Below are 576,716 nucleotides of genomic sequence, written 5' to 3' on the forward strand. Positions count from 1 at the left end.
TTCACCTAGCCATCCTTGTGACACTGCCGTGATTGGAAAATTCCAACCTGTACCTGGAATCAGTTGCTATCCCTGTTTATCACTCGTTCCTCAAAAGACGAGTCTTCTTTAAGCTCTTTTCAACTGACTCGTAAAATATGAAAAGATTGCCGAGTTTTGGCCTTCCAGCTCGTTAAAGGACCGGAAGAGCTATCCCTCCTCTAGATTTTAATCTTTTTGGACTTGAGGGATTATTGCACAAAAAGGTCGAGCGCTTGTTTTATTCGGCTCGTTAAAGTTATCGAAAACTCATCCCTTCTGTATTGTTTTATACTTTTTCGGACTTAAGGGATTAGATGATGAAAAAGGAATTTTGGAGTTAAATTTATGTACCTTTTCAGACTCTCTAAAAATGAAAAGGACCGAGTTATCCTTGTCGTTAGACTCGTTAAAATTATTAAATAGCGACAAACTTGTCTTTAGACGAGAACGAGTTTCACTATTGCTAGGCTCGTTAAAACATAGCGATGGGCTTGCCCGAAGGGCAGGTTATAGAACAAGCATATGTTATCCTCCTCAAGCTTGACAAAAATAAAGAGGTACTGGTCAGCAATGACTGGGGAAAAATTGGGAAAAATCAAGAAAACTTTGATGGTAGCAGGTCGCTCTTGAACATGACACTTTTCCTCTGTATCACATTCGGGTTGGGTTGTTTCATTCACCGGTCACATCACCATGGTCTTGCCATACCATCCATATTTGGGGTAATGCTACCGATCCATCGCATCAGTGTCGCCATATGTTCAAGAGAAGTCGTTCAGAAAGAGTCAACCGGGTCCCATCCACTGCCATACATTATCCTTCATCCATTCATGACCGCCTCCCTGAATTATATGTCACAGATTGTTTTCACCTCCATTAAAATCATTAGCTCCGTTCCGTGTCACTGATGTGGGATTCATTAAGGCCCTCCTTTGACGGATCGCTCCTTGTCGACATCAGCTCATTATCCAAGGAGTTGATCTAGGAACACCCCCTTCAGTACTTTGAAGCTTGCATGCCTCAATGGCAAGTTTCTCACTTCCGGCGACAGGTATACATCAATGAACTTCGACCAGAAGATTTTGCGTGGTGTTCGACGCCAAGTCCTTTATTCACACCACGTGAATTGTACCGCAGTACCTTGAGGGTCATTATCATTATCGGTGATTCCTCTCGCGCTTGTTAACGGTTTACATCATTGACCGGTAATCAAGCGATGTCTTTCCATGTTCGACTTCAGCGCAATTCTCACATGGATCGACTTGTACTTAGAGTGAAGATCGAACGAGTTTGAAGACCCCAGATCTAGTTTCATCCATCCGAGCTGCGATATATATTCAGGAAAAATAAAGACATTTGACATGTACATCATTGCAGCAGATGATCATCCTACTCAAAGGATGATAATTTCACCAAAATTATCAGACGATCGTCTGTTCTATGTACAAAAATGAATTTATAAAGCTGAGCATGGGAATGCCCGACTCAGCTAGATCATGAAAGCAGTATGAATCATAATGTATTGTATTGTATTTTATTACAGGTCTCCTCCCAGCAGATGGATGAACTTCGGACCCTCCTGGATAAAGAATTTCACCCGATAAACGGCCTCACACTTTAGGGGGCAACTGTTATAGACATTTTTGTGCCTTGCATCACTGAGCATGAAATGTCAATAATCAAGGGATCCAAAGTCCCTAAACATGTTGTTCCTACCCCTAGAGGAACAAGGCCAGCAAACCACAGCACTTAACAAAAGTTCTCCACCTGAAAACACTCAAAAACAAGGCAATTCTGGATCATGTCAACTGCTCCACTGAGCATCTGCGCTGAATGTCAACTGCTCCACTGTCTACCTGCGTTGAATGTCAACTGCAAAGAAGGCTACCTGCGCTGAGCGAGTTTGGACAAGTGGCAGAGTCATTCCTCAAGGTGTCAATGCCCAGGAAGCTTCCAAAATGACACTTGGATCAAGGAATTCGACTGGTGATGAGTAAGAGGTTCCAAATCTCCAAGTGGAAGCAAGAACCTCCAAGTGGACTCAAGAACTGAAGTGGGAGAGGACACTAGTCAGCCTCAGACCAGTCTCAAGCTGACTCATCCTCTCTCCAATATCCCTATATATAGATCTCTCCTACATGATATCAGGGAGGCTGGAATTTAGTATTTGCAAAGAATTGATGTTGGTTTGTGGCTAGAAACATTGGGTGTGTTATGCTTTGAAGGGAATTGAAGAAGGAATTCCATTCTGCTGGGAAGGAGATGCTGGGTTGGAGCCCTATGGGTTGTATCTCTTCCTGAACCCTGTTACTTTCAATAAAGCTATCTTGATTCTTTCCTATATGCTGGTGTATTTTGTATGATTGCATTGGTATATTTGATTTACTTCTAATCCTGAATCATTTATGAATATGTATATTTGCCTTTGTATTGTGTTCTTTTCTTGTTGCAAGTAGCTATTCTCTTGTCACAGGTAGCTGTTCTCTTGTGATCTCGTGGGATTCAAGTAGCTGTTCTCTTGATCAAGCGAGGAGGCAAGTAGCTGTGGACACACAAAGAGAAGAGGATCTAGATCGAGGGACAACCGGAAGACAACAGTAAGTCTGCCAATCTCCCCTCTTTCACATTTCATAAAGGAAGGAATCATAATAGTTGTATTCGTTTGTTGCTAAGGCGTTGTCACACCTTAGGTGGATAGGATCGTCCTAAATAGGCATTTTTCCCCACAACAGACACACAACAAATTAGGGATGGGAGGATGTTGGTAGGCCAAAATGCCCCATTTTTATCCCCTTTCTTAATCACAAAACCACAACCATTAACCTCTGTTTTTCTACATAAACCTCCTCATTCTTGCACTAGTGCAAGAATATTGTCTATTCCTATATAAACTTCATATTTCATGTTTAAGTTTTATTAAGTGTTTAATTAATCATTTTAAGTAGATTTCATTCCTTTAAATATTTCTTGTAACTTATATCTACTTTCATAAAGTATTTGATAAAGCTAAAGTATTAATCGTTATGCTATATTGATCTAGTGCAAGAATATTCCTGCACCGCCAACAACTATCCGTTCTGTGATCTCCGTAATAGTCGATCACTCCACGTAGGAATCTTGGTCAACGTCATCCAGTTCAGTTGCAGTTATCTAGAGTTCAAATTAAAGTGGAGGACAATCAGGGATATAGCCGAAGATCAGTCTACGGCCACGAATAGTTCACACTTTATTATAGCCATTAGATTAAGTTGTAATTTCGTTTGTTATTTTTGTTTCAGCTGAAAGGCTTTATTTGGAACGACTGTAATTTTTGGTTACGACCACAGGCTGAAGGGTTGTATAAAATGTATATTTCAGATAGAACTAGCTAGCAAGCAATAGTGATAACAGATCGTTGTACTTTCTGGTTTATTTGTAATTTCATTATCGCCCTCATTCTCGGCTAGACTTGAACTCTCATGTAAATTTGTTGATCGAAATTAATACAAGGAGTTACACCATGGATTTTTTCATTCTGCGTGTAATTCTTCATTGAGTATCGATAACGTGCAGAAGGTTTTCATTTCCTAAAATAGGAAACGAGCTAGTTGGGTAGGGCCCAACCAACCCAGCTCATTTACCCTCTTACTTGTTATCTTAAAATGTGTGTTAACTTTATTCATTTACAGTAGTGCAATTTGAATCTCGAATTTTGTGCTTTCCTATGAATTCTGATTTATTACATTAAATAGTCAAGTGTGAACGGATCCATTGTGTGGAAGTTAAATTAAATCGTTTCATATAATTTCTTTGTTGGTTTTATTTTTCTTGGATCATGCAAATGAGATCCTTCCTACAATAATGCATGCAGGATCTTGCACTCTAGTTCGCTAGTTTGTTTACAGTGAATGTTTCATTCTTTTTCTTTTACATGATTTAATCTATTTCTACAAAGCAAGTGTTTGTCTCTAATACTAAAAGTTAATTCCTAAAGATTAAAGATAACTTCGAAATAGAAGAGAACATTGTTGCATATCTCGATTTGTATTTACACTTCACAATTTAAGGAAAAATACTAGAAGTAATCTAGAATATTATAGTGAACTGTTTCGAGTTATATTTGTTTACATGCAAAACTCCTTTGACTAAAGAAATTTTCTTTACTTTCAAATATTGTTTTTATCTTAAGAGTTTCTTTCTATTTGTAAGATTAAGTCAATTAAAGCATTATTTTCGTGTGCAAGATTATTTCAGATTCTACTTGCACTTGCAATTCCTTTCATAAATAAAATGCTCTTTTATCTTCCCAAAAGCAACTTGGAATATCTTGTGTAGTAAACTCTATTCTAGTTCAAGGACTGGTGTCTTGCTACAGGAAAAGAAGTGCTCCAAGTCTTGAGGCTTAGAGCCCCTACAGAAAATATAAGTCTTCAGTATAAGTATAAGTTGTACTTCTCACATAAGTTATGTACCTGCACTAGTGCAAGCAGAGTACAAGAGTACAGGAATGACTGCTTAGTGTGAGAAGGAAAATCATTGAGAATGCAAATCTTTTCAAGGGCCTACTTGTTAAACTGTCAACACTTGTGCTAAGGATAGACATAGAGTTTCACTTCAGCGATTAAGATAGTTACAGTAATGTGAAAGTTCCTTTGTTTTGTTTCTTTGCAAATGCATTCTTTTACATTCCAACACTATAATTACTTTGGTGTTAATTTCCTTTGATATTTTTCTCTTTAATTCTGCAAAGTTTCAATTAAAAAGTAAGAATAGGAATAGGAAAAGTTCATTCCACTTCTTCCATTACCTCTGCTTCGTCTCTAAGTTTAAGAAACCTCCAGGTTGAAAATTAAGTGTTGAAGGAGCTTGCTTAATTGCAATTCCTGCACCCAATAGCAAGACAGGGGCAACATGACTTTTGGAAGATCAAGTTGAAAGGACAACTTTCAGGCAAAGCTAAATGGTACACCCAAGAGATGATGGAGGATAAATTTCCTCATCTCATTTAGTAGAAGCTTTTATGAATCAAAAGCCTTCCAAAATGGGGAGGTGTGATCCATATTCGATCATTATAATTTCTTTTCATCCATACTGATGCTTTCAGAGTGGAAAAAGTGAAGGACTAATCTCATAAGACCATTTTTACTGAATGGGGCCCAGTTAAGAAATTAGGGTATGAAACCTTCTGGGATCATTTTGAGGTGTCAAATGACATTTTTTGGGGGGTAATAAGTTTTCCTCTATATGCAACACCTTTTTCCCCTATTCTACACACAAATACCTTTCCAGCGATGCAACAACCATCTTAATAAGAGTCTATATAAAAATGTATGCCACTTGGAAGTTGACCTTCCTATTTTAGCCACCATAATTTCAGCCCCCATTATTCATGGACAGGGGGCTAGCCATGTGACCATGGTGAAGAAGACTCTAGTAGAGTGTAATAGCCTCAGGTTAAAAATTCATGTAATAAAGTAAATAAAGGAAAAATAAAGACCAAGATCATGGGACAGGTATTCCAAGGCTAATTTTGGGAAAAGCACATAATGGGTGTTCATTTGGTTTATCAGGGCTAAAGGAAATTGGCAAATGCAATGGCAAAGGCTTTGGAAAGGAAAGAGACATTAATTGGCATTTTATTTATGAAAATAAAGGAAATTAGGAGAAAAGGAAGGTGAAAGGTCACAAGTTGCATGTGATGAGGAAATTGAAGGAAAATAATGGAAATTGAAGAAAATAGAGGCCTCAATAATAAAAAGGCTTCTAAGGATCAATTCATAGCTTTTGTCAGTTCATTTTTAGAGCTCTCTCTCTATTCACTCTACTATCTCATACTCTTGCACCCTTAGAGCATTCTTGGAGCACTCTAGCAATGGAGAAACGGAGGTACAGGAAGCACAAGGAGGCAAATGGAAGCAAATATCAGGTAAGTGTTGGATCAAGCAGCTACAACAGGATTACTTGTAGGTATCAATTTTCATGTGTGATTTCCTTGCTAGTTTTGGGCATGCATGGTATATGCATGTGTATTTGGTTCTCTTGTTGTCATTAGAATAGGTTTTTCTAGGTAGGACAACGGCTTTCATCCTTGCCTTGTCATTTCTGAACAGCCAAGGTGTGATGGCGTTCTTTTGTTTGGTTGAGCTAGATTGTCGGATGGTTTTGGAACCGAGTGAGGTGGTCTAAAGAAAATTCCCATAGGCTTAGGAATCCCTTAACCAGTAATGGTGATACACACAGTAAAGCCTGAGGGTGGAGATGGGAAAATTCCTCAAGGTATTGGTGAAGAAATCCGAAAGCATCCATGCTTATTTAGGCCTAGTAATCCCTTGATCGGTTTTGGCGGGATTGCGGTAAAGCCTGATAGTGTATGTTTATTTGTTTGGGCCTAGGAATTCCTTGACTGATAATGGCAGGACACATGATAAAGCCTGGCTATATAGATGAGGGTTCCGCACCTAGGAATCCCTTGACCAATAATGGCAGGATACACAATAAAGCCTTAGAAGCCCTAGTTGGTTTTGTTGTGAGCCCCACATTCATGTTTGGAATATGGAACTGGGGTGATTAGCTCAAATAAATATTTGGTTCAGCCCAATCTATGGTCAGGTGGTACGTGGAAGTCCTAACTTGGTTGGATTTTGCATATCTTAATAAGAGTTATTTTCCCTTGTATTTCATGTGTAAATTTACTTTCTATTATGTTGCTTTGATGGTTGTTCTAACATTGTTATTATTTTTGTCATATGTTAGTTATAAGCATGGTTTTCAGACAAACTTTACTTATGGCTCTCATCATGTTTTTATTAGTAAATGAATGCTTGATGAAAGTATGAACTAATAGATGATAATGCATCTATTGTAAAAGGGCATCAGACCTTCTCGAAGATTCTCAGATAAGTATGAGATCCCTATTTGCAGATATGTAATTATGACATGTAGAATACATGTTCATGATGTGTTTGATGGAATGCTTGTCACGGTTAGGCCTAGATAAGTCAAGTTCTTATCTAAGTTTTGTATGGAATTCTTTGTCCTTGTGTCATTCATTTTTCTATAAATTTTCATTAAGTTCTGGGCAGTGGTATGGAGGCTAGCCCTGAAAAAGTGCCTCAGATCTCGCAGTCGCAAGCATAGAACTTGTTGAAAAGGACTGCAGTCGCTACCTTGCAGGCTTATGCACATGAATATAGAGTTGCAATGGAATTCAGGCAGTCTTGTGCCAACATCTAGGAGTCCATATCAGTGAAAAGAGGCTTAACTTAGGGTTTGGGCACCTAGAAGGGTGGTTTAGCTCTTGGGCATCATGTAGAACCTGAGGGAAGTCAGTAAGATTTTGGTTTTTTGCAATTCTAATTCCTTAAGGTGATCTAGGAGGTTGATTCATATCATAGTAACTCTTCATCACATACTTACCTCGATGAACTAGTAAGCTTGGGTAAGTGTGGGAGGAGGGTGTTAGAAATTGGTATTAGAGCATGGTTCAACCTTTGGACTAGATTGGCAGAATGTGGTTTTCATACATGCATGAAAGTTGTATATGTTCTTGTTGTGTATGCATGGTGATGTTCGTTGTTGCAGCTATGTATTCATATAGAAGTTGATTATGTTGTTGTTTGGACGTGTTTTTCATGAATGCATGTTAGTTGTATATGTATTTTTTATGCATTTCGATGCCTATATGTTGTTATGCATTGTTATGGGCATGGTTGTCATGCATGAGGTCATGGTATGCATTTGGTATTGTCATGCATGATGTCTATATATTGTTATGATTATGATTATACATGTATTGTGTTAATCTGGTTGATCTTGCATACGATATATCCTTCTTTGAACTATCTTGAGGTATATTGGTTATGTTTATATTTTGGTATAGTTGACATGATATTCTTGTAGGTAGAAGAAGATCAAATATGACTATCAAAATGGTGTACTATAGTTCGCAATATACTCCCTATAAATCAGATGAGCAACATGGTGATGAGTACTCCTCTCACATAGAGAACACTTTGAGAAGTTTGAAGGCAGAAATAAGAAGTTTCAAAGCAGATAATGATAGAATCATTCAGTCACAAGAGAGAATTTCTAGGGCACATGAGAAAAAATCAGAGGTCAATGCAATGATTCTTCATAGTATTTCAGCCTTGCAGAGATAGGGTCCTTTTAGAATCATTCATGGTCAGGAGGATAGGACTAACGAAGCCTATGCTAGCAGATCTCATGATGGGCACAAGTTGGAAAAGGATGATATCATCAGGGATGGAATATTCTTGGATACACCTAATAGGAGAGGCAGTGGACATGGGCTTTATTCTATTTTTGGTTTGGACAGGTACCATGGTCATCATCACTATCATCCTTATAGAAGGAGTGGAAGGGTATATTTGTTGAATGAGTTCAAGAAAACCAAGCCACCTACATTTGATGGAGAAATTAAGAAGTCATAGAATGCATAAGCTTGGTTGATTGGGATGAATAAGTTCTTTAGATTTCATGGCTATTCATAGAACATGAAAGCCAGGATAGCTCCCTTCAGTCTTAAAGGTAAAGTAGACATTTGATGGGAAGATGTGAAGAATGTTAGAGGAATTTGGGAAGAGGAGTTGACTTGGAGGGAGGTTGAAATAATTTTCAAGAAGAAGTATATATCTCAAAGATACTATGATGATAGGGAAAATGAGTTCTATGAGTTTAAGATGGGATCTATGACCGATGAGGAGTATACTAGAAAATTCTTGGAGTTGTTGAGGTGTGTATCTTATATTAAGGAGGAGAAAGCGAAGATTTAGAGATTCATCTATGGGTTGTCAATAACGTTCAAAGACAAGATCGAGTTTCCTGAGCCTAGATCATTATAGGAATCCATCAGAAAGTTGAAACATTGTTATGAGTAATCAAGCATAAGACAAAGTTTTAGCAATATTGGAAATGGAAAGACAAATCCAAGGTAAAATGGCCACTGAAGAGAACAAGACCTTGGGATGCAAGTGAGAAAGAGCATGTGGTTCCTTACAATAAGTTTAATGTAGTTGGATAGGGACATGGGTCACAGCCTGGAGGGCAGCAGAATAAAGGTGAGGGTAAGAGACAGTTGCAGTGTTGGATATGTGGCAATGACCATCTCAAGAAGGATTGTCCATCGTATCAGGGTGGTAGGCCTAAGATCTAAAGTGAACGGGAAGCGCAGACAGTTGGGGATGTTGGACAGAGCATTCCTCAGATCTATGAAGCATTGGATAACAGGCAAGCCGATCACCATGCATCTATTATTGAGATAGACGGTAAGCTTTGTGATCAAGTTGTTTCTGTTTTGATTGACCAGGGATATAATTATAGTTTTGTTAACTCTAACCTAGTGTATAAATGTGGTTTTAATAAATAAGTGCATGCATAGCCTTGGTTATTGTAGTTGGCTACAGGTGCTAAGAAGATAGTTCATCAATAGTTAAGAGCTTGTGTGTTTGAGTTGAATGGTATGCCTAGATCAGTGCATTTGAATGTGCTTTCGTTGGGATCATACAATATGTTGTTGGGTATGGATTGGTTGTATCTTCATAGGACCAAGGTGTATTTTTATTAAAATGAAATTGACTTCCTGGATGACAATGGAGAACAAAGAATCTTGCAAGGTAAGAAGAAGAGAACATCAATGTGGATGGTTATAGCTATGTAGGCAAAGCATAGTCATAGAAAAGGATGTGTATTGTTTGAAGTACATATTTCTAGTGAAAAAGGTAAGGAACTTGAGGATGTGGATGTCTTGAAGAAGTATTTGGTTTTGTAGTAGTTCCAAGATGTATTCCTAGCACATATTTCAAATTTTCCGCCTCACAGGGAAGTGGAATTTTCTATCAAGTTGGTACCAGGGGTAGAACCAGCATCAAAGGCACCTTACAAGATGAGCACTCCATAATTAGTGGAATTGAAGTTACAGTTGAAGGAAATGCTTGAAAAAGGATACATTAGGCCAAGTGTATCATCACGGGGTGCACTGGTATTATTTTTGAATAATAAGGATAGTACTCTTAGGTTGTGTATTAATTACAGGAAGTTGAACAAGGTGATGATCAAGAACAGGTATGCATTGTCGAGGATTGATGACCTTTTTTACCAGTTGAAGGGAGCAGCGGTGTTCTCAAAGATTGATTTGATATCATGATACCATCAAGTGCGCATTAAAGAAGAGGACGTATACAATGCTTCTTCCTGGACAAGGTATGGGAATTATGAGTTTGTAATAGTTCTTTTTGGTTTGAATAGTGTTTTGACGAATATTGTTTTGCATCCTTATCTGGACAATTTTGTTATTGTATTCATTGATGATATATTGATATATTCTAAGAATGAGGAAGAGCTTGTTGAACACTTGGCAACAGTATTGATATTGCTAAGAGAGCATCAGTTGTATTCCAATCTTAGTAAATGTAGTTTCTTTCAAACAAAGGTACATTACTTGGGGCATGTGGTTTCCAAGGAAGACATAATAATGGATCCAGAAAATATAAGAGCTATCATGGAATGGGAAACTCCTAGGAATGTGGATGAGATCAGATCATTCATGGGATTAGAAAGTTATTATAGGAGGCTAATCAGGAACTTCTCATAGATTACCTATCCTATTACATCATTGTAGAGGAAAGGAAAGAAATTTGAATGGACATAGGAATGTGCAGCAAGTTTTGAGTAGTTGAATTAGTTGTTGACAAATGCCCTAGTTCTCAAAATTGCGGACCTGGATAAATATTTTATGGTGTGTACATATGCCTGCAAGAGAGGACTTAGTGAAGTCTTGATGTAGGAGGGACAGGACGTATGTTATGAATTAATGAAATTGAAGGAGCACGAGAAGAATTATGAGACACATGATCTTGAGTTGGAAGCGATTGTCCGTACATTGAAGATGTGGAGACACTATCTTCTTGGTAGGAGGTTTGTATTGATGAGCAGTCATAGTGGGTTGAAATATTTATTTGACCAACCGAATCTGAATTCCAAGAAAGCTAGATGGTTGGTCACAATCAATGAGTTTGACTTTAAGATCGGGTACATCAAGGGTAAAGAGAATAGAGTTGCAGATGCGCTTAGTAGAATAGTATAGGTAAATCATATAATAACTATGAGTTCATATGGGACAGATCTATAGGATCAAATCTTACAGGACGGACAACAAGATGATAGGTATAGGGAGATTAGGCACAGGTTACAGCAGCAGGGCATAGGTGATCAGGATGTGGACTATTGTCTCACAATAGATGGTTTGGTCAGATTTAAGGATAGGATCTATCTGTCAGAAAACGGTGAGCTCAAAAATATTATCTTGAGGGAATTTCATGTTAAGACATATTCAAGTCATCTGTGATATCAAAAGACTCTAACAACAGTGAAGAAGTTCTACTATTGGTTGAATCTGAGAAAGAGGTAGCTGATTTTGTGGCTAAATGTTTGGATTGTTAATAGGTAAAAGCAGAGTGTAAGCATCCAAGTGGTCTACTACAACAGATTTTGATTCTAGAGTGGAAATGGGAGGTCATTTCCATGGATTTCATTACAAGTTTGTTGAAGGAATCTAGATAGCATGATTCTATTATGGTTTTTGTTGACAGGTTGACAAAGGTAGCACACTTCATTCTTATGAAGTCTACTTATTTATCTAGTGATGTAGAATAGGTTTTCATCAGGGAGATAGTGAGGTTGCATGGTTTTCCAAAGAAGATTGTGTCAAAAAGAGATGCCAAGTTCACTTCCATGTTTTGGGAGTTATTTGAAGGTTTGGGTACAAAGTTGGCCTTAAGTACAACTTATCATCTACATACACATGGATAGACAAAGAGGGTCAATAGAATTTTGGAGGACATGTTGAGAATGTATGTTATGCATCAACATCGAAAGTGGGAAGAGTATCTTCCATTGGTTGAGTTTGCTTACAACAATGGGTATCAGGAATATTTGAAGATGAGTCTGTTTAAGGCACTTTATTTACAGAGTTGTAATACTCCCATCAGTTGGAGTGATCTAGTGAACAACGTGTTGATAGGACCAGGTATGTTGGTAGAGATGGAACAAGAAATGTAGGTTATCAAGTAGAATCAAAAGACAACACAATATAGACAAAAGATTTATGCAAACCATCACAGGGTATTTAAGGAGTTTCATGTTGGGGAGCATGTGTACTTGCACATCAAGCCCAAGAAGAGATCCTTAAGCATTGGGCCATGTGTGAAGTTGGAACCTCATTATTGTGGACCTTTCGAGATCCTTAAGAGGATTAGACCAGTGGCCTATAGACTTGCACTTCCTCTGATAGTGAAAGTCCATGATGTTTTCCATGTTTCATTTCTTAAAAGATATGCAATGGATGTTGATCATGTTATTGATTTGTTTGTATTACAGGTGGAGTCAGAATGATAATTTTAGTCGAAACCACAATGCATATTCCATCGAGAGATGCTCATGCTCTGGAATCGAGCAAGTTAAAATGCAGTGGAAACACTTTGGGCCTAATGAAGCTACATGGGAGATGGTTGATCAGATGCGAGCTATGTATCCTTCATTATTTGTCGGTGAAGGCAAATGGGTTTTGGTATATGTACATATTTATGTATGGTAGTTATTGTAAATACCGCAATGAGCTATGTTATAAAGCTCCAATAAGCGATATGGGTGTCATGTTTTTATGTTTTCCATGTTGGTTTTCTTTTCAGCAGGTTGATAGGTAGTATGTTTTGTTTTTCAATGGTCATGTTGGTTTTAGGTGTCATAGAACGGTGAGGACGGTGTTCTCCTAAGGGGGAGGGGTCCGTAACAACCCTGGTTTAAAAGTTCATGTAATAAAGTTAACAAAGGAAAAATAAATACCAAGGTCATGGGACACGTATTCCAAGCTTAATGTTGGGAAAAATATCCCAGTGGGTGTTCATTTGGTTTATTATGGCTAAAGGAAATGACAAAGTCTTTGGAAAGGCAAGAGGCATTAGTTGGCATTTTATTTATGAAAATAGAGGAAATTAGGAGAAAAGGAAGGTGAAAGGTCACAAATTGCATGTGAGGAGGAAATTGAAGAAAATAGAGGCCTCATTAATAAAAATGCATTTGAGGATCAGTTCATAGCTTTTGTCAGTTCATTTTTGGAGCTCTCTCTTTATTTTCTCTTCTCTCTCATACTCTTGCACACTTATTGCATTCTTGGAGCACTTTATCATTGGAGAAAGGAAGGCAAATGAAGGACAAGGAGGCAAATGCAAGCAAAGACCAAGCAAAGAAGAGTTGGATCAAGTGGCTATATCAATATTACTTGCAGGTATCGAGTTTCATGTATGATTTACTTGCTAGTTACATGCATGGTATATGCATGTGTGTATTTGGTTCTCTTGTTGTCATTAGCATGGGTCTTTCCAGGTGTGACATTGGTTTTCAGCATTTCTTTTCCATTTCTGGATAGTCATGGTGTGAAGGGGTTCTTTTATTTGGTTGAGCTAGATTGTCGGATGGTTTTTGAACTAGGTGAGGTGGTTTCAAGAAAATTCCCAAAGGCTTAGGAATCCCTTAACCGGTAATGGCATCCATGCTTGTTTAGGCCTAGTAATCCCTTGACCAGTTTTGGTGGGATTGTGGTAAAGCCTGGTAATGTATGTTTCCTTGTTTGGGCCTAGGACTCCCTTGACTAGTGAGATACACGGTAAAGCCTAGTTGTATAGATGAGAGTTTCGAGCCTAAGAATCCCTTGACTGATAATGGTGGGATACACGATAAAGCTTGAGAATTCCTGGTTGGTTTTGTTGTGATTCCCACATTCATGCTTGGAATATGGAACGGGGTGATTAGTTGAAAGAAAGATTTGGTTCAACCCAATTTATGGTCGGGTGGTATGTGGAAGTCCCTGACTTGGTTGGATTTTGCATATGTTAATAAGAGCTCTTTTCCCTTGTATTTCATGAGTAAATTTACTTACTATTATTATTATTACTTTGGTTATATGTTGGTTGTAAGTATGATTTTATGATAGACTTTAGTTATGGCTCCCATCATGTTTTTATTAGTGCTTAATGAATGTATGACCTAATAGATGATAATTGAACTATTAAGAGAGGGAATCATACCTTCTTCGAAATTCTTAGATAAGTATGAGATCCCTATGTTCATATATGTAATTATGACCTGTAGAATACATGTTCATGATGTGTTTGATGGAATTTTTGTCACGGTTAGGCCTGGATAGGTCAAGTTATTATTTAAGTTTTGTATGGAAGGTTTTGTACTTGTGTCATTCATTTTTCTGGAAAGATCCATTAAGTTCTCGGCAATGTTTCGGGGACTAGCCCTGAAAAAGTGCCTCAGATCTCACGGTCATGGGAATAGAACTATGTGAAAAATATTGCATTCACTCCCTTGCAAGGTTATGTATGCTACTAGAGAGTTGCAGTTGAATTCAAGAAGTGGTGTACCAATGTCTGGGAGTCCATTTCAGTGAAAAGAGTCTTAAATTAAGGTTTGATCACTTAGAAAGGTGTTTTAGCCCTTGGGGGTCCTATAGCACTTGAGGGAAGTCAGTAAGGTTTTGGTTTTGTCGATTCCACTTCCTTAAGGTGATTTGGGAGGTTGATTCATATCATAGTAACTCTTCATCACATATTTAACCTGGTGGACCGACAAGCTTTGGTAAGTGTGGGAGGAGGGTGTTACATAAATTCCATATTTTAACTATAGTTAAGGGTTGAAGGAGTCAAACGTAACCACTAGTAGACTATCAGGCTATGTTATAACCAGGTCATGAGGAGGAAAATTGGTTCTATTCTTTTTGAGTGCATATTGTTCCATAGAAAAGCATAGAAACTTCTTTCTTTGTACTCACAAGCATTTTCTATTTAGAGAAAGATAACAGAGTGACCTTACCTTCTAGATGGGTTTTCTCTGAAAAGGGTCTCCCAAGATATATCTTGTGTCAATTATACTTTATGAGTACTTATTTTGTTGTTCTCTATTTTCAGCATAATTATAATTTGCATGCATATGCAATAAACATGAATTTACATATTCAAAAATCTAAAGAGAAATAAACCATCATAGTGTATATTATGGAATTTTAAGAACAATTTATCAAATTTGTTTTGATGAACTATCATGTGGAATATCCACAATAGTTTACAAATCATTCAATTAGGTAAAATTGTGGGTTTGGTCATTGTCCATCTCCTCGTCTTATTTTGAGAAATTGATAGTTGTCAATAATGTTTTGGATGCCTTTTATGGCTAGGGAATATTTTATACCTCCAAAATTATTTTGGTCAAGTATTTTCCTTGTCGGAATTAGAACAATAGTCCATGGAATAGACTAAGAAACTTTATTCAAATCTTATAATTGCTTAGAAATTCGGGTTTTGAGCTAAGAAATTCAAGGATTGGAGACAAGCTCGAGACCACGGTCATATCGAATAGTACAAGAGCTATGACCGAGGGATAGTGATAAAATAGGGGTAAGGAGGTGGAAGTCGAAAGGATAAAATGTGCTCGTTATAATGCAATAAGTGAATCTTTGGATATTCTGCTATGGTGCTAGTAGAAGGTTGGGAATGTTTTGGATATTTGAAAATCCAGATGGTTGAAAATCACATAGTAGGAAAGTGTGGATGCTCTGGATATTTTGACATCCAAAAGAACTTTAGAAATGGGTTTTCAAATTACTCAAATGCCTAAAGGTGGAATTCTTAGGGAAGGATCCTTGAGTAGAGTAACTACGACATCACAATGATGATGGACATGGAGATATGGAAAATGATAAATAAAATTAGTTTATGAATATCCAAAATTTAGATGCCAACTAGATAACCCACAAGGAGGTTACATGTCATCCACATGGATAGTGACATAGTAGTCTATGTGTCATGTTATCATGGCATAAGGCTCAAGATTTGGTGATGTGGCTTCTAATGTGGTGTGCTAACATGGCATGCAACTTGGTGTGTTGATGTGGCACTAAGTGCCAAAGGAGGTTATGTGGAAAATGGAGTATGACATGGTTGAAGTGGAGGCTAGATGAAATATGATGTGGAGGTGACATGGATGAAGAATTTTCCAAATAATGGAAATCCAAAAATCTAGCTTTTGATTAAAAAGGGAGATTTAATTTTTTTCACATATCTAGATGTATTAGGAAGTTTAGGTATTTAAATGGATCTAGATAGGTTGGAAGTTTAGAATATTGAAAATCCAAAAAAATGAAATTAAGGAAAATCTGAGTATGGACGTGTCAGATTGAGTACGTGGCCCTACATAGTGGTGACATGTGGGCATGGAATGCCACATATCAACCACATGTTAACCAATGTACCATTGTATGATGGGGACATGATAGAAAAGGGCCATCATGTGTATGCCATGTGTTAATTCTATGGATGTTGACATGGCCCTAGAAAGGGAAACTATTCATATGATCATAATGTTGAATCCAAAATTTAGATTTTGGATGACTTTTATATTGTTGGAAAGATCAAGATGAGTAACAGGCAATGGTGATTAAAGAAAAGAGTTTAGGTGGTTAATGGGAGGGGAATTATGTTAATGCCATCTCTATGAAGTAACCTTGGAGGTTGGACTTGTACACTTTGTATCCTCAAAAGGCCTTGAAGGGGATAGGTGCCTTACATTTTGCTTTGATTTTCATTTTCTTTTTTCACTTAAGTTAGTTCTTTCAAATTGTTATTTTCTCGAATATTGCTTGTATATGTAAAAGTATTGTTTCACTTTTCCCTAAGTGTTGTTGATCTCTCTTGCAATTTTCATAGTTCGTCTCACATTTACAACATTACACATGGATATTGAGCATTTGAGGGATAAATTTCACAAATGGGTTATTTTTTCAAAAAAAGTCACTAATTTCCATTTTCTCTAAAAATGATTCGCCTAGATTTTATAATATTAGATTATTTTACCTTAAAAATTCCAAAAATTTACAGAGGCTATATAAAATTATTAAAATTTTGAATATTTTATAAATATTTCACCAAACTTTTTAAATTTTGCATATTAGGGGCTAGTAAGATTCAACAAAGTTTCTACAATTTAAGATAAATTTTCATCCTTAAAATTTCCTTGGTAGAGATTTACATAGTTTCTATCTAATTCAAGCTTGAAGGAAACATGAATTCGATATAAGTCGAGGATACTATGGAATAATGTGAAAGAGGATTGACTAGGGTCATTCTAAGTGACAAATCATTTGTACTTTTTCCTTAGTTTGGCTAACAATTCTCTCAATGTGAAGGAATTCATCCACCCAGTAAGAAGTTTCATCATGTTAAAGGTGAAAAGTTAAAATTCTATGGTGTTTGAAAATTACAAGTAATTATATTAAAAATGATGCAAGACAAATCATTAATGATCTTGCAATAGAAGACATTCAAATTCATCAAGCTTATAAAGCATTGTTGCTTCCCCCATTTGCAGATTACCAAATCAACTAATCAAAGAAAAATTTTGGGAAACAAAGTATATATAATCACAAGGAAATGTAAAGATCTCTATTGAGGCCATGGAAGCTCATTGGTAGTGAAGTAAGGTTTATGATCCCATGGTGACTCCTAAAGGCTATGGATCCTCTCAAGAAGTTGTCACTTTAGGGATGTTATTATTGAAACAATTAAGGAAATCTTCTCATTATAAATCTATTAAACCCTTAAAAATAAGCTTTAACACAAATTATCAAAACATGCTATACAAATAGATCTCATATATTATTCTTTCAATGTGAAGGTAGAGTTTTCCCAAGCCAGTACATAGGCATGACCATGTAATCCCTCATGAGGAAAGATACTAAGGGTTTGCTTCATGTCATTTCATGCATTTCCTTAACTAACGGAAAGTGGCTATATTCACTTTGATCGTGGTTCAATAGTGGAGATTTATGGCTTTGCTTGATCTATCACATGATTGTTGAGTCCTCCATTAGACTTAATTTTTTAAAACTTGGAAAAAACCTTAAATTTAAATGGTCCTTGTCAAGTAGATTCTATTCTCCCTTGATTTTGTTCTCCTATGGATATTTTATGACTCTGGATGGTTAGTGGACATGATTGAATTATCACACAATTTATTTTCATGCCTTAACTTTGTTCATGATATTTTTCATATCAAATGGAGGTGTATGAATTAATTTTTGCCATTGTCATAAGAATTTGAATTGGGGTAATCTTTTTAATTTTTATTATTAGGGTTTTAAAAAAAAATGCAAAATGCAAATTAATCTTTTATATTGAGAGGTGTTTTACAATCACCGGTGGGAAGATGTTATAGTAAAAACATAGTATTTGCTCAATTAAATAGTAGTAAAAAGTAAATCAATTCAATTCAATTTGTTATATCGTAATTTTATTTTTATTAACAAAATTTAAAAATTCATTATATGTATATTGCATTAAAATAAATTTAAATAATAATTATTCATATTCATAACCATCCTATTTCAAAACATGTAATGGATAAACACAAAAAATTAAATAGATTATTAATAAACATATATATATATATAATGAATAATTTATATTTATCGTTGTTATATTTCAAAATTGCATATTTATAGTTTTGGGTAGCTTAATTGGCAATGTAGATTTAAAATGAATCTAGAATGATAAAATTCAAAATAAAAAAAATATAATTTTTTTCCATATTTAATATAAAATTGACATATAAAAATTTTAAAAATATTAATAAATAAATTCATATTTATTATACTATTAAAAAACCAAAAACAAAACAAAAAAATTACCAAAAAACCAAAAGAGAAAAGAATAAAAAAATCACTAAAATGATCAAAAAGTTTATTAGACTCTCCAAAGAAAGATAACCAACAGTCATAGGAAGACCAAACGTTAAAAAGAAAGATAATCAAAAGTCATCGGGAAGACCAAAAGTTAATAATGTATAAAAAGAAGGAAAAAAAAAAAAACTAAACAAAAATCATTAAAGAAACCTAAAAGTTAATTAAAAAGTGAAATATCATTTAAATAATTAAAAAATATTTTTTTAAATAAAAAATTTATAATATTGAAAATCATTAAAAATATTGTAAATGTGATTCATCAATAATAATTTAATTTTAAAATTATTATTATATCACCTTTGATATTAAAAAAAATAAAAAATATTAAATTAATTAACTCAAAAATAAAACTGTAATTATTAATAACATTTTTAAAATCACCGCAAAATGAAACACCAAATTAATATTAATTACAACATAATAATACTTCAATCTTTTTAAACACAAAAATTACATAAGACTTTGATTATTTGATTATTTATATGTTTACTGAGTAATGGATGTTCCATGTTCGATCTCCAAGGTCGCGCCTCCTGGCCAAAATATATATAAAAGGCGGAAGGATTGATCCGGAAGAAGAAGCATAACCAGCCATATCAGCTTTTCACGAGGAGCATCACAATTTCATTAACAGGCAAAATGGTTTCAAATCAAGATTCGATGGAAATTGAAATGAACGGCCAAGATCCCAACATCAGAGATGATTATAACAGCGAGCAGCAACCTCAAGATTTCAAAATAATATTCGACTGTGAAACGGCCAACGTCCCCGTCGTCTCGAGTCAAGAAAATTACACAAAATATGCCCAATTTTCCCCCAGATCTCCTGCACCCTATAATGCTGTGACTCAAACCCGTAGCGTTTTCTATTATATTGATGCTATTCCCGATAGGTATATTATTATTGAATTTATTTGGATTGCAGATTTTGAAAATATTCTGGAATTTGAGGATGGAATTTTTTACTAATGATATAATTTCATATCTCAGAATTTGAAAAGAAAATTTTCAAAAAAATGATTTAAGTGTTTTTGAAAGTGGAAATAGATTCGCACTATCAAAAATCCTGAGAGGCCTAAAATCCTGAAGCTAAATTGTTGTAACCGGGATTTCCAAAAAAATCAACTTTATTTTGTCAAAATCTTGCCAAAATTTCCATTATTTTTAATGGCGAAATTGTAGTCTCATTAGACTAAAAATTCTTTTGAGAATAAGAAAGAAGTCAAACAATTGATCCCGGTTGACCATCATATTTTAGAATATTCCTAAAATCTACATGCTATTCTTGTATATAACAGTTTCAAAAACATTTAGATCTGAACACTTTTGTAATCCATATTGTAGCTAAATGTCTTTCAAATTAATCACATCATTTAAAATTCGATAAAAATTTAGAACTTCTAATATATTTCATCCTCAATTTCATTTTCTATATTTTTTTTAACCATGTCCACATAATTTATCTAAACTTCTTATCATATTGCATTTACAGCTCTGTCTTCGATTTTAATATTGCTTCTTGCATAAACAAGCCATGGACGAATTACCAAGCAAATCTATCAGATTATTTCAATTATGGATTTGATGAATATAAGTGGTGGAGATTTTCAGATTATATAGTAGAGGTATTGTAATTTCAAAATTAAAATTTATCTAATTTGAATAGAATTAAATTTCTTCTTCCAAATCCACTCCATTAAAAATTTTGTGTCCGCTTTTTTAACCATTAAATATGGCCTAAACACTAAACACAAATACTTAATTCTTCTAAAACAAAATAAACACAAAAATTCCAAGTACTCTCATTATTTTCATTGTCCCAAATTTGAACATATATTATTGGGAAGTCCAGAGTTAAAATAACAGCAATGTAACTTACAGCACAATAATGGATACGGCGCGATCGTCAAGAATATTAACGGTCGGCAGTATGGAATACCTGCAAACTTGTTAACTGCGGGACGCCAATAGTATGCAGCTCCTCACATTTCCATTACTATTATTATCAATGAGTAATATTATAATAATTTCACTTCATTTAAAAAATAATTTTACTGATATTTTCTGGTTTGAACTTTCTTGAAGCGGTATTTTTGCCACATTTATTAATCTTATAAAACCGAAGCCATGGCTGCTTCCTGGAGCGGATTCTTCACACTTTTTCAACTATGACCTCAATGAGAAGACCTGGAAGCCGTATTGCGGTGTGGTGTTCAACAAGCTGGTTACAAATTTTTTCCATAATAGCTCCTACTTTTAACGCTTTTTATCAAATTTGAATTTAAATAATTTTTTATATACTTATCATTTAATTATATTTATATTAGATATCATTTTTTGAGATTCAACTTGAGTTAAGTCTTTAATCTATGATTATTTTCATGAGAGGTAATTGTAACTTAATAATTTCTCATAATTATGATTTTTGAATAGTATATTTATCACTCATAGCATAAAAAAAACTACCTATTATAAGATTCATATTTCTTTTTCTTTTTTTTTTTAATTTCAATGGAATAAAAAATTCTAGCTATTGTTAAAAAAATTTAATAAAATAAAATGGGTTTTACAATATTAGAATTTGAATTACAAATGGACATTTTATTTTAATTGATATTTTCTTATTTTATCTACAATAATAACCACATTAATATTATTATCATATTTTATAAAAAAATGATATTAATATTAATTAGGTCAATTTTATATGGTTAATAAAATTAGTAATGTTAATTAGTTTTTTTCCATGGGTAATAAAAATATTTTCTATCATCTTCACCCAAATTTAATTTTTTTAATTAATATTAGCTATATCACTCTAACCTCTCTAAACCTGCTACTTAAAAAAATTCATACATTATAACAAAATTATTAAGAGTAAAGTTAAAATAATTTCAAAATAATTCGTAAATATATGATATATAATTTAATATACATATGATAAATATTTGGATTATATGCTATATATTATTTTTTTGAATTTATATTGTATTTATAAATATCGTTACATAGTATTAATATACAGTTTATTTTAAATGAAGGAATTTTTATGTTTATCCTCGTAATTAATTTCTACTTTTAACTTTTTCCATAAGATTTAGAACATATGACTTAATGGAAATTAAACTACAAATAATATTTGATGCACATATAACCCAATCATATCCATCTCAGTTTTTTTTAATTTTCAAAACTTTTAATGATTAATTTAAACGATTAATGCCTTTGTAAATAGTCTGCAACATAGAAAACGCTTCACGAAGTTGGATTTGAAATATGGATATCAAAAATTCTAAATTAAGGTTCAAGATACATGGAAGACTATATTCAAGAAAAGAAAATTCTATCTAAATGATTGCAATTCATTTTAAGATAAGTGATCCACTAGATACTTCTATACATTTAATGAATCATGTATTGCACTTATTTTTAAATTCACTTGGTCACAGTTTTTTTGGATGCACTTTCTTTTTCTCAAAAGAATGATGTGAAAAAATAGAGGTCATCATTAAATTTCTACTCCTTATAGCATCATAGAATATTGGATTTGAACATAGATCTCTAAGGTCATGCCTTTTAGGCAAAAGATAAAAAGGAAACAATTGATTTTGAACAAAAATCAGACCAGCTTCATAGGAGCAGCTTTGCATATGTTTGAGTAGAAAAATTATTATCTCTCGATCTATTATTCTTGTGGTAGTAGGGTATAACGCATTCTTGTGGCAGCAGGTATAATGTATTTAGTAATACCTTGACTGTAAATTAGTTTAGGGTGCTATTAAAATTTACAAGGGGAAATAAAAAATTAGGTCCACACCTAACCATTCACGGTCTAATATGAGTCTAAGCCACCTGGTAATCAACTCCATACTGCAAAAGATAAAAACAATGAATGTCGAAGATCCTATAGGAATTTACAGGGTATGTTCCTCAAATAGAACATCAAAGGACACCGCTCACAAACAAATCACAGATTAGTACACCCTCAAAGAGGGAAACAGTCCACGGTTTGAGCCAATACGGCCACTTCAGACAATTTATTAATGTAAAAGAAAGAATTTACATGAGCTTCTCTCATGAACAATCACCTTACAAATGACCCTCCATGCTTTTTAAATAGAGATCATGGACCAATCGTGTGTTAAACCACGGATCAAGTGTCAGCAATACCGAGGAGAGAATGAACCGTCAGATCACTTCATGTCTAGAACATATCGTGGCCGTCTGATTGTAAGTTACAAAAGTACTAGTAAAGAAACACACTTTACCTAACTCTACACTAGACCAAGTTATACTTAACTATTTCATATGTGTCGGAATATCTTAACATTCACCCTTAAGAACAACTTGGAATAAGATTGAAGGATGTACAAATATGACACAATAGGAGAAAGAAGGAGGTATTAAACCTTATCTCCCCTTAGTGACAACTTCCTTAACTCCAACCATAAATCGAAGTTTAGTAAACTTCACCTCTATGAGAGCCTTTGTAAATATGTATGCAACTTGATCGTCTGTTGAACAACATTGCACTTTAAGAACATGATCATGAATGAGATTTTTGATGAAGTGCATGTGTAGTTCAATGTGTTTGTTACACTGATGTTGGACTGGATCTCTGCACAGTTGAATGTCACTTTGATTATCACACCAAAGTGTAGTCGGATGCTGCTGTTGAAATCCAAACTCTTACAGGATCTGACGAAGCCACACAGCTTCCTTACTAGCTTCTATAATGCCATGATACTATGTTTTTGTTGAAGAAAGAGAAATGGAACTTTGTTTCTTGCAAGCCCATGTAATAAGTCCATAACCAAGAGTGAAGACATAACCTGCAATAGACTTCTGATCATCAGGGTCACCAGCCCAATCAGAATTAGTGAAACCAACCAATAGAGGAGATGCTTCTGCACTGTAATGAATCCCAAATTGAATTGTACCTCGAACATAACGAAGTATTCTTTTAGCTGCTTTCCAATGACTTTCATGTGGGTTTTGCATAAACCGAGCAATAAGGCCAATAACAATTGAAAGGTCAGGACGAGTATGGGTCAAATACAAATTTTTTCCTATAAGCTAACAGTATAAGGTAGCATCAACTTCAGGGGAAGTACAAGTGACTGAAATTTTGGCTCCATACTAAAAGGGAGAAGGGGTTGGCTTACAGTCTTCCATGTGAACCTGGTGTAGAAGATCACAGGAATACTTGGATTGGGAAAGGGAAATACCTTCCTTGGATTGCAAGACATGAAGACCAAGAAAATAATCCAAGTGTCCTAAGTCTATCATTTCAAACTGCTTTTTAAAGTTGGACTTCACATGGTTTATAAGTTTGGGATCACTACCAATAAGGATAAGATCATCAACATAAAGAACAAGAATGATAAGAGACTTACCCACTTTTTTGGTGTAGACAGTATTGTGAGAATGACACCTAGAAAAGCCAGTATCTAAAATAAAGCTATCCATTTTGGTATGCCAAGCGTAAGGGGCTTGCTTGAGACTATAAAAGGATTTATTAATCCGACATACAAGGTTGGAGTCTGTTAATTCAGGAGGTTGTTCCATATAGAATTCCTCATGCAAGTCCCCATGCAAGAAGGCAGATTTAACATCCACTTAATGGACTTCCCATCTGAAAGAGGCAGCAAGAGAAAGAACAAGGTGGATAGAGTTCATTTTGGAAACAGAGGAGAAGGTTTCAGTATATTCAATGCCTTCAACGTGTGAAAAACCCTTAGCAACAAGACGAGATTTATGTTTATCAACTTTTCCATATGGTCCAAACTTGGTTCTGTAAACCCATTTGCATCTAACAAGTTTTTTGTCTCTTTGGAAGAGGAATAAGATCCCATGTATCATTTTCCAATAACGAATGATATTCTTCATTCATAGTTGTGCCCCAATTTGGATGGCCTGAAGCTTCTGTAAAGGTATCAAGATCATAATTTGTTGAAGCTTGAGCCAGTAAAGAAGAGGCTCTATCAAAATGAGAATGTGTGCGACGTTGATCTATAGGATCACCTGCAAGAGCACCTACTGCATCCCGAGTAGCGCAGACCCATTTTGGAAGCTGAGGAGCTGAGGGAGGATCCCGAGAACGTGGGGGTGGATTTTCATCCTCGTTGTCATCATCTGAAAAAGAAATATTTTCAGCAAACTTTACATCTCTTCTAATGATAACAATTTTGGATTTAGGCGGACGAAGTCTATATCCTTTGACATCTTCAGAATATCCAACAAAAATACATTTTTCACTCTTAAGTTCTAAGGCTTCATGTTTCTCATCTGGAATATGGGCCCATGCTTCACTTCCAAAAACACGAAAGTGACTTACATCTGCTTTAATTGAGCTCCATGCTTCTTTTGGAGTGATATTCTTTAAAACCTTAGTAGGAATGTGATTTACTATGTAATTTTCCCAATTAATTTCTTCTGCCCTAAAATTAAGACTAAGTCATTTAAATTGAAGCACACAATTAGCCATTAACTTTAAGGTGTGATGCTTCCTTTCAACTACATCATTTTGTTGTGGAGTATATGGAACAGTATGTTGCATTTGAATTCCATGCTCAGTGCAAAAATTGGTGAATTTTTTGTTAACATATTCTCCGCCATTATCAAATCTTAGCTTAAGAATTTGATGTCCAGATTGTTTCTCAACAAAGGCCTTAAATGCCAAGAAAATGTTAAATACTTCACTCTTTATTTTTAAGAAGTATACCCAAGTGCGTTTGGAGAAATCATCAATGAAAGTTAAGAATTACTTGTATCCAGAGAATGAAACAACTGGAAGTGGACCACATAAGTCACTATGCACAAGGTGTAAAGGGGTTGAGGCGTGCCAAGAGGCACATTTTTCAAAACTATCCCAATGATGTTTTCTGAGTACACCTCTGAAACAAACACCATCTCTGCAAGATACCATAGGAAGACCTGTCACCATATTTTCTTTACATGGATTTTGAAGGAAGTGATAGTTTAAGTGATTAAATCGCTCATGCCAAAGTTTGTTCACTTCATCATTATGAGCAACAAATACCGAGGGAATAGTTGATGACCCAAAGTTATTAAACTTATACAACCTTGTAGAATCATTAGCAATTTGAGTAGCTAAAATCTATCTAGGATCTCTGAGGTCCTTAATTACAACATCATGAGGTGAAAATTCAATGGTTTTACCTTTACTTGAATGAGTTATCTGATATGCAGATAGAAGGTTGCAGGATAAGGTAGGAACACATAATACATCATTAAATTAACCATTGTCTAGATGAATAGTTCCAGTCCTTAAACACTAAGAGATCTATCATCACCAACATATATATTTTTGGTGTTACAATCATTTAAAGAAAAAAAAACATGGCTTTGTTTTTTTCCATGTGAGAAGAAGCTCCATAATCAATGAGCCACTCATGAGAATGAGAAGAGAAGATACATTTATTGCATAACTAGACCGATATGCTTGACAACCACATGCAAACATTGTTATTCCTAAAGATGAAGTTGAAGTTGAAGTGTGTTCCAAATGGATGTTATGTTTCTTCATTGTTTCTTCCAAGGCATCCATCTTCTTAAAGCATTTGGATTCTAAGTGGCCATCTCAATTACAAAAGTTACAATGTCTATCAATCTTCTTTCCTTTGTTTTTATTTGTTTTATCACTTTGTTGAATTGATTTTTCATTTTGAAACTGAAAGTGCTTAGGACCCTTGGTTGGTTTAGAACCATTCTTTTTAGGATGTTGCTTCTTAGGATTCTTTGAACTTGGTTGTTGTTGGGCAGCTAAGGATTTCTTAGAAGAGTTTCCAAGATTAAGAAGACCAAGATGTAAAAGCTTTTCTTGTTCTCTTATTAAAGAATCACAAAAGCTATCAAAAGAGGGGGACTTGTAGGCTTGTCCTTGAGAAATAAAGGCTTCTCTAGTAGAATGGAAGGTGGAAACAAACATAGAGTAGGCTAGTTCTAACTTTGTAAGAATGGAATAGATAAGGCTACCATATTCTTTCTTAACTTTAACACCTTCCAAGATAAGTCTAAGGGTCTTGAACTTGGACAAAAAATCTTCAACGAAAGAAAAATTATTGGGGTCCAACGTAAACAACTCATTTTCAAGTTGATGGGCTCTAATTTCATTTTTAATTCCAAAAAATTTATTGAGTTGTTTCATTGCTTCATTAGGCGTATCAAGTTCTGCAATATGGAATCTAAGGTCTGGAGAAATTGTAGAAATTGTGCCTCCTTCCTTCTCCTATTGTGTCATATTTGTAGGATTTACAAATATGACACAATATGAGAAGGAAGGAGGTACTAGAGCCTATCCCCCCTTAGTGACAACTTCCTGAACTCCAACCATAAATCGAAGTTTAGTGAAGCTTCGCCTCTGTGAGAGCCTTTGTAAAGATGTCTGCAACTTGATCATCTGTTGAACAATATTGCACTTCAAGAACATGGTCATGAATGAGCTTTCTGATGAAGTGTATGTGCAGTTCAATGTGTTTGCTGCGCTGATGCTGGACTGGATCTTTGCATAGCTGAATGGCACTTTGATTATCACACCAAAGTGTAGTCGGATGTTGTTGCTGAAAGCCAAACTCTAACAGGATCTGACGAAGCCACAAGGCTTCCTTACTAGCTTCTACGGCACCACGATATTATGCTTCTACTGAAGAAAGAGAAATGGCACCTTGTTTCTTGCAAGCCCATGTAATAGGTCCTCAACCAAGAGTGAACACATAACCTGCAGTAGACTTCCGATCATCAGGGTCACCAGCCCAATTGGAATCAGTGAAACCAACCAATAGAGGAGATGCTTCGGCACTGTAATGAATCCCAAACTGAACTATACCTTGAACATAATGAAGTATTCTTTTAGTTGCTTTCCAATGACTTTCACGTGGGTTTTGCATAAACCGAGCAACAAGGCCAACAACAAAGGAAAGGTAAGGACGAGTATGGGTTAGATACAAAAGTTTTCCTACAAGTTGACGGTATAAGGTAGCATCAACTTCAGGAGAAGTGCAAGTGACTGAAAGTTTGACTCCAGACTGAAAGGGAGAAGGGGCTGGCTTACCGTCTTCCATGTGAAAGTGGCGTAGAATATCACAGGCATACTTGGACTGAGAAAGGGAAATACCTTCCTTGGATTGCAAGACTTGAAGACCGAGAAAATAATGTAAGTGTCCTAAGTCTGTCATTTCAAACTTCCTTTTAAGGCTAGACTTCACATGGTTTATAAGGTTGGGATCACTACCAGTCAAGATAAGATCATCAACATAAAGAACAAGAATGATAAGAGACTTGCCCACTTTCTTGGTGTAGACAGTATTGTCAGAATGACACCTAGAGAAGCCAGATTCTAAAAGAAAGTTATCCATTTTGGCATACCAAGCTCGAGGAGCTTGCTTGAGACCATAAAGGGATTTCTTAAGCCGACATACAAGGCTGGAGTCTGTTTGTATAAAGCCAATAGGTTGTTCCATATAGATTTCTTCATGCAAGTCCCCATGTAAGAATGCGGATTTAACATCCATCTGATGGACTTACCATTTGAAAGAGGCAGCAAGGGAAAGAACAAGGTGGATATAGTTCATTTTGGCAACAGGGGAGAAGGTTTCAGTATAGTCAATGCCTTGGGATCTTGTTCCTCTACCAAAGGGACGAAAACTTGTTAGATGAAAATGGGTTTATAGAACCAAGTATGGACCAGATGGGAAAGTTGATAAACATAAAGCTTGTCTTGTTGCCTTAAATGGAATAAGTCTATATAGCCTTTGACATTTTCAGAATATCCAACAAAAGTACATTTTTCACTCTTAGGTTCTAAAGCTTTATTCTTTTCATCTGGAATATGGGCCCACGCTTCACTTCCAAAAACACGAAAGTGACTTACATCTGGTTTGATTGAGCTCCATGCTTCTTCTGGAGTGATATTCTTTAAAGCCTTAGTAGGAGTGCGATTTATTATGTAATTTGCACAGTTAATTGCTTTTGCCCAAAAACTAAGACCAAGTCCTTTAGATTGTAGCATACAATTAGCCATTTCCTTTAAGGTGCGATTCTTCCTTTCAGCTACACCATTTTGTTGTGGAGTATATGGAACAGTATGTTGCATTTGAATTCCATTCTCAGTGCAAAAGTTGATGAATGTGTTTTTAACATATTCTCCGCCATTATCAGATCTTAGCTTAAGAATTTGATGTCCAGATTGTTTTTCAACAAAGGCCTTGAAGGCCAAAAATGTGTTAAATACTTCACTCTTGAGTTTTAAGAAGTATACCCAAGTGCGTCTGGAGAAATCATCATTGAAAGTTAAGAAATACTTGCAGCCAGAGAATGAAACAACTGGAAGTGGACCACATAAATCACTATGCACAAGCTGTAAAGGGGTTGAGGCTTGCCAAGAGGCATGTTTTTCAAAACTGTTCTGATGATGTTTTCCGAGTACACATCCGGAACAAACACCATCTCTGCAAGATACCATAGGAAGACCTGTCACCATATTTTCTTTACATAGATGCTGAAGGGAGCGATAGTTTAAGTGACCAAATCGCTCATGCCAAAGTTTGTTCACTTCATCGTTATGAGCAACAAATACTGAGGGAAGATTTGATGACCCAAAGTTGTGAAACTTATATAACCTTGTAGAATCATCAGCAATGCCAGTAGCTAAAATCTGTTTAGGATCTCTTAGGTCCTTGATTACAACATCATGAGGTGAAAATTCAACGATTTTACCTTCACCTGAATGAGTTATCTGATATACAGATAGAAGGTTGCAGGATAAGGTTGAAACGCATAATACATCATTAAATTAACCATTGTCTAGATGAACAGTTCCAGTCCCTACAACATTAAGAGATCTATCATCACCAACGTATATATTTTTGGTGTTACAATCATTTAAAGAAGAAAACATGGCTTTATTTTTGGCCATGTGATAAGAAGCTCCAGAATCAATGAGCCACTCATGAGAATGAGAAGAAGAAGATACATTTAATGCATAACAAGACCGAGATGATTGACAACCACATGCAGAAAGTGCCATTCCTGAAGATGAAGTTGAAGTTGAAGAATGCTCCAAATGGATGTTATGTTTCTTCATCGCTGCTTCCAAGGCTTCCATCTTCTTAAAGAATTTGGATTCTAAGTGGCCATCTCGATTACAAAAGTTGCAATGTCTATCAGTCTTTTTCCATTTGTTTTTATTTGTCTTATCATTTTGTTGAAATGATTTTTCATTTTGAGGCTGAGATTGCTTAGGACCCTTGTTTGGTTTAGGACCATTCTTTTTAGGATATGACTTCTTAGGATTCTTTGAATTTGGTTGCTGTTGGGCGGCTAATGCTTTCTTGGAAGAGTTTCCAAGATTAAGAAGACCAAGGCGTAAGAGTTTTTCTTGTTCTCTTATTAAAGAATCATAAAAAGAGTCAAAGGAAGGGGACTTGTAGTCTGTTCCTTGAGAAATGAAGGCTTCTCTTGTAGAATGGAAGGTGGAAACGAACACAGAGTAGGCTGGTCCCAACTTAGTAAGAATGGAATAGATAAGGTTACTATCTTCTTTCTTAACCTTAACACCTTCCAAGAGATATCTAAGGGTCTTGAACTTGGACAAGAAATCTTCAATGCAAGAAAAATTATTAGGGTCCAATGTAAGCAACTCATTTTCAAGTTGATGGGCTCTAAGTTCATTTTTAATCCCAAAAACTTTATTGATTTGTTTCATTGCTTCATCAGGAGTATCAAGTTCTGCAATATGGAATCTAAGATATGGAGAAATAGACATCCCTATCAATCCACGTGCTTGATCTTGCATATTTTCCCATTTAGCAGCCTTATCTTCATCCTTTGGTTTCTTTTCTTGGCCTGAGGCTATTCTGTAGAGACCTTTACTTCTAAGTAAATCCTCAATGTAGGACAACCATTGGAAGTAGTTGGTGTTGTCAAGGGTAACTTGGTATTGACTTTCCATTTCAACGGAAACTGAAGCTAAAGATGCTAAAACTAAGTGTTCCAATGGATAGATCTCGAAAAATTAGGCTGGTTTAAAAAAACGGCTCTAAAAACGGCTTCCGGATGAAGAAGTTATGGCTTTTTGAAAAAAAGTTGTTGAAGATGCCGACGAAGTGCGGGAATGTGCGGAAATGAAAAATCCGCCCTCACAAAAAGGAGATTTGAACCCAAGACCTCTACTCTCTTAAAATAGCTTTGAACCAATTGAGCTATACAAAAAATGAGAGAGAGAGAGAGAGAGAGGGTTGATGCTTTGGGTTGCGTGCTTGCTTTAAGAAGGCTCTTTTTTCCTACAAAACAAAAAACATAAAACCCAACACAGACATACAAAAAAAACGAACCTTGCGGCTCGAAGTTAGCTTTAGCCGAAAAACTAAATATTTTCAAAAATGAACCTTGCAGCTCAAAGTTAGCTTTAGCCAGAAACTAAATATTTTCCTCAATGTTTCTGATTTTCTGAGATCACACTAAGACGCAGCAGAAAAGAGCATACGCATGAGAAAAATCCTTCCTTTCTGTTTCTGATTTGCCCAGATCGCACAGAGTCGCAGGGCAAAGAGCATACGCAGAAATGAAAGGTATAGATCCGGTAATAAAAGAAGCTAAATAAACCGAAACTGAAATAAACAAAGAGAAAATAAATGTAAACTGCAAATAAACACTGTATACCTCCAGATCTTAAAAATGATGCAGCTAGGGCTACCGGAAACCTTTTCGCGTGAAATGAAAGGGGTTCCTCACTGAAACAAATGCTCCCAACACAACAGAGCAATCCTCTCGGCCCGAAAGCAGTCAGAAACAGTAGATCTAGGAAACGACAGTCAAATGCAGTTCTACCGGCTTCAGATTTGGATCACCAACGGACGCGGCCCTCAAATAGCTCTGATACCATGTAGGAATTTACAGGGTCAGTTCCTCAGACAAAACACCAAAGGACACCGCTCACAACCAGATCGCAGATCAATACACCAGTATTTTTGACGTGGTTAAAACCCTCAAAGAGGGAAACAGTCCACGGCCTGAGCCAACGTGGCCACTTTAGGCAATTTATTAATAAAAGAATGAAAATTTACATAAGCTTCTCTCATAGACGGATTACCCTACAAATGACCCTCCATGCACTTTAAATAGAAATCATGGACCAATCGGGTGTTAAGCCACGGATCAAGTGTCGGTAATACCGAGGAGAGAATGAACCGTCAGATCACTACATATCGTGACCATCGGATTGTAAGTTACAAAATGTACAAGGTAAAGAAACACACTTTACCTAACTCTATACTAGACCAAGTTGTACTTAACTATTTCCTATGTGTCGGAATATCCTAACAGAAATAAACATCCCTATCAAACCACTTTCTTGATTTTGCCTATTTTCCCATTTGGCTACCTTATCTTCATCTTTAAGTTTAGATTCTTAGCCTGAGGATATTCTATAAAGACATTTATTTCTAAGTAAATCCACAATGTAAGATAACCATTGGAAGTAGTTGGTGCAGTCAAGAATAACTTGGCATGGAATTTCCATTTTAACATAAACTTAAGCTATAGATGTTGAAACTAAATGTTCCAATGGAAAGATCTCGAAAAATTAGGCTGGTTAAAAAAAAACAACTCTGAAAACGGCATCCGGATGAAAAAGTTATGGCTTTTTCAAGAAAAGTTGTTGAAAATGTTGACGAAGTACATGAATGTGCAGAAATGAATGATAATGTTATATTTTAAAAAAATTATGTAACCCACTTTTATAAATAAGTAAAAGTCACTTTTACAATGGTACTTTATGAACTACCCACTAAATTGTAACTTAAATAAAAGATAAAGAGACTTTAGAATTATAAGTGACTCATTTTTTATAATGGGTGATAACACTTTTACATAAAGTAATTTTAAAACATAACTCAACAAAAAGAAAGACTTGAACCCAAGACCTTTATTTTCATAAAGTAACTTTGGACCAAGTGAGCTAGTTTAAAGTGTTAGTAATTTTTAGAAAATAATGAAGTGTTTTTTTTTAGGCACTGAAGCTTTGATTGCATGTTTATTTGAAAAAACCATTTTTGCCTACAAAACAAAAAACCACACAACCCAACATGGACATGCAAAAAAAACCAAACCTTATGGCTTAAAGTTAGCTTTCGCCGGAAACTAAATATTTTCCTTAATGTTTCTGATTTTCCGAGATCACACTAAGGCGCGCCAGAAAAAAACATATGCATGAGAAAAATATTTCCTTTCTGTTTCTGATTTTCCCAGATCGCACAGAGTCACAGGGCAAAGAGCATACACAGAAATTAAATGTATAGATCCAGTAATGAGAGATAAATAAACAGAAATAAACAGAGAGATAAATAACTAAAACTGCAAATAAACATTGTATACCTCCAGATCTTAAAAATGACATAGCTAGGGCTACCGAAAACTTTTTCGCGTGAAACGAATGGGGTTTCTTACTGGAAGAGATGCCCCTAACACAATAGAATAGTCCTCTTAGCTCGAAAGCAGTCAAAAACAGTAGATCTAGGAAACGACAGTCAGATGCAGTTGTACTGGCTTCGAATTTGGATCACCAACAGATGCGGCCCTCAAATAGCTCTGATACCATGTATGAATTTACAGGTAATTTCCTCAGATAGAACACCAAAGGACACCGCTAATAAACAGATCACAAATCAGTACACTAGTATTCTTGACGTGGTTAAAACCCTCAAAGAGGGAAACAATCCACAGTCTGAGCCAACACGGCCACTTCGGGCAATTTATTAATGTAAAAAAAAAAAAAAAATTGCATAAGCTTCTCTCATGAATGGTCATCCTACAAATGACCCTTCATGCTCTTTAAATAGATATCGTGGATCAATCGATTGTTAAGCCACAGATCAAGTGTCGGTAATACCAAGGAGAGAATGAACCATCAAATCACTTCATGTCTAAAACATATCGTGACTGTCGGATTGTAAGTTACAAAAGTACATAGTAAATAAACACACTTTACCTAACTCTACACTATACCAAGTTATACTTAACTATTTCCCATGTATCAGAATATCTTAACAAATCCTCAAAGTCTTCATTCGGACAATATAAAAATTGCATAAGCTTCTCTCATGAATGGTCATCCTACAAATGACCCTTCATGCTCTTTAAATAGATATCATGGACCAATCGATTGTTAAGCCACAGATCAAGTGTCGGTAATACCAAGGAGAGAATGAACCATCAAATCACTTCATGTCTAAAACATATCGTGACTGTTGGATTGTAAGTTACAAAAGTACATAGTAAATAAACACACTTTCCCTAACTCTACACTATACCAAGTTATACTTAACTATTTCCCATGTATCAGAATATCTTAACAAATCCTCAAAGTCTTCATTCGGACAATATAAAATACGAAAAAGATTACAATTTTGGAACAACATTTATAATAACAATTTAAAAACATTTTCATTTATTTAAAATATGTTTTAAATATATGAATAAATTTAATATTTTAATTTTTTTAACAAACACATTTTAATAATTTAAATCTATTTTAATATTTTAATTAAAAATATATAAAAACCTAAAACATAATATTTTTTATTACTTTAATTCAAAAAATTATAAAAACATAAAACATAAAATGTTAAAAAAAATTTATAATGATATTTAAAAAATATGTTAAAACCAAATCTTAAGTTTAGTATATTCATGTTTCGTCTATCTTTTAGATACATCAAAATTGAGAAATTCGATATTCATAAATGGTATGCCAAATAAAATTCAAATTCACACATTTAATATTCAAAAAATAGTCTTGTTATTCATAGTGTTCTGTCTTGTTTGCACACAAATAAAAAAATGGACAAAAATTTACAATATCGCAAATGGCATGTTCTTTCCTGGCCGGAACCAAGAAGGGGAGTGGAACCAAAAAGGAACAAAGAAATTCAACATAGAAATAGGTAGATTGAAATTATATATCAAATATCTTTATTAAGTCCTCTTTCACCTAACTCTTCTTTTTTCAATTTTTCCGTTTAACATCTATTTTATATTTAATTTGTACAAAATATTATTGAGAATGGAAAATGATGGAAAATTAAAACTTATTATTATTAATTTTTCAATGGTTAATAAATGTAATAATAAAATTCAAAATTGAAAATTAATTAATTTAAAAAAAATAATTATATCTCAAAATATATAAATAGTTGGTTATCTTTCTATAAGGATCATTATAATTATAATTTATTTTTTTAATAATAACAAAATAATTATATAAAACAAAATTTGTCTCCGTAACAAATTATAGGGTGTCTTTTACAAATTTTAAAAGACTCAATTAAGGCTTTGTCTTGAGCTAAACCAAAATTATCTAAATTATGGCTATATTGGATTACAACAAATTAGGGGTGTGAATATGTATATACTTTGTAAAACACCCCTAAACATAAGCAAAATGTAACCAACATTTATTGATTAACGTGGGGGGAGACAAAGAAGTTGTCCATTAGCTTCATCTATGTTTAAATAGGTAGATTCTAGATTCAGGTCCAGAAGGGGAAGCATGCGAGGTGAAAAAAGTGGGCAGAGACAAGTATAGTCATTGAGCATATTAATTCCCCAGGGGCTAATGGTGACCCTTGCCAATTGAGTTGTAAACCTTCTTATCGAAACCTCAAGCTGCCCAATGCATCTTCTTTATGCTATAGCTCGATCTCATTAACGATCAATATCTCCATTATAGAGGCCAATTAAGATGTCAATGGCTCTATTTTAATGGATCAATAATTTCTCTCTTGGAGATCATGTGCTGATAATGTGCCATTCCATAGATCTAAACATCTAGCAGGGTGGCGGCAAAAATTTGTTGCAATGAATATAAAAAATTACAAAATTACATAAGAGCCAAAGTGATAACAACCTGCATGTGACAAGACACCAGGACTAGATCTTTGATCCCCTTCCATAATTGTTCCACATCATTAGTGTACCAAGTAATGCTCCTCACACCACGGGAGATGTATAAACTTGTTGTTTCCATGATGACCCTCATAATTCCTTGCATTCAAGCACACGTCGACCCAAATATTGATGGGACATTGTCATGTCATGCTTATGCTTCATGGAATGAGAAAAGATTAAGAAATTGACAGGAACAATGCCCTCAAGTTGGTCCACAAGGTTCCAAATGGTTTCCCTATTCCATGGTACGCAAGAGATTCTACCAAAGAGATATTTTCCTTGAAAATGTTATAAAAGCTAGCCTATGAAATGCAATCTTGCTCAAACTGAATACGCAAATGGATTTTATTTTTGGATCAAGTGGTGAGGTGTCTAAGTATCTTTCATATTAATCTTAACGTATGTTATAATTAACATAATAATTTTGTTATATATACATAAAATGTATTTTAAAAAATGTAACATAAATCATATTACAAAAATTTAATAATATTTTTTCATTTTTATTCTTTAAAAGATCTAAAAGAATTGATAACTAAATAATACTTGGGTGAGGTTCATGTTTGGATTGAGACATCTATGACTCCTAACCTATATTAATTATATGATATAATAATTGTATTATATATACATTTTTTAAAAATATTTTTAAAATGGATATATATATACATATCTATCTATCTATCTATATATATATATATATATATAAGGAAATCGATAATTTTACAGGTCTTCATATCTTGAGATGCATCTATCAAGGGATCCTAATTTTTTAGCCTTATCATAATGGGCCAATATATGGACTATGGGTAGTAAACTAGTTGGTTCATACCTTTCAAAATTCAATAATTAAACTAAGCCACAGGGAACGCTAGCTATGTGGCCTTGTTCAAAATCAAATTTCAATGGAAATAGAAATGGAAATGAACAAGTAAGACCCCCAGTAATACATATGAACTAAAAAATTTCAAAATAATATTCGACAATGATACTACAAAATATAGGTCATCATTACATTGTCTACTATTTATATTATCACATAGTATTGAAGTTTGTATGCGTTTCCCAATGCTTAAGAATGTGTAGGTGTAGGCTAATGATAGTATCTTATGACATATTAGTGTTGGGAAAAGAGCAATATGTTAAATTGGAAAGATGATTTGACGTACTTCCTAAATGAAGACGTAAATTGTACTGGACCTATGAATATCATGATAATGGCTATGATAGTTATATATTGTATGTGGTGTAAAAAGATGAAATGTAGGAAAATAAAAAAACATTCCGAATATATAATCTTTAATTATATAAGTAGTGTAGAACTATGTGAATTTTGATCCTTTTTTTAAATGGTATGATATTTTTCATAGAAAATATAAAGCACATGTTTTTGTGACTCTCATGACCATGATTTAACCACAAAATATGTCACTATTGATAAAATGGAAACGATTGATCTGGAATAAGAACCAAACTAAATTTGCACGAGGAGCATCGCAATAACATGAACAGTTAAAAAATCATGCCTCCACTCATTCAAAATTAAATTTCAATGGAAATGGAAATGGAAATGAAGAGACTCCAATAATACAAATGATTATATCAGTGAGCATGAACCAAAAAATTCAAAATAAGATTTGATAATGATACTACAAAAATAATTATGTGAATGTTGAGTTTGCATAACAATGGTATGCTATTTTGAGGGAAAATATAATCATATGTTTTTGTTAATACCATGAACATGATCCAACCACAAAATATGTCACTACTAATAAAAAGGAAACAATTTATCTGGAATAAGAATAAAACCAACTTGCATGAAAAGGCAAAGGATCATCCATAAACTTGTTCAAAATCAAATTTCAATGGAAATGGAAATGGAAATTGATGACCAAGACCCCCAAAATACAGATGATTATAGTTGAGGGCAAGAACCAAAAGATTTCAAAATAATATTTGACAGCCATATTGCAAAAATATAGGTCATCATTGAATTGCCTACTCTTTATATTATCACATAATATTAAAATACTTCCAAAATGAATTTGAAACTGGTATAAAAAGATGAAATGTAGGAAAATGAATAACCATTTCGAATATATAATATTTTATAATTTAAGTTGGATATAACTATGTGAACTTTGAGTTTTCCTAACAATGATATGTTATTTTTCATGGAAAATATAATGCATATGTTTCTTTTAATCCCATGAACATGATCTAAAAACAAAATATGTCACTACCAATAAAAGGAAAACAATTGATCCAAATAAGAACCCTTCACATGAGGACCATCACTATTGCGTGAAAAGGAAAACAAGCATCCCTCAAGTTGTTCAAAATCAAATTTCAAAGGAAATGAATGGATAAGACCCCAAAAATATAGATGATTATGGCAATAAGCAGGAACTAGAATATTTAAAAATATTAATTGTCAATGATACTACAAAATTATAGGTCATCATCAAATTGCTTACTCTTTATATTATCACATAATATTGGAGATACTTTCAAAATGAATTTGAATGTGGTGTATAACTATGTGAATTTTGAGTTTTCCTAATAATGGTATGTTATTTTTCATCGAAAATATAATGCATATGTTTGTTATTCGTATGAGCATGATCCAATAATAAAATATTTGACTGCCAATAACAAGGAAGCAATTGATCCGAAATGAGAACCAAATAATCTTCATGCAATGAGCATCACACTTTCATTAATAGGCAAGCGATCATCCCTCAACTCATTAAAAATCAAATCTAAATGGAAATGGAAATTGAAACAAATGGACAAGACCCCAACAATATAGATGATTATAGTAGTGAGTAGGAACCAAAAGATTTAAAATTAATATCCATCAATGGTATTGCAATGATATAAGTCATCATTAAATTCCCTTCTCTTTATATTATCACAAAATATTGGAAATACTTCCAAAATTAATTTGAATGTAGTGTATAGTTATGTGAACTTTTTGGTTTTTCTAATAATGGTGTATTATTTTTCACATATGTTTATGTTAGTCCCTTGACCATGATCCTACCAAAAAATATGCCATTACTGGTAGAATAAAAAGAAAGAGAAGGGGGAGTGAGGTTGGGGCGAGGGGGAGATGAAAAGTGTGAGAGAGAGTGTTGGGGCGAGGGGGAGATGAAAAGTGTGAGAGAGAGTGTTGGGGGGGAGAGAAATGAAGAGTGAGGTGTAAAGTGAGAGGGAAAGAGAGATAGACAAGCATGGAAACATAGGAGGTAGAAGAGATAGGAGGGATAATGATGGAGAGAGAGCGAGAGAGAGAGAGTGATTTGGATCTTCGGGGATAAGATCCAAAAGACTTAAATGTTGAGAGAGGAGGTGAGAAAACACAAATAGTCCAAGAAGATAAAGAGGAGGGAGAGAATGGAGGCATATAAATATAGAGAGGGATGGAAAGAGAGGAAGATTAAGATAGAGATTTATGGTGGGAGAGAAAGAGAAATTGAGAGGGATTGAGGGAGATAGAGAGGAGAGAAGGACAGAGAGAAAGATAGGGCTAGAGGGTGGAGAGAGGGCAGAAAGAAGAGAGAGAAAAATAAAGGTAAGAGAAAAACATTGGTGTTATAGCTCCAAATCTCACTCTTGGGGTTTGTGATGCTGCACTCATGACCCAGGGCAACCCCTCCTTCCAGACTTGGTCCAAAATTTAAAAAAAAGTGTTTTATTCCCTATACGTGACATTGCCCTGAGCTAAACGCGTGTATACGTGGGTCTGTGTATACCCAACCCGCGTATATGTCTTAAAACACTTTAAAAAATCAAATCTCCTTAATTTCGGGTGGAGATCGCGGGTTTTACCTGCTAATCACCTATTAGTGCCCATGGCCCAACTGTTCCCAATGAATTCCCAACTAAAATACTACTTTGGGAGAAGTATAAAAAGGCTTCAATGGGAAGGCCTAAAGGAGGAGAGAAGAGAGAGAAAGGTTATTATGCTGAGATTTCCCTGACCAGGCCTGAAGATCCTTGTGCCTCCTGCACTTTCCCCATTTTTACAAGAAACCCTTGTTTCCTTGTGTGATGATGTCCATCTACTACTTGTGACATCATGGAGTAAGTCATGGAAGGAGTTTTTTAAAGGCTTGAGACTAGACAAATCCAGATGACGGTTCCACTTGGAGCCTGCAAAAGGACAACTCAGGTGAAATTATTCCTTTCTGTACTTTATTTGTCTATAATAAAAGAAACACATGTCTTTGTTCTTGATATAAATCTTCTTCATGTTTATGATATTCATGTTAGAATTCATGTATGAATGGTTGTTTAATTGCATAACTAACTACCTTTCTTTATAATATGAAGATGGTTTCTTTATAATGTTTAGTCCATATACTGTTGTACTTTCTTGAATTGATTGTTTTGCAGGTCAAAGGAGCAAAAGGAACTCCAAGAAGGGTTTGGACCCTGGAAGGACCTTCTCAAACGTAGGACCTCAGGTATGCCCCTTATCGTAGAGTTTTCTTATATTAGCATTATGGCTGTATGGAATGTGTGTTTCTCTGTATAGACAACTTTCAGTCTACTAGGGTATCAGCCCAAGACCCTAGGGGAACTTTTCCCTTAACAGAATTGGCGACTCCACTGGGGACAACACCATTGTTGTTCCTAGTTTGGGTGTGTTCAAGCCAATCAGGGCTCAGCTGTCTGTTTGCTTGCTGTTGCTGTGTAGTCTGTTCCTGTAGGAACTTGAATTGTAAGTTTGGTCAGTTTCTTCAGACTGTTTTTTATTTTTTCTTGAAATCTTTTATATACACTGTTTTTCTTATTTACAGAAGCGTATATATGCATGTTTTCTTAAGTAAACCCGTGGTACACAGGTTTCCTTAAGCGCAGTCGCGTATACAGGCAACTATATATCAATACAGTCGTGTATATCTTGCAATTTTCAAGATTTTTTAAATCTTTTGTTTCTGAAGGTCTATCTGCTGGTTTGATTCAGTCCTGAACAGTTACTTTTCTGTGTTTGTCTTTGTTTTTACAGCAAGTATCTCATTTCAAATTCTCTCTGATTACAAGAAGTGTTGGTCTTGTTTTTGTGTTCGCAAGTGTCATCCTTTTTGTTTTAAACACACAAGATTTCTTGTTGGAAATCTTGGCTGTTCTGATTCATCAGGGTAGGAATATTGATCTCAATCTTTGTGTCAAATCTTGTTTTGGTGACCTTTTTGTTTGCTTGACAAAACAGCTTTTTGTGACCATCTACTTTTCCTATTTCATGAAAGTTGTTGATTGACACTTTCTTGAAAATTGTCTTTTTGATCTTTTGGTCTTTGTTGCCAAAGCTTTCATTCCTGCTTTTGATTGTTAAGAGCATCTTTAAACACATTTCTTTTTGTTGAGTTTTCATCCATTGTGTGTTGTCAACTTGCAAAAGTGTTTGTTGCCTATTCTTCAATCATAAAGTTTCAGTCTTGTTGAGAGCATTTTTGAAAAGACATTTTTGTTTTTGCCTTTGAAGAAAACTTTTTGAAAAAATTAGTTTTACTTTCTTGAACTTTGTTTTGATTTGGTTTCCTTTTAGTGAATGAAAGTGCATTTTTGTTTGTCTTGAAACTTGTTTTTAGTGTTTAGATGAAATGAATGGTAGCAACTCATATTCCATCTAAACATTTTAAGTGGCAAAATAAAAATTGATAAACAAGTAACTTTCATTTCTTGATTTAGAGTAGTCTTAAGTCTTGCATCAACATGTACTCATTGCATTAGGATAGATTTTCACATCTTTTTAGGCATCCATAGCTTTGTTAACTTTTGTGAGTGTGAAGCATGAGTAAAAGAGAAGAGAAGAAAAGTTGTTTTTCTTGAAGTTCCTCTGAACCCTGTAGAAATTTCTTTTCATCGAAAAATGAAAACAAAGTGCATTTGCATGTAGTTTGGTTTTTATTAATTTCTTTTGCATCAAAACACCACTAGTTTCACTTCTGCTTATCCCTTGACTTAAAGGATAGCCCATTTAAAAACAAGCGCTAATTAAAATATACTAGAACTTTTTATAATTGTCAAGTTAGACACACCAACAAGTTTTAGGATATTTTAGGGCCTTGGATTAGGCGAGTGGAGAGATAACTCTCCAAGGCCATTTAAACTGTCAAACATAGGAGTCTGAATAGTGAGTGAAAATCCAATAGCATTAGGGAGACCAAGAAAGCTCCGGATGTGGGAGTTAAGCATGAGGGTTCTTGAAGACAAGGAAGAGAGATACCCCCTCTCCTACTTGTCCGATATTACCTCACGAATGTTCTGCCTGGATTCTGCAATGAGTTGGTATCCATAGTTGCTACTCCTAGGGATCTACACAGGTGGCTGCGGAGGGGAATCCCGTGGCACCTGAGGTCGACGTTGCATCACTCTCAACGGTACTACTAGAGGGCACCCTTGCGAAGCTTGGGGGCTTGCACCGGCGTAGGCTGTTGTTAGGAGGTCAGTGTAACTTCCTCTGTTACCTTCGCTGATAGGACTAGGCCGTCATTATCCCAGACTATCTTCAGAAGGCCCCTTAATTCACTTTCTTGTATTTTGGTGTCCAGTTTTAATCACTTGGAGTGGAAATACTTGGAATTTGTTTGACTGGCTGATATCTTTTAGGGACTTTATAGTGTGTGCTCTGTGCTCTTAGTTGGCCTAGCTTTCAATTTTTTGAGTCTTTAGTTAGATCTTAATAAAAATTCAAAGTGGTTGACCGATCACCTAGACGGTCTCGAAGACTTCGTGGTCTTTCACCACCAAGTTTAGAGCCTTCTCCTAGAAGGCGCAGAGGTAATACTGCTGGTGGGTTTCGTCCCACGGCAGCTGACACATCGGGGATTGATCCTCCTCTCGGGGGCATTAGTGTTCAAGTAAGGCCTGGCACTTCCGCAAAACAAGAGAGGAACACTCCAGTTCTTTCTCAAGTTCTCTTTCAAACAGAGAATAACATAGAGGTAGAAGAACTCTCAGAGTCGTTAGCAGCTCCGAATTCTCCCCTACCATCTAGCTATCCGGAAGTATTACAATACGTTGGGACTCCGATGCATAGACCGTCAAGTCCAGGTCACATTACGCACTTACTGTCGATGACCACTACTGGAAGCATGGCTTCTACTACAAGTGCTACAACTATGCAAACTCCAACATCAGTACAAGGGGGAGGAATGATTTCCATCTCCTTTGCTTCTTTGTTTGGGTCTTTTGCTAGCACATCTTTAGTTGGGTCTACCTCCATTCCTTCCATGAGTGGAAATTCCCAAACCAATGCTTTTAGTTCTGGATTCTTCCCATTTGGCACCCATTCACAGGGTATTCCGTCAGTTCCGTTTAGTGCCGCCACATCCATGATGGGTGGATCGGCTTCATTCTAGGGTTTTCCTTTTGGAAGTGGTCATATACCACATTCCAACCCAACAATTGGATCTATGCCTTTCTCTTCTTTAGGACAAAGTAGCAATCCCTTTCAAGGTTGGACTAACCCTGTGGTTAGTGGCATGGGAACTGGGAATCCATTTCTTGGCCAACAAGGGAATAGGTCGTACTCCACAGTTAGTTCATTTCAAAGTATTCCTCCTTTAGCTTCTGCTTGGAATCCTTATCAGGGGTTGTCAACTCCTTATAATCCTTTAGGAGGAAGCTTCGCTGGTTATGGAGGTTTAGCGACCGGAGTTGGTCAAACTCCGAATTTTGTTGGATCACAAGGCTTGCCTTTTGGTTTAGTTGGTTCTGCTGGTTACTTCGGGCAGCCTGGTGCCTTCCAAAATCCAGGCCAATCTTTTCAGAACTTTGGGAGCTCCGCCCAGTCTGGGTGGAATCCCCAAGGTCCTCCTAGGCTTCCGTTTCTGGCAACTTTGAACTTGCCAGATCTCACTAAATTAACAAATGATCCAATCAAATACAATCCAGCCTAGCCTCCGGTCCCAACCAAACTCCCTTCGGACATTCCAAAATTCAAAGGGAAGAGCGGTGAAGACCCAGGCGACCATGTAACCACATTCCATTTGTGGTGCTCATCTAACTCCCTTATCGATGACTCGGTTAGGTTGAGACTTTTTCAACGCACCTTGACTGTTAATGCGGCCAAATGGTATATAGAGTTGCCAGGGGGAATCTTTACATCTTTTGCCGACTTAGCTAATATTTTATTAAATCATTTCTAGTTGCATGTCCGTTATGATGCCAGAACTGAACTTCTGGCCAATTTTCGTCAAGATAAGGCAACTCACATTTCTGATCATATTCAGGAATGGAGACAGAGAAAGAGGCTCATTAAAGCCGAAATCCCTCTGGAGTACTGTCTCGAATGGTTTTCAAAATATTTACAACCTGAGATCTCTAAGGATGTCTCCATGTCCAGAGTCTATTCTGAGGAGCAAGCCATTTTTAGGGCCCAGTAATTAGAATTGATCTACTCTCAGTCTGGGATCCTACAAAAATACTTGCCAGATGCTCCTGGGTCTAAGGTTGATATAGTCAATTCGAAGCCAGGTCCCCATGCGAATGGTATCGTTGGATCGGTAGACACAAATGCGGTGAACTTGTTGAGCCAATTGCAGTAGTTGTCTTTGTAAACTGCTCCTAACAACCAAGTCACATCGTCTAACCCTCCGGCTTCCCAACCCTCTTCGATTAATGCCATCCAATCTGATAACCCTAAAGGAAATCAAAATTCTAATGGGAAAAAGAAAGGACGAGGTAAGAAAAAGAACTAGGATGGGAAGGTTGACGCAAATAAATCCGGCAATAATGCTGGTGGTGGAGAAATGATTCTAGAAAGAAAGTCAAGTTTCCATGCAAGTTGTGTAGTGGAGACCATTTAACTCATATCTGCCCAAATATTTAGGACACTCAATGCTTGTTAGGGAAACAAGGGGCTTCTAGTTCTCAGGCTGTGTCAACCAAACCTTTTCCCCAAGGGCAGCAATTTCTTGCTGGTGCGAGTTCAAATCCGGGTACCTCCTCAGGGGGCAGCCAGGAAGGGGAAAAATCATCAAATGTTTTCATGATGGGTTCTAACATCCATGTGGCTACTCAGTCACGGGATTATGGTGAAGCCAAAACTTCCAAGGATAAAGTTGTTCCCGGAAATACCGACCTTCATATTGAGTGACCCCCTGTCGAGACTATACCACGAATACCGAAAGGTTTTGCTAAACGCGCGACTATTAATCCTAACACTACGACCACCCAGAATTACTACATTGTTGAGGATCTGGCTCAGAGTCCATGCGCCATGTCCACTTTAGAGGTTCTCCAATCATGTCCAGCTCAACGAAGTGCTTTACTCTCGGCAATTGGGGCAGTTGATCCAACTAACTCTTTAGTGCTCACTTTCGACATGTTAAATGTCAAAAAGTGACTCCCTCATCATATGGCTTTTCAAATAAAGTCTACATACTGGAAGATTAACATTTTTCGTACCATTATTGATGAAGGAGCTTCCACGTGCGTTATGTCGATGTCATGTTGGAAGGCTATTGGATCACCTTCAGCTATTCCTTCACCTACCGTCCTGACTGCATTTGATGGACATTCTCATAAGCCGCATGGGATTATCCCGACCTTTCCTATATGTGTTGGGGGGAAGGTCGTCAATATTGAAGTAGAAGTCATTGATGCTAACCTAGATTACAATCTCCTCTTAGGAAGGAACTGGGTATACGAAATGGACGTCGTTGTTTCAACTCTGTTTCGTGTCATCTGCTTTCCTCATGAAGGGAAAATCGTTAAGGTTGATCAATTGGATTATTGTCCGGTCGATCCTCAAGCAACCTCTGACTCTGCTATTCCTTTAGTGGATAACCCTCGTCCGCCTACTGAGAATTTAGGAGTTGGGATGTATTCTTCATTGATGGGTACCTTTGATTTTTCCTCTCCTATCGCTAGAATCAATGTCGTTTCATCATCTAAGGAGTCTCCTCGAGAAGAGTTCTTCCAAACTCATTATTTTTCAGACCCTTGGACCTTGCCTTCACCTACAACCACATTAGCTAAAGGACAAGTAAATGGAATGGCATTCCCTATGTCTGCAGCTGAGCTTAGATATCAGTCTATCATTAACTCTACAGACGACCACTCTACTCCTTTTTCCGAGGAGGAGTTAGATGGTGATGTGGCCCCGACCTGGAGCCTTGATTCTACCTCTGCCTTGGACTACTTAGATTTGGTTTTACCATCTGAAGAAGCAATCCTCGAAGCAATGATGGGTATATATCGACCTTGGGAAGACTTACACCATCGTTCGTACTTTCTTCCTCCATTGCAGGAAGTAGAATCTAGGTTCTCCGAGCTCTTTACTAGTGATGTTTGTACGGTATCAAATCCTTTGGCTCCAGCACACTTTCGTGCCGAAGGTAATATGTCGGTGATTTCAAAAGCGATATCTATAAACATCTCTAGGGACCCTAACATGATTGAGAATCTCTTCATTGGAATCGAATGTTCCCCTGAAGAAATTCAAATTTACACCGACCTTTTTAAGGAATTTCAAGATGTATTTTCTTGGTCTTATGAATAGATGCATGGCATTGATCCTTCTATAGTTCAACATGAGATCAAGACGTATGAAAACGCCAAACCTGTCCATCAAAGGCTTCGACCGGTTAATCCTAGGAAAGCAGCAGCAATTAACGTTGAAGTTGAGAAGCTACTCAAGGCGGGTTTTATATACCTTGTTCCTCTTACTGATTGGGTTTCTAATCCAGTCCCTGTGGATAAAATGAAAGGAACAATCCGAGTATGATGTTGAAAATGCAACAAGATGATGGAGCTTAGTGAAAAGAAGTCGCCTTCACTAAGTGGGCCCACAGGCTATTTTTGGCGCAAAGTCTATTTTTAGACTATGTCTATTTTTAGACATATGGATCATGGTCTATGAATTGCAGGATGCTATTTGTGGATGATTGGTCATGTTGGCAAAAATAGATGGACTTCTATTTTTAGACATATGGGCGGAGTCTATTTTTAGACTGCCAGTCTAAAAATAGAACAGTCGAATATTATTATCTCTTAATAATATTTGGACTATAAACATTATCTTATCCTCTTGGAGCACTTCAGTTCGAGCTACAGATGTGGCACATGCAATTGCCAGAAGGAAATAATCTTTTCTTATGGGTCATTTGAGATATTGCATGATGGAATTCAGTTAGAACTCAAGTGATTGAGTTTGGTGGAGTTGATTGAGGAGTTGATGGAGTTGTGTTCAGTTTGACTTAGTTGAACTAGTTGTATTTAGTCTAACTGCAGAATACACTAGTGATGAGTGATGTGAATTCATTGTTAATTAATTCACTAATTATTAACTCATAAAGCAACTAAAGAATACATTAGTTAACTCAGTGCATGGACAGTTCAGTGAAGACAGGTGTTAGAGGTGGAGACTACTATCAGTTGTGACTATAGTTGTGCATGAGATTTGCACAATCAATGATGGAGATTTCCAATGAGGATTGTGCAATACAAGCCAAGGAAAACGAGCTTGGATCATTCCTATTCTTGCTTTGGATTGCGCAGTAGAGGCAGGCAAACAGCGGAGGAGATTTGAACCTGTGACTTGATTCAGATCTGATCTAGTTTGTGTCTAGCAGGTGGAGATAGTACTGAGTACTTGTGAGGAGTATTGTACTATGTATTGTTACATGTTCTCTATCATTATAATATACAGATAGTTGGGGGTTTTCAACTATATGCTTTCCCCAGTACATACTGTGTTAATGTGTGCATGCGATTGATGTTTCATTGTTTTTAATTCCACAAAATTGATGATCAACGTAGAGGAGGTTATGTATTATGCATGCATTCCGCAAATAGTGTATAATCAGGATAATATCTGTGAATAAGTTTTATATTATTCAAAATTTCCACATGGTATCAGAGCGAAGTTGATCATTAGATCTATTATTCAGAAAGTGATTACATTTTATTTCTTTAGGTAGAGTCTGTAATCGGGCCAGGTAGCATTCATCCTTCTTTTGGAAGGTGAGATATCCGGTAAAAGCCCATACAGTCAATCTCTGTACGAGAAATACTTTGTTCTCACTAATTTTAGATCAGAAGCGGTTGAGTTTTGAGCTAGTGGAATTCGAATTTGCAGCAGTGTTTTTCTTGGTGTCAAAGTTGAAATGTCTTTCAACGGATTGCGATTGGAGTATGCCCTTGAAGGCAGCTCGAATTATATTGCATGGAAAGATAGGATGGAGGCGGTGTTAGATGACAATGGGTTGAAGGAGTTCATAGAGGCTGAGGTCCCAAAGCCTACTGATGCTGCTCATGTTGAGGTTTGGCAAAAGAAGATAGCAAAGTGTCGAAGGATTCTGTTGGAGGGTGTGAAGGATCACATTGTATCCAGCCTGCATGGAAAGGCTTCTCCATACTTGATGTGGAAAGCGTTGACAGATTTATTCCAAAGAAAGAGCGACCAGAGGAAGTTGGTGCTCAAGGATAAACTCAAAAACATTAAGTGTGAGAATGGAGACAGTATGCCCAAGTATCTCACGAAGTTCACCCAATGCCGAGATGAGCTGGGAAGTGTGGGGGTGACTATCGATGATGAGGACTTGGTGAGCTTGGATCTCCTTGGTCTTCCGAAGAGTTGGCATTCCTATCATGACTCTATCAATGGTCGAGAGAAATTACCAGGATGGGAGAGACTTTGGTCGGATCTTGTGCAAGAGGAGATCAGGCGGAATACCAGGGACGGATCTTCATCAAAGGCATCTGATGAAGAAAATTGTGTTTTGGCTGCCAAAGCAAAGAAGGGGAAGGAGAAGGGTTTTCTTTCTGAATCCAATTCTTCCAATGATGGGAAGAAGGTTGACAAATCGAAAGTGCAATGCTTTCGTTGTCATGAGGTGGGCCATTATGCTGCAAATTGTCCACGGAGGAAATCCAAGAAGGGATCCGGGGAAGGATCTGAAGGTGAGTCACTTGCTTCACAGTTTGAGTTGGATTTCACACTCTTCGCATGCATGGTTTCATCCATGGTGGGAAGTGGTTGGTTTCTTGACAGTGGAGATTCTTTCCACATGACCGGTGACAAGATTTTTTTCAGTACTTTGGAGGAGAAAGATCTCCAGATACTCATAACGATGGGTAATGATGAGAAGTATAGTGTCTCAGGTGTAGGCACGGTTATTTTTCAGAGGGAGCATGGAGCTCGCCTTACCTTGACCAATGTCAAGTATGTACCAGGACTGAAGAGAAACTTGGTGTCGATCGCGATGTTGGAAGACAGAGGCTATGATGTAGTCTTTAGTAAGGGAAAGGTTTTCCTTAGACACATCATCACTAGACAGGTGAAGCAGATTGGTGCACGGGTCAAGAACCTGTATGCTCTTGAGGTTCAAGATGCATGCAAAGCCTTGAGCAGTGAGGCAACTGATGGAGACTTGGTGGTTGAGAGGGAGCGTATATTACCTCTCAACATGCAGAGCCAGAAGAAGTCTCAGACGATTGTGGAGGAGCCACGATTGGTGCAACAGCTTCAGGAGGTTGTGGAGCAGCCACAACAAGGGAAGCTGAGAGGAGATTGAGTAGAGACAGATACTCATGCAGAGACCTCTAGTAGGGGGAAACTTCAAGCTAGGTGGGCTAAGGGATCACATGCAGCCATACCTCCAGGTAGGAGGTGGGGCGATATAGAGTGATCGTCCCAAGGAGGAGGGGTAGGATCCTTGAGGTACCCAACCTCTTGGATGAGACCTTGCTACGAGAGCCCTGATGTGGAGTAGCAGGAACTGGCTGATTGGGTAAAGACAGATGCGGATGGAGCGGCAGAGAGAGCGACAGTGTAGGGAATCCCAGGACAGCGCATAGCTAGCAGGCTGCAGCAATGTGAGAGGCACAAGTGTTTTGCACAGTGCTAGGTGGCGCAGAGAGGTGTGCAATGGTGCGAGATGCATGGAGATGTTGCAGTGGCATAGATGTCAGAGAGGGAGCACTTGTCAGCAGCAAGTAGAGCTTCAGCATCAGAAGTATGTTCCTAGCCCAACAGAGTGGTTAGTTGGGAGTGTTTTTGTTCCAAGTGTTGTTGGAGCAAGTGGACCGGGCAAATGTGTTGCATGCAAAACATTCCAGAGTTGCAGGGTAGGGGTTGCAGATAATCCATATCTTGTTGAGAGGGAGTGTTGAAAATGCAACAAGATGATGGAGCTTAGTGAAAAGAAGTCGCCTTCACTAAGTGGACCCGCAGACTATTTTTGGCGCAAAGTCTATTTTTAGACTATGTCTATTTTTAGACATATGGATCATGGTCTATGAGTTGCAGGATGCTATTTGTGGATGATTGGTCATGTTGGCAAAAATAGATGGACTTCTATTTTTAGACATATGGGCGGAGTCTATTTTTAGACTGCCAATCTAAAAATAAAACAGTGGAATATTATTAGCTCTTAATAATTTTTGGACTATAAACATTATCTTATCCTCTTGGAGCACTTCAGTTCGAGCTACAGATGTGGCACACACAACTACCAGAAGGAAATACACTTTTCTTATGGGTCAGTTGAGCTATTGCATGATGGACTTTAGTTAGAACTCAAGTGATTGAGTTTGGTGGAGTTGATTGAGGAGTTGATGGAGTTGTGTTCAGTTTGACTTAGTTGAACTAGTTGTATTTAGTCTAACTGCAGAATACACTAGTGATGAGTGATGTGAATTAATTGTTAATTAATTCACTAATTATTAACTCATAAAGAAACTAAAGAATACATCAGTTAACTCAGTGCATGGACAGTTCAATGGAGACATGTGTTAGAGGTGGAGACTACTATCAGTTGTGACTATAGTTGTGCATGAGATTTGCACAATCAATGATGGAGATTGCCAATGAGGATTGTGCAATACAAGCCAAGGAAAAGGAGCTTGTATCATTCCTATTCTTTCTTTGGATTTCGCAGTAGAGGCAGGCAGACAACGGAGGAGATTTGAACCTGTGACTTGATTAAGATCTGAGCTAGTTTGTGTGTAGCAGGTGGAGATAGTACTGAGTACTTATGAGGAGTATTGTACTATGTATTGTTACATGTTCTCTATCATTATAATATACAGATAGTTGGGGGTTTTCAGCTGTATGCTTTCCCCAGTACATACTGTGTTAATGTGCGCATCCGATTGATGTTTCATTGTTTTTAATTCCACAAAATTGATGATCAACGTAGAGGAGGTTATGTATTATGCATGCATTCCGTAAATAGTGTATAATCAGGATAATCTCTGTGAATAAGTGTTATATTATTCAAAATTTCTACATATGCATCGATTTTAAGGACCTAAACAAGGCTTGTCCGAAAGATAATTACCCCACGCCATTCATTGATCAGATTATCGACGAGTGTGTGGGTAATGAGATTTTTTCCTTCATGGATGGTTTTTCGGGTTATAATCAAATTTCTATCCGACCTGAAGATCAACATAAGACAGCTTTTATATGTCCCTGGGGTACTTTTGCATACAGAAAGATGCCTTTTGGTCTTAAAAATGCTGGAGCCACTTTCCAGCGGGCCATGTCATATGCTTTCCACGACATTAAACATATCATCGAACAATACTTGGATGATCTCGCTGCTCATTCTTGAAAGAGAACTGATCACCCTAGTCATCTTCAATTGGTTTTTGAGCGATGTCATTTCTATAAAATCCGGTTGAATCCCAACAAGTGCGTTTTTGCGGTTACGTCCGGTCGGTTATTAGGGTTCATCGTGTCAAATGAAGGGATTAGGGTCGATCCCTTCAAGGTAGAGGCAATAATTCAGTTTCCTCCCCCGTCCTCAATTCGACAACTTCAAAGTCTTCAAGGGAAGGCTAATTTCTTAAGACGGTTTATAGCGAACTATGCCGAGATCACTAAAGGGTTCATGCATTTTCTACGGAAAGGAGTTCCATTTGTGTGGGACAAATTTGTGCAGCGGTCGTTCAATGCTTTGAAAAAGGCATTAGTCTCTGCCCCGCTTTTGAGTCCACCGGATTATGGTAGGGACTTTCTTTTATATATTGCTGTAGCAGAATCAACCATTGGTATGGTTCTCATTCAGGAAGACGATGCTCTCACAGAGCATGTGCTTAATTATTTGAGTCGAGGCTTGATAGGTCCTGAACTTCGCTACTCTCTAGTTGAGAAGTTGGCCTTGGCAGCTGTCCATGCTGTCCAGCGACTCCGCCATTATATATTGCTACGCAAAATTTTTTTCTTAGCAGCGGTCAATCCATTTCAGTTTGTCCTCAGTAGGCGAGTGATTGGAGGCAAATATAATCGATGGATAGTCATTTTACAAGAATTTGATCTCGAGTTCTTGTTCGCCAAGTCTAAGAAATCTATGGTTTTTTCCTAACTAATTTCTGAGCTCCCTTGTGGAGAGGATACTATTTATGAGGAAAGTTTTCCCGACGAACATTTATTCCTCATCTCTTCACTCGACCCTTGGTATGGAGGTATCATTGTCTATCTCCAGACTTTGAAGTTTCCCTCTACTTTCTCCAAGGATGAACGTCGAAAATTATGTCACTTGGCTAAAAATTATGTTATCATTGGTGATACATTATATCGTCGAGGGGTTGATTCAATCCTTCAGCGCTGTTTAACCTTAGAGGAAGCAGAGTCAGTGCTAAATGACTGCCACAGTGGAGCTTGTGGTGGTCATCTATCAGGGCTTGCTACAGCCCAGCGCATCTTGCGTGCCGGCTATTTTTGGCCTTCACTCTTTAAAGACTGTGTTGAAGCGGTCAAACGCTGTCACCCGTGTCAAATCTATACTCGAAAGATGCGCGCACATCTAGCTCCTCTTTTTCTCGTTGTCACTGTTGGTCCCTTTACTAAGTGGGGTATCGATTTTACAACTTGTAATCCGCCTTCAGTGGCGAATCACAGGTACATTATCGTGGCTATAGACTACTTTACGAAGTGGGCCGAGGCCATGCCCACTTATAAAAATGATAGTGACACGACAGCATTGTTCCTTTTTAATCAGATTATCTCAAGATTCGGTATCCCGAGAGAGATTGTCACTGATCATGGCAGTCATTTCCAGAATCAACTGATGTCTGAATTGGCTCTAAAATTGGGTTTCTGGCAGGAGCATTCATCTCCTTATTATCCTCAGGCCAATGGACAGGTCTAGGCAGTCAAGAAAACTCTTAAGACGATCATACAATGGACAATCGACAAAAATCAGTCCAATTGGCATCTTATGTTGTATCCGGCTCTTTGGGCATATCGGACCTCCATGAAGATTGCTACTGGTTTTACACCTTTTTAGTTAGTTTATGGGATGGAATCTATCTTCCCTATTGAATGTGAAATTCCATCTCTTAAGTTAGCTATTAAGATCCTTCCAGAGACTTCGAGTCTCGAAGAGTGCCTCCTTCATTTGGAACATCTCAATGAGCAGTGTCGATATGTCGCCATGATGAATGAGGCTCATAAGAAAAGGGTTAAAATGTAGTATGATAAAGCTATCCATCCTAGAGTCTTTTCTGAAGGTGACCTTGTCTTGGTCTATGACCAAGATAAGGACACCTTGGGGCAGGCAAGTTTAGGCCTATGTGGTACGTCCCTTCATTATTAAACGAGTTTTAGAAAAAGGGTCGTATGAGTTAATCGATTTTTAGGGAAACAAGTTGGCAGAGCCCCGAAACGGGCTCTACCTAAAGAAGTACTTTGCTTAAGTAGGAGTTAGGAAATGGCTTCTTTGTACATTATGTATATTTGTACATATCTCATCGAGAGTTTTTGATATCAACACTTTTTGGTCTACCGTGGCAGGTATTGATGGATGACTTGGTCTATTTTGGATTCGTCGATGGTGCTAGTCGACACACTCGGAATCTCGCTTCCGCAGCTTGGGTACTCTACTATCCAACTGGTCAATTGATGGTATCAACGGGAATATTCATTGTTCACGCTTCAAATAACATGGTTGAGTATACTGCCATCATTAATTTACTATCTGAGGCAATTTCTTATGGAATCGACTCGTTGGTAGTTTATCTTGATTCACAATTAATAGTGTCACAATTGAACAACATTTATCGGGTAAGGGATCCATGTTTATATCGCCAGTATTTAAGGGTGAGGTTGTTGCAAAGATCATTTACTTATATTAATTATTTGAAAATTCCAAGATCTCATAATTGGTTAGCGGATTCTATCGCTAATCAAGCATTAGACTGGCACATCAGTCATTCATCACAATAAAATCAAGCATCAAAAAGTCAAACTATATATCTATATATATATATATATATATATATATAACATCTCGAGTGTAAATAAGTCTGTCCAAAAATATACAAAATTGGGACTCAAATGCCCATAATCATGGTTGGTATATCTAATTCCCTGGCTTAGGATGAGCGGCTAAGTAGGCCACTACTGCATTGGCCACACGCCTAAAAGTGTGAACCCAATCACATGGCATGCCAACCACATGACGCTGCATATCCTCAGGAAGGTCCTCTACGGCAGCCATCGGTACTCGGTGAGTTAGTCTCACCAAGTGTCGCTGAATTGTATGTAGAAGTCGTTCTGTATCAACAGCCGCCTCTTCGGCTCCTCGACCATGCCGTGGGAACCCATCTGGTCATATCGGCCCAATATCTGGAACATGATCATCATATTAGTCATTTGAGTCCCATCAAAAACATTTTTCAAAATTCATTATTATATTTGAAAAATCCAAAAAATCATAAAATCAAAAAATACTTACCAATGTCGCCCCATGCTGCGGTCGGTGGTAATGCTAGATTGGGATCTCCTCGGAAATCCAACCCAGCATAAGGGTAGTCATCTATGGCGATGATCTGCTAATCCCACTAGGAAAAAAAGTCATCGTCAAATTCATTCCATGGGATGTCCCCACCCCCTAGACGTTTCATCAGGTCGGCCCACCTGCCCATGCGTGGATCTCGTGGGGTGCTGATGAAAATTGCTACCCTAGGGCGAAATGTAGGGACCCTCTCAAAAAATAAAGAACACAAAATAGTCCCATATCCAAAGTTTTTGGTCTACCCCCTCTTGATAGAAGTGAGTTGGCTCTTCATGCTAGCCAGAAGAGGAGTACACCAATCAAATACAGTGGTGAGACAATCAACTGCCATGCTCATGGTTAGCCATGATGCCTGGTGCAGAGAAGCTGATCCATTCACTCGAGCTATGGTGAACAAGATTATCCTCAACGGTAAACTCACCACATGTGTGATGGAAATTTGACTTCCAACCTTCTTTGGATGTCCCAGGCAATATATCTGTACGTAGTCCTCGATCGAGAGACTACTCTGTGTCCTCCCCCGAGAATGTACTACCTCTCCCCTTCGGGAAAGGCCTATGATGAAATAGACATCTTCCACTTCTATCCTGAGTGGCATCTGGTCAATCATAAAGGCATCCTCCTCGATATTCCAGTAATCAATGAGCATCTCAAGCAAACGTGTGTTTGCTTTCATATTTGGCAATTTGAAGAATTTAAGCAAACCACATCCCCGTAGGGCATCCAAAGCATCAGGATCGTTCATGACTCATCATCCACTGCGGTATGCTCTCTTTCTCGCCAAGTGACCAACATCTTGAAGAAAAAATGATTTTCAACCATTAGTTTTTTTTGTTTAAAATGTTCGTGGCATATATGCGGGTCCCTTTGCACACAGTCACGTATAGGGCCCACGTGTATGCAGGTTTCATATTACTAACTAGCGTATACACCGCGGTGAATTTTTTTGCAAAAAAATTCAACGGTAAAACATAAATTAAAAATTCTAAAACTAGTCACAATGGATTGCAAGACAAGTATAAGAGTTACTTGGGGATTTTGGAAGAATCTGAACGGTAAAATTTGGCATATGGAAAACTTGCTTCTTTTGCTCCACTTCTCTCCTCTCAAACTCAAATGGTGAGTCCAAAAAAATCTTTTATAGGTTTTGAAAATGCAAAATTTTTTCAAAATTTTATTTTGTTTGGCCTCATGTAACTTTTAACTTGGGAGCTTGGAATGTCGAGAATGGTTTGATTTTCAGGACATTTTGGATGTTTTTCGACAATTTCGAAATGGTTCCATGACTGCTGACCCATCATGGCAGGTATCGTTTTCTCACTGGAATATAGGTTAGGGAAGCCATTTTTCCATTGCATTATGCATACTAGCCTCCATTTGTCGATACATTTTCCATAGGGTCGATCCCATCGTGTTATGGTTCACAAACCATCTTCACTCACCGATTTTTTAAATCATGACATGATGGTAGAGCCATCCTTTACATGGGCATCGTAGATAGCACCTCTCTGACATTTGTTGCCCATGCTACTCTGATTTGAGTAGGCTCAGGAGTCCTCTGTATTCCTACCATGACTTATGCGATGAAGCCTCATTTCTCTTTGCTTCTTCATTTCATTCTGGCCTTATACCCTAGAGGCTCCTTTGTGTTGAGTTGTACCACTGCATTGCATTTTGACCGTTTGAACCTTTTGGCCTTGAGCCGGCTTCACTTGGACTCGTGTTTAAGCCAAATTTTGACCATGTCGACTGCAAAATCAAACTTGCATACCTCTAACTTCTGCAACTTGACGCACCTTGACTCGTGGAAGGAACACACCTTTGAGTGTCACTGACTAGTTTTCACCTCCCTGCATTGAGCATAGGAACGTTCCAATCCCAGGAACTAGATCATCTGTTTCACCGACACTCATTCCTTCCATTGTCCCATAGCATTCGTTTATTCTTTTTCCAGCTTAAAAGAAAAAGACAAAAAATTATATATTCCAAAAAAGAGCGGGAACAGGACAATATTTATTGTTGACAGCTAGAGTCAGCCGTGTCGCCCTTGAACAAAGCACTCAAAACAAAGTCTCCTCTGTTTGGGCGGTATTTAGTTTGATTTAGGTACGCCTTAACCTTGTTATTGAGTCAGTTCTCCCTCAATTGGTTATCTCTTCCAATCATATGGAGTGTTCGTTCGTGCCTACTGCATGACGAACTTATACAGAGTCATCATATGCTGCCACATAGTCACATTGAGTCATGCTTTTGTTCAAGGGAAGTTAGCCTGAGTCAGCCTCTCTGTAGTGTCTCTTGACTCATTTTTCAGTCGGCCATCCCTAGTTGTCAGTATCATGTCTATCATCACATTAGTTATATTGGTCCTTCACTCTTGCCGGTTCAAGAAGGTCTCCATTGACTTCTTGCTGGCGGGTCTTGTCCTTATCGACGACGACATCTTGCTCTGAGGATAGGCCTAGAGCTGCACCCTGGCCCTATTTTCATTATTGATAGGTCACCTTGTCCTCAGCATCGATCAGTCTCATGGGTCTTTGACTGAGTGGTTTCCCTTGTGTTCGACATCAGCTTATATTATCACACATTGGGATTCGTGCAGTACCTTGATTTCCATTTGACCCTATTGGTGGATACCTCGCCTCTGTGTCAGCTTCCATTATTGGTCGGTTCAAAGGGTTTCTGTCATGTGCTAGCCACAGCTTGTGTACGCTGGAAACTTACTTCAGTCGGGTTACTACATCTCTTTCATTTGATTCCTTCCACATTATTGGCCTACAGGTTACACTCGCGCTAGATTGATGAAGGATGCCTTAATGCCTTCCTTCTAGAAAATCTTTCCCTATTGACTCTGACTCATTGCTTTGGGTCAAAGATCTAGAGTCCATTTGGCAGTACCTTGGGGTTTGCAGTCATTAGTGGCAGATCCTTCACTATCAACAGTGGGAAACCATCATTGTCTCCTGATTGATAGATTCTTACAGGTGTTCGACTCCAGCTCATCTATTCACACTTGTTAGATTGTATTGGGTACCTTGATGCTCATTATCATTATCGATGAGTAGTCTTGTGTTTGTTAACGGTATGCCTCAATGACCGGTAATCAAACGATTTCTCACATGGTCGAATTTAGATCATTTATTCCCATGGTGTAGAAATGTACCACAGCGGTCGATGAAGACATCAAGTTATATCAACATTCATTGGTTCACTTGACAGTTGCTCCTTCGCTATCAACAATGGGAAACCATCATTGTCTCCTGATTGATAGATTCTTACTGGTGTTCCACTCCAGCTCATCTATTCACACTTGTTAGATTGTACTGGGTACCTTGACACTCATTATCATTATCGATGAGTAGTCTCGTTTTTGTTAACGGTATGCCTCAATGACCGGTAATCAAACGATTTCTCACATGGTAGACTTCAAATAATTTATTCCCATGGTGTAGAAATGTACCACAGCGGTCGGTGAAGACCTCAGGTTGTATCAGCATTCATTGGTTCACTTGACAGTTGCTCCTGTTGCTTCTAGTTGATACCATTCCACCTTATGTGTTGCAGTCAGTCATGGCGACATTCTATATGCTGGCACCTGAGTTTGTAGTGTAGTACCATCCTATTCCATCATGTTCAGTTGGTACCTATTGTGATCAGTTTTCAATATCAGTGATCTGGTTCATCCTTCAGCATCATTGACATTCTTATATGTGATATTCAAACATGTACTTGTTCGATCATGATCAGATGATCCATTATGTTTTTCCAACTCTTTATACTTGTATACTTAGAGGATCCATTTGTACTTGATATGCGGACATGCTTTACTTTTTATGAGCATGGGTATGCCCGCCTCAGACAGTGTTTCTTTCTGATCTCCTTTTGTGGCTTGGCAGGCTAAACTCTGGTGAAGTCCTTCTCGGTTTTTGACAGATTTCCTTTCCATGTACTTGCTTAATACATTTCGGCCATCATGTACCCCTTCTGACCTCATATATTAGGGGGCATCTGTTATAGCTCCAAATCTCACTCTTAGGGTTTGTGATGCTGCACTCATGGCCCAGGGCAACCCCTCCTTCCAGACCTAGTCCAAAATTTAAAAAATAGTGTTTTATTCCCAATACCCGACATTTCCTTGAGTTAAACGCATGTATACGCGGGTCTGTGTATACCCAACCCGCGTATATGTCTTAAAACACTTAAAAAAAAATATCATTAATTTCGGGCAGAGATCGCGGGTTTTACTTGCTGATCACCTGTTAGTGCCCGTGGCCCAACTGTTCCCAACGAATTCCCAACTAAAAAACTACTTTGGGAGAAGTATAAAAAGGCTTCAATGGGAAGGCCTAAAGGAGGAGAGAAGAGAGAGAAAGGTTATTATGCTGAGATTTCCCTGACCAGGTCTGAATATCCTTGTGCCTCCTGCACTTCCCCCATTTTTACAAGAAACCCTTGTTTCCTTGTGTGATGATGTCCATCTACTACTTGTGATATCATGGAGTAATTCATGGAAGGAGTTTGTTAAAGGCTTGAGACTAGACGAATCCAGAGGATGGTTCCACTTGGAGCCTGCAAAAGGACGACTCAGGTGAAATTATTCCTTTCTGTACTTTATTTGTCTATAATAAAAGAAACACATGTCTTTGTTCTTGATATAAATCTTCTTCATGTTTATGATATTCATGTTAGAATTCATGTATGAATGGTTGTTTAATTGCATAACTAACTACCTTTCTTTATAATATGAAGATGGTTTCTTTATAATGTTTAGTCCATATACTACTGTAGTTTCTTGAATTGATTGTTTTGCAGGTCAAAGCAGCAAAAGGAACTCCAAGAAGGGTTTGGAATCTAGAAGGACCTTCTCAAATGTAGGACCTCCGGTAGGCCCCTTATCGTAGAGTTTGCTTATATTAGCATTATGGCTATATTGAATGTGTGTTTCTCTGTATAGACAACTTTCAGTCTGCTAGGGTATCAACCCAAGACCCTAGGGGAACTTTTACCTTAACAATTGGGGGAGGGAAATAAAGAGAAAGGAATAGTGAGGTGAAGAGTGAGAGGGATGAAAAGAGAGGAGGGAGATAAATGGAGATTGATAGATTTGGATTCGCACTACTTTATAAATATGTGACTTCAATTGATGATATCTCTCAAATTAGGAAGCCAAATCAAATTCCGTAAAAAAACCATTTGAGCTTAATGAAAAATAATTTAAAATTAGTTATTGTGCACTCTATGGAATGATCCATATAGGTTGTGGCACTTTCATGAATTTTTCTTAAGATTGTTGCCTTGGCTCCATCCATTATTTTTCTTTTATGGTGGCCATACCACCATGGAAAAGCATAGAAATTATTGGAATGAGGTCACCCAAGGTTATATGTGTTGCATACAAATTTTTTTAGCTATGGCATGGTTGTATAAATATAAAATAACAATGAATATGAGAATACCAAGTGCGAAGGGATATAAAGGATTCCAAGGGTTTGTAGAGCAACATGGGTTGTTATAGAGGTCATGGAACCTCCACATTGCAAACCAATGGATGTGGTGAATCCATGTAGATTTTTACTATGTAGATTCACCAGCTTATGTGATATGCTAAAACATAAGACAAAAATATACTCTACTCTTTAGCAAAAACCAAAACTGATCTATGAAAACAATACGCAGAAAAGGAAGAATATTAATCACACATAACACAATATTTCTCTAGGGAAAGGAATTTTTAAAAACCTTGACTATCTATGTTTCATTAACTAGAATATTTGAGAAGAAAATACAATGCTTGTTCAACCCAAACAATTCCTTCACTGGTACAATCTAACTCTTTGTCTCACAAGCCAACTCAAGCTAACACTTAGCCAATTCTGTTGCTTGGAAAGCCCCTACTTTCTTGTGCAATTCCTAAGAGAATTAGCCTGTATTTAATTGGTAAATCCACTCTCCATAAATATGTAATCCATCCATCCATAGGCCCTCAACTGATTGCATGCACCATCCGTACAACTTAGAAAATTATACAATTAATAGTACATTGTCCTTGAACTCTAATATCAATTGGATTTTCCTCTGAACTAACATGCATGAGTTATTTATGAGTGAAACTTCATTTAACTATTTCGGTACTGGTGATGCATGTGTGCACTACTCCATTACTAGACCTCCTACTAGTTCCTCCAACAATTATAACTAGTTTCACTGACTATAACTCAATTAGACTGAGTTATCTAATTACAACTCAAAAGAACTCAACCTGGGCCCCTATAATTTAGGGATAAATATGCACTCTAGATAGACTTCCAACTCGAATTTCCTTAGTCAATTAAGTCAATTTAACTTAATTAACTATTACAAGTTTCTATGAGAATAGAATTTCGATTTAATTCACCATTTAATTCAAGGACAAATTAAATTGGAATTTCTTGTTGCTATTTTTAACACTCCCTCTCAACAAGAAAGGGATTATCAGTTACCTTGATCATGTCCCTGTGAAACTCAAATTTGCATCTTGACAAAGCCTTTGTCAAAATATTTGCATCTTTCTCCTCTCTGGGAATGTACTCCAATAACATAATTCTCCTCTGAACACAATTTTGAAGATTATACTATCGGATATCAATATGCTTGGACCGATCAAGAAAAAATGGATTTTTAGAGAGTTTGATACAACTATGAATGTCATAGTAAATCATAGTTGGATCCATCTGTTGACCAAACAAACCAACTAGAATCTTCCTCATCCAGATAGCCTCACAAGTTGCTTGACTAGAAGTCGTGTATTCTGCCTCTTCTGAAATGAGTGCAACTGATCTTTGTTTCCTGTTGTACCAAGAAACAATTTTTGACCCAATATTGAAGATCCCACCTAATGTGATCTTCCTGTCAGATGGACTCCCTGCCCAATTTGCATCGGTGAAGCCTTAAAGCTTCACTCCTTCTGTCTGTTTGTACCATAAACCATATTGAGTAGTGCCTCTGAGGTATCTCAACACATGCTTGCCTTCCTTCCAATACAACTTGGTCGGTTTAACCATCGCTTGACTAAGTTGGTTAAATGAACAGCACATGTTTGGTTGTGTGTTCACCAAATACATGATTGAACCCACAAGTTGCCTATAAATAGTAGTTTCCACTACTTCACTAGAAGTAGCATCCTCCTTCCTCCAGTTACCTACTAGAGGAGTCTCCATGGGTTTACTGCTCTTCGTGTGAAACATTTTGAGTATCTCATTGGCATACTTTCCCTGAGAGACAAGAAGTTCCTCATCACCTTTCCATACTCCATGCCTAGAAAGTTGTGCATGAGCCCCAAGTCCTTCATTTTGAACTCTCTTGCAAGGTCCTCTTTGCAATACTTGATCAACTTATCATCACTTGTCAGAATCAAATCGTTGACATATAAAACAATAATCAACAATTTACCTTCAACCACAATATGGTAAAGGTTCACATCTACTTCACTTTTGGTGAAGCCCAACCTGGTGAAATAGTTATCGATCCTAGTGTACCAAGCACGAGGTGCTTGTTTCAGCCCATACAATGCTCACTTGAGTCGACACACATGCAACTCTCTGTTGAAGGTGTCAAAACCTTCAGGCTTCTAAATATACACCTCTTCCTCAACCATGCCATTAAGGAAGGTTGTCTTTACATCCATCTAATGAATATTCCATCCCATCTTCTCTAACAATGCCAAAATGGATCTGATTGATGAGTACCTTGTGACAGGAACAAAAGTCTCACCATAATCAATTCCCTCTACTTGAGAAAAACCTTTGGCCACAAACCTGGCATTGTGTTTCTCCACACTACCATTTGCTGCTCACTTTACTTTGTAAATCCATCTAGAACTCACCACTGACTTATCTGCCGGTCTTGGGACCACATCCCAAACACTGTTCCTGACAATGGATTCATACTCCTCAACCATGGCATCAACCCAAATTGTTTGTTGCACTGCTTCCTCAAAAGAGTATTACTCAGTCTCTACACATCCGCTCATCAAAGCCATGTATCCAATGTACCTCTCAGGTGACCTCCTATGCATGCGTTGTGATGTGGGTGCTCCCATATTCTCTCTAGCATCATGCAATAACTTTTCAGCTTCTCTGGTGCACTTTCTCCCATCTCTAGAAGACTCTGCATGAGTGGGTGTCTCCACTCACTGATCCTCTACATGTGGCTACTCCACATCAATCTGAGGTTCCTCCTTAGGAGCTAGAAGCTCCTCAACTGCATGTAGTTGAATCTCCCTCTCAAGGAAACATATTATGGCCTTCTCTTTATCGAATTTTACATCCCTGTGAACCATTTTCATCATGTTGGTCAAAAGGTACACCCAATAGTTGTGAGGTGTATCAGTGTACCCCACAAATATCCCCAACTTTGTTGTTAGCACAAGCTTCTTCCATGCATCTTTGGTTACATGGCAGTAAACTGATGAACCAAAAATCCTAAAGTGTCCCACATCTTATTTCTTCCCTGAAAAAGCATATTCCCTTGTACTCATCCCAAATATTCGATAAGGTCTTATGTTCTGCAAATAAAAAATTGTGTTGTATGCCTCAGCCTACAAGTGTGGTGGTAGGTCCTGATCATGCAACATCGCATGTGTCACTCCAAGAATATTCTTGTTCTTCCTCTTAGAAAACCCATTCTGATGTGGGTTATGAGGTTTTATTAACTCCCACCTAATTCCTTCTGATGCACAGAAGTTTTTAAACTCATTCGACACATACTCTCCACCATTATCACTCCTGAGAGCTTTAACCTTCTTGCCAGTATCTTTCTTGACCAGTGCTTTAAATTCAAAAAACTTTCCAAAATTATGATATTTATTCTACATGAAGAAGATCCAACACTTACGAGAAAAATCATCAACAAATATAACATAATACTTGTGCTTGGTTGTGGATGTTGCTGAGAACGGTCCACACACATATGAGTGGACTCAATCGAGGATCACCTATACTCGGTTTTCTTTGTCATGAAATGAATCCTTAGTGTACTTTCCCAATGTACACCCTTTGCATGTGTCAACCTGCTCAAGTGTACCCTTGGGAAGATCAGTAGAAATTTGCTACATAATCTTCAAAGCGCCATGGTGCAAGTGACCCAACCTCCTATGCCACGACTCACCAATGTCTTAGCTCTTCACTTTCTTTGCTTTCGTGCTCAAGGCAGCATAATATTCTACCTCTAACTTGTATAGTTTCTTAACTCTAATCCCTATCCTCTTCACCTGTCCCGTGTCTATGTGACAAAGGAATGCATTTACCTTACTAAAGATCACATCGTAGCCTCTATCCTCCAACATGGCAACATATACCAAGTTCTTCTTTAAACCAGGAACATACATAACATCTTGCAAAGTGAGGGGAGAACCCAACTCCCTATGAAAGGTAACTATACCAATCTCGGTAGCACTATACCAATATGCATCTAGAGATCCTTCTCCTAAAAGTTACTGAAGAGATCTTTGTTACCAGTCAAGTGGAAAGAAGCTCCATTGTCCAGGTACCATACACTACCCATCATCGATGACACCATACAAATGATGAGGGTAAAGTCTAGTTCGAATTGTGAGGCAAGATCCTCACTTGCCACTCCTCCTAAGGGCTTCTTACTGGCCTTCTTGAGCAGACATTTTGTGGCAAAATGTCTCAGCTCGTGACAGTGAAAGCACTTGACTTTCGACATTTCCTTCTTCTTATCACCCTGACAAGAATCTAATTTGGAATGGAATGACTTCCCCTTCCCTTTCTTTGCCTTACCTACTAAGGCACAATTGTCCTCATTGTCATCCTTTGATGAGGATTTGTCTCTAGTGTTTCGTTGAATCTCTTCCTGTACCCAATTCAACCACAGTTTCTCCCAATCTAGTAGCTTCTCCCTCCCATTAATTGATTCTTGGTAATTGTGCCAATTCTTGGGAAGTCCTAGAAGAGCTAGGCTCACCTTATCATCTTCGGCAACAATAATCTCGACACTTCCAATCTCATCCCGAAAATGGTTGAACTTGGTCAAGTACTTCAGAATTGAGTCACCCTTCTCCATCTTGATCTTTCTGAGTTCATCCTTCGCTGCCAACTTCCTATGGTCACTGTTATTTTTAAATAGGTCTGTCAATGCCTTCCACATTGAGTATGGAGTGTCCTTACCATGGAGACTCGAGACAATGTGGTCTCGAACTCCTTCTAGGACAATCCTTATCAATTTTTCCACACACTTTCTCCATTCAGCCAGATATTTAGCATCACATGTCGGAGGCTTAGGAATGTCATGATCTAAAAATTCCTTGAGGTCATTGCCTTCTAGCACTGCCTCCATCCTATCCTTCCACGCTATGTAATTCGAGCTTCCGTCCAAGGCATAATCAAGTCGCAACCCATAGAATGACATATTGTTGCTCTAAAGTATGAAATTGAAAATTCGATTTTACCTGCACTCCAAACTCGAAATATCCTCTTATATATTTTCTTCAGCTCTGATACCATGTAGATTTTTACTATGTAGATTCACCAGCTTATGTGATATGCTAAAACATAAGATAAGAATATACTCTACTCTTTAGCGGAAACCAAAATTGATCGATGAAAACAATAAGAAGAAAAGGAAGAATATATGATTGCACATAACACAATATTTCTTTGGGGAAAGAAACTACTAAAAACCCCAACTATCTATATTGCATTAACTAGAATAATTGAGAAGAAAATACAATGCTTGTTCAACCCAAACAATTCCTACACTAGTACAATATAACTCTTTACCTCACAAGCCAGCTCAAGCCAATACTTAGCCAATTATATTTCCTTCCAATCCCCTACTTCCTCGCACAATTCCTCAGAGAATTAGCCTGTATTTAATTGGGAAATCCACTCTCCATAACTGCAAAATCCATCCATATGCCCTCAAGTGATTTCATGCACCATCTGTACAACTCAGAAAACTATACAACTGATAGTACATTGTCCTGAACTCTGATCTCAACTAGATATTCCTCTGAACTGATATGCATGAGTTATTTATGAGTGAATATTCAGTTAACTAGTGTGGTACTGGTGCACTACTCCACTACTAGACCTCCTACTAGTTTCTCCAACAGTTAGAACTAGTTTAACTGGCCATAACTCAATTAGAATGAGTTATCTAATTACAACTCAAAAGAACTCAACCTGGGCCCCTAGAATTTAGGTATCACTCTACATGACTCTAGATAGAATTCCAACTCGAATTTCCTAAGTCAATTAAGTCAATTTAGCTTAATTAACTATTACAAGTTTCTATGAGAATATAATTTTAATTTAATTCACAATTTAATTCAAGGAAAAATTAAATTGGAATTTCTTTTTGCTATTTTTGACCATCCACGTAATAATGCTTTTGCAATGGGGAATGAAAATACTAAGGTAGAAAACCCTGTAATTCTTGTGGACCAATTCTGATACTGATTGTGTATGGCCAAGAAAATGGACTCCAAAAGTGCCAAAAGGAGGTTGGAGATTGTTACAAAGCTTTGAAATTGAAATATGCTTCAGACCCTCGTTCCCATGGAATCACAACCTAATTTGATACAATTTATCTAGATCTTGGGGGATAAGATCCAAGAGGATTGAATCTTGATATGGGAGGAGAGAAAACATACAGATCTACCATAAAACTGATAACAAGAAAATTATTTAAAATGAAAGAACTAAATACATCATAAAAATTTGAAGAGAAAGAGACAACGAGAATTGGGGAAGAAGAATAATGTTATTAAGAAGAACCATTACATGCACTTAGGCCAATTTTTGGACCTCACCTTCTCAATCTTCACCCTATTCATATTTCTTTATTATAAGGTGTTTGTTTTATGGAGTCAACTTTAACTAGGGTTACTCCATCAGTTACATATCCATAAAGTTCCCTTTACATAAAAAAGAATAACTTTATGACTTATACATCTGAACTTTTACTATAACTCCCTAAGATTCAGATGACAGGTAGAGAGAGAGAGAGTTTTAGATGGATTATTGTGAAGAAGGGACTAAGGGAGTGGGGTAGGGATAAAGAAAGAGAGGAAGGGAGAAAGAGAAACAGAGAAGGATGGAGAGAGAGGAGGGAGAGAAATAGAGGTAGAGAGAGAGAGAGAGAGAGAGAGAGAGAGAGAGAGAGAGAGAGAGATTTGGAGGGAGAGAAAGAGAGAGGGAGTGAGAGAGAGAAATGAGTATATAGGAAGAGTCAAAGAAATATAGTTAAAGGGTAGAGAAAGAGAGAGAGAGAGAGAGAGAGATGTAGAGTTTGAGGGGGGAGAGAGGGAGAGACAAATGGAAGAAGAGAGAGATAAAGATTAAAGGAGATAAAGGAGGGGAAGAGGGTGACAATGATAGGTATATAGTGAGAGGGAGTGACAATAAGAGAGATAGAGATGGATGGAGAGAGAGGAGAGAGAGTGATGGAGGTAGATAGATATAGAGATAGATGGAGAAAGAATGGGGGGAGAGAGAGCGGGGGGGAGAGAGTGAGGGGGGAGAGAGAGAGCAGGGGGAGAGAGTGAGGGGGGGAGAGAGAGAGATAGAAGGAGAAATGGAGAGATAGAGAGAGAAAGAGGGAGATAATGGGGGAGAGAGAGAGAGAGAGAGGAGAAAAGGGTAGAAGGTGGAGATAGAGGAGGAAGAAGAGAGAGAAATATAAAAGTAAATTGAAAAAGATGGGGGTGGGAGATAAAGAGAAAGGAAGAGAGATGTGGAGAGTAAGAGGGAGATATACATAAATAGGAATGTAATAAAGGAGGGAGAGTGATGGAATTGATAGGTGTGTGTGTCTGTGTCTATATATATAGACAAACACACACACCTATGTATATTATGTGTGTGTGTATGTATATATGTGTGTGTGTGTGCGCACGTGTGTGTATATATATATATCTGTGTGTGTGTGTGTGTGTAAAGATAGAGAGGGATAGGAATGGTGAGGTGGAGAGTGAGAGGGAGATAGAGAGATAAAGGAATGGTGAGGTGGAGAGAGAGAGAGAGAGAGAGAGAGAAATGGGGATAGAAAGATGGAGAGAGGGAAATCATTGTGTTTTATTTTCATGAATGCATGAGTGTTGTTTCTAGTCATTTTCCCACTTGTCCTTTCCACTACGTCAACACCCAAACAACATTGTAGAAAATATAAATGTATAAATAACAATGAGAAACACATATGTGGAGGTTAGGGATCATGTCATTTCTAGATTGTTGTTTCGATAGGGGGTGAAGTATAAAGGGGTTGGGGGTGAGAGATAGGGGCAAGGGCGAGAGGAATGGGGAGGTGCTAATGGGGAGAGAGAGAGAGAGGAGGGAGGGGATAAGGGGCGAGAGAGATGAAAGGATAAGTGAAAAAAATGCACGTATATGATTTTAATAATGCATGTGCCCTCCTAATAAAAATGTGTGCATACTCTTGCCAAGGACTAGGATGAGAGAAAGGGTGAGGGATGAAGATAAGGAATTAATGAGAATGAATGTTATTCATAGGAATAGTAACCGCCTTTATCGCTTATTAGGTTGTGGGAGTTTGACTCTATCTCCAAGGGTTGTTATGAAGATGGAGTTATGACAACCTCTTTTTTCAAAGTCTTCAAAACTTAAAAGAGGTGTGAATGTCGAGAGAGAAGGAGAGACAATATATAGATCTTTCATAAAATTGATCACAAGAACAATGTTAAAAATGAAAGAAGTGAATACATCACAAAAATATGAAGAGAAAGAGAGAGTTAGAATAAGAGAAGAAGAATAATTCCATTAAGAAGAACCATTATGAAATGAGTCCAATTTTGTGACCTCTCCTTATCAACCTTCACTTCTCTTCCTATTTCCTTCTTATAAGGTATCCTTTTGATGGATTCAAATTTAACTAAGGTTTATTTAGTTAGTTACATATCTATCAAGTTCCATTTTACATAAAAATATGACTTTTTGACTTATACATTTGAAATTAGACTATAAATCCCTAATATTTGGATTAAAGGGACTAAGAGAGAGGAGGGGGGGGAGTGAAGGGAGAGATGAAGAGAAGGATAAAGATAAAGAGAGATAGAGTTGTAGATGGATTATAGTTAAGGAGGGACTAAGGGAGTAAGGTATGGATAAAGAAAGAGAGGAAGGGAGAGAGGAAGTGAGACAAAGAGAGGATGAAGAGAGAGGACATGGAAGAGAGATGAAGTAGAGAAATTAAGGTATATAGAGTGAGGAGGTGTCTCTTTGTTTGTTTGTGTGTGTGTGTGTGTGTGAGAGAGAGAGAGAGAGAGAGATCAAGAGCGAGAGAGAGAGAGATAGAGAGATAGAGATAGAGAGAGAGAGAGAGAGAGAGAGAGAGAGAGAGAGAGAGAGAGAGAGAGAGAGAGAGAATTTGGGGGAGATAAATAGAAATATAGAGGGAGTGTGTGTGTGAGAGAGAGAAAAAAGTATAGAGGGAGAGTCAAAGAAACAACGAAAGGAGAGAGAGAGAGAGAGAGAGAGAGAGAGAGAGAGAGAGAAGGAGTAGATAAAAAGAGAGGAATGAGGGAGGGAGGGAGAGATATTGGGAGTAGAGAAAATAGAGGAATGATGGAGAGAGAGATATGGGGAGTAGATAAAAAGAGAGGAATGAGGGGGAGAGAAAGAGAGAGAGAGGAAGGGAGTGAGATGTATAGTTTGAGTGGGGAGAGAGGGAGAAACAAAGGGAAGAAGAGAGAGATGGAGAGTGAGGGAGATAAAGGGAGGAAGAGAGAGATATTATAGGTAGAGAGTGAGAGGTAGATAGATAAAGAGGCATAGAGAGAGAGGAGGGAGAGTGATCGATGTAGATAGAGATAGAGATATAGGGATAGATGGGGGGAGAGAGAGGGAAAGAGATATAGATAGAGTTGGAGGGAGGAGAGAGAGGGAAGAAGAGAGAGATAGAGGGAAAGAGTTATGGAGAGAGAGAAAGAGAAAGAGGGGGGAGATAGAGAGAGAGAGAGTTGGAGGAGGCTTGATGAGAAGGAGGGACTAAGGGAGTGAGGGAAGGATAGAAAAAGAGGAAAGTAGGGAGGGGAGAGAGAGAGAGAGAGAGAGAGAGAGAGAGAGAGAGAGAGAGAGAGAGAGAGAGAGAGAGGAGGATACATATAGAGAGCAATGGAAAGAGAGGAAGAGTAAGAGAGGATGTTATGGGGGGATAAATAGCAAGAGAGAGGAATTAAGGGATATATAGAGGAGATAATGAACAATATAAATATAGGGCTAGAGGGTGGAGAGAAAGGGAGAGAGAGAAAGAGAGACAGAGAGAGACATAGAGAGAGAGAGAGAGAGAAATAAAAAAGATAAAAATATTAGGGTGGGAGATAAAGAGAGGAGTTAGGTGGAGAGTGAGATAGATGGTAAGAGAGGAGGGAGAGTGATGCATATTGATAGGCATGTGCGACTACACTACTTTATAGACATGTGAGACTTCAACCAATGCTATCTTTCAAACCAGTGAGCCAAATAAAATTCCATAAAAAATTCCCATTTGAGATAATGGGAAATATTTTAAAATGAGCTAGTGTACCCTCTATGAAGTGCTCCATATAAGTTGTAGCACTTGCATGAATTTCATTGAATATTGTTGCCTTGTGTTTCATCCATTATTGTACTTCTATGGTGGTCGTACCACCATGGATAGGCTAAGAAATGATTGGAATGAGGTCACTCATATTTCTATGTGTTGCATACAAATATTTTATGATATGGAATGGTTGTATAAATCTACAATAAATATGAATACAAGAATACCAAGTGGAGAGGACGATAAAGCATGTAAATGGTTTGTAGAGAAACATAGGTTGTTGTAGAGGTTGTGGAATCTCCATGTTAAAAATCAACGGATGTAGTGAATCCATGTAATAATGCTCCTCCATTGGTGAATGAAGATACAAGGGTAGAAAACCATGTAATTAATGTGGACCAACTATGATATTGACAGTGTATGGCCAATCAAATGGACTCAAAAAGTTCCAAAAGGTTGTTGGAAATTGTTGCATAACTTTGAAACTAAAATATGCTTAAAACCTTCGTTCCCATGGAATCACAACATGCTCTGATACTAATGATATAGATCTTTTGTGGGGGGGATCTAGGAGGCTTGAATGTTGATATAGGGGGATAGAAACCATAAATATATGCCATAAAATTGATCACAAGAACATTGTTAAAAATGCAAGAACTAAATACATAACGAAATATGAAGAGAAAGGGAGAGAAAGAATTGGAAAGAAGAATAATTCCATTAAGAAGAACCATTACATTTAATAAGGCCAATTTTGGGACCTCTCCTTCTCAACCTTCACTCTCTTCATATTTCCTTATTATAAGGTGTTTTTTTATGGATTCAACTTTAACTAGGGTTTACTCTATTAGTTATATATCTATCTAGTTCCCTTTTACATAAAAATATGACTTTATTACTTATACATCTGAACTTTGACTATAACTCCATAAGATTTGGAACAAAGGGACTGAGGGGAAGAGAGTGAAAGGAGAGGGGAGAGAAGCAGAAAAATATAGAGAGATATATTTGTATATGGATTATTGTGAAGGAGGGAGTAAGGGAGAGAGGTAGGGATAAATAAATAGAGGAAGGGAGAGAGGTAGAGAGAGAAAGATGAAGAGAGAGGAGAGGGAAGATAGAGGAGGGAGAGAAATGGAGGTAGATAGTGTACCCTCTATGAAGTGTTCCATAGAGGTTGTGGCACTTTCATGAATTTCATTGAATATTGTTGCCTTGTGTTTCATCCATTATTGTATTTCTATGGTGGTTGTACCACCATGGACAGGTTCAGAAATGATTAGAATGAGGGCACCCCTAATTCTATCTATTGCATACAATTTTTTTAGGATATGGCATGGTTGTATAAATCTACAATAACAATGAATAAAAGAATACCAAGTGGAGAGGATGATAAAGGATGTCAATGTTTGTAGAGAAACATAGGTTGTTGTAGAGGTCACAGAACCTCCATGTTGCAAATCAACAGATGTAGTGAATCCATGTAAGAATGCTCCTCCATTGGTGAATGAAGATACAAGGGTAGAAAAACCTACAATTATTGAGGACCAACTATGATATTAATAGTGGCCAATCAAATGGACTCCAAGAGTGCCAAAATGAGGTTGGAAATTGTTGCATAGCTTTGAAACTGAAATAGGCTTCAAACCTTCGTTCTCGTGGAATCAAAACACACTCTAATACTAATGATCTAGATCTTGGGGGGGGGTGTGGAATCTAGGAGGCTTGAATGTTGATAGAGGAGGATAGAAACCATATATATATGCCATAAAATTGATCACAAGATCATTTTTAAAAATGAAAGAACTAAATACATAACAAAAATATGAAGAGAAAGAGAGAGAAAGAATTGGAAAGAAGAATAATTCCATTAAGAAGAACCATTACATGTAATGAGGCTAATTTTGGGACCTCACCTTCTCAACCTTCACTCTCTTCATATTTCCTTATTATAAGGTGTTTTTTATGGATTCAGCTTTAACTAGGGTTTACTCTATCATTTATATATCTATCTAGTTCCCTTTTACATAAAAATACGACTTTATGACTTATACATATGAACTTTGACTCTAACTCCATAAGATTTGGAACAAAGGGACTCATGGAAAGAGAGTGAAGAGAGAGAGGGAGAGAAGGAGAAAAATAGAGAGAGATAGAGTTGTATATGGATTATTGTGAAGGCGGGACTAAGGGAGAGAGGTAGGGATAAAGAAAGAGAGGAAGGGAGAGAGGTAGAGAGAGAAAGATGGAGAGAGAGGAGAGGGAAGAGAGAGGAGGGAGAGAAATGGAGGTAGATAGGAAGAGGAGAGGGAGATTGTTTGGAGATAAAGAGAAAGAGAGAGGGAGTGAGAGAGAGTGTTATCTCAAAATCAGGCCCTGGAAGGCTGCAGACCAGGAAGACTTCAAGTAACTATTTCAAACCGACTTTAGGCTGAGGCTTAGCCTCCTCAACCTGAGAGGGCTCTCTCTTGATGGATTAATGATTTTGATTAAAGATAAGATGGCTAACTCTTATAGAACAACTGTGAAAAATATGAATGGTGGAAACACATTAAACAAAACTATCCATTGGGCTTATGGAGTCAACAACACCTCAATATAACAATGAACTCAACCCTACATGGAAGTCAGGGCATTCAGCATTTAAACATTCAGAACATAAACTCATATGGGACCACACAGTTTATAAATGTATACAGGAAGTCAGAGCACATTCAGTGAATTCTGAGTGATTATACATCCATACCACTGTAAGAATTAAGAAAAGGACAACATCACATATTCTGAACATAAAAAACCCTTCATGAATCCTGAGAAGTAAAGTCAAGCATGCATTATTGAAAATGAGTCTTACATATGCCAAATACAAGCTTTTTCATAAAAATTTCCAACCCTCATTACATTGTTGTTTCAGCTATATATAGAACTCTTATTCTAACTGATCGAGATTCCTCCTCCAGCATGAGGGGAATTCGAAAACTATTTCTAATGACACCTATCAACCATTTAACTAACTAATAAATACAACAAAGTGTTGACTGGAGCTTTTTTAGAGATTTAAATCAACTATGACTCTAACTCCATATTGTATGTATGATGGCTTCTTCTCGTTCTTTGACATCTGGCCCTCTTTCAGTTTAGCTGAGATGGGTGTTTAATGCTCCATGTTGACCTTGGATGCTGGATCTTTTTAACTGCTCAGAAATATTAGGAGGTTACCCTTGCTTCTCGGCTTCAGTTTTCCCCAAAATATTCGAATGCACAGAAGCATGACCTTTAGCCTTTAATTACCCCCAAAATGTAGAAGACTGCCACGTCCTTGATGCGTTGTAAGCTTTTCCCATGAACATGTGTGTAGGCAAACCGTTTGATATATCCTGAACTGTGGTAAAGGTGTTCACTTTACGACAGAAATTGGATTTGAATATTAAACCTTTTTAAGCGTCCACCTGTCTTGACCTAATTGACTGTTGACAGCTTCAGATGATGTCTTGCATGCCCTTTAGACGTTTTCCTTCCAAAATTCCCGCTTATAATTTAAACTGCTTGAATTGCGTAAAAATCATCACCTTCAGCAGTTTCGTAGCGCGCTACGAAACTGCTGAGTTTTTTTTTTTAAAACAGCTTGCTTTTGACCCGAGACCTTTATTAGCCGAGTATTTGATTGCCAAAAACTCCCTTAAAATTTCCACATGTCGAAAAGGGATTTATATTTCCTCAGAAAGATAAGATTAAGCAAATTTGTCAAAATTTTGGAAACAAAACCTTACTTGAAATGAAAACTCATTTAGCAGGTAGCTGGCTTAGCTGTGCCTTCAGATCTTCAATTTGTTTCTTCATAGCCTTATTCCCAGCTCTCAGTTGCATATTAATCCTTCTGATGTACTTGGCTTCTTTGATTGCTGGTACTGTCCATGTGTGAAACTGTGAATGGCCATCAACCACAGAATTCAACTGGGCTTCTAGGGTTTCATTCCCTTTCCATAGAGCTTTATAATACTTTGCGTGTATAACTGCATGTTTTCTAGCGGCTTTCTTCAATTTGGCAATCTCATATTTAGCTGATTCTAATTGGCTCTTTATGGCTGCTATATTATCTCCTTGAGATGTGATGACTGTTTTGCTTGCATTTTTCTGTGTCTCTTCCCCTGTTTCCTCTGTTCTTGGCAGTGCTTCCTGTACTTGCTGGAATCTCCTTGTCATAGGTCTTCTAAGTTTAAAAACGAATTCTTCAGCTGGCACATCAAATTTAAGCCTTTTTGAGGCCTTGGATTTCTCGGTGCTTTCTTGTTCTGACTGCATCAATTCGATTTGAACTGGTAGAGACTGCTCGAATTCAATAGCCTGTAATAAATCATTTAAACTTGCCTTGGACACTAGACTGTCTTCGACTGCTATAGCTTTACCTTTCTCCTTATTTATCTGGCTTCTTGTTCTTACCCTCGAGACTACTCCAGATGTGCTTGTTTCAGGTACAGTCTTTCATGAATTTTTTCCTTAGTTGATTGCTGAGGTTGATCTTGGATGATGATTGGCTTCACTTGTTTTCTTACTTGTGACTTTGGAACTCTTTTAGCTCTTACTTCTGTTTGGAGCTCAGCTATTGTAGCCTCTCTAATAGGTTGAGGAGTGAGGCCAGTCTGGCTTTTGAAGCCAGCCATAAAAATGAATGAATTCCAATCCCTGTCTATCCTTTGGAGCCCATCTAAAACCAGTAGTTTAATCAAACCATGATGAAACAAAGAGGTTTCACAGTCCTCTTTCCTCAGCTGTACCTTATCACACATCTTACTCAAACTACGGAACAGATAAAAAGGTAAGTCTATGGAGACTTTCCCGGTGAAATGCAAAAGTAGTTTGAAATGGTAAGAATAAACCTTGTTATACCTTCCTTCACAAGTCAAATATTTCTGTATGCAGGTGAGTAAGAGAGCATAATGTTCTTTGACATAAAACCTGGGCACTGCCTTACTTAAATCTTCATTTACATAATCATCCTTCAAAAACTCCTTGCAAGGATTCATGTCAAATTTGAAATTTTTGAACCATTCCTCTTGTCCTCTTGGGATCTCTATCACAGCAGATATCACTTCTGGAGAAACCTGTAATTCTAACATGGCTACCTTTGAATTCAAACCTGTGAAGTTAAGTGCAAATTCCTTAGTTACCTGTGCGTGTCCTCCTTGTAACTTTTTGCAAAACTTCCAGCACCCGACATTTTTAAATGCTTTCTTCACCTCTTCATTTCTCAGCGTTATATCCAGGCCTTCAGGTTCAGTCCTTAGAGGTTTACCGGATCTGTGCTCTTTTTTCTCCATTGATTCTTTCAGATCTTCACAAACAATGACTACCAGCTTCCGGTTGGAATTGTGATTCGGCTTCTATTTGAATTCAGCCTCGCTTGATTATCAGCCACGCTTGATTATCAGCCTCGCTTGATTATCAGCCTCGCTTGAATTTTGAATTTTTCCGTTTAAAACCTTTCAAGATGTAACCTTGCAGATTTTTCACTCATGCAAGACTTACGGCCATCATTAAGGTTTATGCACGGTTGTCTTTCTTGGGAATAATAATTCATGCGTATCAACAGATCTAGTGGTGGTGATAGTGGCAATGAGTGGTGAAACGTGATAAGAGGGGTACATGAGCTGACATGAGAAGACATGGCCTATGACTCACCTAACAGACTTGACCTTTCGGGAAAGATTCGCTGTAGAAGTACGAATCCATGATTTCGCAGCGCTGTCAGTTTAAAATTTTAATGATGCGCTACGAAACTGCCTAATCATGAAGCGCTGCGAAACTGCCTAGTTATGATTGTGCTGCGAAATTGGCGAATTGGAATAGCGCTGCGAAATCACGAAAAGGCACGGTGACTCACATAAGACAAGAGGTGGCTATAGAACAATGATGGGTAGAGGGGAACCAATGGGAGTTGAGAACAACTTGAGTTAAAAACTCTTTTAAAAACTCCAAATCCTACGGGAAGAAAATTAAAACGAAATTAAACTAGCACAGACCTTTGTCATCGGGCTAGGATAGAAAATTACATGTATCAGTTTTTAGTTCTAAGTGATAACAGAGAGAAACAAGTATAGAGGGAGATTCAAATAAATAGAGATAAAGGAGGGGGGGAGAGAGAGAGAGAGAGAGAGAGATGGGGAGTAGAGAAAAAGAGAGGGAGGGAGGAAGGGATATGTAGAGTTTCAGGGGGGTAGAGAGAGATAAAGGGAAGAAGAGACAAATATATATTTAGGGATATAAATGAGGGGAAGAGAGAGAGTGTGTTACAAGCAAAGAGTAAGAGGGAGAGAAGAGTGAGAGTTATATAGATAGAGAGGGATGGGAGGAGATGAGGGAGAGTGATGGAGATAGTTAGAGATAGAGATAGATGGAGAAAGGAGGGTGGAGAGAGAGGGAGAGAGATATAGATAGAGTTGGAGGTAGGAGATAGAGGGGGAGCGATATGGAAGGAGAGATATAGAGGGAAAGAGGAACACACACAGAGAAAGAGAGAGGGGGGAGGGGAAAGACATGGGGGGAGAGAGAGATAGATTTAGAGGATGGTTTTTGAGAAGGAGGGACTAAGGGAGTGAGATAGGTATAGATAAAGAGATAAATTTAGAGAGATAGAGAGAGAGAGAGAGATAATTTAGGCAAATAAAGATAGAGAGGGATGGAAAGAGAGGAAGAGTAAGAGAGAGAGTTATGGGGGGGGAGAAATAGACAGAGAAAGGGAGTTAGGGAGATAGAGAGAAGATAAATACAAGGCTGGAGTGTGGAGAGAGGGAGGGAATAAGAGAGAGAGAAAGATAAAGGTAAAGAGATAAAGATGGGGGGTGTAAGATAAAGAGAATGGAAGAGTAAGATGGAGAGTGATTAGGAGAGAGAAATGGAAATATAGGAGGGAGAGTTATTTAGATTGATAGGTGTGTGTGTGTGTGTGCGTGTGCACTTGTGTATGTGTGTGTGCGCACTTGTGTATGTGTGTGTGCATGTGTATAGTGAAAGAGAGAGAGAGAGAGAAATGTTGGTGTGGAAAGAGAAAAATAAAAAGGAAAAGAGGGAGGGAGAGAGAGATGGAGATTGGAGGGAAGTGTGTGTGAGTGTGTTTGTGTGTGTGTTAGAGAGAGAGAGAGAGAGAGAGGTGGGGGGGTGTTACCGGGAATAGTGTCTATGCAGAACTGCTAATCCCACTAAGGTTGGTAGCTACCTTAGAAACAAACAAAGTAAAACTACTTTCGTTTTCCTTTATGAAAGATAGATGAGAGAAGAATAAAGGAGACCAACCTCTGTCTTGTGCTTGGTTCCTTGCTCGATTCCTCTCTCTTCTGATAGTCCTTTGCTACTTGCTTTCTTGTATACCCAGCTTCACAAAGTACCTGTAGAATCAAAGCAGCATAACACTATACGAGAACATAGATCTATTATCATAAGCAATATAGGATTAGATGTATATTAACCATACAAATGCATAAAACATAAAGCATACAAGAGTATGGAGGAAAACTTGAATAGCTTTATTGATAATCAAGAAAGAGCCAAGAGAATTACAACCAATTATTCTGACCCAGCATCATCCTCTCAGCAAGAAGCCCTTCTTCACCTCATGAAAAGCTTAGATCACCCAACACTATGATATTGCACCAATAAACCAGCAGCACTTCCTTACAAGATACAAAATTCCAGCCTCCAGATCTCTGGGATGAGGGATCCATATATAGATGTCTGCAAGGGAGGTGAGTCAGCTTTTGAGATTTGATTAATGTCTCCCCTCTGATAGTTCTTGATTCCACTTGGATATTGATGATCTCTTACTCATCCCTGGTCGAATTCAGAGCGGAAAGTGTCACAGGAGAAGTTTCTGGAAGATTCCATGCTTCTCCACCTCACGGATTGACCCTGCCATTTGTCCCTTCTCACCCATCGCACCCCATAGAAGGGATTTTTAACATGCAACACACCTATTGTGTGTATTTAGGTGGGATGCAACACACTTTTCCTATGGAGCAGGTGAAACGGTCCAGTTTTGACCAGTTCTGAGTGGTTTTTCATGGAGAACTTCTGGGAGAAGCTGTAATCAGTTGACCTTGTTCTTTTAGGGGTTGGAACAACACCTTTAGGGACTTAGGAGCCCTCAGTTTATGGACATTTATGCTTGGGGTTGTAGTGCCCAAAAATGTCTATAACAGTTGCCCCCTAAAGCATGAGGTCGTTAATCTTTTTGATGTCGGGTGAAATGCTTTATCATGAGGATCCAAAGTTCTTTCAAGCTGGAAGGAGACCTGTAATAAGATACAATACAACACATTATCTTCATAATATTTTCATGATCAAGCTGAGGCAGGCATTCCCATGCTCAGCTTTATAAATTCATTTTCATGTACATAGGACAGACAATCATCTGAGTGTAGACTAATAATTTTGGTAGAACCATCATCCCTTAGATTGGATGATTATCTGTGCAACAATGATGTACATTTGATGTCTTTATTTTCCTGAATATATATCACAGCCCAGAAGGATGAAACTAGATCCGGGGTCTTCAATCTCGTTCGATCTTCACTCAAAGTACAAGTAGATCCATGTGAGAGATGTTCTGGAGTCGAACATGGAAAGACATCACCTGATTACCAGCCAATGATGTAAGTTGTTAACAGGCGCGAGAGGAATCACCGATAATGATAATGATCCTCAAGGTACTGCAGTACAATTCACATGGTGTGAATAAGGGACTTGGCGTCGAACACCACGCAAAATCTTTCGGTCAAAGGCCATTGATGTAAACCTGTCGCCGGAAGTGAGAAACTTGCCATTGAGGCATGCAAGCTTCAAAGTACTGAAAGGGTTGTTCCTAGATCGACTTCTTGGATAATGAGCTGATGTCGACAAGAAGTGATCCATCATAGGAGGGCCTTAATGAATCCCACATTGATGACACGGAACCGAGCAAATGATTTTAATGGAGGTGAAAACGATCTGGTGATATAAGGTTCAGGGTGGCGGTCATGAAAGAATGGAGCGTAAATGTATTGCAGCGGGTGAGACACAGGTGAATTCTCTGAGTGACTTCTCTTGAACATATCGGTGACACTAACAGGATGGATTGGTAGCATTAACCCCAAATGTGGATGGTGTGATGGAACCATGGTGATGTGACCAGTGAATGGAACAACCCAACCCGACTTGGATGCGGAGTGAAAGTGTCATGTTCAAGAGCGACTTGCTACCAACAAAGTTTCTTCAAGTTTTCTTCCCAATTTTTCCCCAGTCATTGCTGACCAGTACCTCTTTAGTTTTGTCAAGCTTGAGGAGGATAACATATGCTTGTTCTATAATTTTCCCTTCGGGCAAACCCATCGCTATGTTTTAACGAGCCTAGCGATAGTGAAACTCGTTCTTGTCTGTTATGGACAAGTTTGTCGCTACTAGGTTTTAACGAGTTTAACGACAAAGATAACTCGATCCTTTTCAATTTTAGAGAGTCTGAAAAGGGACGTAAAGGAAACTCCAAAAATCATTTTTCGTCATCTAATCCTTTAGGTCCGAAAAAGTATAAAACAATACAGAAGGGATGAATTTTCGATACTTTTAACGAGCCGAACAAAACAAGCACTCGATCTTTTTGTGTAATAATCCCTCAGGTCCAAAAAGATTAAAATCTAAAGGAGGGATAGCACTTCCGGTCACTTTAACGAGCTGGAGAGGCCAATGGCTCGGCAATCTTTTCATATTTTACGAGTCAGTTGAAAAGAGCTTAAAGGAGACTCGTCTTTGAGGAACGAGTGATAAATTGGGGTAGCAGCTGATTCCAGGTAAGGTTTGGAATTTTCCAATCACGACAGTGTTACAAGGATGGCTAACAGAATAACTCTTCGCAGCTGTTCCTCAAAAGGGGTAAACAATCAAGTGGAGGTGAATGATCGGCCAATACAGAGTGGAGGTGATGATGAGAACACGACCAAGGCTTCAAAGGCTGAAGTACTACATTCACGATGGTTATTTACCAGAAATTGGTTCATTTTTTAATGAGCTTAAACGCTGGGGGAAACATTTGCTCATTGCTTATGTTTATTTTTTAACGAGCATGAAGTCCATGTTAAAACTGCTCGATCCAGTCGTATAATAAGAATATCTCATCTAAAAACGACATTTTTTCAAAGCTTTGCCCCGCATCCTTTCTTTATGCAAGTTAGGAAACGACCAATCCTACGAGTTTAAAGGGTTAGAGGACCTATAAATTTAAAAAAAATAAATGATCGCTCTTCGCTTGCATGCCAAAAGGTTTGCATGCCCCCAGGTATAGAGACATAGAGTTTCAAGGTTACCCCACAATTTGCAGACAAAACATTTGTTTTATCGGGAAAGGCCTACCTCTTTCAAGTTACCAAAGATTGTTCTATTCGTACCACAAACAAAACACTTCCTCGGCGATGTCTACCAAAATAGACAAAGGTGAGTGGCGCAGATGCCTCCACTCACATAACTTTGACGAGGGAATCTTATTCCAGTCTAACCCCCTTTTCCTAGACGGACGGGAGTGTCAGACTAGTCAGATATCCTTCGCGGAAACCTACCCTATACCTGAAGTTTTCCTGCCGAAGCAGACCAGGGTGCATGCCCCCTGGGTTTCAGTCATGTCCCCCGAATCACTCGCGCTCATCAGGTGGACAGACTGGGGATTGATGAGACATTCCTTGCGTGAAAAGACCATTCAGGGATGGTATATGACTATTTGCTATTCATGAACCGGGGAATGAAAGTTGTTCTATGAGCTTGACCACTCTTCCTTCGTGTGGAAAACACATTACTCTAAAGAGTGAGGAGACAATGGCCTCCATGCAATAAATATAGTCTCATCCAAGGAGTAGATTATAATCCAGGGGTCCTTGGACTACCATTACGTTCATGTGAACGGTTTTCCCTCTCAATGTTATGGGCACATTGGGAAGGATCCCTAACGGTCGACTGGTTCCTTTGTCAAAGCCTGTTAGATTTCTCATTTTAGGCAAAAGCGATGGTGAACCAAGTGCTTTCCAAGCAGTCGAGGAAAGGATACTAATAGAAGCCCCTTCATCTATGATGGTACCGGCCATAACCATTCTATATATTTGAGCAATGATTCATAAGGGTACACTAGCCGGTAAACGGGGTTTGCCTAGTAGATTCTAGTCAAAGGAAACAACTAGGTTGCTTGGAGGTGGGACTGAGTAGACGGCCGGGTACGAATCTGACGAACTTCCTTCCTGTGGTAAAGGAATGGGTAAACTGCCCCCATGCTCATAGGAGTCTGTGTTCACGAAAAGAATTTGGACGGTGTCATCCTTGTTCTCTTCGGTGACTGTATCATCTGAAGACGGAACCTCTGAAGGCAAGACCGAGTCAATTGCCACCTCGACCTTTTGACTTTCGTCTGGTATGGATTCAGATGGTTTTTCTTCAGTGATAGATACTTTGGCCGACCACAAGGGCATGCCAGCCGGATTTTCAACTAGTGACGGACTTGGCAAGAGTTTCTTATATCCAGGAGGGAGCTGTAACGGTGAAACTGGACGGTCGTCCAAAACTCTTTTAGCCTCATCTAAGAAGGGACAATGGTGGACGGCATGATCGCCTTCACACAGTTTACAAGGAAATTTGCATTTTCCTTTTTGTCCAGGGGCTTCACTTTCACTAGTTGACGGTGTATTTTCAACATGATTATCAGAGGTTGACGACACCGGGTTGTGCAAACGAGGAGACCAGTCCCTTAAGATCCGAGGGATGCAAGGAAAATCTCTATGATAGTGGTCTCCTTTGCAAATGACACATGGCGATTTAGGCCTGGTCAGTGCAGTGTGTGGATTTTCGCTAGACGACGCTTGGTTGCCCCTTTTCGCCTTTGGCTCCTTCTTCTTCTTCTCTTTCTTCTTCTTTTCCTTCTTCTTCTCAGGTACTTGATTTTTGGCTTTACCAGCTTCATCAAGCGAAGAGGAAGGAGGAGAGGAAGAATTGGACGAAGTAGAGGGTTGGGGGGTAACTCTGGAATCGTTTAGTTGCTGACTTGATTGCTCAGGAATTGCGGTGTTCTGAACGACGGAGGTTGAGAAGAGCCATATGGGCAAGCCGATTGTCAATCCTGGAAGCGACAATGTGGCCATATGGGGCGCACCAACATCTCCCCAAGAGGAGAAGGGACTAGGATTTCCTCCAAGGGGAACTCCTTGGTTGGTGGACTCCATTTTTCTTCAACCTAAGACCAACGTAGGAAAGGTGATAATTATTCTGTTTAAAATAAATTTTAGACGCTTTGACACAACATGATTTTTCAATTTTAAAGAGTCAAGAAAAAACAAAAGATGACTCTAGTCGCCTTCGATTTTTAATGAGCCTGAAGTGACAAGTGCTCAGATGGACCTTTTTCGTTAAGGAGTCTGAAAAGGAACGAAAGGGACTGCTTTGGAAATCTAGACAGAGGGATTACCAAACCAATCGCAAAACTGCAGAATACCTTTTACAGTATGGCAGTCAATCTTCCCGAATGTTGTGTTCAGTGCATTGCGATCGATAGGGCGGCAGACACGACTTCCTATGGATAGAGGATTAAGCCTATTGTGGTCTCCCAAAATATACTCGACGATACGTGGGAGCACAAGTCCGTACTGGCATGTATTGTCTCAAAGTGGGGGAATCAACCAACCAACAATGAAAACAACAGTTACCAGGCTTTACGACGCTGGAATACGTCTCTAGCCTAGACTTCTAGATGTTGTGCGTTAGGTTCCAAAGCGTTGTTAGATTCATTAAATTTATTTTATAGTTGATCTTTCTTAAGAAATTTTCCTTTCAGGTTCACCACATGATGTAGATGTACAATTCCTAAAATGCAATCTAAGATGATAAACAGTCGTTTTATCTTCTTTGTGCAATGAAAATCCTAGCTACTAAGGAAAGAGAGATGGCGTTCTTTCAACAAAGAGCAAAGAGCACACACTATATGCACTGTCCTAAATCAAACCAACAAACAGTCTAAATGCAAATGCACATGCATGTATTTTTTTTCAGCCTTCTTAATGTGTAAATGATAAAAAGAAAGCTAATGCACAAATCTGAATTATTTTTCAAAGCGACAATTACTAACAAGTTTCTTTTCAAAACAAAATGAGGACAATGACAACACTTTGCGATTTGGAATTGAAAACTTGCTTTCGACACTAGAAAAAACTACTAATTCAAATCAAATACAAGAGTAACAGGGTAATCGACTATCAAGAACAATTAGATTCTCTTCTATGACTGAAAACGACACTTGCGACACTTTCAAATCAAGAAATGACAGTACAATTACGCTACTTTGTAAATGAGAACTGAAAATGACTCAAAAAATACATAAAAACATTTACAGTTCTTTGCACAATGGAGGTGGAATAACAACAAGGAAAGGGGTTTAAAACAAAGGTGTATTGACTACAGGCAGCAAAACTCCTGAATAGATCTGAAAAGAGTGAACACAGAAACCAAAATTTAGGAACAAGGCCTTGTCTGATCAGCGCACCTGTAACACAGTGAAACTGAAATGCAACACACCTACTACACTCGGGAAGTGCGCTGAATTTCAGGTTCACAGAATAGACAGTGTGTTGGACTAGGGATGAGACTTTGATTGGGTTCCGGGTCACAGTTTGCAGTTCAGTTCAGGGATTTTGGCCGAGCAAGTGGTAATCAGTAAATCAATCACAGGGGTAGATCTAAGGAGATTAATAGAGCCACCACAAGGGCAATTAGAGAGCTTGTAAATCAATTGTTTAATTCATAAACAAAACCTAGAGATTGACTGAAGCAACGTTGATCTACTTTGCACTTGCATAGCAAATGCAGTTCGAAGGCTAGCTGGCTTGACTTCAGGCTCCGTCTGTAAGTTTATAAAGTAAACAAATATAGATGAACAAACAATCTACTTGCTCCCCAGTGGAGTCGCCATTTTTTTACCGAGAATAGTGTCTATGCAGAACTGCTAATCCCACTAAGGTTGGTAGCTACCTTAGAAACAAACAAAGTAAAACTACTTTCGTTTTCCTTTATGAAAGATAGATGAGAGAAGAATAAAGGAGACCAACCTCTGTCTTGCGCTTGGTTCCTTGCTCGATTCCTCTCTCTTCTGATAGTCCTTTGCTACTTGCTTTCTTGTATACCCAACTTCACAGAGTACCTGTAGAATCAAAGCAGCATAACACTATACGAGAACATAGATCTATTATCATAAGAAATATAGGATCAGATGTATATTAACCATACAAATGCATAAAACATAAATCATACAAGAGTATGGAGGAAAACTTGAATAGCTTTATTGATAATCAAGAAAGAGCCAAGAGAATTACAACTAATTGTTCTGACCCAGCATCATCCTCTCAGCAAGAAGCGCTTCTTCACCTCATGAAAAGCTTAGATCACCCAACACTATGATATTGCACCAATAAACCAGTAGCACTTCCTTTACAAAATTCCAGCCTCCGGATCTCTGGGATGAGGGATCCATATATAGATGTCTACAAGGGAGGTGAGTCAGCTCTTGAGATTTGATTAGTGTATCCCCTCTGATAGTTCTTGATTCCACTTGGAGATTGATGATCTCTTACTCATCCCTGGTTGAATTCAGAGAGGCAAGTGTCACAGGAGAAGTTTCTGGAAGATTCCATGCTTCTCCACCTTGCGGATTGACCCTGCCATTTGTCCCTTCTCGCCCATCGCACCCCATAGAAGGGCTTTTTGACATGCAACACACCTACTGTGTGTATTTAGGTGGGATGCAACGCACTTTGCCTATGGAGTAGGTGAAATGGTCCAGTTTTGACCAGTTCTGAGTGGTTTTTCATGGAGAACTTCTGGGAGAAGCTGTAATCAGTTGACCTTGTTCTTTTAGGGGTTGGAACAACACCTTTAGGGACTTAGGAGCCCTCAGTCTAGGGACATTTATGCTTGGGGTTGTAGTGCCCAAAAATGTCTATAACAGGGTGGAGTGGGGTGGAGAGAAAGTAAGGGTGAGGTGGGGAGTGAGAGGGAGAGAGAAATAAAGAGATAGGGATAACAAAAGTGGTTGGAGAGAGAGAATAAAAGAGGGAGAAGCAAAGTGGGAGGGAGAGTGAGACGATGTTGGAGGGTGTCACTATGAAGGATGGATTCATGGAGAGAGAGTGGGAGATGGAGGGAGAGAGGGGTTGAGAGAGAGAGAGAGAGATAATGTTGTTTCAAAGAGTTAGGGTGGAGGTCAAGGATGATGTGATTTATATATCATGATCTAGATAGAGAGGGAGGGGAGGATATAGAGGGAATGGGTAGGAGAGAGAGATGATGTTGTTTCAAAGAGTTACAATGGAGATGAGGGATGATGTCACTTCTATCTTGTTGTCTAAGTAGGTAGGGAAGGATTAAGGGGTGAGAGGGGGAGATAGAGAGGGGCTGATAGGGGGGGGAGAGAGGGGGGGAGGGGGAGAGAGAGAGAACAAAGGAAGGTATAAGGGGGGAGAGATGGGAAAGAATAAGGGACAAAAGTTCACATGAAATCTTAAGAATGTATGTAACCTCTTAAGAAAAAGTGTGTGTACTCTTTATGAGGATTAGGATGAGAGGAAAGGTGAGTGAGGAAGGTAAGGCATTAATGATGATGAATTTTAGTCATAGGAATGTGTGCATGTTTTAATGTATCTATATATATATATATATATATATATATATATATATATATAGATATATATATATATATATATATATATATATAGATATATATATATATATATATATATATAGATATAGATATAGATATAGATATATATATATATATAATATATATATATATATATATATATATATATATATATATATATATATATATGAATGCATGAGCATTGTATCCAGTCAGTTTACCACTTGTGCTTGCCATTATGCTGACAACTAAACAACAATTTAGAAAATATAAATGTAAATATTTCAATGAGGAACAGTTATGGGAACAAGTATAGATGGAAATTCAAAGAAATAGAGCTAAAGGAGGTAGAGATAGAGGAAAGGAGAGAGTGAGTGAGAGTGAGTGATGGGGAGTAGATAAAAGAGAGTGAGGGAGAGGGAGGGAAGGAGATGTAGAGTTTGAGATGGGAGAGAGGAAGAGAAAAAGGGAAGAAGAGAGATAAAGATTGAGGGAGATAAAGTAGGGGAAGAGAAAGATAGAGTGAGAGGTGAAGAGGATAGAGAGGGATGGAGAGAGAGGAGGGAGAGTTATAAACGTATATAGAGATATAGATAGAGGGATAGGGGATTGGGAGTGAGGTATAGAGATATATATAGATTCGGAGGGAGGAGATAAAGGGGGAGAGAGAGGGAATAAGAGAGAAAGAAGGGGGGGGAGAGAGATAGATAGAAGGAGAAATGGGGAGAGAGGGAGAGGATGGTTGTTGAGAAGGAGGGACTATGGGAATGAAGGAGGTATAGAGAAATAGAGGAAGGTAGTGGAAGTGAGACAAAGAGAGAGGAGGGAGAGAATGGAAGAAAATAAATATAGAGAGATATGGAAAAAGAGGAAGAGTAAGAGAGAGAGAGAGATATGTGGGGGGGGGGGGGGGAATGAGAAAGAGAGATGGATTGAGGGAGATAGAGAGGAGAGAAGAAAGCAGATAAATATCAGGCTAGAGGATGGAAAGAAAGGGAGAGATGGGGGGAAGAAGAGAGAGAGAAAGATAAAGGTAAAGGGAAAAATATGGGGGTGGGATATAAATAGAAAGGAAGAGTGAGGTGGAGAATGAGAGTGATGGAAAGAGAGGAGGGAGAGTGATGGAGATTGATAAGTACATGTCGTCTCACTAATTTATATATGTGTGTGACTTCAATCGATTACATCTCTCAAACGAGGAAGCCAAATCAAATTTTGTAAAAATTCCATTTGAGATAATGGAAAATAATTTAAAAAATGAGTTATTGTGCAGTCTATTAAGTGTTGTACAAAGTTTGTGGCACTTGCATGAATTTTACTGAAGATTGGTGCCTTACGTTCCATCCATTATTGTGCTTCTATGGTAACCATACCACTATGGACAAGCTGAGAAATAGTTGGAATGAGGTCACCCAAGCTTCTATGTGTTGCATACAAATTTTTGAAGCTATGGCATGGTTGTATAAATATAAAATAACAATGAATTTGAGAATACCAAGTGTAGAGGGGCATAAAGGATGCCAAAGGTTTGTATAGCAACATGGGTTGCTATAGAGGTCATGGAAACTCCATGTTGCAAAGTAAAAAATGTGGTGAATCCATGTAATAATTCTCTTAAAATGGAAAATGAAGATACAAGGGTAGAAAAACCTATAATTCTTGTGGACCAACTATGATATTAACAATGTATGGCCAAGCAAATGGACTCCAAAAGTGCCAGAAGGAGGTTGGAGATTGTTACTAAATTTTGAAACTAAAATATCCTTCAAACCATCATTTCCACAGAATAAAAACCTTCTCTAATACCATTGGTCTAGATCTTTGGGGCCAAGATCCATGAGGCCTGAATGATAAGAGAGGAGGAGAGAAAAATATAGATATACCAAAAAATTGATCAAAAAAACATTGTTAAAAATTCAAGAACTGAATACATCGCAAAAATATGAAGAAAAATAGAGATCAAGAATTGGGGAAGAAGAAGAATTGCATTAAGAATAACTATTACATGCAATGAGACCAATTTCAAGACCTTTCCTTCTCAACCTTCATCCTCTTCGTATTTCTTTCTTATAAGGTGTATGTTTTATGGAGTCAACTTTAACTATCATTTAGTCCATCAATTACATATCTATCAAGTTCCATTTTACATAAAAATATGACTTTATGACTTATACTTATGAAATTTTACTATAAAACCCTAATATTTGGATCAAAGGGACTAAGGGAGAGAGAAAGAAGGTGTGATAGAGAAAGAGGGAGATAAGGAGAAATATAGAGAGAGATAGGGTTGTAGATCGAGTATTGTGAAGGAGGGACTCAGGGAGTAAGCTAGGGATAAAGAAAGAGAGGAAGGGAGAGATGAAGGGAGTCAATGAGATAAGGATGGAAAGAGAGAAGAGACAGAAGTGGAGGTAGATAAAGAGAGGGAGGTAGAGTGAGGAGGTGGGTGAGAGAGAGATGGAGAGAGATTTGGGGGGAGAGAAAGAGAAAGAGAGAGGGAGTGATAGAGAGAAACAATTATAGAGGGAGAGTCAAAGAAACAAAGGGAAGAAGATATATATATATATATATATATCTTGAGGGAGATAAAGGATGGGAGGGAGAGAGGGAGAGAGAGAGAGAGGGAGGGAGGGAGAGATAGGGAGTGAGAGGCAGAGAGATAGAGAGGAGGGAGAGTGATTGAGGTAGATAGAGGTAGGGATAGAGGGATATAAGAGAGGGGAGAGAGAGGGATAGATATATAGATAGAGTTTAAGGGAGGAGACAAAGTGGGGGAGAGAGTTAGGAAGAAAGTGATAGAGGGATGGGGAGAGAGAAAGAGAGAGATAGGTGGAGTGAGTGGGGGGGAGAGAGTGAAGGAGAAATGAGGGGAGAGAGAGAGAGAGATAGAAAGACAGAGAGTTGGAGGGGGGTTGTTGACAAGGAGGGAATAAGGTAGTGAGGTAGGTATAGATAAAGAGAGAAATCTATGGAGAGAGAGAGAGAGAGAGAGAGAGAGAGAGTTGAGGCAAATAACGATAGATAGGGATGGAAAGAGAGGGAGAGTAAGAGAGAGAGTTATGGGGGTGATAAAGAGAAATAGAAAGGGATTTATGGATATTTAAAGGAGATAAGGAAGGAGATAAAGATAATGATAGAGGATGGGGAGTGAGGGAGAGAGGGGGGGAGAATAAAGAGAGAAAGATAAAGGTAAAGAGAAAAGTATGGGGGGTGGGAGATCATAAAGTGAAAGGAAGAGTGAGGTGGAGAGTGAGAGGGAGAGAGATATAAATAGTAAAGGGAGTGATTTATATTTATAGGTGTGTGTGTGTGTGTAGAGAGAGCAGGGGGGTTTGGGTGGGGGGAGAGAAATAAAAAGGGAGAGAGGGAGAGAGAGAAAAATGGAGATGGAGGGGGAGAGTTAAAGGGAAGAAAAGATAAAGAGAGAGATAGGAGAAAAGGAGAAAGGAAGGTTGAGGTGGAGAGAGAGAGAGAGAGAGAGAGAGAGAGAGAGAGATGGGGAGATAAAGAAGAATAGAGGGAGAAGAAGAATTTTTGGAGAGAGAGAAAATCAAAGAGGGAAAAAGAGAGTGGGAGGGAGAGTGTGTTATGAACTAGCTCACAAAAAGATAGAAAAGATAGATCAATGCCTTAGAAATCAACCTCTTTGAGGGGAAAACCTCCTTTACATTACACAAATGAACAATTCTTGGATGATACAAATGACAAGGCCTCCTTTCTATATATAGGAGTCTAACGGGTCATAATATAATAAAAGACAACATAACAATAATAATGTAAGGGCACAACAATAAAAATATTGGGCTGATCACAACAATACAACGCTAGGGAGGAAGGGACTGGAGCAGCGGAGCTATGGCGCTTCATCCACCTGGATAACGGGATTTCGATCTCAGCAGTGAAGAGTTTTTTGCAGCGGGGGTTTTTTCAATCAAAACTACGGGTCTTTCCACGCAAACCTCGCTTGCTGCATCCACTGTATCTTCGTCGCAATAGCCGGGCACATACCAGTCGGAAGGCGTAGGGAATCTTCTTCTCTGGGTGACCAGCATCTCGAGCCTGGAGTGTTTTTGGTTTGTTACAAGCGACGACAGTCCAAAGTAAATCACTACAGTCACAGTTTTCCGTTATAACATCCCGTTTTTTAACCCCAAGATTAGGGTAAAGGCCGTGTCTCTTTAACCGTTTTGCTGTCGTTTTCCTCGAATCGGTCTCCCAAACTATGGTTAATCCCAAGGAGTTGGTGGACCTGGACCCGGATCTAGAAGACATTCTCTCAATGTGGGGTATGGAATCGTCAGAACAGAATGTGAAAAAATATTTTGGGGCTTTTAAACTGTCGAGGTCTGAGTCCTGCGCTCAGCAAGATAAACCAGCTTTTTTGCATAAAAGTAAAGACCATGGCAGAGAAGTCACTAGAATACAAAATCAGGTTTCCCACTCCCAAGTGACAAAGGAAGACCCGGTTGACGGCCCGGCAGGAGGGCTTGGCACGACTAGGGTCTCCGGTGGAATTCCTTCGCTATCCAGGGCTCCCCTGCAAAAAGACGCTCCCCTGCCAAATGGGAACTTTGTAGGAAGTTCTGACGGCCTTTCCGTCAGTATATCAGGAGAAAGAGGTGGTCTCGAGGGTGCGGGGGTTGGCCATCTCTCCTCAGAGACTATAGACCCTGTTTTCTCGCACCATGTCCAGAATCAACCGGAGGAAGACGTGCGTGGGGGGCCGGTTCAGGAGGAACCTGAGTGGTTAGACGGCAGTGGGGAAACCAGGGTTTTTGCGGAAGGTATAAGGAATAAAGGGGGAAAAAGAAAACCTCATAGGCATATTGGATCTCAGGAGATTATAGGGAACGTGGTCCTAGGCATGGAGGTATCCATAGAAGAATCCCTAGCTATTGCTAAATGCACACTTGTTGGAAGAGTTAGAGGAAAGAAATTCTCGTCGGAATTTCTTCATTCATGGGGAGAAAATTGTTTTGTCTCAGATAGACCCCTCCATTTCGAGGCACAATGTCTAGCGAAAGGTTGGTTCAAGTTCAGTTTTGAGGACAAGGAGTCGGCAGATTGGGTTCTTGAAAGGAACTGGGCCATTGGGCACATCCCGGTTCTGTTAAAGAGATGGAACCCTCTTTTTGATGCTATCGAAGAGAGGACTGATGAGTTCCCGGTTTGGGTGAGAGCTCCGGGTCTTCCCTCATTCCTTTGGACAGAGTCGGTGTTCAAAACCATAGGGAACAGGTTGGGATCATTCCTTGAAGCAGATATGTCCTTCTTGGAGACAAAAAACAGAGCTATGGCACGCATCTTGGTAAGTTTAAATCCGAGCAGAGGTCTGGCCCAAAAAATCAATTTACAGTATAAAGATTATGTGTTCGAGCAGTTGCTGGATTATGAGCACCTGCCGTTTAGGTGCCATCGCTGTCATGATCATGGGCACCTTGCAGGGGATTGTCCAATGTTTAAAAGAGGGAGGCGCTTTCGGAGGAATCCAGTCTTCAAAGCACCAGCATACGATCCACCTCAAGCGCCTCAGGAGAATGAAGATATAGTAAAGCAGTCATCAGATGCATTGGAGACTGAGGAACACCTAAAAGAGCAAGTATCCGAAGACCCCCATGTTGAAAAAGCGTCACAACCTTCTATAATGCAACCGGTGGATGCAGAGGAGGAGAATGCAAAAGGGGCGCTCGCAGACGAAAGGCCATCCAGTGCCCCGGAAACTGGTATGCGCATTGGCCACTTTCTTTCTCCTTTAAAAAATCCTGAACATGTTTCTGTATCATTACATGGCTCGCCCTCACTATCTCCCTCTCATATAAATGTTATAAACGAAATCATGGGAAATGCAAAGACTTCTCCAAATGTAGACCCTATATCGGCTGTCATGCCGTCCCTGGAGCTGAATTCTGATGATATGTGGCCCCCTCTTGCCTCCCCTGTCCCACACACCCCATGCCCTTACAATCTTAGATCTATGGGAGGGAAGTCCGGTCAATCGAATGCAATAGGTGGTCTAGGTCAGTTTTCTTCTCAGAGTTATGTTAAAAACAAGAGAGGACGGAAGTCAGACCTTTCCAAGGCAAAGCTTAAAGCCAAACTGGATGTTGCAGACGGGAAAAAATTCTCAATCCCCGGGGTTCTTAGAGCAGCTCAACCCCCTGTCTCTGTTACAAAATGATCTTATCATCATGGAATTGTAGAGGTTTGGCCAGTAAACCTAAAAAACTGGCCTTAAAAGACATGTTTCTAAATTCAAAAGTGGACATTCTATTTCTGCAAGAAACCTTGGGGAAGGCTAATGAAGTAGAATCATTGTTAAAGGCTCTTCTGCCAGGCTGGCCTTTTTCTGCAATTGACTCCTCAGGACACTCGGGGGGTCTTGCAATTGGGTGTAGGGACAGTTGCATTAAGGTCATAAATCAATGGGGGATGAAGCAAGTTATGGGCATGGAGGTGATGTCCCCTGATTTCATCAATCCCATTTCTATTATAAACATATATGGCCCATGTCAAGGAAGGGAGACTTTTTGGGAAGAATTGATGTCAAAACCTCTGATGAAGTTCCCCTTGACAATTGTGGGGGGTGATCTAAATTTCTCCATTGGCAGAGCTGAAGCATGGGGTCCTTCAGCTAGGGAAGACCCTCTGTCAGATTTCTTTCTTAATCTTCTTTTAGAAAAGAATCTTATTGACCCTACCCCGGTCAATCTTAAGCCTACATGGAGGAACAGAAGAGCTGGGGAGGACCGGATCGCCAAAAGATTAGATCGTTTTCTGATATCAGAGGATTTAATCTCAAAAGCCCCTTTATTCAGGAAGTGGGTTGAGGAAACTGGCAACTCAGACCATTTCCCTATTTTCCTTGATCTCTCTTGCCCCCCTCCAAAACCTCCCTCCCCCTTTAAATTCAATCCTTCTTGGCTTCAAGAACCATCATTCATCAACCTTTTCAAGGAAACGTGGCACCATCCTGAAAGAAATTCAAGAGAGCACAAGAGTTTCCTGTTTATGGAGAATCTCAAAAATCTGAAAAAAGCAACAATAATATGGGCAAAGAACAGAAAAATAAAACAGAATGAAGAATTGGTTGGAATTAGGGAGGAGCTGAAGTTGTTGGAGAATCCTGAGGAAGAGGGATACTACTCTCAGGCCTCAAAGGACAGAATTCTTCACCTGGAAAAGCTTCAAAACAAAATCCTCTTGGACAAGGAAGAAGAATGGAGGCTTAAGAGTAGGGCAATCTGGCTGAAATCAGGGGATGAAAATACCAGATTTTTTCATAATTTTGCCAAAGGAAGAAAATCTGCAAATACTATTTGGAGACTTAAAGATGAAGAAGGCAGGGAGGTAAGGTCCTTCTCAGAACTCTCTGGTTTAGGAGTGAGGCACTTCCAGGACATTTTCTCAGACCCTGGAGAGGCTACCATAGCAGAAGTTATAAGAACAGCTCAATGTTTTCCCAGGTTTGTTGGAGAGGATGAAGCAGAAGAGTTATCAACCCCAGTGTCTAAGGAGGAGGTTGAAGCTGCTATGAAGTGCATGGCCAAAGATAAAAGTCCAGGTCCCGATGGATGGACTATTGAACTTTTTCTTACTTTTTTCGACTTAATTGGTTCGGAAATCACTGATGTTGTAGAAGAATCTAGACAGAAAGGAGAAATTTATAGACCTTTCAATTCTACTTTTATAGCCTTGATTCCAAAGAAGGATGATCCGGAGAGTTTTGAAGACTTCAGGCCAATTTCCCTGTGTAATTGCATTTACAAGATCATTGCAAAGGTAATAGCTATCCGAATTGTTCCCATTCTCTCAAGGAATATATCAATGGAACAATTCGGTTTTTTGGATGGAAGACAAATTCACGAAGCCATTGGAGTTGCACAGGAGGTAATTCACAGTGTAAATCAAAAGAAGAAGAAGGGAGCTATTCTTAAAATAGACCTTTCCAAAGCTTATGATCGAATAAGCTGGCTCTATCTCCGGATGCTGCTCACCCACCTGGGCTTCAATTACTCTTTTATTAGCTGGATTATGGGCTGTATCTCAAATGTTAGCTTTGCGGTTTTGATAAACGGAGCTGCCTCCCCCTTCTTCAACAGTCAAAGAGGTCTCAGGCAAGGCTGCCCTTTATCCCCCCTCTTGTTTCTCCTTGTGGCAGAAGGGCTAAGCAGACTGATTCATAAAGCAAGAAGAGAGGAGAAGGTAAAAGGTATTGAGGTAGCAATAAATCTATTCATAACTCATCTGCTTTTTGTCGATGACATCTTGATTTTCTCCAATGGTTCCCTCAATGAACTTAAGGAGTTTAAATGTATTTTTGATCTTTTCTTGAAAGCCACAGGAATGCAGATAAACTCTAGAAAATCACAAGCCTGTGTGGCAGCTTTTAACAGAAGAGAAAGATCTTTGATGGAAAATCTCTTTCCTTTTCAACTCCAGCCTCTGGACTCTCCTTTCAAATATCTGGGTTTTTGGCTGAAGCCGGCAGCTTATAAAAAAGAGGATTGGAATTGGCTCATAGCAAAGATTGAAGCCAGGATTTCCCAATGGAGCTTCAAGTGGCTCTCAAGAGCTGGCAGATTGACTTTAATTAAATCTGTCTTTCTTGCCATTCCCGTATATTGGGCAGCCTTAACTTGGATTCCCAAAGGAGTAATGGAAAAAATCAGAAGAATTTGCTATAGATTTCTCTGGGCAGGTTCAAAAGAATCCTCTGCACTTCCCTGGGTGGCATGGGACAAAGTGGCTAGACCAAAAGATTGGGGAGGCTGGGGAATAAAAAGGCTGCCTGAATTCAGCCTTTCTCTAGCAGCCAAATCAGGATGGAGACTTGTCACTATGGAGAATCTCTGGACAAAGGTGGTAAAAAGGAAGTACATTGATCCAACTCCCTTAGATGAATGGATTCGAAGCCAAGACAAGCAAGTAAAGAATACCTCAGTCATATGGAAGGCCACGGTGGTGGCTTTCACTGTGATTGAGCAAGGTTTGGCATGGAAAGTGGGAGATGGAAGGCAAATCAGAATTGGCAGAGACCCATGGGTTGGCTGTAATGAAGCCTATGCATTATCACCTGGTCTACTCAGACATCTTGATAACAAAGGTATTTCAAATCTAAATCAGGTGGAGAAAGTTGGGCTTTCTACAATTTGGGGCCAGGCGTGGAAGAATGATGAAGACTTAGATTTAAATTTAAGGTGGAAGAACGAGTGGGCTTCCTACATCCAAGAACTGCATCGCACAAATGTTAGACTAAAAGATGAACCAGATCAACTAATATGGGCACAAGGCAAAACAGGAGATTACTCCCCAAAAGATGGTTATACCTTCTTAATGGCAAAGAAAGGATGGGGAGTCTCGGACTGGTGGGCGAAAAACATATGGGAATTAAAATGCCCAGCAAAGGCCAGGATCTTTTTATGGTGCATCCTAAAAAGAAAAGTCCCTACCTGGGACATTTTACAAGCCAGATATCTTGTTGGGCCTGGGAGGTGTCCCTTATGCAAGTCAGAAGAGGAATCAATCAATCATCTCTTCTCAGTATGTACAGTCTCAAAAAAAATATGGGAGGAGGTAACCTGTCTTCTTAAGGTAAAAGCTCAGTGGGGTTCGGATCCTCTGGAAGAGTCTTGGAGGAAGTGGTGGAAATCCTATCCGGAGGGAAACATGAGGAATTTGCCCCTTATTTTATTTTGGGGAGTCTGGCTAGCAAGAAATAAAGCTCTGTTTCAAGACAAGGACTCTCTCACAGCCACCATTGCCATAAGCTGTGTCGCCATCTACTCTGCCATCCTGCTCCCTGCATCCAAAGACACTCAAAAGAAACAAAAGCCTGTTTCTCTAATGGAGGGCATTCCTTGGGCATTCTTTGATGGAGCATCACAGAATAACAAAGCTGGGGCTGGCATATGCATTCACCTGAACCATGATCATATTCTAAAGGCTTCGGTAGGGCTAGGTTCTGGATCTAACAATTTGGCTGAGCTATCTGCTCTGTGCTTGCTTCTATGCTGGTTACTTCAAAGAAACATCCACACAATACAAATTTTTGGAGATTCTCAGAATGTCATCAATTGGGTTAATGGAAATGCAACCTGTAGAAATCAGATCCTGAAGACTATTGTAGAAGAAATTATGTATTTAAAGACAACTTTTAACAGTTTATTTTTCTGCCATATCTACAGGGAGAAGAACATGGAAGCAGACCAGCTTTCAAAGGCCGGTCTACAGCAAGATCTGGGCGCTTGGTCAATAGCAGAATCCAGACAGGGGCAGATTCTTCTGTCTCATCAGGCTCCTTTTAATCCTCCTCTTTGATCGAGAATTCTTCACCTTTTTGGTAGCAGCTTCGCAGTTTAAAGAATTTTTGTAACACAGTTCTCAGTTTTGTTTTCTCCCGTTCCTGTATATATATAGTTAGTACTACAAACAGACAATTTTCCTCTCTATTTTTATTTTCTCTGTTTTTACAATATGACTCTGTAAATACAATTTCTGTTTGGGGTTGTTTTCCATTTCAAAGGAGACCCCGGGTTCCGCAGTTCCGCTGGATTATGTTTTTATAATGTCCCCTGTAGGGAGAAGGTATTACTGGCTTATGCCAGCAAGTTACAGGATGGTCAACTCGCTGTAGCTGACAGAGCTAACGTTTCCGGTTAACTTTTTCAGGTGTCCATATCGCACTTTTGGGTGCATCAGGCGTGCAAAAGATTTAACAAATATGTAATCTTTTTAGATCAATAAAAAGATTTTGCTTTTTTCCACGGAAAAAAAAATAAAAATATTGGGCTTCTATGGGGCACAATAATAACAATATGGGTACTACATGGGCCCAACAATATAAGAAGGGGGTTGCACTAATAACAATAAGGGGCTACACTAGTAGTATAGGGACCTAACATGCCCCTCTCCTTCAAAAAGTGTTGTCCTCAACGCTTGAGTAGTTGTGGATGCTTTTGTATAAAATTGTCATCCTTCCATGTGGAACCTACAGCAGGTAAGTTCTTCGACTTGATGAGATACTCTAAAATTGATCGATTTTCTAGTTGTCAATTTCTCAATTCTGTGACTGCTTCAGGTTTCATTTTTCCTTCCTTGTCAAGTTTTGGAAATATTGTTTTAACTTGGATCTTCTGCAACTTTTGAATGAGTTCCCACCCTGCTTTGTCATTATTCCATTCATCCCTTGCTTCCTTTATCGAATTTGGTTGGATATTTATACCAACCTTTAGCATTTCTGCAACCATATGTTTAATTTCACTCTTTTGGGCATATGGATATTTGTAAGGCTTGATGTTTGGAGGAACACTTCCTGGAATCAAATGAATAGCATTATCACGATCAAGAATAGGTGGGAGGCCTTTGGGAGTCTCAAATACCTTGGAATGATTTTCCAAGACATTTTGGGGATTTGGAGAAATAGATGATTTCGATGTGGGAACCTCTAGCAAACATAATTGTGAAATTACACCTTTTTGTTCTTTCTTTAGAAGCTTTGTCATTATGTTAGAGTTGATTGTCTTTCCAGGTTTCCCTGTGATACCCCTTAATTCAACTCCCTTTCCTTCCGAAGAAAATTTCATGAAAAGTTATTGAAAATTAAAATCTATTGTACCCAAGGATTGTAGACATTAGACTCCTAGTACAACATCAATACCACACATTGGAATGGAAAGCATTGGGCTATTCAATACATATTCTCCCATGGATAACTTGATATTATGGCACTTTCCAGAGAAATTTATGGTTCTCCACTTGCAACCATCACTTGAAACTCTGGTGCTAGATATAGGAAGCAATGCAATTCCTTGGTTATCTTGTAATGAATAAAATTATGGGTACTGCCCGAATCAATCAACACTATTACCTTTTTCTTCTTGATATGTCCTTATATCTTGACATTTTGAGGAGTGGTAATTCTAGCCAATGCATTAAAAGATATGGTCGGATTCATTTCTTCTTTCCATAAGGTTTGTTCCCAGTTTATATCCTCTACTTTTAATGGTTCTTGTTCCTTTTCTTCCTCCTCTTCACAATCTATGTGAATTAATTTCTTCTCAGCACACTTATGACCTTTAGTGTATTTTCTATCACAACTATAACAAAGCCCTTTTGCGCTTTCTTCTTCCAATTGTTGTGGTGTCAACCTTGTAGGTTGTGGAAGGCTAGGGGAAACAACAGTTCCATCTTTATAGTTGTGAGTGGTAGGCTTCCTTGTTGCCATAATTTTGCTTTCCATTTTTCTTGCCAACCTAAATGCCTTCTCCAATGAATCAGGTTCCCAAAGGTGAACCTCATATTGGATGTTATCCTTTAAATTCCCTATGAAAACATCAATCTTATGTTCCTCTGGAATATCTTTTACCCTTATATTCAATTTTTGGAAGTCCTCAATGTGCTCCATCATTGAATCCTTTTGTTTGAGATTTATCAATTGCCTAAAAACAATGTTGCTTTTTGTATCCTCATAATGTGCTATCATTTCTTCCATAAAAATTGCCCAAGTGACAATTTGTTTACGAGAGAGAAGCCATCGATGCCATAACAACTGATTTGATTCCAAATATAAAGTTGCAATGCGTACCTTTTGTGTGCTTTTCACATTATGGAGATCGAAATATTTATCCTTCTGTAGTATCCATGTTACGAGATATTTTCCATCAAACTTCCTCATATCGATCTTTGGAATGTGGTGGGTCTTCAATACACTGTTAGAGTCTATGAAATCATGATTAACATTTATTTTATTCTCATCATGAGTTTTATCTACTACCTTTTCACCATTAGGAAGCCTTTCTTGCAGTAACTTTGTCAAACCTTCCACATCTTTCTTCAAATCTTCAATGTTTTCATTTCTCGAATCATGATTAACATTTATTTTTTCTCATTATGAGTTTGTTCTACTACCTTTTCACCATTAAGAAGCCTTCTTGTAGCGACTTTGCCAAACCTTCCTTCCAACCTTCCATGTCCTTATTCCAATCTTCAATGTTGTCTTTCATACCATCCAGCTTATTCCAAACCATCCATCTTATATTCCACGTCTTTCTTTAAACCATCCATCTTAGCTTCTGTTACTTTTCGTGAGAGTGAAATTTGTTGCACTTGGTCTCATAATTTTGATATATCATGTTGCATTTCTTCCTCTTCTTCATATGTCATGCTAGAGCTTTTAGGTAGCTTACTAGGTGTTACAATTTTCTTTCTTCAGGGCATCAATTAATGATAATTATTCTTCACTATGCCCTTTGAATTCCTTCAAACTAATTTTTCAAACCAAATTTATGCAAAATTTTAAAAAACTACACACCTTTTTTTAGTTTGTAGGAGGTCGATATTCAATATGAGGTATCTATGAAATTTCGAATCTCCGAGGTCTAAAATTTTGAATTGTGTTAGCCCATTGAGTCCTCTTTCCAACGCCACTAGTCCGATCAAAATAGATTCTCCAAGAAAGTGTTATGCCCAATCTCCCAAGATGGCCTAATTATACACTTTTTCAGTGGAGCGAACTTGTACTAAGTGCCATGTGTCACTGTTTCAACCTTTGGACCTGAAAATGTTGCACATAAAACTATAGTCCGTCCTCTTTCTATAACTTCTTATGAATTTCAATCTGATACTCAGAGAGAATGTTATGATGTTTTTCCCAAGGTCACCTGTTTGGGATGTAATTCGGGAGCTTGCAAGAACCCTAACTTCCTTGGATCATATCTACGAAAATATAGCCAGATGAGATCTGAAATTCAGGCCCGAGCTTCAGCAAGATTTTGGTTCAAATGCATTTTAATTTTAGATTTAGAACCTTCGTAGAGAAAACTTTATAGTGAAAATTCCACAATGACTTGTTTGAGATGGAATTATGGAGCTTGCAAAAACCCTAACTTCCTTAGATCATATCTACGAAAATATAGTGAGATAAGATCTGAAATTAGGATCCAAGGTTCAGAACGATTTTGGCTCAAATGGGTTCTTTTGTAGCTTCTGAAACAACATAGAAAAATAGTTATACGAAAATGCCACGATGACCTATTTTGGAGAAGCAAAACCCTAGAATCCAAAGCTCTGATACCAAATGTTATGAACCAACTCACAAAAAGATAGAAAAGATAGTTCAACGCCTTAGAAATCAGCCTCTTCGAGGGGGAAACCTCCTTTACATTACACAAATGAACAATTCTTGGATGATACAAATGACAAGGCCTCCTTTCTATATATAGGAGTCTAAGGGGTCATAATATAATCAAAGTCAACATAACAATAATAATGTAAGGGCACAAAAATAACAATAGTGGGCTTCTATGGGGCACAATAATAACAATATGGGTACTACATGGGCACAACAATATAATAAGGGGGTTGCAGTAATAACAATAAGGGGTTACACTAGTAGTATAGGGACCTAACAGAGTGAGATAATGTTCGATGGAGGTTACTATAAAGGAGGGTTTGAGAGAGAGAAAGATGTTGTTTCAAATATTTAGGGTGGAGGTTAGGGATGATGTGGCTTCTTGGTTGTGGTCTACATAGAGAGGGAGGGGAGGGAGAGGGAGGGAATGGGTGATAGGTAGATATGATGTTGTTTCAAATATTTAGGGTGGAGGTTAGGTATGATGTAACTTCTAGGTTGTTTTCTAAGCAGGTAGGGAATGGTTAAGGGATGAGGGGGCAGAGATAGAGACAGGATGGAAGGGGGGGGGGGGGGGAGAGAGGGGAAGATAGAGGAGGAAGGAGGTATAACTAGGGAGAGAGAGTAAAGGATAAGGGTTAAAATTTCACATTCACTCTTAAGAATGAGTGTACCCTCTTAATAAAAATGAGTGCAGACTCTTTCCAAGAACTAGGATGAGAGGAATGGTGAGGGAGGAAGCTAAGGCATTAATGGCGATGAATCTTAGTCATAGGAATGTGTGAATGTCATAAGAAAATCATTGTGTTTTATTTTCATGAATGCATGAGCATTTTTGCTAGCCATTTTCCCACTTGTTCTTACCACTATGTTGATACCCAAACAAAAATATACAAAATATAAATGTAGAAATAACAATTAGAAACACTTATGTGGATTTTAGGGATGGTGTCATTTCTAGGTTGTTTTCTAGGTAGGGAGGGAAAGATAAAGTGGTTGGGGGGAGGGTAGGAGAGGTGGAGGGGGAGGGAGGGAGAGGGGGAGGGGGAGAGAGAGTTGGGGGGTCGTTGATGGAGAGAGAGAGAGAGGGGGGGGATAACGGGGGAGAGATTTGAAAGGATAAGTTTAAAGAATGCACATGCACTTTTAAGAATGCATGTTCCCTCTTATTAAGAATGTGTGCATACTCTTGCCAAGGACTAGGATGAGAGGAAGGGTGGGGGAGGAAGGTAAGGCATTAATTACAATGAATTTTATTCATAGGAATTGTAACCACCTTCCCCCCTGTGTCATCTCGATATGTGGGAGGGTTACCTAATTAACCCAATCTCTAAGGTTTGTTATGAAGATGGGGTTACAAAAACCACTTTTTTCATAGTATTAAAAACTTAAAACTAATACCACCATTGTGTTCAACTTATTGAGATATTTTTGGTGATATAATTTTTATTTTTAATTTGAGTCTTAGATTGAAAGTTATGCCCAATATAATTTTGGCTCATTAACAATGGCCATGTCATCATTAGGATTCCACATGGCACCCACTTAGTTTCCACCTTGCCCATGTGGTTCTGCCACGCCATCACCATGTGGGCCAACAAGGTGCCCCTTCCATGCTAGATCGGTCACTAAAAATGTTGAATGTTCACCCCTTAAGTGAGAAATGTTCAAGGCCCAAATCCAAGGGCCGACATGGTAACCCATAGGTCCACGTCATATCAGACTAGGGTTCCTCTAGCCTCGCCTCCTCCATCTATTTACTTTAAGGATTCCAGGTAGGCTTCACTCCATCATCTATTTACTTTAAGGAAAAGCAGTGTGTCCCTTGTCTCTCTATTATTCTAGGTTAGCCACTGACCTAGGGGAGATACTTTTGTCTACAATTGTAAATCTTGTATAACAAATTAGCGACTCTGTTGGGGATCAGAGTATTCCCTTGGTGTTTTCCTTGTCTATTGTGTTTGATTACCTCCTTCATAAATCTTTTTTGAATCATCCAACCAAGAACAGACCTAGGAAGTTATTTCATTGAGCCTTTTTTCCATTTTTTGTGTCGGAATCCCCTTTCCCAGGCCCAACACACCCCTTGTGTCTTTGATAGAGCGTTGCACCTCACCCTAGCCCACTATGCACCAGGGTTGCAACGCACTGGTGCCTCTTTTGCACCAGTGTTGGCCTATATTTTTGCATGAACTTTGGCTTGGTTCTTGAGCCTATCTTTGGTCAACCTACTTCTAGTTGAACTTCCCTGAGTCTTCAATGTCTTGTGGTCTCTCTAAAGCCTTTGTTTGGTTTGCATTTGTGTTTTTTTTCCTTTGGTAAGAATTGGTTTTTATTTTTCTTTGTTCTTATCACTTGGTCGCTTGCAAAAAAAAATTGTTTCGTTGTTGGTCACTTGGATGAATTGTTGTTTTAGTCCTCATTTTGAAAAGTGTAATTGAATTAGTAATTGAACATTTTCATCTTAGTTTTCTCCATTTTGAAAATTAAGTGTGGTGAAAAGAAAAATTTTGCATCGGCATTTAGGGTTTTGCATGTGCATTAGCATAGGAACAATTGCATCAGAAAGGAAATTGCATCTTACATCTTGTTTGTTGCATATTGTGTGTTGCATCTTGATTGTTTCTTCCCTTCCTTAGCTAGATTTTCATTGAAAGAGAAAGGATTTCTATTTTCTCATGCTAGATTTGCATTTTAGGATATTTAGGTGACATTTGTGGTGAGCCCTAAAACTGAAACATAATCAAAGATAAACAATAAAATTTATTGAATCAACCTAAGGAGAATTTGTAACATTAACGCAAACATTTAGAGGTCTAGGCTAGAAATGTGTTTCAACATAGTTAAGCGTAGGAGTTGTTGTTTTTTTCCAGTGTTGCATCCAGGGGGTGAAATCTCGTCCCACGTACGTAAGTGTATAGTATCGTTCTCCATGTACCTTCCGGTATATCAGATGATGCTCCATGCATGAAAAGTATATGGGAATGCTCTCATTGAACGGTTACACATTAGACAACACTGCTATGGACTGCACTCCCATGTACTGTCGAGTATATTTTGGGAATCCCCTATAGGTTTCTATCCATCCATATTTAACCGATTCTATCGCCTTATATGTTGTGATACACTGAAAACAGCATTCGGGGAGATTGGTTGTCGTACATTCAATCCTTGGTTCGCCAAGGTGTATATTGCAGTTCACGGTTACTTGATAATCCTTTATGCCTAGATTACCCTCTTTTTTATTTATTTATTTTTATGTTAATAAAATTTATTGCCCAACGTGGAAGAACAAAATCCCCCTCCCCATCATTCGCATAGAATGAAAAATAAGCCTCCACTTCCTCCAGAGGCTACTGCTCACCATCATCCTAAACATAGGAAAACGCAAAATACTAAATCGGGAACATCGGGAACTACTTCTGGCCCTCCTCCTGATATTGATCAGCCAGAATCACCTATCCCCTTGAGTTCTAAACCCAATATTACATCTATTCCTATTGGTGGCACTGACACAATTGAAACAAAAGTCCCTGAAACTTTGTTATCAGAGGTCATTGAATATGATCTTCCTAAGTCAGAAAATTTGTTTCTTGAGGTTATTGAACCTGAGGATCCCCAACCATCTTTACTTGAGTCTTTAGGACCTTCCTCCTATCTTCCTTTGTCTCAGATAGAACCCATATATCTTGGGCCTGACAATGAATGTCTTCCATATGGATGTTTGAGTATTGAAGAGATCCCTCAAGAAGAGCCTTATCCTTCTACTCGTATTCATTAGGAAGGACTTTATTTTTATGAAACCGATCCTCTTCCCTCTCCTCAACCTATGACATAATCTCCTTTACCTATTTATTTTTTCCTACCTGTGTATCTCTCGTGACAATCTTCGTTGGGATTGTTAACCATGACTGGAACTGATTCAAACTCCCAGCCTGTGTCCACCACTATGGTTGAGTGATCCAGGTGGATATTGGTGGCCACCTGCCAAGTCCACCTGGACCCCCACCATTGTTCTTCTCAGCATTTTCAGTTTCCTTAATTGTAGCACAACTTACTATTTTTAGCAGTTTTTCGGGTCCTGAACTTCCGGAGCCATTTCGAGGCCCTAAATGACGTTTTTTGGGGAATCCGGGGGCAACATGGGTCCATTCCATTCCAACAATGATAGTGCTCGGATAGATCTTTCTAACGAGCTATTGTATGCGTCAAACGGAGATCGTATGCCAAAGTTACGACCCCGGGAAGTTGATGTACCAACTTACCCCAAACGGGGCCTATAGTTTGGCGTTTCATCTTCTAGGGTTAGGTTTTGGAATGTTAAGGGTTTTTCCACTATTTCTCAACAATAAATAGGCCTTCGAGCCTCATTGTAAGACAATTCAGAGGCATGTAGCCATCACATCTCTTCTCAGAGATAAGCTACCATCGCCCTAGCTGGTTTATTTCCATTTCTGGTTGTAAGCATATTTCAGTATTTTCCATTAATGAAATGAAGTATTATTTCCGCTGCATCTTTGTGTATATGGTTATCTCTGTAATTTGTTGCATTCCTGTTTAAATCCGGATCAGTGGTATCAGAGCGGTCTGCTTTTTCTCTGTTTTTCTTTGCATGTCCCCAACAAGGTCGAGATATAAGGAGTTAGGGCTTGAACTGGTTGAACCTTTGCAAGACCAGCCTCGCAAATCCTGACGGCCTCCCATGGCGGACGAGAAGAAAGATGAGGGGGCAGGAGATCCCATCAAAATCTTGCTCGAAGAAGCCCTCGAGCGACAACGGAACGCGATGATGGACAACTTTGCCCAGATCCTTCAGCGGCTACCTAGAAGCAACGCATCGGCTTCCAGCAGCTACTCTGGAAACGCCACACCCTTTAAGGTACAAGTTAATTTTGAAATCCCCATATTCGAGGGTCAGATAGATGCAGATGCCGTAGATAAATGGTTAAATCTGCTAGAGGGATATTTTTCTGTTCATGAATTTTCGAGTCGGGAAAAGATTGTTTTTGCTCTTCTCAAAGCAGCCCCCCACGTCAAGGACTGGTGGGAAACCTACTGCGAGCAGAAGGATGAAAGTACTGGCTCACTATTTTCAGCCGCACCCACCTGGGATTCGTTCCGAGATGCCATCAAGGAGTAGTACTACCCTGTTGGAAGCTATGAGGATGAATACATAAAGTGGACCACGCTGCGGCAGGGAAGGGACCAAGACGTGCCGGAGTTCACCAATCTTTTCCATACCCTTCACACAAAGTTGGGTATCAAGGATTCGGAGCAACATTTGATACTCAAATTCCATGGCTACCTGCACAAGTACATCCAGGAAGAAATACAATTCCTAAACATCTCCTCGCTCGGCGCAGCGTACCGATATACCGTCAAGGTCGAGCAGAAGTTTAAACAAAAGAAGCGAGACTTTGGATCTGCGAATCCAAAGCAGGGGAAAGGTGCCCCTAAACCACAGAACAAAGGACAAATCCAAGGCGGGACAGCCCAAGACAACCAGCCGAAGCTGCAAGCAAAGAACAGCGCCGCGAAGCCGAGAAAGGACACTGGACAATGGTGCGAGTTCCATAAGAGCTCCACTCACAACACAAGTGACTGTCGGGCCAAGCAGTCACTGGTGGCTGAGCTACAGGTTTCAAAATCAGATGCATGTTTCGACTCTGAGTCAGAACCCGATAAGGGGAATGAAAAAGGGAAGCAGATCATTGATGCGGATCCCAGCGCCACTGTTGCTACCGCAAAGATCCAGAAAAATGAACCCGAAGATCCAGAGGAGGAGGAGCGTCTCTTCCACTCCCAGATGTGGGTAAAGGGCTCCCCGATACAGTTCATTGTTGATAGCAGGAGTCAAAAGAACCTCATTTCGGCAGAGGTCGTGAAGCGGTTGGGCTTACCGACCACAGCACATCCACAACCATACACCATTGGGTGGCTTCACCAAGGACGAGATCTTCGCGTGAGCCAGCAGTGTCGCCTTCCATACAACATCAAGCCCTTCACGGATGAGGTATTGTGTGACATTGCTCCCCTTGAAGTTTGTGATGTATTACTAGGACAACCATACTTGTGGAAGCGACATGCTGTGTATGAATCAAGGCCCCGTGCTGTTATTATTACATTGGGAAATAAGTTGTACAGGATACCAGAGGTAGCACCACCTACTGCCATCTCTTTGATTACTGCAAAACAATGTAGTAAGATCATTTCCAAAACCAGGAAATTTGTTTTCCTGATGATACGCCCGCAAGGAAAGAAGAAGACAGTGGCCGCGGCCTCCAGACGGGGTCCCTCTGCACGACAACTACAGATGGAAAAGGTTGTGGAGGAGTACGAGGACATCTTCACCTCCCCGGCAGGGGTTCCTCTGCACTGTCAAGTCAAGCACTCCATCGATCTGACCCCAGGTGCGCCGCTACCCAATGGACCAATTTATCGGCACTCTGTTCTGGAGAACAATGAAATCAAGAGGCAGATTCAGGAGCTCCTGTAGAAAGGTCACATCCGTCCGAGTTCATCGCCCTGTGGGAGCCCGATCGTGTTGGTACAGAAGAAGGATGGGACGTGGAGACTCTGTATTGACTATCGGGCACTGAACAAGATCACTGTCCGTAATAGGTACCCGATCCCGCGGATTGATGACCTCCTAGACCAACTAAAGGGGGCAAAATATTTCAGCAAGATCGATCTGAAGTTAGGATATCACCAGGTACCAATCGAACCCTCTGATGTATGGAAGACTGCCTTCAAATCCAAGGAGGGCCTCTTCGAATGGTTGGTTATGCCTTTCGGATTGACGAATGCTCCTGCAACCTTCATGAGGCTAATGGATGACATCTTGCGGCCATTCACCAACTCCTTTGTAGTAGTATACTTGGATGACATTCTGATCTTCAGCCAGAGTTGGGAAGAGCACCTCCACCACATCCGACAAGTTCTCCAAACACTGCGGCAACACAAGCTATGTGCCAATTTGGAGAAATGCACTTTTTGCATGACCCAGGTTCAGTATCTGGGATACATCATTGATGAACAGGGGGTGCATGTCGATCCAGCCAAGATCCAAGTCATTCGGGATTGGCCCTCTCCAACCACTCTAACAGAGCTCCGCAGCTTTCTGGGTCTTGCCAACTTCTACCACAGGTTTGTGTTGGGGTTTTCTCATATTTCTTGGCCCCTGAGTCAAGTCACCAAGGGAGGGGCGAAAGCAAAATTCTTTTGGTCTGAATCTCAACAGAAGGCATTCATGGAGTTGAAGGATCGCCTCTGCACGGCACCAGTGCTCGCGTTACTAGATCTGCAACAACCATTTGAGGTCGAAACAGATGCCTCTGACTATGCTATTGGGGCAGTCCTTACTCAACATGGACATCCAGTGGCATATCACAGTGAAACACTTTCAGACACAGTCCGGAAGTACCCCACTTATGATAAAGAGATGTATTCCATTGTACAGGCTTGCCGACAATGGAAGCATTACATTTTGGGGAAGGAAACGGTCATCCACATAGACCACCGACCCCTGCAGTTCATACAGACCCAAGGGAAATTGCAGAATGATCGCCATCAGAAGTGGTCTACATACCTGCAACAGTTCCACTTGAATATCAAGTATAAGAAGCGCAGCACCAATAATGTTGCAGATTGCCTCAGTCGACCACCGATCATGGCGTTAACCACCGTGCTCAACTCTTGTGGGCACGAGACTTCTAATTGGCCACTTCTCTACGAAAGCGACCCAGAATTCGGCCACACATACCAGACACTCTTGGAGGGTCGGCATGTTCCAGATTTTCACCTCCAGGATGCCCTATTATACCACCTCGGTCACCTGTGTGTTCCTTCAAGCGAGCGTGCCAAGATGATTTGGGAAGCCCACTACAGTCGGGCTGCTGGGCATTTCGGGGTCGAGAAAACAGTGGCAGTTCTGCAAAATTATTTCTATTGGCCGAATCTTCGACAGGATGTTGGAAAGTACATCAGATCATGTACTGCCTGTGCCATTGCCAAACCGACCATTAAGAAGCACGACCTCTATACCTCGTTGCCTACCCCTAGTCGACCTTGGGAATCCATCTCCATGGATTACATGTCAGGCCTTCCTTCCACTAAGCATGGAAATGACTGTGTTTTTGTGGTCGTCGACAGGTTCTCGAAGATGGCCATTATGGTGGCCTGCAAGAAGAATATCACAGCAGAAGCCACTGCTAAACTCTTCTTTGAACGAGTGTGGGTGCACTTTGGGATCCCACAGTCTATCATCTCAGATCGGGACAGTCGGTTTCTCAGCACATTTTGGTCCAGTCTCTGGTCAATGCTGGATACCAAACTCACGAAGTCCACAGCCTTCCATCCTCAAACTGATGGCCAGACAGAGGTTGTCAATAGGATGATTGTACACATTCTGCGCATGTATAACTCAAAGCATCCACGCACATGGGACAAGAGCCTCCCCTATGTTCAGCACAGCTACAATCGAGCTCTTCACAGCTCCACTGGCCATAGCCCTTTTCAGGTGGGTTTGGGATTCCAGCCACTATGCCCCATTGATGTGGCCATGCCACTTGCAGCTACTCACATAAATTCAACTCATGTCCAGTCCGAAACAGATAAGGCCACCAGCTTCATTGAGCACATCCAACACATTCGCCAGCAGGTCCATGAAATTCTTGAGAAATCAAATGCCAAGTACAAGCAACGACATGATCAACATCGGGTGCCACACAAGTTTCAGGTGGGCGACAAAATCTGGTTGCATTTGCAAAAGGAACGCCTTACTGGAGCCTATCGGAAATTGAGACCACTCCGATATGGTCCTTACACCATTACTAAGGCTATGGGAGACAATGCATTTGAGCTCAGCATTCCCCCATTCCTTGGCCTGCACCCAGTGTTCAATGTGGACCGCCTTCGGCCATACTTTCCACCATTGCTAGACACATCCGACATTGCAGAACAGCTCAAACCCACAGAATTAAATCTAGATTGCATGGAACAAGCTGCAACTGATCGGATCATGGACACACAGATCAAGAACACTCGCCAACAGAATATCCAACTGTATCGAGTTGTCAAAGAAGGCCAACTCCTTCAGCAGGGCAAGTGGCTCACCAGGGAACAAGTTCAACAAAAGTTTCCTCATCTCATGGAGGAGCTCAACGCAATGGGGACCATTTCTTCCTAAGGGGGGAGGAATGATCCAGGTGGATATTGGTGGCCACCTACCAAGTCCACCTGGACCCCCACCATTGTTCTTCTCAGCATTTTCAGTTTCCTTAATTGTAGCACAACTTACTATTTTTAGCAGTTTTTCGGGTCCTGAACTTCCGGAGCCGTTTTGAGGCCCTAAACGACATTTTTTGGGGAATCTGGGGGCAACATGGGTCCATATGGACCAATGTTACCCGTTCCAAAAATGATAGTGCTCGGATAGATCTTTCTAACGAGCTATTGTATGCGTCAAACGAAGATCGTATGCCAAAGTTACGACCCCAGGAAGTTGATGTACCAACTTACCCCAAACGGGGCCCATAGTTTGGCGTTTCATCTTCTAGGGTTAGGTTTTGGAATGTTAAGGGTTTTTCCACTATTTCTCAACAATAAATAGGCCTTCAAGCCTCATTGTAAGACAGTTCAGAGGCATGTAGCCATCACATCTCTTCTCAGAGATAAGCTACCATCGCCCTAGCTGGTTTATTTCCATTTCTGGTTGTAAGCATATTTCAGTATTTTCCATTAATGAAATGAAGTATTATTTCCGCTGCATCTTTGTGTATATGGTTATCTCTGTAATTTGTTGCGTTCCTGTTTAAATCCGGATCATTGAGACATCAATTTTTGCATCTGCATCTATGTTTGTAACATCACCAAAAGCTCATTTATATGGTGGTCCATCTATCCCCCTTGGCTATCAGTCATTATCTAGTACCTTTTCTAGTGTGGCTTCTAGTCCTTGGACATCTCCTGTGACATCCAATTCAGCAATAATTTCTAGTACTTCTCTTATGAATGCCACACAATCTTCTCCTCTTCCTCCATATACACCTATAATAGAGTGACAGGTTGGCCCTTATATCAGTGAGAAAAGATACACTCAACAACCCAACCATCCTTATGTTGGGTACCCTCCATTCGGATTGTAGTTTCCTCCATCATCCCCTCCTTCGATGATAGGCCTAGGAAACCTGTTGTTGGTATACCTCAATATGGTAATCCGCCTAGTTATAGTCCTCCTTATCTTGGTGTTGGGATAGGGTCCCTAGGGTTAGTTTTGGGGTTAATTTAACCCAATTTTGTAAAAAAAATTGTAAAAATAATGTAAAGTCTCCGCAATATGTGGATGCGGAGCGCGCAGATAGATAGGAGTCAAAAGGGTCTTAGAACTTGTTTTTGGTCAGTTTTAAGATTCTTCCATGGTCCGTGAACCATGGTATTGTATGAAGGAAATCTATAAATAGTTGAGTCATAGCGAGCCTTAGAGATAACTTTGATAGAGAAATGGGTACGCTAAAGGATTTTTGTTGTCTTGGGCAAGTGCTAAGGCAAGAAGGCTCTTCTTCCTGTGCTTAGTTGAAGAAGGGAAGGCTTCTGCAGTTGAGTTCGTATGAGGCCTGGATAGAGTCCACAGTTGAGTGCATAGGGCAGAAGAGTCTGTAATATGAACATTGAAGATCAATAAAGACAACTTTTGAAGAATTATTGTGTATTTCTATTGAATCTCTTTATGTCATATTCTGTTGCTTAATGATATGTTTTTATGAAATAATGAATGAATGTTGCACGAACTCACTGAATCTGTCTTGTTAATTCATGATTTAAGTAGTTATCTTGTTCCACGAAGATAATAGTTAATTATGCTATGTTTTCTAACAAATCGAATAGATCTGCGCGAACTCATATCTAGGGTTGTTTATTGATGTGTGAAAATGGATAAATTATCTAGTTAAGGTCTGCAAAGACTGATCACAGAACTTCGTGAAGGTCTAGAAGATCTTTTGACTTAGATATTGACAAGGCCTAGAAGGAAATCGATCTGCGCGAAGGTAGATCTGAACTATCAGAGCTTAAGAACCATTTATCACATGTCCATGGATGCAAAAACTTGGTTCTAGCATTCCCCAATACTGCTTCGGGTGAGACCACAACTTGCACTATGCAGGTTGTTGCCGAAAGGGCTAGCATTTAGGGTTTTGTTGGTTGGCGTGAAAAACTCTGAACCTAGGTCAGGCCCCCTCAATCCAACAAATGGTTCCGTTGCCAGGACCGGGATCTATCTAAGAGATGTGTGTAAATGGTTTCCAGCGAATAAAGAACTTGATGAATGGATTGATCAGAAATCGCACACATTAGCGTCTCAGGAGAACAGGAGCCCTAAATTATCCAAGGAGTAGTGGTTTCAGAGTTTCTTCTACATGGATGAGACAAATGCATTCTTTTGTTTCTTCCCTGAAGAACTATATGAGTGGTTTCCTAAATTAGCTGATAATCAAGGGACGTGGAGGCTCAAAGGCCCTATAGTGTGGACTCTTAAACTAGTGTGATGTCTGGAAGCATCAAGAAGCAATATCGTGCCAATAGTAGATCACTGGGTTGACCGCACATTGGAAAGCTTTGTGACTTATTTCGCGATTGATAGGAATATCAACTATAGCGAAGAATCTTTAAAGGATTGTGAGGTAAGTATTTGAACTCACTGAAGACTTGGATTAAAATGTTGTTATGTGAAAGGAGGGTTATGAAGTTACCTTGATGTTTGGGTCTACAATAAGTGGGAGACTCTTTGGAAGAAACAGAGGATCTATCCTAGAATATAGTACACTTATTGAACCCCCTTCAAGTAACGACAAAGGGGCAGTGTTGACTACGCCACAAAGTGTCGTTCAATTAATAACTCAGGTTATTCCTAGGATATCTCATCCATCCACTCCACCTCCACCTCACACACCTACGCCTTCACCTCCTCCACCTCCACTTCCACCATTCAACATGGCAAACATGATGAAGATGTCGATTTTTAAAGGAATGAGTGATGAAGATCCAAAAAAATTTTGGTTTGTTGCAGGAGTTGTTTGGACAACACAATAGGTTACCGATGACAATATTAAGAAATCACAGTTGGTCATCGCCTTATAGGACCATGCATTAACATGGTATATTAAGAATTGCATCGATAACCCCAATGCATCGTTGGCAGATACCCAGCTAGCTTTAAACAAGGAGTTCAGTAGGCTTAAGTCAAAGGTGCAGTCAGTAATTGAATTTAAGGAGATCCGAATGAGATTCAATGAGATGCCTTGGGACTTTGATCAGAGGTTGACATTCTATATTAGGCAGGTTAATATGCAAATCTCAGATACCCATCATTGCCACTGGTTTATAGCATTGCTTTTGCCGCATTTAAGAATACCTCTCTCACAACAGAAGATAGCAATTCAAGAAGAAGACTTGGATATTGTGATGAGGCTGCATGCATCACCTATTCTGGATACGAACCTTGGAGTGAAATAGATTCATTCACAGCTAGAGAGCCTACACTTGGAGTTGCAGAGCCTGAAGAAAGGAAGGGAAGCTCAGCCGAAGGTGCGCGCTAAGATCTGGTGTCTAAAATGTAAAATCCATGGACATGATAAGGATCATTGCCCGGTCTTTAAGAATTATATTATAGGGGGAGGACCTATACCCTTGAAACCAAAGACTGATATTAGGATGATCGTGGGAGTTGCATTGTGGTGCATTATTTTTCAGGTTACAGGACAACATGCTACTGATAAATGCCATCTATTGTAGAAGTTTGTACAAACCCCTCAGCAGTTATTTTGCAATTTATGTAAGTCCGTAGAGCATGATGAGTGCCATTGTAGAAGTTATGAGTTGATGATGGATAGAACCCCTACCTATAGAATGCAGGTAGAAAGTTGGCCTCAAGATCAAGGTGCGGGAGCAACGCGTGGGGGATTCCAAGGCCGAGGACACGGAAGAGGTGTTGGACCAGCACGAGGGCATGGGCAGGTGATATGCTATAACTGTGGTGAAGCAGGGCACTTCACACACGATTTTCCAAATCCCATGCATCCCTCAGGTCAATATTGTCGATAGTTTGATCATGTCATAGAGGAATGTCCGGTCCTTATGGAAAATTTGCAAGAGAAGAAGGTGCACCCCTAACAACCTACACATTACATTCAAAGGATGAGGGTTAAGCCCCGTGAAGAGGATTAGAGCATAAACATTGTGTTAAGAAGTGGTATAACAACTGTCATAGATAAAGCTAGGCAGACTGAGGAAGAAGGATGGGTACGCAAGGCTACTGAAAAGGAAGTCGACTTTGATCTAAATCACGCTAAAGAAAAGTTCTTGGAAGCAAAGAAGAACTTCGTCAAGGCCTCTACCTCAGTAATTGAGAAGAAAATACTTGAGACTAATGCAACTCAAGAATTAGATCCTTCAATACTGGCTACCTTTCTGAAGACTTGTATGAAGCTTCTGCATGATCAAAAGGTCATCAAAGGATTGCAAGACTTAATAGACAAATGTGCCAATAAGGAAAATACTCCTATGGAGTAGTGCACAATATGAAATATTGGTAAGCATAAGGCATGAACGGGGTGCGAGATGAGGCTAACTGTACAGATAGGTGAATATGAAATGGGCCAAGTAATATTGGATTTAGGGTCTAATGCAAATGTCTTGCCTAAGAAAACATGGGAGAGGATGGGGAGGTCTGCACTGCAATGGTCTCCTATTCAATTGCGCATGGAAAATCAACAGAATATTATTCCAATGGGGTGCTTATATGGTGTAACAATGGACATTGAGGCTGCAAGTGCACTAATTGACTTTGAAGTTATTGAGATAGTCGATGACTGTAATCCATACCCTGAGCTGTTAGTAATTGATTGGGCTATCGATATGAATGAAGTAATCAAACTGAAGAAGCAGAAGATGTCCTTTGAGAAGAAGTCGCTCAGGGTAGTAGTGCCATTAGACCCTACTGAAGGAACATGTTATATCGAACCTATGTGTGACTATGTGGAAAGTGACGATGATATCGATCAGATATACAAGATAACAACGCACAATGAGGAATGGATCAATCCTATAGCCAATGGAAGAATCGTGTGGGACAGGGATAGCTCCTATGCCTCATATTCATATGAAGAGCTTGAAAACTGGCAGAATATGTTGCATGAAGTATCTACACTCCACTGCAACATGATGACCAAGTTGCTAAGGTGTGTTTCGACTGAGGTAAGAAACCTTCCACATTATGATGGATTGATTGATGTGGAATGTTTTTAGATGAATTGGAAAAGGAAGTATCGAAAGAGCATCAATTCCAGACACTAGAATTGGCATTGCACGCTATGCCTGCCCGTTGGTGGGGTACACACAAGGAGAGCTTTGCTGGATGGAGAGAATGCTGGAGAATGATGAAATTACAGTTTGGGTATGCTAACACCAGGATGACAGCAAAATATAGCAGGAAGGATGATCCGCGCGATCATTTAGCATGATGGACTAAGGCTTGGGGAACAAAACCACAACCAGAGTGGGTGCATATATTCTGTCATGCATTAGATACGATCCCAATGAACTGGTATCTAGAGACAGAGCTTCGCCATGGGACTACTAAATGGGATGTGTTAAGGGAGAGTTTTTTATTAACCTTTAGCTTTGAAGATGAAATCATCGATGAAGTTTTCCAAGAAATAAAAGCAACTATATTCAGAACGTCAAAGGAACCAATAGAATAGACTCAGCCAGATTGGAGTACACAGTTGTGCCATGTGTTGGAATGCTATAATGTGATTGCTGAAAAAGAGGATGACCTGCGAATATTACCATCCCTGAGACTAAAGGACAATGCGAAGTCAAAGAACCAATGGTAGTGAATCCAGATATATCATAACCTCTGAAAACTCGACAAGTAAACATTGGGTCTAAAGAAGAACCCAAGTTCGCGAAGATTGGAGATTATTGGGATGAGGATATGGTTGATAAGGTAGCCGAGCTATTGCGCAAGTACTAGGACTTATTTCAAATGAATTTTTTCAATCTGAAAGGGATTGTCGGAGATTTAGGCGTTATGAATATTACATTGAAACTGGATGTGAAGCCTATTAAGCAGCGACCTTATTGATTGAATCCAAAGTATAAGGAAAAAGTGTGCCTAAAACTGGATAAGATGATGGAAGCTGGTATTATTGAGCCTTTAGAAGAATCTAATTCAGTAAGCCCCATGATGGTCCAAGAAAAGAAACAGAAGGGCAAATCCGCATATGCGTAGATCTAAGGAAGTTGAATGATGCCTATGTGCATGACCCATTTCTAACACTGTTTACTGATGAAGTATTAGAGAATGTTGGCGGACAGGAAGTGTATTCATTTACTGACGTCGAAGGATCAATGAAAAACAACCTTCACAATGGAGTGGGGTTGCTTCCAATATACAATAATTCCATTTGGATTGAAGAACGTGCCTACCATCTTTTCCTGGGTTTTGATTGTGGCGTTCAAGGAATTTATTCATAAATTTTTGAAAGTGTATTTTGATGATTGGACCATGTTTGGGTTGGTGAAGTGCCATGTTGCGAGTTTGCACCTCATGCTGGATACATGTTGAAGATATCAAATTGCGCTAAACTTAAAGAAGTTTATATTATGTGTGCCTTTTCGGAAATTTCTCAGCCACATTGTATGTAAGAAAGGATTAATGGTGGACTCGACAAAGATCATCATTATTGTGAATTTGGAACCCCCTAGGAAAGTGAAACAACTGTGTGTGACATTAGAACATACTGGGTACTACAGGAAGTTTATCAAGGCGTATGCCCAGATAAGTGCTTCGATGGAGAAATTGTTAAAAAAGGATGTGATGTTTTGCTGGGATGAAGACTGTCAGCACAGCTTGGATGTCTTGAAGGAGAAGATGGTGACATCGCCTATTCTGGTATTTCCATAATGGAAAAATGAGTTTCATGTACATGTTGATGCTTCCTGCATTACGCTAGGAGAAATTTTAACACAATTAAGAGAGGGAGAGATTGATCATCCAATAGCTTTCGCGAGCATGTAGTTATCCAAAGCTGAGAGGAATTATGCAACCATAGAGTGTGAAGAGTTGGAGATGGTCTATGCGCTGCAAAAATTTAGACATTATTTGTTGGTAGGACACTTCAAAATGTATACAGATCACTCCGCACTGAAGTACCTAGTCAATAAGCCTACTTTGGGGGGAAAGATATGCCGATGGTTGCTATTATTCCAAGAGTATGACTTCGACGTAATTATGAAGCCTGAAAGGCTGAATGCAAGCCCAGACCATCTCTCAAGGATTGAAACAGGCGAATAACCAAATTACTTGGAGGAGGGACTTCCAAACGTATAGCTCTTTGCGGTGCACATCGCAGACGATCATTTTGCCGACATTATTCAATTTTTAATGATGGGAACAGCTCCAAAAGGCTATTCCACTCAACAAAAGAAGGAGTTAGTAATTTGCGCTATGAATTTTTCAGTATTTGTGGGTCATTTGTATAAGATGGGATCGGATGAGATATTGCGAAGGTATGTTTTGGAGTTTGAACGAACGAGTATCCTAGCTAAAGCCCATGGGGGAGTGGAAGGAGGCCACTATGAAGGGAAAGCGACCACATAGAAGATTTTGTACATTGGGTTGTTGTGGCCAACGGTACACAAGAATTCTAAGGCATTTTTCAAGACGTGTGATTCTTTCCAAAGGACGGGGTAGCCTTCGTGAAGGGATGAATTATCTTTAAATCCCCAAGTTTCATTGTAGGTATTTGAGAAATGGGGCATTGACTTTATAGGTCCCATACAACTACCAACAAAGAAGACTGGTGCACAGTATATTATTACTATGACAAAGTATTTAAAGAAATGGGTGGAATCATAGCCAGTGAGGGATTGTACAACTGCCACTGCTGCGAAGTTTTTCTTCGAGTATGTCTTAAAAAGGTTTAGTTTCCCAAATATTTTGATGAGTGATAGGGTACGCATTTTTTGAATGAAATGATCAACATGATGTTGGAAGAGTTTCAGGTATATCATCAAAAGAGCATGCCCTATCACCCACAAGCGAATGGAATGGTGGAAGCCTTTAATAAGATTTCAGAGCATGCATTGACGAAGGTATGCAATGCGCAGAGGAATGACTGGGACATGCGTGTACCTGTTGTATTATGGGATTATAGGATGACCTGCAAGAAGCTAACAGGACAAACACCATTTATTTTGGTCTAAGGAATTGAAGCAGTCATGCCAATGGAGTATATTGTGCCAATTTTAAGGATTGTAGCCTTGACTGAGATGGCGGACCGTGAGACCTTGGAAGAATAGCTTACACAGATCATGGAGTTAGACGAAGACCGCTTCCTTGTAGGATTTCATCAGCAAGTACAAAAGGAATGCGAGAAGGCATGGCATGATCAACATATTAAGCTACACATGTTCAAGGTGGATGATTTGGTGTTGTTATATGACAGCAAGTTCACAAAGTTTCTAGGAAAATTTCAAATGCACTGGTTGGGGCCATATTTTATTAAGGAGATCATGGATGGTGGTGTATTTCAACTCGCAAAGATGAATGGGGAACCATTCCTTGGCAAAGTGAATGGAAGTAGGTTGAAGTTATACACAGGGGATGTTGCCCCTGCGCGATGACTATATGGAAGTAAGACAGTCTCAGTAATCCAGGCAGTTGTAAGGAATTACGGGACTATAAACTACGCTACCCTATGAGGTGAAGAATGTGGTAGAAAGGTTGCACGATGGATGACAAAGTTCCGACAAGTGAAGCCGCGCTGGATGAGTTGTGCCATGGAGGATGGTGTCGCACAGATGGGTTGAAAAGTAGTTGTTGAGGTTACTATCCTTGATTTTATGACAAAAAATTAGTTAAAAGGAGTGGGTAGGCACTATTTATGCCGAATTTGAAGATCTTCCGTGAAAGAGGCATTTATTATCAGATTTTAGGGGGAACGGTCGCATTTTAATTCTATAAATCTTGCATGTTGGACCACAAAAGAACACTTTGCATTCTAAGACTTGTCTAGGTGATTTTCTATCTACAGTTTATGAGTCGTCAGTTCTGGGAGGATTTAGTGGAAAGCCCAGCGTTTTCTGCCTTACCTATGGGGAACCAAAAGGGAATTCTACAGCAAATGACTGCCACCAACCCCACTGAATCCGTGAGTTCTAAAGATGCTATGTCAAACATGTCGAGCCCTGAGATTTCAGGTATGGTAGCTTCAACCCCTGTGCCTACTGCGCTAAGGTCGTCAAGGCCACAAATATCCGTCGTAAAAGAGAAACAACTAGCCACAAAAGAGAAGGAACCAGCCTCAAAGGAGAAGTAGAAGAAGTCAGTGCCAGTGAGAATGTCACCATGGAAGAATATGTAGGTGCAACAGAAGTAGAAAAAAATACAAACAGTCGGAGCAGGTAGTGGATCTAGAAGAGGAGGAACACCAAGGTGTCAAAGAAATAGATGTTGAAGAAATCGAGCCTATCTCAAGGCTTCCTGAGTATATCCCTCCGCGGAAGGGAAGAACCAAAGTGACCAAGGACCCGGACTCTGGAAAATTCATGGTGCCGACTCTCCTACTACCCAAGCAGGTCGACTTTGAAGGTCCTAGGCTAGCGCGCATTTGAGTTATGAAAATGGAGGACTGGGACCTCACAAACCATGAGAAGTTCTCACATTTAGCAACCCACAAATATATGTCAAAGATATATTATGAAGAAACGGGGTTTACAATGTTGGAGCCCATGAAGTGGGTTCACGGAGTTGAGTAGGCAGGGTTGCTGAACATGATCTTAGTGTCACACTATCATCACTCTGTTATCAATACAATGTGTGTGCACCAGCTCCTTGCACTAGTGCACGATGGGTGTCTGTGGCTTGGGAAGCCCATTCCAATAACCGACATGTTGATCCATAGGATAACGAAGTTGCCTCACAAAGGAGCGGACCTTGCCAAGGAGTTTGGAGGGAAAACTGGGGAGAAAGAATTAGCTGAAAAAATGAAGAAAGAGTATGGTCTTGTGAAAAAATCATGTGGATACTCTATCCTTTCAATTCAAGACCAGACAGTACAGTTCGCTCCCCAGATTCTCACAAGAAAGATCATGAGAAAGTGTCACACGGATGAATTTTTGGCATCGGCAATGTCGCTTGTAGCGCAGTGTGCAAAGGGAATTCAGTATAATTAGGCCAAATATCTATGCCAAGAGTTCCTCGCAAACTACTGAGAAGCCCAAGAAGAAAGTAATACATTCCACTATGCATGGCTAATATTGTCTATTGTATTAGTTGCTTGGAGGTTTCCGGAGGACAACCAGTTTCCCACACACAAGGAAGATTTACCTGAGGCAACAAGGTTCGCCTCACTGTGGTCTATAATGGTCTACAAAGGATTCCGGACATGTCACGGAGATGAATATTTTCTAGATTCTGATGGAAAAGAACCTCCGAATGGTGACTAATCAGAGGCCAAGGCTATCCCCAACCTTGTTCGAACAATTGACGGCCTACGCAGAGTTTAAGGCTGACTTCCACAATGTGTCCATTAGAGCGCAAAAGGACCCAGAGCACACATGGCACCTGTTACCTTATTTCGTATCTAAGATAGATGTGTAATAAGTTTTGGGTATTGGCCAGTAGACTAGCACAAACCCAGAACACTTGATATAGGCACAAGAAAAGGCGTAGATATCTTTGTTTCATAGATGCAGAAGGATGTCGCTCAAAAGGTCGTGCGTGCTTTGGCCAAATAGAAGAAGAAGGAAGCTACTAAGGAATCTATGGATGGATGGAGAAAGAGCGCGTTGCTAAAGAGCAGGCAGAAAAGGAATGATAGGAAACATAGGAAGGTGGAAAGTCTACTTCACACCACACAGACGAGCAGGAGATGTTCACGCAAGAAGGAGGTGGGGTTGAGTAGCAGAGCACTCTGTTTACCTTGAAGTGGTGTTGTTAGGAGCATATTATTGGATAGAGGAAAAGGTAGAAGTTAGACAAGCATACGCATCTTGACCCAATGGTGCTAATGGAAGGTGATCTCGATGAGATCAATGATAAATTCTGAGATACGACGACAGAGGTGCTACAATAATTTGAGAAGCAATATATGCAGACATTGGGGAGCATCCAAAAGGATCTATGTGAGCTGCAGATCTAGGTGAATAGGATTCAGGCCAGCGTCAGGCAAGCGAGCAGAGCACAAGCGAGCCTAACACAGGGATGCAACATAGTGGCTAAGCTAGAAATGACTCTGGACCTCAAAGTCATACCATTGCCAGAGGGATCAATTCGCATTGATTCAGATGAGGATCGCGTTGTGATCAACACAATAAAGGACATGGGCCTAAATTTGGCCATGTTTCCACTCCAAACCCTCCATGCATTACATCAGGGGGTTTCAGAAGAATATAGATCAGAGAGCAGCGCTACCTTATAGTGATTAGCAAGCTCAAGGTGAACAATGAGCAAATGTTTGTAGAGAAAACTCAGGTGCTTAAGGCCAAGGAGGAGATGCAGCAAAAAAGTTAGAGCTTAGAGACGGTGATTGAGTAGGCCTACAAGTTAGTGCTCGAATTGTAGATCCCGAAGGATGTTGAAGCCTCCACAAAAGTCAAGAAATTGGCTACCGCGGCATGCACATCGAAGGATGAAGTTAGCAGGGTTACCTTCAAGTTTCAGATGAAGATATCAAAGTTGTGATTGAAGTTGTAGCCAATAACTCCACCAGAGGTTTAGGAGTAGCGCGGAGTAGAAATCAAGGAGGGAATAAATACATTAGATACCACAGTCAATGAATGTTCCTCAATGTTTGATGCAGCAATGGAATTATGGATGAATATGCAGGAGGGCCCAAACCAGCAGAAGTTGAACACAAATGTCTCAGAGATGCAGCAGCAGTATGATGAGGTTTGAGCAACTACGTGCACTTTGGTGCCAGTCCAACGTCTAGCGAAGTTATAGGAGGGAATGTAGCTGCTAACACGGGTGGAGGACTTGCAAAGGAAAGAGGCCTTGTTGAAGACCAGATTGCAGCCATGGCTAGAGGAATCTTGTCATCTTACTCTGTCACTTCAAGAGAAGCTCAAGGGGCTACAAAAGACGCAGAGGACAATGCGCCTAGTAGTGGAAGGGCCAACAACAGAGAAATTGGTTGAAGAGGTACAGTAGGCAGCGACACAGAGCATTGTTGAAGTTGCAGTGATGCAGGTTTATTTGGGTGGTCTTTGCAGCACGATCGCGGCATTAGCTAAGTGACTTGGGGGTGAGTCACGATCTTTGTGTTGGGGGCCTATTCGGATAGGGTCCCTAGGGTTAGTTTTGGGGTTAATTTAACCCAATTTTGTAAAAAAAATTGTAAAAATAATGTAGAGTCTCTGCAATATGTGGATGCAAAATGCGCAAATAATTAGGAGTTAAAAGGGTCTTAGCCTTTGTTTTTGGTCGGTTTTAAAATTCTCCCATGGTCCATAGACCATGGTATTGTATGAAGGAAATTTATAAATAGTTGATTCATAGAAAGTCTTACAAATAACGTTGATAGAGAATTGGGTACGCTGAAGGATTTTTGTTGTCTTGGGCAAGTGCTAAGGCAGGAAGGCTTTGCTTCCTATGCTTAGGTGAAGAAGGCTCATGTAGTTGAGTGAGTAGGAGGCCTAGATAAAGTCTGCAGGTGAGTGTGCGGACCCCTGCAGTTTAGTGTGAAGGGCAGAAGATTCTGTAATATGAACATTGAAGATCAATAAAGACAACTTTTGAAGAATTATTGTGTATTTTGTTGAATCTGTTTATGTCATATTATGTCATTTAATGATATTTTTTTATGAAATAATGAGTGAATGTTGTGCAAAGTCACTAAATATGTCTTATAAATGCATTATTTAAGTAGTTATCCTGCTTCGCGAAGATAATAGTTAATTCTGTTATGTTTTCTAACAAATCGGATAGGTCTGCGCAAACTCAGATCTAGTGTTGTTTATTGATGCACAAAAATAGATAAATCATCTAGTTAAGGTTCGCAAATATTGATCGCAGACCTTTGAAGGTCTAGAATCCCTTTGACTTTGATACGTTGACAAGGCCTAGAAGGATACCGATTTGCGCGAAGGTAGATTTGAACTATCATAGCATAAGAACCGTTTATCACATGTCCCTAGATGCAAAAACTTGGTTCTAGCATCCCCCAATACTACTTCGGGTGAGATTACAGCCTTCGTTATGCAGGTTGTTTCCAAAAGGGCCAACAGTTAGGGTTTTGTTGGTTGGCGCGAACAACTTTGAAACTGGGTCAGGCCCCCTCAAGATAACACCTGGAATGGCTTCTAGTGTTTGGAAACCTACTTTACTCGTACAACTTGGTTCATATTGGGGTTGATTGTTGAATCCTCAAACTGTACCATCTTCATCGGAAATTCCTACTTATCTGTTAGCATCCCAACAAGCTCAAATATATGTGAACCAACCTTTATAACCCATTCCAACGTTTTCTAGTTCCCCCCATATCTCGATTCGCTAACCTGTACAAGGTCCTTCACCTTCTCAACCACTTGCATAAGATACTCCTCAAGTTTCAGCAGGTTCAATTCTTCAAAATTTGGCGCAGTCTCAATTGAACCCATACCAGGGGGAATGCAAACACTTATCAGGCAACAGTATGGATCACATCAAGTTCCTTTTCAAGGCCAACAAATCCAACCATTCCAGCAACTTTATCGGCATCCTGGGGCTGGGAAACAAACCCACTTGTATGATGGTTATCAAAACCCTCCATAGTGTGGTAACCAGGTTCCTTATTATCATAACCCTCCCTATCCAGAAATGCAAGTGCTTGTTGCCAAGGCTATCCCTTCATATCTAAGCCATTTGCCTTTGGACTTTAATCAGAAATTTCCTTTTGTGGCTACTCTTGAATTACCGGATTTAACTCGTCTTATTAATGATCCCATCGCTCATTCTCCATGGTGGTTGATTATTCCCACTAAGTTTCCTTTTGATATCCCAAATTTCAATGGGAATCTAGGAGAAGACTCGTCGATGCATGTTATGATGTATCATCTGTGGGGTTCATCCAATTCACTTAATGACGATTCCATTCAACTCCATATTTTCCAACGAACACTTATGGGCACCGCAACTAAATGGTATATTGAATTACCTAGAGAATCATTTCATGACTTCATCACTTTATCCATTGCCTTCCTCACACATTTCTAGTTGCCCATCAGATATGAAACTGGAATGGAACTATTGACTAACGTTAAACAATCATACTCTACTCACATTTCGGATCACATTCATGAGTGGAGACGTCACTGCTGGTTGGTCAAGATTTATGTTCCTAATAATTTGTTATCAGTATATTTTGTCAAGATTTTGTTAACTCCCATAATAGAATATGTGGCCAAAGGTGGAGTTGTGACCGAAGAGCAAGTTATTTCTCGTGCTCAGTATTTAGATATGGTTTATACCCAATTGGGCACGCTTTATGATAAGATACCAAATACTCTGAGACCTTCGAATATTGATCCTCCTACACCTGGTAAAGCATCTCATGCTACCAATGGCATTATAGGTTCTTCCAGTTTGCAGTCGGCAAGTAAACCATCTTGTATTTCTCTTACCGCTCCTACACAAAACCCTCCATCTCATCGTCCTGCAGCGTCCGTTTTCGAGATAAATGTGTCTCATCTCATAAAGTAAAGTTTCAATAGTAACTTGGAAGTAAGAAGAAAGGTAAAGGTAAAAAAAAGATTCCTCACCGCAGGATAAATAAACAAATTCATCTTCCGATGAGAAATGAAAGCCTCAATACCCATGCTTGATTTGTAACAAGGATCACTTTACACGTTATTGTCTGCAATGTGTTGAAGTGAATCAGTTCCTTAAATCATCCACTTCTCCCATTGTGCTGACCGACCCATTTCCCAATTAGGAGGCCCATTTGGTTGTGCAAGATGTCTCTTCCTCTAACATAGTTTTGATGATTTCCTCCTCAAAGTTGAAATCTGATGTCATGATGGCCACTCAAAATAAGGACTATGGTAATGTGAATCCACTGAACAGTCAGGCTACTAATCAACATACTAGTTCGATACCATGTTCATCTTATCCTATTCCACCTTTGGTTCCTACAGAATTGGCTATCAAGCCTTTGAAGGGTGTTATCCATAAGTCTTCTTTAAACCCTCTTTCGAGAGCCACTCAAAATTACAACATAGTTGAAGATTTGGCTCAGTCTCATTCATCTATGTCGACTCTTAAGGTGTTGCAAAATTACCCCACCCAAAATAAGGCCTTATTGTTAGTTATTGAATGTGTGGATCCATCAGATTCCAACCTAGTAGGTTTTCTCTCATGAAAACTATACCCCTCGATTTCCGGATCAATTATATTTTATTATCTATGTTGTTGTAAATGGTAAGAACATTCATCATTCTATTGTGGAGGAGGGAGCCTTGACCTACATCATGTCTTTGTCATGCTGGAAGGCGACTGGTTCACCCCAACTAAGTCAATCGACAACCATATCAAAATCTTTTGATGTAAGGACATACAAACCCTGTGGGGTTTTGAATTGCCTCCAAGTGAATTAGGGGAAAAAGTCATCTCTGTTGAACTAGAAGTTATTGACAAACCTTTAGATTATAATATTATACTAGGATGTACATGGGTTTATGCTATGGCTACCATCATTTCAACTTAATTCCGAATGATAATCTTTCCTCATAAAGGTAGGATTATGGCCATAGATCAACTCACCTTTTTCACCTCTAATTCTAATGCTACTGGAAGTGTCCCTCTTGTAGGGGAAGCCGTACATTCTTATCAACATGTCGGAGTTGGTTTTTTGAAGGATTCATCGCTTATGGGAACTTTTTTGCTCCCTCCCCCTCCCCTTCCCATCTCCTCCACTTCGGTTGCTTATATTAACATGATATCATCATCTACGATCATGGTCGATCCATGGATTGTCCCTGATGCAACTGACATCAAAGGTTTTGGTGATTGAATGTCACTTTGCATCGTTGAGAAAGATTACGAAGCCATCTACTCAGATTTTGCAACCCATACTTTTTCTTCGATTAATTGGGTAGATCGATCACCGGATTATGGTACGCCCTTTGATCCTTTCTCACATGCATTCTCTGCCAACGAAAGCATCATGGAAATCATGATGTCAGATGACACACCATGGGAGAAACATCATCATCATTCCTCCTACCCATATACCATTGAAGATAAACATAGTGGTGTGTACCTAGCTAATTTTATCGAACCCTTTACGGATTATGTTTCCATTCATTAGATTGAATCTAAAAAGAACCTTTTGAATATTGAAGAAACCATTCCTCTCGATATTTCTATTAAACCAGGAATAGTAAAAAATTTATACTTCAGAGAATCTTGTACTTCATCTGAAATCAAGATTTATCAAACCCTTTTTCGTGGGTTCATAGATATCTTTGCCTAGACATACAAGGAAATGCCATGTATCGACCCAAACATTGTAGTGCATGAAATCAAGATGTATCATGATGCCAAACCCATCCAGAAGCACCTTCGTTTGGTCCATCCCAAGAAGGTTGTTGGCATAAAATTTGAAATCAAAAAGCATCTTTGGGTTGGTTTCATATACCATGCTCCTTTAACTGATTGGGTATCGAACATTGTCCCTGTCATGAATAAGCAGGGCACAATCCGGGTATCTGCCAATTATCGGGACGTAATTCGAGATTGTCCAAAGGAAAACTACCTGACTCATTTATTAACCAGATTATTGATGATTGCGCTGGTTGTTATCACTCAGGTTGTCCCTAAAGCTCCTTAAAGGGATACGGCCGAGGTAACCACAAACCAATCTTTGGACTGCAGGTTCTAGCCCACCTGCAATCAGAGAGGGCTCTCTCTTTATGATTTAGCTTTGTTGATGATGATTTTAGGCTAGTTATTGAGTTCAAGGGGTTTTGTTTAAGCTTTGGCAGGAAGGATGATGCTTTCAAGTAGAGAGGTAGGTATAGTATGAGAGTTTCAAACCATTGGGCATGGAGTCAAGGAGTAGGACTGCTGGTGCGTTTTCTTGGTCACAAGAGGAATATGGAGCAAGATAGCTACACATGAAACAACATTCAATCTAAATGGAGATGGGTTGAAGGCTAAGGAATGAGAGGCAATTAAGAATCTCTGATTCAGCTTAATAGAGGGAAGGTGAATGAGCTCTATCTAGGAGCAGTAAAGAATCCCTAGATAACTGTCAAACATGGGTGAATTAGGGGAAATATGAGCCAAAGGGAATTCATATTCATTACCAATTCAAATGAAAACATAAAGAAACGACAGAAATTGAGCATAGAGTGCAGTTTAAACAAAGTCTAAGCTATTCATTTTTCCTGCTATTTTAGATGGTGACATATATATGATATGAGCATATATCAATGCAAAACAGAGGTAGGAAACACTTATTGAGTCATGTTGCAGCACAAGAATTCCATATTCACTCTTCAACCATTAAACAAACAGCAAACAGTGCATCCTCCAAGCTTTTCAGCAGTCTTTGATTAAGGAAAACAACAAGTATACATTGCGAGTCTCTAGAGGAGCGATACAACCAACCAACCCCTAAAACAGTGCAGAGGGTGGTATATAAAGAGAAATAGTTACAGACTTGCCCTTGAACAGGTGTCAAGGGAGAAAAAATATCCAAAAATATCTAAAAAATAGATCTAAAACAGATCTGATGATACAACTGTCTTCAATGCTATTTTTGCTTGAAAATAAATGCATAATAGAAATATTTGAGGTGCATTGGGAGGCAGCAACCTTACGAAATGATCATCCAAGGGCGCGCGGTGGGCCTCCAGCTTCAAAATTGAATGCAATGTGGCCTCTTGAGCCACACACTGTCCTCTTTGCCATGCGCATGGGGCACAGCAGCGCTGCTCCAAAATGTGGCTAGATACATTGTTCTGGCAATGACTGAGCTTTCAAAACCTTTATCTGCGCTTTCAAGTGGTCCTGCTGCCTTAAGTGGCCAAAACTGTGAGTTGGTGAGCCTTTATGGCTCAGAGATGATTTAATGACTTAGCTGGGGCCTTTCTGCTTTCATCTGCTTTGGAAGATCTGGACTGATACACTTTGCCACTTCCTAATACTCTTTGGCACGCACCTGGTCTTCCTTTGGCTTCAAAACGCCCTTTGAACTATCCAATCACCCATTTATGGCTGCTACTCGGCCTTCTGCCGCCTTTGGAGTTGTTATCGGCCCTTGCCGATAAAAAAATGCCTGAAAAATGGTGAAAAATTGCAATCTGGATGACTAGAGGATCATTGGAGGACCGCCGATGTGAAATCCCCGCAATTGGAAACACCTGGGCACAAAGTGATTTAAAAAACAGCTAAGGAAACCATCACTTCCTTTATACCTGGGTGGGCGCGGGCGCTCTGTGTAAAACCTGTGCAAATGGCCCATTTTCAATAAACAGGTGGAAATGTGTTAAAAACATGCAATTTCAATGAAATTCGGGCGCTACCGCACCACTGTTCAAAATGTTAAATCGTGGCCGTTGGATCCGGCGTGGGTCGATCCAACGGCCCAGATCAAATCATCATATCGGCATCGGGGCAGACTGGGGGGCTGCCACATAAAACCTCTGAAATGCCGCGGACCCGAAAATGCATTAAATTGCTCTTTATAACTTATCGGATCTGGAAACGGGGCGTACAGTACTACCCCTTTTCAGACCCGAAATGCATTAGGCTCCACTTCATAGTATTTCGGCTCCGGAATATCGGAGACCTCCCACTTGCTGTACAAAGGATCCTTTCGGACCCGACGCTTTTATATGCTGCACTCTATAACTTTTCGGCTCCACCAGTCGGAGCCATATGGGAGCGATGCGAAATGTTTAACAAATGCGATATAATATAAAATATGCGATATAACCCAAAATCGCATCGGCGGGGAATGTTATATAATATATGCGATGTGCCATGTTGCGAAACCCGATCACCGATATGCGATCGGCGATGGATCATCGGCGCCGAAACCCCTCGCACACATAAATAAAGCCAACAGTTTACCACTGCCCGACCTCCGACAACGATATCGCGTCGGAGGGAGGGCCATGCATTCGGCAGAGTGTATAAAACATGTTTACTTGTATGATTGCTCCCTCCCGATAGCGATATCGCATCGGAGGGGGCCCAAATGAAACCTTATTGCATCAGACCAATGTTTTTATAAAAAGGCTAAGGCCTAGGAAATCGGAGGTGTTTCCTTAGTGTTTTAGAAGCGTTTTGGGGCTTCGAAAGGGGTCCGAAGTGCAAAAAGGAGGGTTTTGAATTCACTTGAGGGCTTTTTAATGGTTTTTTGCATGTTTTTTTGGATTTTCATGCCTTGGAAGGAGTCCAAAGGCACTTAAGAGGAATGTTATGTGCTTTGAGAGGGGTTTTAGTGGCCAAAAAAGGGGTTTATGCCTTAAAAAGGTAAAACAAGGCCAAAAGGTGGATGTTATAGATTTGGAGGGGGATTTTATGCTTTGTGAAGGAGTCAAAAAGCATTAGAGGAAGGATTTACGAAGTGATGAAAGGTTTTGTGCATCGGAAGGAGTCCAGGATGCATGAGAAGATGGTTTGAGGGGGGCAATGAGGGTTCTTGCTAAGTTTCAGATAAACTTAGCAATTCCCAAGTGTACTTATGGTTATTTTTCAACTAGGGGAGGGGATAAGTATATAGGGGAGTTATTAACATAGTTTTAGTAGGGGGAGGGGAGATAGATAGGGAGTGTTAGCTACCTATACCAATAGGTTTCATATTTCATGATTGGCTATGGAAGGTCTAAATATGCTCTGCTTTGATGACTCAAACATCACATATTTCCTACAAAGTTTGATTTGTGACAATAACTTGGTAAGGCCTCAAAATTTTGATGGATGGTCCAAAAGTCTAATCTGGATCATGCCATGTTTAAATTTTCTGTTGTAGAATAGAGAAAGGAGTCTGTCCAAACTGCTTAATCTTGGCAGACAACTAGTTTAGGTAGAGAAGAAAAGGATCCCAACAGCCTAATCTGGGACCTTGGAAGAGATAAGGGTAGAAGTAGATAGAAAAGAATAAAGAAAAAGCCAAAGAAAAGAAAAGGCAAGTAAGGGTTTGCAAGTCCAAGTGCACCCTCCAATGGAGAAACAAAAAATGCTAGGAAAATAGCTGGGTAAGCAGTTGTGGTTGCAGAAAGGGTATTTTCACCATTGCACATATGTCAAAAGGTGTTTTGCCAAGGCAAAATCTGTCAATGGACAAAGTGGTTAATTCCATCAAATTGCAGCAAGGAGCATGACTAACCTCCCTTTCCCCCTTCACTCCATTACTAACATTCCCTTTTCAGCTAAGATTCATGGAGAGATCATGGTTTTATGGTGGTTCTAGTTCATTCAGAAGCCACATTTCTTGTCTAAGATCTTTTCATTTTGATCTACTCTCAAAACTAAATCAATTTCAGATAAACTCAGTGAGATCCCCTTCATTTGCTCCCCTCATTCATATTAACCTCTAATTTTACTATATAGCTCCCCTATCTTACCCTTCCCCTAATAATACTAACACTATGGTGTATAAAGCCCCAAATCTTATAAATACTCCTTCCCTTGGCATTATAGCCATATGTTCTTAAAAAGGAACCAAAATGACCTCTGGTCACTTTGGTGAACCTGTCCCACCCCACTCCCCCTTGCAAAAGCCCAACTTACCTTTCAAACCTTCATTTGTATTAAAAACCTCATAAGAAACCCCTTTTTACCCCTAAACCCTCTTTGCAAAGGTTACCAAGGTCCAAAACCCCCCTTTTTAACCTTTATTCCAAGCATTAGCGCAGGGGTCTAATATTAACTCAAATACATTGAAAACCTTGCAAAAAACCCACAACCCAAAGTCTTCCGCCCGCGCATATACTCCGAGCACGTTGTCGCTCCGCCCACCGTCGGATCAGGTCCCGAGGATCCGACGATCCACAATAATATCGGAGCAGCCCCCGCAGCGGACAATTAACGCCCGAGAAAGTGACGTTGCGTCACGTCAGGGCCAGTCCACGCGTCGCACAATGAAGGCTCTCGGAGCCGGGTCTGACATTTCTGGGACCGTACCTAAACCGCCCCGAGAGACCGTAGCGGCTAGCCTTAACAGTAACCGCTACGGTCCTAACCGCCAACTGTTTTCCAGTAGTACATCGCCACGTCATGTCCGCTTGTCCTCGCCTCCGTTATTCGTCCACCTTGCCGCTGACATGGCTGCCACCGCACCATCCCCCGTGGACCAACATCATACCTCCACGTCACCCGATGACGTCAGCTGACGTCACTTGACCTTGACCCGCCAATGACGTCATGCTGACGTCATCACTAAAAAGCGCCAAAAATCATAAAAAAGCCCATATTAAGCCAAAAAACGCCTATTTTTCCCATTTTTTGCGCGTTTCTCTACTGTTTTCTCTGCATGACCGTTTACGTCCTAAAAACTCTGCCAACCTGCTCAGTCGACCAAGGCGACCTCCACAGCATCAACCTTGCACGCGTACACGACCTCTGTTCATAAATTACCAGGTATTTCTCGTTTTCTATCCTCCATACGCCTGCAATTGAAAATAAAATTACTCAGAGAGCTAAAGAGACGATAAAAATCATAATTTCACCGGTCATTTCCCTCTGCATACACCCCATTTGCAATTGTGAAGTCCAAAAACACCAGCTGAGCCTTGTTGCCCGTATTTTCACTAAAAAAGCGGTATTGCCTGCGCATTCCCGAAAGACTCTTGTTTACGGAATTCACCTATTGAAGAGGACATAGTGAGACCACACAGTAGCCTTGATTCCTGATATAAATAGTATTTCAATTGCTATTGTATAATTTCCTGCTCTGATACCTGAAACTCAACACTGTTTTTACAAAAGCACTTATGTTCTGTGCTGGTCCTTTTGAGCCATTTACTTAGAGTTGTTGAGCTTAAAGAAAACCATGGACACTCCTATTGCTCTGAATATCAAGCCCCTCAACGCTCCTCACCAGGAATTAGCATCGAAAGCCCTGGGAGACATGGATTACCAAATGCTGGACTGGTTTCTTATGGGCTCCAAATATAATATCCAGATGCTGAATGAGTTGAAAGCCCAGCACCTGAGTGGAGTAGACATCTTGGGGATTTGGGACTCAAACTTGCCCATCTACAACCTCCCCCAGGTAAATCCTATGCCAGAGTTGGTCTACAGCTGCCAGGAATGCTATGACCCAAACCAAAGAGCTGTCATCAGCCCCACAGGCTCAGTCCTGTTCCACATCACCCCAGAGAGTATAAATGGAATGCTGCACTTCCATACTGCCAAGCAATTGACCCCCCTCCATATGCAGAATTTGATAAAGAAAGGGAGCAAGCTGTCAAGTGACCAACTCATTAAAATCAATCAGCTGTTTGTAAAACCAGGCTCTGAATCCATCAGAACTCCTCCTATTGGATATCAGTACTTGAATGAATTGGGCAGGATGTTAGTGGATTTGATCAGCTATGCCCTAGGATTCAAGGGAATGGAGGATGTGGATGAAAGCATAATGGCAATGCTGTCTCTATTCTCTCCTGGTAAGCCCCCAGCTGTACATTATGATTATGCCACATACATTGCAGATAAAATCCATGACCAGTTTATGAACTTGAAGAGGGAAAGACTATTCAGGTATACCTCATACATATACCACCTATTCTTGTTTTATCAGCCAGCCACATTCTCTTTTCCTTTGAAGCAACTCAATGCCCAGGGAAATCCAAGGTCAGTGGTGTTCTGGACCTCTATTTTTCATCATACCTCTATATCACCTTACACATACTCTGAGTTCATTGATTTATTCATTTATCCAGCCATGACAGTATTGCATGGTACTCCTCCTCCTAGACTAACTGATGACATGAGGAGAATTCTCCATTTGAATAAGTCCTACAGCATTGGTAATTGGTACCTCTACCAAAACCACACAGTCATCAGAATATATGGCTGTGAGTTGAACCCTTTTAGGTTGCCAAGGTATGTCCCCATGAGGCTTTTTGCCTTGGAATATTTCAGACAGTTTGGGAACTCAGACTACCTCCATTTTCAGAGCAAGAACAAGAAGTCACAGTTAAAAGTAAGGAGCCAGCTGGGTCCTTTCCTATATAACAGAAAAGAGGAGGGGTGGAAGGAGGCAGACAATATCCTGGAGGGCCTCAGACTGCAAACTAGTTTTGAATGGATACCCTATGACCCCAATCATTTTGTCTCCCTCAGGAGGATAAAATACAAATTGGGTAGCTATGCACACAAGAGACAACCTGAGATTGAACAGTATGCCAATGCATCAAGTTGGGAAGAGGGTACCCTAGAGGAGGAAATTACTAATGAAGAGCTACTTGAGAGAGAGGCTAGAAATATGCAAAAGGAAGCTGACTTAGAAACTTGTGGACAGGTTCCCCTCTCATACAAAAAGCAGCTTGGAGCAGCTACTACATCATCAACAACACAGCAGCAAACTGCCGAGAAGGCACCACAAACAGCCAGGAAAGATAAAGGGAAGCAGGTGGAACAGCCACCTCCATTGACAGAAGAACAAGTGGAGACATTGCTACAACAGCAAGCAGAGATGGAGCAGCAGGAACAAGGGTAGCAACAAGAAGAGGTACAATATAATAAACAGCAGCCCTTGCAGCAAGAAAAAGTGATTGATGCTCCAAGTTCCTCTGAGCAACAGGCTCAGAAAATAGTGCCTCCTGGGGCAGAAACTACTTTTGATACCTCGGTCCTCCAAACCCCACAAAAGGAGGACTTAACCAGGAAAAGAGATAGAGAGACTCCCCTGACTTCATCCATCAATCAGGGAGAGAAAAGACAAAGATTAAATGACTTTCCAGAGGATGACATAGCAATTAGACAAGCAATGGGCATGGGCCCACCAAGCGGAGAAGTTTCAGCCAGTTCATTCCAGCATGAACATGATAGAGCTATAGGAGGAGAGGTCAGCTCCTCCAGCCAGCACAAAGAAGGACAGGTAAGCATCAAACAACAATTTATTGACATTAAAAGGAGGAGTGATCCTATTAAAGTACAGCTGTACAATCATTTGCTGAACCTGGCTCCCACCAATCAGCAAAGACTCATGTCTGCCTTTGATGTAAGTGAAGGAAAAATGATCATGAGTCACTTCATGCCCACAACTCTGCATCCCCAATCTACCTCGGATTACCTAAGGACCAACATGGAGGTTCTGGCTAAAGACATACACCCTATGGATAAAATCGAACTGCATAAACAAACTGGTGAAATGGTGTATGCCTCCTTGGCAGATGAAACTTTGGAAAACTACAAATTGAAGAGCAGCCTTGATAATACAGCCTCTCAGCTGGAATTGGAGAGAGCATCATCACAAGCCAAGGACGACAGAATCAAGTCCTTGGAAGATGTAATCATAGAAATAGGACATGATCCTAAAGATGTTAAAGATATCCAAGAACTGTTGAAGCTAAGGGATGCAGACATGGCGACCTTAAGAAAGAAAATCAAGCTCCCAGCTACCATCCATCCACAAACAGATGAGGTTGCCCAACAAAGGCAGGAAAAGGATGCTACAGATCTAATGATATCCCTGTACAAGGAGCTAGTTCGGACTCAAGACAAGCTAGGAGAATCAGAAGCTGCAAAGGCAGCACTACAGACAGCATTAAAGCAAAAAGAAGAGGGCCAAACCTCCCAGCCTCCTCCTGAAATAATCAATCTTGAGGAAGCCCCTCCAACAACTACTCCTCCTCCTTAACAGACAGGGCCTACAGCACCAACTACAGCAACAGCTACGCCAACTACAGAGCAGACTCCTAGTCTGGATATGCAGAGGCTGCAAGCCGAAATCCAAGTTCTTGAGGCTCAAATGAAAGAGCTTGATGAAGTCAAAAAATATTTGACTACAGTGAATGAAAGATTTGATAAGAGCAAGCAGAGTGAGGCTGCAAAGGAAAGAGAAATAAAGGTTCTGAAGAAGAGGATAACTGAACTTGAAAAGGAGCTCACACTAGAAAAGGTAACAGCAGAGCTAAAAGCAGTCCTCTGGGGTAACATTGGGCGGTCCATCACCAATCAGTGGCAATATATTGAGACTATGGACGAGCAAATAGTACTCATTACCAAGGCAAACAAGGAAATACACAGAGCTAGAGCAAGCCTTGGCCACATGCCAGATGCTGCCAACAGAATGATCAATATTTTAAATAACAAAACTAGCTCTCAACTAGCTACCATGGGAATTACTAACAGGACTGAAACAATCTCAGTAGTTAAAAAATTCCTGACACTAAGAAGCCTAGTTGGAACGTTGGAGAGGAGAACACAGGATATGCAGACCGAAATCAACAAATTCCTGGACAGATTCCTGGCATTACAAAACAGAGGCCTCCCCAGCATATTAAGCAGTGTAGGAAGACTGCTTACCCTGGAAAATTACATCAAAAGGGTTGATGCCCATGCTGTAGCACAAATTGCAAAACAGCCCAGTACCTCAGCAGAAACAGGGCCAGCATCAGGGCAGAATTTGTATGATAGGGTGGATAACCTGTTTTTTATTATGAATGAAATTGATCACCTGTTTGATACACCACCAAATTTCTTTAAGTATACAGAAGCTGATGAAACTTTGGAGGCAATCATAAGACACCAACTGCCCACACAGGAAGTATGGAGGAATTTGACACAGATAATCTTATCAGGCCAGAACCTATAGCGCTAATTTTCTCCAGTTTATGAACAGTCATGCACAGGCAAAATTTTGATGGATAAATCTACAAGGAAAAGGCAGATGCTGAGCCAACTCAGCAAGGCTATTTACTCACCACAGCAGCAATCACAATCACAGGTGGCAGACCCAAAATACAGCGCACAAGCCATAAAGTCGGGTTCTCCAGCATTTGATCAAAGTATCTCAACCGACTCAGCAGCTCCCAAAGGCCAAAATATCTTCTGACAGAACATCAAGACGCCTTTATTTTGAATTCAATGCTGTAATAAATTTCTGATAATAATATCTCAAAAGTTGGTGAGAATATTAAGTCTGAGATAACTTAGAACTCAGATATTTTTGTAAAAAATCGCAAGTATATATTCGCCCCTCACAGAAGCTTAAGGGGTTGTTGTTATTTTCATTTTGGAGATCTCACTTGCTGTAAAATTCTCAGAGAAATAATACAAAGGGTGAATGGAATTTCAAAAGCTTGGCGTACCTTGATGCATTGTGATGAATGGTGAATGTTGCAGGATTCCAGACTGTTTCATAAAACAATAAGTCTTTCTTAAATCTCTGTGTTACATGTTTTCGAGTCTTTTGTTCTCTTTTATTGTTTAAATGTTTTACACTTAATAGCAAAGTAGAAGAATAGTTCCAGGATTTAATCACTGATTACCTTGAACTCAATCTGAGCTATTATCCATGTTTTCTTCAGATACAGTGAATGAAGTGTAATTCTTAATTGCTGCACTTTAAAACTATATCTTTTGCAGTGATAGACATTCCCAGGGATTCAAGTTTTGCCCTTGAGACATCTATCCGTTTCTCATACCTAGTTTGGTGGAAATACTTAAATACTTTAGTGAAAATTCTTAATTGCTTTCACTGGTTTTTTCACCTGTTCATGTTATAAATCAAAAATTTTGTTGTATGAAGTATCCAAATGGCCCTGTAAGTTTCACCAATTCACCTCAAGGTTTCTAGACACCTGTAGCCATAGACTCCATTGCCCAATGATATTTGACTCTTTGAACACTACATCACAAGACCTGAAAGAAACTCTTCAACCAAAACATAAACAAAACCTGTGCATAATACCTAGCCTAAAACACCATCATAACAGAGACAAATCATAAAGAGAGAGCCCTCTCTGATCACAGTTTGGCTAGAAACCGTGATCCAAAGATTGGTTAGTGGTTACCCCGGCCGTATTCCCTTGGGAGTCATAGGGAACAACCTGGGTGTTAACATAATTGGCGACTCCACTGGGGAATCTTAAAATTTTTCAATTACTATCTATCTTCCAAAGCTAACATCAAGCCTGAAGCTAGCCAAGAGGCCTTAGGACTGTTTCTGTAATACAGGGACAGCTTTAGGGAAGAGCTAGTTAGGGAATCTTCATCCTAGCTTTGAAACATATATAGTCTTTCCAAAATTCTGATTCAGTCCTTGCACACATATAACCTCCTATATAAGCTCTAAAAGAATAATTAGAAGCTGGCTCCCAAAAGAAACCCAAGGCACACTAGGGCAAACCCTGACCCTAATCAACCCATCATTGTTGATAATCCAAATATCATTCCAAAGAACATAAGGAGACAGCAAAAGCAGGAGAAGCCTGCTGATTCAGATATAAGTTCAGATCAAACTATCCTCATTCCCACTCCTTGCAAAGTTCTTTTCCGCTCCACACCTAGTCCTTCTAGTTCACCATCAACACCTCAAAGCCCTCCTCTCCCATCTTCACCATCTGCACATACTCTTTCAACCAGTTCCCCGCTTGTTACCCATACCATTAACCCTGTTACACCTGTAATCCCTGTTGTTCCATTTGTTCCTGTTAACCCTCTAAACCTCATAAACATGGCTAACAGGTATGCACCTCTGCAGATACCAGCTAATGCTCCAGCCCTACCCCAAGACTACCAAACCAAAATCTCATTTTTTGACTCCCATGGCCCTTTGACAGCTGTCCAGCATGCTAAGAAGATGCAAGACCACTTTGAGACCTATGAAATAGATGATGACAGTGTCAGGATGAGAATTTTTGTCCAAAGCTTAACTGGGGATGTTAGAACTTGGTTTAGATCCCTAAATGCAAACTCCATTGCAACCCCTGAGGACCTGTACCAAGAGTTCACCAATAGATGGGAGAAAAAGAAAGACCCACTCCACATACTTGGTGAATATAACACTATTAAAAGAGGTCCCCAAGAAACAGTTTTGGAATATTGTGCTAGGTTTAACAATGTATATAATGCTATCCCCCAGAACTTAAGGCCCCCTCCTGATTTGGCCCTGTATAACTTCCCTGACGGTTTTGATTCTGATATGGCCTATCAGTTGAAAGAAAGAGATCCTCCAACCCTTGCAGAAGCTCAAAGGGTTGCAGTCACTGTAGAGGCTAACCTAATTGCCAAAAGAAACAGGGCAAAGTTGGAAAAGAAGACTGGCTTCAGAGAAGAGCCCTCGGGTTTTGATCAAAAGCTGGATGCAATACTAAACAACATGAAGAGATTGGGTGAAAGAGTGGAATCAGTTGAAAGAAAATCATCATGGGAGGCATCACAAAGCAACCCTCCTAGAAACCCGAATTTTAGGAGAACTCAGAACCCAAACATAGGAAAGACAAGTGCTGACCAAGACATTAGACCCCCTTTCCAAGAAAACTATGCAGAAACTTCCACAGCCAATCAGCTCAATGAAGATCCTGAAATTAACTTAATGGGCCTGGATGGTAAAAGCCATGTTTTCTTAACACAAGAAGACCATGAGGAGGACGAAAGCAAAACATTCCAAACTAAATCAGGAGAATCCTTTGACTTTAAACAAGGATATGATACTGCTGTCTATGAAGTCCATAAACAGTATAAACTGAGGAGTAGGACTGTGAATGTAAATCAGCCCGACAAGATAAAGGATAAACAGAGGTCTAAAGAAACCATGGTCACAGAACCTAATGACAAAATAAACTTGCCTGCAGAAGAAATTGTAGTTGAGGAGGTTATTGAACTACTGTCCCCACTACAACAGCCCATGGCATCTTCGTCCTCTCACCCTGATTCAAATTTTACCCCTCAAGACATGAGTATAAGGGGCAGGTTTCAAAGTCAAGATGAAATCCAACAAGAAGATTTAATGAACAGAGAAAGGACTGTTATCCGTGACTCCAAAACCCAAGTTGACAAACCTTTTGACCTAGGTACAGAGATTGGCAAGCTAAAGATAGCAATTCCCCTCTCAGAGCTAGCCAGGCATGACATATACAAGCAACAGATCAAGAAATCCCTTCAACTCACCAATAGCAAAGATGATGTAAATGTGCTAGATGACACTCCAGAATTACTGTTTGGCCCAGAGGTAGATGGAAAAACAGTAGTCACAGGGGTTTTACCTTTTTATGTCAGCTTGCATATACATGATAAAATACTGCATAATGCAATGTTCGACTCAGGCGCCTCTCACAACCTTATGCCAAAAGCTGTTATGGAAAGATTGAACTTGGATATAACAAGACCATACAAAGACCTGTTTTCCTTTGATTCTAGCCAAGTCAAATGTTTGGGCCTAATAAAGGATTTATGTGTATCCCTGGTTCAATATCCCAACAAGACCATTCTAATGGATGTTGTAGTTGCTGATATCCCACCCAAATATGGGATGTTGTTATCAAGATCATGGGGAGCCAAGCTCCAAGGCTCCCTGCAATTAGATATGTCATATGCAACTATCTCTGTCTTTGGGCAACCAAAAAGACTTTACAGGGAAACACTCATGAAGTATATGGTCAGCAGTGAAGAAAAGCCTCAAAATTTTCCAATATATGCTGTCCATTCGGACATAGACTCCTTCATCCTCTTCAATGACAGCACAAGCCTCTCAAACAATGACATTAGGACCGAAACACTCATACAAGAACAAAACATTGATCAAACAAGTAGTACCTGCCAAACATCAATCAGCCCAACGATACACATTATCCCTCCTCTAGTTGTCAAAGACGGTCAAACAAGTGATGAAATTGTCCTAGAAAACAAATGGGGGAAGAAAACCCAACTCCTGCTCACATTGCCATCTCATGAACAGAATTTTAAATCTCCTGTTTAGCAAGATATCCTGTGGGTCCTAGAATTTGATGGCTCAGTTAACAAGTTAGGGGCAGGAGCTGGAGTGTGGATACATAACAAAGAGAAAGATTATGCAGAAGGCAGGGCTTATAGATTGAATTTTAGATGCACTAACAACATGGCAGAATACGAAGCTCTGTTACTAGGCCTCAAACTAGCAAAGTCATTACGAGCACCTAGGCTCTCCATCATGGGAGACTCTGATCTAGTAATTCAACAAGTGAAAGGAAATTTTGTCACCAATGACAAAAGATTGAGGTCCTACAGGTCTGCTGTAATTGAAATATTAGAGACCTTCTCTGAGTGTGTTATCACAAAAATTTCAAGGGGCCACAATCTCCATGCACACAGCTTGGCAACGTTTGCCAGCACCTTCAAATTCCCATTAGAACCCAATAACTGTTTCACAGCCGAGGTCAAATACAGACCCTCTATTCCAAACAATGTCAAAGAATGGCAAGTATTTGAGGATGACATGCAAATAAACAATTTTTTAACCTTGCAACAAGAGTTCACAGGATTAAATATTGATATTGATGGAGCAAGTCAATCACAAATACTTGAATCAGCATGTCAATCACAAATACTTGATGGAGCAAGTCCATCACAAATACAGTTTCAACAGTCTGCTCACCCAATGTCACCTAGAACAGCAAAACAATTACTGAGTCCAACCATTTTCAGCAATGAAAACATTCAGCAAATTCACCAAATTGACTGTGAAGAGATGAGCAACGCTGAAGCTGAAATCATACAACTCAAAGACAATTTCCTTCCAGTAGGCCTTACCCCACTAGAGGACATTTTTGATTCAAATGATGTCCCTAGGAAGCCAAAGATGCAGCCATTGGATGCAGCAGTTGAAGAATGCAACATTGGTACTATTGACAAGCCCAAAATAATAAAGCTATCTGCTTCTTTGCCCCCTGATCAAAAGCCCAAATACATTGATCTCTTTAAAGAATTTCAAGATGTTTTTGCTTGGGGTTATGAGGATCTAAAGTCCTATGATACTTCTGTCATCCAGCACACAATTCCCCTCAAGCCCAATCAAAAACCATTCAAACAGAAATTGAGAAGGATCAATCCTGTGCTCCTGCCTTCTATTGAAAAAGAATTACATAAAATGTTCAAAGCTGGTATCATAGCACCAATCAGGTTCTCTGAGTGGATTTCAAATTTGGTCCCTACAAGAAAGAAAACTGGTGAGATTAGACTTTGTGTAGATTTAAGGAATTTGAATCAAGTATCACTCAAAGATAACTACCCTTTACCCAAAATGGATCATATTCTTCAAAGAGTAGTAGGGGCTTCAAGGATATCATTGCTTGATGGATTCTCAGGCTTCAATCAGATCCTAGTACACCCTGATGACCAAGACAAAACTGCATTTACAACCCCATGGGGAACTTTCAAGTATGTGAAAATGCCCTTTGGATTGAAAAACGCAGGGGCAATGTTTCAAAGAGCAATGGATATTGCTTTTGCAAAATAAATTCATGACTTCTTGGTCATTTACTTAGATGATCTTACACCCTTTTCAAAATCTGACCAAGAACACTTGAAACATTTGAGACAGATTTTCATAACATGCAGGAAATATGGCATTTCCTTAAACCCCAAGAAATCATTATTTGGCTTGGAAGAAGGGAAACTCTTAGGACACATTATTTCAAAAGATGGCATAAGAATTGATCCAGATAGGATACAAGCTATCCTACAAATGCCTCACCCAAGGAATGTCAAGGAATTGCAAGGATTCTTAGGGAAAATCAACTTTTTAAGAAGGTTTATCCCAAATTTAGCAGAATTAATCAGATTACTAAACAATATGCTAAAGAAAGATTCAAAGGTCAAATGGACTGTTGAAACAAAACAAGCCTTTGAAAGTATAAAATTGGCCTTGACTCGAACCCCAGTGTTAACTAATCCTCAGTTTGACAGAGACTTTATCATTTTCTCTTTTACCTCCCAACATACTATTGCTGCTGTTTTATTACAGAAAGATGACCAAGGGAATGAGAAGCCTATTGCCTTCTTCAGCAGAGCTCTTAGAGATGCCCCTCTAAAGTACCAAATTATGGAGAAACAAGCCTATGCTTTGATCAAAGCTATCAAAGACTTTAGGATTTACATCCTTTACTCCCATGTTGTGGCTTACGTACCAAGTCCTATTGTCAAAGACATTCTCACCCAAGAAAACTTAGAGGGCAGGAGAGGAAAATGGATTGCCAATATACTAGAATTTGACATTGAAATAAAACCTACTAAGCTGATAAAAGGGCAAGGTTTGGCCAAATTAATGACAGAAGCAAATTTCCAAGCCTTAGATATCAACCAACTGGACAGTGAAACAGAGCTGGCGACTCCAAAGATCAATGTAGCCTTTGAACAATCTCCTTGGTACTCTGATATCTGCTATGTGTTACAAAACCTGTGTGCTCCCCCAGGACTGTCCAGAACTAAGTGTAGGTTCCTAAAAATGAAAACATCTAGATTTTGTGTGATAGATGGAAATTTACTTTGGAAAAACCATGAAGGTATATTGCTGCACTGTCTAATAGAGAATGAAACTAACAATATCATGCAAGATTTCCATGCTGGAGACTGTGGTGGACATTTGTACTGGAAGTCCACTGTGGACAAGATATTGAGGGCTGGTTATTACTGGCCCACCATGTTCTCTGATGTTAAGAAATTTACAACCTCATGCCACAAATGCCAACTGCTTGAAGGCAAAAGACAGTTGCTGCCACTTCCTTTGAAGCCCATTGCAACAGAAAGACCTTTCCAACAATGGGGCTTGGATTTCATTGGGGAAATTCATCCCTCATCTTCAGGGCAACACAGATGGATTCTAACAGCAACAGACTACTTCACCAAGTGGATTGAAGCTACCCCATGCAGACAAGCAAATGATTCAGTAATTATTCAGTTTTTGGAAAACAATATACTGGCTAGATTTGGCTGTCCGGACAAGATAATAACAGACAACGCTGCTGCCTTCAGATCCAAGAAAATGGTGAACTTCTGCCATAAGTTTCACATAACTTTGGGCCATTCTACTGCTTACTATCCTCAAGGAAATGGTCTTGCTGAATCATCAAACAAAAGTTTAATAAATATCATAAAGAAAGTGCTGGAAGAGAACAAAAAGAACTGGCATAAGAAACTAGTAAACGCTTTATGGGCAGATAGACTAACAACAAAAAGATCAATTGGGACCAGCCCATATGAGTTAGTCTATGGATTAGAAGCCAGATTTCCTTCATCACTAGGAGTACCGGTCATGAAGCTTCTGCAAGAAAGTCAAGCAGAGCCAAATGATATGCAAAGGAGGATCAATCAGATAATCTGTTTACAGCAAACTAGAGAACAAGTTTTCAGCAGAGTGCAGATATTACAAGAAAAATTGAAAAAGGCCTTTGATAGGAGAACCAAAGCAGAAGATTTCAATGTGGGGGACAAAGTCTTAAAGTGGGATGCAAGAAGAGAAGAGAAAGGAAAACATGGAAAGTTTGACTCTTTATGGAGAGGACCATTTGCTGTCCAAGCAGTACAAGGTAACAACACTTACTTCCTTAAAAGTCTGACTGAAACTGACTTGGATGAAGGTCCTGTCAATGGCAGGATGCTGAAGCACTACTTTGACTATTCCCCATGAGTAGAAACTAAGGATTCATTGTATATATGCAGATGTACATATTGTTTTCTGTTTTAGATTGTAAAATACAGTTTTCCAAGTGATTCACCAACCAGCAAGAGGCAAATAGAATCAGAGGTCTTCCAAGAAAGAAGCACACAATTTTGACACATTTATGCAGCAAATTTCAAAGATTGAGATGGGCAGCTAAAGAGCAAGGCAATCTGACCTGCTGTTCTTGGTCTTTCAAGTGAAAAACCATCCCCATGTGGAGCCACTGTTAGCTACCTATACCAATAGGTTTCATATTTCATGATTGGCTATGGAAGGTCTAAATATGCTCTGCTTTGATGACTCAAACATCACATATTTCCTACAAAGTTTGATTTGTGACAATAACTTGGTAAGGCCTCAAAATTTTGATGGATGGTCCAAAAGTCTAATCTGGATCATGCCATGTTTAAATTTTCTGTTGTAGAATAGAGAAAGGAGTCTGTCCAAACTGCTTAATCTTGGCAGACAACTAGTTTAGGTAGAGAAGAAAAGGATCCCAACAGCCTAATCTGGGACCTTGGAAGAGATAAGGGTAGAAGTAGATAGAAAAGAATAAAGAAAAAGCCAAAGAAAAGAAAAGGCAAGTAAGGGTTTGCAAGTCCAAGTGCACCCTCCAATGGAGAAACAAAAAATGCTAGGAAAATAGCTGGGTAAGCAGTTGTGGTTGCAGAAAGGGTATTTTCACCATTGCACATATGTCAAAAGGTGTTTTGCCAAGGCAAAATCTGTCAATAGACAAAGTGGTTAATTCCATCAAATTGCAGCAAGGAGCATGACTAACCTCCCTTTCCCCCTTCACTCCATTACTAACATTCCCTTTTCAGCTAAGATTCATGGAGAGATCATGGTTTTATGGTGGTTCTAGTTCATTCAGAAGCCACATTTCTTGTCTAAAACCTTTTATTTTGATCTAGTCTCTAAACTAAATCAATTTCAGATAAACTCAGTAAGATCCCCTTCATTTGCTCCCCTCATTCATATTAACCTCTAATTTTACTATATAGCTCCCCTATCTTACCCTTCCCCTAATAATACTAACACTATGGTGTATAAAGCCCCAAATATTATAAATACTCCTTCCCTTGGCATTATAGCCATATGTTCTTAAAAAGGAACCAAAATGACCTCTGGTCACTTTGGTGAACCTGTCCCACCCCACTCCCCCTTGCAAAAGCCCAACTTACCTTTCAAACCTTCATTTGTATTAAAAACCTCATAAGAAACCCCTTTGTACCCCTAAACCCTCTCTGCAAAGATTACCAAGGTCCAAAACCCCCCTTTTTAGCCTTTATTCCAAGCATTAGCGCGGGGGTCCAATATTAACTCAAATACATTGAAAACCTTGCAAAAAACCCACAACCCAAAGTCTTCCACCCGCGCATATACTTCGAGCACGTTGTTGCTCCGCCCACCGTCGGATCAGGTCCCGAGGATCCGATGATCCACAATAATATCGGAGCAGCCCCCGCAGCGGACAGTTAACGCCCGAGAAAGTGACGTTGCGTCACGTCAGGGCCAGTCCACGCGTCGCACAATGAAGGCTCTCGGAGCCGGGTCTGACATTTCTGGGACCGTACCTAAACCGCCCCGAGAGACCGTAGCGGCTAGCCTTAACAGTAACCGCTACGGTCCTAACCGCCAACTGTTTTCCAGTAGTACATCGCCACGTCATGTCCGCTTGTCCTCGCCTCCGTTATTCGTCCACCTTGCCGCTGACATGGCTGCCACCGCACCATCCCCCGTGGACCAACATCATACCTCCACGTCACCCGATGACGTCAGCTGACGTCACTTGACCTTGACCCGCCAATGACGTCATGCTGACGTCATCACTAAAAAGCGCCAAAAATCATAAAAAAGCCCATATTAAGCCAAAAAACGCCTATTTTTCCCATTTTTTGCGCGTTTCTCTACTGTTTTCTCTGCATGACCGTTTACGTCCTAAAAACTCTGCCAACCTGCTCATTCGACCAAGGCGACCTCCACAGCATCAACCTTGCACGCGTACACGACCTCTGTTCGTAAATTACCAGGTATTTCTCGTTTTCTATCCTCCATACGCCTGCAATTGAAAATAAAATTACTCAGAGAGCTAAAGAGACGATAAAAATCATAATTTCACAGGTCATTTCCCTCTGCATACACCCCATTTGCAATTGTGAAGTCCAAAAACACCAGCTGAGCCTTGTTGCCCGTATTTTCACTAAAAAAGAGGTATTGCCTGCGCATTCCCGAAAGACTCTTGTTTACGGAATTCACCTATTGAAGAGGACATAGTGAGACCACACAGTAGCCTTGATTCCTGATATAAACAGTATTTCAATTGCTGTTGTATAATTTCCTGCTCTGATACCTGAAACTCAACACTGTTTTTACAAAAGCACTTCTGTTCTGTGCTGGTCCTTTTGAGCCATTTACTTAGAGTTGTTGAGCTTAAAGAAAACCATGGACACTCCTATTGCTCTGAATATCAAGCCCCTCAACGCTCCTCACCAGGAATTAGCATGGAAAGCCCTGGGAGATATGGATTATCAAATGCTGGACTGGTTTCTTATGGGCTCCAAATATAATATCCAGATGCTGAATGAGTTGAAAGCCCAGCACCTGAGTGGAGCAGACATCTTGGGGATTTGGGACTCAAACTTGCCCATCTACAACCTCCCCCAGGTAAATCCTATGCCAGAGTTGGTCTACAGCTGCCAGGAATGCTATGACCCAAACCAAAGAGCTGTCATCAGCCCCACAGGCTCAGTCCTGTTCCACATCACCCCAGAGAGTATAAATGAAATGCTGCACTTCCATACTGCCAAGCAATTGACCCCCCTCCATATGCAGAATTTGATAAAGAAAGGGAGCAAGCTGTCAAGTGACCAACTCATTAAAATCAATCAGCTGTTTGTAAAACCAGGCTCTGAATCCATCAGAACTCCTCCTATTGGATATCAGTACTTGAATGAATTGGGCAGGATGTTAGTGGATTTGATCAGCTATGCCCTAGGATTCAAGGGAATGGAGGATGTGGATGAAAGCATAATGGCAATGTTGTCTCTATTCTCTCCTGGTAAGCCCCCAGCTGTACATTATGATTATGCCACATACATTGCAGATAAAATCCATGACCAGTTTATGAACTTGAAGAGGGAAAGACTATTCAGGTATACCTCATACATATACCACCTATTCTTGTTTTATCAGCCAGCCACATTCTCTTTTCCTTTGAAGCAACTCAATGCCCAGGGAAATCCAAGGTCAATGGTGTTCTGGACCTCTGTTTTTCATCATACCTCTGTATCACCTTACACATACTCTAAGTTCATTGATTTATTCATTTATCCAGCCATGACAGTATTGCATGGTACTCCTCCTCCTAGACTAACTGATGACATGAGGAGAATTCTCCATTTGAATAAGTCCTACAGCATTGGTAATTGGTACCTCTACCAAAACCACACAGTCATCAGAATATATGGCTGTGAGTTGAACCCTTTTAGGTTGCCAAGGTATGTCCCCATGAGGCTTTTTGCCTTGGAATATTTCAGACAGTTTGGGAACTCAGACTACCTCCATTTTCAGAGCAAGAACAAGAAGTCACAGTTAAAAGTAAGGAGCCAGCTGGGTCCTTTCCTATATAACAGAAAAGAAGAGGGGTGGAAGGAGGCAGACAATATCCTGGAGGGCCTCAGACTGCAAACTAGTTTTGAATGGATACCCTATGACCCCAATCATTTTGTCTCCCTCAGGAGGATAAAATACAAATTGGGTAGCTATGCACACAAGAGACAACCTGAGATTGAACAGTATGCCAATGCATCAAGTTGGGAAGAGGGTACCCTAGAGGAGGAAATTACTAATGAAGAGCTACTTGAGAGAGAGGCTAGAAATATGCAAAAGGAAGCTGACTTAGAAACTTGTGGACAGGTTCCCCTCTCATACAAAAAGCAGCTTGGAGCAGCTACTACATCATCAACAACACAGGAGCAAACTGCCGAGAAGGCACCACAGACAGCCAGCAAAGATAAAGGGAAGCAGGTGGAACAGCCACCTCCATTGACAGAAGAACAAGTGGAGACATTGCTACAACAGCAAGTAGAGATGGAGCAGCAGGAACAAGGGCAGCAACAAGAAGAGGTACAATATAATAAACAGCAGCCCTTGCAGCAAGAAAAAGTGATTGATGCTCCAAGTTCCTCTGAGCAACAGGCTCAGAAAATAGTGCCTCCTGGGGCAGAAACTACTTTTGATACCTCTGTCCTCCAAACCCCACAAAAGGAGGACTTAACCAGGAAAAGAGATAGAGAGACTCCCCTGACTTCATCCATCAATCAGGGAGAGAAAAGACAAAGATTAAATGACTTTCCAGAGGATGACATAGCAATAAGACAAGCAATGGGCATGGGCCCACCCAGCGGAGAAGTTTCAGCCAGTTCATTCCAGCATGAACATGATAGAGCTATAGGAGGAGAGGTCAGCTCCTCCAGCCAGCACAAAGAAGGACAGGTAAGCATCAAACAGCAATTTATTGACATTAAAAGGAGGAGTGATCCTATTAAAGTACAGCTGTACAATCATTTGCTGAACCTGGCTCCCACCAATCAGCAAAGACTCATGTCTGCCTTTGATGTAAGTGAAGGCAAAATGATCATGAGTCACTTCATGCCCACAACTCTGCATCCCCAATCTACCTCGGATTACCTAAGGACCAACATGGAGGTTCTGGCTAAAGACATACACCCTATGGATAAAATCAAACTGCATAAACAAACTGGTGAAATGGTGTATGCCTCCTTGGCAGATGAAACTTTGGAAAACTACAAATTGAAGAGCAGCCTTGATAATACAGCCTCTCAGCTGGAATTGGAGAGAGCATCATCACAAGCCAAGGACAACAGAATCAAGTCCTTGGAAGATGTAATCATAGAAATAGGACATGATCCTAAAGATGTTAAAGATATCCAAGAACTGTTGAAGCTAAGGGATGCAGACATGGCGGCCTTAAGAAAGAAAATCAAGCTCCCAGCTACCATCCATCCACAAACAGATGAGGTTGCCCAGCAAAGGCAGGAAAAGGATGCTACAGATCTAATGATATCCCTGTACAAGGAGCTAGTTCGGACTCAAGACAAGCTAGGAGAATCAGAAGCTGCAAAGGCAGCACTACAGACAGCATTAAAGCAAAAAGAAGAGGGCCAAACCTCCCAGCCTCCTCCTGAAATAATCAATCTTGAGGAAGCCCCTCCAACAACTACTCCTCCTCCTCAACAGACAGGGCCTACAGCACCAACTACAGCAACAGCTACGCCAACAACAGAGCAGACTCCTAGTCTGGATATGCAGAGGCTGCAAGCCGAAATCCAAGTTCTTGAGGCTCAAATGAAAGAGCTTGATGAAGTCAAAAAATCTTTGACTACAGTGAATGAAAGATTTGATAAGAGCAAGCAGAGTGAGGCTGCAAAGGAAAGAGAAATAAAGGTTCTGAAGAAGAGGATAACTGAACTTGAAAAGGAGCTCACACTAGAAAAGGTAACAGCAGAGCTAAAAGCAGTCCTCTGGGGTAACATTGGGCGGTCCATCACCAATCAGTGACAGTATATTGAGACTATGGACGAGCAAATAGTACTCATTACCAAGGCAAACAAGGAAATACACAGAGCTAGAGCAAGCCTTGGCCACATGCCAGATGCTGCCAACAGAATGATCAATATTTTAAATAACAAAACTAGCTCTCAACTAGCTACCATGGGAATTACTAACAGGACTGAAACAATCTCAGTAGTTAAAAAAGTCCTGACACTAAGAAGCCTAGTTGGAACGTTGGAGAGGAGAACACAGGATATGCAGACCGAAATCAACAAATTCCTGGACAGATTCCTGGCATTACAAAACAGAGGCCTCCCCAGCATATTAAGCAGTGTAGGAAGACTGCTTACCCTGGAAAATTACATCAAAAGGGTTGATGCCCATGCTGCAGCACAAATTGCAAAACAGCCCAGTACCTCAGCAGAAACAGGGCCAGCATCAGGGCAGAATTTGTATGATAGGGTGGATAACCTGTTTTTTATTATGAATGAAATTGATCACCTGTTTGATACACCACCAAATTTCTTTAAGTATACAGAAGCAGATGAAACTTTGGAGGCAATCATAAGACACCAACTGCCCACACAGGAAGTATGGAGGAATTTGACACAGATAATCTTATCAGGCCAGAACCTGTAGCGCTAATTTTCTCCAGTTTATGAACAGTCATGCACAGGCAGAATTTTGATGGATAAATCTACAAGGAAAAGGCAGATGCTGAGCCAACTCAGCAAGGCTATTTACTCACCACAGCAGCAATCACAATCACAGGTGGCAGACCCAAAATACAGCGCACGAGCCATAAAGTCGGGTTCTCCAGCATTTGATCAAAGTATCTCAACCGACTCAGCAGCTCCCAAAGGCCAAAATATCTTCTGACAGAACATCAAGACGCCTTTATTTTGAATTCAATGCTGTAATAAATTTCTGATAATAATATCTCAAAAGTTGGTGAGAATATTAAGTCTGAGATAACTTAGAACTCAGATATTTTTGTAAAAAATCGCAAGTATATATTCGCCCCTCACAGAAGCTTAAGGGGTTGTTGTTATTTTCATTTTGGAGATCTCACTTGCTGTAAAATTCTCAGAGAAATAATACAAAGGGTGAATGGAATTTCAAAAGCTTGGCGTACCTTGATGCATTGTGATGAATGGTGAATGTTGCAGGATTCCAGACTGTTTCATAAAACAATAAGTCTTTCTTAAATCTCTGTGTTACATGTTTTCGAGTCTTTTGTTCTCTTTTATTGTTTAAATGTTTTACACTTAATAGCAAAGTAGAAGAATAGTTCCAGGATTTAATCACTGATTACCCTGAACTCAATCTGAGCTATTATCCATGTTTTCTTCAGATACAGTGAATGAAGTGTAATTCTTAATTGCTGCACTTTAAAACTATATCTTTTGTAGTGATAGACATTCCCAGGGATTCAAGTTTTGCCCTTGAGACATCTATCCGTTTCTCATACCTAGTTTGGTGGAAATACTTAAATACTTTAGTGAAAATACTTAATTGCTTTCATTGGTTTTTTCACCTGTTCATGTTATAAATCAAAAATTTTGTTGTATGAAGTATCCAAATGGCCCTGTAAGTTTCACCAATTCACCTCAAGGTTTCTAGACACCTGTAGCCATAGACTCCATTGCCCAATGATATTTGACTCTTTGAACACTACATCACAAGACCTAAAAGAAACTCTTCAACCAAAACATAAACAAAACCTGTGCATAATACCTAGCCTAAAACACCATCATAACAGAGACAAATCATAAAGAGAGAGCCCTCTCTGATCACAGTTTGGCTAGAAACCGTGATCCAAAGATTGGTTAGTGGTTACCCCGGCCGTATTCCCTTGGGAGTCATAGGGAACAACCTGGGTGTTAACAGGGAGTTACGTAATAAAGTTAGTAGTTAATATGAAATGTGATGAGAGAGCGCTAAGTATGTAAATCTTAGGCTATTAAGGGGGAAAATGACTCATAGAGGAAGTATGAACATTCCTTGAGTAAAGCAGATCTTTACCAAGGCAAATGGTATGGAAAATGATGAAACTAAGAGGTATCAAGAAGATCTTGACCTCTTTAGGGAAATTAGTGAGTGATTTGGGGAAAGAGGAAGAAGGGGAAGTTAGACATGCCTCGCTTGAAGTCCTTCAAATGGAAAACTGCCTCAAACTTGTGATATGAATAGATATGACACTTGAAAAGATGAAATGGATCACAAGCCATGATTCTGCAACCACAAAACTACCTACCCGGCCTACTCACCTAGCATTTTCTCTTCTTTTGGTTTGGGTGCACTTGAACTAGCATACCCAGCTTTTCATTCTTTTCTTCTTGCTGTCCTCCTATCTACATCTACACTTATTTCATCCAGGGGCTCAGATTAAGTTGTTGAGCACCCTTGTTTCTCTACCTATCTACAAATCTGCCAAGATTAAGCTGTTTGGACAGATAATGATTCTCTATATTCTACAACAGGAAATTGAAACCTAGGGAGACCAAGATTAAGTTGTTTGGCCCTCCCTTAACTGAAAACTCATCAAAAATGGATCAACTCATCAAAAATGGAACATAGCAGTGGCACTTAGACTAGCACACTCTCATGGACACTTCTTTGGCCTCTGTAGCAAATATGGAACGTTGCAGCATGCAAAGTATGACATATTTGGCATGTAAAAATGTCGATCATGAAAGATGAATACCTGCTGCAGCAGGAGGCTAACAGTGGCTCCACTTGGGGATGGCTTTTCCTTGTGAAAAGCCAAGAACAGCAGGTCAGACTGCCTTGATCTTCTATTGTTGCTGTGGACTAGAAACACTTCTTTGTGCTGACTGTTAGATAATTGAAACTTTGGAATAAGAACAGCACTTTCCCTCAACTGAATCACTGCGAATATGAAGCACTGCCTGCTTTCTTCTGCGTGCTTGATATTACATACACTTTTTCTTGAGAACTGCCTTTTGAAATAAACACAAAAAGGGAACAAACTGGAGCAACTCCTCTTAATTTTGTCTTTGAACAGGCTGTAGATGTAACACTAAAAACGCTCCTCTGTTTTGATACTATTGACTGAAGAGCTGGAAGCCTGAGTGTAGCATATTTAATTGAATTTGTTGTTATAAATAACAGTGCTGCCCCTTGCCTACTGAGCGCTCCAAATACACACAAAACTGGCCTGAGATCTGATCTCCAGTATGATTCAAAACAAAGACACGAGGAGGATTCCCTTTTGCTGGCTGCCACATGATTGGAGTTTAGAACTGAACGCAGCCTCTTTTAAACATGAATCGTTGTAAAATACAGTGATGTCCCTTTACCATTGAGTGCATTTAAAATATATCTAAACTTGCCTTGCGCACCCTTTGAAGTAACTTCATAACCGGGAGCAAAATTGAGGTGCTTCTCTTTGAAATTAACTTCAAAAGAATAGAGGCTTCGAATGTTGCGCTCCTTTGGCTCTTCTCTTCAGAACTGTGCTCTTTTTCCAAAATCAACGCAAATACAGAGGTTTGAAATGGAGGATTCGCGTGGGCTGTGACTTCAAACTTTGCTGCGTTGTTATCCTGTAGTCAATGCTTATGGTAGATTGTTAAAATGGAGGACTTGTGCTGCTATGTCTCCATACTATGCTGCGTGGCTACTAGCAATCGAATTGCTTATAAAGAATAAAAGGAAAGCTCTGATATATACAAACACTAATGTACAGATATATACACAGGAACATTGTATCCCTTAAAAGGGATCTCGATAATGTTTCAACATTCGGCCATTCACAGGGCCTTCTTCAATTGCGCTGCCATCTTCAGGTTTGAGAAAATAGGTGTTATTGCCTTGCACAGCGGTGATGACAAATGGGCCTTTCCAAAGAAAATCAAACTTGGCATGCTTTCCCTTGTCTTCTCTTCGTGAGTCCCACCTTAACACTTTATCGCCAATAAATAAATCCTCAGCCTTAGTCCTTTTGTCAAATGCTTTCTTTAGCCTCTCTTGCACAATTTGAGCTCTGTCATACACTTGCTCTCTGGTTTGCTGGAGATGAATGGTCTGATTTATTCTTCTTTGAACATCATTTGGTTCAGCTTGGATCTCTTGTAACAACTTGATGATAGGAATACCCAAGGAAGATGGAAATCTGGCCTCCATACCATATACTAGCTCATAAGGGCTCATCCCAATGGATCTCTTTGTTGAAAGTCTGTCTGCCCAAAGGGCATTTGTGAGCTTTCTATGCCAGTTCTTCTTGTTTTCTTCTAACCCTTTCTTGATGATATTAATCAGGCTCTTGTTGGATGATTCGGCTAAACCATTACCTTGAGGGTAATAGGCTGTGGAATGGCCTAAAGTGATATAGAATTTATGGAAAAAATTGATCATCTTTTTGGATTTGAAGGCAGCAGCATTGTCAGTAATGATCTTCTCAGGGCAACCAAATCTGGATAGGATATTGGTCTCAAGGAATTGGATAATGGTGGAGTCATTGGCTTGCCTACATGGGATGGCCTCAATCCACTTGGTGAAATAGTCGGTGGCTGATAAAATCCACTTATGTTGGCCTGAGGAAGAGGGATGGATTTCTCCAATGAAGTCAAGACCCCATTGCTGAAAAGGCTTTTCGGTTGAGATGGGCTTAAGGGGCAAAGGGAGCAGCTTTATTTTGCCCTCAAAGATTTGGAATTTGTGGCATGAGGTAGCAAACTTCTTTACGTCTGCAAACAAAGAGGGCCGATAGAAACCAGCCCTTAAAATCTTATCAGCTGTGGACTTCCAATATAGGTGTCCTCCACAGTCCCCTGCATGGAATTCTTTCATGAAATTGTTAGTTTCATTCATAGTCAAACATTTAAGAAATATGCCTTCATGATTTTTCCAAAATAATGCACTGTCTAAAACACAAAACTTTAAAGCCTTCATTTTCAAAAATCTTTTCTTGGTTCTGGACAATCCTGGGGGAGCAAATAGGTTTAACAATACAAAACAAATATTAGCATACCATGGGGATTGCAAAAAGGTTTCACTGATCTGTGGAGTCGCCAACTCCTGTTCATTGTCCAGTTGGTTAATGTCTAAGGCTTGAAAATTTGTTTCGGACATTAGTTTGGCTAAGCCTTGTCCCTTTATCAGCTTGGTTGGTTTTATCTCTATGTCATATTCAAGGATGTTGGAAATCCACTTGCCTCTTTTGCCTTCTAATCCCTCTTTGGTTAATATGTCTTTTACAATAGCATTTGGCATGTTAACACCCAGGTTGTTCCCTTTGACTCCTGAGGGAATACGGCCGAGGTAACCACTAACCAAGCTTTGGATTACAGGTTCTAGCCTACCTGTAATCAGAGAGGGCTCTCTCTTTTAGTTTTAACTTTGTTTTTTGAAGATTTTAGGCTAGTTATGAGGTGGGATTTTTGTTTAAATTTTGGTTGCAGGCTATTGTTCAAGGAAGGGCATGCAAATATCAAGGAGAGTTTAATCCATTGGGCATGTGGAGTCCAGAAATGAATAGGATTTGGTGTCTGTGATAAAGAGAGGTTCACTGCAAGGCTAGATGGGTATTCATGATACAAACTTTGATTTGTAGACAATATACAGTATAAATTACACCAGGAAAGGCAATCAAGAGTTCTTTCACAGTGCAATATGAAATGAAGAATAAATCCTACTCAGTAGCAAAAGAGAATTACTGAATAAAGACTTATCATGTGATTAGAGCAAATAGGAGCATTTAAGAATTCCATAGTTGCAGCTAATCCTAAAGAAAACATATTTAGTAGTAAGGATTGAGTTTAGGGTGTCTTTAATGGACAAATCCTGAACTAGTCTTTTACCTTTCTACCAAGATTAATCACCATACATCACAGACAGAATATATAAGAAATGAAACACAAATACAGTTAGAGAACACTTATTGTATCACGCCATAACACGAGAATCCTGCAGCAGTCAATAGTTTCATCACAGCACTTCCAAGCCAAACATATCTTCTGGAAACCAACAGCTCCTTTGTATTATATCTTTCAGAGGATATACAGCCGAGTTCTCTTGAACAAATGAGTAACAACAACCCCCAATAAGCTATGCGGGGGTGCATATATACAAAATATCACAAAAATATCTCAGTTCTGAGTTATTGCACAATAACTGCTCTTACCAACTTTCAAAGATATTTCTTACAAAATTAAAAGCTACTTTAATGAATATACAACAGCTGCTTGCTGTTTGTCAGAAGTTCTTGACTTTTGAGGGCAACTGGGTCTGCCGGGTGCTTTATATTGATTCTGAGTGATACGCCTTTTATTGCTTTGTCGTGCTGTAGCTATCTCAGCCCTGTCATCTGCATCTGTCGGTGTTGCTTTAGTGTCCAAATCTGTTTGCTAGGCCCATTTATTTAGTGAGGATGGTTTTTCTACTTGAAAGACCAAGAACAGTAGGTCAGATTGCCTTGGCTTTTGACTTCTTATCAAAACTTGAATGTTTTCTCCTTGAATTTCAAAACTGGAATCTATCACCATTGTGGAACTTCTGAAAATAAAAAACCTTTTCCTGCTTATTTACAAAACTTGTGGAGCTGCAGTATCTATATGCTGAAAGAAAATACTATATACAACTGATAATGTACAGGGCAAGGCCATGCTATATACATGGAAAGTAATCAAAATAGTGCTTTAACATCCGTCCATTCACAGGACCCTCTTGAGCTTCAGTATCATCTAAATTCTTCAAGAAATAAGAGTTATTTCCTTGTACTGCTTGAATTACAAAGGGTCCCCTCCAAAGGGAGTCAAATTTGCCATGCTTTCCCTTGTCTTCTCTTCTTGAATCCCATTTAAGCACTTTACCACCAATAAAGAAATCTTCAGCCTTGGTTCTTCTGTCAAAGGCTTTCTTCAGTTTCTCTTTTAGGACTTGAACTCTGCTGTACACTTGATCTCTGGTTTGCTGTAAACAAATTATCTGGTTGATTCTTCTTTGCATGTTATTTGGTTCAGCCTGACTTTCTTGAAGTAGCCTCATGACAGGGACACCTAATGATGAAGGGAACTTGGCTTCCATTCCATAAACCAACTCATATGGGCTGACCCCAATCGATTTTTTGGTTGTTAACCTGTCTGCCCACAAGGCATTTACAAGCTTCTTATGCCAATTTTTCTTATTCTCTTCCAATACCTTCTTAATGATGTTGATAAGACTTTTGTTAGATGATTCAGCTAAACCATTGCCTTGAGGGTAGTATGTAGTAGAATGGCCCAAAGTGATATGGAATTTGTGACAAAAGTTCACCATCTTCTTGGATCTGAAAGCAGCAGCATTGTCTGTTATAATCTTGTCAGGACAACCAAATCTGGAAAGAATATTAGTTTCAAGGAACTGAATGATAGTAGAATCATTTGCTTGTCTACATGGAACAGCCTCAACCCACTTAGTAAAGTAATCTGTGGCTGTTAGGATCCATTTATGTTGGCCTGAAGATGAAGGATGAATTTCCCCAATGAAATCCAAGCCCCATTGCTGAAAAGGCCTTTCTGTTGCAATAGGTTTTAAGGGAAGTGGTAGTAACTTTCTTTTTCCCTCAAACACTTGACACTTGTGACATATAGTGGTGAAATTTTTAACATCAGAGAACAGAGTGGGCCAATAGTAACCTGCCCTTAATATCTTATCCACAGTAGACTTCTAGTACAAATGTCCACCATAATCACCTGCATGGAATTCTTTCATAACATTGTTAGTCTCATCCATATTCAAGCAATTCAGCAGTATACCTTCATGATTTTTCCATAGTAAATTACCATCTATAACACAAAATCTTGAAGCTTTCATTTTTAGAAATCTAGATTTGGTTCTAGACAATCCTGGGGGAGCACACAGGTTTTGCAATATATAACAGATATCAGAATACCACAGGGATTGTTCAAAGGTTGCATTGATCTTTGGAGTCGCCAGCTCCGGTTCATTGTCCAGTTGGTTAATATCCAAGGCTTGGAAGTTTGCTTCTGACATCAATTTAGCCAAACCTTGCCCTTTTATCAGTTTTGTAGGTCTTATTTCAATGTCAAATTCTAAAATGTTAGCAATCCATTTTCCTCTTCTACCCTCTAAACTTTCTTGAGTCAGTATGTCTTTCACAATGGGATTTGGTACATAAGCAATAACATGGGAGTATAGGATATAAATCCTAAAGTCTTTGATGGCCTTAACCAAAGCATAAGCTTGCTTTTCCATGATCTGATATTTCAGAGGTGCATCTCTAAGGGCTCTGCTAAAGAAAGCAATAGGTTTTTCATTCCCTTGATCATCTTTCTGCAATAAGACAGCAGCAATGGTATGCTGGGAGGCAAAAGAGAAAATGATAAATTCTCTGTCAAATTGAGGATTTGTTAAGACTGGGGTTTGGGTAATGGCCAATTTAATACCTTCAAAAGCTTGGTTTGCTTCTACTGTCCACTTTACTTTTGAATCCTTTTTTAGCATGTTGTTTAGTAATCTAATCAATTCTACCAAGTTTGGGATAAATCTCCTTAAAAAGTTGATCTTTACCAAGAAGGCTTGCAATTCTTTAATATTTCTTGGATGGGGCATTTGCAAGATGGCATGTATTCTGTCTGGGTCAATTCTAATGCCATCCTTTGAAATGATATGACCCAATAGCTTACCTTCTTCCAAACCAAATAGAGACTTATTAGGATTTAAGGAAATTCCATATTTCCTACATGTTATGAATATTTGTCTCAAGTGTTTCAGATGTTCTTGGTCAGACTTTGAAAAAGGTGTGAGTTCATCTAAGTAAATAACAAGGAAGTCCCGAATCTCTTTAGCAAAAGCAATATCCATTGCTCTCTGAAATGTAGCTCCTGCATTTTTCAACCCAAAAGGCATTTTGACATACTTGAAAGTTCCCCATGGGGTTGTGAATGCTGTTTTATCTTGATCATCAGGGTGGACTAGGATCTGATTAAAGCCTGAAAATCCATCAAGTAATGAGATTCTTGAAGCCCCCACCACTCTTTGGAGAATGTGATCCATTTTAGGTAAGGGATAATTGTCTTTGAGGGATACTTGATTCAAATTCCTTAGATCAACACAAAGCCTAATCTCACCAGTTTTCTTTCTTGTGGGGACCAAATTTGAAATCCAGTCTGAAAACCTGATTGGTGCTATGATACCAGCTTTAAACATTTTTTGTACCTATTTCTCAATTGAAGGGAGAAGCATAGGGTTGATTCTTCTTAATTTTTGCTTGAATGGCTTTTGATCAGGCTTGAGAGGAATGGTGTGTTGAATAACAGAGGTGTCATAGGATTTCAAATCCTCATAACTCCATGCAAACACATCTTGGAACTCTTTAAAGAGGTCAATGTATTTGGGCTTCTGGTCAGGAGGTAAGGATGCAGACAATTTTATTATCTTGGGTTTTTCAATAGTTCCAATGTTGCATTCTTCAATGGCAGCATTAAGGGGTTGCATTTTTGGTTTTCTAGGAACATCATTTGAGTCAAAAATGTCCTCCAACGGAGTCAGGCCTGTTGGTCGAAAATTGTCTTTTAGCTGTATGATTTCAGCCTCTGCACCAGTTATTTCATCAACATGCAATTTTTTGAGTTCTTGTATATTTTCCTTGTTAAAGGTTGTTGGACAGAATATTTGATTTGCTGTTTTGAGTGATATAGCTATTTGGTCCTATTCAGTTAGTGGTTGTGTGTCTTTCACAGAATCAAGATCAATGTTTAAACCTGAAAATTCATGCTGCAAGGTCAGGAAACTATTTATCTGTGTGTAATCCTCAAATACTTTCCAATCTTTGACATTGTTTGGGATAGAAGGTCTGTGTTTTATCTCAGCCGTAAAACAATGGTTGGGTTCAAAAGGCAATTTGCATGTACTGGCAAATGTAGCTAAACTATGTGCATGAAGGTTGTGGGTTCTAGATATTTTGGTTATTTGAAATTCAGTGAAAGCTTTGAGTATTTCAATAGCAGCAGACCTGTATGATCTTAGTCTTTTGTCATTGGTGACAAAATTGCCTTTCACTTGTTGAATAATGAGGTCTGAATCTCCCATGATTGAAACTTTCGTGGCCTATAAGGATTTTACCAGTTTGAGGCCTAGCAAAAGAGCCTCATACTCTGCCATATTGTTAGTACATCTGAAATTAAGCCTATAAGCTCGACCTTCTGCATGATTGCTTTGTTTGTTATGAATCCACACTCCAGCTCCTGCCCCCAATTTGTTGACTGATCCATCAAACTCAAGAAACCAAAGGATCTCTTGATTTAGGGGATTTTCAACATCTTCCCTATGACTTGGGATTAGAAGCTGGAGATCTTGTTTTTCATCTAGTTTGTTCTCTAGAATTGTCTCATCAATTGATTGCTCAATCTTAATTTCTTGGGAACTTGATCGCTCACTCATATGCAGATCTTGTTCAAGTAAGACAGATTTGTCATCACATATTGGACTTATATTGTCATTGAACAGAATGAAGGAATCCATGTCTGAATGGACTGCATAAATAGGGAAATTTTGAGGTTTTTCTTCACTGCTCACCATGTGTTTCATGAGTGACTCTCTGTATAGCCTCTTTGGTTGTCCAAAGACAGAGATGGTGGCATATGACATGTCCAATTGCAGGGAACCTTGGAGTTTGGCTCCCCATGATCTTGATAACAGCATTCCATATTTGGGTGGGATATCAGCAACTACAACATCCATTAAGATTGTTTTATTTGGGTACTGGACAAGGGAAACACATAAATCTTTTATCAAGCCTAAACACTTAACTTGGCTGGGGTCAAATGAAAATAGGTCCTTATATGGTCTTGTGATGTCTAGATTCAATCTCTCCATCACTGACTTAGGCATAAGGTTATGAGAAGCGTCTGAATCAAACATTGCATTGTGTAATATCTTATCATGGATATGCAAGCTGACATAAAAAGGTAAGATCCCAGTAGCTCCTGTCTTTCCATCAACCTCTGGACCGAAAAGCAATTCTGGGGTGTCATCCAACACATTGACATCATCTTTGTTATGGGTCAGTTGAAGGGACTTCTTGATTTGTTGTTTGTAAATGTTATGCTTGGCTAGCTCTGAAAGAGGAATGGCTATCTTTAATTTACCAATTTCAGCTTCTAAGTCAAAAGGTTTTTCAGATTGGATCTTGGTGTTCTGGTTAACCACTTTTTCTTTCTCAATTGAGTTTTTTGAGGCTTCTTCTTGACTTTCAATCTGATCTTGAGGTTTGTCCTTTTTGCTTACTTTTTGAAAAGTGTTACTTGGATTGTGTTGTAAAGGCGGTGTAGCCAATGGTTGTTGATTTGAGGGAAATGCTTCAGTTACCTCTTCAACTGTTACTTCATTTGTAATTGAATCAGTTTTGTTAATTGGCTGTGTGACAATAGCCTTCTTAGGCTGCAGGCTATCCTTTGTTTTCTCAGGCTGTGTCACATTTATAGTTCTGCTTCTCAATTTGTATTGCTTATGAACTTCAAAAACAACTGTGTCATAGCCTTGTTTGAAATCAAATGATTCACCTGATTTAGTTTGGAACTGCTTGATGTCATCATCCTTATGATCTTCTTGACTCAGAAAAACTTGCTGATCATCATTCAGGCCCATCAAGTTAATGTGAGTATCATCTATCTGCTCATTCGAAGTGGATGCTTCAGCATAGTTTTCTTGGAACGGAGGTCTAATCTCTGATTCAGAGCTGGCCTTGCCAACATTAGGATTTTGATTTCTTCTAAAATTGGGATTCCTGATAGGATTATTCTGTGGTTCTTCCCATGATGATTTCCTCTCAACTGATTCTACTCTGTCACCTAACCTATGCATACCAGTGATTATTGCATCTAATTTCTGATCCCAGCCTGAAGGCTCTTTTTTGAAGGTAGTTTTTCTTTCAGTTCTGGTCCTATTTCTCTTAGCTATCAGGTTGGCTTCTACACTAACTGCTATGTCTTGCATCTCAGCTAAAGTTCGGGGAGCTCTTTCTCTCAATTGGTATGCCATATCTGAATCAAACCCATCAGGAAAGGTGTATAGGGCTAGATCAGGTGGGGGTCTAAGATTTTGGGGAATAGCATTGTAGACATTGTTGAACCGAGCATAATAGTCCAAGACAGTTTCTTGGGGACCTCTTTTGACAGTATTGTATTCAGATAAAATATGAAGTGGATCCTTTTTCTTCTCCCATCTGTTGATAAAGGTTTGATACAGGGCTTCAGGGTCAGCTATGGAGTTTGCTGGGAGTGACCTAAACCATGATCTTACATCTCCTGTTAGGCTTTGCACAAAAATTTTCATTCTAACCCCATCATCATCTATCTCATAATTTTCAAAATAGTCCTGCATTTTCTTAGTATGTTGAAGGGCTGGATAAGAGCCAGTACCATCAAAATATGAAATCTTGCTTTGGTAATCTTGAGGCATAGGCCCTGGATTGGCAGGTAACTGCAGTGGAGCATATCTATTAGCCATGTTTGGTGGGACAATAGGGATAACAGGAACGAATGGGACAAGGGGAGGAAAGGGGATGAGAAGGGTATGTGTAGTTGATGGAGGGGTTGAAAGGACACCTTGTGAAGTGGATGAAGAACTAGGAGATTGTGGAACGGTGGTATGAGGATGTAGAGAAACCTTAGCAGGGGTTGGAATATTAGTTTGAAATCCTGCTTCAGAACTTGAATCTGATAAAGTCCCTTCTGATTTGTGTTTCTTAAGGATTCTTGGAATCAAGTTTGGGTTTTGGAACTCAGGTGATGGATCTGGATCTGGGTTAGATCTTGTATAGCGAGTTTTCTTCTTAGGAGCCAGTTTCTGTGATTTTCTTTAGGAGAATTTTCTAAGAAGTATTGATATTTGACAAGGACTGATCAAGTATAGCACAACTGTATGGAACTTAAGACTGAATAAAGATTGACTGAGGCAGCTTTTATATACTCCTGCAAATGCAAAGCAAAGGCAGTTTCTAAGGCTGTCTGGCTGTCACTCAGGCTTTACCTACAGTATTAAGAATCAGATAGGGGGTTTATGAACTTCATTCACTCCCCAGTGGAGTTTCCATTTATGTTAACACCCAGGTTGTTCCCTTTGACTCCCGAGGGAATACGGCCGGGGTAACCACTAACCAAGCTTTGGATTACAGGTTCTAGCCTACCTGTAATCAGAGAGGGCTCTCTCTTTTAGTTTTAACTTTGTTTTTTGAAGATTTTAGGCTAGTTATGAGGTGGGATTTTTGTTTAAATTTTGGTTACAGGCTATTGTTCAAGGAAGGGCATGCAAATATCAAGGAGAGTTTAATCCATTGGGCATGTGGAGTCCAGAAATGAATAGGATTTGGTGTCTGTGATAAAGAGAGGTTCACTGCAAGGCTAGATGGGTATTCATGATACAAACTTTGATTTGTAGACAATAAACAGTATAAATTACACCAGGAAAGGCAATCAAGAGTTCTTTCACAGTGCAATACGAAATGAAGAATAAATCCTACTCAGCAGCAAAAGAGAATTACTGAATAAAGACTTATCATGTGATTAGAGCAAATAGGAGCATTTAAGAATTCCATAGTTGCAGCTAATCCTGAAGAAAACATATTTAGTAGTAAGGATTGAGTTTAGGGTGTCTTTAATGGACAAATCCTGAAACTAGTCTTTTACCTTTCTACCAAGATTAATCACCATACATCACAGATAGATTATATAAGAAATGAAACACAAATACAGTTAGAGAACACTTATTGTATCACGCCATAACACGAGAATCCTGCAGCAGTCAATAGTTTCATCACATCACTTCCAAGCCAAACATATCTTCTGGAAACCAACAACTCCTTTATGTTATATCTTTCAGAGGATATACAGCCGAGTTCTCTTGAACAAATGAGTAACAACAACCCCCAATAAGCTATGCGGGGGTGCATATATACAAAATATCACAAAAATATCTCAGTTCTGAGTTATTGCACAATAACTGCTCTTACCAACTTTCAAAGATATTTCTTACAAAATTAAAAGCTACTTTAATGAATATACAACAGCTGCTTGCTGTTTGTCAGAAGTTCTTGACTTTTGAGGGCAACTGGGTCTGCCGGGTGCTTTGTATTGATTCTGAGTAATACGCCTTTTATTGCTTTGTCGTGCTGTAGCTATCTCAGCCCTGTCATCTGCATCTGTCGGTGTTGCTTTAGTGTCCAAATTTGTTTGTTGAGTTGGCTCTGTCCACTCCTCTCCAGTCATAATGAATATATCAATTTTCTGAACATGATGACTTATAATTGATGTACAAAAATTTGGTGAAAAATCTGTTTCTTCACAGCAATGTCTGTATCATGCTTGTCCACCATTCCTGAGTAGGCAACTGATGTCTCAAAATTATGCCTAAGGTTTCATCTGCCTCAGTATATTTGTAGTAATTTGGAGGCACCTCAAACAGATGTCTAATCTCATTCATGATAAAAAACAAATTCTCTATTTTGTCATAGAGGCTCTGCCCAGATGCAGGCCCTGTTTCCTCTGGGGCACTTGATGCTGCAGTGATCTGATTTGTAGCAAATGTATTTACCCTCTTGGCATAGTTTTCATGAGATAATAACCTTCCTGCACTATTTAGTAAGCTGGGAAGGCCTCTGTTATGCAATGCTGTAAATTTCTCCATGAATTTATTCACCTCTGTCTGCATTTCCTGGCACCTTCTATCCAATGTTTGCACATGATTTCTCAAAGTGAGCACCCTTTTTACTAGTAAGATGGTGTCAGTTCTGTTAGAGATACCCATGGCTGCCAGCTGAGGGCCTGTGCGGTTGTTAAGGACATTGATCATCCTATTGGCTATCTCAGGCATATTGCCTAGAGATGCCCTTGCTCTTTGACTTTCCTTGTGGGCCCTGCCTATGAGATCTATATGCTCATGGATGGTTTCGATATATTGCCATTGATCTGTTATAGACTGACCAATATTGGCCCACAGGACTTTCTTGATTTCAGCCACAACTTTATCAAGAGAGAGCTCTTTCTCCAGTTCTTTTATTTTCTTCTCAAGAGCCCTTACCTCTCTTGTTTTTTCAACTACACTTTGCTTTGATTTATCATACTTTTCATTAAGTGTAGCAAATTTTTCCTTGGCTTCATTTAGTTCTGCCATTTGGGCCTCCAGAGCCTGAAGTTCTTTCATCATATTTTGCATATCAAGGCTGGGTGCCTGTCCTGATGTTGTTGCTGGTGCTGAAGGGCCTGCCTCTGGTGTTTGTCCTGTGGGAGGACTTATAATTTGAGGAGGCTCCTCAAGGTTAATTACTGGCTGAGAGGGTTGAGATGTCTGCTCTCCTTCTTTTTGTTTCAGGGCTGCCTGTAATGCACCCTCTGTTGCTATCAATCAGCCTTCTGTTTCTACCAATTGCTTGTGTAATGTCAGCAGCATGGCTGCTACATATTGATCCTTTCTCTGCTGAGCAACATCTTCTGTTTGAGGGTGAAGGGTTGTTGGAATTTTGACCATCTTCCTCAAAGCTGCTATATCTTCCTCTTTTTTCTTTAGTAGTTCCTGCACAGCTTTGGGATCACTTGGGTCATGCCCAAGCTCTATAATGATATCTTCCAAAGACCTAATCCTGTTGTCTTTGGCTTGAGAAGAAGCTTTCTCCAATTCCAGTTGGGCAGTAGTATTATGGAGAGAATTCTGCAGTTTGTGGGCTAGAAATGTTTTATCTGCAAGAGTGGAGTAGACCATCTCACCCGTTTGCTTATGTAGCTCAATTTGGTCCATTGGGTGGATGTCCTTTGCAAACACTTCTAGGTTGGTCCTGATGTAATCTGCAGCTGACTGTGGCTGCAGCATGGTGGGCATGAAATGGCTCATAGTCATCTTCCCTTCTGTAATGTCATATGTTGACATGAGTCTCTGTTGGTTTGTGGGAGCCATCTTGAGCAATTGATTGTAAAGCTGGAGTCTGACTGGCTCATTCCTTTTCTTAATATCAATAAATTACTACTTAATGCTGGATTCTGCCCTTCTTTGCTGGCTTGAGGAGCTGACCTCTCCTCCAAGTGGTCTTTCTTGTTCCTGTTGGAAGGAACTGGCTGATGCTTCCATGCTAGGGGGCCCATACCTATGGATGGCCCAATAGGCATCTCTTCTTCAGAAAAAGGGTTTAATCTTTGCCTTTTCTCCCCTTGTTGACTTGCTGATGTAGTGAGGGGAGTTTCCTGCTGTATATCCCTCTTCCTGGTTCTCTCTTCATTCAACGGGGTTTGGAGTACTGAGGTATCCATTGTTGTTTCCTGCCTTGGAGGCACACTTTCTTGAGCCTGTTGCTCTGTAGATACAGGGGCCTCAGCCATTTCTTCTTGTTGTTTGGTCTGCTCTTTCTGCTGTTCTGCTGTTGGGAGCGGCTGATCCTGCTCCATTTCTTTCCCTTTATCTGTGCTGGCTGCCTGAGGAGTAGTTTGAGCTGCTTGCTGGGGAGCTGTAGAAGATGAGGCAGCTGCTCCAAGTTGAGTATGATAAGAAGAAGAAACCTGTCCACAATATTCCAAGTCAGCTTCCTTCTCAAGTTTCTTTGCTTCTTTTTGTGCTATTTCCTCTTTAGTACTTGCCTCTTCTAGAGTGCCCTCTTTCCATCTTAACAGATTTGCATATTTTTCAATATGAGGCAACCTGACATGATCATAGCTAGCCAACTTATATTTGACCCTTCTAAGACTAATGAAATGATTGGGATCATAGGGTATCCAGAGGAAACTGGTTTGCAACTCGAGGCACTTTAGGATCTTATCTGCTTCTTGCCATGCCTCTTCTCTTTTATTATAAATAAATGGGCCTAGCTGGTTTCTGACTTTGAGTTGTACCTTCTTATTTTTGCTGTGGAAATGGACCATGTCTGCATTTCCAAATTGTCTGAAATACTCTAAGGCAAAGAGTCTCATAGGGACATATCTTGGTAGCCTATATGGGGCTAACTCACATCCATATATTCTGATCATTGTATGGTGTTGGTAAAAGTACCAATCCCCAATGTTGTAGGCCTTTGAGAGCTGGAGGATTCTTTGCATCTCATTTGTCAATCTTGGAGGAGGGGCACTCAACAGCAAGGACATGGCTGGATGGATAAAAAGGTCTATGAATTCACAGTAGCTGTATGGTGAATAAGATGTGTGATGAAAGATTGAAGACCAAAATACCACAGACCTTTGGTTTCCCCGAACATCAAACTTCTTGAGAGTAATAGGGAAGCTATCAGGCTGATAAAATAGGAACAAGTGATAGATGTAAGATGTGTATCTAAATATCCTTTCCCTCTCTAGATTCATCAATTGCTCATGAATTTTATTGGCAATGTATGCAACATAATCATAGTGAACAGAAGGAGGCTTTCCAGGGGAGAAGATAGACATCATTGCCAGAATGGTTTCATCAGCATTGTCAGTTGACCTGTAACCCAGGACATAACTGATCATATCCACAAGCAACCTGCCCAACTCATTGAAATATACATTTCCTATAGGAGGGGTCCTCACAGTTTGAGAGCCTGGTTCAATGAATAGCTGATTAATCTTTATGATTTGGGCACTGGACAGCTTGCCTCCTTGGTCTATTAAGTGCATCATGGATAGAGGAGTCAATGGCTTTGTAGTGTGAAAGTGCAGCATTTGATTTATAGCCTCAGGGGTGACATGGAACAAAACTGAACCTGAGGGACTGAGGACAGCTCTTTGACATGGGTCATAGTTGGCACTGCATCGATGAATTAAATCTGGGAGGACATTGACTTGAGGAAGATTGAAAATGGGCAAATTGGAGTCCCAAATCCCTAGAATATCAGTTCCATTGAGATTTTTGGCTTTCAGCTCATTGAGGACATGAATATGATACTTGCTGTACAGTGGAATTACTTCTGCCATCTGGTAGTCTCTGTCAGCCAGGGCCTGCCATTCTAGCTCACTTTGTGGGGCATTTAAGGGTGCAATGTTCAATGCCACTGGAGTTTCCATGGTCAATTGGTACTTTGAATTGTATTTGAACTTGTTTTTCTGGGCACAGCAACACAGAGTAATGAATTTTGCAGGAGCAGGGCAATTTGCAGAGGGGAAGAGGCAAACTGGGGAAACTGAGTTGAAATGCTTCCCGGGAGAGGCTAAATGAGCAAATGCCGGGTTTCGAGAGTGGTTTTCCTGGTGAATTGTTCTAGCATAGGTTGAGATTTGCGAATGCGCAAACAGACTGCGAATTTATGGTAATTTGGCACAATGCGGAATCTTTGTGGGTAAATTTGAGCTTACAGGGGAAAATGGAACACTGGTCACTGAGGATTTTCTGCCAATTACAGTGCTTTCTCTCTTTTCTCGCTTGTTTTGGTGAATTATGCAAAAAACCAGGCGCGGAGGGGAGATTTTGATAAATACCTGGTGCAATCAGCCAATGGTGGAATAACAGGTGAATTGAGGGCGCCCACGGTCTTTAAATTAATTTCTGCAGGTTGGCGGCGAGAATGTCGTTAAATTTCATGTAGGAGGCATAATAGTCTTTTGGTGAAAAATGCGAAAAAATGCGATTTTTGGTGAAAATATTGGAAATTTGGCCTTTGGCGCGCTTTTCTTGGATGACGTCAGCATGACGTCATAGGTGGGGTCAGTACGGAGTGATGACATGGCGGTCTATGAGTGGTCCGCGTGGACGGGGGACGTGGCAGACCGGTCGGAGCAATGGTGGATGGGGCGGTGACGCGACACTGAGGTGGCAGTGACGTACGCGTGACATGGATGTGACGTATGGCGGAGAAACAACGACGGTAAGTGGTAATTTCGGACCGCTTATAGTACGGGAGCGGTTTTGGCAGGCGGCCTCCCGATACGACTTGGAAACGACACGTGTCCGAGCCCTGACGTCATGGTCTGACAAATTTCGGGCGCTATCGTCCGGGCATCGGAGGCGGTCCGATATTGATGTGAGCCGTCGGATGGGAGGGCCCAGATCCGACGGTCGACGGGAAGCAAAGGAGATCGGACAATACGGAGGGGAGCGGGTAATAAACAATAATATTTCTGGGGATGCGCGCTGTAATCAAAACTTTGGATAAGCGGAGAAAATGGGTTTTGCGATGTTTTATAAGCCAACATGGGTTAATTAACATTTGTTCGCAAAGCGGGGTTAGGGCTGTTAAACCAAGCAGATCTTGGATTAATCCCTAAACTTTGTTTTTGGCGTTATTTTGCCTATTGCGCTTAAATCTCTTAGCGCTCCAACCTTTGAAGTTTTAAGGCTATATTGCCTAGGGAAGGGGGAATATATACTTTGGGGCTTTTTATATACAATGGTGATATAGTAGTAGGGAAAAGGGGAATATAGGGAATTAAGTAATAATGGAGTCAGTAGTTAGTATTGGATAGGCGATATGGAAGAGAGGAGGCAAACACTAAGTTTTTAGGGAACAAACTTAGTTAGGAGAGTAGATCAAAATGAAAAGATTTTTACACAGGAAATGTGGCTCTTTATGAAACAAGAATCAACAAAAGAGTTTGACTTCTCTTATGAACAAAGGTGGTATTGGGATGTTAGCAAGGAGTTTGATGGGGGATGATTGGGAAGTTAGACATGCTTCACTTTGTTGCTATAAAACTGTTGAATAGGAAAATTTACACTGGCCACCATGTGTTTCCTTTGTTTAGGCCAGAGATATGAAAGAAATCATGCTTCTGCAACCCCATCTACCTACCCATTCTATTGCCTAGCATTTTTTATTACTTCAAGGAGGGTGCACTTAGACTTGCAAACCCTCATGTGCCCTTTTCTTTTCCTTTGGCATTTTCTTTTGATTTTCTATCTAAGGCTAGCCTTATTACTTCCAAGGCCCCAGATTAAGTAGTTGGGAACCTTCATTCTCTACCTAACTACTGATCTGCCAAGATTGAATAGTTTGGACAGATTTCTTTCTCTAGTCTACAACAAAAATTGAAATATGGAATGACCCAGCTTAGACTATTGGATCACCCATTCAAAAGTAGGACATGCATCAAACAACTGTAGGTAAGTGTTTCCCAAAAAATATGATATCTTTGCATCATCAAAGTAGAGCATATTTGGCACTTCCCTGCCAATCATGAAAAATGAAACCTATTGGTATAGGTAGCTAACATGGCACATAAGCAATCACATGTGAGTATAAAATATAGATTCTGAAGTCTTTGATTGCTTTAACAAGGGCATAGGCCTGCTTTTCCATGATTTGGTACTTTAGGGGTGCATCTCTTAAGGCTCTGCTAAAAAATGCAATTGGTTTCTCAGCTCCTTGATCATCCTTTTGCAAAAGGACCGCAGCTATGGTATTATCAGATGAAAATGAAAATATGATAAAGTCCCTATCGAATTTAGGACTTGTGAGGACAGGGGCTTGGGTTAAGGTAGCTTTGATACTCTCAAATGCTTGCTTGGCTTCAAGAGACCACTTTACCTTGGCATCCTTCTTAAGCATGTTGTTTAGCATTCTTATTAGTTCGGCCAAGTTTGGGATGAATCTCCTTAGGAAATTGATCTTTCCAAGGAATGCTTGCAATTCTTTTATGTTTCTTGGATATGGGATTTGCAAAATGGCTTGGATCCTTTCCAAATATATTCTAATACCATCTTTTGAGATGATATGGCCAAATAATTTGCCTTCTTCAAGGCCAAAGAGAGACTTCTTGGGATTCAAGGAAATGCCATATTTCCTACATGTCATGAATATTTGCCTAAGGTGTTTAAGGTGCTCTTGATCAAATTTGGAGAAGGGGGTTAAGTCATCAAGGTAGACAACTAGGAAATCATGGATTTCCTTGGCAAATGCAATGTCCATTGCCCTTTGAAAGGTTGCACCAACGTTCTTTAGTCCAAAAGGAATTTTAACATACTTAAATGTTCCCCACGGTGTGGTAAAGGCTGTCTTGTCTTGGTCATCCGGGTGAACAAGTATTTGATTAAAACCTGAAAAGCCATCAAGCAGTGAAATTCTTGATGACCCCACTACTCTTTGTAGAATGTGATCCATTTTTGGCAATGGGTAGTGGTCTTTTAGGGAGACTTGGTTTAAGTTTCTTAGGTCCACACATAGCCTAATCTCACCTGTCTTCTTTCTTGTGGGAACAAGATTCGACACCCATTCAGAAAATCTAATGGGTGCTATGATACCTGCTTCAAACATCCTCTTGACTTCCTTCTCAACCAAGGGAAGGAGCATGGGATTGATTCTTCTAAGTTTTTGTTTGAAGGGCTTTTGGTTTGGTTTTAAGGGAATGGTGTGTTGGATCACTGAGGTGTCATAGGACTTCAAGTCCTCATAACTCCAAGCAAACACATCTTGAAACTCTTTGAACAAATCCACATACTTTGGTTTTTGATCAGGTGGCAGATTTTTGGACAATTTAATCATTTTGGGCTTCTCTGCTGTCCCAATGTTGTGTTCTTCTATAGCAGCATTTAAGGGCTGCATTTTTGGCTTTTTGGGGACATCATTAGCATCAAACATGTCTTCTAATGGAGTGAGGCCAGCAGGGAGAAAGTTATCCTTTAGATCAATGATCTCGGCCTCTGTTTTGGCTATTTCCTCCAAATGCATTTGTTTCAGCTCTTCTATGTTTGCATTGTCAAAAACAGTTGGGTTTAGGATTTGTTTGGCTGTTACAGCTGTTACAGCCTGCTGATTTTCATTTGTTTTCTATTGGGAATCGTTCATGGCATCCATGTCAATGTTTATATTTGAAAACTCATGCTCAAGAGTGAGGAAATTGTTAATTTGTTCATCGCTTTCAAACACTTGCCAATCTTTAACGTTATTTGGGACAGTAGGCCTATGTTTTATCTCAGCAGTGAAATGGTGATTTGGCTCAAAGGGAAGCTTGCATGTGCTAGCAAAGGTGGCTAGACTGTGAGCATGAATGTTATGATTTCTTGAAATCTTGGCAAGCTTGGATTCAGAGAATGCATTGAGTATATTAGTGGCAGCTGTCCTATAGGCCCTCATTCTATTGTCATTAGTAACAAAGTTACCTTTCATTTGTTGGATTACTAGGTCGGAGTCACCTAGAATAGACACTTTGGCAGCTCCTAAAGCTTTGAGCAGCTTAAGGCCTAAGAGGAGTGCCTCATACTCGGCCATGTTGTTGGTTCATTTGAAATTCAGTCTATATGCATGACCTTGTGCATGATTGTTATGTGTGTTGTGGATCCATATTCCAGCCCCTGCTCCTAACTTATTAACTGAACCATCAAACTCTAAATACCATGTTATTTCTTGCTTGTGGTTAGTATTAAGAGTTTCAGTAATTTTAGGATTGGGTGGACCTAAGTCTTGTGTTTCGGGAGGTTGTTCTTGTGTGCTGGTTGCATTGGCTATTGTGACAGTCTCATGGGTATGTGCAACCAATTCTTCATTGATGTGTGCTTGTTGTTCTAGAGCCAAAGGTTTGACATCAGTTAAAGGGTAGCTATCATCATTAAACAAAATAAATGAATCCATATCAATATGGATTGAGTAGATGGGGAAGTTTTGTGGCTTATCCTCGCTACTCACCATATATTTCATGAGTGTTTCTCTATATAGTCTTTTTGGCTGCCCAAAGACTGATATAATGGCGTAAGAGATGTCTAATTGAAGGGATCCTTGGAGTTTTTCTCCCCAAGATCTTGATAGGAGCATGCCATACTTTGGTGGAATGTCAGCGACCACCACATCCATGAGGATTGTCTTGTTAGGATACTGGACTAAGGAGACACACAAGTCTTTGATTAGGCCTAAACACTTGACTTGACTTGAGTCAAAGGAGAATAAATCTTTGTATGGCCTGGTTATGTCAAGGTTTAGTCTTTCCATTACTGCTTTGGGCATAAGATTGTGTGATGCACCTGAGTCAAACATTGCATTATGTAAAATTTTATCATGGATATGCAAACTGATATAAAATGGAAAAACTGCTCCATTGACTGTTTTTCCATTGACTTCTGGGCCAAAGAGCAGCTCTGGGGTATCATCTAAAACATTTACATCATCCTTAACCTCTAGCATTTGTAGCGATCTTTGTATTTGCTACCTATAAACATCATGCTTGGCAAGTTCTGAGAGGGGGATGGATATCTTATGTTTTCCAATCTCTGCCTCTAAATTAAATGGCTTTCCCAGTGGAGTCTTGGTGTTGATGATGGAATATTTTTCTTTTTTCATTTGAATTATCAGCGATTTTCTCTCATTTGCCAGCGTTATGGAGAGTGATCGCTTGCATTCTTTCAGTTATGGGCAGGCTTTTTGGAACGATGTGCACATTTTCCTTTGAGGAAAAAGGCACAACAGGCTACTTTTGAGAAGGTTGTTTGATATTTATATCATCTATGGTTACGTGTTGTGGGTTTGGGACAGATTGTTCAACGTGTTCTGTTATAACAGCCTTGCCTTTGATTTTATCGGGCTGTTGTTTTTCCTTTGGTTTGATGGGCTTGGGCACATCAATTGTTCTAGTTCTTAGCTTATATTGCTTGATTAGCTCATAAACGGCTAGGTCATAGGCTTGTTCAAAGTCGAAAGACTCTTGGGTTTGGGTTTGGAATTGATGCATATTATCGTTATTTTGGTCTTCTTTAGTTAAGAAGACATGTTGCTCGTTCTTCAAACCCATTAGGTTTATGTGAGAGTCTTCTATGGGCTCATTAGCTGTTGATGACTCAACGTAATTTTCTTGGAAAGGAGGCCTTATTTCATGATCTGGGCTCGCTCTTCCAGCATTTGGGTTTTGATTCCTTCTGAAGTTCGGGTTTCTAACAGCGTTGGTTTGCTGTCCGTCCCATGATGATTTTCTCTCAACGTTGTCCACTCTGTCTACCAGCCTATGCATGCCACTGATAAGGGCATCCAGCTTTTGGACTATGGCTGAGGGTTCTTCCTTAAAGGTTGTTCTCCTCTCTGTTCTAGCTCTGTTTCTTTTGGCAATTAAATTTTCCTCCACAGTGACAGCCACATTTTGCATTTCGGCAAGGCTATTAGGGGATCTTTCTTTTAACTGGTAGGCAATATCTGGGTCGAATCCATCAGGGAATTTATACAAGGCAAGGTCAGGTGGAGGCCTTAAGTTCTGTGGTATTGCATTATAGACATTATTGAATCTTGCACAATAGTCCAAAACAGTCTCTTGAGGACCTCTTTTAATTGTATCGTATTCGGCTAGTATGTGCAAGGGGTCTTTCTTTTTCTCCCATCTGTTGATAAATGACTGGTATAAGGCTTCTAGGTCTGCTATGGAATTAGCTGGGAGTGCTCTAAACCAAGTCCTGACATCGCCTGTCAAACTTTGGACAAAAATCTTCATTCTCACACCATCATCGTCAATCTCATAGCTTTCAAAGTAATCCTGCATTTTCTTTGTATGTTGAAGGGCTGTGTAGGCACTTGTGCCATCAAAATAAGTTATTTTAGTCTGGTAATCCTGAGGCATAGCCCCGAGATTAGCAGGCAGCTGTAAGGGTGCATATCTATTAGCCATATTAACAGGTATAAGTGGAACAACAAGGATAAACGGAACAGCTGGAACAACTGGGATAATAGGAGTAGTAGCGGTAGTATGCGTAGTGAACGAAGGTGTGGAAAAGGTGCTTGGAGAGGTGGATGAAGAACAAGGGGAACTAGGGGTTGAACGAAATAAAACTTTGACAGGGGTTGGAACACAGCTTGGTTGAACTATCTCAGGACTAGAATCAGCAAAATCCTCTTTTCGCTCTAATTTCCTGAGGTTTCTTGGGATTAAATTTGGATTTTCAAAAGTAGCTGGGGGATTTGGGTCTGGATTTGACCTTGTATAACGTGAATCCTTTTTGGGAGCCAGCTTCTAGCTTGTTTTTTGGGGATTTTTCTAAAAATATATGGGTTAGAAAGAAACTTTTGAAGGTCAGATTCTTCCTCAGTGGAGCTTTAGACTTGATTTGTGAGATTATCTGAGGATGTCCCCAGTGGAGTTGCCATTATGTTATCACTCAGGTTGTCCCTAAAACTCCTTAAAGGGATACGGCCAAGGTAACCACAAACCAATCTTTGGACTGCAGGTTCTAGCCCACCTGCAATCAGAGAGGGCTCTCTCTTTATGATTTAGCTTGTTGATGATGATTTTAGGCTAGTTATTGAGTTCAAGGGGTTTTGTTTAAGCTTTGGCGGGAAGGATGATGCTTTCAAGTAGAGAGGCAGGTATAGTATGAGAGTTTCAAACCATTGGGCATGGAGTCAAGGAGTAGGACTGCTGGTGCATTTTCTTGGTCACAAGAGGAATATGGAGCAAGATAGCTACACATGAAACAACATTCAAGCTAAATGGAGATGGGTTGAAGGCTAAGGAATGAGAGGCAATTAAGAATCTATGATTCAGCTTAACAGAGGGAAGGTGAATGAGCTCTATCTAGGAGCAGTAAAGAATCCCTATATAACTGTCAAACATGGGTGAATTAGGGAAAATATGAGCCAAAGGGAATTCATATTCATACCAATTCAGATGAAAACATAAAGAAACAATATAAATTGAGAATAGAGTGCAGTTTAAACAAAGTCTAAGCTATTCATTTTTCCTGCTATTTTAGATGGTGACATATATATGATATGAGCATATATCAATGGAAAACAGAGGTAGGAAACACTTATTGAGTCATGTTGCAGCACAAGAATTCCATATTCACTCTTCAACCATTAAACAAACAGCAAACAGTCCATCCTCCAAGCTTTTCAGCAGTCTTTGATTAAGGAAAACATCAAGTATACAGTGCGAGTCTCTAGAGGAGCGATACAACCAACCAACCCCTAAAACAGTGCAGAGGGTGGTATATAAAGAGAAATAGTTACAGACTTTCCCTTGAACAGGTGTCAAGGGAGAAAAAATATCCAAAAATATCTAAAAAACAGATCTAAAACAGATCTGATGATACAACTGTCTTCAATGCTATTTTTGCTTGAAAATAAATGCATAATAGAAATATTTGAGGTGCACTGGGAGGTAGCGACCTTACGAAATGATCATCCAAGGGCGCGCGGTGGGCCTCCAGCTTCAAAATTGAATACAATGTGGCCTCTTGAGCCACGCGCTGTCCTCTTTGCCATAACTGCGCATGGGGCACAGCGGCACCACTCCAAAATGTGGCTGGATACATTGTTCTGGCAATGACTGAGCTTTGAAAACCTTTATCTGCGCTTTCAAGTGGTCCTGCTGCCTTAAGTGGCCAAAACTGTGAGTTGGTGAGCCTTTATTGCTCAGAGATGCTTTAATGACTTAGCTGGGGCCTTTCTGCTTTCATCTGCTTTGGAAGATCTGGACTGATACACTCTGCCGCTTCCTGATACTCTTTGGCACGCACCTGGTCTTTCTTTGGCTTCAAAACGCCCTTTGAACTGTCCAATCACCCATTTATGGCCACTGCTCAGCCTTCTGCCACCTTTGGAGTCATTATCAGCCCTTGCCGATCAGAAAATGCCTGAAAAATGGTGAAAAATTGCAATCTGGATGACTAGAGGATCATTGGAGGACCACCGATGTGAAATCCCCACAATTGGAAACACCTGGGCACAAAGCGATTTTAAAAACGGCTAAGGAAACCATCACTTCCTTTATACCTGGGCGGGCGCGGGTGCTCTGTGTAAAACCTGTGCAAATGGCCCATTTTCAATAAACAGGCAGAAATGCGTTAAAAACATGCAATTTCAAGGAAATTCAGGCGCTGCCACACCACTGTTCAAAATGTTAAATCGTGGCCGTTGGATCCGGCGCGGGCCGATCCAACAGCCCAAATCAAATCACTATATCGGTATCGGGGGAGACCGGGGGGCAGCCACATAAAACCTCCGAAATGCCGCAGACCCGAAAATGCATTAAACTGCTCTTTATAACTTATCGGATCTGGAAACGGGGCGTACAGTACTACCCCTTTTTGAACCCGAAATGCATTAGGCTCCACTTCATAGTATTTCGGCTCCAGAATATCAGAGACCGCCCACATGTTGTACAAAGGATCCTTTCGGACACAACGCTTTTATATGCTGCACTCTATAACTTTTCGGCTCCGCCAATCGAAGTCATATGGGAGTGATGCGAAATGTTTAACAAATGCGATATAATATAAAATATGCAATATAACCCAAAATTGCATCGACGGGGAATGTTATATAATATATGTGATGTGCCATGTTGCGAAACCTAATCGCCAATATGCAATCAGCGATGGATCATCGGCGCCGAAACCCCTCGCACACATAAATAAAGCCAACAGTTTACCACTGCCCGACCTCCGACAGCGATATCGCGTCGGAGGGAGGGCCATGCATTCGGCAGAGTGTATAAAACATGTTTACTTGTATGATTGCTCCCTCCCGATAGCGATATCGCATCGGAGGGGGCCCAAATGAAACCTTATTGCATCGGACCAATGTTTTTATGCAAAGGCTAAGGCCTAGGAAATCGGAGGTGTTTCCTTAGTGTTTTGGAAGGGTTTTGGGGCTTCGGAAGGGGTCCGAAGTGCAAAAAGGAGGGTTTTGAATTCACTTGAGGGCTTTTTAATGGTTTTTTGCATGTTTTTTGGGATTTTCATGCCTTGGAAGGAGTCCAAAGGCACTTAAGAGGAATGTTATGTGCTTTGAGAGGGGTTTTAGTGGCCAAAAAAGGGGTTTATGCCTTAAAAAGGTAAAACAAGGCCAAAAGGTGGATGTTATAGATTTGGAGGGGGATTTTATGCTTTGTGAAGGAGTCAAAAAGCATTAGAGGAAGGATTTACAAAGTGATGAAAGGTTTTGTGCATCAGAAGGAGTCCAAGATGCATGAGAAGATGGTTTGAGGGGGGCAATGAGGGTTCTTGCTAAGTTTCAGATAAACTTAGCAATTCCCAAGTGTACTTATGGTTATTTTTCAACCAGGGGGAGGGGATAAGTATATAGGGGAGTTATTAACATAGTTTTAGTAGGGGGAGGGGAGATAGATAGGGAGTTACATAATAAAGTTAGTAGTTAATATGAAATGTGATGAGAGAGTGCTAAGTATGTAAATCTTAGGCTATTAAGGGGGAAAATGACTCATAGAGGAAGTATGAACATTGCTTGAGTAAAGCAGATCTTTACCAAGGCAAATGGTATGGAAAATGATGAAACTAAGAGGTATCAAGTAGATGACCTCTTTAGGGAAATTAGTGAGTGATTTGGGGAAAGAGGAAGAAGGGGAAGTTAGACATGCCTCGCTTGAAGTCCTTCAAATGGAAAACTACCTCAAACTTGTGATATGAATAGATATGACACTTGAAAACATGAAATGGATCACAAGCCATGATTCTGCAACCACAAAACTACCTACCCGGCCTAATCACCTAGAATTTTCTCTTCTTTTGGTTTGGGTGCACTTGAACTAGCATACCCAGCTTTTCATTCTTTTCTTCTTGCTGTCCTCCTATCTACATCTACACTTATTTCATCCAGGGGCTCAAATTAACCTGTTGAGCACCCTTGTTTCTCTACCTATCTACAAATCTGCCAAGATTAAGCTGTTTGGACAGATAATGATTCTCTATATTCTACAACAGGAAATTGAAACCTAGGGAGACCAAGATTAAGCTGTTTGGCCCTCCCTTAACTGAAAACTCATCAAAAATGGAACATAGCAGTGGCACTTAGACTAGCACACTCTCATGGACACTTCTTTGGCCTCTGTAGCAAATATGGAACGTTGCAGCATGCAAAGTATGACATATTTGGCATGTAAAAATGTCGATCATGAAAGATGAATACCTGTTGCAGCAGGAGGCTAACACTAGTTACGAGATTTATTCTTTTATGGATGGATTCTCGGGCTATAATCAAATCGACATTCTCTTGATAGACCAACCTAAAACCACATTTATTTTTCCCTGGGGTACTTTTGCTTATAAAAAACTCCCTTTCGGTTTCAAGAACATGGGGGACACATTTCAATGTGCGATGGACTATGCTTTCCATGATATCAAGCACATCGTGCAACTCTATTTGGGTGATCTCCATGCTCACCCTAAGCATCGAGATTATCACCCGATGCATTTACGGGCCATTTTTCTCCATTGCAGACATTATAATATTTGACTTAACCCACACAAATGTGTGTTATGGGTTGGTTTTGGTCAACTCCTTGGCTTCATCATTTCAAAAAAAGGAATTTGTATTGATCCTTTAAAAGTCCAAGAAATCATTGACTTATGCCTTCCTCTCTTGTTCAGTTACAAAGACTCCAAGGGAAAGCCAAATTCCTGGGGAGTTTTGTCCCTAACTACGTTGAACTAACCAAACAATTTATTCACTTACTGGAAAAATGGATTCCCTTCCATTGGGATGACATTGCGTAGAAAGTGTTCGATGCCCTAAAATATGTACTGGTTCGAGCATCTCTTTTATATTCCCTCGACTATCAGCACGATTATTTCTTGTACCTTGTTACCACCATCTCTACTATAGCTATGGTGTTCGTCCAAGAATACAATATGGGAACTGAACATCCCATTTATTATCTTCGTCGAAACCTCAATGACAGTAAGATTGGGTATACTCATGTGGAAAAGTTGGCGTCCGTTTGATATGTCCATAGATTTCGCCATTACATCTTGCTTCGCAAAACTATGGACATTTTGGATTGCAACCCTATGAGATACATATTATCACGTCAATTGCTACGGGGTAAATACTCTAAGTGGATCATTATTCTCCAAGAGATCGACCTGGAATTCAACAAATCCAAGTCGAAGAAATCCTTATTTTTTTCCTGAGCTAATGTGTGATCTCCCTTCCCTTGATGTTGAATCTACATTTGAAGATTCCATACTAGACAAGCCATTTTTACTGATCTCATCATCTAACCCATGGTATGGATATTTTCTCATCTATCTACAGACTCAAACGTTCATTCCTAATCCTCGCTCAGAGCAGCAACATATTTGGTACCAATCCTGAAACTATGTGATTATCGACAACATCATTTAACGTCATGATATCGATACAATTTTACACAAGTGCTTCACTCTTGAGGAGGCCGAGAAAGTCTTGAATGAATGTCACTTTGGTGCATGCAGAAAACATTTATCTAGTTATGCTACCACGCAGAAAATCTTATGCGCCAGTTAGTTTTGGCCCACCATTTTCGTGATTTTATCCTTGCAGGCCAGAAATGTCATGCATGGCATATCTATGATTGCAAATTCTGAGCATGCTTGCTCTGTTGCATCCCATTGTTGCTGTTGGTCCCTTTACAAAATGGGGCATCGATTTTATGACATATAACCATCATTCAATCATGGGGAATGGATATATCATTATCGTCATTGACTACTTTACTAAGTTTAAGGGAGGAGACAAAGTGGGAGAGAGAGGTAAGAGGAAAGTGATGGAGGGATGGTGTTACACAAAAATATCGTCACCATGATTATTTGTAGTCAGTATGGGTCTAACATCACTTGTACTGTCCTCCTAAGCAAGTCTCAGACCTCAGCTCTTCAAATCAAGCTTTTGAAATGAGAGAAAGACATTAAAAATCAATGTAACTCTGGTTCCGCACTTTCTCTCATGGTCACCTGCGGTCCCGCACCTTCTGTGTACAAAAGCTGCGTACCTGCCCGCTCTGTCCCTAACGGTGTAGGTGCGGACCCCTGTGAAAGTCAAAAGGCGTAAGTTTTATCTTTAAAAACTCACTTTGGGTTAATTCTAGAGGTTTCTAGAAGGAATTTTGACGTGGATTGTTCGCTCTGAGGTGGTTCATTCATCCCAAAAGAGAAGGAGCTAATCCCTTGATGAGAGGACCTATCCCTTTGAAGGAGGGCTTTATCCCTTTGAAGGAAGACCTAGTAACCTCCCTCGATTGCACTATAAATACAGGCATTGGGCTGGTTGCTAGGGAGGTTAGAAGCTGAACATTTTTTAGGGTAAATGCTGGTGAAATCAAGACTTCCTAGTTAAGCCTAAAGAGGAGAGATCACATACCTTTTTGGTTTCATTGGGGAGTGAGTGAAACTTGTCAAAGTAGAGGAGACTTATTGCTGGACCCTGGGAGGAGCTTGTACAACGTCAAGGCAAAGGTTGTAAGGTTCTTCTTCTTTTGAATTAATACAATCAAACTCATTTTTCTCAACAAGTATCTTATGTTATTTGTTTCATGGACTCCTTGACTTTCATGTTAAATATGTTTTATGCAATTGGCTTTTCAGGTGCTATTTAATTTGTTTGCCTTGTTTGTGTTTGAAGATTCACGAAAAGGAGCTCATTTGGATCGAAGGAGCGAGGGCATCCACAAGCTAGCGTTGGACCTAAGGTAGGCCCTAAAAACACTTGTTTGCTATTGTTTGTCAAAGCATATTTAGAGAAAGATAGTGTCTGATTGGTTTTCTTGTCATTAGGTCTTCTTTAGATTCTAGGAAGGTCTATCTTGTCCGCAAGATTGACTTATTCCGTGTGACAAAATGGCGACTCCACTGGGGAATTGATTGTTTTCCTTGTTTATACTTTGACCTGAGAAACTGTATTTTTTGTTTCTGTTTTTGACTTGATGATTGTGGGATTGGGTGGATTTAGTTAATTTGAGTTAGTTTTTATTTTTCATAGTTTTGGGAGAAGTACGCACCCTCTGAGTTAAGCACAGTTCATACCTGTACGTGCTTTTGCTTTGTGCACAGAGTGTGAACGCACCTGTGTAAACAAGCTTCCTGCGTACCCTGTCAAAATTTTGAGAAATTTTAAATTTTTCTCTTTTTTATCAGTTTAGAATTTGTTTATAGGTTTTAGCCATTGCCCAGACCTGCGTGTACCCTGTCAAAAACTTTCCTTGGTTTAATTTCACTAGTGTTAGGGTTTTAGGTGAAATTCCTAGGAGTTTTGCTTGTTGGGTTTGTTTTTAATTTTGGTTGTGTAGTGGCTCTGAGCTTAGAGGCTGTAGGGACTTCAGATCACCTTAGTGTCTACCAGCTTCCTTATGAGTCTGACCATTAATGAAATCTCCCCTTGTTTGAGGAATCCGCTTTGAGTTTTCTCTTTACAAAACTTCGAAAAGCTTGTGTTTGAGAGTTTGGATTTTCATTTTCAAAAAGAAAACAAAATTGGTTGTTCTTGACTAATTTGTGATTCTGCATAAATTAGTCCTTAGCTTGCATCTAGCTGAGTAAAACATCCTTAAAATGGACTTTTAGTAGGCTTTGACTTCAAATAGGTTTTTATAATTTGTAGATCTCAACGTTAGTCATTTTCATTAGTTTTGAGTGTTTTGCAAAAAATATATAAAAAAAAAATCTCTTTTGGAAAAAGTTTGTTTTTTGTAGTGATTGAGTGCTTTGAAACAAAAAAGGGAAATTTTTGTGAAATAATTAGTTGTCTCGTTTTGAGTGCTTTGGAAAGGAAAAGCTCTTCTTTTAATTTGTTTAATTGAGAAAGATTTGTGTTTACAAAGTATTTGCATTCTCAAACTCTTTCTTAGTTTAGAAGTTCATTGAAGAGAAAAAGATTGTTTAGATCATCTTAGGTGCATTTTTAGTGATTTTGAGTCGAGTCTTCATACCACGAGTTTCATCTCCACACCTTTGGACTTAAACACAAACCACTAAAATTAACGCTTAAAGTAAAATTCACCTAGTAACAGTTTTATTTCTAGGGCACTGATACACCAACTTAGCTTAGGCTAGTGTCTTGGAGTAGGAGAGTAATTAACTCTCCAAGACAGTAAAAACAAACATGTAGCTGTATCTTGTGGTAGGGAAGAAATCCAATTTTTGCATTTATGCTCTGGGAAAGATCCTCTTAAAGGAGAAGCACGAGATCGTGTCTGAACCAATGTGGGAATCAATCCTTCCTCATTGGGAACGACGCCAAATATTCACGTATTAAAAATGGTAAACCTCGGATTAACCATTGTCGAGGAACCTGGGGTCACTTTTTGGTAAACCTTGGATTATGTCGAGGCGCCTTCAAGGGGATTGAGCTTGCTACTCTGCCCTTGCGTGCGTATCGGATCGTAGACTGTTCCCCCAGGTGTATTTGTCTCAGTTGGTAACCTTAGTGGCCATATTCGTTAGGACTCTTCCTGAGGTGACAGTGGTGGGAAGATCCCACTGTACCTGGAGCAGACGTCGGTTAGACTCACTTGGATTTTCTGGGGGGTTCACTTCACTCGAGACGGTTAAGTGGAGGAACTTGTGCCAATCTATTCATTAAGCAGGTCGCCAGGGTAACTGTTCCAACCGCCATTTCTGTACTGAACTCTGCGACGTTGGATTTCATCACCAACTAATGTTTTCGATCCGAAAAGTTACTGTTTGTGTGTGTTTGATCTGTTAGATACCTATACCAATAGGTGTCATATTTCATGATTGGCAAAGAAAGTTCCAAATATGCTCTGCTTTGGTGATGCAAAGATCCCATATTTCCAAAAGAATGCAATATGTGTACATAGCTTGATGTTGACTGAATTTTGGATGGATGGTCCAACAGCCTAAGCTGGATCATGCCATGTTTCAATTTCTTGTCATAAGAATAGAGAAAGAAGCCTGTCCAAACTGCTTAATCTTGGCAGGCCAGTAGTTAGGTAGAGAATTAAGGTTCCCAACTGTTTAATCTGGGGCCTTGGAGGTAATAAGGTTAGTTGTAGATAGAGAAGCAAAAAGAAAAGAAAAGAACAATTGAGGGTTTGCTAGTCCAAGTGCACCCTCTATGAAGAAACAAAAAATGCTAGGCAAGTAGATGGGTAGGTAGATGGGGTTGCAGAAGTGTCAACTCTTTTCAATTTTGTGGGTCTAAAGTAAGAAAACTTCATTGGGTAGAGAAGATCCTCTTCTCTATCATTTTTGCAGCATCACCATGGAGCATGTCTAACTTCCCAAGTTTCCCTATCTGAAAATCTTGCTAACATCCTATGTTTACTTGTATATATGCCATTTCCACATTTCTTGTGCAAAAATCTTTTCATTTTGATCTACTCTCTGAACTAAATTAATTTCATCTGAAGCTTAGTGTTTTACCCCCCTCATCCACCTTTTCCACTCATACTAACTGCTAATCTATCACTATTTAACTCCCTATACCCCCTATTCCCCCTATTACTATGTAAATTATGCAAAAAACCCAAAAAAATCTATATATCCCCTCCCCGAGCATTATAGCTCTATGTATCATTTCGAATGTTTTCAAGCGCTAAAACATTGAGCGCGACCCAAAGATCGCTGAAAAAATTAAATCTTGGGATTAATCTGAGATCTGCTTGGATTAATAACCTAAACCCTCTTTGTAAATAAACCTGTGCAAAATCCCTTTTTAACCCGTAACACTGTTAAAAACCCCCAAAACCCACTTTTTCCAATGTTCCACCGGGCGCATATTTCAACGAATAATAATATTTTATTTGCCCCACCTGACCGTATCGCCCTGACAACTTGCCCTCCCGGCAGACGTCGGATCTGGGCTTTCCCATCTGACGGCCCTCATCAATTTCGGAGCGGAACCGATGTACTGCCGTTAGCTTCCGAAAAATGACGTCCGCTGACGTACACACGGGGGCACGCGTCTCCATATTACTGGATCGGGCCAGCCTCTGACAATCCCGCTTCCGTATGAATAGCGGTATGATATGAAACAACTTACCACTCCCGATTTTCCGCTGACCGGTCATGCCAATGTCACGCCACCTCACCGCCGCGTCAGCGCCCCCGCCCGCCATCGCTCCGAGCTGTCACGCCACCTATGCAGTCCCCGTGGACCACTCACAGGCCGCCACGTCACCCGATGACATCATGCTGACGTCACCCAACCCTGACCCCACCTGATGACGTCATGCTGACGTCATCCAAATTTTCGCGCCAACGCCAAAAAGTCCATATTTGGCCGAATTTTGCCATTTTTGCGCATTTTTCTGTGTTTTTCTGCTCTGCCTCCTGCATGTATTTTCACGTCCTTTGCTGCTGCACCTTGCCAAGACCGTTCAGAGCTGCTGCCGCCCAGAATTCGACTACAACCAAGCTCAAATACCGCCATTAAACCAGGTATTTGTCAATTCCCCAACTGCGCGCTCTGTTTCGTCCTACATTGTTAAAAAACCATTAGAATTGACCATTTTCCCTGGAGAAATAGGCCTACTACGCCTTAAAACCAATTCCATCAGTTTTTAACCGGCCAATTGTGCCCAATTACACCCCTGTTGCTCTGAAACAGGCTGTAATTTAGAAAATTACTTAACCTACCACGTAGGACGGTATTTCTCCCAAAATAGTCGAAATTTAACCCAAATTCACTTGTAAAACATGGATACACCAGTAGCACCTGTTGCCCTGAATATTGCTCCATTGAATGCCCCTCAGAGAGAGTTGGAGTGGCAACCATTAGCAGATAGAGATTACCAAATATCAGAGGAAATGCTAATGAATAGAAAGTATCACATTCACTTGCTAAATGAATTGAAAATTAAGCATAATAGTGGAACTGATATATTGGGCATTTGGGACTCTTTCCTCCCCATCTTCAAGCTCCCTCAGGTCAATATGTTTCCTGACCTAATCCATCGGTGTGCTGCCTGCTATGACCCCACACAGAGGGCTGTACTTGACCCTTCAGGCTCAGTTGTTTTTTATGTCACCCCTGCAGCCATTAGAGAGATGCTAAACTTCAAAACGGCTAAGAAATTAGTTCCTTTATCACTAATGGATCTGATAAAACAGGGAGTTAAACTGACAGATGCTCAAATCACCAAGATAAATCAATTGTTCATTAATTCAACCTCTGAGACCATGAAGTACCCTCCCATCCATTTTGTATACCTAAATCAATTGGGCACAGACCTTGCAGACATGATTAGTCCCATATTGGGCTATAATTCAATAGAAATTATTGATGAAACTGTGCTGGTGATAATGGCCATGTTTTCCCCTGGTAAGCCCCCAAGCTGTTATGACTATGCCACTTACATCTCCAATAAAATACATGAGCAATTGATAGACTTGGAAAGAGACAGGGTGTTCAGATACACCTCCTATATCTATCATTTAATCCTATACTATTAGCATGAGAAATTTCCTTTTTCTGTGAAAAGAATGGATGCACAAGGCAATCCAAGGTCAGTGGTCTATTGGTCCTCTGTTTTCCACCTCAGGTCTTGTTCCCCTTACACTTATTGTGAGTTTATAGACCTCTTCATCCACCCAACCATGTCTCTTCTTCTGAGCTCACCTCCTCCAAGACTAACCGATGAGATGCAGAGAATTCTTCAGTTGACCAAGGTATACAACATTGGGGATTGGTATTTTTACCAAAACCACACAGTTATCAGAATATATGGGTGTGAGTTGGCCCCATACAGATTGCCCAGATATGTGCCTATGAGATTGTTTGCCCTTGAGTATTTCAGGCAATTTGGGAATGCTGATGTACTCCATTTTTCAAGCAAGGGCAAGAAAGCACAGCTTAAAGTCAGAAACCAATTAGGCCCCTTCATCTACAATAAAAGGGAGGAAGCTTGGCAAGAGGCAGATAGAATGCTAAATGGCCTTGGCTTACAGACCAGCTTCCTTTGGGCACCATACGACCCCAATCATTTCATAAGCGTAAGAAGGGTCAGATATAGGCTGGCCAGTTATGATCACTTAAGGTTGCCTCACATAGAAAAATATGCAAATCAACTAGAATGGAGGGAAGGCACCTTAGAAGAGGCTACTACACAAGAAGAATTAGCTCAAAGAGGAATAAGAAATCTCCAATAGTTGGCTGACTTAGAACTTTGTTCACAGGTATTTTCTCCTCTAGGCACTCAAGTGGGAGCAGCTGCCTCATCATCCACAGCTCCACAAAAGGCAGTCCAAGCCCCAATTACAGCAGAGACTTCAGCCAAGGATAAAGGCAAGGAAACAGAATAGCAAGAGACCCCTGAAGAGCAGCAATCAGCCCAAGAAGAACAGCTTGAAAATCATCCTGAACAGCAGGAAGAAATGGCAGAGGCTCCTGGTCCTAATGATGAGCAATCTGCAAAAAGAGTCGACAAATACATCACTGATCAGTTGACTACCTCATCTAGCACTTCGGAAGGAACTGGGCCGCCCACAGGACAAGAGCTGTATGATAAACTAGAAAATCTATTTTATATAGAACATGAAATCAATCATCTGTTTGCAGTCCCCCCTAATTACTACAAATATACAGATGCTGATGAAACATTACACAAGATGCAAAGGCATCAGATGCCCACTGATCAATGGTGGACAAATATGATAAGGACTTTGCTGTGATTTGATCAAATAATTTAATCAAATGCATTTTACAGCAAGCAGAGAATCAATAAAGAAGTCACAGATCAGCAACCACAGGTCAAAGATTACAGGTCAGCATCCCAAAGGCATCAGAGCCGCAACGTGTCATCTACAGCAGCCGTCGTCAGCAGGAGCCGTCCAAGAATTAACGCAGCCGGCCCTTGGGCCCAAAAGTCATCATCAACTGACAAACAGCAAACAACTGTTATGTACCTTTACTACAGGCTTTAAATTTTGTAAATAACTTCACTGTACAAAGTTGGTATAGATAGTTATTGCTCAATAACTATCATTCTAGATATTTTACTTGATATTTTTGTATAAAATCTCCCCCACGCAGTTCATTTCGGGGTTGTTGTTTTCTTGTTACAAAGGAGAACTCGGCTGTAATCTCCGGAGAAATAATAGAGAAAAGCTTTGGGGTTTGCAGAAATTGGTCTTACTGATGCTTGCTGTCTTGGAACTACAGAATGCTACAGGATTCTAGTGCTGTGTCTTGATATAATAAGTTTTCTCTATCTCTTTTCATGTTTATTATCAGTTTAACTCATATCTTTCACATGTTAATCTAAACTTAGGAGGAAAGAAAAAGAATAGCTCAAGATTTGTCCCTGGAGACACCCTGATTTCAATCTGTCTTTGCTATAAATGTTTTCTATAGGCTCAGCTGTTTAATTGGAATTCTTAACTGCTCCAATAAACCCTGAATCCTTCACAGTTTCTATTTAGTAATTCATGTATGCTACTAAGTAGAAATTGCTGTTCAATTTGTTATCACACTGTCTGTAATTCCATCTCCCACTGTTTCATTCACTAATCAGAATTTATATTAAGAATAGTCATCTAGCCTTGCAGTAAAACTTTCTCCATTACAGGCACCAGGACTGTCCCAAATCTCTGACTCCCTATGCCCAATGGACTAACATCTCCCAAACATTTCATGCCCTTCTCACAACAACATTTCACAACCAAAACTTTAAACAAAAAACTAAACCCATAACTAGCCCAAAATCTTTACAAAACAAAGCTAAAATTTAAAGAGAGAGCCCTCTCTGATTTCAGGAAGGCTAGGGCCTGTAATCCAAAGATTGGTTAGTGGTTACCCCGGCCGTATTCCCTTGGGAGTCAAAGGGAACAACCTGGGTGTTAACATAAATGGCGACTCCACTGGGGACATCAATTTCATAAACCTCTGTTTGGTATTTAACGCTGTAGATAAAGTCTGAAGGAAAGCCAGAAAGCCTTGGAAACTGCCTCTGCTTTGCATTTGCAGGAGTATATAAAAGCTTCCTCAGTCAATATTTATTCAGTCTTAAGTCTCATACAGTTAGTTTATACCTGGTCAGTCCCTTTAAACATTCATACATCTTAGAAAACTTTCCATAAGAAGATCGTAGAAGGCTGGCTCCTAAAAAGAAAACCCGGCATACAAGATCTAATCCTGATCCAAATCCATCACTTGAGTTCCAAAACCCAAATTTGATTTCAAGAATACATAAAAAACAAAGGATAGAAGAAACATTTTCAGATTCAGGTTTGAAACAGGTGTTCACACTGAGATTCCAACCCCTGCTAAGGTTTCTCGCCATCCTCATACCACAGTTCAACAATCTCCTAGTTCTTCTTCCACCCCTCATAGTGCCTCCTCAACTCCTCCATTAGTTACACATATCCCTGTTATCCCCTTTCCTCCACTTGTCCCATTCATCCCTGTTATTCATATTGTCCCTCCAAACATGGCTAACAGATATGCTTCACTGCAGTTACCGGCCAATCCAGCTCCTATGCTTCAAGAGTACCAAAGCAAGATCTCATACTTTGATGGTACTGGCTCTTATCCAGCCCTTCAACATACTAAGAAAATGCAGGACTACTTTGAAAACTACGAAATAGATGATGATCGGGTTAGAATGAAAATTTTTGTGCAAAGCCTAACAGGAGATGTAAGAACATGGTTTAGGTCACTTCCAATAAACTCTATAGCTGACCCTGAAGCCCTGTATCAAACATTTATCAATAGATGGGAGAAGAAAAAGGACCCACTTCATATTTTAGCTGAATACAATACAATCAAAAGAGGTCCACAAGAAACTGTTTTGGACTACTGTGCTCGATTTAACAATGTCTACAATGCTATTCCCCAAAATCTTAGACCCCCACCGGATCTGGCCCTATATACCTTCCCTGATGGATTTGATTCAGATATGGCATACCAATTAAGAGAAAGGGCTCCCCGAACTTTAGCTGAAATGCAAGACATAGCAGTTAGTGTAGAAGCCAACCTGATAGCGAAGAGAAACAGGACAAGAACGGAGAGAAAGACTACCTTGAAAGAAGAGCCTTCAGGCTGGGATCAGAAACTGGATGCAATAATCAATGGTATGCAAAGATTAGGTGAGAGAGTGGAGTCAGTTGAGAGAAAATCATCATGGGAAAGCCCACAAAACAATCCTGTCAGAAATCCAAATTTTAGGAGAAACCAAAATCAACATGCTGGAAAGGCAAGCCCTGAAAATGAGGTCAGACCTCCTTTCCAAGAAAATTATGCCAAGACATCTACTTCTAATGAGAAAATAGATGACACCCACATCAATTTGATGGGTTTGAACAATGAACAACAAGTTTTCCTGACTCAAGAAGATCAGGAAGAAGATGAAGTAAAGAAATTTCAAACAAAATCAGGTGAGTCTTTTGACTTTAAGCAAGGATATGATACAGCTGTTTTTGAAGTTCATAAACAATACAAACTAAGAAGTAGAACCATAAATGTGTCACAGCCTGAAAAAGTAAAAGATGACCAGCAATCTAAGAAAGCTACCATTTCAGAATCCAAAGACAAATCTGATCCTATCACTAATGAAGTCACAGTGGAGGATATCACTGAAACATATGCCTCAAATCAACAGCCATCAGTTGCACTTCCTTTACATACCAATTCAAACAACCCTCCTCAAAAGATGGGTAAAAAGGACAAACCCCAAAATCAGACACAGAACCAAGAGGAACCCTCTAAAAGGTCAAATGACAAAGAAAAAATGGTCAACCAGAATGCTAAAATTCAAACTGAAAAACCTTTTGACTTTGAGTCCGAAATTGGTAAATTAAAAATAGCCATACCCCTTGCTGAATTAGCCAAACATGACATTTACAAACTACAAATTAAAAAGTCCCTTCAATTGACAAACAATAAAGATGATGTTAATGTGTTGGATGATACCCCAGAATTACTTTTTGGCCCTGAGGTTGATGGAAAAATAGCAGGTAATGGAATTTTACCTTTTTATATCAGCCTGCATATCCATGACAAGATACTACACAATGCCATGTTTGATTCTGGGGCATCCCATAACCTTATGCCCAAATCTGTGATGGAGAGACTAAATTTAGACATAACAAGGCCATACAAGGACCTATTTTCATTTGACTCCAGCCAAGTTAAGTGTTTAGGTTTGATAAAGGATTTATGTGTTTCCTTGGTTCAATATCCAAATAAAACAATTTTAATGGATGTGGTGGTTGCTGATATCCCACCAAAATATGGAATGTTATTATCAAGATCATGGGGTGCTAAACTTCAAGGCTCCCTTCAATTAGACATGTCCTATGCCACCATCTCTGTCTTTGGGCAACCAAAGAGACTATACAGAGAAACACTCATGAAATACATGGTCAGCAGTGAAGAAAAACCTCAAAACTTTCCCATATATGCTGTCCATTCTGACATAGACTCCTATATTCTCTTCAATGATAATACAGGTCCTACAAATGATGATGAGACCAAGACACTCAAACAAGATCAGTATATAAATGAACAAACTGCTGCTCTAGAAATAATGGTTGAGCAATCAATAAACAAAACTGTTCAAGAAGAAAAACCAAGTGTAAGCCAAGATCTCAAGTTGTTGATGCCAAGTCCCATAATAGTTGACAATTCTTCCCTTAACCGAGAAGTCCTCTGGTTCCTTGAATTTGATGGGTCAGTCAACAAATTAGGGGCAGGAGCAGGGGTTTGGATACATAACAAACAAAACAGTCATGCAGAGGGCCGAGCCTATAGGCTAAACTTCAGGTGCACCAACAATATGGCAGAATATGAAGCTCTTTTACTAGGCCTCAAACTAGTAAAATCCTTACAAGCCACAAAAGTTTCAATCCTAGGAGACTCAGACCTAATTATCCAACAAGTAAAGGGAAATTTTGTCACCAATGACAAAAGACTGAGATCTTATAGGTCTGCTGCTACTGAAATACTAAATTCCTTCACTGAATTTCAAATTACCAAAATTTCTAGAACCCATAATCTTCATGCTCATAGTTTGGCCACATTTGCAAGCACTTGTAAACTACCTTTTGAACCCAAGCATTGCTTTACAACTGAGATAAAACACAGACCTTCTGTCCCAAACAATGTCAAGGATTGGCAAGTGTTTGAGGATGATACACAAATAAATAATTTCTTGACTTTGCCGCAAGAATTTTCAGGACTAAACATTGATACAGAGGTTTCAAGTGATTCACAAACACTAGGTGAACAGAGCCAAACAAATATTTCACCCAAAACAGCAAACCAAATGCTACATCCAACAATTTTTAACAAAGAAAACATACAAGAAATTAAACAAATCAGTTGTGAGGAAATAGATGATGCTGAAGCTGAAGTTATACAATTGAAAGACAATTTTCTTCCAAGAGGCCTCACTCCTTTGGAAGACATTTTTGACTCAAATGATATTCTTAGGAAGCCAAAAATGCAGCCCCTCAATGCTGCCATAGAAGAATGTAACATTGGAACAGCTGAACAACCCAAAATAATAAAATTGTCTGCTTCCTTACCTCTTGACCAAAAGCCCAAATATGTTGACCTTTTCAAAGAATTCCAAGATGTTTTTGCATGGAGCTATGAGGATTTGAAATCATATGGCACCTCTGTCATTCAACATACTATCCCCCTCAAGCCAAATCAAAAACCCTTTAAACAAAAATTGAGGAGAATCAATCCTATGCTTCTCCCATCAATGGAGCAAGAGGTACAAAAAATGTTTAAAGCTGGCATCATAGCACCAATCAGGTTTTCTGATTGGATTTCAAATTTGGTCCCTACAAGAAAGAAAATTGGTGAAATAAGGCTTTGTGTTGATCTAAGGAACTTGAATCAAGTGTCCCTAAAAGATAATTACCCCTTACCCAAGATGGATCACATCTTGCAAAGAGTAGTGGGGGCCTCAAGAATTTCTTTACTTGATGGATTCTCAGGTTTCAACCAGATCCTTGTTCACCCTGATGATCAGGACAAAACAGCATTCACAACCCCATGGGGAACCTTCAAATATGTCAAAATGCCTTTTGGGTTGAAAAATGCAGGAGCCACCTTTCAAAGAGCAATGGATATTGCTTTTGCCAAAGAGATTCATGATTTCCTTGTGGTTTACCTAGATGACCTTACACCATTTTCAAAATCTGACTCTGAACATTTGAAACATCTAAGGCAAATATTCATAACTTGTAGGAAATATGGAATTTCCTTAAATCCCAAGAAATCCCTGTTTGGTTTGGAAGAAGGCAAGTTATTGGGTCATATTATTTCAAAGCATGGTATTAGAATTGATCCAGACAGAATACAGGCCATCCTACAAATGCCTCATCCAAGAAATGTAAAAGAATTGCAAGCCTTCTTGGGTAAGATCAACTTTCTAAGGAGATTTATCCCAAACTTGGCAGAATTGATCAGATTACTTAATAACATGCTTAAAAAGGATTCTAAGGTAAAGTGGACTGTGGAAGCAAATCAATCGTTTGAAGGAATCAAACTAGCCCTCACCCAAACCCCAGTCCTGACCAACCCTCAATTTGATAGAGACTTCATTATATTTTCCTTTGCTTCCCAACACACAATTGTTGCTATCTTGTTACAAAAATATGATCAAGGGAATGAAAAACATATTGCTTTCTTTAGCAGAGCACTAAGAGATGCACCTCTCAAATACCAGATCATGGAAAAACAAGCTTATGCTTTAGTCAAAGCCATCAAAGATTTCAGAATTTACATCCTATACTCTCATGTCATTGCCTATGTACCAAATGCTATTGTCAAGGATATTTTGACTCAAGAAAATTTAGAGGGTAGAAGAGGAAAATGGATTGCAAACATCTTAGAATTTGACATTGAGATAAGACCTACAAAACTGATAAAGGGCCAAGGTTTGGCCAAACTAATGTCTGAAACAAATTTCCAAGCCCTAGACATAAATCAAATGGACAATGAACCGGAGCTGGCGACTCCAAAGATCAATGTAGCCTTTGAACAATCTTCTTGGTATTCTGATATATGTTATGTGTTGCAAAACCTGTGTGCTCCCCCAGGATTGTCCAGAACTAAATGTAGGTTCCTAAAAATGAAAGCTTCAAGATTTTGTGTCATGGATGGAAATTTACTTTGGAAAACCCATGAGGGTATATTGTTAAACTGCTTAATTGAGAATGAGACTAACAGTGTCATGAAATAATTTCATGCAGGTGATTGTGGTGGACACTTGTATTGGAAGTCCACTGTGGATAAGATACTGAGGGCTGGTTACTATTGGCCCACTTTGTTCTCTGATGTTAAAAATTTCACTACCTCATGCCATAAGTGTCAAATGTTTGAGAGAAAGAGAAAGTTACTGCCACTTCCTTTGAGGCCTATTGCAACAGAGAGACCTTTTCAACAATGGGGCTTGGATTTCATTGGGGAAATTCATCCCTCATCTTCAGGCCAACATAGATGGATCCTCACAGCCACAGACTACTTCACCAAATGGATTGAGGCCATCCCATGTAGACAGGCAAATGATTCAACTATCATTCAGTTTTTGGAGAATAACATATTGTCTAGATTTGGTTGCCCCAACAAGATAATAACAGACAATGTTGCTGCTTTTAGATCCAAGAAGATGTTGAACTTCTGCCACAAATTTCATATTACTTTGGGCCATTCCACTGCATACTACCCTCAAGGAAATGGCCTAGCTGAATCATCAAATAAAAGCCTTGTAAACATCATAAAGAAGGTGTTGGAAGAAAATAAGAAGAATTGGCATAAGAAGCTTGTGAATGCCTTATGGGCAGATAGACTAACAACCAAGAGATCCATTGGGGTCAGCCCATATGAGTTAGTCTATGGATTAGAAGCCAAATTTTCTTCATCACTAGGGGTTCCTGTTATGAAACTACTTCAAGAAAGTCAAGCTGAGCCCAATGACATGCAAAGAAGGATCAATCAAATAATATGTTTGCAGCAAACTAGAGACCAAGTTTATAGCAGAGTTCAAGTTCTACAAGAAAAGTTAAAGAAAGCTTTTGATAGAAGGACTAAGGCTGAAGATTTCAACATTTGTGACAAAGTCCTCAAGTGGGATTCAAGAAGGGAAGATAAAGGAAAACATGGAAAATTTGATTCCCTTTGGAGAGGACCATTTGTTATCCAAGCAGTGCAAGGAAACAACACTTACTTCCTAAAAAATCTGGATGAAACTGACTTGGATGAAGGTCCTGTGAATGGCAGGATGTTGAAGCACTATTTCGACTACTTCCCATGCATATAGTTTGACTCTCCCTTGTACATTATAGGGCGTATATATTACTTTCTGTTAACATGTATAAAATGCAGCTTCCCAATTTTTGTAAGTTATCAGCAGAAGGCAAATAAGTTCATAGATCTACCAAGATGGGAAGGGCACAATTTTGAGATTTCAAGGAGGAAAACTCCAAGTTTTGGTAAAAGAAGTCAAGGGCCAAGGCATTCTGACCTGCTTTTCTTGGTCTTTCAAATGGAAAAACCATCCCCATGTGGAGCCACTGTTAGATACCTATACCAACAGGTGTCATATTTCATGATTGGCAAAGAAAGTTCCAAATATGCTCTGCTTTGGTGATGCAAAGATCCCATATTTCCAAAAGAATGCAATATGTGTACATAGCTTGATGTTGACTGAATTTTGGATGGATGGTCCAACAGCCTAAGCTGGATCATGCCATGTTTCAATTTCTTGTCATAAGAATAGAAAAAGAAGCCTGTCCAAACTGCTTAATCTTGGCAGGCCAGTAGTTAGGTAGAGAATTAAGGTTCCCAACTGTTTAATCTGGGGCCTTGGAGGTAATAAGGTTAGTTGTAGATAGAGAAGCAAAAAGAAAAGAAAAGAACAATTGAGGGTTTGCTAGTCCAAGTGCACCCTCTATGAAGAAACAAAAAATGCTAGGCAAGTAGATGGGTAGGTAGACGGGGTTGCAGAAGTGTCAACTCTTTTCAATTTTGTGGGTCTAAAGCAAGAAAACTTCATTGGGTAGAGAAGCTCCTCTTCTCTATCATTTTTGCAGCATCACCATGGAGCATGTCTAACTTCCCAAGTTTCCCTATCTGAAAATCTTGCTAACATCATATGTTTACTAGTATATATGCCATTTCCACATTTCTTGTGCAAAAATCTTTTCATTTTGATCTACTCTCTGAACTAAATTAATTTCATCTGAAGCTTAGTGTTTTACCCCCCTCATCCACCTTTTCCACTCATACTAACTACTAATCTATCACTATTTAACTCCCTATACCCCCTATTACTATGTAAATTATGCAAAAAACCCAAAAAAATCTATATATCCCCTCCCCGAGCATTATAGCTCTATGTATCGTTTCGAATGTTTTCAAGCGCTAAAACATTGAGCGCGACCCAAAGATCGCTGAAAAAATTAAATCTTGGGATTAATCCGAGATCTGCTTGGATTAATAACCTAAACCCTCTTTGTAAATAAACCTGTGCAAAATCCCTTTTTAACCCGTAACACTGTTAAAAACCTGCAAAACCCACTTTTTCCAATGTTCCGCCGGGCGCATATTTCAACGAATAATAATATTTTATTTGCCCTGCCTGACCGTATCGCCCTGACAACTTGCCCTCCCGCCAGCCGTCGGATCTGGGCTTTCCCATCCGACGGCCCTCATCAATTTCGGAGCGGCCCCGATGTACTGCCGTTAGCTTCCGAAAAATGACGTCCGCTGACGTACACACGGGGGCACGCGTCTCCATATTACTGGATCGGGCCAGCCTCTGACAATCCCGCTTCCGTATGAATAGCGGTGCGATATGAAACAGCTTACCACTCCCGGTTTTCCGCTGACCGGTCATGCCAACGTCACGCCACCTCACCGCCACGTCAGCGCCCCCGCCCGCCATCGCTCCGAGCTGTCACGCCACCTATGCAGTCCCCATGGACCACTCACAGGCCGCCACGTCACCCGATGACATCATGCTGACATCACTCAACCCTGACCCCACCTGATGACGTCATGCTGACATCATCCAAATTTTCGCGCCAATGCCAAAAAGTCCATATTTGGCCGAATTTTGCCTTTTTTGCGCATTTTTCTGTGTTTTTCTGCTCTGCCTCCTGCATGTATTTTCACGTCCTTTGCTGCCGCACCTTGCCAAGACTGTTCAGAGCTGCTACCGCCCAGAATTTGACTGCAACCAAGCTCAAATACCGCCATTAAACCAGGTATTTGTCAATTCCCCAACTGCGCGCTCTGTTTCGTCCTACATTGTTAAAAAACCATTAGAATTGACCATTTTCCCTGGAGAAATAGGCCTGCTACACCTTAAAACCAATTCCATCAGTTTTTAACCGGCCAATTGTGCCCAATTACACCCCTGTTGCTCTGAAACAGGCTGTAATTCAGCAAATTACTTAACCTACCGCGCAGGACGGTATTTCTCCCAAAATAGTCGAAATTTAACCCAAATTCGCTTGTAAAACATGGATACACCAGTAGCACCTGTTGCCCTGAATATTGCTCCATTGAATGCCCCTCAGAGAGAGTTGGAGTGGCAACCATTAGCAGATAGAGATTACCAAATATCAGAGGAAATGCTAATGAATAGCAAGTATCACATTCACTTGCTAAATGAATTGAAAATTAAGCATAATAGTGGAACTGATATATTGGGCATTTGGGACTCTTTCCTCCCCATCTTCAAGCTCCCTCAGGTCAATATGTTTCCTGACCTAATCCATCAGTGTGCTGCCTGCTATGACCCCACTCAGAGGGCTGTGCTTGACCCTTCAGGCTCAGTTGTTTTTTATGTCACCCCTGCAGCCATTAGAGAGATGCTAAACTTCAAAACTGCTAAGAAATTAGTTCCTTTATCACTGATGGATCTGATAAAACAGGGAGTTAAACTGACAGATGCTCAAATCACCAAGATAAATCAATTGTTCATTAATTCAACCTCTGAGACCATGAAGTACCCTCCCATCCATTTTGTATACCTAAATCAATTGGGCACAGACCTTGCAGACATGATTAGTCCCATATTGGGCTATAATTCAATAGAAATTATTGATGAAACTGTGCTAGTGATAATGGCCATGTTTTCCCTGGTAAGCCCCCAATCTGTTATGACTATGCCACTTACATCTCCAATAAAATACATGAGCAATTGATAGACTTGGAAAGAGACAGGGTGTTCAGATACACCTCCTATATCTATCATTTAATCCTATACTATCAGCATGAGAAATTTCCTTTTTCTGTGAAAAGAATGGATGCACAAGGCAATCCAAGGTCAGTGGTCTATTGGTCCTCTGTTTTCCACCTTAGGTCTTGTTCCCCTTACACTTATTGTGAGTTTATAGACCTCTTCATCCACCCAGCCATGTCTCTGCTTCTGAGCTCACCTCCTCCAAGACTAACCGATGAGATGCAGAGAATTCTTCAGTTGTCCAAGGTATACAGCATTGGGGATTGGTATTTTTACCAAAACCACACAGTTATCAGAATGTATGGGTGTGAGTTGGCCCCATACAGATTGCCCAGATATGTGCCTATGAGATTGTTTACCCTTGAGTATTTCAGGCAATTTGGGAATGCTGATGTACTCCATTTTTCAAGCAAGGGCAAGAAAGCACAGCTTAAAGTCAGAAACCAATTAGGCCCCTTCATCTACAATAAAAGGAAGGAAGCTTGGGAAGAGGCAGATAGAATGCTAAATGGCCTTGGCTTACAGACCAGCTTCCTTTGGGCACCATACGACCCCAATCATTTCATAAGCTTAATAAGGGTCAGATATAGGCTGGCCAGTTATGATCACTTAAGGTTGCCTCACATAGAAAAATATGCAAATCAACTAGAATGGAGGGAAGGCACCTTAGAAGAGGCTACTACACAAGAAGAATTAGCTCAAAGAGGAATAAGAAATCTCCAAAAGTTGGCTGACTTAGAACTTTGTTCACAGGTATTTTCTCCTCTAGGCACTCAAGTGGGAGCAGCTGCCTCATCATCCACAGCTCCACAAAAGGCAGTCCAAGCCCTAATTACAGTAGATACTTCAGCCAAGGATAAAGGCAAGGAAACAGAACAGTAAGAGACCCCTGAAGAGCAGCAATCAGCCCAAGAAGAACAGCCTGAAAATCATCCTGAACAGCAGGAAGAAATGGCAGAGGCTCCTGGTCCTAATGATGAGCAATATGCAAAAAGAGTCGACAACTACATCACTGATCAGTTGACTACCTCATCTAGCACTTCATAAGGAACTGGGCCGCCCACAGGACAAGAGCTGTATGATAAACTAGAAAATCTGTTTTATATAGAACATGAAATCAATCATCTGTTTGCAGTCCCCCCTAATTACTACAAATATACAGATGCTGATGAAACATTACAAAAGATGCAAAGGCATCAGATGCCCACTGATCAATGGTGGACAGATATGATAACTTTGCTATGATTTGATAAAATAATTTAATCAAATGCATTTTACAACAAGAATAGAATCAATAAAGAAGTCACAGATCAGCAACCACAGGTCAAAGATTACGGGTCAGCATCCCAAAGGCATCAGAGCCGCAACGTGTCATCTACAGCAGCCATCGTCAGCAGGAGCCGTCCAAGAATTAACGCAGCCGGCCCTTGGGCCCAAAAGTCATCATCAACTGACAAACAACAAACAGCTGTTATGTACCTTTACTACAGGCTTTAAATTTTGTAAATAACTTCACTGTACAAAGTTGGTATAGATAGTTATTGCTCAATAACTATCATTCTAGATATTTTACTTGATATTTTTGTATAAAATCTCCCCCACGCAGTTCATTTCGAGGTTGTTGTTTTCTTGTTACAAAGGAGAACTTGGCTGTAATCTCCGGAGAAATAATAGAGAAAAGCTTTGGGGTTTGCAGAAATTGGTCTTACTGATGCTTGCTATCTTGGAACTACAGAATGTTGCAGGATTCTAGTGCTGTGTCTTGATATAATAAGTTTTCTCTATCTCTTTTCATGTTTATTATCAGTTTAACTCATATCTTTCACATGTTAATCTAAACTTAGGAGGAAAGAAAAAGAATAGCTCAGGATTTGTCCCTGGAGACACCCTGATTTCAATCTGTCTTTGCTATAAATGTTTTCTATAGGCTCAGCTGTTTAATTGGAATTCTTAACTGCTCCAATAAACCCTGAATCCTTCACAGTTTCTATTTAGTAATTCATGTATGCTACTAAGTAGAAATTGCTGTTCAATTTGTTATCACACTGTCTGTAATTCCATCTCCCACTGTTTCATTCACTAATCAGAATTTATATTAAGAATAGTCATCTAGCCTTGCAATAAAACTTTCTCCATTACAGGCACCAGGACTGTCCCAAATCTCTGACTCCATATGCCCAATGGACTAACATCTCCCAAACATTTCATGCCCTTCTCACAACAACATTTCACAACCAAAACTTTAAACAAAAAACTAAACCCATAACTAGCCCAAAATCTTTACAAAACAAAGCTAAAATTTAAAGAGAGAGCCCTCTCTGATTTCAGGTAGGCTAGGGCCTGTAATCCAAAGATTGGTTAGTGGTTACCCCGGCCGTATTCCCTTGGGAGTCAAAGGGAACAACCTGGGTGTTAACATGATCTCCTAGATTCTTTAGGCGTGTGATTCAAATTTGTTTGGTTCTTTAGAGACCTTAGGTGCTTTTTATTGAGATTTTACTTTGTTTGTGTGTGAAGTAGTTAAAGGTCTTTAACTGTGGCTGAATTACCAAGACAGTCCCGTAGACTTTGGGGCCAGTCTCCTGAGATTATAAACGTGGCTGATTTATTGAGGAAGTCCCATAGACTTCGGGGCCAACCTCCTGAGGAAGTACCGAGCCAACTTGAAGGCTTAAAAGTCCTCGTAACTCCTAGAGACAGTAGAGTTGGGTCACCAGAAGAAGGAGAATCTTCTTTGATAGTACATCCTGATTTTCAAACGCAATAGCAGAATATAATCCATAGTCAGTGTCTGTCTCCGAAATCGGTGGTAGCTTTTCATCTACTAGTGATATAGGTGAAGAACCCGAAATATCCGAGCCTGAAAGTGAATTTGCTGCTACTCTGACATCGGGGTTTGTTTCTCCAACTTTTAGTGGTCCTGGTTCACCTAGGGTAGAAAGAGTAATCACTCAAGATCTTCCTTCTGGACTTATTTCTATTGAAGAACTTGCTTCGGAAGAAGAAGAAGTAGGCATCCCTATCCCTGAAAATCAACCTGTCATTGAACTAAGGGAGCGTGAATCAAATTTTTACAGTCCACCTAGGAGTAGTTCTTGGTATCTTTCTTTGACTAATTATTTAGAAAACTCAGGATTAATTTTTTCACCACCTCGTGCTCCTTATCACTCAACACCTAGAGGTTTTTACACTCCCGTCAATATGGCAGGACAGTCGTCGATGTTTACTCAATCGCCCGAATCTTTTTTGTACGGCGGTCCTTCTGTTCCCTCTGGGTATCAGTCTCTTTCTGGTACTTTTTTGGGAGCATCTCCTCAACCCATTGAGCAAGGGTTATTAACTGGAAGCAATGGTACAAAGCTGTTGAGCGTAGAAGACATTCTTATGATGTCAGGTTCTATTCCCAATCCTCAACCTCAAGGTGGCCAGTTACCGCCTGGGGGGCAGCCTCAATTAACGCCTGGGGGGAAACCTCAAGGTACACAATTTGCATATGGGGGGCAACCTCATGGACAATACATACCTACGGGACAGTATGTTCCTCAAGGTCAACCCCAGACTCAATATGTACCCCAAGGTCAACCCCAGTATCAATTTATACCTCAAGGTCAACCCCAGTATCAGTATGTGCCTCAAGGGTATCAACCCCAAGGTCAATACTCGAATCAAGGTTTCCAACCACCCCAAGGTCAAACGCATGTTCAAGGAACGGGAAATGTACCTTTCAATTATCAATCCTAACCTCAACCCGGTTATGGTCCTCAGTATTCTCAACCTGTTATGGGTCAGTACCCCGGAATGAATATAGTGTGAGATCCATCGCAAACCCAATAGGTGTTGCAGCCAAGTGTATAGTTGTCATCTCAAACTGGACAACTCCTAGTTTCTGGTACACCCCAGCAACCAGTCCAGTCTAACATTCAAACTTCTGTACCTTTGGTAGTTTCTCAGCCTGGGCCTAGTACACCTCGTACTCCGCCTCAAACGACTGCTACAACTGCCACTACATCTGTTCAATCTACCCCACCTACTTCTGGAGTATCGACAGCTCTGGTTTCTACTGTTCCTATATCTACTCCTCAAACATCTTTACCACCATCTGGATCTATGATTCAAACTTCGGTTCAGATGCATGTAGGACAACCTGGTTTAAGTACGGTTGTCACTAGTCAACCACAATTCACCTATCAACCGTACCAGGGATAGTACCAATTCAGTCCTGCTGTGCAGCAGCCAGTTTATCAGTATCAACCGTACCCTGGGTACACTTATCAACAACCTCAACAACCCCAGTACGGTCCGGTCAATCTTGATTTTCCGGGAGGATACAATATCCCAATGCGATTCCTATTCCTAGTTATCCTGGATATCCTCCTCCTGGGGCTGGTCTCATGACCTAGAGTTTTAGGGATCCTAATCGACAATTACCATTTATCGCACTTTGGACTTGCCTGACTTGTCGTGCCTAATGAACGATCCCATTAATTATCTTCCGTTTTGGCTGCCAATGCCGAATAAGTTGCCCAGTGACATTCCCAAGTTCGAAGGTAAATCAGGAGAAGACCCGTCGAACCATGTGATGACTTACCTCGAGTGTGCGTCTAACTCCATCACAGATGATTCAATCAGTCTTAGACTTTTCCAACGCACTCTAATTGGTCTTGCGGCCAAGTGGTACATTGAGTTACCGCGAGGCACTTTTTATAATTTTAGTCAGTTAGCTACCTCGTTTTTAACTCATTTCCAGTTTCCAGTCCGATATGAAAATGGCACGGAATTGTTAACTTCGCTAAAACAATCGACATCCACTTACATTTCAGATCATATTCATGAGTGGAGACGTCGACGTCGTTTAGTGAAGGTATTTATTAAGGATCAAATCTTGGCTGAGTGCTTTGTAAAATCTTTGTTGCCAAAGATCACTGAAGATTTTGCTAAAGCCGGAGTTGTTACTGAGGAGCAAGTCATTGCTCAAGCACAGTACCTTGACTTGGTCTATACTCAGTCGGGTACGTTACATGAAAAAATCCCCGATCTTCCCAAGCAAAATCAAATCGCTGCAGCTCCTTCGGGATCTCATGCCGCCAATGGTATGATTGGCACGGTTAACACTAAAAGTAAGAAGAAGTCTTCCAAGAATTCTTCCCCTATTATAGCCTTGCCTGATTCCCCAACAGGAGATTCTTCTGCAGAGATTTCCGCTGATATTCACGTTGTAGAGTCATCTACAGCCAAATCAAAATCCGGTGGGAAGAAGAAAGGAAAGAAGAAGAATAAAACGGACAAAAGTTCAAAGGAGAAACCTGAAAAGGCGGAATCCAATGACAAAAAGCGCAAACCTCGTTATCCTTGTCTCATTTGTGACGATGAACATTTTACAAGAGACTGCCCTCATCGTGCAGAGGTTGCGAAGATTGTCAAGGGTTCCCAAACTCCTGTTGTTTTGAAGGATCCTTTTCCGGCTCAAGACAGTAAGATGATAGGTTCATCCTCGAGTGCAAATGAAGAACCTATACTGATGATGTCCCATGTTAGGATTGCGACTCGATCGCAAGATTATGGTAGTAAGAGTCCTGTTGATGGTAAAGAAGCAGAATCTTCTCATTCTAATCCATCAACCTCAGCTCCCGGTTCCGATCCACTACAGATCGAGAAACCTAATCCAAACTTGGTAATCAAACCGCCCACCAAGGGTATACTTCGAAATTCAGCTTTCAATCCACATGCGAGAGCGGCTCAAAATTATAACATTGTTGAGGATTTAGCTATTTCACCCTCGGCAATGTCGTATTTGGAAGTGCTGCAATCATGCCCAGCACAACGTAAATTACTTTTGTCGGCTATAGGAGCTGTTGATGTTCAGGACCCGAACCTAATAATTTTCGATCTAGAAAATAGTACACCGCGTTTTCCTCATCAAATGGCTTTCCAAATTCCAGTGATAGTCAAAAATAGGCCTATTCATCGGACTGTAATTGATGAGGGAGCCTCAACGTGTATTATGTCGATACAATGTTGGAGATCGCTTGGTTCTCCTTCACTAAATCATTCCCCGACGATTCTAAAGGCCTTTGATGGCCGTGGGTTTCATCCTTTTGGCATTCTACAGGATTTTCCTATAGGGGTTGAAGGAAAAACCGTTAGTCTAGATGTGGAAGTGGTTGATGCCCCTCTAGACTACAACCTTCTCTTGGGTCGAAGTTGGTCTTACGCTATGACAGCGGTCGTTTCATCGATCTTTCGAATAATAAAGTTTCCACACAATGGAAAGATCGTAACAATAGACCAGCTGGCTTACTTTTCATCCGACCCAGCCTCTTCAGAGAGTATTCAGCATGTTGGTAAAACGACTATCCCATATAAGGATGTTGGAGTAGGACTAGTTAAAGATGCCGATTTATTGGGAACTTTTCCTTTTCCTCCAATCAACGCATCATCTTCATTCGCAACCATTCATATGATTACATCAGACACCATTGTTTATGATGATCCTTGGATCGTCCCTTCTGAATCTGAGATAGACTCATTTGGCAATTCCATGCCTTTGAGTCCATATGAAATTGCCTATGAAGCCGTGCAGTCTTTTGCTGACCCGTGTTCAACAAAAAATGACTTAATGAATGTGGTCCGTGAGGAATCACTTTTCACATCAACCTCGGATTTAACAACGTTTTCTGAACTTTTTCACTCTGATGAGCAAATTCGTGAAATCCTATGTGTAGATGATTTACCATGGGAAGATCTCCATCACAGATCTTCGTTTTTACCTGAGGATGATTGTTTTGAAAAATATTTCTCATCAATTTTTACAACTGAATATGTCAAGGAACCTTAGAATCCAATGAAACATCTCGATTCAGAGTTAAATTTGGGAAACATCTCTCGAACTATTCCTATTGACATTTCGGTTAAACCTGGAATTGTTGAGAACATTCATATAGGTGCCTCGTGTACAGATGATGAAATTCAAATATATAAGGCCCTATTTCAAGAATTTCGTGACGTGTTTGCCTGGTCCTATGAGGAAATGCCAGGAATTGATCTCGCGATTGTTGTTCATGAGATCAAGACTTACTCGGACACTAAACCCGTCCGGCAACGTTTGCGTCAGATTCACCCACGAAAAGTTGCTGCAATCAAAGCAGAAGTTGAAAAACTGTTGAAAGCATGTTTCATTTATCTGATCCCGTTAACAAAAAGCAGGGAACAATAAGAATATGCATCGACTATAGGGACATTAATCGAGCCTGTCCAAAGGACAATTACCCAACCCCCTATATTGATCAAATCATTGATGATTGTGCCAACAGCGAAATATTTTCCTTTATGGACGGTTTTTCCGGATACAATCAAATCAACATTCTACCTGCCGATCAACCAAAAACAGCTTTCATTTGTCCATGGGGGACATTTGCTTATTGCAAAATTACCTTTTGGGCTTAAGAATGCCGGAGCAACTTTTCAAAGGGCGATGTCTTATGCGTTTCATGACATCAAGCACATTGTGCAACCGTATCTCGATGATTTGCCTGCTCATTCATTACATCGAGCTAATCACCTCGTCCATTTACAAGCAATCTTTATGAGGTGTAGGCATTATCAGATTCGGTTGAACCCACACAAATGTGTCTTCTGTATATAAATGGGTCGATTGCTGGGATTTGTAGTTTCGAAAGCGGCATTCGCGTTGATCCCTCAAAGGTCGAAGCTATCATCAAATTGCCTCCTCCTTCGAGTCTTTGCCAACTCCAAAGTTTGCAAGGGAAAGCAAACTTTTTACGACGATTCATTCCTAACTACCGCGAGGTTACAAAGGGTTTTACTCGGTTGTTGAAGCAAAACACTCAATTCTATTGGGATGAGATAGCTCAGAAATCTTTTGATGCACTCAAACACGCGTTGACCCATGCACCGTTGTTGCATCCTCCCAACTACAACCAGGATTACTTCTTGTATCTCGCTACCTCTCATTCCACCATTGGAATGGTCTTAGTTCAGGAAGATGAATCAGGAACTGAACATGTGATATATAACCTTAGTCAAACGTTAAATCCAACTGAGCTAAAATACTCACATGTGGAGAAATTGGCATTGGCAGCCATTCAAGCTGTCCAACGTTTTCGTCACTACATTCTACTACGTAAAACTATGGTAATTTTGGATTGCAACCCTATGATCTACATTTTGACCAAGCAATTGCTAGGGGGCAAGTACTCTAAATGGATCGTTATCCTGCAAGAGTTCGACTTGGAATTTGAGAAATCTAAGTCTAAGAAATCTTTAGTTTTTGCAGAGTTAATGTGTGACTTCCCGCGTGCTGACACGGAAACTGTGGCGGAGGAGCCCATTGTGGACGAATCCTTGTTTCTAATCAGCACTTTAGATCCGTGGTATGGGGATATCATCGTTTATCTCCAGACCCAATCCTTTCGGCCAGAAATTTCAAGGTCAGAACGTCGGAAAATTTGATTCCAGTCCCAACAATTCAAGATTATTGGAGATACTCTTTATCGCCGTGGGGCGGACTCCATTTTTCGACGTTGCTTAACTCACGAGGAAGCTGAAAAGGTTCTAAACGACTGTCACTCTGGAGCGTGTGGTGGTCATATGTCTGGGTATGCCACAGCCCAAAAGATATTGCGTGCTGGCTACTTATGGCCGTCTTTATTTAAAGATTGTATTACGGCGGTCCGAAAATGCCACAACTGCCAGATTTTTGATCATAAGATGCGCGCTCCACCTGCTCCTCTCCACCCTATAATTGCCGTTGGTCCTTTTTCCAAATGGGGTATCGATTTTATTACATGTAACCCTCACTCGGCTGGGGGGCATGCGTATATTATCCTTGCGGTAGATTATTTTACTAAGTGGGCCGAGGCGATGCCTACATTCGAGGCAGACGGCAAGACAGCTGCAATTTTCATGTTCAATCATATAATTGCTAGGTTTGGTGTCCCGCAAGCGATAATCACTGATCATGGGCATCATTTTCGAAACGTTATGATGACCGAACTTACAGGCCAGCTTGGTTTACGTCACGATAGTTCAACCCCTTATTATCCACAAGCAAATGGTCTGGTTGAATCCATCAACAAAGTTTTAGTTATCATGATCCGACGAATCATTGGGATTCATCGGTCGAATTGGCACAACATGCTATTTTCAGTGCTTTGGGCATACCGAACTTCAGTAAAAACATCAATAGGGTTCACTCCTTTCCAACTAGTCTATGGTTTGGAAGCCGTGTTACCCATTGAATGCGAAATCCTGTCACTGCAAATGGCCATCGAATTACTTCCAGCCACTTCCGAAGAGGAAAATCGTTTGTTATACTTGGCTCAATTAGATGAGAATCGATGTGATGCTGCTTTGGCGATCGAGACTCACGCAAAACAGATGAAAGCTCAGTATGATCAAAATGTGACCCCTCGAAATTTTTCGGAAGGGGATCTAGTCTTAGTTTATGATCAAGCTAATGATAAATTAGGCGCTGGAAAATTCGTTCCTATGTGGCATGGTCCCTATGTTGTCAAGCGAAAGCTAGCCAAAGGGGCTTATGAATTGGTAGACTTTGATGGGGACTCTTTGGGTAAACCCAGAAATGGCCTTTACTTGAAGAGGTATTATGCTTAAAAGAACGGGTATGGAGATTTTTAGTTAGGATAGCTTTTCTTTCTAGGTGGTGTGTTTTAGTTTAAACAGTGTGCTTAGCTTAGAAAGTGTTTTTTCGACATTATTCCTGTTTATCTTGGTTTTACTCTTGATATTGCAGATGTCGATGCCTCTCCAAACTGTTGTGGCCACCAACAACCCCCCTATTTGTTTGGTATTAGCAATAACACCAAGCAAATGGGGACCCTTAATAAAAAATCCAAAAAAAAAAATTATGAAATTTTTTTTATTTTAGCTCCTTAAAGTTGTATCGCATCGCAAGAAGAGAATAAAACGTTTTCTTATGAGCATAATAAACTGCGAAGAAGCGACGCGAAATCCATCGCATCGCATACATTATGAAGCGCTCTTAAAAGAAAAATCTTAAGAAACCTCCGACAGCCGATATGCGACGTCGCATATCGCAACATCGCGTAAGCAGCACACAATGATTGAATGACTAAGCACGATCTGCGATCTACGATGAGTGCGATTTGCGATAAATGCGATCATAAACTTCTGCGATGACACATCTTGACGACGCGATCCGCGATGCTGTGATGCGAGTCGCAGAAATCACCCATCGCAAATTTTCCTCGGCGCAGTATTCAAGGAAAGCTGTCCGTAAACCAAAATCGAGTGCGCGCCTTAAAAGAAATTAATGATTGTACGCCAAAGTATTCAAGAAGGACAGTTTTGTGTTTTTCGAAGAGTCAGTTCGTTATGAGTGTCATGATTATGCATTCATAAGAGTTTAAAGCTTTCATGTCAATCTTTATTATCATTACTCTTTTCCTTTGCGTAAACTGTAAGACAGGAAATAACATGAAGCAATGTGCAGGAAACATCTAAGGAAAAGGGGAAAGCGTCAATGCTCGGAGAACAGAGAAGAGATCCCTTCAGAAACGCATGCCGCATGCAACAGGACCACAGATTCTAGAGTATCACTCAACAGATGCTGATGTCAATAGGCCATCCAAAACTCAGAGTCAAAGGCGCACAAAAGCAGCATGTTTACAAAAGATCCTGAAGCTTATGCTGGGTAAAGCAAAAAGAAAAAGGCGCTAAAGAAGGAAAACACACCAGAAAAGCCCGGAACAAAGAATGGAGGCAGTTTTCGAATCAGAAAATTGTTCAGAGAGAAAAATCCCTAACTTGTTCAGTCATTCGCAAGGCCGGAAACCGAAATAGCAAAAGCAGAATCAATTGAGAAGAATTTGGGTTATTACCAAGTATACACACAGTGAATACACCCAGCCAGAGAAAGATTCTTGAAAATATCTTCTAAGTTTACCAGAAAGTGGTGCCAGTGCTTGTTATTTCTATTTTCATAGCTCAAACGAAAGCAGAAGGCGACCAGCCGACTCTTCCCAGGCGAATGTTGCATGCTTGCAGCACTAAGGAGCAAATACAGAAATGGTTAGGAATTAGATTCAATTTTTAGAAATAGTTTTGCTTTAGCAGAAGGGCAGTCATTTAAAACCGTATCCTAAATTTATGTAATTAAGTTAATTAGTTAGCAGTATTTAAACCCTTCTCATGCATTTAGAGAAGGGTCCAGAAATTTGTCAAAAAACTTGTCCTCAAAACCTGCACTTTTGCACCCTCGGAGGGGGTTTTGATGAATGGATGGATCAAGGTTTATTAATGTTTGCATTTGATATCTGCTACTGATGTTGCACTTCTGTACTCTTAGTAGATGTTAGAGCAAGGAGAGATAAATCATTGTTGCTTGAAGCTTATGAGTAGAACCAGTCATAAATGGTACTTTTATCTCTTGACTGTTTTTGTTTATATTCTTAAAGTGATATACAATTTTTAGTTGTTTATATGTTACTGCATGAATGTATGAGTTACCATTTGGCACTTTTGTACGGTGGAGTCATTTATTTATGTTTGATATATGAATAACTTATTATGCGATATGTTGTTCACAACTGTTTTGCCTAACTTTTTATGCAAAGTGGTTTATCTTAATTGATTTCTATTCTTATGATAGTTGAATGATCTTTATTACTAGTTATTGTTTGAAATCTCTTTAGATCACATAATAGAAGAAATTCACCCCGGGTTAGCATAGATTAGATGCGTTGTTTCTCATTAGATTACAATAGCATAGAGTTATTTTAGAAGTTTGAATTAAATTAGCTTTAAGTACTCTTAGATCAGCATCATCCAACTCTACACACACACACACCCTTAGATTGGGAAACTGGTCCCATTATCCCCAGTCGGACCCGCTATACCAAACGGATAAGGAGCTGCCAACCAAGGTCCGGACCGGGTGGGTATCCCCCTTGTTGTCGACCCGATTTTCGGGGCCTCAACATATTTGGCGCTAGAAGGAGGGCCCGAACTATGAATGGCACCTAAATCAAAATCTAAATACCATTCTGAGAGTAAATCGTGCTCATCAACTCCCCCGACTTCCCCAGTACGTTTAAATCCAGAGTCAGAAGTCGCTCAAGTATTAACCGCTGCTACATACCCTAATATTTCAGACCAATCTACCATTGAACCCCCTGAAGTTCAAACTCTGATTCGCAAACTCCAGGGATTTTCTATTTTTACACAGAGGTCTGATAAATCTCAAAGCAACGTGACTTCGCAGTACAATCCTGCTCATCCCCTGAACAGATTAAAGAGTGAAAAATTTGGCATCCAGCCAATTGAATTCCCTCTCCCTACCAGGAAAAGAGCAAGGAAAACACCACCAGAGTCTGACAGTGAGACTCTTTCATCTACATCATCCATTTCAACTCCCTCACCGCGAAGTCAGCCACCCACATCTCCATTCCAAACCACTCATCCATCTTCCACAACCCCTCTTCTTCAATCATCTAAAATCATAATATCTTCATCTTCCCAGCCTCAGGGATCATCCTCTGCACTTTCATTTACTAGCAGCTCAACGATGGCCCAGTCTCCATGGAACAATCCTGGGGCAGTTTTAATGCCTCCACCCCTGAGCCAAATACCGGCCCATCCTGAGAAATGGCTACCCAAATTCAATCCAGAAGCAGGCATGCTAGCTGAAGAGCACATTAACAATTTCATGCTTTCTGTCAATCTCAACGGAGTTACCAACGAGGATGTTGTTGTCCGGCTTTTTCCCTATACAATGCAAGGAACAGCCGGGTCATGGTACTTTTCATTACCTTCCGGGTCTATCACAAGTTGGGACATTTTTCAAAGTCAATTCCTTACCAAGTTTGGTGATGACAGATCAACAGCAACGTTAATCAATTACCTATCCATTCTTAAAGCCGAGGCTAGAGAACCCATCAAAGATTTAAATTTACGGTTCAATAAAATCCTCAACAAAATTCCCACTGCTTCCCAACCCAGCAAAGAAGTACGATGTGAATGGTATATTACGGCCTTACCATCAAATTTAGCAATCTTCGTGGATAGGGCGAATAAAACAACCTTAGTTGAAAACCTGACAGAGGCAATAGCAGTAGAGAAACGCGTAGTAGCCCTGGAAAATAGATCTGCGATAGAGGAGCGTAAATCTAAAAAAGTCACCTTCAAGGAAGACCCTAAGAAGAAACAAATGAAAGATCCTTTTGACTTGGAAGGATTGCAAAAAGTATTAAAGACCATGTCTAATGAGATGATTGACATAAAAAACCAAGTAGCAGAAACTTCTTCAAAAAATCCCTACAGAGCTTTTAAAAGAGGCCCTTCAATGGATGTGAAACCACCCAATGCTATCTCAAATTTCGAATCCGAAGAAGAGGAAGAAGAAGAGAGTACCACTGAAGGGCAGACTGATGACGAAGAAGTTGTGGAACTACAAGGAATGTGGGATTTCATCCTCCCACAAGAAGAAGATCAAGAAGCATTTCCGGTTAGCACACGAAGCAAAAATCAACTTGATCCTCCCCAAACTACCCCTAAGCAGAAGGGCGCAAGCCCTGCAGCAAGAGATAAAGTCGCAACAAAGAAAATGACTACTAAAGCGACTCAATCTAGCCCAGTCCAACCAGATCAAACACCTCCATCAAGAACACTGATAGTGTCAGATGAAATGGAATACAATATTATTGATGACATGAAAAAGACTAGGGCTAATATCACTCTTTATGAATTGAGCAAATTGAAACATCAACAGAAGATAATGATGAAAGAATTACATGCCGTGCCTACTACATCTTTGCCTATAGCTATAGCTTCCCACAACATGGGAAGACCTCCAACCAACACGATCAATAAGATGGATCCAAATGACATCGCCTTGATTGGAGGAAGATCAAGGTCTCACACTCCCCCTTTTCTTCTCACTTATGAAATTTTCAATAAAAATGTGCACAATTATTTGGTAGATTCTGGTGCTTCAACGAATATTTTACCCAGATCAATATGTGCCAAGTTGAATTTTCAACCACAAAAATCCGCAGTGCGCATAGTTCAGCTTGATCGATCTCAAGTCGAAGTGATTGGTGAACTTGATCAAGTGACCATAAGATTGTCGTCTAACCCGAAGGTATGTCAGGTTATTGACATTATAGTAGCTGATATCCCAGAATTCTATGGCTTGATTCTTAGCAGGGATTGGTCCGAAAAACTCCATGGATACTTCTCAACCGACTGGTCGCACATGTGGTTACCCTACAATGGTAAACCGAATCAAATAAAGGTTGAACGAGAGTTACACCAGAAGTACATAGTGACGGAATTGGAGGGAGAAAATGAAGCAATAGCATATAACAACAGTATCATAGGCAATTACTCGGTAGATTCTTTCCTCGGCAATTTCAACGCTCATACATCACCTTACTTAGAAAATTCAGTTTTGTCCCAAGTCGAAAATTTTTCCCAAACTGATAATTCAAAGTGTGTTAATTTTGTAGATAAACCTGTAAATACATCTTTGTTTTGGAAATTATATTTTGATGGCTCTAAATCAAACGAAGGAGAAAGAGCAGGATGCGTTCTAATTAGTCCAGAAGGAAATAAGACCATGCTTACGTGCAGACTTGAATTCGATTGCACAAACAATACAGTGGAATATGAGGCCTTGGTGCAAGGCCTATACAAAGCAATCGGGCTGAACGTCAAGTATCTTCAAGTCTTCGGAGACTCTGAGATTGCCATCAAATAGGTACGTAACACCATACATTGCCTATCGGGTCATTTGAAACACTATCAATCTTTAGTACAAGATCTGACTGAGCATTTTATAGCATTCAATATTTCGTCAATCCCAAGACTCCAAAACGTGAGCACAGACCTTTTAGCTAACGTAGCCTCTAGACTTATTGTTATAGACATTTTTGTGCCTTGCAGCTCCAAGCATGAAATTTCCATAAACCAAGGGCTCCTAAGTCCCTAAAAGTGTTGTTCCAACCCCTAAAGGAACAAGGTCAACAAATTACAGCTTCTCCCAGAAGTTCTCCACCAGAAACTGCTCAGAATAAGTCAAATCAGGATCATTTCAGCTGCTCCACTGGCTAGCTGCGTTGCATAGCACCCAAATACACTAGCTAGGTGCGTTGCAACGCACCTAAATGCACTACCAGGGTGCGTTGAGTGGAAAATGACAAATGGCAATGTCATTCTGCGAGGTGAACAGACAATGGAAGCTTCCAGAATCTTCCCCAATGACACTTGCCTCACTGAGTTCGACCAAGGATGAGTAAGAGGCTCTCAGTCTCCAAGTGGAAGCAAGAACTGACAAAGAGAAGACACTAGTCAAATCATAAGCTGACTCAACCTCTTTGCATACATCTATATATGGATCCCTCATCCCAGAGATCCGGGGGCTGGAATTTTGTACATTGCAGAGAATTGATGTTGGTTTTGAGATAGATATCAGAGTATTGGGTGATTTATGCTTTGTTGGAGGTGAAGAGGGGCTTCTTTGCTGGGAGGTTGATGCTGGATCAGGAATCATCGATTGTAACTCCTCCTGGATCTTCTTGTTATATCAATAAAACTATTTGAGTTTCTCCTACATGCTTGTGTATCATTGATGTTTGTTAGATTTGTATGTTTAGCTTAAATCTGATCCTAAGCTATTTATGAATATAAATCCATGTCTTTGTGTAGTTTTCTTCTTCTGTGATCTTACAGGAACTTGGTGAAGTTGGGCAAGTAAGGGAGCAGGTAGCTGGAAGCTGTCAAAGAGGAGAGAGATTGGATCAAAGGACTAGCACAAGACACAGGTTGGTTCATCCTATTCCTCTTCGTTTATAGTTCATAAAGAAGAATACAAAAGTAGTTTTCTCTGTTTGTTTATAAGGTCACTGTCACACCTTAGTGGGATAGGGTTGTTCTGAATAGACACTTTTCCCGTTAACAAAATGGCGACTCCGCTGGGGATCGTGTCTAATTAGTTTGTTTGTGTTTCTCTTGTTGTTTGTTTCATAAACTTAGAAGTAGCAATCGAACTACATTTGCCATTAACAAATGCAAAGTAGACATCTGCTGCTTCAATCCATTCACTGGATCTGTTTATGATTTGAACAGCTGATTCACAAATGATCTGATTGTCCTTTGTGATAGCTCTTACACCTCTTTTAAATCTACGCTCTGATTGTGCATTACTGATTGCTTTTACTCAGCCAAAAACCATAGATTAAACTGCAAATCGTGACCCAGAACCCGGATAGAATTCTCGTTTCTGCCCCAGCGCAGGCTCTGTGAAGAGGTTCTGCATTTCAACGCAGTTCCTGAGAGGGCTACCTGCGCTGCAATCTAGTTTCTATGTATAACAGGTGCGCTGATCAGCCTAGCCTTGTGCAGCTGAGGTTCTTTGCTTCATTTTTTCAGTTTTGTCTCTGATTTTTGCAGCCTATGATTAGTATATGTGTCTGTTTAAAAACCCCTTTTCTTTGCCTTAATTCTGCCTCTTTTGTACAAAAAGACTGTAGATGTTTTTGTGTGTTTGTTACATCATTTACAGTTTTCCATTGCAAAAGTAGAATAGTCATACTGTCGTCCTTTGATTTAGATCTGTCGTAACTGTCGATTTTGATCTTAGGAGAAAGTTTATTTGTTGTTGACAGTCGATTATGCTTTTACTTTTGCCTTTGGTTTGAATTTGTGACTTTCTAGTGTCAAAACGAGTATTTATTTCAAAATCATAAAGTGTCGTAATCATCTCTACCTTTTGATTTCGAAAAAAAAGCTTGTTTGTGTTTGTCACTTGAAAGCAAATTCAGATTTGTACATCAACTTTCTTTTTAGGCATCAATATTAAGAAAGTGAAAAACAAATACATGCACATGTGCATTTGCATATTGACAGTCTGTTTGGCTTGATTTAGGAAAGTGCATTTACAGTGTGCTCTTTGCTCTTTGTGAAAAGATTGTGTCTTTCTTTTCACCTTGTAGCTAGGATTTTCATTGCTGAAAAGAGATAAAAGTTTGCTTATTAGATTGCATTTTAGGAATTACATCTACATCTCGTGGTGAACCCAAAAGGCAAACTTCATAAGAAAGATCAACTTAAAATAAATTGAATGAATCTAACAACGCTTTGGAACTTAACACACAACATTTAGAGGTCTAGGCTAGAGACGTATTCCGGAGTCGTAAAGCCTGGTAACTGTTGTCCTCACTGATGCTTGGGTGATTCCTCCACTTTGAGATGATAAGTGCCAGTACGGACTTGTGCTCCCACGTACCGTCGAGTATATATTGGGAGACCCCTATAGGCTTAAAACCTTTTATCCATAGGAAGCCATGTCGGCCACCCTACTGATTGCAATGCACCGAACACAGCATTCGGGAAGATTGACTGCCGTACCGTAAAAAGTATTCTACAGTTTTGCGATTGGTTTGGTACTCCCTCTACCTAGATCTCCAGAGCAGTCCCTTTCATTCCTTTTCAGACTCCTTAACAGAAAAGGTCCATCTGAGCACTTGTCACTTCAGGCTCATTAAAAATCGAAGGAGACTAGAGTCATCTTTTGTTTTTTCTCGACTCTTAAAAACTGAAAAAACAAGTTGTGTCAAAAGCGTCTAAAATTCATTTAATTCGGAAACATTATTCCCCTTTTTTATTTTAGTTGGTCGAGTAATCTGCAATCGTGGAAGAAAGTCAATTGAAACCCCGTCGTTTGCGGAGGCTTACGAGTCAACCGTCTTTGTCTCCGGAATCGAAACCAATACGGACAAAGCGAACTCATTTAACTGGTTCAAAATCTCCTATCAAAGTTAGAACAAGTGTTCCAACAACATCAGAGACTCCGTTTACTCCAAACATTTCTGGAATCCCTGCCTCTACAGAAGAAGTTCAACGGCTACAGAGGGACAGTGATACTGATCCTAGTCTGAGAGTAAACACTTGTGTTACCGAACCAGTTCCATCTACAACCGGTTCGGAGAGTCTTGCTCTTCAAACATCTGTCGCTGTTGATTCCACACCTTCTTCGGCACCAGAAATATTTTATGTACCTGACGGTCTTCCCCTTCCACCTGATTTTATTGCAATTGAAGAAATTGTAGAAGATCCTCAAACAAGTACTCCAATGCACTTTGGAGTCGGGATCACTCTATATCCTTCTTCATCAGAAGTTAGTCTACCACCAGCGGAAGTTCCTGTAGAATCGCTAGGTAATCTTTTGGATAGACTACAAATGTCTGAACAACCGTCAACATCTAGGACTGTGTCATCTGACACAGCGACAGCAGAACTCCCTGCTGTCACTCCGACAATGTTCACCGACATACCATCTGTCCCGACTAGCTCTCAACCACTAGAAGGAGCCCACTCAGGGGCTATTTCGACAGTCTGGTCCATTCCTGTTTGTTCATCCGGAATAATATCCGGAAACTCTTATGTTGAGTCTCAACAAATTGATCCATTTGGAGGTCAATTTGGGCAGTCCGGTCCCCAAGGGCAAACAATTCCCTTGAGTTCTGGATTACCACCGTATGGGGGGCAGTATGCCCTTTCATTATCCCCTTCGGGAGGATATCCATACGGGAGTTCACAACAATATTCAGGTTATACTGGAATTACCTCAAGTGGTTGGGTACCTATACTACCTCAACAACCAAGAGTTGTGTATTCGATGCAACAATGTGTACCTATGTCAAATATCCCGACTACACCAACTATTGTGACGGTGTCACAAGTTCAAACGCTGCCTGTTGTATGCCAACCTCAGATTTCTCAGGTTGTAATGCAACAGCCCCTTGACCCTGCGACTCAACCACAATCGCCAACTAGTGGGGCAACACAGGTCCAGATGGGTACAATTACCCCACACCTTGGTCCAACAGTTAGTATAGCGCAACAGCACATGGCTTCACAACCATGGCTGGTGCAATACCAACAACCACAATTCCAACAAGTATACCAAGGTTCTGAGCAGCAAATCTTTGCGAATAGTGGACAGCTGTACATTCAAAATGGTCAAAATCAACCATTTTACAATGGTCAAGTCCACCAACCTTACCAAACATACCAGCATCAAATGTATTATGCCAGTATGCAAAGACCAACTGCTCAGGCGATTCCATCGTATCCTGGGTATGCTTCACCTAACCTGAATCAACAGTTACCATTCGTGGCAACTTTAGAGTTACCTGATTTAAACCGGTTAATAAACGATCCAATTGCTTACACCCCTTGGTGGCCAGCGATTCCGAATAAACTTCCATCAGATATTCCTAAATTTAATGGAAATCCGGGTGAAGATCCATCGAATCATGTGATGACATTTCATCTATGGTGTTCATCAAACACCCTAAATGATGATTCGATAAGACTTCGCCTCTTTCAGAGGACATTAACGGGTCCAGCGGCAAAATGGTACATTGAATTGCCTAGAGCTTCGTTCGACAACTTCAGTACCTTAGCCACAACCTTTTTAACCCATTTTCAATTACCGATAAGGTACGAAACGGGAACAGAACTCCTTACCAACTTCAAACAGACAACAGCCACTCACATATCTGATCATATACATGAGTGGCGACGTCGTCATAGGATGGTAAAAACGTACGTCCCCGATCAGCTATTAGCTGAATGGTTTATCAAGTCATTACTACCTTCCATCACGGAAGATGTGGCAAAGGGGGGAGTCGTAACGGAAGAGCAAGTTATCGCTCGTGCACAATATCTGGACTTGATCTATACTCAGTCCGGCACGCTCTACGACAAAATACCTGACGCCCCTAGACCGGAATTCTCAATTCCTCCTCCTCCTAAATCAAACAATGACTCTCATGCCGGCGATGGCGTGATTGGCACGACAAGCATGAAATCGACAAAGGCTACATCTAAGAAGGCCCGTAAGATTTCTAGTCAAAATGCAAATAAGAAACTTCTTGCCTCGGAAGTAAATGTCGTGTCGACCGACAAGGGCAAACAACTGAAGCAACCAGGGGGCAAGAAGAAAAAGAAAGGGAGAAAAAAGAAGCAGGATGAGTCATCTCCTGAAAAACCTTCTACAAATCCTTATGGGTAAAGGAAACCCCCTGCGGGGTGTCATATATGCGATGAGGATCATTGGACGAGAGATTGTCCACATAAAGCTGAAGTTAAGAAACTCTTTAAGAATTCAAAAACCTCAGCAGTATTGACTGATCCGTTTCCAAGCCCGGGAACCAAACTGGTTGCTAATCAAAATGCTTCCTGATCCCAAGTGCTTATGTTGTCTATCTCAGAGCAACAAAATGATGCTTTGACAAGGAATAAAGATTATGGGAATCCACAGCTGTCGAATAACAAGGCTAATGAACAACCTAGTAGTTCGACAACAACTTTGACCGAAGTTGTGCCACCCATCATTCTTGAGCCAATGATAAAGTCGCCAAAGGGAGTAGTACACAAATCGACATTTAATCCTCGTGCCAAAGTAGCACAGAATTATAATATAGTAGAGGACCTGGCCCAATCGCCGTCCGCTATGTCGACACTTGAGGTACCACAAAATTGCCCCTCCCAAGAGCAAGCTTTATTATCAACAATAGGTGGGATTGACCCAATGGATTCCAATCTTGTGGCCTTTAATCATAAAGGATATGACCCTCAGTTTCCAGCTCAACTAGCTTTCCTTATTCAAGTGAAAGCCCTCAACAAAACTGTTCATCGAACAATTATTGATGAGGGGGCATCTACATGTATTATGTCGATGAGTTTTTGGAAAAATTTAGGCTCACCACCCTTGTCGAGATCGTCAACGACATTAAAAGCATTTGATGGACGATCATACACTCCATACGGGATTTTAAGTAACTTGCAAGTTGAACTGGGGGGCAAAACAGTAGAAGTTGATGTTGAAGAAATCGACGGAAACCTCGATTACAACATCCTACTGGGAAGGCCCTGGATATATGCCATGGCCACAGTTGTGTCGACCTACTTTAGGAAGATTGCATTTCCCTTTTAGGAGGAATTACAATCGTCGACCAACAAACATTTCTCCCCAATAGTTCACAAGTTACGGGAAGCATTCCAATGATCTATGGAAGCAATCGTTCGCTTCAAAATATTGGAGTAGGCCTCCTAAAAGACCCTGCCTTAATGGGTACTTTTGCCCTACCGCCTCCAAGTAATCTGGTGGAAGTGGCCACAGTGGAAGCCTGCAATATGAAATCTTCTATATCTAATGGATTCAGAAGATTCCTAAACATTTTGTCAGCATGGATCATCACCATTTTAGAAATATTGTAGCAATCAATTTTCTTGGCTTGGCGGGCAAACCCAAATCAACGCTCATCAAGTGTTTAGATAGATAGGTCTAAGGAATATGGCACCTCTTCAGATCCTTGGTCGCATGTACATTCTACAGACGAAGGAATCATTCAATCAATGATGATAGGAGAGGCACCATGGGAAGATTACTACCATTGCTCCCATCTTCCGATTTACCACGAATATTATTCCAGCAACTTTAATCATCCTTCAGTTTTTGATTTTCTATCAAATACTGTAAACAAGGTGGATTATGAGGATAGTTATTTTACTGTGTCAACCTCATTAAAAAATGAAACAAATCCCCTTTCCAAGTCTCAAAGGTAAACCTTCATTCCAACCACCAAGTTGAATGCAATGAAGCTTGGGGGGCATGCACCTCCATTTGAGTTATTATGCTGGGGGCATGCAAACTTAACGAGCAGTGTTACTGTAGGGTTCAAGCTCGTTAAAAAATAAACCCGCATCGAGCAGTTTTAGCACATAGTTCAAGCTCGTTAAAAAATAAACATAAGACATGAGCAAATGTTTCCACCCGCGTTTAAGCTCGTTAAAAAATGAACTATTCCCCGGTAAATAACCACCGTGAATGTAGCATTTCAGCCATTAAAGCCTTGGTCGTGTTTGCACCGTCACCTCCACTTTTCCATTGGCTGATCATTCACCTCCATTTGATTGTTTACCCATTTTGAGGAACAACTGTGAAGAGTGATTTCACAAGCCATCCTTGTAACACTGCCATGATTGGAAAATTCCAAACCTTACCAGGAATCAGCTGCTACCCATTTTATCACTCGTTCCTCAAAAGACGAGTCTCCTTTAAGCTCTTTTCAACTGACTCGTAAAATATGAAAAGATTGTCGAGTCATTGGCCTCTCCAGCTCGTTAAAGGGACAAGAAGTGCTATCCCTCCTCTAGATTTTAATCTTTTTGCACCGGAGGGATTATTACACAAAAAGATCGAGCGCTTGTTTGTTCGGCTCATTAAAACTATCGAAAATTCATCCCTTCTGTATTGTTTTATAGTTTTTCGGACTTAAGGGATTAGATGACGAAAAAGGAATTTTGGAGTTACCTTTACGTACCTTTTCAAAATCTCTAAAAATGAAAAGGACCGAGTTATCTTTGTTGTTAAACTCGTTAAAAAGATTAATAGCGACACACTTGTCTTTAGACGAGAACGAGTTTCACTATCGCTAGACTCGTTAAAACATAGCGATGGGTTTGCCCAAGGGGAAAATTATAGAACAAGCATATGTTATCCTCCTCAAGCTTGACAAAAATAAAGAGGTACTGGTCAGCAATGACTGGGGAAAAATTGGGAAGAAAACTCAAAGAATCTTTGTTGGTAGCAAGTCGCTCTTGAACATGACACTTCCACTCCATGTCCGAGTCGGGTTGGGTTGTTTCATTCGCTGGTCACATCACCATGGTCACGCCATACCAACCACATTTGGGGTTAATGCTACCAATCCATCACATAAGTGTCGCCGACATGTTCAAGAGAAGTCATCCAAAGAAGTCACCTATGTCCCACCCACTACCATACATTATACTCCATACTTTCATGACCGCCACCCTGAACCGTATATCATCAGATTGATTTCACCTCCATCAAAATCATTTGCTCCGTTCCGTGTCATTGATGTGGGATTCATTAAGGCCCTCCTTTGACGGATCACTTCTTGTCGACATCAGCTCATTATCCAAGAAGTTGGTCTAGGAACACCCCATTCAGTACTTTGAAGCTTGCATGCCTTAATGGCAAGTTTCTCACTTCCGGTGACAGGTTTACATCAATGGCCTTCGACCGAAAGATTTTGTGTGGTGTTCGATGGCAAGTCCTTTATTCACACCACGTGAATTGTACTGTAGTACCTTGAGGGTCATTATCATTATCGGTGATTCCTCTTGCGCTTGTTAACAGTTTACATCATTGACTGGTAATCAAGCGATGTCTTTCCATGTTCGACTTCAAAACATTTCTCACATGGATCGACTTGTACTTCGAGTGAAGATCGGACGAGATTGAAGACCCCGGATCTAGTTTCATCCATCCGGGCTGCAATATATATTCAGGAAAATAAAGACATTAAATGTACAGCATTGCAGCACAGATAATCATCCTACCAAAAGGATGATGGCTCTATCAGAATCATCAGTCTACACTCAGACGATTGTCTGTCCTATGTACATGAAAATGAATTTATAAACCTGAGCATGGGAATGCCCGCCTCAGCTAGATCATGAAAAATAGTATGAAGATAATGTATTGTATTGTATCTTATTACAGGTCTCCTCCCAGCATTGAAAGAACTTCAGATCCTCATAATAAAGCATTTCACCCGATTAACAGCCTCATACTTTAGGGGGCAACTGTTATAGGCATTTTTGTGCCTTGCAGCTCCAAGCATGAAATGTCCATAAACCAAGGGCTCCTAAGTCCCTAAAAGTGTTGTTCCAACCCCTAAAGGAACAAGGTCAACAAATTACAGCTTCTCCCAGAAGTTCTCCACCAGAAACTGCTCAGAATAAGTCAAATCAGGATCACTTCAGCTGCTCCACTAGCTAGCTGCGTTGCATAGCACCCAAATACACTAGCTAGGTGCGTTACAACGCACCTAAATGCACTACCAGGGTGCGTTGAGCGGAAAATGACAAATGGCAGTGTCATTCCGCGAGGTGGACAAACAATGGAAGCTTCCAGAATCTTCCCCAATGACACTTGCCTCACTGAGTTCGACCAAGGATGAGTAAGAGGCTCTCAGTCTCCAAGTGGAAGCAAGAACTGACAGAGAGAAGACACTAGTCAAATCATAAGCTGACTCATCCTCTTTGCATACATCTATATATGGATCCCTCATCCCAGAGATCCGGGGGCTGGAATTTTGTACATTGCAGAGAATTGTTGTTGGTTTTGAGATAGATATCAGAGTATTGGGTGATTTATGCTTTGTTGGAGGTGAAGAGGGGCTTCTTTGCTGGGAGGTTGATGCTGGATCAGGAATCATCGGTTGTAACTCCTCCTGGATCTTCTTGTTATATCAATAAAACTATTTGAGTTTCTCCTACATGCTTGTGTATCATTGATGTTTGTTAGATTTGTATGTTTAGCTTAAATCTGATCCTAAGCTATTTATGAATATAAATCCATGTCTTTGTGTAGTTTTCTTCTTCTGTGATCTTACAGGAACTTGGTGAAGCTGGGCAAGTAAGGGAGCAGGTAGCTGGAAGCTGTCAAAGAGGAGAGAGATTGGATCAAAGGACTAGCGCAAGACACAGGTTGGTTCATCCTATTCCTCTTTGTTTATAGTTCATAAAGAAGAATACAGAAGTAGTTTTCTCTGTTTGTTTCTAAGGTCACTGTCACACCTTAGTGGGATAGGGTCGTTCTGAATAGACACTTTTCCCGTTAACACTTATTCCCTCCGAAGATTTTAGTCCGGATAGATTCTCAATAGAATTAATCTTTACACCGTCCATCCCTGACAACATTACAAATTGGAGAGTATTCAACGACGATCCTGATATTGTTAATTTCCTCACCTCTGAAGGATCCTACTCCAATCAAATAATTGACGAAGACCATCACGATCGACAAATACAACAAGATAGCACTGATAATGCTATACCTAAATCGGTGGTTAAGTTGGAAGACTTATACGATTTGAAAAGTCGGTTTAAAAGGTCTACCAATTCGAAGCTCTACAGTTCAACTCTGAACTATGAATTAGTAAACCTAGGAACCGATGATAAACCACAAAACGTTAATCTAGGCCACAGCCTAGCCCCTGAAGAAAAACTAGCATATATTCGTCTTTTAAGACAATACAAAAATGTTTTTGCCTGGAATTACGATGAGCTGAAGACATACGACACTTCTATCATTCAACATACTATCCCTATGATTGACAACGAAAAACCTGTCCAACAGAAACTCAGAAAAATCCACCCCAATTTAGAAAATCAGATAAAAACTGAGCTAAATAAGTTATTAAAAGCCAGAATAATTTTCCCCGTCAGACATTCCAAATGGGTCTCCAATATGGTACCCGTTAGAAAGAAAAACGGAGATATTAGAATCTGCATCGATTTTCGGAATCTCAACAAAGCCTGTCAAAAAGACAATTTCCCCTCCCACCTATGGAGCAGATATTACAGGCAGTAGCAGGCTCAGAACTAATGTCTTTTTTGGATGGATTTTCAGGAAACAATCAAGTGCTAGTACATCTCGATGATCAGTTAAAAACCACATTTCGAGCTAAATGGGGCACATATGCATATCGGAAGATGCCATTTGGTTTGATCAATGCCAGCGCTACATTCCAAAGAGCCATGGACATCACATTCAAGGGTTTAGTCAATAAATCTGTAGTAATTTATTTGGATGATATAACAGTGTATTCCAAGCAGCGAAGCGACCATATCAAAGACTTGAAACAAATCTTTCAACGATGTTTAAGGTATGGGATTTCACTTAACCCAAAGAAATCTTTTTTCGCATTAAGTGAAGGAAAACTTCTAGGATTCATAGTGTCAAAATCTGGTATTCACATTGAGCCTGACAGAATCAAAGAAATTTCTGAAATATCCCTACCTCATAACAAAAAAGCCATGCAATCTTTCCTTGGTCAAATCAATTTCGTGAAGAGATTTGTCCCAGATTTTTCACGAATTGTTTCTCCTTTGCAAACCATGATTAAAAAGAATTCAAATTTTAAATGGGGTCAAGATGAGCATGAATCATTCAACCTGATCAAACAAGCTATCATTAATGCTCCATCTTTAGCAACCCCGAATTTTCCAGAATCTTTTATCTTATACACATTTGCCTCAGAGAAATCATATGCTGCAATTCTAACTCAAGCAAATCAAGAGAAAGCGGAAGCTCCAATTGCATTTTTTAGCTCGAATTTACAAGGTGTTGAACTCAACTATTCAGACGTGGAGAAACAGGCATATTCTGTTTTCAAAGCAGTCAAATATTTCAGACCTTTCTTACTTAAAACCCATACTAAGGTCATAGTATCATTTCCAGCGGTAAGAAATCTTCTAATACAGAAGGATGTGGGTGAAAAAAGAGCAAATTGGATCACCGCTTTACAAGAATACGACCTTGAGATCAAACCAGTAAGCATTGTGAGAGGTCAAGGCTTCTGCAAAATGTTGGCTGGAGCATCGCAAATTCCTGAAAATTCATCTGAAGAGGTACAAATGTATGAGGTAAGCCTAAACGATGCAGAATCATTATATGCTGACACCATTTATTATCTTAAGAATGGGTATGCTCCATCACACCTGGATCGCACCAAGAAAAGAGCTCTGAGATTGAAAGCTAAACAATATCAGCTCATAAATGATGTTCTGTTTAAAAAGAATTACGATTCTGTTCTTCTTAGGTGTCTTGAGAAAACTGAAGCCGAAAAGGTTTTGCAGGAACTCCACGATGGACCAGCAGGCGGACACTATGCTGGAGACGCTACTGCACATAAAATTTTACGTGCAGGATATTATTGGCCCACGCTGTTCAAAGACTCACACAGTTACGTGAGGAAATGCCAAGTCTGCCAAACTACTGCAGGGAGACAAAAGAAACCGTCCATGCCACTACAGCCAGTAAACATCGAGCAACCATTCAGTCAGTGGGGCTTGGACATAATAGGTGAGATCATTCCTCACTCTTCTAAGCAGCATAGATACATCCTCACGGCAACAGATTATTTTACTAAATGGGTAGAAGCAGTTCCTCTCAAGACAGCTAATTCTGAAAACATCATTGAATTCATAGATCAATTTATAATCATTAGGTTTGGATTGCCAACGGCTTTAATGTTTGATAATGCCTCATACTTTTCTGGGAATGCAATGACTGAGTTTGCACTTAAAAGAGGGTTCAAACTGAAATATTCGGCCAACTACTATCCGCAAGGTAATGGATTGGCTGAGTCAACAAATAAAAACCTAATCAGGATTATTAAAAGAACAGTTGACCAGAACCAAAAGAATTGGCACAAAGCTTTGGTAAATGCTTTATGGGCAGATAGAATAACGAAGAAAGCTTCAATCGGCACTTCTCCCTTTAATTTAGTTTATGGGAAAGAAGTAGTTCTTCCAACTCACTTAGTCATCCCCTCTTTGTCTTTAGTACAATACATCGATGAAGTATCTACTTCCTCCTTACAATTAAGACAAATGGAGATAATTAAATTAGAAGAACGACGAGAACAAGCTAAGAAAACCCATGCTCATCACCAAGCGCTAATAAAATCCTCTTTTGATTCAAGCATAATGACCAGAAAAAATTTTCAAATGGGAGATCTAGTTTTGAAATGGGATAAGGCTCATGAAGAAAAAGGCAAACATACAAAATTTCAGAAGATGTGGCTTGTTCCTTTTCAGATTGTAGAATTCATAGGCCCATCAACATTTGTGTTGCAGGATTTAGCAAGTAGAAGGGATTCTTTGCCTGTTAATGGACAGAACCTTAAAATATATTTTCCATAGAAGATTATTCTTCTATTTTGTAGGATAGTTTTAGTTTTTCTTTTCTTTCTTATAAATAAAACCAGTTGTAGATGGTTACTACAGGGGCTCACGAAAAAGACACCAATTCTCTATCAGATTTTGATTTTTTTTTCTTTCGCTTGTACAAGTAGTAAAATTTTCGAAAAATTTGATCTTTATTATTGACAGATAGAGTTAACTTTAGCCTAGATATGATACTAGTTTCAACTTCAAAAAATTTGATGAAAGCAACCTTTAGCGAAGAAATTGTTTTATATCAGCACAATGAAAGGTATCAATAACAAAATAAATATTCTCTGTAAAACTGTTGTTTTCAAACTCTATTATTGTCGTCCAAAGCTTTCTTAAGGAAAAACAATGACTTCCTCCCTGCTAAAGAAAATCGCAGCATTTAGAGGAACAATCCGAGAAAACACTATATCTCAAAGAATAAGAGGTCTCATCACGAGCCGGCTTATCATGATCACAGATATTATAACTTGCTGACTTTGCCAATACTGTCCACCAAAACAGGGCAACAACTCAAGATTGTTGCAATCAAAAGACAAGGGGTCTCATCACGAGCCAGCTTGTTCAGCAAAAGTGTAAATCAAGTGAATGATTGTGTCATAATTTGGCCACCAAACCAAGACATTGTTCTTTAGAGAATAAAAAGGAAAAAAGTGTCAAAATGGGTTTTTCTCTGAAATGTGGTAAATAGCCTTAAGCAGGATAAAAGATCATTGCTGGGTAATAGGTAACCTTGTCAAGGCTATGGACGCCTACTGGCAGCAGAGGCTCTACCTACGACAAATGAGCATATTTTAAAAGCCAACACACAGAGAAGACCTTATTTTATCTTTAAAAGACCAAGTAATGGCTGATGTAAATGCAAGGACTAAGCCTAAGGAAGCAAACAATTGGAATAGGAAAAGGTTGAAACAAAATATCATTGATAGGATAAGGCATAATGTACTTTATCTGTCCATAACAAAATTTAGACTTATGAAAATTTTTCTGCTTTGGAAGTTAAAATTCAATAGAAAAGCAGAGATAACTGGTTCTTCCCAGTGAATCGCCATTGTTGTGGCCACCAACAACCCCCCTATTTGTTTGGTATTAGCAATAACACCAAGCAAATGGGGACCCTTAATAAAAAAATCCAAAAAAAACATTTTATGAAAATTTCTGTATTTCAGCTCCTTAAAGCTGTATCGCATCGCAAGAAGAGAATAAAACGTTTTCTTATGAGCATAATAAACTGCGAAGAAGCGACGCGAAATCCATCGCATCACATACATTATGAAGCGCTCTTAAAAGAAAAATCTTAAGAAACCTCCGACAGCCGATATGCGACGTCGCATATCGCAACATCTCGTAAGCAGAACACAATGATTGAATGACTAAGCGTGATCTGCGATCTGCGATGAGTGCGATTTGCGATAAATGCGATCATAAACTTCTGCGATGACACATATTGATGACGCGATCCGCGATGCTGCGATGCGAGTCGCAGAAATCACCCATCGCAAATTTTCCTCGGTGCAGTATTCAAGGAAAGTTGTCCGTAAACCAAAATCGAGCGCGCACCTTAAAAGAAATTAATGATTGTACGCCAAGAAGGACAGTTTTGTGTTTTTCGAAGAGTCAGTTTGTTATGAGTGTCATGATTATGCATTCATAAGAGTTTAAAGCTTTCATGTCAATCTTTATTATCATTACTCTTTTCCTTTGCGTAAACTGCAAGACAGGAAATAACATGAAGCAATGTGCAGGAAACATCTAAGGAAAAGGGGAAAGCGTCAATTCTCGGAGAACAGAGAAGAGATCCCTTTAGAAATGGATGCCGCATGCAACAGGACCAAAGATTCCAGAGTATCACTCAACAGATGCTGATGTCAATAGGCCATCCAAAACTCAGAGTCAAAGGTGCACAAAAGCAGCATGTTTACAAAAGATCCTGAAGCTTATGCTGGGTAAAGCAAAAAGAAAAAGGCGCTAAAGAAGGAAAACGCACCAGAAAAGCCCGGAACAAAGAACGGAGGCAGTTTTCGAATCAGAAAATTGTTCAGAGAGAAAAATCCCTAACTTGTTCAGTCATTCGCAAGGCCGGAAACCGAAATAGCAAAAGCAGAATCAGTTGAGAAGAATTTGGGTTATTACCAAGTATACACACAGTGAATACACCCAGCCAAAGGAAGATTCTCGAAAATATCTTCTAAGTTTACCAGAAAGTGGTGCCAGCGCTTGTTATTTCTATTTTCATAGCTCAAACGAAAGCAGAAGGCGACCAGCCGACTCTTCCCAGGCGAATGTTGCATGCTTGCAGCACTAAGGAGCAAATACAGAAATGGTTAGGAATTAGATTCAATTTTTAGAAATAGTTTTGCTTTAGCAGAAGGGCGGTCATTTAAAACCATATCCTAAATTTATGTAATTAAGTTAATTAGTTAGCAGTATTTAAACCCTTCTCATGCATTTAGAGAAGGGTCCAGAAATTTGTCAAAAAACCTGTCCTCAAAACATGCACTTTTGCACCCTCGGAGGGGGTTTTGATGAATGGATGGATCAAGGTTTATTAATGTTTGCATTTGATATCTGCTACTGATGTTGCACTTCTGTACTCTTAGTAGATGTTAGAGCAAGGAGAGATAAATCATTGTTGCTTGAAGCTTATGAGTAGAACCAGTCATAAATGGTACTTTTATCTCTTGACTATTTCTGTTTATATTCTTAAAGTGATATACAGTTTTTAGTTGTTTATATGTTACTGCATGAATGTATGAGTTACCATTTGGCACTTTTGTATGGTGGAGTCATTTATTTATGTTTGATATATGAATAATTTATTATGTGATATGTTGTTCACAACTGTTTTGCCTAACTTTCTATGCAAAGTGGTTTATCTTAATTGATTTCTATTCTTATGATAGCTGAATGATCTTTATTACCAGTTATTGTTTGAAATCTCTTTAGATTGCATAATAGAAGAAATTCACCCCGGGTTAGCGTAGATTAGATGCGTTGTTTCTCATTAGATTATAATAGCATAGAGTTAGTTTAGAACTTTGAATTAAATTAGCTTTAAGTACTCTTAGATCAGCATCATCCAACTCTACACACACACACACCCTTAGATTAGGAAATTGGTCCCATTATGCCCAGTCGGACCCGCTATACCAAACGGATAAGGAGCTGCCAACCAAGGTCTGGACCGGGTGGGTATCCCCCTTGTTGTTGACCTGATTTTCGGGGCCTCAACACAAACATACATTGGTTTCGCTGATGGTGCTTGTCGTAATACACGGAACATCTCTTCCACAGCTTGGGTTATCTATTCACCCTTTGACGAGTTAGTATCTATGCATGAGGGAAGCCTCGGTCAAACAACAAACAACATTGCCGAGTACAGTGCAGTGATTGAGTTATTATCTGAATCTATTTCATTTGGGATTCGGAGTTTGATAGTGAGGTTAGATTCTGAACTCGTTGTATTACAGCTTAATAGAGTGTATGCCATTAGAAATCCAGTGTTATTAAGATTATTTCTGAGAGTGCGTCTCTTGGAACGTGAATTTGATTACATTGAATATCAGCATATTCCAAGGTCTTTAAATACATTAGCAGATGCAATTGCTTCTCGAATGTTAAATTGACATTTGCAATAATCATACATGTAAATTTAAAATCATTCCATAACATGATTAACAAGATAAGCCGGTAATAGTGATATATATATATATATAGGAGTGTGTCAAAAATACATCGTCTTCGATCATAGGTTGAAAAACACCTTATGATCGGCAAAAATGATAAGTACAAAAAACAAAAATTTCACATGTGCCGACAATAGGCGATCATCCTATCACTGGTGATGATCTTTATAAGAAACCACTGCACGGGCCACCTTGCAAAGGAACCTCCTAAAAGGTCCTGGGACTCCAATCACATAACGTTGAAGTCGACGAGGAATGTCGTCTATAGTGGTCTGAGGAATATCTCCTGTCAAGCGCTCAAGATGACCCTCCAACTCGGCCAAAACCTCTGTTGATTCGTCCTGTGGGGCTGGAGCGAGTGCAACTGGTTGCCTCCTCTCGAAAGGCCGGAGAGTGGCTGGTCGCTGTGGACCCACATCTGCATTTTAAAATTTTTACTATCAGTTTTGAGACGATGGAAAAATAACAAAAAAATTAAAATAGGAAAAATGTTGGAAAAGATTTTACCTGACTCCTCCCACTGCTCTCCTGGTGGAAGAACCATGTCTGGGTCACCACGAAAATCTATCCTAGCGTAAGGGAAATCCTGAATGGAAAAGACCTAGTTTTCCAGCCATTGGAAATACTCAGGTTTGAAGCGAGCAACCTCTGTCCTCTCGTCCGGGTGACGGGCCATGAATGCAACCCATCACATCAGTTTGGGCTCTCGAGGAAGCCCAGATCCAACAGTAAGGTTCTGTGGGATCAGCATAGGAACCCTCTCCAGGCCAAAACTCATGACCAAAGCCCCATAACCAAAGGTATTTAGTCGTTCGTTCTTGGCCCTGGTCAGTTGGCCTTTCACATTGGCCAACACGGCATCGCACCAGTTGAAGATGGTGCCTCGAAAGCAATCAACTGCCATACGCATCTGGGATCTGGTGGCAATATGTAATGCGGCAGCTCCGCAAAGTCTGGTGACAGTGAATGCAATCACCATGAGCTCAAGACGGGATATCGTCTTTATGTCTATCCCTTTGTCTCTAGCCTGGCTGTTGCAGTACTCTAGCCGGAGGCTATCGACAGACTGGCCACCTGGCCTAGTCCCGTGCAGAGTCAAGTATTCGCCTCTCTTAGGCAAACCAGTCAAGAAATATATGTCCGCCGGCTCGATTTCGAGCTGGTGGCCGCCAATGAAGAAGCACTGGTCCTGTATGCTCCATCTGTCAACCAGCCACTGTAAGAAATCCACCTGAGCCCTCATGCCAAGAATGGCCCAAAATTTGTACAATCCGCACGCCCTCAAAGCATCAAGTGAAGGCTGATGATTCCATGCGGCAGCATCCACATCCTCATGCTCTCATTCACGCCAATCTAGCATGATGTGCTCTCTGCATCAAGTATAAAGATTAATTAAATTGCTAGAAAATATTTTGATTGGTCCATTTTTGAGAATTTTTGGGTTCAAAACCCTTGCGGCGGGGTACGCACCCTCCGGGTTAGACACAATGCGTGGGACCGCACTTTGTCTACACGGAAGGTGCGGACCCCAAGCTTTTTCCCAATGGAGAAAAAGTCGGGGTCCACAGGCCCGCAATGGTAAACCTGTGGGCCCCCGTGCGCGGGTTTTGCGCCTAAAAACCCTCCCAAAAGTGAAAATAAAGGACTAAAACAAAAAATTGAATGGTTAAAAATGAAGAGTAGGATGATGTGGATTACCTGGAGAAGACGGCGCTCGATTCCGACGGTTGGATTTTCTGCAATCTTCACGGGAAGTTTTCTGAGCAAAAGCACTATTTTCTCACCCAAACTCAAATGGTAAAAATGAATTGACAAAGGCCCTTTTTATAAGTTTTTTGAGTAAATAAATCAAAAATTTGTTTATGTTTCACTTTGAAAAGGTATTTTGCAACGTTTTTATCCATTTCAAACAGGTATGAGTAATGTTTGTGTTTTTGTGCAGAATAAAGGATTATTCAGGCGAAATCTATCATTTTCAACAGAAAAACATGTAGAGTCATCTTTAAGCTCTTTTCTGACTCCTAAAACATGAAAAGATTGCCGAGTGTTTCTTTTAAACTCGTTAAAACGGAATTAAAAGATGGTCCACTTACAGCTCTTTTATGACCGTAAAAACATGAAAAGATTGCCGGATTTTTGTCGTTTCAAATTCGATATTGGTTATAAAACGACGTGTCATTGATCGCTTTTTTACTTTTTCGGGTCAAAGGCACTAATAACGAAAAGTACTCCTTGGTCGTAAAAGATCAAGCGGTTCTCTCAAGTATTATTTTATACTTTTTTGGGCTTGGGAGACACAAATTTACGAAAAAGGTCAACCCTGGAGTCTTCTTAAGTTTTTTCAGACTCTCTAAAATTGAAAAACATCGAGTTTCTCCCATACTGGACTCGTTAAAATTTCACAGTAAAGGACCTGTTCAATTACAAACAGGAACGAACCACTCCTTCTTAGGGTTCGAATTCAAACTAAGTTGGACTCATCTGAAGGATGAGCTTATAATCAAGCAAATGTTATCCTCCTCAAGCTTGTCAAAAATAAAGAGGTACTTGCCAGCAATGGTGGGGGAAAAGAGAGAAAAATGAGCCTGTTTGTCATACTTTGTAACCACTCTTGAACACGACACTTTTATTCACCTGGGTTGGGAAATCCTTTGCCTAACAGTTGATCAAACCACATTGAAAGTCTTCAGTCGGTTTCTGGGTATTAACTTTGGGTCAATTGTCACCAAGCCCTCTGTCGTGTCGTTATGTGTTCAAGAGGTCACTGCTAATAAGCCATTCATTTGCAAAATATCTGTCATCCATCTTGACCATCCCTAAGTCAGTCCTTGCAACTAAATTTCTTCAACTTGATTTATGATTTCGTGTTGTGGGCTTGCCTATGACGGATCGCTTTCTATCGACATCAACCCATTATCTAGAAAGATGATCTAGGAATCATCAGTACCTTGAGATCTGCATGCATCAATGGCAGGTTTCTCGCCTTTGACGACAGTTTACATCATTTACTTTCGATCAAAGGATTCTGTGACATGCTCGACATCAACACATTTATTCGCATCTCATGGATTGTACTGGGTACTTTGAGAGCCATTGACATCACTGGTGGTTTCTCTCACACTTGTTAACAGTTTACATCATTGACTGTTAATCAAGTGGTTTCTACCATGTTCGACATCAACACATTTATTCGCATGGATAGAATCGTACTGTTTCGAGAAGTAGAAATGAAGACCCTGGATCTGGTTTCCACAATCCAGGCTGCGAGGAATTTTGTATTCATTATATAATGGACTATTCATAAATAGATGGTTGTGTCCATACTGTGTCCACATGAGTCTATACTTGTGATGTTTTACAATATTATTCCTGTATCAGAGCAGTAGTCAGTTTTCTAGTCAGTTTTGATCTGAGTATGGGAATGCCTACCTCAGCGGTGATATGATCTCATATATATATTTTGCATTGAATGTTTTTACAGGTTCTAACCAAGTTCTCCACAAGATGATCCTCGAAATGATAAAGTACTTCACTCTTCCTAAATGATAAGAAATCCTCATCTACTACAGACTTCGCACTTTAGGGGGCAATCTGTTACACAAAAATATCGTCACCATGATTATTTGCAATCAGTATGGGTCTATCATCACTTGTACTATCCTCCTAAGCAAGTCTCAGACCTCAGCTCTTCAAATCAAGCTTTTGAAATGAGAGAAAGACATTAAAAATCAATGTAACTCTGGTTCCGCACTTTCTCTCATGGTCACCTGCGGTCCCGCACCTTCTGTGTACAAAAGCTGCGTACCTGCCCGCTCTGTCCCTAACGGTGTAGGTGCGGACCCTTGTGAAAGTCAAAAGGCGCAAGTTTTATCTTTAAAAACTCACTTTGGGTTAATTCTAGAGGTTTCTAGAAGGAAGTTTGACGTGGATTGTTCACTCTGAGGTGGTTCATGCATCCCAAAAGAGAAGGAGCTAATCCCTTGATGAGAAGACCTATCCCTTTGAAGGAGGGCTTCATCCCTTTGAAGGAAGACCTAGTAACCTCCCTCCATTTCACTATAAATACAGGCATTGGGCTGGTTGCTAGGGAGGTTAGAAGCTGAACATTTTTTAGGGTAAATGCTGGTGAAATCAAGACTTCCTAGTTAATCCTAAAGAGGAGAGATCACATACCTTTTTGGTTTCATTGGGGAGTGAGTGAAACTTGTCAAAGTAGAGGAGACTTCTTGCTGGACCCTGGGAGGAGCTTGTACAATGTCAAGGCAAAGGTTTTAAGGTTCTTCTTCTTTTGAATTAATACAATCAAACTCATTTTTCTCAACAAGTATCTTATGTTACTTGTTTCATGGACTCCTTGACTTTCATGTTAAATATGTTTTATGCAATTGGCTTTTCAGGTGCTATTTAATTTGTTTGCCTTGTTTGTGTTTGCAGATTCGCGAAAAGGAGCTCATTTGGATCGAAGGAGCGAGGGCATCCACAAGTTAGCGTTGGACCTAAGGTAGGCCCTAAAAACACTTGTTTGCTATTAATTATCAAAGCATATTTAGAGAAAGATAGTGTCTGATTGGTTTGCTTGTCATTAGGTCTTCTTTAGATTCTAGGAAGGTCTATCTTGTCCGCAAGATCGACTTATTCCGTGCGACAGATGGGGAGAGAGAAAGAGAGAAATAGTTGGAGTGAGTGAGGGGAGAGAGAGAAGGAGAAATGGGTAGAGAGAGAGAGAGAGATATGTAGACAAAGAGTTGGAGGGGTTGTTGACAAGGAGGGAATAAGGGAGTGAGGTAGGTATAGAGAAAGAGAGAAAGCTGGTGGGGGGAGAGAGAGAGAGAATTGAGGAAGATAACGATAGATAGGGATGGAAAGAGAGGAAGAGTAAGAGAGAGAGTTATGGGGGGGATAAAGAGAAATAGAAAGGGATTTAGGGAGATTGAAAGGAGAGAAGGAAGGAGAGAAAGATAATGATAGAGGTTGGGGAACAATGGAGAGAGAGGGGGAGAAGAGAGAGAAAGATAAAGGTAAAGAGAAAAATATGGTGGGTGGGAGATCATAAAGTGAAAGGAAGAGTGAGGTGGAGAGTAAGAGGGAGAGATATATAAATAGGAAGGAGAGTGATGTATATTTATAGGTTTGTGTGCGTGTGTAGAGAGAGAGGGAGAGAGAGAAAGAGAGAGAGAGAGAGAGAGAGAGAGATGGGGAGATAAAGAGAAGAGAGGGAGAATAAGAATGGTTGGAGAGAGAGAATCAAAGAGGGAGAAAGAGAGTGGGAGGGAGAGTGAGACAATGTTGGATGGAGGTTACTATAAAGGAGGGATTGAGGGAGATAGAGGGGGTGAGAGAGAGAGAGAGAGATGAATTTGTTTCAAATATTTTGGATGGAGGTCAGGGATGATGTGACTTCTAGGTTGTGGTCTATGTAGAGAGGGAGCGGAGGGAGAGGGGCAGAGTGGGTGAGAGGTAGAGATGATGTTGTTTCAAATATTTAGGGTGGAGGTTAGGGATGATGTAAAACTTTTAGGTTTTTTTCTAAGCAAGTAGGAAATGGTTAAGGGGTGAGGGGGCAGAGATAGAGAGAGGATGGAAAGGGGGGGAGAGGGGGTGTTACTGGGAAAAGTGTCTATTTAGAACTGCTCTATCCCACTAAGGTGTGACAGCTGCCTTAGAAACAAACAGAGAAAAACTACTTTTGTATTTCCTTTATGAATTAAAGATAGAGGGGGATAGAAAGAACCGACTTGTGTCTTGCGCTAGTCCTTTGATCCAATCCCTCTCTTCTTTGATAGCTTCCAGCTACTTACTCCCTTACTTGCCCAGCTTCACCAAGTACCTGTAAGATCACAGAAGAAGAAAACTATACAAAGACATGGATCTATATTCATAAACAGCTTAGGATCAGATTTAAGCTAACCATACAAATGTAACAAGCATCAATGATACAAAAGCATGGAGGAGAAACTCAAATAGTTTTTATTGATATACAAGAAGATCCAGGAGGAGTTACAACCGATGGTTCCTGACCCAGCATCAACCTCCCAGCAAGAAGCCCCTCTTCACCTCCAACAAAGCATAAATCACCCAATACTCTAATATCTATCTCAAAACCAACAACAATTCCTTACAATGTGCAAAATTCCAGCCTCTGGATCTCTGGGATGAGGGATCCATATATAGATGTATGCAAGGAGGATGAGTTAGCCTGTAATTTGATTAGTGTCTTCTCTCTGTCAGTTCTTGCTTCCACTCGGAGACTGAAAGCCTCTTACTCATCCTTGGTTGAATTCATTGAGGCAAGTGTCATAGGAGAAGATTATGGAAGCTTCCATTGTCTTTCCACCTCGTGGAATGGCACTACCATTTGTCGTTTCCCGCTCAACGCACCCTCATAGTGCATTTAGGTGTGTTGCAACGCACCTAGCTAGTGTGTTTAGGTGCTATGCAACGCAGCTAGCCAGTGGAGCAGCTGAAATGATCCTGTTTTGACTTATTCTGAGCAGTTTCTGGTGGAGAACTTATGGGAGAAGCTGTAATCTGTTGACCTTGTTCCTTTAGGGGTTGGAACAACACTTTTAGGGACTTAGGAGCCCTTGGTTTATGGACATTTCATGCTTGGAGCTGCAAGGCACAAAAATGTCTATAACAGTTGCCCTCTAAAGTATGAGGCTGTTAATCGGGTGAAATGCTTTATTATGAGGATCCGAAGTTCTTTCAATGCTGGGAGGAGACCTGTAATAAGATACAATACAATACATTATCTTCATACTGTTTTTCATGATCTAGCTGAGGCGGGCATTCCCATGCTCAGCTTTATAAATTCATTTTCATGTACGTAGGACAGACAATCGTCTGAGTGTAGACTAATGATTCTGATAGAGCCATCATCCTTTTGGTAGGATGATTATCTATGCTGCAATGCTGTACATTTTAATGTATTTATTTCCCTGAATATATATCGCAGCCCGGATGGATGAAACTAGATCCGGGGTCTTCAAGCTCGTCCGATCTTTACTCGAAGTACAAGTCGATCCATGCGAGAAATTTTTTGAAGTCGAACATGGAAAGACATCGCTTGATTACCAGTCAATGATGTAAATTGTTAACAAGCGCGAGAGGAATCACCGATAATGATAGTGACCCTCAAGGTACTACAGTACAATTCACGTGGTGTGAATAAAGGACTTGGCGTCGAACACCACGCAAAATCTTTCGGTCGAAGGCCATTGATGTAAACCTGTCGCCGGAAGTGAGAAACTTGCCATTAAGGCATGCAAGCTTCAAAGTACTGAATGGGGTATTCCTAGACCAACTTATTGGATAATGAGCTGATGTCGACAAGCAGTGATCCGTCAAAGGAGGGCCTTAATGAATCCCACATCAATGACACGGAACGGAGCAAATGTTTTTGATGGAGGTGAAAACAATCTGATGATATATGGTTCAAGGTGGCGGTCATGAAAGAATGGAGTATAATGTATGGTAGTGGGTGGGACACAGGTGACTTCTCTTGAACATGTCGGCGACACTGATGTGATGGATTGGTAGCATTAACCCCAAATGTGGATGGTATGGTGTGACCATGGCGATGTGACCAGTGAATGAAACAACCCAACCCAACTCGGACACGAAGTGGAAGTGTCATGTTCAAGAGCGACTTGCTACCAATAAAGATTCTTTGAGTTTTCTTCCCAATTTTTCCCCAGTCATTGCTGACTAGTACCTCTTTATTTTTGTCAAGCTTGAGGAGGATAACATATGCTTGTTCTATAATTTTCCCTTCGGGCAAACCCATCGCTATGTTTTAACGAGCCTAGCGATAGTGAAACTCGTTCTCGTCTAAAGACAAGTTTGTCGCTATTAATCTTTTTAACGAGTTTAACGACAAAGATAACTCGGTCCTTTTCATTTTTAGAGAGTCTGAAAAGGTACGTAAAGATAACTTCAAAATTCCTTTTTCGTCATCTAATCCCTTAAGTCCAAAAAAGTATAAAACAATACAGAAGGGATGAATTTTCGATAGTTTTAATGAGCCGAACAAAACAAGCGCTCGATCCTTTTGTGCAATAATCCCTCAGGTCCAAAAAGATTAAAATCTAGAGGAGGGATAGCACTTCCTGTCCCTTTAACGAGCTGGAAGGCCAAGGACTCGGCAATCTTTTCATATTTTACGAGTCAGTTGAAAAGAGCTTAAAGAAGACTCGTCTTTTGAGGAACGAGTGATAAAACGGGTAGCAGCTGATTCCAGGTAAGGTTTGGAATTTTCCAATCACGGCAGTGTCACAAGGATGGCTAGTGAAATCACTCTTCGCAGCTGTTCCTCAAAATGGGTAAACAATCAAATGGAGGTGAATGATCGGCCAATGTAAAAGTGGAGGTGACGGTGCTAACACGACCAAGGCTTTAATGGCTGAAGTACTACATTCACGGTGGTTATTTACCGGGGAATAGTTCATTTTTTAATGAGCTTAAACGCGGGTGGAAACATTTGCTCATGTCTTATGTTTATTTTTTAATGAGCTTGAACTATGTGCTAAAACTGCTCGATGCGGGTTTATTTTTTAACGAGCTTGAACCTTGCGGTAACACTGCTCAATAAGTTTGCATGCCCCCAGCATAATAATGCAAATCGACGTGCATGCCCCCCAAGCTTCATTGCATGCAACTCGGTGGTTGGAATGAAGGTTTACCTTTGAGACTTGGAAAGGGGATTTGTTTCATTTTTTAATGAGGTTGACATAGTAAAAGAACTATCCTCATAATCCACCGTGTTTACAGTATTTGATAGAAAATCAAAAACTGAAGGATGATTAAGGTTATTGGATTGATCTTTGTTGTAATCCGGAAGATGGGAGCGATGGTGGTAATCTTCCGATGGTGCCTCTCGTATCATCATTGTTTGAATGATTCCTTCGTCTGTAGAATGTACATGTGACCAAGGATCCGAAGAGGTACCATATTCCTTAGACCTATCTATCCAAACACTCGATGAGCGTTGATTTGGGTTTGCCCCCCAAGCCAAGAAAATTGATTGCTACAATATTTCTAAAATGGCGATGATCCATGCTAACAAAATGTTTAGGAATCTTCCGAACCCATTAGATATAGAAGATTTCATATTGCAGGTTTCCATTGTGGCCACTTCCGTCAGATTATTCGGAGGCAGTAGGGCAAAAGTACCCATTAAGGCAGGGTCTTTTAGGAGACCTACTCCAATATTTTGAAGCGAATGATTGCTTCCATGGATATTTGGAATGCTTCCTGTAACTTGTGAACTGTTGGGGAGAAATGTTTGTTGGTCGACGATTGTAATTCCTCCTTGAAAGGGAAATGCAATCTTCCTGAAGTAGGTCGACACAACTGCGGCCATGGAATATATCCAGGGCCTTCCCAGTAGGATGTTGTAATCGAGGTTTCCGTCGATTACTTCAACATCAATTTCTACTGTTTTGCCCCCCAGTTCAACTTGCAAGTTACTTAAAATCCCGTATGGAGTGTATGATCGTCCATCAAATGCTTTTAATGTCGTTGACGATCTCGACAAGGGTGGTGACCCTAAATTTTTCCAGCAACTCATCGACATAATACATGTAGATGCCCCCTCATCAATAATTGTTCGATGAACAGTTTTGTTGAGGGCTTTCACTTGAATAAGGAAAGCTAGTTGAGCTGGTAATTGAGGGTCATATCATTTATGATCAAAGGCCACAAGATTGGAATCCATTGGGTCAATCCCACCTATTACTGATAATAAAGCTTTCTTTTAGGAGGGGTAATTTTGCGGTACCTCAAGTGTCGACATAGTGGACGGCAATTGGGCCAGGTCCTCTACTATATTATAATTCTGTGCTACTTTTGCATGAGGATTAAATGTCGATTTGTGTACTACTCCCTTTGGCAACTTTATCATTGGCTCAGGAATGATGGGTGGCACAACTTCGGTCAAAGTTGTTGTTGAACTACTAGGTTGTTCATTAGCCTTGTTATTCGACAGCTGTGGATTCCCGTAATCTTTATTCCTTGTCAAAGCATCATTTTGTTGCTCTGAGATAGACAACATAAGCACTTGGGATCGGGAAGCATTTTGATTAGCAACCAGTTTGGTTCCCGGGTTTGGAAACGGATCAGTCAATACTGCTGAGGTTTTTGAACTCTTAAAGAGTTTCTTAACTTCAGCTTTATGTGGACAATATCTCGTCCAATGATCCTCATCGCATATATGACACCCCGCAGGGGGTTTCCTTTGCCCAGAAGGGTTTGTAGAAGGTTTTTAAATAGACATATACTGATCACAAGCTACAAAATTCAGAGACACAACTGGAAAGAATGAAGCACAAGAACTTCAGCTGCACAGGGCTAGTCTGATCAGTGCACCTGTAACACAGAGAAACTGGATTGCAACGCAGGTTGCCCTTTCGGGAAGTGCGCTGAAATGCAGGAACTCTTAACAGTGCCTGCGCTGGGCCAGAAATGAGAATCTGTCTGGGTTCTGGGTCACGGTTTGCAGTTCAGTCTTTGGTTTTTGGCCGAGTAAAAGCAATCAGTAATGCACAATCAGGGGTAGATCTAAGGAGGGTCTAAGAGCTATCACAAGGGCAATTAGATCATTTTTGAATCAGCTGTTCAAATCATAAACAGATCCAGTGAATGGATTGAAGCAGCAGATGTCTACTTTGCATTTGTTTTGGCAAATGCAGTTCGAATGCTACTTATAAGTTTATGAAACAAACATCAAAGAAATACACAAACAAACTAATTAGACAATTTCCCCAGTGGAGTCACCATTTTGTTACCGGGAAAAGTGTCTATTTAGAACTGCTCTATCCCACTAAGGTGTGACAGCTGCCTTAGAAACAAACAGAGAAAAACTACTTTTGTATTTCCTTTATGAATTAAAGATAGAGGGGGATAGAAAGAACCGACCTGTGTCTTGCGCTAGTCCTTTGATCCAATCCCTCTCTTCTTTGACAGCTTCCAACTACTTGCTCCCTTACTTGCCCAGCTTCACCAAGTACCTGTAAGATCACAGAAGAAGAAAACTATACAAAGACATGGATCTATATTCATAAACAGCTTAGGATCAGATTTAAGCTAACCATACAAATGTAACAAGCATCAATGATACAAAAGCATGGAGGAGAAACTCAAATAGTTTTTATTGATATACAAGAAGATCCAGGAGGAGTTACAACCGATGATTCCTGACCCAGCATCAACCTCCCAGCAAAGAAGCCCCTCTTCACCTCCAACAAAGCATAAATCACCCAATACTCTGATATCTATCTCAAAACCAACAACAATTCCTTACAATGTGCAAAATTCCAGCCTCTAGATCTCTGGGATGAGGGATCCATATATAGATGTATGCAAGGAGGATGAGTCAGCCTGTGATTTGATTAGTGTCTTCTCTCTGTCAATTCTTGCTTCCACTTGGAGACTGAAAGCCTCTTACTCATCCTTGGTCGAATTCATTGAGGCAAGTGTCATAGGAGAAGATTCTGGAAGCTTCCATTGTCTTTCCACCTCGCAGAATGGCACTGCCATTTGTCATTTCCTGCTCAACGCACCCTCATAGTGCATTTAGGTGCGTTGCAACGCACCTAGCTAGTGTTTTTAGGTGTTATGCAACGCAGCTAGCCAGTGGAGCAGCTGAAATGATCTTGTTTTGACTTATTCTGAGCAGTTTCTGGTGGAGAACTTCTGGGAGAAGCTGTAATTTGTTGACCTTGTTCCTTTAGGGGTTGGAACAACACTTTTAGGGACTTAGGAGCCCTTGGTTTATGGGCATTTCATGCTTGGAGCTGCAAGGCACAAAAATGTCTATAACAAGGGGGGAGATAGAGGAGGAAGGGGGTATAAGCAGGGAGAGAGAGGAAATGATAAGGGTTAAAAGTGCACATTCACTCTTAAGAATGAGTGTACCCTCTTAATAAAAATGAATGCATACTCTTTCCAAGAATTAGGATGAGAGGAATGGTGAGGGAGGAAGCTAAGGCATTAATGATGATGAATCTTAGTCATAGGAATGTGTGCATGGCATAAAAATATCATTGTATATCATTTTCATGAATGCATGAGAATTTTTGCTAGCCATTTTCCCACTTGTGCTTACCACTATGTTGATACCCAAAAAAAATATGCAAAATATGAATGTATAAATAACAATTAGAAACACGTATGTGGATTTTAGGGGTGGTGACATTTCTAGGTTGTTTTCTAGGTAGGGAGGGAAAGATAAATGGGTTGGGGGAGGGAGGGGGAGGGGGAGGGGGAGAAAGGGTTGGGGGTCATTTTACGGGAGAGAGAGAGAGGGAGGGGATAACTGGGGAGATATATGAAAGGATAAGTGTAAAGAATGCATGTGCACTTTTAAGAATGCATGTTCCCTCTTATTAAAAATGTGTGCACACTCTTGCCATGGACTAGTATGAGAGGAAGGGGAGGGGAGGAAGGTAAGGAATTAATGACAATGAATGTTATTCATAGGAATTGTAACCACATTCCCCCCTGTGTCATCTCGATATGTGGGATGGTTACCTATTTGACCCAATCTCTAAGGCTTATTATGAAGATGGGGTTATGAAAACCACTTTTTTCATAGTCTTAAAAACTTAAAAATAATACCACCATTGTGTTCAAATTATTGAAATATTATTGGTGATATAATTTTTATGTTAAATTTAGTCTTAGATCAAACGTTATGCCCAGTAGAATTTTGGCCCATTAATAATGGCCATGTCATCATTGGGATTCTGCATAGCACCAACTTGGTTTCCATCTTGCCCATGTGATTCTTCCATGCCATCACCATGTGGGATGATAGGGTGCCCCTTCCATGGAAAATCAATCACTCAAAATGTTGAATGTTCACCTGTTATGTGAAAAAGGTTGAAAGCCCAAATCCAAGGGTCGACATGGTAACCCACAAGTCCACATCATATCAGACTAGGATTCCTTTGACCTCGCCTCCTCCATCTATTTACTTTAAGGATTCCATGTAGGCATCACTCCATCATCTATTTACTTTAAGGAAAAGCATTATGTTCCTTATCTCTTTGTTGTTCTAGGTTAGCCTCTGACCTAGGGGAGATAATTTTGCCCGCAATCATAAATCATGTATAACAAATTGGTGACTCCGTTGACGATCAAAGTATTTCCTTGGTGTTTTCATTGTCTATTATGTTTGATTACCTCCTTGATAGACCTTTGTTGGATCATCTAACCAAGAATAGACCTAGGAAGTGATTTCATTGAGTCTTTTTTGTAATTTTTGTGTCATAATCCCTTTTCCCAGGCCCATCACACCCCCTGTGTCTTTGATAAAGTGTTGCACTTCACCCTGGCCCACTCTGCACTAGCGTTGCAACGCACTAGTACCTCTTCTACACCAGTGTTGGCCCCTGTTTTTGCATGAATTTGGCTTAGTTCTTGAGCCTATATTTGGTTAGCCTACTTCCAGTTTAACTTGCCTGAGTCTTCAGTTTCTTGTGGTCTCTATAAATCATTTGTTTGGTTTACATTTGTGTTGTTTGCCTTTGATGAGAATTGGTTTTTATTTTTCTTTGTTCTTATCACTTGGTCACTTGCAAACTATTTTCATTTGGTTGTTGGTCGCTTGGATGAATTGTTTTTTTAGTCCTCATTTTGAAAAGTGTAATTGAATCATTAATTGAACATTTTCATCTTAGTTTTCTCCATTTTGAAAATTAAGTGTGGTGAAAAGAAAAAATTTTAATCTGCATTTAGGGGTTTTAATGTGAATTTGCATAAGAACAGTTGCATCGGAAAGGAAATTGCATATTGCATCTTGTTTGTTGCATATTGTGTGCTAGATATTGATTATTTCTTCCCTTCCTTAGCTAAATTTTCATTAAAAGATAAAGGATTTCTATTTTTTCATGCTATATTTGCATTTTAGGATATTCAGGTGGCATTCGTGGTGAGCCCTAAAACTGAAACATAATTAAAGATAAACAGTAAAATTTATTGAATCAACTTAAGGAGAATTTGTAACATTAATGCAAACATTTAGAGGTCTAGGATAAAGACTTTTTTCGACGTCGTTAAACGTAGGAGTTTTTGTTTGTTTGTCAGTGTTTCATGCCAGGGGTGAAATCTCATTCCACGTACGTAAGTGTATAGGATCATTCTCCATGTACCTTCGAGCATATCAAATGGCGCTCCAAGCATGAAAAGTATATGGGAATGATCTCATTGAATGGTTACACATTAGACAACACTACTACAGACTACACTCCCACATACCATTGAGTATATTTTGGGAGTCCCTTATAGATTTCTATCCATCCATAGGTAACCGATTCTGCCACCTTATATATCGTGATACACCGAACATGGCATTCGGGGAGATTGGCTGTCATATATTCATTCCTTGGTTTGCCAAGTTGTATATTGCAGTTCACAGTTGCTTGGTAATCCTTTATGCCTAGATTACCCTCTTTTTGATTTATTTCTTTTTATGTTAATAAAATTTATTGCCCAACGTGGCAGAACAAAATCTCCCTCCCCATCATTCGCATAGAATGAAAAATAAGCCTCCACTTATTTAAGAGGCTACTCCTAACCATTGTCCTATACATAAGAAAACGTAAACTACTAAATCAGGAACATCGAGAACTACTGTTGGACCTCCTCTCGATATTGATCATCTGGAATCATTTGCCCCCTTGAGTTCTAAACCCCAAATTACATCTATTCCTTTTGGTGACACTGACACAATTGAAACAGAATTCCCTGAAATTTTGTTACTTGAGGTCACTGAATCTGATCTCCCTAAGTCATAAAATTTGTTTCCTGGGGTTATTGAACTTGAGGAGCCTCAGGCATATTTACCTAAGTCTTTGGGACCTTCCTCCTCTCTTCCTTTGTCTCATATAGAACCGATATATCTTGGGCCTTACAGTGAACCTCTTCCATACGAACTTTTGAGTATTAAAGAGATCCCTCAAGAAGATCCTCGTCCTTCTACTCTTGTTCGTTGGGAAGGACTTTATTTTTATCAAATAGATCATCTTCCCTCTCTTCAATCTCAGACACAATCTCCTTTACCTAATTATTTGGGCCTACCCACAGATCTCTCGTGACAATCTTCGTTGGGATTGTTAATCATGATTGGAACTAATTCAAACTCCCCGCCTATTTCCACCACTATGGTTGAGACATCAAGCATCTCATCCACATCTATGTTTGTAACATCACCAGAAACTCATTTATATGGTGGTTGTCCATCCTAACTGGCTATCAGTCATTATTTGGTACATTTTCTAGTGTGGCTTCCAGTCCTTGGACCTCTCCCGTGACATCCAATTCCATGATAATGTCTGGTACTTCTCTTATGAATGTCATACAATCTTCTCCTCTTCCTCCATCTACACCTACAATAGAGTGACAGGTTGGCCCTTATATCAATGGGAAAATCTACCCTCAACAACCCAACCCTCCTTATGTTGGGTACCCTCCATTCGGATGAAAATTTCCTCCATCATCCCCTCCTCCCATGGTAGGCCCAAGAAACCTCTTGTTCATATACCTCAATATGGTAATCTACCTAGTTATAGTCCTCCTTATCCTGGAATGGATTCCAATCTTTGGAAACCTACTTTACTCGTACAACCTGATTCATATTGGGATCGATTGTTGAATCCTCAAACTGTACCATCTTCATCGCAAATTCCTACTTATCTATTAGCACCTAAACAAGCTCAAATATATGTGAACCAACCTTTACATCCCATTCCAACGGTATGTAGTTCCGTCTTGATCTTGATTCGTTAACCTGTACAAGGTCCTTCACCTTATCAATCGCTTTCACAAGATACCTCTCAAGTTTCAGCAAGTCCAATTCTTCAAAATTTGGCGTAGTCTCAATCAAACTCATACCAGGGAGAAATGAAAACCCCTGTCAGGCAACAGTATGGATCACATCAAATGCCTTTTCAAGGCTAGCAAATCCAAACCCAGCCATTCCCTGTAACTTTATCGACATCTTGGGGCTGGGCAACAAACCCACTTGTATTTTGGTTATCAAAACCCTCCATATTCTGGTAACCAGGTTCCTTATTATCATAACCCTCTTTATCTAGGAATGCAAGTGCTTGTTGCTGAGGCTATCCCTTCATATCTAGGTCATTCGCCTCTAGAATTTAATCTTCAATTGCCTTTTGTGTCTACTCTTGAATTACCAGATTTAACTCAGCTTACTAATGATCCCATCGCTCATTCTCCATGGTGGCTGATTATTCTTGTTATCCCCCACAATGTCTCACGCTGACGAGGAGATCGAAAGAGGTAACCTCAAACCACTTGCAATTCAACAGCTAGCCCTGTTAAACCAGAGAGGGGTCTCTCTAAGGATTTCACAGTAACTAACTAGAAGAAAAATAGATTTTAGGCTAGATATAATAGTTTCAGATGAATTTTTGGAAATTTGGGTTTTTGGATTGTTGGATCAGGGATGAGAAAAAGCAGCTAGGTAAAGGCCTCAAAGGGTTGCAGTAGCAGGCATATGGAGGAGTAAGATATAAATGTCTTGTGATGGATCTGAGAGTTTGTTCAATGTAGTGTAGGGTCTGAGAAGCTTAGAAGGTCATAATGAGCATGTGTGCCATGAATTCATTAATCTAGAAGAAGGAAACATAGAAATGATTTTCCACATAAACAAAGCTTTAAATATAAAGAATTATGCCTACATAATTGTAAGGAAAATCATTGAGGAAAGAAAAACATGTTAAGAAATATGGATTCATTCATAATAAACTAACATAGAAAGAAAACAACATCACAAACTCACTGCACATGAATTCCTGAAAAATAGTTGCAACTGCTCCTTTGATTAACTAAGTGAAAGCACAAGATACAAATTCTCTCCTCTAGTGCCCAACCCCTCTCTCTGATTGATAAAATGATACATATAGAATAAGATAAACAATTTCCCCACCTTCAGGGGTCGAATCCATGAGTGGTGGAACAATTTCCAAGAATATCTCAACCAACAAGTGAGAGTGAGAAGGTCAAAAACAAACTCTTCTCTTAGACTTTGATTTGAGTTTTTCTTCCTTTATGAGGCCTAATTAAACATAAAAACATCCTATCATGCTAATTTATTCATGATTACATCATCTAGACTTCAAACTACTGAAATTACATCATCAAAATAAATATATAGTGAAGACATTTTGAGAAACATTGTTACAGGCATTTGCATAGCGCATTTAGGCATTTGCGCAGTGCACTCAGGCATTTGCGCAGTACCATCTTGCATGAGGATTTTGGAGGCCTTCCCATGCTCCAAATTGAGAACTTGATAGCTCATTGGAAATTTGTGAGTGTGTAGTTGTCATTTGACTATTCAAGAAGGTGATTTGGACACTCCAACTAGGATAAAAATGGTTTTCCCCAAGACTACTCCTATTTGAGGAACGCCTGCTTCAAAATAGTGGAAGAAAGTGATTTTTTGACCTGTTTTTGAGAAATTTATCCCAATGTATCCACTGAAAAAACTTGAAAAAGTGGATATATGACATGTAGGGGTGATTATCTATCTAGACATATAAATTTTTTGGCATTTGGATGGCTGAGGAAAAAGCGTAGCGCCAAGGCACTGCACAAATAGTTGTGTGTCAAAATTTCTAGGTTTTCTGCAAAAACAGGTCTCAAAGATGGAGAGATATATCTCTCTAACCATAAATATTTTTGGAAAACTGAGAGATTTTTTGGTATATAAGGTTGTTTTTAAGATAAACCTCTCTCATTTTTGAGAAATTCATTTTCATTTACTCGGAATCCGTGCCACCCAATCATAACTAAAACAGGAAATTAACTGTAACTTTTTTTATTCTCCTACATAGGTCTCCAATAAATTTGCATATATACCAATATATGATATATGTGTACAAAATGAAGGAGGATTTTCTCCCCACATATATTATTGACAAAAACATCTTCCACTTTTGTGAAGTTCATTTCCATTTGGTCAAAAACACAGTTTGAAGAAAAATCGTCCTTGTGTGCCACAAATGACCTCTTGATGAGTTTGTGAGGTGTTACAGACATTTTTGTGCCTTACAGCTCTAAGCATGAAATGTCCATAAACCAAGGGATCCTAAGTCCCTAAAAGTGTTGTTCCGGCCCCTAAAGGAACAAGGTCAACAAATTACAGCTTCTCCCAGAAGTTCTCCACCAGAAACTGCTCAGAAACAGTCAAATCAGGATCATTTCAGCTGCTCCACTAGCTAGCTGCGTTGCATAGCACCCCAGTACACTAGCTAGGTGCGTTGCAACGCACCCAAATGCACTACTAGGGTGTGCTGAGCGGGAAATGACAAATGGCAGTGTCATTCCGCGAGGTGGACAAACAATGGAAGCTTCCAGAATCTTCCCCAATGACACTTGCCTCACTGAGTTCGACCAAGGATGAGTAAGAGGCTCTCAGTCTCCAAGTGGAAGCAAGAACTGACAGAGAGAAGCCACTAGTCAAATCATAAGCTGACTCATCCTCTTTGCATACATCTATATATGGATCCCTCATCCCAGAGATCCGGAGGCTGGAATTTTGTACATTGCAGAGAATTGTTGTTGGTTTTGAGATAGAGATCAGAGTATTGGGTGATTTATGCTTTGTTGGAGGTGAAGAGGGGATTCCTTTGCTGGGGGGTTGATGCTGGATCAGGAATCATCGGTTGTAACTCCTTCTGGACCTTCTTGTTATAAATAAAAACTATTTGAGTTTCTCCTACATGCTTGTGTATCAATGATGTTTTGTTATATTTGCATGTTTAGCTTAAATCTGATCCTAAGCTATTTATGAATATAAATCCATGTCTTTGTGTAGTTTTCTTCTTCTGTGATCTTGCAGGAACTTGGTGAAGCTGGGAAAGTAAGGGAGCAGGTAGCTGGAAGCTATCAAAGAGGAGAGATATTGGATCAAAGGACTAGCGCAAGACACAGGTTGGTTCATCCTATTCCTCTTCGTTTATAGTTCATAAAGAAGAATACGAAAGTAGTTTTCTCTGTTTGTTTCTAAGGTACTGTCACACCTTAGTGGGATAGGGTCGTTCTGAATAGACACTTTTCCCGTTAACAAAATGGCGACTCCACTGGGGATCGTGTCTAGTTAGTTTGTTTGTGTTTCTCTTGTTGTTTGTTTCATAAACACAGAAGTAGCAATCAAACTGCATTTGCCATTATCAAATGCAAAGTAGACATCTGCTATTTCAATCCATTCACTGGATTTGTTTATGATTTGAATAGCTGATTCAAAAATGATCTGATTACCCTTTGTGATAGCTCTTAGACCTCCTTTAAATCCACCCTCTGATTGTGCATTACTGATTGCTTTTACTCGGCCAAAAACCATAGATCAAACTGCAAACCGTGACCCAGAACCCAGATAGAATTCTCGTTTCTGCCCCAGCGCAGGCTCTGTGAAGAGATTCTGCATTTCAACGCAGTTCCTGAGAAGGCTACCTGCGCTGCAATCCAGTTTCTCTGTGTAACAGGTGCGTTGATCAGCCTAGCCCTGTGCAGCTGAGGTTCTTTGCTTCATTTTTTTCAGTTTTGTCTCTGATTTTGCAGCCTGTGATCAGTGTGTATCTGTTTAAAAACCCCTTTTCTTTGCCTTAATTCCACCTCCTTTGTACAAAAAGACTGTAGATGTTCTTTGTGTGTTTGTTACATCATTTACAGTTTTCCATTGAAAGAGTAGAATAATCATACTGTCGTCCTTTGATTTAGATCTGTCGTAAGTGTCGATTTTGATCTTAGGAGAAAGTTTATTTGCTGTTGACAGTCGATTATGCTTTTACTTTTGCCTTTGGTTTGAATTTGTGACTTCCTAGTGTCGAAACGAGTGTTTATTTCAAAATCATAAAGTGTCGTAATCTTCTCTACCTTTTGATTTCGAAAAGAAGCTTGTTTGTGTTTGGCACTTGAAAGCAAATTCAGATTTGTACATCAACTTTCTTTTTAGGCATTAATATTAAGAAAGTGAAAACAAATACATGCATATGTGCATTTTCATATTGATAGTCTGCTTGGCTTGATTTAGGAAAAGTGCATTTATAGTGTGCTCTTTGCTCTTTGAGAAAAGATTGTGTCTTTCTTTTCCCCTTGTAGCTAGGATTTTCATTGCTGAAAAGAGATAAAAGTTTGCTTATCATCTTTAGATTGCATTTTTAGGAATTACATCTACATCTCGTGGTGATCCCAAAAGGCAAACTTCTAAGAAAGATCAACTTAAAATAAATTGAATGAATCTAACAATGCTTTGGAACTTAACGCACAACATTTAGAGGTCTAGGCTAGAGACGTATTCCAGCGTCATAAAGCCTGGTAACTGTTGTCCTCACTGATGGTTGGGTGATTCCTCCACTTTGAGATGATAAGTGCCAATACGGACTTGTGCTCCCACGTACCATCGAGTATATATTGGGAGACCCCTATAGGCTTAAAACCTTATATCCATAGGAAGCCGTGTCGGCCGCCCTACTGATCGCAATGCATCGAACACAGCATTCGGGAAGATTGACTGCCGTACCGTAAAAAGTATTCTGCAGTTTTGCGATTGGTTTGGTACTCCCTCTACCTAGATCTCCAGATCAGTCCCTTTCGTTCCTTTTCAGACTCCTTAACGGAAAAGGTCCATCTGAGCACTTGTCACTTCAGGCTCATTAAAAATCGAAGGAGACTAGAGTCATCTTTTGTTTTTTCTCGACTCTTAAAAACTGAAAAAACAAGTTGTGTAAAAAGCGTCTAAAATTCATTTAATTTGGAAACATACTTCCCCTTTTTATTTTAGTTGATTTAGTAATCCTCAATCATGGAAGAAAGTCAATTGAAACCTCATCGTTCGCGGAGACTTACAAGTCAACCGTCTTTGTCTCCGGAATCGAAACCAGTATGGACAAAGCGAACTCATTTAACCGGTTCAAAATCTCCTATTAAAGTTAGAACAAGTGTTCCAACGACATCCGAGATTCCGGTTACTCCAAACATTTCTGGAATCCCTGCCTCTACAGAAGAAGTTCAACAACCACAGAGTGACAGTGATACTGATCCTAGTCTGAGAGTAAACACTTGTGTTACCGAACCAGTTCCATCTACAACCGGTTCGGAGAGTCTTGCTCTTCAAACATCTGTCGCTGTCGATTCCACCCCTTCTTCGGCACCAGAAATATTTTACGGACCTAACGGTCTTCCCCTTCCACCTGGTCTGATTGCAATTGAAGAAATTGTAGAAGATCCTCAAACAAGTACTCCAACGCACTTTGGAGTCGGGGTCACTCTATATCCTTCTTCGTCAGAAGTTAGTCTACCACCAGCGGAAGTTCCTGTAGAATCGCTAGGTAATATTTTGGATAGACTCCAAATGTCTGAACAACCGTCAACATCTAGGACTGTGTCGTCTGACACAGCGACAGCAGAACTCCCTGCCGTCACTCCGACAATGTTCGCCAGCATACCATCTGTCCCAACTAGCTCTCAACCGCTAGAAGGAGCCCACTCAGGGGCTATTTCGACAGTCTGGTCCGTTCCTGTTTGTTCATCCGGAATAATAACCGGAAACTCTTATGGTGAATCTCAACAAATTGATCCGTTTGGAGGACAATTTGGGCAGTCCGGTCCCCAAGGGCAAACAATCCCCTTGAGTTCTGGATTACCACCGTATGGGGGGCAGTATGCCCTTTCATTATCCCCTCCGGGAGGATATCCATACGGGATTTCACAGCAATATTCAAGTTATACTGGAATTACCTCAATTGGTTGGGTACCTATACTACCTCAACAACCAAGAGTTGTGTATTCGATGCAACAATGTGTACCTATGTCGAATATCCTGACTACACCAGCTATTGTGACGGTGTCACAAGTTCAAACGCTGCCTGTTGTATGCCAACCTCAGATTTCTCAAGTTATAATGCAACAGCCCCTTGACCCTGTGACTCAACCATAATCGCCAACTAGTGGGGTGACACAGGTCCAGACGGGTACAATTACCCCACATCTTGGTCCAACGGTTAGTATAGCACAACAGCACATGGCTTCTCAACCATGGTTGGTGCAATACCAACAACCACAATTCCAACAAGTATACCAAGGTTCTGAGCAGCAAATCTTTGCGAACAGTGAACAGCCGAACATTCAAAACGGTCAAAATCAACCATTTTACAATGGTCATGTCCACCAACCTTATCAGTCATACCAGCATCAAATGCATTATGCTGGCATGCAAAGACCAACTGCTCAGGCAATCCCATCTTACCCTGGGTATGCTTCACCTAATCTGAATTAGCAGTTACCATTTGTGGCAACTTTAGAGTTACCTGATTTAAACCGGTTAACAAACGATCCAATTGCTTACGCCCCTTGGTGGCCAGCAATTCCACATAAACTTCCATCAGATATTCCTAAATTTAATGGAAATCCGGGTGAATATCCATCAAATCACGTGATGACATTTCATCTATGGTGTTCATCAAACACCCTAAATGATGATTCGATAAGGCTTCGCCTCTTCCAGAGGACGTTAACGGGTCCGGCGGCAAAATGGTACATTGAATTGCCTAGAGCTTCGTTCGACAACTTCAGTACCTTAGCCACAACCTTTTTAACCCATTTTCAATTACCGATAAGGTATGAAACGGGAACAGAACTCCTTACCAACTTCAAACAGACAACGACCACTCACATATCTGATCATATACATGAGTGGCGACATCGTCGTAGGATGGTAAAAACATATGTTCCCAATCAGCTATTAGCTGAATGGTTTAACAAGTCATTACTGCCTTCTATCACGGAAGATGTGGCAAAGGGGGGAGTCGTAACAGAAGAGCAAGTGATCGCTCATGCACAATATCTGGACTTGATCTATACTCAGTCCGGCACGCTCTACGATAAAATACCTGACGCCCCTAGACCGGAATTCTCAATTCCTCCTCCTCCTAAATCAAACAATGACTCTCACGCCGGCGATGGCGTGATTGGCATGACAAACACGAAATTGACAAAGGCTACATCCAAGAAGGCCCGTAATATTTCAAATCAAAATGCAAAAGATGAACTTCTTGCTTCGGAAGTAAATTCTGTATCGACAGATAAGGGCAAAGAAACCAAACAACCAGGAAGCAAGAAGAAAGGCAAAGGGAATAAGAAGAAACAGGATGAATCATCACCTGATAAATCTTCTTCAAACCCTCCTGGAAATAGGAAACCCCCTGCAGGGTGTCACATATGTGATGAGGATCATTGGACGAAAGAATGTCCATACAAAGCTGAGCTTAAGAGATTCTTTAAAAGTTAGAAAACCTCAGCAGTGCTAACTGATCCATTTCCGAATCCAGGAACAAATCTGGTTGAAAGTGGAAATGCTTCCCCGTCTCAAGTGCTAATGTTGTCGATTTCAAAACAGCAGAATGATGCTTTGATTTTGACAAGGAACAAAGATTACGGGAATCCGCAGCTGTCGAACGACAAGGATAAAGATCAACCAAGTAGTTCGACAACAACTTCGACAAAAGTTGTACCACCCACCATTCCTGAATTGACAATAAAACTGCCAAAGGGAGTAGTACACAAGTCGACATTTAATCCCCGCGCTAGAGCGGCGCAGCATTATAACATAGTGGAAGATTTGGCCCAATCTCCATCCGCTATGTCGACTCTTGAAGTACTACAAAATTGCCCATCCCAAAGGCAAGCTTTGTTATCAGCCATTGGTGGGATTGATCCTAAGGATTCCAATCTTGTATCCTTCAACCACAAAGGATACGATCCTCAGTTACCGGCTCAACTAGCTTTCCTTGTTCAAGTGAAAGCCCTCAACAAAACTGTTCATCGAACAATTATTGATGAGGGGGCATCTACATGTATTATGTCGATGAGTTGCTAGAAAACTTTAGGATCTCCAACCTTGTCGCGATCTGCGACAACGTTAAAAGCATTCGATGGAAGGACATATACCCCATATGGTATCCTAAATAACTTGAAAGTTGAACTAGCGGGAAAAACGATAGAAATAGATGTTGAAGTCATCGATGGGAATCTTGATTACAACATCCTACTAGGAAGACCATGGATATATGCCATGGCAGCTGTTGTGTCGACCTATTTTAGAAAGATTGCATTTCCCTTTCAAGGAGGGATTACAATCATCGATCAACAAAACTTCCTCCCCAATGGTTCTCAAGTTACAGGAAGCATTCCCATGATCCATGGAAGCCCCCATTCGCTTCAGAATATCAGAGTAGGCCTATTAAAAGATCCTATACTAATGGGAACTTTCACTCTTCCGCCTCCAATCAATCTGGCGGAAGTAGCGTCGATAGGAACCTGCAATATGATATCTTCCACAAAGATCTCAGAAAACGATATCAACATGGATCATGCAATGGTTGTGCCCCCAAGCCCAATAGAAATATTATAGCAATCAATGTTTCTAGCATGGGAGGCAAACCCAAATCAATGCTCATCAAGCGTTTGGATAGATAGGTCTAGAGAATATGGTACTCCTTCAGATCCTTGGTCGCAAGTGCATGTCACCGACGAAGGAATTCTCCAAGCTATGGTAATTGAAGGAGCACCATGGAATGATTCCCACCATCGTTCCCTTCTTCTGGATTGTGAAGAAGAGACTCAAAATGACTGCTATCATCCCTCAGTCTTTGATTTTCTTTCAAATACTGTAAATACGGTGGATTCCGAGCGAAACTTATCCAACATTGAAGAGACTATAGCCATAAATATCTCGACTAAAACAGATGTTGTAGAGAATATTTATGTTGGCAAATGTTGTTCTCCTTCAGAACTGGAAATATATAACGCTCTTTTTCACGAATTCAGAGATGTCTTTGCTTGGTCATACAGTGAAATGCCAGGCATCGACTCGAGTATCATTGAACACGAAATTAAGATGTATCCAGATGTCAAACCGGTACGACAACGGCTAAGGCAGGTGCACCCCAAGAAAGCTGCTGCCATTAAGGCAGAAGTTGAAAAACTTCTCCATGCTGGTTTCATCTACCCGGTTCCTCTAACCGATTGGATATCGAATATTGTCCCTGTTATGAAGAAACAAGGGACAATTAAAGTGTGTGTCGATTATAGGGATGTAAATCAAGCTTGTCCAAAAGACAACTACCCTACACCCTTCATCGACCAGATAATTGATGAATGCGCCGGATGCGAAATCTTTTCATTCATGGATGGATTTTCTGGGTATAATCAAATAAATATCCGCCCATAGGACCAGTCAAAGACTGCATTCATTTTTCCGTGGGGCACATTCGCGTATCGAAAATTACCCTTTGGTTTAAAGAACGCAGGGGCGACGTTTCAGAGGGCAATGAATTATGCCTTCCATGACATCAAAAACATCGTTCAACCATACCTCGACGACCTTCCGGCTCATTCGCGAAAGCGGACTGATCATCTGCAGCATTTAAGAGCGATATTTCTACGTTGCCGACACTACAAGATACGACTCAATCCACACAAATGTGTATTTTGCGTCAGTTCTGGTCGTTTACTTGGCTTTGTAATCTCCAAGGATGGGATTCGTCTCGACCCGTGCAAGGTCCAAGCAATCATAAATTTGCCTCCACCTTCAAATTTGCTTCAGATTCAGAAACTCCAAGGGAAAGCAAACTTTCTGAGGAGGTTCATTCCAAATTATGCCGAACTTGCTAAAGGTTATACACATCTTTTGAAAAAGGAGGTACCCTTTGTCTGGGATCAGGTCGCGCAAGCTTCCTTTGATGCTTTAAAAGATTCCCTAATGAAAGCATCTTTAATGTACGCCCCCAATTATCAAAGAGATTTTAACCTGTATCTGGCTGCAGCAGATACAACCATCGCAATGGTTTTAGTTCAAGAAGTCGATGGAATTGAACATCCTATATATTATTTAAGTAAAAACTTAAATGATACAAAAAGCAAATATTCTTATGTTGAAAAACTAGCGCTTGCAGTTGTTCAAGCAATACAAATATTTCGACACTATGTCCTCTTTCGGAAAACTACCATTCTGTCAGATTGCAACCCCATGACTTATATATTGTTGCGACAGTGGCTGGGGGGAAAATATTCAAAATGGATAGCAATCCTCCAAGAGTTTGATCTGGAATTTGTAAAATCCAAGTCAAAGAAAGCTCTAGTTTTTGCAGAACTATTATGCGATCTCCCATCGTCGTCCAACGATGAAACATCCGAAGAATCAATCGTGGATGAGAATTTGTTTTTGATATCAACAAGCAATGAGTGGTATGGAGATATAATAATTTATCTCCAAACCCAAAAATTTAGGCCAAACACCTCACACTCTGAACAAAAACGTATTCGATACCAAGCAAAAGACTGCATGATCGTCGGTGATACACTTTACCGTCGTGGTATCGATACAGTTCTGAGAAGGTGCCTCACCCATGAGGAGGCCGAAAAAGCCCTGAATGAGTGTCATTCAAGCGCCTGTGGGGGGCATCAATCTGGATATGCTACAGCACAAAAAATCTTACGAGCAGGATACTTCTGGCCAACAATGTTCAAAGATTGCATAACCGCAGTCAGAAGTTGCCATGCTTGTCAAATTTTTGATAGCAAAACCAAAAGACCACCCGCACCACTACAGCCAATTGTTGTTGTTGGGCCATTCACCAAATGGGGCATCGATTTCATGACATGTAACCCCACCTCGACCGGGGGGCATGGGTATATCATAGTCGCAGTTGACTATTTTACCAAATGGGCTGAGGCGATGCCTACATTAGATAATACTGGTGAAACAGCTGCCCTTTTCTTTTTCAATCATGTATTCGCCAGATTCAGCGTACCACAGGCTATAGTTACAGATCATGGATCGCATTTTCGCAATCACATGATGGTCGAATTAGCTGCCAAACTAGGGTTGTCTCATGACAGCTCTACTCCGTACTATCCGCAAGCCAACGGACAAGTTGAAGCGATCAACAAGGTCTTGAAGCGCATGTTGCAAAGGATGATCAGAGTTCACAAAAGAAGGTGGCACCTAATCCTGTACTCAGCCTTGTGGGCTTACCGAACATCGGTAAGGAATGCAACCGGGTTCACACCCTTCCAACTGGTATATGGCCTGGAAGCAGTCTTACCAGTCCAGTGTGAAATCTCGTCTCTCAAACTCACAATTGATCTCCTCCATGGAACTTCAGAAGAAGAGGCTCGTTTCTTGGAATTAATCCAATTGGATGAAACCCGTCGTGATGCCGCTTTGGCTAACGAAGCCCATAAGAAACGAGTCAAGGCGCAGTTTGACAAAAATGTCAAACCCCGTGTCTTCTCAGAAGGTGACTTGGTCTTGCTTTACGACCAAGAATCCGATAAGTTGGGAGCAGGTAAATTTAAGTCTTTATGGATGGGCCCCTATATTGTTAAAAGAGTGTTAGCAAAAGGAGCCTACGAGTTAATGGATTATGACGGAATTCCACTGGCGCAACCTCGTAACGGGTTGTGCCTCAAGCGTTACTATGCATAAATAGTAACCAATATGCTTTTGTTATATTTTGTTTTCGCTAAAGTGTTTGTTTTGGTCGAGTAATCCACCTTTTTACATTTATTGCAGATGTCAAACCTTTTGGAGCCATGTGTTGGATATGCCGACGGAGCGAGTCGTAGTTCGCGGAACCTGTCCTCCGCAGCCTGGGCCATTTTTGATCCAAGCGACGAGTTAGTAAGTTTCATAGGTGTATGTATTGGTCAATCAACGAATAACATCGCTGAGTATAGCGCGTTGATAGAACTTCTCTCTGATGCCATCACCCATGGTATACGCCGACTAATTGTCAGGCTAGACTCACAACTCGTAATACTACAACTCAATGGTATATATTCTGTCCGAAACCCAGCTATTTATCGCATGTTCCTAAGGGTTAAGATTTTGGAAAGACAATTTGATCTTATTCAATACCAACATATTTCTAGAAACTTAAACACATTAACCGACTCATTAGCAAACTATGTGTTAGATAGAAATTTGCAACATTTATAAAAAGAAACACATCATCAATGTTTTACATGTGGATCATATAGCTCAACCAAAATAAAACCCCGAAAATCAAAAATATATATAGCTGTTTATGGTTTACATATAATGTTCTGTAACCAAGACAAAATCGGTCACATGACCCAAAAACTCAAAATGCTAGGGGGCACCCTAGTCTAATGATGCTCGTGATAGCAATTCACAGCCTGTGCGATCATGTGTAAGAGACGAGTCCATCGTCTAGGCACACCAGTAGTATGCCGCTGTAACTGCAAAGGTAGCTCGTCGATCCTCACATCTGGAATACCGAGAGTAAGGCTCTCAACCTACTCCTGCACAGCTGTGAGAGTCTCGGCCACATCGAGGTCACGAAGAATAACTCTCTCGGCGGCCTCTCCTGCCGGGGCAACAGCTGGTACTCTCAGGCGAACTACTGGACGAACAGGACCAACATCTATATGTACACATGATTTTGATTAAAGTCTTGATAGAATAAAGCACAAGGACATTATAAACAAAAAACAGTAAACAACGATATGGTCAAAGATTTTACCAATAGCACCCCACTGCTCGCCATCCGGCAGTACTAAATATGGATCACCCCGGAAGTCCATACCAGCATATGGATACTCGGCATAAACCATCTCCTGACGATCAAACCACCTGAAGAAGGTATCAGAAAACGAAATCTGAGACTGGCCAGCATGCCTAGACATATGGTCAACCCATCTCTGCATACGTGGTTCAGTAGGAGAAGGTAAGTCGAGTGCAATGTACTGCGGCTGCATCAGTGGTATCTTCTCCAAGGCAAAGGCGGTCAAAATAGAACCGAACCCAAAGTTCTTCAACCTCCCGTTCTTTATCTTGGTCAACTGATCTTTCATCACAAGAAGTACTGCGTCGCACCAGTTGAATACCTTCGGTTGGAGGCATTCCAAGGCATGCTGCATATAGGATCTGGTGGCTACATGAAGAGACGCACTACCGGCCATCCTACCAAAAGTAAACAGGATAGTCCTAAGGGACCTATCGGTGACATCACAGATGATGATCTTGCCGTCTTTACTCGGCTGAGATCCTTCCCTGCAATACTGGCGGACATAATCTCTCACAAAGTCACCTCCTCGGGCCGAACCTGACAAAGAGATGGGGGCACCCCACCTCGACAAGCCAGTCAAGAAGTAGATGTCTACTGCAGTCAAGGGGATAGATTTGCCCCTAATCTGGAAAACTTGATTGATATGATCCCAAGCATTGAGAAAATACTGTAGTAAATTAATCTGTTGTCTCATGCTAGAGATGCGGAAGAACTTCAGCAAGCCACAATTCCGCAGCGCGTTCACTGTAACTGGATCATGTAGGGAAATCATGTCCTCTTCTTCATGTTCTCGTTCTCGCCATGTAAGGGTCATCTTGCTACGAGATCTCTGGAAAAACAAACAAGAGAGGAGTTAGATCCTGATTTTGACGAGAAACAGGCAAAAATTCCATCAAAAAACTGTGCAACAAATTCCCTTTCTATGCCCAACGCACCTGCAGCAGTGTTCCAGCTGCGTTGAATGTCAAACTGCCTTCATACAGGCCAACATTCAGTGCAGGTTTCGATGTACTAAGGGTGCGTTGATGGAAAAACGAATCCCTCAAACCCCAGGGGCTCAGAAAAACAGGGAGTGAAGCACAGAATGCAAAAAGGAAACCATGAAATGAAAGAGCTCGGGTTTAGCACCTACCTGGTCCAGACGGCGCCGAGAATCGTCCACAGAATCTCCCGAAATCAGCTGATGAAAATCGAGGGGGAAAAGGCACCTCCAAAGCTCCAACAAACCAAGTTCAAATGAAATGGTAAAATGAGAGGTAAAAAACACTTTTTGATTGCTTTTACGTAGTTCAAAGTAAAATATTAGTGTTTTAATCTCATTTTCAAGCAAATATTGTTCATTTCTAACTAGTTTGATGAAGCAGTTGAAAATATAGTACTATCTTTGGAAGAACAAAGCTATTTATGGTAAAAAATCAAAACAAGACCATCTAATCGAGCAGTTTTAGCACATAGTTCAAGCTCGTTAAAAAATAAACATAAGACATGAGCAAATGTTTCCACCCGTGCTTAAGCTCATTAAAAAATGAACTATTCCCCGGTAAATAACCACCGTGAATGAAGCATTTCAGCCATTAAAGCCTTGGTTGTGTTTGCACCGTCACCTCCACTTTTCCATTGGCCGATCATTCACATCCATTTGATTGTTTACCCATTTTGAGGAACAGCTGCGAAGAGTGATTTCACTAGCCATCCTCGTGATACTGCCGTGATTGGAAAATTCCAACCCTTACCTGGAATCAGCTGCTACCCATTTTATCACTCGTTCCTCAAAAGACAAGTCTTCTTTAAGCTCTTTTCAACTAACTCATAAAATATGAAAAGATTGCAGAGTTTTGGCCTTCCAGCTCATTAAAGCGACCGGAAGTGCTATCCCTCCTCTAGATTTTAATCTTTTTGGACCTGAGGGATTATTTCACAAAAAGATCGAGCACTTGTTTTGTTCGGCTCGTTAAAACTATCGAAAATTCATCCCTTCTGTATTGTTTTATACTTTTTCGGACTTAAGGGATTAGATAACGAAAAAGGAATTTTGGAGTTACCTTTACGTACCTTTTCAGACTCTCTAAAAATGAAAAGGACCGAGTTATCTTTGTCGTTAAACTCGTTAAAAAGATTAATAGCGACAAACTTGTCTTTAGACGAGAACGAGTTTCACTATTGCTAGGCTCGTTAAAACATAGCGATGGGTTTGCCCGAAGGGAAAATTATAGAACAAGCATATGTTATCCTCCTCAAGCTTGACAAAAATAAAGAGGTACTGGTCAGCAATGACTGGGGAAAAAATTGGGAAGAAACTCAAAGAATCTTTATTGGTAGCAAGTCGCTCTTGAACATGACACTTCCACTCCGTGCCTGAGTCGGGTTGGGTTGTTTCATTCATCGGTCACATCACCATGGTCACGCCATACCATCCACATTTGGGGTAAATGCTACCAATCCATCACATAAGTGTCGCCGACATGTTCAAGAGAAGTCATCCAAAGAAGTCATCCGTGTCGCATCCACTACCATACATTACACTTCATTCTTTCATGACGGCCATCCTGAACCATATATCATCAGATCATTTTCACCTCCATCAAAATCATTTGCTTTGTTCCGTGTCATTGATGTGGGATTCATCAAGGCCCTCCTTTGACGAATCGCTTCTTGTCGACATCAGCTCATTATTCGAAAAGTTGATCTAGGAACACCCCATTCAGTACTTTGAAGCTTGCATGCCTCAATGGCAAGTTTCTCACTTCCGGCGACAGGTATACATCAATGACCTTCGACCGAAATATTTTGCATGGTGTTCGATGCCAAATCCTTTATTCACACCACGTGAATTTTACTGCAGTACCTTGAGGGTCATCATCATTATCGGTGATTCCTCTCGCGCTTGTTAACAGTTTACATCATTGACTGGTAATCAAGCGATGTCTTTCCATGTTCGACTTCAAAACATTTCTCACATGGATCGACTTGTACTTCAAGTGAAGATCGGACGAGATTGAAGATCCCGGATCTAGTTTCATCCATCCAGGCTGCGATATATATTCAGGAAAATAAAGACATTGAAATGTACAGCATTGCAGCATAGATAATCATCCTACCAAAAGGGATGATGGCTCTATCAGAATCATCAGTCTACCATCAGACGATTGTCTGTCCTATGTACATGAAAATAAATTTATAAAGCTGAGCATGGGAATGCCCGCCTCAGCTAGATCATGAAAACAGTATGAAGATAATGTATTGTATTGTACCTTATTACAGGTCTCCTCCCGGCATTGAAAGAACTTCGGATCCTCCTAATAAAGCATTTCACCCGATAAACGGCCTCATACTTTAGGGGGCAACTGTTATAGACATTTTTGTGCCTTACATCTCTAAGCATGAAATGTCCATAAACCAAGGGATCCTAAGTCCCTAAAAGTGTTGTTCCGGCCCCTAAAGGAACAAGGTCAACAAATTACAGCTTCTCCCAGAAGTTCTCCACCAGAAACTGCTCAGAAGCACTCAAATCAGGATCATTTTAGCTGCTCCACTAGCTAGCTGCGTTGCATAGCACCCCAGTACACTAGCTAGGTGCGTTGCAACGCACCTAAATGCACTACCAGGGTGCGCTGAGCGGGAAATGACAAATGGCAGTGTCATTCCGCGAGGTGGACAGACAATGGAAGCTTCCAGAATCTTCCCCAATGACACTTGCCTCACTGAGTTCGACCAAGGATGAGTAAGAGGCTCTCAGTCTCCAAGTGGAAGCAAGAACTGACAAAGAGAAGCCACTAGTCAAATCATAAGCTGACTCATCCTCTTTGCATACATCTATATATGGATCCCTCATCCCAGAGATCCGGAGGCTGGAATTTTGTACATTGCAGAGAATTGTTGTTGGTTTTGAGATAGAGATCAGAGTATTGGGTGATTTATGCTTTGTTGGAGGTGAAGAGGGGATTCCTTTGCTGGGGGGTTGATGCTGGATTAGGAATCATCGGTTGTAACTCCTTCTGGACCTTCTTGTTATATCAATAAAACTATTTGAGTTTCTCCTACATGCTTGTGTATCAATGATGTTTTGTTATATTTGCATGTTTAGCTTAAATCTGATCCTAAGCTATTTATGAATATAAATCCATGTCTTTGTGTAGTTTTCTTCTTCTGTGATCTTGCAGGAACTTGGTGAAGCTGGGCAAGTAAGGGAGCAGGTAGATGGAAGCTGTCAAAGAGGAGAGAGATTGCATCAAAGGACTAGCGCAAGACACAGGTTGGTTCATCCTATTCCTCTTCGTTTATAGTTCATAAAGAAGAATATGAAAGTAGTTTTCTCTGTTTGTTTCTAAGGTACTGTCACACCTTAGTGGGATAGGGTCGTTCTGAATAGACACTTTTCCCGTTAACATGAGGCACTGATCTCTTTGATGTTAGATGGCTCAATTTTGAAAATGCAACAAGATGATGGAGCTTAGTGGAAAGAAGTCGCCTTCACTAAGTGGGCCCACAGGCTATTTTTAGCGCAAAGTCTATTTTTAGACAATGTCTATTTTTAGACATATGGATCATGGTCTATGAGTTGCAGGATGCTATTTGTGGATGATTGGTCATGTTGGTAAAAATAGATGGACTTCTATTTTTAGACATATGGGCGGAGTCTATTTTTAGACTTCCAGGCTAAAAATAGAACAGTCGAATATTATTAGCTCTTAATAATATTTGGACTATAAACATTATCTTATCCTCTTTGAGCACTTCAGTTCGAGCTACGGATGTGGTACATGCAACTACCAGAAGGAAATATTCTTTTCTTATGGGTCAGTTGAGCTATTGCATGATGGACTTCAGTTAGAACTCAAGTGATTGAGTTTGGTGGAGTTGATTGAGGAGTTGATGGACTTGTGTTCAGTTTGACTTAGTTGAACTAGTTGTATTTAGTCTAACTGCAGAATACACTAGTGATGAGTGATGTGAATTAATTGTTAATTAATTCACTAATTATTAACTCATAAATCAACTAAAGAATACATCAGTTAACTCAGTGCATGTACAGTTCAGTGGAGACAGGTGTTAGAGGTGGAGACTACTATCAGTTGTGACTATAGTTGTGCATGATATTTGCACAATCATTGATTGAGATATCCAAGGATTGCGTGGTACAACAAAAGGGAATTCGAACTTGGATCAGTTCTATTCTCATCTTGGATTGCGCAGTAGAGGCAGGAAAACAGTGGAGGAGATTTGAACCTGTGACTTGATTCAGATCTGATCTAGTTTGTGTGTAGCAGGTGGGGATAGTACTGAGTACTTGTGAGGAGTATTGTACTATGTATTGTTACATGTCCTCTATCATTATAATATACAGATAGTTTGGGGTTTTGAGCTGTATGCTTTCCCCGGTTACATACTGTGTTGATGTGTTATTTATGTTTTTCAATGTGTGCATGCGAATGTTTTAATTCCGTAAAATTGATGATCAATGTAGAGGAGGTTATGTATTATGCATGCATTTTGCAATAGTGTATAATCAGGATAATCTTTGTGAATAACTGTCATATTATTCAAAATTTCTACACTCAACTCTTAATACATGTACTCCATTATTTTAATTCTTCTTGTCATTGTGTGTGTCCTCTTATTCCAAGGTGAAACCCTAGCTCACCAAGAGGAAGAATTAGGTTTTAGTTTTGGGAAAATAGGGGGTTTGGGACAGTCTTGTAGATGGAGGGGAGTGAAGGGGTTAGGGGCTTTCTAAATTCTTGGGGAAATTTTGGGGGGTATTTATATGTGTTAGGGAGTGTATGGAAATGGAATTCCTAGGAATGAGTGAGGGGAATGGGTAGTAAAGGAAAGTGTTAAAAGTATAGCAATAGGCTAGGGTTTGTGGGAAAGTGAGGCAAATGAGGGGAATGAGCATGGTAAAAGGTTAGGTGAGGTATATGGAGTATAGGTGAGGGTGTTTGAGCATAAAAAGTATGGTTTTACCACATCAATGAAGTAAAATGACTAGGAGACCAAAAGCACAACAAAACCCTAGGAGAGGGTGATTCACTGGCTCTCGCTGAGCAAACTGATGAAAGGAAGGATGAAGGAGGAGTGAATGAAGTTCACTTAATTTCTGATGATGTGTTGGACCTATAAATTGATGGATAAAACCTATTTAATGAATGATTTTGATCCCTTCTCAAAAGTGTAGCAAGGATGCGAAAAACGCAGCGAGGGAGAAAGAATGATACTTTAGAGGCAATAATTTAATCTTTTGAGGGTTGGAATGAGCAAATGGACTTATTTTTTGGTCCTTTGTAGCTTGTGGAAGTCAATTTATTCATAGTGGTGAGGTGGCCCACTATATGTTTTTCACTTTTTCTTCCAAAACTATGTAGCTTTGGCATATTCAATGCAACTTTAGAACTTTAGAACTCATTACATCATATTTGAAATAACTTACACTTTGAAACAAAAAAATTTTGAGAAAATTCCCTATTACTACTTCATTTGCCCGATTTATGAATGAGATGACAAATTTTGATGAATTTAACCCTAATGACCTAATGGTGACACTAAGTTTAATGAGGACCATGATGATATGACTGAGATGATGATGATTACTTTCAGTGATGGCACATCCAACTGAGTGATGGCAATGATCGAAACATGAAAATTTTGAAAGGAGCAGTAATAGACCTAGACACACTAGGCAGTGACCAAATTTTTATTTTGAAAACCTAATGAAATGATAAAAATTTGACTTTGAGACCCTAACAAAAACCTTGTAAGAGAATATTTGATCACTGGTGACTAGTAGGACTGACAGACACTAACATTGGCTCTAGCTGGGGATGGAAGCTCCTTGGAGGTGTCAAGAACATCGTAGACCAGGTAGCCTTATTCATTGGGCATGGAGTCAAAATGCAAAAGAACAAACTCAAACTAAAAACTAACTGACTAACTGACTTTGACAAACAATAAACAAAACAAACTGACTGAACTTACTTATGGCAGCAAACCATCGGATCTTAGGGCCTTCACCTAGGGCTTGAAATCCTCATGATAACCGCCTACCTACTGAAGATATATATATATATATACAATCATGTGTAATGATCCCTCTAGTGTAACCAATCTAGCAAATGGCTACTTATTTGAATCATGCTCGTACTTTCCTTCAGCATGCAGAAAAAACAAAAGATTGGCCACTCCAAGTGTCCACTGAACATATGCTCACGATCCATAAATACAATAAAAATCATCTCCCTTGATGACTAAAGAAAATTAGTAAAAGGATCCTGAATAATCTGAAATGTTACCCTATCTTGAAAGTCAGCAGAAATACAAGCACACCCTTTATTTTCCAATGCAAATTTTTTGTCAGGATGAAAATGTTCATTAAATTTTTCATTTGCATTAGGAAAAATGGAAGTTTGTTCTTGAAAATCAGCATTTGAGACAACCATCTCATCAATAGCAAAGATGTGCACATCCATAGGATCTGGGACAATCTCCTCTTCTTCAAAAGACTCCTCATTTTTTACTTGTAGGAAGATCATCATGTGCATGAGGCTCTAAAACAACCTCTCCTTTATCGCGGCTCTCCTCTTCAGCATCTGCTTGTAATGTTTGATGACTATTCTCTACCATAATTACATTTTCTAAAACCTCCACACATGCCAATTCAAAATTATGATTTGCACAAGTCTGCCCTTGAAATAGTGCTTCAGAAAATGCATGAGATGGAGATACATATGAATGGTGAATGTCTATAGATCCTTGTTCATACATTTCATCAGAAACCTCATCTTGTTCTTCACAAACTTGATCTTGAAATAAAATCTTAGAGAAAGAACAATTTGAAAAAACAAGTGAATGACTATCTTCATACCTCTCATCCAAAAGACAGGGTTTTGGATGCTCGTGAAAACTTTAAATGCAGCAACCACTTCAAGTATATTTTATTCCTCATGTGCTTCAATGGGAATAATATCAATTTGACTGTCACGAGAATCAAGGAAAACAACTTCTTGTTCGTTATTTCCTTGCAAAAGTATATGATCATTGTCAAAAGATGGTTCACTACTTAAGTTTTCTGTACATGTAAGTTCAGAATTCTAACTTGGGCCAATTTCTTCTTGACTGTTAAGATGCAGATATGCTTCATCGTTAAGCAAAGAAGGAGTTTATGTGTGTTGTGAATGATCCTTTGTATCAAAGCAGCTAATCTCTGTTATTTTCTATTGGGAATAATATTCATAAAGGGCCTTTATGATCTCATAATCTAGACATTCTTCATCACCAAAAGTATCTTTAAGGTATTGAATGAAAATTTCATAGGATTCACAACAATCTTCGAACAACAAGAATGAATGATGAGATTTTCCATAAAACTCAAAGAATGTTGTGTGGAATTATTTAAGAGAGAATAAGCTACCTGGATTCAATCCTTCATACCATGATCTTTATTTTCCTTATAAGGTAGCCATAAACATTTTCATCAAACAATCCTCATGAAACCTAATCCCGAGCTTATGTATATGCCAGTGAAATTTGATTAGATACATAATAGCCTCATCCTCATTTCCATCTATGAATTTGGGCATATTAGTTTTCCAATCTATGCAAGGAATTCGATTCAGAAAACCACAAATGTGAGCACGATTCATAGGAGCTTAACTTCGAGTAGTTGAATCCATCTTGAAAACAATTAAGTCACCAAGAAGTTCTTCAAACTACTGGTTTTTGAACAGTGGAGTCACCATGAGAATTCTTAACCTTTGGATTCTTCGACACTGGAGCCGCTAGGTGAAAGATGCACAACCTTTCTTGTTTCTGATCATTATTCACCATCAGAAATCAGATTTGATCATTGTAGTTCTTTCCCAAGGAAGATATGATCTTGTGTTCCTCAGAAATGGCGCCAAAATGTTATCCCCCACAATGTCCTAGGCTGAGGAGGAGATCAAAAGAGGTAACCTCAAACCACTTGCAGTTCAGCAGCTAGCCCTGTTAAACCATAGAGGAATCTCTCTAAGGATTTCAGAGTCAATGACTAGAAGAAAAATGGATATTAGGCTAGATATAATAGTTTCAGATGAGTTTTTGGAAATTTACGGTTTTTGGATTGTTGGATCGAGGATGAGAAAAAGTAGCTAGGTTAAGGCCTCAAAGGGTTGCAGTAGCAGGCATATGGAGGAGCAAGATAGCAATGTCTTTTGATGGATATGAGAGTTTGGTCAATGTAGTGTAGGGTCTAAAAAGCCTAGAAGGTCATAATGAGCATGTGTTCCATGAATTCAAATCTAGAAGAAGGAAACATAGAAATGATTTTACACATAAGCATAGCTTTAAATATAAATAACTCTGCCTACATAACTATAAGGAAAATAACTGAGGAAAGAAAAACATTTTAATAAAGATGGATTCATTCATAAGAAACTAACATAGAAAGAAAACAACATCACAAACTCACTGCACATGAATTCCTGAAAAATAGTTGTAACTGCTCCTTTGATTAGCTGAGTGAAAGCACTAGATACAAATTCTCTCCTCTAATGTCCAACCCCTCTCTCTGACTGAGAAAATGATACATATAGACTAAGATAAACCATTTCCCCACCTTCAGGGGTCAAATCCATGAGTGGTGGAACAGTTTCCAAGAATATCTCAACCAACAAGTGAGAGTGAGAAGGTCAAAAACAAACTCTTCTCTTAGACTTTGATTTGAGTTTTTCTTCCTTTATGAGGCCTAATTAAACATAAAAACATCCTATCATGCTAATTTATTCATGATTACATCATCTAGACTTCAAAATACTGAAATTACATCATCAAAATAAATATCTGGCGAAGACATGCTGAGAAAGACTGTTACAGGCATTTGTGTAGCGCATTCAGGCATTTGCGCAGCGCACTCAGGCATTTGTGCAGCGCCATCTTGCAAGAGGATTTTGGAGGCCTTCCCATGATCCAAATTGAGAACTTGATAGCTCATTGGAAATATGTGAGTGTCTATTTTTCATTTGAATATTCAAGCAAGTGATTTGGACACTACAACTAGGAGAAAAACTATTTTTCCCAAGACTACTCCTATTTGCGCGACGACTGCTTCAAAATAGTGGTAGAAAGTGATTTTTTGACCTGTTTTTAAGCAATTTCTCCCAATCTGTCCTCTGAAAAACTTGAAAAAGTAGATAGCTAACATGTGGGGGTGGATAGATGACATGTAGGGGTGATTATCTATCCAGGCATATAAGGTTTTTGGCATTTGGATGGCTGAGGAAAAAGCATAGTGCCAAGGCACTACGCAAATAGTTGTGTGTCAAAAATTCTGGGTTTTCTGAAATAGTAGGTCTTAAAGAGGGAGATATATCTCTCTAACTATGAATATTTTTGTTAAACTGAGAGATTTTTTAGTATATAAGGAATTTTTGGAGAAAAACCTCTCTCATTTTCTGGAAATTCATTTTCATTTGCTCGAAATCCGTGCCACAAAGGCAGGACTAAAACAGGAAATTAACTTGAAATTTTTTTATTTTCTGAGATAGGTCTCCATGAAAGTTGCATATATCCCCATCTATGATACCTTTGTTAAAAATAAAGGATGCTTTTGTCCCTTTTTATATGATTGAAAAAAAACCTCTTCCACTTTTGTTAAGTTCATCTCCATTTGGTCAGAAACACACTTTGAAGCAAAACTGTCCCTGTGTATCATGAATGACCTCTTGATGAGTTTGTGAGGCACTGATCTCTTTGATGTTAGATGGCTCAACTCTTAATACATGTCCTCCATGATTGTACTTTTTCTTGTCATTGTGTGTCTCCTCTTATTCCAAGGTGAAACCCTAGTTCACTAGGAGGAAGAATTAGGGTTTAGTTTTGGGAAAACAGGGGATTTGAGACAATCTTGTAGATGGAAGGGAATGAAGGGGTTAGGGGCTTTCTAAATTTTGGGGGGTAGGTATAGGTGTTAGGGAGTGTATGGAAATTGAATTCCTGGGAATGAGTGAGGGGAAGGGGTAGTGAAGTTCAAAACACATTCCTAGCCTAGGAAAGTGTCAAAAGTATAGAAATAGGGTAGGGTTTGTGGGATAGTGAGGGAAATGAGGGGAATGAGCATGAGAAAAGGTTAGGGGAGGTATATGGAGTATAGGTGAGGGTGTTTGAGCATAAAAAGTAGGGTTTTACCACAACAATGAAGTAAAATGACTAGGAGACGAAAAGCACAGCGAAACCCTAGGAGAGGGTGATTCACTGGATCTTGCTAAGCAAACTGATGAAAGGAAGGATGAAGGAGGAGTGAATAAAGTTCACTTACTTGTTTATGATGTACTGGACCTGTAAATTGATGGAGAAAACCTCTACAATGAATGATTTTTCTCCCTTTTCAAAAGCGCAGCAAGGATGCCAAAAATGCAGTGAGGGAGAAAGAATGATACTCTAGAGGCAAGAATTCGATCTTTTGAGGGTTGGAATGCGCAAATGGACTTGTGTTTTGGTCCTTTGTAGCTTGTGGAAGTCAATTTCTTCATAGTGGTGAGGTGGCCCACCATATGTTTTTCACTTTTTCTTCCAAAACTATGTAGATTTGGCATATTCAATGCAGCTTTAGAACTTTAGAACGTATTACATCATATTTGAAATAACTTACACTTTGAAACAAATTTTTTTGAGAAAATTCCCTATTACTACTCCATTTTCCAAATTTATGAATGAGATGACAAATTTTTATGACTTTGACCCTAATGACCTAATGGTGACATTGAGCTGAATGAGGACCATGATGATATGACTGAGATGATGATGATGAAATTTCAGTGATGGCACATCCAACTGAGTGGTGGCAATGACCAGAACATAAAATTTTTGAAAGGAGCAGCAATAGACCTAGACACACTAGGCAGTAACCAAATTTTTATTTTGAAAACCTAATGAAATGATACAAATTTGACTTTGAGACCCTAACAAAAACTTTGTAAGAGAATATTTGATCACTGGTGACTAGCAGGACTGACAGGCACTAACAATTCCCACTAAGTTTCCTTCTGATGTCCCAAAGTTCAATGGGAATCTAGGAGAAGATTGGTCAATGCATGTTATGATGTATCATTTGTGGGGTTCATCCAATTCACTTAATGATGATTCCATTTGACTCTACCTTTTCCAACGAATGCTTATGGGTGCTGCAAGTAAATGATATATCTAATTACCAAGAGCATCATTTCATGACTTCAACACTTTAGCCCCTACCTTCCTCGCACATTTCCAATTGCCCATCAGATACAAAAATGGAATGGAAATATTGACTAACTTCAAACAATCAGACTCTACTCACATTTCGGATCCCATTCATGAGTGGAGATGTCGCCAATTGGTCAAGACTTATGTTCCTGATTAGTTATTATCGGAATGCTTTATCAAGTCTCTGTTAGGTCCCATAACATAAGATGTGGCAGAAGGTAGAGTCATGACCAAAGAGCAAGTTATTTCTCATGCTCAGTATTTAGATATGGTTTATACCAAATTGGGCACACTCTATGATAAGATACCAAACACTTGTAGACCTTCGAATATTGTTCCTCCTGTTAGCACTCAGAATGAACCTCAAGGTCAAGAAGAGGCAATTCCGAGGGAACCACAGACCAAGCTTTCGATCTGGCATCTAGCCCTGCCAGACCAGAGAGGGCTTTCTCTTTGAAAACAAAATTTGGCTGCAATAAGTGAATCTTAGGCTAGCTATGAAGTATGGGGATTTGATTGAAAGTTGAGGGTCGAAAACAGCAAGAGAAGGGATCATTGGGCTATGGAATTGAGGCTAGTTTCTGCCGGAAAAATTGGGGCAAAGTAAGTGCAATGTTCAGCAAGATAAAAGATGTAAATAAGAGATGGAAAGAGGAGAAATCCTATTGCACTGCAGGCATCAATCAAGGGATGGATCTACAGTGGCAATGCTAGAAGAAAAATAAACATCGGGTTACTCAACAGAGAATCTAACAGAGAATGGATTCTGCAAAGATAACCACTACATTTAACAACAAAATCATTGTGATAGGAGAATCTTGCATGGATGGATTCCCACCACTTCTCTTAGATAATTTTGTAACAAGAATTAGCAAAAAAAACAAAGCATGGAAATGAATTCACAAGCAAAACATGCTACACATTAAACACCATGATGGATCCCAAATCTAAAGGGTAGGAACTGCTCCATTAAAAATAATATTCAGAAAAAGCTTTACACAGTCCAAAGCAGCTTTCCTTTACTGAAAAATTTGAACCCTTTACACTATGAAATTCATAAAATATATACAATTAGCTCATCCTTGTACTAAGGGAGTTGAGCTCAACCATCTCCCTAAAGATAGAAATAGTTACAATAAATTTGGATCGAATTTCTGAAAGTAGGGGTCAAAGATGAAATCGTACACCTATTACAAAACTGAAAGAGGTTTTTGTAGATAAGGTCATGTTTGAGGAAAACCTCTCTCAAAGTTTTGAAATTTGTTTCCAATTGCTCAAAATCTATGCGACAAAATAATCTCTAAAACAGGAAATCATTAAATATTTAAATCTGTAAAAATAGGTTGTAAAGATATAGTCAAATATTCCAATTCACGATACTTGTGAATAAACTGAAAGAGGTTTTTGTTATATGGCTTGTGGTTGACAGAAAGCTCATTGGGCTTCTGAAAATTACTTTCCATATGTTGTAAAATGGCACCGCACTACAATGGCTAAAACAATAAAACAAATGCAAAATTTGTTTTGTTTTAATTTAGGCTTCAAAGATCACTGCATATCTCCCACATAGTAACACCTGTGCATAAACTGAACGATGTTTTTGTTATTTGGTATGTGATTGACAAAACCATCTTTCACTTTTGTAAAATTCATGTCCATTACTTCATAAACTGATTTTGTAGTAAACTTGTCCCTGTGTGCAACAAATGACCTTAAAACATGCATAACCAAGAATCAATCATTCATTTCGATCATATCTTATGATCCAAAAACCGGTTACAGGAGTGTGATATACCATTGGAAATATTTTTCTGAGATTCTTCTGATGGACATACTTAGGATATTATTTGCACTAAAACTCATGTGCAAAACATTTATGAAAACCAGACATAGTAAGAGCCCATTTTGATCCCTGGTGATAGGCTGCGAAGACTGGAACTAACATTGGCCTTATTGGGAATGGTAGATCCTTGGAGGTGTCAAGAACACTGTAGACCAAGTGCCTAATCCATTGGGAAATATGGTCACAAACAGCTGTAAACCCAAAAAACTCATACCAATCCAAAAACATATACATACTATAATATGCACATAAACAAATACAGGAAACTGAAATGCTGCTTTGGGCAGCTTGTTTATTTACAAATCTATCCTACTCTGATGCAAAATTGATAGATCAAGTAATTTTGTAATGCCATCCAAACCAATGAAGCAGCTGTGGAAACGATGATGCTAAGGAGTGCTTGAACCAGGACATAATTGGAAATGCTGACAACCACCATACATGCACAAAATGAGTCTGGCTGTGTAAAAGACAATCTGGTTTGTCATTCACACTGAAAAGATACTCCATATATGCAACAACAAGATCATAGAAACCAGACCATGTCTGCTGCCCTAAATCCTCAACATATGCTTCCAGCTGCAAACTGTCAATGCAAACATCCACGGGAAACCCTATTGTTTCTTGTTTTGAAGGAGGGAGAGTTTTCAAGAACTTTTTGGGATCTCGAAATTCATATGAATTAATTTGAACATCTATATACTCAATCTCCTTCTCAAATTTTTCAACCACTAACTCAAAGAAACCAGTTTTACCATTAAGAGGAAACTTCAGAGATCTCAAACATTGAAGCACGGTAATGAAAAATACCTCAACTATTTCAATATCCACTAACTGATCTCTAAATTCTTTTAAAACTTCACAAAACACAGGGTTTGCCACATACCCTACCATCATCTTATTTTACTACATGAACGGATCAGTGAGCGCTGAAATCTCTGGATTGAGTTGGAGTCACCTGGTGAATGTTTCAGCCTTCATGTGTGTCTGATCACTGCCCACCATCAGCAATCAGATTTGCAACTTGAACGATCTTTCCCGGAGAAGATCTGTCACCTCGTTCCCTAGCAGCAGTGCCAATATGTTAGCACTCAAAATGAACCTCAAGACTGAGGCAATTCCGAGGTAACCACAGACCAAGCTTTCGATCTGGCATCTAGCCCCACCAGACCAGAGAGGGCTCTCTCTTTGCCAACAAAATTTGGCTGCAATAAGTGAATCTTAGGCTAGCTATGAAGTATGGGGATTTGATTGAAAGTTAAGGGTCAAAAACAGCAAGAGAAGGGACCATTGTGCTATGGAATCGAGACTAGTTTCTGCCAGCAAAATTAGGGCAAAGTAAGTGCAATGTTCAGCCAAATAAAAGATGTAAATGAGAGAAGGAAAGAGGAGAAATCCCGTTGCACTGCAAGAATCAATCAAGGGATGGATCTAAAGTGAAAGTGTTAGAAGAAAAAGAAACACCGTGTTACTCAACAAAGCATCTAACAGAGGATGGATTCTGTAAAGATAACCACTACATTTAACAACAAAATCATTGTGATAGGAGCATCTTGCATGGATGGATTCCTACCACTTCTCTTAGATAATGTTGTAACAAGAATTAGCATAAAAAAAAAGCATGGAAATGAATTTACAAGAAAAACATGTTGCACATTAAACACCGTGATGGATCCCAAATCTAAAGGGCAGAAACTGCTCCATTAAAAATAATATTCAGAAAAAACTTTACACAGTCCAAAGCAGCTTTCCTCTGCTGAAAAATTCAAACCCTTTACACTCTAAAATTCATAAAATATATACAATTAGCTCATTTTTGTACTAAGGGAGTTGAGCTCAACCATCTCCCTAAAGATAGAAACAATTACATTAAATTTGGACCGAATTTCTAAAAATAGGGGTCAAAGATGAACTCTTATATCTTGAACCATAACACCTGTTACAAAACTAAAAGAGGTTTTTGTAGATAAGGTTATGTTTGAGAAAAACCTCTCTCAAATTTTGGAAATTAGTTTCCAGTTTCTCAAAATATGTGCCACAAAATAATCTGTAAACAAGAAATCATTAAATATTTAAATCTGTAAAAATATGTTGTAAAGATCTAGTCAAATATTCCAATTCACGACACCTGTGAATAAATGGAAAGAGGTTTTTGTTATATGGCTCATGGCTGACAAAAAAATCCTTGGGTTTCTCAAAATTACTTTCCATTTGTTGTAAAATGGCGCCGCACTACAATGACTAAAATAGTAAAACAAATGCAACATTTGTTTTGTTTTAATTTAGCTTCAAATATCACTACATATCTCCCACATAGTAACACCTATGCATAAATTAAAGGAGATTTTTGTTACTTGGTATGTGATTAACAAAAACCCTTTTCACTTTTGTAAAATTCATGTCCATTACTTCATAAACTGATTTTGTAGTAAACTTGTCCTTGTGTGCAGCAAATGACCTTAAAACATGCATAACCAAGAATCAATCATTCATTTCGATCATATCTTCTGATCCAAAAACCGGTTACGGGAGTGTGATATACCGTTGGAAATATTTTTCTAAGCTTCTTCTGATGGACATACTTAGGATATGATTTTCACTAAAACTCATGTGCAAAACATCTCTGAAAACCAAACATAGTAAGAGCCCATTTTGATCCCTGGTGATAGGCTGCGAAGACTGGAACTAACACCTCCTCCACCTGGTAATGAATCGTATGTTTTCGATGGCATTATAGGTTCTTCCAGTTCAAAATCGATGAGTAAACCATCTAGAATTGCTCTTACCTCTCCTACACAATACCCTCCATCTCATCCTCCTGTGAATTTAACTTCCGAGATAAGTGTCATCTCATATAATAAAGGCAAGTTTCAACAGCAACCTGGAAGCAAAAAGAAAGGTAAAAGTAAAAAAAGAAAGATTCCTCACCGTAGGATAAACAAAAAAATTCATCTTCTAATGAGAAATGATGTCATGGTGGCCACTCGAAATAAGGATGATGGTAATGTGAATCCATCGAACATTCAGGCTACTACTAAACATGTCAGTTCGACACCACCTTCATCTGATCCTGTTCTACCTCTGGTTCCTATGAAATTGAATATCAAGCCTCTTAAGGGTGTTATCCATAAGTCTTCTTTAAACCATTTTTCGAGAGTCGCTCAAAATTACAACATAGTTGAAGACTTGGCTCAGTCTCCTTCATCTATGTCGACTCTTAAGGTGTTGCAAAATTGCCCCACCCAAAATAAGGCCTGATTGTCAACTATCGAATGTGTGGATCTATCGGATTCCAACCTAGTGGTTTTCTCTCATGGAAACTATACCCCTCGACTTTCGACTCAGTTATATTTTATGATCTAGGTCATTTTCCATGATAATAACATTCATTGCTCTATTGTGGACGGGGGAGCCTCGACCTACATCATGTCTTTATCGTGTTGGAAGGCGATTGGTTCACCCCAACTGAGTCAATCAACCACCACATTAAAAGCCTGTGATGTAAGGACATACAAACCTTATGGGATTTTGAATTCCCTCCAAGTGGAATTAGGGGAAAAATTCGTCTCCGTTGAAGTAGAAGTTATTGATAGACCTTTAGATTATAATATTATACTAGGATGTACATGGGTTTATGCTATGGTTATCTTCATTTCAACTTACTTATGAATGATCACCTTTCCCCATAAAGGTAGGATCATGGCCATATATTAGCTCACCTTTTTCGCCTCTGATGCCAATGTTACTGGAAGTGTCCCTCTTGTAGGGGAAGCCATACATTCTTATCAACATGTTGGAGTTGGCTTATTGAGGTATTCATTGCTTATGGGAACTTTTTTACACCCTCCCCATCCCCTTTCCATCTCCTCCACTTCTATTTCTTATATCAACATGATATCATCATCTATGATCCTAGTCGATCCATGGATTGTCCCTAATGAAACTGACATCAAAATTTTTGGCAATCGAATGCCACTTAGCCCTGTTGAGAAAGATTACAAATCCATCTACTTGGATTGTGTGACCCATACTTTTTCTTCGATTAATTTGGTAGATCGATCACTGGATTATGGCACGCCCTCTGATCCTTTCTTGCATAAATTCTCTACCGACGAAAGCATCATGGAAATCATGATGTCAAACAATGCATTGTGGGACAAACATCATCATCATTCCTCCTTCCCATATACCATTGAATATAATGTCAGTGGTGTGTACCTACCTAATTTTATCGAACCCTTTACGAATTATGTTTCCATTCATTAGATCAACTCTGAAAAGAACCTTTTGAATATCAAAGAAATCATTCCTCTCAATATTTCGATTAAACCAAGAAAAGTAAAAAATTTATACATTGGAGCTTCTTGTACTTCATCTAAAATCAAGATTTATCAATCCCTTTAATGTGAGTTTAGAGATTCCTTTGCTTGGACATACAAGGAAATTCCAGGTATTGACCCAAACATCGTAGTGGATGAAATCAAGATGTATCATGATGCCAAACCTGTCTAGAAGCGCCTTCGTCTAGTCCATCCCAAGAAGGTTGTTGGCATAAAAGCATAAATCAAAAAGTGTATTTGGGTTGGTTTCATATACCCTATTCCTTTAACTGATTGGGTATCGAATGTTATCCTTGTCATGAAGAAATAGGGCACGATCCGAGTATGTGTCGATTATTGGGACGTAAATCAAGCTTGTCTAAAGGACAACTACCCGACCCCATTTATTGACCAGATTGTTGATGACTGCATTGGTTGTAAGATTTATTCTTTTATCGATGGATTCTCGAGCTATAATCAAATCAACATTCTCTTAGCAGACCAACCTAAAACCACATTTATTTTTCCTTGAGGTACTTTTTCTTATAAAAAACTCCCTTTCAGTTTAAAGAACACGAGGGCCACATTTCAACGTGCAATGGAATATTCTTTCCATGATACCAAGAACATCGTGCAACTCTATTTGGGCGATTTACCTGCTCACTCTAAGCATCAGGTTGATCACCCCGTGCATTTACGGGCCATTTTTCTCCATTACAAACATTATAATATTTGACTCAACCCACACAAATGTTTGTTCTGGGTCAGTTCTAGTTGAATGCTTGGCTTCATCATTTCGAAACAAGGAATTTGTATTGATCCTTTAAAACTCCAGGAAATCATTAACCTTCATGTGCCTTCCACTCTTGTTCTGTTACAAAGACTCCAAGGGAAAGCCAACTTCCTGAGGAGGTTTGTCCCTAACTATGCTGAACTGACCAAATGATTTACTCACTTACTAAAGAAAGGGATTCCCTTCCATTGGGATGATGTCGTGTAGAAAGTGTTTGATGCCTTGAAATATGTATTGGTTCGAGAATCTCTTTTATTTTCCCCCGACTATCAGCGCAATTATTTTATGTACCTTGTTGCCACCATCTCTACTATAACTATGCTGTTGGTCCAAGAATACAATATGGGGACTGAAAATCCCATTTATTATATGAGTCAGGACCTCAACGATACTCAGATCCAATCTACTCATGTAGAAAATTTAGCTTTGGCAGTAGTTCAAGCCGTCTAGAAATTTCGTCATTACATCTTGATTCAAAAAAATTCATTCATTTCAGATTGCAACCCTATGAGATACATATTTTCACGTCAATCGTTGGGGGGGGGGGGGGGGGGGGGGGGCGGAATACTCTAAGTGGATCATTATTCTCCAATATTTCTACCTCGAATTTTTCAAATTCAAGTTGAAGAAATCTTTAGTTTTTTCTGAGCTAATGTGTGATCTCTCTTCCCTTGATGTTGAATCTACATCTGAATATTCCATACTAGACGAGTCATTGTTCCTGATCTCGTCAGCTAACCCATGGTATGGAGATTTTCTCATCTATCTGTAGACCCATACTTTCCATCCTAATACCTCACTCAGAGTAGCGACGTATCCAGTACCAATCCTGAAACTATGTGATTATCACCGACACCCTTTAACGTCATGGTATCGATACGATTTTAAGTAGGTGCTTCACTCTTGAGGAGGCCGAGAAAGTCTTGATTGAATGCCACTCAGGAGCATGTGCTGGAAATTTATCCGGTTATGCTACCATGCAAGAAATATTATGTGACATTTAGTTTTTGCCCACCATTTTCTGCGATTATATCCTCGTAGTCCAGAAATGTCATGCATACCACATCTATGATAGTAAATTCCATGCTCTGCCTGCTCCATTGCATCCATTGTCGCCATTGGTACCTTTACAAAATGGGGCATCGATTTTTATGACATGTAACCCTCATTCAGTCGAGGGGGCATGGATATACCATTGTCATCGTTGACTACTTTACTAAGTGGGTCGAAGTGATCCCTACATTCAATAATATCGACGAAACGGCTGCATACTTTTTCTTCAACCGCATGATTACTAGGTTCAGTGTTCCGCAATAAATAGTAACAAATCACGGAAAGACTTTCGGAATCATATGATGAATAAATTATCTACCAAATTTGGACTTTCACATGAAATTCCACTCCCTATTATCCTCAGGCTAACGAATAAGTTGATGCAATTAACAAGTTTCTTAAGACTATGCTTCAACGTATGATAGGTATCCACAAATCGGACTGGAACTTGCTTCTATTTGTTGCCTTATGGGAATATCGAACCTTAGTTAGGATTGTTACTGGATTCACACCCTTCCAATTGGTCAATGGTCTGGAAGTGATCCTCCCCATCGAATGTGAAATTCCATGGCTGAAACTAGCTATCGAACTTCTTCGTGCTACTTCCGCAGAGGAGCGTCTTTTACATCTAACTCGTTCAGATGAAACCTAATGTGATGTCACATTAGCTAATGAAGCCCATAAAAGACGCATAAAAGCGCAATATGACAAAAGTGGCAAGCCTAGAATCTTCTCAGAAGGAGATATGGTTCTCTTATATGACCAAGAGGACAACAAGTTAAGTCGAGGAAAGTTCTAGCCTATGTGGTTGGGCACATACATTGTCAAGCAAGTCCTTGAAAAAGGGTCTTATGAGTTAGTAGATCTCGATGGAGTTCCATTGGCGCAACCTAGAAATGGGTTGTACCTCAAAAAATACTATGTTTTATCCCATGCATAGTACAATGTGTACATATTGTCTATAGATTTGTTGAGTGTGTTTTTCAGAGTTTCCCATGGTTTTTGTCGATTCTTTTTACTTTTGGATTGCAGATTTCAACCTCTCTCAAACCATATATTGGTTATGTCAATGGTGCTAGTCGTAGTGCTCAGAACATATCCTTTGCAGTGTGGGTTGTCTTTGTTCTGAATGGCGTGCCAGTGATTATGCAAGGGATTTGCATTGGTCACTCGACTAACAACATCGTTGAGTATAAAGTAGTGGTTGAGCTCCTTTATGATGTCATTTCACATGGTTTTTGTCGTATAATTATCAGGCTTTTATCACATCTTGTAGTACTATAACTCACGAATATTTATTTAGTGAGAAATTTTGCCATCCTTCGCATGGTTTTGAGAGTGCGTCTTTTGGAAAGACATTTCGATTTCATACGATATGAACATATTTCTATAATTTTGAAAACATTAGAAGATTCCCTAGCTAACGTTGTTTTAGATCAACATTTGCAAAGAATTTAAATAACTTTCAATTCACATTACATCATATTGAAAGCAGAATAGGAACTAGGAAACACTGAATATATATATATATATTAAGTTTGGTTTTAAAAAATGTGTCCCCGAGACACATATGGATACATCATCCATATAAAAAATACATGAAAAACATATAAGTAGAAAAATTAGTGGTGCTCATGATAAAACGACACTGCATGAGCTATCTTGCACAATAATCGACCAATATGACTAGGCACTCTGATTGTGTGTCGCTGAAATTTCAATGGAATTTTATTGACCACGGCCTCATCAATCTTGTGTGTTAGCCCTTCCATGTGGCACTCCACCTCTAATAGGATATTTGGTACATCTGGATCTCGTAGTGCATCCCGTCCTACTGTAGTGATCTGTACTAGTCCCATTGTCTCCTCCTTTGGTTGTCTCTCTGGGCGATGAAGATATGTAGCACCTACTGGTTGAATAGGTCCAATGTTTGCATGAAAACATCAAATATTTTAGTCTCGGGAACATCAAAAAACACAAAAAAAAAATCGTAAAACTTAAAAAACTTAATGGTTGAAATATCTTACTTGAAGCATCTCACTGCTCACCCTCAAGCAACTCGAGCTCGGGGTCATCGCGAAAATTCATCCCTGTGTAATAATAATCATCAATGATGATGAACTACCTGCGTAGCCACCCAAAGAATTCTGGTGAAAATTTGATTGCTAATGGGTCTGCATGTCGGATCATATGGTCTATCCACCTCCTCATCCGTGGAATCCTCAAATTGATGGGCTCAAGTACAATCTGTTGAGGTTGTAGTAGTGGTACACGCTCTAGAGAAACATAGGCTAAGATCGTGCCATAGCCAAAGTTCTTCAAATTTCCCTCCTTTTCTTTAGTAAGTTGTTCCTTCAAATTGACCAAGACACCCTCACTCCAGTTGAATACTAGCGGCTCTAGACATTCTATCCCATACTGCATGTAAGATCTTCTTGTTATATGTAGTGTTTTTCTACCTGTCAATCTTGTGATAATGAACAAGAATGTTCTCAGAGGTAATTGGGTTACATCCTTTATGTTGATCTTCCCATCCCTATTAGGAAGGGCTTGAGGTCTGTAATAGGTAGCGATATAGTCTTTCACCGTCTCACCGCCACTTCTTCCACCTAGAAGAGAGATGGGGGCACCTTGCTTTGACAATCCTGCCAGAAAGTAAATATCCTCTACTTGTATCTCGAGAAGATTCTCCCCAAACATGAAAACATGTGCCTAAATATCCCATGAATGGACAAGGTACTTCAAAAAATCCATTTGTTGCCTCATACCAAGAAGTTAGAAGAATTTCAATAAACCACAATTTTTTAGCGCCTGGATGGTAGCACGATCATTTTCTGCATTCAAATCTTGTTACTCATGTTCTCTTTCTTGCCAAATGAATGCCATTTTGTGCTAATGGGTACCTGAAACATCAACAAGGAATCCATTAGGTTCTTTCCCATGCACAAAACTTGACACAATTTGAGGCAAAACTGAAAAACAACTTAGGAAATTGTGCCCAACGCACCCCATTAGTGTCTACCAAAGCATTGCACCTCTGCCTGTAGTGTTCCTCTGCCTAGGTGCAACGTATTTTTTGATAGAAGGGGGTGCATTTATTGGGCATGGAATCCCCCCAAGGCAGGTTTTGGGGCTCAAAGCTTAAGTTTTGAGTTGATATTGTTGTAAATCTCCGCAAATTGTGGCCGCGAAATGTATGTGAGAGTCATAGGGTCGTCCACCCTAGTTTTGAATGCAATGTCGGCTTACCCATGGTCCGCGGACCATGGGATTGTATAAATAGAGCGAGGCTCTAAGTTGTAAAGAGAAAGAATGGAATCAGATAGATAGCATAGTAGAAGAAAGGAGGAGGAGTCTAAGTGTGTCGTAGAGTAGGAAAAGGCTCTGCAGCTGAGTGCACAGAGGCCTAGTAGAGTTCGCAACTGAGTGCGTGGACCCCTACAGCTGAGTGCGTAGGGTGGAGTCGAGTCTGTAACCGAAGGAAGAGAATAATAAAGAGAAGGTTTATCTTAATTATATGTATATGTTCTTGGGTTATTATCTGTTGGATATAAATTGCAATTATATTGTTTATTTACTGCACGCACTTGTATGAATTGTGAATATTGTTAAGTATAACTGAAAGCATACAATTAAGCTAAGTTAATCAACTAATATTGGATTACTAGTAAGAACTTGGGTAATAACAGTGTTCGACCCCCAAGAAGGGCTGCGCGAAGGCAGCATCACAGGCTGCGAAGTACAGGAAAGTGCACGTAGCAACGCGCGTGCCAAGTCGAATCACGGACCACTAAAACTCATCAGACATCTCCAAGGTGCGGAAACTTGGTTCTAGCACCCCCCCATACTACTTCGGGTGAGACCTCAGTGCGCGCTCTGCTAACTGTTGCCGAAAGGGCCAGTAGTACTGAGATTTGTTTGGCTAAATCACCTCTAAACCTGGGTCAGGCCCCAACAAGCCAAAAAATGGTTCTGTTGTCGAGACCAGGATCTGCATAAGAGATGTCTGATGTCATGTCACTGAAATCCAACAAAGAAAGAAATTGAAAAGTGGTTGGACAGAAAGATTCACGAGTCCACGACATAGGAAAATAGGAATCCGCATGTATCAAAGGAATAGTGGTTAGAGCGCTACGTGTATATGGAAATCCATGAAATTTTCTTTTCATCCTTCCCCTCTAAAGTGTATGAAGCTAGTAGACAGTCAAGGAAGGTGTAGGATCAACAACCCAATCGTGTGGACTCCAGAGTTGGTGCGCAGACTAGAAGCATCAGAAGATAAGATCCCGTGCGTTGTGGACCATTGGCTCGATCAAATTATAGGAGGGTTTATCATTGATTTTGTGGTAGATACGTCAGTCAGCTACAATGAGGCGGAACGACGCTTCCTCAAAGGACCGCGAGATAAGTACATTAAATATTTGAACACTTGGATTAAAATGCTACTATATGAAAAGTAGGTTATGCGAATAAATTGATGTTTGGGGCCACGCGAAGTGGGAAGATCTACAGAAATGGAAGTAGTGAAGAATTAGAAACTAGCCCCTTGATTTCACCTCGGCGAGAAAGCGAGGAAGAGCTCATGAAAGTTTCACCAAGAAGTGCGATCAGTCTGATAAGGCAACGAATTCCACGCATACCACCTCCACCTACACCACCACTAGTTTCACCATATTCACCCCCATCTCTACCCACACCACCTCCGCCACCACCATAGTTTAATATGGCAAGCACAATAAAGTTTCCAGTGTTCAAAGGAGTAGGGAACGAAGATCTGGACCAATTTTGGTTCGTAGTAAAAGTTGTCTAGGAAGCGCAAGGAGTCGTGGATGACAATATAAAGAAGGCAACACTAGTAAGTTCATTTTAGGATCACACACTGACATGGTACATTAATCATTCTAATGACCATCCAAATGTGGGGATCGCAGATATCTAGGCTGCGCTGAACAGGGAATTTAGTAGGCCAAAATCAGAGACACGGTCGATTATCGGGTTTAAGGAAATCGTGATGTTTCCAGGGGAGACCCCCTTGGAGTTGGATCAGAGACTAAAGAGTATAATTCATGAAGATAACATGACCTTGACAGATGGGCAGCACCGCGCATGGTTTGTAGCGTCACTAATGCCGCATCTAAGAATGATGTTGTCGTAGCAGAAGTTATCCACCCAGGCCGAAGCTTTGGAGATTGCAATGAGACTGCATGAGACCCCAATACAAGATCCTGGCCTGGGAGTCCAACAAATCCACGTGCAACTGAAAAATTTATGTCTGGAAATGCAGAGTTTGAAACAGGACAGGACAACTCGCCTAGAGGCGCACGAGGAGGTATGGTGCATAAAATGCAAAGGCCAGGGGCATGACAAGGACCATTGTCCAGTCTTCGTGAACTACTTGGCAGGAGGAGGGCCGATGCCATTAAGATCAGAGGCACAAGAAGGACCGAGCGCGGCGCCTGCATTATGGTGCGTGATTTTTCAAATAGGAGGAAAACATGCTATGGATAATTGTCATCTATTACAGAAGTATATGCAGATGTCCCAACAATTGTTCTGTAATTTTTGTAGGTCGGTAGGCCATGATGAGAACACCTGCAGAAGTTATGAACTGATGATGGATCAGACCCCTACCTATAGGGTGTAGACCGAAACACGAGCCCCTAATTAAAATGCAAGAATGGCACACACTGTATTTCAGGGGCGTGAACGAGGTCGAGGTGGAATGGGACCAGGAAGGGGTCACTGACAGCTGATTTGTTACAATTGCAGAGGGCTAGGGCATTATGCCCATGATTGTACAGATCCGATGAGAGCATCATGTTTATATTGTACCGAGTTTGATCATGAGATGGAGTACTGCCCCACACTGATAGCAATGTTGCGCGATAAAGGAATACTCCAGCCTCCACTGACTCAGAACCTAAAAATGATGAGGTATGAGCTGCGCAAAGAGGACCCAAATGTAAACATCGTGCTCCGAAGCGGTATCACAACAAGAGATAACAAAGGTAAGTAGCCAGAAGAAAGCACGTGGGTTCGCAAGGCTCCAACAAAGGAACCACAGTTCGATTTGGAGCATGTTGAGAATGCAACAAGATGATGGAGCTTAGTGGAAAGAAGTCGCCTTCACTAAGTGGGCCCGCAGGGTATTGTTGGCGCAAAGTCTATTTTTAGACATATGGATCATGGTCTATGAGTTGCAGGATGCTGTTTATGGATGATTGTTCATGTTGAGAAAAATAGATGGACTTCTATATCTGGTTCACAACGGAGTGATCAAAGTCTATTTTTAGACTGCCAGGCTAAAAATAGAAATAGTCAAATATTATTAGCCCTTAGTAATATTTGGACTCTAAACATTATCTTATTCTCTTCGAGCACTTTAGTTCGAGCTATGGATGTGGCACATGCAGCTGACAGAAGGAATCACGTGGTTTCTTATGTGTTAGTTGAGCTATTGCATGGAGGACTTCAGTTAGAACTCATGCATGTGAGTTATGTGGAGTTGATGGAGTTGTGTTCAGTTGAACTAGTTGTATTCAGTCTAACTGGAGAATACACTAGTGATGAGTTGTGTGAATTGATTGTTAATTAATTCACTAATTATTAACTCATAATGCAACTGAAGAATACATCAATTAACTCAGTGCATGTATAGTTCAGTAGAGACAGGTGTTAGAGGTTGAGATTGCTATCAATTGGGACTATAGTTGTGCATGAGATCTTGTACAATCAATGGATTGAGTATGCCCATGAGGATTGCGCAGTATATGCCCAGTGAAATAGCTTGTGCTCACATGATTTTCACTTGGTATTGTGCAATAGAGGCGGGCAAAGCAGTAGAGGAGATTTGAACCTGTGACTTGTTTGGATCTAAGCTAATTTTGTGTGTAACAAGTGGAGATAGTGCTGGATACTTGTGAGGAGTATTGTACTATGTATTGTTACATGTTCTCAATCATTAATATACAGATAGTGTGGGGTTTTCAGCTGTAAGCTTTCCCCGGGTTACATATTGTGTTAATGTGTGCATGCTATTGATGTTTCATTGTTTTTGATGCTTCTAAATTGGTGATCAACGTAGAGGAGATTATGTATTGTGCATGTATTCCGCAATAGTGTATAATCAGGATAATATCTGTGAATAAGTGTTTATTATTCAAAATTTCTACATGGTATCAAAGCTGTTGATCATCAGATCTATTATTCAGAAAGTGTTTACATTTTATTTCTTTAGGCAGAGTCTGTAATCGGGCCAGGTAGCCTCTGGATTCATCCTTCCTTTGGAAGGTGAGATATCCGGTAAAAGCCCATACAGTCAATCTCTGTACGAGAAATACTTTGTTCTCACGAATTCTAGATCAGAGGCGATTGAGTTTGGAGCTGGTGGAATTCGAATTTGCAGCAGTGTTTTCTTGGTATCAACGTGGCAATGTCTTTCAACAGATTGCGATTGGAGTATGCTCTTGAGGGCAGCTCGAACTATATTGCATTGAAGGACAGGATGGCGGCAGTGTTAGATGATAACGGGTTGAAGGAGTTCATAGAGGCTGATGTTCCAAAGCCTACTAATACTGTGCAAGTTGATGCTTGGCAAAAGAAGACAGCAAAGTGTTGAAGGATTCTGTTGGAGGGCCTGAAGGATCACATTATGTCCAGCCTGCATGGAAAGGCTTCTCCATACTTGATGTGGAAAGCGTTGACAGACCTATTCCAAAGTAAGTGTGATCAGAGGAAGCTAGCACTCAAGGATAAACTCAGAAACATCAAATGTGAGAAGGGAGACAGTATTACCAAGTATCTCATGAAGTTCACTCAGTGTCGGGATGAGCTGGGAAGTGTGGGGGTGACTGTCGATGATGAGGACTTAGTAAGCTTGGCTCTCCTTGGTCTTCCAAAGAGTTGGCATTCCTATCAGGACTCTGTCAATGGTCAGGAGAAATTGCCAGGATGGGAAAGACTTTGGTCAGATCTTGTGTAGGAGGAGATCAGGCGGAATACCAGGGACGGATCTTCATCAAAGGGACCTGATGAAGAAAATTGCGCTTTGGTTGCCAAAGCAAAGAAGGGGAAAAACAAGAAAGCTTCTCAGTCTGGTGTGAAAGGAAAGAAGCAGGACATGTCCAAGGTGAAGTGCTTTCACTATCACCAGCACGGACACTATGCCACTAATTGTACGCAGAAGAAGAAGAACAAGCAAGCTGTTGGATCTGCAGCAGGAGAGGCTCTAGCCTTGCAGTTTGAGCTTGATTTTTCATTTATCACATGCTTGGTTTCAAGTGTGATGGGATCGGTGTGGTTCTTGGACAGTGGTGCATCTTTTCACATGACAGGAGATCGAGATTTGTTTTCTGATCTGGAGGACAAAGATCTTGGAGTGCACATCGAGATGGGCGATGATGGTAGATACAGTGCGACCAGTATCGGTACCATTTCCTTTGAGAGGGAGTCTGGTAAACCCTTTGCATTGAAGGAAGTGATGCATGTTCCAGGATTGAAGAAGAATCTTATCTCTGTGGCGATGTTAGAAGACAAGGGATATGATGTTGTTTTCAGTGAGGGAAAGGCTTTCCTACGCAGCAAGACAACTGGAGAAACCCGGAAGATAGGGGTTCGAGTGAGGAACCTTTATCAGTTGCATGTAGATGGTTGCACAGCAATGGCATGCAAGGCAGAAGGATTGGTGAGCCAGGATGATGGCGAGTTGTGGCACAGGAGATTGGGTCACCTTCGCCATGGAGCCTTGAAGATACTGCAGTAGATCACTATAGGGCTTCCTAAAGGCACACTTGCGCAGTTAGATCAGTGCAAGGGGTGTACTTTGGGAAAGTTTGTGAAAGCCACCTTTCACGAGAAGCATAGTCGTGCCATAATGATCCTTGAGAGAATTCACACAGATGTGTGTGGACCTTTCTCAGTAGATTCGATAGCAAAACACAGGTATTATGTGATTTTTGTTGATGATTACTCTCGTAAGTGCTAGATCTTCTTCATGCAAAAGAAGAGCGAGACATACTCAAAGTTTTGTGAGTTCAAAGCAGTAGTTGAGAAGGAGTCGGGGAAGAAGGCGAAGGCTCTTAGGAGCGATAATGGTGGTGAATACATCTATGGTGAGTTCAAGGATTTTTGCAGTGCAGAAGGGATTCGAAGAGAGCTCATAGCTCCCCATAACCCACAGCAAAACAGGGTTGTTGAGCGTAAGAACAGAACGATCGTGGGTGCTGCACGGGCGATGTTGCATGATCAGGGCCTACCCCTTCACTTGTGGGTGGAAGCATGCAATACTGCAGTATATGTGCAGAACCGTTGTCCTCACAAGATACTTGGCATGAGTACACCCAAGGAGGCTTATTCTGTTAAGAAGCCTGATCTTTCTCATTTGAGGATTTTTGGTGCTAACGTTTACATTCATGTAACGAAGGATGCCAGGAAGAAGTTGGAGCTGACCGTAGAGGTTGGGATATTTGTGGGGTACACTGATATGCCCCACAACTATCATGTGTATTTTCTAGACAGTGGTAAGACTGTTGTGCGACGGGATATAAAATTTCAGGAGGAGAAAGCCATGAAGTGTTCGCTTGAGAGGGAGCCACACTTGCATGTAGATGAGGAGCTATTAGTTCCTAAGGATGAGCTTCAGGATGTGGATCAACCACAGGACGAGGTTCATGGAGTGGAAGAGACCACTCATGCAGCGCCAACCATCAGAGGGAAAAAGCGCTTGACAGAAGCTGAGTGACTGGCTCAAGATGCAGAGAAATTTGTAGGACCACCTATAGCCCAACGCAGGCAGAGACAGTCACCTGATTGGTACATTGGATACATGGCTCTTATGAGGAAATGTGTTGTGACTGAGCCATCCTCTTTCGAGGAAGCTGTGGAGGATCCCGCATGGGTAGACACTATGGTGGAAGAGTATGATTCGATTGTCAGAAACAGTGCATGGGAGATTGTTCCTAGACCAGAAGGGAAATCAATGGTGGGTTCGAGATGGATCTACAAAGTTAAGTAGGCAGCTGACGGGAGTGTGTAGAAGTACAAGGCAAGATTTGTTGCCCAAGGCTTTTCACAGATAGAGGGGATCGATTATGGGGAGACCTTTGCACCTGTCGCAAGGTATTCTTCCATACGGATGATTCTTGCTCTCTCAGCGTAGATGGGGTGGCACATTCATCAGATGGATGTGAAGACTGCGTTCCTCAATGGAGTCATTGAGGAGGAGGTGTACATTTAGCAGCCCGAATGTTTTTATATCTTCAGCAGCGAGTCGCATGTGTGCAGGCTCAAGAGAGCATTGTATGGGTTGAAACAAGCACCATGTGCTTGGTACACACAGATAGACAACTATTTCACCGGACTTGGATTCTCCAAGAGTGAGGCGGATCCTAACCTATACCAGATTGTGGTGGAGGGTAAGTTGCTTATCATTGTACTTTATGTAGATGATTTGATTTTAACGGGTGATGAGATGTTGATACTTTCATGCAAGGATGATCTTGCTAAGGAGTTTGAGATGAAGGACTTGGGCCTCCTTCATTATTTCCTGGATTGGAAATTTGGCAACGCAGTGATGGACTATTTGTTTCTTAGGGTAAGTATGCTTGGGAGATACTAGATAAGTTCAACATGCATGGCTGCAAGCCTGTTGATACTCCTCTTCCTGGAGGTTGGAGGAAGGAGGATGCCACTTCGGCAGAAGGAGTGGATGCCACTGTTTATCGACAGTTGGTGGGGTCGCTTAAGTATCTGGTCAATACATGACCCGATATATGCTATGTTGTTAACCAGCTTTCACAAGCTATGGTTAAGCCAACCAAGCTCTTCTAGAAGGCAGGCAAGCATGTGTTGCGTTATTTGAGAGGCACATCGGGATATGGATTGTGGTACAGATAGGAGGATGAGGAAGCTATGTGGCTTCACAGATGTAGATTGGGCAGGGAGCCCAACGGACAGAAATAGCACATTAGGAGGGGTCTTCAGTATCGGTTCGACAGTAGTTTCTTGGTGCAGTAGGAAGCAGAGATCCGTGGCACTCAATTCAGCAGAGGCCGAGTATATGGTAGCAAGTTTGGCTGCATGCGAGGCTATATGGATGAGTAAGATCCTGGTCGGTTTGTTCGGTTCTTACTTGGAGCCTACTGTGATTTACTGTGATAACCAGAGTTGCATTAAACTCTCGGCTAATCCTGTATTTCATGATAGATCTAAGCACATTGACATCAGGTACCATCATATCAGAGATTGTGTGCAGCAAAGAATCATGTTACTTTCATACATTCCAACGGAGGATCATGATGCTGATATCTTGACGAAGGCACTCACCAGGAGCAAATTCGAATACCACTGAGGCAGGATAGGGGTTGCTGATAATCCATATCTTGTTGAGAGGGAGTGTTGAGAATGCAACAAGATGATGGAGCTTAGTGGAAAGAAGTCGCCTTCACTAAGTGGGCCCGCAGGGTATTGTTGGCGCAAAGTCTATTTTTAGACTATGTCTATTTTTAGACATATGGATCATGGTCTATGAGTTGCAGGATGTTGTTTATGGATGATTGGTCATGTTGGGAAAAATAGATGGACTTCTATTTCTGGTTCACAGCGGAGTGATCAAAGTCTATTTTTAGACTGCCAGGCTGAAAATAGAAACAGTCAAATATTATTAGCCCTTAGTAATATTTGGACTCTAAACATTATCTTATTCTCTTGGAGCACTTCAGTTTGAGCTATGGATGTGGCACATGCAGCTAATAGAAGGAATCACATGGTTTCTTATGTGTTAGTTGAGCTATTTCATGGAGGACTTCAGTTAGAACTCATGCATGTGAGTTCTGTGGAGTTGGATGTGGAGTTGATGGAGTTGTGTTCAGTTGAACTAGTTGTATTCAATCTAACTGGAGAATACGCTAGTGATGAGTTGTGTGAGTTGATTGTTAATTAATTCACTAATTATTAACTCATAATGCAACTGAAGAATACATCAGTTAACTCAGTGCATGTACAGTTCAGTGGAGATAGGTGTTAGAGGTTGAGATTGCTATCAGTTGTGACTATAGTTGTGCATGAGATCTTGCACAATCAATGGATTGAGTATGCCCATGAGGATTGCGCGGTATATGCCCGGTGAAATAGCCTGTGCTCACGTGATTTTCACTTGGTATTGTGCAATAGAGGCAGGCAAAGCAGCAGAGGAGATTTGAACCTGTGACTTGTTTGGATCTGAGCTAGTTTTGTGTGTAACAGGTGGAGATAGTGCTGGATACTTGTGAGGAGTATTTTACTATGTATTGTTACATGTTCTCAATCATTAATATACAGATAGTGTGGGGTTTTCAGCTGTAAGCTTTCCCCGGGTTACATACTATGTTAATGTGTGCATGCTATTGATGTTTCATTGTTTTTGATGCTACTAAATTGATGATCAACGTAGAGGAGATTATGTATTGTGCATGTATTCCGCAATAGTGTATAATCGGGATAATCTCTGTGAATAAGTGTTTATTATTCAAAATTTCTACAGATCATGCGAAGGAGACATTCATGGAAGCTAAGAAGAGCTTCATGGAGGCCTCCACTTCAAGTAGTAAGGATCAGCTAGAACCGGAGATGGATCATTCAATGCTCACTACCTTCCTGGAGACATGCATGAAGTTGTTGTGCGACAGCAAGGCTGTGAAGGGATTACAAGAACTCATCAATAGATGTATAGGATCAGGGGAACCGTGAGTAGTCTGGAATCTCGGGAAGCACACAATGTGAACAGGAAGGGAGATGAGATTGACTATGAAAATCAAGGAATATGAAATGGATCAAGTGATTTTGGATTTAGGATCAGATGTGAATGTTCTGCCAAAGTAGACATGGGAGCACATGGGTAAGCCCACGTTGTAGTGGTCCCCTATTTAATTGTGAATGGCGAACCAATAAAAGATCCTACCCATGGGAAGATCGTAGGGAGTAACTATGGATATTGAAGGTGTGAGCGCACTTGCATATTTCGAAGTGATAGAGATTGTTGATGACAACAATCCCTATCCCGCACTACTAGGAATAGATTGGGCCACTGATATGAATGGGATGATAAATCTCAAGAAGCGCAAGATGATTTTTGAGAAAAAGTCACTATGCGTAGTAGTACCTCTAAACCCTGTGAAAGGATCGCGCTACACGAAACCACTGCACAATGATGATAGTGAGGATGATCTAGACTGTATCTACAAGATAACCGCGTGGGAGTAGTACTGGATGAATCCTACAGAGGATGGCAAGATTTTGTGGGAGCGCGAAAGCTCCTGCACTTCAGATTCAAACGAAGAAATAGAAAGATGGCAGAACCAGTTACACAAGGTAACCACACTAAATTGCAACATGATGATAAGGTCACTACGTTGTGTAGCAATAGAGGCCAGGGATCTGCCTATGTATGATGGGTTGACATTGGTGGATGAATTCCTAAACAAATTTGAAAGCGAAGTGCCAGAACAACAGCGGTTCAATGCTCTGAAATGGGCACTATGCGCTACGCCCGCAAGATGGTGGGGTACGCATCAATGGAGTTTCGAGGATTGGCAGGGATGCAGAAATATGATGATCCTACGATTTGGGAAACCGCAGATGTGGCTAACAGACAAATATGATGGACGTGATGACCCACATACACACCTTGCAAAATGGACCAAGGTCTACGTGGAAGAGCCACAGCCTAAATGGGTGCATTTGTTCTATCATACCCTGGATGTCATACCCATGAATTGGTATACTGAGAGAGAGCTCTGCCATGGTACGAGAGAATGGGATATCCTACGTGAAGGATTTATGCTAACCTTCACGTTTGAAGATCGTTGGTGGGATACTGTTGATGATGCGCTACAAGCAGTAAAAGCAGCTATCTTCAAATTACCCTAGGAGCCAATGGAAGTGCTTTAGCTGGAATGGGCGACACAGTTGAGCTTCACGCTAGAGTGTTACAATGTAAATGTTGAGGAGGATGATGAGGGTCCACGAAATATTAAAATTTTAGAAACGAAAGGTTGTCGCAAGGTTCAAGGACCATTGATTGAGGATCCTGACATCACTGTGCTGCTAAAAACGAAGCAGGTAAACATTGGGACGGAGGTGGAACCAAAGTATGTAACGCTTGGAGACTATTAGGATGATTCCATGGTGGATAAGGTCGTTGAGTTACTCCATGAATACCAAGACTTATTCCCGACCAAAATTACAGACTTAAAAGGGATCATTTTCTACTTAGGGATGATGAAGATCACCTTGAAACTCGACACAAAGCCAGTTAAGCAGAGGTCTTACCACTTGAATCCGAAATATAACGAAAAGGTCCGTGTAGAACTAGACAAAATGCTCACAGCCAGAAATATTGAGCAGGTGGAAGAATCTGACTGGGTGAGTCCTATGGTAGTACATCATAAAAAGCAAAAGGGCAAAATAAGAATATGTGTGAACCTCAAGAAGTTGAATGACGCTTGTGTACACGACCCATTCCCGACACCGTTCACAGATGAAGTATTGGAAAATGTTGGCGGACAAGAAGCATACTCATTCACGGATGGGTTCTCGAGGTACCACCAAATCAAGATCGCACTGGAAGGCAAGAGAAAAACAACGTTTGCAATAGAATGGGGCTGATTTCAATACATATTCATGCCATTTGGATTGAAGACCATGCGAGCCATCTTTTCGTGCATCGTTGTTGTCACATTCAAAGAATACATCCACAAGTTCCTGGAGGTCTATCTATATGATTATATTGTCTTCAGATTGGTTAAGCACCACATAGCAAGCTTATGCTTAATGTTGGATACTTGTCGACGCCACCAGATTGCATTGAATCTTAAGAAGTGCACATTCCTCGTTCCCTTTGGGAACCTAATGGGACATGTGGTCTACAAACAGGGACTAATGGTAGACCCTGCGAAGATTTCCATTATTCTAAATTTGGAAGCACCGCGAAGTGTTAAACAGTTGCACGCTACTTTGGGACACACTGGGTACTATAGAAAATTCATCAAAAGCTATACCCAAATCACTGCACCGACGGAAAAACTATTGAAAAAGGATGTTACATTTTGCTGGAATGACAATTGCAAGAAAATTTTGGGTGTCCTAAAGGGGAAATTGGCCTCCACTCCAATCCTAGTCTTCCCAAAATAGGATGTGGAGTTTCATGTCCATGTTGATGCGTCGTGTAGCGCGCTGGGCACAGTGCTCACACAGGAGGGTGGGGAAGGCCTAGATCACCCTATCATGTTTGCAAGTTGGAGATTGTCCAAAGCCGAAAAGAACTATTCCACCTCCAAGCACGAGGGGTTAGCGATGGTGTATGCACTCCAGAAATACTGGCACTATCTGCTAGGAGGACATTTCAAGATGTATACATACCATTCCATGCAAAAATACTTGGTCAATAAGCCTATGTTGGGGGGGCGCATATGCAGGTATCTCTTATTGTTCCAGGAATACGACTTTGAAGTCATGGTAAAGCCAGGACGCCTGAACACAGGACCGGATCACTTGTCGCGCGTTAAGACAGGCGAGGAACCCGTTAATTTGGAGGAGGGAGTACCTGAAACTTAGCTTTTTGCTATACGCATCGCGAACAGACACTTCAAAGATATAATCCACTTTCTGACCATAGGGACTTCGCCAAAGGAATACTCCATCCAACAAAAGAAGGAATTGGTGGTGCATGCAGCAGATTTTTCTGTCGTCGCGGGGCACCTATATAAAATGGGCAATGATGAGATATTGTGAAGATACGTACCTAAATTTGAACGAAATCAGATCCTCGCGGAAGCACATGGGGCCACTGCAGGAGGACACTATGTAGGACGAACAACAACACAAAAGATTCTCCGCGCAGGGTTGTGGTGGCCAACCCTGCACCAGGATTCGAAAGCACACTGTAAGGTACATGGTACATTAAGCATTCTAATGACCATCCAAATGCAAGGATCGCAGATATACAGGCTATGCTGAATAGGGAATTTAGTAGGCCAAAATTGGAGACACAGTTGATCATCGGGTTTAAGGAAATCGTGATGCTTCCAGAGGAGAACCCCTCAGAGTTGGATCAGAGACTGAAGAGTATGATTCATGAAGATAACATGACCTTGACAGATGGGCAACACCGCTCATGGTTTGTAGCATCACTAATGCCACATCTTATAACGGCGTTGTCGTAGCAGAAGTTATCCACCCAGGTTGAAGCTTTGGAGATTGTAATGAGACTGCACGAGACCGCAATACAAGATCATGGCCTGGGAGTCCAACAAATCCACGCGCAACTGAAGAATTCATGTCTGGAAATGCAGAGTTTGAAACAAAACAGGACAACTCGCCTAGAGGCACACGAAGAGGTATGGTGCATAAAATGAAAAGGCCAGGGGCATGACAAGGACCATTGTCCAGCCTTCATGAACTACTTGGCGGGAGGAGGGCTGATGCCATTAATATGAGAGGCACAAGCAGGACCGAGCACGGCACCTGCATTATGGTGCATGATTTTTCATATAGGAGGAAAACATGCTACGGATAATTGTCATCTATTACAGAAATATACGTAGATGTCCCAGCAATTGTTCTGTAATTTTTGTAGGTTGGTAGGCCATGATGAGCACACCTGCAGAAGTTATGAATTGATGATGGATCAGACCCCTACCTATAGGGTGCAGACCAAAACGTGAGCCCTTGATCAAAATGTAGGAATGGCGCACACTGGATTTCAAGGGCGTGGAAGAGGTCGAGGTGGAATGGGACCAGGAAGGGGTCACTGACAGCTGATTTGTTACAATTGCGGAGGGCTAGGGCATTATGCCAGCGATTGTACAGATCTGACGATAGCATCATGTTTATATTATACCGAATTTGATCATGAGATGGAGGATTGCGCCACACTGATAGCGAGGTTGCGCGATAAAGGAATACTCCAGCCTCCACCGACTCAGAACCTAAAAATGATGAGGTCTGAGCCGCGCAAAGAGGACCCAAATGTAAACATCGTGCTCAGAAGCAGTATCACAACAAGAGATAACAAAGTTAAGTAGCCAAAAGAAAGCACGTGGGTTCGCAAGGCTCCAACAAAGGAACCAGAGTTCTATTTGGAGTGCGCGAAGGAGACATTCATGGAAGCTAAGAAGAGCTTCACGGAGGCCTCCACTTCAGGTAGTAAATATCAGCTAGAACCGGAGATGGATCCTTCATTGCTCACTACCTTTCTGGAGACATGCATGAAGTTGTTGTGTGACAGCAAGGCCATGGATGGATTACAAGAACTCGTCACTAGATGTACGGGATCAGGAGAACCACGCGTAGTCCGGAAGCTCGGAAGCACACAACACGAACAAGAAGGGAGATGATATTGACTGCACAAATCGGAGAATATGAAATGGATCAAGTGATTTTGGATTTAGGATCGGATGTGAACGTTCTGCCAAAGTAGACATGGGGTGGTCCCCTATTTAATTGTAAATGGCAAACCAACAAAAGATCCTACCCATGGGAAGATTGTAGGGAGTAACAGTGGATATTGAAGGTGTGAGCGCACTTGCATATTTCGAAGTGATAGAGATTGTTGATGACATCAATCCCTATCCCATGCTACTGGGAATAGATTGGGCCACTGATATGAATGGGGTGATAAATCTCAAGAAGCGCAAGATGATTTTTTAGAAAAAGTCACTATGCGTAGTAGTACCTCTAAACCCTACGAAAGGATCGCACTACACAGAACCAGTGCACGATGATGATAGTGAGGACGATCTAGACTGTATCTACAAGATAATCGTGTGGGAGTAGGACTGGGTGAATCCTATAGCGGATGGCAGGATTTCGTGGGAGCGCGAAAGCTCCTACACTTTGGATTTAGACGAAGAAATAGAAAGATGGCAGAACCAATTACACAAGGTAACCACGCTAAATTGCAACATGATGATAAGGTCACTACGTTGTGTAGCAACAAAGGCCAGGGATCTGCCTATGTATCATGGGTTTACATTGGTGGATGAATTCTTAAACAAATTTGAAAGCAAAGTGCCAGAATAGCAGTAGTTCAATGCTCTGAAATGGGCACTATGCGCTACGCTCGCAAGATGGTGGGGTATGCATCAACAGAGTTTCGAGGATTGGCGGGGATGCAGAAAGATGATGAGCCTACGATTTGGGAAACAACAGATGCAGCTAACAGAAAAATATTACGGAGACGATGACCCACGTGCACACCTCGCAAAATGGACCAAGGTCTATGTGGAAGAGACATAGCCTAAATGGGCACATTTGTTCTGTCATACCCTGGATGTCATACCCATGAATTGGTATACTGAGACAGAGCTCCACCATGGTACAAGAGAATGGGATATCTTGCACGAAGGATTTTTGTTAACCTTCACATTTGAATATCGTTGGTGGGATACTGTTGATGATGCGCTACAAGAAGTAAAAGCAGCTATCTTCAAATTACCCCAGGAGCCAATCGAAGTGCTTCAACTGGAATGGGCGACACAGCTGAGCTGCATGCTGGGGTGTTACAAGGTAAATGTTGAGGAGGATGATGAGGGTCCATGAAATATTAACATTTCAGAAACGGAAGGTTGTCGCGAGGTTCGAGGACCATTGATTGAGGATCTCGACATCACTGTGCTGCTAAAAACGAAGTAGGTAAATATTGGGAAGGAGGTGGAACCAAAGTATGCAACTCTTGGAGACTATTAGGATGATGCCATGGTGGATAAGGTCATTGAGTTACTCCATGAATACCAAGACTTATTCCTGACAAAAATTACAGACTTAAAAGGGATCGTTTGCTACTTAGGGATGATGAAGATCACCCTGAAACCCGACGCGAAGCCGGTTAAGCAGAGGTCTTACCACTTGAATCCGAAATATAAGGAAAAGGTCTTTGTAGAACTAGACAAAATTCTCGTAGCTAGAATTATTGAGCCGGTGGAAGAATCTGACTGGGTGAGTCCTATGGTAGTACAGGATAAAAAGCGGAAGGGTGAAATAAGAATATGCGTGAACCTCAGGAAGTTGAATGACGCTTATGTACATGACCCATTCCCGGCACTATTCACAGATGAAGTATTGGAAAATGTTGGCAGACAAGAAGCATACTCATTCGTGGATGGGTTCTTGGGGTACCACCAGATCAAGATCGCGCCGGAAGACAGGAGCAAAACAACTTTGAATGGGGCTGATTTCAATACATCGTCATGCCATTTGGATTGAAGAACATGCCAACCATCTTTTCGCGCATCATTGTTGTCGCATTCAAAGAATACATCCACAAGTTCCTGGAGGTCTATCTAGATGATTGGATTGTCTTCGGATTGGTTAAGCACATGTAGCAAGCTTATGCTTGATGCTGGATACTATCGACGCCACCAGATTGCATTGAATCTTAAGAAGTGCACATTCCTTGTTCCCTTTGGGAACCTAATGGGACATGTGGTCTACAAACAAGGACTAATGGTAGACCCTGCGAAGATTGCCATTATTCTAAATTTCGAAGCATCATGAAGTGCTAAACAGTTACACGCTACTTTGGGACACACTGGGTACTATAGAAAGTTCATCAAAAGCTATGCCCAATTCACCGCATTGATGGAAAAAATGTTGAAAAAGTATGTTGCATTTTGCTGGAATGACAATTGCAAGAAAATTTTGGATGTCCTGAAGGGGAAATTTGCCTCCTCTCCAATCCTAGTCTTCACAAAATGGGATGTGAAGTTTCATGTCCATGTTGATGCGTCGTGTATCGCGCTAGGAGCAGTGCTCACACAGGAGGGCGGGGAAGGCCTGGATCACCCTATCATGATTGTAAGTTGGAGATTTTCCAAAGCTGAAAAAGACTATTCCACCACTGAGCACGAGGGGTTAGCGATGGTGTATGAACTCCAGAAATACCGGCACTATTTGCTAGGAGGACATTTCAAGATGTATACATACCATTCCATGCAGAAATACTTGGTCAATAAGCCTGTGTTGGGGGGGCGCATATGCAGGTGGCTATTATTGTTCCAGGAATATGACTTTGAAGTCGTGGTAAAGCCAAGATGCCTGAACACAGGACTGGATCACTTATTGCACATTAAGATGGGCGAGGAACCCATTAATTTGGAGGAGGGAGTACCTGACATTTAGCTTTTTGTTGTACGCATCGCAGATGGACACTTCGAAGATATAATCCACTTTTTGACCATAGGGACTGCGCCAAAGGAATACTTCGTCCAACAAAAGAAGGAATTGGTGGTGCACACGGCAGACCTTTCTGTCATCGCGAGGCACCTATATAAAATGGGCAATGATGAGATATTGTGAAGATACGTACCTGAATTTGAACGAAGTCAAATCCTCATGGAAGCACATGGGGGCGCTGTAAGAGGACACTATGCAGGATGAACAATAGCATAAAATATTCTCCGCGGAGGGTTGTGGTGGCCAACCCTACACCAAGATTCAAAAGCACACTGTAAGGCCTACGATATATGCCAAAGGATTGGAAAACCATCGCGGAGGGATGAGCTTCCATTAAATCCAAAAATGACACTACAGCCTTGGGAAATCAGCTTTGTGGGACCAATCAAACCTCAGGGAAAGACGGGCATGCACTACACCATCACCGCAATGGAGTACTTGACATGATGGGCGACGACTGCGAAGCTTTTGTTTGACAATGTGTTGACCCGATTTGGCTATCTGAAAATCTTAATTAGTGATCGCAAAACACATTTCCTGAATGAAACCATCAGCGCACTCACAGAAGAGTTCCAGGTGTATCATAAAAAGAGTACACCATATCAACCACAAGCCAATGGGACAGTAGACACATTCAACAAAATGTTGGAGATTGCATTGACTAAAGTGTGCAATGCGCGGCGAAGAAATTGGGACCTACGTGTACCTGCATTGCTATGGGCTGCAGAACAATGTGCAAGAAACTAACGGGACAAACACCTTTCCAGTTAATTTACAGCATAGAAGCTATCATGCTAATGGAATATATCGTACCTAGTCTACTAATAGCAGCGCTCACAGGGATGACGAACTGCGAAGCTCTAGAAGAAAGACTCACACAATTGGAAGAAATTGAGGAGGAACGACTCTTGGCAAGTTTTCATCAGCAGGTTCAAAAACAGCGTGAAAAGGCTTGGCACGATCGCCATATTAAGTTGTGCACATTCAAATTAAATGACTTAGTACTGCTATATGATAGTAAGTTTGAAAAATTTCCGTGAAAATTCAGAATGCATTGGCTAGGACCATACGTGGTTAAGGAAGTCACAGATGCAGGTGCGGTCCAGCTCATCAAACTAAATGGAGAACCCTTCCCAGGCAAAGTGAATGGCAGCCGCTTGAAGCCTTACACTAGTGGGCCAGCTATCTGACTAACCGACAGAAGCATAGTATTCATGCTCCAGGGAGCTAGACAAAGGCATGGGACTATAAACATATATTGGTACAAATGTATAGGAAAATTTCAGTCACTGAGGTCCCAGAAGAGCGGATGCAACAGGTTCAACAAGCAGCAGCTCAGTGCACTGCCAACATAAATATCATTCGAGAACAGTTGGAGGGACTCCACACCAAGATCGCCGCACCGACAGAGTGACTCAAGGGCGAGTCATGATGTTTGTGTTGGGGGCCTATTGGGTATGGAATTCCCCCAAGGCAGGTTTTGGGGCTCAAAGCCCAATTTTTGAGTTGATATTGTTGTAAAGCTCCGCGAATTGTGGGCGTGAAATGTATATGAGAGTCATAGGGCTATCCACCCTAGTTTTGAATGTAATGTTGACCTACCCATGGTTCACGGACCATGGGATTGTGTAAATAGAGCAAGGCTCTAAGTTGTAAAGAGAGAGAATGGAATCAGATAGATAGCGTAGTAGAAGAAAGGAGCAGGAGTCTAAGTGTATCATAGAGTAGGAAAAGGCTCTGCAGCTGAGTGTCTAGAGGCCTAGTAGAGTCTACAGCTGAATGTGCAGACCCCTACAGCTAAGTGCACAGGGCGGAGTCGAGTCTGTAACCAAAGGAAGAGAATAATAAAGAGAAGGTTTATCTTAATTTCGTGTATGTGTTCTTGGGTTATTATCTATTGGATATAAATTGCAATTATATTGTTTATTTACTACGTGAACTTTATGAATTGTGAATATTGTTAAGTATAACTAAAAGCATACAATTAAGCTAAGTAATCAACTAGTATTAGATTACTAGTAAGAACTTGGGTAATAACAATGTTCGGCACCCAAGCAGGGCTGCGCAAAGGCAACATCACAAGCTGCGAAGTACAGAAAAGTGTGCGTAGCAATGCACGCGCCGGGTCGAACCGCGAACCACTCAAACTCATCAGACATCTCCAGGGTGCAGAAACCTGGTTCTAGACCTCAGTCTGCGCTTCGCGGGCTATTACGGAAAGGGTCAGTAGTACCGAGATTTGTTTGGCTAAATCACCTCCGAACCTGGGTCAGGCCCCAACAAGCCAACAACATTGGTCCCAGAGCATTTTTTATGAACCCTAGGGGGCCTCAAAGCCTTAAAACTTCTACATGGAAATGCAAAAATGGACTGTAGAAAGATAGAGAAAGGTTTCAGTTCCTACCTGGAAGTGACAGCACTTGAAATGGTTCCCTGGATTGGCCACAATCAGTTGAATAAGATCGAGGGAAAAAGGGCTCCAAATACTCATTGTTGAAGGTAAAATGTGAAATGGTAAAAATGAGAAGTCATTTTGAATATTTATGGTCATTTTCTTAGTATTTTATTCATTTTTATAATTTTTACCTAGATATGCTTCATTTTTACTATGAAATAGGTATGTTTAATCCTTCTTGTGGTGTTTTGAGAAGGTCGGAATCTATTAGCAGGTTTTCATTATGTTTTGAACGGGTTACTTTGACCATAGAGTACACTTTTATCTCTTTTTCAAGATCTTTAAACCTATGAAAAAGGAATCCCCCTAAAGTCCTCTTTCAGCTCTTTTCAGACTCCCAAAATATGAAAATATTGTTGAGCACTTGTCTTTTTGAACTCGTAAAAGTAAATGAAAAGACGTCTACTCAGTATAAGTTTAACCCTTTTCCAGACTGAGATAGACTAACTACAAAAAAGGAATACCTTAGTCAAACATGGCTAAGAGGTTCTCTTGGGTATTTTTTTCTACCTTTTTGGACCTAAGGGACTACCTACGAAAAGGGGCATTTGGAGTTTTCTTTGTCGCCTCTTTTTCAAACTCTCTAAATGTGAAAATATATCAAGTTTTACCCTCCTTGAACTCGAAAAACCTCAAACAATGATGGAATCATCGATCATGATGGGGTCAAACCACTCCTTCTTAGGGTTCATTAAATATACTTGGAGGGATTCATCCAAAGGATGAACTTACAGATCAAGCATATGTTATCCTCCTCAATCTTGTTAAAAAATAAAGAGGTACTAACCAGTATGGTTGGGGAAATTGGGAAAACAAGGGATTCCATTTTTCTAATGGCAGTGAGTCGCTCTTGAACACGACACTCTTCCACTTCATCTCCATGGTTGTTGGGTTGGGTAATCTACTTGTCTTTTGGTTATCATACCATTTTTCAGAGCCTCCATTTCAGTTTTGGGTCAATGCTGCCAACTCCATTCAATGTCACCAATGTGTTCAAGAGAAGTCATTCAATTGATCTCTGCTACAATACTCTTAAGCCTTCATTTCATGTCTACCTTTCCTGATCTAGTTCCATATCAACATCATTCTGATCATTTTGTCTCAATCATCATACCCATTTCATGTTGTTGATGGGGGATACATCAAGGCCCTCCTGCGATGGGTTGCTTCCTGTTGACATCAACACATCATCCAAGAAGTTGACTTAGAAACACCCCTTGGTACCTTGGTTCTTGCATACATCAATATAAATTTTCCTTGCTCTCTGCGGTAGTTTTACATAAATGGCCTTCGATCGAAATATTCTGTGGTGTTAGACATCAGCTCATTTACTCACATGATATGGATTATACTATAGTTCCTTGAGAGCCATTAACATCATTGGTCTTTTCTCTCATGTTTCTCTGGTGTCTGTTAACGGCTTACATGATTGGTTGGTAATTAGACGATGTCTACCATGTTTGACTTCATCTCATTGAATCACATGGTTAGACTCATACATTGGTTTGTCGTGTGAATGAGATAGAAGACCACAGATCTAGTTTCATCCATCCAAGCTACAATTTCAATATTTATACAAAGAACAAAAGGTATGATGGTCATGATCATATTGATAGTCATCCAGTCATGGGTCCACCAGTTGCATTTATGGACATGTCTTTTGATCATTTTACATGTTATGTTAGCTTATGAGTTGAGTATGGGTATGCCTCCCTCTACAAACAAAGATGTCATGTTGTAAATGTATTGTAACAGATGAAGCTTGTCAGTTGTCCTTGATACCTACTTGTCACAAGGTAAAGCACTTCAATCATCAGTCATCATCTCTGAATTTGCGCTTCAGGGGGGATTTCTATTATAGGCCAGTTTGTCACATCCAATCAGTGAGCCTCCTAAAGGGATCAATCAACATCATATTCCCCTCTTGTCACCATCTTGAACAAAGCCCTAAGCATGTAACTTTCATTTCCCATAATTTCAGCCCTAAACTACATCATCTGAGTTAGTTTGAGGACTAACGCTCCCTGTAAGCCTACTGGGGTGCATTCACTGGAAGGTTTCTCCACTATGGCCTGTGTTGGTCACTAGCGGGTTGCTCCCCTTTGTACCTATGTTGGTTCTAGAAATCTACGAGAATGATCTGGATTCTGAAAGCTTCCCCTTCTAGGAGTTTCCAAAAAAAAAAAAATTCAACTACTTACCTTGGATAAAACATTCGGATCCTACTTCCTTACATTGGATTTTTCACCACTTATCCTTTGATCCTATCCCTCCATCAAAGGTGGATCTCTTACCCTAGATTAGTAATTGGATAAGAACTCCCAACTTACCATACTTCTCTATATATTCCCAGCCTTCTATGTGGTTGGGTGTTGGTTTTTGGAGAGTCCCTTATGTTGTTGTAGTGAGTGGTCATCATCTCATGCATTTACGGTGATTGGAGGTGCATATTGTGACAAGGAAAGGATAAGTCAACAACTTAGAGGAGATCTTCTACAAGATCAACTGCTACTTATGGTTGTAATCTCCTTCCTTTTATATTAATGCAAATAATTCATTTTTTCCTATATGTGATTTTGTTATTTCATATATTTCAATACCATGTTGATATATTGAATGAAGTACTTAGATGATATTGCATAGATCTTGTAGTTTCTTGGCTTGTGTTATCTCACTGTGTGGGTTCTAATTTTGGCATTCGAAGCTAGAAATCGAGCTTCCAAGCTAAAGAAGGAGCAAAGTGTGCGAAGGATTTGATCTAGGTGGATATTGGTGGTCACCGACCTATTCTACTTGGACCCTCACCATTGTTTCTTTCAGTTTTTCAGTTTGCTTAATTGTAGCACAATTTTTTCGGGTCCTGAACTTCTGGATCCATTTTGAGGCCCTAAACGACATTTTTTTGTAAAAATTCATCTGTATTTTACTATGGAAATCATGTCGATAGTTGTAATCCTCAGAAATACCTTTCCAACGAGGTATCATACATGTCAAACGGAGATAATATGACCAAGTTACAACCCCGAGAAGTTGGTTGCCCAACTAACCCCAACGGGGCCCATAAACTCTTGGTGTTACGTCTCCTCGGGTTAGGGTTTTGGTTGTTTAGGATTTTCTATTATTGTTCAATAATAAAAAGGCCCATGAGACTCATTGTAACTCAGTTTAGAGGCATGTAGATGCCACATCTCTTCTCAGAGATAAGCTACCATAGCCCGAGCTATCTTATTTCCATTATGTTCGTAAACATAGTTCAATATTTTTCTATTAATGAAATGAAGTAATTTTTTTCCTTCATCTCTATGTTTATGATTATATCTGTAAGTTGTAGCATTCTTGTTTAAGTTCGGATCAGTGGTATCATAACGGCGTGCTCTTTCTCTATTTTTCTTTGCATGTCACCAGTGAGGTTGGGGTATAAGGAGTTGGGGCTCGATCTGTTGAACCATTGCAGGTTTAGCCTTGCAAAACCTGATGACCTACCATGGTGGAAGAAAAGAAAGATGAGGGAGTAGGAGATCCTTTCAAAAATGTTACTTGAGAAATCCCTCGAGAAACAAAGGGATGCGATGATGGATAACTTTTCTTAGATCCTTCGACAACTACCCACAAGCGACGCATCTTCATCTAGCAGACACTCTAGAGGTACTACTCCTTTTAAGGTACAAGTTAACTTCAATATTCTCATATTTGAAGGCCTGGTATATGCAGACATCATAGATAAATGGTTAAATTTGTTGGAAGGATATTTTTCAATTCATGACTTTTCCAATCAGGAAAATTTTGCACTTCTCAAAGTCACCCCACACGTCAAGGACTGGTGGAACCTACTGTGAACAAAAGGACGAGAGTGAACCCTTGCTATTTTCAATCACGCCCACTTGGAATTTTTTTCGAGATGCCATCAAGGAACAATATTACCTTGTCGAGAGCTATGAAGATGAATACATAAAGTGGACCATGTTACGAAAGGGAAGGGACAAAGATGTGCCAAAGTTTGCAAATACTTTCCATACCCTTCACACAAAATTGGGTATCAAGGATACTGAGCGACATTTGGTGCTTAAGTACCATGGCTGTCTACAGAAGTACATCCAGGATGAGATGGAGTTCCTAGACATCTCCTCGCTCGACACAGTATATCGGTACCATGGCTGTCTACAGAAGTACATCCAGGATGAGATGGAGTTCCTAGACATCTCCTCGCTCGACACAGTATATCGGTACACTGTAAAGATTGAGCAGAAGTTTAAACAGAAGAAGCGGGACTTTGGATCTATGAATCCAAAGCAAGGAAAAGGCACCCCCAAACCACAGAACAAAGGAACAAGCCAAGGCAGGGCTACCTAGGACAACCCACCGAAGCTACAAGCAAAGAAAAACACCACGAAGATGAATAAGGACATGGGAAAATGGTGTGAGTCCCATAAGAGATCCACTCACAATATAAGTGAGTCTCGGGCCAAGCATTTACTGGTGGCTGAGTTGAAGACTTCCAAATCTAAAGTAGGTTCTGACTCTAAATCAGAACCCGATAAGGGAACTGACAAAGGGAAGCAGATCAATAAATGCAAAGCCCAGTGCCACCGTGGTTGTTGTGAACGGGTTCCCCCACAGACAGTTTTGGGGCTAAAAGTAATAAAGTTGTAAAGTCTCCACATTTTGTGGTCGCAGAGCATGAAGGTGTCAAGAGTCATAAAGGGTTGTCCACCCTTATTTTGAAAAGTGTAAAGTCGGCTGTAAAGATCCACCCATGGTTCACAGACCATGGGATTGTATAAAAAGGAGCTAAGTAAGTAAGAATGAAGTGAGTAAGGGAGATAGGGAAGAATGAAGTGAGGAGTTAAGCATTAGAGTCTAAGTGTTCTCAAGTCTTAGCATAGGTAGAGGCTCTGCAGTTGAGTGCACAGAGGCCTAGGGTGGAAGTCTATAGCTAAGTGCGCAGACCCCTGCAGCTGAGTGCACAGGGCGGATAGAGTCTGTATTAACTTAAAGATATCAATAAAGAGAATTATTCCACAATTACTGTGTATTTAGTTCTTGTTAATGCATCTGCTTATATTGCGTTTTGGGTTTAATTTACAATGTTTATGTGATGCGCAAATATATGTGATTATATTGGTTAATTGAACACAAGTAAGAATATCAGTTTATGTGGCGCTAACTGTGATTGATTAGTAAGATAAGTAGAACACTTAAGATAACTTGAGAACCTATACAATATGATGTCATCGCTGCGTGGAAGTACCTAGATCATGGGTTAAAGTTGCACGAAGGTCAATCATACACCTTTGCAGAGGTACTAAAGGGTGGAATAAAGGGGTGGACTGACATAGCCCTAAAGCTTAGCAACCTGCACAAAAGTAGGGGCTGAGGGTAAAAACTGACATCACGAACATCTTAGGGTGCAGAAACTTGGTTCCAACATCCCCCATAATGCTTCAGGTGAGACTTCGGTCCGTGCTCCGTAGGCTAATGCCGAAAGGGCCAGTAGTGTAGGGATTTGTTTGGCTAACTAATGTTGAACCTAGGTCAGGCCCCACAAAGCCAAAAAATGGTTTCGTTTCCAGGACTGGAATCTGCATAAGAGATGTGTGATGTCGTATCACTGGAATCCAACTAAGAAAGAGGTCAAAGACTAGTTGGATAGGAAGATCCATGAATTCGTGACGCAAGAAAACAGGAATCTATGGCTGACAAAGGAACAGTGGCTGGACAGGTACCTATATACAAAAATCCACAAGACCTTTTTTTGTTCATTTCCAGTTGAGTTATACGAGTGGATCGCGAAGCTAGCGGATAGCCAAGGAAGGTGGAGACTTGATGTCCTATTGTCTGGACCCCGGAGTTAGTAGAGAGTCTAGAAGCCTCTAAGGATAAGGTTGCTCGTGTTGTCGATCATTGGATCGATCGCATCATAGGAGGATTTGTGATTGAATTCGCAGTCAATACCTCAGTTAGTTACAGCAAGGCAGAGTGGCACTTTTTCAAAGGTCCGCGAGGTAAGTACTTAAAGTCTTTAAATACCAGGATTAAGATGTTATTTTGTGAAAAATGGTTTATGCAACTACCTTGATGTTCGAAGCTATGCAAAGTGGAAATACTTACAGAAACAAAGGAAGAAAGGGTCCTAAATATAGCCCACTGATTTCACCATCGTTGGGCGACAAAGAGGGAGTAGCACATGCTTCTCCGCAAAGTGCAGTTCAGTTAATAAGACAGGGATTCTCGCGACTGCCACCTCCACCTACACCACCTCCAACTTCACCACCATCACCTGCGACTTTTCCCGTACCACAACCACCTCCACCGCAGTTCAACATGGAAAATTCATTGAAGCTACCTTTGTTTAAGGGCTTGGGAAATGAGGACCTGGACTAGTTTTGGTTCATCGTGAATGTTGTATGGGAAGCTCAAGGCATCACAGATGATCACATGAAGAAGGAAACATTGGTTAGTGCTTTTTAGTATTGCGCACTAACTTGGTACATCAAGTACTCTAATGATAACCCAAATGCTGGGTTGGCAAAGATCAAGACCGCATTGAATAAAGAGTTCAATAGGCCTAAATCTGAGGCACATTTGATTGTGGGGTTCAAGGAAATTGTGATGAAACCAGGTGAGACACCTTGGGAATTGGAACAAAGATTGAAATGTAAAATCCGCGAAGCCAATATGAACTTAACAGATGGACAACACCGTGAATGGCTTCGCTCCTGCCTCACCTAAGGGTTGCACTGTCACAACAGAAGATTACGACTCAGACAGAGGCCATGGAGATTGCCATAAGACTGCATGAAATGCTGATGCAAGATCTAAATGTGGGGGTTTACCAGATCCATGCGCATTTGAAAAATCTTTGCGCTGAAATGCAAAGTTTGAAGCATGACAGAACAGTTCGACCAAAGGCGCACGAAGAAATATGGTGCCTGAAATGTAAAGGTTAGGGACATGACAAAGACCACTACCCGGTCTTTGCGAATTATATTGTAGGAGGGGGATCGATGCCTTTGAGGTCGGAAACCCAAGCAGGACTAAGTGCGGGGCCTACATTGTGGTGCAATATATTTCAGGTAGCAGGGAAAAATACAACTGATAGTTGCCAGTTGCTACAGAAGTTTGTACAAACACCGAAATAATTATTCTGCAACTTTTGCAAGTTAGTGGGGCATGATGAGTGCAACTGCCGAAGTTATGAATTGGTGATGGACAGAACACCTGCCTATAGAGTCCAGGTAGAAACGCGGCCTCCTGACCAAAGCATTGGGATGGCATGAATAGGCTTTCAAGGGTGCAGATGAGGCTGAGGCAAAGGAGAACCTGGCAAAGGTCAGGGACAGCTGATCTATTACAATTGTGGATGACCAAGACACTATGCCCATGAATGCACTAACCCAACACGTTCGTCATGAAAATATTGTACTCAGTTTAATCATGAGACAAATGATTTTCCTACACTGATAGTGAGGATATGCGACAAAGGGGTGCTACCACCTCAGCCAACTCAGAACCTGCAGATGATGAGGGTTGAGCCTCGCGAAGAGGATCCAAATGTGAATATAGTGCTCCGAAGTGGAATTGCAATGGGCGATGATAAGGGGAAACAACCTAAAGACAGTGCATGGGTTCACAAAGCTCCAGCGAAGGAGGCTGAATTTGATTTGGAGTGTGCACGCGAAACGTTCATGGAAGCAAAGAAGAGCTTCACTGAGGCCTCTACCTCAAGGAGCAGGGATAAGCCTGATCAGGAAATGGACACTTCTATGATTACAACCTTTATAGGGACCTGCATGAAGTTTCTGCATGATAGCAAGGTTGTGAAGGGGTTACAGGAGCTTATAAATAGATGCGCCGGAAACACTCCGGGTGAAGTGCGTGTTGTACGGAAGATTGATAAGCATAAATCAAGGACAGGATGAGAGATGAGACTGACCACGCAAATAGAAGAATATGAAATGGATCAAGTTATTCTGGATCTGGGGTCAGACATGAACGTTTTACCAAAGCAGACTTGGGAGTGAATGGGAAGACCCGTGCTGCAGTGGTCTCTGATTCAGTTAAGGATGGAAAATCAGCAGAAGATCATCCCCATGGGACAGCTGCAAGGAGTAACTGTAGATATTGAAGGTGCAAGCACATTGGCTGACTTTGAAGTGATAGAAATTGTGGATGACAACAACCCCTACCCTACACTCCTTAGCATTGATTTGGCTACTGACATGAATGGGGTAATCAACCTAAAGAAGTGAAAGATGATATTTGAAAAGAAATCGTTTCGTGTAATAGTACCCCTAGATCCTGCTGAAGGATATCACTATACAGAACCAATACGTGATTACAAAAGCAATGATGATTTGGACTGCATATATAAAATAACAGTGTGAGACGAAGATTGGGTGAATCTGACAACGGATGAACGAATTACATGGCATTCCTACAACTCAGACTCTGATGAAGAATTAGAGCGCTGGCAGAAGCGACTACATGAAGTAACCACGCTGAGCTGTAACATGATGACCTGGTTGCTGCGCTGTGTATCGTTGGAGGTAAGAAATCTGCCTACTTGTGATGGCTTGAATGTTGTAGATGTATTTTTGGATGCATTTGAAAAGGAAGTACCAAAGAAGCATCACTTCCAAGCTTTGGACTGGGCACTATGCGCTATGCCTGCGAGATGGTGGGGTACACACAAGGGTAGCTTTGACGATTGGTGCAAGTTTAGAAGGATGATGTGAACACACTTTGGGAAGATGAATGTATGAGTGACAGACAAATATGACGGGAAGGATGATCCGTGTGCGCACTTGACCAAATGGGCTAAGGCTTATGGAGCAAAGCCCCAACCTAAATGGGTGCACTTGTTCTGTCACACCTTGGATGTCATCATGATGAACTGGTACTTGGAAATAGAGCTTCACCATGGTACAGGTGAATGGGATATTCTGCGCGAAGGATTCATAATGATGTTCAGCTTCGAAGATGAGTTTGACTGTATTGAAGAAGCGCTACAAGAAGTAGAAGCAACAATCTTTATGATACTACAGGATCCTTAGGATCTGATTCAACCCGATTGGACTACTCAGTTGTGCCACAAGCTAGAATGATATAATGTGATTGCTGAAGAAGAAGACAAGGATCCACGAAAGATTAATATCCCTAAAACTGAGGGTGGCCGTGAGGTCGAGGGACCACAAATTGAGAATCCTGATATAACCGTGCCACTAAAAATGAAATAGGTAAATATTGGTACGGAGGCGGAGCCCAAATTCATGAAGATTAGAGATTACTAGGATGACGTGATGGTAGATAAGGTTTTTAAATTGCTCCATGAATACCAGGATTTTTTCCCTACCAATTTCACGGAGTTAAAGGGGATACTAGGAGACCTGGGTGTTATGAAGATCATGTTAAAACCCGACGCAAAGCCGATTAAGCAAAGACCTTACCATATCAATCTGAAGTATAAGGAGGAGGTCCGCTTAGAGCTAGACAAGATTCTCATGGTGGGCATCATTGAGCTCATAGAAGAATATGATTGGGTAAGCCCAATGGTGGTACAAGAAAAGAAGAAAAAGGATGAAATAAGGATATGCATAGATCTCAAGAAGTTAAATGACACTAGCATACATGATCCCTTCCTGACTTTGTTCGCTGATGAGGTACTGGATAATGTAGGTGGCCAGGAAGCGTACTCCTTCACTAATGGGTTCTCTGGGTACCATCAGATCAAAATCGCACCTAAGGATACAAGAAAGACAACCTTTGCGACTGACTGGGGATGTTTTGAGTACATTGTAATGCCTTTCGGATTTAAGAATGCGCCTGCGATTTTTCATGCGTAGTCATTACTGCATTCAAAGAATTCATTCATAAGTTTTTGGAGGTGTACTTTGATGACTGGACTATGTTTGGGTTGGTAAAACACCATGTGGCAAGTTTGTACCTGATGCTAGATACTTGTCGAAGGTACCAGATTGCGCTCAATATGAAGAAATGCATGTTTTGTGTTCCTTTTGGGACTCTACTGGGTCATGTGGTTTGTAGACAGGGACTGATGGTAGATCCTGTGAAGATCGCAGTGATACTTAACTTGGAGGCACCAAGGAGTGTGAAATAGTTGTGCGCAACCTTAGGACATACTGGGTATTACAGGAAGTTTATCAAGGGCTATGCCCAGATCACTGTGCCTATGGAGAAGATGTTGAAAAAGGATGTCACATTCTGTTGAAATGAGGACTGTCAGAAAAGCTTGGATGTATTTAAAGGAAAAATGGTCATCGCGTCGATTTTAGTCTTCACAATTGGAAGAAGGAGTTTCATGTACATGTAGACGTGTCATTTATAGCACTGGGAGTAGTACTGACACAGGTTGGCGAAGGAGAATTGGACCATCCTATAGCATTCACAACTAGGAGGTTATCCAAGCCTGAGAAGAACTATTCCACCACCGAGCGCGAATGGTTAGCCATGGTATATGCTCTCCATAAGTTTAGACACTATTTGCTAGGTGGACATTTTAAGATGTATACAGATCATTCTACGTTGAAATACCTGGTCAATAAGCCTATGTTGGGGGGGAGAATCTGTAGGTTGTTGTTATTGTTCCAGGAGTATGATTTTGAGGTTATTGTGAAGCCTAGATGACTAAACGCGGGACCAAACCATTTGTCACACATTGAAACGAGGGAAGAGCCCACTAATTTGGAGGAGAGATTGCCTAACATGTAGCTATTTGCAGTACACGTCACAGATGGTCACTTTGAAGACATCATACACTTCCAAACAACAGGAACCGCCCTGGAAGGCTACACCGTCCAACAAAAGAAGGAGTTAGTGGTGCGTGTAGCAGACTTTTATGTCATTGCTGGACATCTGTACAAAATGGGATCTGATGAAGTATTGCGACAATATGTACCGGAGTTTGAAAGGAGCAGTATCCTCACAGACACTCATGAGGGCTCCGTGGGAGGGCATTATGTAGGAAGGGAAACCGCGTAGAAGATTCTACGTGCAGGGTTGTGGTGGCCAACCCTCCATCAGGATTCAAAAGCTTACTGCAAGGCGTGTGATGTGTGTCAAAGGACTGGCAGGCCATCATGAAGAGATGAGCTGCCTCTGAACCCACAGATGACGTTGCAACCTTTTGAGAAATGGGCGATAGATTTTGTGGGACCCATTCAGCCCCAAGGAAAGAAGACGAGAGTGCGATACATTATCACCGCAACTGAGTATTTGACTCGTTGGGCAGAGGCACATCCTGTGAAGGATTGCACAGGTGTGATTGCTGCAAAGTTCCTCTTTGAGTATGTACTGACGCAATTTGGGTGTCCAAAGATTTTGATGAGTGATCATGGTATGCACTTTCTGAATGAAACGATCAGCGCGCTGATAGAGGAATTTTAGGTATATCACCAGAAAAGCACACCTTATCACCCATAGGCTAATGGGATGATGGAAGAATTCAATAAGGTGTTGAGAAATGCACTGACCAAGGTTTTCAATGCTCAGCGAAGTGATGGGGACCTATGCGTACTCGCAGTACTATGGGCCTATTGGACAACATGCAAAAAGTTGACTAGACAGACACCCTTTAGGCTTCTATATGTTGTTGAAGTAGTGATGCCCATGGAATACATTGTGCTTAGTCTATGCATAGCGGAAATCACGGGTCTAACAAATCGTGGAGCCCTAGAAGAGAGGCTCGTGCGGCTTGCTAAGCTTGAGGAAGAGATATTTCTAGCTAGATTTCACCAAAAGGTCCAAAAGCAGCATGAAAAAGCATGGCATGATTGGCACATTAAGATGTGCACCTTTAAGGTAAATGATCTGGTTTTTTTATATGACAGTAAGTTTGATAAATTTCTAGGGAAGTTTAGAATGCACTGGCTAGGGCCCTATGTCATTAAGGATATTATCAACGGCAAAGCAGTTCAGTTGGTTAAATTGAATGGAGATCCCTTCCCAGGAAAGGTGAATGGAAGTCGATTGAAGCCATACACCGGTGATTCGGCCAAGTGATTATATGAGGGCAGCATAGTCTTAGCGCTCTAGGCAGCTTAAAGGAGGCGTGGGACTATAAAATACACTTCCCGGGTTGTGGAACTGCGCGATTGGAGGATTGTGTGGGACGAGGAAATGTCACATGATTCGTGACAGCGCAAAGAGAGTTGCGCTAACCAAGGAGAAATCGCACAGTTCAACCGGAAAGTGACCGTTAAAGTCACTATTTATGATTTGCTGGTAGGAATGTGGCCAAATGGAGTGGGTGGCTGGCATTTAAGACAAACTTTATGGGTAAGATCCTTGGAAATCTACCGCTAATCTAGAATTAATGAACCGAATGTGGGGGGAACAGTCGGATTTGAATTCAAAAGGCCCTATAAAGTAAGGTGGAGGCCCAATGGAAAACACTTGGCATTCTGAACATTGCGTTGGTGAGCTCTCAGACGTGAAAGATCTGCGCATTCCTCGAAGCATTGCTCAACTGCCTAGTTTTTTATCAATTCCCAGAATCCAACCTCAAATTCATCTGTGATTTTACCCCCGGACCCAAAGCTATGGACATCGAAGTAGTGACAGCTGAGGGGGCTATGCCAAAAGTTGTTAGGGAAGCAGAGGGAGCTACTCCAGAGGTTTCAAAGGTATTAATTGAAGTTCCCAAATCACCACGAACCCTTAGACCGAAGCCAACCTCAACCAAGGAGAGTGTGAAGGATAAGAAGGGCAAGCAGGCTGCGATACTGGTGTGCACGTCGCCGAGAAGAAACCCACTGAAGGAAAAGCCCACTGTACAGGAAAAGGGCAAAGCCATTAACTTGGAGCTGGAGGAGGAAGAAATTGAGGACATCCCAATGGATGATGAGGAGTTGGGCGTGGAAGTGGAGGAAGTTGAAGTCGAGGGTTCTGACCCTATCACTAAGTTTCCCAAATACGTCCCTCCACGCAAGGGCAAGACCAAAGTGCTGAAGGACATTGATGAAAGCAAGGTCTCCTTGCACACACCTCTGCTACCAGATGAAATTATCTTTGAAGGACCATGATTGGGGCGGATTCCTCTATTGAAACTGGAAGATTGGGACTTAGCTGACCATGAGAAGTTCCCACACTTGGCGACCAAGCAGCTAATGCACTGCGTTGTTGACACAACCATCGGGATGACTGCATTGGAACCGCGGAAGTGGCTCAGGGGAGTAGACAAGGTAGGTCTGCTCAACCTGCTATGGGTGTCACACTATAATCACACCCCCATTATAGTATTGTTCATCAAGTAATTGTTATGCTTGGTGTACGATTGGCGTTTGTGGCTAGAGGAGCCAATACCCATCACCGATAGATTGATCCATAGGATCACACAGCTACCTTACATAGGAGAAAATATGGCCATGATGTTTGGCAGAAAAGGTGGCAAGTAGGCCCTCGTGGAGGCCATGAAGGAGAAATTCAAGCTCGTGAAGAAGCCGTGAGGCTATTCCATCTCGAGTATCTGCGACCCTGTGGTCAAGGTGGCCATGCAAATTTTGGCAGGAAAGGTTATGAGGAAGTGTCACACAGATGAAGTGCCGGCACCAGTCATTGCTCTTGCAGCCTAATGCACCGAAAGAGTCCAGTTTAATTAGGTGTGTTTTCTCGGCGGTGAGTTCCTTGTGAACTACCGCAAGGCACAGGAGCTCAGCAAGACCTTCCACTATGCGTGGCTCTTGCTATCTATTGTGTTAGTAGCCTGGGAGCTGTCGGAAGATAGTCAATTCCCCTCGGTCGTGTCGGACCTTCCAACAGGAGTGAAGTACACTTCACTATGGGCGACCAAGGATGTTCAGCACATCAAGGATAGCAAGATCTTCTGGATCTTGATGGAAATGAACATTTGCATGACTATCAATTGAAAATCGTGATTGTTGCCTAATGTGTTTACCAAGCTGCAGGAGTACGCAGAGTTCAAGGCAGACTTTCACCGTGTATCAATCATGGCATAGAAGGACCCTGAGCAAACATGGTATGACTTGCCTTACTTGGCAACGGATGACACGATTGATGCAGTTCTTGATTGTTGGTTGAACAAGTGGCCCACTACATCAGACTTGGTGGTGGAGTCGAGCAAGTTCGTCACGCAGCGCAAAAAGGAGGAGGCCAAGCTCAAGATGGCGCAGCTGGCTGAGAAAAGGAAGAAGGAGACCGCTGACAAGGCCCAAGTGGAGCGCGATGCTGCCCAGCAAATGAAAAAGTAGACATGCGAAACAGAGTGTGGCTCTGACAAAGGCGTAAGGTCACTTTCGCCCGAAACAGAGGAAGAAACGGATGAGAAAACAGAGTAGCATGGCACAGACCCGAAGACGACATTAGACCACATCAATCGTACAAGGGAACAAGAAAAATTGGGGTCAAGGAAGAAATTCAAGGCCAATAAGGCATCACTGGATCCAATCACCCCCACAAAGGGAGATTTGCATGACATTGGAGACACAATTCGGGATGTCACCGCAGAGGCACTGCAATAGTTTGAGCAGTAGAAACAACTACTATTGGGTGCCATCCAGATGGGTCTGTAGGAGCTGCAAACCCGCGCATCACAGGATATCACGTTGTCCACCAGCCTCGCTATCGGTACTTCAAAAGTTGCCAAGATGCTGCATGCGAAGGTCTCCCGAGCGATAGTGCTATCGGATGGAGCACTGACCACAGAAAATGAAGCTGACAGGCCCACTCTTAGTACCCTCAAGGGAGTAGGGTTGAACTTTGCAGCGCTCCCTGGTGAGGTGCTCCACCTACTTCAAGATGGAGTGATCACAAAGCTAAGGGCCCACGAACACCGTGCTTTGTAGGTGATTAGTGAGAAGAAGATTAATAATGAACAGATGGCCCTGCAGTGAGACACCACCCTCAATTCCATGGTGGAACTTACTAACACAAATATGCACATGATTAAGGTTGTGAGGGAAGCTTGCCGAATGGTCCCGGATATGGCCATTCCCAAGGGAGAACCGGTCGAGGTGCATGTTCGCAAGATTGCTACAGGGGTGTGCGATGCTCGCATAGAGTTGGCTAAGGTTTAGCTAGGGCTGAACCTACAAATTGCAAATTTACAGTTGAAGGCCCAGCCTTCAACTCTGCCAGAAGTAAAGGATCAGCATGCAACCGTTGTCATAGAGGCGAGAGCTGCAGTAGACAATGCAGTAGCAAACTGCACACGGTTGTTTAAATAGAAGTTCGTTGTCCTGACGAGCCTGCAGAACAACCCTAACAACAAACAGCTGGAGACAAAGGCGCGATAACTACAGCAGCGTTGTGACGAAGTAAAAGGTACAACGTGCACCATTGCTCTAACGTAGAGACTGGTGAAGCTACAGGAGGCCAAAGCACTAAAAGAACAAGTAGATGCAGCGCAACACAAAGAGGCGGTGTTGAAGGTGCGCTTGAAGCCCTGGTTGGATGAGGCTTATTCGGTCACAACCTCCATTGAAGGCAAGCTTTCTAATCTACAAGAAACTCAGTAGAAACTTCAGGCTGATAGTTTAGGACCAACGAAAAAGCAGTTGGTTGAAGCAGTGAAGTAGGTGGTCACATAGTGCACTGCAGAAGTTGTCGTCATACAGGTCGGGCTGGGAGGTCTTCAGCCAAGATCTCCACACTCGCAGAGTGACTCGAGGGTGAGTCACCATGTTTTTTTTGGGGGCCTATTGGGAACGGGTTCCCCCAAGGACATTTTTGGGGCTAAAAGCCCATGTTTTGGGACAATTTTGTAATAAAGTTGTAAAGTCTCCGCATTTGGTGGTCACGGAGTGCGAAGGCGTCAAGAGTCATAAAGGGTTGTCCACCCTTATTTTGTAAAATGTCAAGTCAGTTGTAAAGATCCAATTGTATGAAAAGGAGCTAAGTAAGATTTAGGGAGATAGGGAAGAATGAAGTGAGGAGTTAAGCATTGGAGTCTAAGTGATCTCGAGTCTTAGCATAGGTAGAGGCTTTCTAGCTGAGTGCGCAGAGGCCTAGGGTGGAAGTCTGCAGTTGATTGTGTGGACCCCTGAAGCTAAGTGTGCAGGGCAGATAAAGTTTGTATTAACTTAAAGATATCAATAAAGAGAAGTATTCCACAATTACTGTGTATTTAGTTCTTGTTAATGCATCTGCTTATATTGCGTTTTGGGTTTAATTTACAATGTTTATGTGATGTGCAAATATATGTGATTATATTGGTTAATTGAACGCAAGTAAGAATATCAGTTTATGTGGCGCTAACTGTGATTGATTAGTAAGATAAGTGTAACACTTAAGATAACTTGGGAACCTATACAGTATGGTGTCATAGCTGTGCGGAAGTACTTGGATCATGATTAAAGTTGTGTGAAGGTCAATTGTACACCTTCACGGAGGTACTAAAGGGCGGAAAAAAGTGGTGGAGTGACAAAGCCCTAAAGCTTAGCGACCTGTGCGAAAGTAGGGGCTAAGGGTAAAAATAGACATCACGACCATCTCAGGGTGCAGAAACTTGGTTCTAGCATCCCCCCATACTACTTCAGGTGAGACTTCAGTTCGCGCTCCACGGGCTGAGGCCGAAAGGGCTAGTAGTGTAGGGATTTGTTTGGCTAGCTAATGTTGAACCTGGGTCAGGCCCCACAAAACCAATAGTGGCCACCACAAAGATCTAGAAAATTGAGCCTGAAGATCCAGAGGAGGGGGAATTCCACTTCCACTCACAGATGTTGGTGAAGGGTTCTCCGCTATAGTTCATTGTCAAAAGCGGGAGCCAAAATAACCTCATTTTAGCAGAGGTCATGAAGCTTTTGGGCCTAAATATTATAGCACATCCATAGTTGTACACCATCAGGTGGCTTCACCAAGGACGAGATATTCACGTTAGCCAGTAGTGTTTCCTTCCCCACAACATCAAGCCCTTGACAAGTGAGGTACTTTGTGACATTACTCCTCTTGAAGTTTCTGATGTATTGTTAGAAAAACCATACTTGTGGAAGTGACATGTTGTATATGAGTCTAGACCTTGTTCTTTCATTATTCCTTTGGCTAATAAGTTGTGCAAGATATTGGAGGTAGACCCGCCTACCGCCATCTCTTTGATCACTACAAAGCAATGCAGTAAAATCATTTCCCATATGAGGAAATTTGTTTTTCTTATGATTCACCCCCAAGGCAAGAAGAGGGTTGTGGACACGGCTTCTAGGCTGGGGTCCTTTGCACAGTAGCAGCAAATGGACAAGGTTGTAGAGGAGTACACAGATATTTTTGCCTAACCCACAAGGGTACCTCTGCACTATCAGGTCAATCACTCCATCGATCTGTCCCCGGGTGCGGCGTTGCCCAATGGATTGATCTATTGATGCTCTATTCTGGAGAATGATGAGATCAAGAGGCATATTCAGGAACTACTATAGAAAGGGCACATCGGCCAAGCTCATCACCATGTGGGAGCTCGATTGTATTGGCACAGAAGAAGGATGGGACCTGGAGGCTCTGTATTGACTATCGGATGTTGAACAATATCACTGTCTGAAATAGGTACCGAATCTCGTTAATTGATGACCTTCTGGACCAACTCAAGGGGGGAAATATTTCAGCAAGATTGACTTGAAGTCATGTTATCACCATGTGCCTATCGAACACTCTGATGTGTGGAATATTGCCTTCAAATCCAAGGAGGGCCTTTTCGAATGGTTGGTCATGCCGTTCGGATTATCGAACACCCCTGCAATCTTCATGAGGCTAATGGACGACATCTTGTGACCCCTCAATAATGCATTCGTTGTGGTGTATTTAGATGACATCTTGATCTTCATACAAATTTGGGAAGAGCACCGCCACCATATTCGACAAGTCCTTCAAACCCTTCGACAACACAAGTTGTGTGCTAACTTGGAAAAATGCACCTTTGGCCTAACCCAAATTCAATATCTGGGGTACATCATCGATGAGTAGGGTGTACATGTCGACCCATCCAAGATACAAGTCATTCGGGATTGGCCAGCCCTAACCACTCTAACAAAGCTCCGCAGCTTTTTGGGTCTTACCAATTTATATCGTAGGTTCATGTTTGGGTTCTCTCATATCACTTGGCCTTTAAGTCAAGTCACCAAGGGCGGAGTGAAAGAAAAGTTCTTTTGGTTAGAAAACCAATAGTGAGCATTCTTCGAGTTGAAGAATCGCCTCTATTCTGCACCAGTAGTCACATTACCATACCTGCAACAACCATTTTAGATTGAGATAGATACCTCTGACTATGTTATTGGTGCGGTTCTTACTCAGCATGGGCATCCAGTGGCTTACCATAGTGAGACACTTTCAGTAATAGTCTGAAAAGTACCCCACTTATGACAAAAGAAATGTTTTTCATTATGCATGTTTTAAGTCAATGGAAGCATTACATTCTGGGGAAGGAAACAGTCATCCACACAGACCACTAGCCTCTACAGTTCATACAGACACAGGGGAAGTTACAGAATGATCGCCAACAGAAATGGTCCACCTATCTGCAACAATTCCATTTGAACATTAAGTATAAGAAGGGAAGCACCAATAATGTTGTTGATTAACTCAGTCGACCACTGATCATGGTGCTAATCATTTTTCTTGATTCCTGTGGGCATGAGACATTCTGGTGGCCACATCTTTACATGAGCAATCCAGACAATCCTAGAAGGGAAGCAAGTTCCAAATTTTCACCTTCAAGATGAACTGTTATGCCACTTGGGACACATCTATGTTCCTTCAGGTGAGCGTGCCAAGATGATTTGGGAGGCGCACTAGAGTCGGGTCGCTCAACATTTTGGAGAAGACAAAACAGTGGTGGTATTGCAGAAGTATTTTTATTGGCTGAAACTTCATCAGGATGTTGGGAAGTACATTAGATCCTGCATCGCCTACGCCATTGCCAAACCAACCACCAAGAAGCAAGGCATGTATACTCCTCTACCTACTCCTAGTCGAACTTGGGAATCTGTCTTTTTGGGAATCTGTCTTTATGGTAACGATCGTGTTTTCGTGGTCATCGACAGATTCTCTAAGATGGCCATCATGGCGGCCTGCAAGAAGAGTATCACAGCAGAGGCCACTACTAAGCTCTTCTTTGAGTGAGTGTGGGTACACTTTGGGATCCCACAGTCCATTATCTCAGATCGAGATAGTAGTTTCCTGAGTGAATTTTGGTCAAGTCTCTGGTCGATGCTAGCTACAAAACTCACTAAGTCCATGACTTTCCATCCCCAAAATGATGGCCAAACAGAGTTTGTTAACAGGATGATCATACACATTATGCACATGTACAACTCAAAGAATCCACGCACATGGGATGAAATTCTCCCCTATGTCCAACACAGCTACAACAGAGCTCTCCACAGCTCAATCGGCCACAGTCCCTTTCAGGTAAGGTTGGGATTTCCGCTATTATGCCCCATTGATGTGGCCATGCCATTTGCAGCCACTCAGGTAGATTTGGCTCACATGCAGTCCAAATTTGAAAGGGCTAATAGCTTCATTGAGTGCATTCAACACATCCACCAATAATTCCATGATATATTGGACAGAGCTAATGCTAAGTAAAAACAATGCCATGATCAGCATCGAGTGCTACACAAGTTCCAAGTGGGTGACAATGTTTGGCTACATTTGCAGAAGGAGTGCCTTGCTGGACCCCAGCGCAAGCTTCGCCCGCTCCAATATGGGCCATACACCATCACCAATTTCATTGGTGACAATGCCTTCGAGCTCAGCATCCCACCATTCCTTGGCCTATGCCCAGTGTTCAATGTAGATCGCCTTCAGCCATACTTTCCACCATTTTTGGACACATCTGACATTCCATAATAGCTCACACCAATAGAGCTCAACCTTAACTGCATGGAATATTCCACAACTGGTCAGATCATGGACACACAAATCAAAAACAATTGGCAACAGAGGATACAATTATATTGGGTTGTCAAAGCAAGCCAACTCCTTCACCAAGGCAAATGCCTCACCAAGGACCAAGTTCAGCACAAGTTTCCTCATCTCATGGAAGAACTCAATGCAATGGGGACCATTGCTTCCTAAGGGGGTAGGATTGATCAAGGTGGATATTGGTGGCCACTCGTCTATTCCACTTGGATCCTCACCATTGCTTATTTCAGTTTTTCAGTTTCCTTAATGTAGCACAATTTATTATTTTTGGCAGTTTTTCGGGTCCTGAACTTTTGGAGACGTTTTAAGGCCCTTAACGACATTTTTTTGGCAAAATTCATCTAGTGATTTCCAACGAAATCAAATTAGACGTTGTATTCCTCGGAAATATCTTTCCAACGAGGTATCATACACATCAAATGGAGATAATATGACCAAGTTATGACCCGAGGAATTTGGATTCCCAACTAACCCCAACAGGGCCCATAAACTCTTGGTGTTACATCTCCATGGGTTAGGGTTTTGGTTGTTTATGGTTTTCTCTTATTGCTCAATAATGAAAAGGCCCTTGAGCCTCATTTTAAGTCAATTCAGAAGCATGTAGTTGCCACATCTCTTCTTAGAGATAAGCTACCATCGCCCGAGCTATCTTATTTCCATTTTGTTTGTAAGCATAGTTCAATCTTTTTCTATTAATGAAATGAAGTGTTTTTCTACTGCATCTCTGTGTTTATGATTATATCTATAAGTTGTATCATTCCTATTTAAGTTTGTATCAGTGGTATCAGAGTGTTCTGCACTTTCTCTATTTTTCTTTGCGTGTTCCCAACGAGGTCAGGGTATAAGGATTTAGGGCTCGATCTGGTTGAACCAATGCAGGATCAGCCTTGAAAAAACTGACAACCTCCCATGGCAAAAGAAAATAAATATGAGGGGGCGAGAGATCCTTTCAAAATGTTGCTTAAGGAATCCCTCAAGCAATAAAGGGATGCGATGATAGATAACTTTTCCCAGATCCTCCGACGACTACCCATAGGCGATGCATCTTTATCGAGCAGCCACTCTGGAGGTGCTACTCCTTTTAAGGTACAAGTTAACTTCGATATTCCCATATTTGAAGGCCTAATAGATGCAGACGCCATAGATAAATGGTTAAATTTGTTGGAAGGATATTTTTTAGTTCATGAATTTTTCAATCAGGAAAAGATTACTTTTTCACTTCTCAAAGTCACCCCACACGTCAAGGATAGGTGGGAAACCTATTGTGAACAAAAGGATGAGAGTGAGCCCTCGTTGTTTTCAGCCACACCCACTTGGAATTATTTTCAAGATGCCATCAAGGAACAATATTACCTTATCGGGAGCTATGAAGATAAATACATAAAGTGGACCACGCTACGGTAGGGAAGGGACCAAGATGTGCCAGAGTTCACAAATACTTTCCATACCCTTCGCACGAAGCTGGGTATCAAGGATACTGAGCAGAATTTGGTGCTCAAGTATTGCAGTTGTCTACACAAGTACACCAAGACGAGATGGAGTTCCTGGACATCTCCTCACTCGGCAAGGAATATCAGTATGCTGTAAATATTGAGTAGAAGTTTAAATAGAAGAAGTGGGACTTTGGATCTGTGAATCCAAAGCAAGGAAAAGCCACCCCCAAACCACAGAACAAAGTACCAAGCCAAGGCGGGGTCTGGTGAAGTAAAATTATGAGTGCTGATACAAACAATTCCTCTAGCCCAATAATGGGTCTAGCCAAAACTGATACATTCTATGGAAGATTTCCCTAGGTCAGAACCAATTAAGAGGGCCTACCTCTTAGTACACTTATCTTGTTTGGTGATGACTTTGCTTGCTCGCTCCAGCTATCTCTTGTTTCCTTCTTCGAACACCTGAAACAAGTGAACAACAGTAAACAACAATCGTGATAATAGACAAATTGTAATTCAACCTACTTAACAAGTCAAGAAACATTAAGCCATAAACATGTAAGATGACACGTCATGTAGGAAATCAATCGATAGTTGCATATATATTGAATCAAGAAGAGATTACAACCATTGTCTTGACGTTTTCGTTCTCCTTCAACAAAACTAGGTTCCCATACACTTCTATTAGAATTCCATGATTGCCTCAACAATGATAGTTTTAAGGCTCTTCCCTTTAGGCTTCAAACTAAACCAAATTCACACTTCTCCCTCACACAACTAGAAAGCTACAACTATGAATAGTTTTTTGTTTACTCCAAACTTAATTAGCACTAGCACACCAATATAAACACTAGCTTATGCTTGGGAAAAAGCAAGGTTTATATAGAATGAATGGACGAGAGATGGATCTTATTCTCATGGGAGAAGGTCTTATCTCTTGAGGTAGTTCCATCCTTATAAGGGAAAGAAGCCCAAACTGACATCCTCAACCCCATCCGGCCAAAACATTTACTAGACTTCTGTTACAAAGATTCTAGAGTTGGAAGCTTCAGCTCCTTATTTAAAAAACTCTCCATAAGAGGATCGGCGTGACTGGAACAAAGCTCAGTCACTCCGATCGATGCTAGGGACAATGTTAATCCCTACATATCAGCACGAGGAGGACAAGGGTCATTAGCACCGGTATTGTAAGCTGGGAAAAACAGAATATTTTGGGGGAATGGTGCAAAAGGGAATTATTTTGCTCATGAAGAGGGACATAATGGGAGTTTCTTCATGAAGGGAAAGCATGTAGGGTTCACTGTAGAGGTCCTTTAGGATCAAGGGACAGGGAGTACAAGGACAGTGACAAAACGTTGTGTAACAAATGCCCCCTAAAGTGTGAAGTCTGAACTAGAGTAAGGGATGAAATGCTTTATGAATCAGTGCGAGGAATCGGAGTCTGTCGTCGAAAAACCTGCAAGCAAGTACAAATACATATACATAACTGAAAACTTTGTCAAATGATACATGAATCGTGGTATGGACACAGCCACCCAGAGAATGATCATGTAAATGGATCCAGGTATGGGTGCAACCATCCTATAAAGAGGATCATATCGAAACCAAGGTATGGTCATAGCCATCCAATAATGAGAAGGATCATGTATGATGACTCATGGTATGGTCATAACCATCCATCTAAGAGAGACATGTATATCAAAATAATCATGTCACGCCGCTTCACAACCTGGACTTTTGTAATCTGAGCCTAGGGTCTTGTGCTCCAACACGACCCAATCGAAGTACAAATTCTAACATGTGAATATATGTGTTGACATCGAACATGCTAGAAAGTCGCTTGATTACCACTCAATGATGTAAATTGTTAACAAGCGTGAGAGAAACCACCAATAATGACAATGTTCCTCAAGGTACTATCAGCACAATCCATGGAATGTAAATAGAGGAACTGAAGTCGAACACCCGTGAAATCACTCGATCGAAAGCCAATAATGTGAAATTGTCAATGAGTGCGAATAACATGCCATTAGGGCATGCAAGCTCTAACGTACTGAAAGGGAGTCTCTCAGTGAACTTCCCAGATAATGAGTTGAAGTCGATAGGAAGCGACCATGTCGAAGGATGGCCATAATGTATCCCACATCATCGACACAAGACAAAAGGATGAAAAATGATTTTGGATGATACAGAGAATCAGATGTAAGTGTAACTACAAAAGGACAACCCTTGAACATATCGGCGACACAACTAGAAGTCTGGCAGCTCTTGGATCCATAGGATCGGTGGTCATGATGACATGGCAGAGATCAAATGGAAGGAAAAAAATGAACGGAACAACCCATGAAGGTCAGCGATACAAAGGAGGATATCCCAACCCGAAATGAAGCAGAAAGTCTCATGTTCAAGAGTGAGCTACTGACACAACTGATTAGATTTCCAAATTTTCCCCCACCATTTCTGGCAGGTACCCCAGTTATTTTTTAATCACAAACTTGAAGGGGATAACATATGCTTGCACTATAAGTTCATCCTTCAGACAAATCCGACCTAGTAAGTTTAATGATCCCTAGGAAGGAGAAGCTCATGTTTGTCATGGTGATGAATGCGATGTCATTTAATATTTTAACGAGTCTGACAAAGGTGTAACTCGGTATCTTTCTCATGTTTAGAGAGTTTTAAAAAGACACGAAAAAGAAAACTCCACATGGTCTCTTTTCGTACATTTGTGTCTCTTGATCCCGAAAAGGTAGAAAACGATACTCGCGAGAACCGCTTGACCATTTCAATCAAGGAGTACATTTTTCGTAAATAGTGCATCCCAGCCCAAAAAAGGGGTAAACTTATACTAGGTGCACGACGTTTTGCATCTGTTAACGAGTTTGAAATGACAAGGGCTCGGCTATCTTTTCACTTTTAAAGGGTCAGAAAAGAGCTTGAAAGCAGACCCCCCATTTTATTCTCTTTTACAAGTCAAAAGGGAAAAATACTCGGCAATCTTTTCATATGAGTTTTACAAGTCGAGAAAAAAGCTGAAACATGACTCGGCATCATCGTCGAATATCCATCACCTATCGCTGTGCAAAAAGGTCAAGTGAATTATCCAATTCTTGAGGCAAAGTAGGTAAAAATATTTACAAAACCTAATATTTCATGAAAAACTGAATAAAGGAGAGGAAAAGTAAATATTTTTTACCATTTACTATTTTAACTTGTTGTGAAAGACTTTTCACTCACTTTCTCCCTAATTGTTCCAGAGTAGATTGCGGGAGATCCAAGAGGTCATTCGTCGAGCCACCTGTTAGTGTCAATCTTTGCAGCCTTCCTCTAGTGATCAAACATGCTCTTACAAATTGACTTTAAGGTGTCAAGGTCAAATTTTGTCATTTCAGAGAATCTTCAAGTAAAATTTGGTCACAAGGTATTAGGTATAGGGTTTGTTTTCACTCCTTTCAAAGTTGTCCAAATGTCATTAGATGTCACCATTCAGCTGAGTGTACCATCATTTAGAGGGTTGTCATCATCATGTCAGGTTCCAATGGGTCATTTTACACCTTGTTCATGTTTCAGTTGTGCTTAGGTAAGGTTCATTTCCCTCTCCTAGGGTTTTGAAGGTAATTTCTCTTGGATGGTCAAATCATCAACAAAACTTGTATCCTGATGTTCATGCACCTTCCCCTATCCTTAATGTACTTTATTAAACACTTCCCATCACTGATATCCCTCAAATTCCTCATTTTCGCACAAACCCTAGTTTCTTGCTACAATTTGACAATTTTCTAGGCTAGGCCTGTGTTTTGCCCTTTTGGACCCCTTCCCCTCACTCAATATTTGAAATTCCACTTTCCCCTGCTTCCTAACATCCCTCCCTACTTCCCAAAATTTTCTCAAAAATTTAGAAATCCCTTATCCCTTTCATTTCACTTCATTTTGACAAATCCCCTGTTCCACACATCGGGATAGGTTTTACTCAAATGATGTTTTTAAGCAAAAAAAAGTGAATTTGGAAAAACTAAGAGATTTTTTTGTCCATAATAGGCCAAGGAAGAAAAACCTCCTTCATTTTTTACACAGATGTCATGGTTTTAGAGAAATATCAAAAATATAGTTGCCTCGGGAGAATTGATGCACCTCTGAAGTGACCTTGGGAAAATCAATATTTCTCTTAGCTTGGCTGGACAAATTACTTACTTGACGATTCAAATGATAACTATACACAAATATATTTCCAATGAGTGATCATGAGCTCAATTTGGAGTTGAGGAAGATCTTAAAAAGTTGACTGCAACAACACTTTGCCTTTAGGCAGCCTCATTTTTCACATGTTGACCAGTCTTGGGAGATTTGACTTTTGACAGGGCAAATGAACTCCAAATTGAAAAATTAAATTTTTTTTTGGATATTAGACTCAATAATATTTCCAACGCGCTATCACACGCCCAATTTGAACACTGGGAAGGCCTCCAAAAGTGTCCTTCAAAGAGCGTTATGCACATGTCAGCTGGCGCTACACACCTGGTGCAGGTTTTACACTGCAATTTGAATGGGTGCTATGCACCTGCCCAGTCAAGCCCCAAAAACTTCACCAAGTTTCCATTTTTTCTTAAAACTTCAATTTTTCCCACTAAACACGTAAGTGCATGAATCCTATCTTGTGTGTTAGGGTTTGTTTACTAAGATTGGTGTTTTGTGTTCTTCAAACTAAAGCCCTAGCTTCTAGGGTGAAACCCTAGTTTTATTCATTGCACTAGTGGTTGTATACCCTATCCCCTTAATCTCATTCCCCTAATAAATTTTCCCCTTAATCCCATTCTCCACATATAATTTTCCAAACTCTACACTCCCCAAACCCTATCCATATCCCTAAACCCTACTCACATCCCTAAACTCTTACTCCAATCCCTAAACTCTATTCACACATACATTTTAACACTCTCTCTTCCATACACTCTACCAATTTCATTCCTCCACCATATTTTCACACTGTTATCCACAAAACCATCCATATACAACCACATTTTTCAAAACCAAAGGAAAACAATGGAAAGAGATAGTGATTATGGGTATGAGCAAGAGATTGAACATGACCAGGAAACTTGGCTAGAGAGGGAAAACATGAACTTGGAGAAGCTGCTGGAGAAGGCCAACAAAGAGAAAAATATGTTGAGGCACATGGCCTATCACTATTTGGCAAAAAACAAAATTTGCAAAGTGAGAATAAGGACTTTGAAGGCCAAGTTGAGGAAAGCTTTGAGGAAGAAGAAAGAGCAAGACAAGCTCAAGATTTTGGCTGAGGCTTCCTTAGCCCAACATAGCACTTGATGCAGGTAACTCAGCCCAAATTTCAAGAAATTTGGCACACTTTTTGTCGATTATGAATTTTTGAAGCAAAACACAGATTTTTCTGTCTGGTGCGTAGCGCCACCCGGCGCTCGCTTTTGCTAGAGACCTCCTTTGGAGGAAAACTCAACATTTTTGGATTCTTCATGCAAAATTATGAATACCCAGAAATGGCTAGAAAATTTTGTCAAGTTTTGAGCTTCCAAAAGGGTCAAAAACACCTCAAAAATGCCCTTTCTGCCCCTTTTTGGCCACACAGGAAGCAGTGTTGGGAGAACTCACTTTTGGAGGGGCAAATGGACACCAAATTTAGAAATTCTACCTGTTATGGAATGTAGACAGACAAACCTTTCCAATAAGCCCACTTGGAGAAAATTTTGTGCACGGGAAGGCCTCCAAAATCAGCTGCAAGAAGGCACTACACATAGGGAAAGTGGCGCGGCGCATAGGATGGAAAACTGCTATTTTTGCCAAAAAAACTCTGTTTTTCGCCTAGTTTTTTCTTAGTTTGACTTTTTTTCTCTCATTGTCAAACTCATGATGTAATTTGATGTAAATGGATGGAATTTTATGTAAAAATGTTGAAAATTCACTCATGGAGGTAGATACATCATGTTTAGGTGGTTTTCAACTAAATGAATCAGTTTCCTAGGTTTTAGAGGCAAGCTGTTCCACTGCCTACTTTTCAGTTCTTAGTTTAGATCTTGTTGAAACAGCTCCTAAAATCATGAATTTGACCCCTAAAGCCTAGTAGGAGTTTTTTTTTTCCTATATCTAGTACTTTTTCAATCATTTGTAAAGGTTGGACTCTTGTGAATGCTTTGAGCATTATTGTACATTCATCTCTGCAGTTTGCTAAAGGAATAGACCAGGGTTTGCAACATTTTGTCGGATTCTTGTGGAAACTTGATTTGGTATTGTTTTTCCTTCTGTAATTCAAGTTTACATGTATTTATGTATGCCATCATCTCTCTTTTTGCAGTTTAACTAAATGAATCAAGGATAAAGGTAGAATTCATTGATGTTGTAGTGCTCTACCTAGGGTTTGTTTAGTTTTCTATGTTTTCAGTAGTTTGAAGAGGATCCCTGAGACTTTCATGCCCTCTCCAACTCCTCACCAGTATTAAGACTCTCCATCTCACTTATTTCAAAGTACTAAACCATTTTCCTACCTCACCCCACAAAAACCTCTGCAAGACTATGTCCATTCCCCGGACCCAAATCTACCTTTCACATTTGAGCCAGCAAACCAATATTAAATTCAATCAAACTCCTCTGAGCATATACCTAGCCTAAAATTACTCATTACATCAGTCATCTCAAGCTTTATTGACCATATGTTCCTGAGATTGACAAGGAGAGAGCCCTCTCCTGACCTGGTAGGGCTAGCTACCAGGTTAAGCGTGGTTTGATGTTACCCTAGATCTTGCCTTTCTCAGCCTGAGGTAGATTTAGGCCATAACATATTGGTGACTCCGTTGGGGATGAAAAGTTTGGTGTTTTCTTTATAAACTACAAATGGAGAGTGAAGTTGGCCAGGTAGCCTTCGAACTGCTCTTGCTCTGAAAGTGCATAGAAGATGAACGTTGCTTCAGCCAATCTCCGGTTTAGTTTATGAACTAAACATCTGGTTTCCTCAACAAAATGTAATCAAGTTCATGTCTAATTGTTGATGGTGGACAACGATCAGACACCGCAAGGCTGAAATCATTCACCTGGCGACTCTAAATCAGTTTTGAGATCATATCCAAGGACTCCACTAGAGGATGAACCTGACCAGCAAAAACATGAAAGGACAATATGGAAAAATATCAGGTATTCAAGTTGGAATTTCATCCAAGACATTTTGTTCTTTGTCATAAATTATTTCTTCTGTTTTCCCGAGAATGTTGAGAAGGTTTTGCAAAGTATATTGTATTTCAGAAAATATCGTCAGCCTGCATTTGATTCCTTCCCTTTGAAGATTGTGAATACCAAAGATTTGCATGCCTTTGAGCTTGATCAAGACCCTTTTCCTGAATCTTGTGATGGCCATCTTCAAACTGATGAGCCTCAAGAGACCAATACTGATTCTATACTTTCTATACATACCCCTATACCTTGTAAAATTCCAGATTGATACAAACCTCTGACTTTACCTCCTATATCCCATTCTTTCCCTAAAAATTATTACCTATATCTACCAAGATTTGATGGTGAACGTGACAACATCACTGCTGGGAGACATGTATTGAATTTTGAGTCTTTTATCGACCTTTTTGAATTTGATGAAGAGGATGTCAATATTAGGCTTTTTTCTCTTTCTTTGCAAGGAAAATTCAAGAGTTGGTTCAAAACCCTGCCTGATGCGAGCATCTCAGATTTTCAACAGTTCGTCAAAGTTTTCCTCGATAGGTGGATGATGAGACAAAACCCTTTCTTGATTATGGAAGAGTATAACCAGCTGAAAAGATTGCTAGGGGAGACAGTACAATAGTTTTCTGCCAGGTTTAACCAAGTCTATTTTTTGATGCCGATTAATATAAGACCTCCTCTTGGATCCGCTCTATTGCACTACCTGGGTGCCTTTGATCCGGAAATGGAGTTTCAACTGAGAGAAAGGAATCTTGCAACACTTGAAGAGATGCAGAACAGTGCAGTAGATGTAGAGGCTCATTTTCTAATCCGAAGGGAAAAGTTGAAGGAAGAAGAGATGAAAAACATAGATCCAGAGGAAAGAACGTGAGAACGAGGATGTGGACACCCAGGCAATGAATGATCCAAATTGCCTAAATGCTTTGAGGGACTGTGGGCTCCTCAAATTCTTTCTCACGCTAGGGATGTGGGCCCAACCTGAGTTGCTTCGGTACCTGATTAGTCTCTGGGACATAAATTAGGAAATATTTGTCATTGGTGACCAAGAGCTAGAGTTAGAAACTTTAGACATATATTTCATCATAGGATTGTCCTAGAGAGGGGAACCAGTCAACTTATATGGGCCACGATCGATTGGGGCAAGCATATCCATGTTGCTTGCTGAACATTGCCCTGAAGCCCTCAAATCCAAGAGTGGCAAGATTGAGATTTCCACCGTCCGAGATCTGACACTGAGAGTGCTACTATTGGCAATCAACAAAGTGGCAGGCTCCCAGGCAATGCATGAGACTAACAAGTCGAAATTCCTATATACCATCGACTGCATAGCACCGACGATCTTCAATTGGGCGGAAGCCATGAAGATCAACATAAAACGCCAACTAACCAAAGCTAAGGTGGGGAATCTAAAGCAATTTTTCTTCGGATCCATACTAGTGACCTTTTTCTTGGAACAGGTGCCATTGTTCTAGTACAAGTTGACTGAGGTAGATCCTCCCATGTGACGCGACTCGCAGATGTCCCGTTGGAGTCGTTTTATGCCTAGGATCACTGGGGGCCAACACATGTCGTACAGGCTTGCCTTATTTTCATGGCTATGATGACAGTTAATCGTCATGGAGGACTGACCATACAGTGACATCGACTTTCGTGGAGATTCGGACATGCTGCTACCAGATGGAGAGGATTTTGACGATGAAGGTAAAGAATCAATTTTTTTTAATTTTGTGATTTTTTAATTATTTTATATATATGTGTGTGTTTATAACATTTTGCTTTGTTAATGTAGATGTTGGACCAGAGCATCCTGCTAGGATGTCCCCAATAGCCAGGTGTGTTGCCTGCCAGTTCGATGTTGTCACTCCTTATCAGGAGGGGAGTGACAATGAGGAGGAGATTGCGAGGAACCTTGAGGGGTTGACTCATGGTATCCCAGAGTATGCTCAAGTGCAAGACATTCCTCGCCAGTACCAGAGACACATGGTGGGAGTATCGGATCAGATTTGCCGATTGTTGACTCGTGTTGCATGAGTCGTGTCATGCTACCACGATTACCATGCTAATTAGTTACTAGGTCCAACATTTTACATTTTTTAGGCCTACGTTCCACTGATATATGAGGCCTACGAGCCACCGATGTTATTTTGGACACACATATTATTTTTTTGGGTTTTGATGTATCAAACATTATCACCATATATATATATATATATATATATATATATATATATATATGCTGTATTTTCTTGCTTACTATGGTACAAATGATTTGTTTTATCTTTTCACATGTTTTGTAAATGTCTATCCAACACATAATTAGCTAATGCATCTGTCAATGTATTCATGCATCTAGGAATATGATGATATGTAATATAATCAAAATGCCTTTCCAATAGATGAATACGGAGATACATTCTCAATATCTGAGGGTTTCTGATGGAATATTGTCTGTTGAGTTGAAGGACAACAAGCTGTGAATCCAGGTTGACAACCAACTCTCGAATGTCAAGAGAAATGGCTTCTGACAACAGTTCGATGACCGCATTGTATTTAGCAATGTTGTTAGTTGTGCGACCTAAATAGATACCTTGAAGATCAATCAACTCACCATGAGGGTCATAAATATCCCACGTCGCAGATGATAGGTTCTGGGTACTACGGCAAGCACCATCAGCGAAACCGATGTGGGGAGTCACAGACATCTACAAAGCAAGGAAAACATAGTAAACAGGAAAGTTGTTTGAAAACTAACACACCAAACCACACTGCACAAAAATGAATGACACACTAATGTACACAAGTAACCATGCAAGATGACCTAAGCATAGTACTTCTTGAGGTAAAGCCTGTTTTGAGGCTTGTCCAGAGGATTGCCTTCATAATCAATAAGCTCATAGGCCCCTTTTTGAAAAACATGTTTCACAATGTAGGGCCCATGCCACATGGGCTCAAACTTGCCTGCCCCCAGCTTATCATTAGCTTGGTCATATAGTAAAACCAAATCACCCTCAGAGAACGTGCAAGGGGAGACCGACTGATTGAAATGGGACTTGACTCGTTTCTTTTGTGCCTCGATAACCAAAGCAGCGAGACAACGAGTCTCATCCATTCGTTCTAAATATAAGAGGCACTCTTCCTGAGGTGATGTTTTGGGGAGAAGTTCGATAGCTAGCTTGAGTGAAGGAATCTCACATTCAATCGGCAATGTTGCTTGCAGATAGTAGACAAACTGGAATGGTATGAAACCAGTTGCATTTTTGGTTGAGGTTCGGTAAGCCCATAGAGCTGAAAAGAGCATGAGATTCCAATTGGACTTGTGCATTCCAATAGTACGCTGAAGCATTGTAACCAAAACCTTGTTCATAGCTTCAACTTGGCCATTGGCTTGAGGGTAATACAGGGTTGAACCATCATGGCACAAACCCAATGCGGATGTTAGTTCAGCCATCATGTAATCTCTGAAATGGGAGCCATGGTTTGTGACAATGGCTTGAGGTATGCTGAACCTAGAAAGAACATGATTGAAAAGGAATTGAGTCATTGTTTTACCGATTGTAGAGTATGTAGGCATCACTTTGGCCCATTTGGTGAAATAATCCATAGCAATGACAATATAGCCATGCCTCCCAGTCGAACGAGGGTTACATGTCATATATTCGATGCCCCATTTGGAAAAAGGACCAACGGTAATGACGGGGTGTAGGTGAGTGGGTGGGGCGCGCATCTTGCGTTCGTAAATTTGGCATTCATGGCACTTGCAAACAACAAGGATGCAGTCCTTAAAAATGGACGACCAGAAATAGCCAACACAAAGGATTTTTCAAGCGGTAGTATAGCTAGAAAGATGACCACCACATGCCCTAGAGTAGTAGTCATTGAGAACTCTCTCAGGCTCCTCGAGAGTAAGGCATTGACAAAGAACTGAATCGACACCGACACAGTATAAAGTATTGCCAATAATACGGTAGGGTTGGGAGTGATGTTGAATCCATCAGCGATCATCCTTAGTCAATGCAAACCAGAACATGGACGTCTGGAGATACACGATGATATCATTGTACCATGGATCAAGGGTATTGATCAGGAAAAGAGTCTCATCCAGAAGCTATTCATTTGCACCAGTAGGGAGAGACGTAGAAGGAGGGGAACAAATCAACTTGGCAAAAACTAGTGATTTCTTAGATTTGGTAGTAGTAAATACCAAATGAAATTCTTGCAGGATGACAATTCATTTAGAATACTTTCACCCCAGCAACTAACGAGTCAGGATGTAGGTCATGGGGTTGAATTCAGAAATCACAGTAGTAGTGCATAAGATGATGTAGTGTCAAAAGCATTAAACAGACTGGACAGAAACCAAAGCCAACTTCTTGACATGGGCATAACGCATTTCAGTGTCGAGGAGATTACAACTAAGGTAGTAGATAACATGTTCATTGCCTTCGTCATCATCTTGGACCAAGACCATAACAATGGTGCTAGGGGCTGTAGCTAGGTAAAGGAAGTAATCTCGATGATAATCTGGGGGATGCAGCAAAGGAGCATTTACGAGGACAGCCTTGAGATCATCGAAATATTTTTGGGAAACCTCATCCCAGGCAAAGGGCATTCCTTGTTTGAGCAACCGGGTAAATCCTGTAGCTAGCCCAGCATAATTGGGTATAAAACGATGGAGAAAATTTGCCTTTCCTTGCAGGCTCTGGAGTTGGTGCAATGAAGATGGAGGGGGTAAATTTACAATGGCCTCGACTTTAAGCGGATCAAGGCGAATACCGTCCTTGGAAACGATAAATCCGATGATTCGTTTGGATTCTACATAGAAAATACATTTATGTGGGTTTAACCGAATGTTGTAGTGTCTACAACGAAGAAAATTCTGTCGAAAATGGTCAGGGTGATCTTGGCGCGTACAAGAATGAGTGGGAAGGTCATCCAAGTAAGTTTGGATGATGTTGCGAATATCATGAAACACATAGGACATTGCCCACTGAAATGTAGCCCCGGCATTTTTGAGGCTGAAAGGGAACTTTTTGTACGCGAACGTACCCCATGGACAGATAAAAGTTGTCTTTTCTTGATCAGTTGATGCAATTTTAATCTGGTTGTAACCAGAAAAACCATCCATAAAGGAAAAAAAATCGCTCCCAGCACATTCGTCAATGATCTAATCAATGAAGGGAGTAGGGTAGTTATCCTTAGGATAGGCACGATTGAGATCATGATAATCAATGCAAACGCGGATCATGCCTTGTTTTTTCATCACCGGGACAATATTTGGAACCCAATCTAAGAGGGATGGGATAGATGAATCTAGCTTTGAGAATTTTTTCAACTTCACGCTTGATAGCAGTGGCCTTCCTAGGGTGCACTGGTCAGAGCCATTGGTGAACGGGCTTCACGTGAGGATAAGTTGGTATTTTGTGCAAAACAATACTAGGATCAATACTAGGCATTTCTTCATAGGACCACGCAAACACATCACGGAATTCTTGAAACAGACGAGTATAGGTCTTGATCTCATCTAGAGAACAAATTACCCCGATAAGGACATGTTCAACAATACTAGGCTTGATAGAAATATCAATCGGCACCATTTGGGTAATATTACCCAAATTTCCTTCTGACCATACTTCATGAGTTATGATTGGTGGTGGAAGCAGGAGGGAAGGAAACGGGGAAGAGAACTCTTCCAGATTGGTAGACGTGACCGCGAGGTGAGGCAGGAACAAGGAATGACAATGAGTATCGGTCCAAGGTGGTTCCTCAAGAGACATTACTTCCATGATACCTTCGTCAGTAAGAAAAGTCTCAGCTAAGGGATCAAGAGATTCCAAAGCATCAAGCCATGGGGATTGAGAATACGTATCGAGAGAGTTCTTTGAAATAGAAGAATCAAAGGATGTGAAACTTGAGGCCGAAACAATTTCCACGTAATTTATTTCGTCAGGACTAAGTGGCATAACCTTGCCCCAGGTATCAAAAAGATCTGGTGAAGGTATGACCCAAGGGTCAAATTTGATCGAGATCATGTTGACAGAGGAAACATGAGGAGGTGGGAGTGGAAAAATTCCCATTAAGGCATAATCTTTAAAAAGACCTACCCCCACACTCTCATAGGGAGCACCAGTGTGCTTGACGTACGGAACATTGCCATCCGAGGAGGAAGAGGCAAAGAAGGATAGCTGGTCGACAGTGACAATCTTCCCTTGATGGGGAAAATGAATCACGCGGAATAGGGAGGAGGCTACAGCATGCATAGCATGGGTCTAGCTCCGGCTGAGTAGAAGATTATAATTGAGATTAGCATCAACAATCTCTACCTCGACTTGTACTGTCTTGCCCTCCAGAGTAATGGCAAGGTTAGGTAAGACACTGAAGGGTCGCAAATCGCGCCCATTGAAAGCTTCCAAAGTGTTCGGGGATTGGTTCAAAGCAGGAGAACCAATGGCCTTCCAGCATGCGATTGACATGATGCAGGTGGAAGCACCTTCATCAATGACAGTCCTGTGGATTTTCTTCTCATTAATGATTACCTAAATGAGAAAGGAAATTTGATGAGGCAAGTGCAAAACATGGTTCTCTAGATCAAAACATATCAAATTGGAATCAGTGGGATCAATACCCCTGATAGTTGACAGCAAAGATTTCTGCTGTGATGGGCAGCTTTGGAGCACCTCGAGAGCTGACATAATGGATAGCACCTGAGCCAAATCCTCAACAATATTATAGTGCTGAGCGGCTTGAGCTTTGGGATTGTATGAGGATTTCCTGAGCACACCTTGATAGGGTGGTCATATAGCAGAATCAGGGTTAGTGCACTCGATATGAAGAGGGCCAAAACTCGGGGCAAGAGAAGAAGGGGTGGCTTCTTTCTCTTTCCCAGCTGTCGGAGCAAGAGTTTGGTAATATTTTGATCTAGTAGCCACATTAATAGACATACTCATCATGAACACTTGAGATTCTGAGGAAGCAGAGGATTGAGGTTGGTCTACCATTTGGGTCTGTTGAGACGGAAATGGCTCTTTGAGGACAGTTGGGGTCCCTTTGAGCAAACGACTAACTTTAGATCATCGAGGACAATCCTTGGTATAGTGATCCTCCTCGCAAATGAGGTAGGGATAATTAGGTTTCCATTATGAAGACTCACCAGCAGACGATTTAGGAGGACCCTGTTTTGGGACATTGGCTTTACCCTTGCCTTTTCCTTTCTTCTTACCTTTCAAGGATTTGCCCACTACGGTAGACAGGATAGCATGGACCTTTGAGGTTTTACCAGGGCTAGGCGGATTCTGGGAAGAACTATTGGAAACAGTGTTTGAGACTGACTTCTGTTTGGAAGAATATTTAGTAGGGGTCTGGGACACTGAACCAATGACTCCATCAACAGGGGGTGTAGCCTACGACTTTGATGTCGTGGGATCAGATGATGGCCGTGGAGCATCGGGTAATAACTCATACAAAGTTCCAGACTAAGAGTAAACTATATCTAAGTACTGGGCATGAGAAATGGTTTGTTCTTCGGTAACGCACCCACCCATAGCTATATCATGAGCAATTGAGGCCATGAATGACTTAGTGAACCATTCGGTGAGAAACTAATCAGAAATATCGAATTTGATCAGGCGACGTCTACATCTCCATTCATGGATGTGATTGGAGATGTGTGTCACAGTATCTTGCTTAAGCGATGTGAGCAAATAGGTGTCAATTTCATAGCGAACAAATATTTGGAAATGCATGAGGAAATCCATGGATAAAGAGTTAAAGTCATGGTAATTACTTCGAGGAAGCTTGATGTACCACTTGGCTACAGCATCTGTGAGGGTTGATCGGAAAAGACAGAGATGAATGGAATTGTCAACATAAGAATTCAAAGAGCACCATAGGTGATATGTCATCACGTGGGCTTGAGGATCTTCTTTTGCTTTCCCATCAAATTTCGAACAATCGCTCGGGATCTTGGACGAAACCAGAGGCCAATATGGCGAATGAAGAATTGGATCATTCGTAAGGTGAGACACATCTGGAAACTCTAGTGTGGCCAAGAATGGAAATTGAGTATTAAAAGGCATTGGAGGTCAGTAAGCGGGTCCAACCAGAGGAGCCCATCCCTGCTGGTAAGGATTTTGGCCCCACAGTGGGGGATTTTGGCCATATGGCATTTGATTCTGCCCCCATTGTGGGTTACCTTGGCCATAGGGAGGATTTTGACCTTGAATACCTTGGAACTGTCCAGTCATAGGTTGTTGATAAGCAACATACAGGTTAAGAGGTTGTTGAGCCTGTTGACCTTGGACATATGGGTATTGTACCTATTGTCCCTGAACATACGGGTGGTGAACCTGTTGCCCCTAAACAAGAGGATTTTGGACCTGGTGCCCTTGGGCATAAGGATTATACACTTGTTTCCCTTGGACATAGGGATTATGTACCTACTTCCCTTGGCCAAAAGGATTATGGACCTATTGACCTAGGACATTAGGATTTTGGGCCTGCTGTTGCAAGACTTGACCCTGGCCTTGCCCTTGCAAGGGTTGACCCTGTTGATATGTATATAAGGGTTGTTGCTACCCGGGTTGGTTTTTTTGCTGCAAGGGTTGGCCTTGCGGCTGCAAAAGCTATCCCTGGGGCTGTAGAGGTTGGCCCTACGAGGAAATGGACTGGGAGGTTTACGAAGCATACTGCATCTGCTGCTACATGGTTTGTTGCAATGGTTGTGAGGGTTTCCCCTGCAGTTGTTGCAGTTGACCTTGCTGCAGGATCATTTTCCCTTGCTATTGTGTGGATAGCCCTTGCTACAACAAAGGTTGCCCTTGTTGTAACAAAGGTTTACGTTGTTTTTGTATAGGTTGTCCTTGTTGTTGCAAGGGTACTTGAACAGTGCCCAAAAAATTTCCAAACTGAATCTGACCGTAGCCACCCTAAAAAGTGGATGAGCCAGGCTGAACGTATTGCCCATACTAAAGGGCGTAAGGTGAATAACCATTCCTTGAGAACCATATGGAACGTAAGGAGTTTGGTATTAGACCTAAGCCTCATAAGGCTGTTGATACTAGACATTGTTTGACCCAAATGGACCAACGAGATTTTGAACATGTTGGTACTGGACATTACTCGATCCAGCAGGACCAGCAGGGTTTTGAATAATGCCAAAAGAAGGTTAGTTCATACCAAGCATGTGAGCCTGTGATCCACTCACATTGGTGGCGCCTAACACCATAGAAACATTCAGATTCTTCCCCCCAGGCAGTGGCACATCTTGGCCACTGACCGGAGGGACTGAGGAACTGACAAAGACTATCAGTTGAACCCGATGGGTAACTAGGACGGACGATACAAGAGTGTTCAGAGTGGTGGGTTGTATCGGGACTGAGGGAACGCCTTGTTGGGAGGTCGAATTTGCAATGAATGGACCTGTAGTGGGCATGGCGCTAGACTTCCAAACAGGGTTATGGTAAAGTGATGAGGCACTAGGTGTACCTGAAACCAATTGTGCCAAGGATACATAATTAGGTGGAAATTCCCAATGCACACTGACGGGAATACTCCCTACATAGAGGAAACCTTCAAGAGGAAAAGGATGTTCTTCCTCCTTGACAGTGTGTGGAGTAGAAACTTTTGACTCGTTTGGAGAGGTGACTGGAGCATCACCTTCGGGTTCCATATCTAGGAACAGACAACAGCGAACGACCGAATAAGTACAAGGGGATAATTCCAAAGGAACACCCGGCTGATCGTACGGACGTTTCAGTGATATCACAGTAGGGTCAAACAAAGGATTCAAAGGATAGATAACCAGTCCAAGCTAATCATCAGTGGTTGGCGAACTCTCAAGAGTTTGAACAGGATTGTCCGAACCTGGCCAAAATCAGCAGGTGACCCAGTATCTAAAGTAGGCAGAGGACGTGATGAAAAAGGTTGAATGCTTAGAATGATTCCAAGTTCAACACATTGGTCCTCGAGTGACTCTGGTAATTTAGGAAACGGCTCCTCAAGCAATCCTTTAGATGGACGAGAGGAAGAGGAACTAGGTGAACTAGATGGTTCAACCACAATGACCTTGTCTTAGTTAACAGGAAAAGAGAGAGATAAACTTCAAGGCTTTAAAATGTTATTTATGGAAACTCATGACTTGGTCTAGAAAATGCTACCATGATGTTATAAGATCGTGGTTAATCAATTTATTAAGATGCATAAATAAACTGGTGCTCTTTCATGTTTTAAGAGTCAAGAAAGAAACAAATATAACTCTATCACTTTCGATTGGAAACGAGCTCGAAATGACAAACGCTCGAATGATCTTTTAAGTTTAATGAGTCAAAAATATCAAATGACTTCTCAGTATGGTCTAGGTAAAAAGGATTACCAGGCAACCATGAACTGCAAAATACCTCCCGGCGAACCGAGAAGTATGGGCATGAAATCTACCCAAATGATGTGTTTGATGTATCACATTTGCAAGGTGGACGACTCAGCTTCCTATGGATAAAGGATTGCAGCCTAGAGGTGTCTCCCATTATATACTCGATGGCATTGGGAGCACAAATCCGTACTATCATTGTCTAGTGCCGAATCTAATGATAGTTGATAGGCTTAAAGACATCGGAACACGTCTCTAGCCTAGACCTTCTAGATGTGATCATTAGATTTCAAATGCGCCTTAGGTTAATTGAGTTCATTTTAAATTTTATCTTGAGTTATATCTCAGTTTTCTGGCCTTAGCGATGTGACTCAAAAATCCCTAAATGCAACTAACTGAGACAAGACCCTTTCAATTCGATGAATTGTCTACACTAGAGAGGGTAGAAAACACACAATAAAATGCAAACAACCAAGCAACTGAAATTAAAATGATTTTTCACTACTTCACTTTTTGAGAAAATAAACTAATGAAAAATACATTCCAATTCCTAATTTCCTAATGACTACATTTCTAACATTCCTTCCAAAATAAAAAATTGTTCTTTTTCTTTTCAAATGCTAATTCAATCCTAGTCTTCAATGATGCTGACTACCATAGCATACTGATGCAACAAACTAGAATTCCATACTTTTCATGAAACAACGAAATGAATTTTTCGCATACAACACTTCAATGGAAAAGTTTTTGAGACAATTATCTCTTCAAGCAATTGAAAACACGAAAATAGAAACTCATTCAGGCTAATGAAAAACTGACTTTACCAAAAACAAGACAAGCAATGTAATCCATGCTAGAAAAGAAACGTTTAGACAAGCAAATGAAAACTTTTCAAACTTGTGTAATGGATGTCAAAGGCATAGAAGGACTGTAAACAAAATGCAAGGAGTAAATTCACCAAAAACTCGACTGACTGAGTTCACAATCATCTGAATGGATGACAATCTAAATGGCCTAGTTCCACTAACCATCCAATGACCCAAGAAATCAAGCAGAAAGATGACAAATCAACAAGCAAACAAACCAAATGAAAAGTAGCTTTCTAGTTAGGGAGAAAACAGTCTAAAAGGCTTATGGGATCAAAATCATGAGAGAAAAACACACTGGCCAAGATTTGGGACAAACCCTAATCTTCACTTACAAGCATCGGTGTGACTACCTAACTGACAACAAGTGCCAGAAGGAGGTCGGCACGACTGTTTCTCAGCATATCGCGCTAATCAGCACGACTGTCAGCAAATTAAGCGTGTTGAGCGAGGAAGCCAAGGAAAAAATAAATAAATAAATTTAAATTTGGTACCAAGTTTGCTACTATGAATTTCAAACTCATACTAGTAAGCAAAGAAAAACAAATAGAACCAAAGGGAAAAAGTGGAACTACAAAAGTTCAACCAAAACCATGAAATCTCAAACAAACGAATAGAAGGATTGGTTCCCCAGTATGGTCGCCAATTTGTGGTAGATTAAAATTATGTGTGTGGACACAAAAAGTTCCTCTAGCCCGATAATGGGTCTAGCCACAACCGATACATTCTATGGAAGATTTCCTTAGGCCAAAACCAATTAAGAGGGCCTACCTCTTAGTACACTTATCCCTTTTGGTGATGACCTTGCTTGCTCGCTCCAACTATCTCTCGTTTCCTTCTTAGAATTCCTGAAACAAGTAAACAACAGAAAACAACAACCATGATAATAGACAAATTGTAATTCAACCTACTTAACAAGTCAAGAATCATTAACCCATAAAAATTTAAGATGACACATCATGTAGGAAATCAATCGATAGTTGCATATATATTGAATCAAGAAGAGATTACAACCATTGTCTTGATGTTTCGGTTCTCCTCCGACAAAACCAGGTTCCCACACACTTCTATTAGCATTCCATGATGGCCTAAACAATGATATTTTTAAGGCTCTTCCCTTTAGGCTTCACACTAAACCAAATTCACACTTCTCCCTCACACAACTAGAGAGCTACAACTATGAATAGCTTGTTGTTTGCTGCAAACTTAATTAGCATTAGCACACCAATATTAACACTATCCTGTGCTTGGGAAAAAGGGATGTTTATATAGTATGAATGGATGGGAGATGGATCCTATTCTCATGGGAGAAGGTCTTATCTCTTGAGGTAGTTCCATCCTTATAGGGGAAAGGAGCCCAAACTGACATCCTCGACGCCATCCGGCCAAACCATTTACCAGACTTCCATTACAAAGCTTCTAGAGCTTGAAGCTTTGGCTCCTTATTTAAAAAACTTTTCATAAGAGGATCAGCGCATCTGGAACAAAGATTATTCACTTCGGTCGGTGCTAGGGAAGGTGATAATCCCTGCATATCGATGAAAGGAGGACAAAGGTCATTGGAACCAGTCTTGTAAACTGGGAAAAATAGAAGATTTTGGGGAAATGGTGCAAAAAGGAATTGTTCTGCTCATGAAGAGGGACACAATGAGAGTTTCTTCATGAAGGGAAAGCATGTAGGGTTCACTGTAAAGGTCCTCCAAGATCAAAGGACGGGGAGTAGAGGGACAGTGACAAAATTTTTTGTAACACAGGGCTGCCCAGTAACCCATCTAAGCCACAAGAAAAGAACAACACCACGAAGACGAAGAAGAACACAGGAAAATGGTGTGAGTTCCATAAGAGCTCCACTCACAATACAAGTGAGTGTCGAGCCAAGAAGTCATTGGTGGCCGAGCTGAAGGCTTCTGAATCAGACATAGGTTCTGACTCCGAATCAAAACCCGATAAAGGAACTGACAAAGGGAAGCAAATCATTGATCCGGAGCCTAGTGTCACAGTGGCCACCACAAAGATCCAGAAAATTGAGCTTGAAAATCCAAAGGAGGAGGAACGCCACTTACACTCATAGATGTGGGTGAAGGGTTCTCCGCTACAGTTCATTGTCGAAGTGGGAGCCAAAAGAACCTCATTTCAGTACAGGTCGTGAAGCGGTTGGGCCTAAAGACTACAGCACATCCATAGCCGTATACCATCAGGTGGCTTCACCAAGTATGACATCTTCACATAAGCCAACAGTGTTGCCTTCCCTACAGCATCAAGCCCTTCACGGATGAGGTATTATGTGATGTTGCTCCTCTTGAAGTTTTGATGTATTGTTAGGACATCCATACTTATCAAAGCGACATGTTGTATATGATGTTTGGTGTGGAGCCTAATTGTCTTCTTTATTCAGAGGTATCACCACATTGGACCCCGGTTCATAATGTGGTAGCAACGCCACCTGTAATATTTACACTACAGGGGGGTCTAGGGGGGGTCCAGGGGGGGTCCAGGGGGGGGCCTTGTAAAATGTTGTAATTTTGTAGTCAATTTGAGTCATTCCTTAGGTGGAGATCTGACAATAGAAGTTATGTTTAATTTATGTTTTTTTGCCCTAGAAGGAAACCCCTTGCTATATATGAGGGAATTTTATTGTGTCTATGTAGATCTGTATTCTGAGTGAGAAAGAGAGAGGATATTATGTGAGAGCGAAGAGGGAATTACACCAGATCTGTTGTAGGTTGTATCTCTCAAGTTTCTTGGATAATATAAAAGGAAGGACTGGTTGTTTCTCCGTGGACGTAGCCCAAATTGGGTGAACCACGTATATTTGTGTCTCTCTTGCTTGATGTGTTTTCTGTGTTTCTATTTCTGCAATATATTTTGTGTTCCATTGCTTTGTAATATACAATTTTCTAACATATGAGTCTAGACCTCGTTCTGTGATTATTACTTTGGCTAATAAGTTGTATAGGATACGAGAGGTAGCCCCACCTAACGCCATCTCTTTGATCACTACAAAGCAATGCAGTAAGATCGTTTCCCAGATGAGGAAATTTGTTTTTCTTATGATTCGCCCCCAAGGCAAGAAAAAGGTTGTGGTAATGGCTTCTAGGTAGGGTTCCTCTACATAGTAGCAGCAGATGGACAAGGTCGTGGAGGAGTACAGGGATATTTTTGCCTCACCCATAGGGGTACCTCTGCACTGTTAGGTCAAGCACTCCATCAATCTGACCCCAAGTGCATTGTTGCCCAATGGACTGATATATCGACGATCTATTCTGGAGAACAATGAGATCAAGAGGTAGATTTAGGAACTACTGCAGAAATGGCACATCAAGCAATCTCAACACCCTGTGGGAGCCCTATTGTATTGGTACAGAAGAAGGATGGGACTTGGAGGCTCTGTATTGACTATCAGGCATTGAACAAGATCACTGTCCGGAATAGGTACCCAATTTCATGAATTGAGGACCTTATGGAACAGCTCAAGGGGGAAAAGATATCAACAAGATTGACTTGAAGTCAGGTTATCACCAGGTGCCTATCGAACCCTTCGATGTGTGGAAGACTGCCTTCAAATTCAAGGAGGGCCTTTTCGAATGGTTGGTCATGCCATTTGGATTAACGAACGCCCCTACAATCTTCATGAGACTGATGGACGACATCTTGTGACCCTTCACCAATGCATTCATGGTGGTGTATTTAGATGACATCTTGATCTTCAGCTAGAGTTGGGAAGAGCACCTCCACCATATTCGATAGGTCCTTCAAACCCTTCGACAACACAAGTTGTGTGCTAACTTGTAAAAATGCACCTTTGGCCTAACCCTGGTTCAATATCTAGGGTACATCATTGATGAGCAAGGTGTACATGTGGACCCATCCAAGATACAGGTCATTCGAGATTGGCCATCCCCAACCACTCTAACAGAGCTTCGTAGCTTTCTAGGTCTTGCCAATTTATACCATAGGTTTGTGTTGGGGTTCTCTCTTATCACTTGGCCTTTAAGTCAAGTCACCAAGGGTGGAGTGAAATTAAAGTTCTTTTGGTTGGAAACCCAACAGCGAGCGTTCTCCAAGTTGAAGAATCGCCTTTGTTCTACACCAGTGCTCACATTACCAGACCTGCAACAACAATTTGAGATTGAGACAGATGCCTTCGACTATGCTATTGGTGCAGTTCTTACTCAACATGGGCATCTAGTGGCTTACCACAGTGAGACACTTTGAGACATAGTTTGAAAGTACCCCACTTGTGATAAAGAAATGTATTCCATTGTGTCAGCCTACCATCATGGAAGAATTACATTCTGGGGAAGGAAACAGTCATCCACATAGACCATCGACCTCTATAGTTCATACAAACATAGGGGAAGTTGCAAAACGATCACCATCAAAAATGGTCCAACTATCTGCAACAATTCCATTTGAACATTAAGTATAAGAAATTCAGCACCAATAATGTCGTTGATTTCCTCAGCCGACCACTGGTCATGGAACTAATCATTGTGCTCGACTCATGTGGGCACGAGACATCGAGGTGGCCACATCTTTACAAGAGTGATCCAGAATTCGGCAGCATATACCAAACACTCTTGGAAGGGAAGAAAGTTCCAAATTTTCACCTTCAGGATGCACTGTTATGCCACTTGGGATACATCTGCATTCCTTCAAGTGAGTGTGCCAAGATGATTTTGGAGGTGCACTACAGTCAGTTCACTGGACATTTCGGAGTAGAGAAAATAGTGGAAGTATTACAGAAGCATTTTTATTGGCCGAAACTTCATCATGATGTTGGGAAGTACATTAGATCCCACACTGCCTGTGCCATTTCCAAACCAACCATCAAGAAGCAAGGCCTGTATACTCCTCTACCTACTCATAGTCAGCCTTGGGAATCTATCTTTGTGCATTATATGTTGGACCTTCCTTCTACCAAGCACGGAAACGATCGCGTTTTCATGGTCATCAACAGATTCTCTAAGATGGCCATCATGGTGGCCTGCAAGAAGAGTATCATAGCAGAGGCCACTGCTAAGCTCTTCTTTGAGTGAGTGTAGGTAAACTTTGGGACCCCACAATCCATTATCTCATATCGAGACAGTTGATTCCTGAGTGCATTTTGGTCAAGTCTTTGGTCGATGTTGGATACAAAACTGACTAAGTCCACAGCTTTCCATCCCCAAACTGATGGCCAAATAGTGGTTGTCAATAGGATGATTGTACACATTATGTGCATGTACAACTCAAAGCATCCACGCAAATGGGATGAAAGTCTCCCCTATGTCCAGCACAGCTACAACAGAGCTCTCCACAGCTTAACAGGCTGCAGCCCCTTTCAGGTAGGGCTAGGATTTCAACCATTATGCCCCATTGATGTGGTCATACCATTTGTAGCCACTCAGGTAGATTCGGCTCACATGCAGTCCGAAGCTGAAAGGGCTAATAGCTTCATTGAGGGCATTCAACACATCCACCAACATATGCATGATATACCTGCTTCCTAAGGGGGGAGGATTGATCCAGGTGGATATTGGTGGCCACTCGCCTATTCCACTTAGACCCTCACCATTGTTTCTTTGAGTTTTTTAGTTTCCTTAATTGTGGCACAATTTACTATTTTTGGTAGTTTTTTGGGTCCTAAACTTCCAAAGCCATTTTAAGGCCCTAAACAACCTTTTTTGGAAAAATTCATCCACTCATTACTAGGGAAATCATGTTAGATGGTATATTCCTCGAAAATATCTTTCCAACAAGGTATCATATACGTCAAACAGAGATAATATGACCAAGTTACGACCCTGGGAATTTGGTTACCCAACTAACCACAACGGGGCCCATAAACTCTTGGTGTTACATCTCCTCGTGTTAGGGTTTTGGTTGTTTATGGTTTTCTCTTATTGTTCATTAATAAAAAGGCCCTTGAGTCTCATTGTAAATCAGTTCAGAGGCATGTAGCTGCTACATCTCTTCTTAGAGATAAGCTACCATCGCCCGAGCTATCTTATTTCCATTATGTTTCTAAACATAGTTCAATATTTTTCTATTAATGAAATGAAGTATTTTTCTGCTGCATCTCTAGATTTAGGATTATATATGTAAGTTGTATCATTCTTGTTTAAGTTCGGATCAGTGGTATCAGAGTGCTAATCTCTTTCTTTGTTTTTCTTTGCATGTCCCCAATGAGGCTAAGGTATAAGGAGTTAGGGCTCGATCTAGTTGAACCATTGCAGGATCAGCCTCGCAAAACCTGACGACTTCCCATGGCGGAAGAAAAGAAATATGAGGGGCCATGAGATCCTTTCAAAATATTACTCGAGGAAGCCCTTGAGCAACAGAGGGACGTGATGATGGATAACTTTGCCCAGATCCTTCGACGGCTACCCACAGGCGATGCATCTTCATCCAACAAATACTCTAGAGGCACTACTCCTTTTAAGGTACAAGTCAACTTCGATATTCCCATATTTGAAGGCCCGATAGATGCAGACACTGTAGATAAATGGTTAAATCTGTTGGAAGGATATTTTTTAGTTCATGACTTTTCCAATTGGGAAAATATTACTTTGCACTTCTCAAAGCTTCCCCACATGTCAAGGACTGGTTCGAAAACTACTGTGAACAAATGGACGAGAGTGAACCCTCGTTCTTTTTAGCCGCACTCATCTAGAATTCATTCTGAGACACCATCAAGGAACAATATTACCCTATTATGAGCTATGAAGATAAATATATAAAGTGGACCACGCTATGGTAGGGAAGGGACCAAGATTTTCTAGAGTTCACAAATACTTTCCATACCTTTCACATGAAGTTGGGTATCAAGGATACTGAGCGCATTCGGTGCTCAAGTACTACGGTTGTCTACATAAGTACATCCAGGATGAGATGGAGTTCCTAGGCATCTCCTCGCTCGGCACGGCATATCAATACACTGTAAAGATTGAGTAGAAGTTTAAACAGAAGAAGTGGGACTTTGATCTGCAAATCCAAAGTAAGGAAATGGCGTGACCAAACCACAGAACAAAGGACCAAGCCAAGGCAGGGCCACCAAGGACAACCCATTGAAGCCACAAGAAAAGAAAAATACCACGAAGAAAAAGAAGGACATAGGAAAATGGTGTGAGTTCCATAAGAGATCCACTCACAATAAAAGTGAGTGTCGTGCCAAGCAGTCACTGGTGACCGAGATGAAGGCTTTCGAATCAGACACAGGTTCTAACTCTGAATCAGAACCCGATAAGGGAATTGAAAAACGGAAGAAGATCATTGATGCAGAGCCCAGTGCTACCGTGGCCACCACAAAGATCCTAAAAATTGAGCCTGAAGATCCAAAGGAGGAGGAATGCCACTTCCACTCATTAATGTGGGTGAAGGGTTCTCTACTACAGTTCATTGTCGACAACAGGAACCAAAAGAGCCTCATTTCAGCAGAGGTCGTGAAGCAACTTGGCCTAAATACTACTGGACATCCACATTCATACACCATCGGGTGGCTTCACCAAGGATGAGATCTTCGTGTCAGCTAGCAATGTTTCCTTCCCTATAGCATCAAGCCCTTCATGGATGAGTTACTATGTGACGTTGCTCCTCTTGAAGTTTCTGATGTATTAATAGGACAACCATACTTGTGGAAGTGACGTGTTGTATATGAGTCTAGACCTTGTTCTGTGATTATTACTTTGGATAATGAGTTGTACAGGATATAGGAGGTAGCCCTACCTACCACCATCTCTTTAATCATTTCAAAGCAATGCAGTAAGATCATTTCCCAAACGACGAAATTTGTCTTTCTTATGATTCGCCCCTAAGGCAAGAATAATGTTGTAGTCACGACTTCTAAGCAGGGCTCCTCTGCAAAACAGCAGCAGATGGACAAGGTCGTGTAGGAGTACAAGGATATTTTTGCCTCACCCACAGGGGTACCTCTGCATTGTCAAGTCAAGCACTCCATCGGTCTGACCTCGGGTGCGTCGCTGCCCAATGGACCAATCTATCAACGCTCTGTTCTAGAGAATGATGAGATGAAGAGGCAGATTCAAGAACTACTGCAGAAAGGGAACATCAGGCCAAGCTCATCACCTAGTGGGAGCCCGATTGTATTGGTAAAGAAGAAGGATGGGACCTGGAGGCTTTTTATTGACTATCAAGTGTTGAACAAGATCATTGTCCATAATAAGTACCTAATCCCATGAATTGATGACCTTCTGGACCAGCTCAAGGGGGGTAAATATTTCATAAACATTTACTTGAAATTAGGATATCACCAGGTGCCTATCGAACCCTCTGATGTGTGGAAGACTTCCTTCAAATCCAAGAAGGGCCTTTTTGAATGGTTGTTCATGCCATTTGGATTGACGAACACCCCTGCAATCTTCATGACACTGATGGACAACATATTGTGACCCTTCACCAATGCATTCATTGTGGTGGATTTAGATGGCATCTTGATCTTCAGCCAGAGTTGGGAAGAGTACCTCCACCATATTCGATAGGTCCTTCAAACCCTTCGACAACACAAGTTATGTGCGAACTTGGAAAAATACACCTTTGGCCTGACCCGGGTTCAATATCTGGGGTACATCATTGATCAGCAGGGTGTACATGTGGACACATCCAAGATACGAGTCATTCAGGATTGGCCAGCCCCAACCACTCTAATAGAGATTCGCATCCTTTTGGGTCTTGCCAATTTATACCATAGGTTCATGTTGGGGTTCTCTCATATCACTTGGCCTTTAAGTCAAGTCACCAAGGGCAGAGCGAAAGCAAAGTTCTTTTGGTTGGAAACCCAAAAACGAGCGTTCTCTAAGTTGAAGAATTTCCTTTGTTCAGCACTAGTGCTCACATTACCAGACTTGCAACAACCATTTGAGATTGAGACAGATGCCTCCAACTATGTTATTGGTGCAGTTCTTACTCAGCATGGGCATCCAGTGGCTTACCATAGTGACACACTTTCAGCCACAGTTTGAAAGTACCCCACTTGCGACGAAGAAATGTATTCCATTATGTCGGTCTGCCGTCAATGGAAGAATTACATTATGGGGAAGGAAACGATCATACACACAGACCACCAGCCTCTATAGTTCATACAGAGATAGGGGAAGTTGTTGAATGATCGCCATAAGAAATGGTCCACCTATCTGCAACAATTTTGTTTGCACATAAGTATAATAAATGCAACACCAATAATGTTGTTGATTGCCTCAATCGACCACTGGTCATGGTGCTAATCACTGTGCTTGAATCATGTGGACACGAGACATCAAGCTGGCCACATCTTTACAAGAGCGATCTAGAATTCGGCAGCATATACCAGATTCTCTTGGAAGGGAAGAAAGTTCCAAATTTTCACCTTTAGGATGCACTGTTATGCCACTTGTGACACATCTGGGTTCCTTCAATTGAGCGTGCCAAGATGACTTTGGAGGCACACTACAGTCGGTTCGCTGGACATTTTGGAGTAGAGAAAACAGTGGTGGTATTGCAGAAGTATTTTTATTCGCTGAAACTTCGTCTTGATGTTGGGAAGTACATTAGATCCTGCACCGCCTATGCCATGGCCAAACCAACCATCAAGAATCAAGGCATGTATACTCCTATACCTACTCCTAGTCAGCCTTGGGAATCTATCTCCATGGATTATATGTCGGACATTCCTTCTACTAAGCATGGAAACTTTTGTATTTTTGTGGTCGAACATAGATTCTCTAAGATGACCATCATGGCGACTTGCAAGAAGAGTATCACAACAAAGGCCACTGCTAAGCTCTTCTTTGAGCGAGTGTGGGTACACTTTGGGATCCCACAGTTCATTATATCATATCAAGACAGTATATTCCTAAGTGCATTTTGGTCAAGTCTCTGTTCGATGTTGGATACAAAACTTACTAAGTCCACGACTTTCCATCCCCAAACTGATGGCCAAACAGAGGTTGTCAACAGGATGATCATACACATTATGCGCATGTAAAACTCAAAGAATCCATGCACATGGGATGAAAGTCTCCCCTATGTCCAACACAGCTACAACAGAGCTCTCCACAGCTCAACAGGCCATAGCCCCTTTCAGGTAGGGCTGGGATTTCAGCCATTATGCCCCATTGATGTGGCCATACCATTTGCAGCCACTCAGGTAGATTTGGCTCACATGCAGTCCGAAGCTAAAAGGGCTAACAGCTTCATTGAGTGCATTCAAAAAATCCGCCAACATGTCCATGATATATTGCACATAGCTAATGCTAAGTACAAGCAATGCTGTGATCAGCATTGAGTGTCGCACAAGTTCCAGGTGGGCAACAAAGTTTGGCTACATTTGCAGAAGGAGCACCTTACTAGACCCCAGTGCAAGCTTTGCCCACTCTAATATGGGCCATACACCATCACCAAGGTCATCGGTGGCAATTCCTTTGAGCTCAACATCCCATCGTTCCTTGGTCTGCACCAAGTGTTCAATGTAGATAGCCTTCGACCATACTTTCCACCATTGTTGGACACATATGACATTGCATAACAGCTCACACCAACAAAGCTCAACCCAGACTGCATGGAATAGGCCACAATTGATTAGATCATGGACACATAGATCAAGAACACTCGGGAACAGAGGATACAACTATATCGAGTTTTTAAAGCAGTTCAACTCCTTCACCAAGGCAAATGGCTCACCAAGGACCTAGTTCAGCAGAAGTTTCCTCATCTCATGGAGGAACTCAACGCAATGGGGACCATTGCTTCCTAAGGGGGGGGAGATTGATCCAGGTGGATATTCGTGGCCACCTGCCTATTCCACTTGGACCCTCACCATTGTTTCTTTCAGTTTTTCAGTTTCCTTAATTGTAGCACAATTTACTATTTTTGGCCGTTTTTCGAGTCCTGAACTTCCAGAGTCGTTTTGAGGCCCTAAATGACATTTTTTTGGAAAAATTTTGGCAATTGCTATTAAAACTACATCGATTATTGTATTCCTTGGAAAGATCTTTCTAACAAGGTATCATACACGTCAAATGAAGATAATATGACCAAGTTACAACCCTGGGAATTTGGTTACCCAACTAACCCCAACAGGGCCCATAAACTCTTGGTGTTACATCTCCTCGAGTTAGGGTTTTGGTTGTTTAGGGTTTTCTCTTATTGTTCAATAATAAACTCAGTTCAGAGGCATGTAGCCGCCACATCTCTTCTCAAAGATAAGCTACCATCGCCCGAGATATCTTATTTCCATTCTTTTTGTAAGCATATTTCAATATTTTTCTATTAATGAAATGAAGTGTTTTTCTGTTGCATCTCTATGTTTATGATTATATCTGTAAGTTGTAGCGTTCATGTTTAAGTTCAGATCAGGATTCTAGGTAGGCCTCACTCCATCACCTATTTACTTTAAGGAAAAGAATTGTGTTCCTTATCTCTCTATTGTTCTAGGTTAGCCACCGACCTGGGGGAGATACTTTTGTCTGCAATCGTAAATCTCATATAACAGTATGTACAAGAAGGCCATTCCACTTTGCTAGTCCCGACCATCACAGGAGACACCAAAATAGGGTGTTGACTTTCTGCGCCAACTCCTCCACATGTTAGACCCCAAGGGCTTGAAGCATTGAACCTAAATTTCCTTTGTGTTGAGGCATGTGACCTAATGTCTCAAGACCTCAAAATTTGGTGACCTTATATTTAAAAAGTGGGTGACTGCTCATATTTTCTATTTCTTTGTCTAATAACTAGCACCGAAGCTCAAAGTCTTGAATCCTTAACCTTTTCCTTCTTCTTTTTTCCCGAGTAAAAATCGTAACTTTCCATTAATTTGAAAAATTACATGTAGTAGATGCCCGTGGCATATGCATTTCTGTTGGCCGTAGCCTTCAAGTAGTAACCAAAAATTAGGTATGGTCAAGACCATTCAAAATGAGATAGTGTTGTACATATATTACCACACAGGGTAAACTGATAAGCCTTATAACAGAAATAAAAATATATACATAAAAAATCAGAAATAGCTGAGCTATAAACTCCTGATAATAAAAAAAAATAAAATAGGTCTTATCCACAATAGAGTATAGATACATTGACAACAAACACGTATATTTTTGAGACTAGACGGGGGCAAGACCCTAATACGAAATTATACGTAGGTTTTGATTTTTTGCAAGGGAAAATGCACTAGTCACTCGAATTCTATTGTCCTATTGTGGACTGGTTATACATGTTTAGAGGAATGTGGTTGTTACATCAACTAAGTGCAGGCATACAAGTTAGGATAACAATCCAATAGGAATTGTAGAGCCTATATTAAATAACATAATCTCTCTTAGAAACTAAACTATTACATTCCCTAACCATAGTAATCTAATGAAAGAGCATCAAAACACAGTTTATCACATCTACCATGAACAAGATATTGGACAACACAACCCAATCATTTATCAAATTTGTAACATAGAATATATCATGCCAATCATGAGCATAACAATCAACTTCACCATTCATACATTTAATAACATTCGGAGATATACAATAGCTCATACTAGTCATGTGAAATTCATGAAACATCACAATATGTAACTCAAATATATAATTACAATAGACTTATTTGAGTATGTTAAGATGATTGGAAACTGAAGAAAGGACTTCCATACTCCACCCAAACATAGACCAACTACACCATGGATTTCTTGTCGCTGACCACCCCTGAGCCAAATCCAAAGTTTAAGGGGATTCTTACTTAGGGAAATTACACCAAAGGCTTGGTTAAACTCTTAGAAGGTGGATTCCACTATCCAAGTGGTTTATCAAATTTCCTCTAACAATAAGCACCACACTGACCCACTAATTCTCCTGAGTTCATTCACAAGTATTCACCGAAGGTCTAGATGGGGTATTTCTTAGTCTAGGTGTTGGAATATACTGACAAGCTGTCTTATCAGTTGTATTTTTGTAGAAAGCACCAAAGGGGTCTGTAGTACACTATCCAAGTGTTTTATTAGCTCCTTAGAAAGCACCATAGTGACTCATATTTCCCTATCTAGGTGGTTTATTAGCTATACCGCAAGCACCTCGGTGATTTAGTCATCCACTAAGCCTCCCATTGGAATCACAAACTTAGACTATTATTTGAGTGGCCTTAAACAAAAAATCACATAGGATATCACCCAAAATCATAGAGTTCTATTTTATACACAGGGCTCAACAACTCAATTCCAACATTGTTTGGTATTCTTGTCATGGCTCATTAAAGAAATTTTGAGGTCAAAAATGGGCCTAAAAACAAAAATGTACAACCAAAATCAACTTTATAATAACCAATAGGATTAAATATGTTGATGCCAACCATGGGGATGATTGACCATTTTTGTAGTAAAAAATTAAAAATATTAAAAAAAAATTACATTTTCAACTCGTATTTTCAACTTATCTCCCTATAGTTTTACTCAAATTTTGAGCAGGAGCAGTTGTTGGATGCAGAATTTAATTCCTCATCCAAGGAGTACACATGTTTCATATTTTCTATGGATATTTCTACATGAAAAATGATAAATACATGAATAACATGATCTCATCCAATGAGTACCCATGTTGCATACTTTTGACGGAGCCTACTACACGAAAAATGAGAAATACGTGAAAAATGTGATTCTAATCAATTTTTCATGTATTTCTCATTTTTCGTGTAGTAGGCTCCATCAAAAGTATGTAACATCGGTACTCCTAGGATGAGGAATTAAATTATGCATCCTACAAGTGCTCCCGCTCGAAATTTGAGTAAAACTATAGGGGAATAAGTTGAAAATACAAGTTGAAAAAGTAGTTTATTACTTTTTTCCCTATGAAAATTGATGATGTAATCTAATATTATTTCATTATTTCCACTATCATTTTATAATTTTCCTGAGGAGTCCCAATTTAGACCTCAAAAATTCTCTAATGTATCAATTCCATGCACTCCATTGTTATCAATAGGTAATTCTCTCCATGTTCCAAGGAGAGCTAACCAATACAAAATGAAAGAAAAATAATGAGATTTCGAGAACCCCCCTCACTGTGCATTTTTATTTTTCTATTGTATAATCATTTTTTTTTATCTTTCCTCATATATCTTTGACCATCTCCTTCTCGCATCTCCTCCCTGGCCACTCACTGTGCATTCCTTTTAGGCCACGGCTCGTCCTCAATTCATGAGGGGGATGGGGATGGGAATGGTCTTGTGCCCACACCACACAATCCCATCTCATTACCTCCTATCAGGGGGGTTGAGTGATTGGCCTACCATGGCTTCAAGGATTTAATTCAGACTAGTGCATGCAGCTTCTCAAGGCATGCAAGTCATTCTCCCTTAGGCAATGGATCTGTAGTTGTCCACTCCTTCAATGAACATTCCCAATAATTTTAATTTCATGTGTTTAAAAAGCATATGTTCTCATCCAGTCATGGCTCTTATGTTGTAATTCACAGTTATAATTCAATTTACAAAAATAGGGTAAAGCAAGGGAAATACATGAATATGTGCATGTTGTAAAAAAACATTGTATTCATGTCAAGAATGCATGAGTATTGTTGCAAGTCATTTTCCCACTCATGCTTGCCATTCACTCGACACCCAAACAATAATATAACAAATAAACATGTAGTAATAGAAACAAAAAACTCTTATTATGCATTTTAGTGCAATTGGAAAGAAGATTTATGTCTTCTTATTTATTGAGAAGCATACTTTTGTCTTGTTGTGTAACTAGAACACAACTTTGTTGTAGTTGGAAGGAAATTTCTGTAATTTGAAGACAATTTTTGTCTTTTTAAGTGATTGGAAGACAAATTTTGTCTTTTGAGCAATTAAAAGATAATTTTTGACTTGTAAACTTGAAAGACATTTTTACCCCTTTTTTGTAAGATTGGGACACAATCTTGTCTTCTTGTGTAATTGGAAGATAGTTTTTTATCTTCTTTTTTTGTAATTGGAAGATTATTGTTATCTCCTTATAATTTCAATCCATTTAAACATGGGTGACCTTCATAGTCAAAAATCAAAGTGGTTGAGAACAAAATAACCCATGGAAAAGTTCATTGAATCAAGGGAAAATGACAACGTGGGCATGGAAAAAATTAAGTTCTTATAAAAGGAGAATCCAAATTCTAGCACAAAAAATGAATCTTAATTTAATATTCCTTTAGAATGAATTATTTTGAATGAAGATATGATGATATATTTGCTTAGCTTTATTATATTATGGATGAATTTATAGAGGCAACTAATGTGAGACCTCTTGATGAAGCAACTCCTATGATGTAGCCTCCAGCTTGACATTTCAAAAACTACCCTTGAGCACATCCTACACCCTTCCAAAATTGTAACTCCACAATAGATAGGTTAAGAGTGCCAAAATATGGGTCCATCACTACTACCTATATTGGACATTGTGTGATAAAGAACTCCCAAATCCCTTCATGTAAATGAATCTGATTTATCATCACTTGAAGGTAAGCTACCTTATCAAATTTATTCATTATAAATTCTATAAAATTATTGTTATCGCCAAAAAATGGCTCATTTAAATGCATTAGTGATCATAAAAAAGGATCAAAAATCAATAAGTAAAAGGTTCCTAGGGCTATTAATCCATTACCCAAATTTAGCTGATTAAATTTCACAAATCATTTAGTAATTAAACTGTGCAAATCACTCTTTCAATTTTACATGGATCTGTGTGAATATTTTTTCAACAACCATATAGATCAATAGAAAGTGACATTTCATAAATATATGAGGAAAGTTACCTTAATGATCTCTATTACATGGAATTACACAAGGGCAAGTGCCTCAATATTGAGCTTATACACCATTGAAGAGCAGTTCTAGAGGCACCAAAGGAATTCTCTTATCTCCCACCAATATAAGAATCTCATTAAAAAATAAAATCTCATTAATGTATTTTTTAACCCCGTACAAAAATTACCTGCATACGAATTCTAAAAACAGAAAATAAACAATGGCGAGAGCATAACACATAAAACAAATATACACAGAGATTTTCCCCTAGATCCCAAAACCGGGACTACCAGATTGATTTTTCATTATGTTCCTTTCAATGTTACAATACATATATATACATGTTGAAACATTTGTAAACCCCAATCCATTAACCCTGGATTAGAACATAATCATAGTTCGCTTGACCGGATCTACAAAATATCATGGACCAAAAACCATCGCGCCCAAAACCATGTGCGAAATCCATGCATAAACCATAAGTAGGTCCACCCACCTAATATAAGGTCCAAAAAAAAATTCACGAGGCGTTGCCCCAAACCCCATGCAAGGGGCCTACCACCCCCTACATACCCCCCGGCACAACGTACAGGGTGGTTGTCGCCCCCCCCCCCCCCCCCCCCCCCTCCCCCCGTGCGTGGTCTAATCGTGGAAATAATATAACACAACCCAACAATTAATGAGCTAAAATTGGGACAAGCCATGAGCCTTGGCCTATAAATATCATAGCATTGGGGATCATTTGAACATGTGATTTTAGAGCAAGGTTATGTGGGCCAAATTTCCTCTCAATTCTAGCATTACTTTGTCCAAGTTGGAGCTCCTCAATTAGAGAGCTTTCAAGCTTCTTTAGGAGATAATTTCCTACAAAAAGGGAGGAAGATGATCCTACTTTAGAAGATTCTAGAGGGTCCACTACTCATAGATCATCTATTTGGTATTTGGGGCATGTGTATTACCTTATATCATCATTGATATAGCTGTTGGAAATAATACTGAGAGGGGGGGGTGAATCAGTATTATCAAATCAATATAACTTTTTCATTTCCATATTAAGATTCATATACGCTACTTCAGTTAAGGAAAACTACGTGTATACGCAACTGTGTGTAATGCAACAAGCGTATATCCAGTATGTTGAAAATGCAACAAGATGATGGAGCTTAGTGGAAAGGAGTCGCCTTCACTAAGTGGACCCGCAGGCTATTTTTGGCGCAAAGTCTATTTTTAGACTATGTCTATTTTTAGACATATGGATCATGGTCTATGAGTTGCAGGATGTTGTTTATGGATGATTGGTCATGTTCTGAAAAATAGATGGACTTCTATTTTTGGTTCACAGCAGAGTGATCAAAGTCTATTTTTAGACTGCCAGGCTAAAAATAGAAACAGTCAAATATTATTAGCCCTTAGTAATATTTGGACTCTAAACATTATCTTATTCTCTTGGAGCACTTCAGTTCGAGCTACGGATGTGGCACATGCAGCTGACAAAAGGAATCACGTGGTTTCTTATGTGTTAGTTGAGCTATTGCATGGAGGACTTTAGTTAGAACTCATGCATGTGAGTTCTGTGGAGTTGGATGTGGAGTTGATGGAGTTGTGTTCAGTTTGACTTAGTTGAACTAGTTGTATTTAGTCTAACTAAAGAATACACTAGTGATGAGTTGTGTGAATTAAATATTAATTAATTCACTAATTATTAACTCATAAAGCAACTAAAGAATACATCAGTTAACTCAGTGCATGGACAGTTCAACAGAGGCAGGTGTTAGAGGTAAGTGAAAGGGTGAGTTGTGACTATCAGTTGTGCATGAGATTTGCACATGCATGGATTGAGTAATGCCAATGAGGATTGCGCAGTGTGGGCCAATATCAAGGCAATTGTAGCTTTTTCTCACGTGATTCTCTTGCAGGATTGTGCAGTGGAGGCAGGCAAAGCAACGGAGGAGATTTGAACATGTGACTTGTTCGGATCTGAGCTAGTTTTATGTGTAACAGGTGGAGATAGTACTGAGTACTTGTGAGGAGTATTGTACTATGTATTGTTACATATTCTCAATCATTATAATATACAGATAGTGTGGGGTTTTCAACTGTATGCTTTCCTCGGGTTACATATTGTGTTAATGTGTGCATGCGATTGATGTTTCATTGTTTTTAATGCTGCTAAATTGATGATCAACGTAGAGGAGGTTATGTATTATGCATGTATTCCACAATAGTGTATAATCTGGATAATCTTTGTGAATAAGTGTTTATTATTCAAAATTTCTACATGGTATCAGAGCTGGTTGATTTGTAGAAAAAGTTCTACATGATATCAAAGCGAGGATTGATCATCGGATCTATTATTCAGAAAGTGTTTACATTTTATTTCTTCAGGCAGAGTCTGTAATCGAGCCAGGTAGCCTCTGAATTCATCCTTCTTTTGGAAGGTGAGATATCCGTTGAATGCCCATACAGTCGATCTTTGTACAAGAAATACTTTGTTCTCATGAATTTTAGATCAAAAGCGGTTGATTTTTTGAGCTGTGGAATGGCACTCAAGGATAAAACTCGGAAACATTAACTGTGAGAATGGAGACAATATGCCCCAGTATCTCACAAAGTTCACCCAATGCCGGGATGAGCTGGGAAGTGTGGGGGTGACTGTTGATGATGAGGACTTGGTGAGCTTGGCTCTCCTTGGTCTTCCAAAGAGTTGGCATTCCTATTAGGACTCTGTCAATGGTCAAGAGAAATTGCCAGGATGGGAGAGACTTTGGTCGGATCTTATGCAGGAGAAGATCAGACGAAGCACCAGAGACATTTCTTCATGCATGCATGATGAGGAGAACTATGCCTTAGCGAGTAAGGTGAAGAAGGGGAAGGAGAAGGGTTCTCTTTTCGAATCCAGTTCTTCCAATGATGGGAAGAAGGTTGACAAGTCAAAGGTGAGATGCTTTCGTTGTCATGAGTTGGGCCATTATGCTACTAATTTCCCAAAGAAGAAATCCAGGAAGGGATCCAGGGAAGGATCTGAAGGTGAGGCACTTGCTTCACAGTTTGAGTTGGATTTCACACTCTTCGCATGTATGGTTTCATCAATGGCGGGAAGTGGTTGGTTTCTTGACAGTGGAGCTTCTTTCCACATGACCGGTGACAAAAGTTTGTTCAATACTTTGGAGGAGAAAAATCTCCAGATACTCATGGCGATGGGTAATGATGAGAAGTATAGTGTCTCAGGTGTAGGCATGGTTATTTTTCAGAGGGAGCATGGAGCTCGCCTTACCTTGACCAATGTCAAGTATGTACCAGGACTGAAGAGAAACTTGTTGTCGATCGCGATGCTGGAAGACGAAGGCTATGATGTAGTCTTCAGTAAGGGAAAGGTTTTCCTTAGACACATCATCACTAGACAGGTGAAGCAGATTGGTTCACGAGTCAAGAACCTGTATGCTCTTGAGGTTCAAGATGCATGCAAAGCCTTGAGTAGCGAGGCAACTGATGGAGGCTTGGTGGTTGAGAGGGAGTGTATATTACCCCTCAACATGCAGAGCCAGAAGAAGTCTCAGATGATTGTGGAGGAGCCACAATTGGTGCAGCAGCTTCAGGAGGTTGTGGAGCAGCCACAACAAGGGAAGTTGAGAGGAGATAAAGTAGAGACATCTACTCATGTAGAGACCTCTAGTAGGGTGAAACTTCGAGCCAGGTGGGTAGAGGGATCGCATGCAGCCATACCTCCAGGTAGGAGGTGGGGTGATGTGGATTGATCGTCCCAAGGAGGAGGGGCAGGATCCTTGAGGTACCCAACCTCTTGGATGAGACCTTGCTACGGAGCCCCGATGTGGAGTAGCAGGAACTGACTGATTGGGTAGAGACAGATGCGGATGGAGCGGCAGAGAGAGCGAAAGTGTAGGGAATCCCAGGACAGCGCATAGCTAGCAGGCTGCAGCAATGCGAGAGGCACAAGTGTTTTGCACAGTGCTAGGTGGCACAGAGAAGTGTGCAATGGTAAGAGATGCATGGAGATGTTGCAGTAGCGCAGATGTCAGAGAGGGAGCACTTGTCAGCAACAGGTAGAGCTTCAGAATCAAAGTATGTTCCTAGCCCAACAGAATGGTCAGTTGGGAGTGTTTTTGTTCCAAGTGTTGTTGGAGCAAGTGGACCGGGCAAATGTGTTGCATGCAGAAAATTCGAGAGTTGCAGGATAGGGGTTGTAGATAATGCATATCTTGTTGAGAGGGAGTGTTGAAAATGCAACAAGATGATGGAGCTTAGTGGAAAGGAGTCGCCTTCACTAAGTCGGCCCACAAGCTATTTTTGGCACAAAGTCTATTTTTAGACTATGTCTATTTTTAGACATATGGATCATGGTCTATGAGTTGCAGGATGTTGTTTATGGATGATTGGTCATGTTGGGAAAAATATATGGACTTCTATTTTTGGTTCACAGCAGAGTGATCAAAGTCTATTTTTAGACTGCCAAGCTAAAAATAGAAACAGTCAAATATTATTAGCCCTTAGTAATATTTGGACTCTAAACATTATCTTATTCTCTTGGAGCACTTCAGTTCAAGCTACGGATGTGGCACATGTAGCTAACAAAAGGAATCACATGGTTTCTTATGTGTTAGTTGAGCTATTGCATGGAGGACTTCAGTTAGAACTCATGCATGTGAGTTCTGTGGAGTTGGATGTGGAGTTGATGGAGTTGTGTTCAGTTTGACTTAGTTGAACTAGTTGTATTTAGTCTAACTAAAGAATACACTAGTGATGAGTTGTGTGAATTAAATATTAATTAATTCACTAATTATTAACTCATAAAGCAACTAAAGAATACATCAGTTAACTCAGTGCATGGACAGTTCAACAGAGACAGGTGTTAGAGGTAAGTGAAAGGGTGAGTTGTGACTATCAGTTGTGCATGAGATTTGCACATGCATGGATTGAGTAATGCCAATGAGGATTGTGCAGTGTGGGCCAATATCAAGGCAATTGTAGCTTGTGCTCACGTGATTCTCTTGCAGGATTGTGCAGTGGAGGCAGGCAAAGCAGCGGAGGAGATTTGAACCTGTGACTTGTTTGGATCTGAGCTAGTTTTGTGTGTAACAGGTGGAGATAGTACTGAGTACTTGTGAGGATTATTGTACTATGTATTGTTACATGTTATCAATCATTATAATATACATATAGTGTGGGGTTTTCAGCTGTATGCTTTCCCCGGGTTACATACTGTGTTAATGTGTGCATGCGATTGATGTTTCATTGTTTTTAATGCTGCTAAAATGATGATCAACGTAGAGGAGGCTATGTATTATGCATGTATTCCGCAATAGTGTATAATCGGGATAATCTCTGTGAATAAGTGTTTATTATTCAAATTTTCTACACAGTAAACTTATGATTCAGTTAATTGATCCTTAATGAGTGCATCAGAACATTATTAACCATATGAACAGTAAACAGGAGCAATAAAATAGAACAGATCATCACACACAAGAAGCACACATGAACACCATGATGTAAGGTGGAAACCCAATGTGGGTGAAAACCACCTGCTGCAAGTCATCTCTATCTTCTTTTTAATAAGAAACTTCTTTTTACAATAGTTTTGTACTGGTGTAGCCTTATACCAGTACACAGGCTTCTACCTGCAGAAGGCTACAACCTTCTCTCGTTCTCCAGACTCTCCTGGAAGGGAGATACAACCCCCTTAGCTCTTGTACTAGCTGATCCATTTACTAATACGTAGGTTTCGGCCTACTGAAATGCTCCAACCTTTACTCGTTTTCCAGCTGCTACTGGAAGGGAGCTACCACCCCCTTAGCTCTTGTACTAGCTGATGTACTAGTATGTAGGTGCTGACCTGCAGAAAGCTACAACCTTCTCTTTCTTCCTCCAGGTACCACATTTCATAAATTTTCAGATTAGATACTCATGGAACACATCATCATAATCTGAAGGTCGTGTTTCATCTAATTTTCATACTGGACCCATCAATATCATTGAAGCACAAAATTAACCATCACTGCAATACATCCATCAACTACACTTGCATCATTAATCTCTGAATCACCCAATACTGAAACACTGAAACCCTGTCAAAAACACAGTCACCAGAACACAAAACTCCCAATTGCAACTTCAAATATCATGCTTCATAATGTATACGCTACTACGATGAATCAAACCGGCGTACATACGCGCTTTTACTAAAGCTAACCCGCGTACACATCTGCAGATATTAACTCAGAGCTTTGCAATTGTTCCAAACATCAGTCATACCCAGATCATAACATTACATGCGTCAGTATATAGATCTAGACTAAACAAGATCAAACCGTATAGAGATGATTCATTCCAAGCCATTAGATCCCGATCTATCCTTAGATCTTGTTCTCCATCAACCGTTGAGATTCCTCATTAGCTTAGATGCATCATGAACCCATAACCTGCATACTAGATCTCATACTTAATCAGATATTCAAGACTTTCTCCATACTCCTGCCTAATGATTTTCTTCTCCTTTTATAGTCTTAGGCCTTACTCAATACCATGGTCCAAAACCATTGAGAACCAATACTAGGGACCCAATACCTAGGTTCAACACTTTGGACGCAATACCAAGGACCAAAACCATAGGTCTAAATACTACGGACCGAAAAATAAGCTTTCCCACATGTACATGCTTTTCCGTGCATGAAAGTGCGTGCATACGCATACGCGACTTTTGATCGGAAATCCCGCATGTATACGTGTCTTTGTATATAGAGAACCTGTGTGTATAACCTGCATGTATACCCTACTTGGTATATAGTGAACCTGCGTATATACATGACTTGGTACATAAAGAACCTGCGTATAATTTGCCTATGTACGCGACTTGGTATATAGTGAACCTGCGTATATACTCTTCTTTCTTCATTTGTGTAGTCTGATCATCAATTCTTTGCCACTGACCTGCTGCACTATAATCTGTCATATTGAGAGAGTTGCCATCAAGGACAATACTTGTATCATAATGCCAACAATCCCCCCCTTTGGACTTGATGGCAAAGCTAACTTTAAATACTGAGAACTATCATCTTGTCACATCTGATATCTCTTCTGTAGAACCATCAAGTTATATATTTTTCTTCTATGGGTGGGTTGCCATCAAGTGCAACACATGCATCATAATGCCAACAATCTCCCCTTTTGGACTTGATGGCAACAACACCAAATCACTCTCCCCCTTTGACATCAAGGGCAAAGGGTGGACCAAGATATTCTCTTTCCTTGATAAACATTCTGCTGTCCATACTTCCCCTGAGTACCTGCTGAAATCTCTAAATGAGCTCCCCCTCTGTATATGCCTAGGTGTACCAATTTATCCATGCTCCTTTTGAGTACATGCTGAATGCTATGTTCTGCTGAAGTGTACTATTCATGCTCCCCCTGACTGTAAGCAAGGTCTGCAAAAAGATGTTCTACAAGAAAGAACATGACTCTATGCCAAAGACTCATACATACATCCATCTCCCAACCAAGTGGGGATATACCAAAATTGACTCATCTACCCAACCAAGTGGGGATACACCAGAAGTTTACATATGAAAAATAAGTACATTACATTATTCATCCCAGGCATAGTGGGGAAACCAACATAGGCCGTTACATGACCTTGATAGGAAAAGATATACATGACATAGAGACGAAATATTTAAAACAGCTATCAATCATCATTCAGACCAGCAACCATGTTCTCCTTCTACACCTATTCCACCTAAAATCAAACCAACATATACGCGACTGTATCCATAGAAACAGGCGTATATACGCGGATGTTCTTCATAAAACTCGCGTACAACCACTTCCAGATTAGCAACCTGTAAATGTCCTGTAACAAGGTATGTCTGCAAATAGATATCAACTCATCCTTTTGTACATCATCATAAAATCATTCACATTATATCGTATGTGAAAAACACCATAGTCATCTCATCATCATCAAGATCTGCATGATCTTATATACCACCCATGTAACATTACACGGGAATATCCCTTATCTGATATCATCAATCAACATATGTGAGTATCAACCTATCATCATATAGGTAAGAACTTGTCATCATCATGTCTCCAACAATGCAACTTTGAGTAAACATTTATGTATCCAGCACTATGTATCTTGAGCTCAAGATCATTTGTCAAGACTTCTTGATATCATCAACAGCAACAATCCTCATCCACATGAGTGCCAAGAACTATAGGAATCCTGCATCATAATTGTATTATATGATCTTTATGCATATGATGATAACAGAATATGAGTGACTCATCATCAAGTGTATTCAAGCTTTGTACTTCTCCTTATCCTTATGAAGATCACCATGTAAGCACCATATATGCATCCATAAATCTGATCAGAACACCAACTATGTAAACCCAAGAATCATATGAGATTTTGTCATGGACAACTCATAACCATATCATAGCAAGATGTATCATTTAGCCATATAAGCATCATCAGTAAGGACTACTAACCATAATGCCAACAACGTATTATCAAAAGCATATGCTCCCCCTGAACCTGTGCCATCTTGCTTACTGTTAGATCTTATCATGCATATATCAGCAAGAAGTATCATCATCCACAAGTTAAGATCCTAAACATCTTGCAAGTATCAAGACATTTCCACACAACATCAACAGATTGTAACCATTATGAAACAGAGCAAATAATGGACTGAATCATATCAGACCCCTTTTCCTGAGCCTATCCCACTGCTTTTCCTCAAACTAACATATACGCGACTGTGCAGTAACTAACTCGCGTATATACGCGACTTCCCTTTATGAAACTTGCGTATGAGATTTAGGACACTGAAGTTTTGCACTTTCAGGTCCCTCTAAGTCTGTTATGTCTGTATATTGTGCTGTGCCACATATTTCTGAATGTACTTCCTTCTTCTTCCATATCTTCAAGTGTGATGATGTTTTCTCCTTTTGGTATGGTGCCCATACTTTGTTCCTGCATTCCTTTGCTATATGTCCAAGCTTGTTACATGCATAACATCTTACATGTTTCATATTCCTCCTGTAGCAATTAGCAACTTTGTGACCAAACATATTGCAAGAAAAACAATATCCATTAAAGTACCTGGAATGTGATGATCTTTCTGCATGACGGTCTTGAACCACTCTTCTTCTGCATCTAGTTGCAACATGTCCAAGATTATGACATACATAACATTCAACATTATTCATCGGAGGAGTAAAAGATTTTCTTTGAAGAATTTCTTTCCTTGGTTTTTGATGGGGTTGACCTCTCATCTCCTTGTTGAGCATTTCAGATTTTTCATTAGATTCCCTTGTCTTACTTTGTGAACTAGATTCTTCTTCAACAGATTCATGAAAACCAAGACCAGCTTTGATAGCAGGAGACCTTTGACTACTAAGAATATCATCCAAGATCTTAGTACTATCTTGAAATCGTAAGAGCTTATCTTTTTCTTCTAATTTATCTTTTAGAATATTTACCTCAACCTGATGTTGCTCTTCCTTTTCAAGATACTGCTTCTTCATGTTTTCTTCAAGATTTCTTCCTTCTTCCAACTGATGTCTTAGATCAAGAACTTCATTTTCTTGTTTTTCATTAGCTTGGAGTAGTTCTTTATTCTACTTCTTTGATTCTTCAAGATCTTCCTTTAGCGAGAGGATCATAGCTTCAAGAATTTCATAGTAACTAGATCTATCTCTGAGTTTCGTGATTATTGTTCTCCTTTTATTCACTTCATCCTGCAACTTTTGACATTGATCTTCCTTTTCCTTGAACAGCTTCCTTACCTTGTTACCTTCCTCTAGTTGAGCTTTTAGTTTGGTAGCTTCTTCTTTGAAGGCACATTCCCTTTTTTTTAATAGATCTTATTGGTTTCTAACTTTGTCTGTAAGCCTTTTAAATACTGCCTCTATTCGATATCTTTCTTGCTCACCCATAAGAGCAAATTCAGTTGTTTCGCTATCGCTTTCATCATCTTCAAATGGATAAATAGATGTATCACCAGAGGATAACAAATTCATGCATGATAGTTCTTCATCTTGAAGTGATTCTGAATCTGAAGTGCTTCTTCCACATATTCCCCAATCGATGCTCCCAGTGTCATAGTTCTTCTGAGATGTCTTCTTCTTCTTAGGCGCTTTCTTCTGAAGCTTCTTTCCCATTGATCTACGGATCTCCTTCAAGCGATCAAGCTTCTACCAAAGGACTTTCTTTGATACCAATTGTTGGAAATAATACTGAGAGGGGGGGGTGAATCAGTATTATCAAATCAATATAACTCTTTCATTTCCATATTAAGATTCATATACGCTACTTCAGTTAAGGCAAACCGCGTGTATACGCAACTGTGTGTAATGCAACAAGCGTATATCCAGTAAACTTATGATTCAGTTAATTGATCCTTAATGAGTGCATTAGAAAATTATTAACCATATGAACAATAAACAGGAGCAGTAAAATAGAACAGATCATCACACACAAGAAGCACACATGAACACCATGATGTAAGGTGGAAACCTAATGTGGGTGAAAACCACCTGCTGCAAGTCGTTTCTATCTTCTTTTTAATAAGAAACTTCTTTTTACAATATTCTGTACTGGTGCAGTCTTATACCAGTACACAGGCTTCTACCTGCAGAAGGCTACAACCTTCTCTCGTTCTCTAGACTCTCCTAGAAGGGAGCTACAACCCCCTTAGCTCTTGTACTAGCCAATCCATTTACTAGTACATAGGTGCTGGCCTACTGAAATGCTCCAACCTTTACTCGTTTTCCAGCTACTACTGGAAGGGAGCTACCACCCCCTTAGCTCTTGTACTAGCTGATGTAATAGTACGTAGGTGTTGACCTACAGAAGGTTACAACCTTCTCTTTCTTCCTCCAGGTACCACATTTCATAAATTTTCAGATTAGATACTCATGGAACACATCATCATAATCTGAAGGCCACGTTTCATCTAATTTTCATACTAGACCCATCAATATCATTGAAGCACAAAATTAACCATCACTACAATACATCCATCAACTACACTTGCATCATTAATCTCTGAATCACCCAATACTGAAACACTGAAACCCTGTCAACAACACAGTCACCAGAACACAGAACTCCCAACTGCAACTTCAAATATCATGCTTCATAATGTATACACTACTATGATGAACCAAACCGGCATACATACACGCTTTTACTAAAGCTAACCCGTGTACACATCTGCAGATATTAACTCAGAACTTTGCAGCTGTTCCAGACATCAATCATACCCAGATCATAACATTTATAGAACATTACATGCGTCAGTATACAGATCTAGACTAAACAAGATCAAACCGTATAGAGATGATTCATTCCAAGCCATTAGATCCTGATCTATCCTTAGATCTTGTTCTCCATCAAACGTTGAGATTCCTCCTTAGCTTAGATGCATCATGAACCCATAACATGCATACTAGATCTCATAATTCTAGTATGGGGGATTTACGCAGTGCATTATATTAGATATCATTTTTGGGATTCTTGAATGACTTACTTAACGCAGTTGAATCCCAAAAATGATATCTCATAATTCATCAGATATTCAAGATTTTCTCCATACTCCTGCCTAATGATTTTCTTCTCCTTTTATAGTCTTAGGCCTTACTCAATACCATGGTCCAAAACCATTGAGAACCAATACTAGGGACCCAATACCTAGGTTCAACACTTCGGACGCAATACCAAGGACCAAAACCATAGGTCTAAATACTACGAACCCAAAAATAAGCTTTCCCACATGTACACATTTTTCCGTGCATGAAAGTGTGTGCATACGCATACATGACTTTTGATCGGCAATCCCACGTGTATACGTGTCTTTATATATAGAGAACCTGCGTGTATAACCTGCATGTATACCCTACTTGGTATATAGTGAACCTGCATATATACGCGACTTGGTACATAGTGAACCTGCGTATAATCTACCTATGTATGCGACTTGGTATATAGTGAACCTGCGTATATACTCTTCTTTCTTCATTTGTGTAGTCTGATCATCAATTATTTGCTACTGACCTGCTGCACTATAATATGTCATCTTGAGAGAGTTGCCATCAAGGACAACACTTGTATCATAATGCCAACAATCTCCCCCTTTGGACTTGATGGCAAAGCTAACTTGTCATACTGAGAACTATCATCCTGTCACATCTGATATCTCTTCTGTAGAACCATCAAGTTATATATTTTTCTTCTATGGGTGGGTTGCCATCAAGTACAACACATGCATCATAATGCCAACAATAGCATCCTATACTTGCCACTTCACTTCTTTATTTTTTTAGTTTAAATTAGTTTTTCATACACTTATAGTTGGATATTTCTTCATTGTTACTCATTTTCTTCTTTACTTTCATGTTCTAATAGCTACTAACAATTTTTATAGGTAGCAAAAACCTCCATAAAAGTGGAATTTGGGACTCCTTGGCACCAAAAACCATATAGTAGATTGTTCTCTAATATTTCTTATTTGTGGGTCCTCTTTCTATGACATTTTCATTCTTATGGCCATTTACACTCTGTAGAACATTAAATGTCTTATTTATGCCTTTAATTAGAATATTTTTTCCCTTTTTAACTATGTGGATAACTCGTGTGGCTATTAAAAAAATAGATGCATGATTTATGCAACAATTTTTGCAATATTATCATAACCATGCAACTATTAGGCTATTAACCACATGGATCTGCATATTTCATCAATATGTGACTTTTTCTCTAGTTCTTGAGTAGGGTGGTAGCCAATAATAATCTACATATCCCAAATATTTTTGCAAGTTATTTCGGGATATTTGAAAAACTTTAACCGCTAGAGTAAAATAATTCATGTTTTTATTTTTCCATGTCGATGGGTTTAAATTTTTGCTAAATCAAATTTAATTTTCAACTTGAAGTGGAATCTTCAATATTTTAAGTGAGATCTTCCCCTTGCACTCATTTTTATCTAGGGCAATGAGAACAAATTGTGGGAACGATTTTTGCCTCCCTTAGGAATATAAATTGAGTCACTTAGTTTAATTAGGGGGAAAGAAAGTGTCACTTATTACATACATCCTTTCCATTTTTGCAAGGTACAATTTCAGATAGTCTAATAGTTTGGATAGTAACAGATCACTTGATATCCACATATTTGAAATCAACCAAAAATTGTAATTCACACTAGTCATTTTGCACCCACTTCACTTCACACACTTGAATTTCTTCTATCTCCTTCTTGAACAAGTTTTCTCTTCCCCTTGCACTAATAGTGATATGGGGGGATTGGAACATTGAGTTGGACTATCATAAGTTCTTCATTTCACACCCTAAGTAAGTGAGTTTATGCCATCATCCCAACTCATAACCATTTAAAATTAACTTAACTTAACACATTAATTCCCTCCATCGTGGAGTGAAAAAATAATTTTTTAGTCTAAGTTAGGACTCTAAGGGTGGGCATTCAAATAATCCCCCTTATTCATTTTCATCTAAAACATAGAAATATTTCTTTTTAGGGAAGTTAGAATTCTCCATAATCTAGTGTCCTAAAAATACAGTGGTGAGTAGATCAATGATCTTATGGGCCTCCTTGAGTCTCCCAACTCTTGGTAGGGGATATGGATCCGTGGTTAATACCTAGAAGCTAAGGTTCTCTCACTCAAATAGAACAAGGTATATTAGTGGAAAATATATATGGCATCCACCCAAGGTGGCAATTGTGTGAAACAATCACACTTGGAGACAATTTTGAATAACTACTAGAGTGCTTGACAAGGGAAGTCAAGTCCAAAGCCATTTGTAGACAATTTTGAATAACTATTGGAGTGCTTGACAAGGGAATTCAAGTTCAAAGCAATCTGAAGACAATTCTAAGCAAGGGAAGAGTACTCAACTTGCATTTCAGCTGCAAATTTTTGACTTAGTATATTTGTGCCACTTCTAAAGATAATGTCATCAACATAAACAATAATAACTAAAAGATTTTCATCTCCATATTTAATATGCATATTACTACCATTTGCTTGTCTTTTGAAACCTTGATGTTGTAGATGTTTTCATAATCATGAATACCATCCTCTCGGTGCTTGCTTTACCCGATAAAAAAATTCTTAAGTTTTCACGCATCATATATGTTTTCTAAAAATTGGAACCCTTTAGGTTGTTTTATATAAACTTCCTCTTCAAGTTATCCATTTAGAAAGGTTGATTTCACATCCATTTCATAAACTTTAAACTTATTGTGGTAGGAAAATCCTAAAAGCATTCTTATTGCCACCAATATTGCAACAAGAGAAAAAGATTATTCAAAGTCTACTCCTTCAACTTGGGCTTATCCTTTTCATACAAATTTTGCCTTATTTCTAACAAATTGTCCATCCTCATTTAACTTGTTCCTAAAGACCCATTTTGCACCAATGAAATTTTTATTTATTGTTCTTGGAACTAATTTCCAAGTTTGATTTTTCTCAATCTAATATAATTCCTTGTTCATGGAATTTATCCAATGATTATCTTGACTTACTTGACAAAAATATTTGGGTTCAATCATGGATAGTGTAACACCCCCTCCCATCCCCTATTAACTATCTCAAGCTATGAAGATGCTACTTGTTGAACTGAACCAACCTCCAAGGTGTATTATGAATATGGGGTCACAAAAATCCTCTTTTTACAAATTCTTCAAAATATCATGAAAAATACCACCATTGTGTTTAGCTCATCGAGAGCTTTTAGGTGATATAAATTTTGTCTTAGTCTAACTCTTGGATTGAAATATGACCTAGTGAAGTTAGACCAGTTAAATAATGCCACGTGGAATCCACATGTATCCCAACCATGTATACTTTGCTGGTTCCACATCATGCCACATCACCTTGGGTGAGGTTCCATGGCGATAACACCAATCAAAACTGGGTGGTTTTTAATGTTGGGCGGTATCAAATTTGGGATCCCCCATCATTAATTCTCAGCAGAATGGGGTGGAAGGATGAAGAGGGACCGTTGATTGGTCCTACATCCCAATTGAATCATATGGAAGTGGCACCCAATTAAAAGAGGTACCCATGGTAGGAATACCCACGTCCGACCCACCCCCCTATTAACCTTTGATAGACTAGGGGAGACAGGGTTATCATAGGTTGTTGATCTAAGTTCCACATGATCACATCATTCAAAGACGTTAGTTTGATAATGAAGCCCTAAGCTTCAAACATCAACAGGTTCCTACGTGGCCCCCACTTGGCACTGCCACATAAACACAGGCCTGCAAGTCCCATTAGGCCCAATCTCTTATTATTTTGTGTTATATCTAGTTCCCATACAATCTAGAGTGTCATGAAATTATTTGATGTTGACACACCTTAACCCTTGGACTTTTTGATTCTAGACATAAATCACAAAATTTTGGTCTTGGCCTTATCCAAAACCTCTTGAATCAATGTACCCTCGTACGCATCCAGATTTCCCTTGATCTCAGATGCGGTCTTGATTTTATGAAAGGAATATCTAACCCTCACGCAAATAAAATGCCAACATGGGGCCCACCCTAAATCTCTAGTTACGATTTATGTTTACCAATAAATCCAGTTCTAAGAAAATCTAGACCATTTACAATGTGCATATGCCTTGTCCATCTAGATTCCTGAATTTCCAAATGTATCCACGCATGCAGTTTAAATTATGCCCCTTTAATATTTGCATACAAAGTACACTTAAGGGGACCAACTAGTCTTGGAAAATCTAGATACATCAACACTTGTAGAGAAGGAAACTTGATGGGAATTAAAAATAATTTCCTAAAGAATCAGTGCTTCTACCTAAACACCAAATCTCTAAGACAATGGCCCAAATATTGAGAATATACCTTCAAAGATACCAGGCCATGAACATAAGAGTCCAAAGGCACTATTAGAGCTTAAATTACCATAGATATTGAGAAAACGATAAAAATGTATCCAAAGGTTGAATTTCACAAGAAAACCACAGACCATGCTTACTCTTTGAAGCCCAAAACATCACAACTATATACAGGTGTGCATAACAATATAATCCTCACAATGATCTTAAAATAAGTGACTATTAACTCCAATTAAATATTTATTTAACACACAACATAAAAGTTATCTTCTTCTTTTGTGAGATAGTATATAGTCTCAAGTATGGTAGTGAGCCATTAGATTCAAAAATATGTCATACAATTGAAACATTAGTAATAATAGGTTGATTGAGTGGCCTCATACAATCAATCATATTCATATAATCAACCCTAAAATTCATGAAGATATTAACACTCACATAATGCCAAAAGTTCATCATAACCATAAATCCATATAAGATAGTCTATCCACCATGAACATGCAGTAAATTAAATAACCTTCCATGTGTAATGTTGAACCATAAATATGCCAATAACATATTATCCAATTTCATCATCCATAATTCAAATAGACCCAAGTAATTATATTTATATGAATAACTTGAAATGGTTGGAAACTGAAGGAGGGACTTTAACTCTCCACCCAACCATAAGCTAGCTACACCACAATCTTTCTTGTAGTTGACCACCCCATGTTGAATCCAATGTATGAGGGGATGCTCGCTAAGGGAATTCATCCAAGGCTCATATGAGGTATTACTCAATGCTCGCTCAGGGAATCCACTATCTAGGTGGTTTAGCAATTGTATTTTCATAGTAAGCACTACAAGGATTTGTAGCGCACTATTTAGGTGGTTTATCAGCCTCATGAAAAGCACCAAAATGGCTTAGTTCACCTTTACTATTGTTTTATTATCTTTACAACAAGTACCCAAGTGGTTTAATATCCCATTCAGTAAGCACTAAGTGGTTTATCAACTTTTTCAACAAGCACTTAATGGTTTATCAACTTTTTCAACAAGCACTTAGTGTTTTATCAACTTACGCAGTAAGCACTCATTGTTCGGTCCTCCTTTAAACCGCCAACTGGTTAGTCTGACTTGGACACACACAGTCCAATGGCCTCAACATAACAAATACCAGGGAATAACACCCCAATTTCAGAGTATAATACTATTACACTTCCCACTTTACTCTTGTACTCCATGCTCAACATCAGACATTCTTTCCCTATTGTCCTCTTCTCCCCTTTTGTTCATTTTCCTTTTTGGCTAACCTTTTTACTTAAGGCCCTTCATATTTTGAGAGACTTCCGACTCACCTTCCCTCATGTCATGGAATCAAGAAAATGTGGGCATTTCCTCTTTCTCAGTCATATCTTTGTCATGTGTCAGGTGATGGATTGATTTATCATGCCACCTCCTCCATCTTTGAAGTGGAGGGTGTCATCCTCCCTTATCTTCTCTCCTACTTGTTAGCTTTCCCTCAAACTTGGATCTGTGTGTCAATCTCCTTAGGCTAGAATTTCATATTTTCATTATTTTCAAGAAAACAATTTAATATTGAAATTTTTTATAGGATTTGTCTTAGTCAGTCATGGTTTCCATGTTGGTCTTTACAGTTATGACCACATATACAAAAACAAGGGGTAGAAATATGGGAATCTTACAAACCCCCACCTATTAAAGGAACACTATCCTTGGTGTTTATGTAACTAGTAAGAAAAAGAACAAAACTAAGCTTTATAATCATAGCTCTTACATCCACTTAATCATTAAACAAAAATGTATATAGTACCCTTATTTGTTCTACCATATCCTAGGTTGCTTCATTAGATCCAAAGTGATTCCATCACACCTTGACCTATTTTATTACTCAATTTTGGAGTGTGGTTTGCCTCCACCCTAGGATGCATAGTGGTTTTGGTTGGAACTCTTCCTCGAGTTTCACTTGTATCACATAATAGTTAACAATATGATTAGTGTCATGTGCGCACTTCTTAAGCAAAGAAATATGAAAAGAATCTTATGCTTTCACTATGGGTAGTAATTGCAATATATAAGCCCCTAGACCCACTCTTTCCAAAATATAAAATGGTCCATAAAATATGGGTGCTAACTTAGCACAAGACCCCACTTTCAGTGAGCTCTTCCTTGGTGTGATTGCAGATGTATACATGTTCTCCCACTTGGAATTCGTTTTGCATTATCTATTGGTTTGCATAACATATTAATTACTTCTTTCTCCATTTCTTTGAGCATGTCAGATCCAAGAACCACTTTATTCACTAGGTCATCCCAACTAATATAATTGTTGCATTTTCGGCCATACAATGCCTCAAGGCTCATCTTTAGTGATTATTGATACCCATTATTATATGTAAACTCCAATAATGTAGGAATTATTCCCACTTATTTAGTCGATGTATGGAATACATTCTCAGCACGTCCTCTAAGATTTTGTTCACTCTTTATATTTATCCATTGTCTAAGGATGATATGTGGTACTAGAATCTAGTCGTGTTCCAAAACTAGCAAACAATGCCTTCCAAAAACTGGAAGTGAACTTAACATCCCAATATGAGATTATTTTCTTAGGTATGCCATGCAATCTGAATATCTCCTTCGTGAATATTTGATCTATATCAATGGATTTGTGGGTTTAATTTATAGTTATGAAGTGAGTTTCTTTACTCAACTTGTCCACTACCACCATAATGGCATCATGTTGTTTGGTTGTTTTCGGTAATCCTATAATGAATTCTATAGATATGACTTCCCACTTCCACTCGGGAATTGGAATTGGTTGTAGTAATACTATAGGGTCCTTGCATTCTACTTTGACTTGTTGGCATTCCAAGCAATTGGAAATGTATTCAACAACTTCAATATCGGCTAATAATACATTGTATTTATGGATGTTATCATTTTCTAATAACTATGATGACCTAAGTAAGGTCTCTTATGAAACTCATCCATGATGAGTTAGTCGGCTACATAAGGAAAATACTTTCTAATTTTGAATAGTGGGATACCATCATCAGTGAGAATTTATTTCTTGTTCATTGATCCCTCTAACTCTTTCTGCAAACATTTCTTCACATGCTAGTAATACTCATCATGTAGCAATGCCTCTTTGACCCTTTATTTGATGTCAACTTCATAACTGCTCACAGTTTCCAATTGAGCCACTTGTATAATTCTACTAAGTGCATATTGTACCTTATTTTCCTTCTTTAATGTAATTTATCTCAAAATTGAATTCGTTGACCAAAACCAACCTTATGGCTTGTCTAGCATTTAACATGGGTTATTCAAACAAGTATCTCATCTCTTCATGGTCTGACATCAAGACAAACTTTCTCCCAAGCAAGTATTTCCCGCACATTTTTAAGTCGTGCATCATTGTTGCAAGCTCTAAGTCATGAGTAGCATAGTTCTTTTCATGTTCATTTAATTTCCTCGACTCATAACAAATCACATTTCCTTCTTGCATTAGGACTCCATATACACTAGAGAAGTTTTGAGGTCTAAAATGGGCCTCCTAAGGAATATTATAAAATAATAATGGAAATAATAAGATAAGATTACATTACATCATCAAATTTTAGAGGGAAAAAATAAAAAACTACTTTTTCAACTCGTATTTTCCACTTATCCTCCTATGGTTTTGCTCAAATTTTGAGCGGGAGCACTTGTTGGAAGAAGAATTTAGTTCCTCGTCCAAGGAGTACCCATGTCACATACTTTCAATGGACCCTGCTACACGAAAAATGATAAATACATGAAAAAACATGATTGCAATCACATTTTCTCATGTATTTTTCAATTTTTGTGTAGCAGGGTCCATCAAAAGTATGCAACATGGTCACTCCTTGAATGAGGAATTAAATTTTGCATCCAACGGTGATCCCGCTAGAAATTTGAGTAAAACTGTAGGGAGTGTTAGTGTCGATATCTTCATCCCTACATCAGTGATCAAAATTCTATTTTTGCATGCATTTTATGTGTCTCATGCGATCAACTGCATTCCATTAGGTCATGGATCATCTGATGGTAGTGGTTCTTTGTCAATTTCCCTCATGATTTTCATCTGCTAGCCTATTTTCACATGTACAAGTCATCTGTTGTCATTTTTATTTCATTTCATTTGTATAAGTCATTTTAGGGTTTTCAGGTCTCATTAGGTCTAGGGTTTTCCACCATGGTCTTCAAAAGCTCAATAAGAGGTCAGCAGGCACATGAGGATGTCAAATAAGTTCATAAAATCACAAATTCTACTGATGATCTGCTCCATAAAGGGTAGAGTTTTGAGGTGAAAACAGGGTTTTTCCATTTCTTGTACAAATTTTATGTAATTTTATTGTTTTCATATGTAATAAAGCATCATCTATAGCCCTGGGTCACCTTGCCAAACTCCTACACTCCAGCTCCTGCAAAAGAGACAAGAAAATCCAAGCATTAGTCCATCAAATGACAAAAAAGAGCCAAACTGCAAAACAGAGTTTTTAAAAAGCAAAGTGAAAAGGAAACTTTAGAAAGTGGGTCTTTCCTAAATGAAAAATTAAAGTCACTTGTATATAAAGAGATCATTTGTGTAGAAGACATCATTTTGTGCAAAGGAAAGAAAGAGAGAGAAGAAAATCGTGTTTGAGGAGAGAAAGGATAAAATCGCAGCAAAATTCAAGTGTTTTCTTGGTGCGGCGCACTTGGGCACTGGCACTAGCACGGCACACCTACCCGGCGCTACGCACCGAGCGCAGGATTTACATAGAGTTTTGAACAGGCGCGGCACACCAGTCTGCCAAGCCAAAAACTCATCCCATCGATTCTCTAAGGCTCCAAAATTTCTAAATACCATCCCTCCAAGTAATTAAACCCTCCCATTTGCCATAGCAAGAGATTTAGTCATTTTTGATGATGTTTTGAAAGGTGAAAAATTAAACCCTAAGTTGTTTCAAAGTTGCCTTGACAAAACTGTCTAGGGTTTTGCAGTTTTTGTCATTCTTGTTGTTTATAATCCCTTGCATAATTTTCCCATATCCCATTCCTCTCCACTAAATTTCCCTAATTTTATTTCCCTTTCCCTCTCTCATTTACACTCATCTTACCCCCTTATTCCCAAACCCTAAGCCCTACACCTAATTCCCACTATTCCCCAAACCCTAATCTTCATTCCCAAAACCCTATCATCCCCTAGTAACCCTACAGCCAGCATCAAAACCTTCCTTTCCACTTATATTATCAATCCACTCATCAAATCCCAAAAAAGAAAACAGCAGTCACCTATTTCTGAAAAAAATCTCTTCATACTCATCATTTTACACCATACATTGGCAAATATGGAAACAGATTTAGTTTATGAAAGGGATGAGGAAACTCTGAGTGATTCCTCCAAAGAGATTCATGCACCAAGAAAACCACAGAAGGGAGGAAAACACATCCGGGAGGAACCCACCACACTCACAGAGTTATTAGCTTGTTCTCTTACAGTAACATGTTTTAAACATCAGTCTTGCTACCAATTTTGTGAGATGGTGGAGAGGGTGAAATACCACCATGAGCTTGCTAGGCTATTTTTCCTTCATCCTCACAATGGCCAGGTGAACTTAGCAAGTGTTTCTTTCACTTTGACACCTGAAACTATAGCGGCAGCAATAGGTATTCCAAATGTAGGTGAATAGTGGAACAAAGGACAGCTTGTGGGCAAATAGCATTATGAGCCTTATGTCAAGGCTAGCTATCAAAAGCAAATTAGTAGGGTCTTTCCTTTCAAATACCTACAAGACACTTATGCCCCACTCATGAAGCTTATTATCAAATACTTCACCTGTGAAGGGAGATTTTCTCGCTTGTACACTTATCATGTTAGATTATTGATGCATTTCACTAGAGTGAGGATGATGAACCTCCCCTATTTCATATGCAGAAATATTGAGAAAATGGCTACATTGGTGCAAAGAAAACCTCTTCATCAACAGTTCAACAGCATTTATCATTTTTCATTGATCAAAATTGTTGTGTTGCATCAGCTGAGCTTGTTGAATGTTTCATGGGATACTTTCATTTCACATGAGGTTTTCAAAAGCCCTCAAGTGACCCCATCAGTGTTTCAAGAGGAAGGAGGGCCTTCAAATCAGCAAGAAGTTCATGAGACTCAAACTACAGGTGTGCCAGTATTTGTCACTTATGAAAAGGGCACAAGGACATTATTTGCAACTGCCAAATGAGTACTATCTCCACCTGAGGTGGAAGGGGTCTTGTTTCCTTCATCAGACCACAAGCAAATGCTATCTTCACCCGGGGTGAAAGGGGCTTTGCCTTCTTCTTTAGCAGAGCAGGTACAGGATAAATGCAAACAACCATTGCATGATGAAGGGCCTTCTGAGGTCAAGATAGATATTTTATTTTGATTCGGGATGAGGATACTGATTTGGGCTCCCAAAGCTCAAGACTCAAGGAGATCATCAAATAACAATAAGTTGACATCCATGCCTTATCTCTTAACCTTGAAATGGATAAGTGGATCATTAATTACCTTGAGCAATGGAACAAGCAGTTGGAGGATAAAAAAACAATCATGGAGCTACAAACCATAAGGGAAAACAGGCAAGCAGCAAAAAGAAAGAAAGTCAAATTGACACCGCTTGAGCAAGAGATTGATGCTGACCAGGAATCATGGCTAGAGAGGGTGAATATGCACTTGGAGAAGCTACTTGAGAAAGCCAACAAGGAGAAAAATATGTTGCGGCACATGGCCTATCACTATTTGGCACGAAACAAAATTTGTAAAACAAGGATAAGAAGCCTAAAAGCCAAGTTGAGGAAGACTTTGAGGAGCAAGAAAGAACAAGATAATCTCAAGATCTTGGTTGAAGCTTAATTGGCCCAAAATAGCACTTGACATAGATCATGCATGCCAAATTTTAAGAAATTTGGTAAAATTTTTGGCAATTTTGAATTTTTCATGGAAAAAACAAGTTTTTGCCGCAAGTGCGTAGTGCAACCTAGCGCTCGCTTTTGATAGGGACCTCCTTTTGAAGAAAAATTTTCATTTTTTGATTCTTTATGAAAATTTATGCATGTCCAGAAATTACTAGGAAATTTTGACAAGTTTTTGACCTCCCAAAGGGCCAAAAACACCTCAAAATGCCCTCTCTGCCACTTTTTGGCCACACAGGAAGCAGTCTTGGGATATTGCAATTTTGGAGGGGAAAATGGACTGCAAATCAAAAAATCAAAGTTTTTCTAGAAAATAGAATCACAGGGCTTTCCAACAAGCTATCCTGCACCTAATTTGGACCTCGAGAAGCCTTCCAAAATTATCTTGGAAAAAGAACTACCCACAGGATGAAAAAGTGCCAATTTTGCTAAAAAACTCTGTTTTTCGCCTAGTTTTCTTCTGGTTTGACTTTTTCTCTCTTATGGTCAAATTCATGATGTGATATGATGTAAATTGATGTATTATGATGTAAAAATGATAAAAATTGACTTGATAAGGTAGATACATCATTTGTAGGTGGTTTGGAGTTGAATGAATCAGTTTCCTAGGTTTAAGAGGCAAGTTGTTCCACTGCCTATTTTTGTGTTCCTAGTTTAGATATGGTTGAAACCACCCCTCTTCTCATGGATTCGACCCCTAATGGATAGCACAGGTGGTTTGGAGGTCTATATCATGTGTTTTTTCAGTCATTTGTAAAGGTTGGACTCTTGTGAATGCTTTGAGCATTATTGTACATTCATCTCTGTAGTTTGGCAAGGAAATAGACCAGGGTTTGCAGCATTTTGTGGGATTCTTGTGGCAAGGTGATTTAGTATTGTTTTTCCTTCTGTGATTCAAGTTATCATGTGTTTATGTGTGCCATCATCTCTCTCTTTTCAGCTGAACTAAATGAATCAAGGATAAAGGTGGAAATCATTGATGTTGCAGTGCTCTACCTTAGGGTTTGTTTAGCTTTACATGTTTTCTATTGTTTGAAGAGGACTCATGACACTTCCATGCCCTCTCCAACTCCTCACCAGTCTTAAGACTCTCCATTTCACTTAATTCAAGGTACTAAATCATTTGCCTACCTCGCCCCATAGAAACCTCTGCAAGACTGAGTCCATTCCCCAGACCCAAAACTGTCTTTTACATTTGATCTATCAAACCAACATAAAACTCAATCAAACTCCTCTGAGCATATATCTAGCCTAAAATTAGTCTTTACATCGGTCATCTCAAGCCTCATTTGCTATATTTTCTTTAGATTGACAAGGAGAGAGCCCTCTCCCGACCTAGTAGGGCTAGCTGCCAGGTTAAGCGTGGTTTGATGTTACCCTAGCCTTTCTCAGCCTGAGGTAGATTTAGGCCATAACAGGGAGATAAGTTGAAAATACGAGTTGAAAAATTATTTTTTTTTTAATCTTTTTAATTTTGTACTCCAAAAATGGTGAATCATTCCCCATGGTTGACATCATCATATTTAATCTTATTAGTTCTTATAACTGTGATTTTGGTTGTACATTTTTGTTTGAGGCCCATTTTAGACCTCAAAACTTCTCAAATGTCCTTCCTTAGAATCATCTGTACAAACAAGAAAATAATTATCTAGATCTGTTATTCTCAAAATAGGTACACATGTGACTAATTTCTTAAGCTACTAAAAACTAGATGCATATTTAGATGTCTATTGAAATTGGACTTCTTTCCTTTGTATTGTTGTGATAGGATGCTCGATCTTTGAAAAAATTTGAATGAGTTTTCAATAATATTCGGCCAATCCCATGAAGTATCTAACCTTTATGACATTTCAAAAAGGGCCACTCCATCATGGCCTTCATCTTTTTGGGGTCCACAGCCACTTCTCCTTTTGAAATGACATGCCCCAAGTAGTGAACTTGTGTTTAGAATAATTTGCACTTGTTGAGTTTGGCAAACAACTTATGGTTCCTTAGCAATTGCAACAGTACTTTAAGATGATTTTCATGTTCTTCTCTATTTTTCAAATAAACTAGGATGCCATCCAAAAAAACTAATACAACTTTTTTCTAAATATGAGATAAGGACGTTGTTCATCAGGCACATAAATGTGGTTGGTTCATTTGTGAGCCCAGATGGATCTCTTCATCCTTAATCCAAACCTGATGGTACCCATACCTCAAATCTAGTTTTGAGAACGTTGCATCTCCTCTTAGTTGATCAAACAAGTCATCAATCCAGGGTAGCAGGTACTTGTTATTCACTATGGATTTATCCAGTTTTTGGTAGTCAATGCACAACCATAGTGTGTCATTCTTCTTTGCAAACAATGTTGGGGCTCCCCAAGGTGACACATTGCGTCTAATGTATCCCTTATCCAACATTTGTTTTAGTTGCATCTTCAACTCCACTAGTTTTGGCGTAATCATTTGATATGGAGCTATCAAGGCTAGTACTGCCCCGAGAATAAACTCATTGGAAAATTCAACGTCCCTCCTGGGTGGTAATCCCAATACTTATTTCGAAGATACATCGTTGAATTGCTTTAATGACGGGTGAGTTTCCATTCTGGCCTCACTACTTTTTGATTCATTGGTCACTTGGACTGCATACAATACACAACCCTTCATGTTGCATCTTTTCACTTGTAACATTGATATTTTACTAAGTGTGACAAGCTTCTTTATGTTGAAAATAGCAACAAGAAATGTTAAAAATAGAATCCATAAATTCCAATTTAATTTGTCCTTGAATTAAATTGTGAATTAAAATCAAATTCTATTCTCATAGCAACTTGTAAATAGTTAATTAAACTTTAATTAAGTTTAATTAACTTAATTAGATTAGGAATTTCGAGTTGGAAGTATTTCTGAAGTCATGTATATGTTCTCCCTAAATTTTAGGGGTCTAGGATGAGTTAATTGTGAGTTGTAATTAGATAACTCAATTTACTGAGTTAAGTTCAGTTAAATTAGTTCCAAACTATTTGTGGAACTAATAGAGAGTTAACAGTCAGTTGGTGCACTAATGCATTCACTAGTGCTACTCTAGTTAACTAAAGATTCCCTCATCAGAAACTCATGCATGTCGATTCTGAGAAAGACCTAGTTGAGACTAGAGTGCAGGGACAGTGTACTATCAGTTGTATGATTTACTGAGTTGTAAATATCATGCATGCAATCAGGATGTCAACCTAGATTGGATTGTGCAGTTTTGAGGAAGGATTTCCAACATTAAATATGGGTTAATTCTCAAAGGAATGGTGCAAAGAATTAGAAGCTTGGAGGCTTGGAAATTTGGCTAAGTATTGGCCAAAGGAATTCATCAGGCAGAGGATAGGAAATACTTGTGCAAGTTAAGCTCAACATTGAGCAGAGCATATTTTATTCATCCAAATTTTTTGACTAAGGGCACAAGGAAATAGGGGCTTGGAGAGCAGCAAAAGAGGCTAAGGGTTGGCTTGAGCTTGCTTATGAGCTGGGAGATTGATCATACTGAGTGTTGGGATTGTTCTTGTGAGAACAAGAATTGTATTATCATCTTGGATTTTTGATTTAATGCAATACAAATAGTGGGATTTTGAGTTGTGGCTTTCCCCGGATATTTATTGTGTTACGTGCCATTGATTTATCTTCCTCTTTCTATTATTGTTTTCATCGGTCTATTGGCTTCCGTTGGTTGAAAGTAGAAGTAGATTCTTGTCCTATGCTTTAGTAAATTGTATGAGCTTGTGAATCTATGGGATTTTCTACACTTTATCCCCTACAACATCACATCCTTACCATTGTCATTGAGGCACTCTAGTGACTTATTGCAACAGCCATTTTTTGTTTTATGGATGTTAACCAACCCATGTTGATTAAAAGGTTGTATGAGCCCAACAGTAAAAGTTTGAGAGCGGGTGAAGTAGAAATGTCACTTATTGTCACGTGGCATGAATTTACCATGTCTATGACCCATCCTTTGGTTCTCGTGACCAACTAAACCAGCCATAATTTATCATGGTTTTTCTTTTGGAAAGAACATTTTCCGACAACATTTAGGCTAATATAACTAAAATTAGAACATAGATCTATTCAAATTCAAACATGTTGGTTAATAATCATTCCTTCCATATCAATTACTGAAGCTTGATGGTCTTCCTACCTATTGTCCAATGCTGCATAAACTTTTGGTATGTTCTAAGCCTCATATTTCATTGGTGTTGTAACAGCCTTGGTGAAAAGATCATGTAATAAAAGTTACTAAAGGCAAAATAAGACCACAGTTAAGGGACACTTATTCCAAGTTGAATGTTGGGAAAATGTATCCTAGTGGGTATCACTAGATGTGTGTTTTGGCTAAGGAAATTGGAGAAGGCTAAGGCAAAGGAATTAAAAGCCATTAAAAGGAGAAAAAAAATAAGGCATTTTGGCACATTTGTTTATGAAAATAAAGGAAATTACGAGGAAAGGAAGGTAAAAGGTCACAGGTTGCATGTGACGAGGAAAGTGAAGGAACATAATGGAAAATGAAGAAATTAGAGACCTCATGCATAAAAAGGCTTCTGAGAATCATTTCATGGCTTTTGTCCAGTTCAAGTTTGGATCTCTCTCATTATTCTCTCTCTCTCCCTTTCTTGGTCACTTAGAGTTTTCTTGGAGCACTCTAGTTTGGACCAAGGAAAGGAAAAGAAAGAAAAGGAAAGGAAAACAAAGAAAAGTAAAGGAAAAGCAAGCAAGGATCAAGGAAAGGAAAGTAGGATCAAGCAGCTTCAGCAGGAATGCTTGCAAGTAACATTTTGCATTTGTGATTTCCTAGCTAGTTTGGACATGCATGCCTTTGCATGTTGGTGTATGGTTCTCTTGTTGTTGTTGGCATGTAATTATCAAGTTATGACAATGGATTTAAACCTAGCCTAGCCTTTTTCTGGATGCCATGGTATGTTGGGATGTTATTTCAGTTTTTGAGCTTTGGAATTGCCAAATGGATTTTGGAATCCATGGTGGAGGTGGTCTCAAGGTTCATTCCCAAAGGCCTAGGAATCCCTTGACCAATTTTGGCGGGATACATGGTAAATCCTGAGGGAGAAGTCTTGGTTTAGGGCCTAGTGATTTGGGTTTGGATTGTGGTAAAGCCTGAGAGACAAGGAGATGGAAAATTCCTCAAGGATAGTGATGGATTCTGGATGGCATTCAAAGTTTTGTTCGGTTGTGATCGAAGCACCAATTTTGGTGTGATCACGGTTTGATGAGGGTGGAGATGGTTTAACCTCTGGATTCCCTTGGTTTCTCTTAGATTGGTTGTTCTATGAGATCCCACATTCATTCTTGGAATATGGCACAAGGGTGATTGGCTGAAGAGAGATTTGGTTCAGCCATGTCTATGGTCGGGCGGTACGTGGTGTAGAAAGTTCTATAGATTCACAAGCTCATGCAATGTACTAAAGCACAGGATAAGAATCTACTTCTACTTTCAACCAGTGGAAGCCAATAGATCGATGAAAACAATATGAACAAGAAGAAGACAAATCAATGGAACATAACACAATATGTATCTGGGGAAAGCCACTACTCAAAACCACACTATTTGTATTTCATATATTAGAAATATGAGTGAAGATACAAAGCTTGTTCTCACTAGAACAATTCTACACAAGTATGCTCAACTCTCTCAGCTCACAAGCTAGCTAAAGCTAAATCCTTAGCCAATTCTGTAGCTCTCCAAGCTCCTAATCTCTTGCATAATTCCTAGAATGAATAGCCTGTGTTTAAAGGGAATTCATGCTTCCAAAACTGTGCAATCTAAACATAGGATCAATCTCTGATGCATGCATGCCATTTATACTCCATTACATACTACCATTGATAATACATTGTCCCTGCACTCTAGTCTCAACTGGATCTTTCTCATAATCGACATGCATGAGTTTCTCATGAGGGCATCTTCAGCTAACTGGAGTAGCACTAGTAGATGCACTAGTGCACCAACTGATTGTTATTCCTCTATTAGTTCCACAAACAATTTTGAACTAATTTAACTGAACTTAACTCAGTAATCTAAGTGATCTGATTTCCAACTCAATTTAAACTCATACTAGACCCCTAGAACTTAGGGAGAACATATACATGACTACATAAATACTTCCAACTCGAAATTAATAAGCTAATTAAGTTAATTAAACTTAATTAACTATTTACAAGTTGCTATGAGAATAGAATTTGATTTTAATCCTCAGTTTAATTCAAGGACAAATTAAACTAGAATTTCTTATTGTCATTTCTCAACACTCCCTCTCAACAAGAAAGGGATTATTAGCTACCCTGATCCTATCTCTGTGAAAATAGAATTTACATCTTGACAATGCCTTTTTCAAAATGTTGGTATCTTTGTCCTCCATGGGAATGTACTCAAACAACATAATATTCCTCAATACACAATCTCTAAGATGATGATATCGGATATCAATATGCTTGGACCAATCATGAAAAACTGGATTTTCAAAGAATTTGATACAACTTTTATTATTGCAGTAAATAACAGTTGGATCCATCTACTGACCAAACAAACCAACCAGGATCTTCCTCATCTATATGGCCTCACATGCTACCTGACTTGCAGCCATGTACTCTACCTCTGCCGAACTGAGTGTAACCGATCTTTGTTTCTTGTTGTACCAAGAAACTGTCGCTAACCCAATACTGAAGATCCCTCCTAATGAGCTCTTCCTATCGAATGGACTCCCTGCCCAATCTGCATTGGTGAAGCTTTGAAGCTTAACTCCCTCTATATGTATGTACCATAATCCATACTGAGAAATGCCCCTAAGGTATCTCAACACATGATTTGTTGCCTTTCAATACAACTTGGTAGGCCTAACCATCACTTGACTAAGTTGGTTAACTGCATATCACATATCTAGTCATGTGTTCCCAAGTACATGAGTGAACCCATAATTTGCCTATAAATAGTAGCTTCCACTCATTCCCCTTAAGTAGCAACCTCCTTCCTCCAGTTACCTACTAGAGGAGTCTCCATGGGTTTGCTGCTCTCTATGCAAAATCTCCTGAGTATCTCATTAGCATACTTGCCCTTATACACAAAAAACTCCCCATCTCCCTACCATACCTGCATGCCAAGAAAGTAATGCATGAGACCCATGTCCTTCATCTCAAACTCTCTTGCAAGGTCCTCCCTACAAGACTTGATCAATTGATCATCACCTGTCAGTATGAGATCATCAACATAAAGTACAATAATCAACAATTTACCTTCCACCACTACGTGGTACAGATTTTCATCCGCTTCACTCTTCGTGAAGCCCAACTTGGTGAAGTAGCTATCTATCCTAGTGTACCAAGCATGGGGTTCTTGTTTCAGCCCATACAACGCTCTCTTGAGCCGACACACATGTGACTCATGTCAAAGGTTTTAAAACCTTCAAGCTGATCTATGTACACCTCTTCCTCAATCATGTCATTAAGGAAGGTTGTCTTCACATCCATTTGATGTATCTTCCAACCCATATGTGCTAATAGTACCAATATGGATCTGATTGATGAGTACCTTGCAACATGAGCAAAGGTCTCATCATAGTCAATCCCCTCTACCTGTGAAAATACATGGGCCACAAATCTAGCCTTATGCATCTCCACACTACCATTTGCAGCTTGCTTTACCTTGTAAATGCAATAGGATATCACCACTGACATGTCCTCTGGTCTTGGGACCACATCCCAAACACTGTTACGAACTATGGAGTCATGCTTCTCCACCATGGCATCAACCCAGATTGGTTGTTGCATTGCTTCCTTAAAGGAACCTAGCTCTGTCACAACACATTCGCCCATAAGAGCCATTTATCTAGTGTACCTCTCAGGTGACCTCCTCTGCACGCGTTGAGAAGTGGGTGGTCCAACATTCTCCTATGCATCATCCAACAATCTGTCAGCCTCTCTGGTGCGCTTTCTTCCCTCTCTAGAAGACTATGCCTGAGTGGATGTCTCCACTCCTGATCCTCTACCTGTGGCTGCTCCACAACATTTTTTTGAGGCTCCTTAACCTTAGGAGCAAAAATCTCCTCATCTGCATGTAGCTCAAGTTCCCTCTCAAGGGAAACTTGACAAATCTGACATCCCTGCAAACCATTGTCATCCTGTTGGTCAGCAAGTACACCCGATAGTTGTGAATTGTATCATTGCACCCCATGAATATCCCCAACTCTATTGTCAGCTCAAGCTTCTTCCGTGTATCTTTGGTCGCATGGAAATATACCAATGACCGAAAAATCCTGAAGTGACCAACATCTAGCCTCTTACCGGAATAAGCCTCCTCTGGTGTCTTCATCTCAAGTATCTGACGTAGGCTACGGTTCTGAACATAAATCATTGTGTTGCATGCCTCAACCCACAAGTGAAGTGGTAGGCCCTGATCATGAAACATTGCCCTCATTGCCCCTACTATGCCTGTGTTCTTCCTCTCGTCCACCACATTCTACTAAGGGTTATGGGGTGTCGTCAACTCCTGTTTAATCCCTTCCGCTGCACAGAAGTTCTTAAACTCATTTGAGACATACTCACCACCATTATCACTTTGTAGAGCTTTAACCTTCTTTCCCGACTCTTTCTCCACCAATGCTTTAAACTCAAAAAACTTTGTGAAAATTTCATCATTTTTCTGCATGAAAAATATCCAGCATATACGAGAATAGTCATCAACAAATATAACATAATACATGTGTTTGGCCGTGGATGATGTCGAGAATGGTCCACACACATCTAAATGGACTCGCTCTAGAAGAGCCTCTGCTTGATTGTCTCTATCGTGAAATGAATACTTGGTGTATTTTCCCAAAGCACACCCCTTGCATGTATCAACTTGCTCAAGCGTACCATTGGGAAGACCGGTAGAGATCTGTTGCAATATCTTCAAAGCCCCATGATTCAAGTGGCCCAATCACCTGTGTCACAATTCGCCAGCATCTTGACTCTACACCCTTTCTGCTTTTTTCTCAAAGCAACACACTCCTCTACCTCCATCTTATAGAGATTATTCACCCAAATCTTCTTTAATTGACCCGTGGCTATGTGTCAAAGGAACGCCTTTCCTTTTGAGAAGATCACATCATAGCCTCTATCCTCAAGCATGGCAACGGATACTAAGTTATTCTTCAGGACGGGCACATACATAACATTATTCAATGTGAGTGAAGCCCCACGCTCCCTCTGAAAATTAATCGTGCCCAATCCAGTAATACTATGTGTCCCATCGTCACCCATCTCAATATGAATCTGGAGATCGTTCTCCTCTAGGTCACTAAATAACTCTTTGTCTCCAGTCATGTGGAATGAAGCTCCATTGTCTAAGTATCATACACTTCCCATCATTGATGACACCATGCATGCAATGAGGGAAAATTCCAATTCGAATTGAGAGGCCAAAGCCTCACCTGCCGCTCCTCCTGAGGACTTCTTCTTGGACTTCTTGAGTGGAAAATTTGTAGCAAAATGGCCCAACTCATGACAATGAAAGCACTTAACTTTCATCATGTCTTTCTTCTTACCTCCATGATAAGAATCTAATTTGGAATGGGAAGCTTTCCCTTTCCCCTTCTTCACCTTAATCACTAAGGCACAGTTCTCTTCATCATCAGTCTTTGATGAAGAGCCATCCCTAGTGTTCCTCTTGATCTCCTCCTGCATCAAATCTGACCATAGTCATTCCCAATCCAGCAACTTCTCCCAACCATTAACAGAGTCCTGATAACTATGCCAACTCTTTGGGAGTCCTAGAAGAGCAAGACTCACCATATCATCCTTGGAAACTATGATTCCAACAATTCCAAGTTCATCACGACATTGAGTGAACTTCGTCAAGTATTTTGGAATAGTATCACCTTTCTCCATTTTAATTTTTTGAAGTGTGTCCTTCAATGCCAATTTCCTTAGTCATTGTTGTTTTGATATAAGTCCGTCAATGTTTTCCACATAGCATACATAGTTTCCTTGCCATGGAGACTTGAGACAATGTGGTCTCGAACTCCCTCAAGGATTATCTGCTCGCCTTCGCCACACCTTTCTTCCATTCAGCCAAATTCAATGCATCTGATGCTACTGGCTTAGGAATTTCTTGATCAACGAATTCCTTCAAGCCATTATCCTCTAGCATGGCCTTCGTTATGTCCCTCCAGGCTATAAGATTTGAGCTTCCTTCCAAGGCATACTCGAGCCGTAAACTGTTAAACGGAATTTGTCGACCCTGAAATATGTATTGCAAATTCAAATTTTACCTGTAACCCAAAACTCAAAACTTAGAAATCTCCTCTAGTATATTGTCTTCAACTCTTATACCATGTAAAAAATATTGTATATTCACAAGCTTATGCAATGTACTAAAGCATAGGACAATAATATACTTCTACTTTCAACCAGTGGAAGCCAATAGATCGATGAAAAAATATGAACAAGAAGAAGACAAATCAATGGCACATAACACAAGATGTATCTGGGGAAAGCCACTGCTCAAAACCCCACTATCTGTATTACATATATCAAAAATATGAGTGAAGATACAAATCTTGTTCTCACTATAACAATTCCGCACAGGTATGCTCAACCCTCTCAGCTCACAAGAGAGCTCAAGCTAAATCCTTAGCCAATTATGCAGCTCTCCAAGCTCCTAATCTCTTGCGTAATTCCTAGGATGAATAGCCTGTATTTAAAGGGAATTCATGCTTCCAAAACTGCGTAATCCAAACATAGGATCAATCTATGATGCATGCATGATATTTACACTCTAGTAAATAATACCACTGATAATACATTGTCCCTATACTCTAGTCTCAACTAGGTCTTTCTCATAATCGACATGCATGAGTTTCTCATGAGGGAATCTTCAGTTAACTAGAGTAGCACTAGTGGATGCACTAGTGCACCAACTGACTATTAGTCCTCTATTAGTTCCACAAATAGTTTGGAACTAATTTAACTGAACTTAACTCAGTAAACTGAGTGATCTAATTTCCAACTCAATTTAAACTCATACTGGACCCCTAAAACTTAGGGAGAACATATACATGACTACAAAAAGACTTCCAACTCAAAATTCCTAAGCTAATTAAGTTAATTAAACTTAATTAACTATTTAAAAGTTGCTATGGGAATAGAATTCGATTTCAATCCTCAGTTTAATTCAAGGACAAATTAAACTGGAATTCCTTGTTGCCATTTCTCAACATGTGGAGGTCCTGAACCTGGTCGGATTTTCCTATGACTAATAAAAGCTAAGTGTAGGTTTTAACCCCGTATAGAAATTACCTGCATACGAATTCTAAAACACAAAAAATAAACAATGTGAGAGCATAACACATAAAACACATATACACAAAGATTTTCCCCTGGATCCCAAAACTGGGAAACCAACTTGATTTTTCATTATGTTCCTTTCAATGTTACAATACGTATTTATACATGCCGAAGCATCCAATACCATGGATTGAAAACTATCGCATCCAAAACCATGTGCGAAAATCATGCACAAAACCATAGGTAGGTCCGCCCAACCTTATATAGGGTCCAAAAAGAAAAAAAAATTGGGGCATTGCCCCAGACCCCATAGAGGGGGGTTACCTGCACCCCTCAAACCCCCTATGACCCCCCACTATGCAATCGGTGCAACGAAGGGGGGGCTCTAGTGCCCCTCTAACCCCCTGGTTAACTATGTGGGCTAGTCGTGGAAAGAATATAACACAACCCAACACTAATTTCTCTTACTTTTTCATTGATTTATATGTGGATTTAATGGTTGTCACATCTATGATATTTATATGATTTTATGTTGGTTATAATCATGGTTGAATGGTTTGTTATGTCATGGTTATTTCATATATTTACTTGTAACTGTTGAATGGATGGAAGCAAGACATAATTGATGATGTAGTAGTTCAATGGAGAAGGAGGTGATCCTTCCAGTTGTGTTTCATAAGTTGTTTCAGTAATTTATGCTCTGTCTCGTATCCTTGACATGTAGGTTGCCTTAATGCCAAGTTTTTGACAGAATCTCAGTCCCAATTGGGAATGCTCAGGCCTAGTCCTGAGGGTGATTTTTGATTGATCAGTATTGTTATTATGTTTTTAATGAATTCTAGAAGTTACAACAAGTTATGGTCAGAGTTCATGATTCTAAGCTAGAAAAATGGCTTAAATCCCAGGGTCGCTAGCACAGAACTGGAAATTCTGGTCCAGAGTCACTAGAAGGTAGACCTGTGAGTGTGACTTTAGGTTGTTGGCCACTCCCTTGCCCATAGCATGAGAGCAACTATGACCTACGAGTTGCAGAATAGCAGTGGGACCCAGGGACAGGTTGTCTTAGTGGCTAACTTGTCTCTTGAGGGTTTTGTTGATGATGTTGAATGATTGTATGTGATGTTCCATCGATTCCACTTCCTTAAGGTGACATAGGAGGTTGAATCTAATTGTAGTAGCATCTCTCCTCATGTTTACCCTGGTTGGCATGGTTACTTTGGGAAGACCTGGGAGGGGGGTGTTACAAAGTGGTATCAGAGCATGGTTGTGCTCTCTTTGGGTCAGATCTAGTGCTATACATATGGGTGAATGTGTTGGTCATGCATGCATGTCAGTTGCGTGTGTGGCTCTTACACTTGCGTTCCATGTGCTTGTTGCATTGTAACATATTGATCATGGTAGTAGTAGGGTTATCATGAGGAACTTGATGTCGATTTTATGGAATGCATCGTCATGAGTATATGACTGGTTATACAATTATATGCAGCTTGATTACATCCTTGTACATTGGGTTTCATTCTTGGTTATTTGATTACATGCATCAGTCTTGTAGGTTGATTACAAGAATTGATCGTGTATGCTCGACTACATGAGGTTATGCGTATGTGTAGTTGATTAGGCATTACTTATGTAGGTGGATGTTGCATCAGGCAGTGTGTATACTGGAGTATGGTTGTTTTCATGCATGAGGTCATAGCATGCATTGTTGATATGGCTTTGCATTGATGACTGGACTCTAGTTAGTATGATGGTTATGCGTTGATGCACTTATTGATATATGTCTATATGTTATTATGGTTATGTTTTACATGCATCATGATGATTTGATGATCTTGCAGATAAGGTATCCTCCTCGAGCATGTTAAGGTACATTGATTTATGGTGATTTGATTTAGCTGACATTGTATTCCCTGCCGGAAAGAGATCAGATGGCTAACAAGGTGGTAGACTACATAGAATCTCCATGCATCAGATGGGAAGCATGATGTGGGGCACTTTTCTCACTTGGTAGACACATTGAGAAGCCTAAACGAGGAAATAAGGAGTTGCAAACCAGAAAATGAAAAAATCATGCAGGCACAAGAGAAACAAGCCAAGGTGAATGCGATATTACTTTAAAGTTTGTCAGATTTTTTGTGACAGGGACCTCTTCAAATCAGCCATGGACATGAGGACAGAATTAATGGGGTATATGGTAGCAAGTCTCATAGTAGACATAGGTCAGATAGATATGACACTATCAGAGATGGTAGGATGTTGGACACTCCAGATAGGAGGGGTGACAGACACAGGTATTACTCTAGTTCTGGTTCTAATAGACATCATGATCATCATCATTATCATCCGTACAAGAGGAATGATAAGGGATACTTGCTAGATGATTTCAAGAAGGCAAAGCCACCTACCTTTGATGGAGAGATGAATAATCGCAAGATGTGGAGGCTTAGTTGCTTGGCATGGGGAAAAAAATTAGATTTCATGATTACTCAGAAAACATGAAAGCAAGGATATCCCTTTTCAGTCTCAAAGGTAAAGCGGATATTTTATGGGAAGACATGAAGAATTTCAAGGACATACATGAGGATGATTTGACTTGGCATGCATTTTAAAGGCTCTTCAAGAAGAAGTACTTATCTAAGAGGTATTATGATGACAGAGCTAAGGAGTTTTATGAGTTACAGATGGGTTCTATAACAGATGAGGAGTATACTAGCAGATTTTTGGAGTTGTTGAGATATGTGCCTTACCTCAGAGAGGAGAAGGCCAAGGTTCAGAGATTCATCAGTGGATTTCCAGTTGCATACAAAGACCAGATTGAGTTCAATGAGCCTAGGTCGTTGGAGGAGGCCATTTGAAAGTTGAAGTGTTGTTATGAGTAGTTGAAGCACAAATTTGATCTAAAACATGACTTGAAGAGAAACGACAAAGCTAAAGGAAAATGGCCACCAAAGCGAGGAAGACCTCAAGATGCAAGTGAGAAAGATAATGTAGTTCCTTACAAGAGATTCAATACAGCTGAGAAGGGACATGGAGAGAAGTAGGCTAGAGGCGGTGGTAGGGAACCATTGCAGTGTTGGATATGTGGTAAGGATCATCGTAAGAGGGATTGTCTGCAATATCAGAGTGGTGGTAGACCCCAGATCTATAGTGCTCAGGAGGTGCATACAGTTGGTGATGTTGGTCATAGCATTCCTTGGATTTATGCAGTTATGGACAATAGGCAGGTGGATCATCAAGCATCGATCATTGAGATGGACGATAATATTTGTGATCAAGTTGTTTCTATTTTTATTGATCCTGGATCTAACTATAGTTATATTAATCTTGACCTGGTGGATAAGGGTGGATTGAGAAAAGAAGTGGATGCAGAATCTTGGTTGGTAAAGTTGGCTACAAGTACAAAGAAGCGAGTTCACCACTGGGTAAGAGCTTGTGCATTTGAGTTAAATGGTATGCCTACAATAGTACATTTGAATATATTGCCATTAGGTTCATATAGTATGCTTTTGGGTATGGATTGGCTATACCTTCACAGAACCAAAGTGGATTGCTTCGATAAGGCCATTGAGTGTGTGTAATAATAGTGGGGAAAAGAGGACCTTGCCGAGGAAGAAGAAGCCTACATCAGTGAATATGGTTAACATTATGCAAGCTAAGCGTAGTTGCAGAAAAGGTAGTGTGATGTTTACAGTACACATTTCCAGTGACAAGGGTAAGGAGGTTGAGGATGCCGATGTGTTGAGCAGGTACCTAGTTTTGCAGCATTTTGGGATGTATTTCCTGAGGACATTACAGAGTTCCCACCTCACAGGGAGGTAGATTTTCCTATCGAGTTAGTGCCAAGGGAAGCTTCATCATTGAAAGCACCTTACAGGATGAGCACAGTTGAGCTGGTCAAGTTGAAGTTGCAGCTAAAGGAAATGTTGGACAAAGGATACATCAGACCCAGTGTATCACCTTAGGGTGCACCAGTGTTGTTTGTAAAGAAGAAAGATTTTACTCTTAGATTGTGCATTAACTATAGGCAGCTGAACAAGGTAATGATTAAGAATAGGTACCCATTGCCGAGGATTGATGATTTGCTTGATCAGCTAAAGGGAGTCGTAGTGTTCTCTAAGATCGACTTGAGATCAGGATACCATCAAGTACGCATCAAGGAAGAGGATATCTTCAAGATTGCATTTAGGACCAGGTATGGGCATTATGAATTTGTTTTTGTTCCATTTGGTTTGACTAATGCTCCAGCTACATTCATGTGTTTGATGAATAGTGTTGTGTCCTTATTTGGACAAGTTTGTTATTGTATTCAATGATGATATACTGGTATATTCTAAGAATGAGAAAGAACATGCCGAACATTTAGTAGCAGTGTTGATATTGCTAAGAGAGCATCAATTGTATGCTAATCTTAGCAAGTGCAACTTCTTTCAAACTAAGGTACACTACTTGGGACATGTTGTCTCCAAGGAAGGCATAACAGTAGATCTATAGAAGATAAGGGCCATCATGGAGTGGACGACTCCTAAGAATGTAGACGAGGTGAGATCATTTATGGGATTGGCAGGTTAATATAGGAGGTTCATCAGGAAATTCTCATGTAATGCATATCCTATCACATCATTGCAGTGGAAAGGTAATAAGTTTGAATGGATGGTGGAATGTGAAGATATTTTTGAGCAACTTAAGTAGTTGTTGACACATGCACCAATGCTAAAGATTGTTGATCTAAACAAGGAGTTTGTAGTGTGTACAGGTGCTTGCAATAGGGGACTTGGTGGAGTTATCATGTAAGAAGGACAGGTAGTGTGCTATGAGTCATGGAAAATGAACGAGAACGAGAACTATACAACGCATGATCTTGAGCTAGCAGTGATTATACATGCATTGAAGATGTGGAGACATTATCTTTTGGGTAGGAGGTTTACATTGATGAGCGATCACAGTGGGTTGAGGTATTTGTTTGACCAGTCGAATCTAAATTCCAAGCAAGCTAGATGGTTGGCTACCCTTAGTGAGTTTGACTTTGAGATCAGATACATCAAAGGGAAGGAGAACCGAGTTGCAGATGCTCTTAGCAAGAAGGTACAGGTAAATCATATAGCAGCTATAAGCTCCTATGGGATAGAGTTACAGGATAGGATCTTGTAGGCAGGACAACGAGATGAAAAATACATGGAGATTAAACACAAGTTACAGCAGAGTACACGTACAATTACGGGTGATCACGATGCAGACTATCGTCTCACGGCAAATAGATTTGTGAGGTTTCGAGACAGGATATATGTGCCAAATTGTAGTGATCTCAAAAATATTACCTTGAGGGAGTTTGATGTGAAACTATATTCGGGGCATCAAGGATATCAAAAGACATTGAAAACGATGAAGAAGTTTTACTATTGGTCGATTCTAAAGAAGGAAGTGGCAGAGTTTTTGGCTATATGTTTAGAATATTAGCAGGTAAATGCGGAATGAAAGAATCCAAGTGGTCTACTATAGCCTATTGTGATTTTGAAATGGAAATGGGAGGTCATTTCCATGGATTTCATCATATGTCTTCCGAGGATAGTGAAGAAGCATGATTCTATTATGGTCGTGGTTGACAAGTTGAGCAAGGTATCTCACTTCATTCTAGTGAAGACTACATATTCAGCCAGTGAGGTAGCACAGGTGTTCATAAGCGAGATAGTGACACTACATGATGTTCCAAAGAAGATTGTGTCAGATAGGGATGCAAAGTTCACTTCCAAGTTTTGGAAGGAGTTATTTGCAGGCCTAGGTATAGAGTTGGCCTTCAGTACAGCTTATCATCCGTAGATAGATGGTTAGACATAGAGGGTCAACATGATCTTGGAGGATATGTTGAGGATGTATTTGATGCACCAACAGAGGAAATGGGAGGAGTATCTTCCATTGGTGGAGTTTTCATACAATAATGGTTATTAGGAGTCATTGAGGATGAGTACTTTCGAGGCATTGTATGGACGAAGTTGTAAAACTCCCATTTTCTGGAGTGATCCAATGAACAGGGCACTTATTGGACCAGACATGTTGACATACATGAAGCAGGAAATGCAGGTTATAAAGAAGAATCTAAAGGCATCATAGGATATACAGAAGAGTTATGCAGATCAGCATTGGGTATTCAAAGAGTTTCAAGCCCAAGAAAAGCTCTTTGAGGATTGATTCATGTGCCAAGTTGGCACCACTGTATTGTGGGATTTTTGAGATCCTTGAGAGGATTGGACCAGTGGCATATTGACTTACACTGCCTTTAACAGTGAAATTCCATGATGTTTTCCATATTTCATTGCTTAAGAAGTATATAAAGGATGTTGATCATGTTATTGATTGGTTTGTATTACCGGTGTAGCAAGAAGGAGAGTTCCAATCAGAGACTCGGTGCATATTGCAGTGGAAACATCTTATGCTTAGGAACAGAGCCATAGAGTAATTTAAAGTGCAGTGGAAGCACTTTAGACCTGAAGAAGCTACATGGGAGATGGTGGATCGTATGCGGGCCATATATCCTTCATTGTTTTTTGGTTGAGGCAAAGTAGTTTCGGTTTGATGTTGGTTTATGTTTGGCATATGTTCGCTGATGTTTTGATATTTGTATATGTATATGTATATGGATGTAAATACCGCCATGAGCTAAGTTATAAAGCTCCAATAAGCGGTATGGTTATTATCTTGTCATGTCATCATGATGTTTTTCTTTTGAGTAGGTTCTTCATTGTAAATACTGCAACGAGCTAAGTTATAAAGTTCCATAGGTAGTATGTTTTCTTTTTAGCGATTTTGCTGAGGTCTTAGTGTTTTGAGGACGGTGTTCTCCAAGGGGGATGGTTCTGTAACAGCCGTGGTGAAAAGTTCATGTAATAAAAGTTAATAAAGGCAAAATAAGACCACGGTTAAGGGACACTTATTCCAAGCTGAACGGTGGGAAAATGTATCCTAGTGGGCATCACTAGATGTGTGTTTCGGCTAAGGAAATTGGCAAAGGCTAAGGCAAAGGCATTAAAATGGAGAAAAAAAAAGGCATTTTGGCACATTTATTTATGAAAATAAAGGAAATTAGGAGAAAAGGAAGGTAAAAGGTCACAGGTTTCATGTGAGGAGGAAATTGAAGGAAAATAATGGAAAATTAAGAAATTAGAGGCCTCATGCATAAAAAGGCTTATGAGGATTAGTTCATGGCTTTTGTCAAGTTCAAGCTTGAATCTCTCTCATTATTCTCTCTCTCTCTTACTCTCTTGGTCACTTAGAGTTTTATTGGAGGACCCTAGTTTGGAGAAAGGAAAGGAAAAGCAAGCAAAGGAAAGGAAAAGAAAGCAAGGATCAAGAATAGGAAAGCAAGATCAAGCAGCTTCATCAAGAATACTCACAGGTAACCTTTTGCATGTGTGATTCCTAGCTGGTTTGGTCGTGCATGGCTTTGCATGTTGGTGTATGCTTCTCTTGTTGTCGATGGCATGTTATTGTCAGGTTATGACAATGGATTTTAGCCTAGCCTAGCCTTTTTCTAGATGCCATGGTAAGTTGGGATGTTATTTTGGTTTTTGAGCTTTGGAATTGCCACATGGATTTCAGAATCTAGGGTGGAGGTGATCTCAAGGTTCATTCTCAAAGGCCTAGGAATCCCTTTACCGGTTTTGGCGGGATACATGGTAAAGCCTAAGCGAAAAGTCTCGGTTTAGGGCCTAGTGATCTGGGTTTTGATTGCAGTAAATCATGAGAGACAAGGAGATGGAAAATTCCTCAAGGATAGTGATGGATTCTAGATGGCATTCCAATTTCTATTCGGTTGTGATCGAACCATCAGTTTTGGTGTGATCATGGTTTGATGAGGGTGAAGGTGGTTTAACCTCTGGATTCCCTTGGGTGTTCTTGCATTATTTGTTCTATGAGATCCCACATTCATGATTGGAATATGGCAAGGGGGTGATTGGCTAAAGAGAGATTTGGTTCAGCCATGTCTATGGTCGGGTGGTACGTGGAAGTCCCGAACCTGGTCGAATTTGCCTATGATTAATAAAATCTAAGTTCTCTTACTTTTTCACTTATTTATATGTGGCTTTAATGGTTGTCATATCTCTTATATTTATATGGTATGCTGGTTATAACCATGGTTTAATGCTTGGTTATGTCATGGTTATTTCATATATTTACTTGTAATTGTTAAATGGATGGATGCAAGACCTAATTGATGATGTATTATTTCAATGGAGAAGGAGGTGATCCTTCTACTTATGTTTCATAAGTTGTTTCAAACATTTATGCTTTGTCTTGTATCTTAGACCTGTAGGTTGCCTTGATGCCAAGTGTTTGACAGAATGTCAATCCCGATTAGGGATGCTCAGGCCTAGTCTTGAGGGTGATTTTTGATTGATCAACATTGTTATGAATTCTAGAAGTTACAACAAGTTCTAGGCAGAGGCCAAGATTTTGGGCTAGAAAAGTTACTTAAATCTTAGGGTCGCTGACACAGAACTGGCAATTTTGGTCCACGGTCACTGGCAGGTAGGCTTGTGAGAGTGACTTTAGGTTGTTTGTCGCTCCCTTGCCCATAACATGAGAATGACTATGGCATAAGAGCTGCAGAATAGCAGTGGGACCCAGGGACAGGCTATCTGAGTGGCTGACTTGTATCCTGAGGGTTATGCTGATGATGTTGGATGATTGTATGTGATGTTTTGTCAATTCCACTTCCTTAAGGTGACATAGGAGGTCAAATCTTATTGTAGTAGCATCTCTCCTCATGTTTACCCTAGTTGACATGGTTACTTTGGGTAGGACCTGGGAGGGGTGTTACAGGTGTTGCCTCTTGCACATTATACAACTTTATGCCATTCCATTTTTACTCAAGATAGTTTCTTTGTAGATTTTTTTCTCCACATATCCAACATTACATGGGCCCTTTCTTGAACCTCTCATCTTCTTCTTTTTCTGGTTTAGTGGGCCGCTTTCTATCGGTAGTAATGGATTTTTTTTTATACTCATTCTTGGAAGGAGTGGTGAACTTCACATTCCTCCCTCCTTGGTTATATCTTAAGGATTTCAACCCTTTTCCCTTTCATCTGATCTTATCTCTCTTTTTCCATTTATTTGGAACTAAGCTTTTTGTTTGAACTACTCACTGTAATATTTTTCCTTTTGAATAGTGTCTTATAATATTCTTAGCTCATCAAACTCAATCATGTGTTGATAAGCTTCTAATAACCCACTGAAGTACCTTTGAATATTCACCTTCACATCTCTGATATATTGTACATATCTCAACAACCCCAAAAATCAATTAGTGTACTCATCAATAATAAGTTACCCTAGCATATGCTCGTGGAATTATTTAACTTTTTTATCATGGTACCTTTCCAACAAGTAAAATCCCAGAAATATTTCTCAAATTTTCTCCATGATATCTCCTTCTCCATAATGTTCTTCACATTTCTCAAATCCTCCCACCATATATCAACTTCTCCTTTCAAGTTGAAAATGGTTATTACTCCCTTCATTTTTTTAGAGTAGTCATGCACTTTGAAGTATTTCTCTATTCCCAATAGTCAAGCTTCTACTTCTTCAACCTTCTTTATTTCTTGTTCGAAGGTGGGGGGGTTTTCTTTCTTGAACTCGTCTAGCATTGATCTCTTCTCACTTCTCCTTTGATGATGGTGACTTCTAGTTGTAATATTCAACAATCGGTCATATTTTCTTGACTCTCTTTCCAAAGTGTTAAGTGGGATTTCATCTCTCAATGTGTCTTCACTTGATTTCCTACATATTTTCCTTGACTTATTGTCTTCTACCATATCGGTCTCCAATCCCCACTTTTGAATCTCCGCTGGGATTTTCTTAGATTTGTGCCTGCCTAGATAGTTGGAACCCAAAATCTGTAGGTCTGATAATCTCTGCAAAATCACTGCATTCACCTCTACTTGCCTTTCTTGTCCTCTGGTGATATTCTAATTTTCATCCTTGCAACTCCCCAACTCACGCTCAAGTTCCTAAGGATATCCAACCAATCAGGGGAATTTTCCTCCAACTTCTTCCCAATTGATTCCTCTTCTTGACCATGATGGGACCTATCCATATCATAGTATAACATTTTTTTGTTCATTCCTCTACTTCTTTGTTGGAACTTTACATCTTCTTATCTTTATCTCTCTCGATGTTACACACACATTACTGTTATTTAAATCAAACACACACACACACACATATACTCATCACCTTGGTATACTTGTAGTAAGCATGTTGAATAGAAACTAGTTAAAACATCAAATCTTAGGTTAGTATGCAGGTTAGAGAAAAAAATAACATATCAATAATATATCAAACAAACAATTATTTTAGTTGTAAATCTAAAATTAGTACGTGTATAAAGCAATTAAACTAGAAGATTAAATGTTTATCCTCTATGTGCGTGTGTGAGCCTCTTCAAGTCCAATGTTGAACCTTGGCTCTAATACCACTTTGTAGTACTCCCTCCCACCCTGTTAACTATGTCAAGATGAAGGAGGTGTTACTTATTGAATTGACCCAACCTCTAAGGTCTAGTATGAAGACTAGGCCATAAAAATCCTCTTTTTAAAACTCATTCAAATCTCACAACAAATACCACCGTCATTTTCAACTCGTCGAGAGATTTCTAATGATATAAATTGTGTCTCATTCCAACTCCTAGATTGAAACTTATGAATTACTTAAGTTATACCAAATACATAATGCCATGTGGCATCCACGTGTAGCCCCAACCACGTCTTCATTGGTGGTTCCACATCATGCAACATCACCTTAGGCAGGGTTCCAGAGTGATACAATCAATTGAATTCGGGTGGTTTTTAATGTTGGGTGATATCTGATTTCGAACCCACCCCCCCCCCCCCCCACATTAATTCTTCATATACCAAGATGTTGGAAACTAGAACACTACTAAGAGGGGGGGTGAATCAATACTATGAGAACTTATAAACTTTTGTCCAAATTATTTTTCCTTTAGACATGCATAAACTGAAACACACAACTATAGATCAGAGCGTCAAAATAAACATGCAACCATAAATGCAATCAACACAATAGACACAAGTGTTTCTAGTGGAAAACCCTTCACTGGGCAAAAAACCACCCTGTTGTTGTTGCGTTTCTCAATTCTTTTATTAATTTTTGAACAAATATTACATGGATGAAATTACTCCCATAATTTGGATGACTCAACTTCTTTCATAGTATGTTTTCATCTATCAAATAGGAAATTGTTTCTCTCTCAGATCTATGGACTACCATCCGTTGAAGGCTCCCACGATCAACGATCCTCACCCAACTCCCATTGGATTATCCAACTCCTATTGGATGAAGAAATCTATTCCATCTACCGACTCCACCAAGTCATTGTATACTTTGAAGCCTTTGTTCCTTCACTTCCTCCATGTGAAGCACATTTCACAATGTTTCATACTGGACTCCCAAGTCACTCAACTTGAATATCACACCAACACCATCATTCTGAATCAAAAACTCCAACAAAAACTGAAGAATAAAATAGGAGAAAACAATCTCCACTAGCTTCCACGCAATCTCACCAATCACTTCTCCAATCCACAATTCATCTTCTCACTCACTACACCAATATAATGGTTGAAACATATTTCATCTCATTGTTGCTACAACTGCAAACTGCATCAGAAAATACTATAGTGGAAAATTCATGCAGCTTGCACTCTCTTCTCAACACACACTCACTCAACACAACTAGACAGTATGTCATACTAACAATGAGTTTTCTCCAATATATGGATGAACTCAAGTGCTCAACTCAATAATTACACAGAACTACTAATCTCAACAATCCTATTCATATGCTTGATTTGATCCGGATTTAGCTCATTGAATCTATAAACCACTAACTCCACTTGCCTTTTTGATATTTTCAATTTTAATTAGATTCTAGAGGTCCCACGAACTTTTCCAACCATAAACTGAAAATTTATGATCAATAATTTTGCCACGACATAAAAATTAGCTTATCAATGTGAGAAATCTAGAGAAAAACTTGTGCAAATGATTGGTCACATGCATGACATTGTCTCCATGTGATTGGAACATCACAATTACTCCCATAGGCCTGTCTCCATGCGACTGGAGATTTTCAACCACTCCCATAGGCTTGGCTCCATGCAACTGGGGCTAAGGATGAAGAAAACCAATGGATCTTCAATCCAGAACCTCTGCCAATTGATGGAACACCTTCTTCAACATCTGATCACTCCTCCAAACCTCTATGTCAAGTTTGAAACTGATGAAATAGGCTAAGAACAATTCAATGACATGAAAGACCTATTCTTCCAACCTTAGTACCAAGACCAACACCTCCAACTTCTCAAGTAGCAACTACAACCTCTCTAAACATCTCCAAAAGTTGTAGTAGCATCTCCAACTCATGTAGTATCATCTCCAATCTCCTGCAACAGTAGAAACATTCATACAAATGCCTCCAACACTAATAGAAGCACCCCAACACATACAACCTCATCTCAACACATGAAGCAGCAATCCAATGCCTCCAAGACATAAAGAGACATATGAAAAAACTAGAGTGGCAGTCCAACCTCCTGCAATAGCAGCATCTCCAAGCAACATAGAATGTCAGTCCTTAACCCAACATCACATGAGGCATCCATCTCTACTCATCCTCCACTAGGTTTAGTCATAGGTTTGTTGAAATCAATGCCAACTAACAAGGTTGTCAAGCCAATCATCCATCACACATGCATATGACCAGTAGCACCATGAGCTTGTTGACATCAATGGCAACACTAAAATGCCAACAAACTCCCCCTTTGTCATTGATGGCAACCTCAATACAACATGTAAGGTTGACTCAACAATCCAAAATCCCTCCCCCTTTGACATAAATGAAAAAGGGCCATACAAACACTAAAGTACAATGCTAAAAATGTGTCAGATGAGAGAAGGACTCCCCCTGTCATAATCAACATCATGTTGATACAAGATTGATGTAGACGAAAAACACGAACCTCATATGCCAATCATGTCTCTAACCAATGCCATCTCTGAAACTGAACATGCTCCCCCTAAGAATATAATGAAACTACAATCATACACTATGTCTGCTGCAATAAGCTTCCTTGCCAAATGCAAGGGACTACTCCTCATGGCCATGACTCAAACTGAATTTGGACAAGATATACAATGAATTGCAATAAATACAATGCTTCATGGAGCAAATACATGGTTGTGAAAAATATACAAGACTGACATATGAACTATTTATAAACTCTCCTATCACTAACCATGACTCTATGGACCCAAGTTTACATCATGCACCCAATATGTGGGGCTACATCAAAGATATACAAGATGAAACATGACTTGGACTCCCATTGAGACACCATGGGTCTCTCAATGAGAAACACTTAAAAGATGACACAATGACAATACATGGCTTTTACATCTACACACCAATACATGCCCAAAATATGAAATATCATGAGTACATGGCAACAACGAGCAATGAATATGCTCCATATGGCAACATCAATATAATGAAATACATGGCATGTGCGTCAAAACATAAGACCTCCATAAACTATGACATAAGCTCTCCAAATGTAGCAGCAAAAAATAGAGGTACTAACAACATATTATGCTAGTACGTGGCCACTCAACATCTTGGCCATTAGCATCCCATCAATGAACACCCTGCAGCAAAATCATGATATCCACTAGCAACCACCATGGTCCACATAGTTACAACAATAATAGCAGCAACATGGCAATATATCAATACATCCTCATCATCATGAGGCTCATCAACCATCAACATAAGCTCTAAGCAGCAAATGAACAAGGGAACTAGTAGCATATGATCCAATACAAGTAATATCTCCAACACATCATCTGGTCTCCATGGCAGCAAACATATGCATGACAACACATGAATATGATCTACAATAATGATCATCATTAAAACACCAAATATGTCATGCAAAACATATAATTTTGTTGTTATATTGCAACACCAACTAAACTCATTTCCTACAACGTATTCATGATAAGTAAGCACAATAAAAATCCTCCAAAGTGACCATGATTCCACAACCTGCAAGTCTATTAGGAAGCGACAATGGTCCCCCTAAATGTGTAAACCTCCATACCTCCAGGATAGTAATAAAAAAAAAAATCTCAACATGTAGCTTCCCCAAAAACCATTAGTAACAACATAGTTGATCCAACTAATAAATAAACTGGAAGAAAATAGATCTGAAATAAAATACACTTCAAATCTCATGTACTCCCCCTGAACACATGCATCTCTAAAAATGCAGATTTGTCTTCTCATACACTTTCCCATATGGCTACACAATTAAGAATTTTCATGCAACCATATGCTCCCCCTGAGACCATGCAGGCCTTAATTTTTGGTGGGAGTTCCTTGCTTCTCTTTTCTCCTCCAAACTTTTATCAATTGATCCTTCTTCTTCTTATGTGGTTGGCCTTGCATATTCTCCTCTTTCTAGTTGGATCTCCTAAAACACATGGGAAATTTGCAATCCTTGGCCTTATGGCCAATATTATCACATACAAAAAATCTAATGTGACCAAGCAATAGAAGAATAAGATGATTTCTTCTAGTGATATGATTTCCATTCCTTGCATGTGCCCTGTAGTCAATAGATCTATGGCCAAAATCATTGCATGAGAAATAATAGCCATAAAATGGACTATTATACCTGATGGATGGAGATCTTCTTTGCATGCATTCTCGATGTTACTTCTCCTTTGGCTTCTCCTTTTGACGAGAGAAATTTATCTCTCCATTTTTGCAAATTGTTGTTATGTGTCCATAAACTCCACGATTATAACACTTCCAAATTATATTCTTCTTCTTTGGTCTTCTTCGCTTGTTTTTCTGCTTCATGCATGGCTCTTAATTTACCTTTTCCTCATTTATACTAGTTGCTCCAACAATTTCAGATTTGCTTGTAGATGCTTGAGCACTAGTTTTGGACCTATCTAATTCTTTCCTTGCATAAATTAATTCAACCTTCAATTTTTGACACTCATCCTCCAATTCCTTGTATTGTTTCCTCATTCTGTGTTCAATTTTTCTACCTTCTTCCAGTTGAATTTTTAGATCTGAAATTTCTTCTTTGAATGCACACTCTTTTTCATCAAACATTTGCAGCATCATTCATTGATTTTTATTTTCAGCCTTGAGCCTTTGAATTCCTACTTCTAGTTCCTTCACCTTGGATTTATCATCCTTTTTGCAACTAATATTTTCTTGCTTTTCTGCAATATTGATTCTCGATCTATCACTGCAATCACTAGTTCCTTCATCTTCTTGTGAGGAGGATTGATGTTATTGCAATAAAAGTAGAATCCTTTGTATTTTTCTCCATTTCTGAAAAATGTAATTTTCCTCCAAGATACAAGTTTTGCAACCTATCCAACATTTCTTTGGCAATCTCACAATGCTTCACATGCATGTTATCATATTTTGAGATACTATTCAAAATAATCCTTTTATCCAAATCATTAGATTCATATTTAACTCCATATTCAACTGATAGCAAAATATCTTCATCAACGAATAAAAAAATATGAATCCAAATTCACTCTCCAAGTTGTAAATTTACCTTCATGAAGTACTGGAATAACTTGTTGATCTATTTCAGAAAATTTGCAAAAATTCTGCCAAGATCTCCAAGATCCACTCTCCAACAATTAAGTTGCAAATGAGAGCCCCACTATGATACCAATTATTGGAAACTAGATCACTACTAAGAGGGTGAGGGGTGGGGGGTGGTGGTGGGGGAGGGGGGGGGTTGTGGTTGTGGTGTGGTGTGGGGTGGGGTGAATCAATAATGTTATCACTTATAAACTTTTTCTCCAAATTATTATTCCTTTAAACAAGCATAAACTGAAACACACAACCATAGATCAGAGCATCAAAATAAGCATGCAACCATAAATGTAATTAACACAATAGACACAAGTGTTTGTGGTGGAAAACCCTTCACTAGGTCAAAAAACCACCTTACTTCTGTTGCGCTACTCAATTCTTTTATTAATTGTTGAACAAATATTACATGGATCAACTTACTCCGATAAGTCAAATTACTTGGCTTCTTTCATAGTATGCTGGCATCTATCATAAAAGAAATTGTTTTTCTCTCAGATCTACGAACTATTATCCATTGAAGGCTCCCACGATTAGCGATCCTCACCCAACTCCCATTGAACTATCCAACTCTTATTCGATGGATAAATCTCTTCCTTCTGCTAACTCTGCCAAATCATTGTATACTATGAAGCCTTGTGCCTTCACTTCCTCCATGTGAGCCACGTTTCACAATGTTTCAAACTGTACTCCAAATTCACTCAACTTGAACATCATAAAAACACCATCCTTATGAATCAAAAGCTCCAACAAAAAATAAATAATAAAATAGTATAAAACAATCTCCACTAGCTACCACACAATCTCACCAATCACTTCTCCAATTCACAATCCAACTTGTCACTAACCACACCAATATAATGTCTGAAACATATTCCATCTCACTGTTGTTACAACTGCAAACTACATCAGAAATACTACACTAGACAATTCATGCAGCTTGCACTCTCTTCTCAACACACACGCTCACTCAACCCAATTAGACAATCATCCATACTAGCAATGAGCTTTCTCCAATATATGGATGAATTCAAGTGCTCAACTCAATAATTACATGGAACTCAAGTGCTCATATGCTTGACTTGATCCAGATTTTGCTCATTGAATCTATCAACCACTGACTCCACTTGACTTTTTGATATTTTCAACTTTAATCATCTTCAAGAGGTCCCACAAACTTTTCTAGCCATAAACCAAAAAGTTTTGATCAAGAATATCACCACAACATAAAAATTAGTTGATCAGTGAGAGAAATCTAGAGAAAAACTCATGCAAATGCTCGATCGCATGCATGATACTATCTCCATGTCACTGGAACATCATAATCGCTCCCATATGCTTGTCTCCATGTGACTTGAGCTTTTTGGTCGCTCCCACAGGCTTGGATCCATGTGACTAGGGCTAAGGATGGAGAAAACCAATCGATCTTCAGTCGAGAACTGGAGAAATTTCTCTATGGATCAGCTAGCTCTGATACCATGTAGAAATTCTCACTGTAGATCACCTGATAATGCAATGTAACTAAAGAAAAATACTTGATCTACTTCTACTATCAGACTTGCAGAAGCTTAATCGATTTTGAGCAAGATCAACCAGAACACATATAACAGAGAAGAAGATTCCATCACACATGAAACACAGAAGAATAATTTGGTGAAAGCCTCAGCTAAAAGCCCCGCTATCTGTATTATCATACAAGGTGGAAGTATCTCAGGATTACACAAAGCTTCAACTCTCACAGCTATCCAGCTCTCACTGCAATCCCTCACTGCTACTCATAGATAGAATAGACAACACATATGCCTTCCTTCAGTCCTCCAAGCCTCCTATTTCCTTGCGCAGTTTCTCCTGGGTCCTCCAGCTGCAACCTGTGTGATTCTCACCTCACACACAACACTAACCTTTGAAATAACTGCGCAATCCTAAAGGAGTTGATTCCTTCTGCATGGATGAGTTTCCTTTATAGGAAAATTCCTCCAACTGATAGTACAATGTCCCTGTCTTTAATCTCAATTGGGTCTTTGTCTGAACTAACATGCATTGGTTATTTATGAGAGAATATTTAGTTATCTGGAGAACACTAGTTGCATGCATGCATGCATTAATTGACTAAACTCACAATTAGTTCCTCCAACTGTTTGGAACTAATTTAATTGGACTTAACTCAGTTAACTAGCTAACTAATTACAACTCAAATACAACTCATCCTTATCTCCTTAATTAAGGGATAACTTCCTCAATCAAAGGGATAATTGTTACATGTCTTCACAAAGACTTCATGTTTGAATTTCTCCAACTAATTAACTCAAGATTAATTAATTAATTTTTTTCAAACAGCTGGTGAGACTAAATTCGAATTTTAATTCAAGGACAAATTAAAATTGGAATATATCCTGAAATGCTATCTATAACAATGCTATTTTTATCTTGTCTATTTTTAGCATTTCTTGTTGCTATTTTCAACAAGAACCTCTACCAATAGATGGAACACCTTCTTCAACATTTGATCACTCCTTGAAACCTCTGTGTCAAGTCTAAAACTGATGAAATCGGCTAAGAACGAGTCAATGACATGCAAGACCTATTCTGCCAACCTTAATACCAAGACCAACACCTCCAACTTCTCAAGCAGCAACCACAACCTCTCTAAACATCTCCAAAACCTGTAACAACATCTCCAACTCATGTATCAGCATCTCCAAGCTCCTACAGAAGCATCAAGGTTCATATAACTTCCTCCAATACTAATAGAAGCACCTCCAACACATACAACCTCATCCCAACACATGAAGTAGCAATCCAACGTCTCCAATACATTAAGAGACATATGCAACAACTAGAGCACCAACTCAACCTTCTATAGTAGCGGCATCTCCAACCAACGCAGCATGTCAATCCTCAACCCAACATCACATGAGGGATCCATCTGTACTTGGCCTCCACTAGGTTTATTAATAGGTATGTTGACATCAATGCCAACTAAACATATCATCAAGCCAATCATCCATCACACAACACTCATCACACATGCATATGACTAGCAGCACCATGACCTTGTTGACATCAATTCCAACACTACAATGCCAACACAAGGGGGCCACAAGAGGAATAAGGGCCTTTTGTCGATCTTGCTCCTTGATCAAATTGTTTGGAAGTGGTTCCTGATTAAACGGGGGACCCATCGCAGGAATCCCGACATTGGACCCGCCCGACTCTATTAACCCATGATGAACCATGGGGGGGGCGGGGTGATTGTGGGCCATTGATTTGAGCTCCTCACTATTATTTTGCTCAAAGACGCTCATTTGATAGTGAGGCCCAAGATCAAACATCGAAAATTTCCTATGTGGCCCTCATGTGGTCCTTATCAAGCCCATGTGGCATTGCCATGTCACCTCAAACCTGCGAGTCCCACTAGGCCTAATCTCTTATTGTTTTATGTTATAATTGGTCCCCAGATAATCTGGGGTGTCATGAAATTATTTGATTATGACACACCTAGGCCCCTATACTTCTATATACTACACATAAATCATAAAAAATTGGTCTCGAACTTATCCGAAATCTCTTTAATCAACATAATTCCATACACATATGGATTTCCCTAGATCCCATATGTGGTATATACTTCATAGAATGAATTTCTAGTGCTTGCACAAATAAATTGCCAACACAATGTCCACCCTGGATCTCTTGTTACAATTCACATTTACTAATAAATTTGGTCCAGACAAAATCTGAATCATTTTCAAGGTGCGTGCACCTTCTACATCTGGATGGCTAGATTGTTGGATGCATCCATGCGTCGAGTAGAAATTCCACCCCCTTGATATCTGGATACAAAGTAAACTTAAGGGGACCATCCAGTTCTAGATAACTATAGATACATCAACATTTGCAGAGAAGGAAACTTGAGGGAAATTTACCAGAATTTCTTGAAGAATTAGTGCTTTTACCTAAACACCAAATTTATGAGAAAATGGCCCAAATCCTAAGAAAAAACCTTCAAATATAGTAGGTCATGCCCATAAAATTCCAAAGGAACTAACAAAGCTTAACTTACCATATATCCTAAGAAAAGAGAGAAATAGCTCAAATGGCCATATTTCACAAGAAAACCACAAAACATGCTTAATTTGTGAAGCTTGAAACATCACAATAATATACAAGTGTGCATAACCATAGAATCCTCATAACACTCTTAAAATAAGTGATTATTAGCTCTAATTAAATCTTTATTTAACACACAAAATATAAGTTATCCTCTTCTATGTGAGATATTCTATAGTCCCAAGTATGGCAGTGAGCCATCATATTCACAAACATGTTAGATAATTGAAACACTAGTAATAAAAATTTGACTTGGTACCCTCATACAATCAATCATATTCATATAAGAATTCATGTAGTTCATGATTATATTAACATTCACGTAATTCCAAAATTTCATTATAACCATAAAGACATATAAGTCAGTTTGTCCACCATGAATATGTAGTAAATTTAGTAACCTTCCATGAGTAATGTTGAACCATAAATATGCCAATAACATATCAACCAATTTCATCATCCATAGTTCAAATAGACCCAATTAATTATACTTATCTAAATAACTTGAAATGGTTGAAAACTAAAGGAGGGACTTTAGCTCTCCACCCAACCATAGGCCATCTATACCACAATATTTCTTGTAGTTGACCACTCCCAAGCTAGATCCAAAGTCTGAGGGGATGCTCACTTGGGGAATTCACCCAAGGCTCATCCAAGGTATTACTCAGTTCTAGGAGTCTAAATCCACTATATAGGTGGTTTATTAGTTGTATTTTTAAGTCAATCACTACAACAATCTATAGCCTAGTGTCTAAGTGGTTTATCAACCTCACGACAAGCACCACACTGGCTCAATTCACCCTTCCTAGTGGTTTATCGTCCCATTCAATTAGCACTAAGTGTTTTATCATTTTTTTTTATCAAGCACTTAATGTTTTATCAGCTTACTCAGCAAGCACTTGTGGTTTAGTCGTCATCTGAGCCTCCCACTGGCTAGTTTAACTTGGACACATACAGTCCAATGGCCTCAATACAACAAATACTAGGGAATAACACCCTAATTTTAGAGTTAAGACTATGTTGCAATTCCAAAATTACTCCTATGATCCCTGTTCAATGCCCACCATTCTTTCTTTGTTTTCCTCTACTCCCCTTCTGCTTGTTTTCCTTCTTGCCTCTTTTTTTTCTCGAGCTCCTTTGTATCCTAAGAGATTACTGACTTGTCTCCCCTCATGTCATGGAATCAAGAAAATGTGGGCATTTCCTCTTGCTCAATCATCTATTTTCCATGTGTTATGTGGTGGCTTGGTTTTTCATGCCACCTTCTCCATCTTTTAAGTTGAGTACATTGTCCTCACTTTTCTGCTCTCCCACTTCTTTGTCTCCCTCAAAAAAGGATATGTATGTCCCTCTCTTCAGGCCAGTATTTCATATTTTCAAGAAAATAGTTTAATGCTTAATTTTTTTACAAGATTTATCTTAGTGATTCATGGTTTCCACATTGGCTTTTACATTTATGACCACATATACAAAAGTAGGGGGTATAAAGGTGGGATTTTTATAGATAGAATGGAAATATGTGCTTGACTAGAAGTAATTATTAGCTTTCTTCTACTTTGAACTCCTACTTCCTTATCACTGACAATATGATTTACAGCGTGATTATTTTGTACATAAATTGAAGGGGTTTATGGATAAGAGCATGTTGCCTCTTATTCTTCTTATTCTTCTTCTGATTCCTCATGTTGTTTATCTTATATTGAATACTAATTTGATTAGTTGGGTTGATATCTATTTGTTGTTTTTCCTTGGGAGACAAAGTTTCATCCATATTCACATCAATGCTATCAATGATCTTGCACATACGCTTGTTATACCATATATAGCCTTTGCTCTTGGTTGAGTATCCTAGAAATATGCCTTCATCAGCTATAGCATCAAACTTTCCAAGATTGTCATCATTTATCTCAATGTAGCACTTATTGCCAAAATACTTTGAGTTTCTTGATTGAAGTTGGGTTTCCATACCAAAACAGGGAGTTTTACAAATGTTTGGATTGAAGTGAGATTTATTCAATATGTGGAATATTGTATGAAGAGCTTCAGCCCAAAAGTTATTTGGAATATTTTTCTCATCCAACATTGCTCTAGCCATGTTTTACATTGATCTTTTTTTCCTCTCCACCACACCATTTTGTTGTAGGGTGTTTTCAATTCAGCATTATATTCTTATTCTGTGTTATTCGCAAAAATCATCAAACTCAGTTGAGGTAAACTCCCTACCTCTATCATACCTTGTTCTTATACAGTAATTTGTCGCACTCCCTATCTCATAACCTGAGCTATCGAACTTTGCCCAAAATGTGGCAAAGTGACAAAATTTGTCAATGAATTCACCATGAAAAACATTGATCAAAGCATCCTTGAAAAAAAGAAGTAGAAATGACTTAAAGTAATTCTGGAAGACCTTGTCAAAAAACTCTATTTGCAAGCCTAGCACTACTTGTAGCAAGAAAACCCGTGTTGGTACCCTTTGGTCTAACTAGTGACTAGCACTAGCAGCATAAATTTGGATAGGAAAATCCGCGTTGATCCTCTTCAGAAAGTTTCTCCAAAAATGGTGTAGAAGGTTCTCTTACTAGAAGCCTCGAGAATGGCGAGATTGTTATTGTTGAATAAGGATATGGTCAAGTTCTCCAATTTTGAGTCCATGATCCTATTTTTAGGGATCTTCCCGATGTGCACCTTCTCCCCCCTTTTGTGGATCCCTACCTCCCTCTCCTTCCCTATAAATGCATTCCCTTACACCCTCAAATGTTTGGTCAGACTAGAATGGTCATGTTGTTGCTAAATTGTGTCTAATTGCTACCAATTTGTGAAGGAGAAAGGAGATCTTGAGAAGTCTTGGCTTGGACTTGAAACCCATCCCAAAGGAGGCTTCCAACATCAAGGCAGTGGTTGTATGTTGCCCTCTTGTGTTTATTATTAATACAATGCATGTTTACTTTCCATAAGCGTGTAAATGATTACTTGCTTAGTATGATGCTCCTTGATCTATCGTATGGTTTACATTAGAATGCATATGCTATGTTTTTCCTTTGTTGTCTTTGTTTGATCTCTCTTGCAGGTATTCATTCACAACAAAATAGTGAGGATTGATCTTGGAAGTGAGGAGATCGAGATCGACATCGAAAAGCAACCGCATAGGAGTGAGGTAGGCCATCTTTCCTCTCCCATGTCATTCTGATTTAAACTAGGAGAGTTTTTCATGTATTTGTTTCAGTTGTTACTATATCCACTCATTGGACTAGAGGGATCGCTTCTATCCATAGAAGGGATTTCCTAGATAACACTTAGGCATTTCAATTTGCAATTGATTTGGTTTTCATCAAGGGCTTTGAAGACTTTGAACTTACCAAATGCTTCAGATTTATCTTTCAAAAATGAAACCCAATTCAACCTAGTATAATCATCAATAATTAGCATAAAATATCATTCTCCCCTCGAGGCTTCAATTTTTGAGGGTCCACATAGGTCTACATGAAGTTGTAGAGGCATAGTTGATGAGTTTTCCTTAGTCTTGAAGGGTACTTCAATTTGTTTACCAATTTGACATGATTTGCAAATTGATTTGCTTGAATTTTAAATCTTTGGAAAGTCCCTTAAATTTTACCTTTTAATGAGTTTCATCATATGACCAAAGTTTAAGTGTTCCAATATTCTATTCCATAGATGGTTGTTATCAAGTTTCCCCATGAAACACTTCTCAATTTCCTCATTCAGTATGTACACATTTTTTGGAGTTCTCATAGCATTTACTACTACCTTCCATGTGTTTGTCATCTTTATCTCACAACCTTTGGAGTGAAAGGTAACATCATACCCCTGTTCACACATTTGACTCACACTCAAAAATTTATGTTTGATTCCATCCACAAAAAGAACTTTCTAATCCTTGCCTCTTCCATTGTCCAAGCTAATTATGCCTTTTTCCCATGATTTTATCTAGAGCATCATTACCAAACGTAACATTGCATGTCTAATATTATCTTAGTGACAATAATTTACTCTTATCACCAATCATTTGTTTGGAGAATCCACTATCCACATACCAATGCCTACCTTATTTCTAGGCATACAAGGCAATGCAACATTGTTTTTTCCTTTCACCCTTTTTTTTCTATGTTCCAAATTGTTGCATTTGCTTGGTATGAGGGATGGGTTTGAGTTTATTGCTCTACATTTAGTTTCCTTATGTCCAAAGTTGTTACAAGACATTTCCCTCAAAGGTCATCTACTTACAGGTACCAAAATAGTTTTTATGGTTATTTTCATCCATGCACAAATTTTGGTCATAATCCTATCCAATGTTGAATATATCTAAGAGTACAAATTCATAAATGAAACTTATCGATCCTCAAAGAATAGGTACAACAAATTTTTAAGTTCTCATAGGAATAACCCAAGAATCAATAATCATTTTTCTCCTTTACTAGATTATGTTGAATGTTATAGTAAATAAGATAGTATGGAGAAGGAGGTATATCACATATTTAGTAGGGTCTTCCCACTTTCCTTTCATGTAGTGGGAGTGTAATACACTGCCATCCACTCCTCTACAGATATCTAATCCACCAGTCTACCTCTGAATACCCTGGTCAGGGCCCCTTGGCTTGATAGGCCCGTGAAAATGTAGATATCCTCCACCTTTATCATTACCACCTATCCTTGTACCTCAAAATGTTACTTAGTATGATCCCACCACTATATTGTCCTCTCCAAGACCTACCACTATATTGTCCTCTCCAAGAGTCCAAGTTTTCCTCTCAAATGTTGGGTTCTTAAGAACTTTAAAAGTCCATAGTTGCACAAAGTTGTTATTGTCCCTAGGTCTACAAGTGAATCTTCATCACCAGTTCCATGTTTTCTTTTCCTCCACTTGATCATCTTGAAATCCCTACAAACCCATCATAGAGGACATTAAGACATATCTACATGAAAAAAACTAGGTATAAAACAAGTCTCCTTTAACCTACATCTGAAAAAGACTACCTCCAATGTTCTTCCTTATTGTAAACCATGCACTGTTGGGCCTAACAATGCCCTTTATAAAAGTTAGTGCAACATTGTTGACCTAGATGTGCTCCATTTGTTTTATACCAGAGCGTTGAAGCACATTCAACTTGAGTGGTGGGGTCTTTTCACACAATTTTCAAGTAAAAATCACATCAAAATTATATCAAAATAAAGAGTAGGTTAAGATCACTGACCTGGTGGTGATGGAATTGAATTTTGTGGCCTAATGCTCCCAAGATCTTAAAAATATTTTTTGTCAACATGAGGGTTTTCTCCAAGTTTGTGTCCTTGTGGGTAACAAATGAACAACATGGTCAAAATTTTCCCTTTTTCTATTGGGGAAGTGGGTCCAACATGTATCCTTTTTAATTTACCATTCCTCTTTATGTCACATATTTAATTCTTGGGGGTCTTTTTCATATTTTTTTATCATTATATCATGCTACAAATGATTATGTGAGGAATTTTTGACTATATTTTGACCAGGAATATGGAGTTGTACTCACATTTGTTGTTGCCTTGAGGTATAATGTCACAATTATAATATAGGGATAGGATTCATCAATATTGTCACTTCATTATTGGCCTTTCCCACGTCATTTTACTTTTCCTTAGGGCCCACCTCCGTCAAGTTGTGGCATTAACCATGTCTTTTTACACATTGTAACTTGTGTGGTAGAGACTATTTTCATGGGCACCTTAGAACAAAACCTGATTTCCATTTGGCGTCCATGTTGTGTTCATTCATAGGTTTGGGGATCCTCTTAAGTACCCACCATGAAATCATAACTGAGGCGCATGCTCCTATTTTCTCTTATTTCTGGCCATTATTTCCTTATAGGGGGTCCCCACTCTTTTATTTGTTGTTTTTTGGTCGACAAAGCTCACGGTCTTCAATGTCTTGCTAGATGTTTTCATAACAATGCTTGCCTTCATTCCACTCACCAACCTTGTATTTTTTCTTGACCTCTTGCCTTTCCATCAGAATTTCCTCCATCTTGCAACCTATCTCACCTTTTTTGAAAGACCATTGCAATGAGTGGATTTCCATTGCCAGACACTTTTCCGTTGCCTCCTACTTTGCTTACATTAGTTTCATCAACTTCAGAACAAGATGCATAATGTTATACCACTCATCTCTTGGAACAATAATCATTTTTGTCTTATTTTCATGCTCACTAAACAATAAAAATCCAGTCTTATTTGCCTATCTTTTCACACTCGTTAAAAACCTAAAAATGTTGAGTTATTTTTGTTCTTTCCTACTCGTTAGAGAAGATGAAAGTTGACGAGCAATTTCTTGTATATTATCTTGCTCATTAATCCACAAGATAGACACAAGTGTACTTTTATCTATTTTTTTACCTTGATATAAAACTCATGAAAAATACACCATTTCAAGTATTCTTTTACCTATTTATCGAGCTCAATTATTTTCTCTTTCATGCTTACTAAACTATGAATGGGATCTACTCTACAAAAAGGGAAGGGGGGAAGCATCTTTTGTTCTAAGTTTTATCATGGAAATCATGCATCTCCCTTGAACATGACACTTTTTTGAGTCATCCCCTTATAGTCAGTCTTTTCCGGGATTTAGAACCACACCATCAGCTTGAGTTTAGTCACTCTATTATTGAGTTAGTGACTCACCTAATTAGTTATCCTTCTATTCTATGGGTTGTGGTGATGCCTCCAATGTCGCCATTATGTTTGTTTGGTATTATTTAGTACACACTTACAAGTTCACATTTGTGTCATGTTGTTATATGTTCAAGGGAATTCCTAGTCAAATTTTGCCATCTACAAGTATCGTTATACCTTTTTTGTCTATCATCCCTGTGTCAATTGTGAATCAGTTCTTTAGTTGTTATCATTAGATGCCTCATCTTAGTGTCAGTTTTGTGTTGAATGATGGGGGATACATCAAGGGCCCCCTTCAACAGATTTCTTCCCATTAACATCAACCCCTTATCTGGGATGTATATCTAGAAATAGTCCAGTACCTTGGAGGTTGCAGTCCTCAGTGGCAGGTTCCCTCTCGGTTGATAGTGGGTTTTCCTCATTGGACCATGTTCACTGATTATACGAGTGCTCGACCTCGGATCCTTTATTTTCACTTGGTATATTGTGCTAGGTACCTTAGGAACCATTTTAGTCATTGGTGATATCCCTCGTGTCTATTAATGTGATCCCTTAATGTCTAGTAATTATATGGTCTCCTTACATGCTCAACATCAACTTATTCATTTTCATGTAGTAGAGTCGTACCATCATAATGAGTCAAATATCTTGGGGCATGGAGCTACCTCACTCATGCACATTTACTCCCCAAAGATGTGTTGGAGAATGTATTATGTACTTTGAGAGCCATCCTTGGGGTCACTCACATCAGTCTCCAACCCTAATAATAGCTAATGTGTGAGAGATGTACATGGTATCATGACTAGTTCTTGATGACATGAGTCTGCAGTATGTTGTGTGGGCATCCATGCTTTATTATTTCAATACCGAGTATGGGTATGCCTACCTCGAGGATGTACTTTATATGTATCTAAATATGATTTTCACAACCTTTAGAGGTCCTCTATCCATGGTTATCACCCTTGGCCTAGCTCACTGGGTTTATTATAATGTATTTCATCCATAAGTTTCTCTTCTAACCTAATACATTAGGGGGCATCTATTATAGCTTAAACCCCCCCCCCTTGGGTCTACTAGAAGAGAACAATATCCTACAAGAAAGGACACAGATGTCGGTCTATAAAAGCTCTAGGAAACACATATTCGGTGCCTTCAATGCTCCCCTACCACTAAAAGCTATCACTACCAGGCTCAACAACACATTGTATGGAACGGTAAGTTGAATTAGAGGGCTAACAATGCACCAGTTGCACTGTAAAGGAGAACTATAGAAAAATTTTGCATGGATTTGCCCAAACAAGGTCAAAATTGATCATTATCAGTGGATAAGGACCAAAGGAACAAACTCCTTAGAGACATTTATAAAATATTTTTCTCCATAGATCAAAGGGAGAGGAAAGTATCATATACCAAAGTGTTGTCGAATCTTAAACTTGAATGGCTTCCTTGTGATAAGCGACAACCAATGTCCATATGAATAGTGATTTTTGGTGAGAGGAGCGCCATATGTAGGGACTAAATAAGATAAAATAATTTATCAACCAATTATTGAATAATACAATCATCATACGATTTTCCCTGTATAAAATCCTTGTAGACTCAAACTTCTAATTGTAATATGCTAAAACAATAGACTTGAATCTACTCTACTCATCAGCAGAAATAACTAAATGATCTAGAAATCACAAAGCATACAAGAGAATGAATTCAATCAACACATTACACAATGATTTCCTAGGGAAATCTATAGCTAAAAACCCCTGCTATCTGTATATTTTATTAGTCAGAAAATATCAAAAGATTACAATGCTTTGCTCAAGCTCGAGCAACCTCTACACTATCTCTATCTGTCTCACAGCTTCATAAACAAGCCTAGGCCAATACTTAACCAATTTTCTGCTTTCCTGAGTCCCTATTTCCTTGTGTTGTTCCTCAACGAATTAGCCCCATATTAATTAGGGAAATTCCTCAATTCGAATTGTGCAATCCTCACATGTCTTCCTCTGACTACATAAACCACCTGTACAATTCAGATGATTATAAAATTGATATTACATTGTCCCTAAAGTCCAATCCCAACTGGGTAACTCTCATATCTGACATGCATGAGTTATTTATGAGTAAATCATCAGTTTATTGGTTGATCACTATAGGTAGCACCACACTACTAGACCTCCCACTAGTTCCTCCAATAGTTGGAACTAGTTTAAAAGACTTTAACTCTATTAGACTGGATTAATTAATTAAAACTCAAAATAAAATCAACCAGGGCTCCCATCTCTAGTGTTCTGTCAAATCTCTTCTTACACCAATTCATACCACAAACACTCCCACTCTGATAGCTTCTTCCTCCCATTTACTCAGTCCTAGTAGTTGTGCCATGTTGGGTTGTGTTATATTCTTTCCATGACTAGCCCACGTAGTTAACCGGGGGGTTAGAGGGGGGGTAGAGCCCCCCCTTCGTTGCATTGATTGCGTAGTGGGGGGGTCACAAGGAGTTTGAGGGGTGCAGGTAACCCCACTCTATGGGGTCCAAGGCAGCGCCCCGGAAAATTTTGGTTTTGGAACCTATGTTAGGTTGGGCAGGCCCACCTATGGTTTTATGCATGATTTTCACACATGTATTTGGATGTGATGGTTTTCGGTCCATGGTTTTGGACGTGATGGTTTTCGGTCCATGGTATTGGATGCTTCGGCATGTATAAATAAGTATTGTAACATTGAAAGGAACATAATGAAAAATCAAGCTAGTAGTCCCAGTTTTGGGATCCAGGGGAAAATCTTTGTGTATATGTGTTTTATGTGTTATGCTCTCGCATTGTTTATTTTATGTGTTTTAGAATTTGTATGCAGGTAATTTCTATACAAGGTTAAAACCTACATTTGGTATCGGAGCCGTTTTGGCTTCAAGGGGACGCCTTTGTTGCCAAGGGGTTTCACTCGGGCATGTGGTAGACCTTGTTCAGTAGGAGATCTGTGAGATCGATTCTGGTGGTGAAAGAAGATGGTAAGCAGTGGAAAGATGGAGATAAAGAAATTTAATGGTTAGAGTTTTGAGTTGTGGAAACTGAATATGGAGGATTTGTTGGTGGATAAAGATTAGTGGATCACGATAGATCCAAGTACTAAACCAACGGGAGTGTCTGATGAAGAATGGAAGAAGTTGGATTGAAAGGCAAAGAGCACAATATGATTGTGTGTCTCGGATTCAGTATTGTTGAATGTATTAGGGGAAGCTACAGCAAAGGCTTTCTGGGACAAGTTGGGGACTTTGTACCAATCTAAGTCTCTCGTGAATAAACTGTTCCTGTGGAAAAAGCTGTATAACCTAAGGATGAAAGATGGAGACTCGGTGATAGAGCATCTGAATGCATTTAATACTGTGGTAATTCAGTTAGCGTCTATTGATATTAAAATTTCAAATGAAGATAAGTGCATCAATTTGTTGTGTTCTCTACCAGATTCGTGGGATAGCCTGGTTATTGCAATAGGTAGCAATGCAACTGCCTTGCAGTTTGATGAAATAGTCTCATCCTTGCTGAGGGAGGAGATGAAATGGAAAAATATGGAGAGCCCGAATGGTGATGCCTTGTCTATACGAGGATGGTCCCAGAACAGAAACAAAAATAATTCATCGAATGGGAGATCTAAATCTCCAGGAAAAACTGTAAAGGTGGTGTGCTGGAAATGCGGAAAGGAAGGGCACTACAAAAGGGACTGTAAACCTAAAGCTCCTAACAAAGGAAATGGATCTAATGATGCTCCTTCTGCAGAGGCGAAAACCACCTCAGATGAAGGTGGGGATGTGTACTTAGCTTCTTCAAGTACACATGTAGATCATGAGGCATGGTTGATTTACTCAGGTGCATCCTTTCACTTCAGTCCCCATAGAGAGTGGTTCTACGAGTATGAGAAATACGATGGTAGTGATGTCTTCTTAGGGGATGATAGGAAGGCTAGAATCATTGGTCGCGTAAAAGTAAAGTTGAAGTTGCAAGGTGGAAGGGTTAGAACACTTCCGGTGTTCCGCATATTCCTGCATTGGCCAGAAATATGATTTCTATAAGCAAGTTGGATGATGCAGGTGTAAAAACAGTGTTTGAGAAGGATACCTGCAAGATGGTTCAAGGAGCACTGGTATTGATGCGGGGAGTTCGGATTGGAACTCTCTACAAGCTGCAAGGTAGCACAGTTGTTGATGGGTGCAACAGTTCTGTGGTTCTTGAAAGTGGAGCAGAAAATCTAGTGGTCTCTGTAGAGAATACCATGTTGTGGCATCAAAGGCTTGGACATATTGGAGAGAAGGGCCTTTGTATACTTCATGATAAAGGTATGGTAGAAGGTATGAGTAATAGCTCTCTGTATTTTGATTTATGTGAAAATTTTGTATATGGGAAGCATAATCGGGTGAGTTTCCCCTCTGGTGGTAAGAGGGCAAAACATATATTAGAGCTTGTGCATAGTGATGTGTTTGGACCAGTGAATGTTCCATCACTGGGTAAGTTTGTGTACTATGTATCATTTATAGATGATTTCTCAAGGAATACATGGATATATTTCCTTAAGAAGAAATCTGAAGTCTTTGACAGGTTTAAAGAATTCAAGGCTCTGGTGGAAAACCAAACAAAGAAGAAGATAAAGGTGTTGAGGACAGATAATGGTAGAGATTTTTGCAGTAAGGAATTTGAAGAATTCTGTAAGAAGTGTGGTATAACACGGCAGAAGACTACTCCATATAAACCTCAGCAAAATGGAGTTGCAGAAAGAATGAACAAGACATTGATGGAAAGGGCAAAAAGCATGCTCAGTGGTGCCGGGTTAGGACAGGAATTCTGGGTAGAGGTAGTGGAGACAGCATGTTACCTGGTCAACAGATCACCTTCATCAGCATTGGAGGATAAAACTCCACAAGAGGTATGGACTGGTAAGAAACCCTCTCTTTCACATCTGAGGGTATTTGGATGTGATGCATATGTAGATGTTCCAAAGGAGAAATGAACCAAGTTGGATAGTAAATCTGAAAAGTGCAAATTTATTAGGTATAAGTATGGTTTAAAGGGTTATAAGCTTTGGAACCCAATAACAAGGAAGGTTGTGTACAGCCGAGATGTGGTGTTGAGAGAGGTGAAATATGTTATTAAACATGAAGTCCAACCAAAGTAACCTGAGAAGATAGAGTTTGAGCTAAAGGAGGAAGAATCAGACTCTACAGCAGAGGAGGAATCAGAAGATGCAGAGGCACAAACTCCGGGTGTGAGAAGATCAGTTTGAGAAAGAAGGAGCCAGAAAGGTATAGTCCATCTACTTTCTGTTCAAATTTTTCTTTATCTATTACTGATGATGATCCCAGAATTGTGAAGGAAGCAGTAGATTCAGAGGATGGAAAACTCTTGAAAGAGGCCGTGGTTGATGAAATGGCATCTTTGCACATAAATGAGGCTTGGGATCTGGTGGATTTACTGGCTAGAAGGAAACCCATTGGTAGCAAATGGGTGTTCAAGAAGAAGACAAATACAGAAGGAAAGGTGGAGAAATACAAAGCTCGGTTGGTAGCAAAAGGTTATTCCCAGGTGCCAGGAATTGATTTTGGTGATATTTTTTCTCCTATTGCCAAGGTAACTTCGATTGGATTACTTTTATCTGTTGTTGCTACTTTTGATTTTGAGGTAGAACAGATTGATGTGAAGAGAGCATTTCTTCATGGGGACCTGGAAGAGTAAATCTACATGAAGCAACCTGAAGGCTTTATGGTGAAGGGTAAGAAAGAACTGGTATGCAAGTTAAAGAAGTCTTTGTATGGGTTAAAACAGTCACCAAGGATGTGGTATCAGAAATTTGATACATTTATACGGGGACTTGGCTTCACCAGAAGCAAAGCAGATCACTGTGTGTATTTTAAATTAATTGGTGACCATGTTATTTATTTGGTCTTGTATGTGGATGATATGTTGCTGGTTGGAAATGACAAAGAAATTATCTAGGATTTGAAGACCCAATTGTCCTCCAAATTTGACATGAAATATCTTGGTGCTGCAAACTATATTTTGGGCATGGAAATTAAAAGAGATCGAGCAAAGAGGAAGCTCTGGTTAAACCAGAGGAAGTATGTCAAGACAATATTGCAGAGATTTAATATGCAGGATAGTAAACTGGTGAAGGTTCCTATTCCTGTAGGTGTAAAGTTATCTGTTGAACAGTGTCCCAAGACACAAGAAGAGGAAGAGGACATGTCCTATGTTCCATATGCAAGTGCAGTCAGTAGCCTGATGTATGCAATGGTCTGTACTAGACCAGACATTGCACATGCAATGGGAGTATTGAGTAGGTTTATGTCAAAACCAACAAAGGAGCATTGGACAGCAGTGAAGCAGGTTTTCAGGTATTTGCATGGCACTAGTGATTATGGCTTATGCTACCAAGGAAGACCAAGATTGGACAGAGTGTTGGATATTCGTGGCTTTGTTGATGTAGACTAGGCTGGAGATCTAGATCAAAGAAGATCTACAAGTGGTTTAACCTATTTGGAGGTGCAGTCAGTTGGATGAGTAAGAAACAATCTGTAGTGGCACTATCAACTACAGAGGCAGAATACATGGCAGCCACTCATGCAAGCAAGGAAGTAGTTTGGTTGCAGAGATTTTGTTCAAGTATGGGGTTATTACAGGGAGCTATAAGGATAGACTGTGATAGCCAAAGTGCAATTTTCTTGGCAAAGAACCCTGCATATCATTCAAAGACAAAGCACATTGATGTTCAGTATCACTTTGTGAGGGATATGACAGAAGACAAAAAGGTGTTGCTGGTAAAGGTGGACACTTTGAAGAATACTGCAGATGCATTGACAAAATATGTGAGCTCTAAGAAGTTCTCTTGGTGTAGAGAAACAATGGGCGTTGCAGGGCTGGATAAATGACTAAGCTCTCTTGTGGCGCTCTGTGGAAAGAAAACAACAAGTGGGAGAATGTAGGGTTGTGTTATATTCTTTCCACGACTAGCCCACATAGTTAACCGGGGGGTTAAAGGGGGGGTGAAGCCCCCCCTTCGTTGTGCCGATTACATAGTGGGGGGGTCACAGGGGTTTTGAGGGGTGCAGGTAACCCCACTCTATGGGGTCCAAGGCAGTGCCCCGAAAAATTTTGGTTTTGGAACCTATGTTAGGTGGGGCGGACCCACCTATGGTTTTGTGCATGATTTTCGCACATGTTTTGGACGCGATGGTTTTCGGTCCATGGTATTGGATGCTTCAGCATGTATAAATATGTATTGTAACATTGAAAGGAACCTAATGAAAAATCAAGCGTGTAGTCCTGGTTTTGGGATCTAGGGGAAAATATCTGTGTATATGTGTTTTATGTGTTATGCTCTCACATTGTTTATTTTATGTGTTTTAGAATTCGTATGCAGGTAATTTATGTACGGGGTTAAAACCTACATGCCAACTCTTGGGAAGGCCTAGAAGTTTTAGGCTAACCAGATCTGCTTCAACAACTGTAACACAAGCACTTCCAAGCTCATCCCAACATTAGTTGAACTTGGTCAAGTACTTTGGTATTGTGTCGCCCTTCTCGATCTTGATTTTTCTGATCTTGTCCTTCAGTGCCAGCTTCCTATGGTCACTATTGTTTTTAAATAGATATGTCAAGGCCTTCCACATCACATGGGGAGTCTCCTTACCATGGAGGTTCGAGACAATATGATCTTGAACTCCTTCTAAGATAATCCTTCTCGCCTTTGCCACACATTTTCTCCACTCTGCTAGATCTTGAGCATCAGCTGTTGAAGGCTTAGGAATATTTTTGTCTATGAATTCCTTAAGCATGTTGTCTTCCAACACTGCCTCCATCTTGTCCTTTCAAGCAATATAGTTTGAACTACCCTCAAGGGAATATTCGAGTCTCAATTCGTAGAAGGACATCCTGCTAGCTCTGAAGTATGATACTACAAATTCAATTTCACCTGCAAAAGACAAACTCATATTCTCATATTCTATATTTATTTCATCTTTGATACCATGTAGAAATTCATTGTATATTCAAACTGCTAATTGTAATATGCTAAAACAATAAACTTGAATCTACTCTACTCATCAGCAAAAACAATTAAACGATCGTGAAATCACAAAGCATACAAGAGAAAGAATTCATTCAACACATTACACAATGATTTCCTAGGGAAAGCCACAGCTAAAACCCCTGATTTCATTAGTCAAAAAATATGAGAAAATTACAATGCTTTGCTCAAGCTTGAGCAACCTCTGCATTATCTCTATCTCTCTCACGACTTCCTAGACAAGCCCACACCAATACTTAACCAATTTTCTAATTACTCAAGTCCCTATTTCCTTGCATTTTTACTCGAGGAATTATCCCCCTATTAATTAAGGAAATTCCTCAATTGGAATTGTGCAATCCTCATAGGCCTTCCTTTGACTGCATGCACCACCTGTAAAATTTGGATGATTATATAACTAGTAGTACATTGTCCATGAACTTCAATCTCAACTGGGTAACTCTCAGATCTGACATGCATGAGTTATTTATGAGATAATCATCAGTTTACTAGTTGATCACTGTAGGCAACACCACACTACTAGACCTCCCACTAGTTCCTCCAACATTTAGAACTAGTTTAACTGACTTTAACTCAGTTAGATTGAATTAATTAATTACAACTTAAAATAAACTCAACCAGGGCTACTATAATGTAGGAGACACTCTACATGACTCAAGTTAGAAGCTCAACTCGAATTAACTAAGGCAACTAATTCAAATTAACTTAGTTAACTAATGCAAGTTGTCATGATATGTGGAATTACAATTTTATTCCCAATTTAATTCAAGGACAAAATTAAATTAGGATTTTCTTATTGCATTTTCAACATTTCTTGTTACAATTTTCAACAGTCCCCACTTATCACTACCTATCTAATTGGTTTTTATGCTAATGTGTTGAATTTTATCATGTACTAATGCTAACATGTTTTTGCATAGTATAGGGTTTGGAAAACCTGTTGTTTATGTGTAGGTGTTCAACATAGGAGAGAGAGTGAAGCAAAAATATCTAGTGATCTCTCAAGCTAGTTGTGTCAAATAACCAACTTCTCTTTCTAGAAGGTATGCCTCCTTCTTTCCTTCTTTGGTTCCCTCATATGCATGCATGTTTGTTGGATTAGTGTGGTTGTAACCTTGGTTTTAACCTTTACCATCTAGGCAAGTATTGGGCAGACTTGTTGGAATAAATTTTTCTACTCTTGTAGATGAAATATATCCTTAAATAATTCTCAGTTATTTGAGATATGCAAACTACTCATAACATTCACTTGAAGAATAATCAAATTAAAATGCATGAGACTAAGTTCCCATATTAACCGTTGCAACTCTCAATGCACCCAAATCATCATCTCATGTCAACCTAAACTAAAAGTATACTTCTTGAAAAGTATCCCAGTCTCTTATTGAACCTGCTGGAAGGGAAAAATACCAAGACCCAGCAAATCCTTGGAAGGTATAAGGAAACAGTCTAATTACAACATCTTCATGTGCAACTCCATTAAGATTCATGGCTAACATAAAGTTATTTAGATGTTCTTCAGCTGGAAGACCATCATCAAGATTGTACTTAGGTAACCATTTTTCTGGGTTTGCTGGGAGAGCATTTGGATTAGCAACCAGAACAGCACCAGGATTTGTCCAAGGTTGAGTGGGTTGATTGGCCATAACTTGAGTTGGAGACTGGGAAGATGGGAAGGTCGATCCAAAAGTAGGTATAGATGGTGAAGAACTTACTATTGGGTTAGTACTACTAGTAGCAGTACTAGTTGGAGAAGTGGATAGTTGAGAAGAAGTGGATTGAGTAGAAATGAATGGAGAAGTGAATGGATGGAAGGGTGATGTGATCTCGTTGGTATCTGATTTAGATCTTGATGTGATAACTTTCCTACATCATGGAGGGATGGGAAACTCAAAAGGAGTTACTCCAAGCCTTTCACTTTGCAATCTAGTTAATACACCAGTTTCTCGTAATAAGGAAGTAACACTTTCTTCAGAAGCTTCGGGCCTCTCTGGTTTCTCGACAGAAATGGATATCTGTTCCAATTTCTGTATCAAAGAATGGACTTCGGGAGACTCAGGAGTGTAATCTAGAGAAGTTGGTTGTCTTACTACTTCAGGAGACGAGGGAGATGTTTCTACAACTTCATATTTCTGATCTAGAGATTTTGAATGAGATATATAAGGTGTAGAAGTGGTGGAGGGGTTTTGACTCTTATGAATGTTTTTCGGTTGATATTTAGGTTTATATGCCATTCATAGTCATATGGCCCTCCTTCTAGCGCCAAAATGTTGAGGCCTAAGATTTATGTTGCTCCAACATGGGGGATAACCACCGGCCTGGACCTTAAGATAGCTCCTTTTCCGTTTAAAGTGGTGGCTCCAACTGGGGATGATGGGACCAGTTTCCCATAATGGGTTTTACATTGAGAGTGGGTGGTTTTTCAAGTGATTGCAATAGAATAATGATAACTAAATTCCCTATTCTATAATGCAAATCTCTAGCTAACTTAATCTAATATAAACCCAGGTATTTATGTATAATATGCAATCTAAAAAGACATTTTCTTGACATGTGATAATAAATATCAATCACGTATAAAACAGAGATGATAACGTGTAGAGATAATTTCTTTGACTAAATAGTTAGTCAAAGAAATGTATAAACTATATCGCATATGTGATGATTTATATATGAAAATAAACAATCTCAGCTAGGCATCATACAATAGTGTAATTAATGCTTAATAGAAAGAACATATCTCATATACAATTCATGAAAATAAAGTGTTGTCACTAATTAAATAGAAACAGGACTAATCATACAATATAGAAGTACCATATATGTGAAGTTCTACTCATTTGACTAATGACATAGATCAACTCCTTTCTTCAGATCAAATTATCTTCCAAGTATACAAAAGTGCATCAACAAAGGAAAGTAGTCTGATATTTAAAAGAAATGATCATGTTCCATAATTTCACCAAAGCATTCACAAACTTACAAAAGTGCATTCTTTGCAAATGTTTTTGATAAAATTCTGGACCCTTCTCTAAATGCATGAGAAGGGTATAAATACTATTCTAACTAATGTTCAAAAATAGATTATAAAAAAAAATGAGAAGGTTTCAAACAACCTTCCTCCTAACTAGTTAACTAAATCTAAAAATAAAAAGTGACTTGATGAGAAGAGGTTATGATAATGATTTGTTGTCTGCCAGCTTGTCCTTCAAATCACATATATCAACCATCGGTTTGACTTGAGGAGGTGCCCCAAACTATGTTCTGACCTATCCTGTGAAAATTGCATCTATGAGAGGTGGCAACATCCGCTGAGTTGAATGGAGTGAGCAGTTAAGGGTCATGATTTGACTGTGTGGCTTGATGAGGTATTGCCAATACAACTCCCAATCAGTCTTTGCTAACTTTGTGATTGCTTCCCTTTGAGTTTCCTCTCTTTCCTTCCATCTGTTATGCAAGTCATTTAGATCGGGTAGTTCTTTTGGGTTGCCTTCCTTCACCAGGTTGGTGGCAAACAAAGTGTGGTTTACCACCTTTACTATGTTCTTTGACACCCCGACTGCTCTTGCCACTGCTAGTTCGGCTTGTTTGATCCTTGCATCCCAATCCATGAAAAGAATGTCCTTGTGTGTCTCCTCGATCTCAGGCATATTAGCTTTCCTTCCCTCTTTTGTTTCTTGTCATTCGATGAATTCTGAGATTCTTGTGTTTAGATCAGTAAACTCAGTTCTCTAGTCAATCACTTTATTCATTAGCTGCTTACTAGTGATCAAATAAGGAGCGATATGTGACATCTTTCAGAAAAATTGTTCTTGTTGTTTTAATAAGAGAGAATTTAGCTCTAATTCCTCTTTGATGAATTCCTCGATAGAAGGAACATCCATATATCTTTCCATGGCTTGCTGCAAGCCTTAGAGTTGCATGTTTTTGGCCGATATGTCTGCTTCATGGCTTATCTTCAGCACCTCCATGCTCTATTGCAATAAGGCCAACTGTTCAGCGACCTGTCTGTTCAAACTTTCCTTCTCTATTTCGAGTTGTTGCTCAATCTGTGCAATCTTCTCTTCCTTTTCCTTCAACAAAATAGATATCTCGGTAGCTTTGTCCATGGTGGCAGTTGCATATGCTCTTGTAAACTGTGACAATCTAGTCAAGTTTTCAGTTGGGTTGGAAGGGATATCCTTCCAAACTATGTCCATCAGCTCATTCCCAGGTGGGAGCTCGAGTGTTTCTATCCTTCTCCTTTTCCTCTGTCTCCTTACTACAACCTTGTGTAGCGGGCTATAGAAAACATCAAGAGGAGGGATTTCAATCACCTTTAAGACAATTTTTGATGTGGGCAGAGTGGGAATGATTTCAGTCTGCTGAGACATTGTCGCTTGCTCATCCATCGGTTCAGACTCTGTGTTTTTCTGAACATGCAGAGGATTTTGATACTCCATAGTTTCTTGGGCATTTGTTGTCTTGGGAGTGTCTTGTAGTTTCTTATTGAATTGGTCCCACTCCTACTCCAAACTGCTGCTTTTGATCTCAAAACTGATATCTTTAGGTGGGGTACTCATACCCTGCTTTTTGGTTGACTGTCTACTGGATCTATTGTATTATCTATGTTTTGGGTTGTCCCTGTATCCAGTGCTTTTCCTATATCTGCTTGAGACTCTATGCGATAATCAGGTCCCTCGTTGTTGACAATCGCACTGGGCGTAGGTTTGTCCTCAATTTTTAACAAATGCAGCAGAATTATTTCGAGCCTTTTGTTTCTGAACTCCTGAAAGCTTTCAAAATCTTCGGGACTCAGATTGAGCTGACTGTAAAGGGTCTTCAAAATCATTAGCCTCATGGTTATAAGGCTTGATATTTACTACAATAGTGATGTTATATGTTATCTATTCAAGATAAAATTGCCTTTTGGGCAAAGTATTGAGCCTGAGGCTTTCCAGGCTTACTAACTCCTTTATTGCATGGTTAAAATTTGATAATGAAAAGGAACTACACCTAATAGGAAAAGATGGCCATAATAACTTCTTGCTTTCTTTCAAGACTTTGGTCAAGCCTTTTCCCACGGTCTGGTGGGCTATTTCTCTTGCTAATAATTTATCAAAGACATACAACGGGAGGACATGTGGGTCTGTTGTACTACCAAAAACCCTGATGTATGTGAACCATTCTTCAACAAAATATTTTCCGACTGCGAGAAGGTTTGTAGCGGCTTCTTTGGAAAACTTGGGGGCTTTCTTATTGAAAATTAATTGATGTAATGGAAAAATAACAGCATGGCATATTTTATAAAAATGGGGTATATAATGGGATTCCCAAATTTGTTTATGGCTGAGATGGATAGGGTAGGGGTCTTGCAAGGTCCATTTCCAACCCATGATTGGAAATTTAGTGCAGAAACAGATGGAATCCATAATGTAGGCACTAAAATAGAATGGAGGAAGGTTCTCTGGAGAGGAGGATCTCTTTTGTCGATATTCAGTGATGATAGTGGCTAGGTTATCAGATAGGATGGTGGCCCAATTCATAATGTGGGAATTGACACAGGCATCAATCAAAGGAATCCATTCTATGGAAAACTTAACATTATTAGGTAACCTGTATAGTCTACATAACATAGCAGCTGCATAGTTGTAGGGGTTTTCCAAAGAGGCTACAGGATACATACCGTTTTATCAAATTTGAACATGTTCTCCAGTACCCTCCAGCCCTGGATCATCTTGAAAGGTTCTTCATTCTTCTTTGCAAAGTTGGCCACGTATGATTTATCATATATGTCCTGAGGGTCAGGTATATGGTACATTTTCTTCAGTTCTTCCACTTTGAATGACCCAATGAGTTCCATTCTCGAGTTCCAGAATTTCTTATCTTCAATACTGAGGTTTTCCACCACCCACATAATCATATCAATGTATGGGAGGATTTTTTCTCTCACTCCTATTCTATGAAGGAAAGAACAGGAAGCGTCCTTGAATTTGAGTCCCAAAGATTTTATTGAGTCAATCATCACTTTTGTGACAGTAATCTTGGGACACTCATCCTCAAGCCTATTGTATATAACCTCCCAAGTTGTTTCTCCCCCATCGGCGCTGCAGACCATATCAGAGAATATAGGAGACATTTCTGATAGCTCGAACTCTATAATGCTCTGCTTTTTTCTTTTTTTGCATCACTTTCGGTAATGACATGTCTTTTGTAGCTTGCCTAAAATGGAAGAGATATATTCAGCGCAGTCGATATAGGGAAATTAAGGCTGAAAACTCTTTGAAATGACTTTGAATTGTGGGAGGATTTCGAATGAGATATTCAGCATTAACTAGCCATAACTTGAAACATCATTACCTCTCCTCGGGTCACTAAACATTAATTACCCTGTCAAACCGTTCATTATTATATTAAAACACAGTTACTTCCCACGCTTGGTGCTTTATTTGTGCATCACAGCTTTTTAAACGATGTCATATAGCGTTGCATGTTTATAATGCGAAATGCAATTGTGAATATCACAATATCACATTTTGCAAATCGTTAACAAATGACACAATGGCATGGCTTATTTATTTGTGACTCCTGCGAAATGTGATTGTGAATTGTTAAGGCGTTTTGATCGGGATGTCGCAGCGGGGGGGTTGATCGCATATCGCAATTTCTTTAAGGTGTTTATGATTATCACATGGAAAAATGTGATTTGCGATTTGCGATGAGGATCCTAAACTTGGGTTGTTTTCTAAGAGTTTTCAAGGCAATTTCTTAGAGTTAGGATTTATTTTTCAAAGACTAAAAAATTAAAAAGGGTCCCCATTTATATGTCTAATATTAGCTATTACTATATATAAATGGGGGGTTGTTACATAGTACAACAATTGGTGATTCACTTGGGAGAACCAATTATCTCTGATTGGTTTTTTGAAATTTCTAAAAACTTTCAAAATAAGAAGAGTTAAAGGAATAATAATTACATGAGTTATAAAGTAAACAACATTTCTCTAGAATCATAATCACTTACTCAATCTATTTATTCAACTACTTTACTCTTGTAGTGATAAAAAATACAAATGCCTGCATCAGTCAATATTAAGATTTAAAGAGATATAGCAGGTGTCTTCTACAAATTAGTTTTTTGGTGTTTACTCATTTATCACAGATAGAGCCTTTGCTACCAGCAGGCATTCATAGCCTCGACAGGGTTATCTTTTAACCAACAATGATTCATTGTCCCATCTAAAGAAATTTTCAAAATTCAAAATGATATTCACTTGGTTTCAATCTCATTTGGATCTTGTCGTTTTTTCTTTTATATAATCTTTCCTTTTAAGTTTCTTAAAAGACATTGTCTAGGCTTGGTAACCTAATAATGACAATGCCACTCACTTGTTGTAATTAAACTGAACAAGCTAGCTCTTGATGAGACCCCTTGTCCTTTGATTGATTAGATCATTGACTATCACCCTGCTTTGGTATGCAGTTTTAGTAATATCAGTTTTATTATTTCCCTATGATCATGGTAAACAAGCTTGTAATGACTTATTATCTCTAAGTTTTGCATATTTTAGAATTACACTCTGAAAAAGGAAAATTTTATCAGGTGGGGTGAATCATTGGCTCTTTTAAGATTTTTGGATGATAATGATAGAGTTTTAAGATACTCATCTGCAGAAAGTCCTTACTAGGTTAAAGATTCTTTTCTTAACTGATAACAAAACATCTATACTTTGTAAAGGTAAGAGTTTGTTCATAGAATAAATGTTTCAGCAAGATCAATTTTTTCCAAAGAAATGAGGTTTACTTTGATACTCAACTGTCCTAGTTACTTCTTTAATTTTTCCTACTTATAGAAGCGAAAAATCAAAAATATTATCAAAGATTTTATTTTGAAAAACCAAAAGTAAATACTACATAACCTTTATTTTCCTAAGAAATTTAAAGGGGATATGATACAAAATTAGAAGTGTTTATCTTCTAGGAAAAGTATTTCTTCATAATTTTCCCATTAACGGGTAAGGAATCTGTCCTTCGTGATAAGTCTTGTAAAAGAAATGTTGATTGACCAATTTTCTCAATGATTTGGAAAGGGCCAAGCCATAGTCTTTGGAATTTGGTATGTTTACATTTTCCTCGTGTGCTTTGTCCCATTTCAAAACCTGGTCACCTACTTCAAAAGTTTTATGACTGGTAAAGGTTGTATCAAAAGAGGCTTTGACTAATTGTTGATGATGGAAGTGAGTTGCTTTAGCCTTTTCTCGTTCTTCTTGAAGCTTAAGAATCTGGAATTGTCTTGCTTGGAGAGAAGGGAAAGGGTTTGCATCGATGAATTTCACTAGGGAAAGATATGAAATTTCTATGTGTGTGGGGACAACAGCTTCTTTTCCATAAACTAAAGAAAAAGGAGAAGAACCGATGGAGGCCTTTTGTGTAATTTTGTCTTCCCAAAGAGAAAATGTCAATGCTTTGTGCCAATTCCTATGATTTTGGTCAATAGTCCTTTTGATGATTCTAATGAGGATTTTGTTTGTCGATTCTGCTAATCCATTACCTTGTGGATAATATTTGGTTGAATACTTTAATTTAAAACCTAACTTTAAAGCAAATTCCACCATTGTATTTCCAAAAAAATAAGATGCATTGTCAAACATTAAAGTTGTAGGTAAGCCAAACCTGGTAATTATGTATTGATCAATGAAGTCTGTGACATTTTTGTATTAGCTATCTTTAGTGGGATAGCTTCTACCCATTTTGTAAAATAATCAATAGCTGTAAGGATGTATTTGTGCTGCTTGGAAGAGTTAGGAACAATCTCACCAATTATATATAATCCCCATTGTTCGAATGGTTGTTGGATGTTTACTAGTTGCAGAGGGAATGTTGGCTTCTTTTCTCTTCTGGCTGCAGATTGACAATTTTTACACTTTCTTTCATGTTCATGTGCGTCCTTGAATAGTGTTGGCCAATAATAACCTGCATGCAGGATTTTGTGCGCTGTGGTGTTTCCTCTAAAATGTCCTCAAGCTGGTCCATCATGTAATTCCTGCATGACCTTTTCAGCTTTAGGTTTTTCTAGGCATATTAACATTACTGAATCATAATTTTTCCTAAACAATACATCATTGGTTAATTCATACTGATTTGATTTCAACCTTAAAGAATGCTTTGTTTTATAATTGAGATGCATAGGATCATATCCATTATTCAAATAAAACTTCAAATCAACATATTGTGATTGTGCATCATTGAGGCTTACCTCTGATATTTGCACTTAATTACCTTGGTCTTCTTTTGCTGATAAGTGGGAAGCTCCAGTTAGCATCCTGCAAAAACCTTGGCCCCTAACAATTTTAGTTGGTTGGATTTCTACATCGTACTCTTGAAGCATAGTAACCCAATTGGCTCTTTTCTCCCCTACTTCTCTTTGAATCAATAATTGCCTTACTGCAGGGTAAGGTACTACTATCTTTGTATGGGTTTTGAGAAGAAAAGGTATGAAATGTTTCAAGGTTTTAAAAATAGCAAAAGCTTGTTTCTCAATAGTTGAATAATTTAACTCGGCACCTTGCAAGTTAGAACTGAAAAAAGAGATGGGTGCCTCAATATTTTGATCATTCAGTTGTGTTAAAACCGTTGCATATGATGTATTGGATGAAAAAGTGTATAACACAAAGTTTTGACGAAGTCAAGAGTTGTTAAAGAAGGAGCATTGATAATGGATTTTTTAATCAACTCAAATGACTCTCTTTCATCTTTACCCCACTTGAAGACTGCATTTTTTCTTATCATTGCTTGAAGGGGTAGGAAAATCTGTGAAAAATATGGAAAAAATCTTTTTACAAAATTAATTTGGCCTAGGAATGATTGCATGGTCTTTTTGTTATGTGGGAGAGGAATTTTTTCAATCTCTTGGACTCTATCAGGATCAATGTAAATCCCTTTCTTGGACACTATAAATCCAAGGAGTTTGCCTTCTGGTAAAGCAAAATAAGATTTTTTTGGATTTAAAGAAATGCCATATTTCTTGCATCTTTCAAAAATGTGCTTTAGGTCATTTAAATTATTGTTTCTATCATTATAATAGACTGTGATGTCATCCAGGTAAATAACAATTGATTTATTAATCAGACCTTTGAAAGCAATATCCATAGCACGTTGAAATGTAGCACCTGCATTTATGAGTCCAAAAGGCATCTTCTGATAAGCGTATGTCCCCCACTTGGTCCTGAATGTTGTCTTCAATCTGTCATCTGGATGTACAAGAATTTGATTGTATCTTGAAAATCCATCTAGAAAATACATTAATTCGGAACCTACAACTGATTGCAATATTTGCTCCATAGTAGGCAAAGGAAAGTTATCCTTTTGACAAGCTCTATTCAGGTTTCTAAAATCAATACAAATCCTAATATCATCATTCTTTTTCCTCACAGGGACCATATTTGATACCCACTTTGAGTGTCTAACAAGAAAGATTATTTTGGCTTTGAGAAGCTTGTTCAATTCAGATTTGATTTGACTTTCAAGGTTTGGGTGAATTTTCCTAAGCTTCTGTTGTACTGGCTTTTCATTTGAAGTCATTGGTATGGTATGTTGAATTACAGAGGTATCGTAGGTCTTGAGATCTGCATAATCCCAGGCAAAGACACCTTTATATGTTTTTAACAACTTAATGAATGATATCCTTTCTTCAGATGATAAACCAAGACCTAGGTTGACATTTTGAGGTTTTTCAGTTGAACTTAGGTTTACCACTTCAAATCTCAGAGTGGAACTATGAATTTTGGAGTTGGTAGTCTTCTTGAATCTATCCTTTAAATCATAGATATCTTCCATCTTAAATACAGAATTCGGAATTGGGTTTTGCTCTTGTTTATGATTGATTTGCAGATCATGCTCGTGTTCATCTATGATCTGTTCCTCATAAGGCCTTTCTGATGTAAGGAAATTGATTATATCAACATCATTATTAAACACTCTCCAATTTATCACATTATCGGCAATGGATGGCCTAAAAACTAAGTCTATTGAAAATATTTCTAGACTAAATTCTTTCGAAGGTATAAGGTTGGATGCCACATTATCAAGTAAATTAGAACTTGCATTTTGCAATCTAGGAACTTAACAAATGTTAAAAGCAGTGAAATGAGAAGTAATATCTTGGGTAAGAGATTGATAATGTTTAAGGTGCCCAGCCACACAATGAATTGTGTTTCTTACCTATTTAACAATTATTTCACAACCTCCATATACTTGAAAATATTTGATATTAAGGCCAATGGCTTTATACAGCCCTTGAATCAATGCTTCATATTCTGCGGTATTGTTAGTGCATTGAAATTCAAGTCTGCAGGCTAACATGGTTTTTTCTCCTTGTGGGTTGATTAAAATACATCCTACACCTGCACCATCTTTATATTTGGAACCATCAAAATAAAGAGTCCAAAATAATGAATTATCTAAAATTTTATCTACTATATTTACACATTTGGAAGCATCTGTTTGTGAAAAATTCTCTATTTGAGACACTACAACATCATTCAGAAAGGGAGACCTTTGAGCATTAAAGGATCCCAGGAATGACTCAGCTGAATAATTTCCAATGATATTATTGGTGAAAGCAACAGGTTCATTGCTTCCCTCGAGATCAGTGACTGTGTATTTCATGAATTTTTCTCGTTCTACTCTGATTTGGTTTGGTTTACCATTGTGTGGAAACCACATGTGAGACCAATCAGTTGCAAAGTATCCGTGCAACTTTTCAGACCAATCCCTACTTAGAATTAAACCATAAAATTCGGGGATATCAACCACTAGAATATCGATTATATGCGAAACTTTTGGATTAGAGGAAAGCCTAATTGAAATTGATGTTATTTCTCCAATTACTTGTACTTTTGTCCCGTCCAATTTAACTATGTGTACTGCAGATTTTTGAGGTGTAATATTTAATTTGGTGCACACGGTCCTTGGCATAATATTTGAAGAGGCTCATGAATCAACAAGGAAATTATGGACATTTATGTTAAAAATATCATAAGTAATAAGAAATGAAGGTGTATGAGAGATAGATCTATCACCTATTAGGACTAAATCTATCGGATTTAGTTTATTTGAAGAGGAGGGAGGTTTCCCATACCGTAGGCATCTTGAGTAACTACATCAAATGGTAGAGGGGATACAGGAATTGATTTTAACTCTCTTAATAGAATTTTATGTTGTTGCTTGAGTTTAGTGAGTTCGTGTATGAAATGTTTGCTCTCGTCTTTTTCATATCTTCGGCTATGTCATATTCCACTGTATCCAAGATTACCAATATTTTGGAAGCATTTGGAGGATATAGTGGAATAGGATCGGTTTGACTAGTCTTAGACTTCTTACATATTGTTTTCTCCTTTACAGGAGTAGCAGTTTTCTATTTTTGATTTATTCTAGACATATCAAGAGAGATTTTACTTCTTGTAGTTACTGGCATAGCTTGTGCTTCTTCTTCAATTGGAAGAATAAAATCCCACATTCCATTTAATTCAACTTCTTCTTTCATTTCGGCTTCCTCTTCGACTGGTGAGTCTTCTTCTATTTCTTGATCAGATTCGACATTTGAAATAATATTCGATGGTTGTGATGCAGAAGAAGGGTTTCATTTAAATGAGCAAAAAGGTTTCTTGGGAGCAGAGGATTCTGTGACCTTCTTCTTGATTTCAACCATTTCATTGGACATGGTTCTTGACACTTTTCGAAGGCCTTCAAGATCGAAAGGGTCCTTTGAGGTTTTCTTTTTTGAATCATCCTTAAATGTTACTTTCTTTGACTTCCTTTCGTCTATCTGTGATCTTTTTTCTAAAGCTATAATTCTTCTTTCTATATATAGGGATTCTTTCTTGTCATCACCAAATTTTTCAAGAAATACTTCTTTAAAAGTATCCTAGTCTCTTATTGAACCTGCTAGAAGGGGAAAATACCAAGACCCAACATATCCTTGGAAGGTATAAGGAAACAATCTAATTACAACATCTTCATGTGCAACTCCATTAAGATTCATGGCTAACATAAAGTTATTTAGATGTTCTTCAGCTGGAAGACCATCATCAGGATTGTACTTAGGTAACCATTTTTCTGGGTTTGCTGGGAGAGCATTTGGATTAGCAACCAGAACAGCACCAGGATTTGTCCAAGGTTGAGCAGGTTGATTGGCCATAACTTGAGTCGGAGACTGGGAAGATGGGAAGGTCGGTCCAGAAGTAGGTATAGATGGCGAAGAACTTACTACTGGGTTAGTACTACTAGTAGTACTAGTTGGAGAAGTGGATAGTTGAGAAGAAGTGGATTGAGTAGAAATGAATGGAGAAGTGAATGGATGGAAGGGTGATGTGATCTCGCTGGTATCTGATTCAGATCTTGATGTGATAAATTTCCTACGTCATGGAGGGATGGGAAACTCAAAAGGAGTTACTCCAAGCCTTTCACTTTGCAATCTAGTTAATACACCAGTTTCTTGTAATAAGGAAGTAACACTTTCTTCAGAAGCTTCGGGCCTCTCTGGTTTCTCGGTAGAAATGGATATCTGTTCCAATTTCTGTATCAAAGAATGGACTTTGGGAGACTCAAGAGTGTAATCTGGAGAAGGTGGTTGTCTTACTACTTCAGGAGACAAGGGAGATGTTTCTACAACTTCAGATTTCTGATCCGGAGATTTTGAACGAGATCTAGAAGGTGTAGAAGTGGTGGAGGGGTTTTGACTCTTATGAATGTTTTTCGATTGATCTTTAGGTATATATGTAATTCATGGTCAGATGGCCCTCCTTCTAGTGCCAAAATTTTGAGGCCTCATATTTCTATTGCTCCAACATGGAGGATAACCACTCGGTCCAGACCTTAAGACAACTCCTTTTCCGTTTAAAGTTGTGGCTCCGGCTGGGGATGATGGGACCAGTTTCCCGTAACGGGTTTTAAAATGAGAGTGGGTGGTTTTTCAAGTGATTACAATATAATAATGATAACTAAATTCCCTATTCTATCATGCAAATATCTAGCTAACTTAATCTAATATAAACCGGGTATTTCTGTATAATATGCGATCTAAAAAGATATTTGCTTGACATGTGATAATAAAGATCAATCACGTATAAAAAAGAGATGATAACATGTAGAGATAATTTCTTTGACTAAATAGTTAGTCAAATAAATGTATAAACTATATCGCATATGTGATGATTTATATATGAAAATAAACAATCTCAGCTAGGCATCATACAATAGTGCAATTAATGCTTAATAAAAAGAACATATCTCATATACAATTCATGAAAATAAAGTGTTGTCACTAATTAAACAGAAACATGACTAATCATACAAGATATAAGTACCATATATGTGAAGTTCTTCTCATTTGACTAATGACATAGATCAACTCCTTTCTTCAGATCAAATTATCTTCCAAGTGTACAAAAGTGCATCAACAAAGGAAAGCAGACTTATATTTAAAAGAAATGATCATGTTCCATAATTTCACCAAAGAATTCACAAACTTACAAAAGTGCATTCTTTGCAAATGTTTTTGATAAAATTATGGACCCTTCTCTAAATGCATGAGAAGGGTATAAATACTATTCTAACTAATGTTCAAAATTAGATTATGAAAAAATTTGAGGAGGTTTCAAACAACCTTCCTCCTAACTAGTTAACTAACTCTAAAAATAAAAAGTGACTTGATGAGAAGAGGCTATGATAATGATTTGTTGTCTGCCAGCTTGTCCTTCAAATCACATATATCGACCATCGGTTTGACTTGAGGAGGTGCCCCAAACTGTGTTCTGACCTGTCCTGCGAAAATTGCATCTATGAGAGGTGGCAGCATCCGCTGAGTTGAATGGAGTGAGCAGTTAAGGGTCATGATTTGACTGTGTGGTTTGACAAGGTATTGCCAATATGACTCCCAATCAGTCTTTGCTAACTTTGTGATTGCTTCCCTTTGAGTTTCCGCTCTTTCCTTCCATCTGTTATGCAAGTCATTTAGATCGGGCAGTTCTTTCGGGTTGCCTTCCTTCACTAGGTTGGTGGCAAACAAAGTGTGGTTTACCGCCTTTACTATGTTCTTTGACACCCCGACTGCTCTTGCCACTGCTAGTTCGGCTTGTTTGATCCTTGCATCCCAATCCATGAAAAGAATGTCCTTGTGTGTCTCCTCGATCTCAGGTAGATTAGCTTTCCTTCCCTCTTTTGTTTCTTGCCATTCGATGAATTCTGAGATTCTTGTGTTTAGATCAATAAACTCAGTTCTCTCGTCAATCACTTTATTCATTAGTTGGTCACTAGTGATCAAATAAGGAGCGATATGTGACATCTTTTGGAAAAATTGTTCTTGTTGTTTTAATAAGAGAGAATTTAGCTCTAACGCCTCTTTGATGAATTCCTCGACAGTAGGAACATCCTTATATCTTTCCATGGCTTGCTGCAAGTCTTGGAGTTGCATGTTTTTGGTTGATATGTCTGCTTCATGGCTTATCTTCAGCACCTCCATGCTCTGTTGCAATTGGGCCAGCTGCTCAGCAGCCTACCTATTCACACTTTCCTTCTATGTTTTGAGTTGTTGCTCGAGCTGTGAAATCTTCTCTTCCTTTTCCTTCAACAAAATAGATATCTCAGTAGCTTTTTCCATGGTGGCAGTTGCATATGCTCCTATAAACTATGACAATCTAGTCAAGTTTTCAGTTGGGTTGGAAGGGATGTCCTTCCAAACTATGTCCATCAGCTCATTCCCAGGTGGGAGCTCGGGTGTTTCTATCCTTCTCCTTTTCCTCTGTCTCCTTACTACAACCTTGTGCAGTGGGTTGTAGAACACATCAAGAGGATGGATTTCAGTCACCTTTAAGACAATTTCCGATGTGGGTAGAGCGGGAATGATTTCAGTCTGCTGAGGCGTTGTCGTTTGCTTATCCGTCATTTCAGACTTTGTGTTTTTTTGAACATGCAGAGGAATTTGATACATCATTGTTTCCTAGGCATCTGTTATCTTAGGAATTTCTTGTAGTTTCTTATAGAATTGATCCCACTCCTACTCCAAACTGTTGCTTTTGATCTCAGAACTAATATCTTTAGGTGGGGTACTCATACCCTGCTTTTCAACTGACTTTCTGCTGGATTCTGCTGTATTCTCGGTGTCTTGGGCCTTCCCTATATCTAGTGCTTTCCCTGTATCTACTTGAGACTCTATGCGAGAATCAGGTCCCTCGTTGTTGACAGTCACACTGGGCGTAGGTTTGTCCTCAATTTTTAACAAATGCAGCAAAATTATTTTGAGCCTTTTGTTTCTGAACTCCTGAAAGCTTTCAAAATATTCAGGACTCAGATTTGTCCTTGCCCATTCAAATGATTGTTCAAAGGATTGAGCCAACTGTAAAAGGTCTTCAAAATCATTAGCCTCATGGTTATAAGGCTTGATATTTCCTACAGTAGTGATGTTATACGTTATCTTCTCTAGATCAAATTGCCTTTTGGGCAAAGTATGGAGCCTGAGGCTTTCCAGGCTTACTGACTCCTTTATTACATCGTTAAAATTTTCTAATGAAAAGGAACCACGCCTAATAGGAAAATATGGTCATAATAACTTCTTTCTTTCTTTCAAGACTTTGGTCAAGCCTTTTCCCACGGTCTGGTGGGCTATTTCTCTTGCTAATAATTTATCAGAGACATACAAAGGGAGGACATGTGGGTCTGTTGTACTACCAAAAACCCTGATGTATGTGAACCATTCTTCAACAAAATATTTTCCGACTGTGAGAAGGTTTGTAGCAGCCTCTTTGGAAAACTTGGGGGCTTTCTTATTGAAAACTAATTGATGCAATGGAAAAATAACAGCATGGCATATTTTATAAAAATGGGGTATATAATGGGATTCCAAAATTTGTTTATGGCTGAGATGGATAGGGTAGGGGTCCTGCAAGGTCCATTTCCAACCCATGATTGGAAATTTAGTGCAGAAATAGATGGAATCCATAATGTAGGCACTAAAATAGAATGGATGAAGGTTCTTTGGAAAGGAGGATCTCTTCTGTTGATATTCAGTGATGACAGTGGCTAGGTTATAAGATAGGATGGTGGCCTAATTCATAAAGTGGGAATTGACACAGGCATCAATCAAAGGAATCCATTCTATGGAAAAGTTAGCATTATTAGGTAACCCGTGTAGTCTACATAACATAGCATCTGCATAGTTGTAGGGGTTTGCCAAAGATGTTACAGGATACATACCCGCTTTATCAAATTTGAACTTGTTCTCCAGTACCCTCCAACCCTAGATCATCTTGAAAGGTTCCTCGTTCTTCTTTTCGAAGTTGGCCACATATGATTTATCATATATGTCTTGAGGGTCAGGTATATGGTACATTTGCTTCAGGTCTTCCACATTGAATGACCCCATGAGTTCCATTCTCGAGTTCTTGAATTGCCTATCTTCAATAGTGAAGTTTTCCACCACCCACATAATCATATTAGTGTATGGGAGGATTTTTGCTCTCGCTCCTATTTTGTGAAGGAAAGAACAGGCAGCATCCTTGAATTGGAGTCCCAAAGGTTTTATTGAGTCAGTCATCACTTTTTTGATAGTAATCTTGGGACACTCATCCTCAAGCCTATTGTATATAACCTCCCAAGTTGTTGCTCCCCCATCGGCGCTACAGACCGTATCAAAGAATATAGGAGACATTTCTGATAGCTCAGACTTTGTAATGCTCTGCTTTTTGTTTCTGCATCACTTTCCACAATGACATGTCTTTTGTAGCTTTCCTGAAATGGAAGAGATATATTCAGCGCAATCGATATAGGGAAATTAAGGCTGAAAACTCTCTGAAATGACTTTGAATTGTGGGAGGATTTCAAATGAGATATTCAACGTTAACTAGCCATAACTTGAAACATCATTACCTCTCCTCAAGCCACTAAACATTAATTACCCTGTCAAACCATTCATTATTATATTAAAACACAGTTACTTCCCACGCTTGGTGCTTTATTCGCACATCACAACTTTTTAAACGATGTGATGTAGCGTTTTCTGTTTATAATGCAAAATGCAATTGTGAATATTGCAATATCGTATTTCAAAAATCATTAACGGATGACACAATGGCAGGGCTTATTTATTTGCAACTCCTGCGAATTGTTAAGCCGTTTTGATCGGGATTTCACTGCGGGAGGGTTGACCGCATATCACAATTTCTTTAAGGTGTTTAGGATTATCACATGGAAAAATGTGATTTGTGATTTGCGATGAGGATCCTAAACTTGGGTTGTTTTTTAAGAGTTTTCAAGGCAATTTCTTAGAGTTAGGATTTATATTTCAAAGACTAAAAAATTAAAAAGGGCCCCCATTTATATGTCTAATATTAGCTATTACTATATATAAATAGGGGGTTGTTACATAGTACAACAATGGGCGATTCACGTGGGAGAACCAGTTATCTCTGATGGGTTTTCTGAAATTTCTATAAACTTTCAAAATAAGAAAGGTTAAAGGAATAATAATTACATGAGTTATAAAGTAAACAACATTTCTCTAGAATCATAATCACTTACTCAATCTATTTATTCAACTACTTTACTCTTGTAGTGATAAAAAATACAAATGCATGTATCATTCAATATTAAGATCTAAAGAAATATAGCAAGTGTCTTCTACAGATTAGTTTTTGGCGTTTACTCATTTATCACAGATAGAGCCTCTGTTGCCAACAGGCATTCATAGCCTCGACAGGGTTATCTTTTAACCAACAATGATTCATTGTCCCATCTGAAGCAATTTTCAAAATTCAAAATGATATTCACTTGGTTTCAATCTCATTTGGATCTTCTCCTTTTTTATTTTATATAATCTTTCCTTTTAAGTTTCTTAAAAGACATTGTCTAGGCTTGGTAACCTAATAATGACAATACCACTCACTTGTTGTAATTAAACTAAACAAGCTAGCTCTTGATGAGACCCCTTGTCCTTTGATTGATTAGATCATTGACTATTACCCTGTTTTGGTATGCAGTTTTGGTAATATCAGTTTAATTATTTCCCTATGATCATGGTAAACAAGCTCATAATGAGACTTATTATCTTCTAAGTTTTGCATATTTTAGAATTACACTCTAAAAAAGGAAAATTTTATCATATGGGGTGAATCATTGGCTCTTTTAAGAGTTTTGGATGATAATGATAGAGTTTTAAGATACTCATCTGCAGAAATTCCTTACTAGGTTAAAGATTATTTTCTTGACTGATAACAAAACATCTATACTTTGTAAAGGTAAGAGTTTGTTCATAGAATAAATGTTTCAGCAAGATCAAGTTTTTCCAAAGAAATCAGGTTTACTTTGATACTCAAATGTCCTAATTATTTCTTTAATTTTTCCTACTTATAGAAGCAAAAAATAAAAAATATTATGAAAGATTTTATTTTGAAAAACCAAAAGTAAATACTACATAATCTTTATTTTCCTAAGAATTTTAAAGGGGATATGATACAAAATTAGAAGGGTTTATATTCTAGGAAAAGTATTTCTTCAGAATTTTCCCATTAATGGGCAAGGAATCTGTCCTTCCTGATAAGTCTTGTAAAAGAAATGTTGATTGACCAATTTTCTCAATGATTTGGAAAGGGCCAAGCCATAGTCTTTGGAATTTGGTATGTTTACCTTTTTCCTCATGTGCTTTGTCCCATTTCAAAACCAGATCACCTACTTCAAAAGTTTATGACTGGCAAAGGTTGTATCAAAAGAGGCTTTGACTAATTTTTGATGATGGAAATGGGTTGCTTTAGCCTTTTCTCATTCTTCTTTGAGCTTAAGAATCCAGAATTGTCTTTGCTTGGAGAGAAGAGGAAGGGTTTTCATCAATGAATTGCACTAGGGCGAGAGATGGAATTGCTATGTTTGTGGGGAGAACAACTTATTTTCCATAAACTAAAGCAAAAGGAGAAGAACTGATGGAGGCCTTCTGTGTAATTTTGTCTGCCCAAAGAGAAAATTTCAATGCTTTGTGCCAATTCCTATGATTTTGGTCAATAGTCCTTTTGATAATTCTTATGAGGTTTTTGTTTGTGATTATGCTAATCCATTACCTTGTGGATAATAGTTTTTTGAATACTTTAATTTAAAACCTCGCTTTAAAGCAAATTCCACCATTGTATTTCCAAAAAAATAAGATGCATTATCAAACATTAAAGTTGTAGGTAAGCCAAATTTGGTAATTATGTACTGATCAATGAAGTCTGTGACATTTTCTGTATTAGCTATCTTTAGTGGGATAGCTTCTACCCATTTTGTAAAATAATCAATAGTTGTAAGGATGTATTTGTGTTGCTTGGAAGAGTTAGGAACAATCTCACCAATTATATATAATCCCCATTGTTCGAATGGTTGTTGGATGTTTACTAGTTGTAGAGGGAATGCTGGCTTATTTTCTCTTCCGGCTGTAGTTTGACAAGTTTTACACTTTCTTGCATATTCATGTGCATCCTTAAATATTGTTGGCCAATAATAACCTACATGCAGGATTTTGTGAGCTGTGGTGTTTCCTCCGAAATGTCCTCCAGCTGGTCCATCATGTAATTCCTGCATGACCTTTTCAGCTTCAGGTTTTTCTAGGCATCTTAACAATACTGAATCATAATTTTTCCTAAACAATACATCATTGATTAATTCATACTAATTTGATTTCAACCTTAAAGCACACTTTGTTTTATAATTGAGATGCATAGGAGCATATCCATTCTTCAAATAAAACTTCAAATCAGCATATTGTGATTGTGCATCATTGAGGCTTACCTCTGATATTTGCACTTCATTACCTTGGTCTTCTTCTGCTGATAAGTGGGAAGCTCCAGTTAGCATCCTGCAAAAACCTTGGCCCCTAACAATTTTAGCTGGCTGGATTTCTACATCGTACTCTTGAAGCGTAATAACCCAATTGGCTCTTTTCTCCCCTACTTCTCTTTGAATCAATAATTGCCTTACTGCAGGGTAAGGTACTACTATCTTTGTATGGGTTTTGAGAAGAAAAGGTCTGAAATGTTTCAAGGTTTTAAAAACAGCAAAACTTGTTTCTTAACAGCTGAATAATTTAACTCGGCACCTTGCAAGTTAGAATTGAAAAAGAGATGGGTGCCTCGATATTTTGATCATTCAGCTGTGTTAAAACCGCTGCATATGATGTATCGAATGAAAAAGTGTATAACACAAAAGGTTTGAGGAAGACATGAGTTGTTAAATAAGGAGCAATGATAATGGCTTTTCTAATCAACTCAAATGACTCTCTTTCATCTTTACCCCACTTGAAGACTGCATTTTTCTTATCATTGCTTGAAAGGGTAGGACAATCTGTGAAAAATATGGAACAAATCTTTTTACAAAATTAATTTGGCCTAGGAACGATTGCATGGTCTTTTTGTTATGTGGGAGAGGAATCTTTTCAATGTCTTCGACTCTATCAGAATCAATGTAAATCCCTTTCTTGGACACTATAAATCCAAGGAGTTTGCCTTCTGGTAAAGCAAAATAAGATTTTTGGGATTTAAAGAAATTCCATATTTCTTACATCTTTCAAAAATGTGCTTTAGGTCATTTAAATGATTGTTTCTATCCTTAGAATAGACTATGATGTCATCTAGGTAAATAACAACTGATTTATTAGTCAGACCTTTGAAAGCAATATCCATAGCATGTTGAAATGTAGCACCTGCATTTATCAGTCCAAAAGGCATCTTCTGATAAGCGTATGTCCCCCACTTAGTCCTGAATGTTGTCTTCAATCTGTCATCTGGATGTACAAGAATTTGATTGTATCCTAAAAATCCATCTAGAAAATACATTAATTCGGAACCTACAATTGATTGCAATATTTGCTCCATAGTAAGCAGAGGAAAGTTATCCTTTTGACAAGCTCTATTCACGTTTCCAAAATCAATACAAATCCTAATATCACCATTCTTTTTCCTCATAGGGACCATATTTGATACCCACTTTGAGTGTCTAACAGGAAAAATTATTTTGCCTTTGATAAGCTTGTTCAATTTAGATTTGATTTGACTTTCAAGGTTTGGGTGAATTTTCCTAAGCTTATATTGTACTGGTTTTTCATTCGAAGTCATTGGTATGGTATGTTGAATTAAAAAGGTATCGTAGGTCTTGAGATCTGCATAATCCCAAGAAGAGACACGTTTATATGTTTTTAACAACTTAATGAATGATATCCTTTCTTCATATGATAAACCAAGACCTAGGTTGACATTTTGAGGTTTTTCAGTTGAACCTAGGTTTACCACTTCAAATCTCAGAGTGGAACTCTGAGTTTTGGAGTTGGTAGTCTTCTTGAATCTATCCTTTAAATCATAGAGATCTTCCATCTTAACTATACATTTCTGAATTGGATTTTGATCTTGTTTATGATTAATTTTTAGATCACGCTCATCTTCATCTATGATCTGTTCCTCATAAGGCCCTTCTGATGTAAGGAAATTGATTATATCAGCATCATTATTAAACACTCTCCAATTTGTCACATTATCGGGAATGGACGGCCTAAAAACTAACTCTATTGAAAATCTATCTGGACTAAATTATTCCAAAGGTATAAGCTTGGATGCCACATTAGCAAGTAAATCAGCACTTGCATTTTGCAATCTCGGAACTGAAGAAATGTTAAAAGTAGTGAAATGAGAAGTAAGATTATGGGAAAGAGATTGATAATGTTTAAGGTGCCCAGACACACAATGAATTGTGTTTCTTACCTGTTTAACAATTATTTCAGAATCTCCATATACTTGCAAATATTTGACATTAAGGCCAATGGCTTTATACAGCCCTTGAATCAATGCTTCATATTCTGCGGTATTGTTAGTGCATTGAAATTCAAGTCTGCAGGCTAACATGGTTTTCTCTCCTTGCAAGTTGATTAAAATACATCCTGCACTTGCACCATCTTCAGATTTGGAACCATCAAAATAAAGAGTCCAAAATAATGAATTATCTAAAATCTTATCTACTATATTTACACATTTGGAAGCATATGTTTGTGAAAAAATCTCTATTTGAGACACTACAGCATCATTCGAAAAGGGAGACCTTTGAGCATTAAAGGATCCCAGGAATGACTCAGCTGAATAATTTCCAATGATATTATTGGTGAAAGCAACAGGTTCATTGCTTCCCTCGAGATCAATGGTTGTGTATTTCATGAATTTTTCTCGTTCTATTCCGATTTGGTTTGATTTACCATTATGTGGAAACCACATGTGAGACCAATCAATTTTGAAGTATCCGTGCAACTTTTCAGACCAATCCCTACTTAGAATTAAACCATAAAATTCGAGGATATCAGCCACTAGAATATCGATTATCTGCGAAACTTTTGGATTAGAGGAAAGCCTAATTGAAATTGATGCTATTTCTCCAAGTACTTGTACTTTTGTCTTGTCCAATTGAACTATGCGTACTGCAGATTTTTGAGGTGTAATATTTAATTTGGTGCACACGGTCCTTGGAATAATATTTGAAGAGGCTTATGAATCAACAAGGCAATTATGGGCATTTCTATTGAAAATCTCATAAGTAAGAAGAAATGGAGGTGTATGAGAGATAGACCTATCACCTATCAGGACTAAATCTGTCAGATTTACTTTATTTGAAGAGGAGGGAGGTTTTCCCATATCGTAGGCAGCTTGAGTAACTATAGCAGATGGTAGAGGGGATACGGGAACTGCTTTTAACTCTCTTAATATAATTTTTTGTTGTTGCTTGAGTTTAGTGAGTTCGTGTAATGAAATGTTTGCTCTCATCTTTTTCATATCTTCGGCTATGTTTTGGAAGCATTTGGAGGATCTAGTGGAATAGGATTAGTTTGACTAGTCTTAGACTTCTTACTTCTTGTTTTCTCCTTTACAAGAGTAGCAATTTTATGTTTCTGATTTGTTATAGACATATCAGGAGAGATTTTACTTCTTTTAGTTACTATCATAGATTGTGATTCTTCTTCAGTTGGAAGAATGAAATCCCACATTCCATTTATTTCAACTTCTTCTTCTGTTTCAGCTTCCTCTTTTCTTGATCAAACTCAGCATTTGAAATAATATTCGGTGGTTGCAATGCAGAAGAAGGGTTTCGTTTAAATGAGTGAAAAGGTTTCTTGGGAGTAGAGGATTCTGCGACCTGCTTCTTGATTTCAACCATTTCATTGGACATGATTTTTAACACTTTCCAAAGGCCGTCAATATCAAAAGGTTCCTTTGAAGTTTTCTTTTTTGAATCATCCTTAAATGTTACTTTCTTTGACTTCCTTTCGTCTGTTTGTGATATTTTTTCTAAAGCTATAATTCTTCTTTCTACAGACAGGGCTTCTTTCATGTTTTCAACAAGGGTAGCCTTATTGGCTCTATCTTCAAAAATTGCAATATTAGAAGGAAGGGAGGATATTTACCATTCTATTTGTACATCTACTGCAAGTTTTGAGGCAGGTGGGATTTTGTTTAGTTACTTGTTAAATCTAGAGTTGAAGTCTTTGATCCTTTCATCTGAATTTGATTTTAAGTTAGAAAGATCATTAACTAAGGATGCTATGGTCTTGTCATCACCAAATTTTGCAAGAAATACTTCTTAAAAGTATCCCAGTCTCTTATTGAACCTGCTGGAAGGCAAAAATACCAAGACCCATCAAGATCCTTGGAAGGTATAAGGAAGCAATCTGATTACAACATCTTCATGTCCAACTCCATTAAGATTCATGGCTAACATAAAGTTATTTAGATGTTCTTCAGCTAGAAGACCATCATTAGGATTGTACTTAGGTAACCATTTTTTTGGGTTTGCTGGGACAGAATTTGGATTAGAAACTAGAAGCACCAGGATTTGTCCAAGGTTGAGCGGGTTGATTGGCTATAACTTGATTCAGAGACTAGGAAGATGGGAAGGTCGACCCAGAAGTAGGTATAGATGGGGAAGAACTTACTACTAGGTTAGTACTACTATTAGCACCACTGGTTGGAGAAGTGGATAGTTGAGAAGAAGTGGATTGAGTAGAAATGAATGGAGAAGTCAATGGATGGAAGGGTGATGTGATCTCGCTGGTATCTGATTCAGACCTTGATGTGATAACTTTCCTACATTGTGGAGGGATGGGAAACTCAAAAGGAGTTACTCCAAGCCTTTCACTTTGCAATCTAGTTAATACACCAGTTTCTCGTAATAAGGAAGTAACACTTTCTTCAGAAGCTTCGAGCCTCTTTGGTTTCTTAGTAGAAATGGATATCTGTTCCAATTTATGTATCAAAGAATGGACTTCGGGAGACTCGGGAGTGTAATCTGGAGAAGGTGGTTGTCTTACTACTTCAGGAGACGAGGGAGATGTTTCTACAACTTCATATTTCTGATCCGGAGATTTTGAACGAGATCTAGAAGGTGTAGAAGTGGTGGAGGGGTTTTGACTCTTATGAATGTTTTTCAATTGATCTTTAGGTTTATATGCCATTCATAGTCAGATGGCCCTCCTTCTAGTGCCAAAATGTTGAGGCCTCAGATTTTTGCTGCTCCAACATGGGGGATAACCACCCGGTCCAGACCTTAAGACAACTCCTTTTCCGTTTAAAGTGGTGGCTCTGACTGGGGATGATGGGACCAGTTTCCCAAAATGGGTTTTAAAATGAGAGTGGGTGGTTTTTTGAGTGATTGCAATAGAATAATGATAACTAAATTCCCTATTCTATCATGAAAATCTCTAGCTAACTTAATCTAATATAAACCCGGGTATTTTTGTATAATATGCGATCTAAAAAGATATATGCTTGACATGTGATAATAAAGATCAATCACATATAAAAAAAGATGATAACATGTAGAGATAATTTCTTTGACTAAATAGTTAGTCAAAGAAATGTATAAACTATATCGCATATGTGATGATTTATATATGAAAATAAACAATCTCAGCTAGGCATCATACAATAGTGCAATTAATGCTTAACAGAAAGAACATATCTCATATACAATTCATGAAAATAAAGTGTTGTCACTAATTAAATAGAAACAGGATTAATCATGCAAGATAGAGGTACCATATATGTGAAGTTTTGCGCATTTGACTAATGACATAGATTAACTCCCTTCTTCAGATCAAATTATCTCCCAAGTATACAAAAGTGCATCAACAAAGGAAAGTAGTCTAATATTTAAAAGAAACGATCATGTTCCATAATTTCACCAAAGCATTCACAAACTTACAAAAGTGCATTCTTTGCAAATGTTTCTGATAAAATTCTAGACCCTTCTCTAAATGCATGAGAAGGATATAAATACTATTCTAACTAATGTTCAAAAATAGATTATACAAAAATTTGAGGAGGTTTCAAACAACCTTCCTCCTAACTAGTTAACTAACTCTAAAAATAAAAAGTGACTTGATGAGCAGAGGCTATGATAATGATTTGATGTATGTCAGCTTTTCCTTCAAATCACATATATCGAGCATCGGTTTCACTTGAGGAGGTGCCCCAAACTCTGCTCTGACCTGTCCTACGAAAATTGCATCTGTGAGAGGTGGCAGCATCCGCTGAGTTGAATGGAGTGAGCAGTTAAGGGACATTATTTTATTGTTTCTGCTCTTTCCTTCCATCTATTACGTAAGTCATTTAGATCGGGTAGTTCTTTCAGGTTTCCTTCCTTCACCAGGTTGGTGGCAAACAAAGTGTGGTTTATCGCCTTTACTATGTTCTTTGATACCCTGGCCGCTCTTGCCACTGCTAGTTCAGCTTGTTTGATCCTTGCATCCCAGTCAGTGAAAAGAATGTCTTTGTGTGTCTCCTCGATCTCAAGTAGAATAGCTTTCCTTCCCTCTTTTGTTTCTTGCCATTCAATGAATTCTGAGATTCTTTTGTTTAGATTAGTAAACTCAGCTCTCTAGTCAATTGCTTTATCTGTTAGCTGGTCACTAGTGATCAAATAAGGAGCAATGTGTGACATCTTTTGGCAAAATTGTTCTTGTTGTTTTAATAAGAGATAATTTAGCTCTAATGTCTATCTGATGAATTCCTTGATAGTAGGAACATCCTTATATCTTTCCATGGCTTGCTGCAAGTCTTGGAGTTGCATGTTTTTGGCCGATATGTCTGCTTCATGGCTTATCTTTAGCACCTCCATGCTTTGTTGTAATTGGGCCAACTGCTCAGCATCCTGTCTGTTCACACTTGCCTTCTCTGTTTTGAGCTATTGCTCGAGTTGTCCAATCTTCTCTTCCTTTTCCTTCAACAAAATAGATATCTCGGTAGTTATTTCCATGGTGGCAGTTGCATACGCTCCTCTGAATTGTGACAATGTAGTCAAGTTTTCAGCTGGGTTGGAAGGGATTTCTTTCCAAACTATGTCCATCGGCTCATTCCCAAGTGGGATATCGGGTGTTTCTATCCTTCTCCTTTTCCTCTATCTCCTTACTGCAGCCTTTTGCAACGGGCTATAGAACACATCAAGAGGAGGGATTTCAATCACCTTTAAGAAAATTTCCGATGTTGGCAGAGCGGGAATGATTTCAGTCTGCTTAGACATTGTTGCTTGCTCATCCATCAATTCAGACTCTGTGTTTTTCTAAACATGCAGAGGAGTTTGATACTCCATAATTTCCTGGGCATCTGTTTTCTTGGGAGTGTCTTAATAACTTCTTGCTTTATTTCAGGACTTTGCTCAAGCCTTTTCCCACGGTCTAGTGGGCTATTTCTCTTGCTAATAATTTATCATAGACATACAAAGGGAGGACATGTGGGTCTGTTGTACTACCAAAAACCCTGGTGTATGTGAACCATTCTTCAACAAAATATTTTCCGACAGCGAGAAGGTCTATAGTGGCCTCTTTGGAAAACCTGGGGCCTTTCTTATTGAAAACTAATTGATGCAATGGAAAAATAACAGCTTGGTATATTTAATAAAAATGTGGTATATAATTGGATTCCCAAATTTTTTTATGATTGAGATGGATAGGGTTAGGGTCCTGCAAGGTCCATTTCCAACCCATGATTGGAAATTTAGTTCAAAAATAGATGACATCCATAATGTAGGCACTAAAATAGAATGGAGGAACGTTCTCTGGAGAGGAGGATCTCTTCTGTCGATATTCGGTGATGACAATGGCTAGGTTATTAGATAGGATGGTGGCCCAATTCGTAATGTGGGAATTGACACAGGCATCAAGCAAAGGAATCCATTCTATGGAAAACTTAGCATTATTAGGTAACTTGTATAGTCGACATGACATAGTAGCCGCACAGTTATAGGGGTTTGCCAAAGATGCTACAGGATACATACCTGTTTTATCAAATTTGAAATTGTTCTCCAGTACCCTCCAACCCTAGATCATCTTGAAAGGTTCTTCGTTCTTCTTTGCGAAGTTCGCCACGCGTGATTTATCATATATGTCCTGAGCGTCGGGTATATGGTACATTTGCTTTAGGTCTTCTGTTTTGAATGACCCCATGAGTTCCATTCTCAAGTTCATGAATTGCTTATCTTCAATATTGAGGTTTTCCACCACGCACCTAATCATATCAGTGTATGGGAGGATTTTTTCTCTCGCTCTTATTCTGTGAAGGAAAGAACATGCAGCATCCTTGAATTGGAGTCCCGAAGGTTTTATTGAGTCAGTCGTCGCTTTTGTGATAGTAATCTTGGGACACTCATCCTCAAGCCTATTGTATATAACCTCCCAAGTTGTTGCTCCCCCATCGGTGTGACAGACCGTATTGGCTTTTTCTGTTTTGGCATCACTTTCCACAATGACATGTCTTTTGTAGCTTACCTGAAATGGAAGAGATATATTTAGCGCAGTCGATATAGGGCAATTAAGGCTGAAAAATCTCTGAAATGACTTTGAATCATGGGAGGATTTCGAATGAGATATTCAGTGTTAACTAGCCATAACTTGAAACATCATTACCTCTCCTCGGGCCGCTAAACATTAATTACCCTGTCAAACCGTTCATTATTATATTAAAACACAGTTACTTCCCACGCTTGGTGCTTTATTCGCGCATCGCAACTTTTTAAATGATGTCATATAGCGTTGCCTATTTATAATGTGAAATGCGATTGTGAATATCGCAATATCGCATTTCGCAAATCGTTAACAGATGACACAATGGCATGGCTTATTTATTTGTGACTCCTGTGAAATGCGATTGTGAATTGTTAAGGCATTTTGATAGGGATGTCACAGCGGGGGGGGTTGACTGCATAGCGCAATTTCCTTAAGGTGTTTATGGTTATCACATGGAAAAATGTGATTTGCGATTTGCAATGAGGATCCTAAACTTGGGTTGTTTTCTAAGAGTTTTCAAGGAAATTTCTTAGAGTTGGGATTTATTTTTCAAAAACTAAAAAATTGAAATGGTTCCCATTTATATGTCTAATATTATCTATTACTATATATAAATGGAGGGTTGTTACATAGTACAACAGACACATAATGACAAATCCTATTTCACTTGACTTTTCATATTCCTTCTCAAGTGAATAATACAAAATTCCATAACCCTTATCTAATAGGTTTCTAACAATGGTATCGAAGATATTAAACCACATATCGATGATTCCCTAATTTGAAGAGCATCTAATTTTTGACATTACATTCTTACCTATTATGATTGGAATTGAGTCATAAAGGAAAACAAAGGTGGTAAATTTACATATTCAATAGGATGCATGCTACTAGGTGTCAATTAAGGTTTAGAATAATGTGGATGGTGATATGGTTTTTTTAAGGTATAGATTTATAGTTGTGAACCATTGTAAAACTTAAGGAAAACATATGTCATTTGAAAATTCAATGTTTTTGTGAAAATGAAAAGTCTCGTGGATATGTTTCCATTACTCCATACACTTACCCATTAAATTATTTTGAGTGATTGAATGATATGGATAATTGGAGATGTATAGGGAGGCTAAAAGTGTAGAAAATATTATTTGAGTGAAATCACAGAGGTCCCATAACATGACTTTTATAAAATTTGTGCCTTTTCTTGATTCCATGATGTACTTCTTGTTAACAAGTAGGTCCTCTCTTAATGATTGTATCTCAATAAATAATTTTCTAAGTTTTCTCTTGTTAATACCATTATAAAGGAGAGTTATTTTGGGTTGTTGATAAATTTTGATTATATGGCTCACAATATTCAATTCTCAAAATTTCCATTTGAAAATGGTAACTCATGGGTACTTCACTAAAATTTCCTTATTAAAGAATTAGATCCCTCCCTAATTTTCTTGTTGAAGGTGAAGTGGTAAATGGGTCCCATGGATAGGTGGTGACCCCTTATGGGCCATCAATCAATGTTCATTGATTAAAACATGATACATGATTCAAAAATGGCTTTTCAAAAAATTATAGCTTGTGGTTGAGTCATGCCAAACTTCTTGTTAGAGATGAAGACCATGCTCCATTATCCTTCTCTCCTCACTACACCCATTAAAATACGCCACCTTTCAATGTCCATTAGATACCTAGGATCATCTAAATAGGTGTTTGGAGTGTGTTATATTATTTACATGATTATTTCCACATATTTTTCATATGCTTTAGTTACGTCCCCCTTGCTTTAGGTTCGACAGTGGAACCCTCGATTTTTTATTTTTATTTTGGTTTGCTATGTTATGTTTTGTCTTGTTTCACCCAATAGTTTTACACTCGTTGTAATATAATCCCAGTTCATTTTTGGGTTTTAATATAATTTAGGTTAATGGTTTAAGGTTTTTGATGTTGTGAAATACCTACTATGTATAGTCATGTCAATATAATGAAAGAATAAAGAGGTACTACTCTAAGTTTTGCTAGTTTTCCTATTTAATATTTCCAAGATAGATATCTATGTATTGTGTGTATGCCATTAGTGTTCTTCTCTTTTACTTAAAAATCAGTATGTATTGTTTCAATTCAAAGATTTAAAATTTACAGTAAGGGTGCCAAGGCTTAGGTTACCATGGACATAGAGTGTGGACCTACCTTCTATACTTGTTTATCTTTTAATTTTGAAGGTTTTATTTATTATAGAACCTTTTTATCTTAAAAAAAAAATTATTCTTCAATTCCTTACTTTTCCTTCAAATCGTCATCTCTATAAATAATCCCTTCAATGAGAAAAATGGAGTTCTAAATAATGCGATGAATGATAACATGCTCAAAGAAAAACCTCAAATTGGCACTTTTCATGTACCCATTTCGATTTCTTGATTAATTGTAATTAATTATATTTATCATTGTTTTATCTTGGTATGAATATCTCATTGCCATGCCAAGTTGAATTATACAAGTCAAGAAATTGTATGTATCATAATTTTCAAGCAATCAAAAATATAAACAATTGATTAAGGTATGAGTGCATATAGAGACCACTATAACCATGAGTAGGGAATAGTGAGGGGGGCTATGGGGTTTTATCTTTTAAATAATCGCAATCCACCCTTAACAAAACCATTTTTGGTAATATTTGAATTTTGAATATTCCACTAATTTGTCCTTCTTTACTTGACTTAGCCAATCATTGAATGGGTGTAAGGAAGTTGGTGGAAGGGTCATTTCCCAAATTATGGAGAAATGGGAAAGTTCCCATTATATGGAAAGATGCCATCTATTCCACGTAATAGGTTGTTAAATCACCTCCTTATCAATTAAATGAGGAATGGGCAAGAGTAACCATCTTGGAAATCGTGGATAACTCCATTTTCTTGGGAAAAAGAAAATCATGCTTGAGAGAGGGGTTCATGGGCACAAATGGGTGGGGTGAAATGTTGGCATGTAGAGAGGGAGAGAGAGACTTGATACACAAATTGACCTAATGTTGGATTTTAGCACAAGCACAAGATATAGTTGTAACAAAACACTAGACTAACAATTGCAGGACAAAAGGAGAGGAGAAAATAAAATATCACTCTTTAGACTAAGAAATCGAATGACCAATTCAACTTCCTTGTATTATGTTGCTTGACTGGAGTATATATTTTAAAGTCTCTTTTGATAGAGGAACAATCCATACGAAGTCGAGATTCCTTGTGCATGCATAACTAGTAGAAAAGCACTTCTCCCTTAGTTCTAGTTAACTAGTCCAAAAATGGAGTTGTAGCATCTAAAATAGAGTTAGGGAAAATAATTGAGTTTAATAAGGATATGTGTTATATGGAATTTGTATCTATGGATAAACACATTTTCCCTAGGTGGGTAGCTACACCTAGAACAACAAAAAGAAATTTGTTTAACCCTTTCCTATAGTAGATGAATGAGATGAAGGAACTTACTTGTAGTCTTTCGCTTCCTTGATCTCTTTTGAATTGCTCATGTCGCTCCCACTTGAACTAAATCCGCTCAATTGGTACCTGTATAAATAGAAACAGAAACAAAAAGTGATCAAAGCATACATGATCTATCTACTGTAAGCCAATGGAATTGAAGACATTGAAACACATAATCACCATCAATATAAACAAGAATATGATAAAAGGAATAAACTCTTTATTAATGTATAAGGAAGAGTTTCACCCAATACAGTTTGATCCTGTGCCACTCCTCCAGCTTTAGTCCAACCTTCGCCACATCAAAAGCACACCAATCCAACAGCATAACATTGCTTGACATGAACTCAATTCTCAAACCAACAGAATTTCCTTACAAACTTCAGATTCTAGCCCTCTGGTCACTATGATGAGTGCTCAATTTATAGGGAATGGAGGTGGTTTTTTCATAAATGAGGGTATTGAATGGCCTTCCAAACTTGGAGTTAGTTTCCATGGAGAAAGGGATGAGAGGATAGGAGATTAATGGATCCTTAGCCTATCCAATTTCAAGCTCATAGGAGGAGATAAGAGATGGAATCCTTCTAGAATCATATAGAATCAAGGAATATTCCCAGAACCCTATGCAAATTTCGCTCAATCTCACCCAGCGTAGGTCAAAGAGGGCCTAAGTGCACTGCAGTGCAGGCCAGAATGGGCCTACCTGCTCTACAGTGTAGTTACCCCTGACCAAGGCTACGCTGGTGTCCCAAGGAGGCATTTCAACAAGGCTTTAGGCCAGGAAACTTTCATAAAAGGAAGCATTCAATGTGATGACTTGTCTAGGGCATGTAACAACTGAATTAGGGTTTGATGAGCCCTAATAGTACTGATCTGAATGTCGGGAGTGATGTGCCCAAATAGACCTATAACAGTTGCCCCATAAAGCATGAAGTCGAAAATGATAATGTTGAGTGATATGCTTTACGATGTGATGGAGAGGATCTAAAGCGGATGGTGACCTGCATCAATTACAATACATTACATCATGATATTTTGAATTTTTCATGAATTGCTGAGGGAAGGCATACCCATACTCAACATATAAACTTTTCATTACATGTAAATAGATAGACGTCTACAGATATAGACCCATGATAGGATGATCATCCGTGTAAAGCCATCGTACAGACGATTTAGCACTCTCCTGAAATCGCAGCCTGGATGGATGAAACTAGATCCGGGGTCTTCTATCTCATCCAATAGTTCGCTCAAGTATGAGTCTAACCATGAGAATATGTGATCTAAAGTCGAACATGGGAAGACACGGTCTAATTACTAGCGAATGATGTAAGTTGTTAACAGGCGCAAGAGAGATCATCGATAATGATAATGATTCTCAAGGTACTGCAGTACATTCCGCATGGTGTGAATAAATGTTTTGATGTCGAACACCATACAAATTCTTTCGGTCAAAGTCTAGTGATGTCAACCTATCACTGGAAGTGAGAAACTTTCCATTGATGTATGCAAGCCTCAAGGTACTAGAAGGGTGTTTCTAAGTTAACTTCTTGGATAATGTGTTGATGTCGAAAAGAAGCAACTCATCGTAGGAGGGCCTTGATGTATCCCACATCAACGACATGAAACAAGTGTAATGATTTTGGAGACGGAATGTGACTAATGACACAAGGTTCAGGAATGCAGTCATGAAAATGAAGGTTTATGAGTATTGCAAAGGATGGAGTTTTACTAAGTGATTTCTCTTGAACATGTCGGCAACACTGAATGAACTAGCAACATTGACCCAAAACCAAAGTGATGGATGGTGTGATAGACCATAGGTATGATAACCATCAAGCAGATAACCCAACCCAAATTGTCATCGAGATGAAGTGAAAGTGTCATGTTCAAGAGCGACTTGCTACCATAAAGTGATTTATCCCTTTTCCCATTTTTCCCAATCATTGCTAACCAGAACCTCTTTATTTTTTAACAAGCTTGAGGAGGATAACATATGCTTGTAGTATAATTCCACCCTTTAGTTGAATCCATCGCTATGTGATGTTTTAACAAGCGTAGCAAAGGTGAAACTCAGTCTTGTCATGATGGACAAGTTTTTCGCTATTTGATGTTTTAACAAGTTTAACGACAATGAGAACTCGTTCCTTTTCATGTTTAGAGAGTTTGAAAAGGGAAAAAAAGAAAACTCCACAAGTTATTTTTCGTAAATTTGTCTCTCAAGTCAGAAACAGTGTAAAATAATACAAGAGAGAACCTATTGACCATGTTCGATCAATGTATTCCTTTTTCGTAAGTAATCTATCTCAGTCCAGAAAGGGTTAAACTTATAATGAGTAGATGTCGTTTCCAATCTGTTAACAAGCTGAAAAGGACAAGTGCTTGACAATATTTTCATATTTCGAGTCTGAAAAGAGCTTAAAGAGGACTCCAAGGGGGTTCCTTTTTCGATGTTTAACAGAGCTCGAAAAAGAGATAAAAGTATGCTCTGTGGTCAAAAGTACAATTCATGATCATGCACATCAAATTCACTGTATCAGCTGTAAATCTATTCAAAGAAACACCAAACGGATTAAACATACCTATTTCATTGGTAAAAATAGGTAAAACTATAGTTTATTCATTTAATGAACATGAAATAACCATAAAACAAGAATTTACCAAGTCATTTTCACCATTTGATATTTACCATTTAGTTTTGTGCTCTGAACCAGTTTTTTACCTCGAACTTCAGTAGCTAATTGCGAGAGATTCTGTGGATCATTTGTCGCGCCGTCAGGACTAGGTAGGAGATCTACCTTTTCTCTTCCATTTAAGTTCATTCTTTTGCAGTTTCAAGCAAGTTTTTTAGGGTTTTGGGGTCCCTAGGGAAAATATACCTCGCCCTGGGATCAACACAGCCTATCACATCGAAAATTGCGTTACAGTGCACCCAAACAGAAGGGTACCTGCTCTGCAATGCACTGTCTCAAGGCTTGGGCTACGCTGGGCACATTTGAGAAATTTGTTTCTCCTATTTTACCCAAAAATCTTCAATTTTTTGCATGAAATGGATCCTAACTAAGCTTATGGTTTGATTTCAAGCTTTGATCAGATCATAATGACTATTACTTGGCATGAAAGAGAGCATGAAGAATAGGATATGGTTGCCCTAAATGATCTGGGTACTGTTGAGGCCCTCAGAGACTGTGGGTTACTCAAATACTTCAGGTTGTCTGGGATGAGGCAACAACTAGAACTATTGTAGTTCTTAGTTCATTCATGGGATCCAGCGGATCAAGCTTTTCACATAGGGGGCAAGGTGCTCCCTATATTGATCGATGATGTTTACTTCCTTACAGGATTTTCGAGACGTGGTGCCCCCATATCTCTTTCAGGTTCTGCCCGTGGAGGTGAATCAGTGAGGGACTACATTCAACAGTTCTGTCAGCCAGGTACACAACCTAGCAAAGATGGGAAGATAAACATTAGGGATGTTCGTGATTTGCCTTTATGAACAATCCTTTTCACTATCACAAAGTTGGTGGGTGGTGCGACACTTCATCTAGAGAATAGATCATATATGTAGTTTGCACTTGAGTGCCTTGAGCCAATTACGTTCAACTAGTGTGAGGCAGTTCTCTCTTTGATGAAAGAGCATCTAACCAAAGTAAAGAGTGTTAAGACGAATAATTTTAGTTATGGTTCGATCTTGATTACCTTTACCTTAGAGATAATTCCATTGATGCAACCTCAACATGTTTCACTAAGTTTTACTGGTCCTAGAGATCCACAGATGCAGAGATGGGTTAGTTTATGGCTCGACATGCTGGTCAATCATCAATCTCATTTCCTCCTACATTATTCAGTTGGCTCAATTGACAACACATTGTCATCGAGGAGAATCCGTATACAGGGATGGACTTTCATGGAGATCCAGATTTGAGGTTACCAATGGGTGCTCAATGGGGTGCTATAGGTAAATTTTTTTGACCAAGTGTTTTTAATTTTTTAAGTTTCTACATGGTTTTGTGTTTTTTATGTTTCCAAGACTAAACTAAAAATGTACTCATGCATACAGATGTTGGCACCATTCGACTAATGGGTCATCAACAGGAGGCGGGTGAACCAGTACGGAGAAATGTTGGAAGAGCAGTTCTCCAAGATTTGGATTTGACCGAGACACTAGCAGAGTTACAAGATCATATAGAGGGGTTAACTCTCAGTATTCCAGATATCTGGATCGAAGAGTTACCGATGAGGCTGCAATGCCATACTATTGGTATACCTGGTTGTTGGATGAGGCTATTGCGCATGATAGCTCAGGCTATGACTTGTTATCATGAGCATCATTAGGTCTACTTAGGATGTTTTTATATATGCATTTTGAGTTTTGAGGTCAGATGACCAACATGTCTTGGACACAAATTTTGTAAAAACTTTAAAACATCTATCTATTTTACTTTTAGTGTTTTTATATGGTTATGTGTTATCCTATTCAACTATTGATGTGAATTGAAAATTTACTTTTACATCTGTCGTAAATGTCTATTTAACACATAGTTTGCTAATGAAACAGTCAATGTGTTAAAGTTCTTGGAAATGTGCTGATATTGCATGTAATCAAAATGTCTTTCCAAGAGATGAACTCTAAGGAACATACGATAAATTGTTGGATTTCGAACAGTATAAACATTTGTTAGTTGTAGTACGACAAGTTGTGAGTCCAGCCTAATGATGATTCGGCGAATGCCAAGAGAAATGGCATCAAAGAGGAGTTCGATCAATGCGCTATACTCAGTGATATTGTTCGTAGAACGACCGATACAAATCCCTTGAAAACTCACTAACTCGCCACTTGGAGCGAATATGGCCCATGCTGCAGAAGATAGGTTTTGCGTACTACGACTAGCACCATCGACATAACCAAAAAATGGTTCCAAAGATTCTGACATCTGCAAAAAATGCAAAGCGGATTACTTAACCACATAAAAACTCTAAAAGTCACACTGTGACACACACACACACAATCAAAGTATATATACAGTGCTTATTACTACGCAAAATCAGGCATAGTAACGTTTCAAATACAACCCGTTTCGGGGCTGCGACAATGGAATTCCATCATAATCAACTAACTCATAAGCACCTTTTGCCAAAACACACTTGACAATATAGGGGCCCATCCATAATGGTTCAAATTTCCCTACTCCTAGTTTATTAGCTTCCTGATCATAAAGCAAGACCAGGTCTCCTTCTGAGAAAATGTGAGGCTTGACATTTCAGTCATATTGTGCCTTAATTTGTTTCTTATGTGCTTTGTTAGCCAATGCGGCTTCACGACGTGTTTCATCTAGATGGATGAGTTCTAAGAAACATGCTTCTTCATCAGAAGTGTTGGGTAATAGGTCAATCGCGAGTTTTAATGACGAAATTTCACATTGTACAGGCAAGATTGCCTCTAAACCATACACCAACTAAAAAGGTGTGAATCTAGTTGCATTTCTCACTGAGGTTCGATAAGCCCACAAAGCCGAGTACAGGATTAAATGCTAGTTTTGTTTATGAACTCCTATCATTCGTTGAAGCATTCGCTTAAGGATTTTGTTGATAGCTTCAACTTGTCCATTAGCTTGCGGATAATAAGGAGTAGAACTATCATGTGAAAGTCCTAACTTGGCAGTCAATTCAGTCATCATATGGTTGCGAAAATGCGAACCATGATCTGTAACTATAGCTTGTGGTACACCAAATCGTGCAACCACATGGTTGAAGAAAAAAAGAGCAGTCGTCTCATCGTTGTTGTTTAATGTAGGCATGGCCTTGGCCCATTTCGTAAAATAGTCCACGGCGACAATAATATACCCATGCCCCCCGGTCGAGGTAGGGTTACATGTCATAAAATCAATGCCCCATTTTGCAAATGGTCCAACAGCAACGATAGGATGCAGTGGGGTAGATGGTAATCGTGTTTTTCGGTCAAAAATATGCATGCATGACAACTTCTGACAGCAATAATGAAATCATTGAATATGGTTGGCCAGAAGTAACCAGCACAGAGAATCTTTTGTGCGGTAGCATAACCAGATAAATGTCCACCACAAGCACTAGAATGGCAATCATTCAAAACTTTCTCGGCTTCCTCATGTGTGAGGCACCTCCGTAAAATCGTATCGATACCACGACAGTAAAGGGTGTCACCAATGATTAGACAATCTTTGGCTTGACATTGAATACGTTGTTGTTGTGAGCGAGATGTATCGGGCCAAAAAGTTTGGGTTTGGAGATAGATCAATATATCTCCATTCCACGAGTCAAATGACGAAATTAGAAACAAAGACTCAACCGGAATTGTTGGTTTCGTTGTTGAATCGATGTCGGTAGAGGGAAGGTCACAAAGAAGCTCGACAAAGACTAGAGATTTCTTTGATTTGGATTTGATGAATTCCAAATCAAACTCCTGCAAAATGACAATCCGTTTCGAATATCCCCCCCCCCCCAAGCAATTGACATGACAAGATGCATATCATAGGGTTGCAATCTGAAATGACAGTGGTCTTTCAGAGCAGGATATAGTGGCGAAATCTCTGTACAGCTTGAACAGTAGCCAAAGCTAACTTTTCGACATAAGAGTACTTAACTTCCATATCATTGAGATTGTGACTCAAATAATAGATCGAATATTCAATCCCATCTTCTTCTTGGACTAAAACCATAGCAATGGTTGTATCTGCAATGGCAAGATACAAGAAATAGTCGTTTTGATAATTAGGGGCATACATTAATGATGCTCGAATCAGGGTATCTTTGAGAGCATCAAAGGAAGCTTGCGCAACCTAGTCCCAATGGAAGGGTATCCCATTTTTCAAAAGATGAGTAAATCCTTTAGCCATTTCAGCGTAGTTGGGAATGAACCTCCTTAGAAAGTTAGCCTTCCCTTGGAGTCTCTGTAACTGCAGTAAATTGGAAGGTGGAGGCAGATCAAGAATTGCCTTAACCTTCAAAGGGTTGAGTCGAATTCCTTCTTTAGACACTATGAAACCAAGCAAATGACCAGAACCAACACAAAACACACATTTATGTGGATTGAGTCGAATTTTGTAGTGTTGGCACTGTAAAAAGATAGCTCTCAGATGTTGCGGGTGATCAACCCATTTCCGTGAATGAGCAGGTAAATCATCTAAATAGGGTTGAACAATGTGTTTGATGTCATGGAAGGCATAATTCATTACCCTTTGAAAGGTTTCCCCAACGTTCTTCAAACCAAAAGGGAGTTTCCTATATGTGAATGTGCCCCAGGGACAAATAAAAGCAGTTTTATATTGGTCTTCTGGGCGGATATTGATCTGATTATAGCTGGAAAAGCCATCCATAAATGAGAATATTTCACATCCGGCACAATCATCAATTATCTAGTCGATAAAGGGAGTGGGATAGTTGTATTTTGGACAAGCATTATTAACATCCCTATAATCAACACACACTCGTATCATTCCTTGTTTCTTCATGATAGGAACAAGATTTGAAACCCAATTAGTAAGAGGAATGGGATAAATGAAACCAGCATACAAAAGTTTTTCAATTTTTGATTTTATGGAAGCAGCCTTCTTTGGATGAAAAGGACGGAGGCATTGTCATACCGGTTTGACATCAGGATACATTTTAATCTCATTCAACTATACTAGAATTCAATTATTAGCATTTCCTCATATGACCAGGCAAATATATCGTGGAATTCACGGAAAAGAGCACGGTAAGTTTCAAGTTCCGATGGAGAACAATATTTGCCAACATGGATGTTCTCTACAATTTTAGGTTTGGTCGAAATGTCGATAGAAATGGTTTCTTCGATATTTGACAAGTTTCATTCTGAATCGACTGTGTCTATAAATATAGAATTCGAAAGGAAATCAACAATTGAAAGGTGATTTGGTTCATTTGGAACATCTTTATGCGATCAGGAAGATGGGATCGATGATGATAATTTTCCCATGTTTCTCCTTTTGTCATCATTGATTGGATGATTCCTTCATCAGTAGAAAATTTACGTGAAAAAGGATCAGAGGAATTCTAACGAACGACCAACCCATACAATTGGTGATAATGGATTTGGGTTTGCCACACAATCCAAATAGATTGATTGCTATGCAAGCTCAATGGGGCTTAGCGGCATGGTTTCATTACGCATATCATCTTCAGAATTATTAGAAATCTTCCATGAATCAGATGAAGTGGAAGATATCATGTTGCAAGTCTCAACTTTTGCAACTTCCACCATTTGTGATGGTGACGGTAGCGAAAAGGTACCCATTAGGGAAGAATCTTTGAAGAGACCTAATCCAAAGTTTTGAAGTGATATCAGGGATCCATGAACTAACAGAATTCTTCCAGTAGCTTTTGAACTAGATGCGAAGAAGTTGAGTTGATCAATTACTGTGGTTCCACCTTTATGAGGGAAAGCAATCATACGAAAGTATGTCGAAACCACAGCAGCCATAGCATAAACCCAAGGTCTTCCTAGCAAGATTTTGTAGTCAAGGGGTTCGTCAACAACCTCAACTTCAACAGTTACAGTTTTGCCCCCTATTTCTATCTACAGGTTAATTAAAATTCCACAAGGTGTATAAGTGCGACCGTCCAAAGCTTTTAACGTTGTAGGTGATCGTGGCAAAGGCGGTGAGCTAAGTGTTTTCCAGCAATTCATTGACATGATACAAGTAGATGCACCCTCATCAACAATTATTCAAAGATTTTACTTGGATCAAGAATTCTAATTGAGCTAGTAATTGTGGCGTATATCTTGCATGGTTAAAAACCACAAGATAGGAATCTGTTGGATCAATTCCACCAATTGCTGACAATAAAGCTTGCTTTTGGGAGGGACAGCTTTGAAGCACCTCAAGCGTCAACATAGCATAAGGTGACTGAGCCAAATCTTCTACTATGTTATAATTTTGCGTTGCTCAAGCTCGAGGGTTGAATGTAGATTTATGTACAACTCCTTTAGGTGGTTTTATTGTTAACTCTGGTGCAATGGGTGGTGGAATAGGATCAGACGAAGTCGAAGTCGAAGTATTTGGTTGATCTGAAGCTTGGTTATTCGACAATGATGATGGATTATCGTAATCTTTACTTCCTGTAGTCACCAAAACATCAATTTTAGGCTTAGAGGTGGATAACATAAGCACTTGTGAAGTGGAAGCATGATCTGTAGCAACCAAATGAGTCTCTGGATTTGGAAAAGGGTCTGTCAACATAGCGGATGCACTAGAAGTCTTAAGAAGTTTTGAGACTTCAAAGCGGTGAGGATAGTCTCACGTAAAATGATCCTCATTACAAATTAAACATGGATAACGAGGTTTCCTAGTCGAAGAAGAGGAATCAAATGATTTCTCTTGAGGGGGAGGATTTTGTTTCTTTTTAGCTTTCCCCTTCTTCTTGCTTCCAAGTTTCTTTTCATTCTTACCTTTGTCAAATAACATGAAATTTTTTTTGGAAGGAGGAGTATTATCAGATGCACTAGAAGTTTGATTAGAAATAGAAAGTGTTTGACCAGATGGTCTACCTGCTGTTTGTGTGCTTGAAGAACCAATCACAACATCACCAGCATGAGAGTCCTTACTAGATGGAGGTGGTGGAACAGTAAAAGCTGGTCTGGGTACATTTGGAATTTTGTCAAAGAGCATACTAGACTGAGTGTAAATCAAGTCTAAGTATTGGGCACAAGAAATTACTTGCTCTTCAGTGACAACTCCTCCTTTAGCCACATCATCGGTGATAGATGGCAACAAGGATTTGATAAACCATTTAGCTAACAGCTAATCAGGAACATAAGTTTTGACCATTCGACGATGATGACGCCACTTATGATTATGATTAGAAATGTGAGTAGTAGTAGTTTGTTTAAAGTTGGTCAATAGTTCCGTTCTAATTTCATATCTAATGGGTAACTAGAAGTGGGTTAAAAATGTGGTGGCTAAGGATGTAAAGTTATCAAATGAAGCTCGTGGTAATTCAATATACCACTTTGCAGTCGGACCAGTAAGCAGTCGTTGGACTAGACGTAGTCTAACTGAATCATCATTCAGGGAGTTGGATGAACACATAAATGAAAATTCATAACATGGTTGGATGGATCTTCTCCAGGTTTCCATTGAATTTTGAAATATCTAAGGCAATTTATGAGGAATCATCAGCCACCAAGGTGCATAAAGAATTGGGTCATTCGTAAGCCGATTTAAATCCGGTAATTCAAGTGTTGCGACAAAAGTCAAGTTGAGCGTAACCAGGGTAAGATGGAATTGCCTAGGAAATAGGCCTTTGCATACCAGCATAAGGAATCTGTTGTTGGTAACCTTGATAGGGGTAAGTTTGTTGAGAAAATCCGGTATAAGGTGGTTGTTGGGCACCAGGATAAATTTGTTGTTGTCCAAACCCAGCATAGGCTTGTTGACCAAGACCTGGGTAAACTTGTTGTTGACCAAACCCAGCATAGGCTTGTTGACCAAGTCCAGGATAAGTTTGGTATTGTTGGAATTGTTGTTGTTGATATTGTGGCTTCCATGGTTGTTGATTTAACGGTTTTTTCCCACTAATGTAAGTTTGACCAGGTTGTGAATAAATTAAACTAGTATAAGTCTGAGTCATTCCAGTAAATGGTAAACTAGCCTGAGGTTGTTGGATTCCAGGCACAAACTGTTGTTGTAAAACAGCCTGAGAATATTGAGTCTGTAGACCTAAGACTTGAGGATCAGAGGTTGAAGGACCAGCTTGCAAAGGTTGAGATACAATTAACTGAGCTTGCGACTGTGGTAAAGTTGTAATGATAGGTGTAGTAGGTATGGATGAAATAGATTGCATTGGTTGTGATGGATACACAAGCCTTGGTTGAACGGGAATTGTAGGCTGCCACTAACAAATAGTCATTCCAAGTTGACCTAAAGACAATGGAATACTGCCATATGGTTTCCCCCCATAAAATGGAGGATAAGCAGATTGGGCATATTGTTCTCCATATGGGGGTAATCCAGTGTAAAGCGGATACATTGGATGGTAACCAGATGGACCAGCTTGATATTGACTTGATGGATCAAACTATTCAGTATCTGTAAGTGAAGAACCAGGTAAAATTCCTGTGGAGGACATGGGTGAAGACCATGGACTAGAAGCAACACCTAAGTGAGTTCCAGATAAAGATTGGTAACCCGGTGGGATGGATGGAACACCATACAAATGTGACTCAGGTGTTGTGGTAAACATCGAAGAAGTAGTGACAGTAGATTCTACCGCAACTGTAACAGATGGTACAGTCTGGGATGTTGATTCTGCCATAGTCAAATGACCCAATAAATGTCCTAATGAATCAACGAGAGTCTGAAAGTAACCAGGATCAAAAGGAGTAGTAAAATGAGGAGTATGAGGATAAAGATAAAGCTCGAGTCCAAAGCGAGTTGGAGTTCTGGGTGTTTCTTCTTCAAGTTCCTCTTCAATAGAAATCAAACTAGGTGGAAGGATTTCACCATCAGGTCTGTAATAGATTTCTGGTGTTTGACTCTGCAGTAAAGGGGAAGTCTCAACAGTTACAGATGTCTGAGGATAAACCGGTCGATCATCTTCTGGTACAGGAACAACTTTTGATTGTTCAACTTCAAGATCCAAGTGTTATGGTAAAAGAACAACAGGTTCAGGTTGAGCTTCTTGAACAACTTCTGGTTCAGAAGTAACTTCTGGTTGAACTGTGATAGGTTCAAGATCAACTTCTGGTTGAACAGATTCAGGTTCAGAAGTAATTTCTTGTTGAACAACTTTGGGTTGAGAATCAACTTCTTGTTGGACAACTTGGGTTACCATTTCACTAAGTTCACTTTTAGTGTCCTCAGGTAATTGTAAAGGTTCCACTTCAGTAACAGATGTACCAGTAATTGTAGGAGTAACTGGGGTCACAGTACTTACCAGTATAGGTGACTTTGGTAATTCAGATGAAGAACCAAAAGTTTGTGATGTACTGGATTCAATTAAACGAGACCACTTTTGCTGGCTAGGTGTAGCTTCAAGGGGTAAAGGTGGTTTACTCGCTATCCTCCGCGAATGACAGGGTAAAGGTTGATGTTCTTCCACGATTTTTGATTGATTTTTTTACAAAAAGAAATAAACAAAAAGAGGGTAGTCTAGGCAAAAGGATTACCAAGCAACTATGAACTGCAATATATTGCCTCAGTAAACGAAGGACTTAACATACGTGCAGGAAATCTCCCTAAATGTTGTGTTCGGTGTATCACAGTGTACAAGGTGGCCAACTCGGTTACCTAAGGATGGATAACAACCTAATGTAGTCCTCCCATATATACCCGAAAGTACGTGGAGGCCCAATCCGTGTTAGCGCTGTCTAATGTGAAACCGCACAATGAGAGCATTCCTTTATACTTTTCATACTATAACACCACCCTATATACCCGAAGGTACGTGGATGAGCTACAATATACTTACGTACGTGGAATGAGGTATCACACTCGGAATGTATCGCAGACAATTAACGACAGCTGCTATGTTTTACGACGTCGGAACACGTCTCTAGCCTAGAACCTCTAAATGTTATGCATTAGGTGACAATGCTCCATTAGGTTAATTGAGATAACTTTTAAGTTGATCTTGTTTAAGAGTTTGTCTTTCAAGTTCACCGTGTGATGTCTTTGAAATTCATAGAATGCAACTATGATGAGAAACATTCTTTTCATTTTATTTGAATAATGAAAACCTTAACTACAAGGGATAGAGCAATCAGAATGTTTAATCAAAGAGCATAGAGCACATCTAATGCAACTTTCCCTATACTATTCCTACAAGCACACATAAACCTCTAGATGCATAATGCAAGTTTTTCTTTTCATTTCCCTTAATGTTTAGATGAACAAAAGGAAACTAAATTCACATACAATCAATCAATACTTTTCGCAAGAAATGAAGACTTTATGACACTTCCTTTTTCGAAAATATTAATCGACTATAAGCTAACTTTGACAATGAATTGATAATGATAAAGAAATCATTTAATAAACACTAAACAATCAAGGCCAAAGTAGGGCTAGGAGGAGAAATACAACTTGATTTTAGAACCATAAGAAACATTGATCTTTCAGCAAACAAAAACAGAAGCAACTTTGGAAAAAATCAAGCCAAAGGTGGGTATTTAGCCTAAGATGGATCAGCGCAGGCCAGAGTGAGAGATAGTGTGTTGCAGTGCATTGTCTCTAAGTTAGGGTTTCTCTGCAGTGCACTGTGTCAAGACCATCACTGTGCTGGTGTTATAGACATTTTTGGGCACTGCAACCCCAATCATAAATGTCGATAAACCAAGTGCTCTTGAGTCCCTAAAAGTGTTGTTCCAACCCCTAAAAGAAAAAGGTCAGCTGATTACATCATCTCCCAGAAGTTCTCCATGAAAAACTACTCAGAACTGGTCAAAACTGGACCATCTCACCTGCTCCATGGTCAAAGTGCGATGCATCCCACCTAATGCACATGGGAAGTGCGATGCATGTTGAAAAGCCCTTCTATGGGGTGCGATGGACGAGAAAAGACAAGTGGCGGAGACAGTTTGTGAGGTGGATGATCATGGAATCTTCCAGAAACTTCTGATGTGACACTTGCCTCTCAAAATCGCCCAAGGATGAGTAAGAGATCAATGAGATCCCCAAGTGGAATCAAGAACTATCAGAGAGAAGACACTAATCAAAAACCCAGAGCTGACTCACACCTCTACAAATATCTATATATAGATCTCTCATCCCAGAGATCCAGAGGTTGGAGGCTGGAATTTTGTATCTTGTAAGGAAGTGTTGCTGGTTTCTTGGTGCAATATCATAGTGTTGGGTGATCTAAGATTTTCATGAGGTGAAGAAGGGCTTTCTTGCTGAGAGGATGATGCTGGGTTAGAACAATTGGTTGTAATCCTCTTTGCTCTTTCTTGATTATCAATAAAGCTATTCAAGTTTTCCTCCACATTCTTGTATGATTGATGATTTATGCATTTGTGTGGTCAATATACATCTGGTCCTATATTGTTTATGATAATAGATCTATGTTCTTGGATAGTGTTATGCTGCTTTGATTCTACAGGTACTCTTTGAAGCTGGGTAGACAAGGAAGCGAGTGGCAAAGACCTATCAGAAGAGAGAGGAAACGAGCAAGGAACCAAGCGCAAGACAGAGGTTGGTCTCCTTATTCTTCTCTCATCTATTTCTCATAAAGGAAAACGAAAGTAGTTTTTAGTTTGTTTGTTTCTAAGGTAGCTACCAGCCTTAGTGGGACTAGCAGCTCTGCATAGACACTAGTTTTCCCGATAACAAAATGGCGACTCCGCTGGGGAGTGAATAGATTGTTTGTTCATCTACATTTTTTTACTTTATAAACTTAAAGACGGAGCCTAAATTCAAGCCAGCTAGCCTTCGAACTGCATTTGCTATGCAAGTGCAAAGTAGATCAACACTGCTTCAGTCTATCTCCGGGTTTTGTTTATGAATTAAACGATTGATTTACAAGCTCTCTAATTGCCCTCGTGGTGGCTCTAGTAACCTCTTTAGATCTACCCCTGTGATTGATTTACTGATTACCACTTGCTCGGCCTAAATCCCTGAACTGAACTGCAAACTGTGACCTGGAACCCAATCAAAGTCTTGTCCCTGGTCCAGCGCACTGTCTGTTCTGTGAACTTCAAATTCATCGCACTTCCCGAGTGTAGTAGGTGCGTTGCATTTCAGTTTCACTGTGTTACAGGTGCGCTGATCAAACAAGGCCTTGTTCCTAAATTTTGGTTTTTGTGTTCACTCTTTTCAGCTCTATTCAGGAGTTTTGTTGCCTGTAGTCAGTACACCTCTGTTGAAACCCCTTTCCTTGCTGTTATTCCGCCTCCATTGTGCAAAGAATTGTAAATGTTTTTATGTATTTTTGAGTCATTTTCAGTTCTCCTTTACAAAGAAGTAGCGTAATTGTACTGTCGTTTCTTAATTTGAAAGTGTCAGAAGTGTCATTTTCAGTCATAGAAGAGAATTTAATTGTTCTTGATAGTCGATTACACTGTTACTCTTGTATTTGATTTGAGTTAGTAGTTTTTCAAGTATCGAAAGCAAGTTTTCAATTCCAAATAACAAAGTGTCGTCATTGTCCTCATTTTGTTTTGAAAAGAAACTTGTTAGTAATTGTCGCTTTGAAAAATAATTCAGATTTGCACTTAGCTTTCTTTTTATCATTCACATTAAGAAGGCTGAAAACAAATACATGCATGTGCATTTGCATTTAGACTGTTTTTTGGTTTGATTTAGGACAGTGCATATAGTGTGTGCTCTCTACTCTTTGTTGAAAGAACACCATCTCTCTTTCCTTAGTAGCTAGGATTTTCATTGCAAAAAGAAGATTAAACGACTATTTATCATCTTAGATTGCATTTTAGGAATTGTACATCTACATCACACGGTGAACCTGAAAGGCAAATTTCTTAAGCAAGATCAACTATAAAATAAATTTAATGAATCTAAAAACGCTTTGGAACCTAACGCACAACATTTAGAAGTCTAGGCTACAGATGTATTCCGGCGTCGTAAAGCCTGGTAACTGTTGTTTTCACTGTTGGTTGGGTGATTCCTCCACTTTGAGACGATAATTGTCAGTACGGACTTATGCTCCCACGTACCGTCGAGTATATTTTGGGAGACCACAATAGGCTTTATCCTTTATCCATAGGAAGCCTTGTCTGTCGCCCTATCGATCGCAATGCATTGAACACAGCATTCGGGAAGATTGACTGCCGTACCGTAAAAAGTATTCTGTAGTTTAGCAATTGGTTTGGTAATCCCTCTGTCTAGATTTCCAGAGCAGTCCCTTTCGTTCCTTTTCAGACTCCTTAAAGGAAAAGGTCCATCTGAGCACTTGTCACTTTAGGCTCATTAAAAATAGAAGGCGACTAGAGTCATCTTTTGTTTTTTCTCGACTCTTAAAAATTGAAAAAACAAGTTGTGTCAAAGCGTCTAAAATTTATTTTAATCGGAATAACGTCATTGTTCCCCCGTTGGTCTTAGAAGTTAGTCTCCCTTCATCGCAAGTTCTTGTAGAATCGCTAGGAAATCTTTTGGATAGACTACATATGTCTAAACAACCGTCGACATCTAGGACTGTGTCATCTGACGTAGCAGCGGCAGAGCCTCCTACTGCTACTCCAACGATGTTCGCTGGTATACCATCTGTCCCGGCAAGTTATCAACAACAATCCGGAGTCCAATCAGGGACTGTTTTGACGACATGGTCAGTTCCTATTTCTTCATCTGGATTATCATCTGGTATTTCTTATGTTGAAACTAAAAAAATTGATCCAATGTGTCTTCAAAGGCCAATCTACCCTTTAAGTACGGGATTGCCACCATATGGAGGGCAGTGTGCCTTTTCATTGTTCCCTCCCGAAGAACAACCATATGAGAGTTTACAACAAAGTTCAGGTCAAACTGGAATTACATCCAGCGGTTGGGTACCAATACTGCCTCAGCAACCAAGGGTTGTATATTCAATGCAACCAGTCCACCCTGTGTCGAATATTCCCACTATACCTGCTATGGTGACTACATCGCAAGTACAAGCGCTACCTGTTGTATGTCAACCCCAAGTTTCTCAGGTTGCAATACAACAGCCTCTTGTCTCAACGACTCAATCGCAACCTCAGGTTAGTGCCTCCCTATCTGGAGCGACTCAGGCTCAAACAAGTACTATGACTCCTCATCTTGGTCAATCATCCAGTATTGGATAGCAGCAAATGGTCCAACAACCAAGGCTGGTTCAATCTCAACAATCGCAATTCCAGTAATTATATCAAGGACTTGAGCAACAAGTCTTTGTAAGTAATGGGCAACTACATTTCCAAAGTGGTTATCAACAACCATACTATAATGGTTATGCCAATCAACCTTATCAAAGTTACCAGCATCAAATACTTTATGCTAGTATGCAAAGACCCACTGCTCAGGTGATTCCATATTATCCTGGGTATGCTTCGCCTAACCTGAATCAACAGTTGCCCTTTGTAGCAACTCTAGAATTACCAGATCTAAACCGGCTGACGAATGATCCAATTGCTTACGCCCCTTGGTGGCCGGCGATTCCGCATAAACTTCCGTCAGATATTCCTAAATTTAATGGAAATCCGGGTGAAGACCCGTCGAATCATGTGATGACCTTTCATCTGTGGTGTTCATCTAATACTCTAAACGATGATTCGATTAGGCTTCGCCTTTTTCAGCGAACGTTAACTGGTCCGGCAGCAAAATGGTATATCGAATTGCCTAGAGCTTCATTCGATAACTTCAGCACCCTAGCCACAACCTTTTTAACCCATTTTCAGTTACCAATAAGGTACGAAACAGGAACAGAGCTTCTTACCAATTTCAAACAGACAACGGCCACTCACATATCTGATCATATTCATGAGTGGCGACGTCGTCGTAGAATGGTAAAAACGTACATTCCTGATCAGCTTTTAGCTGAATGGTTTATTAAGTCATTATTACCTTCCATTACAGAAGATGTGGCAAAGGGAGGAGTCGTCACTGAAGAGCAAGTTATTGCTCATGCACAATATCTAGACTTGATCTATACTCAGTCTGGCACGCTCTACGATAAAATACCTGATGCTCCTAGACCGGAATTTTCCATTCCTCCCCCTCCTAAATCAAACAAAGACTCTCATGTCGGCGATGGTGTGATAGGTACGACAAGCACGAAATCGACAAAGGCTACATCTAAGAAAGCCCGTAAGATTTCTGATCAAAATGCAAATGAAGAACTTCTCGCCTCAGAGGTAAATGCCGTGTCGACCGACAAGGGCAAACAACTGAAGCAACCAGGGGGCAAGAAGAAAAAGAAAGGGAGAAAAAAGAAGCAGGATGAGTCATCTCCTAAAAAACCTTCTGCAAACCCTTCTGGGCAAATGAAACCCACTGCGAGGTGTCAGATATGCGATGAGGATCATCGGACGAGAGATTGTCCACATAAAGCTGAAGTTAAGAAACTCTTTAAGAGTTCAAAAACCTCAGCAGTATTGACTGATCTGTTTCCAAACCCGGGAACCAAACTGGTTGCTAATAAAAATGCTTCCCGATCCCAAGTGCTTATGTTGTCTATCTCAAAGCAGCAAAATGATGCTTTGACAAGGAATAAAGATTACGAGAATCCACTTCTGTCGAATAACAAGGCTAATAAACAACCTAGTAGTTCGACAACAACTTTGACCGAAGTTGTACCACCCATCATTCCTGAACCAATGATAAAGCCACCAAAGGGAGTAGTACACAAATCGACATTTAATCCTCGTGCCAAAGTAGCAGAGAATTATAATATAGTAGAGGACCTGGCCCAATCGCCGTCCGCTATGTCAACACTTGAGGTACCACAAAATTGCCTCTCCCAAAAGCAGGATCTATTATTAGTAATAGGTGGGATTGACCCAACGGATTCCAATCTTGTATCCTTTAATCACAGAGGATATGACCCTCAGTTACCAGCTCAACTAGCTTTCCTTATTCAAGTGAAAGCCCTCAACAAAATTGTTCATCGAACAATTATTGATGAGGGGGCATCTACATGTATTATGTCATTGAGTTGCTGGAAAACTTTAGGCTCACCACCCTTGTCGCGATCATCAACGATGTTAAAAGCATTTGATGGACGATCATACACTCCATACAGGATTTTAAATAACTTGCAAGCTGAACTGGGGGGCAAAACAGTAGAAATTGATGTTGAAGTAATCGACGGAAACCTCGATTACAACATCCTACTGGGAAGGCCTTGGATATATGCCATGGCCGCAGTTGTGTCGACCTACTTCAGGAAGATTGCATTTCCCTTCCAAGGAGGAATTACAATCATCGACCAACAAACATTTCTCCCCAACAATTCACAAGTTACTGGAAGCATTCCAATGATCCATGGAAGCAATCATTCGCTTCAAAATATTGGAGTAGGCCTCCTAAAAGACCCTGCCTTAATGGGTACTTTTGCCCTACCGCCTCCGAGTAATCTGGCAGAAGTGGCCACAGTGGAAACCTGCAATATGAAATCTTCTATATCTAATGGATTCGGAAGATTCCTGAGCATTTTGTCAGCATGGATCATCGCCATTTTATAAATATTGTAGCAATCAATTTTCTTGGCCTGGAGGGTAAACCCAAATCAACGCTCATCGAGTGTTTGGATAGATAGGTCTAAGGAATATGGCACCTCTTCAGATCCTTGGTTGCATGTACATTCTACAGACGAAGGAATCATTCAATCAATGATGATAGGAGAGGCACCATGGGAAGATTACCACCATCGCTCCCATATTCCGGATTACCACGAAGATTATTCCAGCAACCTTAATCATCCATTAGTTTTTTTATTTTCTATCAAATACTATAAATACGGTGGATTCTGAGGACGGTTCTTGTCTCGTGTCGACCTCGTTAAAAAAAGAAACAAGGAGTCATGAGGATAGTTCTTTTACTGTGTCAACCTCATTAAAAAATGAAACAAATCCCTTTCCAAATCTCAAAGGTAAACCTTCATTCCAACCACCGAGTTGAATGCAATGAAGCTTGGGGGGCATGCACCTCGATTTGCATTATTATTCTGGGGGCATGCAAACTTATCACGAGCAATGTTACTACAGGGTTCAAGCTCGTTAAAAAATAAACCCACCACGAGCAGTTTTTATGTGTAGTTCAAGCTCGTTAAAAATTAAACATAAGCAATGAGCAAATTTTTCCCCCAGAGTTTAAGCTCATTTATTAAAAAATAAACCAATTCCCGGTAAATGACCATCGTGAATGCACTATCATCAGACTTTGAGCCTCGGTCGTGTTCTCATCATCACCTCCACTCTGTATTGGCCGATCATTCACCTCCACTTGATTGTTTACCCTTTTTGAGGAACAGCTGCGAAGAGTGATCCTGCTAGCCATCCTCGTGACACTGCCGTGATTGGAAAATTCCAAACCTTACCTGGAATCAGCTGCTACTCGAATCTATCACTCGTTCCTCAAAAAACGAGTCTCCTTTAAGCTCTTTTCAACTGACTCATAAAATATGAAAAGATTGCCAAGCCATTGGCCTCTCCAGCTCGTTAAAGTGACCGGAAGTGCTATCCCTCCTTTATATTTTAATCTTTTTTGGACTTGAGGGATTATTACACAAAAAGATCGAGCGCTTCTTTTGTTCGGCTCGTTAAAAATATCGAAAATTCATCCCTTTTGTATTGTTTTATACTTTCTCGGACTCAAGGGATTATGTGACGAAAAAGGATTTTTGGAGTTTCCTTTACGTCCCTTTTCAGACTCTCTAAAATTGAAAAGGACTGAGTTATATTTGTCGTTAAACTCGTTAAAACCGAATAGCGAAAAACTTGTCCATAACAGACAAGAACGAGTTTCACTAGCGCTAGGCTCGTTAAAACATAGCGATGGGTTTGCCCGAAGGGAAAATTATAGAACAAGCATATGTTATCCTCCTCAAGCTTGACAAAAATAAAGAGGTACTAGTCAGCAATGACTAGGGAAAAATTGGGAAGAAAACTTGAAGAAACTTTGTTGGTAGCAAGTCGCTCTTGAACATGACACTTTCGCTCCGCATCCGAGTCGGGTTGGGTTGTTCCATTCACTGGTCACATCACCATGGTTCCGTCACACCATCCATATTTGGGGTTAATGCTATTGATCCATCATGTCAGTGTCGCCGATATGTTCAAGAGAAGTCGCTCAAAGAATTCACCTCTCTTACTGGCTGGTAATCAGGCGATGTCTTTCCATGTTCGACTCCAGAACATCTCTCACATGGATCGACTTGTACTTTGAGTGAAGATCGAACGAGATTGAGGACCCCGGATCTAGTTTCATCCATCCGAGCTGCGATATATATTCAGGAAAATAAAGACATCAAATGTACATCATTGCTGCACAAATAATCATCCAATCTAAGGGATGATGGCTCTACCGGAATCATCAGTCTACACTCAGACGATTGTCTGTCCTATGTACATGAAAATGAATTTATAAAGCTGAGCATGGGAATGCCCGCCTCAGCTAGATCATGAAAATATTATGAAGATAATGTATTGTATTGTATCTTATTACAGGTCGCCTTCCAGCTTGAAAAAACTTCAGATCCTCATGATAAAGCATTTCACCCGACATCAAAAGATTAACGACCTCATGCTTTAGGGGGCAACTGTTATAGACATTTTTGGGCACTGCAACCCCAATCATAAATGTCCATAAACCAAGGGCTCTTAAGTCCCTAAAAGTGTTGTTCCAACCCCTAAAAGAACAAGGTCAGCTGATTACATCATCTCCCAGAAGTTCTCCATGAAAAACTACTCAGAACTGGTCAAAACTGGACCATCTCACCTGCTCCATGGTCAAAGTGCGATGCATCCCACCTAATGCACACGGGAAGTGCGATGCATGTTGAAAATCCCTTCTATGGGGTGCGATGGATGAGAAAAGACAAGTGGTGGAGACAGTTTGCGAGGTGGATGATCATGGAATCTTCCAGAAACTTCTCCTGTGACACTTGCCTCTCAGAATCGCCCAAGGATGAGTAAGAGATCAATGAGATCTCCAAGTGGAATCAAGAACTATCAGAGAGAAGACATTAATCAAAAACCAGTTGACTCACACCTCTGCAAATATCTATATATAGATCTCTCATCCCAGAGATCCAAAGGTTGGAGGCTGGAATTTTGTATCTTGTAAGGAAGTGTTGTTGGTTTCTTGGTGCAATATCATAGTTTTGGGTGATCTAAGATTTTCATGAGGTGAAGAAGGGCTTTCTTGCTGAGAGGATGATGATGGGTCAGAACAATTGGTTGTAATCCTCTTTGCTCTTTCTTGATTATCAATAAAGCTATTCAAGTTTTCCTCCACATTCTTGTATGGTTGATGATTTATGCATTTGTGTGGTCAATATACATCTGGTCATATATTGTTTATGATAATAGATCTATGTTCTTGGATAGTGTTATGCTACTTTGATTCTACAGGTACTCTTTGAAGCTAGGTAGACAAGGAAGCGAGTGGCAAAGACCTATCAGAAGAGAGAGGAAACGAGCAAGGAACCAAGCGCAAGACAGAGGTTGGTCTCCTTATTCTTCTCTCATCTATTTCTCATAAAGGAAAACGAAAGTAGTTTTTAGTTTGTTTGTTTCTAAGGTAGCTACCAGCCTTAGTGGGACTAGCAGCTCTGCATAGACACTAGTTTTCCCGATAACAGCTGGTGCCAGAGAGTTAAATCAAGAGACATTCAAGCACAATTTTTTACTAAAAACACTTCAAAAAGACTGAAATAAGATCAATAAAGTCAGAAAAGTCTACTAGGGTGTAATATGATGAGGGTAAGCCACCAGGAACGATAGTCATCCCCAGTATGGTCACCAATTTTTTATATGGAATTTGCATTTACAAATAAACACATTTTCCCTAGGTGGGTAACTACACCTAGAACAACAGAAAGAAAGTAGTTTAACCTTTTCCTATAGTAGATAGATGAGATGAAGGAACTTACTTGTTGTCTTTTGCTTCCTTGATCTCTTTTGAATCGCTCATGTCGCTCCCACTTGAACTAAATCCACTCAATAAACAGAAATAGAAACAAAAAACAATCAAAGCATACATGATCTATCTACTATAAACCAATGGAATCAAAGACATTGAAACACATAATCATCATAGATATAAACAAGAATATGAGAAAAGGAATAAACTCTTTATTAATGTAGAAGGAAGAGTTTCACCCAATACAGTTTGATCCTATGCCACTCCTCCAGCTTCAATCCAACCCTTGCCACATCAAAATCACACCAATCCAGCAACATAACATTGCTTGACATGAACTCAATTCTCAAACCAACATAATTTCCTTACAAAATTCAGATTCTAGCCCTCTAATCACTATGATGAGTGCTCAAATTATAGGAAATGGAGGTGGTTTTGTCATAAATGAGGGTATTGAATGGTCTTCCATGCTTGGAGTTAGTTTCCATGGAGAAAGGGATGAAAGGATAGGAGGTTAATGGATCCTTAGCCTATCCAATTTCGAGCTCATAGGTGGAGATAAGAGATGGGACCCTTCTAGAATCATCTATAATCAAGGAATATTCTCAGAACTCTATGCAAATTTTGCTCAATCTCACCCAGTACAGGTTAATGAGGGCCTAAATGCACTGCAGTGCAGGCCAAAATGGGCCTGCCTGCTCTGTAGCATAGTTACCCCTGACCAAGGCTGTGCTGGTGTCCCAAGGAGGCATTTCAGCAAGGCTTCATGCCAGGAAACTTTCATATAAGGAAGCATTCAATGCGATGACTTATCTAGGGCATGTAACAACTAAATTAGGGTTTGATGAGCCCTAATAGTACTAATCTGAATGTCGGGAGTGATGTGCCCAAATAGACCTGTAATAATATGATGAGCCAAAAATAAGAGATAACTAAAGAAATAACTCACACACTCCATTCCTAAATCTAGAAATATAGAAAAACCCCAAAATTAGGACTAAAGGTCAAAGGATAAGGTTTCCTAGGTTAAAGGGATAAGTGGATAGGGTTCTAGATAAGGCTTGTCTCCAAAAGCAGGAAGGAAATGTGCACTTATGGACAAGGTGACTAGGGATAAGGATGTGTGCATTAATGGATAAGAAATAACCATGTATCTACCCATTTAATGCCAAGTCATTGCCACATGTCATCCTACATGGTATCCCTTGCTAAAAATAGACATAATATAAATAATAACTAATAAAAATAGTAGGACCTCCTAAAGGGTAGAAAATGTAGGGTAAGTAATGTGCATGTACACTAAAACCCCCTACAAACCAAAATCGGTAAGTGCTCAATAGATGAGTCCTAATAATTTTCAACCATGCTAGGTAGTCAAATACAAAACAACTACACAAGTCTCAAAACTTTGTAGTCATGCTAGTTACTCATGTATAAAAAAACTTATGCAAAACACAATATGACAAAGGTGAGGTGAAGAGGGAAAACCCAATTGGAATAATCCCCACCCGGCCCATAGATAATTGCATACTACGTCGACTACATAGTGGTTGTTAAGAAGTATGGTGTTATTTATTAACAACCCCATCATGGATCTATACATTTCTTCATGCAAGAAGCCCTTGATTACTAGTTGAGAATTGTACTTTATTACAATATTAGTGACTATTCATGGAGTACTAAAAACAATTATAGTCAACCTTTGAATTTGGGAATACTTATTAATTTCAATTAATCTATGGAATAAAAATATTATTGAAATCAACATTATTTATGTTCAAAATATATATCTAGATATATATATATATATATATATATATATATATATATATATATATATATATATATATATTAATACCCCATACAATTGGTCATAAATAAGAGTCCTAGACCCTCATATTATGAATTAGGTAAAAAAATTATCATAATTACAATATTATATATAAAAATAGAAAAAGAAAATAAATTCCTCTTACTTTTTGGTCCAGTCAAAAGTAATTGTTACATTATAGCCATTGGAATGATTTGTCTCTCCATCCAATTCTCTCTATTTAACCTGATGCCACGATCTAATTCTTCATCTTGTCCTGATGATGAACCACACTGGTTGGTTCAAAACGCGTCGACAAATGAATTTTGATGTGATTATCACCGAAAAAAAATCTCTCAAAGGTACTAAAAAATTGTTATCTATTTTGTAACATCCCAGGTTTTAATCCTCCATCGATATTGTAATTGTGATTAATTATGTCATTGATCCCTATATGGACATGTAAATTTAAATGGGAAAAGGACCTAGAAAAAGTGAAATTATAATTTAATACTAGTTAATGAAGAGGTGAAGCCTTGGTATGGACCATGAGAAGCCCTAAGGAGGAGGGAATCCAAAAAAGGGGATTTGGAGAATCAACCCTTGTCATGAATTATTTGACTAATCCAACAGTCTAAAATTGATAAATTTCCATAAGAAAATAACTAATAGAAAGGTGTAATAATATCTACTAGTAGTTATGAGAGGAATGTGGTAGTGGCAAAAAACTACTCAGAAGTATGGGCTACATACCCTCATTTTCTGTAAAATTTTGACTGTCCACAAAATCTTGTCAAGGAATGGAACCAGAGAAAGAAGAAAAGAGGAATAGAATCACACATGTGCAAGGTAAAGAGGAGCAAAGAAGAGCAGATTGAAGTGTAGTGGAGAGAGACATATGGAGAGACATGAGGAGGATATCATGGGAATAAAAGAAAAAGCATGTGCATGTATGAGCTTTCATGGTTGTCAGTGAGGCCAACATTTCAGTATTTAACCTAAGCTAGAGGGCCAAATGGATTTCTAAGTAATTTATCTGTTTTAAGCACAAAAGCACCAAAGTGGAGCACCGAGGGACTCTTGGCTAAGTGAAGGACTCCCTTCAAGTTGTGTAGGTGCAGAATGGATAGTTACTAAGAATCTTGTTGAACCCATGCGTGAGAAGAAAAGAAGGGAAGCACCAAGAAAGGCTCCCTTCATGCTGTGCATGCCCTTGGTGACCATACTTTGAATGAGAATACGCCTTGGCTCAATAGATTTAGAGATATCATACAAAATTCTATGTGGATTAAGGAAAGTAGTCTTCATCCCTACACCATTGATAACCTGGAATATTTGTCCATTTTTGGGGTGCTTTTTGTGCAGAGTACCAAAGAAACTATGTATAGAAACTAAGCAAACTTTGGGCTCAGTGGAATTATAAGAAACCTGATAATTTTGAATTGATGAAGGAGAATGGCCTTGATGACTCCACCCTGTCTATACTTTCAGCTTTCAGAATTATTTGCAATACTTTTTTATCCCTTTTTTAGTTAGTATTTCAAATTATGGTGTAGGTACATTGTATACGTTGATTACTATACAGAAGCCTACATATATACACTTGTTTCCTTCAACAAAGTCATGTATATATGCATGTTTTCTTGGTGACAATCATGTACATATCTTGTAAGTGGAAAATTGCATCTTACAGACTTTAATAGACTTTTTTGTCAGTTTTGTAATTTGTCTCAAAGTTCCTTTCTCTAATGGTGGGTCATCTTGATTGGTCTCTGCAAATTTAAGAAATAATTCTTTATTAGAATTCAACATTTTAAATAGGTTTATTTCTTTGGTTCTAGTTTTTGGGGCTTTAGGCCTTTAAGAGTGCATTTTTGGAAAGGATATTTTTTGGTTTGACCTTTTTTCATTTGTTGATTATTTTTTGTTGTGTTTCTAGAAATTAAAGGTCTTGTTTAAAACCTTGTTATATTTCTCTTTGGTGTCTCTTGCTTATAAAAGAACTTGAAAGAAAAAGTTTTCTTCTTTGCATTAGAGTTCTTCCTTTTGCTTTGTTTGCAAAAAATAAAAAGACAGCTAGATAGTTGTCTTTAGTAGGTCGTTTCTTTTCATATTGTTGATGCATTGATATTTGAAAAAGTGAAATATCATGGTGAACTTTGTTTATTTTGTTTCTTGTTTAATTTTAGAAGTTGCTCATTTGTAATAGTTGATTGGTTTTGTTTCATAGAAAGATAATTAGTTACACTTTAATTTTGTGAATGGAAAAGAAAAGTTTCATTTTTTAAATTTGTAAAGTGCATTTAAAAATTTCGAAGTCAATTGAAATAGTAAATAATGAGTGTTATATTTTGTGGTCAATATTATTATTAATTGCATTACGCATAATCTAGAAAACATTATAAGTTTCATCACTACTACCTTTGAGTAAATAACAACCCTTTAAAATAAACACTCTAATCTAAATTAAGTAGACATTTTTGTTTTAATAAATCAAATTATAGTCTAGGTTGTAGACCCTTGCACTAGGATTTGAGAGTAAACCTTCCAAGGCCATCAAATCAAACCTTGGTGTCAATTATGAGTGGTCAAAGTCCAATACAGCATAAATGGTGATGAGGAAGCTATTCTAACATGAGAGTTAAATACCTTTTCATGTTTAGATAAATGAAGGGAGATACCCCCTCTCTAGCTTATCTTAACATCCTTGAACTACTATATGTTCAAGAATTTCTATTGGGTGTCATACTATTTGGATTTTCCCTTCATGAATTTTTAGGTTGTGCTACCCTACCCATGTATGTGGTATCAACTAACAATTTCCCCCCTCGATCACTAATTGCAAGTTGGAATCTTAGTTTCCTATCTTGGATTCATCCTAGGTGATTGATGGGCCCTTGAATTGTATATTCAAAGGCCCATCATCTATGAAAAACATGCATTGTTAACCTTGATTATTATCCATTTTTTATTTTACATGTTATTCCTTATGTTGAGTGTGTGCTTAAGTAATTTAACCATGCAAATATCTTTTGCAGTCCTTAGCAACCTTAGAATCTTGGTTTGGACAAGCTTTTGAAGGAACAATGAGTTGCTTCAGTAGCCCCCTAGCATTCTACCATGAAGATAGGGGCCATGTGCCCTCAATTTTCAATATACACCTATAGGAGTACTAGAAAATAGGACTTATCAACAGTTAGATGAGAGGTTGTTGTGCAACAAGCCCTAAGGAACCTAATCATGATGTTAAAATAGCATCCACCCATGGTATTCATCCACCCATGGAATTTACCCATGGTATTGTCAGTGGGATCCACCCATGGAATTTACCCATGGTATTGTAAGTGGCATCCACCTATGGTATTGTATGTGGAATTCACCCTTGGTATTCATCCTCCCATGGTATTTATCCACTCATGGAATTTACCCGTGGTATTGTAAGTGACATCCACCCATCGTATTTACCCACCAATGGAATTTACCTATGGTACTATAACCAAAAAAGGCTATAAGTAACAAGTCACATTTTGTAAAAGGACATATTTTCCACCACAATGTAGCTTTTACAATTATTCTCTATTTTAATCAAAAGTTTCTTTGTGGTTTTTTTATTTATTATGTGTTCTCCTCCTTTCTCCTGGCATTTCAATTTTTTGTAGATCTTGGCCTCCCTGCAAGATCTGAATCATAATTATAGGAGGAATCAAGTTGGTTGAGAGAGAGTTTTGTTTTAGGAGGAAGAATAGTATTATTGTTTTCATTCTTACAACTTTTACTTTCAAACTTATGTGATGTCATTTCACATTAATGGAGAAATAGTTTCTTTTAGCAAGCGTTTTGTGTTGGTTTTATTTAGGTTCCTAAGAACTTTGGGGAGGGCCCACCCATAGGCACCATGGAAACCCTTTTTGTACTTATGTACTTGATTTCCATGTTGATTCCTTAACTTACTAAAGTTTGATGTTTCTTTTTTTTCAAGGAAATGGGTAAGAGAGTTTTATTAAAAAAGAAAGTTGGGATCAGGCTCATAACTGTTACATTTATTTAAAATTACCAATATTCTGTTTGACATTAAGCATGGAAGTTAAATCTAATCCCTCAAGTGTTTACCCCATGATATAAAAAATTTAGTCTCGTTCCAGCTAATTTTTTTCCAAAAGAATACTAAGATATAGATACATTTACATTCCATTTTTCACTACTTTTGATTTAATTTGACTAGCTTTTGGTTTTCCTTGACAAAATATTTTTTGCCTTCTTCCCCACTTGAATCCAACCCTCAACCTTCAATGACTGAGCATTGTTGACTTATATTTCTTCCTTATTTTCCTAGTCTTCCCAAGAATTTATTTTTCCACTTGTTTTCCTTGAGTATTTAGAGGGGGCTCTGGATTTCATTGTTGTATGTTGTGCTCTCATTGTCATTGAATATGGAGGATCCTCATACACATCTTCTTGGTTCAATTTTATTTCCCTGAGTGAATCTTCTTTGTTAGTAATTTCTTGTTTTTCCTTTGCTTCTATATTACCCTTAGTCTCTTCTTCTTTATATATTGTACAATGTTTGATCTAAGATCCTTCCCACCATTTAGGCCTCCAGTTATTTTTCTAGACTCTATTTTCCTGCAAATGCATTGGGCAGGTTTTTATTACATGCCCTGTTTTATTACATGCTCGACATTGAAATGAAACATTTTCATAATCTAGCTTTTGAACCCACACATAATCTAGAGCTGTCAAAATAATCTTAGCAGGGAAACCCTTGTTGAAATCCATCTCAACACGTATTCGAGCATAAGTGGTTTTATAAAAAAAATCAAATTATGGGTTGCAGTAATAAAACTTCCCTAATGTATTACCAATGGAATATAATGTTGGAAGGTTCCAAAGATGCAAGGAAATGTTTGGGAACCTTAACCAAATAGGATTCATGGAGATTGATGCCATGACTCTATCAAATGTGGGAGACAAGGGTTGCATGAAAAGGCCAGCACTACCCCAAGACAAGGGCCCACATTCACAAATATTCTGATTGTCATCAATAGTATCAAAAACCACAACAACAAAAACCTTGAGCCAAAGGGTAAATATTTGGGTCATCGATCAAGAGGGGTTTCCATGTATCATAAATCCACTTGCGGAGATCGTGCAATTGTGGACAAAACCCATTAAATATGTAGACCAAACCCTTTTTTGAATAAAAAATGTTTCTTCATTGAAGGCACCCTTTTTCAAAGGAACATTAAGGGTCGGAGCTTCTTGGACAACCGAAAGATCAGATCCAGATTTAAGCATGGCATTGTATGAAATCAACACTTGAGCTACCATTTATTCAATAAAACTATATTTCTTCTGCAAACCACTAGAATTCACCATTGATCGAAGAGTTGCACAAATCATAATTGTTGGTCATCTTCATTTCTTCAATGCTTATCACCATGATAAAACAACCATGATTACTCTTCGAATAGTTTGATTTTTTTTGCAAATGCTTGGAGTCTAACGTTTCTTATTTGTGAGTGGTTATCATAGTTTTTATGATCTAGAATCAACTTCATCTATCATTTTTTATTTTCTTTCATCATGTTGTTGGACTTATATCATTTCTAGGAGTTTTTTTGTAGGAATGCGGGTTTTCTTATAAAATTAAAAGGCTTCCTATATAATAGACCAGATAACTTTGGTTTTGTATCATTTCTTATGGCTTTATTTTATTTATCTAAAAAATCAACTTGATTAATCATTTCAGCATGATTTAGTGAATGAGGGGAGGAAAATAAAATTGTCGCATCTACAAGATTGCCTTGCAAGATCATATGTTACCTTATTATTTTTTTGGTATGTGGTTTGATTTATTTTCCTGCAACATTAGAGTAGAGGTAATTTCCTTGCAAGCATATTGTAGTTCTTTATTGTAATTAGCATAGTTTCCAATTCCTAAAACTTCACTTTCTTGTATTTATTTTCCTACAACCTTATTTCCTTGTCTTTTACTTCCTACAACTTTTTTTCTACAACTTCAATTCTTACAATTTGATTCTTGCATTCTCACCTCCTGGAAGTTTAGGCCAAGTTGAGTGAATATTGATTAGCATGACAAATCCTTACACTTGATGAAAAGCACAATGCTTCCATAGTTTATTATGCATTAAGGATAAGGAAAAACCATGAATTGCATGTACAATGCATGAACCCACGGTTGACATATTAAATTTGATACCTCAAGGAATACAACATTAATTCTTAAACACTAAGGGCCACCAGTGACTTTAAGGGGGGAGATTTGCATTACTTCATATAGATATTATATCACCATTACAATGCTTCTGGAGGATGTGTGCAAAGTGAGCGAACTTGCACTAGCAAAGGCTATGTCAAGAGGTCAGTGTAATTCATTCTTGCACCTTTTTCTGTAGGTTTCAAGACCTAATTATCCCAAGTATTTATTCAAAAGATCCCTTTTCCACTCTTCTATATTCTAGTATTAGGTCCTTATCACCTTGAGCTAGAATCTAGGAAAGTAGTTTATTTTTTGTTATCCTATGATCTTGTTTATAGTGGTTTTATGTTTGCTTATAATCTACCTTATGGAATCTTTAACTTGTCACTTTGAATTTTTTATTCAAATTTCTTGACAAACCACTCCAGTGGTCTAGAAGGGCATGTAGACTTTCTCTCAAAATGGTGGAACCGCCTCTTCAAAGGCCTAGACTAGACGAGATTAATTCCTCAGGGCCAATTGAGCTAGCTTCTATAAAATTGAACCCTCTCATAGAGGGGGTAAATGTTGAAAGAAGGTATTCAAGCACGAGGTTTTCTTAGAGACCTATATAGATGTGTTCCTATTTTAGGACTTCTTCCATCTAGTTCTCAATACAACCTTACACTTGGGGAAATTGTTGGTATTCCCAACACTTTAGGGTTAAATATAAACCTTCTTACTACACTAGATATGTTTATTGTTGTATTTTTCGATCTATTTTTTATTTATATCATGTTAATACCCCTTTTTTTCACTAGTCTAATATGAGTAGCCTTGGTAATGTTGTTGGGACTGGGATCTTCCAAACGCTTGCTTTGGCCATCAGTGGAGGTGGATTTATCCCTCTTATCCCCACCACTTAGGTGGTTAATATATTTCCTTGGGTATTTGGCATTATACCCACTCTTTATCAAAGTAAGTGCACTCATCCAATGCCTTCACATGTTGTGAGTGATTTTTCTTTTGGGATGTTTTCGATTAGATTTCCAACTATCTAATTAGCCTCTTCCACCATATTTACAAGAATTGGTTCTATATTTGTAGCTCTACAAAACCCCTCCATGCTTTCCCATTTGGGGGAAAACATTTTCCCCCTTCAAATCCCTTAATAGGAAGTGGTGCTTTCCCATTCCTAGGTTCTTAATTAGGGACAAATCCTTTTCAAGGATTTGGAGGTCAAACGGGTGGAAATTCTCCATCCTATGATGGAGTTATGGCTAATGTCCCTTTATTAGTATTTTAAAAACAATGGATTGATGTTTACCCTTTATCAAGATGCCAACAGAATCTATGACTTTTTTAAATTTTGGAATCAGATGTAAGGGAACTTTCCTCAATATATGATGTCAACAACGGGTAAACGCCTCCCAATATTTTGAGAATCTAATGGGTTGAGGATTCCCTCCTTATGGATAGGGTGCTCAATTTTGTAATCTAAACTTTGGTTTCTCTAAGAACATTACCTAGAAACCCAGTGCCATTAACAATCCAGCCTTTTATTTTCCATGTTCTAGTCAACCAAGGGTCCTCCCTATAGAAGTTGGAACTCCATGTCTCAATCATGTTTATCTTTCCTGGAAAATCTTAACTTTTTAGATATTTCTATCTTACAAATGATTTGGTTCATTGTAATCTAAATTGGCCTTTGGTCCCCTCCAAGCTTCCCTTATACATTCTTAAGTTGAAGACAAATTTAGTGAGGATCTTATTGATCATATCAATACCATTCCTTATTGTTTTCCTCAAATCCCCTAATAGATTATTCCTTTAGGTTGAAACTATTTTAATGCAATCTTACTATGGTTGTTGTGAAGTCGTACATAGAGTTGGAAGGGTGATTGTGCACTAATTTTAATGATTTTCCAACTATATTTTTGAACCATTTTCAACTACCTACCTTCTATGATGTAGGGACGAAAATCTTGGACAACTTTAAACAAGATAGTGCAACTCACATCTCCAACCACATTCAAGAATGGTGAAGAATAAAGTAGATGATGAAAGATGAGCTTTCGAATGATTTTCTCTTGGGAAGGTTCTTAAATATTTATTGCCTTACATTTCTAAGTATGTATCTTTTTCTGGAGTATATACAAAAGAGTGGGTTCTATACAGGAACCAATTGCTAGATTTGATCTATTCATAATCTAGGATCCTTTATGAGATCTTGTTGAATGCATCATAATCAAACATTGATCCTACAAAACCAAAGCCATGACCAAAAGCTAATAGTGTTTTTGGGTTTTTTGATAATGCTATTGGGAATCTAATTGCAAGTCAACAACAACATATGTCTTTACATCAACCAACCTCGAGTTGGAATCAAACCATTTCTTCTCCTCCCATGCAAACTTTTATTATGCACACTTTGAAATATCATAATTCCAAATGAAATCAACAATTTGTAGGGAAAAGGAAGAATAAAGGTAATAATAAAGAAGGTGGGAAGTGAATAACGCAAATAAGACCAATATTGATGTTGGTGGGGAAAAATGGAAAAGAAGAAATTAAATTTTCCTTGCAAGCTTTGTAAGGAAGATAAATTGGCACACCTTTACCCCAAACTACAAGAAAATAAATGCTTATTGGATATACAAGGCTTGACAAGCCAACAAGTTATGCTTAATAACCCTTTCCCCCAAAGGCAACAAATAGGTGTTGGCAATTTGAATAACCATGGATCTTAGAAAGGGGGCAACCAAAGTAGTCATAATGAAGAAGAAAATATGACAAACAACTACATGTTCAAATATGAGGTGTATCTATTAATTTGAGCTCATAATTATGAGATTCCTAAGTCTTCGAAAGGAAAGGGGGCTCTGGAACCATAAATAATTTGCATATTAGAAACTTGTGGTTGATAGATTTCCACACATGATAAAATGCATGATCAAAGGTTGATGCACGACCTGAATTCTAAGGTTGATAAAATTTATTTCATCATGGAGGATTTTGCCTAGGTGCAGTGTATTATGGCTACCTTAGAGGTACTCCAAACATGTCCAACTAAAGGAGTGAATTTCTCTTTATTATCAAGGTAATCAATCCTGAGCATTCTCAAATGATCATGTTTGACACTTCTAATGTTAGGGCTCGCCTTCCTTTACATAATTTTTCCAAATTTAGGTAACATACAATGAGAAGATTGTATTCATAATGGTTATGGATGAGGGCACTTCGACAGGTGTCATGTCTTTATCATGTCGAAAAGTCATTGATTCATTTGCCTATAGTAGAGATTAATTACCAAGTCATTGTAAATTCCACTACAAACATCGATTCCATATGGAAGATTTGGATTACAATGCCTATATGGGCTACCGATTATGCGCTTTTAATGGATTATTTGGGCATGGTTCTACCTTCAATGAGGAAATTCTCAAGGTGATGATTGTTCCTATGAGGCCTTTAGAGGACATGCATCATAGATCTTAATAGGGTAGAAAGTGGAGAATTTTAATCAACTATGCGAAAAGTTGGTTATTGTTATTTATTTCCATTAGCAATGTCATCCATGTATGCCAAAGGAAACAATACGATTCAATATCTCTCAAAATCTTGATGTGATGGACAACAAGTTCATTGGTGTCAAATTTTCTTTTGAAGAGATCTACATTCACATCAATCCTTTTAAGGAATTTTATGATGCCTTTTCTTGGATGTACAAAGATATTCCTTGAATTCATCCCAAATTGTCCAACCTAAGATCAAAGTGTATGAGAATTCCAAACCTATTAAACAAAATCTTGACCAGTTAATCCAAGGAAGGTTGTAGTTATAAAGGAAGAAGTAGAGAAGCTACTTAATGTGGGATTCAACTACCTGGTTCCACTTATCGAATGGTTTTCTAATATTGTTCCTAATGATAAGAAGCAAGGAACCATCAAGGTATGCATGGATTTTTATAATCTAAATAGATCTTGTCTAAAGGACAACTTCCCTGCACTTTTTCTAGATTATATCATTAATGAGTGTGCGGGAAGTGAAATAGTTTCATTCATGGATGGATGTTCTGGCTACAATCAATTATAAATTCATACTAAGGATCAAAATAAGATGATTCCATTTATCCTTAAGGAATGTATGCATGTCATAAGATGCCTTTTGGTCTCAAAAGTGATGAAGTAACCTTCCAATAAGCCACATCATATAATTTCCAAAACATCGAGAGTACTATGGAGGCTTTATTAGACTATCTAATTGCTTACTCTTGAAAGAGAGATCATCATCCTACTCACCTTCAATTATTTTTTGAGAAATGTTGATATTATTGAATCTGGTTGAATCTGCACAAATGCCATTTTTGTGTGTTTTTTGGGAGATTATTTTTTTTTTTTATTTCCAATAAAGGGCTCATGGTAAATCCTCCAAAGATTAAGGCAATAGTGCAATTGCCTTCCCCGTGCAATATTTATCAATTGTAAAGTTTACAAGGCAAAGCTAATTTTCTAACATTATCTATTATAAATTATGCTTAGATAACAAAATGCTTCATTTGATTATTGAAGAATGGGATCCCATTCAAATGGGACGAATTTTCTCAGATATATTTTTATTATTGCAAAATGGCCTTAATCTTTGCCCCAATACTTAGTCTCCTAGATTACCTTAGATAATTTATATTGTATCATGCATTGGTAGAATCAACCATTAGTACAGTTCCAGTTAAGGAAGATGAAAATATCAATAAGCATGGCATTTGTTACTGAAGTGGAGGTTTGATAAGTCCTGAACTCAATTTTTTGCATATGGAAAAGCTAGCGTTAGCAACAATTCATTATGTGTAACAACTTCATCACTATATTCTCTTAAAAAATACCATTATCATTGTTTATGTTAATCCATTTCAATTATCCTTGACTAGGAAAATCATAGCGGGGAAATTCAATAAGTGGATTATCATTTTACAAGAATTCGATCTTGAGTTCACGTCATGAAAATATAAGAGATCTCTATTATTTGTATCACTAATCTCACAATGCCTCAAGGTGATGATAATACCTATGAAATAGACTTGCTTCTAGATGAGCATTTATTTCTCATATACTTTATTGATCCTTGGTATGGGGATATCCTTATATATCTCCAAGATCTAAAGTTCCCTCCAACTTTCTCAAGATATGGTAGACATCATGTTCATCATTTGACTAAGAATTACCTTATCATCAAAGACATTTTGTATCATTGATGAGTATATTCGATTTTGCAGTGTTTATTAACTCGAAGTGGAGAAGGTTTTAAATGATTGCCATAATGAAGCATCTGGTGGATATATAATAGAGGTGGATATAAGCCAAAATAAATTGCATACACAATCATTTTGGCCATCTATCTTTAAATATTCCATGGGAGTATTCAAAAAGTGTCATACATGCCAATGTACACAAGTTAAATTTACATGCATCCTACTCCTCTTTTTTTTATCATCACGGTCAACCCTTTCACCAAGTGGGGGTTGGATTTCATGGTATGTCATCTAACATTGGTTGGGGGGGCATAATTATAATATTTTGGTTGTTGACTACTTTACAGAGTAGGTAGAGGTCATACAAACTTTCTCAAATAACGATGAGACAACAACATTTTTCTATTTGATCAAGTCATTACTAGGTTTGGAAGATTGTCATTGATTATGGCAATAATTTTTAGAATAAGATGATGCTTGAGTTGGATTTGAAATTAAGGTTTCATCATGAGCGTCAATATCCATACTATCCCCAAGAAAAAGATCAAGTGTAGGTGGTTAACAAATCCTTAAACACCATTTCGCAATGCACAATAAATGCAAACAAGTCCAACTAGCATATAATGCTTTATCCTACACTTCACACATACAAAACCTTAATAAAGACTACTACAAGGTTTATTCCTTTCCAGCTCATTCACATAATGGAAGTATTTCTCCCCATTAAATGTGAGATTCCTTCATTAAATTTAACAATCAATCTCATGCTTGACACGTTGAGTCTAGAAGAGAATCTTGCTCACTTAGAGCATCTTTATGAGCAGTGTCAAGATGCCACTATGGAAAATGAGGAACATAAAAAGTGTGTCAAGAATCAATATGATCATTTTTTCACCCTAAAATCTTTTCTAAGCAAGATCTATTTCTAGTCTATAATCAAGGCAAGGATGTTTTATGGGCAGGTAAATTCAAGTCTATGTGGTACAGGCCTTACATAGCAAAGTGTGTACTTAAGAAAGGGGCCAACAAACTTGAGAATATGATGGAAGCTTGTTGAGTGAACTAAAAAATTGGATCTATCTTGAGAATTCGATGGCATGGGGAAGAATGAAAGGAAAAACTAGGCTCAAACACAATGAAAAAAAAATTGGTTGTAGGCGCTGCAAAATATTTTTGCAGCGCTCTTTCAAAAACCTATAGGCACTACAAAATATTTTTGCAGTGCTTATAGAAACTATGTTTTCAGGATTTTGGGAGGTGAAATGACTCGGTCCTCTGCTCAAACAATTCCTCCACGATCTAGCTCAATTTTAACTTTAAAAAAACGTTCTTCTCCCTCCTTTCCTCATCCAACATTCACCTCACTCAATTTAGTGGTCTAAATTTCAGGTGATAGAACCAATTCTGTCTGCAAAACAGAGGCACTACAGAATATGTTTGAAGGTCACTATGAAGGGGAACGCATGAACAACCCTGCTCAAAACAAATGTTTACAAACATATAACATTACAGAAATGGTCACACGACTTCTCAACTGTAATCAAATGCACATAGAATTCGAACCAGAGATAAGAGGACACTAACTTACAAATAAATGTGTTGTGCATAGCTTCTTTTTCATTTAATTCAACTATATAGACTTGGAGGTGGGAAAAGAGCTCTCTCTTCCCCATTCGATGCCCCTCTTTTATTCACAAACTCGAGTAAATTATTCATTTCTCCTTCCCTCTAATTGAGGGAAGTCGAAAAGACAACCAGTGAGCTAGAAAATAACTCCCTAACCCAAACTCTTCAACTTAATTTAATTATGTATTTACATTAAGTATGTAAATTTTAAAAAAGGTAACAAAATCGATTTTTCTTTCCAGCTCATCATGTGGCTGATCCAACACATTGTCAAGCCCCCTCCATTCTTCATCAAGAGCTCAGTCTAATGCCCTTGCATCAAACTCCCCAGGAAGGAAAACTCATGAGCTCCTACTCATAAGCTCCTCTACAGAGCAACCTGCCTTTTGTAGAGCTACAGTGCTCACCCATGTGGAATCCTCCATCGAATGGTCCTTCCACTTCACCAAAAACTCGAGATACTCTTTTCCTCTTATGTACTTTGCAACTTTGGTGTCCAAGATCCTCTCAACCTCTAGAACATGCCTTTTGTAGAGCTACAGTGCTCACCCATGTGGAATCCTCCATCGAATGGTCCTTCCACTTCACCAAAAACTCGAGATACTCTTTTCCTCTTATGTACTTTGCAACTTTGGTGTCCAATATCCTCTCAACCTCTAGACCCTATGCCATAGGCATCTTCTTCATCCAACTTTGTTCACTAACTTCTCCACTGCCCCAATTTGTTGTAGTGGCACCTTCATCACCAGCTTGATAGGGATATAAATCAACCATATTGAATATAGGTGAGATACCTATGCTCATAGGTAATTCCAAAACTCATAAACATTTGCAGAAAATTTCATGAGTACCCTACAAGGTCCTATTTTCTTCATTTTAAGTTTGTTATATTCCCTTCTTTGGAACCTTTCCTTCCTCGGGTGGGATAATACCATGTCCTCTATCTCAAAGTCTACCTCTCTACTTCTTAAATATTCTCTTTGTTTGTATTTATGGTTGTTGTCATATAGCTTTTGTTTTATCTCCTCCTGTAAGTCACTCATTGTTGCCGCACAATCCTCCTCGCCATTACTCCTTTGCTCAAGTTTGCTCAAATCTCTCAGCTCACAAACTCCTTTAGGATGCATTTCATACAACATCTAAAATGGACTCTTCCTTGTGCTCCTATTTGGTGAATCATTGTATGAAAACTAAACTTGAGCTAACATATGATCCCACTGCTTAGCGTGCTCACCCACAAGGCTCCTCAATATGTTTCTGAGACTCATGTTCACAACTTTAGTTTACCTTCAGATTGTGGATGATAGGCTGAGTTGAAGTTCAATTTTTTTCCAAGCTTCTTCCACGAAGTCCTCCAAAAATGTCTTGTGAACCCAGTGTCCTGGTTAGAGATTAACTCTTTGGCAAGCCATGTAGTCATACAATCTCATTGAAAAACAAATGAGCCACATGTGTAGCATCACTAGTCTTGCAACATGGGATAAAATGATCCATCTTCATAAATTTGTCCACAACTACAAGTATAGAGTCCTTACCTCGTTGCATTCTTAGTAAACCCAAAACAAATTCCATACTCACCAAGACCCATGGTCTACTAGGAATCGAAAAAGGAGTATATATTTCAACATTTTGATTTGTTTCGCATGTTGAATACTCTACATTTTCCTACATATTTTTGCACATTAGATCTTATCTTTGGCCATAAAAAGAAGTGTTCTAGCTGCCTAAGTGTCTAGTCCAGACCAAAATGCCCTTTCAATCCTCCATTATGCTTTTCTTGCATCAGATTCTCTCTCACTGAGCAACGAGAGATACATAATTGATTGTTCTTGAACAGCAAACCATCCTGCAACATGAACTCTATTAATGGATTTTTATCTCTGCTCACGGGATTCTTGCATGCTTCAAAGGCCTCTCGAAAATTAACACCATCCTCATACAAGTCCTTCAAATCATCAAAGCCCAAAATTTGTACATGGCATTCCTGCATGACCAAAATCCTCCTGCTCAAAGCATTAGCTACCTTGTCCTTTTGTCCACTCACATGTTTAAGAACAAAGCTGAAACTTTGTAAGAATTCCACCCACTTGGCATGCTTATGATTCAACTTGTGTTGTTGCATTACATATTGTGATGCAGAATTGTCATAGAACAAAACAAACTTCCTGGGTATCAAATAGTGTCTCCAATGCTTCAATGCTTGAAACACTGCATAGAATTCATTGTAATAAGAGGAGTATTTCTACTTGGAGTCATTCAACTTCTTCCTAAAATATGAAACAGGTCTGCCTTCTTGACTCAATATTTCTCTAATTGTCTTAATGCTAGCAACACATCTGACTTGGAAAAGATGATTGAAGTTAGGTAGCTTCAACATCAGTTTCTCAGTGATCTCCTTCTTCAAGAGTTGGAAACTTTTCTCAGTTTATGTTGTCCAACAAAATGGTTGTCTATCTTTCTTGATTGTTTCAATGATGGGTGCATAAATACCACTAAAATTATTGAATAACTTCAGATAGAAGCTAGCTAAACCATTAAAACTCCTAACTTCAAAAATGTCCTTCGGTCAAGGCCAACTTACAATCACCTCTATTTTCTCCAAATCCATTTTCAGCCTATCCTTTAAAATGACAAAGCCTAGATATACCAACTCGGACCTCATGAAAGTACACTTATTCATGTCAATCAATAGTTTATCTTGTTGAAACCTTTCTGTAACATACCTTACATGCCTAAGGTGTTCTCCCCTTGTTCGGCTGAAAATAAAATTATCATCCAAATAAACAATAACAAACTTATCGACAAACTCCTTCAAGACCTCATTCATTAACTGCATTAAGATACTCGGTGCATTCTTCAATTCAAATGCAATGACCAACCTTTCATATAGTTTGTTATTAGTCTTGAAAGTTGTCTTCCACTTGTCCCCTTCTCTGATTTAGATCTGATGGTAACCACTCTTCAAATCAACCTTTGAAAAGTAGGTTTCCCCACTCAAACAGTCCATCATGTCGTCCATCTGTGGAAATGGAAATTTGTATCTGATTGTAATCTTATTGATTTCTCTGGAATTTGTGCACATCCTCCATTCTCCATCTTTCTTTGGACTAAGTACCGCATGGACTCAAGCTCTCCCTTATCAACCCTTTGTCTAGTAGTCCTTGAACTTGTTTCCTTATCTCTTCATTCTCCTTGGGTGTCATTCGGTAAGGATCTTTATTCATTAAGCCTGCTCATGGTATCAAGTCTATGTGATGGTTGTCACTTCTCTTAGGTGGTATCTCACTTACAAAATCATATACCACGATATCATTAAACTCATGCAACATCTCTTGAATCTCAACAAGTAAATCTGCAATTTCAGTATGCAAAAGTATTACTTTTGGCTTGTAGACCAGCACATAGCTATCCTCTTCTTTCTCCATTTGTTGCAGAAATTCCTTTCCCCCCCAACAGTAGTGCTTTTGAGCTACATTTCCCAGTTGTACTTTCTTCATTCAACAGTACAAGAGTGTGTTGGATACCATCCTTTTCAAACTTATAGATGTTCTCTCCATCATGCACCACTTTCCTATCAAATTTCCAAGGTCATCCCAAAAGAAGGTGGCAGACATCCATTGGCATGATGTCACAAACTACCTTATCTTTATATCAGCCTATCTGGAACTCCACTTCGCTCTGCTCACTCACCAATAATTGGTGACTTTTATGCAGCCATGACACCTTATATGGTGTTGGGTGCTTCAGCCTTTTTAATCCAAGTGTTTCCACCATTTCTGTGGAAACTAGATTGTCAGTGCTTCCACTGTCAATCCCCACTTTGCAATGCTTTCCTTCAGCATTGTAGATGGTCCTAAATAAGGTTACTCTCTATGTTGGTTCTTCAGTCTCCTTGGTTCTCTTTAACAAGACCTTATTCATCATTAAATCTTCTACCATGTCTGGTGCATTTTATGCCATAGGTGCATGTGCTTCTACTGCTTCTGGCTAAGCTACATATGCATCTCGTTGTCCTCCTTTGTCATTATCAAGACTGTCAAAATATTTTTGACCCAGCTACCCATATTTATAGCATGAATAGATAGTCTCTATACCTCTTCCTCTGCCTCTACCTCTCTGGTAAGGTCTTCCTCCTCTAGATTCACCTTCTTTCTCTTTTTGTCCTTGTTGTCTTGGGTTACTTGTGTCATTCTTTTAAGTTGGATCCTTCCCTCTTCCATTTGTTTGTAATTTTCCTCTATAAAAACCACGACCTCTACTTGAATTATGCTTCCTCATTATCTTCTCTTTTTCCTTCAAGGAAAATTGGTATGCTTCTTCCATCGTCCTGGGAGAAAGCATATTGATTTCATCTTGAATCTCCAGCTTCAAGCCATTGATGTACCTTGCTGTCTTCTTCGGGGTGTCTTCTACATAACCTACCCTCAAATTCACCCTATAAAACTCCTTAGTATATTCTTTGACTGTCAGCATCCTTTGCTTGAGGTTATGCACTTGTTTGTAGAGGGATAACTGATAGCCTTTCGACAGAAACTTCCCCTTCATCTTCGCTATCATCCTGTCCCAAATTTTTATCAATGGTTTCCCCTGTTTTCTCCTTTCATCTTGCACATTGTCCCACCACAATGCAGCATGACCTTTCAACCTAGTTACAACAAATTTTACCCGCTTATATTCTTGAATCTCCTCATACTCGAAGTACTTATCTAATTCATTAATCCAATCCATCAAATTATTGGATACCAATCTGACATTGTAGGTAGACAACTCATGTTTTGGTCTTGAACTTGAGCTTAACACTGACCTCAACAGTTTAACTTCTAGAGCTTCATCCACAAGTGTTTCTCCTTCTATTGTATCTTCTTCCTCTAATTAGTTGTCATTTCTAGCCTCAGGATCTCACCGCCTACTTATCTCCATGGCCTCTAAACAAGATTCTAACCTTTGTATCTCTTCTTAGAGATTTTTTCTATCTACGGGTCTCCCTCTTCGACCTCGTGCTCTCCTTACTCACGTTTTCATCTCCCTTTATCATAGATAAAACTACCAATGTCAAACGATATTCTACCACAAATGTGGCTCCACCTCAAACTCACTCTGATACAAAAAATGATGGCATAGGGCAGACTGAAAGGTGAAACTAGACTCAAACGCAGTGCAGAGAAAAATTGGTTGCAAGCGCTGCAAAATATTTTTGCATCGCTCTTTCAAAAACCTATAAGTGTTGCGAAATATTTTTGCAACATTTCTAGAAACTTTGCTTTCTAGATTTTGGGAGGTGAAACGACTCGGTCCCCTACTCAAATAATTCATCCGCGATCTAACTCGATTTTAACTCAAAAAAAATGTTCACCTCCCCCCTCTCCTTGTTCAGCATTCACCTCACTCAATTTGGTGGTCCGAGTTTCAGGTGAAAGAACCAATTATGTCTGCAAAACAGAGGCACTATTGTTATGCCTTTGACCTACGAGAAGATACCAGAATACCAAATATGCGAAGAAATATACCCAGAACACAGAACAAAAAGAAATAACAGCATGTATTTTATTATTCAGAAAGGAAAGCAATGTTCACTTGCCTCTTTGAGGGGGCAACCTCGAATAGAGCTGGGCTCAATTACAAAATAAGACATGACACCCCTCAAGGGGAGCCTCTATCCTTTATATATAATTCATACATGCAATACCATGGGTCAGTACCATGGTTCTTATTAATACCATCTATTTAATACCATGGCCCATTTGCAACTAACTATGGTCCCTTCTTTAAATGCGGGTCAACCACTTACAACTATTAATATTGCTTTATTGACTCTTTAACTAACTATAACTATGACTCGACCCTATTACATAAATAAGGGGGTTAGGGTTGGACCCTAACAACAGCAAAATATGTTTTGTAACAACCCCGGGTTAAAATTTTATGTAATAAAAGTTAATAAAGGTAAAATAAGACCATGGCAAGGGACACTTATTCCAAGTTGAATGTTGGGCAAAGCATCCTAGTGCGGGTGTTCATTTGGTTTATTATGGCTAGGGAAAATTGGTAAATGCTTTGAACATGCAAAGAGGCATTAATTGGCATTTATTTTATGAAAATAAAGGAAAATAAGGGGAAATTGAAGGAAAATAGAGGAAATTGAAGAAAATAGAGGCATCGATGATAAAAAGGATTCTGAGGCTTATTTCACAACCTTTTGTCAGTTTAGTTTTGGAATTAGTCTCAAAGAGGAGAAGAGCACCAAGAGGAGAAGGAAAGCAAGCAAGGAAGGGAAGGACAAGCAGAGGAAAGGAAAGGAAAAGCAAAGAAAGGACAAGGAAAGAAAAGGAAGGCAAGGATCAAGCAACTTCAACAGGGATACTTGCAGGCAATAGGTTGCATGTATGATTTCCTAGCTGGTTTTGACATGCATGGTATGTGCATGTTGGTATTTGGTTCTTTTTTTGTCATTGGCATGAATTTTTCTGGATTTCGATAGTGGATTTTAGCCTAGCCTTTCCATTTCTGGATAGCCATGGTGTGATGGGGTTGTTCTCGGTTTGAGCTTTGGATTATCGATAGATTTTGGATCCGGGTAAGGTGGTCTCAGGAAAATTCCCAAAGGCCTAGGAATCCCTTGACCGGTAATGGAGGGATACACAGTAAAGCCTGAGGGTGGAGACAAGAAAATTCCTCATGGTATTGGTGAAGAAATTCTGAGGCATCCAAGATCGGTTTTGTTTTGTGATCTCAACACCAGTTTAGGTGAGATCATGGTATGGTGAGGGTGGAGGTGGTTTAAGCTCTGGATTCCCTTGGCTGTGTTTGGATTGGTTTATCCCATGATATCCCACATTCATGCTTGGAATATGGCACGAGGGTGATTGGATGAAAGAAAGAATTGGTTCAGCTAATCTATGGTCAGGTGGAGCGTGGAAGTCCTAAACCTGGTCAATTTTTGCCTATATTAATAAGAGTTAATTTTCTTTGGCTTTGATGAGGAAATTTACTTGTTATTATGTGGCTTCATTGTTCTCTTGTTGTTATTTATCTGGTTATATGTTGGTTATATATTGGTTATAAGCATGGTTATATGACAGATTTTAGTTATGTCCCTTATCATGTTTAGTTGATAAATGATTGGTTAATGAATGAATGACCTAATTGGTACCATGACACCTGTTGTGAGAAGTCATTAGCCCTTCTTGGTAAACCTCAGATAAGTTTCAGATCTCTATGTTCAAATATGCATTCATGACCTGTAGATTTCATGTTCTTCGTATGTTTGACGGAATGTTTGTCATGGTTAGGCTTGCTTAGGTCAAGCCCTTGATCAAGTTTTGTGTCAGAGGCTTTTCAATGGTGTCATTCATTTTCTTGGAGAGTCTCATCAAGTTTTGGGTATTGGTTTGGAGACTAGCCTTGAAAAAGTGGCTTAAATCTCGCAGTCTCTAGCATAGAACTGGCTGAAAAAGACTGCAGTCTCTCCCTTTTAGGCATTGTGGGAGTGAATATAGGGTTCTAGTCACATGCATTCCTTTTCATGGGAGATCATGGGGATTTAATTCATTGAAAGGCTAGGTTAACTCAAGGGTTGGGCACCTAGAGTGGTGCATTAGCTCCTAAGGGTCCTGTAGCACCTGAGGGAGGTCTTTAAGGTCTTGTTTTGTCGATTCCATTTCCTTCAGATTATTTAGGAGGTTGAGTCATGTCATAGTAACCCTCATCCCATGTTTAGCCTGGACAAGACGTGAAAGTGGGTAAATGTGGGAGGAGGCGTTATAGGGTGGTATCAAAGCATGGTTCAATTACTTGGACCTGATGGGCTAGATGCATGCATTTTCATGGTTAAAGTTTCCATGTGTGATTTCATGGTATTGAGGTTATGCCATTATGATGCTATTTGTGTTATAAGGCTAATGTGTTGGATGAGATAGAGCTGGAGATGCATATCATCAAAGCGAGGTTGCAGCACTGGACCTCAAGGTAAAAGTTCGATTCAGCCATGAGTTTGGCTAAACCTTGGCCTTTGATGAGCTTGGTGGGTTTTATCTCTATGTCATATTCCAATATTGTGGCAATTCATTTGCCTCTTTTTCCTTCAGGCCCATTTTGAGTCAAAATGTCCTTAACTATAGAGTTTGGAACATAAGCAATAATGTGAGAGTACAGAATGTATACTCTGAAATCTTTGATAGCTTTAACCAAAGATAGATCTTGTTTTTCCATGTGTATTTGAGTGTGGCATCTCTTAAGGAGTTACTAAAAAATTCTATTGGTTGTTCATATCCTTGATTGTTCTTTTGCAGCAAGACTGCTGCAATGGTGTATTCTGAAGCAAAAGAAAAAATAATAAAATATTTGCTAAAGTTAGGACTAATTAGGACTGGAGTCTTGGTTAAAGCTTCCTTGATAACTTCAAAGGATTGTTTGGCCTCCAATGTCCATTTAATTGTTGAGTCCTTTCTTAGCATGTTATTTAATTCCCTAGTTATTCTTCTATATTTGAGATGAATCTCCTAAGAAAAATAATCTTACCTAGAAATGATTGTAGCTATTTTATGTTTTGGGGATGCGAAATGGTCAAAATGGCTTCTATTCTAGCAGGGTTTATCCTAATCCCATCTTTAGATATGATGTGTCCTAACAACTTTCCCTCTTCTAGACCGAAAAGTGTCTTTTTAGGATTTAAAGAAATCCCAAATTTCCTACATTTGATAAATACTTTTCTGAGGTGGTCTAAGTGTTCATTGTTAGATTTAGAGAACACTGTGATGTCATCCTAGTATACTAGTAAGAAATCATGGATTTCCTTGGCAAAATCTATATCCATAGCTCTTTGTAATGTGGCACCTGCATTCATCAATCCAAAGGGCATCTTCAAATACATGAAGGTACCCCAAGGAGTAGTAAACGTAGTTTTGGCTTGGTCCTCAAGTTGGACTAATATCTGGTTATAGCCAGAGAATCCATCTAACAGTGAAATCCTAGATAAGCCCACTACCCTTTGCAATATATGGTCCATTTTTTGTAAGGGGTAGTTGTCTTTCAAAGAGACCTTGTTCAAGTTTCTAAAATCTACGCAAAGTCTAATTTCACCTGTCTTTTTCCTAGTTGTAACTAAGTTCGAAATCCAGTCTGAGTATCTAATGGGGCCTATTATTTGGGCATCAAACATTCTTTTAACCTGTTTTTCTATGGATGGCATAAGAACTGGGTTTATCCTCCTAAGCTTCTATTTGAAAGGTTTATGATCTTCTTTTAGAGGTATTTTGTGTTGGATTATGCTGGTGTCATAAGAATTTAAGCCTTCATAACTCCATGCAATTACATCCTGGAACTCCTTAAACAGATTTATATATTTGACCTTTTCCTCTGGGGGTAAGGCTTTAGATATATTAATGAGTTTTGGATTATCTTCAATTCCTATATTAACCTCTTCTATGTTAGCTCTCAGAGGTTCCATCTTGGGTTTCCTAGCTACATCATTAGAGTCAAACAAATCTTCTAAAGGTACTAATACTTTAGGCAAAAAAATTATCTTTGAAATTAAGAATCTGAGGATCATCATCCATTATTTCATCTATCTCTACATTTTCTAAACTATCTATTTCTAGTTTAGTAAATTTAGTTGGTTTATGTACATCAAAAATATTTACATCTAAGTTGTTTTCTACATTATTGTCTATTGTACAGTCAGTATCTATCTTACAGTTCCGAAATTCACCTTCATTGTTCATGAAATCATAGATCTGAGAGTCCTGGGAGAAAATTTGCCAATACTTAAGGTTATCTAGTATAACAGGCCTGTGTCTGACTTCTACAGTGTACTGGTGGTTTGGTTGGAATGGCAATTTACAAGTACTAGCAAAGGTTGCCAGACTGTGGGCCTGCATGTTTTTTTTTCTAGGAATGGCAGCAAAGTTTGATTCCAGAAGGTCCTTAATCAAGTCTAAAACAGTCTCCATATATCTACCAAGCCTAGGGTTGTTGACAGAATATTCACCACTGATCTGTTTCATAATCAGCTCTGAGTATCCCATGACGGAAACTCTTTTGGCTCCCAATTTCCTAACCAATTGTAACCCTAGAATAAGGGCTTCATATTCGGCCATGTTATTGGTACATTTGAAGTTCAATCTGAAAGCATGTCCCTCAGCATGGTTATTTTCCATATTATGGACCCACACTCCTGCACCATCCCCCAACTTATTTATAGACCCATCATAGTCTAAATGCCAAAGTGACTCATGGAATATGTTCTCACTGTCAGCTATTCTGTACTTAAGCTCTTTGACTGTGATTTCCTTTTTATCAGTTTCTGCATTGTATAAGATGAAAGAGTCCATGTTTGATTGCATGGAGTATATGGGAAAGTTTTGTGGATTTTCCTCACTACTGACCATGTACTTCGTCAAGGTCTCCTTATATAATTTTCTTGGTTGGCCAAAAACAGATATGGTGGCATAAGACATATCCAACTACAAAGATCCTTGCAGTTTTTCTCCCCATGAGCGAGATAGTAGCATTCCATATTTTGGTGGGATTTATGTAACTACAATGTCCATTAGAATGCTCTTTGCAGGGAACTGGATAAGAGTCACACATAAGTCTTTGATTAGACCAAGGCATTTAACCTAGCTAGAGTCAAAAGAAAATAAATCCTTATAAGGCCTGGTAATGTCTAGGTTCAGCCTTTCCATTATTACCTTTGGCGTGAGATTGTGGGATGCTCTTGAGTCCAACATAGCGTTATGCAAAAAAAATTCATGAATGTTTAGGCTGATGTAAAAAGGAGGAACTCCCCCTTGCTAATGAATTCCATTGGCCTCAGGGCCAAACAACAATTCAGGCTGGTCATCATTCAAATTAATAGAATCCTCTCCCTCTCCTATGTTTAAAGTCTCAGTTATCTGTGACCTATAAGATTCATTCTTTACCAGTTCAGTCAAAGGAACTGATATCTTTAATTTAGATATTTCATTTTTAATATTGAAAGGGAGCTGAGGTTTGCTTGTTTGATTCAAATCTTCCTTAATGTGTGAAGTTTGATTGTCTTTATCCTGTTTCTCAGTGGTAGGCATTTCAGTATGTGTTTCTACTATTTTGCGTTGATTTCTTTTATCTTGATTGTTTTCAATGATTGGCTCTATTTGGGTTTCAGTGGAGGTTATATCTACAATCCCAGGGGTTGAAGTTTTAGGTGTTCCCTTAGGGAGAATTTGCAATATTTTGTTAACTAGAGCTTATTTTATTATCTTAGTATGGGTTTGGATGGATCTTTTAATGGGAGTCTCGTTATTCTTCTTACTTCTCAAGCTATATTGTTTATGTACCTCGTATATAGCTTATTCATATCCCTGCTTAAAATCAAAATATTCACCAGATTCTAACTGTAACTGTTGAAGCATATAACTCTTGTTCTTCTTGAGTAAGAAAAACAATGTCTTCCTCTATGGTTTCCAGTAAGTTAATCTGGGTATCATCCTCTGATTCTTGGTTTTGTGAATCCTCAACATAGTTTTCTTGGAAGGGGGGGCTAATATGTTGGTCTGGTGTAGCATTTTTTGTAGTATTAGGGTTCTTCCTAAAATTTGGATTTCTTATTGGGGGTTGTTGTTGTTGATTCTCCCATTGATTTTTCCTCTCCATGTTATCTAACCTATCCATGATTCTTTCTAAACTTTTAGCTAAAACATCTACTTTTCCATCTGAAGTTGAAGCTTCTTCTTTAAATACAACTTTCTTTTCATTCCTCATTCGTGCTTTCTTAGCTAACAAGTTGGCCTCTACACTAACAACATTACTCTGCATTTGTTCAAGTGTTTCAGGATTTCTCTCCCTTAGCTGGTATGACATGTCAGCATCAAAACCATCAGGGAACTTAATTAATGCTAGGTCAGGAGGAGGCTTAATGTTGGCTAGAATTGCATTATAGATATTATTAAACCTAGTGCAATAGTCCTGAACTAACTCATTGGGAGCTCTCCTAATATTGTCATATTCAGAAAGTATTTGCAATGGGTTCTTCTTTCTTTCCCATCTATCAATGAATAACCTTTGAAAATTTGCTAAGTCTGCAATATGGTTGGCAGGAAAGGCTTTGAACCATTTCTTGACATCACCAGTTAAAGTTTGGGCAAACAATCTCATTTGGACATCTGCCTCATCTATTTCATGTAATTCAAAAAAGTCAGACATCTTGTTTACATGTTGTTGGGCAGTGTAATGACCAGTAGCATCAAACAGGAAGATCTTACTCTGATAATCTGTAGGCATGGGATGGAGTTGGGCAGGTAAAACAAGAGGAGCATATATGTTTGCCATTGTTGTGATTCTAGTTTGACTAGGGGGTAAAGTTGTGGTGGTTGAAGAAGGGATTGAAACTGATGGAGGTGAACTAGATGATGATGTAGATGTATGATTAATAAGTGGTTTAGATGATTGGATTGTGGTAGCTACAATTGATGAAGTTGTGGTAAAGGAAGGTGGATTTACAGCAAGTGAATTTTGTGAAGAAACTCCAAGGATAGCAGTAGTAAGGGCATCTAGTTCAGTGGATTGTTGAATGTAAGAATCAGCTACATTACTTATCAATTTAGAGGCCCAAGCTTCTAATTTATCAAAAGTCTCAACAACTAATTTATCTATCTGAATGAATAACCCTTTTTGTTTTAATGAGTTGAACAAACTTAGGATCTAATATTGTTTCATGGATTGCATTCTCAGATTTAGTTCTGAATAATGAGAGGTCAAATGATAAATCGAAAGGGATGTCTTCTAAAGTTGACAATTCGTCAGGGAGTGAATTAGATGTAACTAACCTGCTACTACTGGCTTGAGTTTTTGTTGTTTTAGGTTGTCTTAAAATTCTCTCTAGGTCATTCACTACAGTTGCAGGGTTTGGATCTGGGTTGGCCCTAGTATAGTGAATCTTTTTAGGAGCCAGAATTTTAAGTTTTAAACTGTTTTTATAAAAAAATTTGAAAACTTACTTTAGGTAATGACCTTAAGGGGCTCAAGATTTAATTTTAGGTTTGCTTAAAGTTTTATGAGACTGAGGATCCAAGTCCCCAGTATGGTCGCCAGAAATTTTATCACTCTAATAATTCCTTTGAAGTAATAAGAAAGAAAAACCAAAGATAACCACAAACCGCTTTTGGAGATCAGTTCCTAGCCTTCCTGATGCTGAGAGAGGGCTCTCTCTTTAAAATTTAACTTGTTTTAGTTCAGATGTTTTTAGCCTAGCTATGATTGTTATAAGGGTGTTTGATTTGTGTTTGAGATTGAGTGGTGGGATCTGCTTAGACAGATGGATAAATTGATGTCTTTTAGACCACTGGGCTACGGAGTCAACTAATAAGGAAGCAAAACTGGATTAACTCATTAAAGGGGATGTTCCAAGGGCAAGATAGCAAAGTGTATTTCAAATATTTGAGACAAAGGGGTGAAAGGGTTTCACTCGGGGTGAGAGTGTAGTTAAGGGTTCTCAGACCCGGATAATGAATGAGGAAGGAAGGGGTAATCAAGATCAAAGGGCAGTTAAGAATCCTTTCACCTATATTATTCATGAAATCAATCTAAACCAAAGAGCAATTAAGAATTATTTAATTTAAATATCAGAAGAAAACATTCAAATGCTTAATTGTTAAGACAGAGTGTGATTAAACAAATTCTGAAATATTATTCTAGTTATAACATTTAGATTGAGAAACACATATAAGATTATGAATAACTTTGAGAAAAATGACAATAACACATGAAAATACTTGTCTGAAATTTGCTCAACACATGAATCCTTGGAAAAGTCTAATCTTTATTTATCAATCCAGCTTGCTGGCTCATCAACTGATACAATAACCTTCTGGGTCTTCTTGATCAAAAATTCTATAGAAATGTCTAATAGAATCCACCCTACATACTTCGAATTGTGAAGTATTTATACAAAAGTTTATTACAAAATATCTCAAACTAATTTGAGATTTAATCTAGGAAAGAATAATATCTTCTTGCAAGAAGATAGAGACAGCTATTGAACTATTTCATGTTGTCCCTTTTATTTTGGTATTGTTGGCTTTTATGCTTTGATTTTTAGCCCTTTATGCTGCTTTGTTGTTTGATCTTTCACGCTGGAAGCTTCATTTACTTTAGGCTTTCATCTGATACACTTTGACACTAATACACTTTGACTTTGTTGATATGTCTTCATCCTTTTACCATGTTATTTTACTTTCACTATACATTAACCTTTTTACTACATATTTCTATAGTAAATCAGTTAATTTCTCCCATGTTTCAGCATCAGTTAATTGGATTTTTAGCATCTTTCTATATACTTCCTCTTTCTCTGTGTATTTGGCAAAAGTAGACTTATTGATAAACAAGTGTTTTACCTCATGCTGGAGGTAAAATAAGTTTTCAAATGTTTGGTAGAGTACTTTGCCTATTGGAAATGCCTTTATTGATGATGTATTTACCTGATCCTTTGCTACCTCTCTGATTTTCTTGTCGTAATCCTCTTATGTCATGAGCTTGTCATTTATCACTAAGGGATTGGGAACTTAGCCATAAATCTGTCGATGGCTATCTGCATATTCTGACACTTTTCCTCCAAGTTTTGCATCAAGTTCCTCTTGGAGAGGACCTTTCTGACCTCCAAAATTGTCTTTGTTCTGTCTTCTATTTCCAATTCCTGAAGTTCATACTTGTTCTTGTTGTTAAGGAATTGGATAATTCTGGTAGCCTCTTCTGACATTTGTCCTAATTCTTCTCTTACTTTCTCGATGGCCTCTATAGACAACTTTATCAAATCTATTTGCTCAAAAATTACCTGAATAGATGGCCAAATACCATTGACAAAGTCAATGATATTGGACCATAGTTGTTCCTTAGCCTGCCCAAAGGGGTTCTTTCAGTGTCAAGTCCTTTTCCAAGGCTTTCAATCTTTCACTCAACCTAGTAGCCTTTTGCACTTCTTCTTTGTGCATGATTTTGGGTAAGCTTGTAATTAGTTTCCAAGCTTGTCACCTTTTCTTTGAGCTTATTCATCTCTGTTTTCTGTATGAACAATTCTTCCATAGCTTTAACCAACTTTGTTGCTTCATCACCTGATGTACCTGTTGTTGATGTAAATTCTGTGGAAACTAGTTGTGTTGTGGCCATTGGAGATGTGGGAACCAATGAGGATACCAATGTGGAAGGAATAGTCGTGGTGACTGTTGGGATGGCATTCACCGAGGTAGTGCCAAGATTAGTTTGCTTTAATTGTATTAAACTATACAATTCCTTTTCTGTCTCCCTCAACTGATCATTTAGTTTGAGGACTAAGTCCATCAACTCTTCATGCCTTGTTTGGTTTTCCAAGACTTCCTGTGTCTGGTGGTGTTGTAGTTGAGGTATCTTCAACTGCTTCTTGAGCGCTACAATGTCATAATTCTTCTTTTTTATTAGTTGTTCAGTAGCCTTGATGTCTTTGGGATCATGTCCCAATTCAATTATCAAGTCTTCTAAAGACTTGATTCTGGTGTCTTTGGCCTGTGAGGAGGCCTTTTCCAACTGATACTGGGCTGAGATATTATTCAATGAATTCTGCAACTGATGGGCAGCTATGGCTTTTCCTATAAGGGTGGAGTAAATCATTTCTCCAGCCTGTTTGTGAAATTAAATTTGGTCAATGGGATGAATATCCCTTGCCAATACCTCAAAATCAATCTTCTTGAAATCTGTTGATGTTCTTGGTTGTTGTACAGTTGGCTTTATGAAGGACATTTGCATCTTTCCTTCCTTGATGTCAAAAGCTGACATCAACCTACTTTGATTAGGGGGTGTAAGCTTGAGATATTGTGCATAGGATTGTGCCTTCAATTTCTCATTTCTCATTTTGATTTCCTTGAATCTGTCCTTAATGTCCCTATCTTTATTAGCAGGCTTATTAAATGAGGAGACTTCTAAACTGAGTTGTCTTTCTAACATTTGAGTTTGTGAAGTAGATGGCTCCTGTGTTTCTCCAGATGGAGTTGTGCCCTTGCTCATGTCTGACTCAGTATTAGTTACTTCTTTTGAACCTTCTGTGTCTTTCTGTTCTGAAACAGGATTGAGCCTAGGCCTTTTGCTCTGGCTAGCTTCATATTGTACATTGGATGTGTCCATACCTGAACTGGAGGCTCCCTCTCTATTCCTTTTGGGATTCTTTTCCTCATTCTGAGGAGTCTGCAAAATAGTAGGGGTACTCATGGTTCCTTCTTGCTCTAGTACCTGCAGGAATGAGCTTTCATCAAGTTGTCTCTCTAGATCAAACAAGGTATTTTCAACATCTACCTTTGTACTATCCCTGTCTATGAGAGTGTTTTCCAACCACTCAGATTGGTTGGCATATCTTTCTATTTCTGGCATAGGATGATGAACGTAAGGTCCCAACTTGGCCTTTTGTCTTAGTTTGGTCATAAACCCTTGAGGGTCATACCTCCACATGAAATTGTTCTGAAACTTCATTTGTTGCAGAATTTGATCTGCTTCCTCTCTAGAATTTCAAATAGGAGGGCCTAACTGATTTTTGACCTTGAACTGAGTCCTTTTCTTGGCTGAGAAAAAGTTGACATTATCAGAGTTCATTATCTGCTTATAATACTCTAGAGCAAATAACCTCATGGGGAGGTATTTGAGCAGTTTGTATGGGGCAAGCTGGCAACCATAGATTCTTATTTCAGTGTGATTTTGGTAAAGGTACCAATCTCCCACCTTACTTTGCTTGGACAATTGGAGCACTCTTTTGATTTCTTGGCTTATCCTGGGTGGAGGACTTCCTGTCAGCATGGTCATGACTGGATGGACAAAAGAGTCAATGAAGTCTATGTAGGTGTATGGTGATGAATACCTGTGGAATAATGGTGTCCAAAATATGACAGACCTAGGTTGGCCTCTAGTATCCAGCTTCTAGATGGTGAAGGGAAATCTATCTGATTGATAATACAAAAACATGTGGTAAAGTACAAATGAGTACTTGAATACTCTCTCATTGTGCATTCTGGTAAATTGTTCATGCATCCTTTCAGCTATGAACTGGGCATAATTGTACAAAGTAGCAGGAGGCTTTCCTGGGGTGAAAATGGACATGAAGGCCATGATGAACTCATCAAAAAATTCATCTGTGGTATAGCCCAGAATACATGATATCATAGTTACAATTTGCTTGACCCTTTCAAGGAAAATGGCAAAAACATATGGAGGGGCATCTGTAGGAATGTGTTGCTCTTCTACAATGAAAGTTTGGAATATTTGGGCCAATCTAGATGGACTCAATTTGGTGTACTAGTCTAACAAATCCCTAATGGAGAGTGGGGTCAGGTTTGGACCTAGTTGGACTTGCAACATTTCATTGATTGATTCAGCTGTAATAGTAAACAAGACTTTTTGGTCAGGGGACATTATAGCTCTCTGGCTGGGAATGTAACAGGCATGGCACATATGGACAATCTCAGGAAAGATATGTACTTGTGGAAACTGGTATTTGGGCAAATTGGAGTCCCAAAGGCCAATGTCATTAGTATGGTTTAGATATTTGTCCTTACTCAAACAATGAATTTTGAGAAAGAGTGTATAGGCACTTGTGCCTTTGATTTGAAAATCCTTGTCCACCAAGGGGAGGTGGTCAAGGTCCAAATGGGGGGTTGTGACTGGTCTGACATCCATGGCGACGGGGGCAGCCATAATTCAGTTCTTGTGGATTTGAATTTGACCTTACAGGTTTATATCAGAGGTTTGAAGGCAATTCGGAAGCTTTCAAAAGGGTTTGGGCACACACTTTAATTTTTAAAGTAATTTCAATTAATTTTACTTAATTAAAACACTTTAAAGACTGAACTTTTTCAAATTGAAAGGATGTCTGGTAATTTCTCTTCAAATACCTGGAATTCGGTGAATTAACTTCAAATTTGGTGTTCTCAACAACTACGGAAGGTTGAATTGGCTCTGGTACGGACTGAGAGCTTGATTGGGGTCTCTGCAACTTCTTCAGGAGTGAAATTGAGGTCAATTGGTGATTTCAGAGTTTGAAGGTGTCACAATGGTTTGCAGTGGTTCACAAAGAAAATGAGTGAAATAGGTGAAATAGGGCTTCTCTACCTTTTTATTGAACAATGGTCTCTTTTTGGCGGGTAAATTAGAAATGAACAGTGGACGGTTTTTCGAGTTGGGCGGGGAGGTGGTTTCCCAAGCCATCGCACCGTTTTTATAGAGGAGGCGGTATTTTAGCGAGGTCACCCGATCTATGTTAGCACTTGACATGTAGCAGATGGGGGCCCGGGCAAAACCACTTTATCAGGCGGGTAAATGTCGGACATCGGGTGAACCCGATATGGCTATGGAGCATTGGATTTGGGCAAAGGTTTCGGGGGGGCAGGGCTTTAATCTTGGTGGTTTGGGATTATTTAGGAGTTAATCATGGGAATAATTGATCGGGTATGGTTTAATGAAGGGATTATCTTAGCTTTCCAGAGAAGTGGTGAGTTAAGAGGATTTTTTCGGGGATATGGGATTAAAGTATAGTTTATAGCTAAACTAAGAGTTGGGGTATTACATAAGGGATTTATTTATATGTGGGAAAATGTATATAGGGAGCTATTTTATTATGTTAAGAATTAATATGAAATGAAATGAGCGGAGTGAACATACCACTAAGCATAATGTAATATTTGTGAATTTTATTCACATACACTTTATACTTGGGATAAAATCTTTTTGTGGGTATTTTGAATGAAATGGAATTTTATGGTGTTGTTTACTTTTCATAGGCAAATGGAGTTTAACCTTAGGAAAAGGGTTTGATTAGGGTAATGAAGGGAAATGACTTTTATGAAGGGAATTCTAACACTTGATGTCCATAAGTCATTAAGCAGAGGGTCTGGTCCCAAATGCTCTAAGCCTTTATGACTTGAAGGATTTTTAGTACTAGAACGTACTTGTGGATGGAGAAATTAGTAAGTAAAGAGATGAAATGAATGAGGGGGAGTTAATTCAATCAAATTGTAACCATTGTTTTTGCTTTCTTAATTACTCATGCACATTGAAACATATAATTAAGCATGACAAATGTGCTTTTGTCCAATCAACTTGATACTTCCGCAACCTTTCTTCTACTTACCCATTAGTTACCCTAACATTTTTCTTCACTTATTTAGGTGCATTTAGGCTAGCAGACCCTTATAATTTTCTTTTCTTTTATAAAACAAACTATCTACTTCTAACCTTATATCATCCAAGGGCTTAGATAAAACTGATGAGCTCCTTTTATTTTCTCTACCTATCTAATGATCTGCCAAGATTAAGTTGTTTGGTCAGATTCTATCCTCTAACTATAAACATAAAATTCAAAGCATGAAATAGTCAAGTTTAAGAAGTTTGACTACCATGGGTTGTGGCATGTATGAAAAGCTGCACACAACCATTATTTAAGATAGTAAAGCAGTAAAATAGTAGTGGCATTTAGGCTTGCACACTTTCATGATCTGTTTTTGTTTTTGGGATTCATATATTTTCATTTTTTGATATTTTCTTATTCTTTTTGTCCTTTGATATTTCTTTTAGGACATACCCTCTTTACATTTTTTAATTTTTAATATGGAAAACATTTGCAGAAAGCAAAGGTATGTACAATATTACAAGGCTTAACCTTAGCCAATTCAAAATTATGAATCCTATCACTATAGGACTCTAACAGTGGCTCCACATGGGGATGGCATTTCCTAGTGAAATGTCAAGAACTCTAAAGATCAGTAGCCTTTGAATTGTGGCTGAAGTTACCTTGCAAAGTGTCCTTCTGTGAATCTGCATTATTGATACTTATGACAGTAAATCTTTCAAAGCTTAGGGCCTTCTCTCCGGGCTTCAACTTCAAAGGATTACCATCCAATCCAATCTACACTCTGCAATGTTATGTACAATGATGCAAAGTAAAATGAACTATTGTAAGTCAGTGGAAAAGTAATGCTTCAGCATCCTACCATTAACAGGTCCTCCTGGTAGATCTGATCCATCTATGTTTCTCAAGAAAAAGGAATTGTTTCCTTTGTAGCCATAAATGGCATAAGGCCCCTGCCACAGAAAATCAAGTTTCCATGCTTGCCTTTGTCTTCTCTCCTTGAATCCGACTTAAGGATTTTGTCTCCTATGTGAAAATCATCTGCTTTAGCCTTTTTATCGAAGACTTTCTTAATCTTTTCCTGAATTACTTGTGATTTTACATATATTTATTCCCTGTTCTGCTACAGGTGTATAGTTTGGTTTATTCTTCTCTGAATGTCATTCGGTTCCACCTGTAATTCCTGGAGGATCTTCATGACTGGCACTCCCAATGATGATGGGAAAACTGCTTCCATCCCATAAACCAACTGATAGGGTGATATTCCAATGAACTTCTTAGTAGTCATCCTATCTGCCCATAAGGCATTGACTAACTTCTTGTGCCATGTCTTTTTGTTATCCTCTAGTAACTTTTTAATAATATTGACTAGGCTTTTGTTGGATGACTCTGCTAGTCCATTACCTTGAGGGTAATAGGTTGTGGAATGGCCAAGGGTGATATGGTATTTGTTACAGAAATATATCATTCTTTTGGATTTAAAGGTTGTTGCATTATCAGTAATGAGCTTCTGGGGACATCCAAATCTTGAAAGGATATTACTCTCTAGGAAGGTGATTATGATAGTGTCTGTGGATTGCCTAGAAGGTATGGCCTCTATCCATTTGGTAAAATAGTCTGTGGTTGTTAGAATCCACTTATGCTGAGCTAAGGATGGGGGGTGTATTTCTCCAATGAAGTCTAACCCCCATTGTTGAAATGGCATCTCAATGGAAATTGGTTTAAGAGGCAAGGGTAACAGTTTCCTCTTTCCCTCAAAAATCTGGCATTTATGACAGGAGGTCACATGTTTTTTGACATCTGCAAACAAAGTAGGCTAGTAGAAACCAGCCCTCAGAATCTTGTCAGCAGTACTCTTCCAATACAAGTGTCCTCCACAGTCCCTTGCATGAAACTCTTGCAAAATCTTGTCAGCTTCATATTTTAATAAACATGTTAAGAGAATACCACTGTTGTCCTTCCAAAACAATGCATTATCTACAACACAATATCTTAATGACTTCATTTTTAAGAATCTATCTTTAGTTCTTTTCAACCCAGGAGGAGCTTGTAAATTTAGTAATACAAATGTAATATTTGCATACCATGGTGAATCAGTAAAAGGTTCATTGATCTGTGGAGTTGCCATCTCCTCCTAATCATCAAGGGCACTAATGAAGTTGATATCAAGGGCCTGACAGTTTGATTCAGCCATGAGTTTGGCTAAACCTTGGCCTTTGATGAGCTTGGTGGGTTTTATCTCTATGTCATATTCCAATATTGTGGCAATCCATTTGCCTCTTTTTCCTTCAGGCCCATTTTGAGTCAAAATGTCCTTAACTACAGAGTTTGGAACATAAGCAATAATGTGAGAGTACAGAATGTATACTCTGAAATATTTGATAGCTTTAACCAAAGCTAAAGTTTGTTTTTCCATGATATTGTATTTGAGTGTGGCATCTCTTAAGGATTTACTGAAAAATTCTATTGGTTGTTCATATCCTTGATTGTTCTTTTGCAGCAAGACTGCGGCAATGGTGTGTTCTAAAGCAAAAGAAAAAATAATAAAATCTTTGCTAAAGTCAGGATTAGAGTCTTGGTTAAATCTTCCTTGATAGCTTCAAAGGATTGTTTGGCCTCCAATGTCCATTTAATTGTTGAGTCCTTTCTTAGCATGTTATTTAATTCCCTAATTAATTCTTCTAGATTTGAGATGAATCTCCTAAGAAAATTAATCTTACCTAGAAATGATTATATCTCTTTTATGTTTCGGGGATGGGAAATGGTCAAAATGGCTTCTATTCTAGCAGGTTCTATCCTAATCCCATCTTTAGATATGATGTGTCCTAACAGCTTTCCCTCTTCTAGACCGAAAAGTGTATTTTTAGGATTTAAAGAAATCCCAAATTTCCTGCATTTGATAAATACTTTTCTGAGGTGGTCTAAGTGTTCATTGTCAGATTTAGAGAAGACTGTGATGTCATCCTGGTATACTACTAAGAAATCATGGATTTCCTTGGCAAAATATATATCCATATCTCTTTGAAATGTGGCACCTGCATTCATCAATCCAAAGGGCATCTTCAAATACATGAAGGTACCCCAAGGAGTAGTAAACACAGTTTTGGCTTGGTCCTCAGGTTGGACTAATATCTGGTTATAGCCAGAGAATCCATCTAACAGTGAAATCCTAGATGAGCCCACTACCCTTTGCAATATATGGTCCATTTTTTGTAAGCGGTAGTTGTCTTTCAAAGAGACCTTGTTCAAGATTCTAAAATCTACACAAAGTCTAATTTAACCTACCTTTTTCCTAGTTGTAACTAAGTTTAAAATCTACTCTGAGTATCTAATGGGGGCTATTATTTGGGCATCAAACATTATTTTAACCTCTTTTTCTATGGATGGCATAAGAACTGGGTTTATCCTCCTAAGTTTCTGTTTGAAAGGTTTATGATCTTCTTTTAGAGGTATTTTTTGTTGGATTATGCTAGTGTCATAAGATTTTAAGTCTTCATAACTCCATGCAAATACATCCTGGAACTCCTTAAAAAGATTTATATATTTGACCTTTTCCTCTGGGGGTAAGGCTTTAGATATCTTAACGAGTTTTAGATTATCTTCAGATCCTATATTAACCTCTTCTATGTTAGCTCTTAGAGGTTCCATCTTGGGTTTCCTAGCTACATCATTAGAGTCAAACAAATCTTCTAAAGGTACTAATCCTTTAGGCAAAAAATTATCTTTGAAATTAAGAATCTGAGGATCATCATCCATTATTTCATCTATCTCTACATTTTCTAAACTATCTATTTCTAGTTTAGCAAATTTAGTTGGTTTATGTACATCAAAAATATTTACATCTAAGATGTTTTCTACATTACTGTCTATTCCACAGTCAGTATCTATCTTACAATTCTGAAATTTACCTTAATTGTTCATGAAATCATAGATCTTAGAGTCCTGGGAGAAAATCCGCCAATACTTAAGGTTATCTGGTATAACAGGCCTATGTCTGACTTCTGCAATTTACTGGTGGTTTGGTTGGAATGGCAATTTACAATTACTAGCCAAGGTTGCCAGACTGTGGGCCTGCATGTTTTTTTTTCTAGGAATGGCAGCAAAGTCTGATTCCAGGAGGTCCTTAATCAAGTCTAAAACAGTATCCCTATATCTACCAAGCCTAGGGTTGTTGACTGAATATTCACCACTGATCTATTTTATAATCAACTCTGAGTCTCCCATGATGGAAACTCTTTTGGCTCCCAATTTCCTAACCAATTGTAACCCTAGAATTAGGGCTTCATATTCAGCCATGTTATTGGTCGATTTGAAGTTCAATCTGAAAGCATGTCCTTCAGCATGGTTATTTTCCATATTATGGATCCACATTCCTGCACCAGCCCCCAACCTATTTACAGAACCATCAAAGTCTAAATGCCAAAGTGATTCATGGAATATGTTCTCACTGTCAGTTGTTCTGTACTTAGTGTCTTTGCCTGTGATTTCCTTTTTATCAGTTTCTACATTGTATAAGATGAAAGAGTCCATATCTGAATGCATGGAGTATATGGGAAATTTTTGTGGCTTTTCCTCACTACTAACCATGTACTTCATCAAGGTCTCCCTATATAATTTTCTTGGTTGGCCAAAAACAGATATGGTGGCATAAGACATATCCAACTGCAAAGATCCTTGCAATTTTTCTCCCCATGAGCGAGATAGTAGCATTCCATATTTTGGTGGGATGTCTGCAACTACAATGTCCATTAGAATTCTCTTTGCAGGGAACTGGATAAGAGTCACACATAAGTCTTTGATTAGACCAAGGCATTTAACTTGGCTAGAGTCAAAAGAAAATAAATCCTTATAAGGCCTAGTAATGTCTAGGTTCAGTCTTTCCATTATTGCCTTTGGCATGAGATTGTGGGATGCTCCTGAGTCCAACATAGCGTTATGAAAATTTTTATCATGAATGTTTAGGCTAATGTAAAAAGGAGGAACTCCCCCTTGTTGATGAATTCCATTGGCCTCAAGGCCAAACAACAATTCAAGTTGGTCATCATTCAAATTAACAGAATCCTCTCCCTCTCCTATGTTCAAAGTCTCAGTTATCTGTGACCTATAAGATTCATTCTTTACCAGTTCGGTCAAAGGAACTGATATCTTTAATTTAGCTATTTCATTTTTAATATTGAAAGGGAGCTGAGGTTTGTTTGTTTGATTCAGATCTTCTTTAATGTGTGAAGTTTGAGTGGCTTTATCCTGTTTCTCAGTGGTAGACATTTCAGTATTTAGCCTTGATTTCTTTTATCTTGATTATTTTCAATGATTGGCTCTGTTTGGGTTTCAGTGGAGATTATATTTACAATCCCATGGGTTGAAGTTTCAGGTTTTCCCCTAGGGATAATTTGCAATATGTTGTTAACTGGAGCTTCTTTTATTATCTTAGTCTGGGTTTGGATGGATCTTTTAATGGGAGTCTCGTTATTCTTCTTACTTCTCAAGCTATATATTTTATGTACCTCATATATAACTGATTCATATCCCTACTTAAAATCAAAAGATTCACCAGATTCTAACTGTAATTGTTGAAGCATATATAACTCCTGTTCTTCTTGAGTAAGAAAAACAGTGTCTTCCTCTATGGTTTCTAGTAAGTTAATCTGGGTATCATCCTCTGCTTCTTGGTTTTGTGAATACTCAACATAGTTTTCTTGGAAGGGGGCCCTAATCTGTTGGTCCGGTGTAGCATTTTTTGTAGTATTAGGGTTCTTCCTAAAATTTGGATTTCTTGTTGGAGGTTGTTGTTGTTGATTCTCCCATTGATTTTTCCTCTCCATGTTATCTAACCTATCTATGATTCTTTCTAAGCTTTTAGCTAAAACATCTACTTTTCCATCTGAAGTTGAAGCTTCTTCTTTAAATACAACTTTCTTTTCATTCCTCGTTTGTGCTTTCTTAGCTAACAAGTTGGCCTCTACACTAACAGCATTACTCTGCATTTGTTCAAGTGTTTCAGGATTTCTCTCCCTTAGCTGGTATGACATGTCAGCATCAAAATCATCAGGGAACTTAATTAATGCTAGGTCAGGAGGAGGCTTAATGTTGGTTGGAATTGCATTATAGATATTATCAAACCTAGTGCAATAGTCCTGAACTGACTCATTGGGAGCTCTCCTAATATTGTCATATTTAGAAAGTATTTGCAATGGGTTCTTCTTTCTTTCCCATATATCAATGAATAACCTTTTTATATTTTCTAAGTCTGCAATATGGTTGGCAGGAAAGGCTTTGAACCATTTCTTCACATCACCAGTTAAAGTTTGGGCAAACTATCTCATTTGGACATCTGCCTTATCTATTTCATGTAATTCAAAAAAGTCAGAAATCTTGTTTACATGCTGCTGGGCAGTGTAATGACCAGTAGCATCAAACAGGAAGATCTTACTCTGATAATCTGCGGGCATGGGATGGAGTTGGGCAGGCAAAACAAAAGGAGCATATATGTTTTCCATTGCTATGATTCTGGTTTGACTGGGGTGTAAAGCTGTGGTGGTTGAAGAAGGGCTTGAAACTGATGGAGGTGAACTAGATGATGATGAAGATGTATGATCAATAAGTGGTTTAGATGATTGGATTTACAGCAAGTGAATTTTGTGAAGAAACTCCAAGGACAGCAGTAGTAAGGTCAGCTAGTTCAGTAGATTGTTGAATGTAAGAATCACATACATTACTTATTAATTTAGAGGCCCAAGCTTCTAATTTATCAAAAGTCTCAACAACTAATTTATCTAAATCTGAATGAATAACCCTTTTTGATTCAATGAGTTGAACAAACTCAGGATCTAAGACTGTTTCATGGATTTCATTCTCAGATTTAGTTCTGAATAATGAGAGGTCAAATGATAAATCGAAAGGGATGTCTTCTAAAGTTGACAATTCCTCAGGGAGTGAATTGGATCTAACTAACTTGCTACTATTGGCTTAAGTTTCTGTTGTTTTAGGTTCTCTTAAAATTCTCTCTGGGTCATCCACTATAGTTGCAGGGTTTGGATCTGGGTTGGCCTTGGTATAGTGAATCTTTTTAGGAGCCAGAATTTGAAGTTTTAAACTGTTTTTATAAAATTTTCTAAAAACTTACTTCAGGTAATGACCTTAAGGGGCTCAAGATTTAATTTTAGGTTTCCTTAAAGTTTTATGAGACTGAGGATTGAAGTCCCTAGTATGGTCACCAGAAATGTTATCACTCTGATAATTCCTTTGAAGTAATAAGAAAGAAAAACCAAAGGTAACCACAAACTGCTTGTGGAGATCATGACTTGGCCTTCCTGATGCTTAGAGAGGGCTCTCTCTTTAAAATTTAACTTTGTTTTAGTTAATATGTTTTTAGGGTAGATATGATTGTTTTTAGGGTGTTTGATTTGTATTTGAGATTGGGTGGTGGGATATGCTTAGGCAGATGGATAAATTGATGTCTTTTAGACCATTGGGCTATGGATTCAACTAATAAGGAAGCAAAATTGGATTAACTCATTAAAGGGGATGTTCCAAGGGCAAGATAGCAGAGTGTATTTCAAATATTTGAGACAAAGGGGTGAAAGGGTTTCACTCAGTATGAGAGAGCAGTTAAGGGTTCTCAGACCTGGATAATGAATGAGGAAGTAAGGGGTAATCAAGATCAAAGGGCTGTTAAGAATCCTTTAACCTAGATTATTCATGAAATCAATCTAAAATAAAGAGAAATTAAGAATTCTTTAATTTAAATATCAGAAGAAAACATTCAAATGATTAACTGTTAAGACAGAGTGTGATTAAATAAGTTCTGAAATATTATTTGAGTTATAACATTTAGATTGAGAAACACATATAAGATTATGAATAACTTTGAGAAAAATGATAATAACACATGAAAATACTTGTCTGAAACTCGCTCAACACATGAATCCGTGGAAAAGTATGATCTTTATTTATCAATCCAGCTTGCTGGCTCATCAACTGATACAATAACCTTTTGGGTCTTCTTGATCAAAAATTCTATAGAAATGTCTAATAGAATCCACCCTACATACTTCGAATTGTGAAGTATTTATACAAAAGTTTATTACAAAATATCTCAAACTAATTAGAGATTTAATCTAGGAAAGAATAATATCTTCTTGCAAGAAGATAGAGACAGCTATTGAACTATTTCATGTTGTCTCTTTTATTTTGGTATTGTTGGATTTTATGCTTTGATTTTTAGCACTTTATGCTGCTTTGTTGTTTGATCTTTAACGCTGGAAGATTCATTTACTTTAGGCTTTCATCTGATACACTTTGACTTTGTTGATCTGTCTTCATCCTTTTACCATGTTGTTTTAATTTCACTCTACTTTAACCTTTTTACTACATATTTCTATAGTAAATCAGTTAATTTCTCCCATGTTTCAGCATCAAGTAATTGAAGTTTTAGCATCTTTCTATATACTTCATCTTCCTCTGTGTATTTGGCAAAAGTAGGCTTATTGATAAACAAGTGTTTTACCTCTATTGGAGGTAAAACAAGTTTTCAAATGTTTGGTAGAGTACTTTTCTTGTTGGCAATGCCTTTATTGATGATGTATTTACCTTATCCTTTGCTACCTATCTGATTTTCTTGTTGTAATCCTCTTGTGTCATGAGCTTGTAATTTATCACTAAGGGATTGGGTAATCCCTTTTCTCTAAAAATTTGGAACTTAGCCATAAATCTGTCAATGTCTATCTGCATATTCTAACACTTGTCCTCCAAGTTTTGCATCAAGTTCCTCTTGGAGAGGACCTTTCTGACCTCCAAAATTGTCTCTGTTCTATCTTCTATTTCCAATTCCCGAAGTTTAGCTTATTATTATTGTTAAGGAATTGGATAATTCTGGTAGCCACTTATGACATTTGTCCTAATTCTTCTCTTACTTTCTGGATGGCCTCTGTAGCTAGCTTTATCAAATCTATTTGCTCGAAAATTACCTAAATAGATGGCCAAATATCATTGACAGAGTCAATGATATTGGCCCATAGTTGTTCCTTAGCCTGCCCAAGGGGTTATTTCAGTGTCAAGTCCTTTTCCAAGGCTTTCAATCTTTCACTCAACCTGGTAGCCTTTTGCACTTCTTCTTTGTGCATGATTTTGGCAAGCTTGTAATCAGTTTCCAAGCTTGTCACCTTTTCTTTGAGCTTATTCATCTCTGTTGTCTATATGGACATTTCTTCCATAGCTTTAACCAACTTTTTTGCTTCATCACCTAATGTACCTATTGTTGATGTAGATTCTGTGGAAATTGGTTGTGTTGTGGCCATTGGAGCTATGGGAGCCAATGAGGCTGCCAATGTGGAAGGAACAACCGTGGTGACTGCTGGGATGACATTCACTGAGGTAGTGCCAAGATCAGTTTGCTTTAATTGGATTAAGCTATCCAATTCCTTTTTTGTCTCCCTCAACTGATCATTTAGTTTAAGGACTAAGTCCATCAACTCTTCATGCCTTGTTTGGTTTTCCAAGACTTCTTGTGTCTGGGGGTGTTGTAGTTGAGGTATCTTCAACTGCTTCTTGAGTGTTGCAATGTCATCATTCTTCTTTTTGATTAGTTGTTCAGTAGCCTTGATGTCTTTGGGATCATGTCCCAATTCAATTATCAAGTCTTCTAAACACTTGATTCTAGTGTCTTTGTCCTGTGAGGAGGCATTTTCCAACTGATACTAGGCTGAGATGTTATTCAATGAAATTTGTAACTGATGGGCAGCTATGGCTTTTCCTGTAAGTGTGGAGTAAATCATTTCTCCAGCCTGTTTGTGAAATTAAATTTGGTCAATGGGATGAATATCCCTTGCCAATACCACAAAATCAATCTTCTTGAAATTTGCTAATGTTCTTGGTTTTTGTACAGTTGCCTTTATGAAGGACATTTGCATCTTCCTTCCTTGATGTCAAAATCTGACATCAACCTACTTTGATTAGGGGGTGTAAGCTTGAGACACTGTGCATAGGATTGTGCCTTCAATTTCTCATTTCTCATTTTGATTTCCTTGAATCTGTCCTTAATGTCCCTATCTTTATCAGCAAGCTTATTAAATGAGGATACTTCTACACTGAGTTTCCTTTCTAACATTAAGTTTGTGAAGTAGATGGCTCTTGTGTTTCTTTAGATGGAGTTGTGCCCTTGCTCATGTCTAACTCAGTATTAGTTATTTCTACTAAGCCTTCTATGTCTTCTTGTTCTGAAACAGGATTGAGCCTAGGCCTTTTGCTCTGGCTGGCTTCATATTGTACATTGGATGTGTCCATACCTGAACTGGAGGCTCCCTCTCTGTTCCTTTTGGGATTATTTTCCTCATTCTGAGGAGTCTACAAAATAGTAGGGGTACTCATGGTTCCTTCTTGCTCTGGTACCTGCAAGAATGAGCTTTCATCAAGTTGTCTCTCTAGATCAAACAAGGTATTTTCAACATCTACCTTTGTATTATCCCTGTCTATGAGAGTGTTTTCCAACCACTCAGATTGGTTGGCATATCTTTCTATTTCTGGCATAGGGTGATGAATGTAAGGTCCCAATTTGGCCTTTTGTCTTAGTTTGGTCATAAACCCTTGAGGGTCATACCTCCACATGAAACTGTTCTGAAACTTCATTTGTTGCAGAATTTGATCTGCTTCCTCTCCTGCCTCTCTAGAATTGCAAATAAAAGGACCTAACTGATTTTTGACCTTGAACTGAGTCCTTTTCTTGGTTGAGACAAAGTTGACATTATCAAAGTTCATTATCTACCTATAATACTCTAGAGAAAATAACCTCATGGGGAGGTATTTGGACAATTGGAGCACTCTTTTGATTTCTTGGCTTATCCTGGGTGGAGGGCTTCCTATCAACATGGTCATGACTGGATGGACAAAAGAGTCAATGAAGTCTGTGTAGGTGTATGGTGATGAATACCTGTGGAATAATGGTGTCCAAAATATGACAGACCTGGGCTAGCTTCTAGTATCCAGCTTCTGGATGGTGAAGGGAAATATATCTGACTGATAATAAAAAAGCATGTGGTAAAGTACATATGAGTACTTGAATACTCTCTCATTGTGCATTCTGGTAAAATGTTCATGCATCCTTTCAGCTATGAACTGGGCATAATTGTACAAAGTCGCAGGAGGCTTTCCTGGGGTGAAAATGGACATGAAGGCCATGATGATCTCATCGACAAATTCATCTGTGGTATAGCCCAGAATACATGATATCATAGTTATAATTTGCTTGCCCCTTTCAGAGAAAATGGCAGAAACATATGGAGGGGAATCTGTAGGAATGTGCTGCTCTTCTAAAATGAAAGTTTGGAATATTTGGGCCAGTCTAGATGGACTCAATTTGGTGTATTACTCTAACAAATCCCCAATGGAGAGTGGGGTTAGGTTTGGACCTGGTTGGACTTGCAACATTTCATTTATTGATTCAGCTGTAATAGTAAACAAGACTTTTTGGTCAGGGTGTTATCACCTGGAATGAACCTCAGGCTGAAAGAAGGCAATGCAAGGGTAACCACAAACCACGCTCTGCCAAGTAGCTAGCCCTACTAGGCCAGGAGAGGGCTCTCTCCGTAGGGATCTCAGTCAAAATGACTAGATCAGGAAAATGATATTAGACTAGGTATAGTAGCACAAGGTTTGATTTTATTTTGAAGGGGTTCTGCTGGATCAGGAGGAGCCAGACAGTTTGGTCAAGGAAACTAGGTCAAAATTGTAGGGTGTGCAATGGGGCAAGGTAGGTATGAAGCTTATCACTCTAGGGTTTGGTAGGTGAGATGATTTAAGACCGGTGAGAAGCTAGGAAGAGCATGTGACTATCATGGATCCTTCCTAAACTATTGAAAACATGAACTGTGAATATTTTCCCAAAGCAGAGCATTAATGTTATGGATTCTGCCTATCAACTTGAAAACATTCACTTAGAGGAAATAAATGATTAATGAAGTACACAAAACATTTAAACATATGATCACAAAGAGAGGAAACTCAACTAAACACCATACCACATGGATCCGAAAGAAATAGCAGCAATATCTGATTAATCTCCTGCTAAACTGATACAAAATGAGGTACCATCAGAGCATAAGCCTCCAGCTGAGTCCAACCCTTTACAATGAGAAAGAAGAAGAAGATATAGACATGAATTCAACCTCCTCCCATCCTCAAGGTTTGAATCCCTAAGATGAGGAGCTAATGTAACCAACATTGAACAAGAAACTAGAATCTAGGCATCCTAACAACTTGCCTCTAAAGGTGAGGAAATTGATTCATTTGTGCTCAAAATGACTTTTAATCTAATGAATCTACCCTATACTACTAATTATCCATCATATTTACAAGCCAAGTCATCATTTACAATAGTAAAACATCCTCCATGAGAGAAAATCTAAGATCACAATCAAAAGATAGTGAAATGGCAATCCTATGCAAACTTTGTCCTACGCACAACGCCACTTTCAGGTCCATTTTGGAGGCCTTCCTGGCATCCAAATTGATCTCATGATAGCTCATTGGAAATCCCTTCAAGTATATTTTCTAAAACATCTGAAATTTCTTCATTTGAAGCTCATTTGACCCCTCAAAAATGGATTCTCCCAAGATTGCTTCTGTGTGTCCAAAAAGTGGCAAAAGGTAATTTTTGGGGTGTTTTTTCACCTTTTGGTAGACCAGTTCTGCTCCAAAAGCTTAGAAAATGCATAGGGTGCATGTACTCATCGCTTTAAATCCAAAAATTCAAGCCATTTGTCCATTGGGTGTCCCTAGGAAAAGCGCAGTGCCAGTGGCGCTGCGCATAGAGCCAAGTTTCCTGTGTTAAAATTTCCAAAATTTGCCAAAGACAAAAATTCCTCCAAATTTGATCAAAATTGGTGAGCAGCACCATCATCAAGCATCTTGATGAGCCAAGGAAGCTTCAGCAAGCAACCTAAGCCTATCCTCCTCCTTTTTGCCTTTGAGAGCCCGTCTCAGCCTTGCTTTCATCTGCTTGACCCTTATATTGCAAATTTTGTTCTGGGTCCTGTAGTGGTAGGCCATGTGCCTGATGATCTGGTTGTCCCTATTGGCCCTTTGCAACAGCTTTTCTAAGTGCAAATTGACTCTTTCAAGCCAAATTTCTCTATCACCCTCAATTTCCTTCTCAATTGAAGTCAAAGTGACCGGTGCTTCTTCCTCTTGCATTGTTGATTTACCCTTGTCACTTTGTCTCTTTTCCTTGAGAAGTTCCAGCTCCATGAGGACCTGCTTATCACTCAGCTGCTTGTTCTCTTGTTTCAGATATGTGATGACATACTTGGCTCTCACCAAGTTGTCCATCAATGCTTGGATTTGAGCCTCTTTCTCTTGTATGATGATGTTTTCTTTTGTTGCTTCATCCTGAGCCTCCAAATCAATTGTCTCTATGCCATGATGAATATGATGTTGTTCTGGCTCATCATGCTCCATCAAATCAAAATCTCTCTCCTCCTCATAATCTTTGTCTTCTCTGTCCATGTTTTCCAAGCTTTGAGGTTGTGTACTCCTAGAAAAGGGATGGAGGGGGTGAGTAAGGGTGATTAGGAATAAGGGAAGGGGAAGTGATCTTGTGGGGTATTTGGTGGACTAGGTAAACATGAAAATGAGTGGGAGGGTATGAACCATGAAAATGAGGGAGAGGGGCTAGGGTTTTAGGGTATTGCTTTGGGGATGAAGGAAAAATGGATATGGAGTGATATGGAGTGTTATGTAGGAGGGGTTTTAGGGTTCTTGGGATAATTGATGGGAGGAATAATAAGTGTTAGGGTTTTAAGGCATAAACAGAGGATATTCTAGGGTTTCACATTTAGCATAGAAAATTATCCTAAAATTCATTAATTGAAAGCCAATGATGAAGTTCAGGGACAACACTTACTTGTTTGAGGGAAAAGAAGACAAATTTGGTGTTTTTGGGTGGCAGGAGGTTGTTTTGGCCCTTACTGGCCCTACGCACAGCGCTATTGATTTTTGCACTGAGAAAACTAGCCTACGCGTAGCACTCTGTCCCTATGGGCAGTGCTCCGGCCTCTATGCACAGCGCCTATTCAAGCCGACTTTTGACTACCTTCCCGATGTCCAAATTGGGCTCATGATAGCTCATTGGAAATATCTCTATGTCTAGTTATCATTTGACTCATCAAGCAAGTCTTTTGGACATTCCATCTAGGAGAAAAATTGATTTTCCCAAGGTCATTTCAGAAGTGCACCAACTCTCCTAAGGCAAATGATGTTTTGGACATTTCTCCCAAACCATGAGACCTGTGTAAAAAATGAAGGAGGTTTTTTTTCTTTGGTCTATGATAAACAACAACCTCTCTCACTTTTGTCAAATTCATATTTTGTTGGTGATCCAGGTGGATATTGGTGTCCGCCTTCCAATTCTACTTGGACCCCCACCATTGTTTCTCTCAGCATTTTCAGTTTCCTTAATTGTAGCACAACTTACTATTTTTAGCAGTTTTTTGGGTCCTGAACTTCTGGAGCCGTTTTGAGGCCCTAAACGACGTTTTTTGGGAAATCTGGGGGCAACATGTATTCATGAACCAATGTTTTCCTTCCCAAAGTGGTAGTTCTTGGATAGATCTTTCTAATGAGCTATTGTACGCGTCAAACGGAGATCGTATGCCAAAGTTATGACCCCGGGAAGTTGATGTACCAATTTACCCAAACAGGGCCCACAGTTTGGTGTTTCATCTTCTAGGGTTAGGTTTTGGAATGTTAAGGGTTTTCCATTGTTTCTCAACAATAAATAGGCCTTCGAGCCTCATTGTAACATAGTTGAGAGGCATGTAGCCACCACATCTCTTCTCAGAGATAAGCTACCATCGCCCTAGCTGGTTTATTTCCATTACTGTTTGTAAGCATATTTCAGTATTTTAAATTAATGAAATGAAGTATTATTTCCGCTGCATATCTGTGTTTATGGTTATCTCTATAATTTGTTGTGTTCCATTTTAAGTCCGAATCAGTTGGTCAGAAACATAATTTGAATAAAAACTATCCCGATATGTGGAACAGGGGATTTGTAGAAATGAAGGGAAATGAAGGGGATGAGGGACTTCTAAATTCTTGAGAAAATTTTGGGAAGTAGGGAGGGACGTTAGGAAGCAAGGGAAAGTGGAATTTCAAGGATTTAGTTAGGGTAAGGGGTCCAAAAGGGAAAAACACAGGCCTAACCTAGAAAAGGGTCAAATTGTAGCAATAGGTTAGGGTTTGTGGGAAAATGATGAATTTGAGGGATATCGATGATGGGAAGTGTTTAAGAAGGTATATTAAGGATAGGGGAAGGTGTATGAGCATCAGGATACAAGTTGTGTTGATGATTTGACCATCAGATTCATGAAACCAAGTAAAATTGCTTTCAAAACCCTAGGAGAAGGAAATGAGCCTTACCAAGTACAACTAAAGCACAAACAAGGTGTCAAATGACCCATTGGAACCTAAAATAATGATGACAACTCTTTGAATGATGGTGCACTTAGCCGAATGGTGACATGAACCAATACTTGGAAAACTTTGGAAGGAGTGAAAGAAATCCTAGGCCTAATACCTTGAGACCAAATTTTACTTGAAGACTCACTGAAATGACAAAAATTTGACTTTGACACCCCAAGACCACTTTATAAGAGCATATTTGATCACTGGTGGGAGGCTGCAAAGACTGACACTAACACAGGGGACATTATAGCTCTCTGGCTGGGAATGTAACAGGCATGGCACATATGGACAATCTCAGGAAAGATATGTACTTGTGGAAACTGGTATTTGGGCAAATTGGAGTCCCAAAGGCCAATGTCATCAGTATGGTTTAGATATCTTTCCTTACTCAAACAATTAATTTTGAGCAAGAGTGTATAGGAACTTGTGTCTTTGATTTGAAAATCCCTGTCCGCCAGGGGGAGGTGGTCAAGGTCCAAATGGGGGGTTGTGACTGGTCTGACATCCATGGCGACGAGGGTAGCCATAATTCAGGCCTTGTGGATTTGAATTTGACCTTACAGGTTTATATTAGAGGTTTGAAGGCAATTCGGAAGCTTTCAAAAGGGTTTGGGCACACACTTTAATTTTTAAAGTAATTTCAATTAATTTTACTTAATTAAAACACTTTAAAGACTGAACTTTTTCAAATTGAAAGGGTGTCTAGTAATTTCTCTTCAAATACCTGGAATTCGGGTGAATTAACTTCAAATTTGGTGTTCTCGGCAACTACATAAGGTTGAATGGGCTCTGGTATGGACTGAGAGCTTGATTGGGGTCTCTACAACTTCTTCAGGAGTGAAATTGAGGTCAATTGGCGATTTCAGAGTTTGAAGGTGTCGCAATGGTTTGCAGAGGTTCACAAAGAAAATGAGTGAAAAAGGCGAAATAGGGCTTCTCAGCCTTTTTATTGAACAACGATCACTTTTTGGCGGGTAAATTACAAATGAACAGTGGGCGGTTTTTCGAGTTGGGCGGGGAGGTGGTTTCCCAAGCCATCGCACCGCTTTTATGGAGGAGGCGATATTTTGGCGAGGTCACTCGATCTATGTTAGCACTTGACACATAGCAGATGGGGGCCCGGGAAAAACCACTTTATCGGGCAGGTAAAGGTCAGACATCGGGTGAACCCGATATGGCTATGGACTGTTGGATTTGGGCACTGACAATTGGATGGCAATCGAGTGACAGATGTGCATGGATGAAATGGGCAAAGGTTTCGAGGGGGCGGGGCTTTAATCCTTGGTGGTTTGGGATTATTTAGGAGTTAATCATGGGATTAATTGATCAGGCAGGGTTTAATGAAGGGATTATCTTAACTTTACCGAGAAGTGGTGAGTTAAGAGGGTTTTGTTAGGAATATGGGATAAAAGTATAGTTTATAGCTAAACTAAGGGTTGGGGTATTACATAAGGGATTTATTTATATATGGGAAAAGGAATATAGGGAGCTATTTTATTATGTTAAGAATTAATATGAAATGAAATGAGCGGAGTGAACGTACCACTAAGCATAATGTAATTGATCCAGGTGGATGTTGGTGGCCACCCACCTATCCCATTTGGACCCCCACAACTGTCTCTTTCAGCTTTTTCAGTTTCCTAAATTGTAGCACAGTTTACTATTTTTAGCAGTTTTTGGGTCCTGAACTTCCGGAGCCGTTTTGAGGACCTAAACGACGTTTTTTTGGGAATCTGGGGCAACATGGGGCCATGGACCGATGTTGCCTCCCAAAGTGGTAGTACTCGGATAGATCTTTCTAACGAGCTATCGTATGCGTCAAACGAAGATCGTATGCCAAAGTTACGACCCCGGGAAATTGATGTACCAATTTACCCAAACAGGGCCCACAATTTGGCGTTTCATCTTCTAGGGTTAGGTTTCGGGATGTGAAGGGTTTTCCATTGTTTCTCAACAATAAATAGGCCTTTGAGCCTCATTGTAACACAGTTCAGAGGCATGTAGCCGCACATCTCTTCTCGGGGATAAGCTACCATCGCCCTAGCTGGTTTATTACCATTTCTGGTTGTAAGCATATTTCAGTATTTTACAGTAATGAAATGAAGTACTATTTCCACTACATCTTTGTGTTTATGGTTATCTCTGTATTTTATTGCGTTCCTCTTTAAATTCGGATCAGTGGTATCAAAGCGGTCTGCTTTTTTCTTTGTTTTTCTTTGCATGTCCCCAACGAGCTCGGGATATAAGGAGTTAGGGCTTGAACTAGTCGAACCTTTGCAAGACCAGCCTCGCAAATCCCAACGGCCTCCCATGGCGAATGAGAAGAAAGACGAGGGGGCAGGAGATCCTATAAAAATATTGCTCGAAGAAGCGCTCGAGCGGCAAAGGAACGCGATGATGGATAGCTTTGCGCAGATCCTTCAGCGGCTACCCAGAGGCGACGCATCGGCTTCCAACAGCGACGCTAGAAATGCCACACCATTTAAGGTACAAGTTAATTTTGAAATCCCCATCTTCGAGGGTCAAATAGACGCAGATGTCGTAGATAAATGGTTAAATCTGCTAGATGGGTATTTTTTTGTTCATGAATTTTCAAGTCGGGAAAAGATCGTTTTCGCTCTTCTCAAAGCAGCCCCCCACGTCAAGGACTGGTGGGAAACCTACTGCGAGCATAAGGATGAAAGTACAGGCTCACTATTTTCAGCCGCACCCACTTGGAATGATTTCCGGGATGCCATCAAGGAGCAGTACTACCCTGTCGGAAGCTATGAGGACAAATACATCAAATGGACCACACTGCGACAGGGACGAGACCAAGATGTGCCGGAGTTCACAAATATTTTTCATACCCTTCGCACACAGTTGGGTATCAAAGATTTTGAGTTGCATCTGGTACTCAAATATCGTGGCTGCCTACACAAATACATCTAGGAAGAGATGGTGTTCTTGAACATCTCCTCACTCGGCACAGCATACCGATACGCTGTCAAAATCGAAAAAAAGTTCAAACAGAAGAAGCGAGACTTTGGATCTGCAAATCCGAAGCCCAAAGGACAAAGCCAAGGCGGGGTGACCCAAGACAACCCGTCGAAGCCGCAAGAAAAGAACAATACCACGAAGCCGAAGAAAGACACAGGAAAGTGGTGTGAGTTCCACAAGAGTCCCACTCATAACACAAGTGAGTGTCGAACCAAGCAGTCGCTGGTGGCCGAGTTGAAGGCTTCTGAATCAGATGCATGTTCTGACCCTGAGCCAGAACCCAACAAGGGGAATGGCAAAGAGAAGCAGATCATTGATGCGGATCCCAGCGCCATTGTTGCCACCGCCAAGATCCAGCAAGATGAGCCCGAAAATCCAGAGGAAGGGGAGCGTCTTTTCCACTCACAGATGTGGGTGAAGGGTTCGCCGCTACAATTCATTGTCGACAGTGGCAGCCAAAAGAACCTCGTTTCAGCAGAGGTCGTGAAGCAGTTGGGCCTACCAACTACACCACACCCACAGCCGTACAGTATCGGGTGGCTTCATGAAGGACGAGATCTCAAAGTTCGCCAACAGTGTCGCCTTCCCTACAGCATCAAGCCCTTCACAGACGAGGTATTGTGTGATGTGACACCTCTGGATGTTTGTGATGTACTATTAGGCCAGCCATACTTGTGGAGGCGACGTGGTGTGTATGAGTCAAGGCCTCGTGCTGTCATTATTTCTTTGAATAATTCATTATACAGGATACCGGAGGTAGCCCCACCTACCGCCACATCTTTGATCACCGCTAAGAAAGGTAGCAAGCTCATCTCCTAGACCAGGAAATTCATCTGTCTGGTTCACTCCCAAAGTAAGGGGAAGATCGTTGCTACATCCATGACCCCCGCGAAGGGTTCCTCCATGCAGCAGCAGCAGTAAAGGGATACAGTCATGACAAGACACAAGAACAACTTCTCCTCACCCACAGGGGTACAACACAAGTTTCAGGTGGGCGACAAAGTTTGGTTACATCTGCAGAGGGAGCGCCTTACCAGAACCCATCAAAAACTCAGACCACTCTGACATGGTCCTTACACCAGTACCAAGGCTACGGGCAACAATGCTTTGAAGCACAGCATTCCTCCATTCCTTCGCTTGCACCGAATGTTCAATGTGGACCATTGTCGGCCATGCTTTCCACCATTTCTGGACACATCAGAGATTGCAAAACAGCTCACCAGAGACCCAGCTCAGCAGAATCTTCCTCATCTCAGGGAGGAACTCAACGCAATGAGGACCATTGCTTCCTAAGGGGGGAGGAATGATCCAGGTGGATGTTGGTGGCCACCCACCTATCCCATTTGGACCCCCACAACTGTCTCTTTCAGCTTTTTCAGTTTCCTAAATTGTAGCACAATTTACTATTTTTAGCAGTTTTCGGGTCCTGAACTTCCGGAGACATTTTGAGGCCCTAAACGACGTTTTTTTAGGAATCTGGGGCAACATGGGTCCATGGACCGATGTTGCCTCCCAAAGTGGTAGTACTCGGATAGATCTTTCTAACGAGCTATCGTACGCGTCAAATGGAGATCGTATGCCAAAGTTACGACCCCGGGAAATTGATGTACCAATTTACCCAAACGGGGCCCACAATTTGGCGTTTCATCTTCTAGGGTTAGGTTTCGGGATGTGAAGGGTTTTCCATTGTTTCTCAACAATAAATAGGCCTTCGAGCCTCATTGTAACACAGTTCAGAACAGTTCAGAGGCATGTAGCCGCACATCTCTTCTCAGAGATAAGCTACCATCGCCCTAGCTGGTTTATTTCCATTTCTTGTTGTAAGCATATTTCAGTATTTTACAGTAATGAAATGAAGTATTATTTCCGCTGCATCTTTGTGTTTATGATTATCTCTGTATTTTATTGCGTTCCTCTTTAAATTTGGATCAGTAATATTTGTGCATTTTATTCACATACACTTTATACTTGGGATAAAATCTTTTTGTGGGTATTTTGAATGAAATGGAATTTTATGGTGTTGTTTACTTTTCATAGGCAAATGGAGTTTAACCTTAGGAAAAGGGGTGTTATTAGAGTAATGAAGGGAAATGACTTTTATGAAGGGAATTCTAACACTTGATGTCCATAAGTCATTAAGCAGAGGGTTCGGTCCCACCAAAAGTCATAGAAATGCTCTGAGCCTTTATGACTTGAAGGATTTTTAGTACTAGAACTTATTTGTGGATGGGGAAATTAGTAAGTAAAGGGATGAAATGAATGAGGGGGAGTTAATTAAATCAACTTGTAACCATTGTTTTTTATTTCTTCACTCCTCATGCACATTGAAACACATAATTAAGCATGGTAAATGTGCTTTTGTCCAATCAACTTTATACCTCAGCAACCTTTCTTCTACTTACCCATTAGTTACTCTAACATTTTTCTTCACTTATTTGGGTGCATTTAGGCTAGCAAACCCTTATCATTTTCTTTTATTTTATAAAACAAACTATCTAATTCTAACCTTATATCATCCAAGAGCTCAGATTAAAGTGATGAGCTCCTTTTATTTTCTCTACCTATCTAATGATCTTCCAATATTAAGTTGTTTGGTCAGATTTTATTCTCTAACTATAAACATGAAATTCAAATCATGAAATAGTCAAGATTAAGAAGCTTGACTACCATGGGTTGTGGCATGTACGACAAGCTGCACACAACCATTATTTAAGACAATAAAGCAGTAAAATAGTAGTGGCATTTAGACTTGCACACTTTCATGATCTGTTTTTGTTTTTGGGGTTCATATATTTTCATTTTTTTATCTTTTCTTATTCTTTTGGTTCTTTGATATTTCTTTGAGGACATACCCTCTTTACATTTTTTAATTTTTAATATGGAAAACATTTGCAGAAAGCAAAGGTATGTACAATATTACAAGGCTTAACGTTAGCCAATTAAAAATTTATGAATCCTATCACTATAGGACTCTAACACCACCGACAAGCTTGTCATGCAAGAAGTGTCATATCATCTCGCCACAGGGTTGTCAGGAGATTTGCACAGGAATAAGAAATCATCATGGCCCACTCTTCCTTTGCATATTGGATAATACGAGATAAATAAATTGAAAGTCACAAATACCGAGGGAAAGGAGATAGTCAGGTTTACATTCAATACTTGAAACTTTAATCTGTATGATCCTCGTGGTATTTGTAGAGACCACTGTGCGAGAATTTACTTTCTGTGGATCATCGAGGCATTTCATTGGCCAAAGGACCCTTGGAGGAATTGCTATAATGGCTCCAGACTCCGTGAGTTGGTTAGTTGAGCAGGGACTTCACAGGCTACTGCACAAATGGCAATAATTCCGAAAGAAATAGTAGTCGAAGACAACAATCCTATGCAGGACAAGGGAAAGAGGAAGATTGTTAACAGTCCAGAGGGAGAACAAAGATGCAAGATGAAAGAAAATCCTATCATCATGAAAGAAGCTTTGGCATCAAAAGCAAAGAAGAAGCAGAGGATATAGAGAGCAGAGCAAAAGAAAAGAGAAAAATTGAGGTTGTAGGAAGCATAACTAAAGTTGCAGGAGGCAGAACAGAAACTGAAGGAAGAACAAGAGTTGAGGAGGAGAGAACACGAAGAGAATCATAAGTAGGAAGAAGAACAGAGGAAAGGTGCAATGACAGAAGAAACAACACCGATACAGGTTGAATAGTAGGAACAAAAACAGTCAGCAACTGAGGAGGAAGGTGAACAGATGTAGGTTTAGGAGCTTGCTAAGCAAATTGAGCACTTGATTGAAGTGATAAACATGGAGATGGAACAAGAGCTGGATAATGAAGATGTTGATCTGATGTCGAGCACACCACAGGTCACCATTTAGTCTCCACCACCTCCAGTAGCAGAGTTATCCCCAAGAGAGGAAGGGGATTTTGTTCCCCTTGATTATGATCTAGTAATGGATGTGTACAATCTGTCATTTGATGAGTTCCAAAAGAGGATTGTAAAAGAACAAAGAAATCATTTTTCAGATGATCACACATCACCTGCATTTGTTAGAGAAAGGGTGATAGTGGTGGACATCAAGAAGCATCCAAATGGCATTGTCAAAGCCAAACTGCTCTTTGTAGGAGCAACATGATCAAACATTCAATATTTGGTGGTCTAGAATGAGAAATTGGCACAAAACTTACAAGTTTTCATGTAAGAGGTAGAACAAATATACGCAGCAACACAAAGTGCAGTTTCTGCACAGGTTTACTTGGAGGAGATGAGAGCAAAAATACTTACTAAAGTATCAACACTTGGAGAAAACATGTGGAAGCTCTATGAGGGGTTTGAGACCGTACATAAAGTAGTTGTCCATTTGCATGGCCTACAACAGCAGAGCATATATTTTTTCAAAAATCACAGGAATATACAAGCTGCCATCACCCATGTGCAAGAATGGACAATGTGATACAAAGGGACACTGCTTGACTTAGTGAAGAAAATGAAGCCATAAGCAGAGCTAGAGAAAGCAAGAGACAGATGCGGATGGAGCGGCAGAGAGAGCGACAGTGCAGGGAATCCCAGGACAATGCATAGCATGCAGGCTGCAGCAATGCGAGAGGCACAAGTGTTTTGCACAGTGCTAGGTGGCACAGAGAGGTGTGCAATGGTGCGAGATGCATGGAGATGTTGCAGTAGCGCAGATGTCAGAGAGGGAGCACTTTTCAGCAGCAGGTAGAGCTTCAGCATCAGAGGGTGTTTCTAGCTCAACAGGGAGGTCAGTTGGGAGGTGCAGTGCGGATGCAATGCTGGGAGATAGAACCAGCAGCAGCACAGATGCAGTCAGAGATCAAAGTGATATAGGCTAGAGCAGTCAGATACTGAAGAGCACAAAGATGCAGAGTTTTCAGTCGACAGAGGCAATAGCAGTCAGAGACTTTGATGACAGAGCAAGTGGACCGGGCAGATGTGTTGCATGCAAAACATTCCAGAGTTACAGGATCAGGTTTGAGAGGAAGCCTTTCTTGTTGAGAGGGAGTGTTGAAAAGTGTGCAACAAGAAATGCTTGTTGAGATTGCAACAAGATGATGGAGCTTAGTGGAAAGGAGTCGCCTTCACTAAGTGGGCCCGCAGGCTATTTTTGGCGCAAGTCTATTTTTAGACTATGTCTATTTTTAGACATATGGATCATGTCTATGAGTTGCAGGATGTTGTTTATGGATGATTGGTCATGTTGGGAAAAATAGATGGACTTCTATTTTTAGATCACAGCGGAGTGACTGCTAAGTCTAAATATAGAACAGTCAAATATTATTAGCCCTTAATAATATTTGGACTATAAACATTATCTTATTCTCTTGGAGCACTTCAGGATGAGCTACGGATGTGGCACATGCAAATCCCAGAAGGAATCACGTGGTAACCTATGGGATGACTGATCTATTGTATGCAGGACCTCAGTTAGAACTCAAGTGATTGAGTTCTGTGGAGTTGGAGGAGCAGTTGATGGAGTTGTGTTCAGTTTGACTTAGTTAAACTAGTTGTATTTAGTCTAACTGATCAATAGACTAGTGATGAGTTGGGTGAATTAGTTATTAATTAATTCATAATTATTAACTCATAATGCAACTGAAGAATACATCAGTTAACTCAGTGCATGGACAGTTCAGTGAAGACAGGTGGTAGAGATAAGTGAAAGGGTGAGTTGTAGTTGTCAGTTGTGCATGAGATTTGCACAAGATTGAGTATGCCCATGAGAATTCCCAGTAGATAGCCTGTGCTCACGTGATTTCCAGTGTGAGTGACTTTTCCAAGGTAAATAAGAACTTGGAACGAGTTTGGATTCATTCATTCTCTTGCAGGTATTGTGCAGTGGAGGCAAGCAAGCAGCGGGGGAGATTTGGAGATCAGATCTGAGCTGTATTGTGTGTAGCATGAGGAGATAGTACTGAGTACTTGGGATGAGTATTGTACTATGTATTGTTACATGTTCTCAATCAATATAATATACAGATAGTTGGGGTTTTTAGCGAGATGCTTTCCCCGGGAAAATATTGTGTTGATATGTGTGATTGATGCTTCTGTGTGCACATGTTTTTGTTTCTGCTTCTGTAAATTGATGATCAATGTAGAGGAGATTATGTATTATGCATGTTCTGCTTATAAGTGTATAATCAGGATAATCTCTGTAAATATGTGTCATATTATTCAAAATTTCTACACTATCTCTGCCAAACTGAGTGCAACCGATCTTTGTTTCCTATTGTACCAAGAAACTGTTGCTGACCCAATATTGAAAAAATCCCTCCTAATGTGCTTTCTCGTTAGATGGACTCCCTGTCGAATATACATCTGTGAAGCCTTGAAGCTTCACTCCCTTTGTCTATTTGTACCACACTCCATACTGAGAAGTGCCCCTGAGGTATCTCAATACATGCTTTGTCGCCTTCCAATATAGCTTGGTAGGCCTATCCGTCGCTTAACTAAGCTGGTTAGTTTCATATCATAAATCTGGTCGTGTGTTCACCAAGTACATGAGTGAACCCACAAGTTGCCTGTAAACATTAGCTTCCACTACCTCTCCTGAAGTAGCATCCTCCTTCCTCTAGTTACTAGCTAGAGGAGTCTATGTTGGAAATACTGAGAGGGGGGTTGAATCAGTATTCCTTAGCAATTAGCACTTTTAAATATTTTCAGAGCATTAGTTAATCTTCAATTATTATTAATGTTTATGCAGTAATAACAGTAAATAAAAGAACACAGTAGACACAAGAATTTTAGGTGGAAAACCCCTCTGGGTTAAAAATTACCAAACGCTTTCCTAATAAATTATTTAATCTTCAGCCCCAACTGAAATGAAAGCAACAACTTCCTAGAATTTTATAAAAGCATTCTTCTCCAGCTCCCACTGGAAGGATGTCCCAACGCCCTGGTTTCTTTAGTAGTCAACTGAATGGATGCCCCAACATCCTAGACCAACCTACCACCCTGAAGTGTTCATAGGCTCCAACCTATAGGCGACTTCATGCACTAGCCTAGCACCTCCCTGCCACCCTATAATGACTGAAATGAGACAAGAGTGTGGATTCTCGTACTAGGGACAATGATCCACGATACAATATGATTTACAATGATTTTGACCGAACACCCAATCACACTATGACCTGCAACCCAACCATGACATCATCCCAACAGAGACTCCTATACCTCCCAATAATGCATTTTCGACTTTAGGAAGATTGACTCGTTTACAATAATGACTCTTCCAATAATGACACTTTTACAAATGACTCTTTTACAACTTTACAATGATGACTCTTGGCCTTCACACTTCTTCACAATATACAAATGGTTGTCATGTCTTCAAAGATTGTCCTGCTGCAATGCTTCCTTTGATTTGATAATTCTTGTCTTGAATTCTTGCTTGAAGTTGTACTTGAATCTTCTTCTACCTGCATGCAAAATTTTCTTGGCTAAACCAATCCCAAAACAAAACAAAATACCCTTCAACTTACCTCTGCTTACAAAACACATGTAAGTGCATAATAATGAATTAATCCAAATTAAACTTATAATGTGTACCTGAAGTGTGCTTGTCACTTTCATTGTTGACTTGTTGCAGTAGTAGACAAAGACTCCCACTCTTGATATAGGTCTGGACACTATGCAAGACTATATCCAAAACTGACCTAAAGCTATATACAAGAAAAATTGATGACAGACCCTAGACTTGTGATGGACCAAGTTCTAAGTACAACAACAAAGACCATTCTATCAACTATGAAAAGACAATTAACATGAACTTGCAACATCATATAGATTTAGAAGACTTGGTGTAGCATCAAGAATATGTAGCATCAAATGTGTAGTATCAAGAATAGGACATCCAAAATGTGGTATCAAAACTAACTATGACATATAGAGACATGGAGATATAACCGAGACCCTAAATATACATACGTTGTCCTGCAAAAACATATGTCAGAGATGATACTCATATTTCAAATGTAAACACTAATCATACATACCTTGATGTAATAGGCTTACCCTTGACTATTGATGTGTGCTCCTTACTGCAATGATCCTTGAATGCATGTTTTTTCTTGCCTTCTAGGAGCTCGATATTGAATATGTTGTATCTATGTAATTTCGTATCTCCAGGGTCTGAAACTTCATCTTGTGGTAGCCCTCTGAGGTCTTTCCAACCCCATAGATCTAATCAAGATTGGATTCTTCAAGAAAGAGTTATGCCCAATCTCCAAAGGTGACCTGATTATAGACTGGTTCAGAGCGAACTTGTACGAAGTGCCACGTGTCACTGTTGCAACCTTCGGCCCTGAAAATGCTACTCAACAAACTAAAGTTCGTCATATTTCTGTGACTATTTACGAAATTTGAATCCAATTCTTAGAGAGAAAGTTATGACGATTTTCCCAAAGTCGCCTGTTTGACATGGAATTCAGGAGCCTGCAAAACCCTAACTTCATTAGATCATATCTCCGAAAATATAGCGAAGCAAGATCTGAAATTCCATCACGAGGTTCATCAAGATTTTGGATCAAACGGGTTTTAATTTCAGCTTCTGAAGCTTCGCAGAAAACACTTTATAGTGAAAATGCCATGATGACCTGTTTGAAGCCACAAATCCCTACTAGAGGAGGATATGAGGGTCATTATTTATATGAATGTCTTGAGTTGAGAGGGTCCTCAACAAGTGAACATTGGAGGGATTTTAGGAGCCAAAAAAAAACATTATTAATCATTGACTATTTAATGACCACAACCAATTATGAGTGCCATGCCACTGTTGAAAATAGCAACAAGAAATGCTAAAAATAGCATTGCTATAGATAGCATTTCAGGATATATTCCAATTTTAATTTGTCCTTGAATCAAAATTCGAATTTAGTCTCACCAGCTATTTGAAAAATAATTAATTAATTCATCTTGAGTTAATTAGTTGGTGAAATTTAAACATGAAGTCTTTGTGAAGTCATGCAACAGTTATACCTTTGATTGAGGAAGTTATCCCTTAATTAAGGAGATAGGAATGAGTTGTATTTGAGTTCTAATTAGTTAGCTCAGTTAACTGAGTTAAGTCTAGTTAAATTAGTTCCAAACAGTTGGTGGAACTAATTGTGAGTTTAGTCAGTTAATGCATGCATGCATGCAACTAGTGTTCTCCAGATAACTGAATATTCTCTCATAAATAACCAATGCATGTCAGTTCAGAAAAAGACCCAGTTGAGATTAAAGGCAGGGACAATGTACTATCAGTTGCTAGAATATTCCCATGTGAATATCTCTTGCATGCAGAAGGAATTCATTCCTTGAGGATTGCGCAGTTACTACAGAGGTCAGAGCAGTGTGTGAGGTGAGAATCACACAGGTGGCAGCTGGAGGACCCAGGAGAAACTATGCAAGGAAATAGGAGGCTTGGAGGACTGAAGGAAGGCATATGTGTTGTCTATTCTGTCTATGAGCAGCAGTGAGGGATTGTATTGAGAGCTGGATAGCTTGAGAGCTAAAGCTTTGTGTAATCCTGAGATATTTCCACTTATATGATAATACAGATAGCGGAGTTTTTAGCTAAGGCTTTCCCCAGAGTATTCTTCTGGGTTTCATGTGTGATTGAATCTTCTTCTCTGTTATATGTGTTCTATTTGATCTTGCTCAAAATCTATTAAGCTTCCACAAGTTTGATTGTAGAAGTAGAATAAGTATTTTGCTTTAGAACATTGCATAATCAGTTTAATCTACAGTGAGAATTTCTACATGGTATCGGAGCAAAGGTGATCAAAGCGGAGAACAGTATACAAAGAAGGGAAAAGTTCGAAGTTTGAATTTCTTGATTGTAGGTACAAAATCGATTTCTTATCACATCTCAAAGTTTACCAATGGCGTTAAATGGCTTGAGACTCGAGTATGCCTTGGATGGCAGCTCGAATTACATAGCATGGAAGGATCGCATGGAAGTGGTATTGGAAGCGGTATTGGAACGGGAGTTGACGACACCCCATAACCCACAGCAGAATGGGGTGGCCGAGAGGAAGAACAGAATGATTGTGGGAGCAGCTCGGGCGATGTTGCATGACCAAGGCCTACCACTTCATTTTTGGGCTGAGGCATGCAACACAATAGTTTACTTGCAGAATAGAACCCCGCATCGCATACTTGGGATGAAGACACCAGAGGAAGCTTTCTCTAGGAAGAGACCAGATGTGGGTCACTTCAGGATCTTTGGCTCATCGATTTATTGCCATGTGACCAAGGATGCCCAGAAGAAGCTAGAGTCGATAGCAGAGTTAGGGATACTTGTGGGGTACACTGATACTCCCCACAACTATCGGGTGTATTTGCCTACCAGTCATAGGACAGTGGTTCACAGAGATCTTAAGTTTGATGAGCTGAAGGCTATGCAAGTTTCCCTTAAGAGGGATCTCAAGTTTCAGGCAGAGGAGGAACTTTTGGTTCCTAAGGAGGAGGAGCCTCGGACTGATGCGGAGCAGCCGCATGCAGAGGTTCCAGGAGTGGAGACATACACTCATGCAGAGTCTTCCATAGAGGGGCAGAAATGCACAAGGGAAGCTAACAGATTGTTGATGGATGTGAGAGAGAATGTGGGAGAGCCATCTTCTCAACGCAGACAGAGGAGGTCACTTGAGCGGTACATTGGTTACATGGCCCTTGTTGGGGAATGTGTTGAGACAGAGCCATCTTCCTTTGAGGAAGCAGTGCAGCCGATTTGGGTTGAGGCTATGGTGGAGGAGTATGACTCCATAGTTCGGAACAATGTTTGGGATGTTGTACCAAGACCAGAGAACAAGTCAGTTGTGAGTTCCCGTTGGCTTTACAAGGTAAAGCAAACTATTGATGGTAGTGTGGAGAAACATAAGGCAAGGTTCATTGCCTGTGGTTTCTCACAAGTCGAGGGGATCAACTATGATGAGACCTTTTCTCCTGTAGCAACGTACTCATCTATCAGATCGATGTTGGCACTATCAGCACAGATGGGTTGGAAGATCCATCAGATGGATGTGAAGACTGCATTCCTCAATGGCAAGATTGAGGAAGAGGTGTACATAGAGCAGTCGAAAGGATTTGAGACCTTTGATCGTGAGTCGCATGTGTGCCGACTCAAGAGAGCTTTGTACGGGCTGAAGCAAGAACCTCGTGCTTGGTACACCAAGATCAACAACTACTTCACCGGGTTGGGCTTCAAAAAGAGTGAAGCGGATGCGAACTTGTACCACATCATGGTGGAAGGTAAGCAGTTGATCATTGTTCTTTATGTTGATGATCTGATATTGATAGGTGATGATCAGTTGATCATGTCTTGCAAGGAGGACCTTGCAAGAGAGTTCGAGATGAAAGACATGGGTCTCATGCACTATTTTCTAGGCATGGAAGTGTGGCAGAAGGATGGGGAAGTGTTTGTGTCTCAAGGCAAGTATGCCAATGAGATACTCAGCAGATTCCACATGGAGAAGTGCAAGCCCATGCAGGCACCTCTAGCAGGTAATTGGAGGAAGGAGGATGCTACTTCGAGAGAAGTAGTAGAGGCTATTGTGTATCGGCAGCTTGTGGTTTCATTGATGTATTTAGTGAACACATGACCAAATTTATGCTACGCGGTGAACCAGCTAAGTCAAGCTATGGTTTAGCCTACCAAGCTATTTTGGAAGGCAGCGAAGCATGTTTTGAGATACCTCAGAGGCACATCTTAGTATGGATTATGGTACAGACGAACAGAGGGAGTGAAGCTTCAGGGCTTCACAGATGCAGATTGGACAAGGAGTCCATCAGATTGGAAAAGCACATCAGGAGGAATTTTCAACCTTGGTTCAGCTGCAGTTTCTTGGTACAGCAGGAAACAGAGGTCAGTTTCACTTAGCTCAGCAAAGGCTGAATACATTGCTGCAAGTCAGGCAGCATGTGAGGCCATTTCGATGTGGAAAATTCTAGTTGGTTTGTTTGATCAGAGGATGGATCCAACTGTGATATATTGTGATAATCAGAGTTGTATCAAACTCTCTGAGAATCTAGTATTTCATGACAGGTCCAAGCATATCAACATTCGGTACCATCATCTCAGAGACTTTGTGGCGAGGAGGATCATGTTGTTGCAGTATATTTCGACCGAAGAGCAAGATGCTGACATTTTGACTAAGGCATTGTCAAAGTCTAAATTCGAGTTCCACTGAGACGGGATCGGGGTGGCAGATAATCCCTTTCTTGTTGAGAGGGAGTGTTGAAAATGGCAACAAGAAATGTTAAAAATAGAAATGCTAAAAATAGCATTGCTATAGATAGCATTTTAGGATATATTCCAATTTTAATTTGTCCTTGAATTAAAATTGAGAATTAAAATTCAAATTTAGTCTCACCAACTGTTTGAAAAATAATTACTTAATTCATCTTTAATTAATTAGTTGGTGAAATTCAAACATGAAGTCTTTGTGAAGTCATGCAACAGTTATCCCTTTGATTGAGGAAGTTATCCCTTAATTAAGGAGATAAGGATGAGTTGTATTTGAGTTTTAATTAGCTAGCTCAGTTAACTGAGTTAAGTCCAATTAAATTAGTTCCAAACATTTTGTGGAACTGATTATGAGTTCAGTCAATTAATGCATGCATGCATGCAACTAGTGTTCTCTAGATAGCTGAATATTCTCTCATAAATAACCAATGAATGTCAGTTTAGACAAAGACCCAACTGAGATTAAAGGCAGGGATAGTGTACTATCAATTGCTAGAATATTACCATGTGAATATCTCTTGCATGCAGAAGGAATTCATTCCTTGAGGATTGCGCAGTTACTATAGAGGTCAGAGCAGTGTGTGAGGTGAGAATCACACAGTTGGCAACTGGAGGACCCAAGAGAAACAATGCAAGGAAATAGGAGGCTTGGAGGACTGAAGGAAGGCATATGTGTTGTCTATTCTGTCTATGAGCAGCAGTGAGGGATTGTACTGAGAGTTGGATATCTTGAGAGCTAAAGCTTTGCGTAATCCTGAGATATTTCCACTTGTATGATAATACAGATAGCAGGGTTTTTAGCTGAGGCTTTCCCCGGAGTATTCTTTTGTGTTTCATGTGTGATTGAATCTTTTTCTCTGTTATATGTGTTCTGTTTGATCTTGCTCAAAATTGATTAAGCTTCCGCAAGTTTGATTGTAGAAGTAGATTAAGTATTTTGTTTTAGAACATTGCATAATCAGTTTAATCTACAGTGAGAATCTCTACAGCCACAACCCCATAGAGTTTTAGCCCACTAACTGGGGTTACTAACTTCAAACATGAATATCTCTCAAACTATGAAGAATTACTTAGCATGCCATATATCAACGGAAAAACCTCGACGAATAGAATCCATATAGAAGATCCCCGACTCAAAATAGAGTAAATTGTCAAGTCAAAATTCCCATGCAAGATCGGGGTAGCCCCGAGTGTTGTTTGGGTTGACATCAATGACAACCACTAATCAACAATCTCCTTCTTCATACTGTCTTCTCTCCCCCTTTTTCATCAATGGAAAAGGGTAACTCCCCTGACAAACTGTCATCCTGCGGACCTGTAACACCTTCACTCCCCCTTTCTACCTAGTTACATAAGAGAAAGATTCTAATGAGAAATTTGGAGAATCCCAAGCTTTTGGTGAAGATACTCAAATGCTTCATGAGGTAATGGTTTGGTAAAGATGTCAGAAATTTGTTCCTTTGTGCCAACATATTCAAGCTTGATATTCTTTTTGGCAACCTGCTCTCTAACGAAATGATGTTTGATCTAAATGTGCTTTGTTTTGTAATGCATCACAGGATTCTTGGAGATACTGATGGCACTTGTGTTATCACAAAATATGGGAATAGGCTCATCGAACTTGACTTGATGATCTTGCAAAGTTTGCTTCATCCAAAGAACTTGAGTACAACAAGCTGCTTCCGCAACATATTCTACTTTTGTTGTGGATAACGAGATTGAAGATTGATTTTTACTTAACCATGGAACAAGACAACCACCTAGATATAATGTTGCTACACTGGTACTCGTACAATCATCAACACTTCCTACCCAATCTACATTTGTATAAGCTTGGGTGACAAGATCATTCCCTTTGGGATACCATTGACCATATTCTGTTGTGCCCTTAAGATACCGAAGAATTCTTTTTACGACAATAATATGAGATTCTTTTGGTGTTGCTTGGAATCTTGCTACTTGTCCAACTGCCTACATCACATCAAGCCGGGAGGCTGTCACATATAAGAGACTACTAATCATGGATCTATACAACCTTTGGTCCACATCCTTTGACGAATTTTCTAAGCTTAACTTGCAACATGTTACCATGGGGGTAAGGACTGGCTTGCAATCTTCCATCTGGAATTTCTTGAGCATTTCTTTGATGTACTTGGTTTGATATATGAATATTCCTTTATCCTGCTGAGAAATCTAAAGCCCTAAAAAGTATTTTAGTTCGCCAATCGTAGACATTTCAAACTCACTTTGAATTTTTGTGGCAAAGTCTTTACTTAATCTGTCATCACTGCTTCCAAATATTATATCATCCATATATACTTCGATAATTGTTAGGTTATTTCAATCCACTTTCATATAAATATTGTTGTCAGCACTTCCTTTCATGAATCCCTATTGATGTAGATATATGTCAAGACAAGCATACCAAGCCCTAGGAGCTTGCTTACCATATAGAACCTTCTTTAATCTGCAGACGTAGTCTTCTTTTTCAGAGAGCAGAAAACCTTTGGGTTTTTCAATGTAAACTTCTTCCTCAAATTCACCATTTAGAAAAGTTAACTTAACATCCATTTGGTAGACCTTGATATTTCTCAAGCAATCATAAGCGAGAAACATCCTGATAGCTTCCATTCTAGCAATGGGAGCAAATGTTTCTTCAAAATTGATTCCTTCAGCCTGTGCATATCCTTTGCAGACTAATCTTGCTTGTTCTTGGTAATGTGTAATCCTTCAACTGTTTTTCTCCCCTTGAACCTGTAATGAAACTACCATCTTGTTCAAACTACCTTCCTGTCAATTGTAGACTTGTGCCATATATTGTTGCATAGACTCCTCTACAAACATTAAGGAGTCAACATGCCAGATTGTTCAAACTAGTGTGTCATTTAATGGACTGTCTTGACTCAAGTCATTAACCGAGGCAATTGTTGATTTCTCACAATCTGTTACGAATCATGAAAGCATAATTGTTGGGACCTTATTACCTTCTTGCTTTTCTTGCTCATCTTTTACTTGTTTATCCTATACTTGTTTTCCTTTCCAAACCTTCTTATTCTTGTCGTTAAGCTTTTCATTCGTGGTTGATTCCATCTTTTACCTGCAGTTACGAGCTATGTGTCCATATTTATGACATTTGTAACATTCGATGTTATTCATAGAAGATTTTGTTTGGTGTCTATCTCATGATCCTGTAAATTTGCTTGTAGGTTTTTTCTGATAAACTTTATACCTGTTTGGAACTTCAGAATCCCTAGCCATATGTCCAAAATTGTTACATTTGTAACATTCGACATCATCTCTCAAATGATCAAATTTGTTGATATTATGCTTAGTTATGGAATATCCATTTCTGAAGGATCTCTTGAAATTATATTCATTCCAAACATACATGCGACATTCTACAACTCTATGTCCAAACCTTCCACATGAATAATAATGACCATAAAATATAGGTTGGTACCTGGGAGGAAATCTTCTTCGAGGAATTATCTTCCAAGGTTCTTCTTGCGAGTGTTGATCTCTTGATCTAGCTGGGGGGATCTACCCCTTTTGCATATCCATCTTCTTTAATTGTCATAGAGGGACTTACTTCTTTCTTGAGTGATTCTTCAATTCGTTTGTATTCTTCAACCTTGATTTTAAGATTGAGTACTTGTTCCCTTTCTGTCTTCAATTCGTCTTCAAGAGTGTTAACATGCTTCTTTTCAGTCTTGAGCTCTTTGATAACCCTGATTACTTCGTTTTAAAATTTGACTTCAGTCATTTCTTCTTCTTCGTCTCCTTCTTCATCAAGTGCCTCTTGTTTATTGTGCTTGGCCATAAATAATACTCTTCCGTTGAATTCTTCTTTGTTATCATTGTCTTATTTGGATGAGGAACTATCTTCTTTGGAGAAGAAACTTTTCTTAAACCATTTCTTCTTGCCTTGCTTGTTGAACTTCTTAGGACTTTTCTTCCCTTTTGTAACACCCTCATTTTTGTGAGGACATTTGGCTGCAAAATGCCCAACCTCACCACAATCAAAACATATTAATGGAAGTTTACCTTTGAGTTTTCCTGTACCTATTCTCATTTTCCGCGTGAAGTAGGAAAATTCTTTATGTAAGAATTCTTCTTCATCTTCTTCCTTTTCTTCATCCTTACAATTACAGAGTTTTTGTTTCAGAGTCTGCTTGTCCTTCCTATTCTTCTTGGATGCAGAAAATTTTGTTTCTAAGTGAGAAGTGTCATCCTCTTCTTCAATCCTCATTTCATATGCCATAAGAATTCCATGCAATTCATCTATGCTGAGATTGGTGAGATTCAATCTATCTTGCAAGATAGATACCTTAGGGTTAAATCTTGCTCGCAATGTTCTGAGGATATTTTGGACAACAATTTTCATTTCAATAGGTTCTCCCAAACCTTCCAATGTATTTTCTTTTTCATCAACACACTAAAAGTATGCAACAATATCTTCATCTTCCCTCATTTTGAGTTGCTCAAATTTTTCCATAAAAATTTGAAGCTTTCCTTCTTTCACCTTTGAGTCACTTGCATATATATTTTCAAGCTTGCCCCATGCCTCTTTAGCAGTTTTGTAACTCAATACGTTAAGATAAACAAATTTGATAAGCCCACTAATAATAAGATATTTAGCCTTTGCATCATATACCTTATTTTTCTTACCTTGTTCATCCTGGGTCAGTGTGAAGCGTTTGTCAATGATTTCCCATACTTCGTATCCTTGCACCAACAAATGAACCTACATTCTTCCACTCCAAAGTGCATAGTTATTTCCATTGAAAAAAGAAACAATATTCTTAGTATACTCCATGATCTCCTTCCAGTTGTTAGACTGCTATTGAAGGAACCAAGCTCTGATACCAATTTTTGGGACTACTGGGGGGGGTGAATCAGTATTCCTTAGCAATTAGCACTTTTAAATCTTTTCAGAGCATTAGTTAATCTTCAATTATTATTAATGTTTATGTTGTAATAACAGTAAATAAAAGAACACAGTAGACACAATAATTTTAGGTGGAAAACTCCCTCCCAGTAAAAAACCATCAAACGCTTTTCTAATAAATTCTTTAATCTTCAGCCCCAATTGAAATGAAAGCAACAACTTCATCGAATTCTAGAAAAGCGTTCTTGTCCAGCTTCCACTGAAAGGACACCCCAACGCCCTGGTTTCTTCAGTAGTCAACTGAATGGATGCCCCAACATCCTAGTCCAACCTACCACCCTGAAGTGTTCATAGGCTCCAACTTGTAGGTGACTTCATGCACTAGCCTAGCACCTCTTTGCCACCCTATAATGACTAAAATGAGACAAGAGTGTGGATTCTTGTACCAGGGACAATGATCCACGATACAATATGATTTACAATGATTTTGACCGAACACCCAATCACACTATGGCCTGCAAACCAACCATGACATCATCCCAACAGAGACTCCTATACCTCCCAATAATTCCTTTTCGACTCTCTTTTACAATAATTACTGTTCCAATAATGACACTTTTACAACTTTACAATGGTGACTCTTGGCCTTGATAGTTCTTCACAATATACATATGGTTGTCATGTCTTCAAAGGATGTCCCACTGCAATGCTTCCTTTGATTTGATACTTCTGCTCTTAAATTCTTGCTTGAAGTTGTACTTGAATCTTCTTCTACCTGCATGAAAAATTTGCCTTGCGAAACCAATCCCAAAACAAAACAAAACACCCTTCAACTTACCTCTGCCTGCAAAACACATGTAAGTGCATAATAATGAATAAATACAAATTAAAATTACGATGCACACCTGAAGTGTGCTTGTCACTTTTGTTGTTGACTTGTTGCAGCAGTAGAAAAAGACTCCACAGTTGATATAGGCCTTGACTCTATGCAAGAATATATCCAAAACTGACCTAAAGATATATATAATAAAAATTGATGACAAACCCTAGACTTGTGATGAACCAAGTTCTAAGTACAACAACAGAGACCATTCTATCAACTATGAAAAGACAAGTAACATGAACTTACAACATCATATAGATTTAGTAGACTTGGTGTAGCATCAAGAATATGTAGCATCAAATGTGTAGTATCAAGAATAGGACATCCGAAATGTGGTATCAAAACTAACTGTGACATATAGAAACATAGAGATATAACCGAGACCCTATATATACTTACATTGTCCTGCAAAAACATATGTAAGAGATGATACTCATATTTCAAATGTAAACACTAATCATACATACCTTGTTGTAGGAGACTTACCCTTGACTTTTGACGTGTTCTCCTTACTGCTGTAGAGTTGTAACAAGGGTCTTTTTCACCTCTAGTTATCTCACATTACAAGTCAATCCGGGAGCGTTTTGTTATTGTAAAGGGTATCTCAATTTGAGTCTATTTGTCAGAGTAATGCTTAGTAGTATAGGTCTAAGAAATACAAGAGTAAACGGATGCTAAGCTATGGCTAAATTACTTTTGCATAAAGGAATCACACACGGCAACTTTATCAGTCAAGGGTACGGAAGCAATAACCCATCCCTCTAGAAACTGATGAAGGAAAAGGAATTAGAGTATGGATCATGGATCTGGGAGCATAATAGCGTCTGCTGTGTCTCACGACAGCCTTGATCCTCCTCTCACACCAAACCAATGAATGCAAGTAAAAAGGAACAGCAAGAAAGAAGAATGGAACGGCAATTCAGAAATGGAACAGCAGTAAAAGGAACGGCAGTAAAGAAACTAAATCTCGCGAGTTCAACACTCTCAATTCTATACAAAGAAAGAGCAACCTTTTGTACAAGTAGACAGCTTAATCAAATGGAACAGCAAATCACCATGAACAGGAAACGTCAATCATATATACACATAATCTGAAATAATCACTAGTAGTCCACACACGACATTAATTCCATCTTCTTATGATCATCACTCCATCCATATGTAGCTAAAACGTTCCACTTATAAATTCTGTAACAGAAGTGAACAGCTTAGAACAATGTTATGTGATCAATTCTGGAAATATGATGTAAACTTGTTACAAAGATTTACAAAAGGAAAACTACTGATGAACAAGTATGGAACAGCATGTAAGTATATCAGATTATTAAAAACAATAAACAAACCGCACAAAGCCAAATTGTAAATGATACAATTAGCCAGTGTCCATTGGAGTCGGGCCCTTAGCTTCCAATGGCACACCGCCGTAACTTACTTCAGATGCAGGGAGAAAGTAACACCAAATATATTATATTAACGCATCAATGATAGTACATCAAAACTAAGTCTCAAAGAGACTCGATAGTCTGAGTTTAGCCAACTGTGAAGTCTGTAAACGAAAAGTAAAGATAAAAGATAATCAAAAGTCCCTTAAGTCTTCGATGCTGTCCCTTTTTATACAAGTAATAGCGGAGTTAACCATACAACAAAATAATTGAAAGTAACGATCCCTCAGGATCAAAGATCCTGAGGGATCTGTTAAACTGTTAACTCCTCTATTTTCTCTGCCTAGCCTTCCGAACTGACAGTCCTTCATCTCGTCCCGGATTGATCTGCCTTGATTTACTCACCCTGGTCTGGATTTTATTTGGTTTTGGAGGGACAGCTGTTATCTCCTCATGGAATTCTCGTTTTGCACCGTGCTTTCCCGCTTTTGTCTTTACCTGCATAGAGAAGATAATTATTAGTGATTGGGTCATTCGTGCTCATTCTCGTTACATTCTCCCTATTTTATAACAAAGAAAAGGTTACAACTATTGCTTGAAACACCACTAAGTTATTCGTTAAAACATACCTTTCCAATGCTCTACAATTGCAGTGATCCTTGAATGCATGTTTTTTCTTTCCTTCTAGGAGCTCAATATTGAATCTGTTGTATCTATGCAATTTCGGATCTCTAGGGTCTGAAATTTCGTTCTGTGGTAGACTTATGAGTCCTCTTACAAACCCCATAGGTCTAATCAAGGTTGGATTCTTCAAGAAAGAGTTATGCCTAATCTCCCAAGATGCCCTGATTATAGATTGTTCCAATACAGCCAACTTGTACGAAGTGCCACATGTCATTGTTGTAACCTTCGGCCCTGAAAATGCTACTCAACAAACTAAAATACGTCCTATTTTTGTGACTATGTACAAAATTTGAATCCAATGCTCAGAGAGAAAGTTATGACAATTTTCCCAATGTCACCTGTTTGACATGGAATTCAGGAGCCTGCAAAAACCCTAACTTCCTTAAATCATATCTCCGAAAATATAGTGAAGAAAGATCTGAAATTCGATCAAGAGGTTCATCAAAATTTAGGCTCAAATGGGTTTTAATTTCAGCTTCTGAAGCTTCGCAGATTAAAAATAAAAAAATAAAATAAAAATAAAAAAAATTATAGTGAAATTTCCACGATGAACTTTTTGAAAGCCACAAAATCCCTACTAGAGGAGGATATGAGGGTCATTATTTATATGGATGCCTTGAGTTGAGTGCCATGCCACAACCCCATAGGGTTTTAGCCCACTAACTGGGGTTACGAACTTCAAACATGAATATCTCTCAAACCGTGAAGAATTACTTGGCATGCCATATATCAATGAAACATCTCGACAGTTAGAATCCATCTAGAAGATCCTTGACTTAGAATAGAGTAAGTTGTCAAGTCAAAATTCCCATGCAAGATCGTGGCAGGCCCTGGTGCTGCTTGGGTTGACATCAATGACAACCATCGATCACCAGTCTCCAGAGGCTTGCAGCTCTCCATGTGGAATCTCCTGAGTATCTCATTAGCAGACTTGCCTTGAGATACAAACAGCACCCCATCACCTTGCCATACTTCCATGCCTAGAAAGTAATGCATGAGCCCCAAGTCCTTCATCTCAAGCTCTCTTGCAAGATTTGAAAAACTGATCATCACCTGACAGTATGAGATCATCAACATAAAGTACAATGATCAACAATTTAGCTTCCACCACTATGTGGTACAAGTTCGCATTCGCTTCACTCATTATGAAGCCCAACCTGGGAAGTAGTTGTCTATCATGGTGTACCAAGCATGAGGTGCTTGCTTCAACCCATACAATGTTCTCTTAAGCTGGCACACATGCGACTCACGGTCGAAGGTTTCAAAACCTTCAGGCTGCTCTATGTACACCTCTTCCTCAATCGTGCCATTAAGGAAGGTTGTCTTTACATCCATCTGATGTATCTTCCACCCCATCTATGTTGATAGTGCCAATATAGATCTGATCGATGAGTACCCTTCAACAGGAGAAGAGGTCTCGTCATAGTCAATCCCCTCTACCTGTGAAAATCCATGGGCCACAAATCTAGCCTTATGCTTTTCCACACTACCATCTCCAACTTTCTTTACCTTTTAAAGCAAACAAGAGCTCACCAAAGACTTATATTCTGGTCTCTAGACCACATACCAAACACTGTTACGAATTATGGAGTCATACTCCTCCACCATGGCATCAACCCAAACTGGCTGTTGCACTGCTTCCTCAAAGGAAGATGGCTCTGTCACAACACATTCGCTCATAAGATTCATGTATCCAGTGTACCTGTCAAGTGACCTCCTCTGTCTGTGATGTGATGTGGGTGCTCCCACATTCTTTCTAACATCTTACAGCAATATATCTGCCTCAATGGTGTGATTTATCCCGTCTCTAGAAGACTCTACCTGAGTGGATGTCTCCACTCTCGGATCCTCTGCTTATGGCTGCTTCACATTAATCTGAGGGCTCCTCAACCTTAGAAGCTAAAAGATCCTCAACCGCATGTAGCTGAAGATCCCTCTCAAGGGAAACTCACATGGCCTTCTCCTCATCGAATCTGACATCCCTGCGAACCACTATCATCCTGTTGGTCGGCAAGTACACCCGATAGTTGTTAGGTGTATCTATGTACCCCACAAATATGTTTTCGGCTCAAGATTCTTCTGTGCATCTTTGGTCACATGGAAATATACTGATGACCCAAAAATCCTAAAGTGACCAACATCTAGCCTCTCACCGAAATAAGTCTCCTTTAGTGTCTTCATCCCAGGTATCCAATGTGGGCTACGGTTTTGAACATAAACCATTGTGTTGCATGCCTCAACCCACAACTATGGTGGTAGGCCCTAATCATGCAACATTGTACTTTCTTCACCTACTATGCTTTTGTTCTTCCTCTCGGCCACCCCATTCTGCTGAGGGTTATGGGGTGTCATCAACTCCCGTTTAATCCCTTCCGCTACAAAGAATTTCTTAAACTCATTTGAGACATACTCAACATCTTTATCACTTCGTAGAGCTTTAACCTTCTTGCTTGACTCTTTCTCAACCAATGCTTTAAATTCACAAAACTTTGTGAAAGTTTGATCCTTCATCTGCATGAAAAATATTCATCATTTACGAGAAAAGTCATCAACAAATATAACATAATACTTGTGTTTGGCCGTGGATGCTGTCAAGAATGGTCCACACACATCTGAATGGACTTGCTCTAGAATAGCCTCTGCTCGACTATCTCTGTCGTGAAAGGAAGACTTGGTGTATTTACCCAAAGTACACCCCTTGCATGTATCAACTTGCTCTAGTGTACCTTTGGGCAAACTGGTGGAGATCTGCTACATGATCTTCAAAGCCCCATGATGCAAGTGGCCCAATCGCCTGTGCCACAACTCACCAATGTCTCGACTTTGCACCATCTCTGCTTTTGTGCTCAAAGTAACACAATCCTCTACCTCTAGCTTATATAGATTCTTCACCTAAATCCCTATCGTCTTTACTTAACCCGTGGCTATGTGTAGAAGGAATAACTTTCCTTTCGAGAATATCACATCATAACCTCTATCCTCAAGCATGGCAATGGATACCAAGCTCTTCTTCGGACCAAGCACATATAAAAAATTCTTCAAGGTGATTAGAGCCCCATGCTCCATCTGAAAAGTAATTGTGTCCAATCCAGTAACATGATACCTCCCATTGTTACCCATCTCGATATGCATCTAGAGATCTTTCTCCTCCAGATCACTAAATAACTCCTTGTCGTCAGTCATGTGGAATGAAGCTCCATTGTCTAAGTACCATACACTTCCCATCATTGATGACACCATGCATGCAATGAGGGAAAATTCCAATTCAAATTGAGAGGCCAAAGCCTCACCCATCGCTCCTCCTGAGGACTTCTTCTTGGACTTCTTGAGTGGACAATTTGTAGCAAAAGTGCCCAGCTCATGACAATGAAAGAATTTCACTTTCCTCATGTATTTTTTCTTAACTCCATGGAAAGAATCTGTTTTCAAATGGGAAACTTTCCCTTTCCCCTTCTTCTCCTTAATCGCTAAGGCACAGTTCTCTTCATCATCAGTCTTTGATGTAGAGCCATCCATGGTGTTGTTGAAGAATATAGGGAAATTAGGTGTAGTGTGATTCTTCTTGACTTGATAGAAATTTGTGGAGTCTTTTTACTTTTTCTTGTTAGCTTAATCTTCTTCTTATTATTATTAATGCATGTGTGTGTACTTCATCAAATTGCTACCAAAAACATAAGAACAAGAACACAAGATGTTGGCTCTCTACCGAGGCCAAAACCTCTCTTCTCTTGAAAGGAAAACCATTTAGTAAGTTTCTCTTATTGAAGCTTCTTATTGATTAATGAAAAACCCTAGACCCTTGACTAGGATTTCCTCCAAGCACAAGTCAAGTCTTTTCTCCTTTCTACACTATGTCCCCAACACATGAACTTCCTCCTTCAGGCACTTTGCTTCCCAGCATTTCATCCTTTTCTTCACTGCTTTGTCTAGAGATAGATCTTGGCTATGTTAGCTTCTTGATAATGTATTCTTCTTCATTTATTCAAGATGTTCTTCACTTAAGTAGACACCCTTCTCTTGATCCAACGAGATCTTGAGGTAGGTATGCAAACTTGCTTATGACTGAATAACAGCCCTAGTTTTTCCAGATATGGTAGGAACCCTAGAGAATTAGGGTTCTTTTCCTTCGCTAGAGAGATAGACTTCTTCACTTCACTTGAGAGGCCTTATAGGCCAAATTTCTAACACAAACAATGATGATTCTTGGACTATTCTCTAGCTGTTGTTATATCGCCAAATTTACCCTCTTTTTCCTCGCACGTGTGATTGTTTCTAGCCCTAGAAATAGTCCTATACCTTCACTTTTCTTACTTCTTTCTTCGCTACACTTTGGAGACCCTTTTAGACTTGTTTCCCTTCACTTCTTCTCAGCTTCTATCTTCGCTAATTTCAAAGATCCTTCATTGACATTGAGAGGGAGTGGACAACCTCTAGCTAAAGAGGATTGTCCCTCCTTTAGGCCGACTTGAGGCCAACTTGCTGACTTTAGGCCGACTTGACTATTACTTCATTATTTTGCTGCCTGAAGGCTTTCATTGCAAGGAGATGACTTCGACTTTGCTTGGAGGTATTCCTTTGACCTTTATACCATTTTATACATAGTGTAACATGCCCTCAAAGGGTCTTACATAAATACATTGACTCTTTGACTTCCTAGAAGCACTTAAACATGTGTTTGACCTACTTCAATGAGCAAGAAACTCATTGACAAATCTTATAAAAATAAATTTTTTTTTTCTTGAATAAACACAAATATCAAAGACACATTTATGAAGACCAATCCTAGTTACACTTTCTTCAACACCCCCTCTTAAATAGGGAGGTATTCATACAACATTACAAGGTGTTTGGCTATGTTTCAATCTTGAAAAATTCACATAATAGAAACTGGATTTGCAATCCATATATTATAGCATCATAATAACCAACATTGTTTCCACAGCAAGGCCTTGACTAATAGCTCTATCTCTCAATAGATCAGAGCACAATGTTGGCAAGACCAGTGACTTATAGACACCTTAGTTATTGTCTCTCAAGGTACATACTCACCTGAGTGTTCACTGAGTATGACCTTCTAGGACTATTCTTATCTTGGGTTCCCATCCCTCAAATAATATTGGTCCTCTTGCCTACTCTTGTCTTGGATGCCCTACACATCCTCAAAGAGTATCAGTGTTATGAAACCAGCGCACAAAAAGATAGAAAAGATAGATGAACGCCTTAGAAATAAGCCTCTTCAAGGGGGCAACCTCCTTTGCAATACACAAATGAACAATTCTTGGATGACACAAATGACAAGACCTCCTTTCTATATATAGAAGTCTAAGGGGTCATAATATAATCAGAGCCGACATAACAATAATAATGTAAGGGCACAATAATAACAATATGGGGACTACATGGGCACAACAATATAATAAGGGGGTTGTACTAATAACAATAAGGGGTTACACTAGAGTATAGGGACCTAACATGCCCCTCTCCTTCAAAAAGTGTTGTCCTCAACGCTTTAGTAGTTCTTGATGCTTCTGTATCAATTCTTGTCCTCCCATGTGGAATCTTCAGCAGATAAGTTCTTCCACTTGATGAGATACTCTAAAATTGATCTATTTCGTAGTTTTCGATTTCTCGGTTCTGTGACTACTTCAAGTTCCAATATTATTTTTCCTTCCTTGTCAAGTTCTCGCAATATTGTTTGAACTGGGATCTTCTGCAACTTTTGAATGAGTTCCCACTCCTTTGGGCATATGGATATATGTAAGGCCTGATGTTTGGAGGAACACTTCGTGGAATCAAATGAATAGCATGATAATGATCATGAATAGGTGGGAGGCCTCTGGGAGTCTCAAAGACCTTGGAATGATTGTCCAAAACGTTTTGGAGATCTAGAGAAATACATGATTTCGATGTGGGATCCTCTAGTGAACATAATTATGCAATTACACCCCGTTTTTCTTTATTTAGAAGCTTTTTCATGTTGTTAGAGTTGATTATATTTCCAGGTTTTCCTTCGATACCCCTCAATTCAACTTCCTTTCCTTCCCAAAAAAATTTCAAGAAAAGTTCTTGAAAATTAAAAGCTATCGTACCCAAAGATTGTAGCCATTGGACTTCTAGTAAAACATCAGCACCACCCATTGGAACGGAAAGCATTGGGCTATTCAAAACATATTCTCCCATGGATAGCTTGATATTATGGCACTTTGCAGAGCAATTTATGGTTCCTCCACTTGCAACCATCACTTGACACTCTGGTGTTGGATATAGGAAGCAATTCAATTCCTTGGCTATCTTACAATCAATAAAATTATGGGTACTTCCCGAATCAATCAACACTCTTACCTTTTTCTTCTTGATATGTCCTTCTATCTTGATAGTTTGAGGAGCGGTAATTTCTTCCAATGCATTACAAGATATGGTCAGATTGATTTCTTGAGACTCGATGTAATCTTTCGATTCTTGAACATTTTTCTTCTTGATATGTCCTTCTATATTGATAGTTTGAGGAGTGGTAATTCCGTCCAATGCATTACAAGATATGGTCGGATTCATTTCTTCTTTCTCGATGTGATCTTTCACTTCTTGAACCTTTTTCTTCTTGATATGTCCTTATATCTTGAGAGTTTTAGGAGTGGTAACTCTTCCCAATGCTTTACAAGATATGGTCAGATTCATTTCTTCTTTCTCTGGGGTTGGTTCCTGGTGTATATACTCTTCTTTTGACGTTTCTTGATCCTTTTCTTCCTCCTCTCCACAATCAATGTAAAATAATTTCTTCTCAGCACACTTATGACCTTTAATGTATTTGTTATCACAATTGTAACAAAGCCCTTTTTCTCTTTTTTCTTCCAATTGTTGTGGTGTAACCCTTGTAGGTTGTGGAAGGCTAGGAGAAACAACACTTCCATCTTTATAGTTGTGAGGGGTAGACTTCCTTGTTGCCATAATTTTTCTTTCCACTTTGTAACAAAGCCCTTTTTCTCTTTTTTCTTCCAATTGTTGTGGTGTTGCTTTAAAGAAGGTGTTGCTCTTTGTATCCTCATAATGTGATATAATTTCCTCCGTGAAAATTGACCATGTAACAAGTGGTTTACAAGAACAAAGCCCTTTATACCATAAAAATTGATCTTGTTCTAAATATGAAGATGCAATACATACCTTTTGTAACAGTGGTACACCATGTAGATCAAAATATTTCTCCATCTGTAGTATCCAATTTACCGAATCCTTGCCATCAAACTTCCTCATCTCGATTTTTCTTAATTTTAGGAGCTCAATCTTGAAATGACTGTAACTCTGTAATTTCAGATCTCCAAGTTCTGAAATTTCTTCCTACGGTAGCTCTCTGAGTTCTCTTTCTAACCCCACAAGTCTGATCATAATTTGATTATCCAAGAAAGAGTTATGCCAAATCTCCCACGGTGACCTGATTATAGACTAGTTCAGTAGAGCGACTTGTACGACATGCCGTGGGTCACTATTTCAACCTTAGGTTTTGAAAATGGTACTCAAAACACTATAGTCCGTCTTCTTTCTGCAACTTCTTACGAAAATTCAATCTGATGCTCAGAGAGAACGTTATGACGATTTTCCCAAGGTGACCTGTTTGGAATGTAATTTGAGGGTCTGTAAAAACCCTAACTTCCTCAGATTATATCTCTGCAAATATAGCGACACAAGATCTAAAATTTGGAGCCGAGGTTCAGACTGATTTCTTCTCAAATGGTTTTTTTTTTAGCTTCTGAAACTTTGTAGAGAAAGCGTTATAACAAACATTCCATGATGGCTTGTTTTAGATGAAATTCTGGAACTTGCAAAAACCTTAACTTCCTCAGATCATATCTCCGAAAATATAGCAAGACAAGATATGAGTTTCAATCCCGAGGTTCAACAAGATTTTGTCTCAAATGGGTTTTTTTTCACTTCTGAAACGTCGCAGAAAAAAAGTTATAGCGAAAATTCCACGATGACCTATTTGGAGCAGCGAAACCCTAGAATCCAAAGCTCTGATACCAAATGTTATGAAACCAACTCACAAAAAGATAGAAAAGATAGATGAATGCCTTAGAAATAAGCCTCTTCGAGGGGGAAACCTCCTTTACATTACATAAATGAACAATTCTTGGATGACACAAATGACAAGACCTCCTTTCTATATATAGGAGTCTAAGGGGTCATAATATAATTAGAGCCAGCATAACAATAATAATGTAAGGGCACAATAATAACAATAGTGGGCTTCTATGGGGCACAATAATAACAATATGGGGACTACATGGGCACAATAATATAATAAGGGGGTTGTACTAATAACAATAAGGGGTTACACTAGTAGTATAGGGACCTAACAATCAGATGCCAAATGATTACTCAATCCTCCCATTCTTTCTTCAAGTGAAGACAAGAATGTTGTGTCTATCACTTCCTCTCAATTTAGGAATACATGCCCAAGTATCCTCTGACAAGGTACTTGTCCAAGTTCCTTTTTAATTGGGAACTTGTTATAACTTCCTCTTAGCTAGGGATTTGTCCATTCACCAGAAACTTCTTCTTCGTGGGTCCTTCAGCTGCTTGATCTTCTTCTTTCCTTCGATGTCATGAAGTCTTGGTTCGAACTTCCTTTTAGTAGGGCACCATCCATCGATCACTTTCCTTCCTCATTTGCCATGTCATTGCTTCCTTTGTGGAAAGTGGTCTTCTTGTCATATATCAGGATCTCTTGTCATTTGGCTACTCCTTTGTTATCTTGTCCATGCTTCGGAATACTCTTCTCATGGATGCTTTGCTGAGCTTGCTTGATCCCATGCTTCAGTTGAGTAGCCCTTCATGAATTCATCCTATTATTTCTTCAACATTAAGTTTTTTTGGATGGATTTCTTCATCATGACTTATTTTGTAGAGTAGAATCAATTATCTACACCTTTTGTATCTCCAAGGCCTTCATAGGTGTCAAGGGTCCTTTGATATTTGCCTTTCTTCGTCCTGCCTTCTTTCAGGAGATGTCTTCAATCGATCTTTGTCAGATAGTGATTCTTTGTGATCATGGTGTTCTTGACATGCTTGATCTCTTTCTTCACTTGCTTATTCTTGGATAGATTAGTCAACCACCTTATGCTCCTTGTGGGAGCACTTCTTCATTGCTTGCTTCTAGGACTAGTCAGCATTCCTTTTTCACTTGCTTCTTAGTCAGCAATCTTATACTCCCTATGTGATTATTTCGTTTTGTTGACCTTCATTGCATTATAATACATGCCTTTGAGCATGTAATTGATGAAAGAGATTTTTTCCTAGTTTATCATGTTATAGAATTATTCCCATGACTCAATAATATACAAATGATAACATGACTAAAATTTGATGCATACATACCTCATCTTGACTCTCCTTTGATCATCTTAGCTTCATTTGGTTGTCCTTGGTGTGGCCCTTCTTGCTTCATCTTAGCTTGCCTGCATATCATCATTTTCTTGAATCCCGTGTATGGGATTCCTAATGAGACATTTGCTTTCGTTCATGAACCTTATTTTTTAGATTCCATCATAGGATCTTGAAGACCCTTGCCTTGCAAATGTTTCTTTCCTTTTGATGATGGAGGTCTTCTGAGATTCTTAATCATGATAAATTTTCTTTCATTGTGGATGAGGTCATATTTTAGGTATGCTCCTTATACATGAATATATTGAGCTATGTCCATCATGCTCCTATATTCTAGAAGATATTTCTAACCATGCATTTTGTTCTCACTTATAAATGCCCTTTCTACATGAGTATCTAGAACTCTATGTACTTCATGTTTCTATATTATAGAAGATGTTTCTAGCTATGAAATTTTATTTTGGTCCCACATGCTCCTATCCTACTCAAAATTTTGAAAGGAGACTTTGAGTAAAGAGTTTGACTTAGTCATAGTAGAGATCCGGAGGATCTTCCTTCTTTTATTTATTTTCTTCTTCTTTCACCTCTTGAGTCATGTGAGCTTCTTCTGTCTTTCTTTTGTTTCTGTTGTACTTCTTAATCATAGGACAATTCCTTTTGTAGTGTACATATTCTTGGCATCCATAGCATTGGATTTTGGACATGCCTTTGGTGTTTGTTCTTCATGGACCAAATTTTCCAAATTTTCCCTTTCTCTTGGCCATGGTAGCAAATGCTTGCTCCTTTGATCCCAAATCTTCCTTGGCTTTGAGTCTGGTTTCCTTTGTTTTGCTTAGAGACCACATTTCACTTAGTGTGGTAGCTTCCTTCTTGGCATATATGCTAGATGTGAAGTTGCCCCAATCCTCAGGTAGAGCATTGAGTACTACAGTTGTCATTTCTTTGTCGAACATGACTTCCTCTAGCTCTTGAAGTTGATCTCTCATCTCAGAGATATTCATGCAGTAGTTATTCCTTCCTTTGATATCTTCATCTTGTACAATTCGTTTCTTAGAGGTATCACTTCTCCAGATGTGGTTACAGATAATAGCTCTACTAGTTTATCATAGATTTCTTTTGATGTTTCAAATTTGGAGACATAAGGAATGAGAGAGTCCTTGATATATTCTATTTGAATCCTTTAATCTCTTGTCTCATCCTTATTGTACATGGCTAAGGCTTGGGTTTGTTCCTTAGTAGGGATAGTGATATTCCCTTCACATGTTCCAGAAGTTCATTCTCCTTGATAAGTAAATCAGTCCTCTTCTTCCATGGAAGAAAGGTATTGGTACCTACCAATTTGTTGCTTTCCTTGCAAAAATACATTGATGTATATTCAGAAGGGGACATATACTTGATATATTTTTAGATGTAGTGGATTTGCTTTCTCATTGAAGACTTGATAGCTTGCCTTCCTAGGATCTTGATGTTCTTCAAGTTGCCTTCTCCAAGTGGACTTGCTTGATGATGAGATTTGCTTGGTAACTTGTAGATGATGTAGGTCCCTCTTTAATATGCTCTTCTTTGTAGGTTCCTTGGTGTAAGGCTCTTCTTCTTACTATGTAGTCTTCCTTGTTGAATGATATATGGTAGGCCTTCTTGTCCTTGAAGTGATTGAGACTTCTTGGCTTGATGTTTCAACTTTGTAGATGTCCTTCCTTGATGAGTCACATTATGAGTGTTCTTGAGATGCCTCATCCTTGATGTGTCACCTTAGCTCTGATATCCTATTGAAGAATCTAGGGCAATTAGGTGTAGTGTGATTCTTCTTGACTTGATAACGATTTGTGGATTCTTTTTACTTTTTTTGTTATCTTAATCTTCTTATTATTATTATTAATGCATCTGCGTGTACTTCATCAAACTGCTACCAAAAACATAAGAACAAGAACACAATATGTTGGCTCTCTGCCAGGTCCAAAACCTCTCTTCTCTTGAGAGGAAAACCCTATAGTAAGTTTCTCTTATTGAAGCTTCTTATTGATCAATGTCAAACCCTATACCCTTGACTAGGATGTCATCCAAGCACAAGAAAAGTCTTTTATCCTATCTGTTACCGGGAATAGTGTCTATGCAGAACTGCTAATCCCACTAAGGCTAGTAGCTACATTAGAAACAAACAAAGTAAAACTACTTTTGTTTTCCTTTATGAAAGATATATGAGAGAAGAATAAAGGAGACCAACCTCTGTCTTGCGCTTGGTTCCTTGCTCGATTCCTCTCTCTTCCGATAGTCCTTTGCTACTTGCTTTCTTGTATACCCAGCTTCACAGAGTACCTGTAGAATCAAAGCAGCATAACACTATACGAGAACGTAGATCTATTATCATAAGAAATATAGGATCAGATGTATATTAACCATACAAATGCATAAAACATAAATCATACAAGAGTATGGAGGAAAACTTGAATAGCTTTATTGATAATCAAGAAAGAGCCAAGAGAATTACAACCAATTGTTCTGACCCAGCATCATCCTCTTAGCAAGAAGCCCTTCTTCACCTCATGAAAAGCTTAGATCACCCAACACTATGATTTTGCACCAATAAACCAGCAGCACTTCCTTACAAGATACAAAATTCCAGCCTCTGGATCTTTGGGATGAGGGATCCATATATAGATGTCTGCAAGGGAGGTGAGTCAGCTTTTGAGATTTGATTAGTGTCTCCCCTCTGATAGTTCTTGATTCTACTTGGAGATTCATGATCTCTTACTCATCCCTAGTCGAATTCAGAGAGGCAAGTGTCACAGGAGAAGTTTCTGGAAGATTCCATGCTTCTCCACCTCGCGGATTGACCCTGCCATTTGTCCCTTCTCGCCCATCACACCCCATAGAAGGGCTTTTTGACATGCAACACACCTACTGTGTGTATTTAGGTGGGATGCAACGCACTTTGCCTATGGAGCAGGTGAAATGGTCTAGTTTTGACCAGTTCTGAGTGGTTTTTCATGGAGAACTTCTGGGAGAAGTTGTAATCAGTTGACCTTGTTCTTTTAGGGGTTGGAACAACACCTTTAGGGACTTAGGAGCCCTTAGTTTATGGACATTTATGCTTGGGGTTGCAGTGCCCAAAAATGTCTATAACACTATCTACACTATGTTCCCCGACACATGAACTTCCTCCTTCTAGCACTTTGCTTCCCACCAGCACATCGTCCTTTTCTTCACTGCTTTGTCTAGAGATAGATCTTGGCTATGTTAGCTTCTTGATAATATATTATTCTTCCTTTCTTCAAGATGTTCTTCACTTAATAAGCCACCCTTCTCTTGATCCAATGAGATCCTTCTTGAGGTAGGTCTACAAACTTGCTTATGATTGAACAACAACCCTAGTTTTTCCATGTATGGTAGGAACCCTAGAGAATTAGGGTTATTTTCCTTCGCTCTAGAGATAGACTTCTTCACTTGACTTGAGAGGCCTTGTAGGCCTAATTTCTAACCCCAAAAATGATGATTCTTTGACTATTCTCTAGCTGTTGTTATACCCATAGATTTACCCTCTTTTTCCTCGCACTTGTGACTGTTTCTAGCCCTAGAGACAGTCCTAAACCTTTGCTTTTCTTCCTCCTTTCTTTGCTGCACTTTGGAGACCCTTTTAGACTTGTTTACCTTCACTTTTTCTCAGATTCTATCTTCGCTAATTTCATATATGCTTCATTGACGTTGAGAAGGAGTGGACAACCTCTATATATAGAGGATTGTCCCTCCTTTAGGCCAACTTGAGGCCGACTGGCTGACTTTAGGCCGACTTGACTATTCCTTCATTATTTTGTTGCTTGAAGTCTTTCATTGCAAGGAGATGACTTTGACTTTTATTGGAGGTATTCCTTTGACCTTTATACCATTTTATACATAGTGTAACATGCCCTCAAAGGGTCTTACATAAATACATTGACTCTTTGACTTCCTAGAAGCAATTAAACATGTGCTTGTCCTACTTCAATGAGCAAGAAACTCAATGAAAAATATCATAAAAACAATTTCTCTTTTCTTGAATAAATACAAATATCAAAGATACATTTATGAAGACCGAGCCTAGTTACACTTTCTTCAACAGGTGTTCCTCCTTATCTCCTCCTGCATCAAATCCGACCACAGTCGTTCCCAATCTGGCAGCTTCTCCCGACCATTGACAAAGTCCTGATAACTATGCCAAATCTTCGGGAGTCCTAGAAAATCAAGACTCACCATATCATCCTCGAAAACCATGATTCCAACACTTCTAAGTTCATCATGACATTGAGTGAACTTGGTCAAGTATTTTGGAATAGTCTCACCTTTCTCCATTTTGATTTTTCAAAGTTTGTCCTTTAGTGCCAATTTCCTTTGGTCACTACTATTCTGATACAAGTATGTCAATGCTTTCCACATAGCATAAAAAGTTCCTTTCCATGGAGACTCGAGACAATGTGGTCTTGAACTCCCTAAAGGATTATCCGCCTCTCTTTCGCCACACACTTCTTCCATTAGGGAAAATTTTATGCATCTGATGTTGTTGGCTTAGGAATATTTTGATCAACAAATTCCTTCAAGCCATTATCCTCCAGCACAACCTCCATTTTGTCCCTCCAAGCTATATAATTTGAGCAACCTTCCAAGGCATACTCGAGCCACAAACCATAGAACGTCATCTGAAGTATGTATTGCAAATTCAAATTTTTTGTATATTCACAAGTTCTTGCAATTTAATAAAGCACATGACAAGAATATACTTGTACTTTCAACCAGTGGAAGTCAATAGATCTATGAAAACAATATGAACAAGAAGAAGATAAATCAATGGCACATAACACAATAAGTTTTCCTAGGGAAAGCCACTGCTCAAAACCTTGCCAATCTGTATTGCATTAAATAAAAAAAATATGAGTGAAGATACAAAGCTTGTTCTCACAAGAACAATTCCATTCAAGTATGTTCAACTCTCTACCTCACAAGCCCGCTCTTAGCCAACACTTAGCCAATTTCCACTGCCTGCCAAGCCCCTATTTCCTTGCACAATTCCTAGGATGAATAGCTCGTATTTAAAGGGAATTCATGCTTCCAAAACTACGCAATCCAAACATAGGTCCTTCTCTGATTGCATGCATGATATTTACAACTCAGTAAATCATACAACTGATAGTACATTGTCCCTGCACTCTAGTCTCAACTAGGTCTTTCTCTAAACTGACATGCATGAGTTTCTCATGAGGGAATCTTCAGTTAACTGGAGTAACACTTGTGGATGCACTAGTGCACCAACTGACTGTTAGTCCTCTATTAGTTCCACAAACAGTTAGAACTAATTTAACTAACCATAACTCAGTAAACTAAGTTAATCTAATTACAACTCAAATAAACTCATCTTGGACCCCTAAAACTTAGGGAGAACATATACATGACTATAGAAAGACTTCCAACTCGAAATTCATAAGCTAATTAAGTTAATTAAACTTAATTAACTATTTACAAGTTGCTATGGGAATAGAATTCGGTTTTAATTCACAGTTTAATTCAAGGACAAATTAAATTAGAATTTCTTATTTCCATTTCTCAACAGAAATTGGTTCCAAGACATTGTACTTGGATGCCATGGAGGCTAGAGTCCACTTCCATCCAAACACCATCACACAATTTGGGGATATCATCACACAATACCGAGCTTGGCACCAATATGTGATCAAGAAGCACCAAGAGGAAGTTGTTGAGCTAGAGTTTTCCCAAACTCAAGCATCCTAGTGTTGTGTCTTGTTATGTTGTCAAGTTGTCTCTACCCTATTTTGTCTTATATGGGTACAAGTGTAAATGTAATATTATTTGTAATTATGTTGTAAGTGAAATTCCAACTGTCAATATTGGAATATGAAGAGTCATGATGTAATATAATGATTCATTCTGTAAAGAAGTTGAAGAGTCATGAGGGTAGTCCAAAGGTCACAAAGGGGAGTTGAAGATTCACCCCCTCTTGCTATAAATAGAACCTCATAACTCATGTAAGAGGTTTTTGGGAGCCAAGCTTTTGGCTAGGCTTAGGCTTAGAAGGAGCTTGGGAGTATTGAGAAGAGCCTTGGCTTCTTTGTACCATAGAGCTAGTATACTTCTTTTGAGGAGCAGGTGTTCTTGACTTTAATGTTCCACTATTGGGGCTAGTGGTCGTCAATGGTGTATCTATGAATGGAACTTTTACTTATAATAAAATCAGAGGCATCACACTTTCATGCATATGTTGTGAATATAGTAGGACTATTCTTGTTGTATTTGCAATGTATGTTATTTAACTTACGCTCATGCTTATGAAATATTTCATTTGCATTTGTATGAATCTTGTTGAATGTGTGTTGTGGTATTAATTCATCACCTTAATGTGTGGAATATTCTGCATCTTAGCTTGTGATGTCAATACGCTTGTGTTTTCCTTTCAAGTTGCATACTATTACATGCTTCCAAGGGGCACACTTCCTTTCCCTTCATGTGTTGAAACCTTCATTCATCACACTTAACTCTCTTCATGGTCACACACTTGCTCTCACCCAAAGTTACCATACTTCACTCTGCATGTTTTCGCAGTAAAGGCATAACATTACCACCCACTGTTAGGACTCCTACTCCAAATGGTGTGACATCTATTTGGGACTTCATATCGAAGAGATTCCCTGAATGTTGGTGGGTCCAACACCGTCAATAATAGGTTAATGGCATGAAGAGGTTCCTAGTTTCATGAGGAATCAAGTGGGAAGAGTAGCTTGACAGATTTATAAGGTCAGTATAATGTGCATATGAATTGATATTATATGCTTGTACTATGCATATGTTTATGTTATGGACAGGTAACGCCTAAGGATACATCAGCGAAATGAAAGCAGTGTGATTTGTGGCATGCTAGATAAGCATGGACAAGACACTAGAAGTAAGGTTGTCTGGTAGAGATAGTGTTGTCTTTGGATGTGTAGTACTATTTTTGTGTATCTACTGTACATGTTGTACCCATGATGTTGTGTGCATGTTGCATATATGGTACTGTATACATATGGTTTTGTGTATGTGTTGTATATGCAGTGTTATGTACATATGGTGTTGTGTATGTGTTTTGTATGTGATGCTATGTACATATGGTGTTGTGTACATGTCGTATATGTAGTGCTATGTACTGATGGTGTTATGTACATGTTGTCAATGCGGTGTTATTTACATTTGCTGCAATGTACATGTTGTATATGCAGTTCTATGTACATATGTGTATTGTACAAGTTGTACATGTTGTGTTGTGTACATATGGTGTGGTGTGCATGATTGTACATATGGTGTTGCATGCATGTGGTGCTATGTACATGTGGTACATGTTGTGTTGCGTGCATTTGGTGCTATGTACATGTTGTGCAGATGGTGTTGTGTACATGTGGTGTTATGTACATGTCGTACAATTGGTGCTCTGTACACATGGTGTTATGTACATGTCGTACAATTGGTGCTCTATACACGTGGTGTTGTGTACACGTTGTTCAGGTGGTGCGGTGTACATGTGGTGTTGTGCACACATTGTGCAGGTGGTGTCGTGTACGTGTGGTGTTGTGTACACATTGTGCAAGTGGCATTGTGTATAAGTGGTAATATGAACATATTGTACATGTGGTATTATGTACACTTTGTACATGTTGTGTTGCGTATATTTTGTATGGTGTTATAAGTATTGTGTAGTCGTTGTATCGCAACATGTGTATTCATGGTATTGTACTGTTGTAGCAGCTACAACGACCCTCCAAAATTTTTCCTGTGCTTTGTTTTAGAGCCTCCCTCCTAAATCAAAGTAGCTCATCTCGCATTAACCAAGGTACTTGTGCTTTAATTGAGCTTCATCTTCTGCATTTTGGCTTTTGTTTCCTTACTTGGCTTATTGTTTAACCCACAAGTCGATATCTTGACTTGGTTTGAACCCGGTTCTAGGTTTGCCTTAGTGCAATGCACAATCCTTGAGGGCAACCAACCTTACGCTTGGGAATTGCGCAGTCCAAGCTGACAATGAGCCTTCAGCTCCAAAATTGCGTAGGGCTAGTGGAAAACCAACCTTCATCTGGGAAATTGCATAGAACATGAGAGGTGGCACAAATCAATTCAACCCAGAAATTGCACAGGACCTCACCGTGCTTAGAAACTGCGTAGTGTATGAGCCAGAGAGTTACCCAGTTGTTATAGACATATTTGGGCACTGCAACCCCAATCACATATGTCCATAAACCAAGGGCTTTTAAGTCCCTAAAATTGTTGTTTCATACCCTAAAGGAGCAAGGTCAGCTGATTACATCATCTCCCAGAAGTTCCCCATGAAAAGCTACTCAGAACTGGTCAAAATAGGACCATACAGACTGCCCAATGCTAAAGGTGCGATGCATCTCACCTGCCACATGCAAAAAGTGTGATGCATACTGGAAAGCCCTTTCATAGGGTGCGATGAGCGAGAGCAGACAAATGGCACAAGCAGTTTGCTAGGTGGAGACGCAGAGAATCTTCTAGAAACTGCTCATTTGACACTTGCCTCTCTGAGTTCGCCCAGGGATGAGTAAGAGATCTAAAATCTCCATGTGGAACCAGGAACTATCAGAGAGATGACACTAATCAAAAACCCAGAGCTGACTCACACCTCTGCAAATATCTATATATGGTCCCTCATCTTAGATATCCAAAAAAAAGAGGTTGGAATTTGGTAATTTGCAAAGAGGTGCTGCTGGTTTCTCTTTGAAGACATTGTTGGGTGATCTTGCTTTGTGTGAGGTGAAGAGGGCTTTCAAGCTGGGAGGATGGCGCTAGGTCAGACCAAGTGGTTGTAATCCTCTCTTCTATGACTTTTACTAATAAAGCTATTTGAGTTTTCCTCCATATTCTTGTGTATCTCTGAATATTATATTTGTTATATGCATTTGTATGGCCAACATATATCTGATCCTATATTGTTTATAGTGAAAGATCTCTATGCTTTGATGGTATTATGTTGTTGTGAACCTACAGGTGCTCTTTGAAGCTGGACAAGTAAGGAAGCAGTGGCGAGATTCTGTCAAAGGGGAAACGAAACAAGCAAGGAGCCAAGCAGAAGATTGAGGTTGGTACTCTCTGCTTCTTTCCCATCTTTCTCTCGTAAAGGAAAAATAAGTGACTTTAATTTGTTTGTTTCTAAGATAGCTACTCGTCTTAGTGGGACTAGCAGCTCTGCATAGACACTAGATTTCCCGATAACAAAATGGCGACTCTGCTGGGGAATGATTAGTTTGGTTGCTTGTCTCTATTTGTTTGATTCATAAACCACAGACGGAGCCTGAAGTCAAGCCAGCTAGCCTTCGAACTGCATTTGCTATGCAAGTGCAAAGTAGATCAACGTTGCTTCAGTCAATCTCCAGGTTTGTTTATGAACTGAACAATTGACTTGCAAACATCCTAAGTGCCCTATAGGTAGCTTAAGTAACCTCATTAGATCAGCCCTATACTTTGTAGTTACTGACTATCATTTGCTCGGCTTAAATCCCTGGACTAAACTGCAAACTGTGACCAAAAACCAAGTTAAAGTCTCGTTCCTTGACCATTGCACCCTCTCTTTTAGGAAATCTGGATGCATCGCACCTCCCGTGTGCAGTAGGTGGGATGCATCCCTATTTCCCTGTGTTGTAGGTGCGATGATCAGACAAGACTATATCTGCCTCCAGATTTTGGTTTTTTCTTCACTGTCTTCAGTTTTATTCAGGAGTTTTGCTGTCTGTGATCAGTAGACCACTGTTGAAACCCCCTTCTTTGCATCATCCAACCTCTATTGTACAAAGAATTGTGAATGTTTTTATGTATTGTGCGCCATTTACAGTTCTCTTTTACAAAGAAGTAGCTTAATCGAACTGTCGTCTTTTGATTTGGAAGTGTTGCAAGTGTCGTTTTCAGTCAAAGAAAAGAATCCCATTGTTCTTGATAGTTGATTATACTGTTACTCTTGTATTTGATCTGAATTAGTAGTATTTCAAGTGTCGAAAGCAGTTTTCAATTCAAAATTGTAAAAGTGTCGTCTTGTCTCCTTTTCGTTTTTTGAAAAGAAAATCGTTAGTATTGTCGCTTTGAAAGAAGGAATAGTTCAGATTTGTATTTAGCATTCTTTTTGTCATTCACACATTAAGAAAGCGGAAAACAAATACATGCACATGCATTTGCATTTAGACTTCTTGTTGATTTTGATTTAGGACAGTGCATCTAGTGTGTGCTCTCTGCTCTATGTTGAAAGGATTTCATTTCTCTTTCCTTAGTAGCTAGGATTTTCATTGCAAAAAGAAGATTAAACGACTGTTTATCATCTTAGGTTGCATTTTAGGAATTGTATATCTACATCACGGATGAACCTGAAAGGAAAATTTCTTAAGAAAGATCAACTGTAAAATAAATTTAATGAACATAAAAACACTTTGGAACCTAACGCACAACATCTAGAAGTCTAGGCTAGAGACGTATTCCGGCGTCGTAAAGCCTGGTAACTGTCGCTTTCATCGTAGGTTGGGTGATTACTCCTCTTTGAGATGATAAGTGCTAGTACGAACTTGTGCTCCCACGTACCGTCGAGTATATATAGGGAGACCACAATAGGCTATATCCTTTATCCTTAGGAAGTGGTGTATACCGCCCTATCAATCGCAATGCACTGAACACAGCATTCGGGAAGATTGATTGTCGTACCGTAAAAAGTATTTTGCAATTTTGCGATTGGTTTGGTAATCCCTCTGTCTAGATTTCCAGAGTAGTCTCTCTCATTCCTTTTCAGAATCCTTAAAGGAAAAGGTCCATCTGAGCACTTGTCACTTCAGGCTCATTAAAAATCGAAGGCGACTAGAGTCATCTTTAGCTTTTTCTTGACTCTTAAAAAGTGAAAAAGCAAGTTGTGTCAAAGCGTCTAAAATTCATTTAATACGGAATAACATTTTCCCCTCTTATTTTGAGTTGATCAAATAAATCCGCAATCGTGGAAGAAATTCAATCAAAACCCCGTCGTTCGCGGAGACTGACGAGTCAACCATCTTTGACTCTGGAAACCAAACCATTCCGGGTCATGTGAACTTGTTTAACTGGGTCAAAGTCTTCTGGTTTGCTTGAAACTGGTGTTTCAACATCCTCTGAGACTCTAGTTACTCCAACCATTTCTGGTATCCCTGCCTCTACAGAAGAAGTTCCGCAATTACAAGAGGAAATTAGAACTGATCCTAGTGTAACGGTAAACACTTCTATTCTTGAACCAGCTCCATCCAGGGTTGATTCAGAAGGTGTTACCCCTCCAACATCTGTCGCTGCAGAATCTATACCTTCTTCGGCACCAGAAATATTTTACGTACCTGACGGTCTACCTCTTCCACCTGGATTGATTGCTATAAAAGAGATTACGGAGGATCTTCCATCCAGTACTCCATCGCATTTTGGGACTGAGATCCACCTATATCCTTCTACTTCAGAAGTTAATACCCCTTCATCGCAAGTTCCTGTAGAAGCGCTAGGAAGTCTTCGAGATAGACTTGATATGTCTGGACAACCATCAACATTTAGGATTGTCTTGTTCGATACAGTGGTAGCAGAACCTCCTACGACCACTCCGACGATGTTTGCTGGTGTACCATCTGTCCCAACTAGCTATCAACCGCTAGAAGGAGTCCACCCAGGGACTATTTCGACAGTATGGTCTATTCCCGTTTGTTCATCCGGAATAGTATCTGGAATATCTTATGTTGAATCTCAACAAATTGTTCCTTCAAGCATCAATTTGGGCAGTCTAGTCTCCAAAGGCCAATCATTCCCTTGAGCACTGGATTGTCGCCATATGAGAGTTCACAACTGAATTCAGGTCAAATTGGAATCACATCCAGCGGATGGATGCCAATACTGCCTCAACAACTAAGAGTTGTATACTCAATGCAACCGAGTCTCCCTGTGTCGAACATCCCCACTACACCAGCTATTGTGACGGTGTTGCAAGTACAAGCATTGCATGTTATATGCCAACCTCAAGTTTCTCAGGTTGTTGTACAGCAGGCTCTTGTCAACACAACCGCAATCGCTAGTTAGTGGCTCCTTAACTAGAACGACTCAAGCTCAAACGGGTACTCTTACCCCTCATCTTGGTCAAATGTCCAGTATTGGGCAACATCAAATGGTTTCACAACCATGGCTGGTGCAATATCAACAACTGCAATTCCAACAAGCTTACCAAGGACCTGAGCAGCAAAACTTTGCAGGTAATCGGCAGCCGTATATTCAAAACGGTTAACCAGTGGTCTCAAATTGGTTACGGCCAACCACCTTATCAAAGTTATCAGCATCAAATGCATCATGTTGGTATGCAAAGACCTACTGCTCAGGCGATCCCATCTTATCCTGGGTACGCTTCGTCGAACCTGAACCAACAGTTGCCCTTCGTGGCGACCCTAGAGTTACCAGATCTAAATCGGCTAACAAACGATCCAATCGCTTATGCCCCTTGGTGGCCAGCGATTCCTCATAAACTTCTGTCAGATATTCCTAAATTTAATGGAAATCCGGTTGAAGACCCGTCGAATCATGTGATGACCTTCCATCTGTGGTGTTCATCCAACACTCTCAATGATGATTCGATTCGGCTTCGCCTTTTTCAGCGAACGTTAACTGGTCTGGTAGCAAAATGGTATATCGAGTTGCCTAGAGCTTCATTCGATAACTTCAGCGCCCTTGCCACAACCTTTTTAACCCATTTTCAATTACCAATAAGGTATGAAATAGGAACAGAGCTTCTTACCAATTTCAAGCAAACGACAGCCACTCACATATCCAATCATATTCATGAATGGCGACATCATCGTAGAATGGTGAAAACATATGTTCCTAATCAGCTGCTAGCTGAATGGTTTATTAAGTCATTGTTACCTTCCATTACAGAAGATGTGGCGAAGGGAGGGGTTGTCACTGAAGAGCAGGTGATTGCTCGTGCGCAATATCTAGACTTGATCTATACTCAGTCTGGCACGCTCTATGACAAAATCCCTGATGCTCCGAGACCAGAATTTTTCATTCCTCCTCCTCCTAAATCAAACAAAGACTCTCATGTCGGTGATGGCGTGATAGGTACGACGAGCACGAAATCGACAAAGGCTACATCTAAGAAAGCTCGTAAGATTTCTGATCAAAATTCAAATGAAGAAATTCTAGCCTCGGAGGTTAATGTCATGTCAATTGAAAAATGCAGAGAACCAAAGCAACCAGGAGGCAAGAAGAAAGGGAAGAGAAAAAAGAAGAAACAGGATGATTCGTCTCCTAAAAAATCTTCTGCAAACCCTTCTGGGCAAAAGAAACCTACTCAGCCATGCCTCATATGCGATGAGGATCATTGGACGAGAGATTGTCCATATAAAGCTGAAGTTAAGAAATTCTTTAAGAATTCAAAAACCTCAACAGTATTGACTGATCCGTTTCCAAACCCAGGAACCAATCTGGTTGCTAGTGACAATGCTTCCCCATCCCAAGTCCTTATGTTGTCCATTTCAAAACAACAAAATGATGCTTTGATATCGACAAGGAATAAAGATTACGGGAATCCACAGCTGTCGAACAACAAGGCTACTGATCAACCTAGTAGTTCGACAACAACTTCGACCGAAGTTGTGCCACCCATCATTCCTGAGCTAACGATAAAGCCGCCAAAGGGAGTAGTACACAAATCGACATTTAATCCTTGTGCCAGAGTGGCACAGAATTATAATATAGTAGAGGACCTGGCCCAATCATCATCCGCTATGTCGACACTTGAAGTACTGCAAAATTGCCCCTCCCAAAAGCAGGCTCTATTATCAGCAATAGGTGGGATTGACCCAGCGGATTCCAATCTTGTGGCCTTTAATAATAAAGGATACAAACCTCAGTTACCAGCTCAACTCGCTTTCCTCATTCAAGTGAAAGCCCTCAACAAAACTGTTCATCAAAAAATTATTGATGAGGGGAAATCTACATGTATTATGTCAATAAGTTGCTGGAAAACTTTAAGCTCACCACCTTTGTCGCGATTGTCGATGACATTAAAATAATTTGATGGACGAACATACACTCCATACGGGATTTTAAGTAACTTGCAAGTCGAACTGGGGGGGAAAACAGTAGAAATTGATGTTGAAGTTATCGATGGAAATCTCGATTATAACATCCTACTGGGAAGGCCTTGGATTTATGCTATGGCCGTTGTTGTGTCGACATACTTCAGAAAGATTGCATTTCCCTTCCAAGGAGGAATTACAATCGTCGACCAACAAACATTTCTCCCCAACAGTTCACAAGTTACAGGAAGCATTCCAATGATCCATGGAAGCTCTCAATCGCTTCAAAATGTCGGAGTAGGCCTCCTAAAGGACACTGCCTTAATGGGTACTTTCGCCCTACCACCTCCGAGTAATCTGGCAGAAGTGACCACGGTGGGAACCTGCAATATGATATCTTCTATATCTAAAAGATTCGGAAGATTCCTGAACATTTTGTCAGCATGGATCATCGCCATTTTAGAAATATTGTAGCAATCAATTTTCTTGGCCTCGGGGGCAAACCCAAATCAATGCTCATCGAGTGTTTAGATAGATAAGTCTAAGGAATATGGCACCTCTTCAAATCCTTGGTCGCATGTACATTCTACAGATGAAGGAATTGTTCAGTCAATGATCATAGAGGGGGCACCATGGGAAGATTACCACCATCGTTCCCATCTTCTGGATTACCGCGAAGATTATTCCAGCAACCTTAATCATCCTTCAGTTTTTTATTTTCTATCAAATACTGTAAATACGGTGGATTATGAGGATAGTTCTTTTACTATGTCAACCTCATTAAAAAATGAAACAACTCCCTTTCCAAATCGAGTCTTTGATTACGATCTCGTAAAATCCAAGTCGAGTCTTTCAAAGATTTCGAAGGTAAACCTTCATTCCAACCACCGCGTTGAATGCAATGAAGCTTGGGGGGCATGCACCTCGATTTGCGTCATTATGCTGGGGGCATGCGAACTTATAACAAGCATAGTTTTTCATTTCAAGCTTGTGTAAACATGAAACTGAATCTGAGCATATGTTGTTGCATGGTTCAAGCTCATTAAAAAATGAACCAAGCCATGAGCAGTTTTACACGAAGTTCAAGCTCGTTAAAAAATAAACCTAGCAACGAGCAGTTTTACGCAAAGTTCAAGCTCATTAAAAATTAAACCTAGCAATGAGCATATGTTCCACCAGAGTTTAAGCTCATTAAAAAATGAACCCACCTCTAGTAAATAACCATTGTGAACGCATTATCATCAGCTTTTGAGCCTTAGTCGTGTTCTTACTATCACCTCCACTCTATTTTAGCCGATTATTCGCCTCCATTTGATTATTTACCCCTTTTGAGGAATAGCTGCGACGAATGATTCTATTAGCCATCTTCTTAACATTGCCATGATTGGAAAGTTCCAACCATTCCCTGGAACCAGCTGCTATCCGAAAACATCACTTGTTCCTCAAAAAATGAGTCTCCTTTAAGCTCTTTTCATCTTACTCATAAAATATGAAAATATTATCGAGCAATTGGCCTCTCCAGCTCATTAAAGCGATTGGAAGTGCCATCCCTCCTCTAGATTTTAATCTTTTTGGACCTGAGGGATTATTACACAAAAAGATCGAGCGTTTGTCTTGTTCGGCTCGTTACAACTATCGAAAAGTCATCCCTTTCGCATTGTTTTATACTTTTTCGAACTTAAGGGATTATGTTACGAAAAAGGAATATTGGAGTCTTATTTCCGTCTCTTTTCAGACTCTCTAAAATTGAAAAGAATTGAGTTATCCTTGTCGTTAAACTCGTTAAAACAATAGCGACAAACTTGTCCATTTAGACAAGAACAAGTTTCACTGTCGCTAGGCTCGTTAAAACATAGCGACAGGTTTGCCCGAAGGGCAAATTATAGAACAAGCATATGTTATCCTCCTCAAGCTTGAAAAAAATGAAGAGGTACTGGTCAAAAATGACTGGGGAAAATTGGGAAGAAAACTTGAAGAAACTTTATTGGTAGCAGGTCGCTCTTGAACATGACACTTTCACTCCATCACCATGATTGAGTCGGGTTGGGTTATTCCGTTCACCGGTCATATCACCATTGGTCCACCATACCATCCACTTTTGGGGTCAACGCTACCAATCCATTTCAGTGTCGCCGATATGTTCAAGAGAAGTCGCTCAAAGAATTCACCTACCCAGCTAATGTCTCATCCGCTACAATACCTTCACGCTTCATTCTTTCATGACCGCCATCCTGAACCTTGTATCATCAGATTGTTTTCACCTCTACAAAATCATTTGCTTCGTTCCATGTCATAGATGTGCGATCCATTAATGCCCTCCTATGACGGGTCACTTCTTTTTGACATCAGCCCATTATCCAAGAAGCTGACCTAGGGACAACACTTCCAGTACTTTGAAGCTTGCATGCATCAATGGCAAGTTTCTCACTTCCGACGACAGGTTTACACTAATGGCCTTCGACCGAAAGATTTTGCGTGGTGTTCGACATCAACTCATGTCTTCACACCACGCGAATTGTACTGCAGTACCTTGAGGTCATCATCATCATCGGTGATTCCTCTCGCGTCTGTTAACAACTTACATCATTGGCTGGTAATCAAGCGATGTCCTTCCATGTTCGACATCAGAACATATTTTCACATGGATCGACTTGTACTTTCGGGCGAAGATTGAACGACTTTTTAAGACCGCGAATTTATTTTCATCCATCCGGGTTGTGATATAATCGGGAAAATAAAGACATCAAATGTACATCATTGTTGCACAAATAATCATCCAAACTAAGGGATGATGGCTCTACCAGAATCATCAGTCTGCACACAGACAGTTGTCTGTCCTATGTACATGAAAATGAATTTATCAAGCTGAG

Source organism: Pinus tabuliformis, chromosome 6, assembly GCF_031772625.1.
Source record: "Pinus tabuliformis cultivar Carrire ecotype Pingquan chromosome 6, CPIR1, whole genome shotgun sequence".
Lineage (NCBI taxonomy): Eukaryota > Viridiplantae > Streptophyta > Pinopsida > Pinales > Pinaceae > Pinus > Pinus tabuliformis.